The sequence below is a fragment of the Dama dama genome, chromosome 27 (assembly GCF_033118175.1).
Source record: "Dama dama isolate Ldn47 chromosome 27, ASM3311817v1, whole genome shotgun sequence".
Lineage (NCBI taxonomy): Eukaryota > Metazoa > Chordata > Mammalia > Artiodactyla > Cervidae > Dama > Dama dama.
This window is the reverse complement of record NC_083707.1, coordinates 43116581-43604167: the sequence shown is the minus strand read 5'-3', so window position 1 is coordinate 43604167 and position 487587 is coordinate 43116581. Positions and strand designations below refer to the sequence as shown.

General features: G+C 45.1%; 11 protein-coding genes and 2 non-coding genes across 27 annotated transcripts; 4 read left to right on the top strand and 9 right to left on the bottom strand.

Moving 5' to 3' along the window:
• Window positions 1-327: 327 nt before the first annotated feature.
• Window positions 328-9973, bottom strand: PSMG2 (proteasome assembly chaperone 2). The gene is made up of 7 exons (XM_061130760.1): window positions 9831-9973; window positions 7096-7267; window positions 5464-5522; window positions 4136-4254; window positions 3088-3261; window positions 1418-1538; window positions 328-626 (listed from the first exon to the last, which is right to left on the bottom strand). Exons 1-7 carry the CDS (start codon window positions 9885-9887, stop codon window positions 534-536), a joined length of 795 nt encoding a protein of 264 aa, XP_060986743.1. The 5' UTR covers window positions 9888-9973; the 3' UTR covers window positions 328-533.
• Window positions 2786-2892, bottom strand: LOC133047911 (U6 spliceosomal RNA). Its single transcript, XR_009690913.1, has one exon. It is a non-coding gene; the product is annotated as a U6 spliceosomal RNA (small nuclear RNA).
• Window positions 9974-10214: 241 nt separating the features above from the next.
• CEP76 (centrosomal protein 76) lies at window positions 10215-26006 on the top strand. Of its 2 annotated transcripts, none has more exons than XM_061130625.1 (12): window positions 10215-10357; window positions 10968-11123; window positions 12177-12258; window positions 12863-13087; window positions 14227-14412; window positions 15730-15827; window positions 16389-16517; window positions 17949-18137; window positions 20184-20350; window positions 21409-21742; window positions 23586-23803; window positions 24227-26006. In XM_061130625.1, exons 1-12 carry the CDS (start codon window positions 10295-10297, stop codon window positions 24363-24365), a joined length of 1986 nt encoding a protein of 661 aa, XP_060986608.1. In that variant the 5' UTR covers window positions 10215-10294; the 3' UTR covers window positions 24366-26006. The 2 variants fall into 2 exon arrangements, with proteins under 2 accessions (XP_060986608.1, XP_060986610.1); XM_061130627.1 differs by lacking the exon at window positions 10215-10357 and adding an exon at window positions 10452-10611.
• A 9429-nt stretch (window positions 26007-35435) lies between these two features.
• SPIRE1 (spire type actin nucleation factor 1) lies at window positions 35436-203997 on the top strand. Of its 2 annotated transcripts, XM_061131401.1 has the most exons (17): window positions 35436-35731; window positions 52317-52351; window positions 117517-117750; window positions 125811-125936; window positions 156857-156934; window positions 159017-159181; window positions 165001-165087; window positions 166171-166300; window positions 175483-175655; window positions 179749-179839; window positions 183790-183932; window positions 186562-186735; window positions 190185-190322; window positions 190835-190905; window positions 191419-191446; window positions 191543-191679; window positions 201003-203997. In XM_061131401.1, exons 1-17 carry the CDS (start codon window positions 35455-35457, stop codon window positions 201259-201261), a joined length of 2346 nt encoding a protein of 781 aa, XP_060987384.1. In that variant the 5' UTR covers window positions 35436-35454; the 3' UTR covers window positions 201262-203997. The 2 variants fall into 2 exon arrangements, with proteins under 2 accessions (XP_060987384.1, XP_060987385.1); XM_061131402.1 differs by lacking the exon at window positions 186562-186735 and having other exon boundaries at window positions 35442-35731.
• On the bottom strand, window positions 202853-250519 carry PRELID3A (PRELI domain containing 3A). 7 transcript variants are annotated; one of them, XM_061131406.1, is made up of 9 exons: window positions 250383-250519; window positions 216966-217134; window positions 216284-216373; window positions 215170-215240; window positions 214974-215091; window positions 214100-214176; window positions 204523-213772; window positions 203301-203426; window positions 202853-202996 (listed from the first exon to the last, which is right to left on the bottom strand). In XM_061131406.1, exons 2-7 carry the CDS (start codon window positions 217101-217103, stop codon window positions 213748-213750), a joined length of 519 nt encoding a protein of 172 aa, XP_060987389.1. In that variant the 5' UTR covers window positions 217104-217134; window positions 250383-250519; the 3' UTR covers window positions 202853-202996; window positions 203301-203426; window positions 204523-213747. The 7 variants fall into 7 exon arrangements, with proteins under 7 accessions (XP_060987389.1, XP_060987390.1, XP_060987392.1 ...); XM_061131407.1 differs by lacking the exon at window positions 250383-250519 and adding an exon at window positions 250262-250377; XM_061131409.1 differs by lacking the exons at window positions 214100-214176; window positions 250383-250519 and adding an exon at window positions 226527-226603 and having other exon boundaries at window positions 204523-209763; window positions 210002-210082.
• Window positions 222498-222711, bottom strand: LOC133047889 (small nucleolar RNA U3). The gene has a single exon (XR_009690892.1). It is a non-coding gene; the product is annotated as a small nucleolar RNA U3 (small nucleolar RNA).
• Window positions 250520-250757: 238 nt separating the features above from the next.
• On the top strand, window positions 250758-268892 carry AFG3L2 (AFG3 like matrix AAA peptidase subunit 2). Of its 3 annotated transcripts, none has more exons than XM_061131400.1 (17): window positions 250758-250889; window positions 254715-254814; window positions 255211-255288; window positions 255592-255695; window positions 255838-255990; window positions 258023-258097; window positions 259105-259229; window positions 260903-261176; window positions 262348-262485; window positions 262936-263089; window positions 263400-263507; window positions 263609-263734; window positions 264238-264348; window positions 264766-264881; window positions 265253-265453; window positions 266697-266891; window positions 268290-268892. In XM_061131400.1, exons 1-17 carry the CDS (start codon window positions 250773-250775, stop codon window positions 268527-268529), a joined length of 2415 nt encoding a protein of 804 aa, XP_060987383.1. In that variant the 5' UTR covers window positions 250758-250772; the 3' UTR covers window positions 268530-268892. The 3 variants fall into 3 exon arrangements, with proteins under 3 accessions (XP_060987383.1, XP_060987382.1, XP_060987381.1); XM_061131399.1 differs by having other exon boundaries at window positions 268275-268892; XM_061131398.1 differs by lacking the exon at window positions 250758-250889 and adding an exon at window positions 252537-252692.
• A 2068-nt stretch (window positions 268893-270960) lies between these two features.
• On the bottom strand, window positions 270961-279477 carry TUBB6 (tubulin beta 6 class V). The gene is made up of 4 exons (XM_061130668.1): window positions 279342-279477; window positions 279012-279120; window positions 277317-277427; window positions 270961-272271 (listed from the first exon to the last, which is right to left on the bottom strand). The coding sequence occupies exons 1-4, from the start codon at window positions 279396-279398 to the stop codon at window positions 271208-271210; spliced, it is 1341 nt and encodes a 446-aa protein (XP_060986651.1). The 5' UTR covers window positions 279399-279477; the 3' UTR covers window positions 270961-271207.
• A 9735-nt stretch (window positions 279478-289212) lies between these two features.
• On the bottom strand, window positions 289213-300328 carry CIDEA (cell death inducing DFFA like effector a). Its single transcript, XM_061130740.1, has 5 exons — window positions 300236-300328; window positions 294531-294675; window positions 293528-293674; window positions 290397-290578; window positions 289213-289670 (listed from the first exon to the last, which is right to left on the bottom strand). Exons 1-5 carry the CDS (start codon window positions 300271-300273, stop codon window positions 289523-289525), a joined length of 660 nt encoding a protein of 219 aa, XP_060986723.1. The 5' UTR covers window positions 300274-300328; the 3' UTR covers window positions 289213-289522.
• Window positions 300329-308252: 7924 nt separating this feature from the next.
• Window positions 308253-329914, bottom strand: IMPA2 (inositol monophosphatase 2). Of its 2 annotated transcripts, none has more exons than XM_061130791.1 (8): window positions 329709-329914; window positions 322817-322950; window positions 319700-319804; window positions 317785-317800; window positions 315862-315970; window positions 310548-310656; window positions 309930-310081; window positions 308253-308750 (listed from the first exon to the last, which is right to left on the bottom strand). In XM_061130791.1, the coding sequence occupies exons 1-8, from the start codon at window positions 329802-329804 to the stop codon at window positions 308635-308637; spliced, it is 837 nt and encodes a 278-aa protein (XP_060986774.1). In that variant the 5' UTR covers window positions 329805-329914; the 3' UTR covers window positions 308253-308634. The 2 variants fall into 2 exon arrangements, with proteins under 2 accessions (XP_060986774.1, XP_060986773.1); XM_061130790.1 differs by having other exon boundaries at window positions 317755-317800; window positions 329709-329912.
• Window positions 329915-343518: 13604 nt separating this feature from the next.
• On the top strand, window positions 343519-367833 carry MPPE1 (metallophosphoesterase 1). Of its 3 annotated transcripts, none has more exons than XM_061131104.1 (12): window positions 343519-343761; window positions 344098-344160; window positions 349544-349677; window positions 350442-350826; window positions 351252-351360; window positions 353345-353448; window positions 353995-354069; window positions 354727-354835; window positions 354948-355013; window positions 355100-355222; window positions 355712-355852; window positions 367087-367833. In XM_061131104.1, exons 4-12 carry the CDS (start codon window positions 350537-350539, stop codon window positions 367111-367113), a joined length of 1044 nt encoding a protein of 347 aa, XP_060987087.1. In that variant the 5' UTR covers window positions 343519-343761; window positions 344098-344160; window positions 349544-349677; window positions 350442-350536; the 3' UTR covers window positions 367114-367833. The 3 variants fall into 3 exon arrangements, with proteins under 3 accessions (XP_060987087.1, XP_060987086.1, XP_060987085.1); XM_061131102.1 differs by lacking the exon at window positions 367087-367833 and adding an exon at window positions 356760-357368 and having other exon boundaries at window positions 343521-343761; XM_061131103.1 differs by lacking the exons at window positions 349544-349677; window positions 367087-367833 and adding an exon at window positions 356760-357368 and having other exon boundaries at window positions 343520-343761.
• On the bottom strand, window positions 359237-406049 carry GNAL (G protein subunit alpha L). 2 transcript variants are annotated; one of them, XM_061131105.1, is made up of 12 exons: window positions 405849-406049; window positions 405558-405630; window positions 404835-404889; window positions 404437-404556; window positions 376787-376884; window positions 363739-363793; window positions 362893-362966; window positions 362426-362484; window positions 362061-362181; window positions 361073-361203; window positions 359882-359949; window positions 359237-359398 (listed from the first exon to the last, which is right to left on the bottom strand). In XM_061131105.1, exons 1-12 carry the CDS (start codon window positions 405988-405990, stop codon window positions 359252-359254), a joined length of 1143 nt encoding a protein of 380 aa, XP_060987088.1. In that variant the 5' UTR covers window positions 405991-406049; the 3' UTR covers window positions 359237-359251. The 2 variants fall into 2 exon arrangements, with proteins under 2 accessions (XP_060987088.1, XP_060987089.1); XM_061131106.1 differs by lacking the exons at window positions 376787-376884; window positions 404437-404556; window positions 404835-404889; window positions 405558-405630; window positions 405849-406049 and adding an exon at window positions 367825-367958.
• On the bottom strand, window positions 369635-371232 carry CHMP1B (charged multivesicular body protein 1B). Its single transcript, XM_061131108.1, has one exon. It carries the CDS (start codon window positions 371130-371132, stop codon window positions 370533-370535), a length of 600 nt encoding a protein of 199 aa, XP_060987091.1. The 5' UTR covers window positions 371133-371232; the 3' UTR covers window positions 369635-370532.
• Window positions 406050-487587: the final 81538 nt, after the last annotated feature.

The following is a 487587-nucleotide window of genomic DNA, read 5'->3' as shown; positions in this document are numbered from 1 at the left end:
CTTTTCTTTCATACTAAAATTCTTTTGAGATGGGGCAATTATTCTGGATGGAAGAAGAAGCCATGAGCCAAAGAACACGGAAACTTCTAGGAGCTGGAAAGGGGTCGGAAATGATTCTCTCCAAGACCCTCCAGAGGAAACACAGTACTGCCAGCACTGTTACTGGCCCAGGGAGACCTGAACTTCTGACGTCCACAATTTTAAGATAATAGACTTATTTTGTCTTAAGTTACCCAGTTTATGGTAATTTGTTACAGCAGACACAGGAAACTAATATAGAAGTCTGAGTAAAAAAAAAATACATAAAAGAACACATTTCAGACAAAATTACTTAGAAAACAATTTATTGCACAAAATTTACATTTGTTGTAGATGATGGAAAACATGGTAAAAACAACCTTGTGTTAATCCATTTTTCCTGGAGATTTTTCTGTGGAAAGTAAAGATTTCCTAATACATTCTTTTTATGTAGTTGTTTACCAGTTGTGCTGGTAGTGTGTGTCTTGGGAAGTAAGGTATAAAACTGAAACAGATCAGAAGAGCGCAGGGGGAAGACCACTGCCAAAGAGTAACCTCCAGGAACTCGGCATTTTCCAGGGCAGGGAAGATGCTGTGGGGTCCTCACACTGCAAGTGAAGAACAGAGTATCTGAGTCCTTCAGCTTTACTTCTCCCTCTCCCTTTAACACACACTACAAAACTCTCTCATTTGTTCCTTTTGGTTTTGACACTTCTAGCTTTTATTGTAAGGAAAAAACAAAGTCATAAATGTCTGTCTTTATATCAGCTGAAGATAATTCCCTCAAATTCCAAATCATAAAGATATGCCAGAATGGGTGTGAATGGAGTCCACAGAGCAAAATCAAGTTCAAAAGAAATAGGGGTTAGGAAAAAAAAAATCAGTGTTGCATGATTTGCATCAGTTTGTTCAGTGAAAAGGCATGAATTAAAAAGACCGTCACCTGCTATATAAAGCAGTCTTCGTTTACTTCTGTTATGCCTAAAGGCTAACTGATTTCCCTTGTGTAATGCTCTTATTTTGTGATAGAGAATGTATTTTAAAATTATAATGCATGTCCAATAGCTACAGTGTTGCTCCCTAGCTGTACGTTTTACTTAAAAAAGAAAAAAAAATCCTGAATTCTGAAGAGGACTTGTTTATCCTTATAAACAAGTTGCTATAGTTAATGCAACACTAAGAATGAATACAATGAAGTACTTAACATTTTCATTTTTAAAAAAAATCAGTCTTAATGGTTAGCTGCTTTCTTTTTAAAAGTTCAACCTAAATTTTATACAAAGATGTCTATATTTAATAAAAACTTTCACTTATGTGGTCTACTTACATAGTATGTAAAAATGCAAGTTTTTTTTTTACCTAACCAGAGCAATCACGCTTAAGCTTTAGTAAAACTTACATGTGGTTTGATTATCTGAAGCCATTCATTAAGATATTCAACCAGACCCAGAGCATCTGGGATATTGTCTCCCTCTGAAACGAACTTCAGCAGAATCGCAATTGGGATTTCTTTAGAACAGCTGCAACAAAGTGAAAAGAACAATCAGGTATTCTTCCTGCTTCCCGATGGCAGTTCCACTGCGCCCGTGTTCATACAGAGATGATCAGCCAGGTCATATGCGAGGAGATGCCACACCTTCTACATGTGGGGACAGAACTAGGAGCCATGTAACACTTTCCCTGGGCACATGCACCTTCCTGCCTCACAGCAAGATTTGTGAGAGAAAACCGAAAGAACGTCAGCTTTGTGAGAGATATCTTTAAACAGCATAAACTCTACAGCTGCAGTATCCTGCAGATGCAAGTATTTACTTCAACTATATTTTAAAGACAAAGGGAAGAAAGCAGACCAAAAAACTAGTCATGGTAGTTACTTCTGGGTGACAGAGCTGAGTATTTTAAATATTGTTTGGACAGTTCTACATTTTCCAAATGTTCCATGAGGAGTGTGTTTCTCTCAGCACTTTCTCTAGTGCCACTAACTTTGTGAATAAAGTCATAAAGCTGCCCAGGGACTGCTCTCTGGCCTCGTGGTTTCACCCTGCACTTGTGCACTCAGGGCTGGGAGGCTCAGGCAGCCTCTCTAGTGGCACTAGAGAAAGTGCTGAGAGAAACCTCTTCCGCGGTTGCCATCCCTCTGGTTCTCTGCCGCCTCCTCTCCAGCCGTGGCAGCTTCTGAACTCAGTTCAGCCCCCTGAACTGTGAGCAAACACATTCCTGTTGTTTCAGCTCCGCAGTCTATGACCTGACAGCAGTGTAGGCATAGGTGACGTGGCCTGAACAGAGCAAGAGAACAGTTCAAAGCTGGTGGTCTGCAGAGCAGGTGGGAGCGACTAGGTAGCCAGGGCTTCGGGGCTGTGGTGTGAGAGGAGGTGAAATAATATACTATGGGTGTAAGCCAGACAGAAAAGACGGGAGACACACTAGGCAAAAAGAAACGTTGGAGGAAATGATGGTTCTAATAAGAGATACACTTTCAGGTATAAGAAAGGAGTTATTACTTAATGAGTGCAGATCTATTTAGAATGATGGCAAAATCCTGAAGGTGGATGGTGCTGATGGGTACACAACACAGTCAATGTAGTGAATGCCACTTAACTGTACACTTAAAAATGGTTTATTTAATACTATGTATATCTTACCACCACCACCACCACACAAAGAACTGACTATAGAGGTTGCAGAGAATAAGTTTTAGGACCCCTAACATGCTACACACAATAAAGCATTAAATATGGCTTCTCAGGAACGAATTCTTTTTTTTTTTTTTAATATGGAACGCTTCACGAATTTGCATGTCATCCTTGCGCAGGGGCCATGCTAATCTTCTCTGTATCGTTCCAATTTTAGTATATGTGCTGCCGAAGCGAGCACAGGAACGAATTCTATAACCACATTTCAGTCTTTCCCTTGAAAGTAACTCAGCACCTATTTAATGAGGGCATTTTCAGAGTTTCAGCAAGTAATCCAAACACTCCCAGGTATCCTGCTTTCATTTTCAAATCATGAGCAAAGACACAGGCAGACACATTCACCCTTGGGGACAAAGACACAGGCAGACACACTCACCCTTCGTCATAGAGCATCTTTGTGATCCCTCCTCCAGGGACACGGACACAAAACTCAGAATCGTCTATTTCAGGAATGCATGGGGTTTTTTCCATTTCTTCCCAGTTGAGGCTCTGTATTTTATTCTGAACACTTTTTTGCATGGAAGGTGTAAGAAGGTACCTGAAGGGGGTACTGGAAAGAAACAGTCATATCATTAACTAAACACTCACAATATGAACATTAAGACAAATAAGAGTTCTTTCAGCAAAAATTATCTTGTTTTCCATATATTTTGTTGCACAAGGCAAAATACAAGTTCTGACAGTTTATGGAAGAGTAACGGAAAGTGATTGCTCTGACTTGCTACTCACATACTTAGGAGACTGTACTGGGGACAGGAAAACAACCGAAGGCAAGGCCAGCATGAAGACCCCATGGCCACGCCCCGATGAGGCCTCATACAAGGGCCTCAGAAATGTTGTCTATCGTGACAGTCTCAGAAATTAACTGGTTTTGAGAGGTTACTCTTCGCTGATATTTCTTCATCATGATTTTACAGGTGTGCAAATGACAATGCAATAAATAGTATGGATTTCTAACTCTTGAATACTTTATCTTCTATTAAGGATTCAATCTGACATGCCTGGAAATTGTACTTAAAGGCAGCTGGAGTTCTACAAATACAAATGGTTAAATACATGGAAATAAACAAGAAACACTAATCCAGTCTTCGAAAGACAGTCAACTGATAAACTTCAGGTACCCCTTCTCCTTTCCCTCCATCAGCTGAGCCCTGAGGTGCTGTGGGCTCATGACACACACAGCAGAGTGCAGCCCCAGAAGCACCCCACTGCTACCCTGACCCCAGTGCTGCAGCCCTGGGAACACCAAAGGCCCCCAACGCCACTCCCCCTATCTCCCTACAATCTTCACCTCCTTCTTTCTAAATTCCAGGGAGAAAAGGAAAGGATGGCATTAAAATTTTGTTTTAACCTTTTAGTAAAGAAATCATCCTAATAACTGTACACATCTTAACAAAAATACTTGTCCAGAGACACAGACCTACCTGCGCAGCTGGAGGTCATTACGGTGATACGAGTGGCTGCTAGAAAGAACCACCACTTTGGCGCAGCCGCTGCATTTCACCCAGGAAAGCAGTTTTTCACAGAATGACTTTGATTTATACTTTGTATACCATGGAAAGAGTACAATGAAAATACAAAGTTAGATCTCGGATTGTAACAAGAGTAGTCTACATAGTATTTCATCAGTCTTTGTGATGATACTATTAACAGTTTATGTATGCTAAACTTATATAGTTAGTTTGAGATCCACTTATTGTCCTTGCACTGAAGGTGAAAGATAAGGAACAATAACTATAAATTTCTGCCCCAAATCTGATGGGGGCAACAGTTAGGTAAGCCAGAAGGCGAAATGCCTGTCTGGGTCCCTCAGCACAGCTGGTGCTGTGAATCACAGGAGGAAGTCAGCTCTATGCTGAACACCAGCTAAAAAGGTCTGACAGCCGAGGCAATATTCGAACCTTGCCTGGATCCAGAACTGATGGGTGTGTGGGGAGCAGCTGGGGAAATCTGAGTATTCTCTAATGCTGATCTCCTAGGTGTGTGGTGTGCTGTAGTTGTGAAGGAGACTCTCCTTCCTGTAAGACATGTGCTACGTGATGCTGGCACCCGCCTGCTTTGGACTGTTTGGCAGAAGGAAACTGTGTGCACCTGCACACAGAGGATCAACCAGGTGTGGCAAGAGGTGACCAGGTGATTGACCTGGGATGTGGACCTTTCACTCTACTTTTAATGGATGAAACAAAATTTAAATAGCTTCAGGTGTCTAGTGGCTGCCAGGTCAGTGTGGACACATTCCTGCCAGACAGTGGTGAGGGCTATGAACTTGCTTGGAGACAGGAAGCTACTAGAGGATCTGACTGAGGTTTCCAGGACCTGGGGTGGAACAGCCTGTGGGGTGGGTGGTGCAGAAGCAGAATTAAGGGCATGAGAGAGGACAGGGGCTGGACCAGAGTGGTGACAGCGGAAGGGGAGAGAAGCTGGATTCAAGAGTGTATATTCAGATATATGTAATTTTTATGCAGATGCCACGGTTTGAAATGTAATGCAAATAGAATAAACCTGTAATATTCATATGCTTAAATTTTTTCACCCATGGTACCTGAATCAGGAATATATAGGACCCAAGCTATATGTCCCAATATATTCAGGAAATAATAGTGACAACTCTGAAATTTTATGAGTATTTCTCTATAAACTCAGACTGCTTAACTGTATAAAGAAAGAAAATGATTTTTGAATCTTAATAATGAGTCAGTATTTTCTCATTATACTGTACTTTAATAAACTAAGACAAAAGCAATATACTAACCTTAATAAAAATGGATCTTAACTGAAGAGCCACTAGTTTCTTTGAAGGCAATGCATACACTGCAAGTATAAGAGAATGAAATCACATGATAGTTAAAATTAAGGAGTCATACATGAGAAATTAATAACAAAACTGAACTAGGAAAAATTCTGTATCTAAATATTTAAAAAATATATTTATTTGGCTGCATCTGGTCTTAGTTGCAACACATAGGCCTAATTGCCCCACTGCATGTGGGATCTTAAGCTCCCCAAACAGGGATTGAAATCTGTGCTCCCTGAATTGGAAGGTGGATTTTTAACCACTGGACCACCAGGGAAGTCCCAAAAGATTTTTGCCAATTAAAACAAAGAACATATGCACTACATCATTTAGCTAAAACACTTTAAAAGTACCTCAGAATTCATCCATGGGCTTTATTCTATGGAATAGATTCATTGCTGAAATTTAACTGTAAGAAAATTATCAAAAACTATTTCTCTTCTTTGATTGTAAACCTAGAGGATTCCCCTGATAACAAATGACCCCATTTTCAAGACCAGGTTTGGTTTCTGATGCTGTTCCATCAGCAAGGGTGCTGACCACCAGGCATGTTTGGGACAAAGTGGGCTGGAGCTGGAAGCTCAGGAACCAGGGAAGTGGGCAGGCTGAGTTGGGTCCATGACACCTCACTTCTGCAGCACAGAGCAGCACTCCTGCCCTCCACCAGAGTTTCACGCACATCTTGTTTGTTGGTAAGATCCTGTTTCCCAGCGCCTTTCTCATGTGATGTAACATCACCTTTCACGTATTCTGGTCAAAAATATTTAGCTTCTAAATAATCAAGCTTTTAATCCTAAATCCAGTTTCAGAAAATACAGAGGCCAGAGGAACACCGTGGCTGGTCTGTACGCTGTGAGCCCTGCTGCTGCTGCTGCTAAGTCACTTCAGTCGTGTCTGACTCTGTGCGACCCCACAGACAGCAGCCCACCAGGCTCCCCCGTCCCTGGGATTCTCGAGGCAAGAACACTGGAGTGGGTTGCCATTTCCTTCTCCAATGCAGAAAAGTGAAAGTGAAGCCGCTCAGTCGTGTCCGACTCTCAGCGACCCCATGGACTGCAGCCTACCAGGCTCCTCTGTCTATGGGATTTTCCAGGCCAGAGTACTGGAGTGGGGTGCCATTGCCTTCTCCGGTGAGCCCTGACTAACCCCAACTGACAGCCCAGCAGGGAACTGTGGAGATGGGTGGTGTGGGAAGGGCCTAGGCCTCCTGCAGTCAAGTGACTCTCCTCTCTGAGCCGGGTCAGTGTGCATTATGGTGAATGCTACCACTGTGTAACAGATGACTTCAGCCTGCGTGGGACGCTGCACATTAAACACATAGGCCTGAAGCCAGTGTTAGCAATGCTTACATGTGCCAGGAGGACAGAAAGTAAAACTGAGGATAACAGGGGGAAACCCCGTGTTAAAAATCATTCTATCCAAGGGTACAAATACAGGCATATCTCTCAAGGGGGCTGTAATCCAGGGTGTGTGCAGGAGAGGAGGGCACCACTGTGGATTCTAAAGAGCCACTCCAGGTGCCAACAGACACCCAGGGAGAATCTGGCTGCGACTTGACACAACTCTGCCTCATGGAAGGATATAACACACCTTCAGCATTTATACTGAGCTCCGCTGAATTCTCTTCTGCAGTTGCATATGGATTGTTTCCAACCATTGGCACAAGACAGTCAGTATAGAAGTAACCAATCTTATGCATATTCAGTGTGGAAATAATCAGATCTATTGCAAGCTGGCCAACATTTCCAACAGATACTGCTGGCTGAAACAGTAAAAAAAAAAAAAAAAGTTCATTAAGTTATCCAAATCAACAGCACTTTAAGAAGTTTAGACAGAAGACAACAGTCACAGCACAGGTACTAGACACCAATGCTCAGGTGCATCACACCTGGGTTCTGAGCCTTTCATTAGCTCCACCTGGAGACTACTGACTGCATATTTACTGAATACCTGCTATGTGTCAACCCCTGTTCCGGGCACTGAGGATGCAAAATAAACAAATGGATCAGAGTTCCTGCCCTTGTGGAGTTTCCATCTAGTGAGGGGGTGGTTTGCTGTGCAAACAAAATAGATAGTAAAATACATAGTGGTAAGTACTATAGAAAACATTTAAGTCAGTAAGGGTGTGTGTGTGTTTGTGGGTGACTTCAAGTTCAAAAGGGTTGGTCAAGGAAACAGTCACTTCAGGTGACCAGTAACTACAGCCCTGAAAGAGGTAAGGGAGACAGTCACACCAAGACTTGGGAAATGATGAGGTCAGGCAGTGGGCAAGCAGGTGCAGAGGCTGTGAGGTGTGAACAACAAAGTTCCTGGGCCTTCTTTCCGTTTGCTTCATTTGTGCCTAAAGGTTGGAGGGAGCTTCTTTTCATGCTGCGCGCACACACACACACACACACACACACACACACACACACACACACACACTCACTCACTCGTTCTCTTTCTCTCTCTCTCTCTCACACACACACACACTCTCTCTCTCTCTCTCCAGGACTTCAAACAGCCAACTACCACATCTCTACCTACACCCCAAACACTCACCTGAACTCCACAGCCAAATGGCTATCTCCACACAGTTTTGTCAAAACCAGCAGGTACAAAACAAAGCATCTGCCCAATTTTTTTTTACTGTTACAGCAACAATTACTCACCCAGTTACCTAAATCAGGGACCTGCTTCCCTTCCCCTCAGCAGCCACAGCAGCAGAGGACTAATTTTCATTGATCCTGTCTCCAAAGTTTCTCCTCACTATACCTCCTCCTCTGCACTCTTTCAGCAATTGCTTGTTTTTGGCCTCAATGGGTCCCTCAGAGCAGCCTCCCACTTTGTGCCCTCACATACCAATCCCCTGGTTACCTCCTTTAATACCAACTTTCCCTTTTTTGAAGATTCTGCTACTTTGGTTAGACCCTCACTCTCAGGTATTGCTCTTTCTTCCTCACTACTGGATTCTTCCCATCAGCATATTCACACCCTCTAAAATCTTTCCTTCTAAAAAACTCCCTTTTCACATGCTGTCACTTCTCAGTGTCCCTCCAGAGCCCAAATTCCTTACAGTCCGTCCACTAAGACACAAGCAGGAACTTTATCTCTGAATTCAGGAACAAAAGCACAAACATACACATCTCCATGTCTTCTCCCATTTCTTCAATCCAATATGGCTTCCCTCTTCACCCTCAAGGGTACTGGCTAGTAACCTGTGGACATTATTTTCTATATGATGTTTTCTTTCTGCCACGTATCTCCTGCAAAAATACTTTCTCCCTTTTGTGATTAACGAATATTTTTCAGGGAGACACTTTTATATGAAGTCAAATTTTCTTCCTCAGTACACTATATCATTCACTGACACTTCTTTTTTGCTTTGAGCTGCACCACAAGTAGGACCTTAGTTCCTTGACAAGGGATCAAACCCATGCCCCTTGTAGTGGAAGCGCAGAGTACTAGTTACTGGACCAGGAGGGAAGTCCCCACTGACATTTCTTGCATTATGATAAAAATTGTCAATAAGTGACTTTTCTATTACCATTGTCCTTTTAAAAATTGACACATAGTTGACATAGATGTTAGTTTCAGGTGTACAACATTGTGATTCCACATCTGTACACACTGCAATATGATTACATCAATAGGTCTACTTAACATTCATCACCACTCAGTCATAAAATTATTTTTTCTTGTGATGAGAACTTTTTAAGATCTACCCTGTTAACAACTTTCAAACATACAACACAATGTTAACTACAGTCATTACGTTTCAAATTACATTTTAGGACTTATTTTTGACTAGCAGTTTGTACTTTTGACCCCTTTCACCTATTTCATCCAATCTGTTCTATATATATATATTTTTAAATTCCACATACAAAGCTTTTCTTAACAGGTCTTTGTATCCCTCCCCTTCCCAATAAATCCCAGGGTCTTTCTGTACCCTTTTCAACGTTCTAACTTTACTTACGTGTGTTCCCAACTAGACTGCGAACTCCTTGAGGACAAGAACCTGGTCTTACTGTTACACTCTGACACAGCACACCGCTCACTGAGAGAATGAATGAACCGCGATAGAACCGCGTGCTGTCGGCAAGTCTTTACCAGCCCGTCTGCAGTTTCCTGAGTAATGACAATCACTCCCAAGCTTAAGCACGGTACAGAGCTAGCTGAGAAACGATTTTCCAGGAAGAAAGGTACAGCGAGCGGCCCGCACGGCACCAGCGGAGCGCAAGGTCACGTCCCCGCACCTTCCGCTCTCAGCTACCAGGACCCGGCCCCGCAGACTCGCGAGCGTCCGGGGGCCGCTCTGACGCCCGCCCCCTGCCCCGACTCACCATTAGGAGGGTGCACCCCGCGAGGTCGGGGACCGAGTCCCCGGAGGGGACGAACATGATTTCGCCGGCGGCACGAAGAGCCAGCGGCCGGAAGTGCGGGTGGACGGCTCCTGGGGTCCTTCGAGGCCCGGGTCGCGGGGTCCTTAGGTGCCCGTCACACTGCCTGCCGGGGCGGCGCGCGGGAGGGGCTGCGGGCGGGGGTGGCGGCCGGGGCGGCGCGCGGGAACCGGCGGGCGGGCACGGCGCGGAGTCTGCGGGCGGGGCCGAGCCGGGGCGCCGGCCGAGGGGACTGACAGGCGGCGCGGGGGCAGCCCGGCCGCCGTTTGGAAACAGCAGTTGTAGCCGCCCGGTTTCCCCGCCGGCCTGACGCGGCGGCCCCGGGAGCGCGCGAGGCGAGCGGTGGCGGGCCCTGGCTCCGCCGCGGAGACGCTGCGGCCGCCGGCGCGCCCGAGGGGGAGCACAGCATGTCGCTACCGCCGGAGAAGGCGTCCGAGCTGAAGCAGCTCATCCACCAGCAGCTGAGCAAGGTGAGGCGGGCGGGCGGCCGGCGGGGGCTGGGCCGGCAGGCACCGCGGAGCCGCGGGGAGAGGGCTGTGGGGCCGGAAGCCGTCACTTCACGGGCGGCGGCATGGAGGGGCTGCTGGTCCTCGGGGTCAGCAGGGCCTCCAGCCGCCGCCCCGTGCCGAGTGTCACCGTCTCTGCCCCGCGGCGGTCCTGACCCCCACCGTCTCTGCCAGACTCGTAAAGGGTCACTCCATTAACCCTCGGCCACATCTTAAAGGTTGAGAGTTGACTTTTGGCCTTTGGTCGCTCCTCCACTGCTCTGCTCTACTCTCAAAAGATTGGTTTCAGTCGAGTGTTATTTGTGGGAAAGTGCTAGCAAATGTAATAGATAAGCTTAGAGCTTTTTTTTAGAGTTAAAAATATTTATCCTTAAAGTTTTTTTTTCCTTTAAAAAATCTTTATTCTCAGTGAATTTCGGTAACAATCTCACAGTTGAGAAACCTTCCTGAGTTTAATCTAACTACTCTCTCATTATTATTATTTTGGGGTCAATATTTTGGAAAGATGTTAGCTAGTTGGCTGTGTTTGACTGCCCTATAACGTTTTAAGTCCTAATGCGAGTTTTCTACCTAGATGGATGTCCATGGCAGGATAAGAGAAATCCTTGCTGAGACTATTCGGGAAGAATTGGCACCTGATCAACAACAACTATCAACCGAAGATTTGATCAAAGCCCTTAAACGCCGGGGAATCATTGATGATGTGATGAAAGAACTTAATTTTGTTTCTGTGAGTAATCTTTTAGAGGAAAACATTTGAGAGTCTAAGTACATTCTCATGTTTAACACCACTCTGAGGGTCCAATTTGGGGCCTCTCTTTAGTGAAACTACTTTTTGTGTGTGTGTGTGTGTGAAACTACTTTTTAAATAAGACCATTGTGTCTAGTAATATCCGTGGAGCAGGTAGGATTATGTATCAGTGAAACTGAAATTATGGACCTAATTATTCCCTCTACAGTGAGAGTTTTCTCTAAATCTCTAGGTCTGAAACTTTAAGTGTGTGTATTAGTCAAATTAGTTCACTCCAGCTGTATTTTTTCTAAATTAATACTCTGGAATCTTTCTACATGAAGCTTATTATTGAAATAAACATATTGTTTGGTGCTGTGTTCCCTAAGATGAACAGATTGTTAGTTTCTTTAAGGAATTAATTGTCTGCATAAGAACTTTCAAATCTTTTCACACAAATAGGTCAGTAGTGAGGTGATGTCTCTCAGTGCACAAATTAGTAAGTAGGTCTTTTGAAAGTGAGGCAATAATGAGAGACTGTGACCTCAATACCTGGGTAACATAATGTGGAAATTGGATGGACTTCGTAATACACCAGAGAATAAGTATTTTAGTCCAGCATCCTTTTTTGGTTTTTGAGGTTTATAAACTCATTTGTTATAAAAACTGACCTAGTAATAGCTTCTGCTGTGTGAATGTCACTGCCTTATTAAAATCAGTTCTGTTCCTGGTGGAACCACAAGCCAGATGTCATTTGAGGTTTGGAGAAAGTTTAACCTTCTGTAAAGTGTTAAAAATTTGTTTTAGCATTCTGTGGACATGGCTTGAAGATCATGAATTCCTTCATGTTAGACTTTAGGAGTGACCAATTAGTTGCATTACTGTTTCAGCAGACTTTTCATTATTCTAACTGTGGTAGGAGAGTAAAGGCATTTTGAGGGGGTTTTATCCTGTCTACTTTTGGTCCAGTTCTTAGTCCCATTATTGGCATTTTCTTACTTAACTGTAATTTTTGTTTTCTAATTTGTTTTGATTTTTTTTCTGCCATTCTAGGATAATGTTGATCAAGAACTCCCTTCCTCTCCAAAACAACCTGTTTGTTTTACTGACAGACAATCAACGTTATTAAAAAAAAGTATGTTTATTTCTTTTTAACATGAATTTAGTTGTGGATAGTATTGCATATAGATGTGCTTAGTGTTTTGTATTTGAGAGAAAGCGTTTCGATTATTTTTCCAGAATGAGGTACTTATATTTTTCTGATAAATCATTCAGAAAACTTAGATTCTATTTTGCATGAAATGTATCAAAGATTTAATGTATAGCTGAGTGGAAACAAAAACAGGACTATCTGTTTTTCATGTTTTATTAATATATTTTATAAATTGTATAGCCTTACTTTTTTAATGGCAATGTAATTATCTAATAAGTATACTTACTGAGTTGGTAATTGTCCAAGATGATTTGTTGTATAAGAAACTAAAGAAAAAAAGATATACTAAACCTTGGCTCCAACTCCTGTCTAGCTGGAAGAAAGTAGCCAAAATATAAATCAGAAAAAGATATCCTATTATGTATTTTTTCTTCCCTGGGTACAAATGAGCCTGGTATATGGTAGACTTGTTACTCTTCCTTTTTTTAGTCTTTGGTTTTATTTCTGTCAAGTTATTTCCTGTTGTCTTGATCACATTGCTTAAGTTGATTGGCAGTTTCCTCATATGTATTGCTACACTTTACAGCTAATATTGATCCAACACGGAGGTATCTTTACCTTCAGGTTTTGGGTGGAAAAGCTTTCTTGGAACATCTGCAAGAACCTGAGCCTTTACCCGGACAAGCTTGTTCAACCTTTACCTTATGTTTACATTTTCGAAACCAACGTTTTCGTTCTAAACCTGTTCCGTGTGCCTGTGAACCAGATTTTCATGACGGCTTTTTACTTGAAGTACACAGAGAAAATTTAGGTAAGGAGCAATGATAAACTGTCATTTAATTTTGTAAATCTTTGTTAAATCTTATCGCAGAACAACTTTAACAACTTTTGCTTAAGAGATTTATAATGGATGAATCTCCCCAGTCTTTTGTTTTATTTGTTTTTTCCCTTACTGCTTTTTTCCTATGTAAATTAGTACTACCTACCTTCTTGCTTTATTTTTGGCTAGTTTTCCCTGAAGGTTACTTTTGACTTTTAATGGGTGATTGTTTAGTAGTAAACATTTAAATACTTTTTAGGTGGAGAATGAGACGGGATCCTCTTCATTTCTGAAAGATGGTTTGATTTACGATGTTAGTAACTTTTACAAGTGAGAGTTTAGACGTGAATCTATAACTCATTTTTAAGACTTTAAAATTATGATACTCGATTACTATCATTATTTTACATTTTTCCTTCCTGTAAAGGTGTCATATCTTAGTTGTGGATGTCAAAATGTTTATATTTGTAAATTTAACAAAGTTGTAGCATTATACATTCAGAATTTTAGATTGCTGAAATAGCTAGTGCACTACTAAAATTTTATTATTTTTTACCTGGTGAAAAGTATTACCTTAATAAGGCAGTTACTGGCTTAAATTGGTAGCTCCAAGGTGCTGGATCTTTCACTTTTGTGTAGATCAAAAAAAATACAGTGTTTTTTTTCCTAGAGGTTTCAGTTCAGTTCAGTTCAGTCGCTCAGTCGTGTCTGAGTCTTTGTGACCCCATGAACTGCAGCACGCCAGGCTTCCCTGTCCATCACTAACTCCTGGAGCTTTAAGGATAAAGATATTTTGGGGAATAATGTTGACATATTTCAAGGATTTTTATAGTGGTAGCATATACTTAATTTATGTACTTTTGAAGAATAGACTTAACCTCTTAGAAAACACCAATATGCATTAAGCAACTAGATAACTTGTCACAGTTCCACCAGTCTTCTGAAAAGTTAGCAACAGAAATGGGACTATTCTTTTATTCCCACTCTGTAGTATACTTTCTGAGGCATTGCTGACTTATTCTGTTGGTTTTATATGTTTATTATTAGTATCCTTTTCAGTGAAAATATTCTTTTACGTTGGCGTAACTGGATATGTCATGTGGTGTAATGTTTTTGGTTTATGTTGCTAGGTGATGGAACTAGAATGGCTGACTCTACCACAATGTTATCAATAAGTGACCCAGTTCATATGGTGCTAATCAAGACAGACATATTTGCTGAGACCACTTTAGTTGCATCCTATTTTCTTGAGTGGCGATCAGTGTTGGGCTCAGAAAATGGAGTGACCAATCTTACTGTGGAACTTATGGGTGTAGGTATGACGATTAATATCACTGTTACCTTTTTATAGCCACAGTTTGTAAATATATTTTATGTTTTAAAAATGCCTTTGTAAACCAGGAGGGAAACATGTAGAAAGAATTTGTTGGAATTACAGTTGAACTCTAGTATCGGAGTCTGGGGAAGTGACTTGAGTAGTGTGAATATTGGACTTCTCTGTCACTCTCGCCTTGTTTTAAGGAAAAAAAAAATTTCTGGGAGATACATAAAGAAATCTCGAGGGCTTTTCCTCTCCAAATTTATTTGCTAAAAATAAAGTTAAGATTTCTTTACACAAACATGCAGGCATGCACCCATACATGATAGCTTGTACCCCAGCCCTGCCAGGGTAGGTTCTTACAGAATCTGGAGTAGATGTTCCTCTCACCTCTTCCAGGTGGACAGGGGCTCACACACTTGCCCAGTGCTGCTGTCGTCAGTGTCCCCTTGGAGATCGGACATGGTACCTGTATTGTCACCACTGTGTCCCTGGGTTCTTGCAGGTTCCCTGATATATAATACATATTTGCTAGTGGAATGAAAGGCAAAATAAAAGCTGCACTGTTGTAAGCACTACGTATAATGGAATTATTTTGGTATTAAAATTTGATTACAGAGTTAAGCTTGGCCAGTGGACAATAGAGCTTTTTAGTAAGTTAGATTTCGATAGGTTAGACCCAGAATACATTTTTCCTTAAGTAAATAGTAGGGAAAAAGCTTTATGTAGGAGATTTATTTTCAAAAGAGATACCCATTGTTTGTTTTTAAATGTAAGCCTAACACAATAACCATAGGAATGACCTGGAAATTTCTGATTTATCACAAAAATATTAAATAGTTATGGTGTGAAGTATATTTGTTTTCTAATTCTTTAAGTCCAGGCATGGATTAAAAATTGTACTCATATGTAATGTGAAAAATGGGAAGGGATAAATGGAAATTACTGTATGTGGCAAAATATATAAATATTTTCTGAGAATGAGGCATTAACAGTTGCTTTGACTTTGTTTTTAATGAAGATAAAAATCAAGACTCATAAATCCTTTAGGTCTGAAAAAGTCACTTAAAAGTGATCGAGAAGCTAGGAAAACAGGTAATCTCCTTATAACTAGGTAAAAGTCTTTGAACAAAATAAAAACCAATTTGAGCTGGGTTTTTAATATGAATATAAAAGGTGAGTTTGAATATTGTCTTATTCCATGTAAGTGATAAAGCACAAAATTCTTAAATTAGTTTGGTTAAGCTTTGATTGACTAAATATACCGAGTATTGAAACTTCTGAAGTTAAATTTAACATTTATTTACATTTACAGGCACAGAATCTAAAGTTTCTGTAGGAATTTTAAACATAAAACTTGAGATGTACCCACCGCTCAATCAAACATTATCTCAAGAAGTAGTGAATACACAGGTAAATAATCCTGAGTTTCTTTTCTTTGTGTGTTTTCATACTTGTAAATCCTAGGAAGTGTTCTCTTTTTAGAAAATTATCATTTATTAGTTGTAAGCAAGACAGTGATAGTATGACGTTATTTAGAAATTTTTGTCTGGATCAAAAAAGGTAGCTCTGACTGGTATGGGGTCTTCCCAGGTGTCTCACCGGTAAAGAACCTTCCTGTGATGCAGGATATACAGGGGGCTTGGATTCGATCCCTGTGCTGGGAAGATACCCTGGAGGAGGCAGTGGCAGCCCACTCTAGTATTCTTGCCTGGAGAATCCCATGGACAGAGGAGCCTAGCAGGCCAGAGACCATGGGGTCACAGAGAGTCAGACATGATTGGCATGGAGACTGGATTGTCCTGGGAAGTGTGAGAACAGGGAGGCCAGTTAGGGGCCCTTATGGATGACAGATGATGGTGTCCTGATTGAGTAGTGCTAAAGATGGAGGAGGTGCATAGACTTGTTCCATGTTTTGTGATCATTATTGAAGAGAATGAATATAAATTGATAAGTATATTTTTAAATTTCAAGCTTGCCTTGGAACGTCAGAAAACTGCAGAGAAAGAGCGGTTATTTCTTGTGTATGCTAAGCAGTGGTGGAGAGAATATTTGCAGATTCGACCCTCACACAATTCACGACTGGTGAAGATTTTTGCACAGGTTTGTAAATTGTATGAGAAGTTTCACAGCTGTATTTGAGATTTACTGGTTGTAAACATCAATTTCAATTAACTTTAATTTGTAAAATATATTTATTCCAGACAAGTGAAAATTTATTTGTAAAACAAAATGCTGATTTTGTAATAATCTGACAGTAGTAAGTAGGTGAGTGACATATCACAACCTTTGTTTTATTATGCTTTTTATTTTCAGTTACTGTTTTTCTAAACCATTTTTGAACATGTTTAATTTAAACTGGATGAAAACTCATTTTGTTTAATTTGGAGTGTGTCCTCCATTGATACTTTGTACTAGATAAGTAGTAGGACACTTTGCAGTTTACATGTAAATTCAGCTTTCAGGTGCAGAATTGGTAGTGTAGGCATGTATTTTTTTGTTAGGGTATTTTTTAAGACAAGGAGTATTACATGTGATGAGTCTATTCAACCAAGATCTCTAAGCTGCTAACCACTCATATTTAACTATAACATTTCAGTTATGTATCTCTGCCTCTATTTTTTCTGTATCCTAAGCCTGTTTTCTGTCTTTAGTAAACCAACATAAATAATCAGATCCAGATCTTTTTTTTTTAATAGCTTCTGAGGAACCATTCAGATATTTTTCTATGTATTCAGTCTTGTGTAGGTGCTATGAAAGCATATGAGTGTAGTGTTGTGAGTACTGTGTCTCAGATCCTGTACATTTGTGTAGCTTTTCCCTACATTCCCTATCTTTTAGGACAGGCTAAAGGTGGTTCACTTTCTAGATGAGAAGCTTGGGAGTGGACTGCATAGTTGGTTGGTGATGGGAATGTGGGAATGTCTTCTGACTTGCTGACAGCCTTGTCTGTATGTTGACTGACAGGCAGGAGGGGAGCAGTGACATCGGGACAAAGGCGAAGAGAAACCAGCCCAAGTATAACTGGCCCCCTCTTCTTTGTGTAGTCTGGAATGTGGTCGATCACTACCCCGTTGGAGCAGAGAGGACAGGGAGGGAGGGGGAAGTGGACCAGAGAAACGGCCCATGGAAGAGCTGAATAACACCCCATGCCTTCTTTATCGGCTCATCCCTTGACATCCACTTAGGTGTTTCCATGCCTTGGCGGTTGTGAGTGATGCTTAAGTGATGGGATGGGTGGGTAGCTGTGTCTTTGAGACACTGACTTCAGTTGGTTTGGACACATATCGACAGGTGGGGTTGCCAGGTCATATGATGATTTAAGTTCTTAATGTCATAGGCTTTGAAGAGAAGTTATGAGAATTAAGAGAAAAATTGTATATATAACACTCAGTAGCCTAGTGCTGGATGCAAGGTAAGCAAGTGCTCAAATGGTGTCCAGGATTATTTTCTCTCTGATGTGTTCTGAGACAAAGTGTTAAAATTGGAAATGATTAACTGTCACTACAGATAATGTTTTCCCTTCCCCTCCAGGATGAAAATGGGATTAACAGACCAGTCTGTTCTTACGTCAAACCACTTCGAGCTGGAAGGCTTTTGGACACTCCAAGGCAAGCAGCAAGATTTGTCAATGTCCTTGGTTATGAACGAGCCCCTGTTATCGGAGGAGGAGGTAAACAGGAGCAGTGGTGTACTCTGCTGGCCTTTCTCTGTAGAAACAAGGTATCCTACACACATACTAGAACTAAAAACCAGTACACTGTAGTTACTGTGAGTTGATGGTATATTTGTAAAAGAATTAACTTAGGAAAAAAGTATATATTGGGGTATTTTCTAATTTCCTGTGTCAAAATTGTTGATAGTATTATAAAAATTAGACTCTAGCATTCTAATTCTTTTGAAACAGAATGAAAAAAAATTTTCTTTATTATTGTTTTGAAATAATTTTTAGTCTGAAGTTGTATAAGCAGTACATATAGGTATTCACAAGGCAGAGCTTACAGAATGGGAAAAACCACTTAGATTAGAGATTGATTGTTGATTGGAAGGATTTTATCTTAAGACAGTTGAAAACAGTTAAACATTATTTATTGAAAAAATTATTTCATTTATTTCCAAGTTGTAATTCCCAAAAGTTGTATGTATAGATTTAAACTTAAAATAAAAACTTCAAATATAGTAGGAATATATTGTGTATATTTAAAATGATTTCCTAAATAATTCATTTGTAATACAAATAATCACCCCTTTTGATTCACTATTTTCTTTTCTTGAGTGTTTTAGGAGAAAGCACATCTTGAACTTTGAAAATTATTAAAAATATTTTTCTTACAAAACATTAGTTTTATAATAGTAGAGGTGAAATTTCACCCATAATTCTATTTTTCATCTATTTATATATTTTTATGTTTTTCTCCTGTGTATATATTTTTCCCATAACAGCAATTGATATAAATAGAATTGTGTGTCCTGCTTTATAAATTAGCTTTATACTATGAACGTTTTCCCATGTGTTGCTCAGATACTATGATCTCCAGTATCTCCAGACATACTATGAATGTCTGAATGAAATTTTTATTAGCTGATACATAAAATCTACCTAATGATTTTGCCATGATAGGAACTGTTTCTTTTGGGTAAGTTAGGATTGCTTCCAAATTTTTGATATCACTGTGAATGAATTTTTGCATTGAATATCTTTGGTTATATTGTTATTTTTTTCTTTTGAGATTTTTTCCTAATACAGAATCTCAGTGTACAGAAATGACTGACTGGGTCTAAAAGGTTGGGTATTAATGGTTTTCAAAAGTCAGTTTAACATTTATAAGATGCTGTTTGTTTTATTATTGTTAACTAAAAGACAGCAGTGTAGAGCTACCAGTGCAGAATTTGGGGGCCGAGAGCTCATCCCTCGTTCTAACTCTGAAATCAGTAGTTATTTTGCTTTTGTATGTTACCAGTAGTCCTACACTGAAGTACATATCTTCATATAATTGTGGCCTTACTGTGTAACATTTGAATAAGGTTTTTCACAGAAAATGGATATTTTCTATTATTTTTGTAGTTTTTGTAATTTTTTTAAATTGTGAAAGTAATATAACATTATCAAAGAGAGTTTACACAAGAAAAAGGGAAGCTCTATATAACCTGCCCTAATGACAGCCATTGTTGTTTTTTTATCCAGTCATTTTTTCTGTGTATTTCCTTAAAATGATCAAGTATAGATACTTTAAATCATTGTTTTAAGCTTGAGTGCCATTTATTGGCATTTCCTCCTCTATGACCAGTCATCTTGTGTGTTCTTGCCCTTTAGCTGTTTATCTTTAAATTCTTACTGCTTTGGGGGCACTTCCGTGATGGTTAAGGGGATGAGGGTTTGGCCTCATGTGCATTTAAGGCCAAAAACCAAAACATTAAACAGAAACAATATTGTAACAGACTTAGTAAAGACTTTAAGAACAGTCAACATAAAAAAAAAAAATCTTCAAAAAAATTCTTACTGCTTCTATGTTGTGTGAGTTCTTTGTAAACTATGGAGTCTTGAAGTGTATGTTAAGACTGTCAGTTTTGTAGGCACTGACTTTGTAAAACGGGTGCTTCTAAAATGCACATTGTTTTTTCCCCTCATTGTTTTAGCTTAACACTGGCCTAAATGATTAAAAGTAAAAATTTAGTTAACACTTTTTAATTGCAATTTTGTATTTAAATATTTAATGCGGAAACCATGTGAGGGAGTAAGTACTTCATGTTACTTCCTTTTGTTTGCAGGGAGACTGTGAAGACCACGCCAACCTGCTGTGCAGCCTCCTGCTCGGGTACGGGCTGGAAGCTTTCGTCTGTGTCGGGACCAAGGCCAAGGGCGTGCCCCATGCATGGGTCATGACGTGTGGCACTGATGGGACCGTGACTTTTTGGGAGAGTTTAACAGGACACAGGTTTGTCAGCCACATTTATAGGGATATTAGCACGAAGGTGTAAATGTTGTCAACTGTAGGTTCTGTTTTATTGATGGTATCAGAAGGCACATATTGATAATTTGGGGTATGTTAAAAAATTGCCTCAATTAAGATAGCTATGAACTAAGTTAAGAAAATTTGTATACCTAAAATATTCTTTACCAACATGATATTAATAAAAAATAAATTATGCTTACTTTTAATTTTGTATAATTGGCATATAGTTTTGGGCTTTTTTGGGGGGGTGGGGGGGTGGGCCATGCGGCATATGGGATCTTAGTACCCAGACCAGGGATTGAACCCACGCCCCCTGCAGTGGAAGCATGGAATCTTAACCACTGGACTGCCAAGGAAGTACAGGCATATGTGTTTTCTGATGATTGTTCCTAAGCCTAAAAATAAATTCAAGTTGTAAATCATTTCTTTTGAAAACTTGACATGGTTACCAACTCCTTGTTGGTAAATCCAGTTTACATTTTCTCGGTGTCATCAGATTTTGATAGACTGAAATGTTCCCTCCTTCCTGGAACATTCTCTTTTTTAGCTTCTCTCATAGCACTGTGTTTCAGCTTTCGTAGTTCCTCTCTGGCTGTTCTCTGTTTTCCTTCTTTTTTATTTTTTTGTTTTCCTTCTTTTTGCCTCAGATGTGGGAGTTCCTGAAGGCACAGCCCTGAACCCTCTTCTCATTTTCCTGGATTTTCTGTTTCCCTGGGTGATAATCATTTTAGTTAGTTGTGCCTAAAAATGTGTGGCTAAATTATTTTGTTACCTGGATAATGTTTGTGATCTTAATACTATGCATGGAATATATTCTTATGTTGAAGGACTAAAATTGGTTTCTGTATCATAAGATGTGCCATCCAGTCTATGTGATGTAATCAATTTGTGGAAATACAAGGAGAAACAAATATTAAACTCTAGTCTTGGGAAGTAGTTATGACCTTAAGTGTTAGAGTAATTTTTTTCCTCAGTAAGCTGCTGCTGTCGTCTTAATTTCTGAGTTCTTACTATATAAAACTATGATTAACCTTTTTTAGGTACCTCCACAAACCTATCAACCCTGATGAGCCTCCGGTTGCCGAACAGCCCAAACCATTGTACCCGTATCGAACAATTGGTTGTGTTTTCAATCATCAGACGTTCCTAGGAAACTGTCAGCCCTCTGACTCAGTGGAAAGCTGTGTGTTTGATCTGAATGATGAGTCCAAGTGGAAACCCATGAGCGAGGAAGCAGTTAAATCCGTGTGTGCTCCGGGGGCCACCACGTCCCTCCCTCCCTTCCCTCCGCTGTGTGCGTCCACGATCGACGCTTCTGTGACCAGCAATGAGATAGAAATGCAGCTCAGGCTGCTTGTGTCGGAACACAGGAAGGTAATTAACACTGAGATTTGGGCTTTCCTGTATTTTGCTCATGTTTATGTATTTAAAAGATATATATATATATTTTTTTTTTGGTGTGTAAAATAATTTCAATCACTATTCTAGCCCTAAATAAAACAAATTCAGTCCTTTCCTTTATGAAAGTTGTGGTTTTGAAAGTCATAGGAGTAAAACTCTGAGATTCAAAACGTTCTGAATTCACCGGTACTTACAGAAATTATTACATCCTTGTCCTTGTAGGAATGAAGAACGGTGGACTTGTTGAGACTTTTTTGAATACTACTCTTTGGATTTTCTCTTTGTACTTATTTAAATCATTCCCCATTGACAATATTGGGTTACATTTTTTCATTTTCATTTTTTTTCCAGGTTTGTTTAGTTGTTTTTATTTTTCTGTTACATTACACTAGGTAGGTGTAAGATTATAGCCTCATGGTGGCTTTGATTTACATTTCCTTAATTACTAACAAGATCAAGCTTCTTAGTAGCCATTTAGATTTCGTGAAGGGCCTTAAAAGAAACATAAAAAAGCACTGATCATAATGGAAAAGATTAGTGTATGTTAATAACTTACTTTCATCAGAACTCATTAAGAGAGTGAAAAAGCAGCCTTGGAGTGGTAAAAGTTACTTGCCACGCATATAATCAACCAAAGACTAGAGTCCAGAACTTGCACAGAAGGTTGATTTCTAATTCACCATTTGGGATTCCCTATTACTCCCCTCCTTGGGTGAGCCCTGATTCTCATGGTCCTTGAAACCATCAGAGACACTCTGAGTTATCAGCTGTGTTCTCTGGGCTCCCAGTTACTCTTCCCTTTAGCCTATAAAATCTTCTTACCTACTTGCCAACTTCTCAGGGTGTTCAGGAGTGTGTTTTGGGAAGTATTGAATGTGGCACTTGTAGTGTGTTTCCAGCAGTAGGTGGGCCAGGGCTCCATCTCCTACCTCCATCGCTTGTATTGCCTTTTACTTTCTTAGCTTCTGTTTGAAAATGAAACTGACATTTTAATACATTGTAAGAACTACATGTTTAGAAAAAAGAGAACAAGCTGAGCTGGATGCCATTGATGGTTGCTTGCTAAGTTAATGGTGTCTATAAGCCCGAAAGTAAGAGTCACAGGAAGAAGATAGGTGATCCCTTGGGATCACTTGAAACCAGTTATAACAGAATGTGAGATTAGATCTGTTATAATAATCAAAATATTTAGAATTTTTAGTTCGTAGCATTTAAAAAAATTGCATGTCTAGGTAGCAATGGTTCATTTGATGTCATAAGTGAAATTATAATTGCCTTCAGCATGTCTTAAGCTCCCAGAGGGCCTGTAGCTGCTGCTTTTTGGTGCCTTTTGCAGAATAAATGTTCAGTAAATGTTTGTGTTTAATTATGTGCACAATTTGTTGACATTTCTCCCCTACTACAGTTGAATTTATTGTGGGAGCAATCAGGTTAAGCAGATTCAATCTCGTGAAAGTCTTTAAAGTTAAATAAAATTTGACCTCAGAATTCATTGACATGTTGTCTTCCTCAGTAGGACAATTCCTTATCGTCTTTCCTTGTGGATATTAAAGGAGTACAGGATTTGCAGCCTTCACTAACATCATTGCATTAGCTGCCTTTTGTTATTTCTCTAAGAAGTAAAACCTGATAGATACCTGTTTTTCCTTTTAGAATTTTTACTTCTTTGTATCCTTATAGTAATTAATAGGAAGCTAAGAAAATTATGACAGATTTTAAAAATCATTTCTTGGCATACATTAAAATAATCAACATTATAATTGTAATTAGTTTTTTAAAATATTGTGTTTTGGTTTTTCCATTTCGATTGCTGTAGGACCTTGGCCTCACTACTGTCTGGGAAGACCAGCTTTCTTATCTCTTGTCACCAGCTCTGGCGTCTTATGAATTTGAGCGTACAACAAGCATATCTGCAGGCAATGAAGAGTTTCAGGATGCTATCAGAAGGGCTGTGCCTGATGGCCACACATTTAAAGGGTTCCCAATACACTTCGTGTATAGAAATGCGAGGCGCGCGTTTGCCACGTGTCTGCGGTAAGGTGGAATTTATGATGTCTTGGTGTTTTTGACATAATCTCAGTGAACACTTGGCGCTAATTTAGGAATGACTTCAGAGTCACACAGGGAGCTTCTGTAGTGACCTGTCTTCTTGCCTCAGACTGTGATTCATTAGGGCCAGAGTAGCTCTCGAGAGCTCCGGGTTGTTTCCCCAGTGATTCTGTCGAGGATCACTGATCTTGTCTAGTGTAATTTTAAAAACTTAATAGGCTACGAGGAAATAGTTTTTTTTTTTTTTTTTTGAGGAAATAGTTTATAATTTGAATAGTTTTACCACAATTGGAGAGTCCTTGATAACAGAGACAGGATTTTTAAAAATCATTTTTAATACCGACTTTCTTGGAAATAAAGTAAAACCTAAATTCATTTCTTAATTGAATCCATTTTCTCTTTTCTAAGGTCTCCTTTCTGTGAAGAAATCATCTGTTGCCGTGGAGACCAGGTGCGCCTGGCAGTTCGTGTCCGCGTGTTTACTTACCCTGAATCTGCTTGTGCTGTTTGGATCATGTTTGCTTGTAAATATCGCTCAGTACTATAGGACTAAGTTTCTATAAGACTATACCTGTGTTTTATTAGAATTTTACACATTGTATTGATAATAATACTAGGTGTTTCAAGGTTCATTACTTTAAAAATCACAATCTGGCTTTGATGTCATATTTAACTTTTGTATAAACCTCACTAATAATGTTTGAAAAGTATCATGATGTGTGTTTAAAAATTAAGGATGAAAAACTTGTATAAATCTGAGAGGATGTTAGTATAAATTAAGTGTTTATCTTATTTTAATAAATACTACTTTGCTTATAAGTAGTCAGTAGTTTAAACATGAAAATAAAATTTACTTAGTTTTCTTTGCATTAACAGGTAATCAGAAAGTTATTTGCCTAAGGATTTGAGCCATAGTGAAGTTAATACGATCATTATTTTTCATAGAGTAATGGGATTATTTTATATAAATTAGGAGAAATTAACTTCACAACATTTATTTATTACATAGGTGAAATACATTTTGATGAATTTACCACTTTTGTGGTTTACCCATAACCACAGGGATATTTGTGACTCTCTAGAGAGTTATGGGAAGACAAGGATGCAGGAGCAGAGAAAAAACTCGTACCAGAAAAGCATAAATATTAATAACAAACCACACATGAAAGTATGCAAACAATTTATAAATATTTGTTAGTTTGATTCATTGTAAAAGTGAATTGTGTACTTTATTATTTTTATTTTTGCTTATTTATTTTTGAATTGAGTATTTTGGAAAAAATTTGTCATACCCTTTTGTTGTATGTTGAAATTGTTTTCTGTAATTGATATTGGCAGTCTGTCGCTGATTTTCTGTGGTCAGAGCATTCTTTACTAGCCTCTCATGGAGTCTATCTTTTGAAATCAGTTTTTGTTTCTTTCTTTTCTCTTTATGACAAAAGCATCCATTTGTATGTGGCAAATGTAAATCAGAGAATCATTTTGTGAGGCCACTGAAAAATGAGCATCTGTGAGCGCCTCCATGCTGATGTTTGTTTTTAAGTTGAGAACAGTGCACTTTGAAGAGGTTATAGTGGTTTAAATTTTATGGGAAGCTGCCTGACAGGATTGCCTTGCTGTCCACCCGCCTCTCTGTACAGCTCTCATTCATTCCTGCACCCACCGGGCTTCTTACGAAAGTGACTATACCTAGCGGCTGTGCAAGTTACGCTTTTCATTGATAATTCAACATGGCAAATAAAATGATTTAATATTTTAGAAATTAAAATCTAAAGATATTCTAAAATTTACTTTTTAATTTTTACATATGTAATTATTTATGATATAACTTGTTTAAAAAGTCTGAATATATCTCTCTTGTATCAATTTTTATTGAAAATGACCAGAAATCAGAAGTTTCTTGAGACTGACATGACTTTAGAGAATCAGCAAGATAAGAATTAAGACTTTTTGGTCTGTTACCAGAGTTACTTGCAAAGCTGTCAACAGGGAAGATTGCTTGTAATTTTCAGCTTTTGGAACAAACTATTTGTGAGGCATGTCCTAGGAGGCAGATTGATACATGACATCACGGCTATGTTTTCTTTGAGGCTGAGCTTCCTGCATTAGTGTGTCAAGAGTAACACATGTACTTGTAATGCGCCTTTGGTGTAAATTCTAAAATAAATTTCCTTTTTATGCACTTTAATAGAGCCTGGCATGAATTAATATTTTCCTTTAAAGATGGTTTATTTCCAAATATTATTTCAGTCTTTTTGTCACTAGAATTCTGCTACTCTTCTTACTAATAATTTTTCTTTTTAAAAATTAAATTTACATTGTATATTTAGCTCTGTCATAAAAGTTGTTTTTCTATTAAAATTGTAAACTTTTTAAAATACAATGCTTCTAATGTGTTCATTTTGACAGTATGTGCACTAACATAGTTCTCTAAACATATGTAATATATAATAGGTATTTATATAATAGAATGTCAGAAATTAGAAACTTCATTACTCAAGCATAAACTTGTTGAGTAAAACTTATTAAATTCAGTTTCAACCAACTGAACACTCTAGGCGCCCTTAAGATTGTTTCTAACCACAACAAAAAAAGATTGTTTCTAACAATGAGGTGGAAATTTTTAGCTATGATCAAAAACATCTTTAACCTATTGGTTCTGGGAGGTACACACATTTGAAACCCATTTTTCTACTTCTTAACAAAGACAGGAGTTGAGTCAAAATGCAGGCTTTATATTTGAAAAATAGTGTTGCTCATAAAATAGTATCTATCCTGTGCTTGATATCTGACCATTGGAAGGCATTAGTTAATGAACATGAGTTGCTTAAACTAATTAATTTACACTTCTGGTTTATAAAAAAAATAGGTTAGACTACAGTTTGCAGTTTCGTAATTTTTTTCTTTACCTCAGATGACAACTTTGTACTTTCTACTTCAGGTAAGTATAGGAGTTAGATCTGTTTTTAACATGCACGTACCTTTTATACCAATGATAGTAGCATTGCTTTCCAGCTGCTGGTAGCTAAGAAATTATTTGAGACTAGCCAAAACCTATGTAAAATCTTAACAAAATAACCAAACACATAAACTAGAAAGCATCCAATTTTGAAGAACCTTATCCTATTGCTCATAGCACACTTGGTCTGAAGTGCAAGTTTGTTTATAATCACCAACTTGTATTCCTGCTGTACCAGGCTCTTCTGCTGTGCTGGTACCTGACATTTCGGGTATCACTACTTTGTTGTAAGTTTTGAAATTGGGAAGTGTGAGAATCTTCCAACTTTGTCCTTTAAGATTGTTTTGGCTGTTCTGGGTGCTTTGCAATTCCATACGAATTTTATAATCAGCTTGTCAATTTCTACAGAAAGGCAGGCAGGGTAGCAGGGTTGTCTCAGGTTTGTGCCTTGGTTTGTGGAGTGTTACTGCCTTAGTGAATGCTAAGCCTTAGGATCACAAGCATGAGTTATCTTCATATTTGTTTTAAATCTTTAATTTCCTTCAACAATGTTTTGTGGTTTTCCGAGTGTGAGTTTTATATTTCTTTTGTTACACTTATTCCTGTTATTCTTTTTGTTGCTATTGTAAATGGGTTTTGTTTTTGGACTGTTAATTGCAGGTATATAGAAATACAACTGATTTATGTGTATTGATGTATCCTGCAACCTTGCTGGACTCATTAATTCTAACAGTTTTTTTGTCTTTTGTTGGATTCCTTAGGATTCTCTTTATACACAATCATGTTGTCTGCAAGGAGAGAGAGTTTTTCTTCTTTTCCGATCTGGATATCTTTTAACTTATTTTTTCATTTATTTGCCTAATTGCCCTGGCTGCTACCCCCCAGCATAGTGTTGAATAGAAGTGGTGAAGGTGGACATCCTTGTTCATGATCTCAGGGAAAATCATCTATTCTTTACTATTAAGTATGATGTTAACTGTTTTTTTTCACTGATGCTCTTTATTAGGTTGAAGGATTTTCATTTTACTTCTGGTTTAAAAAAAATATTACCACAAACGTTTTTGTCAAATACTCTTTCTGTGTCTGTTGAGGTAATTGTGATTTTTGTTTCTTATTCTATTGATATGATGTATTACATAAATTGATTTTCTTTTTTTTTTATAAATTGATTTTCAAATGTTAAACCAACCTTGAAATTCTGGAACGAACTGTACTTTGTCAAGGTGTATAATTCTTTTTATGTGTTGCTGTGTTCATTTTGCTAATACTATTTTGTTGAGGATTTTTGTGTCTATATTCATAAGTGATACTCGTTTTAGTTTATTTTTCTGGTGTCTTTGGTTTAGTGAAAAGATGTTAAATTGGAATCTTCAGCTTTTAATAAACCTGATCATAAGAATTGGTTAAATAGCTTGTATATTACAAGTAGAGGTTGTTTTAAATATGGTAAATGAAATTAATTCAATAGTTCCTTCTTTGTAATTTTCCGTGGAAATACTAGGTTTTTTTTCAAAGAAATGTTCACAATTAATTGCAGTCTTTTTGAATGTGTCTGTACATGGTATATTTTTATTCTAAAATATGTATAGTAAGATTCTAGTCAGTTGGTACTCTACTTAGTCACCAACTAGTGATTGTTAGAAAATGCTAGTTTTTGTGCTGTGATCTGTACAGGTAAGACCTGATGGAGGTCTCATGTCTGACTTGATAACTTAACTGCAGTGGGCTGCTCTCTCTGGGCTGGGACTCATTTGCCTGTTTGTAAAATGGGATTATGGGAAGGGCCCTGCCTGGAGTTGTGGGTGATCCCTTGTCATGTTTTACAACACTTCTTTTATGTTATAAACTCTTCTTAGTTATTTTACACATTTTTAGGTGCTTTGAAAGAGTTTTCAGTTTTAATGTTGTATTTAAAATAATTAAGGCAAACTTAAGATGCTAAGTATATGCTATTAGGTGTTTAATTTTTTCATGTTCATTACCTGGCATGATGACATTTTTTACTGAGTGAAGAAAAATCAGTGTAGGTATAAATAGGTAGGTAGCTGAGAATTTCAAATATCCCTAGATGTGCTTGTAGGAATGTTTTATAAATAAATGTCTTCTATCTTATGTGTTAAATCAAAATAAAGGTTGTGAATAGTTGGCATAAAATATCTGGGTGCTGACTTCACTGCCCTGCTTTAGATGAGGAAAGTTGACCCAATATTTATAATCCTGTAACATAAGTAAAATTAAAATTTGCTTCTGCTAAAAAGAAGATAATCTAGTTAAAACTGAATTTTGAAAGTGTTACAGGTGAAGAATGATCATTACTTACCAAATCTTGCAACGGAATAATAATAATGTTAATACCATTAAAAGAATAGTTAGGAAGTTTGTTTAAAATATTGTAGAGCTTCAGGTTGAAATCTGGGAGTCATGTCTTTATGAATTTCAGTGTCAGTGATTTTTTTCTAAAGACTCTTTAAAAGGGTTTGATGACTAGTCAGAAAGTAGGAGCAAGGGTTGCACTTTCAGCTCCTGAGGCAAATGAGCATGCATAGCAAATAGCAGAAAGGAAGACATTGTGCTCCATGAATGACCCTTGAGAAAGGATTAAGTGGCCATAGGAATTCAGGTTCTCGGGACAGTGAGTGAATAGACATGAAAATACAGCTATACCTGTAACCTTGCACAAAAATCACCAAGGTAAGAATTTAAAAGATAACTAGAAGGTGGTTCATTCATTGCTCAATTTAATTAAAAGGCAAACCATATGTGTGCTGGTTACATGTTGACTTTGGAAAAGAAATGAGCCTTTCACAGGGTTAGAGAAAAATTCTAGACCTGAGGGCAGTTCCACCTTTTATCTGTGTACGTTAGGGGAAAAGACAAGGTTTTTGGAGTAAAAGGAAAGGGCCAGTTTTTTTTTTTTTTTTTTGTATAAAGATATTAACAGAGGTTTGAAAAAAACAGTTTAGATTCGTTTTATCAGTAAGGTATGACAAGTCTGAAAATGGATTATGTCTCTTTACCTTAAACAACCTGAAAGTCTGGTCTCTTAAAAGTTTTGTCGAGAATTCTATATTTTCAAGTAATTATTGTTAAACATCAACATCTTTATCAAATACAGATATTTTTGTGCTGTGTGTTATTTTCTATTTCCCATTGGGATTAAGTAAGCTACTGCTTATCTTAACTTTTGAAATCCAGTGAGAACTAGGTAACATGGCTAAAACAGAGGATCTGGAAAGCTTATGTTACAGGAAGTATATTTGGATTACTTTGGCAACTGGCAGTAATTTAAATCATATAACCCCTGCAGACTCAAATTTCCCTAAGAGTGAAATAGTGACTTGGCTAAAAATTTAGGTCTCTTGAGGTCTTTTCCAAATCAAATCTTAACTAATTGAAGCTAATAATTTCACTAACATTCAGGATAAGAATACCATCTTTCTTTCTTGGTTTAGAACTAATTGTTTCAGAGAAGAATCACATTAAGAAGTTGAAATATAACTATTGTTTGACCTTGGGTTTTCCACAGTCCCCCATGGACATACCAATATGCTACTATTTATATATTTCACCTCACTGCTGTACTTTTCCTCATTTTTTATAGGTGGGTGTGTAACTTCATCTCATCAAGGTGGGTTAGGTAAACTTATAATGTATGATACAGAAAATGTTGTGGGAAAACACTGGTTTAGGTTATAATTTAGTAAAAGGATAGTAATGGATTTTTTTTTTACATGTTTTGCAATAAGCATATTTCTTTACCATAAAAAAGAAAAGAGCTAATTCTTTACAAGTTTATAGAGTTGAGGAAACCAATTTTGTTTTCTTCTTACCTGGCTGATGTACTTCTAGTTCTGCATATAAGGTTTACATGACTAATTTTAAGGATTTCTGGTTAATATTCAGTCTGATAACCCAGTGACAAGAGATGAGTTTCAAATTGGATTTAGGATTGTTGATGGAATTCGCCTCCTTAGAGGAGTGATCATGTATGGCCTTTGATGGGGATGGAGTCATGTAGATAGTGGTGAAGATGAGTGCTCTGGGGGTAACTGCTCCGGTGAAACTAAAGTGCTGATGAATTCATCAGGGAGATGGGGCATCACATCATTTATTTAAAGTGTTTAAACTAAAATTTAATCGATCATATTGCTGCTGCTGCTTAGTTGCTCAGTTGTGTCCGACTCTCTGACCCCATGGACTGTAGCCCACCAGGCTCCTCTGTCCATGGGGATTCTCCTGGCCAGAATGCTAGTGTGGGTTGCCATTTCCTTCTCCAGGGGATCTTCCTGACCCAATTGATCCTATTGGTAGATAGTGAATTTTATAGCATCTGCTTTTTATTGTACTCTTAATTGGTGCAGGTGGGATGAAGTGTCAGGACTCTTTTCGTGCTCTGGGCTAACTAAGAGAGATGTTTTAGTGCAGCATAAAGAGCTGGGCTGGTCAGGAGGTCTGGATCCCAGTGCTGCATCTTTAGTCACCAACCCTGTGTTTTGTTGTGTTTATGATGTCATCTGTAAGATAAATAATATCTGACCTTCAAGTTGTATAAGTGAGGAAAGCACTTTGAAAGTATAAAAAAAAAATCAGTGTAAAGTTATAAGGTATTATAATTGTGGGCAGAGAAAATTTAGGTGATAACACTGAAAAAAATATGCTGTTCTATTTTTTTCCTTTTTGGTGCACTTTTCTAGGTGAATGTGCCTCTTAGGAGCAGTTGTCTGAGAGTGTCTGGGATAAGCGTGGGCTGCACAGACAGTGTGTCCCCTGAAAGGCCGTGCTCCCTGAAAGACTCGGAGCAGCTCAGCCAGCATGTCCAGAGTGTGAAACACGAAGTACATTTATTCTGCGAAAATGATAAGTAAATATAAGATGATAAAACATCTCAAAGATTCCATTGTTTAATAAATATAACAGCAAAATCAATAAAAACTAAAACTATATTCAGAGGAAATAACACAGGCCACCACTTTTCACAGGCCACAGCATCTGAAGATGGCATTCAAATGTTGATCTGAGTTGTGCAGACATATTAACTACATAGAGTGATTTTTTTTTTAAGGTGGTGAAGCCACAGAATAAGAAAATAAAATCAATGACAGAAATTGGAACAAAGTATACTGTACATAAAGATGTTTGAATTTGAGTTGAGAATGAGAAACTGGGAAGGTTCCAAGATACACCACAGTGTTTGTTGAACCTGCAGAGGTGGTGTCAGCCTCTGAGAGCCTCTGAGTTGTCAGTGGTCACTTTCTAAGAGTCCTGGGGGGGATGGACATTTACGGCTTATCCAAATTGCAAAGGGTTCTGAAAAATCATATAAAAATTAGTACAATTACATTCTGTATAAAAAAGCATCAAGTGTCCAGGATATACAATGAATGGATTTATAACAGAAGATAGCTAGGATTTTTAAGGATTTACCTTTTACTTTTTCTGCATACAGAAGGAACATCAAACATTTAACTAGTCATCTTGCCACAACTTAATTCCACATATGCTCACAAAGGCAAGAAATTTAAACACAATATATCAGTAGTAAATTTGTTTGGCAAAAATAAAAGTCCAATATTGTATATTCCTGTGATTTAGTGCCAAAATATTTTTCTTGCTAAAATCTATTCATATTTTTAAAAATTATCCCTGAGGAAGGGAAAACAATCCTTCTGTTGTGAATCTGTTTTAAAGACTACGTCTTTTAAAGTTAACATTGAAGATAAAATTTGGATTTCTTTTCCTCACTTCTGCTCCCTTCTTTCTGTCATTGTTCTCCTGAGATTTATTTACTACCCTATGCCAGGATTAGCAGGTGTCTGGCTCATGGGTTGCTCAGTTGATTAAATCATTTGATGGTTTTGTTTTGTTTTTTTTTTTTTTTTCAGTTCAGTTCAGTCGCTCAGTAGTGTCCGACTCTTTGTGATTCCATGGACTGCAGCACACCAGGCCTCCCTGTCCATCACCAACTCCCAGAGTTTACCCAGACTCATGCCCATTGAGTTGGTGATGCCATCCAACTGTCTCATCCTCTGTCATCCCCTTCTCCCACCTTCAATCCTCCCCAGCATCTGGGTCTCTTCAAATGAGTCAGTTGTTCGCATCAGGTGACCCAAGTATTGGAGTGTCAGCTTCAACATCAGTCCTTCCAATGAACATTCAGGTCTGATTTCCTCTAGGATGGGCTGGTTGGGTCTCCTTGCAGTCCAAGGGACTCTCAAGAGTCTTCTCCAACACCACAGTTCAAAAGCATCAATTTTTTGGCACTCAGCTTTCTTTATAGTCCAACTATCATATCCATATATGACTAATAGAAAAACCATAGCCTTGACTAGATGGACATTTGTTGGCCAAGTAACGTCTCTGCTTTTTAATATGCTGTCTAGGTTGGTTATAACTTTTCTTCCAAGGAGCAAGCGTCTTTTAATTTCATGGCTGCAGTCACCATCTGTAGTGATTTTGGAGCCTCCCAAAATAAAGTCTGCCACTGTTTCCCCATCTGTTTGCCATGAAGTCATAGGACTGGATGCCATGATCTTAGTCTTCTGAATGTTGAGCTTTAAGCCAACTTTTTCATTCTCCTCTTTCACTTTCATCAAGAGGTTCTTTAGTTCTTCACTTTCTGCCATAAGGGTGGTGTCATCTGCATATCTGAGGTTCTTGATATTTCTCCTGGCAGTCTTGATTCCAGCTTGTGCTTCTTCCAGACCAGCGTTTCTCATGATGTACTCTGCATATAAGTGAAATAAGCAGGGTGACAATATACAGCCTTGATGTACTCCTTTTCCTGTTTGGAACCAGTCTGTTGTTCCATGTCCAGTTCTAACTGTTGCTTCCTGACCTGCATATAGATTTCTCAAGAGGCAGGTCGGTGGTCTGGTATTTCCATCTCTTTCAGAATTTTCCACAGTTTGTTGTGGTTTTTTGAGGAAGGACAAAAATGTTTGTGACTTTCGGCTGCAGTTGTCCGAGTGCAACACTGCAGCAATACCCCAAAAGGCAAGAAGATGGTGCTATTGTCTACCAAAGTAGACCATTCCTCTGTTTCTCTGCATTGTTCAAAACTAGTACTTTAGGGGCCTCTCTAGAGGCCAGTTGTTAAGACTCCAGGCTTCCATGGCAGAGGGTAGGGGTTTCATCCCTGGTAGGGGAACTAAGATGCCACGAGGCAGAGTCAGACAAAAACAAAACAGTAATATTTTAAAGCCATCTGTATTTTCAAAATTCACACTGGGTCTAAACTTTTAAAACAGCAAAATTTAGCATTAGTTTCTGTTTTTAATTAAGAGGTTTTGTATATCTACATCTATCCTATCTATGTCATCATGTAAGGAATTACTTTGTCTTTTCAGGGATGTGGCACACATAGTGCATTTTTAAAAAATTGGATTATGAACCGGTAATTAAGTGACATTACTTTAAAGGTTTGTTTTGTATCTCTTGTAATGAAATTGTAATAGAGTGCCTAGGGAGAAGCTTTTCTTTCCTCTTTCAAAGTCATCTGTTCTTTTTGTCTTCTTCCTATTCCTGCTTTATGTTCTGTGGTGTCTTAGGCATTAAGAATCGACTTGTATTAATAATTTCTACTATAAGATGCAGTTGTTGATGGTTCAGTATCTAACACTGCACATAAAACTGCTTTAAAATGTTTATTGGTATTTATTGTTAGATACATCTCTTACTGATGGATGCTTTCAACTCTGTAAGGTTCTCATACAGGACTAGTCTGAGAGTGGAGTGTTACCAATTTAACTCATTTGCCAACGAGCGATTGTTTTATCCAAGAACTCTCTTTTATCGCACACTTAATGGTCCATCGCGGCCCAGAAGGACTTTTTCCTTTTCTTCTATGGCTAAATGTCCGTGTGATAGCGGTTCATTAGGTATGAACAGACTGGGTTAGCTGGGTTATGAGGCGTGTGGTCACTGGGAACATTATCTTGGTGGAGTTGTACAAACGTCACAAACGAATCCGAAGGACGTCTGCGATTGTTTGCTACAAGCTTGTACCCCAGGTCTTGATCCGTGCGCTTGGGAGAAGCCAGTGAGCAAAACCCATAAAGACCCTGTCCTCCTGGGGCTTCAGTCCCTCGTGAAGTTGGGAGCGGAGAAGGTTATCCGAGCGAACCGGCCCAGTGCGTTGATGGCGACAGTACCCAACCAAGCAAAGCAGGACGCGAGGGACGAGGCCAGGCGACTACGAAGTCTGTCCCGGCGCGGAGGCTGGTGTGGGTGTGATGCAGGTGCGGCTGCAGGCGAGGGGCGACTCCTGACTGCGGAGTCAACCTGGGGGCGAGGCTCGGAGGGCGCGGAGAACCCGGGACAGAGGCGGGGCGGAGCCAGGCAGGCCATGGAGGCGGGGTTCTGGGCGGGGCGCGCCCCCTGGGGCGGGGCTTGGAGGGCGGGGCGAAACCCAGGGTTGTGCGCCGTGGGGCGGGGCCGCGGACGCCATTGCGCCGCTACCGGCTGGCGGTGGTCTCGTCAGGCACGCGGCCCACTCCTAGTCCCTCGGCCCTCCCCCAGCGTAGTTCTGCAGCCGGGCCCTGGCCTGGTCTCCGCCCAGTCCCCGCGGCGACGCGCGGCACGAGGGGCGGGGTTCCGGGGATGAGGCGGCGGCGGCGCGCAGAGACGATGCTCCGCAGCTGAGGAGACGCGGCGCCCGGAGCGCGGCGCGATCCGCGGGATGGCTCAGCCGGTCGGCCCGGAGGGCGGCGAGGGGCCTCCGGACGCCGGGGCGGCCGCGGGCTCGCAGGACGCGCTGAGCCTGGAGGAGATCCTGCGGCTGTACAATCAGCCCATCAACGAGGAGCAGGCGTGGGCCGTGTGCTACCAGTGCTGCGGCTCCCTGCGCGCCGCGGACGCCGGCCGCCGCCAGCCCCGCCGCCGGGTGCGCTCGGCCGCACAGATCCGCCTGTGGAAGGACGGCGCCGTCACCTTGGCGCCCGCCACCGGCGACGCGGGTGAGCAGTCCCCCGCGACCCCCTTCGCCCGCAGGAGGCCCCACCGCGGGCCCTTTCCCCGCCGTCCGCGACCCTCAGTCCCCAGCTCTGGACCCCGGACCCTTCCGCTTCGCGGCCCCATTTCCCACGGTCCTCGGAGGACCCTCACCCGGGCGCCGGCCTCACCAGGACCCTCCCTTACACCAGCCTTCGGCCCTCCGCCCTGCTTACTTCTCAGTCCCTACTGGAGGACCTTAGCCGAGGCCCGGGGCCCTTCCCCCGCCGCGGCCCCCCATCTCCCACGGAGGACCCCCACCGCGCCCCGGGCCCTTCCCCCCAGTGCCCCCTCCCCCGCCCCGAGAGGCCGGGGACGCGGGCCAGGTCTGCGGCCGAGCGCCGCCGGAGTGGGTGGGAGCGTGGGCGAGGGTCTGGCGACGGCCCCAGGACGGAGGTGTGGGTCTTAGGGTCAGTTTGCGGGCTGTTGGGGCGACCAGCCCGCGGCCGGGGGGAGGAGCGGAGTCGGTCCCGGGACGCGCGCTAGTGCGGCTCGCGGCCGAACCCAGGTGGGATGCGCTCGGCGCTGCCCAGGTTCGCCCGCACCTGGTCCCCGGCTGCTGCGCCTTCGCCGGGAGCTGTCGGCGGATAATGCTTTTCAGAGATGGGCAGCGATATTCCCTCCGTTGGAAATGTAAAGAAATTTGAGCCCTGAGGAAAATTCTGCTATTTGGGGAGAAATGAAGAGACTGGTTAAAAACACAATATAATAAGATTTCCCTATACGTTAAAATTTGTTGTAATGAAAAACAGGCTTGTAAAGTAAAAAGTTGACGGGATGTCAGATAGAATGGGTTTTAACTTAGGTTATTATCTAATGTAAATTCTTTGGGATTATCACCTGCCCATCAGCATATGGCTGCAGTTTACCCAAATATCTGTCGATGTTAACGAGATTGGTAATAGGTTTCTTCTATCATTTTTGTCTAATTTAGTCTTCTGAGAGACTAATTTAGACTTCTGAAAGACTTTAACATTTAAAATGTTAAAAACATTTTAAAAATCTACTGTTTTAGAAAGTTGATGGAAGTGTCAGAATGCTTAAGGTGAAAGATCTACTTCAGAATAGGGTTGTAATGAAACTCTTTATTTAATTGATTAAAATAGAGAACAGTCAAAGGTGTGTTATCAATTCTGTCAATTCCAACAGAACATTTATTATTTATATTTGGTGTTGGGTAGACAGATTTTTAAAAGTTTATTTAAAGCCAGTCTTTTAATGATTGTTCTGAAATTATTTCAAACAAATTTTTGGTTTATTTGATGTGTCTATTGCTTTTAAACTTGGACAGTGTTAATGGGAAATAGTTGCAGTTATAATTTATTTACAGTGTGTTAATATGATATGAAAATATACTTTTATAAAATACAGCAAAACCATGCCTGGAGATCCAAGATTTCAAGGGGAAAAGTGTTTGTGTGCAACCTGCTTTTAGAAGTCTCATTAGTCGTGATGACTTCTAGAAAGAACAAACTTCTTTTTGTTTACATTATCCTTGAATTTTATCCCAGATTTCAAGTTGTGTTTGTGAACCTACCAGTAGTTTAGTTGTCAAAGATTGATAGATTCTGGTGGTAGGTTTTTTTTTTTTTTTTCCCCCCACCCCCCTGGTGGTAGGTTTTTAAAAAGTCATAACCTTATGTTGAAATGATCTACATTTTGCATCAATGGTGTGAATGATAACGTATTGATCTCTTGGAATACATTCTGGCTCTCTGGAGAGAATGGCGGAGCTGTTTCCCACAGCAGCAGTATTGGACTTGTAATCCATCCTCTTCCTCCTCTGTTGTGGAGAGAGCCCCATCAAAGTTGCTGAAATGGTCTTGAGCTTTTTGGGTCAATTGATTGAAAATCTGGGAAGTTCATACAAAAGTATTGTTTATATTAGATAATTTATTTCCTTCTAGTGTTAAGAGTAGTTGTGTGTTGGTGGAAGGCACCATACCTTCTGAAGGTTTACTCTTGATTCTTAAAAACACTGTACAACTTGGTACTCTGCACCCTTGTATAAATTCTATTTTTAAGGAGAAATGGTAATCATGAACTTCCATTCTAAGAAGCACTTTGTTTTTTGTTATAAGATGTTTAACATAATTGTTGACATTTGACAGCATTTGTATTTTCAGATGTTATCCATTGACTTACTTTCTAAATACAGATTGAGGAAGTTAAGTGCTGTGCTCAAATTCATATTGGTAACTCTTTGAATCAAATCCTGGTCTTTTAACCTCTAGCCTTTGTGGAAAGGAACAGATTTGGTTTGATTTGGAATCATGATTCCTTCCATTTCTGGATGAGTGACCTTGAATAAGTTCCTTAATTTTCCTGAGTTCAACCTTCTCATCTATAAAATGAGAATAGATCACTTTTCTCCCATGGGATGGAGGTTTAAGTGAGATGGTATTTGTAAAGTGCCTAAGGCAAGGCTTGATAGGTAGCAAGTACTCAGTAAAATTTAGTTCCCTCCCTCCCCTGATCTTGTGGTCCTTTCACAGCACCATGGTGCTTCTGTATTTTTTTACCCAGAATTGGGACACATGTTGAGTTTATGGATTCTCAGCCTGTGCACTGACATTTTTGACTGAATAGCTCTTTGTTGTGGGCACTCTCCTGTGCCTGTGTAGGGTGTTGAGCATCATCCCTGGTGTCTACCCACCATATGCTGGTCATCACCCGCCCCCTCCCCCAGTTGAAGTCTCCAGGCTTGGCCAGCTGTCCCTGATTGAGAACCCCTGGTCTCTCAGGTAACAGGTTGTATTTATGGGGAATCTTTCTGCTGGTCACTGTTGCCTCTGCCGTTGTTGAATAGTTGGTTCTTAGCACTATCAGCAGTGTCACTCCATTTAGTCCCATAGAAAGAAATAGCACTTCCCATTCCTTCTTGACTGGTGTTGGAATTGAATGTAGTAGCAGTAATTGACTTTAGTCCTTGTTTTCTTTTAATAGTATCGGCACATACAGAATATCCCCTTTTGGGTTGAATTAAAAAGTTAGAAATGCATTGTAAGAGAAATAGAAAAATGTAGGAGGCATGGAAATGAAACCAATATTAGAAGAAAACAAGAATGGATAATTTTATTTAGCATTCAGATGTAACGTTAAGTCATTTACTAACGTGTTCATGATAGTAGTGTGATATAGAGCTGGAGATTAAAGAAGAAGGAAAAATTAGTTCTTTAGAGAATATTTTAAGAGGCAGAAAATTATGTTATGAATCAGGATCTTAAAGTGGGTAGTATGTTTATGAAGTATTTATGTAATGACAGGAGGGTGATTTGTTGGTTAGAATCAAGAGGGTATGTGATTTATCTTAGGTAGCTTACTTAAAATTTTAATTTTCCCCAGTGTTTATGTGTTTGTACTTATAAAAAGACCTTGTTGCCTGGTAAAAGTTTATTATATACATGTTGATGAAGTTTTCATTCACATCATTAATTCAGAAGTTAGACACTCAACTCAGTCTCCTGATATACAATCTGCTATTTATCACCGGTGCACTTGACTGACCTTCAGACAAGTTTTAATATACCCATTCTTTAGAGAGTAGTCATTGATAGGATTTAGGTTGTATTCCCTGCTCTGCTAGAGTAGAATGTGTTTTTTCTGGGATCCACAGGAGTTATTAACAGTAGTTCTAGAGCTGAGAACCGCTGTGTATGGTCTTAGCAGCCCTGTGGACCTTAAATAGCCGTCTGATGAAAATATTTGTTTCAGATTTGTTTCAAAATTTTTGATGTACATTTAGCTTTAGATAAGTAAAGAACACTTTCAAAATTATGAGCACATCTTGGTTAAAATAATGGTAAGTTTGGTAATAGGTTTTCCCGGAAGGAACAGTGGACTGTGCATTTTATTAAAGATATCCCTTGATATCTTTAATATCCCTTGATAAAGAAGGGGCTTTGTTTGAAATTTAAGAAGAGATATGATCAGTGAGGCTTCTCAGCAGGGTTCATGCCATTTGGTGGGTATTGAAATAATATCCTTTTTGAATTTAAAGAGAGACAGTAGTGAAAACATGTTTAAAGACATTAATTTTTGTTCACTCTTGATATTTTTTCTTGACAGTATGCATCCTTATTGTTAAATGAAAGGAATACTTGAGATGTATGTGCCCAGGGTAGAGGTCAGGGGTGAATGACAGTGTTATGGGTTGGTGAAATACCTTGTCATTTATAGCAACAGATAAGAATTATTACATTTGAACAATATGTCCAGATTTGTGGGCTTAATTCAATTTTAAAAACGTGCATTGAGTCCTTTCTATGTGCACGCAGTGTTCAAGTTTCCATGGGTGATGTAAACATAAATAGGTTTAGTCATTATAGAGGAGAAAATAGAACATAAACAGAGTGACTAGTTTACCATGAAGCTAACACAGCTGAACTTGGAACCTGCTTCTCACACAGTCCACTTCCAGGCCTCTGGGAGGGGTTTTAACCATGTGTTAAGATAATTGTTTGCAAGATTAAGATATTTTAGCTATAATCAGTTAAGATTGCTGTCATCATTGGCTCCAGTTTACTTTCCAACAACCAAAATCCCATAGACAGAGGAGCCTGGCAAGCTACATTCCATGGAGTCATAAAGAGTTTATCATGACTGAGCGCGCGCACACACACACACACACACACACACACACAAACAACCTTCCACTTGGGTCTTGTGAGAGTGGCCACAGACACTTTTGGCTACATTCCATGGAGTCACAAAGAGTTTATCATGACTGAGCACACACACACACACGCACACACACACAAACAACCTTCCACTTGGGTCTTGTGAGAGTGGCCACAGACACTTTTGGCTACATTCCATGGAGTCACAAAGAGTTTATCATGACTGAGCGCGCGCACACACACACACACACACACACACACACACACACACACACACACACACACACACAAACAACCTTCCACTTGGGTCTTGTGAGAGTGGCCACAGACACTTTTGGAAGAGATTTTGGAATAATGAGAGCCCGCTGAGGCTCAGATTTCGGTAAAGAATCTGCCTGCAATGCAGGAGACCCGGGTTTGATCCTTAAGTCAGGAAAATCCCCTGGAAAAGAGAATGGCAACCCACTCCAGTATTCTTGCCTGGACAATTACATGGACAGAGGAGCCTGTCAGGCTACAGTCCATGGGGTCGCAGAGAGTTGGACACCACTGAGCGACTAACATTAAGGTCTTGAAATAATTGGTTTGTGGTTTTGTATCTGTATTTCTGCCTCATGCAGAGGGTGGGCAAGTATTAGTCATATATAGATACTGGTTTGTAAGTTGGAACTCTTTGGGGAAGCTATTTGCTTTACTAAGAGTTTTTGACTAAGTTTAGAAGGAAAAAAATCATCTGCCAAGGACTGTGGGTTGATAAGAGACGATGAGTTGCACTCTGACTGTCTTGTCTGTAAACTCGAAATCACTTTCTTGCTTGGTTTCTGCACAGTGGCAACAGTTCCCATCCCACCTTCACAGTAGTGTCACTGAGTTGTACGGTATTTCCCATTTGCTGTCTGTTGGCTAAGTAGAAAAAAGGAAACTTCCCTCTCCCAGATACAGTACTTGTTTAAAACTATGAGGAAGATATCCCTGTTGCCAAATTGCCAAATGTAATGTTTTTAAAGTAATTTTTAAAAAAGATAATTTTAGAAGAAAAGTTGCACAGATAGTGCAGAGGGTTCCTGTGTGCCTCTTACCCTGTTCCCTCCTTGTTAACATCTTATATTTCTGGCTATATTTGTCAATATAGCACATTACTGTTAAAACTTCAGACTTCATTTGGATTTCCCTAGTTTTCCACTGGAGAAGGCAGTGGCAACCCACTCCAGTACTCTTGCCTGGAAAATCCCATGGACAGAGGAGCCTGGTAGGCTGCAGTCCATGGGGTCGAGAAGAGTTGGACACGACTGAGTGACTTCCCTTTCACTTTTCACTTTCATGCATTGGGGAAGGAAATGGCAACCCACTCCAGTGTTCTTGCCTGGAGAATCCCAGGGACGGAGAAGCCTGGTGGACTGCCGTCTATGGGGTCGCACAGGGTCGGACGCGACTGAAGTGACTTAGCAGCAGCAGCAGTTTTGCACTAGTGTCGTTTTTCTGTTCCACAGTCTCGCCCAGGACAGCTGAGTGCATTTAGTCATTATGGCTCACTAGTCTCTTCTGCTCTGTGGCAGTTTCTCAGACTTTCCTTGTTTCTCATGACCTTCACAGTCTTGAGGAGGGTTGGCTGGGGGTTTTGCAGAATGTGCTTCCGTTTAGGTTTGCCTGATATTTTCTTGACTGGACTGACGTTTTGCATTTGCACGGAGAGTACTAGGAAGGGGCAGGGCTCCCCTTGTCACCTTGGACTTGGGCTTGTGGTGTCCAGACAACACCTCTAGCAATGTGAGCCTTGTTTGCCAGGCTTCTCCACTAAAATTTTTACTGTTTTTGCCTCTTCTATATTTTATCCTTTGAGCTGCATTCACTTGGGCCTCCATCTGGAGTGGTGAATATTTACTTAGTATTTTTTGAAATTCTTTTGTAAGGAAGATTTGACTCTTCTCCCTGTTTGCTTATTTATTCTATCATTTATTAAGTCTGGAATCTTGTATATTTCATACTTTGTTTCCTGTTACCAGGTTATTTCTTTTGTGGCTCAAATTGTTCCAAGCGTGGCCATTGGAGGCTCCTTCACATTGGCTCCTGTGTCCCTCTGTGCCCCTCCCTCTTGTGTCGAGCACTTACTTTCTGCACTACACAGTGTTTCAGGGCTTATCCTGTATATTTTCTGCCCCAGCCCTGGAATCAGATGTATCTCCAAGAAGCTCAGCAGTGGGTGTCCCTGTTGCTACTGAGGTGGTTTTATTTTTAATACAGAAGAAGAATGAAGTGGTAAAAGGTTTTATTACTTTTGTTGTTCAGATTTTGTTAGATTTGAAAAGTATCTCTGTCTGGTACCTCGCCTTTACTGGCTTGCACCACTGTCTGCCTGTATATTCATTCCTCTGTTCAGCAGTTGTTTATTAAATACCACAGAGCCAAGTTGAGTAGGACTGTTCAGAGAGCAGTCTGCCCAAACTGTTTATCATAAGCGAGTGATACCTAGGAGCTGAAGCCAGAGGAGCCTGTATTGGGGTACAGACTTGGATGGATTGGAGCTGATGGGAGGTCAGTGAAATGTGGCCTGGATTGATTGAGATACTTGGATGCTCAAGAACTGGTTTGGGATAAATCTTGGGGACATTGGCCTCCCTCTTGCAAGTCTTTCTTGCATCTCTGGGCTAGAGGTGTCCCCAAAGCAGCAGCAGAACCATGCAGAATGGTGACTGGTAGCACAACTACCAAATGTGAGGTAGTTCCCTGTTTTGTGAACATGTGTCTTCATTATAGCTCTGAAGTGCATCATGCAGATAAAATGTACTCATCATGATATCTTAAACCAAACAAAAGAGATGAAAACTTAAGTATAATTGGGCAAATGGTTTTTGGTGTTGTCTACGTACTTTATGCCATTACATGGGATCTTGATTACTTTAGAGACTAGAAAAATACTGATATATATAAATAGTAGTGCAAGTTTATTAGGAGAGGTAGGAGAAGGAAATGGCAACCCATTCCAGTGTTCTTGCCTGGAGAATCCCAGGGATGGGGAAGCCTGGTGGGCTGCCGTCTATGGGGTCACACAGAGTCAGACACGACTGAAGTGACTTACCAGCAGCAGTAATGTTTTCCCTACTTCTGACATCTATGTAGTTACTTTTTTTTTTTTTTTAATGTAGTTACTTTTGAGTGGCAGTATAATAAGGTCAGGACTAGACAAGATTTTTTTTTTTCTTGCATGGCTTTTGAGTGTATTCAACTTATCTGGTCCAGACTTTGCTATTCTCAGGGCAATATCTAACTGGGATTCTATTGATTTTAAATAGACGTACTGTTTTGCTGCTTGCACTATCCTCACCATACAAAGAAAATACATCAAGAAAATGTTATACCAGATTTTTATGCAATTTGAGCAGGTTTCATCTAGGTGCTCAAGAGTTCAAAAGGCGTTTTTGGTTTTAGTGATGATAGGCTGATAATCAGAATCTCTTAAAGACTCTGGTATGTCTTGTGTCTATTTGAAAATAATTAAATAATCGACAACTTCTCTTCTGTGTAAAAATCTAATTTGACATTTCTTCCTCAAAACTTTTCTTTTTTTTTTTTTTGGAAGTTCAGTATACATACAGAAAAGTGCACAAATCATTAATGACACAGTCTTGTAAATACTAACCTGATTAAGAACAAAAGAATGTTACAAGTAGCTGTCCACATATAATCAATGTCTTAGTTTATCACCATACCTTGGACATGCTTGCTTGTGAACTCTATTTGTGTGGAATCTTACATTTTGTGGTGTGTGTGTGTATGTGGCTGGCTGGCTGCTTTTGTTCAACATCTTGTTAGATAAATTATTTGTTGTTGCATGTTGCTTTTCATTGTTTTTGTTGCTATACAGTACTCAGTTATATGAAAATACCAAAGTTGATTTACCCGTTCTGTTACTGATGGATGTATGAATTGTTTGGAGTTTTTGGCTATTTCAAACAGCATTGCTATGAACTCTTCTGAATATCTGTATCTGCTTCTGTTAAGTGTGTATCTAGTAGACTTGCTGGGTTGTTGCATGTATCTCTTAAGTTTTAGTAGATGGGCCCAAGCAGTTTTACAAAGTGCTGGTTTCTGTTTACCTGTCTTACTAGCAGTGTATCTGTTGCTCTGCATCCACCCTAATACTTGGAAATGTGGTTAACCAATGAGAAGTTTAGCTATTTGGGTTGTACATATTTTTTTTTTTTATTTATTTTTTTGTACATATCTTTTAAATCTTCTAATGGTTTTAAGTTTCATATATCTGATGGCTAGTCAGGTTGAATGCTTTTTTTATGTTTGTCATAAGGATCTCTGTTGTGAAGTTCCTGTTCAGGTCTTTTGACTGTTTTTCTATTATTATTATTATTATTTTTAATATTTGGTCTCACCCACCTCTCTGAATGTGAAACTTAGTTCCCCAACCAGAAGTGGAACCTGTGCTCACTGCTCCTTTGGAAGGCAGAGTCTTAACCACTGGACTGCCAGGAAAGTCCCAGTTTTTTTTCATATATATATAAAAGTTAAGGTTGTAACTAACTTACTGGAATTAATCACATTCACAGTGTTTTACAACTATCACCACCATGTATTTCCAAAATTTTTCATCACCCAAACTGAAACTGTAATCATTAAACAATAATTGCCCATTCTTCCCTTTTTTAGCCTCTGGTAACTGCTAATCTACTTGTGTTACGTTTTTTGTCTCTTCTTATTTTCACATATTCTCATTTTTATGTACTCTGGATTCAAGCCATTTGCCAGCTATGTATATTGCAGATACCTTATCCAGCTCTGTGACTTTCCATTTCACCTTGTTAGTATTGTGTTTTGATGAATAGAAGTTTTTCACTGTTTCTGACATCACTCTCCCAGAAGTTTTGGTATATCATCACATTTTTATTAAGTTCAAGTATTTTTCTGATTTTCATTGTAATTTCTACTTTGATCCATGGATTATTCTGTTAATTTTTATCTTGAGACTGTATTTTTAGGTGCATAAAATTTAGAGTTGTGATAACTTGTTGGTCTATTGATCTGTTTGTGTGTTCATAGTTAACGTGTGTACAGTTTCATTGGCTTTCTTTGACTAAAATTTACTCAGTATGTTCCTTTTCCATAATTTCACTATCAGTTTTTAATGTTCTCACATTTAAGATACGTCTTTTACAAGGTGGTTATAGGTTGGATTAGATTTTTATCTAATGTAATCATATGTAATTTAGGTTGGATTGTGTATTTTATTTACATTTAATATAAATACTGATTTTTAAAATCAGTAATTTTCTTTATTTATTTGGCCTCACCATTCAGCCTGCGGGATTGTAGTTCTCTGAAGTAAAAGCAATCCATAGATTCAGTGCAATCTCTATCAAGCTACCAACAGTATTTTTCACAGAACTAGAACAAATAATTTCACAATTTGTATGGAAATACAAAAAACCTCGAATAGCCAAAGTAATCTTGAGAAAGAAGAATGGAACTGGAGGAATCAACCTGCCTGATTTCAGGCTATACTACAAAGCAGCAGTCATCAAGACAGTATGGTACTGGCACAAAGACAGAAACATAGATCAATGGAACAAAATAGAAAGCCCAGAGATAAATCCACACACCTATGGACACCTTATCTTTGACAAAGGAGGCTAGAATATACAATGGAGAAAAGATAATCTCTTTAACAAGTGGTGCTGGGAAAACTGGTCAACCACTTGTAAAAGAATGAAACTAGAACATTTTCCAACACCATACACAAAAATAAACTCAAAATGGATTAAAGATCTAAATGTAAGACCAGAAACTATAAAACTCCTAGAGGAAAACATAGGCAAAACACTCTCTGATGTAAATCATAGCAGGATCCTCTATGACCCATCTCCCAGAGTAATGGAAATAAAAACAAAAATAAACAAATGGGACCTAATTAAACTTAAAAGTTTTTGCACAACGAAGGAAACTATAAGCAAGGTGAAAAGACAGCCTTCAGAATGGTAGAAAATAATAGCAAATGAAGCAACTGACAAAGAATTACTCTCAAAAATATACAAGCAACTCCTGCAGCTCAGTTCCAGAAAAATAAGCAACCAAATAAAAAAATGGGCCAAAGAACTAAACAGACATTTCTTCAGAGAAGACATACAGATGGCTAACAAACACATGAAAAGCTGCTCAACATCACTCATTATCAGAGAAATGCAAACCAAAACCATGATGAGGTACCATCTCATGCTGGTCAGAATGGCTGCTATCAAAAAGTCTACAAACAATAAATGCTGGAGAGGGTGTGGAGAAAAAGGAACCCTCTTACACTGTTGGTGGGAATGCAAACTAGTACAGCCACTGTGGAGAACAGTGTGGAGATTTCTTAAAAAACTGGAAATAGAACTGCCATATGACCCAGAAATCCCACTTCTGGGCATACACACTGAGGAAACCAGAATTGAAAGAGACACGTGTACCCCAATGTTCATCATAGCACTGTTTATAATAGCCAGGACATGGAAGCAACCTAGATGCCCATCAGCAGACGAATGGATAAGAAAGCTGTGGTACATATACACAATGGAATATTCCTCAGCTATTAAAAAGAATTCATTTGAATCACTTCAAATGAGGTGGATGAAACTGGAGCCTATTATACAGAGTGAAGTAAGTCAGGAAGAAAAACACCAATACAGTATACTAATGCATATATATGGAATATGGAATATATACTAATACATGGAATATATATATGGAATTCCATATGTATATATGGAATATGGAATATATACTAATATATATATTAGAAAGATGGTACTGATGACCCTATATGCGAGACAACAACAGAGACACAGATGTAAAGAACAGACTTTTGGACTCTGTGGGAGAAAGCAAGGGTGGGATGATTTGAAAGAATAGCAATGAAACATGTATATTATCATATATGAAATAGATCGCCAGTCCCGGTTCGATGCATGAGACATGGTGCTCAGGGCTGGTGCACTGGGATGACCCTGAAGGATGGGATGGGGAGGGAGGGTCAGGATGGGGAACACATGTGTACCCATGGCTGATTCATGTCAATGTATGGCAAAAGCCACCACGATATTGTAAAGTAATTCGCCTCCAGTTAAATTAAAAAAATAAAGTGAGTGAAAGTCACTCAGTCGTGTCCGACTCTTTGTGACCCTATGGACTATAGTCCATGAACTTCTCCAGGCCAGAATACTGGAGTGGGTAGCCTTTCCCTTCTCCAGGGGATCTTCCCAACCCAGGAGTCAAACCCCAGGTCTCCCACATTGTGGGCAAATTCTCTACCAGCTGAGCCACAAGTGAAGCCCAAGAATACTGAAATGGGTAGCCTGTCCCTTTGCCAGCGGATCTTCCCAACCCTGAAATTGAACCTGGGACTCCTGCATTGCAGGTGGATTATTTACCAATTGAGCTATCAAGGAAACCCTATAGTTCTCTGACTAGGTATCAAACCCAGGCCCTTTAAAGTGGCATTAGTGTAAATATAATAAGGATTTGACTAGTGTCAAGTATATGGAAAGGCTGTATCCCTAATAATAATAAGATTTAGTAGTCCATATTTAGCTTCTGAAAACTGACTCAAAGATCTTTTTATACTACTTTTGCTAGAGCACTTTTTAAAGAAATTGAGTCAGTTTTTTCCCCTTGTATTTCTTATTTTCTCCGCTGGCTAATCTAACTGGAAGCCAAATTCCTATCTAGTATACTTGCTTAGTAGTTTATATTTCTGAGAGATATAGATATATATGGAAATATATGATGAGTAGTGGTAGAATGCCAGCGACAGTCCCCATAGGTTGTCTGGTCCTGGCTTTGCCATATCTTCCTGGATTTTAGTGAAATAGCATGTTAGAAGAATCCTCATTAATGTCTTTATGTATTCGTTTCACCAGTACTTGGGTGTCTTCTAAGTGTACTGGACTAAATGTTGAAAATACAGAGGGAAAGGAAGTGCACTCATACCTTCAAGAACGTCACAGGAGCATAAATTAACACTTACAGTCCAATGATTCCAAATAATAGAGACGTACAGAAAGCTGTGTGAGTCCAGGGAGAGAGGGACTGATTCTGCTGGTGTGACATCAGGCAGGTTCACAGGGGAGCTCTGTTGATTGGGTCTGGAAGGATGAGCAGTGGGATCACAGGAGAAGAGCATGCTCAGCAGAAGCAGCAGTCAGCACAAAGGCTTAGAAACGTGGAAGAACTGTCAGAGAGCAATAGTACACGAATTGTGGGATGGCATGTGTGTGACACCCACGTCCCCATACCAAAAGCAGGCACTGCAGAATCATTCATCACATTTTTGCTGCTAAATTTATAAGTATCTTCAGTTCTCAGCAGGGTGCTTCAGGCAGTCACTGCCAGTTGTTTGGAGTTGGCACACGAGACTGAACCTGTCTGTCCTCTCTGCAGTGGGCGTCCACTGTGCCTGGAGCGTCGGATGTGTGTGGGAGGGGTGGACGAGATCAGCTGGAAAGGTATCTGGGAGGGCTCAGGTGATGAAGGCCTTTTTGTGCCTCACGACTGAGTTTGTATTTATAGTCTGTATAGGTGGTGGATAGCCATAGAAGCATTTTAAGCAGGAAAATGATGTAAGCAGACTCTTCTGTTTGGGAAGATAAGCTTTGTAGAAGATGGATTGAACTGAGTAAGCTGAGGGCAGAGACACTATGGGGCATTTCATACTATCATTAGGTCTTAGTAGCCTCTAAGTTACCAAACCAGTTAGGAGTATTATGGCTGTTCAGACCAGAGGTAATGGAGGTCTGAATGAGGGAGTAGGAATAGGGAGAAAGAGTCTGAGGGTGATTTAAGAAATATAATGGCACGTGGCTGTTTAGTTGTTGACATTACAGTGGGAAGAAGGGAGGAGTCTTGGGAGGCTCTCAGGCTTACTGCCTGGGTGCTTACGGGGTGGGGAGGGTGGGATGCACAGGAAGGGGTGGGAAGATGATGACTTAACCCTTGCTGGAAACTAAGTTGGCCCAGAAAAAATATTTTTCTTATGGAGTCATGTTGATTCCTGTCAAGTTCCTTTGCTCTTCCGAAAGGTTGCAAATCATCTGTTTAATGTCACATGGTATCGTGGTAAGAACATAAAGAGTTGCCTGTAGAAGATGTGGTTTGATTCTTGGAAAGAGACTATCACTTAGTTCTAACCTCAGGCAATCCATATTACCCCTCTGACTCTCTTTCTCTGTAAAGGGGAAATAATATATGTCCAGCCCTTCTTACAGAATTGTTACGAGAATCAAATGAGGAAATTTATGTAAGTGTATTTTGTCAACACATATATTGCACATATATTTTAACTGAGTTCATTTCTTTCCTTTATAAAAAGATGAATGTTTCAAGATACTCTGATTCCAGATTGATAAAGAACTACTAAAACAGTCTTAAGTAAATATATATTTGGAGTCCATAAAGTGATTCCTGAGTTTGAAAAAAATCTGGTGTTGTTTTTCATATTGTCATTAGATCTTAGTTGCCTTAGGTCTTGCACTGGAGTTTTAGTATAGATTATAAGAGTCTGAAAAGAGTTTAGCAGAGTATCAGAGAAAGTTAATTAGTGTTTGACCACCATGTATACTAGCTTTAAATTGAAAAATCATATAATATTCTTAATTTAGCTTTTTTTCACTTTATCACTTTCAAACTTGATAGTCACTTATTCATACTTTAATTTAGCCTCTTTAAATCCTTGGGAGAGTATTGGGGAGCTTATTTACATTAATAGTAAAAAAAGAATGTAAATACAACTTTTTGCCCTGAACTGTTGGAACCAATTTCATTTGAGAACTGTAAGACAAGTCATAGTTTCGATGAAACAATTGGTTCATCCTGTTGTCTTATGGGTACAAAATTAAGTTTTATTGATGGGAAATGATGAAAATCTGTTTAAAAATTGTCTAATGATAGTTGCTCCCTAACTCTGACCTCCTTTCACAATTAAGAATCGTTTTGATTCTATTTGCATTTGAAGAACTTAGTATGTTACTCATAAAATACTCATAAAAGTGTATTAAAATTTAAATAGTGAGATGTTTGCCTAGATAGTTTTCATAGTGTAAATCGGATATACTCAGTCCCGATAGAGGATAGGTAATGCATTGGGGCAGATGATCTAGATGGCAGTTTAGGGTGCTGTATCTAAAGGAGGTGCCTCTTGCCTGGGAGGGTCTTGGCCGTGAGCAGAGGCCACCGTGGGGAGGAGACTCTTAGGAGAATGTGTTGATAGGAAGCATGAGAACATTTGGGATTAACGCTTGCCAGTTGACTTTGTTTTATGATTTGCTGTCAATTTTGATTCCCCTCCAAGTTCTCGTTGTTCTTGAAGAAAGTGGTATAGTGCTGTGAGGTCTCATGAAATTTAGACAGTTAATGTCTGGATTAATGTCATAAGGGGAATTTTTGTAACCCAGATCCACACTGTACATAAAAAGAACCACAACTCTGGTCATCTCATCCCAGCACAGGAGTGTCAGAAGTGTGGCTTCCACAGGGCCCTTCCCTTCTGTGCCAATGGAAACATCGTTGAGTGGTCCCGGGCTGCTGCCTGCAGTCCCCCTCAGAACTCTTCCGATGGCAGCATGCTGAACAGCCATTACCCTTCAGCTAGAATCTGCACAGAAGGGAAACCTCTGTGCTACGCAGACTTTGAGTGTTGCCAAATTACGTGAAGTAGACAAAGATAATTTTTGACTTTTGTTGAAAATATGCTGAAACTGAAGTAATTATTTTCAGTGGAAAATACTTGTCGTTTAATGATACTTGTTCTATGAGATAATATAAAATTTAGTTAATTAAGGTTGCTAAATAGAAAAAAATAACACTCTTGATAGTTAGCAAAGCGTATTATTAGACCTTTGATTTCAGAACAGATTGTTACATTTGGTTCCTCTGGTGCCACAGAATAGGTTGGGAGGTGATGGAGGGGGGACAGACATCGGAGTGTTAGCTCTGTGAAGCTGTCAGCTGGCCTTACTCACTGGTGAGCCCACAGAGCCAGCAGTATCGTTGTAGACTCTAAGGTATATAAATCAGACTGATGAACATTCCCTCTAGGGTAGGTGTGGGGGTCCTGGGCTGGAGAGGAGGAGGAGTGAGTGAGGAGGGGAGGGAAAGAGGTCGAGATAAATGTGTATTTGAACTTAGGATGATAAGATTTAAGATGTGTAGATTGGGAACATTAAGTTTTTTACTATCCAGTGTAAATGTATGCTATTTACTCTTTTTGTTAAAACATTTTCATAAATGGTTCTCCTTTAAAATAACTTTGTTTTAACCACCCAAGTTAACAGAAAAATGTAACTATACATGTTCTCTGGTATTTTGATGTCTCAGTGATGAGAAAAATTAATGCTTGTACGGCCAAATATTATTCAATCTGGTTATTCTTTGGTTGATCTTCTATTGGGAGAATTGCTAAATTAATTATAGTGTTGTGTCTATGTATTATAGAAAAACTACTGTCATATGTTAAATAAGAATTTAAAACATTTCTGCCTTAATTGAAATGATCACTGTACCTTTAAACTGGAAATATATTTAGGGAAGAGACCAAGAGTCTTTTCAAGACTTTTCTTACAAGTGTTTTAAATGGTAGCTTTTAAATGCCTTTAAAGAAAGCAAGAAGAAATATTTTTGTTTTGCTTTCTTTATATATGTGTAATATGTTTTATATTTTATTATAATTAAGTGTGTTCTTTGCATCTTTTTCTTGATGATTTTCTTATGAAACTTTTAAAAACTTAAATCTCTAAGCAGGAACTTCTAGAATATTTGGTCATACTAGAACCTTTTTGTGGCACAGATTTTCATAGACATAATGAAGCTGTAGTCAGAATAGCTCAGGTATTTTTTGGTCAGTGATTAAAAAAAACCCAAATCCTCTGAAAAGTAACTTTTTGTATTTTTATTACAGGTAAAGTGGAATATTCACATTGTACAGAAACTGAGGTAAGAGAAATGTTAAAATATTTCTTAGTAATAACCCAGCTTTACAGTTCTGTTCCTACTAACTTGAGCACTGAAATACCTCTCTGTGGGTTTTTGGTCTTCTGATAAGGATGTGTTGAGAACAGGTATATATTTATTGTATTTAGGAAGAGTAAAATGTAAAGAAAAATCAGTTAATCATGTCCATATATTTAAAATATCAAGGTATGTTATAAAGATAAACTGTATCATAGTTTAAAATTTTTCCTGTGTTGTTTGTGAAATGGAGTTAAGATTCAGAGCCCTTAACAAGAAATAGGTTGTTTTTGAAATAATCTGATCTAGTTTGTCATATAAATCATTTAAATATGTCGGACTCCTGTGGAATCGCTTTGAGGTGGGAAAAAATAGGGACTTAGGAAGTCATTCAGTAACATTACTGATGAATTAAATGCTTTGTCTTTGTATACAAGTATGTTTACTATTTTTTAAATAATTTAAAATTCAGTTTGTGAAATTTAGGGGATTTCCGTGTGGCTCCCTGTGTCCCTTGCAGAAGTTTCAGTGGTAAAGCTGAAGTATGAGGGCAGCATCAATGAATTATGTATATATGGAGGTTTTTTCTGTCTGGAGCTGTTGTGTCATTACATGTGGAGTTTTAGGCCTTTTGTTAATACCTAATTAAGAATTTAAGATGTTATTTTTCTAATTTTATAATGCATCTACAAGTTGACGTCAGTTTTATTAAATTTTGATTGTTATTTTAAGTAAGATGCAAGCTTCCCAAGGGATTATATTGTATAACAAGCAAAAATAATTTATTCTTTTTTGCATCAGAAGTTATTCAACTTGTTTTATATTTACTGACAGCTTTTTAAAAAAAATTATTTTATTTTATTTTTGGCTGTGCTAAGCCTTCACTGCTGTGTGCTAGGGCTTTCTCTAGATGTGGCAAGCAGGGGCTACTCTCTGCTTGTAGTCTCGGGCATTTCACTGTGGTGACTTGTATGGTTGTGGAGCACGGGCTTTTGGGCTCAGTAGCTGTGGTTCTTGGGCTTAGTTGCCCTGCAGCATGTGGAATCTTCCTGGACGAGGAATCTAACCTGTGTCCTCTGCATTGGCAGGCGGATTCTTAACCACTGGACCACCAGGGAAGCCTTATTGTGACAATTTTTGATGTATTTATTGTTCAATGTGATATAAAGGAGTGGGATATGATTTGAGTAAAAAAATAAAAGTTCTGCCTGTGGTTTCTGGTTTGCATCTTTCTAGCTATGTAATTTTGAGCAACTAATTCTTTTTCTCTCATAATTCTAGCTTTCTTATTTATTAAATGTTAAAGATAATTTCTACTAATTTCATGGGTTGTGAAATTTCAAAGAGATTATATGGATGAAAATGTTTTATAAACTCTGAAGACACTTTTATTGATATCAAATTGATAAAAATATAATCAGCATTGATCTGCATTTAGGTGATGAAATGTGAGGACTTTACATCCAAGGCATAGTCATAAGTCTCATTATGTTTTGTTGCCATAAAATTAACATGGTTGTAACATTTTGTTTAGCACTTGTTTGTGTAGGAATGTCACTCTGTCATCTCCTACGTGATAGCTCTATCCTTTGATGGATAACTTATCATCAAAAGACTTGAAATCTAAACAGAACTCTTTTTCAGAACTTTTTTTTTTTGGTCTAACTATTTGAAGAGGGAAAATAATGAGAAAATGAGAAGTTTGGTCTGATAGTTCACAAAGTGAGTTTGGAGTATCTTTTACAGTAACAGTGGTTTTTACCTCTAGGGAAGATATTGGGGTTGTGGATGGTGATTTATCTTTATTACTTAGATTTTTTTTGAGGTTTGGTAATTAAAGTAATAAAAAGGAGGGACACTAGGAGGAGTGGGAACTTAAAAAAAAACTTACTGGAGTGAAGGAGGAGATAGTTTAAGTAGGAAGTTTTGTTTTTTAGGTTGGGGGAAATTGTCCATTTGGTGCTGGTAATGGTAGTCTTCCCTGGTGGCTCAGATGGTAAAGAGTCTACCTGCAATGTGGGAGACCCGAGTTTGATCCCCTGGGTGGGGAAGATCCCCTGGAAAAAAGAATGGCAACCCACTCCAGTATTCTTGCCTGGAAAATCCCATGAACCGAGGAGCCTGGCGGACCCCAATCCATGGGGTTGCAAAGAGTTGGACACGACTGAGCAACTAACACACACAGTGATAGTAAGGGCTTCCCTTGTGCCTCAGTGGTAAAGATCCCCTGAAGGAGGAAATGGCAACCCTTTCCAGTATTCTTGCTGGGATAATCCCGTGGACAGAGGAGCCTGGTGGGTTGCAGTCCATGGCGGCAAAGAGTCAGACCTGACTGAGCATGCATGCGTGCATGCAGTGGTAGTAAGGGGGAAGAGAGAGTGAGAAAGAAGATGGGGGAGAGAGAAGGGGAAAGAGCCTCAGAGGGGGTGGGAAGAGAGGTGGAGAGGGAGGGATCCAAGGGAGAATGGGTGCCTGCCAGCACCAGAAGTGGTTGCAGCTAGAGGTGGCCGGGCTAGAGCGGTAGTTCTCCAAGGACAGTGTGAAGCCTCTGGGGGGTTCTGAAACCCTTTCGTGGTCAAACTGTCTTCTGTATTACTGAGACATTATTTGTCCTTTTACTCTTATTCTGTCACGAGTGTATGACGGTGCTTTCAGAGGCTTCATGGCTACATGATCCTGACTGTCCTATCAGAGTGGCTGCAGAGGAGCAGATGTAGCTGGATTTTATTAAGCATAGCCTTCAGGAGTTTTGCAAAAATATGAAACAGTACCACCCCTTTCACTATTTTACTGACTTTTTTTTTTTTGCCACCCTGAGTGGCATGTGGGATCTTAGTTCCCCTACTAGGGACCAAATCTGAGTCTCCTGCATTGAAAGCTCAGAGTCTTAACCACTGAACCACCTGGAAAGTCTATTTTTTTTTGAAAAATTTTGAGCATTTCTTTCTAAAAAAATGTTACATGTATTAACATTTAATAGCATTATTTTTCTTTAATTATTTTATTTAAAAAATTTTCTTAGAGTATAGTTTTACAATGTTGTGTTAATTTCTGCTCTATAACAATATTATTTTTGAACAATTTAAACAATTCAACAAAAAACTTTCAGTTTTAATCTCTGATACAGTAAATGTTTGATTATAGCTCATACACACAAAAGCTCCTTGGACTCCCTGGTAATTTTTGAAAGTAAAAGGGCCACAAAACTAACCAGTTAGAGTTGGGCTGGGTCTGGAGAGCAGAGGGACTTCTTCCTGAGAAATGGAGTTTAGGGTCGGGAGAGGTCAAACCAGAACCCTGAGCTGGGTTGGTGGAAAGCGAGGAAAGCCTTGGCATATGAATGAAGCCAAAATTTTTTACTTTAAAAGCAATTTAACTTTTTCTTACACTGTTGTTTTTCTATTTTTTTGAAGATAAAATTTATATACAGTAGAATTTAAACTTTTTAGTTAAAATTCTTCAAGTTTTGACAAATACCATCACCACAGTCAAGTCTCATCACCCACTAGGATCCCCCCATCCCCAACTCCCCACTAACCACTAATCTGTGTTCTGTCCCTTTGGTTTTGAGGAGGACCTGTAATGTACATAGTGTGTTACCTGCCTTGGCCTCCTCTCTGGGAGTGGTCATTTATAAACTGTCACATGACTGACCTATACTTGGGATTTGCTTGTCAAGGGAAGTGGTTCCAATCCACAGTTTAGGGAAACTTTCACTCCTGGTGTACAAGTTTTTCCTTCTGCTATTACTTAAATAGTCTTGTGGGTGATACTCTTACATTTGAATAAAAGGCTAGGCACTTAAAAATACTAAAACATAAAAGATTGAAATTTCCAAGTATCTTAATTGAGACTTTCCCCTTGTTTTTAGCTTTCTAAATTTCATTCCATTCTGTCTTCTATTAACTACAGTTAATTATGCAGCACTCAGAGGCCCTTTCCCTTTAGCAGGCAAAAAGGTTGAATGAGTAACCAGAACAACCCTGTTCTGTTCTCTTTGATGGATTTGCTGTATTTTATGTGGAATTGGTTAAAGCATTATATGAAGTTAGATAACTTTTGTCGATCCTTTAATCTTGATAGAGCTAGTTTGTAAAAATCATAGCATAGCAGAAAGTGTAAGCTTTACTGAGGGGAACTATGGAAAAGATTTATGCTCCTGTCTTAGAAATAAAGTTCATATTTATGAAGTTCAAATAAAGTACCATATATAAGTGCTTACTGTCTTTCATTCCCACATCTTTAAAAAACACTTTAGCTTTTCCTCTGTGCTGAGTACTGTTAGATACCTTAATTTAATCCTCACAACCAGTCTATGAAGTGGGTTCTACTACTAACGAAAGCTGAGGTGTGGCGAGGTTGAGGGGCTTGCCCAGGGCTGTAGAGCCAGTGTGTTGCACAACCACCTCTCTTAGCTCTTTCAGGTTTGTCTGAATCCAACCCTTGGTTGTCTGCATCTGCAGAATGCTGACAATTTTGTGCCCATGAAATTGTCCTTGTCCTTTATATGTTTCTCACCTGTGACTCTTTTGGTCCTGGCATTATGCAGTGAGGGAATACATTCCTGTTGTATGGAAACCAGGCAAAGAAGGAACAGACTCTGTCCATGAGCCCCCAGCCCCACTGTTAGGTGAACACAGTCTCTACTGGAGCAATTTGTGAATTAGTCTGATTCTGAATTACTCAGAATGACTCAAGAATTTTGCTGTGTATTTCAATCTCCTGGGAAATCGCACCTGGAATTAGTCTGCTTTGTGGGGAAACCCAGAGCTTTTGGAAATGAACCAAGAACACATCAGAGGTAGTATTTAGACTTACTCCATTCTTGTTATATACAGATTTTGACAGAAACTGGACTATGTGAAGATTTTTCATGTTCCCTGAGCAGCCTAAAATAAACTGCCAAAGGTAATATGTGGGTGCTGACTGCTTTAACAGAGTACAATACAAAATAAAAGAAAAAAACCCATTTTTGTTAAAAAAATTTTTTTTTTGCTTATGAGACTTGTGGGATCTTAATTCTCTGACCAGGGATTGAACCCAGGTCCTCAAGCAGTGCAAGCGCAGAGTCCTAACCACTGGACTGCCAGGGAATTTCCCCATTTTGTCTTTAGCTGAATTAGCCCTTGTACTTTGATTTTACTTCTGGCTCATGTAGACTCACAGTGATAATTTCTCACAGTGATAATTTGATGAGTAGTCCTTCTTTTAATTGACATTTGATAGCCCTGAATTAATTTCAAAAGTAACTGAAAAATTCGCATGAAGTATGTAATATTTTTACAGAAATTTGTGTAAACTGTAGCTGCATAGTGAGCCTGTTTTATATGGTTGTGAAATTAGTATTTGATACCAAACTAAGTAGATCTAAGAATATCTAGCAGAACTACAAAGGTATTACTATCAACCTACCCTTTCATTGGAAAGCTTTGTGTGATCTAAAACCTTGATTTAAGCGTTTATAAATAGGATTGTGTGGCAAGAAAGTTAAAATTATATGTGTTCTTCAAAAGGGTTGGGAGGGTAAATGTTATTTAACTGTTGGTGACAACAGCGTTTTCTCCTCAGTCAGCAAGCTGAAAGGAACAAAAAGTACACACATTCTGCTTCCTGTCTTTTTGGATTAAAGACCTCAAACATGCCTGATTTTATATGGCTATTTGATTGACATTAACTTACATAGCCTGGAAATTGGCTTGTGTGTCCTTAGGGTAAATTGTGTCTACCCATGAGTTGTTACTTCTGAGTGTCAGTACTAACAGAGGTTGGTAGTGAGATATTGATGATGTGATAAATAGTTAAATCTCCAGTTATTTTGTGTATCTTCAAATGCAGACTGGAGGCATTATGGCAGCTCCTCTGATTCTCTCCCCTGTCCCCTCTGTCCTTTCTCTCTCTGCTCTTCTCCGTCTGTCTCAGATAATATTTATTACCAAAATGGCCTTTCTGTGGTACCGTCATAGATGTCTTAAATACCGGCAACATTGTTTGACCATAGGACACAAAATTTGTAACAAGTAGTGTTCCTTTGTACAGTTTTTACTGTATTTGAAGACCAGTGACAGTTGTACTCTGTCTTGCAAAGGATTTCAGAATAACCAAATTATCTGAGATTAAACATTTTATTCCTGAAAGAACAGAAAATTTATCTTCCAAGTAATTTAAACAGTTCTAAGTACTTGGATAATAGAGTAGAAAGTTTTCATAATAATTTGCCAGATAATAATAATAATAATAATAATAAAGGGCCAGATCAATCTGCTTTAATGAATAGCTTGAATTTTAAATGTTTTTAAGATGAAACAATTTTTTTTTTTATTTTGATAGGATCAAAGTGGGAATGGGCTCAACTTTTATTTCCTTTTCAAAGTACCTTTATTCATTTGTAGAAATTGCTTGTTGTATTTTATATCACAGAAAGATACAGAGAAGAATGTAAAAATAACTTCATACTCTACTATCTAGTTATAATGACTGTTTAGAATATTCTTCTAGACATCTCTTCCTATATGTACATGGTAGAGGTGACTTACCATTGAGCATCCTTTATGTGCTGCTCTTAGGAGTATGTGCATCTTTGTGTAAATGACAGACTTGGCTTTAAGAAGTCAGCCAGGCTGATGGAAAGGGTTTAGACACGAAGTGGAACTTTCCAGGCAAAAGGACATCATAGTGAAGTGTCGGAGAGCAAGCTGTTTTTGAGACTGACAGAACAGCAGGATGCCAGCATGGTGTGTGTGAGGGGAAGGTGTAGGAATTGGATGGGGACAAGTGATGCCAGTTCTCTTTTTTAATGTTAGAGCAATGATTTTTTTTTTTTTTTAATTTGACTCTTCTGGCTCTTAGATGCCAAGTGTGGGATCTTCATTGCAACATGTGGAATCTTTATTTGCAGAATTTGGGCTCTTAGTTTCGGCATGTGGGATCTACTTCCCTGACCAGGGATCAAACCCTGGTCCTCTGCATTGGGAGCATGGAGTCTTAACCACTGGACCACCAGGGAAGTCTGGTGCCAGATCTTATATGCTGTATTAAAGATTGGATGTAGGTCCAGTTTCTCCTCAAGGGAAGAAACATTTCTTTCTGAAGTTTTCTTCTATTTCACAGGGTCATTATTATTTTGATGCATATCTTCATTTGCTGTTTACATGTAGATTGGCAGGGAAATGTGAATGCATATATTACATTTCATCAGTTAGTACATCATTTAATTGAACTATTTTTGTAATCATATCAGTAGATATGCACGAGTAGGTTTGGGAACAGACCCAACTGATGTGTGGTAAATGTTCAGCTCCCCTACCAGGTGACCTGAATGCACTGGTGACTCATGGTTAGTAGTTGTCATGGAGATGAGTCAGTCTGGTTGCTAGAGGACTGGGGACCATGAGATGGGTCAGTCAGCTAGATAAAGGCTGATTAAGAGAGCTTCTGCTGTTTTGAGTAGTGTCTTTTAACGTCTTCCTTCAATTTGGGAGAGGTTTTACTATATTTGGCAGATATTTAAAGATACTTAAAAGAAAAATTTGGTATCAGTAAATATAGGTATTAGTGTTGTGATAATTACCTAATATATTTTGATAATTAATGTTTGTTAATTTTTTGTTAGAAGTTTCAGTTCAGTTCAGTCACTCAGTCGTGTCCGACTCTTTGAGACCCCATGAATCGCAGCACGCCAGGCCTCCCTGTCTATCACCAACTCCCGGAGTTTACTCAAACTCATGTCCATCGAGTTGGTGATGCCATCCAGCCATCTCATCCTCTGTCGTCCCCTTCTCCTCCTGCCCCCAATCCCTCCCAGCATCAGGGTCTTTTCCAGTGAGTCAACTCTTCGCATGAGGTGGCCAAAGTACTGGAGTTTCAGCTTCAACATCTGTCCGTCCAATGAACACCCAGGACTGATCTCCTTTAGGATGGACTGGTTGGATCTCCTTGCAGTCCAAGGGACTCTCAACAGTCTTCTCCAACACCATAGTTCAAAAGCATCAATTTTTCGGCGCTCAGCTTTCTTCACAGTCCAACTCTCACCTCCATACATGATCACTGGAAAAACCATAGCCTTGACTAGACGGACCTTGGTTGGCAAAGTAATGTCTCTGCTTTTTAGTATGCTATCTAGGTTGGTCATAACTTTCCTTCCAAGGAGTATGTTTACTGAAATGTAATTCACAAACTTTACAAGTCAACAGACCATTTTAAAGTGTGTGACTCATTGGATTTTGGTATTTTCACAGAATTTTGCAGCCATCACCACAGTCACTTTTAGAACATTTTTGTCACCTATGAAGGAAATCGGGTACCATTAGCTATCATCCCCATCTTTCACCCTTTCAGCCCCCAACAATTCAGTTCAGTTGTGTTTGACTCTTTGTGACTCCATGGACCGCAGCACACCAGGCCTCCCTGTCCATCACCAACTCCCAGAGTTTACTCAAACTCATGTCCATTGAATCGGTGATGCCGTCCAACCATCTCACCCTCTGTCGTCCCCTTCTCCTCCCACCTTCAATCTTTCCCAGCATCAGGGTCTTTTCAGATGAGTCAGTTCTTTGCGTCAGATGGCCAAAGTACTGGAGTTTCAGCTTCAACATCTGTCCTTCCAATGAACACCCAGGACTGATCTCCTTTAGGATGGACTGGTTGGATCTCTTTGCAGTCCAAGGGACTCTCAAGAGTCTTCTCCAATGCCACAGTTCAAAAGCATCAATGCTTTGCCGCTCAGCTTTCTTTATAGTTCATCTCTCACATCTGTACAAGACTACTGGAAAAACCATAGCCTTGACTAGACAGACCTTTGTTGGCAAAGTAATGTCTCTGCTCTTTAATATGCTGTCTAGGTTGGTCATAACTTTTCTTTCAAGGAGTAAGCGTCTTTTAATTTCATGCCTGCAGTCACCATCTGCAGTGATTTTGGAGCCCCCAGAAATAAAGTCTCTCACTGTTTCCCCATCTATTTGCCATGAAGTGATGGGACCAGATGCCATGATCTTAGTTTCCTGAATGTTGAGCTTTAAGCCAACTTTTTCACTCTCCTCTTTCACTTTCATCAAGAGGCTCTTTAGTTCTCTGCCATAAGGGTGGTGTCATCTGCATATCTGAGGTTATTGATATTTCTCCTGGCAATCTTGATTCCAGCGTGTGCTTCATCCAACCCGACATTTCTCATGATGTACTCTGCATATAAGTTAAATAAGCAGGGTGACAGTATACAACCTTGACATACTCCTTTGCCAGTTTGGAAACAGTCTGTTGTTCATGTCCAGTTCTAACTTGCTTCCTGACCTGCATACAGATTTGTCAGGTGGTCTGGTATTCCCATCTCTTTATCAGTTTTCCACAGTTTGTGGTGATCCACCCAGTCAAAGGCTTTGGCATAGTCAATAAAGCAGAAATAGATGTTTTTCTGGAACTCTCTTGCTTTTTTGATAATCCAACGGCAATTTGATTTCTGGTTCCTCTGCCTTTTCTAAATCCAGCTTGAACATCTGAAAGTTCTCGGTTCATGTACTTTTTGAAGCCTTGCTTGGAGAATTTTGAGCATTACTTTGCTAGCATGTGAGATGAGTGCCGTTGTGCAGTAGTTTGAACATTCTTTGACATTGCCTTTCTTTGGGATTGGAATGAAAACTGACCTTTTCCAGTCCTGTTTCTGGCCACTGCTGAGTTTTCCAAATTTGCTGGCATATTGAGTGCAGCACTTGCACAGCATCATCTTTTACAACTTGAAATAGCTCATCTGGAATTCCATCACCTCCACTAGCTTTGTTTGTATTGATGCTTCCTAAGGCCCACGTGACTTCATATTCCAGGATGTCCAGCTCCAGGTGAGTGATCATACCGTCGTGATTATCTGGATTGTGAAGATCTTTTTTGTATAGCTCTTCTGTGTATTCTTGCCACCTCTTCTTAATATCTTCTGCCTCTGTTAGGTCCATACTGTTTCTGTCCTTTATTGTGCCCATCCTTGCGTGAAATGTTCCCCTTGGTAACTCTTAATTTTCTTGAAGAGATCTTTAGTCTTTCCCATTTGTTGCTTTCTTCTTTTTCTTTGGGTTGATCACTGAGGAAGGCTTTCTTATTTCTCCTTGCTCTTCTTTGGAACTCTGCATTCAAATGGGTATATATTTCCTTTTCTCCTTTGCTTTTTGCTTCTTCTTTTCACAGCTATTTGTAAGGCCTCCTCAGACAGCCATTTTGCTTTTTTGCATTTCTTTTTCTTGGGGATGGTCTTGATCCCTGTCTCTCCAATACAGTGTCACGAACCTCAGTCCATAGTTCAACAGGCAGTCTGTCTATTAGACCTAATCACTTGAATCTATTTCTCACTTCCACTGTATAATTGTAAGGGATATGATTTAGGTCATACTTGAATGGTCTAGTGGGTTTCCCTCCTTTCTTCAATTTAAGTCTGAATTTGGCAATTATTTTCTTTATCTGTAGATTTGCATATTCTGGACCTTCCATGCAAGTGAATCATATAATATGTGGTTTTTTGTTACTGATTGTGATTATCATTTCACATAATGTTTTCAGGCTTCATCCGTGTTGTGGCATATATCAGTACTTCATTCCTTTTTATTTCTGCACATTCAAATGAATGGATATACCTTATATTTTTTAAATTTAATCATTAGTTGATGGATGTTTGCATTATTTCCATTGTTTGAATAATGCTCCTACAAACATTTCTGTATAAGATTTTGTGTGGACATAAGTTTTCATTTCTCTTGGGTATATATGCAAGAGCAGAATTGTTGGGTCAACTGGTAACTCTGTTTTAACTTTTGAAAAACTGCCAAACCATTTACAAGAGTAGCTCCAGTATTTGACAGTCCTACCAGTAGTCCTTGCTTAACACCTGTTGTCATCTTACTTTTTTATTCTGGCCATCTTGGTGGGTATGAAATGGCATCACGTGGTATGAATTTGCATTTTCCTGATGACTGATCAAGTTGAGCATGTTTTCATGTGCTTATTAGATGTTTGTATATCTTTGTAGAAATGTCCATTTGGATCCTTTGTCCATTTTTAATTGGGTTATTTGTCTTTGTACTATTGAGTTGTAACAGTTCTTTATGTATCCTAGATATAAGTCCCTTGTCAGATACATGATTTGCAGATATTTTACCCCATTCTGTGGGTTTTCTTTAAATTTTTTGATGGTATCTTTTCAGACACAAAAGTTTTTAATTTTGATGAAGTCCTGTGCTGTGCTTCGGCACTCAGTCATGTTCTACTCTTTGCGACCCTATGGACTGTAGCTCTGCAGGCTCCTCTGTCCATGGGGATAGTCCAGGCAAGAATACTGGAGTGGGTTGCCGTGCCCTCCTCCAGGGGATCTTCCCAACCCAGGGATTAAACCCAGTCTACTGCATTACAGGCGGATCCTTTACCATCTGAGCCACCTTCTGTTTTTTCTTTCTTGTTTTGGTGGCATATCAAAACCCATTGTTAGGGACTTCTCTGGTGGTCCAGTGGTGAAGACTGTACTTTCACTTTTGGGGGTGTGGGTTGGATCCTTGGTTGGGAAACTAAGAGCATGCCACATGGTGCAGCCAAAAAATAAATAAAAATTAATTTTTGGATATGGTATGAAGTAAGGGTCCAACGTTGTTCTTTTGCATGTGGGTATCTATTTGTTCCAGCAGGGTATCTTTTTTTAAATAAAACTTTTTATTTTATATTGGAATATAGCCATTTAGCAGTGTTGTGATAGTTTCTGGTGGACAGTGAAGGGACTCAGGCACACATATAAACATATATCCATTCTCCTCCAAACTCCCCTCCCATCCAGGCTGCCACATGACATTGAGCAGAGTTCCCTGTGCTATACAGTAGGTCCTTGTTGGTTTTCCATTTTAAATATAGCAGTGTATACATGCCCATCCCAAACTCCTTAACTGTCCCTTGCCCACATCCTTCTCCCCCAGCCCCCACAAGTAAGTTCATTCTCTTAAGTTCCAGTGCTGTATCTTGAAGAGACTATTTTTCTTCATCCCTTGTCAAAAATCAGTTGATCTGATCCTATTATAAATGGAATTGTTTTCTTAATTACATTTTTGGATTGTTCACTGCAAGTATTTAGAAGTACAGTTGATTTTTATGTGATGGTCATGTATCCTGCAATCTTTCAGAACTCATTTATTAGTTTTATAGTATCTCAGTAGATCCCCTAAGAATTCCTATGTACAGGATCATGCCATCTATGAAAAGAGATAGCTTTACCTTCTTTATTTACAGTTTAGATGTCTTTGATTTCATTTTCTTGCTGTTTCTTTTTAAAAATTGTCTTTATGGAACTCACAGTCCAAGGGTAGAGTGAATCCCCAAACTCTTTGGATAATTTCCTCCAGGTCTGTTCTGTGAGAGAATATTTAGATATTTGAATACTGAATCAGGGACTTTGTAGATGATCTTTATATAATTTATATTTGAAGTAGAAATACATTTTTTTATGTGTTGGGACAAACTAGTTTGGTCTTATTCTGTTGCTTAGTCATGTCCAACTCTTATGGACTGCAGCATGCCAGGCTTCCCTGTCCTTCATTATCTCCCAGAGCTTGCTTAAACTCATGTCCATTGAGTCGATAATGCCATCCAACCATCTTGTCCTCTGTCATCCCCTTCTCCTCCTGCCTTCAGTTTTTCCTAGCATCAGGATCTTTTCTCATTAGTTAGGTCTAGTATAATTGAAATTTGAGCTGTTATTTTGTTTCCCCTTAGGATCATTTTCTATTTAGAGTATCAAATTTATTGCAAGAGTATTTTCTAGAATATAAGATTGGTGCCTGACTTTGTTTGTTGAACTCCCATGGTTTTATTCATAGAAGTTTTATATGACATAACTGCTTATTTTCTTGAGAAACAAAGTTCATGAGATAGTTTTATTGATGTGAAGATTGTGGCCTTCACATCTGTGGATAACTAATAAGCACCTTGCCTTGTGGTTTGGATTATTATCTGGGGGAAGCTTTCATGAGTAAATAGAAATGGATTTTAGGAAAATGAAGAGTTGTGTAAGGGAGGAGGAATTACGGGTAAACACGTCAGAACTTTCCTTAATTCAGCCATCGCTGGTTGAGCTCTTGCTGTGTATGGACTCTGTGCTGGGCATCAGGACACAGTGCTGTCCATGAGAAATCTTGTTGCAAGAGAATTACCTTTATAAAATGAGTAAAAAAAAATTGTTGCTTTATTAGGAATCTTAACAAAAGGCTGCACAGTAAAGACGTTAGGTAGCTGAATAGGAGAACAGAGCCTGAACTTGTTCAATCAACCACTGTCTTTCCTAGTTTTACTTTTTCCTTCACACAGGTTTTGAATTCAGACACTTGGTCAGTCCTGAGGCTCTCCTTTGCTCGGTACTTATGCAGCATAGCAGATAAGCACAGTGTAGCAGTGGAAGGTATTTTAAGAAGTGTCTCTGAAAGGATCTTACAGTGAATACAGTTTATAGGTTATAGCAGCATTTAATAAAATTATCAAAATTTCCTTTTTAAAATTCTTTAACTCCTCATCCCTGTAGGTACTCTGGAACCTTCCACTTAACATTTCTTTCAAATGAAACCACCCCACTGCACCCACGCCTTCTTCCCTGAAGGCACACTTGTCCTTCACCTTCTCTTTCCTCTGCATTTGTTCTTTTTTTTTTTAAATTAGTTGGAGGCTAATTACTTCACAACATTTCAGTGGGTTTTGTCATACATTGATATGAATCAGCCATAAATTTACACGTATTCCCCATCCCGATCCCCGCTCCCACCTCCCTCTCCACCCGATTCCTCTGGGTCTTCCCAGTGCACCAGGCCCGAGCACTTGTCTCATGCATCCCACCTGGGCTGGTGATCTGTTTCACCATAGATAGTATACATGCTGTTCTTTTGAAATATCCCACCCTCACATTCTCCCACAGAGTTCAAAAGTCTGCTCTGTATTTCTGTGTCTCTTTTTCTGTTTTGCATATAGGGTTATCGTTACCATCTTTCTAAATTCCATATATATGTGTTAGTATGCCGTAATGTTCTTTATCTTTCTGGCTTACTTCACTCTGTATAAGGGGCTCCAGCTTCATCCATCTCATCAGGACTGGTTCAAATGAATTCTTTTTAATGGCTGAGTAATATTCCATGGTGTATATGTACCACAGCTTCCTTATCCATTCATCTGCTGATGGGCATCTAGGTTGCTTCCATGTCCTGGCTATTATAAACAGTGCTGCGATGAACACTGGGGTGCACATGTCTCTTTCAGATCTGGTTTCCTCAGTGTGTATGCCCAGAAGTGGGATTGCTGGGTCATATGGCAGTTCTATTTCCAGTTTTTTAAGAAATCTCCACACTGTTTTCCATAGCGGCTGTACTAGTTTGCATTCCCACCAACAGTGTAAGAGGGTTCCCTTTTCTCCACACCCTCTCCAGCATTTGTTGCTTGTAGACTTTTGGATAGCAGCCATCCTGACTGGCGTGTAATGGTACCTCATGATGGTTTTGATTTGCATTTCTCTAATAATGAGTGATGTTGAGCATCTTTTCATGTGTTTGTTAGCCATCTGTATGTCTTCTTTGGAGAAATGTCTGTTTAGTTCTTTGGCCCATTTTTTGATTGGGTCATTTATTTTTCTGGAATTGAGCTGCAGGAGTTGCTTGTATATTTTTGAGATTAATCGTTTGTCTGTTTCTTCATTTGCTATTATTTTCTCCCAATCTGAGGGCTGTCTTTTCACCTTACTTATAGTTTCCTTTGTAGTGCAAAAGCTTTTAAGTTTCATTAGGTCCCATTTGTTTAGTTTTGCTTTTATTTCCAATATTCTGGGAGGTGGGTCATAGAGGATCTTGCTGTGATTTATGTCGGAGAGTGTTTTGCCTATGTTCTCCTCTAGGAGTTTTATAGTTTCTGGTCTTACATTTAGATCTTTAATCCATTTTGAGTTTATTTTTGTGTATGGTGTTAGAAAGTGTTCTAGTTTCATTCTTTTACAAGTGGTTGACCAGTTTTCCCAGCACCACTTGTTAAAGAGGTTGTCTTTTTTCCATTGTATATCCTTGCCTCCTTTGTCAAAGATAAGGTGTCCATAGGTTCGTGGATTTATCTCTGGGCTTTCTATTCTGTTCCATTGATCTGTATTTCTGTCTTTGTGCCAGGACCATACTGTCTTGATGACTGTGGCTTTGTAGTAGAGTCTGAAGTCAGGCAGGTTGATTCCTCCAGTTCCATTCTTCTTTCTCAAGATTACTTTGGCTATTCGAGGTTTTTTGTATTTCCATACAAATTGTGAAATTATTTGGTCTAGTTCTATGAAAAATACCGTTGGTAACTTGATAGGGATTGCATTGAATCTATAGATTGCTTTGGGTAGAATAGCCATTTTGACAATATTGATTCTTCCAATCCATGAACACGGTATGTTTCTCCATCTGTTTGTGTCCTCTTTGATTTCTTTCATCAGTGTTTTATAGTTTTCTATGTATAGGTCTTTTGTTTCTTTAGGTAGATATACTCCTAAGTATTTTATTCTTTTTGTTGCAATGGTGAATGGTATTGTTTCCTTAATTTCTCTTTCTGTATTCTCATTGTTAGTATATAGGAATGCAAGGGATTTCTGTGTGTTAATTTTATATCCTGCAACTTTACTATATTCATTGATTAGCTCTAGTAATTTTCTGGTAGAGTCTTTAGGGTTTTCTATGTAGAGGATCATGTCATCTGCAAACAGGGTTTCACTTCTTTTCCTATCTGGATTCCTTTTACTTCTTTCTCTGCTCTGATTGCTGTGGCCAAAACTTCCAACACTATGTTGAGTAGTAGTGGTGAGAGTGGGCACCCTTGTCTTGTTCCTGATTTCAGGGGAAATGCTTTCAATTTTTCACCATTGAGGGTGATGCTTGCTGTGGGTTTGTCATATATAGCTTTTATTATGTTGAGGTATGTTCCTTCTATTCCTGCTTTTTGGAGAGTTTTAATCATAAATGAGTGTTGAATTTTGTCAAAGGCTTTCTCTGCATCTATTGAGAGAATCATATGGTTTTTATCTTTCAATTTGTTAATGTGGTGTATTACATTGATTGATTTGCGGATATTGAAGAATCCTTGCATTCCTGGGATAAAGCCCACTTGGTCGTGGTGTATGATTTTTTTAATATGCTGTTGGATTCTGTTTGCTAGAATTTTGTTAACGATTTTTGCAACTATGTTCATCAGTGATATTGGCCTGTAGTTTTCTTTTTTTGTGGCATCTTTGTCGGGTTTTGGAATTAGGGTGATGGTGGCCTCATAGAATGAGTTTGGAAGCTTACCTTCATCTGCAGTTTTCTGGAAGAGTTTGAGTAAGATAGGTGTTAGCTCTTCTGTAAATTTTTGGTAGAATTCAGCTGTAAAGCCATCTGGTCCTGGGCTTTTGTTTGCTGGAAGATTTTTGATTAGAGTTTTGATTTCCTTGCTTGTGATGGGCCTGTTAAGATCTTCTATTTCTTCCTGGTTCAGTTTTGGAAAGTTATACCTTTCTAAGAATTTGTCCATTTCATCTAAGTTGTCCATTTTATTGGCATAGAGCTGCTGGTAGTAGTCTCTTATGATCCTTTGTATTTCAGTGTTATCTGTTGTGATCTCTCCATTTTCATTTCTAATTTTGTTAATTTGGTTCTTCTCTCTTTGCTTCTTAATGAGTCTTGCTAATGGTTTGTCAATTTTGTTTATTTTTTCAAAAAACCAGCTTTTAGCTTTGTTGATTTTTGCTATGGTCTCTTTAGTTTCTTTTGCGTTTTTTTCTGCCCTGATTTTTAAGATTTCTTTCCTTCTGCCTACCCTGGGGTTCTTCATTTCTTCCTTCTCTAATTGCTGTAGGTGTAGAGTTAGGTTATTTATTTGGCTTTTTTCTTGTTTCTTGATGTAAGCCTGTAATGCTATGAACCTTCCCCTTAGCACTGCTTTTACAGTGTCCCATAGGTTTTGGGTTGTTGTGTTTTAATTTTCATTCATTTCTATACATATTTTGATTTCTTTTTTGATTTCTTCTATGATTTGTTGGTTATTCAGAAGCGTGTTATTTAGCCTCCATATGTTTGAAGGTTTAACAATTTTTTTCCTGTAATTGAGATCTAATCTTACTGCACTGTGGTCAGAAAAGATGACTGGAATGATTTCAATTTTTTTGAATTTTCCAAGACCAGATTTATGGCCCAGGATGTGATCTATTCTGGAGAAGGTTCCGTGTGCACTTGAGAAAAAGGTGAAGTTGATTGTTTTGGGGTGAAATGTCCTATAGATATCAGTTAGGTCTAGCTGGTCCATTGTGTCATTTAAGCTTTGTGTTTCCTTGTTAATTTTCTGTTTAGTTGATCTATCCATAGTTGTGAGTGGGGTATTAAAGTCTCCCACTATTATTGTGTTACTATTAATTTCCTCTTTCATACTCGTTAGCGTTTGCCGTACATATTGCAGTGCTCCTATGTTGGGTGCATATATAATTGTTACATCTTCTTCTTCGATTGATCCTTTGATCATTATGTAGTGTCCTTCTTTGTCTCTTTTCACATCCTTTATTTGAAAGTCTATTTTATCTGATATGAGTATTGCAACTCCTGCTTTCTTTTGGTCCCCGTTTGCGTGAAATATTTTTTTCCAGCCCTTCACTTTTAGTCTGTATGTGTCTCTTGTTTTGAGGTGGGTCTCTTGTAGACAGCATATATAGGGTTCTTGTTTTTGTATCCATTCAGCCAATCTTTGTCTTTTGGTTGGGGCATTCAACCCATTTACATTTAAGGTAATTATTGATAGGTGTGGTCCCGTTGCCATTTACTTTGTTGTTTTGGGTTCACGTTTATACAACCTTTCTGCATTTCCTGTCTAGAGAAGATCCTTTAGCGTTTGTTGAAGAGCTGGTTTGGTGGTGCTGAATTCTCTCAGCTTTTGCTTATCTGTAAAGCTTTTGAATTCTCCTTCATATCTGAATGAGATCCTTGCTGGGTACAGTAATCTAGGTTGTAGGTTATTCTCTTTCATTACTTTCAGTATGTCCTGCCATTCCCTTCTGGCCTGGAGGGTTTCTATTGATAGATCAGCTGTTATCCTTATGGGAATCCCTTTGTGTGTTATTTGTTGTTTTTCCCTTGCTGCTTTTAGTATTTGTTCTTTGTGTTTGATCTTTGTTAATTTGATTAAAATGTGTCTTGGGGTGTTTTGCCTTGGGTTTATCCTGTTTGGGACTCTCTGGGTTTCTTGGACTTGGGTGGCTATTTCCTTCCCCATTTTAGGGAAGTTTTCAGCTATTATCTCCTCGAGTATTTTCTCATGGCCTTTCTTTTTGTCTTCTTCTTCTGGAACTCCTATGATTCGAATGTTGGGGCATTTAACAGTGTCCCAGAGGTCCCTGAGCTTGTCCTCATTTCTTTTGATCCTTTTTTCTTTTTTCCTCTCTGCTTCATTTATTTCCACCATTTTATCTTCTACCTCACTTATCCTATCTTCTGCCTCCGTTATTCTACTCTTGGTTCCCTCCAAAGTGTTTTTGATCTCATTCATTGCATTATTCATTTTTAATTGACTCTTTTTTATTTCTTCTAGGTCTTTATTAACCATTTCTTGCATCTTTTCAATCTTTGTTTCCAGGCTATTTATCTGTAACTCCATTTTGTTTTCAAGATTTTGGATCATTTTTATTATCATTATTCTAAATCCTTTTTCAGGTAGATTCGCTATCTCCTCCTCTTTTGTTTGACTTGGTGGGCATTTTTCATGTTCCTTTACCTGTTGGGTATTTCTTTGCCTTTTCATCTTGTTTAGATTGCTGTATCTGGAGTGGGCTTTCAGTATTCTGGAGGTGTGGTCCTTTTTATTGTGGAGGATTAACCCAGTGGGTGGGGTTAGATGATTGGCTTGTCAAGGTTTCTTGGTTAGGGAAGCTTGCGTCAGTGTTCTGGTGCATGGAACTTGATTTCTTCTCTTTGGAGAGCAATGGAGTGCCCAGTAATGAGTTTTGAGATGGGTCTATGTGTTAGGTGTGACCTTGGGCAACCTGTATGTTGACCTTCAGGGCTATGTTCCTGCGTTGCTGGAGAATTTGCGTGGTATGTCTTGCTCTAAAACTTATTGGCTCTTGGGTGGTGGTTGGTTTCAGTGTAGGTATGAAGGGTTTTGGACAGTCACTTATTACTTAAAGTTCCATGTAGTCAGGAGTTTTCTGGTGTTCTCAGGTTTTGGGCTTAAGTCTCCTGCCTCTGGATTTCAGTTTTATTCTTCCTGTAGTCTCAGGACTTCTCCAACTATATAGCCCTGATAAGAAAACTTCTAGGTTAATGGCTAAAAGATTCTCCCCCGTCAGGGACACCCAGAGAGGTTCACAGAGTTACATGAAGAAGAGGAGAGGGAGGAGGGAGATAGAGATGAGCAGGAGGAGAAAAAGGGGGACTCAAGAGGAGAGAGACAGATCTACGCAGCTGTCTGTTCCCAGAGTGTTCTCCGTAGCCCAGTCACCTACAAAGATTCACAGAATTGGATTGGGAAGAGAAGGGGAAAGGAGGAAATAGAGGTGTTCTGAGGTAGAAAACAGAGTCAAGATTGGGAGAGAATAATCTTTGGTTTAAAAATAGGGCTTCTCTTCTTTTTTTTTTTGGTAAGGTTATAGTGTATTGAAAATGAAAATTAAGGAGTAGTAGAGGAGTACTAGAGGACTTTAAAAGAAATAAGAGAAAAAGAAAAATAGAAAATAGAAGAGAAAAAAAGAAAAAAAAAGAAGAAAAAAGAAAAAGAAGAAAGAAAAAGAAAAAAAAAAAAGAAAAAAAAATTTTTTTTCCCCCTAATTAAAAAAATCGTAAAAATCTATGGAAATGAAAGTTAAGGAGTAATGGGGGAGTAATAGGGGATTTTAAAGGAAAATAAAAGAGAAAAAAAAAAAAGAGAAAAAAGTAAAATTATATCTAGGAGTTTCTCTGGAGCTGTTGCGGTCAGTGTCGGTTCGGCTCAGTTTGAGATAGCTCCTCGTTCCAGCTTACGCTTCTCGATATCTATAGGCCCCTTCCGGTGTAGCCGGTGTTTTCTAGAGGGATTGTAATCTGTTGCACCGGTCCCTTCTGAAGCAGTTCCCTTTGTTTATTTGGCTTCTGTTTGCCGGTCTCTTCAGAGCCTCATTTCCCCCCTGACACAGGCGGGCGGAGGTGGACTCTTATCCAGGTAGCTAGTTTGGTCGCTCTGCGGGGAGCGGCTGGCGCTGCAGGGAGGGCCTGGCGCTGTGGGGACGGGCTTGCGTCGCGGGGACGGGCTGGGGCTGCCGGGAGGGGCTTGCGCTGCCGGGAGGGGCTGACGCTGCTTTCTCCGTCTGCACTACTCAGGCTCCCGGCTGTTCTATATGGAGCGCGCCCCGCGCTGCGCGAGGTTCCAGCCCTCTGGTGTTCCACAAAAGTGCGGAACGAAAAGCTGCGCCTGCTCTCCGTGCCTTCCCCGTCAGAGCGGTCCAGGCAGCCAGGGGCTTGGTGGGCGCACTCTCCCCAGGTGTGGCTGCCCACTCCCTTCCGCGGACCCAGTCTCAGTTTCCGCTGGCGCCAGTCGGGTGCCTGCACCTTCTGCCCTCCGCGTCCCCAGCCCCAGTCCCCGCCCGCGCCGGTCGGGTGCCTGCGCCCTGTGTCTTGCCGCGACCTTCCCCTCCCCCCTGCCTCCTGCCTCCGGCGGGGCTGGGCCGGTCCGCAGCCTGCGAGCTCTTCCCTGGATTTTCTCGGTCTCATTGTTCTGTGAACGGCCGGCAGTGTGTTCGGGCCGGTTAATTTTCTCTCTCTCTTTTCGTCTCCCACAGTTCAAGTTGGCAACTCACAGAAGCTCCCTCCGATTGTCCTCAGGGCACTCAGGCCCAGACCCTACCCCAAGAATGCCGCCTAAGACTTCCCGGGACGGATCTCCGTGCTTAGCTCTTTTGTCTCACTTTTTATCTTTTATATTTTGTCCTACCTCCTTTCGAAGACAATGGGCTGCTTTTCTGGGCGCCTGATGACGTCAGCTAGCGATCAGAAGTTGTTTTGCGAAGTTTGCTCTGCGTTCAGTTATTCTTTTGATGAATTTGTAGGAGAGAAAGTTGTCTCCCCGTCCTACTCCTCCGCCATCTTGGCTCCTCCCTCTGCATTTGTTCTTTCATTTCAACTCCTATCTAGATTCTCTATCCCAAAGGAGTGTCCAAAATCAGAGTGCTGACATCTTGTTTCCTTTTCCCTTTCCTTTTCTTCTTCCTTCATGTTGGTCCTGGGTCTCTCTTTTTGTTGTCTCGATTCTGCTCCTCAAAAAAGTTAGAAACTGTGTTACCTAACAAGGCCTCCTGTGCCTACAGTGCAGAAAGCTAAACTCTTGATAGTGGGTGTTCACAGCAAAGGATTTATTTGCCGGCGCCAAGCAAGGAGAGCAGGCAGCTCATACCTTAGAGACCCACACTCCCTGATGGCTTTCAGGGTTTTTAAAGATGGTGTGAGGGGAGAGGGTTGAAGGCTGCAGAGCAGCTGGTGGACCTTCTTCTGATGGGTTGTTGTGAGGTAATGGGATGATGTTCCAACCAGTCTGGGTTTTGCATGCTGCAGTCAGCGTGTGGTTACCATCCTCCACCTGGGTGGGGGTCTTAGTTTCTACAGAACTTCTTACAGGTATGCATCAGGGTCTAACAACCTGTATTCCTTCAGGAGGAGCTCGGACAGTAAGGTGACTTGCTTATCCTAATCATGAACTACTAGAGCTTGGCTCTTTGGAATTTGGGGAAGGCCTGGGAGACTAAAGCCTTTTTTTTTTTCCCCCCTCTATAAATAAGAATTGGGACACAGGGGCTTTTGTCCCTGGGAAGGCCCCACAAGATTTTGGTTGGATTCAGTCCTATTTTTTCTTTGATGCTTCTCAATCCTGAGGGGAACAGGGGGCAGGACAAGAAGGGGAATAAAGTTTTGTAGAGAGAGAGAAGCAGGAGAACTCAGTTTTAGGGGGAATTGGCTTCAGCTGGACTGGCAAAAGGAGAACTCTCCTTAGATAGTGGGGAAGAGTGATGCTGTGTGTGTGTATATATATAGGTGGCTGGGGATAAGGTAATGCATCTTATTCCATTAGATTTTATAAATAAATCATTGGAATCATATTAACAAGGCCATGCCCACCAGCCTGTCCATTTTGCATTGGTGACATGGTGACTGTGTCTCACTTATTTTAGTGTGAGGTGACCTTCTACTCTTTACTCCTGTGGCTGCCCCCCCCACTTCACATCAAGCCCAGAGAGGTAAGATAGGAGAAAATGATGCTTTTAGGGGTGTGGCATAAAACTGGAGCCTGGGCACTGGCCCTAATTTAGTACATGCTTCAGACAGAAATAACTCCCTCTTTACTCTCGAGGCAATAGTACCTGTTTTCTTAAACTTATATGAATTTTGGTTTATTAAACTTGGAATTTCATTTTTCCTTCAGTGTGGCTAATTAGGTAGTTAATACCAACGTAATAAAAATGAGCAAGACAATTATTATTTGTATTATTTGATACTTATTAAGCTGTTTGCAGATATAGTCTATTACTATTATACAGCTTACACATGAACTAATTGAATAAATTAAAAAACGAATCAACAACCTGTAATTGTGAAACGGGCTCAGGATCTCATGGTATGGGCCAACAGGTGTGATCTTTAATTATAAGTGCAGGTATTGTTAGAAGTGTCCACTCTTGTTTTTGCAGAGGCCGTAGCTACCAGATCTGATTTTACCTTGGAAAGGGAGGTTGGCAGCATGCTTAGAGCAAAGGAGCTGGCAAAGAACTGAAGGAGACTGTGAAATCTCCTTAAAATTTTCATTTAAAGAGCTTGTTTTCTGTTTTAAGTTCCTTTGTTCTGGACAGGACATGGGCCCTTTCAAGAGTGGGAGATTGGGAAAATTCTGCAACCCATGACAAGCCTTAAAAGGTTTCTAAGGAGATTCCTGTGAGCAGGGGCAGTATTTAAATAGTCTGTTTCTGAACTCTGACTTTAAAGGGAGGAAATGAAAGGAGGAGGGTGGTTTTATTTAGCTCTTTTTAAATTTTAGGAAGCAGGCAAAAGCATTATTTTTCCTTAAACATAGAATCACTTAGTTTGGATTAAATTAGTGTGGTGGTATATGGTATAACATTAAAATATTTAAGTTTAGGACATTGAGAAAAGTGCATGAATCATTAGGTTATAGCTTCATTAATTTTTACAGATGGTGATGATATTGAATTATAATGTCACTTAAATATACTCTATTATTATATGTGTCTTTGAAAAATATTATCTTAAAATATTCAATTTCAAGTTACGATCAAAGTGATAATTTCAAAGCATTACAGGTTTTGTTTAGTTTTTATTTTTAAATTGCATGTTGCATTTCCTCCATTCTTTCACAGTCTCCTGCTTGTTAAAAGCTAGGGGAAGAATTTCTTTCAGGGAGGAAGGAATCATTTTGTTTGAAAATGGTTTAGAGCAGTGCTGTCCAATATAATGGGAGCCACAGGAAAAAGTAAAATGAAACAGGTGAAATCAATTGTCATAATATATTTTATTTAACCCAGTATTTCTTTTTTTTTTTTTTGTCTTGTTCTTTGTATTTATTGAGGGGTAGCTTTTGGTACAGAGTTTTCTTCAGTGAGAAGAACTCTAAGTTGTCTTAAGAATTAAGAAATGGGACAAAAGTAAAAATTGTCTAGGACTTCCTTCTCTTATGGACAAATGCCAGAACTGTTTTTCAGAAGTTCATTTTTATTTATTTATTTATTTATTTTTAAATTAATTTACAATATTGTGGTTGTTTTTGCCACGTTAACCCAGTATTTCTAAATTATCATATGTAATCAGTATGAGAATTATTGATGAACCATTTTGTATCTTATTTTCGTATCAAGTCTTTCAAATCTGGTGTGTATTTCACTCCTGGGCTTCTCACTTTGGGCAGCCACACTTCAAGTGCTCAGTGGCCACATTTGGTTAATGGAATAGGGAGAAGAAAGGAAATGTTTAGGGGGTTGAAGGGACCAGAAGTTTTAGTTCTGAATTATCTTTGAAATAATCGTGAGGCTTAGTGGGGAGGCCTTTAACAGAATGTTGAGGGACTTGGTTAAAGCCTGGTGAAGCAGGAAATGGCTAGTCTCGGAGACACTGACTGGTTCCAGGCAGGTGGGGGAGGGGATCACGGGCGTGAATAGCTGTGCTATTGGAGGAAGTGATTTCAGCGGCACCGAGTCAGAGTTGATGGCCAAGCCCTGGAAGAGGCTTTGGAGGGCTAAAGTCCTTTCACAACATACATTTCTTGAGCACCTGCTGTGTCTAGGCTATCTTCAGGATTTGGGATACACTGGTGAACAGAACAGACAAAAATCTCAGCCCACAAATACTTGCATTATACTTGGAGTAGATAGAGAATAGATATGATAAATAAGTAAAGGTTAGTATATGGAAGGTGATGTGCGTGTTCGAGAAAAGTCGTATGGAGAACTGTGATGGGGAGCATGGTGGTAGTAGTGATGGTGGTGGGTTTGTACTTTTTAACAAGGTGATTAGCATTGACCTCCCAAAGTGGTTACAAATAATCCAAGTCTTGATGGAGGTTAGGGAGCAAGTATCTGGAGAAGAACATTTCAGACTGATGGGATGGTACTGTTCTGATCCTAAGGGTGGGCGTGTACCTGCTGAAATCCCTAGATGGCCGGAGCCCAGTGTGGTGGGAGCAGAGAGCGATGGGGTACCAGATCACAAAGGCAGTGCCTCTCAAACTTTAATATGCATACATACCCCCAGCGGTCTAGTTAAAATTAGATTCTGATTTGGTTGATTTTGAGTGGAGCCAGAGATAAACTCTCAGGTGATGCTGCTGCCAATGGACCACACTTTGATTAGCAAGGATGTGAGACCTTAAAGGCCATTGTCAGACTATATGAGTATGAGTTTTTTGAGTTCACTGAAGGAATGTGGGGAGACAGAGAAAAGAAGGGGCTAAGGGCTGAGCACTGGGATACTCTAGCATTAAGAGAGTGGTGAGATGAGGAGACACCATTGGAGAATTGACCAGAAAAGTAGGAGAAGAACCATGAGAGGGTTGTGTCCAGGAAACTGAGTAAATGAAGTCTATCCAGGAAGAAGAGATCTACTGTATGAAATGTTTAACAGATAAATAAGATGAGAACTAAGAATTGATTATTGAGTTTGACAATGTGGTGGTTACAGACAAGTGGTTTTGGTGTAGTGGTGTGGGGGCAAAATCTGTACTAGAGTGAATTTAAAAGAAGAAAGAAATTGGAGACGGTAAACAAAGCTTATTGAGGCATTTTTCTGTAAACCGTAGGTTAGTTATCTACTATATGACAAATAACTCTGAAACTTACTGGCTTAAAACAGTAAAAATTTGCTCTGGCACCATTTCTGTGGGTCGAGAATTCAGGAATGGCTCTTGTGAGTGCTTCTGGCCCAGCTTCTCAGGAGGTTTTAGTTAGGATATTGGCCAGGGCTGCAGTCATCTGAGGGCTCGGCAGGGCTGGAGGCTCTCTTCCATGGCAGCTCCTGCCATGGCTGCTGATAGGCCCTTGGTTCCTCACTGTACCGGCTCCCCAGTTGGCAGCATGGCAGCTGGCTTCCTCCCAGACATGTGATCTGAGATCCAGAGGCTAGACCGTCTCTGATGAGCTGGTCGTAGAAGTAACAGGCCATCACCTGAGCTTTTTTCTGTAGATCCTGGGGACACTGGGAGGGACTGTGTAAGAGTACAGGAGCCCGGTATCGGGATCATTGGGCCGCCTTGGAGGCCGGCCGACCCTGGGCAGCAGGGGAGTTGGGATGAAAGCTGGAGAAAAAAGTGGGAGCCCAAATGGTTGCTAGCTTTGGTTTATTTTTGTATTAATAAAAGAAGTAACTGTATTTGTACCTTGATCCAGAAACGACTCAGCATAGAAGGGAAGACTGCTGGTGCAGAATAGAGGGGAGAATTGTCCTTGGGGGTGGGGGTCGAGCACAAATGAAGGCCCTGGGAATTGGAGTCACACAGGGCGAGGACGGTCCACGCAGAGTAAGGAAGACAGAGAGATGTGCATGGAAGGTGTTCAGGGCGGTCAGACGTGATGGTGGCATTTGTGGATGTGCTCTTCTCAGGACTGCAGCCCTCACAGTGTCCTTAGCAGCAGGGTCCTTGTTGGTGCTTGGGGGATGGGAGAGGAGGCAGGAAGATGGTGAGGCGGGGAGATGGTGAGGCGGGACAGCGGGGCAGTCTATGGGCTGAGGAAGTGTCAGTGGCTTCTGGGCTGCATTAACCAGCCATGTAAGATGCAGGATTGTAAACTTAAATGAATTTAAAGCAAGATCAGTTGGTGTAGTTTTCTGTTTTGCTCCAGGCACATTCACTTGTCAAAGGCAGGTGGTGAGTTGGTGAAGAGTGGGGTTTAAGCAGAGTATGGTGTAACCAAAGAAGGTGAGGGAGTGAAAAGAACACAGGATTGGTGATCATGGGTCCTGGTGGGGTCAAGAAATGATTAGAGTCAGATCCTAGAGGGAATAAACTGGAAAGCTGGAGGGATGCTCTTGAGATGGGGGTGATGGGTAGCTGCACTTTTGGGGAGAAGGGAAGTTGCCGTATTGCCATGGCGCTGGCTGGCTGAGGTTGGGTGGAGGAGACCTCAGTAGAGTAAAGGAGGGGCCAGGGTGTGAAGGGTTCCTTTGACACCACGGAGAGTGGATGGGGAGCAGGACAATGAGGCAGCAGGTCATGTCCTGGTGCTGAGAGGAGTGTGAATGTGGTCTGGGATGGGAGAAGCAGAGCTGGAGGGCTTCAAGGAGGAGGCACAGAGGAGGCAGGGAGAAAGTGAAGATGCACCTGGGAAGCAGGGAGCACGTCTTCCCAGTTCAGGCCAGTGATTGAGAATTGTTACAGAAAGGCCAGCCAGGGGCAACACTGCTCTCCAGGGAGATCAGACTCAGGTTGGAGCAAGCAGGGAAGGAGGAGGCTCAGGGAACCCCTACTGTGCATGACAGGAGGATTCCAAGAGCAGGGAGGAGTGGGAACTGACCTAGGGGGGGCCTGAGGAGCCCTGTGGGGTGCGAGGCGGCAAGATACGTCTGGGGTCTGTGGCTTCTGTCCCCGTTGCTGTCAATGGAGCACGGGCAGGGGGTCTTAGTGCTGGTGCTGTCATGGCAGGTGAGGTGCCAGGCAGTGGGTGCTGGAGAGGAGTCGTTGGGGCTCCCTGCGAAGCTTTCACCTGGAGACCCTGATCCTCCCTGGCTGTGGAGCCAGCAGCTGCTTAGGGAAAAGATGAGCAGCCCTTCTCTCCTGGGTAACGTCCAGGTCGGTGAAGTCAGACTTCATTACTTGAATTTGCTGTGTTGGTGAACAGGCTTTCAGAACAAAGCAGCACTGATTTCTGTGGTCTGAATACTGCCACTTGGCAAGTTTTAAGCTATCAGAAGTTTAACCAGCCAGCTCCAAAGTTCTGAGATTTTGCTCCCAGGCTCCTGACCAACACTAGGTGGGCTCTGCTGTACTCCGTGTGCTGTGGGGCTGACTCCTATCTTCTCTTTGAAGTCTTTTCGCCCCATTGGGAGCTCTGGAGTTAGGCAGGCCTGGGACTAGGGCTAATCCTCAAATCTACTTTTTAAAAAAAATTTTACTTACGTATTTTTGTCTGTGCTGGGTCTTTGTTGCTGCTCAGGCTTTTCTCTAGCTGTGGCAAGCAGGGGCTATTCTTTATTGCAGTGGGCGGCTTCTCTTGTTGGGGAGCGCTGACTCATGGCTTCAGTAGTTGCAGCCCATGGGCTCAGTAGTGTGACTTCCAGGCTCTAAAGCACAGGCTCAGTAGTTGTGGCCCATGGGCTCAGTTGCTCTGTGGCATGTGAGAGCTTCCTGGACCGGGGATCAGGCCCCTGTTTTCTTCGTTGGCGGGTGGATTCTTTACCACTGAGCCACCAGGGGAGCCCTCAACTTGGCTTCTTTATAACCCTTACCTTAGAGAGCCCCAGTTTGCTGTCTGTCAACCGAGGGTTTTACTGTTTGTCCCGGCTGGCCTGGGTGGCTGTAAGGATTAGAAATAAGATAGGGAAAAGTGCTTCCACAGCTCCTGGGATGGCAGATGCTACTGCTAGGGTTATTATCGTCCACACCTTAATGTAAAGCTTTTTTTGCAAAGAATTCACAAGCCCGAGTATATACCTGTATTTTCACATGCAGATGCAGGAGGAGAGACTGCAATTAATGTTTTGAAGGGCAGTTTATCACGCATAGAAAATGATGGATTTAATCCATTAATTTTACTGCTAAGAACTTTTCCAAAGAAAATAATTCAATGTGTGTAAAAATGTAGCAAGAAGATATTTCTTTAAAGCACTTAATTTTTTAAAAATTTTATATTAGAGCATAGTCAATTAACAGTGTTACATTAGTTTCAGGTGTACAGGCAAGTGATTCAGTTACAATGCAGCACTTTTTATAAGAGGAAAGTTAGCATCTGTTTAGATGCCTCACTGTAGTAAAACAGAGGACTCTACAGTATTAAAAATAAATGGATGGAATAGAATTGTTAATGTGAAAAGATGGTTTGTATGGTTTAAAACAGGTTATAAAATAGTACGTACTTAATGATCCAATTTTTATTAACAGATATGCACAGGACAAATATAATTAAACTGTTAACAGTGAGATATATATGATATATATATAAAGTTCTTTTGTTTTTACTTTATTTTTTAATGTTGAAAATATATTTTAAAAAATTGGGGATTATGCTTCCATTTATTGGGTCATGTTTTTCACTAAATTTTTTTTTTCCATTTGACTATAGTTGATTTTTTTCCTACTATAGTTGATTTTTATAGGGGTTTCCCTCATAGCTCAGTTGGTAAAGAATCTGCCTGCAGTGCAGGAGACCTGGGTTCGATTCCTGGGTGGGGAAGATCCTCTGGAGAAGGAAATGGCAACCCACTCCAGTATTCTTGCCTGGAGAATCCCATAGACAGAGGAGCCTGGCAGGCTACAGTCCATGGGATCGCAAGAGTTGTACACGACTTAGTGACTAAACCACCACTACATAGTTGATTTACAGTGTTGTCTGAATTTCTGGTGCAGAGCAAAGTGATTCAGTCATGCATACATACATGTTTTCTTTTTCATTATGAGTTATTAGGGAATCTTGGGAATATAGTTCCTTGTCCTATACAGTAGGACCTTGTTTATTTTATGTATAGAAGTTTGTATCTACTTAATCTCAAACTCCCAGTACTTTACCCCTCTCCCCCTTGGCAACCTACACAGTTCTGTTCTCTATGTCTGTGAGTCTGTTTCTGTTTAATAGTTAAATTCATTTGAATCATATTTTAGATTCCACGCATAAGCAATATCATATGGTATATGTCTTTCTCTGACTTCACTTACTATGATAATCTCTAGGTTCATCCTGTAATGTTCTTTTTGATTTCTTGTATATTCTGAGATTTACATTGGATGTGTTTTGCTTTTGTAATAAGAGATATCGTGGGTGTGTGTTGGGTGGGGAGGAGGTATGTGAGGTGAGCATACACCTTGTTTTCTTGTTAGTCCTTGTTTTCTTGTTAGTCCTTGTTTTCTTGTTAGTCCTTGTTTTCTTATTAGTCTGCAATGTTTGTCCAAACTCAGGCCCAGTTCTGAGACTCAGCCCGATGATGAGCAGGGGGTGCAGCGAGCCATGCTCAGTGCCTTAGAGTCTGACCACAGGTCAGTAACAGTTTAGCTGATTCCCATAAAGTTCAGCATCCTTAGGAATTTCGATGATTTTCACTAGTAGAGAAAATCAAAATAGGGTTGTGGAAAGCACCCGTCAAGGTGACTCAAAAGAAAAGCATGTGAGACATGAGGGAAAGTGAGCAGTTCCAGGCCTTTCTAAAAAGAGATGCTGTTTGCTTTAAAGTCTGTCCAGGAATATTGTTGAACTAGCAGAGTCCATGTTCAAGAAACAGGACCTTGTGATTGTCACAAGTTACTCAAGCAGTTAGAAAGCAGGAAATTTGATCTTATGTAAACCAGTGCATGAGTCACAGTTCAACAAGTACAGTGAGGAAGCCGTGAGATCCAGTGTGGTTCTTATATCAGATGACTTCTCAGATAATTAAAATATTTTCTGAAATTTGTTTACCTTGAGCTAACTAAAAAATAAGTTGCATGTCTTAACAAAGTTATATTTTATTCCTTTGTTCAGCAGATGTGAGAGGAAGTCATGTTTTTAATTATGTGTATAGTTCTAATAGAAGTGAACATTAGCGTTGTTAATTGTGAAAGTCAGGTAATTAAAGGGAGAAAATAATTGACTGGTTTTAGTGAAATAAGCAGCCCTGGAAACAGGCTAGACCAGGGGAGAAGTCCTGAGCGAGGGGGGCACAGAGACACCCCCTTCCCCTGCCCTCCATCGCTCCTCCCCTTTTTTCGCCTGCTCACCCTCCTCCCTTCCCTCCCTGTATTTCTCTTTCCTTTTCCTTCATTCTACAGGAAAGCTCCTACCCTGTTGGACACCATTCTTGGCATTGAGAGCATAATACTAGACAAGACAGATGAAACTTCTGCTCAAGTGGATTTACGTTCTGTTATCTGTAGATGATAATATGCAAATAAATGTATATAAAATAATATGTGGCATTAAGTGCTATGAAGAAAAATAAAGGAGGCCAAGGGGATAGAGCATATGTGGACAGGTGGAGTGGACAGAGAAAAGCCGGGTGTGTTTTGGAAGTGAAGTCTCTTATGGTGATAGTGAAGCAGAGATCGAATGAGGTGAGGGAGTAAGCCAGGCAGGAGAGAAAGTGAGTGTGAAGACCCTGCAGGGAAAGGTTCCAGGTGGTCACAGAACCTCAGGGAGGCCAGTGTGGCTTGGGGAGCTGGCGGTGAGGTCAGCCGCGTAGCCGCTTGCCTGATGCTGCCGGGCCCATCAGCCGCAGGACACGCTCACCCAGCGAGCTGTGTCTGTTACAGCAGCGAGTGCTGCTCTCACTGGTACAAACACAGATGCGCCTTTGCAGCAGAGATTTATTGCAGGCCTACTGCATATTCCCTCTTACCTAGGAATAATCCAGCTGACAGATAATATAATTATATTATTACATACAGGTCACTTATCTCGATAATTGGTAATGCATGAGATTTTTTATCGCATTTCTGAGTTTTTCTCTTATTGCTGATTTGCTGTTGTCATTTGTTTTGTCCTCTAGGATTGTTAGCAAACAAAATAATGTGACTTAAAAAACACATAAAATGTATCACCTTAACCCTTTTTAAGCTTACAGCTGAGTAGTGTTAACTGTGTTCACGTTGTTGTGCAGCAGGCCTCCAGAATCTTTTCATCCTGTAAGAGTGAAACTCGGAACCACCACCAAGAAGCCCCCTTCCCTCAGTCCCTGGCAGCCACATTCTACTTTGTGTCAGTATGAACTTTACTGTTTTAGGTACTTCATATAAGTGGGATCATAGAGTGTTTTTCTTTTTGTGGTTGGCTTATTTCATTTAGTATAATGTCTCAAGGTTCATTCGCGTTGTAGCATGTGTCAGAATTTTCTTCCTTGCTAAACTTGAATAATAATCCTCTGTATGTATAGACCACATTTTGTTCATTTGCTTATTGGTGGTCACTTGGGTTGATTCCCCACCTTGGCTGTTGTATCAATAAATACTACTGCTGTGGATGTGGATGTGCAACCATTGGAGAGTTTTGAGTAATCTGATCTGGTCTGTCTTTTGTTCATAAAAACAGATTGCACTCTGAAAAAAAAAAAAAAAAAACCCAGACTGCACTCCAGTTCTTCTCTTTCTCCAATAATAAATAAGCAGAGATCTTATGTTTATTTCTACAAATTGTCTGACACTCAGACATATGAGGAAATAAATGATGGAACTAAACACTGAGCTGCAAACCCTGGAGGCCATTAAGTGATTTGTGTTGTGTCAACTCGCACATGTATTGGGTCAGTGGTCCTTTACCATTTGGGCATCACAGACCTCATTGTGAAAATCTGAAAAACATGGAACTTTGCAGAGTTATAAAACAGAATGAAATTAAAACTATAATCTTTTTTTTTTTTAAACTGCCCTTTCCTTCTTAATTGGAGAAAGGAAGGGGTTTTTATCTCATCTCTGATGTTGCTGTCTGTATGAGCTAGGATGGTTTCAAATGCAAGAAACAAAAAGTAGGCCAGCTTTTTATGTCTTTATGTATGTGTATATGTGTGTGTGTGTTCATAGAAGCAGATTTACATGTACACATACATGTATTACCAAAGGGCCTGGAAGCAGCAGGGGCACCCTGGTAACTCTGAGCATTTCTGACCACCTAGATCTTGGTTTCCAGACAGCCTTCACCACTGAAAGTAGCCAAGGTTCCTTGGAGAAATGGCAGATCCCAGGGCTGGGGCAGGAAAAGTACAAAATGAGCCCAAAACATTTTGGGCTGAGAACTAATGGAGCACACAGACATTAGGCAGCGTGTCCACACAGTGAGATAGTAATTGCCGATAAAAAGGAACAAGTGCTGTGACACATGCTATGTGAAAAATATCCAGACCCAAAAGACCACACTTCATGTGATTTCAACCTGAACTGTCCAGAAAAAGAAATCTGTAGAAACAGGAACTAGATGAGTGGTTTCCCAGAGCTGGGACTTGGAAGGGGAGTGACTGCACATGGGCATGAGGTTTGTTTTTTGAATGATAACAAATTAAAATTTGAGAATTAGATTGTGGTGGTAGTTGCACAATTTTGTAAATATACTAAAAGTCACAAATTGTATACTTTAAATAAGTGAATTTTATGGTAAGTAAATGACACCTCATTCAGGCAGTTTAAAAAAAGTTATAGGACTTGTCAGAAGGACTCAGGAGTTAGCTTGAATTAGTTCCCACTGGAATCTGGTTATCTGAGTATCCCAATAAATCCTGAGAGTGAATTAAATCTGCTAGGGAATGAAATAAGTCTATGAGTGTGTTTGATATGTAAATAAGTACATGAGTAAACAAATGGGGGAAGGGAAAGTTCTTCTTTCCTCATTTTGCCAACTAATAAATGTAGAAGGAAGAATGGACAGGACATCATCATTTTCAGACATGGTGGTAGTAGCTGGCCGAGGCAAGAATCACCAGTGATCATTAAGGCTGTGAAAGTTTGATGAGGCCTATGATGTTGGCATAGTTACAGAGGATTTTCCCATAAATTATATATTGATTTCAAATGGAAAAATAGTACACTGGGGTAATTTGGCAGAGCTACCTTAAGTGTGACTGTATTTATTTTCTATTGCTGTCTAACAATGCCCAGGAAGATATTACCACAAATATAGCAACTTAAAATTACCTCATAGTTTCTCTGAGTCAGAGGCCTGGGTGTGGCTTTGCTGGGTCCTCTCTCTGCTTAGGGTCTGGTGCAACTGGAATCCAGGTGTCAGCCAGGGCTGGCCTTTCTGGAGGCTCGACAGTGGCAGGTCCACTTCCTGCTTGGGAGCTTGTTGGTTGCATTCTATTCCTTGTGGTTAAAGATTGACAGCTGCTCTATTTTGCTGGCCGTTGGTGGAGGATACCCTCTGCACATAGAGGCCGTCTCTGCTTGTTTGCCGGCAGCTTCCCCAGCATGGGCACTGGCTTCCTCACAGACAGCAAGGTGGAATATAATTGCTTATTGTAATCATGAACATCCTGCTGTCTTTGTTCTCTTGGTTAGAAGCAGGTCACAGGTCCTGTCCATGCTCAAGGGAGGGCATACAGGGTATGAGCACCAGAGGTTGGGGCCACCGGGGCCACCTCAAAGTCCATCAGCCACAGTATCAAAGTTCACATCACCAGTATTGAGACAGACCAGCACTTGTGCCTCCTTCCCATGGAAAGGGACACAGCACCACTCTTCAGGCCTCCTGCTGGGTGTGCAGAACCCAAAGAGATATGAGAGACTCTGGGCTGTGCTCCTCCCTGGTGTCACTGGCAGGCAAGACAGAGGAACTGCCTCAGGGTAAAGGAGATTGGCGAGATGACAGCAGACGGAATGTGTGACCCTAGGTTAGGAGAAATAGAGGCAAAGGACATATTTGGGGACAGCTGGTGAAATTTGAGTATAGACCGTGGGTTAGATTGTATCAGTGTTAAGTTTCCTGATTTTGATAATTGTACTGTGGTCCTCTAAGGCAGGTCCTTGTTTTTAGGAAATAAACGCTACAATATTTGGAGAAGACTGGGCAATGATGTATGTAATTTACTCTCACATGGTTTGTAAAGATTGTGTGTGTATTTGAGAGAGAGAACATAAAGCAAATGGGGCAAAATGTTAACTATTAAGAAATTTGGGTGAAGGGTATACAGGAAAGGTTAGGACTATTGTTGAGACTTTTCTGTAAGTTTAAATTTATATAGAAATGAAAAGTTCAGAAAAACTCAAACTGATTTATTTTTTTTTTATGCTTTTTTAATTTCAAATTTTATTGCCATTTTTTCTGTTGTTACTGAATAAACAAGTTATTCAAGCCTTATACATGCTAATTTTAATTCTTTAAAAATTCAAACTCATTTTTCATATTCTTTTCTTAAGTATGTAAATATATTCACAAGTACTACTTTTGATTCATTTTTTCAAGCCATCCAGGCAGCACTTTATTTTTTTTTAATTTTTTTATTTTTCATTTATTTTTGTTAGTTGGAGGCTAATTACTTTACAGTATTGTAGTGGTTTTTGCCATACATTGACATGAATCAGCCATGGATTTACATGTGTTCCCCATCCCGATCCCCCCTCCCGCCTTCCTCCCCATCCCATCCCTCTGGGTCTTCACAGTGCACCAGCCCTGAGCACTTGTCTCATGCATCCAACCTGGGCTGGTGATCTGTTTCACCCTTGATAATATACTTGTTTCAATGCTGTTCTCTCAGAACATCCCACCCTCGCCTTCTCCCCTCATACTGATTTAAATGGTAAGGGTGTTATTGGCTCAATAGCTGGAAGTCCAGAGGTGTGGGCTTTAGGGTTGGCTTGGTTTAGCGGCTCAGCCGTCTTAGGAAATAGCCAGGTTCCTTCTGTCCTTTCACTCTGTAGCCCACAGGGTCTGCCTTGTCCTGAAGCTGGTGCTCTTGAGGTTGTGGAAGTTGCCAGGAGCCGCTTGGACTGCCTGCTTTCTCATTGAGCCAATAAATACCCTTGTCATTTATATCAGTTCAGGTTTTTTGGAAATTTTCCTTTTGACATAATTTTAAACTTAAAAGTCTCAAGAAAAGTCTAGAGAATTTATGTATTTCCTTACCTGGAGTTACCCAACTGGGCAATTACTCCCAGCAAACCTTTGTCTCCAGCTGACCTGGATATTGTGTTCCTGAATCAGCCCTTGATAACAGATAGAGGATTCCAGTGTGTACCCTTCCAGGGGTGTGTGTGTGTGTGTAAAATGTGTTATACATGTAGGGAGTTACACATATTGCTTTGGAAATACCTTTTTCACTTGATTCATTTTAAATATTTTATGTATCAATAAATATCTGATAAATATAGCAGTTATGCAGCATTAACTTGTAAGGCTGTACGTTTATCCAGTTTTTTAGGGTGTACAATGGGATTCCAGTTTTTTTATATTGTAAGTTATTCTTTGGTAGATCACAACACACTGTGGAAAATTCTTAAAGAGATGGGAATACCAGACCACCTTATCTGCCTCCCGTGAAACCTGTAGACAGGTCAAGAAGCAACAGTTAGAACTAGACGTAGAACAATGTACTGGTTCCAAATTGGGAAAAGAGTAGGTCGAGGCTGTATATTGTCACCCTGCTTATTTAACTTGAATGCAGAGTATATCATGTGAAATGCCGGGCTGGATGAAGCACAGGCTGTAATCAAGATTGCAGGGAGATATATCAATAACCTCAGATATGCAGATGACACCACCCTTCTGGCAGAAAGTGAAGAGGAACTAAAGAACCTCTTGATGAAGGTGAAAGAGGAGGATGAAAAAGCTGGCTTAAAACCCAACATTCAAAAAACGAGGATCATGGCGTCAGTCCCATCATTTCATGGCAAATAGATGGTGAAACAATGGGAACAGTGACAGACTTTATTTTCTTAGGCTCCAAAATCACTGCAGATAGTGACAGCAGCCATGAAATTAAAAGATGCTTACTCCTTGGATGAAAAGCTCTGACCAACCTAGACAGTGTATTAAAAAGCAGAGACATTGCCTCAGTTCAGTCACTCAGTCATGTCCGACTCTTTATGACCTCATGGACTGCAGCACTCAGGGCTTCCCTGTCCATCACCAATTCCCAGAGCTTGCTCAAACTCATGTCCATTGAGTCAGTGATGCCATCCAATCATCTCATCCTCTGTCATCCCTTTCTCCTCCTGCCTTCAATTGTTCCTAGCATCAGGGTCTTTTCCAGTGAGTCAGTTCTTCGCATCAGGTGGCAAAAGTATTGAAACTTAAGCTTCAGCATCAGTCTTTTCAATGAATATTCAGGACTGATTTCCTTTAGGATGGACTGGTTGGATCTCTTCCCAGTGCAAGGGTCTCTCATGAGTCTCTCCCAACACCACAGTTCAGAAGCATCAATTCTTCAGCTCTCAGCTTTGTTTATGGTCCAACTCTCACATCCATACATGACTACTGGAAAAACCATAGCTTTGACTAGACGGACCATTACTTTGTCGGCAAAATAATGTCTCTGTTTCTGCTTTTTAATATGCTGTCTAGGCTGGTCATAGTTTTCTGTGATCCAGTGGATGTTTGCAATTTGATCTCTGGTTCCGCTGCCTTTTCTAAATCCAGCTTGAACATCTGAAAGTTCTCGGTTCATGTACTTTTTGAAGCCTCACTTGGAGAATTTTGAGCATTACTTTGCTAGCATGTGAGATGTGTGCCATTGTGCGGTAGTTTGAACATTCTTTGACATTGCCTTTCTTTGGGATTGGAATGAAAACTGACCTTTTCCAGTCCTGTTTCCGGCCACTGCTGAGTTTTCCAAATTTGCTGGCATATTGAGTGCAGCACTTGCACAGCATCATCTTTTACGACTTGAAATAGCTCATCTGGAATTCTGTCACCTCCACTAGCTATGTTCGTAGTGATGCTTCCTAAGGCCCATGTGACTTCACATCCAGGATGTCTGGCTCTAAGTGAGTGATCACACCATTGTGGTTATCTGGGTCATGAAGATCTTTTTTGTATAGTTCTTCTGTGTATTCTTGCCACCTCTTCTTAATATCTTCTGCTTCTGTTAGGTCCATACCGTTTCTGTCCTTTTTTGAGCCCGTCTTTGCATGAATGTTCCCTTGGATCTTGAAGAGATCTCTAGTGTTTCCCATTCTATTGTTCTCCTCTATTTCTTTGGATTGATCGCTGAGGAAGGCTTTCTTATCTCTCCTTGCTATTCTTTGGAACTCTACATTCAAGTGGGTGTATCTTTCCTTTTCTCCTTTGCCTTTAGATTCTCTTCTTTTCACAGCTATTTGTAAGGCCTCCTGAGACAGCCATTTTGCTTTTTGCATTTCTTTTTCTTGGGGATGGTCTTGATCCCTGCCTCCTGTACAGTGTCACAAACCTCTGTCCATAGTTCTTCAGGCACTCTATCAGATCTAATGCCTTGAATCTGTTTGTTACTTTCACTGTATAATCATAAGGAATATGATTTAGGTCATACCTGAATGGTCTAGTGGTTTTCCCTACTTTCTTCAATTTAAGTCTGAATTTGGCAATAAGGAGTTCATGATCTTTGTAGACTTTGCCTACATAGGTCAATATAGTCAAAGCTATGGTTTTTCCAGTAGTCATGTATGGATGTGAGAGCTGGACAATAAGAAAAGCTGAGTGCCAAGGAATTGATGCCTTTGAACCTGTGATGCTGGAGTAGACTCTTAAAAGAGTCCACTGGACATCAAGGAGGTCAAATCAGTCAGTCCTAAAGGATATCAGCCCTGAATATTCACTGGAAGGACTGATGCCCAAGCTCCAATACTTTGGCCATCTGATGGGAAGAGTCAACTCATTGGAAAAGACCATGATGCTGGGGAAGAGTGAGGGCAGGAGAAGGGAACGACAGAGGATGAAATGGTTGGATAGCGTCATCAACTCAATGAAGATGAATTTGAGCAGACTCTGGGAGATGGTGAAGGACAGGGAAGGCTGGTGTGCTGCAGTCCATGGAGTCGAACATGACTGAGTGAACAGTTTTCGGTAAACAGACTAAATCTTCTATGAATTTATCATAAGGAAATATTCAGAGAAGTGGATTGACTAGACCAAAGGGTATACACATTTTTTAAGAGGACATATTCCTAAATTGTTCACTGAAAAGATTGTGACAATTTATAATCTTACAAATGATAAGAGAGAATGTTCTTTTTCCTGAACAGTGATAATTTTGAGTATCAGCATTTAAGAATATTTTTCTAAATGACTAGGCATAAATTACATCTCATTAAAAAAATACACACTTCTCTTACTGTCAGTGTGATTGAACTTTTAATAACAACAAAAACCTTATTTTTGATTATTTAAATACTTAAGTGATTTGTTCCTTCATGTCTTTTACTTGTTTTTCTGTTGTGATATTCATCTTTGTGTTGGGTAAGAGCCCATTATTTGTTACATCTTATTTCTTTGTTCTATCAATTTCTTGGCATTTTTACGTTAATAGGGTATTTTTTGTCCTATAAAATTTTGAAAATGGATTATTTCTTTCTTCTTAAATAGGTGAGAACCCTTGTCCATAGCACTGGCAGATAAATTTTCATGTTTTTCTAGTACTTTAAAAAGCAAATTTTAGTCTTACATGAAAATTTGGGACTAGTTCATGTGAAGGATATTATTTTGTTTTCTAAGAAGTTAACTGATGATTCTTCTACTTTTCTTAAGTGACTTGAAATGGAAAGTTTTGTTATCTACTCTATTTATATTTACTAAGGTTAATTTATGGGCTTGTTTTTGTTTTTGCCCTGTTGATCTTAAGGTAGTAACCTTAATTTGGGCCATCTATTTACAGATGAATTATGGTAACTTAAAACTGTGTATTTTCCATCAAAATAGATTTTATTGGTAATATTATGTAATAATTGCATTTAAAAAGCTTATTCTGTTATTTAAACCTTCATTAAATTGGTAGTTATTTTTGCTGGTAAAGTTTCATTTTTTTTTTTTTTTTTAACCAAAAAAACATGTAGCTAGTGATTTATTAGAGATATGTTGGGACAGATACAGCCTGAAATCCTAGTAGTGATTAAGTACACTTCTGTGTGATCATTAAGATGTACTTTGAATTTCATGTGCTCCCCAAAGGAGATCTTAGGTAGAATTCAAAATACTGCTTTTAATAAAGAATCAGGAATTTAGGGAGTATTCTTAAAAGAATTATTGCTTCCAGCATAATTTGAAAGGAATTTTAGGTTGCAGTATCTTAGAATCACTGTAAAATTTTAGTTTGAAAGATAAACGTATATATTTAGGGACATAATTATACCAAAGACACAAGAAAATATGTTACGAGTAAATGGTATAGGTATTAGTTTGTTTTCTTATTTTATACCACATAAAAAGTATTTGAACGTTTAGTTAAAATGTCTTAATGTCTCAGATAACATACCCTCTAGCGTGGTGACTCAAGTTAGTGTCTTGTGCAGAATCCGAAGTATGTGGTGTCTCTGCCGCCTCTGCACATGCGCGCTGGCCCACGGCCCTGGCGCTCCTCCCACCGCCTCCTCACGGGGCTGTCCAGTCCAGGCTGGATCGGAGCGGAGGTGGGAGCCGAGCAGGCAGGGCCCACACGCCGAGCTATGCCGTCATGTGGTCGTCTGGGCCCTCTGAGTCCACTCTTCTCCCCTTCCTCCTGCCTGCATGTTTAGTTAGGCCCTCTAGACTGCAGAGCAAAGAAACTAAGCAGCTGTTTTAGGCAGGTGAGCAGATGTTTAAAAAAAAAAATAGTGGGGACCATACCTACTGAGCTTTTTTTGAATACTCTTGAGTGCAAGAGGAGCCAGCTGTGGAGGTTGTTAGTATTTAATTCTCAGCAGATTGTCACTGTGCAGCATTGTTTCCTGTTTTCCCCAAACATTCCTTTAAGCAGTTTAAGTATTTTTGGAGACCCTGAGATGAAACCATTGTTTGAGAAATGCTGAAAAGTGGCAGGTACAGCGATAATAGTACAGTTGCTCCTTAGGTTTTGGCATCAGTTTGGCAGAGGAAAGCCATTCTGAATCGTATCTGTTTGGGTGAGTCTTCAAGCCATCACAGGGATTCCTGTCCAACACCAGATGGACATCTGGAGTCCTTACATTCCACCCCTGATGTTCTGTGGGTGGTGCGGGATTTGCTGGGGTTTCTCACCTGCCGCCTTCTTTTTATTTATTTATTTATTTTTAATTTTTTATTTTATTTATTTTTATTAGTTGGAGGCTAATTACTTCACAACATTTCAGTGGGTTTTGTCATACATTGATATGAATCAGCCATAAATTTACACGTATTCCCCATCCCGATCCCCCCTCCCACCTCCCTCTCCACCCGATTCCTCTGGGTCTTCCCAGTGCACCAGGCCCGAGCACTTGTCTCATGCATCCCACCTGGGCTGGTGATCTGTTTCACCACAGATAGTATAGATGCTGTTCTTTTGAAACATCCCACCCTCACCTTCTCCCACAGAGTTCAGAAGTCTGTTCTGTATTTCTGTGTCTCTTTTTCTGTTTTGCATATAGGGTTATCGTTACCATCTTTCTAAATTCCATATATATGTGTTAGTATGCTGTAATGTTCTTCATCTTTCTGGCTTACTTCACTCTGTATAAGGGGCTCCAGTTTCATCCATCTCATCAGGACTGGTTCAAATGAATTCTTTTTAATGGCTGAGTAATATTCCATGGTGTATATGTACCACAGCTTCCTTATCCATTCATCTGCTGACGGGCATCTAGGTTGCTTCCATGTCCTGGCTATTATAAACAGTGCTGCGATGAACATTGGGGTGCACGTGTCTCTTTCAGGTCTGGTTTCCTCAGTGTGTATGCCCAGAAGTGGGATTGCTGGGTCATATGGCAGTTCTATTTCCAGTTTTTTAAGAAATCTCCACACTGTTTTCCATAGCGGCTGTACTAGTTTGCATTCCCACCAAGAGTGTAAGAGGGTTCCCTTTTCTCCACACCCTCTCCAGCATGTATTGCTTGTAGACTTTTGGATAGCAGCCATCCTGACTGGCGTGTAATGGTACCTCATGGTGGTTTTGATTTGCATTTCTCTAATAATGAGTGATGTTGAGCATCTTTTCATGTGTTTGTTAGCCATCTGTAGGTCTCCTTTGGAGAAATGTCTGTTTAGTTCTTTGGCCCATTTTTTGATTGGGTCATTTATTTTTCTGGAATTGAGCTTCAGGAGTTGCTTGTATATTTTTGAGATTAATTGTTTGTCTGTTTCTTCATTTGCTATTATTTTCTCCCAATCTGAGGGCTGTCTTTTCACCTTACTTATAGTTTCCTTTGTAGTGCAAAAGCTTTTAAGTTTCATTAGGTCCCATTTGTTTAGTTTTGCTTTTATTTCCAATATTCTGGGAGGTGGGTCATAGAGGATCTTGCTGTGATTTATGTCGGAGAGTGTTTTGCCTATGTTCTCCTCTAGGAGTTTTATAGTTTCTGGTCTTACATTTAGATCTTTAATCCATTTTGAGTTTATTTTTGTGTATGGTGTTAGAAAGTGTTCTAGTTTCATTCTTTTACAAGTGGTTGACCAGTTTTCCCAGCACCACTTGTTAAAGAGGTTGTCTTTTTTCCATTGTATATCCTTGCCTCCTTTGTCAAAGATAAGGTGTCCATAGGTTCGTGGATTTATCTCTGGGCTTTCTATTCTGTTCCATTGATCTGTATTTCTGTCTTTGTGCCAGGACCATACTGTCTTGATGACTGTGGCTTTGTAGTAGAGTCTGAAGTCAGGCAGGTTGATTCCTCCAGTTCCATTCTTCTTTCTCACGATTACTTTGGCTATTCGAGGTTTTTTGTATTTCCATACAAACTGTGAAATTCTTTGGTCTAGTTCTGTGAAAAATACCGTTGGTAGCTTGATAGGGATTGCATTGACTCTATAGATTGCTTTGGGTAGAATAGCCATTTTGACAATATTGATTCTTCCAATCCATGAACACGTTATGTTTCTCCATCTGTTTGTGTCCTCTTTGATTTCTTTCATCAGTGTTTTAACCTGCTGCCTTCTTTAATTCTCTTTCCTGCTGCTTCCAAAACAGGCCCAGGAGAGCAGGAGTAACCCAGTGGGTGGACTCTGTTCCTGCAGGGGACTGCAGAGAAGCTGGTTAATTGAGAGAAGAGAGTGTGTGTGTGTGTGTGTGTGTGTGTGACGGATTATACCAAAGTTGCAGAAATGAAGCTAGTTAATTGAGAGAAGAGTGTGTGTGTGTGTGAGAGAGAGAGAGAGACAGACAGACAGATTATACCAAAGTTGCAGAAATGAAGAGTAAGGGTTTTGAGATAAGAGATGATGAAAATGGGGTGCTTTGGTTATGTGACGGAGCCAGGAAAGACAGGAAGGCTTGGGTCATGAGCTGTTACTGGTGACAAGAAAGTAAGAAAGTGGTGAGGACTGGGGCAAGTTTCTCGTGGTCACTCCTTTCAGGTGGAGGAGGAAACGGATGCGTAGTAGCAGAGCATTGCTGCCCCTGTGCTGTTAGGTCTCACCTCCAGGTGGATCTTCAGGAACATGCAGTATACAGTCACAAAGTCAGTGACAGACGTCATGTCTCCCAGCCATGTGTTTTGTGAATTGACACATCATTTTAAGTATTAATATTAACCACATCAGAACAAAATTAGGTGTGATTTTTAATTAGGTTCAGTGCCACAGTTGTTACAATATTTGAATTTTATGTAAGTCATGGATTTCTCCTTCTAATATTTCAAGTGATTGACGTGAGTAATAAATTACAACTGCCTGTGTGATTTACGTTGTTAGGCTATTTCCTATTTCTCTTTGCACTTTGTAGGAAAAAAGGATTTCTTCCAAAGTTTGTGTATAACAAAGGTTTAAATAATCAAAGTTGGCCACATTTGACTGTTCCTACCTTATTTTAAAAAGAATTGGAAATTGTATGGTAAAGGAGAAAAATGAAGTGTCTGTGAAGTGAAAAGGCAAAACAAGTGTAGGAAATTAAAATTATTTCAAGCGTTAGTGATGAGTTAGGGTGAAAGCAAAGGAAAAGTATTATTTTGGTTTATTTAGCAGATGAAATAAGAGCAGACTAACCTTCTTTCCTGGCTTTTGTTTTGCCCCTCACTTCTGTATTCTTTCATTGAAAGATGGGTAGTACTGGCCTTCCTCTTCTCTGGCTGGTTGGCTTTACTAGAACAGTCCCTGTCCCATACATTCGGGCCCAGCTGCGTGTCTGCCCTTGACCTGCAGAGTACTGGGGACCGAAGGAGGCTCTGGTCCACTCCCTGGCAGGCCATTGTGCGGCTCCCCCAAAGGCTCCTTGTGAAGCAGGCTCACGCGTCGTGAGCGCCGTTAGTTTGTGTCATCTGCTCTCTCCTCCAGTCCCTCTCACCTCTGTTTTCTTGTGACACACTGGTCACGGTGATGTGGGATAAATGTGCCTTACTGGGTACATGTGGCACATTTTAAAAAATTGAGGTGCAGTTAATGTATACTATTATGTAAGTTTCAGGTATACGATGTAGTTATTCACAGCGTTTGAAGGTTATATTTCATTTATAGTTATTATAAATATTGGCTATATTCCCTGTGTGGTAATATATTTCTTTGTAGCTAGTTTATTTTGTGCATAGTAGTGTGTACCTCTTAATCTGGCACCCTTATGTTGCCCCTCCTTCCCTGTCCTCACTGGTAACCACTAGTTTGTTCTCTGTATCTGTGAGTCTGTTTCTTTCTTGTTATATTCTCTAGTTTGTCATGTTTTTTAGATTCCACATATGAATGATATTACACAGTACTTGCCTTTCTCTGACTTATTTCACCCAGCATAATGCCCTTCAGGTTCTTCCCTGTTGTTGCAAATGACAAAGCTTCATCTTTTTTATGACCGAGTAGTATTCTCTCTGTGTGTGTGTGTACACTGCATTTTCTTTACTCACTCATCTGTTGATGGACACTCAGGTTGCTTCCATATCTTGCCAACTGTAAATAGAGCTGCTGTGAACATTGGGGTGCTTGAATCTTTCCGAATTATAGTGCTTTTTTGGATACAAACCCAGGAGTGGAATTGGTTGTCATGTGGTAGTCCTGTTTTCAGTGTTTTGAAGAACCCTAAGGCACACACTACGAGCAGCTCCTGCATTGCTGGAAGCAGTGTGTGTGTCACACAGCTCTGACCTTCCGCACAGTCTTTGTCCTCAGTGCTTCCATAGCACTGTCATCTCTGCAGCATCCCTCACCCTGTCATGCTTCCAGTTTGCATGTCTGTCTTCTCCATTTGACTGTGAGCTCTTTCAGGGCAAGGACTGTACCTCATTTATCTTTGTGTCTGTATTTTGGTGCCTGGACAAGACAGGCGTTCAGTAAAGTTTAGTTGGATAATTGTTGTCAGAACAGAGACACAACTCTAGGTATCTGCCCTGTGTGAGAGCCTGTGACAGAAGATTTACCTGTGTAGTTTTCTTTAAATTATGCTTGACCCTATGGAAAGGCTTCTAATCTACTTTGGATTATTTATACTATGATAATAAGTGGGAAAGATTAGAAAATAAAGATAAAAAAATTATATGTAACTCCATTTCCCAACAGTAATGCTGTTAGCATTTTGTAATTTTATCTTTGTTCTCAAGGACATTTGTATGTTTTCCATCATATGTGAAGATACTGGTTTGCAACTTGATTTTTTTTTTTTTGGTCTAACTAGCTCAGTGAATAATAGATGATCATTAGATACTTGTTTAAAAAATACTTTCCGGGACTTCCCTGGTAGTCCAGGTCCAGTGGAATCCATGTTCCCAATGCAGGGGGGCCTGGGTTCCATTCCTGGTCAGGGAGCAAGATCCCACATGCTACAACTAAGAGTTCTCATGCCACAACTAAAGACCCTGCATGCTGCCACTAAGACTGGTGTAGCCAAATAAATAAAAAAAAGAATACTTTCCATGTTATCAAATATGTTTTAGCATTATACTTTATTGTTGCATATTATGGTATTCTGTTATATGGATATAATTTATTCAACTAATCTTGCATTAATAAATAAATTAATTATTAATAAAATTAGTAAATTAATATTAATAATAAAATTAATAATAATAAACTCACTGCTTACTTATTTATTAATTTAATCATGCTTGTCTCCCCAGCTTCACCTCTTTCCCCCCCCCTCCTATTCTTTACTTTAGTAATGTTGATTCACCTGAAGGCTTTGAAAGCTTCATCTTTCACTTCCAGATATTTGCATTGCTGTTTTTTCTGCTCATAATACACTTCCTTCTTTCCCTAGCTAATGCACATTTTCTAAGCCTAAGCTTATTATTCCTTCCTGAAAGTTTCCCTAGGCTGGATTAGTTGTCCCTTCAGTGTGCTTGATAGGTGGCATTTTGTATTTACTCTTAGAAGTGTTTAGTCTGCTATGTTTTAATTGCATGCTTTCTTAAGTATGTCTCCCACTGGACTGTGAACTCCTTTAGGAAAAGAACTATGTTTTATTTCTACTTGTATTACCTAGTCCTAAGTGTGGTGCGAGTGTGTTGGAGGATCTCATTAGGAAATACATTTTTGAATAAATGAATGAATGCACGAATGACCCCTCAGTTTCTAGTGCTTATCACTCAGCAGTGATCTTGGTCTTGTATTTTTATTTATCAGATAAGCATGATAATTGATAATACCTTTCATTTGTAAAGTGGTTTATAGTGTATAAAATATTTTCAGAGCTATTATAATTATTATTTTTTGATGTGTTGAACTTTATTTCTGATGCTTTGGGAAAGTAGTTCTTCCCTCTCTTGAAAATGGAGGCATTAATGGTGAGGAGGAGGAAGCAGCTGAGAGAACTTTTCTCAAGGTCAAGGGATTGAGCAGTCAGGTGCATGTGTGTGCACGTGTGCGCGCACTTCTGATTCTGCAACCCCATGGACAGACTTGCCAGGCTCCTCTGTCCATGGGTTTCCCAGGGAAGAATACTGGAGTGGGCTGCCATTTCCCTTCTCCACAAAGCTATTATTTTAGATTGTTAAAGTTATTGGTATTGCATTATCAAATGAACTGATCAGTTTTGTAAATAATATATTAGTCTTTATTAATAGTTAAGTAGTAATGTTAGTAATTCTTATATCTGTGCAGTTTTAACTTTTCTAAGTAGAGAATTTGCTTTCTAAGAAAATTTCAATTAATAGGTTATATCATTTATATTTTAAGCCTGTCTTAAGTAGTAATTAGATATTAACTAATGAAACTTTATTTTGGTTTTAATTGATTTAAAACTACAGCACGAAGCTGAAGGCTCTTATTTTTTGTACCTAATGGCTCATAATAATTGGGCTTTGCTCAGATAACAAGAAGAATAACCATAAAACAAATATTTGGATAGGGATCAGGGAACCTAACAGTAGCAGAAAATAAAGAGTGCTTGATTAGGCTTATGGAATAATAGAAATGAATTCTTCAAGGTTCTCTGTATTGTCATTAAATGCCAATTATCCTTTCTTTTCCTCGTTTTTTTTTTTTCATCTAAATAACTCCTTACAGTAGTGATTCCCAATGGGAAGCGGCATACCCTGAGGGTGAGGGCAGTTCTGAGAAGAGGGGTCCCCAGAGGAGACTGTTAACTGCTCTTCCTTCTGCCACTATGGGTGGTAACGTGGCCATCCATGCTGAGTGTGGACCAAGCTCAGGTGTATGCACACAGGCTGGGAGCAGGAAGACCAGCACGTCAGGAAGAGCCTCATGGTAGGGTAGAAGGGACACTGGGCATGGGTCTGCCTCTGGATGGTTGTGTGAATTTAGGCAAGTTGTCCAGCCTGTCTTCACCTTCACCTTCCTTTCTGTAAAAGAAAGGAATTGGATTAGATGATCTGTAAACTCAGTTTTGGAAATATCTGATATTTCTGATGTTCAAATATACAAGAAGAGTCTTGCTCTTGAGAGAAAGCATATGAATGGAAAATGAGATTGTTCCTTTCCTAAAACGTGATAATATTACATTTGTTTAACAGATGATTAGCGTTTCTATACATTTTTTAAGCCCTTCAAATGAATCTTCTGTAATTAAAAATTGCTGACAATTCTTTATTATCTCAGAAAAAGGAAAATCCTGGTGAATTTTTTCTCTGTGCTCAAGCACTTGAATCTAGGACAGTGATCTCATCTGGCCTCATTGTTTTAAATATCATCTCTGAGCTGACGACTTACAACTTGTTATCTGTAGTCTGTGTTGCTCCCTTGAAACTACCTGCCAGTTTACTGGTCCTCTGAGAAATCTAGTGGGCGTCTCAGACTTAATCTGTCTAAATCTGAATTCTGTTTTGCTTCCCCAAAAGTCTGCTGTTCCTGGAGTTTTCCGTATTTGATCAGAACAGAGCTCTGGCACCCTCCTTAGTCCCTGATACAGCTGGCACTGCCCACCTCTCTCTGGTACCCCTTCCCCCTGCCCTTATTCCGCTGTAGTCCAGAGCCAGAGCTCTCATTTTTAGTTGTAAGTTGTATCATTGTCACTCCTCTGCCCACAACCTTCAGTGGGTCCCATTTCCCCCAGCAGACAGGCAGGGCCCTCCAGCGGTCAGCACGGCCCCCCATGCCTGGTGCTCCTGACTCCTCATTCACACTCTCCCTTACTTGCTTTTCTTCACACATCCTGGCCACCTCGCTGCTCCCAGGACATTGCAGGCACACTTCCTCCTCAGGGCCTTTGCACTGGCTGTTTCCTCTGCCTTACACTCTCTCCACAGGCCACCCTCTCATCTCCTTCCAGCTGCCCCCTACAGCCCTCTACTGGAAGGTCTACACTGACAGTCCTGTTGAACCTGCTCCCCACCGCCGCCCCCTGCCCCCCACCATGCCCTGGCTGCACGAAGCCTTCCTCCAGAGTGCATGGCGCCTTCTAGAAACCCTGTATTTTATTAGACTTGTTTGTTGTCTGTCTTCTAGAGTATCAGCTTTGGAGGGCAGGGATTTTTGTTTGTGTCACTGCTGTATCACTGGCTTTGTGATATTTGGTAAATAACCTAATCTGTACAGTCTCTTTCCCATCTGTAAAAATAAAGATAATACAGGGTTGTGTGTTGTTTATAGACATCTTAGTATAAACCTCATACTCCCCAGTGAGTGTATAATGAGCCTGAAGAGATCATGGGTGTTGCTTTGCCCATTTCACAAACTGTATACGGTGGCCCTTGTAGAGAGAGGTCCTTGACTGAGAGAGGCTGTCACCGCCCCCCTGCCTCGCCAGTGTGACTGGGAAGCTGAGGGGCTCCTGGTGCTGGGAGGCTAGCCCCCCTCCCTCGCTCCCCCTCCCCCACTGCTGTGCCTACGGGGCCTACTGTGCTCAGGCTTCAAAGTGGACTTGGGCTCAGACAACTTTCGCACTTTATTTTCAATTTAAACATTTGATTATGGCCTAATACTGGAATCATTTATAGCATTTTTTTTCTATTGGAAAACTAATTTCTAGTTTTCAGACTGCATTGAAAGTGAACTTTGGAACATAGCTCATTTAGAAGCTAGGAGTTACATTTTAGAATGACCTTTCTGTGGTTATATAGGAAAAACATCAGTAAAAGAGGCAAGATTAAAATATCATCATATCCCAACCAGTCCTGAAAGTCATGCATCTAAGCTTTTAAAAATGCAATTTCTCTTCTTTATCAATCCAAATTTGCTTTATGAAGATAAGTTGAATGTAAACAGACAGTGGAAAGTACTTATTTTGATAACCGAATGTCATTGTTGCATTAAACCCCTCTGTGTAGCAAAGGTAATTTAATCCTTAAAAACACATGTTTCCTACTTGTGCATCTTGACACAAATGAGTGTGAGTGTTGAGGTGGTGGCTGTGGCTTGATTAGAACCAGAAGGAGCTGGAAATTGGTTCCTAGCAGTTGTCCTTGCCCTGACTCTTCTCAGATTGTCCCTTTTTGTTTGTTTTTTCAGTTTAGCACAGAACCTTTTTGCTTCTGTGAGCCATTCACAGAAGTTATGAGGTGTGAGCCACCAAGAATTCCTTTTACGTAAGAGCAACTTCAGTAGCCCCCGGGGCTGAGAGAGACATTTCATGTCTTGTGGAAATTTTTGTGCCTCTTTTGTCCTGTCCATGTTTGAAGAAAGGTTATAGGAGTATGCCTGCCTCCTCTACTGAAACCCCAGAGGGCCAGGCGGCCTTCCGACCTCCTCCTCAGTCCCCAAGCACTGTGATCTGTGGTCACGGGTGTTCTGCCTTTTGTGCTTGCCTGTCTGGCTTTAGCTCTGTTGCCTTTGACTTTGTGACTAGAGCTACATAGGTGGTTAAGCTCACTGGCTTTGAGGCCGACCTGGCTTTGAGTTCTGACTCTGGCTTACTGAATCTCAGTTTCTTCATCTTTTGAGTTGGGGGCCTGGTGGTAATATGCATATACTGCTGAAGGGTACTGTGATGAGAATTCAGTAAGAAGTGCATGCAGATGTGTAGGGCAGGCCCCTGCCTTGTAGGTAAGCTCCCAAGATATTAGCTGTACGATGGAAATCTGCCATAAGCTATGTTTCTGTTACTCCTTCAACAAGGCTGTGACCAGAGCAAGTGTGTCCCAACCACAATGAGTCCAGTGAAAGGGGTGGTTGTGCCATGGAACTTGTCAGTTAATTAGAAGCAAGCTTTTGACCTAATCTCAAGTGGGAAAAAAATGTAAATTGAAGTAGGGATATGGTTTTAAATTCAAAGTCTAATGAAGAATTTGAAATTAAAAAAAGATTTAGGCATATCTGTGGTTTTCCACAGTTTTGAATAAAAGTGCTTCCACAGACTGACAGAGTTGCCTGTCAGGACAATTAGTAGGTCAGCACTAGACAAATAAGAAAGGGAGTAGAGAGAACAAGGTCGGTGAAGTAGACTGGAGCAGGTCCATGGAGCTTAAAAAAAGCAAAGTGGGACAAGGAGAGTGATTGTTCTCTGGAAAGTGAAGGTAGTAGTTTTCCAGCACAGAAGCCATAACCTCCGGTGGCAGAGTCACAATTTAACAATTGGTTTTGAAAGAAAGTATTCGGTTTAGGAATAAAAGCCTCTTCTATTAAACATACGATAATTATATTCATATTAACTATTTTTGTAGCCTATTTTAGTAGTGTGTGAAAGTGTGCTATTAACTTAAGTAGTACATTTATTTACATTGTAGTAAGATTTACTGTAGTGAACATATTGAGTACATTGATATATTTACCTGGAAAAATCTTAATGCAAAAATTTTTTAATCTAATCTTTTTTCTCTATTAAAATTAGGCAATCTTAGAAACAACTAAATAGTCATCAGCTGATAAATGGATGGCTAAAATGAGGTCCCTTCACAAAGGGTAGTGTTGTTTGGCAATAAAAAGAAATGAAGTAGTGATACATGGATGGATCTTGCAGTGAGACATGCTGAGTAACAGAAAAATGAAGTTGCTCAGTCATGTCTGACTCTTTGCAACCCCATGAACTGTAGCCCACCAGGCTCCTCCATCCAGGGATTTTCCAGGCAAGAATACTGGAGTGGGTTGCCATTTCCTTCTCCAGGGGATCTTCGTAACCCAGGGATTGAACCTGGGTCTCCTGGATTGTGGGCAGACGCTTTACTGTCTAAGCCACCAGGGAAGTTGAGTAACAGACTTGTTGTATGACTCCATCTGTATGAATTGTTCAGAACAAGTACCTCAGTAGAGATAGAAAGTAGTCTGATAATTGTCTACCAGCAGGAAGAGGATGAGGTTGGGGAAAAATGATGAATGACTGCTATTGGGTGTGGGGTTTCTCTGGGGTGAAGAAAACATTCTAGAATTGATTGTGGTCATGACTGCATAACTCTTAGGATATGGAAAACCACTGAGTTGTGTATTTTTAGTGGGTGAATTGTATGTGATTATATCTTAAGAAAGCTGTTAATCTTAAAAAATTAAGCAATTTTAGAGAGTCCCTGACTTCGAAAAGCAAAGGCATTGAATAGATCATTCACTCTGAACTGGATCCTCCCTAATACCTAACCCAGGGGGCACCAACTGCAGTGCATGCTGGTCACTGAAGGAGTGGTTCCAGTGTGGAGCCCAGACCCACCCTGCAGGTTCTAATCCATTGGTCTGCAGGCCTGGGAAGGGCTAAGACACTCACTTTCCACAGGTACCTGAGGAGTCCGCTGTTCTGTGTGTTAGAAATTGAGAGCCACTCAAGGGGAGTTCTCTTAGAATATTTTCCTGTGTCCGTTGACCCAGTCTTTATTTTTATTCAGTTGCTTTGGCTGCCTCATCAGTACTAAAATATACATATTTATCAATTTATTTAGAGTGTGAAATTACATCAGAACCACTCTAGCATTGCCTTATTATAGACCAGGTAGCTGAAACCAGCTAAGTTGAGTTTTTTCTTGATAGTCTCAAAGCTGCTAAGTGGGAGAATTGGAATCCAGGTTTTGGTCTGCTTAAGGCCAACCCAGTACTCTTTTTTTTTTTTACTCAGTTGTGTTGGGTCTTCACTGCTGCATTGGAGGCTTCTCTAGTTGCAGCGAGTGGGGGCTACTTACTAGTTGTGATGTGTGGTCTCTCCATTGGGGTGACTTCTTTCGTGGAACACAGGCTCTAGAGCATGGGCTCAATAGTTGTGGCACACAGGCTTAGTTATCCCACAGTGTGTGGAATTTTCCTGGACCAGGGATCAAACCCATGTCCTCTGCATTGGCAGCCAGATTCTTCACCACTGAATGGTCAGGAAAGTCCCAATCCAGTACTCTTTTCATTTGTGTTTCAGAATCTTGTTTTGTATCTAATGATAATCCCTTAACCAGGCTGAGACCACCACAGGTTTAGGTTCTTTCTACCTGCTGTTTAGCAGCTCTTGCTCTTTATTGGCTCTGAGAGTTTGAACAGATTGCTTAACTTCTCTGTGCTTCAGTTTCTTAATCAGAAGGAAGCAGGGTAAGAATAATGCCTACTTGATAGAATTGCTGTGATGATTTAGTGATTCAGTACATGTGGAGTGCTTGGCAGAGTCACTGACATGGTTCTTTGCTAAGTAAATGTTAGCTATCATTTCTGATAATAGACTCAGACTCTTTCATGGTCTAAATTCAGGAATATCTTTAAAAGGACAGTTAAATGAAATATGCATTTTCCTCAACATATCTGTGTTATAATTTTTCTAATGGGCCTTAGTAGGTAATTGTCAAATGATTGTCAAATTTATTCAAAGGATGGAGCTACTGTGCCTGTTACAGAACACATGATAAACTGTCTTAAAAATTGGAAATAATTTTACTAGCAGAGAATGACTTTATTCTATCTATACAACATAAATTCACTTTAAGCATGCATGGTCATGAGAAGGCTGCGGAATAAGCATAATCTTGGATCTTGGGGGTGCTTCGTGCCAGCCTGTGGGATGGCATGGTAACCCAGGGTCTTGGGAACCATTGTTTTGTGGGCATAGGAGTGAGGGTAGACATGGGTCAAGCCAAATTATTTCTGGGAATAACCGCTTGCTCTGTAGGGCTTTGTTTTAAGACTATGATGGCAAAAAACTTGAGTTGTGAAAAATGATTTTTATGGTTTAATTTAAAATTTATAAAAGTTTTATAGGTTCTTACAAAAATGTTCATGTAATACAGAAAGAGACTGTTTGCCAAGCTCTCCTGGCCTTACTTACAGAGGTAACCTAACAGTTTGTCTATTCTTCAAGATAAATGTATAGTACCTGTATACACAGGCATATATTTATTCTGTACATATTTTTTGTGTATATCAGTTTTCTTATGCAACTGCCTTTTGAACCATGATACACTCTAGGAATCTTTTTACATGTTGGTACACATAGAGCTGCCCCGTTGTGTACCTCATTCGTGGCACACTAACAGTTTAAAAAGCTACAGATGCTAGGCACTGTTCTAAGCTCTTTGCATGTATTATTACCTCACTTAATCTTCACAAGAACCTTATGAAGTAGGTACAGCTACTATCCCCATTTTATACATGAGCTGACAGGCACAGAGATATATGAGGCAGTTTTTCCAATAACACATGAGTAATGCAGCCAGGATGTGAACCCAGGCAAGTAACTTCAGAGACTGCCTTTTTAACCAAAGCATGACATTTCCCCTGTGGATAGACATCACATTATTTTCTGTTTTTCATTGTAACTTATTTTTTTGTAAATGGTTTATTAAATTTTCTAAACTTACTCTTATTTTTATATGTATAGAAGGAATAACTAGCTTTTAGCAAAGGAGAGAATTATCTGATTGTTACTATTTCACTGTGACATGTCAGTTATTGCCGTCTGTGAAAGCCTTCTGTCTGGTGGGATCCTGTTTGGCCTTTTCTCTTCCTCTGAAAGCCTTCCTCAGTGATCAATCCAAAGAAATAGAGGACAACAATAGAATAGGAAAGACTAGAGATCTCTTCAAGAAAATTAGAGATACCAAGGGAACATTTCATGCAAAGATGGGCACAATAAAGGACAGAAACAGTATGGACTTAACAGAAGCAGAAGATGTTAAGAAGTGGCAAGAATACACAGAACTATACAAAAAGATCTTCATGATAACCACAATGGTGTGATCACTTACCTAGAGCCAGACATCCTGGAATGCGAAGTCAAGAGGGCCTTGGGAAGCATCACTCCGAACAAAGCTAGTGGAGGTGATGGAATTCCAGTTGAACTACTTCAAATCCTAAAAGATGACGCTGTGAAAGTGCTGCACTCAATATGTCAGCAAATTTGGAAAACTCAGCAGTGACCAGAAACAGGACTGGAAAAGGTCAGTTTTCATTCCAGTCGCAAAGAAAGGCAATGCCAAAGAATATTCAAAGTACCCCACAATTGCACTCATCTCACACACTAGCAAAGTAATGCTCAAAATTCTCCTGTTAGGCTTCAACAGTATGTGAACCATGAACTTCCAGATATTCAAGCTGGATTTAGAAAAGACAGAGGAACCAGAGATGAAATTGCCAACATCCATTGGATCATAGAAAAGCAAGAGAGTTCCAGAAAAACATCTACTTCTGTTTCATTGACTACACCAAAGCCTTTGACTTTGTTGTGGACCACAGCAAACTCTGGAAAATTCTTTAAAGACATGGGAATACCAGACCATCTTACCTGCCTCCTGAGAAATCTGTATGCAGGTCAAGAAGCAACAGTTAGAACTGGACATGGAACAACAGACTGGTTCCAAATTAGGAAAGCAGTACGTCAAGGCTGTATATTGTCACCCTGAATATTTAACTTCTATGCAGAGTACATCATGCACAATGCTGGGCTGGATGAAGCACAAGCTGGAATCAAGATTGCTGGGAGAAATATCAAGAACCTCAGATATGCAGATAACACCATCCTTCTGGCCGAAAGCAATGAAGAACTGAAGAGCCTCTTCATGAAGGTGAAAGAGGAGAGTGAAAAAGTTGGCTTAAAACTTAACATTCAAAAAACTAAGATCATGGCATCCAGTCCCATCACTTCATGGCAAAAAGTTGGGGAAACAATGGAAATAGTGAGACACTTTATTTTTTTGGGCTGCACAATCTCTGCAGGTGGTGACTGCAGCCATGAAATTAAAAGACGCTTGTTTCTTGGAAGAAAAGCTCCGGCCAACCTAGACAGCATATTAAAAAGCAGAGACATTACTTTGCCGACAAAGTAATGGTCCATCTAGTTAAAGCTATGGTTTTTCTAGTAGTCATGTGTGGATGTGAGAGTTGGACTGTAAAGAAAGCTGAGTGCCAAAGAATCTATGCTTTTGAACTGTGGTGTTGAAGAAGACCTTGAGAGTCCCTTGGACTGCAGGGAGATGCAGCCAGTCCATCCTAAAGGAAATCAGTCCTGAATATTCATTGGAAGGACTAATGCTGAAGCTGAAACTCTGATACTTTGGCTACCTGTAGTGAAGAATTGACTCATTGGGATAGACCCTGATGCTGGGAAGATTGAAGACAGGAGGAGAACAGGATGACAGAGGACGAGATGGTAGGATGGCATCACCGACTCGATGGACATGAGTTTGAGCCAGCTCCGGAAGTTGGTGATGGACAGGGAAGCCTGGTGTACTGCAGTCCATGGGGTCACAAAGAGTCGGACACAACTGAGCGACTGAACTGAGGTGGCTTTAAAATAAACTGATAACTGGCGTCATAGCCTGGAGATTTTGATTTGGTGGGTCTGATATGGAGCCTGGATACATATGTAAAAGTACTAAGTGAAAGTCACTCAGTTGTGTTTGACCCTTTGCGATTCCTTGCACTGTAGCCCACCAGGCTTCTCTCTCCATGGGATTCTCCTGAGAATACTGGAGTGGGTAGTTTTCCCTTCTCCACAGGGTCTTCCCGACCCAGGGATTGAACCCTGGTCTCCTGCATTATAGGCACATTCTTTACCATCTGATCCACCAGGGAAGCCCATATATGAAGAAAAACAAAAATTCCACCAGAAAATGTGATTTTCAGTTAGATTTGGAATAATGTATATTGCTGTTTTATGGGCTTTTTGCACATCTTGAGACAACCTGTGACTCTGGATACAGCCGTGTCTTTTCATTGTGCTCTCTAGGAGACAGTGTGGTTTAACATGCCTCGTGCCTTTACGTCAGCAGTGTCAGTTGGAAACATTCAGCGAAGAGGATGAAAGTATGAAATGAGGGGTTGGGTTGGTGATCTCAGGCTTCTTCCTGTTTTTAAAATCGTGATTCTCCTAGTTGACATTCATCATGGTTTATAGTATGTAAAACTGATTGGGATTCAGAGCTCCTAATTCAGATTTTTGTTTACTCTCTTGTTCCCACAGTATTGTTTTATTTGAGTTGAGTCATTTGTGGAGTAAGGAAATAAACTTACTGTCAAGGAGCAAACTTGTGGGAATGTGACTCTTTTAGTTGGCAGCAATTGTTAGTGAAACTTGTGATTGGAAAAGTAGTTCATCAAGTCCCTTGTCTGTATTCTGGAACTAAGCATTTAGAACCTTAGTCTCTCATAATGAATTTTGATTTGGTAGATACAGTTAAGCAAAAATATTAGTAGGGATGGAGTTTTCAGATTTTATCAAGTTAGCGTTAAAAAGTGTGACTTTTGCTTTTTTATTTTCACCTTTTAATCTTGGTTATTTACCTTTCAGTGCTTTGGTTTTCCTGTTTTCAAATGGAAATTATACTTTGTACAGTATGGAACCTTAATTAATGTTTACTCATCAAGTGCTTTAGGCAACTTTAGTGAAAGTTACTTTAGTTCAAAGTACTATAGGATAAGATTTTAAATAAAGAGTTTGAGAACTTTCAGGGGAAATGACTAGCATAGGATTGTTGACTTAAATGTCAGGATTATTTTGGTGACATGGGACATATTCCCCATTTTCAGGAATTCCTGGTCTTAGCTGTGGGTTGTTCTTGAGTTCTTGTCTGTCATCCTTGGCTTGGAAGCTCAGTAAAGAGTTGCTCACTGTAGTTTAACAGCCGTTTATGGAGTGCCTGCTATGTGCGTGGTGATTATACCCTGGTCTTCCTTTTGTCTCCGGATTATGTAGACTCACCAGAAGGCATTGTTTTCCTTTCTCTAGACTTGTACTGTCCAGGATGGCAGCCACTACCCTTCTGTCTCTCTCAAAGTTTAAATTAATTAAAATGAAATAAAGTTAAAATTTTATTTTCTCATTCCTACTAGCTACATTTCAAGTGTGGCTATGGTTACAGTATTGGGCAGCACAGATTCAGACCATGCTGTCACCCAGAAAGTCCTACCAGACAGTGCTGCAGTTTAGAATAACTGTGCTGCTTGTTTTTATCTATACCAGTTGACTCCTGTGGACTCTCTCATCATATCTGTACTCTTGAGTTACGATTTAGACAAACCATCCTATAATGCTTAGCCTTCCCCCATTTCTTATCTCAGTATTCCTTTTGCAGTATTTAAAATACTATTTTTAATATGGTGCTTAAGATTTTAGTTATGACACCACGTCATTCCATTAATACTGAGTTTTATTCTAGGTTTTTTTGACTGATACATTTCAACTATATTAACATTCTGAGACCCATGCTTTGAAATTATCCTGATTTCAGTTCATTGTGTGTGTCATTTTTTTCCTCTCAAGAAAGAAAAATTCCTGTCTTGGTCTTAGTGTTTTTCAGATTTGATCATCCTTGAGGTGTTTTTGTAGGTATGTTTTTTTTTTTTTTCCTCTCCCAAAAAGTCCTTTGTTAGCTGTGTTAGCATTAGTTGCTCAGTTGTGTCTGACTCTTTGTGTCTATACACCTCATAGACTGTGGTCCACCAGACTCCTCTGTCCGTGGAATTAATTCTCCAGTCAGGAATACTGGAGTGAGTAGCCATTCCCTTCTCCAGGAAATCTTCCTGACCGAGAAAAGTCCTTAGGGTCTGGGTTTTTTTTTTATAAATTAATTATTTTATATTTGGTTGCCCTGGATCTTTGTTGCTGAGCATGGGCTTCTCATTGCAGTGGCTTCTCTTGTTGCAGAGCACAGATTCAGTCGTTGTGGCCCACAGGCTTAGTTGCCTCATGGCATGTGGGATCTTCCCAGACCAGGGATCAAACCCATGTTCCCTGTATTGAAAGGCAGGTTCTTAACCATTGGACTACCAGGAAAACGTCCCAATATTGTTTTTGGAAGAGCATAGTTTTTTCTTTTTTTGGCCTCACTGTGTGGAGTGTGGGATCACAGTTCCCTGACCAGGGACCGAACCTGTGCCCCCTGCATTGGAAGTGTGAAGTGTTAACTGCAGGACCACCAGGGAAATCCAAAGACCAGAGTTTTTATTTTTTATGAAATCTAGCTTGTTAATTTTCTTCTTTTATGACAAATGCTGTCTCTTCTTCTTTTATGACGAATACATTTTTAAATTAGTTTGTCAGTTTTTCCAAAAGTCCTAGTAGAGTTTTGGTTGTGATTTCATTGGCTTTTTGGTCAACTTGAAAGAACTGACATTGTAACAATGTTTAGTCTTTCAGTTATGAATTTGGTGTATGTCTCTGCTTGCTTTGATTTTTAATTTCTTTCAGCAGTGTTTTATAGTTTTCAGTGTTGGGATCTCGCAAATTTTGGTAAGCTGTGCCTTCTAGGGAGTTTGTCTATTTATCTGAAGCTATAAATTTCTAAGTAGTGCATTAGTTACTTCCCACAAATTTGTTTATATGTTTTCATTATCATTAAATATTTTTTAATTGCCCTTGAGATTTCTTCTTTCACCCAAGAGTTTAGAAGTGTGCTATTTAATTTTTTAGTACTTAGTACTTTAGTATAAAATAACTTAGTACAAATTGCTTTGTTAGCTGATTTCTGGTTTCATTTAATTGCCAGAAAACATAATTTTTGATATTTCAGTCTTGAAATTTATTGAGACTTATTTTGTTTTTTTCAAACAGCATAGGCTTTGTCTTGGTGAACATTCCAGCTACACTTGAAAAGAATGATTTATTTTGTAGTTTGGGATGCAGTTAAGAAACTGTCACATGTAAAAGTTGGATAAACAGAGCAGGCAAAGATGGTAAGGTTGAAAATAATCAACTCTGGTCATAGGGCTCTGGGTTTGAAGAATAAGAGTACTGGTAGGATTTGTCAGACACAGGTGGGGAGTGACATGAGTAGAGAAAGGTAAGCAGAAGGAAAGTGAGCGAAGTGATCAGCTCATTGTGGGGTTGTGAACAGAAAAGTTCACTGGGCTCAGAATGTAAAAGGTTTAGAATGGCACCTAGAATTTATCACCTAGAAAATGCTTAGGAAGTAATATTGAATAGAAAGAGAACTCTCAGGCATGGATAAATGGACTCTTTTTTTGTTCTTTTTTTTTTTTTTGCTGCTTTATGAAAGGAAAAAAGCATATCTAAATTTCATGGAAAGATTTATTTTTTTGAGAAGTGAGTGACCTTAGGTCTGACACTTCAAACTAAGGTCACTGTTGGTAATTCTGATCCCTTATCTTTACATCATCTCCAGTGTTTTCCTTTCTATATTCTTTCCATCACCCTTTAAAATGCTTAAGACTTGAAGTCTTCAAAGGAAAAGTAATAATAATAATAAAAAAAACTGTACCTCTGCCCTGTCTTCCTCTCTAGCTGCTGCCATGTATTTCACTCCTCTTCCTAAACATTGCTGCGTGTGCTGGGTACACATGGCACTGTTTGTTCACGCAGTCTGACCCTTGCTGAAGTCACTGTGACCTCCTTCTGGAGGAGTCCAGTGGTGTGCCCTAGGTCTCTTCTCCCCTCTAATCCACATTCAGTGCCAGGACCATGACCTCCTTCTGAAAGTTTTTTCTCGCTCTGATTTTTGTGACTTTCTCCTTTCCTCCTTCCCTTCATACTGTTGCTCCTTTACAGTCTAGTCTCTTGATTTCTCATCCTCTGGCCAGTCGTTAAATGTTTACGTCTGCATTTCTTGTGTAGTTTTTCTCCTTAGACTGTCCCATACACTTTCATGGCAATGACTGATTTTATTTTCTCTATGGTTTTGCCTTTTCCAAAATATCATATAGTTAGAATTTAGCCTTTTCAGATTGTCTTCTTTCACTTAGCAATCTACTTTAAAGTGTCCTCTATGTCTTTGTAGTTTGGCAGCTCATTTCTCTTTATCTTTGAATAATAGTCTGTTGTACAGATTTAACATAGTTTATCCCATCACATGTTGAAAAACGTTTTGGTTGCCTCCAAGTTTTGACAGTTCTGAATAAAGTTACTTTAAACATTTGTGTAGGACTTCCTGGTGGCTCAACAGTAAAGAATCCACCTGCCAATGCAGGGGACATTGGAGATGCAGGTTCAATCCCTAGGTCAGGATGATCCCCTAAAGAAGGAAATGGAAGCCCACTGTAGTATTCTTGCCTGGGAAATCCCATGGACAGAGGAGCCTGGCAGGCTACACTTGATGGGATTGCAAAGAGTCAGACATGACTTAATGACTAAACAACAACAACAAACATTTGTGTACAGATTTTTGTGTGGATGCTGAGGCTGAAACTCCAGTACTTTGGCCACCTGATGTGAAGAACTGACTCATTAGAAAAGACCCTGATGCTGGGAGGGATTGGGAGCAGGAGGAGAAGGGGATGACAGAGGATGAGATGGTTGGATGGCATCACTGACTCAATGGGCATGAGTCTGAGTAAACTCCGGGAGTTGGTGATGGACAAGGAGGCCTGGCATGCTGTGATTCATGGGGTCGCAAAGAGTCGGACACGACTGAGCGACTGAACTGAACTGACTGAAGTTTTTAGCTTGAGTAAATATCAAGGAGTGGAGTTGCTTGATTGTATGGTGGGAGTATGTTCGACTGTGTGAGCAACTGCCAAAATGTCTTCTATGGTGGCTGAACCATTGGCATCTTTACCAACCATTGGTGAGAGTTCTGCTGCCCCACATTCTCATCAACATTTGATGATATCATTGTTTTGGATTTTAGCCATTCTAGTAGGTATATAGTGGGATCTTACTGTTTTAATTTGTAACTCCCTGATGACGTGTGATTTTTTTTACATTCTTTTATATATTCTTTTCCATTATGGTTTTTCACAGAATATTAAATATATTTCCCTGTGCTATATATAGGAGGACTTGTTGTTTATCCATTCTATATATAATAGTTGGCATCTACTAACCCCAAACTCCCAATCCGGTCTTCCCACTCTCTCCTTTGGCAACTACAAGTCTGTTCCCTATGTCTGTGAGTCTGTTTTGTAGATAGGTTCATTTGTGTTGTATTTCAGATTTCACACAGAAGTGATATCACACGGTATTTGTCTGACTTAACCTGATTTAATATAACAATCTCCAGGTTCATCCATGTTGCTGCAAATGGCATTATTTTGTTCTGTTTCATGGTTGAGTAGTATTGCATTGTATATCTGTACCGCATCTTCTTTATCCACTCATCTTTTGATGGACACTTAGGTTATTTCCATGTCTTGGCTGTTGTGAATAGTGTTGCATTGAAGATTGGGGTACATATGTCTTATGAATTACAGTTTTGTCCAGGTATATGCCCAGGAGTGGGGTTGCTGGTTCGCTTGACAACTCTATTTTTAGCTTTTTTAGGAATCTCCTGATTATTTTCATAGTGGCTGCATCAGCTTTCATTCCTACGAGCAGTGTAGGAGGATTCCTTTTTCTCCACACCCTCTTTAGCATTTGTTATTTGTAGACTTTTTAATGATGGCCATCTGAGAGGTGTGAAGTGGTGCCTCATAGTTTTGATTTGCTTTTCTCTAATAATTAGTGGTGTTGAGCATCTTTTCATGTGCCTGTTGGCTGTCTGTGTGTTTTCCCAGGAGAACTGTCTATGTAGGTTTTCTGACTATTTTCCTATTGGGCTGTAAGTTATTTTATTGTTGCATTGTATGAGCTGTTTGTGTATTTTGGATATTAAGCCCTTGTTGGTCACATCATTTGCAAATATTTTCTCCCAGTCTGTAGGCTGTCTTTTCATTCTGTTGATGATTTCCTTAGCTATACAAAATCTTGTAAGTTTGATTAGGTCCCACCTGTTAACTTTTGCTTTTATTTCTGTTGCCTTGGGAGAGTGACCTAAGAAAACAATGGTACAATTTATGATGACATATGATCTTGAGCATCATTTCACATTTTCGTTGCCATCTCTATATCTTCTTTGGTGAGGTGTCTATTCTGATCACTTGCCCATTTTGTAATTGGATAATTTTTTTTGTGGGGGGGTGTCAGATTGGATAGCTTGTGGGACTTGAGTTCCCTGACCAGGGACTGAACCTGACTTACGGCAGTGAAAGTGCAGAATCCTAATGACCAGACCACTAGGAAACTCCAGGAGTTATTTTCTGTTTGAGTTTTAAGATTCTTTGTATATTTTGGATACCATTCCATTATCACACATGTGTTTGGCAAATATTTTCTTCCAGCTGTGGCTTGTTGTTTCATTCTTTGAACAGTTCCTTTCATGCAGCAGAATTTGTTAATTATAATGAAGTCTAACAGCATACCAATTTTTTATTTCATGGATCACTCCTTGAAGAAAAGTCTGTTCTTTTAAATTGCCTTTACTCTTTTGTCAGTGCTCAATTGACTATCTTTGTGAGTCTGTTTTGAGCTCTGTATGCTGTTCGATGAATCTCATTGTCTATTCTTTTGCTAGTACCATCCTGTCTTGATAACTGTGGCATGATATATTTTAAAAATACTGAAAAGACCCTGATGCTGGGAAAGATTGAAGGAGGGAGGAGAAGGGGACAACAGAGGATGAGATGGTTGGATGGCATCACTGACTCAATGGACATGAGTTTGAGTAGGCTTTGGGAGTTGGTGATGGACAGGGAGGCCTGGTGTGCTGCAGTCCATGGGGTCGCAAAAAGTCAGACACGACTGAGCGACTGAACTAACTGACTGATACTTTAAAAATAAAAATATCATACTGACCCACTTCCCAAAACCCTTCAGTGGCCTGCTATTACTTGATGAAGATTCAGGCTTCCCTGGTAGCTCAGATGGTAGAGTCTGCCTGCGGTGCGGGTGATCCAGGTTCAATCCTTAGGTGGTGAAGATCCCCTGGAGAAGGAAACAGCAATCCACTCAAGTATTCTTGCCTGGGAAATCCCATGGACAGAGGAGCCTGGCAGGCTAGAGTCCAGGGGGTCGCAAAGAGTTGGACACGACTGAGCGACTTCACTTTCACTTTCCTTTCAGACCTGTCTGGGAGCCTTTGAGGCCTCATGTGATGTGTGAATATAGTCCCACCTCACAAGCCTCATCCTAACTGTCCTCTTGTCATTAGGAGTTTTTTTTTCTTCAGTCATTCATTCCATGTTCTTCCTTATCTCTAGGCCTTCATACTCACTGTTGCCTATCTTTGGAATTCTTCTCTAACCCCTTTCTTCTTGTGGTTAACTCTACTTAAAATTCATTTTCTTAATGAAGGCTTCCCTGATCTTCAGACTAGTTAGGGCTCCCTATTAAATTATGCTCTCATAACACCCTTCCCTTCTTTATTATAATGTGTAGCACAGTCATTTAGCTTACTAATTATCTGTTTTCCCTAGGACAAAACTTTGTGAAGGCCACAGGTCTCTTCTCCTCATCTATTTCTTCATTGGCACATACACTTGATTCTTAGTAAATATCTGTGGACTGAATTCATAAGTGAAAGGAAGGGTGCTTAGTATAGTGGACATTAGCTGGATTAACTAATAGAAAATTATTCCTTGGGGGGGTCAATTTTACTAGATATGAGAGTACCACAGTTAGTATTTAGATATTGCAGCAAGAAAGTGTAGTAAGTCTTTTATAGTATTTTTGTGAACAAGATGGAGAAGTGTCAGGTTGATATTTATACAGGTAGATTATAATCAATGTCAACATGCAAAAAATGTCTCTAATTTTCTGAAGGGCTTCTTAGTTGGAACTCTCCTACTTAATACTTAAATCACTTTCAGACATGACTTAGCGACTGAACAAACACCACAAGTTTTGAAAAATGACTTTCTAAAATTAGTATAAGTAAGTATTTATCTGTAGGCGAGTTAATGTGTCCAGGTACTGTTATGTTTCAGTTGTCTTTTGGGTGCTCATCTGTTATCACCAGCTACAGACTGTGTAGAACTAGGTAGATGCTTCTCTAGCACAAGGCTAGAAGTTCCTGGAGTCTGTGAAAGTGATGAGTCAGCTACTATATGTGTCAGTCTAATAATGCCCAGCCTTGTTATGTTGTGTTTCTGAGAGGTTGGATTACATATAGGACTGCTTCATGGCTCAGGTTTAAATCAGGAAAGGTAATAGATTTGGGACATTGAAACCAGGTGCATGTAGTTTATCCTGGAGCTGGGAGACCCTCCAAAATGTTTTAGGACATCCTTTCCAAGGTCCTGACTGCAACCAGAAAAAAAGCGCAAAGCCTGGTGGAATCTGAATTTTGAAGGCACATATTCCTCGAAGTGTGTTGTATTACTCTAGCCCATTTGCTGAAGGACCCAGAAAGCCGCTAGTTCTGAGCAGGACCCAGGACAGGAAGAGCTCTGCCACAAATGCAGCTGCCAGGCTGGCTTCCCTGCTGTATGGGCCGCCTGACCCTGCAGATGTAGTGGTGCTTGTGGTGTCAGTGGCAGAGAGGGCTACAGTCTGAGCCTTGGGCATCCCTGCGGGTGAGTCGCAATGCAGGCCTGTAGGGTTCTGGAGCAGAGCCCTGCAGCTCTTTGTGGAGAACTGCTTTCCTTTTGAGAAATAGCTCTTGGTCTGATGCTGGTCCACAGTCAAGACTGAACACTCAACGGTGGGCCACCAAGTTACCTGAGTCCTGAGCTGCCCATTGTAAACTGGGGGTTATTGACCCTTCTAGCCATGAGTTTGGGTGTGTAAAGAGGCATCCCATCATCCACTGGAAGCATTTTACATGTGCTTGGCCCAGGTTGGCCCTGGAGGCATCACGCAAGTGCATGCTGCTGAGCCACTCTGTCTTTTCCAACCTGTACCTGTTGCCCTGGGGGAGTTCTCCAATCAGTTGACAGAAGACTCCAGCCTGGTTTACAGATGGTTCCGCCTGATGCGCAGGCAGCACCTTAAGGTGGAAGTTGCAACACTGCCAGCCCCTGTCAGAAGGACATGGCTGTAAATAGATTTGTTTGTTTAAGCTTAAGTTAGCTGCTAGCAGTCACTGGGTTTTCAGTCTCAGATCCTTGATATGTCTATGAAATCCCTAATTAGATAAGTGCTGTCATAACAGTTCTGAATGGATATGTTCTTCTGTAACTCTGTCTAAAAATATGGTTTGAAAATGTGGAAAGTCAACCTGGTTGGTATTGCTGGTATTTTATATAAATGGAGAATATAGATTCTAGTGTTTAACATAAATCTAAGAAAACATGAAAAGGCTTTGTGTATGTGTTACATACTGGTTTGAAGAAATTACACAAATATTTCCATCTGAGATTTTTTTAAAAAGCACAGGTGAGACTTTTTTAATCTCCTCAAATTTAATGTGTCACATTTCTGAAATCGAATAGATTAGACCTAGCTTAAATATCATACAAAATATTCTATGCCTTACAGTTAGTTCTGTAAAGCTGTTCAGTTGTCTCTATTAACCATCTTCCTTAATGTTTCTAGGTTATAGAATCTTTGGGAATTATTATTTATAAGGCACTGGACTATGGCTTGAAGGAGAATGAAGAAAGGGAGTTAAGCCCCCCGCTGGAGCAGCTCATTGATCGCATGGCCAACACGGTAGAGGCTGATGGCAGCAATGATGAGGGCTATGAGGCTGCGGATGAGGGTCTGGAGGAGGATGACAACGAAAAGACGAAAGTCTCAGCCATCCGGTCCTATAGAGATGTCATGAAGGTAATGTGTACAGCAGTATCTCTTTCTTTCGAGAGTTGTTATTTCACTTTAAGAAATTGAATGGTGATTTAACATTTGATAATAGTTCCTAGACTTTTGGCTTTCAATGAAGTACATTGTTGTTATTTTCTTACTAAGTTGTGTTCAGCTCTTTGCAACCCCGTGGACTGCAGCATGCCAGGCGTCCTTGTCCTTCACCATCTCCCAGAGTTTGCTCAGTTTCGTGTCCATAATGAAATGCATAAGAGTGTTCTAATTTCATTCTTTTACATATAGCTGTCTAGTTTTCCTCCTACCACTTATTGAAGAGGCTGTTTTTTTCTCCATTGTGTATTCTTGCCTCCTTTGTCATAGATTAGTCGACCATAGGTGTGTGAGAGTTTGCCTCTGGGCTTTCTTTCCTGTTCCATTGATGTGTGTCTGTTTTTGTGCCAGTATCCTACTGTTTCGATTACTGTAGCTTTGTAGTACAGTCTGAAGTCAAGGAACCTAATTCTTCTAGATCTGTCTTTGTTGCTTTTCTTTTTTTCTCTCCACAAAAGTGCTGTGGCTATTTGGGGCCTTTTGTGTTTCCATACAGATTTTAAATTTTTTGTTCTAGTTCTGAAAAAGTGAAGTGAAAGTGTCTCAGTCGTGTCCAACTCTTTGCGACCCCATACAGCCCATGGAATTCTCCAGGCCAGAATACTAGAGTGGGTAGGTAGCCTTTCTCTTCTTCAGGGGATCTTCCCAACCCAGGGATCAAACCCAGGTCTCCCACATTGCAGGCGGATTCTTTACCAACTGAACTATCAGGAAAGTTCTGAAAAAGGCTATTGGTAATTTCATGGGGATTACATTGAATCTATAGATTAGAACGGTCTCTAATACCATACATAGAAACAAACTCAAACTGGATTAAAGACCTAAATGTAAGTCTGGGTACTATAAAACTTTTAAAGGAAAACATAGGCAGAACACTCTCTGCCTAAGATATGACATAAATCACAGTAATATCTTTTTTGCTCCACCTCCTAGAATAATGAAAAAACAAAAATTAACTGTGGGTATATTTGAGATAATTAGGAAAATTTGACCTTTTACTCTATAGTTGGTGATATTAGGAATTATTCATATTTTTAGATATTATAGTAGAATTGTGAGTATATTTAAAAAAATCATTTAATGAGTATATGCTGAAATATCTACATGTGAAATTCAGATATCTGAAATTTGTTATAAAATTGTCCTGGAGGGTGAGGCTTAAGTGGATGAGGATGTAGATAAAGCAAGATTGGCCATGAATTGATCATTGCTAAATTGGGTGATGGATGGTAATTCATTATACTGTTCACCTCATTTTGTGTATGTTCAAAATTTTTCCACACAGTAATACTACTATTAGAAATTTTTCAGAGAGGTCAGTTTTTTAAGCTCAGGTATAATGGACATATAACATTATATTAGTGTCAACTGTACAAGGTAATGATTCCTTGTTTGTATAAATTGCAAAATGATCACCACAATAAGTCAAGTTAACGTCCATCACTACACATGGTTACAGATTTTTTTCTTGGGATGAGAACTTTTAAGTTCTATCTTTCAGCAACTTTCAAATGTTTAGTACAGTATTGTTACCTTAGTTGCCATGCTATACATTACATTCCTAGGACTGACTGACTTTATAACTGCAAGTTTGTACCTTTTGACCATCTTCACCCATTCCACTCTGTACCCGCCCCCAAGCCCCAACCACTGGCATCACCAGTCTGTTCTCTGTACAAGGAGATTATTTTTAAAATGAAATGTTACATAGATAACAAGGAGATGTGTATCACAGCATTAATTATACTGTTTTGAAACTGGAAATAAATGACTTCCAGAAAAATGGTGTATCAGCTACATGGATTATCATATGGTCTTTAAAATTATAATCATGTAGGTTAAGTAGCAGTGTGGGAAATTTTTAATAAATGGAGAAAAGACCACCAAATCCTGCATGTACTGTCTGGAGTGTGTATAGAGGAGAGACTGTGTACGCAGACAGAGCAAACTTGTGGACACAAGTCTGTAGAATTTCCACTCCTCCACAAGCGTCACTTGTTTGGTAACTGTAGAGGTCATTTGGGGCATGCTGCCTATATGCTATGTTCTGTTTCAGCACTTGAAGAATATTGCTTTTAGTGTAAGAACATTACTTCCTTTAGTGTAACTCATTCTGCTGTTAGACTGCCTGGGTTCACTTCCAGTTCTGCTGGCTAGGTATGTGGCTTGGGTCAATTCTTAGTTATTGTAAATCTCTATTTCTTAATCTCTAAATTGGGTTGACATAAGAATTAGATGTGATGATGCATATAAACACAAAGAATAAGATAATTATCAGGTAATTCATTGAAACTGAAATAATTACTGGGGTTATTTTTCCTCTAAGGGATTATTTCTCCTATGTCTCAGTGGAAACTTCATGAAATTTCATTGGCTTTAAAAAAAGTTTTTTTTTGTACATTAAAAAATTGTGGTAAGATACACATAACAGTTTACCATTTAAAGTTGCACAATTTAGTGCCATTAAGTAATTCACAATACTATCCAGCTATCAGCGCTATCTCAGTCCAAAGCCTATTATTTATCCCAGATGGAAACCTGTCCCTTCTCCTTCAACCCATGGCAGCCACTGATCAGCTTTCTCTCTCTGTGGATTTATGTATTCTTGTATTTCATATAAATGGAATCAAATGGTATATGCTTTTGGTGTCTAGCTTCTTAGACTGAGTGTAATGTTTTTAAGGTTCATCCATGTTGTAGCATGTGTCAGTACCTTCTTCCTTTTTATGGCTTAATAAGATTCCATTTTATGAATATACCACTGTTTATCCACTCCTCAGCTAAGAATATTTGAATTGTTTTCACCTTTTTTTCGCTGCTGTGAATGGTGCTGGTATGAACATTTGTGTTTCAGTTTTTGTTTGAATACCTACTTTAAATTCTTTTGGAAATACACCTCAGGAACAGAATTGCTGGATCACATGGTAATTCTATCTCTAACTTTTTGAGAAACCATCAAGCTATTTTTCACAGTGGCTTCACCATTTTCATTTCTACTAGCAATACACAGGGGTTCCAATTTTTCCACATTCTTGCTAACACTTACTTTCCATTTTCTCTTTGCTTTTATAGCCATCCTAGTGAATGTGAGTGGTATCTAATTGTGGTTTTGATTTGCATTTTCTTTTTTTTTTTTTTAACATTTCATCTTTTTTTTTTTCATTTATTTTTATTAGTTGGAGGCTAATTACTTTACAATATTGTAGTGGTTTTTGCCATACATTGACATGAATTAGCCTGATTTGCATTTTCTCAGTGACTCATGATGGTGAGCATCTTTTTATTTGCTTTTTGGCCATTTGTCTACCTTCTTTGGAAGAATGTCTATTCAGGTCTGTTTTTAAATTAGGTTGTTTATCTTTTGTTGAGTTTAAGAGTTCTTTACGCATTCTGAATAGTAGATCCTTATTAGATACATGATTTGCAAATATTTCCTCTGATTCTGTGGATTGTCTTTTCATGCTCTTGATAGAATCCTTTGATGTACAGTTGTTGGTTTTTTTTTTTTAATTAGAGGATAATTGTTTTCACAAAGTAGTATTGGTTTCTGCTCTACAACAACGTGAATCAGCCATAAGTATACATATATCCAGGTTAGGCATTACTCTGCCGACAAAGGTCCATATAGTCAAGGCCATGGTCTTCCCAGTGGTCACATATGGTTGTGAGAGCTGGGCCATAAAGAAGACAGAACACCAAAGAATTGATGCCTTTGAGCTGTGATTCTGGAGAAGACTTTTGAAAGTCTCTTGGACAGCAGGGAGATCAACCCTGAATATTCACTGAAACTGAGGTTCCAGTATTTTGGTCCCTGATGTGAACAGACGACTCATTGGAAAAGTCCCTGATGCTGGGAAAGATCAAGGGCAGAAGGAGAAGAGAGGGTATTAGAGGATGAGATGGCTGGACAGCATCACTGATGCAGTGAACATGAACTCTGGCAAATTCTGGGAGATGGTGAGGGACAGGGAAGCCTGGCGTGCTGCAGTCCATGGGGTCTCAAAAAGTCAGACCTGACTGGGCAACCAACAACATACATATATCCCCTCCTTCTTGAACCTCCCCACCCCTTCCCACCCCTCTAGGTTGTCACAGAGCACTGAGTTGAGTCCCTGTGGTACAAAACAACTTCCCAATAGCTGTTTTACATAGGATAATATAAATGTTTCAGTGCTGTTCTCTAAATCCGTCCCACCCTCTCCTTCCCCCACTGTGTCTACAAGTCTGTTCTCTATGTCTGTGTCTCTATTCCTGCCCTGCAGATAGGTTCATCTGTACCGTTTTTCTAGATTCCACACACACACACATACATACATACATATATATATATATATATATGTCAATATACAATACTTGTTTTTATGACTTACTCCACTCTGCATACAGTCTCTAGGTTGATACACCTCAGTTAAACTGCCTCAAATCCATTCCTTTTTATGGCCGGATAATACTCCGTTGTATGTATGCACCACAACTTTTTATCCATTCATCTGCTGATGGACGTTTAGGTCGCTTCCATGTCCTGGCTATTGTATATAGAGCTGCAGGGAATGTTGGGTTACATGTGTCTTTTTGAATTTTGATTTTCTCATGGTATGTGTCAGTAGTGGGATTGCTGGATCATATGGTAGTTTTATTCCTAGTTTTTTAAGTAATCTCCACATTGTTCTCTCTAGTGGTTGTACCAGTGTACATTCCCACCAACAGTATAAGAGGGTTCCCTTTTTTCTCCAGCATTTATTGTTTGTAGGTTTTTTGGTGATGGCCTTTTTGACTAGTGTGCATTTTTAACTTTGAAGTTTAATTTATCCATTTACAGCCATTGGGGGTACTGCAGGTTTAGCTCCAGACCACTGCAACAAAGCAAAGGTTACAGTAAAGTGAGTTACATGAATATTTTGGTTTTCCATTGCATATAAAAGTTACATTTATACTATACTGTAGTCTATTTTAAAGTGTATAATGGCATTATATCTAAAAAACAATACATACTTTAAAATGTAAAACAAAAAACCAATTACAATAGTAACATCAAATATCACTGATCACATTACCACAACAAATAATAATAAAATAATAAAAAATATTATTATTACTAATAACAAAAATTAATAAAATTAATAAAATAATAATAAGAAGAAAAAGTTTGAAATATTGCAGTAATTATCAAAATGTGCCACAGAGATAAGAAGTGAACAAATGGTGCTGGAATAATAGCACTGATAAACTTGCCTATCTAGTGCTTTTGGTATCATGTCTTAAAAGCTGCTACCAAGTTCATGACCATGAAGGTTCACCCCTATGAAGGTTCACTTCACCTTCAAAGAGTTTTATAGTTTTGACTCTTAAATTTAGGTCTCTGATCCATTTTGAGTTAATATTTATGTATGGTGTGAGGTAGGGGTACAACCCCCCCCCCCCCCCCCGCCTATGTGGATATCTACTTTTCCCAGCATCATTTGTTGAAGAGACTATTCTTTCCCTCCTTGATGGTCTGGGCACTTTCATCAAAAATCAATCAACCATAGATATATGGGTTTATTTCTGGACTCTCAGTTCTGTGGCATCGATCTATATGTTTGTTGTTATGCAAATACCACTTTGTTTTGATTACTATAAGTTTGAGGTAAGTTTTAAAATTTGGAAGCTGGAGTCTCTAGCACTCTTCTTTTCAAGATTACGTCAGCTATTTGGGGCCCTTGCAATTCCACATGAATTTTAGGATCAGCTTTTCCATTTCTTCAAAAAGGCCTTTGGGATTTAGTTAGGAATTGCATTCAATCTGTAGATCATTTTCTGTAGTATTATTATCTTAACTCAGGAGAAGACTCTTGAGAGTTTCTTGGACTGCAAGGAGAGCAAACCAGTCAATCCTAAAGGAAATCAATCCTGAATATTTACTGGAAGGACTGATGCTGAAGCTGAAGCTCCAGTATTTTAGCCACCTGATGCAAAGAGCCGACTCATTGGAAAAGACCCTGATGCTTGAAAAGATTGAAGGCAGGAGGAGAAGGGGACAACAGAGGATGAGTTGGTTGGATGGCATCACCAACTCAATGGACATGAGTTTGAGTAAGCTCTGGGAAATGGTGAAGGACAGAGAAGCCTGGAGTGCTGCAGTCCATGGGATCGCAGAGAGTTCGATATGACTGAGTGACTGAACAACAACAACCATCTTAGCAATATTAAGCCTTCCAGCCCATGAATACAGGATGTCTGTCCATTCATCTGTCTTCTTTAGTTTCTGTCAGTGTGTAAGTTTCACACCTCCTTGGTTAAATTAAAAAAATTTTTTTTTACTATTTTAAAAATGAAAATAGAATGTTTTTGTGTTGATCATGTATCCCCCGACTTTGCTAAAATTTCTTCTTAGTGCTAATAATTTTTGTGGATTATTTACATATATGATTATATCATATACATTAAAAAGATTTTAGACTTTTACACCAGGTTTTCCAAGTTACAGGGCACAGCCTGTTAATGGGTTGTGAGATCAGTTGATTGTGTAAGTTTCATTTTGTAAAATGTTTGTGTATAAAACATATGCATGTGTTTGAATCCTTATGTTAAATGCATTTCTTACTATGAATTACAGTAAAAAATGTTATGCCATATTTCACAGTATGTAATTGGAGTATAAAATTGTGAGACGAGTGAAAGGTGGAAGTCCTAGCAGTTGCCTTTCATCACCTTGGAAATGATAATTTTATGTGAGAAGCTCTGTTCTGCATATAAAAATAATTGAGCAAAAAATACACTCTGTTCATTGGTTGCTCTGTGAATAGTTAAACTTGTGCAGTTTTGCTCTCATGCTCCCAGTGCATCAGTTCTTAACCTGTTTGTGAAGAAAGTTTGTTGCTGACACACTTGCTGAAACATTTCCCTGAGAATGTATTTTATTAAAGATAGTAATTATTAAATTGCATACAATACTTATTACAAATGAAAAATAACAGAAAGCCACATTATGAAGGATATTACAAGCTACAAAGATATCTTACTCTCCAAAAGATACAAGTTATTAAATATAATAAATGTATATTAATGTCAAGCATATGGTAAAGAATAAGGGAGAACTTACAACTTTTTAATGCAAATACGTTAAAATATAACTACTGTACACAGATGCAAAATTATTATAGAAAGATAAAATTATCCTAATGCATTATAGTCTTAACAGGACGTCTTTTCCAATCTAGTAAATTGTTTGATTTTTCTAAATTGTTGTGCATGGTATTAAATTGCGTCTTTGACCCACAAGTAGTTATGGGCTGTGTACTATTGATGACATTAGGACTGGAGGTATCACAGTTGCCCTCTGCCCTCTTTCCACCACTGCCCATCTAATGATGAGGCATCTTCCCAGTGGTTCACATGTCTTCTTGGCATTCTTGTTACCAAATTATATAACTCCGCGTGTTTTGGAATGAGCTTGGGCTTCAGAATCAAATAAGACTGTGTTGAATCCTCCTCCCTTACATTAACTTTATGACCATGGACAAGTCCCTAGCTTCCTCTGAAGCTTCAGTTTCTTTTGCTGTAAAGTGGTGCTAATTCAGGGCTACATGGAAGAGTAAATGATGTTATGCTATGTATATAATATGTCAAATGTAGGACATGGCTTGGTAAATAATAAATGGTAGCTATTAAAATACCTGAGTTATGATCAGTACTCTGTAAGTGGTTGTCCCTCTTCTACTCCCAGGCCACACTTTTACACACGTGCTGTCATTGTCAAGTAGAAGCTAATTCTGAAAGCTCACCTGTACCGGGGGGTGGTTAGTCATGAACCCCTCTTTCTGTATAATTGTGTGGACTTCCCTGGTGGTCTTGTTGTGCATTCAGCTTTGGGTCATGGGAATCATGGGGTTGCCTTGCCGTGTGATGTGAAAATGGGCACTACCAGGTTTGTCTGTATCTCAGGTACCTTAAAACCGCAGATAATAAGCAGGCACCATTGTTTTCCTCTTCTGTAGCTGTGTGCTGCTCATCTCCCGACTGAAGCAGAGGCACCAAATCATTACCAGGCAGTATGTCGTGCACTGTTTGCAGAGACGATGGAGCTGCATACGTTTCTGACCAAAATCAAGAGTGCGAAGGAGGTGAGTGCTGCTGCTCCCTATTTCGGGCATTGTGAAAGACAGACCTAATTTCCAACATTGCCCATCATGTTGTTTATAGTGTTTATCTCTATCCTTCTGATGAGTGCTGAAAATTATTCAGGAAAGAAGCAACTTAGGCAAAATGAAATCTGTTTCTTAAAATGTTACTGTGTGAATCCACCTGATAAAACAGATTTTCATAAAGCTTCCTTACAGATGGAAAATAAATATTGCTGAACTGGTTGAATCAGTTTCCCGTATGATTTTATTTATTTTTTTTTACCTCTTTCTGCCTCTCTTTTGTCTATTTTAAAGCGTGTTAGTGTGTCTTTCAGGAAGGGATACGGACTTGGAAAGGAATCTGCACTTCTGGTAATTTAACTTATACAGCAGATGTGAGTAGATATTTAATGCAGGAGATGTGAATTAATATTAAGATAATCCAGAGTCTCATGTTAGCTATTTTATTATTTATCATTGTCTATAAATTAAAAATACTATGTGTGGAGTCCAAAGAGAATCACTCTAGTTTATTTACAAGGTGAATTGCCATATTTTACATCCCACAGACACAGTTGTGAAGATTCTTGAGGTCTGGGTAAAGCACCTGGCACATAGTAAGAGCTTAGTATATGATCAGTGGTGGTTATCATTTCTTTTATGACTAAAGTATGGAGTTTATCTGAGACACTAGTTTAAAACTCACAATGACACACAGCTTGGGGAGGGACACATGTGAGATGTGTAAGGGAAGAAGGACAGTACTAACTTGTATTAAAGTGAGACTCCTTAGCTGTGCTAATAATGGAAGATTTGGGTATCTGAGCCAGATCACCCTTCATAAATCACCCTGAATGGATCTGTTTTGTTAATATATTCATGAATGAGAGCTCCAAGCATTTTTCTTTAGGTCTGACCAGGATTCTGCTTGTAATTTGCCTTTTTTTGATAAGCTAATGAAAAGTTTTGTCTGTATTTTTCTAGGAATTTATAGAATTGGACCCAAGGGGAAAGTCTTTAACAGGGTGGAAAGGGTGAACTGAATGTTGTTTGAAGAATAAATATAAACACGTCCCATGGGCTAGCTTTTCCTCCTGGAGAGGACCAGAGGACAGAGGGTCTAAGGACACACCCGGAAGATAGCCTCAATTAAGTTTTGGTGAATAATAGGTTTACTAGAAAGATCACTTTTGGTAATTATCTTCCCCAGCTTGTTGGAATTGATATGGTCTTCTTCAGAGATGCTTCTGTTATTTTCAGAGTGCAAGTAGAGTCCTGTGCAGTTACGGTCAAGTAAATGAGCTTGTAGAGTCCTCCCAACACAGATGTTGTTAGGAATCATTTCTGAATTAAAGAACAGTATTAATATTTTTTCTAGTCCAGTGAGCATAAACAATTGTGTTTCTTTTCTGCTCTTGATGAAAACTTTGTTTTGCCAAACAAATTCTCAGGGATTTTTTTAAGTGAAAGTCTATTTAAAGAGACATCTCACAAATGGAGTAAAAGAACACGAGTGTTTGGGACCATTAGTGGCTTTGATGCCCGCAGAGACTGGTCAGGCCCTGGTAAAGGTTGGGGACCTTGGGTCAGGGTTTTGGCTTTATGTCCCACTGTCACCTCCAGCAGCACCTGACGTCTGGGTCTTTATAGATACTGGTTCTGTCCAGTTTGATCATCTCCTGCTCTGGTTCCTTACTTTGCTGATCTCTTCTCAGCTTTTTCCATCCTTCTTTCTAGAAACTGTGTTTCGTGTTTATAAAGATCTCCTCTGAACCTCAGTCTCCTCTGAGGACTCCTGCTCCCCTAGGCAGTGCTTTCTGTGCCTCCTCTGTGCAAGGCTGCTCTGCCCTCATGGCTGCAGGTCTCCAGGCTGGGTGGGTGGGTGACGGTCTCGGTCTGCTGCTTCTTAGTCAGGACTCCTCACACTTGTACCAGGACCCCACACCATCCACTTCTGCTAGTCAAGCCCATTGACACTGTCATCTGCCATCATCTCGACTGATTTGTTTGATGAACAGCATCTCCGGCTGTGTATCCTTGACCCTTCTCTACCTCAGCACTCTGTGTACCTGAACATACCTTTGAAAGTGAAAGTCACTCGGGTCGTTTCCGACTTTTTGCGACCCCATGGACTATACAGTCTGTGGAATTCTCCAGGCCAGAATACTGGAGTGGGTAGCCTTTCCCTTTTCTAGGATATCTTCCCAACCCAGGGATCAAACCTAGGTCTCCTGCATTGCAGGCAGATTCTTTACCAGCTGAACCACAGGGGAAGCCCGAACATACCTTTGTCCTCATGATAATCTGCTATCATTCCATCTTGTAAATCACCCCTGATGTAGTTCTGTCCTTCAAACTCATCCCTCACTGCCAGCTGAACTGGTCTTGTCTCTTGACACCCATCCCCGACCCCTTTTCTTCCAGTTTATCAGCCCTTCCTGGATTCACTCCATGTCCTCTGTGGATGAGGGTCTGTTTATCAAGAGTTAGTCCACATGTGCAACCTGGAGTATTCCAGTAGGTGCCTCCTGGCCGCATCACTGTGAATTCTCTCCATGCAGTTCAGCTTCCGCTGTGTCTGGGAGTGATTTCTGCAGATCAGAGGGGTCTGACTCTAGGCCGAGGCCTCCATGTGGTCTTCTAGGCCTGAGCCAAGGCCTGCTTTCCCTGGCAGGCCGCCCTCCCTGCACAGGACTTGGGTGCTGCACTCTGGTTTTCTGGAGGGGACAGTGAGGACTCAGGTGCTCTGCCCATGGCCATTCATGTGCACCTGCCCTCATCGTCCAGCACCTCCACTCCAGGAGCCTCGGCTGAGGCACGCCTCCCCTCTTTCCTTCCCAGCAGCCCGGGCCATGACATGTTTGCAGTGAGGAAGCTCCCCACCTGCACTGCCTGTCATCTGACTGTGCTGGTCCCATCTTGGGAGGACATGGAGTAGGGGAGCAAAATACCCTTGTTGGCCTCTTGGCTGCGCAGATGCAGAGGGGAGTAAGGGCGAGTTGCTACTTTCAGTTTGGCCCTTCTGACCCCTGGACACCTGGCAGCTTGACACGGGCAATTTGCTTCCTGGTTAACGTGACTCCAATTGCCTGGAGGGTGAAATTAAACTCCATTGTGTTGCTGTGAGACCTTCATGACATTTCACCTACTCGTGTTTTGTTCTCCTTTTCAAGTCTCCCTTTGTTGCATTTTTATGCTATCCAGTCAGAATTACTTAGTTTCTGAATATGCTATGCTTGCTGTATGTTCTGGGACCCCAGTATAATACTTCATGCTTTCTGTCTGGAGTTCTCTCCCTGACTTGTCTTCTTGGTGATCTCCTGTTGACCCATCTAGACCCTGCTCATGTGTCATCTCCCTCCACGCTTCACTTCCTCTGTCCTGTACCCCCTGCCCTTCTCATGCTCCCTGGGAGTTCTTATGTCTTTGAGCTCTTTCTCCACAGTCGGACTGAACACTTCTTGAGACAAATGACTGTGCTTTAAGTCATCTTCCTGCTAATGACTCACTGTAGTGTGTGCACGCAGGAAACACCCTGGAAATGTTTGTTGAACTGAAATAATTTATGCATTGTGTTTTTTTAGAATATAAGAAATTTTCTGGTGGACGGCATTGTTGACTTTTGGAAACATTATGACCCAGATATTTCTAGTAAATATGAGAAGTTTTATGGCTGTCATTGAGGTCTTGGAATGCTTTCCATCCAATTTACACAGAAGAGCTTATTTAACAGGGAGTCTTGAGAAGGCAGGCTGTGAAACCTGTGGAAATCCTGACGTGAACATTCTGTACTGTTTCATTACAGGCTTGGCCTGTCAACTTTAGGAGTAAAGTTTTACAGGGTCCAAGTGGATTTCTCCTTCCTCTTTGATGTATGCAGTTTTCTTGAAATTAGAGAAACTTTTTATGCATATTAGTTCATGCTTGTATGTTAGTCATTTTAACCTTTAACCTAATCTCAGGAGTGCTAAGTCCACACTAATAAAATACTCTGTGCTAACTTGGTATTTTTCCTGAAGATCTCAAAATGTACAATTTAAGAATCAGACAGTCTTTCTTCTATATCTATGAGTTAGTGTATATCAACTAGAATTTTCAAAGTAATAACCTGATTCAACACGTTGATTACAGATTATCAGTGATGTTTCAAGCAACCATATATCTGTGTATATGTGCATGTGTGTATATAAAATTAGGGTAAAATATTAGTGTCAGAACATTTGAGCTCAGTGTTGATGTTCTTGATTTGATAGACCAAAAGTACTTTGTGTTAAACTTCTTATATGCTCAGTTGGCAGTTTTATTAAAATGTAAAACCTATAATCAATTTCCAAGTGTTGTAATTCTATTAGGAGGTCATTACATTTACTAGACCTGGCTGCTCTGCAGAGCACAAGGCCTTTAGTTCATCTATTTATTTAGGAGGCAAATTTATTTTCATTCTAATCCCTTTTCATAATGCAATGATTTCCTTCTTAAACAACGAATGAGACCCTTGAAGGTGGTTCTCCAAATGATAGGATTTGAATTGGCTGCTGTTACTCTGTCTCAGAGGCAATTTGATACCCTGGAAAATGAGCACATAGTCCAGGGTCTCCTAAGCAGTTGATACTCTGGAATGCAAGTGTAGATGGAGGGACTGTCCTTTTAGTGCCGTACACTCAGTGCAGCAGGTCATATGAAAGATGAGACAGCCGTGCCCTCGTGCCGGTGAACCCCCTACCCCACCACAGCCTGGTCCCTGGTCCCAACTGGCTGGTGTGGCTGGTGAGCAAGTGCAGTGGGGAGGGGAGAAGTGAACTTGGAAATTTCAAGTGTAAATTATTTTGGCTGAAAAAAGGAAATTATATTAATGGCAGTGTGCTTTAGTTCAGTGCTGTCTAAGTAGTTTTTGAGCATCTGTCCCTGATTTTGTTATTGTTAAATGAAATTATCAATTCCTCAGACTTTAAGCCCTGCTGCTTCCCCAGTTATTTACGCCCACAGCTGCAAAATGGACACTCTTGCTTGCTTCACTTAGTCTCCACGAACAGCCCTGTGATGCCCACTTTGCAGATCAATAAACTGAGGCTTAGCTTAGTGGTTCCCACAGAACAATGCTCTCAGCATTTCTGATGGCTGCGTTTTTATCCCACGTGCTCTCCAGCCTGGCACTGGCACCCTTGGCAGTTATTGCTGTCTCCCTGCAAGGACAGTCACCTGTACTGCACTATCCTGAAAGGTGACTATCTAGAGTCCTTGGAGGAGATTCCTCGTGTGCACTTGGATTCAGGCTCCTGAGCAGCAGGAGAAAAGGGCGTGTGAGTCAGAATAGAATTTGGTGTTGAGGAACAAGGAGGCTTATGAGGGAATGTGTGTGTGAGTGTGTGTGTCTGCCTCACACATGCACACAGATGGGAACAGGACGGGAGGAGGAGTGGTGTCAAGTTTAGGTGTGAAGTAATATGGAAATGAGAAAAGAGAGGAGTGGCATAGAAATGTCAGAGATGAGATAAAATTGTGTTCAGACTAGAAAGTCAGTTGACTGGTGTGGTGTGTTCCTAGCTGCTCTGACACTACTCTCTCCATGTAGAGTGTGTGGTGAGCCCCAGCCCCATTCCCCAGGAGGCACTTTGTTTCACAGAAGAGGTTTAGCTGTTGAAACTTGATGTGTCAGAGAAGTGTGCTGTTTAAAGATAATCTTTCTTTTGAAAAAATCTTTTTTCAAGCAAATAACTTTTTTATTTATCATATATCTAAAATATTTATGTCAATATTGACCTTTTTAATTAATTTTTAATTGGAGGATAATTACTTTATAACATTGCAGTGGTTTTTGCCATACATTGACATGAATCAGCCACAGTTGCACATGTGTCACCCCTCCCCGAACCTCCCTCCCCACCTCATCCCTCTGGGTTGTCCCAGAGCACTGGCTTTGAGTGCACGCTTCCTGCATTAAACTTGCACTGGTCATCTATTTTACATAAGGTAATATACACGTTTCAATGCTATTTCCTCAAATCATCCCACCCTCGCCTTCTTCACGTAGTCCAAAAGTCTGTTCTTTATGTCTGTGTCTCTTGCTGCCTTGCATATAGGTCCATATATATGCGTTAATATACTGGTGTTTCTTTGTCCGACTTACTTCATTCTGTATAATAAGTCCCAGTTTCATCTACCTCATTTCATCCATCTCATTCACTGACTCAAATGCATTCCTTTTTATAAATGAATAATATTCAATATCCCATTGTGTGTATGTACCACAACTTCCTTGTCCATTCATCTGCCGATGAACATCTAGGTTGCTTTCATGTCCTAGCGATTGTAAACAGTGCTGTGATGAACATTGGGGTACATGTGTCTCTTTCACTTCTGGTTTCCTTAGTGTGTCTGCCCAGCAGTGGGTTTGCTGGGTCGTATGGCAGTTCTGTTTAAGAGGTATAGGGAACCTCCACACTGTTCTCCATAGTGGCTGTACCAATTTGCATTTCCACCAACAGTGTAAGAGGGTTCCAGTTCCCTTTTCTCCACACCCTCTCCAGCATTTATTGTTTTGTAGACTTTCTGATGGCGGCCATTCTGACCGGTGTGAGGTGATACCTCATTGTGGTGTTTTTTTTTTTTTCCTTGACATTGTCAGATTTGCATTTTTTTTTCATTTATTTTTATTAGTTAAAGGCTAATTACTTTACAATATTGTAGTGGTTTTTGTCATACATTGACATGAATCAGCCATGGAGTTACAAGTATTCCCCATCCTGATCCCACCTCCCACCTCCCTCTCCACCCGATCCCTCTGGGTCTTCCCAGTGCACCAGGCCCGAGCACTTGTCTCATGCATCCAACCTGGGCTGGTGATCTGTTTCACCCTAGATAATATACATGTTTCGACGCTGTTCTCTCGAAACATCCCACCCTCGCCTTTTCCCACAGAGTCCAAAATTCTGTTCTGTACATCTGTGTCTCTTTTTCTGTTTTGCATATAGGGTTATCATTACCATCTTTTTAAATTCCATGTATATGCGTTAGTATACTGTATTGGTCTTTGTCTTTCTGGCTTACTTCACTCTGTATGATGGGCTCCAGTTTCATCCATCTCATTAGAACTGATTCAAGTGAATTCTTTTTAATGGCTGAGTAATATTCCATGGTGTATATGTACCACAGCTTCCTTATCCATTCATCTGCTGATGGGCATCTAGGTTGCTTCCATGTCCTGGCTATTATAAACAGTGCTGCGATGAACACTGGGGTGCACGTGTCTCTTTCAGATCTGGTTTCCTCAGTGTGTATGCCCAGAAGTGGGATTGCTGGGTAATATGGCAGTTCTATTTCCAGTTTTTAAGAAATCTCCACACTGTTTTCCATAGTGGCTGTACTAGTTTGCATTCCCACCAAGAGTGTAAGAGGGTTCCCTTTTCTCCACACCCTCTCCAGCATGTATTGCTTGTAGACTTTTGGATAGCAGCCATCCTGACTGGCGTGTAATGGTACCTCATTGTGGTTTTGATTTGCATTTCTCTGATAATGAGTGATGTTGAGCATCTTTTCATGTGTTTACTAGCCATCTGTAGGTCTCCTTTGGAGAAATGTCTGTTTAGTTCTTTGGCTCATCTTTTGGCTCGGTTGTTCGTTTTTCTGGTATCAAGCTGCATGAGCTGCTTATATATTTTGGAGGTTAATTCTATTTCAGTTCTTTCATTTGCTATTATTTTCTCCCATACTGAAGGCTGCCTTTTCACCTTGCTTATAGTTTCCTTCGTTGTGCAAAAGCTTTTAAGTTTCATTAAGTCCCATTTGTTTATTTTTGTTTTTATTTCCATTATTCCAGGAAGTGGATCATAGAGGATCTGGCTGTGATTTGTGTTAGGGAGTGTTCTGCCTATGTTTTCCTCTAAGAGTTTTATACTTTCTGGTTTTACATTTACATCTTTAATCCATTTTGAGTTTATTTTTGTGTATGGTCTTAGAAAGTACTGTAGTTTCATTCTTTTACACATAGTTAACCAGTTTTCCCAACACCACTTGTTAAAAGAGATTGTCTTTTGTACATTGTATATTTTTGCCTCCTTTGTCCCCCTTCTCCAGGGGATCTTCCCAACCCAGGGATTAAATCCAAGTGTCCGGCATTGCAGGCAAATTCTTTACCAGCTGAGCTGCTAAGGAAGCCCTTTGTTTCTTTAGGTAAATTTATTCTTAAGTATTTTATTCTTTTTGTTGCAGTGGTGAATGGGATTGTTTCCTTAATTTCTCTTTGTTTTTTCATTGTTAGTATGTAGGAATGCAAGGGATTTCTGTGTATTAATTTTATATCCTGCAACTTTACTATATTCACTGATTAACTCTAGTAGAAGAGTTAGCACCTATCCTACTCAAACTCTTCCAGAAAATTGCAGAGGAAGGCAAACTCCCAACTTATTCTATGAGGCCCTGATACCAGAACTAGACTAAGATGCCACAAAAAAAGATAGCTACAGGCCAATATCACTGATGAACATAGATGCAAAAATCCTCAACAAAATTCTAGCAAACAGAATCCAACAACATATTAAAAAGATCATACATCATGACCAAGTGGACTTTATTCCAGGGATGCAAGGAATCTTCAGTATTTGCAAATCAGTCAGTGTTATGCACCATATTAACAAATTGAAAGATAAAAACCATATGATTATCTCAGTAGATCCGGAGAAAGCCTTTGACAAAATTCAACACCCATTTATGATAAAAACTCTTCAGAAAGCAAGCATAGAAGGAACATACCGCAGCATAATAAAAGCTATATATGACACACCCACTACAAATAATATCCTCAATGGCAAAAAATTGAAAGCGTTTTCTCTAAAATCAGGAGCAAGACCCGTACTCACTACTCACGACTGCTGTTAGCAGTTTTGGAAGTCCTAGCTATAAGCCATCAGAGAAGAAAAAGAAGTAAAAGGAATCCAGATTGGAAAAGAAGTAAAACTCTCACTGTTTGCAGATGACATGATCCTCTACATAGAAAATCCTAAACATTAATCATTTTTAAAAGCCCCTTTATTTTTGGTGATTCATATTCTTTGACTTAGGGCTTCCCAGGTGGTGCTAGTGGGAAAGAACCCACCTGCCAATGCAGGAAACATAAGAGATAGGGTTCAATCCCTGGATTGGTAAGACCCCCTTGAGGAGAGCATGGCAACCCACTCCAATATTCTTCCCTGGAGAATCCCATGGACAGAGGAATCTGGTGGGCTATGGTCCATAGGGTCACAAAGAGTCATACATGACGGAAGCGACTTGGCATGCATGCATCCTTTCACTCATCATATGACTGCATAAGTCAAATAGACATTGCTAGATTTCTTTATTCTTCGTTTTATAAAGGGAAAAGGGGCCAATTAGACATGGTAAGATCCTTCTTGTCTTAAAATGCTCTGCATAAAGTACAATTCATGTGACTATTCATTCAACAAGATTTTCCTTATTTTTGTACAAGTTTTGTGTAGGTAAAATGTATACAGATACATGTTTTAAGTGCATCCCCACTAAAATTTGCTCTGAATTTAATGTACACTATTTTATATATGTTATGCTGTTTAATATTTTAAAGTTGAGATGAATTTTATAAGAAAGCTCAGTGTTGTCAACGTCGAGCTCTAAAGTCAGTACTGATTACTACTGTACTGATGTCAGTGGAGACTAAGAACTTGTGTATTTTAAAAATCTAGTGGTAAACCAATCCCTGGAAAGAAGAAATTCCTAAAACAATTATCAGTCACAACTGAATGAGGAGTAAAAATAACCAAGCATTCTGAAATATTATATGTTCATATTGTTGAAGTAAGAATGCTAAATAGAAGGCATGTGAAAGATTTTTGAAGTCTTAATTTCTGTTAGAAGATTATATACTCCAAATGATGAAAATTTTCTCTCCTTGAAGTGTCTTGTGCCATACATACAATCCACCCTGGAATGCAGGTAGAATACCCCCAAATATTTTGATCCCTGAGGGATGAGACATTTGATAAGAGTAGAGCCATCTTGGATTTCTTCAGAGGCAGGATCTCACGGTGTAGATTGTCATTTCTGATTATTGCATCAGAATGATCTTGAATCTCTTCTCAAGTGTGGCTGCACCTCTGGTGCTTCATTATTAAGTTTCTTACTGACATCTTAAACCCTTCTTACGAATGCTGTGTTCATTCACCCTCTCAGTTATGGTTCTTCTCTTGTATCCTCAGTCCTCAGCTGAAGGGTGTCTGAGGCCTCCTCAGATGCCCTCATAGGGTGAGTGTACTCCCTATTTCCTTGAAAGTCACATTGCTCTGTGTATTTCCTCTTTAGCAGCCATCACAGTCCAGAGCTGTCTTGCTGGTCTCTTCCTGCTCACTGATACCTGCCACTAGGACACATTCTCAGAGAGGACAGAGACCTTCTCTCTCCAGTTCACTTGCTGCATTCCTAGTGAATTAATAATAGAGCCTCTGTAAATATTTGATCAGTGGCGAATGACATGGAGAATCTGTGGTTTGGATGTTGGACCTCTAGTTTCTCACCAGGTCTCTAGAACCCTGGTGCCCTGACCCCTGACTTGTCTGCAGATACAGAGCTTCTTTAGTGTTTCCCTGTGCTTCCTTGGGCAGCAGTCTGACCTCTTGCACCTGAGCTGTGGCACAGCCTCCTCATGTGGTTTCCCTCTTCACATATGGAGCCTGTCCTCCAGTGCTCTGTGCCCATGTGAGGATGGTGCTGGCTTCTCATTGCGTGTAGATGGGACATTTAGACCCATGAGCACGGCATCAAGACCGTGCATAGTGAGGCCCCATCTGAGCTGTGCAGCTCTTCATTCCCCATGCTCACCATTGTGCAGGCTTTGCTGCCCTCCCTCCAGCCCCTGATGCTAAGGGCCTCTGCATCTGCTTGGACTGTCCTTTTCCTCTATCACTTAGAAAGTGCCTCCTTACTCTTATAACCTAGCTCAGATGCCCACTGTCCTGAAATGGTGTTACTGATGGAAGTTAATTTCTTTATTCTCTGTGTTCATTCATAGAGCACTCTGCTCTGGCTTCTGTCACTTATCACACTGTATTGGGATGACTGTTGACATATGTCTCCTCGCTAGACTGAACTTCTTAGGACAAGGACCATGTTTATATTGCCAACCCTGTCATAGATTTAGGGAGCAAGGATATATCTCCTATTGTCTTTTTAGGTGTGCTCCCCTTGCTGCTTCCTTGGCCTCAGGCAACATTAGGGTCCTTCAGTAATGAGATTTTTTTTTTCAACCTGGTTGATGGCGTGTTTTGTTCTGTAGTTCAGTTTTTCTAAGTGTTTAATGCATTGACTTTCAAGAAGAAACGGAGCAAAACAAAATTAGCCTTAAGTCTTTTATAGTCACTACCTGTATTTGAGCTGCTGTCCAGGGAACCTGAGGAGTATGGGCAAGATGGAGTGCTCCTGGATTTTTATTAATTTTTCAGAGATAGCCACTCTAAGGAAATTTATGTAGTTTGAAGGGAAAAAGACCCAAAGTCCTCAGCTGCAGCTCTGAGCTCAAACAATTTATGTCACTTTCACATGAGCACTTACAATCCCTGAGTGTCTCTTGCTCATTGCTCTGATGAGGATGTTATCCCTCATGAAGTCCTGAGAAGTAGGCGGTACTATGTTTTGCCTCCTGCTCACCTCACAGAGAGGAGTCTGAAACCCAGTTCAGCAGAATACCCTGTTAGCTGCCCATGGTGACAGAAGCGGGATTAGTACCCTTCTTATGTTGTAGGAATAGTGACAAATGCCAAAAGTGGATCTGGCGATAGGAGATGAGAAGGTATGGGAGGAGTCTGTAAGCCAGAGTGTTGGATGGACTTTGCAGACCTGTAAGGATGCAGCAACTATATTCAGCCATGCAGTTCCTGGTGACTGAGGAAGACCTAGGTCCCAAAGGAATTAGGATCAATGGGCAGAATTTCATAATTCATGTGCTACATCTCTTCTGTTTGGCAGTTGCAGTGAATGACAACCAATATTTCTTGCACACTCATCGTGCGTAAACAAGGCTCTGAGACTGCAGTGCACAGTAGCTCCGCAGTTCTCCCAGCAGCCGTGCATCCACTAGGGACACAGGCTGAACATGGTGCTCCAGTAGGAGTTGGGATCCAGGAACAGCTGCCCCGGCAGTGGGTGTGGGCTGTGGCCTGGGAATGGAGGCGCAGTGGGTCCCCTTTCCTGTGCTCAGAGCTCCAGAAGAAGGAGCATTACTCCAGGGCCTCAGTTTTCTAAGTGTTTGAGTGATTCTTGCTCACATGTGACTGTTTTACTCCTTATTAGTCAGATTCTTCTGATTGGATAAATCTTACCCTACGTATAATAAAACCCTGTAATGGGAGGATGATTTCTCAGTGTCCAGATTAGAGCCAGTCTGTTTTGAGATGCTAGTATTTGACCATATATTGAAATTGTGGGCTAAGAAGGTGAGTGGGAAATCAGCATTGTTCGTTATGAATTTTCAAAAGATTATTTGAGTAATTTTACACTGTATCATCAAAGCTATTGCTGTAATACATTATTGAGTGATTTACATGTATTAGTTCAGTTACTGCTATACAAGAATCATAATTTTATGATGAAATCCTTGAGCTTAGTTAATCTTAAATAAGATATTGCTAAAGTATTTTACTTAAAACAGAATATTACATATGCATATATAAAATATCTTTTCGTTGCTGAGGGGAAAAACACTTTTTATAAATGATCAGGCTGTTATGAAACTGTCTTTTGTCTGTTTTTTTAAGTTAAATAACCACATTTTATAAACTGTAATTGGTTGAAAAAAATCAAATATTCCCCCTCCCAGTATCTCACAGCCAATAATCACATCCACCTGTATCCTGGTGCCATCACCAGTCAGCACATTGACTCCTTGGACATCTGCTGTGATGCGGCTTCAGGCTGTCTTGCTTGAGCACACTCACAGAGATAAGCCACAAGACCTCTGTTTCATTCACATGTTGAAGTATATTTTAATTAACTTTCTTATATTCCTGGCCTGCCCTCTCATGTCTGCTCCCAATAACTCTAATAATAAAACTGCGATGACATTTAGTTCAGTTCACTTGCTCAGTTGTGTCCAACTCTTTGCGACCCCGTGGACTGCAGCACGCCAGGCCTGCCTGTCCATCACCAGCTCCCGGAGTTTACTCAAACTCATGTCCATTGAGTCAGTGATGCCATCCAACCATCTCATCCTCTGTTGTCCCCTTCTCCTCCCTCCTTCAATCTTTCCCAGCATCAGGGTCTTTTCAAATGAGTCAGTTCTTCACGTCAGGTGGCCAAAGTATTGGAGTTTAAGCTTCAGTGTCAGTCCTTCCAGTGAATATTCAGGACTATGACAACATTTAAGTTAACTGGAAATTTCTCGCTACAGCCAAAATAGATTTCTAGTTCTCCAAGTGGTGAACATATTTTTTGAAAGAAAGAATCTACCACCAGATGTCTGTCTGTAAGGTTGCCATTTGTTCGTTTTAATTAAATCATCGATCACTGTAACTTTTAGAGTCCTTGTCAAAGTCTCTCTCTTTTCTGTTTGTTATGTTGTTTTGTGAATGTGAGTATATCCCAGAACACTCACCTCAGCAGCAATGGTGAAATTACCCTCTCTTTGCCTTTAGGTTTCTTTGCCTTCATTACTGCCCTCCCTATTAAAATGTTTTGAGAAGAATCCTTTCTGTAAAAGATCATGTCAGAACTCTTCTACCTATCAGGTCCTGTAATTTCATGAACTTATTAACTTTATTATTTTTTTTTTTATTTTTTATTAGTTGGAGGCTAATTACTTCACAACATTTCAGTGGGTTTTGTCATACATTGATATGAATCAGCCATAAATTTACACGTATTCCCCATCCCGATCCCCCCTCCCACCTCCCTCTCCACCCGATTCCTCTGGGTCTTCCCAGTGCACCAGGCCCGAGCACTTCTCTCATGCATCCCACCTGGGCTGGTGATCTGTTTCACCATAGATAGTATACATGCTGTTCTTTTGAAACATCCCACCCTCACCTTCTCCCACAGAGTTCAGAAGTCTGTTCTGTATTTCTGTGTCTCTTTTTCTGTTTTGCATATAGGGTTATCATTACCATCTTTCTAAATTCCATATATATGTGTTAGTATGCTGTAATGTTCTTCATCTTTCTGGCTTACTTCACTCTGTATAATGGGCTCCAGTTTCATCCATCTCATTAGGACTGATTCAAATGAATTCTTTTTAATGGCTGAGTAATATTCCATGGTGTATATGTACCACACCTTCCTTATCCATTCATCTGCTGATGGGCATCTAGGTTGCTTCCATGTCCTGGCTATTATAAACAGTGCTGCGATGAACACTGGGGTGCACGTCTCTCTTTCAGGTCTGGTTTCCTCAGTGTGTATGCCCAGGAGTGGGATTGCTGGGTAATATGGCAGTTCTATTTCCAGTTTTTTAAGAAATCTCCACACTGTTTTCCATAGTGGCTGTACTAGTTTGCATTCCCACCAAGAGTGTAAGAGGGTTCCCTTTTCTCCACACCCTCTCCAGCATTTGTTGCTTGTAGACTTTTGGATAGCAGCCATCCTGACTGGCGTGTAATGGTACCTCATTGTGGTTTTGATTTGCATTTCTCTGATAAGGAGTGATGTTGAGCATCTTTTCATGTGTTTACTAGCCATCTGTAGGTCTCCTTTGGAGAAATGTCTGTTTAGTTCTTTGGCCCATTTTTTGATTGGGTCATTTATTTTTCTGGAATTGAGCTGCAGGAGTTGCTTGTATATTTTTGAGATTAATCCTTTGTCTGTTTCTTCATTTGCTATTATTTTCTCCCAATCTGAGGGCTATCTTTTCACCTTACTTATAGTTTCCTTTGTAGTGCAAAAGCTTTTAAGTTTCATTAGGTCCCATTTGTTTAGTTTTGCTTTTATTTCCAATATTCTGGGAGGTGGGTCATAGAGGATCTTGCTGTGATTTATGTCGGAGAGTGTTTTGCCTATGTTCTTCTCTAGGAGTTTTACAGTTTCTGTTCTTACATTTAGATCTTTAATCCATTTTGAGTTTATTTTTGTGTATGGTGTTAGAAAGTGTTCTAGTTTCATTCTTTTACAAGTGGTTGACCAGTTTTCCCAGCACCACTTGTTAAAGAGGTTGTCTTTTTTCCATTGTATATCCTTGCCTCCCTTGTCAAAGATAAGGTGTCCATAGGTTCGTGGATTTATCTCTGGGCTTTCTATTCTGTTCCATTGATCTATATTTCTGTCTTTGTGCCAGGACCATACTGTCTTGATGACTGTGGCTTTGTAGTAGAGTCTGAAGTCAGGCAGGTTGATTCCTCCAGTTCCATTCTTCTTTCTCAAGACTGCTTTGGCTATTTGAGGTTTTTTGTATTTCCATACAAATTGTGAAATTCTTTGGTCTAGTTCTGTGAAAAATACCGTTGGTAGCTTGATAGGGATTGCATTGAATCTATAGATTGCTTTGGGTAGAATAGCCATTTTGACAATATTGATTCTTCCAATCCATGAATACGGTATGTTTCTCCATCTGTTTGTGTCCTTTTTGATTTCTTTCATCAGTGTTTTATAGTTTTCTATGTATAGGTCTTTTGTTTCTTTAGGTAGATGTACTCCTAAGTATTTTATTCTTTTTGTTGCAATGGTGAATGGTATTGTTTCCTTAATTTCTCTTTCTGTTTTTTCATTGTTAGTGTATAGGAATGCAAGGGATTTCTGTGTGTTAATTTTATATCCTGCAACTTTACTATATTCATTGATTAGCTCTAGTAATTTTCTGGAAGAGTCTTTAGGGTTTTCTATGTAGAGGATCATGTCATCTGCAAACAGTGAGAGTTTCACTTCTTCTTTTCCTATCTGGATTCCTTTTACTTCTTTCTCTGCTCTGATTGCTGTGGCCAAAACTTCGAACACTATGTTGAATAGTAGTGGTGAGAGTGGGCACCCTTGTCTTGTTGCTGATTTCAGGGGAAATGCTTTCAATTTTTCACCATTGAGGGTGATGCTTGCTGTGGGTTTGTCGTATATAGCTTTTATTATGTTGAGGTATGTTCCTTCTATTGATGCTTTCTGGAGAGTTTTAATCATAAATGAGTGTTGAATTTTGTCAAAGGCTTTCTCTGCATCTATTGAGAGAATCATATGGTTTTTATCTTTCAATTTGTTAATGTGGTGTATTACATTGATTGATTTGCGGATATTAAAGAATCCTTGCATTCCTGGGATAAAGCCCACTTGGTCATGGTGTATGATTTTTTTAATATGTTGTTGGATTCTGTTTGCTAGAATTTTGTTACGGATTTTTGCATCTATGTTCATCAGTGATATTGGCCTGTAGTTTTCTTTTTTTGTGGCATCTTTGTCTGGTTTTGGAATTAGGGTGATGGTGGCCTCATAGAATGACTTTGGAAGCTTACCTTCATCTGCAATTTTCTGGAAGAGTTTGAGTAAGACAGGTGTTAGCTCTTCTCTAAATTTTTGGTAGAATTCAGCTGTGAAGCCATCTGATCCTGGGCTTTTGTTTGCTGGAAGATTTTTGATTAGAGTTTTGATTTCCTTGTTTGTGATGGGTCTGTTAAGATCTTCTCTTTCTTCCTGGTTCAGTTTTGAAAAGTTATACTTTTCTAAGAATTTGTCCATTTCATCCAAGTTGTCCATTTTATTGGCATAGAGCTGCTGGTAGTAGTCTCTTATGATCCTTTGTATTTCAGTGTTGTCTGTTGTGATCTCTCCATTTTCATTTCTAATTTTGTTAATTTGGTTCTTCTCTGTTTCTTAATGAGTCTTGCTAATGGTTTGTCAATTTTGTTTATTTTTTCAAAAAACCAGCTTTTAGCTTTGTTGATTTTTGCTATGGTCTCTTTAGTTTCTTTTGCATTTATTTCTGCCCCAATTTTTAAGATTTCTTTCCTTCTGCCTACCCTGGGGTTCTTCATTTCTTCCTTCTCTAATTGCTTTAGGTGTAGAGTTAGGTTATTTATGTGGCTTTTTTCTTATTTCTTGATGTAAGCCTGTAATGCTATGAACCTTCCCCTTAGCACTGCTTTTACAGTGTCCCATAGGTTTTGGGTTGTTGTGTTTTAATTTTCATTCATTTCTATACATATTTTGATTTCTATTTTGATTTCTTCTACGATTTGTTGGTTATTCAGAAGCGTGTTATTTAGCCTCCATATGTTTGAAGTTTTAACAATTTTTTTCCTGTAATTGAGATCTAATCTTACTGCACTGTGGTCAGAAAAGATGACTGGAATGATTTCAATTTTTTTGAATTTTCCAAGACCAGATTTATGGCCCAGGATGTGATCTATTCTGGAGAAGGTTCCGTGTGCACTTGAGAAAAAGGTGAAGTTGATTGTTTTGGGGTGAAATGTCCTATAGATATCAATTAGGTCTAGCTGGTCCATTGTGTCATTTAAGCTTTGTGTTTCCTTGTTAATTTTCTGTTTAGTTGATCTATCCATAGTTGTGAGTGGGGTATTAAAGTCTCCCAATATTATTGTATTTCTATTAATTTCCTCTTTCATACTCATTAGTGTTTGCCGTACATATTGTGGTGCTCCTATGTTGGGTGCATATATATTTATAATTGTTATATCTTCTTCTTCGATTGATCCTTTGATCATTATGTAGTGTCCTTCTTTGTCTCTTTTTACATCCTTTATTTGAAAGTCTATTTTATCTGATATGAGTATTGCAACTCCTGCTTTCTTTCGGTCTCTGTTTGCGTGAAATATTTTTTTCCAGCCCTTCACTTTTAGTCTGTATGTGTCTCTTGTTTTGAGGTGGGTCTCTTGTAGACAGCATATATAGGGTTCTTGTTTTTGTATCCATTCAGCCAATCTTTGTCTTTTGGTTGGGGCATTCAACCCATTTACATTTAAGGTAATTATTGATAGGTGTGGTCCCGTTGCCATTTACTTTGTTGTTTTGGGTTCACGTTTATACAACCTTTCTGCATTTCCTGTCTAGAGAAGATCCTTTAGCATTTGTTGAAGAGCTGGTTTGGTGGTGCTGAATTCTCTCAGCTTTTGCTTATCTGTAAAGCTTTTGAATTCTCCTTCATATCTGAATGAGATCCTTGCTGGATACAGTAATCTAGATTGTAGGTTATTCTCTTTCATTACTTTCAGTACATCCTGCCATTCCCTTCTGGCCTGGAGGGTTTCTATTGATAGATCAGCTGTTATCCTTATGGGAATCCCTTTGTGTGTTATTTGTTGTTTTTCCCTTGCAGCTTTTAATATTTGTTCTTTGTGTTTGATCTTTGTTAATTTGATTAAAATGTGTCTTGGGGTGTTTTGCCTTGGGTTTATCCTGTTTGGGACTCTCTGGGTTTCTTGGACTTGGGTGGCTATTTCCTTCCCCATTTTAGGGAAGTTTTCAGCTATTATCTCCTCAAGTATTTTCTCATGGCCTTTCTTTTTGTCTTCTTCTTCTGGGACTCCTATGATTCGAATATTGGGGCATTTAACAGTGTCCCAGAGGTCCCTGAGCTTGTCCTGATTTCTTTTGATCCTTTTTTCTTTTTTCCTCTCTACTTCATTTATTTCCACCATTTTATCTTCTACCTCACTTATCCTATCTTCTGCCTCCATCATTCTACTCTTGGTTCCCTCCAGAGTGTTTTTCATCTCATTCATTGCATTATTCATTTTTAATTGACTCTTTTTTATTTCTTCTAGGTCCTTATTAAACATTTCTTGCATCTTTTCAATCTTTGTCTCCAGGCTGTTTATCTGCAACTCCATTTTGTGTTCAAGATTTTGGATCATTTTTATTATCATTATTCTAAATCCTTTTTCAGGTAGATTCGCTATCTCCTCCTCTTTTGTTTGAGTTGGTGGGCATTTTTCATGTTCCTTTACCTGTTGGGTATTTCTTTGCCTTTTCATCTTGTTTAGATTGCTGTGTCTGAAGTGGGCTTTCTGTATTCTGGAGGTCTGTGGTTCCTTTTTATTGTGGAGGATTTACCCAGTGGGTGGGGTTAGGCGATTGGCTTGTCAAGGTTTCCTGGTTAAGGAAGCTTGCGTCAGTGTTCTGGTGCGTGGAACTTGATTTCTTCTCTTTGGAGAGCAATGGAGTGCCCAGTAATGAGTTTTGAGATGGGTCTATGTTTTAGGTGTGACCTTGGGCAGCCTGTATGTTGACGTTCAGGGCTATGTTCCTTTGTTGCTGGAGAATTTGCATGGTATGTCTTGCTCTAAAACTTATTGACTCTTGGGTGGTGGTTGGTTTCAGTGTAGGTATGGAGGCTTTTGGACGGTCACTTATTACATGAACTTATTAACTTTAACAAATAAACAAATTCACATACTTCCAGGAGTCCAGGAGTAGTTCAGTAAGCCTCACCCTCTGTCTCAGCCACTCATAGTCTCTCCTGCAAAGAGACCGTTAATTTCTTCTGTGTCCTTGCACAGACAATTTATGTATAACTAATAGAAAAATAGCAATGTTTTTTCTTTTTTATGCTATTCTGAACCTTCCTTTTTTCATTTAATATTGTATCTTATAGGTCATTTCATTTCAGTGTGTAGTGTTCACATTTAGTGTGTCTTCATGATGTTCTGTTGTGTGCTTAAGCTTTAATTATGTCATCTGTCATCTATTGACAACAGATAAGTTGCTTCCAGTCTTTTGCTTTTTACAAACAATGCCGCAATAGATAGTTTTTAACTTATTTTTCATGGGTGCCATTTTCGTGTGTGTCTTACATGTGTAAGAGAAATTCCAAAAAGTAGAAGAGCTGGGTCAGAGAAATTGTGCATTTATAATTTTCATAAAATATTAAATTATCCTCCATAGATGTTTACTAATTGATACTCTGAAAATGTGTAAGAGTGTTTATTTTTCTATGTCTTAACAATGTGTTTCCTAAGTGATAAGTAAAAATTTATCTTTCGTAGTTTTAGTTTTTGTTGTTCAGTTACTAAGTCTCTTTGTGACCCCGTGGACTGCAGCATGCCAGGCTTCCCTTTCCTTCACTGTTTCCCACAGTTTCAAATTTACGTCCATTGAGTCGGTGATGCTGTCCCACCATCTCATCCTCTGTTGTGCCCTTCTCTTCCTGCCCTCAATCTTTCCAAGCATCAGGGCCTTTTCCAGTGAGTCAGCTCTTCACATGAGGTAGCCAAAGGTATTGGGGCTTCAACTTCAGCCTCCATCCTTCCCATGAATACTCAGGATTGATTTCCTTTAGGATTGACTGGTTTGATCTTGCTGTCCAAGGGACTCTCAAGAGATTTAGTTTACATTTTACTTTTAGTTTACATTTTCCTTATTATGAATGATATTGGGTACCTTTTCACATGCTTAAGAGCTGTTTGTATTTTTAAATTACCTGTTCATATTCTTTGCCCATTTTTCTAATGGAGTATTGGTCTTTCTTATTGGATTGGATTTACATTTACTAAGAAAATAGCTTTTTGTGATGTAATTTGTAAATATTGTCTCTGATATTTCAGTGATTATTTTACATTGATCATCACTGATGTCTGTAGGTATGAATAGTTGATGAGTATAAAAACTGAAAAGATAGAGATGTTTATGCTGTGAGTCTAGCCATCTGTGGCAGAGACAGGTATTACACTCTCAACCAGTGTGTATGTGTGTGTGTCTCTGTCTCTGTCTACAGCAGTATTGGGAGAACTGAGGAACAGTATTCCTTTTCTAGAACTTAGAAATGAATTTCCTTTATTTTGAAGACTTCATCTATACTTTTTCTAATTTCTCTGGTGAACTGTAGAAATCCAGATTAAGCTTTGTTGGGTCAGTTGCTCAGTCATGTCCAACTCTATGTGACTCTATGGGCTATAGTCAGCCAGGCTCCTCTGTCCGTGGAATATTACAGGCAAGAATACTGGAATGGGTTGCCATTTCCTTCTCCAGGGATCTTCCTCAGGGATTAAATCTGCATCTTCTGCATTGGCAGATAGATTCCTTTACTGCTGTGCTATCAGAATATAAATTTATAGTTTAGAATCTTAACATTAAGTACATTAAGTACAATGCTCTGATTCTCATTTCTTTTCCCTCTTCCATCCCTCTGGGAGAAGGAGCATGTTACATCTTTAAGAAAGTGTCTAAAGATTGAAGAAAATATAAATCATATTCTTTAGTAATTAGCTCTTTAATATGTGTGAAAGACTTCCATTTATCACAAGAATTGCTGTAACTGGGGGCTTTTTATGCTGTAATTTCAAAAATATTAATTTGGGCTGATAAATATGATAAAGGCCTTTTTCCTGCTTTTCTGTGGCAAAAGTATCTGAATTAGGAAGGACATCATGGCTTTTACTCTGTGGAGCTGATATACATGGTCTCTTTATTATAGGCAGTATTTGTATTAGCAACATTATCACTTGAGATATGCATTTAATAATCTCTATGTAAGTAATTTCTTTAAAAGTATATTAGTATCTTTTAACTGAGTAAATTTTTTCCAAGGAATTCTTGAGACACTCATTTTTACACATGTAAAAGTTTCTAACTGAAAACACCCATTTCACAGAGAAATACCATTAAATAACAGTTCTAAATGGTTAACAATATGGAGGAAAAGGGTGATCACTAAAATGCTATTGTTAAAATATTATTTTAGTACATGAATTGTATTCATGTATATATTGTATTATAATAATCAATATTATAATTGTATGATAATATCAATATTACATTAATATAATTGTATAATAATAGTATATAATATAATTGTATTATTGTATATTTATTTTGTATAATTTGTATAATTTTATATTAATATAATTATATTATATTCATGTGTATACATGAATATATACATGAATTTTGTATAATTTATTTAATTGTATATTAATATAATTGTGTTATATTCATGTATATATACATGAATGTGTATATTATAAGGGTGGTTTAATCTAAAAAGAGGTAGTTATGTGTGAGCTGATGTTGAATCTATGCAAATAAATTAAAAACTACTCTGAGCATTTGATGTACTTGTGATTCACAGGGTAGATTTTATTTACTTTTTTTTTTCCCTTCATTTATTTTTATTAGTTGGAGGCTAATTACTTTACAATATTGTAGTGGTTTTTGTCATACATTGATATGAATCAGCCATGGACTTAGATGTGTTCCCCATCCTGAACCCCCCTCCCACCTCCCTCTCCACCCGATTCCTCTGGGTCTTCCCAGTGCACCAGGCCTGAGCACTTGTCTCATGCTTCCAGCCTGGGCTGGTGATCTGTTTCACCCTAGATAATATACATGTTTCGACGCTGTTCTCTCGAAACATCCCACCCTCGCCTTCTCCCACAGAGTCCAAAATTCTGTTCTGTACATCTGTGTCTCTTTTTTGTTTTGCATATAGGGTTATCGTTACCATGCTGGGAACTAAAAATGTTGGCAGAGAGCAGTTCTAATTGCAAGCTTGAGAATGGTTATGTCAGAAATGGGGAGAGTTAATTGCCATGTGGGTGCTCTCTGTTAGGACTTTCTCACCATATTCCAAGCACAGGTTGGCATCTGTTATTACATTTGTGCAAGCAAAAAAAAAAAAAAACAACAACTTATTCAGAACTTAGACTATAACTGACAGAAGCTTGTCTCTAAAACTATAAAAATCTGTAGTTTATTTTTTAATAACTCATTTGTTTTTGCTGCTAATGACAAAACCTGAGATTCTTCATTGCACATTTGTTCAGGTTTGTTCAATTATAGTATTTACAGATTCTCAGCTATTTTATATTGATTTATTGCTGAGTTAAGATTTTTACTTCACAAGAGGCTAAAGAGATCCTATTTGGTAAAGAAACAAAAATTTTTTTTTTGGAAAAAGACAAATGTTTTTGTGATAGACTGAAAGTGTTCACAATCAAATCTTCATAGATACTCATTGGCTTGTAGTAACTTATCTCTCCTTGCTATTCTCTGGAACTCATTTGGGTATATTTTTCCCTTTCTCCTTTGCCTTTCATATCACTTCTTTTCTCAGCTATTTTTAAGGCTTCTTCAGATAAACACCTTACCTTTTTGCATTTCTTTTTTTGGGGATGGTTTTGGTCACCACTGCCTGTATGATGTTACAAACCTCTGTCTATAGTTCTTCAGGCACTCTATCTACCAAATCTAGGCCCTTAAATCAATTCGTCCACTGTATAATTATAAGGGATTTGAATTTAGGGTCATACCTGAGTGACCTAGTGGTTTTCCCTACTTTCTTCAATATGAGTATGAATTTTTCAGTTCAAGCAAAGGATAAAGGGAAAGATATACCCAACTGAATGCAGGAGAATAACAAGGAGAAATAAGAAAGCCTTCTTATCTTTGCAAAGAGACAAAGGAAAACAACAGAATGGGAAAGACTAGAGATCTCTTTAGGAAAATTGGAGCTACCAACGGACCATTTCATGCAAAGATGGGTACAATAAAGGACATAAATGGCAAGGACTTAACAGAAGCAAAAAAGACTAAGAAGAAGTGGCAAGAATACACAGAAGAACTGTACAAAATAAGTGCTAATGTCTCAGATAACCACGATGGTGTTGTCACACACCTAGAACCAGACATGCTGGAATGTGAAGTCAAGTGGGCCTTAGAAAGCATTACTACAAACATTACCACACAGAAGCTAGTAAAGGTGATAGAATTCCAACTGAGCTATCTATCAAATCCTAAAAGATGATGCTGTTAAAGTGCTGCACTCTATATGCTGGCATATTTGGAAAACTCAGCAGTGGCCATAGGACTAGAAAAGGTCAGTTTTCATTCCAGTCCCAAAGAATGTTCAAACTACTGCACAGTTGCACTTATTTCACATGCTAGCAAGATTATGCTCAAAATCCTTCAAGCTAGGCTTCAGCAGTAGGTGAACTGAGAAATTCCAGATGTGCAAACTAGATTTTGAGAAGGCAGAGGAGCCAGAGATGAAATTGCCAACATCCATTGGGTCATAGAAAAAGCAAGGGAATTCCAAAAGAACATTTACTTCATTGACCATGCTAAAGTCTTTGACTGTGTGGATCACAACAAACTATCGAAAATTCTTTAAAGACATGGAAATACCAGACCACCTTACCCACTTCCTGAGAAACATGTATGCAGGACAATAAGCAATATTTAGAACTGGAACTGGACATGGAACAGCAGCAGACTGGTTCAAAAATGGGAAAGAAATGTGTCAAGGCTGTATATTGTCTCCCTGCTTATTTAACTTATATGCAGAATACATCATGTGAAATGCCAGGCTGGATGAAACACAAGCTGGAATTAAGATTGCCAGGAGAAATGTCACCAACATCAGATATACAGATGATACCACTTTAATGGCAGTAATTGAAGAGAAACTAAAGAACCTCTTGATGAAGGTCAAAGAAGAGAGTGAAAAAGCTGGGTTAAAATACAACTTAAAAAAAAAAATGAAGATCATGGCAAATATATGGGGAAAAATTGGAAACAGGGATAGACTTTATTTTTTTGGGCTCCAAAGTCACTGAGGATGGTGACTGCAACCACAAAATTAAAAGGTGCTTGCTCAAGGAAACCAGAACTGAAAGAGACACGTGTACCCCAGTGTTCATCACAGCACTGTTTATAATAGCCAAGACATGGAAGCAACCTAGATACCCATCAGCAGACGAATGGATAAGAAAACTATGGTACATATACACAATGGAATATTACTCAGCCATTAAAAAGAATGCATTTGAATCAGTTCTAATGAGATGGAACTGGAGCCCATTATACAGAGTGAAGTAACCCAGAAAGATAAACACCAATACAGTATACTAACACATATATATGGAATTTAGAAAGATGGTAACGATAACCCTATATGCAAAACAGAAAAAGAGACACAGATGTACAGAACAGACTTTTGGACTCTATGGGAGAAGGTGAGGGTGGGATGAGAGAATAGCATTGAAACATATATATTACCAAGTGTGAAACAGATCTCCAGTCCAGGTTGGATGCATGAGACAAGTGCTCAGGGCTGGTACACTGGGATGACCCAGAGGGATGGGATGGGGAGGGAGGTGGGAGGGGGATCCAGGATGGGGAACACATGTAACTCCATGGCTGATTCATGTCAATGTATGGCAAAAACCACTACAATATTGTAAAATAATTAGCCTCCAACTAATAAAAATAAATGAAAAAAAAAAAAAGTAAAAGATGCTTGCTCCTTGGAAGAAAAGCTGTGACAAAACTAGACAGCATATTAAAAAGCAGAGACATCATTTTGCCGACAAAGGTCCATAGAGTCAGCTATGGTTTTTCCAGTAGTCATGTGTGGATGTGAGGGTTGGACCATAAAGAAAGCTGAACACCGAAGAACTGATGCTTTCGAATTGTGGTGTTGGAGAAGACCCTTGAGAGTCTCTTGGACTGCAAGGAGATCAAACCAGTCAATCTTAAAGGAAATTGACCCTGAATATTCATTGGAAGGACTGATACTGAAGCTCCAATACTTTGGCCACCTGATGTGAAGAACTGACTCTCTGGAAAAGACCCTGATGCTGGAAAAGGTTGAAGGCAGGAGGAAAGGGGATGACAGAGGATAAGATGGTTGAATGGCATCACCAACTCAATGGACATGTGTTTGAGCAAACTCCAGGAGATAATGAAGGATAGGGAAGCTTGGAGTGCTGTAATCCATGGGGTCTCAAAGAGTCAGACATGACTGAGTGACTAAACAACCACAACAGTAGTAACTTAAGTCTACCAAATAACCACTAAATGACTTATATCTAATGTGCTTAATATGAGCCAATTCAAATGCTGCATTTCTTGGGTATTATTTTATGTAATATTAAAATAATTGAAAAGGTATTTATGAACACCTGCATTTTACAGTGAGAAGATCAAATTGAGGACTGGAGCAGTTATGATTGTCCAGAGTGACACAGCGAGGAAGTGTCTGTTCAGAAAAATGAAGTATGAAATTCTCAGGCCATTCATTTAAGTTATCATCACTATTACAGAGAGCAGATGGTGGTTCTTAGCATCAGGGAGCTGAGGGTTTTGTCACAGCACAGGTGAAGATAGCAATGTGTGGAGTCCTGACAGAGAGGCTGTCCTGGCTACACTCCTCAAGGACGTGTCAGAGCAGTAACGACTACGGTTGGATGGAAGGAGGGCCTGTGCTGTTTGTACTGTTCCACCAGACCACCCCTAAGACACAGAAGCATGAATTCATGTTTCTGGATTAAGGGGACATGTTAGATCATAAATCTTTCTGTTGAAAGTGACAAATTCACTCAGATTAGCTTGATGGGAGCGGGAGGAGTCTAAGGGCAGGGCTGGATCCAGTACCTCACACCCAGTAATCGGGATGGCGTCCTCTCTCTGGACGCCCCCAGCATAGGCTCTTCCTAAAAAGGCCAGCCAGTTGACAGTCTGCACACATCTCACTCTATCAACTCAGTAACTCCAGCAGGAAGTCTTTTCTGTGAACTGAGGTGAGAAAGTCTGGGAGGAAGACAGGGGTCAGGTACCTACTTGGGAGCCAGCCATTGCAGGGGGGGATGGCCTGGGCTTTCTGTCAGGGTGCTGTCCCCACCTGTGATGGCGATGAGGTTGTGGGCCTGGGCCTGAGCCCAGTCTTGTATCCCCGGGAAAAGGGACTGTTGTCGGGGCAGAACAGGACTTCTGAAACAACAGCAGTGCCCATTCAGCGTCTCCAGCACTTGATGTGAGTCAGAATATCTTTAAATAGTGACTTTTACCTTTCAAATTCATGTCAGTTTTGTTTCTGATATATGCACATTACAATATCTGTAAAATGTTCCGTCTGTGGACAGAATCCCTCGAGGAAGTTAGACTCTGAGTTGAAATTTGAATTCATAAGGTTTATTGGGGTTACTTGGGGAACAACTGCAAGGGGTAAGGGAAAAGTTAACTGTGATGCAGGACAGCAGGTCTTGGCTGATCCCACGGGGAGCTCGGGAGCTGGGGGTGGGGAGCCTGACCTATGTACTTCTGCAGGGACCAGTGACTGGAGGGGCTGCCCAGAGGGTTGGACTCCTTGAAGGGCAGCTCCCTTGGCTAAGCCCAGCTTCCAGGGGTGTTATATACTCTCTGTGCAGGTGGTCAGCCCCAGATGCTGAGAAGCTAAAAATAAATGGTTTAGTAATGTTTCATAGTAAGTATTCATTCAGTATTTTCATATAGAGTAAACCAGATTTCATACAATGCCTTTAAACCCAGTCCAAACACAGTCAGACAAATAGGCTTAGCAAGTATATTAGGGTTGAGTTACTGTGAGTTGAAGTGGTGCAGTACAGATTTGTGACTAACATGTGAGTATAGCTGAGCCTTGAGCAATGCAGGTTTGAGCTGTGAGGATCCGCTTATACACAGTCCTTACACGATGCATCCACGGATGCAGAACTGCAGATGCAGGGAGCCAACGAGGTACTTGAACACCTACAGATTTCAGAGTCCACCAGCAGTCCTGGAACCAAGGCCCAAGAGTACTGAGGGATGGTTGTGTATGTTCTGCCTATCAGTGTTTTCTTAAGATTACGAACATTGAATTGATGCAACTGAAAGGGTACAAACTTTCATTTTTAAGTTCTGGGCATGTAATATATAGCATGATGATTGCAGTTCATGATGCTATATTACATACTTGAAAACTGCTAAGAAAGTAAACGTTCTTACAACAGCAACAACAAAAGGTAATTGTATAAGGTGGCAGAAGTGGTCACTAACCTTATTGTGGTAGCCATTTCACAATATATACAGATTCCATCAGAAATAAATAAAGGGCATTTTATATATTGAAATTCCTCCATTAAATTAATAGATAGATATTGAGCTTCAAAAATGCCAATATTTGTATTAGCTTCTGAGAGTAGAATTCTGCCTCATGAAGTGTAGAGGGAAGGTACAAACAAATGTAAAATTATACAGTTGGTGACAGCTATAGAGGAGAGGTTTATGGTGCTGCAACTGGTATGATAGGAGACTTGGCTTAACCAGGAAGGAGGGGAGGGCTTCCCTGGAACACTAAAGATTCTTTTGAGCCTGCTTCTGGAGGAGGAGACAGTGAGGGAGACAAGGCTGGGGGCAGGGCAGCGGCCAGATGTCCAGGCAGAGTCAGATGGTGTTTGGATTAAGGGATTTGCAGTGGAAATAAAAACAGGACTTTAGTTAAGAAGGAAAAAAAAAAAAACAGAGAGGAAGTTAAATCTGTGTGATTAATGATGGATACAGTGTGGAGTTGATGGAGATGCAGATGTCAATACAGCTGAGATGTGAATTAATGTTGTGACTGAGGTTCAACCACAAGGCTGAAAAGGAAACCAGAACAAACTCCTAGTCTGTCCCTCTGTGGTCCACCGTCTATTTTATTTTTTTTTATAATTTTATTTATTTATTTATGACTATGCTGGGTCTCCATTGCTGCACAGGCTTTTCTCTGGTTGCAGTGAGTGGGGGCTACTCTCTAGTAGTAGTGTGAGGGCTTCTCATTGCTGTGGCTTTTCTTGTGGAGCACAGGCTCTAGGCACACAGGCTCAGTATTTGCAGCACATGGGCTCAGTGGTTGTGGCTCCCAGGCTCTAGAGCACAGGCTTAATAGTCACCATCTGTTATTGAAATTGGCTGAAATTCACACAGGAGTAGATTCTGTACTATCTGCTTCAGAATGTTTTTTCTGAAGGTGGTGGTGGTGGTGGTTCAGTTGCTCACTCATGTCCGGGTCTTTGTGACCCCATGGACTGCAGTACGCCAGGCTTCCCTGTTCTTCACCATCTCCTGGAGCTTGCTCAAACTCGTGCCCACTGAGCTGGTGATGCCATCCATCCATCTCATTCTCTGTCATCCCCTTCTCCTCCTGCCTTCAATCTTTCCCAGCATCAGGGTCTTTTCCAATGAGGTGGCTCTTCCCATCAGGTGGCCAAAGTATTGGAACCTCAGCTTCAGCATAAGTCCTCCCAATGAATATTCAGGGTTTATTTCCTTTAGGATTGGCTGGTTTGATCTCCTTGCAGTCCAAGGGACTCCTCAGAGTTGTCTCCAACAACAACAGTTTAAAACCATCAATTCTTTGGCGCTCAACCTTCTTTATGGTCCGACTCTCATATCCATATATGACTCCTGGAAAAACCATAGCTTTGATTATCCAGACCTTTGTCGGCAAAGTATGTCTCTGCTTTTTAATATGCTGTCTAGGTTGTCATAGCTTTTCTTCCAAGGAACAAGCGTCTTTTAATTTCATGGCTGCAGTCACCATCTGCAGTGATTTTGGAGCCCAAGAAAATAAAGTCTGTCACTGTTTCTATTGCTTCCCCATCTATTTGCCATGACTTGATGGGATCGGATACCAGGATCTTCGTTTTTTGAATATTGTGTTTTAAGCCAGCCTTTTCACTCTTCTCTTTCACTTTCATAAAGAGGCTCTTCAGTCCCTCTTTGCTTTCTGCCATAAGGGTGGTGTCACCTGCATATCTGAGGTTATTGATATATCGCCCTGCAATTTTGATTCCAGCTTGTGCTTCATCTGGCCCAGCAATTTCACATGATATACTCTGCATAGAAGTTAAATAAGCAGGGTGACAATATATAGCCTTGACCTACTTCTTTCCCAATTTGGAACCAGTCTATCGTTCCATGTCCGGTTCTAACTATTGCTTCTTGACCTGCCTATAGGTTTCTCATGAGGCAGGTAAGATGATCTGGTATTCCCATCTCTTTAAGAATTTTCCACAGTTTGTTGTGGTTCACAGAGTCAAAGGCTTTAGTGTAGTCAGTGCAACAGAAGTAGGTGTTTTTCTGGAATTCTCTTGCATTTTCTATGATCCAGTGGATGTTGGCAATTTGATCTCTGGTTCTTTTGCCTTTTCTAAATCCAGCTTGTACGCTTGGAATTTCTCAGTTCACATACTGTTGAAGCTTAGCTTGGAGGATTTTGAGCATTACTTTGCTAGTATGTGAAATGAGTGCAGTTGTGTGGTACTTTGAATATTCTTTGGCATTGTTTTTCTTTGGGATTGGAATGAAAACTGACCTTTTCCAGTCCTGTGGCCACCACTGAATTTTCCAAATTTGCTGGCATATTGAGTATAGCACTTGCACAGCATCATCTTTTAGGATTTGAAATAGTTCAGCTGAAATTCCATCACCACCACTAGCTTTGTCTGTAGTGATGCTTCCCAAGGCCCAGTTGACTTTGGATTCCAGGATGTCTGGCTCTAGGTGAGTGATCACATCATCGTGGTTATCTGGGTCATGAAGATCTTTTTTGTATAGTTCTGTGTATTCTTGCCACCTCTTCTTAATATCTTCTGCTTCTGTTAGGTCCATACTGTTTCTCTCTTTTATTTTGCCCATCTCTGCATGAGATGTTCCCTTGGTATCTTAATTTTCTTGAAGAGATCGCTAGTCTTCCCATTCTATTGTTCTCCTCTATTTCTTTGGATTGATCATTGAGGAAGGCTTTCTTATCTCTCCTTGCTATTCTTTGGAACTCTACATTCAAGTGGGTGTATCTTTCCTTTTCTCCTTTGCCTTTAGCTTCTCTTCTTTTCTCAGCTATTTGTAAGGCCTCCTCAGACAGCCATCTTGCCTTTTTGCATTTCTTTTTCTTAGGGATGGTTTTGATCACCGCCTCCTATACAGTGTTACAAACCTCCATCCATAGCTCTTCAGGCACTCTGTCTTCTGAAAATATCTAGAGTTTCCCTGGTGGCTCAGCTGGTAAAGAATCTGCCTGCAATGTGGGAGACCTGGGTTTGATCCTGGATTGGCAAGATCCCCTGGAGAAGGGAATGGCTACCCACTTCAGTATTTTGGCCTGGAGAATTCCATGGACTATCCATGGGGTTGTAAAGAATCAGACACGACTTTCACTTTCATTCAGAATTTTAATTTGAGAAGGTAGTTCAATGAAATTTAATGCATAAATGTTTTATTTGAATTTTAATTGGTAGAATCTAAAGAAGATTCAAGAAATGGAGAAGAGTGATGAATCGAACACAGACCTGGAAGAGCTGAAAAATGCTGACTGGGTAAGATGGCTGGGTATTCTCTCTATGCTGTTTAGTGTTGGAGAAATCATATCGTGTTATTAAAATGCTAGTTTATCTTAAGGACTACCGTATGAATTGATACTATACCAATTTGAAAACTGTCTGATTTTATTAGAAACCCCCCAGGGTCTCTGAGAATTTCAGTGTTTTACACTATTGACCTTTCTTAGGGTATGGGTACCTTAGTATCTTATGTGTAAGTCAGAGTTGAAGCTTTGTTTAAGGATTTAGTGAGGCTGTAGTGGGAGAAGGCAGTGGCACCCCACTCCAGTACTCTTGCCTGGAGGATCCCATGGACGTAGGAGCCTGGTAGGCTACAGTCCGTGGGGTCAAGAAGAGTCGGACACGACTGAGCGACTTCACTTTCACTTTTCACTTTCATGCACTGGAGAAGGAAATGGCAGCCCACTCCAGTATTCTTGCCTGGAGAATCCCAGGGACGGGAGCCTGGTGGGCTGCCGTCTATGGGGTCGCACAGAGTTGGACACGACTGACGTGACTTAGCAGCAGCAGCAGAGGCTATAGTGAGGCCTGTTCATTATCCAGTAAATAGTCAAACTGGATTGGGGCCTGGGAATGCAGATGGGTCGTGCAGCGTTTCTGTCCCCGTGAGAGAGAAGACAGATTTCCAGAACGGATGACTGTGTATTCCTGTGACCCTGCCGAATGTCTGCTGTTTCTTCAGCATGGTGTAGATCCTAGGCCTGCTGACCTCGAGGGTTGCTGCCTTCTTGTAGGACTCAGAGTCGGGACAGGACAGTGAATATATGAAGCTGGACTGAGCTGCGTTCAGCTGTTAGTGGGAAGGCTCATGGTAGGGTTCTGACTTTTCATGTTAAAGGTACTGGATAAATAGTGACACATGAAGTGAGGAAATCAGAAAACTCAGTTTAAGAGGTTATGAACAAGTTGCTTTTGCCCTTGATAGATTTTGTCATTTTCCAACAGCTTTATTAAGGTGTAGTGTACATAACAGTAAGCTGCATGTATTTTAAAAGTACAGTTTGATAAGTTTGACATACATTCATGTAGCTATTTGAGCCACTTGTTAATTTTTAACACTGTATAATATTTCAGTTAAATATATTAATTTTCTCTTTACTGAAGTTGAGACTATGACAGCTTACAGGCAGGATAACAAAAGGGTTAAAGTATAATAATAACATTTAATATGTTTTATTATAAATACTTCACATATATCTCATTTTCTTGAAGGGCAGTAAAGCAACTTGATGTTACTTATAGATAAGGAATTTGATATTAAATAATTTGTAAAAAGACAGTAACAAAACAAAAATTATCATTTTTGAGCATTTTCTCTGTGTAGAACACTGTACCTCAGCTCTCAACAAGTTATAAAGTATCACTTTTTTTATTGATGAGGAAGCCAGGGTTCAGAAATTGGAAACAAGTTGCTTGGATGTCCAGGGGCAGTTGGTGGTTGTCGCAGTTAGCTGTGGTTACAGTACCGCTGTGTAACTGAACGTGACACTGTACCTCGGCCTGAAGCAGCGGTGTTTACTCCTCTCATGCATCTGTAGACCAGAGTGGTAGCTCCACTCTGCTTCATCTCTCTCCCGGATAATCCTGCCAGAGGGCCTTGTGCCAGCCCATGCTAGGTGTTTCCAGGGAGTGACAGGAGCAGAGTGACATGCCCTTGTGCGTTTGCTGTTGAAGCATTTGGTTGTGTCGTGTCCACTAGTATTCCAGTGGCCAAGCCAGATGTAGAGCCAAACCCAGAGTCCAGTGTGAGAAGCTGGCGCCTTTGCAGTGCACAGAGCCACATGACGGATGGGACACGAGGGGCATTGAGGCTGGATGCAGGTGGCACAGGGGTGAGTTAGGGTTTTATCCAGGTGTCTCCACAGTTAGAGCTGGTGGATTCTCGACTGGCTTTCCACCTGCTTTTTGGTCCCTAAAATCTAATTTTTAAAATAGTTTTTGTTTGGTTTACTTGGTGTTTTGTAATCTAAGCTCTTAATTTCTTCTGTATGACTGTAACTATTTAGAGTAAATTAGTAAATTTACTCACGAATGTTTTTCCACACTTGGCTCCTTCAGGCTCGGTTCTGGGTGCAGGTGATGAGGGATTTGCGGAATGGAGTAAAGCTCAAGAAGGTCCAGGAGCGGCAGTACAACCCGCTGCCCATTGAATATCAGCTCACCCCATACGAGATGCTAATGGATGACATTCGATCCAGAAGATACACTTTGCGAAAAGTGATGGTAAGTAACAGGAAACTATTCATGGATTCAAATGGTTGGTTTTTGGTAATCTTGCTTATTAAAAATCTTTTCACTATTATGTTTTAAAAATTATTGCTTCTCATAAAATTAATGCATGGTCTTTATAGAAAAGTTGGTAAATATAATAAGCTCAAGAAGAAAAGTTACAAATGTGTAATTTCACAGTTGAGACAGAAAGTTTACTAACAGGCTGGTGCATAACCTTCAGTCTTTTCTGTCCACTTTATTTGGGCAAAATGGATTAATATTGAAAACTTTGTCCTGTGACCAGTTGTTTTCACGTAACATGTGAGTGTTTTCACATAACATGTGTTTTCCCCTGTCATTATTCAACATCATCATTTCTAAGTGACTACATCTTTCCCAGCTGCAGCTGCACCAGAGTTTATTAAGCTAATCAAGTCTCATTATAAGCAGGCTGTTTTGTGTAACCTTGCATATAAGTCTTTTTCAAAAGCTCCAGTGAAATCCTGAGTTAAGCTCTTAGACTCGGAACCCTGCTAGCTTTACCTCCGCATTATGTCCTGAATCTCACCACCTCCATTTCAGAGCCCATCATCACCTCTCATTTAGACTATTACTGTGGCCTCCAGGTGGTCTTCTCTTACTCTCGCCCCCAAAACAGCTTGAGTAAACCTGGTAAATTGAAAATGTGACCATGTCATCGCCCTGCGTAAAACCTTCCATTTCTTTCCATCACACTCACAATAAGCAGCCATTTTGATCTTGGCCTCAGAGTCTGGTGTGGGTTGTCTCTCAGCCCTCACCTTCTGCCACCTTCCTGGCTGGTCTCCTCTTTACTCCCCTGGTCTCTGCCACCACCTAAAAGGTCCCTCTTGTGACCTGCAGCTGAGCCCTTGCTGTTCTCTCTTGCTGGAGGCCTCTTACACGTCTGCGTAACTCACTTCACTTCACTTCTCAGGTCTCCGCTCAAACCACCCACTCATTGGAAGAGTCCTTACCTACGTGTGTCCATGGCTCGTGTTGCCATGTATTTTCAAATTTACTGTCTGTCTTACAAATACAGGGACATGGTGAAAACAATTTTTTTGCTCTTTTTGCTGAGCTTATTAGCTGAAATAGTTTTCTTGATTAGTTATTAAGGGTATTTTATTTGATATATATGTTCATGTTATCTGTGAAACGGGATCCATTTATTTCTTTGTTTCCAATCTGGATGCCTGATGGTCACCCTGGTTAGAACCTTCAGTTCTTTGTTGAATGGGTGTGGCAAAAGCATGCATCCATATTGCTGGATTCCTGATTTTAGGGGGAATGCATTCAATCTTTTCGCAAATGACTTTTATCATGCTGAGGAAGTTTCTTTCCAGTCCAAGTTTGTTGTGTGTTTTTATCATAAAAGTGTGTTGGATTCTGACAAATCCTTTTTCTGCATCAATAAAGAAAATCATGTGGGTTCTTTTGTTTCATTCTGTTAATGTGACATATTACATTGAGTGATTTTCCATGTGTTAAACCACCCTTGTGTTTATGGGATAAATCCCACTTGGTCATGATGTATAATCCTTTTAACATGCTGCTAGAGTACTTCCTGATACTTTCTTGAGGATTTTTGTGCCCATGTTCAGAAGGAATTTCATCTACTATTTTCTTGTGAGGTCTTTGTCTGCCTTCATATTGGGGTAAGACTGGCCTCACAGTAAAATGGGGAGTGATACCTCTTTTTCTAATTTTTGAAACAGTTTGTGAAGGGTTGGGACTAATTCTTTAAATATTTGAGTAGAATCCACAAGTGAAGTCTTCAGGTCCTGGGCTTATCATTATTGGGAGATTTTTGATTGTGGATTTAATCTCTCTCCCTGTTACAGGTCTGGTTAGGTTCATGTCCTTCCTTTCTTTCCTCCTCCCTCCTTCCTTCCCTTAGTTCCTTCTTAGTCTTGGTTGTTTGTATCTTTATACGAACTTGTCTGTCTCATCTAGATTGTTCTGTATATTTTGTACAATTATCACAGTATTCTCTTGTGGCTTCAAGTTACGGTCTACTGTCCTTTTCTTTAAGCCTAAGTGACTTCCTTTAGCATTTCTTGTAGGGCAGGGTTACTAGTGGTGAACTCTCTTAGTGCTTGTTTGCCTGAGAATGTCTTAATTTCTTCTTCATTTTGAAGTAGAGTTTTGTTGGGTACAGTATTCTTGGCTGAAATTGTTTTTGTTTATCTTTAAACATTATCCCACTGCCTTTGACCTCTGTTTTCTGATGAGAAATCACCTGTGAATCTTTTGAGGATTCCTTCTATGTGATAGTCATTTTTTGCTGTTTTCAATATTTTCGTCTGTCAACAATTTGACTATAATGTGTTCTGTGATGGCTCTCTTTGAGTCTTTTTTTTTTCTTTCTTTCTTTGAGTCTTTTGCTTGGAATTTATAGATGTCACTCAGATGGTAAAAGAATCTGCATGCAATGCAGAAGACAGGTTTGATCCCTGGGTCAGGAAGATCCCCTGGAGAAGGGAATAGCAACCCACTCCGATATTCTTGCCTGGCAAACGTTTCCATGGACAGCAGAGCCTGTGTGGGCTATGGTCCATGGGGTTGCACAGAATCAGACATGACTGAGCAGCTAACACTTTCACTTCATTTTTCTTGGATGAGTAGATTTGTATTATTATCAAATTTTGCAAGTTTTCAGCCATTAGTTCTTCACATTTTCTTTATCTTTTCTTGTCTTTTCAGTCCCTGTGGGACTCCTCTTATGTGAATGTTTGTACAGTTTGGAGGTTGTGAGTAGTAAGTAAGGAAAAACGTTACTGCTCTGTGGTACCCATTGTTTCTTTCCTTTTTCTGTCATTCTCGCTATGGCTAATTCCATGCAGTTCACTTGACTTAAGTTTATAGTGAGCCCCTCTGCAGGGAACTGGGCAGATGGCAGTTCTAATGGTGATCGGTTTTGTGTGGGGTAAATTTTCATGTTTAGTCTAACAGGCTCAGCTTCTAATTAATTCCTTATTATATATATTTGTACCTCCTAAGTGAGAGTGGAAATTCAGCTACTCGTATTTAATCAGTCAAAAACTAGATACATTTTTAAAAAATTTTACTGTTATCAATGTAATCCCACTTTCTAATTTTTTTAAAAACAAATATTGTTGTAAAGAGTAAACACACACACAAATAGAAAGGATTTTCATATACAGTCTGTATCTGAGGCAATATGTTAAGATGGTCTTAATTTAATCTTCAGGTTTTAAAATGCATAATACACCATAGTAATCCACCCTTTTCTGTATATTTGTGAAGCTGATGGTGGGAATTGAATGACTTAGCCATTTGGATCATGTTCAGAATATTATGTTATAGAAGTGCAAAACATTTCAATTGACTTCTTTCAAAGTGTTTTGGTAAAATAATTGTAACAAATAACTTCAAATAAGTCACCTTTAAAAATAACGATGTAGAAACTTAACATCTTTTATTTAGAAGTTGTATGTTTTTTTTAAGGCATTGTGACTCAAAAGTAAGATTAAGTTATGTAACTGTCTTATTTACTTACAGGTCTACAGTTTGTGTTCATTCTAGAAATTATCCTTACAGCTCAGATAACTTGTTTCAGAATGTGTTCTGTGTCTATATTAAAAAAGTAATCTCACTGACCCAGTAGTGGAGTGGAATTTGCACACTTTCCCTCCTGCCTGTATGGAATAGATTGACTCACGTTTGCACTGGCCTGCCATTTCTCTCATGAGCAGTGACACACGCTGGATAACTGGGATCCAGGATCCAGCTTCTGACTAGTGAAGACACTGACATTACTGTGCTTGTTTGGGGAATGGAACTTACAACCTTGGCCTTATTTCAAGCATTGTCTTCCTCAACCCTGTTGTGATGGAAAGGACATTAAAATAAAAGCAAGTGAAAAATAGCTGAAAAGACATGTATTATCCTATTCAGGAGTAGAATAGAAAGTTCTGATTAAGTTGTTCATACAAGGTTTAAAAAGAAAAATTGTGTAACCTGAGGTCCATGGGTAAAGAGTGCTATGGCGGGCCTTCAGCTCCACTGGTATAGGCCTCCTTACACTAGGGACTAGCAATCCCAAGTTGGCTCGGTTCAGGTGGCTTTCACTTCTGACTCTCACATGGGGCATCCAGTCCTCACTGGGGCTGGTGGGGTGGGCACAGGGAAGAGGGCCCTGGATGTCAGGAGGCTTGTCATACACCTGAGTGGCCACATTTGCAAGGGGGGTACTGGGTCTGGAGCAGCAGTTCAGGTTCTTTTTTTTTTTTTTTCATAGTCAACTTTATTTCTCACTCCATTTCAGTCATTCAGTTGTGTCCGACTCTTTGCAACCCCATGGACTGCAGCACGCCAGGCCTCCCTGACTGTCGCCAACTCCCAGAGTTTACTCAAATTCATGTCCATTGAGTTGGTGATGACATCCAACCAACCATCTCATCCTCTGTCTTCCCCTTCTCCACCTGCCTTCAATCTTTTCCAGCATTAGGGTATTTCTCAGCTGACACAAAAATAGTGACATTAACAGAAAATAATGCAAGAGTATACAGTGGCAATAAAAAATTAATCAACAGTTGACTAATGACCATGAGCAATTAAAATATATTTAAGATTGGGAGACACATAAGAAAATTGTTCATGCCCTGAAATCTTACGGTTCAGATAAGAAAATATTTCTAAAAAGTTTAACCAAATTTTATGATAATTCTAAAAATTTACATGACATTGCCAATAGCAAATTGTGAAGGTTAAAGAAACCTTCCTAACCTGTCCAAAAAAACAGTCAGCCATAGGTGATAGAGGAATAACCGAATTAACTTTTTTCCCTCCAATAAAATTGATGTATTATACAATTATTAGAATATGATAAGATAAAAGAGTGGGTCCCCAAAGTAGACGGGGAAGTACAGAGGCTTTCCAGGCAATTCATTAATCAAAGCAGCATGCTCATTTTCTGATCTTGAGAAGTGTTTCATCAGTTTTCAAGATGTATAATTCATTAACATTTGTTTTTCATCATTTATGAGAAGCATAAAGCATGTTGTGCTTTGTGAGAAGCACAACAGAAAATGCCTATCAGGTCTGTCTGTCTTTGTTTTCATGTGAGACTGGGAAATAAGTATGACTGACGGTCAGAACTGTGCCTCCTGGGGGGTCAGAGTGTGAGTTTACTAAGGTGTGATTTTGTGGGTTTCTGGAGTTTCCTTAAATTTCTTAAAAAATCTTTGTGACATGTTGCTTTAAAAAGAGAGTACGTTAAAGCAGGAGTCAGACAGACCAGGACTCTGCCAAACTCTGCTTCTTAACCAGTTCTGTTGATATAGCAGACATCCTCCTTGACCCGAACCTGAATTCTGTCTACAGAACATGAACTGTCCCCAGCCCTTCCCCTTAATTTGTATTCCTAAACTTTGTACAAGGATGAAAACAAGAGGTGAAAGACTTTCTAAATTATATAATAATTAAGCATAGTATTACTTATTCCATTCATAGTCATAATTTTAGAAAGTTTTTGTTGGAAGCATGTATCTTACATATAATTTCCCAGAATAGTAGAGCTGCAGTGTGCTTGGCATTTCTTCAGTCCTTCAGTTGTTTTTGCTCTGAATCACTCAGCCATTTGCTCTCCATTTTATTGATTTGAAATTTGTCCTCGGTGGAGCCAGATTCCACTGCAGTGGCTTTGAAGTGATGTGTGTGGATGTGTGTGCCCAGAAGCTTGTACAGACAATCCTGTCATCACATGAGGTATGTGGACGTGTGTACCCAGAAGCTTGTACAGGCTGTCCTGTCGTCACATGGATCTTCTGCTTTCTCTCTCTTTTCAGGTGAATGGTGATATTCCCCCTCGGTTAAAAAAAAGTGCCCATGAAATCATCCTGGACTTCATCCGATCAAGGCCTCCTTTAAATCCAGTACGTGGTCTGACACCTCCCCATGGCTGGCAAACGTGTGGCAACATGTTCCGCCCACAGCCCGTGGCCACAGAACACAGCTCCTGGAGGAGACTCTTTTCTCTCCGATTGTGAAGCCTGACTGTGAACACAGTGCCACGTAGCTTGCGTGTGCGCTGCCGCCCTGTACTTAAGGGTGCAGACACCTCACCTTGGTTACAGGAAATTCACATTGCTGCCTCCTCTTTCACAGTAGCCATGGTCCTCTGTTCGTGGGGTTCTTTCTGGAGACCATGGATTAGGGTGTTCTGATCAGATCTCATTGTTGGTTTGTGTTTCCTCTGCTCTACGCTTACCTCCCCTGGCTCCACAGCCAGCACTCACCAGGGCCTCTCAAACCCCTTGTACATTCAGTAACTTCAGTAACTAGAAAGAAAGGGTATTTCCTTGTTAGTTTGTATACATCTAAAACACAGTTAATCATTCCTCTATCTTTCTCTAATAAGGGAAAGAGGCCACGTAGGAAATGATTTTAGGAGGGCAGGTTGTGTAGAGCAGAGAGAGCATGGAATCAGAGCCCGGTTCTGCACACCCACGCACGGTGTGGTGAGCGCACGTTTTTTTAGCAAATTCATCTTTTTGAGCAAGTTCATCAGCCTCCCCGAGCCTTTATTTCCTCAGCTGCAGACTGAAGTGAATGATCTAAGAAGGTTGTTATGACTTAACTCAAAAACGTTACTTTCAAAAACAGTAATAGAGATGACATACTGCTTGCATTTCAGCAGCTTGCCTGTCATGGTAGCATTTAGGGAGCATGACAACAGGTCACTGCAGTTGCTTAGTTGTGTCCAACTCTTTGTGACCCGTGGACTGCAGCATGCCCTGACAATAGCTGGAGAACAGCTGACTCATTAGCGTGGCTTGAGTTCATGTGCTTGAACCACTGTGCCATCCAGTCATCTTCCTATGGCTCGAAAACTCTTTTATCAAGCAGTATGGCAGTCAGTAAAATACAGTGTCATGATACTGTGCTATATGAATGGACTTCAGTAAGAATTATTTAAGGATAACTACTCCAGCTCTAGCTATTACTTTTCTCCCAAGGCCTCAGCCAGAAAACTGAAACCTACTCCACCGCGGCCCCGGAGCCTCCACGAAAGGATCCTGGAAGAGATCAAGGCTGAGAGGAAGCTGCGGCCTGTGTCCCCCGAGGAGACCAGACGCAGCAGGCTCGGTGAGTCCCAGGCGGGAGAGTTGCCCGCCCTAGAAGCACACTCGCCTCACTCCTCTCCCTCCCTGTCTCTCCTTCTCCCCCCCACCCCCACACACCCTCACAAGTGATGTTCATTCTTGAAATACATGGAGTAGGAAGTTCCTCCCTGAAATGCCAAGTGTAAGGGCACCCCACCATGGTGTGGGCGGAGCTCTGTAGATCCCAGGGTATGGTTTTAGGACAGCCCTTCACCTCTCTGAGCTTCCATTCCTTGGTTGGCAGGAAGAGGATACAGATTCTTCCACATGTTCATGTGACTTCCATGTAAGAATGAATCAAATAGGATACTTTATAAACAGTAGAACACACATGGATAAGTTACATTTTAGAAACAGGAATAATAATAGATACATCAAGTTTCTATTGTCTTAATTATCGTTTAAAGTTATGTGTTATGTGATGAGGGACTCTACTGATAGCACTTATTACTAAACTTCCTTTATAGTTACTTTATGTTTTTTTATAAGCACACACTGATTTCCATTTAGAGCAAGATCATATTATGACACGTAAACAGCTCTCCTCCAGTTTGTAAAATGAAAGATGCCCAAGATATTCAGGGAGATAGTGTCTGGTAGCACCTGTCTGGGAACAGAGCTGGTGCCAAGACCCTGTCTCCTGGTTTCTCTTGCCATCTCTTCCCTCTCCCACGCCCATCTGAGCCTCAGGTTGCTACCACAGCTCCTTCTTCTTGAGCAGCCACACACTCGCCTTGGTGTGTTTCTGACTTCCTCAGCTCCTGCCCTGCGCACAGGCTTCTCTGAAAGTTCAGACCCACATGTGCAGCCAGCCGTCACTGGGCAGGATCTCCTCCCCCACTTGCAGGACAAGCCCCACCGCAGGTGACCTTACCTGCTTTCCCCCAAAATTGTCTGCCACTGCTCCCATCTCAAAGCCCAGGGCCAAGAGTGCAGTGTCCCCTGTGACTGGGTCCAGCAGCCAAGTGCTTGATCTGACTGCTTCTGATCTTCAGGGTCCTCCCCTCCTCTGAGCCAGGTCTCGCCTCCTCTGTCTGCTCAGTTGCACCAGCTCTGATGGCTCCCCTGCCTCCTGTGACTCTCGGTCACTGTGTCTGCTGCTGGGCCGTGGCCACAGGGCCCACTTCCGTCTTGCTGGCTGCTGTGTCCCCGTGTGCACTGTAGGTAACAGCAATGGAAAGTGCTTCCCGAGGTGCTAAAGCAATAGAATAGCTTCCCTAGCCAGAGCTGAAGAGTGAGGAGAGGCGAGGTACACGTATCCCTGTTGATTTTATGCCAGCAAGTGTTTCCCTTTAAAATGATTAAAACAAATCCATATGATCATGTATATAGTAATGAGCCAAAACTATACAGGATGTAAGTGGAAAGTTCTTATCCTGGGAGTCCTTGAATGAGCCTGAGGAAGGTCTGTGCATTCTTTCAGTGTAACACATTTGTACTTACTTCCCAGAGGGCATGTGTGGGGGTGGTCCATAGTTTTCCCCAGATTTCTAAAGGATGCACAGTCTAAAGGAGCAAGAACCACTATAGAAAAATAAGGAGATGGTATTATAGAATGTCAGCTTAAGACAAGATTTTAAAAGAATTACTGTGTCTTGAGATGGAATAATAGGGTAATAGGAAATATTTCAACAGAACTATAAGGTAAAACCCACATGTTGCCCTGAGAAAAGTAAATTTACAGGAGTAAATTCCAGTGGAAGCACTCGTAGGACAGAGAGGAGCAGGACATAAAGTGCCAAGTGATGGGATGGTCCTTCTCACACAAGTGCTCTGAACCCGGGGTGAGGGGTGCGGCCAGGGGCCAAGTGTGCGGGAGGCCAGTGGTCCTTGTGGTCAGCAAAGGGACACTGCATGTGATGTCACATGCCCTCATTGTATACATATTCTTCTGTTTCATTTAAACAAATTAGATGCTAGCTAACAGAAAACCTGCTTTAGAATAATTAAATGCCAATTTTGTGTTTAGTATGTCTTACTCTTTTGTTTTATCCTTATGAATTAGTGTGTCACAACAACGGGAATTGAGCTGTTGTTGAAAGTGATTGTTCTATGAGAGTCTTACTTTTAAAACTGATCTTGAACCTTAACTAGAAAATAAGAAATTGGGCTTTTCTCGTTCTGCTGATCTACATTGGTTCTTACTACACAATTTCACTTTGAGAAGTTTGGATAAAGTTGACAGGATTGTCTTGAAGAAAAGAAGTGAAAGTGTTAATCACTCAGTCGTGTGCAGCTTTTTGTGACCCCATGGACTTTAGCCCACCAGGCTCCTCTGTCCATGGGATTCTCCAGGCAGGAATACTGGAGTGAGTTGCCGTTTCCTTCTCCAGGGGATCTTCCTGACCCAGGGATCGAACCTGAGGCTCCTGCGTGGCAGGTAGATTCTTTACCATCTGAGCCCATCCTGAAGAAGTTTCCCTAAATACTTTTGTAACCTTTCCTCTCCTTGTAATTGCAAGTAGAAACCCACTATAGAAATTGGGCAAATGTTTAAAGAAGAAATGCTCCGCGTGATTTCAGCAGCAGCAGCGTGCGCTGTGACAGGGTTCGTGTGTCATGTGGCACACACAGGAACTACGTCCTCACACGGAATCGTGGCAGCAGGACTGTCTTCCCACGTGGGCGAACATGACCCACAGCGTAGTCTCTGAGGATGTGATGACTGACGTGTCCAAGTTGTCTTATATTCTTATGTGTCCCTGTTATTTTACAGGCTAGTTCTGTATTTTTTTCCTGTTAAGTCTGAAATTACTGTTCTTGTGCATCAGTCTTTGTTTACAACTGATAATTTTCCTTTTCCTAACACTTTTCTGACATCTCATACTATATTGAGATTTGAGGCTGTAAATGGTTCTTTTAACAACATCTGCCAAAAACATATGAAGAGACTTCATTCTGTTAAATATGGGTATTAGAACTCTACACTTCTACATCTGCCTCAGAAACGTGAGGACCTTCGGGTCTGCCGCCTTCTGACCACACAGGCACCTATCTTCCCTGATGGTGGTGGGTTGGGGTTGGATGGATAGAACTGGTAAGAGCTTGGGACTGCAGTGAAAATGGGTAATTCTCACTCTTACAAATACCCAAATTCTTTTATCAGCTTTATTGAGATATAATTTACCTACCATAAAATTCACCCGTTTGATATTTTTTAATGTATATAATAAAATTTTTAAAACGGATGACTTCCAACAGGAAATAAGTTTATTCTTAAGAAATTCCATTTGTTTAACTGTTACTAGGTGCACTGCTCGGAGCACCTTTTTATTTGGTATGGAAATCGTTTAATTTTTCTAACAATCCCTTGAAATAGGTACCATTATGCCCATTTTACACTTGAAGTAATGGAAGCACAGAGAGGTTAAGTAACTTGCCCAGAATCACACTGCATGTAAATGGTAGAGCTGAGGTTCAAACTCAGGCTCTTTGGCTCCTGAGGCTTTGCTTTAAGTGCCAGGTCTAATGGCCTACGGTGGAGAATTAGTGATGCTTTGTGATGCTGGTAGTGCCTGAATGAGATTTTTACAAGATGTTTGACCTGTATGCAGAGACCCAACTTCTCATCCTGAAATAAATTAAGAATACGTTTGTTCTTAAATTTTAAAGATTTTGTATATTCCCTAAAAGCATGTTTTAAAACATGGCTTGTTTTTTCTTTTGAACTCCTTTATATTTAAGTAAAAAGTCCTGTGCTGTGATTCTAAAGTGTTTTTATCTTTATCGTGCTTTCATTCTTGTTCTTTAAAAGCTGTTTTTTTCTTTTATTGTTACTCTGTTTCAAGTCTTAGTGATACAGTTAAAACTAAGATGCCATATTGCAGATAGTTTCTTGCTGCCTTCTGCCTTAAAGTGTGGAGTGTACCACCGCAGGTCTTGAACCCTCCTTCCTTTTTCGTCCTCCCTGTAAAGCCTAACATCTGAATTACTTTCCTTTTATTGTTTGTTTTCTTTTTTCAGCAATGCGGCCACTTAGCATGTCTTACAGTTTTGACTTGTCAGGTAAAGCACTTTCACACCTGACGTGGGTTTTGTGGTCTCTGTGAAATACATTTCATTCATCTGCTTGTTCAAACATGTCAGAAAAGAAAATTGAAAGGCTTCTTCTAAGCTGTGGTCAGTCATATAAAACAGCCTTTCTTTGAAAATGGTTTAAAAAAATAAAACTGTAATAAATCTCTTGCTTCCCAAGGAAGGGCCTGTGAAAGAACGTTGATGCTTGTGGTTGTGAAATGTGCTGCCCATTACACCCAGTCTCATAAGGCAGTGGAGAGTCTAAGAGAACTCCGCCTTCAGAGCCTAGAAACAAGAAAGAGTTTTGACACTTGTTACTCTTTGAAGCATTCATTCAAGCAGCTAAACTCGGAAGTGTCAGCTGCTTCTGAAGATGAGTGCTCCATAGTTGGGGGACAAGAGCCAGCTCTATACCCAGGGCTTCTGTGCATGGGGCTTTGTCGTGCTGGTGGTGTGCTGGTTAAGACACTTTGGTTGTAAAATACAATCATGTGTCCTGGGTTTGTAGTACAAGTTTAGAGCCCTTCTTTTAAATAGACAGGGATTAATGGTGAAACAAGTAACTATTCATGACAAAATTTGATCTGTAAAATCAGCCCCCTTTTTAAATTGAGTTTTTAAACTGTATATGAGCGAATTTTCAAAGCCAACTTAGTCCCAAATTAAAATGTTTTGCACATTAGAATTTTGGAGTTGGAAGCTGCTGCTTTCAATGTGAAATGAGGTCAGACATTGGCACTAGTATTTCCTTCCAAAATTTTTTTGTGTGTGCCATGAAATTGTTGGCATATCTTACACACAAATTCATATTTAAAGAACCTGAGAGTTCTAGTATCATGTTCTGTCTGAATATTTGCTGAACATCTTCCAACTGCAAAACTAGTTCCCATCTGCTTTTTAAATTTCTGTATATTTGTGGTTCTCTTAGGCATGACTAATATTTCCCTTTCAAGAAACTCAGATACATCAGTCTTCACTTACTACTTCTGACTGACCACTGAAGAGCTTTTTCTGTTTTCTTTATCCATTTGGCAATTTTTATTTTATCAACCATTTGCAAAGTAACTTTGTAAAAAAAAAAAATTGATCTGGAAAATAAACTCAGCAGTGTTTGAGAACCTATGTGTTACTGCTGATCTCCAAAAGTTGGCAGTCCATATTAAGATCTGTCTCTTCTAAATACCTACTAACGGTGGTCCTCCCCAGTGGACTCTGGGAGCAACCAGCTCCCAAAACACCCTGACTGTAGGCACAGGTGGCTGCCCTGGACCATCTGCATGCCCACACACGTGTAATTGTATGTAGGTGTGTTTGTGTCTTACCAGTTATATGATAGATTCCTGTGCTGGGAAGAAAATTCTTGGTGCTGAGCCTCCTTGATGTGAAGGAGCAACAGGAATTTTGATTTGCTATCCCTGCTTGCCATTTGATTTGCCGTCAGTGCTTATCATTTGCCATAATCTATTTTGTACCTTAATGTACTTTGTAGTTTCCACATGCTTCATTTTCTGTTTCTTGTGTTTTCATGTTTTCATTATGACCTTTTGACTAATCAATTAAAATGTTCCAAATTATAAATGGAAAAGATTGATCCATTCTTCTGACCTAAATACAAGAGCTGGAATGTGTTTCTTCTTTAAGTTGCGACATTAGCAAACTAAGGAGTAAATATTTAAATCTGTAGCATAGATAATGCATGCTAGAATAAGACAGAATTGATATATGTCCCGCTGCTTAGGTATGTTGTAGAAATACTAATCCTTAGTGGAAATCTTAATCCATCAACATTAAGGTAAGTATAATTTATTTTTCTGATGCAAATAAATATACTATCTGTATTTCAGTCATATTTCCTCCAACTAAATAAGGCAGCAGCTGGGTGTATCTAATAGACATAATTATTACACTATGTGAAATAGAAGTAATTACATATTTAATACTGTGGTTATGCGTTTTAAATTCTGAACCTAAGGCATGTGACTTCTAAAGCTATATCTAGCATCTTGAATAGTTTGCTTAAATGTCATCAGAAATTGTCTTAGGTAGAAGTACAAAGTCTTATCCAAAGGTTTGGTTTTCTCATCAGATACATTGAAGTAATAAGGATTTATTCATTTGAATGGAAAAGTATATGTAATCAAACTGCTTAAAAATATCTCTTAAAAGTATGTTTAGCTGGAACTTTTATAAATAAGCAGTGTTAGAGAAGATCACACGTACTTAGTCTTACATATGGAGATCACCCTGAAGCCTGACTGTGACATAATGTATTTTTCTATTAATTCCATTTATCTCAAAGCTTTGACCTTAGTGTGAGGTTTATTTCAGTAGTTTGAATCACCGAGCTTAAATACAGTTATGAACCTCAGCAAGATCTCCAGGCAGTGAGAGAGCTGTCAGGTAATTTCTCAGATCCCTGTGTTGAGACTGGAAGTAACTCATGGCAGCCACTGTCACATGTGTTCCCAGACCTTTAGGGTAGGCATCACCCTCACGACTTTACCAGACTTACGTGACACCAGGACTTTTCAGACTTTTAAAATCTACCCTGTGTGTGTGGTAGTCTCTCAGTCGTGTCTGACTGTGTGACCCCATGAACTGTAGCTTGCCAGGCTCCTCTGTCTATGGAATTCTCCAGGCAAGAATACCTGGGTTGCCATTCCCTTCTCCGGGGATCTTCCCAACCCAGGTGTCGAACTCCGATCTCCCATATTATAGTCAGATCCTTTACCATCTCAGCCACCAGGAAGCCCAAATCTACCATAAATGACTTTAAAATTTTTCTTAAGCAAAATCATCCATAAAATCATGTATCTTATGTAGTAATTACATTTTTTCTGAAACATTAGCTATATAACCATTAGAACTGTTGTGATGTCCCTCCTCGCTCCACTGGGGATTTTGCCCTGGGAGCCTGGACTGGGAGCCCCACGCCGGGGATGCTCACCTGCCTCCAGCAGAGTTGCAGCTGGGGCATGGAGAGCCGGGCCAGGAGAAGCATGTGCCTTCTGCCGAAGCACAGGCCCTGAAGGCCGTGTATGGAGAGTGCGTGCTGTGGAATACAAGTTTTCAGAATATACTTCAAGATCATTTTAAAACACTGTCTTTTTTTCCTTTGGTAGGAATTAAACAGTCAGCCCAGTCATTTTCTCCCTTCTCTCTAGAGAGCTTTCCAGTTACTCCTGTGAGTGTGGCAGCCTGTAGCTCTCCTATGAAAGGTCTATTGAAGGGTTTTAAGCTTTACAGTTTGTGTGAAAACCTGCTGCTTCTGCCTCTTTGTCCCCTTCAGCACATCCCTCCCCCAATTAAACATTTTTTCTAGCTGCTTAATACCTGGAGAGGTGATAACAAAGTTAACTTGTGTGTTGTCAGATTTTCTACTCAACACTTTATGTAAAATGATAAATGATTGACAGGTCTGTCTCTTTCCTTCCCTTCCTCATTCCTTTCCTCTGCTCACTCAGACCCTTCCTTCTAGTTCACAAGGACAGTTCTAGTTCTTGAGCTCTAAAATCAGGCAGAAATTGTGAATATTAAGTTAGATACACATCATTTATAATAAATAGTTTACGTAATTCTTTTAAATCATGTCAAGGAAGGCTGTACTAGAGTACACTTTCTGAATGTTACTTGGAAGCCCACGTCTTCCACTTGAAGCCTGTGAATATTATACAGTGGGGGAGCTACTGTAAACAGAACCTTACGTTCTATGTTAACTTCAGGTACAACGCTTCCTACCAGAAATGAGCAATAGTCATGTCTTTCCAGTGCTCAGTACACTCTTCACCTCTGACTCATCACGGGAGTTTCACAGACGGCTCCATGGCTATGGGCATACTGGAACTGCTTTTTCTCATTTTTAAATACTCTATTTTAGTAGTTAATTATTAAAAATGTTGGTTATTGAAACACTGAAGAAATTTATCTCCACTTGCACTGGAAGATTACAGGCCTTTGGAACTGGTGCTGCCAAGGCTCCTGTGTCAGCTCTGCTGCAGTGGCCGTGAGCAGCTGAGTCATGCTGAGCCTTAGTCTACTCGCTCACAAGTGGAGATAAAAGTCAGTGTTAATAATTGCTAACGTTGATTATGCACCGCCTTTATTACACACACTATTAAGTGTTTTATATGCAGTTGTTAACTTATGTAATCCTCACAGCGAGCCCACTTCTGCTGTTAGCCCTATTTAACAGATGAGGACTGAGTATGCTGTAATTGCTCAGGGTCAGACAAGTAGCAGCCGAGTTAGACTCTGAATCCGAACCATCCTCACCTTACTGTTCTGGGTGCTCTAAACTCTACACTCCCTACGCAGCAGCTTGTGTGCTGTGCTGCATACGCGACGTACGCACTGTGCTCTGTACCCTGTGCTCACACCCTCTGTCCTCCCACCTCCTGTGCTGTGTATAATCTGTCGACTGTACTCCCCACTCCGTGCTCTGTCCTGGACACGCTCTGTGCTCGGTGCTCCCACCCCGAGCTCTGCAGTCTCTGGTCCAGTCTGTCTTCTGCACTCGCGCTCTGTGCTGTGTGCTCCCTGCTCTGTCCTCTATAGTCTATAGTCTGTGCCCTGCACTTTGTGCTCTGTATCCTGCTCCCACACTTCTTTCACTGCCTTTCCGTCCAGATTTGATCTTGGGATAATCTATATCAGCTTTATCAGAAGGAATGTATCCCAGATTCTGTGTGTTCATGTTTATATGTGTATAGGTTATTGACTTTTTATTTTACTCAAACCACCCTCAGTCTTGTAGCCACATGCCGGAGGCTCGTGTACACTGTCACTTCCATCAGTCCATCAGTCACTCAGCAGAGGGAACTTGAGCCTCCCTGGGACTCTGGGAAGTAAAGTGACTGGAGTTGGTTTTCTGTAGGATTTCTCCCAGTTCTAAATTTTAATCTACACATACAGTGAATATATAGTTATTCATGGAAAGGTTTCCTTTATTTGAGTGTGACAGTTAATGTCAAATACACATGTGTTATATGCCCAGGTGTTACTGTGTGTGGCCTCTGTGCTGTCTACATGACATGGGAATGCCTTTCAGCTCAGTGCAGTTCTGAGTGCTGGCACTTGAAGACTGCGTTTGGTCCACTGACCACCTTTCTGTACTCAGGGAAAGGTCAGCTTTTGCCTTTTTTTCCCCAGAGGTGACAACCCCTGAATCTCCCAAGAATGTTGCAGAATCGTCCATGGTGAATGGAGGTGTGGCGTCACAGCCCAGAGAAGGTGGGTCAGGAGCCGCCCAGCAGGTTCCCGTGCCGCGGAAGAAGCTCCTCAAAGCCCCGACGCTGGCTGAGCTGGACAGCTCCGACTCGGAGGTGAGGCCCACACCCGTTCAAGGTCAGGAGGCCAGCCCTCCACGGGCCCTTGTGTCGCTCCAGCCGCTGCTTGCCCTCCTCCCAGTTTTCAGCCAGTTTTCAGTCACTCAGTCATGTCCAACTCTTTTGTGACCCCATGGACTGCAGCATACTAGACTTCCTTGTCCATCACAAACTCCCAGAGCCTTCTCAAACTCATGTCCATTGAGTCGGTGATGCCATCCAACCATCTCATCCTCTGTCTTCCCTTTCTCCTGCCTTCAGTCTTTCCCAGCATCAGGGTCTTTCCAATGAGTCAGTTCTTCACATCAGGTGGCCAAAGTATTAGAGCTTCAGCATCAGTTCTTCTAGTGAATATTCAGGACTGATTTCCTTTAGGATTGACTGATTTGATCTCCTTGCAGTCCAAAGACTCTCAAGAGTCATCTCCAACTCTTACATCCATACATGACTCCTGGAAAAACCATAGCTTTGATTATCTGGACCTTTGTCGGCAAAGTATGTCTCTGCTTTTTAATATGCTGTCTAGGTTGTCATAGCTTTTCTTCCAAGGAACAAGCGTCTTTTAATTTCATGGTTGCAGTCACCATCTGCAGTGATTTTGGAGCCCAAGAAAATAAAGCCTGTCACTGTTTCCATTGTTTCCCCATCTATTTGCCATAAAGTGATGGGACTGGATGGCATGATCTTAGTTTTTTGAATGTTGAGTTTCAAGCCAGCTTTTTTACTCTCCTCTTTCACTTTCCTCAAGAGGCTCTTTAGTTCCTCTTCAATTTCTGCCATTAAAGTGGTGTCATTTGCATATCTGAAGTTGTTGATATTTCTCCCCAAAATCTTGATTCCAGCTTGTGCTTCATCCAGCCTCTCATTTCACATGATGTACTCTGCATATAAGTTAAATAATCAGGGTGACAATATACAGCCTTGACGTACTCCTTGCCCAATTTTGAACCAGTCTGTTGTTTCATGTCCAGTTCTAACTGTTGCTTCTTGACCTGCATACAGGTTTCTCATGAGACAGGTAAGGTGGTCTGGTATTCTCATGTCTTTAAAGAATTTTCCACAGTTGTGATCCACACAGTCAAAGGGTTTAGCATAGTCAATGAAGCAGATGTTTTTTTGGAATTCTCTTGCTTTTTCTATGATTCAGTGGATGTTGGCAGTTTGATCTCTGGTTCCTCTGCCTTTTCTAAATCCACCTGGAAGTTCTCACTTCACATACTGTTGAAGCCTAGCTTGGAGGAGTCTGAGCATTACCTTGCTAGTATGGAAATTAGTGCAGTTGTGTGGTAGTTTGAATATTCTTTGGCATTGCCCTTCTTTGGAATTGGAATGAAAAGTGACCTGTGGCCACTACTGAGTTTTCCAAATTTGCTGGCATATTGAGTGCACACAGAAGGGTTTTGTTTTTGAACTAAGATTGTTATAAATTATAGAGACAGATCTGAAACCCAAATCTAAGCCCAGAATCTTCATATCTCATAAACTTTCTAGTTTTCCAACTAGCAGTATATGAGAATGCCTAAATGAAAATAATTTAACTGGAAAAGGGACTTAGAAATTGTGTTCAACATCATTACTTTGCAGTAAGAACACAGCCTAGTGGAGGCAGAGGCTTAGTTTACAAAGTCAAGACAACAGAAAAGTAACAGAATCCCTACCAAACTATGAATAGACCTCCCAGCACCAGGTCTTCTTTCTTTTCTCAAAATTCTTAATCTCAGTGGTTTTTTCGGTCTATCTTTAATAACCTCTACTAGCCAGACCCAGGTAATGTTGCCAGACCCAGGTAACATTGTAAAAGTCAAGATAAGCTTTGATTGGCACTATATCAAAGCTTTCAGTAGGGAAGCAAAGCTTAGGAGCTGTATCTGTGCCTTAACTGGGCATCTTGTCAAGAAAAGGGAGATTTTCCTTCCTGCCCAATGAGTTCGGTGCCGAGGCTTGTATCTGAGATGACTCTGGTGGCGTCAGGGATAGCCCCACCCTGGGAGCACAACTGTGGGACTTCTGACAGTGGTGAGTGTCAAAGACTAGTATGATGCTGCTGTGAATAATAGAGCACATGTATCTTTTTGAATTAGTGTTTTTGTTTTTTTCAGATACATACCCAGGAGTGGAATTGCTAGGCCATATGGTAGTTCTGCTTTTAGTTTTTTGAGAAACCTCCATACTGTTCTCCACAGTGGCTGCAGTGATTTACATTCCCACAAACAGTGTACAAGTGTTCCCACTTCTCCACATCCTCTCCAACATTTATTATTTGTGTTTTTTTATTTTGTTTTGTTTTTGGTGATAGCTGTTCTGACAGGTGTGAGGCGATAGCTCCTTGTGGTTTTGATTATAATTTCTCTGGTAGTTAGCAGTGCTGAGCATCTTTTCATGTACCATGTTGGCCATCTGCATTTCCTGTTTGGAAAAATGTCTGTTCAGTTCTTCTGCCCATTTTTTAATTGTTTTTTTCTTGATGTTAAGATGAACTGTTTAAGTCCTATTTGTTTATTTTTTGCTTTTATTTCCTATTTTAGAAGATGGATCCAATAAAATATTGCTACAATTTATGTCAATAAGTGTCCTGCTTACATTTTCCTCTGGGAGTTTTATGGTATCCGGTTTTACAGTTAGGTCTTTAATCAACTTTGAGTTTATTTTATTTTATTTTATTTTTTTAGTTTATTTTTTAATGGTAGGATTAGTTTTCAAGTAGTCTCAAAGTAGGTCAGCTCCCTAAGGTGGGCAAGGCAGAAGCAGGGGGCAATCCACGGCTTCTGGGAGAAAATCCCAAGAGGTGCTGAGCCACATCCCTCCCCACAGCAATCCCATGCCCACCCTACCTGCCCAGGGCGGACTCCTCACTGCTCTCAGGGGAAGCATTTCAGACCCTTGGGAAGGAGGGAGGCTGCGCAGCATGGACATGCCTCAGACTTCAGTAAAACTAGCTGTAACAGTGGTTCTGGGAAAGTTGGTTGAAGGATGTACAGATGGTTTCTGCTGTTTGAATCAGGAGCTCCCACCTCATAACTGCTGAGAAGTCCTCTTTTCCTCTGAGATATTCATAGCTTTACTTCCTTTTGACCTTCCAGAAGCAGGAGATAAGCGAGTTCTCACTGACTTTTCTGGGGACGTGTATGACATCCTGTGTATGACCTCTGGGTGAGGCTTGGCCGATGTCGCCTGGTTTGTTCTTGGCAGTGAGCACCAGGAGGAGGTGGCTTCTCAGACCGTCCTTGTGTGGACTCTCTGTACACGGCTTTCTTCTTCTCCTGTTCCTTGACTAGGTCCTTTGTAGTGGGGCTTGTTCGAAACTAATGCTTTCCACACTAAGTAGGTCAGAAAGGATTTTCACTATTTGTCTCACATAATCATAGATTAACATATTAACCTAACTTTCTTCTATATTTAAAAATATTTGGCAGTTTTCTCTATGTATTATGGAATTGAGTTGTCTTCCAGTTAATATGTATCTCCTGTCACATAGTAAGTAGTAAATTTTTCATGAATAAATATTGTACCTCACTTTGGCATAGTCTAAAACAAATTAAGACGGTCTCTTCTCACAAGTAATAGGAATTTAAATTTTATTTGACACAGTCCAGACATATTTCTCATGAAATATGTTTTCATTCATTAAACAAATATTTATGCATTACTTAGTAAGGGATGGACTTGGTAGTAGGTGACAACAATGAACAAAACACATCTACCTCTGTAGGGGTTATAAGTCTGTTAGTTTTTTAAATATGTTAAATACTTGACTGATGATGTTAATCACCATTTGTTGTGTGTCAGGTGATGTGTTAAGCATTTTAAATGTGTTCTCAGATTTGTCCTTGTAGTAACCCTATTGAAATTATGAAACTGAGATAAGAAACTTGCTCTATGTCACATCACTCTAATGAGGAACAAAGCTGGGGCACACACCCAGATATGTCTAATTTTAGATCCCTTCTAGTTTGTCTCCAACTTGCTTTGAACCTTGGACATTAAAATGTGGTGCCTCACGTTACCTCTTACGAGTGAGCACCCTTAATGAGCATGAGAGCAGTAGTGCCTAAGAAACCTGTCTCTCCCCTTTGGCCTGTGTCTTTTTCAGGAGGAGACCCTGCCCAGGTCTGCCAGTAGCAGCAGTGCATCTCCCTCCTTCCTGGAAGACCCCTTCCTAGAGACTGTGTCCACAAGGAAGAGTGAGTATTTGTGGTACAAGAACCAGTGTCAGATGCCTTAAAAAACATGTTTAACCTAGGAAAGGGAATCCCAAAGTGCCTTGTTGTCATTTGGGGTAACTAAAGAACCAATCCTGGAATTGCACTGGTCAGGAGTAGAAATAATCGTTTTTTTCCTAGAATAACATCATAAAATAGGGCTAAACTGGTAGTTGGGTCTCAGGTTCTCAACTTAACAACAAACCAGTCACCTTTGGGCTTACAGATAATAGCTGTAGGGAGTAGGTCAGCCTGTGTGTACTTTTTAGAATTACCTCATTATCTAAATTTAAGCCAGAAGCCCTGAATAATCACACTTGTTATCATTCCTGCTACACACACACAAATACACCCCCACACACCCTTCCCCCTTACCCACGTACAAGTATAGGTAATAAAAACACCTTTATAACTCTTTACAGAATCTAAAATGAAGTGATTTTGAAAAGTACTATTGGCCATCTTTTTGAAAGTTCTTACTTGGCTGTGTTGGGTCCTCACTGGGGTGTGTGGGGTCTCCGTGGGGTCTCTCCCTGAGGTGCCCAGGCTGTCTAGCTGTGGGCTGTGGGCTTAGTTGCTCCAACGCATGGGATCTTAACTTCCCAAACCAGGTATTGAACCTGTGTTCATGGCATTGCAAGGCAAATTCTTAACCAGTGGACCACCAGAGAAACCCCAGTGTTGGTAATCTTTTCATTTGTAAGATTAATATAAAGGATTAACAATTAAATATTAGAGGGGAGGATTCTGGGCAGATGGCAGAGTAGCAGGCACCATGCAGTTGTCTTTCCACCTAGACAATAACTGCAGTGGCAGAATCTGTCTGATATAATTATATTCGGAATGCTAGAATCTGTTGCATGCTTACAACTTCCAGGGGAAGATGGTGAATTGTGGTTAACTTCAGTAACCTTCAGTAAGATTTCAGCTCTTAGTGAGTGGCAGCCATTCATTCCCCTGTCCCCGTCCACATGACAGGCAGCTGTGTGCTGTTCCTGAAACAGCTTGCACACAGCTGGCGGGGCCAAGACGGACAAAATGACCTGGCCCTCCAGATCTTGGGGCTCTGTGTTCTGGTCACTGCTTCTGATTTCAGAGGTGCAGACAGACGTAGACGGCTGTTGCTGAGCTGTTGTCAGCTTCCCCCTCACCCCTTCATATCTCCAGGGGATAGGCGAGAATTGGAAAGTGACCATGAATGCCCAGGGAATGGCTCATCAGGGACCTGAGGAGATGTTAAGTTTACATCAGGCTGATCTTCAAAGATCAGCCTTCAACAGTAAGAGAAACAATGAATGGAGACAGTAACAAAACTCAGGAAACTCTGGGGAAGGGTAGAATCTAATTTCCAGAATTACCACATTGATAAATTCAAATGTCCAGAATTCAGCAAAAAATCACAAGGCACATAAAAAAACAGAAAAGTATGGCTCATTCAGAAGAAAAAATAAGTCAACAGAAACTGTCCCAGAGCAAAATGGAGGTTTATTTCTATAAGCATTTATGTTAAAAACAAGACTTGTGTTGAAAAACAAAATTTCAACAAGTAGTCGCACAATAAATGTTCTGGTTTTAAAAACAAGAATGATGTCAAATAAAAAAATATATATATAATTTGAAAATATCTTTTGTTTTCTGGGTTGTCTTTTCACTTTTTTTAACTTTTTATTTTGTATTGGGGTACAGCTGATTAACAGTGTTGTGACAGTTTCCAGTGAACAGTACAGGGGCTCAGTCATACATATGCATGTATCCATTCTCCCCCAAACTCCCCTCCCATCCAGGCTGCCACGTGACATTGAGGAGAGTTCCATAGCACTCTGAGGCTTTCAATTGGAACATTTAGTCCATTTCCATTTAAAGCAATGATTAATATTTGTGCACGCATGCTTAGTTGCTCAGTCGTATCTGACTCTGCAGTGCCACAGACTGTAGCCCACCGGGCTCCCCTGTCCATGGAATTCTCTAAGCAAGAATATTGGAGTGGGTTTCCATTCCCTTCTCCAGGGTATCTTCCCAACCCAGAGATAAAACCCAGGTCTCCTGCATTGCAGGCGGATTCTTTACAGGCTGAGCTACCAGGAAAGTCCATTATTGGTATTTATTGATATTAATAGGTATGTATGTACTACCATTTTGTTCATTGTTTTGCAGTTGTTTTTATTTCCTTTTATTCCAAGAAAAAAGGAATCTTTTTCCTTGATGACTATCTTTAGTGTTATGTGGAGTTCTTTCTCTTTTCTGTGTATTTGTTATATAGGCTTTTGGTTTGTGGTTACCATATAGGTTCATATATTGACAAGTGAATATTTTAAGTTGATGACCTCTTACATTTAAACACATTCTAACAGTACTACATTTTTGCCCTGCCAAACACATTTTGTTTTTAATAATCACATTTTACATTTTTATTTATTTTTTTAGCCCTTTAGACCAATTTATTTTATATCCATTTAATATATCGTCTGGGACTTCCCATGGTCCAGTGGGAAATGCCCCCAAATACAGGGGGCCCAGGTCTGATCCCTGGTCAAGGAACTAAATCCCACATGCCACAACTAAGACACAGCTCAGCCAAATAAATAAATAATAAATATTTAAAAATATACATATCATCCAACAAAGTACAATAAAGTTTACAACCAGCTGCATAACAATGTAACTGTAAACAATTTAATACCACTGAACTGTATGTTTTAAAATTGTATAATTGGTAAATTTTTACAGTGTTCAATTGGGTTAGATGGTAAATATTATGTGCAGTTTAAATAATTTATGCAATTATTTAAAATTTTGCTAAGAAAAAACATATTACAGTATCTTTAGTATATTGACTTCATTTTTTGTACATGTATATGTGGAGGTTTCAGTGGTTAAAATTCTTCAAATAGTATTTTGATTTACTTAAACAGATTACATCAAAAACAATAGGAGCTGACCTTGGTTATTATCTGTAATTGGTATTTGACCAGACCCATTAAATATTATAGAGACTCCATTAAATCACATGATGCATTTCTGTACCTTTTCTTGATTGAGGGAATTATATTCTGTTTTTTTAAGTGATTTATTGCTAGGACAGTCCAAGTAGATGGTCATCTCCTCCTCACTGTGCTGACTTTCACTTTTCCTCACCTTATTACTGCACAGAGGGTGGGAGGAAGGACGGACAGACAGACAGCAGAGTTCTTGATGTCCTCCTGTGTTTCCACAATGTGAATCAGAGCCTGAAACATTGCCCATTTAAACTCTGTCCCCAGATATTCCTAGAGAGGAGCAGTGGCATATATAGTATTAACATTGAAGCTGAAACTTATTTCTTTAATTTAAATAAAGCTTGATTTAAACTAAGGATAAAATGTCTTGATACACATCAAGAAGAAAAGAGTTTTCATATTTTCTTTTAAAAGGAAGGTATACATGACAATTTTGGTATGATTTGACACAAACAATACATAATTTTCACATACTTTTAAAATAAAGCCCAAGATCTATTCCTTGAATTCTTTGCCCTTGGAATTGTTTATTGAATACAAGTCTTTTGCCCAATTTAAAAAAAATTTGAATAAAGCCTAAGACTCTTAACTGCAAAATTCTGTGGAAAATAACAGGATGGCATTTGTATTATGAACCTGAGACTCCATTTCTGTTGCATTTTATGCATGAATTTGAATATTGAACACTTTTTCCTTTTCCTTGCTATTTCAGTAGCAAGTTTATCTTGCAAAGATTATTCTATAACAATCTTCCAGGGTCCCCTAGTGGCCTCCAGTCCTAATGTATCACTCAAACAAAATCAACACTTCATCTCTGAATGCAGTTGGTCACACATGGCAAAGGGTTTTCTGTTAGAAATTTGAAACTTAAGTTGCTTTTTTCTTTTTTCTTTTATAAGAGAATTGATTTCAGTTTGGTTCATCCTGTTTCTTCAGACCCTCCCAAGTTTTTGCCCATATCCTCCACACCTCAGCCTGAGCGACGGCAGCCACCCCAGAGACGACATTCCATTGAGAAGGAAACACCCACTAACGTGAGACAGTTCCTGCCGGCATCCAGGCAGAGCTCCCGGTCTCTCGTAAGTAGCCCACAGACTCTGCAGAGCAACTTGTAAGCAGTTAGAGACCTGGAATCATTAGTTTCCTTGAGAAGCTTCCAGAAGCTAGAATGAACTTTATAAATAACCTTATTTGTTGTTATTAGCTGAAGAAAACCAATCCTAAGAGTAACCAAGTGAAATCTGACATTCTTTGTTTATTTAAAGTACTTTTTTCCCCCTGGAACACTTATTTATGGTTCAAAGTATGGATATTTATTAAAGAAACATTTTTTTCCTTTCAAATGCCACTTAAACATTGTTGAAACTAAACAGAAAACTTAGTGAAGTCTGACTACAGTAGACTCTTATTGAGGCAGATGTCCAAAGGGAGAATTTTGATTCATAAAAATGCATTGTTCCATGTTTTCAAGCATGTTTTGTGATACTGGAGTCACGGCAGCTGTTTGGATGGGTTGACAGTTTGCGCTGTTTTCCAGAGACATCCAGGCTCACATCATGGCTATTCACTTCTCAGACAGGGGATGTAGCCCACGAGGTCCTTCCAGGAAGAGGCAGTGGATCTGCCAGAGAAAACCTGCGAAGGTTCTTTCTGTCCCACTTGACTTCCCAAATACCTGCAGGCAAAGTACAAGGATTCAGTCAATAATTCTACCAGCAGCCAACCTGTGTTTCTTCAGATTCTCATGAATAAAACACTAGACTCTGCTGAGTCCATACTTTAAGGCTGTAATGAATCACCAGTGGTTCAAGAAAGCAATGATAGAGGTCCCTCCCTCCAGTGGTGTGGTTTTTGTGAAGAAACCAAGTTTGAACTGCACTGATAGTGTTGAATTGATCAGTCATCTCTATTCCCAAATAATGTGATTAAAGAATTAATGATTTTGTGGCAACTCTTGTTAGGATTCCTCTAAGTCCTAAATAATCACCACACACTGAAATATGCTGAAATACAGCTTTATCAGTGCTTTACCACCTGAAAAACTGAACTCTCACTGGACACGTTCAAACTTTAAAATCCAAAGGCTTTTTTTAATACGTTATTTAACAAAATACACAGTTAACTGCTACAGCTGAAAAATACATGAGAGGGAGCGCCTTTGTGATTTTTTTCACAAGTCCAGTGATTAGAAGGTTCTTTTCTTTACACAGCTTTTCCTAGAAGTCAGTTTGTCATTCAGCTATGTGTGTGCGATCATATGATGTCACTGTTGAGGTTAAACTTAAAATTAGCAGTGTAAAGACACTGTCAGATTAACTACAAGGAGTATTTGGCTGGTGCATCTGTGCTAAATTGCTTCAGTCATTTCAGACTCTTAGCGACCCCCATGGACTGTAGCCCACCAGGCTCTTCTGTCCATGGATTCTCCAGGAAAGAATAGTGGAGTGGGTTGCCATGCCCTCCCCCAGAGGACCTTCCCCACCCAGGGATCGAACCCATATCTCTTATGTCTCTGGTGTTGGCAGGCGGGTTCTTTCCCACTAGCACCACCTGGGAAGCCCTGTTGGCTGGTGATAGAAACTTCACCAAGGAAGGCTGTGAGGTGTCTTCCTGGCACAGGGGAGCTCAGTGTGTATGGTCAGACTGTGAGCTGTTTTTGTGGAGGAGGAGAGCAAGGTACAACCAGCATGCCTTTGCGGAGAAGGGGCTTAGTGAGCAGGCAGGGGAGCCCTGCGGTCTGTGCGGACTGGTATTTGTTCACAGAACTCCACCCCTTCAGTGCCTCTAGGGCCCAGCTGAGATGCAAGAACCTCCAGATCAAAGTCCTGACTTTTCTTGCCAGTAGCTTATCATGGGAAATCCATAAAATCCCACTCCTTTAGTGGCAGTGGCATCTAGTTTTGTAAGTATTGTTTTTAAAAGTATGATTTAGCTATTTTTTTAAGAAAACACTGAATCATTTTGCATTTATAAGGTCTCAACTAAAGACAGCAGAAAAGTCTTTTGTTGTTACTGATTTTCATTTATTTTATTTTTTTGATTTTCATTTATATTGGACCTTCCTCCCTTTCCTCCTGGGGTTTCCCAGGTGGAGCTAGTGGTAAGGAACTCACCTACCAATAATGTAGACACAGGAGATGCCGATTCAATCCCTAGGTCAGGAAGATCCCCTGGAGGAGGGCATGGCAATCCACTCCAGTGTTCTTGCCTGGAGAATCCAATCCCATGGGCAGAGGAGACTGGTGGGCTACAGTCATGGGGTTGCAGAGTCGTACACAACTGAAGAGACTTAGCACCCTTTCCTCAGGACGTTGAAAGTGTACTTTTTTGCATCATTTGGTCAGATGATTGGGGGCAGCACCCTCCGAGTAGGGGAGGGGTGGCTGCTGGGTGTGTGTTTCTGCTGTTGCCTTGGGCCTGCATCCCACAGACCTATGTGGGAGATGGAGTTCACAGGACAGCTGAAGTGTTGCTGTGTGAACTCAAATTCTCCAGCCGTGACTTTCGTGGTTGATTTCCTTTTGACACATAATGGATGCAGATGATGGCCTGGAGACCCATGTGGAATCTCACATTAATGCCCTCCGTGGTGTTTTTATCTGTTTTTCTTTCATGCTCTATAATGGTTCTGTATCAGTCACTCATGTTCAGCAGTATTTTCTCCATTTCTTCTCCCCTGCCGTTCTCTTCCCCATACATATTGTTCAGGTTCCAAGGATGACCAGAGCATGGCCAGCGCCGCCTTTCCGACCACTTTTTTCTACCCTCCAAACAGCTTCTCTGCTCGGCTCTCACCCTTTGGAGGCAACCATGCTGGGGGTAGCTGGGGCTGTTTATTATCTGTGTGAGAGAGCTTTTACCAGCAGGTGGAGACACACACAGGTTGGCCTCCTTCTGCGGGCTCTGGGAATTACCTTCCTCTGTCTCTGGTCGTGATGCCTCAGCTGCCACACTGCACAAATTAACAGCTTAGATGGACATTTTGCTTCTGACCGTTGATTCCAATCTTTGGTAGATGCATAGATCACACCATGATCTCAAATGACAGGATGATAGTGAAAGGACAACAAACTCAGAATGCAGCAGCGTCAGGGAGCCTGTGGGCGGAGCTTCTGTGGGACCTGATGGAAAGGCATTCCCGTCAGCCTCCCCCAGAAGCAGTCATCCACACTCAGCTGCGCAGCCAGGGAGTCACGAGGATTCTTCCTCTTCTCCAGCTCCTGTACGGCTGTGTTATGGTGGTCAGGATGGTTGTTAAAAAATCCACGCTGCTTCTCTGTACAGAGAAATCAAGTTTTATCAATGTGATTATTTAAAATATTTTAAATACTCACTTTGTATTGTCTTTGAGATTTTCATACAGAATACACTTTTTAGACAAAGTATCATTTCCAGACCTCAGTGGCATAAAAAGCCTTGGGGACGGTCATCAGGCTTCCCCTGCCTGCAGTGCAACCGGTGTGGCAGCAGCCCACCTGGCTCCAGGATCCTTCCTGTTGACCAGACCGGTCCTTGACAAGCAAACAGCCGCTAGTTTCTTTGTTATTCTTTATTAACCATCTTGGTTCAGAAAAGAAACTGAATGAGGTACAACAGATTACTTTCTCTTCATTTGGCATGAAATTCAGGCTTCATCCTGTTTTTCGTTTTTGATCTGGCCATGTGAGCCGTGGTCAGATGCAGGAGTGGCATTTAGTACTGCCCCTCCTACTGCTGTTTCTGAAGATCTCTGACATTTTGTTTTTATTGTCAACCCTCCCCAGTCTGTCTACTAAGTCTACAGATGACTTTAGATAATTTACCTTGAATTTTAAAGATGAACTTGGAAAAAAGAGTTAATATTTGCTCTTTTTAAGTGTGCTTTCCTTTGGTTTATTAAGAACTCAAAAGGCTGTTTTGGATAATTGTCAAATCTCTCTTATTTATGAAGTTTTGGCTAACCAAAAACACTATAAAATGTGACTGTTTCTGTTTCTCCAGCTCAGTAACAGATGATATACTGTGCTCTCTAATTTCTGTGCTGGCTTAACTCTGATGCCTTTTGAATGGTAAATATAACCAGAATATTTAACAGAAACCCAGCCATTTTAGTGACATACGTACAGTGAGTTCTAAAGGCACAGCTGCCCTGTAGTATATTGTGATCTCTGAAAACTTAAGATGTAGCTTCCCATTTCTAAATGTGGGAGCTGCCCTGCAGCACAGACAGCCAGAGTCAGAGTCGTGCTGCTCTGGCCCCCAGCGTCCGTGCCAGGCCAGGGCCCAAGTTCCGTGCCTGCTGTAGTGTGGCCGGCCCCTCATGACATGGGGGACGGGGGCTCAGCTCGGGGTGGGGTGCGAACCCTGAGTGCCCTTCACATTTTGCAGCATGAGGATCTCAGCAAGATCTGAGGTAATTTGGCTTTGGGGATGTTGAATCAGTATTTTTTCATCAGTTGAAAAAAAATGAAAGCTAATCTATTAATTATTTTCTTTCATGTTGCATTAAAGTTTTGTTGTCCTTGGGAAAGCACCAGATTTAAAACATTAGCATTTGACCTGATGGAAGCTATTTACCAAAGGATAATCTGCTTGAAATTCTAAAAAAAGAACATGAACACCAAAAAAACCCCACCATTTCTTATTTTATCTAACAGAGCAGTCAGTGGCTTTGGGTATGGTTCAGAGCAGAAAGTCAAAAGTAGGCTCTGACTGAGCCCGTCTGTGACTCGAGGCTGAGGCGAGGGCAGTGCCTGCTATCAGGGTTGCAGCACATCTCACCGCCTGCGTCACATTGTAAGGTTGCCATCTTCTTAACACACGGCCACCAATCTCGGGGAAGAGTCTTCTGCTTGTTTGCTAGATTCATATATAGGTAGTCATGCTCGTCGCTGATGAATAAAGACGACTGTAAAGACTTCTTATGACATGTCAGAAGCTGAGAAAAGTTGCTGTTCAGTGTGTGCAGCCGGCGCATTAGTCTGAGCACAGTTGTGATGTCCAGCATTCAGAGGCTGTCCTGTCCCAGTGGACACACACACACACACTGTTCTCAGGGCCGAGCAAAGCACAGTAAATATTGGACATGCCAACTGAAGCTTGTTATCTTTGAAAGCTCTTCCTACTGAGAGAAAATTGTGTGATGGTGGGATTTTTTGAGTATTTATACATCCTAGAGCACATGATATAATCTAACAAGCTGTCCTCCCATCCTCCAGATACTAGTTCGTCTTAAAAATTCAACTGAAGGATCTTTCCTAAAACATTTTTAGTAAATTTAATCTTCCATAAGTTAGCTTGAACAGAGATAATTTTGTAATGACTATAAGAAGCAGTAATTCTGCAAACTTCCTTTTTTTTTTTTTTTTTCAGTAAATGCTAATGTTTGTCAAGTTTTCAGCCTAGATTTGTTTTTGTTTTTCTCTGATTAGAAGACAGAACTGAATGTTAAATCTCCATGAACTGCATCCATAGTCTTGTGCTTTCTTGTTTGGCTTGTCTGACTCCAGAATGCCTGTGCACAGCGTTGCTGTGTGTGGGTGTGAGTTCGTGTGTGCACACCGAGGGCACGGGTTTGTGAGGCCCACATGCTGTGGGCGCATAGGAGTTTCTGTCTTTCTGCTGGGTCCACAATCACTGCAGGGCCAACTGGGAGCAGGCGAGAGGCTCTTTATTCAGTGGGATCAGTTACATCAGCGTCATCCTCCACAGTCCCGTGTGGAAAAGTGACAAGGGCTCTGGAGCGCATGGGGCAGCCCAATGGGAATGTCTGCTGGCCTCCAGGTCCAGTTCACTCACACCGTTAGGAGTTTTCAGGCTATGCTGATGTAACTTACCACTAAATAACGTTTCTCAATGTCAGTAACTAACCATCTTCTTTGGGCCGTTCTGGGTACCACAAATCAGTGTTTAAAACTGTACCAGTATTGTAGATTTGCTGTTTACCTTTGAGCAAATAGTATACAACAGAAAGCTGTATGTACTGTCTTTGTGTATCAGGAGAAAATGGACATAAATTTGGTTTAGAACAGTAACATTTCCCCCAGATTTCAGGACACAGATACTCAGCTCCCCTTCAGGGACTGGAGATGCCTGAGATGCATCTGAACACACATGAGAAACTTCTGTTACTGGAGGTCTTGGTCGGCTAGTGCTACCTGGGACCCAGCAGTCTCCTGCTACCTTCTGGGTGTGATCAGAGATTGTGGTCCCCAGAGCGAGCCAGCTCTGCCCCAGGGTTTCCTGGGAGCCTCTTTCTTCTTTGGAGCTACTAACCAGGGCCCTGATATGGAGGGGACATGGCCTTGCAGGAGCGGGTGGGGCTTTTTGCTCACATGGATTCTGACTTTCAGGAGGAGTTCTGCTACCCGGTGGAGTGCCTGGCACTGACCGTGGAGGAGGTGATGCACATTCGTCAGGTCCTGGTCAAAGCAGAGCTGGAAAAGTACCAACAGTACAAAGATGTCTACACGGCTCTGAAAAAAGGAAAGGTAGAGCCCTTTCCAGTTGGCGGGTCACGTGGGCACTATCTGCTGCCAGGTGGCACGGGGCTTTGGGGGCTCCAGGGGCCAGAGGCTCACCCTCTGCCAGGCAGTCCCTGTTCCCTTTCTCACAGAAGCAAGTATTATTTCTCCCATAGAAATTGAAAACCATAAGGTTTAAAACCAGGTCTGCTCTTAGTTGTTAAACTTTTAAAGGATTATTGAGAAAATATATCTGAGAAACACAGGACACTTTTTTAGAATCTTCTTCAGATTGCTTCCATGATGGCAAGACCCTTAAGAGCTGTGGCCTTTTTCTGCCATTTAAAAGTAGAATTATAATCAAATACAGAGCCAGATTGTAACTGTCACAGAATCAAACTTAGTAAAAGAGTCTCTAAATGCTCTTCTCCCTTTGTGCCTACTAAGACTTTCCACATACAAATAGGTGTTTAGATGTACAAATTAGGAAATTAACTGTTGGCAATTCTTTTTTCTCCTTTAAAATTTCTGTTTTTTAGCTCTGCTTTTGTTGCCGAACCAGAAGGTTTTCCTTCTTCACCTGGTCTTATACCTGTCAGTTCTGTAAGAGGTAAGGCTTTTTGTAATTGATGGCAGTAGTCAAGGAAACACCTCCACTATTTCATCATTTTTCTAACAAGAACAATAGTAGAAATAATCCAGTGTGTTATCATGTGCCCTGCTTATGAGTTACAATAGCAGTTGCTTCAACAGTGGATGGTTATTTGATATTAAGCCTGGAAAATTTTTCTCTGCTATTTCTTTTATGTATTCAAGATAGTTCTAATAATAATATGCCATGTTAGAACAGAAAAAAATAGATGTGACTCTCAGGTGAACCCACAATAGACAAGAAAATCCCGGACATTAAGTTGATCCTTTCATAGGACATAGCATTAAGTTTTACAGATTGATGGTCTGTTTGGCGAGCCAGTTATATCAGTTTGTTTTTCATTCTGGTAGAAGAACTGGAGTTTGGGGGACCAGCTGTAGACAGGTAGAGGCATGTAGCCTTTGGCTTCTCTTAACTCTCCAGTCGTATCCATGGAATCACGCTAAGTAACCCTTCTGATTTTGTGTACAGGCCGGTGTGCTCACAGTGTTGCAAAAAGGTAAGCCGAGCTCAGTAAAGTCACAGCTTGTGCTGATTTCAGTGACTCTGCCTCTCCAGCAGTCCTGCTCATTCTCAGTTTTATTTGGGATCATAGATGCGGCTGCCCTCCAAGCCATACTCCACCCTTCCTATCTTTTCACTGGGACCGTCTGCCTTGCAGAGAGGGGAAAGCTGTATGAGGCCAGAAAAATCCTCCACTGGCCACCATCGGCCACTTCGGAGCATTGCCAGGTGAGCAGGAGGCCTGGGTCTCCAAAGTGTCCTTTGTGAAAGAAGAAAGCACTTTCAAGGACTGCGGTGACATGATGGGATATTGGCTTGAGGAAGGGCATGTGGGTGGGTTGGTTTTAATAGTTTTGACCTATACAAATCTCCAACAGTAGCATGTCAAGGATAATGGCTAGCTCCTTGAAAGACACAATCTCCTACTTTAATATTTTTTCTACTTTGGAAATAATTACTTTTATGTATCCTTTAAAAGTCATCTTTAAAACTATCCTTTTCTGTGGAGTTGAAAACTTGCACATAAGAGTCTAATCTTTCTTTCCTTTAGTTTTGAAAAAAATATTTTTAATCCTGTGTTTACAGTGGTCTGAAATAGCTGACTTACATTCCTAACATAAAGACAGAAATAAAGCTTTATGCCAAGAGCTGGCATTTTAAAAGGAAAACATGCCTGGGTATCAATCGCTTTGTGTTCAGGTTAGTGTTGGTCTTTAAGAAAGATAGGAGGAAGGCAGACCAGCTCAGGTCCCAAGCTGGCAGGGCCCAAGGGGCAGGCTTTTACACACCAGCAGCCCCTCCATCTGTGAGGGACACTAGCATTGGTGCCAAATGCTGGATGGTGGCCATTCAGCATGTCAAGGCCTGTGGACAATGAGATGAGGGAGTTGGAAGCTCCTCAGACCTGTGTCTGAGGCTTCTGCCCTGTGCTCAGCCCCTACCCTGGGCTCTTGAGTTTGGGCTGCTGTCCATGGGCTCAGGACAAGCGAACATGGCTGCTATTCCTTCCTGTACTTAATTCTACGTTCCTGTTTGGTTTAATTAAAATAGTGAGTAGATGATTCCTAGTTATTTCCAAAAACTATCCAAAACATTTATGGTGATGTTGGTCTAGTTAACTCCACCTCTCTGGAATCCAAATAGTCACCTGGCTAAAAGACAATTGCTGTAGTCAGAGGGGTATATTTGATAAATACATATGAAAATAAGAAAGCTAGTCCAAAGATAATTTTTCAGGTTGTGTCATAGGATTAAGATAAATTTACTTCAGTTTCCTGTAGTTTTCTGACTTGCCATCAACAGTTAAGTAATGTTCATTAACTGTGAAATGGGATCACTGAGAAAGAACTTGAAGTTTTCTCTCTATCATCAGTGGGGTGTTAGCAACATGAACTTCATTTCAGTTGTTAGCATTCATGATCTGTGTGCAGTAGATGAGTACTCTGAATATCCAATTTTACAAAAATTCTATAAGGGGTACAAAGATTCTTAATAAAACATGTTTCCTGGTTTTTTTAAAAAATATTTTGAACGTTGTCACCAGTTATAACTTCTTTGGACGAATCTGAGATGGGCCAGTCATCACCTATTCCATCATATTTGGGCAACAAATTTGCTTTTTCTACATGTATTTTCTTAGTATTTCAGTAGAATTTTTAAACAATAATGGATTTTTTTTTTCATTTTTTTTAATTAGTTGGAGGCTAATTACTTCACAACATTGCAGTGGGTTTTGTCATACATTGACATGAATCAGCCATGGAGTTACATGTATTCCCCATCCTGATCCCCCCTCCCACCTCCCTCTCCACCCAGTTCCTCTGGGACTTCCCAGTGCACCAGGCCCGAGCACTTGTCTCATGCATCCCACCTGGGCTGGTGATCTGTTTCACTATAGATAATATATATGCTGTTCTCTCAAAACATCCCACCCTCACCTTCTCCCACAGAGTCCAAAGGTCTGTTCTGTACATCTGTGTCTCTTTTTCTGTTTTGCATATAGGTTTATCATTACCATCTTTCTAAATTCCATATATATGTGTTAATATGCTGTAATGATCTTTATCTTGCTGGCTTACTTCACTCTGTATAATGGGCTCCAGTTTCATCCTGTATAATGGGCTCCAGTTTCATCCATCTCATTAGAACTGATTCAAATGAATTCTTTTTAATGGCTGAGTAATATTCCATGGTGTATATGTACCACAGCTTCCTTATCCATTCGTCTGCTGATGGGCATCTAGGTTGCTTCCATGTCCTGGCTATTATAAACAGTGCTGCAGTGAACATTGGGGTGCACATGTCTCTTTCAGATCTGGTTTCCTCAGTGTGTATTCCCAGAAGTGGGATTGCTGGGTCATATGGCAATTCTGTTTCCAGTTTTTTAAGAAATCTCCACACTGTTCTCCATAGCGGCTGTACTAGTTTGCATTCCCACCAAGAGTGTAAGAGGGTTCCCTTTTCTCCACACCCTCTCCAGCATTTATTGCTTGTAGACTTTTGGATAGCAGCCATCCTGACTGGCATGTAGTGGTACCTCATTGTGGTTTTGATTTCCATTTCTCTGATGATGAGTGATGTTGAGCATCTTTTCATGTGTTTGTTAGCCATCTATACGTCGTCTTTGGAGAAATGTCTGTTTAGTTCTTTGGCCCATTTTTTCATTGGGTCATTTATTTTTCTGGAATTGAGCTGCAGGAGTTGCTTGTATATTTTTGAGATTAATCCTTTGTCTGTTGCTTCATTTGCTATTATTTTCTCCCAATCTGAGGGCTGTCTTTTCACCTTACTTATAGTTTCCTTTGTAGTGCAAAAGCTTTTAAGTTTCATTAGGTCCCATTTGTTTAGTTTTGCTTTTATTTCCAATATTCTGGGAGGTGGGTCATAGAGGATCCTGCTGTGATTCAAGTCAGAGAGTGTTTTGCCTATGTTCTCCTCTAGGAGTTTTATAGTTTCTGGTCTTACATTTAGATCTTTAATCCATTTTGAGTTTATTTTGGTGTATGGTGTTAGAAAGTGTTCTAGTTTCATTCTTTTACAAGTGGTTGACCAGTTTTCCCAGCACCACTTGTTAAAGAGGTTGTCTTTTTTCCATTGTATATCCTTGCCTCCTTTGTCAAAGATAAGGTGTCCATAGGTTCGTGGATTTATCTCTGGGCTTTCTATTCTGTTCCATTGATCTATATTTCTGTCTTTGTGCCAGGACCATACTGTCTTGATGACTGTGGCTTTGTAGTAGAGTCTGAAGTCAGGCAGGTTGATTCCTCCAGTTCCACTCTTCTTTCTCAAGATTACTTTGGCTATTCGAGGTTTTTTGTATTTCCATACAAATTGTAAAATTCTTTGGTCTAGTTCTGTGAAAAATACCGTTGGTAGCTTGATAGGGATTGCATTGAATCTATAGATTGCTTTGGGTAGAATAGCCATTTTGACAATATTGATTCTTCCAATCCATGAATACGGTATGTTTCTCCATCTGTTTGTGTCCTCTTTGATTTCTTTCATCAGTGTTTTATAGTTTTCTATGTATAGGTCTTTTGTTTCTTTAGGTAGATGTACTCCTAAGTATTTTATTCTTTTTGTTGCAATGGTGAATGGTATTGTTTCCTTAATTTCTCTTTCTGTTTTTTCATTGTTAGTGTATAGGAATGCAAGGGATTTCTGTGTGTTAATTTTATATCCTGCAACTTTACTATATTCATTGATTAGCTCTAGTAATTTTCTGGAAGAGTCTTTAGGGTTTTCTATGTAGAGGATCATGTCATCTGCAAACAGTGAGAATTTCACTTCTTCTTTTCCTGTCTGGATTCCTTTTACTTCTTTTTCTGCTCTGATTGCTGTGGCCAAAACTTCGAACACTATGTTGAATAGTAGTGGTGAGAGTGGGCACCCTTGTCTTGTTGCTGATTTCAGGGGAAATGCTTTCAATTTTTCACCATTGAGGGTGATGCTTGCTGTGGGTTTGTCGTATATAGCATTTATTATGTTGAGGTATGTTCCTTCTATTCCTGCTTTCTCGAGAGTTTTAATCATAAATGAGTGTTGAATTTTGTCAAAGGCTTTCTCTGCATCTATTGAGAGAATCATATGGTTTTTATCTTTCAATTTGTTAATGTGGTGTATTACATTGATTGATTTGCGGATATTAAAGAATCCTTGCATTCCTGGGATAAAGCCCACTTGGTCATGGTGTATGATTTTTTTAATATGCTGTTGGATTCTGTTTGCTAGAATTTTGTTACGGATTTTTGCATCTATGTTCATCAGTGATATTGGCCTGTAGTTTTCTTTTTTTTGTGGCATCTTTGTCTGGTTTTGGAATTAGGGTGATGGTGGCCTCATAGAATGACTTTGGAAGTTTACCTTCTGCAATTTTCTGGAAGAGTTTGAGTAAGATAGGTGTTAGCTCTTCTGTAAATTTTTGGTAGAATTCAGCTGTGAAGCCATCAGGTCCTGGGCTTTTGTTTGCTGGAAGATTTCTGATTACAGTTTCGATTTCCTTGTTTGTGATGGGTCTTTTAAGATCTTCTATTTCTTCCTGGTTCAGTTTTGGAAAGTTATACTTTTCTAAGAATTTGTCCATTTCATCCAAGTTGTCCATTTTATTGGCATAGAGCTGCTGGTAGTAGTCTCTTATGATCCTTTGTATTTCAGTGTTGTCTGTTGTGATCTCTCCATTTTCATATCTAATTTTGTTAATTTGGTTCTTCTCTCTTTGTTTCTTAATGAGTCTTGCTAATGGTTTGTCAATTTTGTTTATTTTTTCAAAAAACCAGCTTTTAGCTTTGTTGATTTTTGCTATGGTCTCTTTAGTTTCTTTTGCATTTATTTCTGCCCCAATTTTTAAGATTTCTTTCCTTCTACTAACCCTGGGGCTCTTCATTTCTTCCTTCTCTAATTGCTTTAGGTGTAGAGTTAGGTTATTTATTTGACTTTCTTCTTGTTTCTTGCGGTAAACCTGTAATGCTATGAACCTTCCCCTTAACACTGCTTTTACAGTGTCCCATAGGTTTTGGGTTGTTGTGTTTTTATTTTCATTCATTTCTATACATATTTTGATTTCTATTTTGATTTCTTCTATGATTTGTTGGTTATTCAGAAGTGTGTTATTTAGCCTCCATATGTTTGAAGTTTTAACAATTTTTTTCCTGTAATTGAGATCTAATCTTACTGCACTGTGGTCAGAAAAGATGACTGGAATGATTTCAATTTTTTTGAATTTTCCAAGACCAGATTTATGGCCCAGGATGTGATCTATTCTGGAGAAGGTTCCGTGTGCACTTGAGAAAAAGGTGAAGTTGATTGTTTTGGGGTGAAATGTCCTATAGATATCAGTTAGGTCTAGCTGGTCCATTGTGTCATTTAAGCTTTGTGTTTCCTTGTTAATTTTCTGTTTAGTTGATCTATCCATAGTTGTGAGTGGGGTATTAAAGTCTCCCACTATTATTGTGTTACTATTAATTTCCTCTTTCATACTCGTTAGCGTTTGCCGTACATATTGTGGTGCTCCTATGTTGGGTGCATATATATTTATAATTGTTATATCCTCTTCTTGGATTGATCCTTTAATCATTATGTAGTGTCCTTCTTTGTCTCTTTTCACATCCTTTATTTGAAAGTCTATTTTATCTGATATGAGTATTGCAACTCCTGCTTTCTTTTGGTCTCTGTTTGCGTGAAATATTTTTTTCCAGCCCTTCACTTTTAGTCTGTATGTGTCTCTTGTTTTGAGGTGGGTCTCTTGTAGACAGCATATATAGGGTTCTTGTTTTTGTATCCATTCAGCCAATCTTTGTCTTTTGGTTGGGGCATTCAACCCATTTACATTTAAGGTAATTATTGATAGGTGTGGTCCCGTTGCCATTTACTTTGTTGTTTTGGGTTCACGTTTATACAACCTTTCTGCATTTCCTGTCTAGAGAAGATCCTTTAGCATTTGTTGAAGAGCTGGTTTGGTGGTGCTGAATTCTCTCAGCTTTTGCTTGTCTGTAAAGCTTTTGAATTCTCCTTCATAATCTGAATGAGATCCTTGCTGGGTACAGTAATCTAGGTTGTAGGTTATTCTCTTTCATTACTTTCAGTACATCCTGCCATTCCCTTCTGGCCTGGAGGGTTTCTATTGATAGATCAGCTGTTATCCTTATGGGAATCCCTTTGTGTGTTATTTGTTGTTTCTCCCTTGCTGCTTTTAGTATTTGTTCTTTGTGTTTGATCTTTGTTAATTTGATTAAAATGTGTCTTGGGGTGTTTTGCCTTGGGTTTATCCTGTTTGGGACTCTCTGGGTTTCTTGGACTTGGGTGGCTATTTCCTTTCCCATTTTAGGGAAGTTTTCAGCTATTATCTCCTCGAATATTTTCTCATGGCCTTTCTTTCTGTCTACTTCTTCTGGGACTCCTATGATTCGAATGTTGGGGCATTTCACATTGTCCCAGAGGTCCCTGAGGTTGTCCTCATTTCTTTTGATTCTTTTTTCCTCTCTGCTTCATTTATTTCCACCATTTTGTCTTCTACCTCACTTATCCTATCTTCTGTCTCCATTATTCTACTCTTGGTTCCCTCCAGAGTGTTTTTGATCTCATTTATTGCATTATTCATTTTTAATTGACTCTTTTTTATTTCTTCTAGGTCTTTATTAAACATTTCTTGTATCTTCTCAATCCTTGTCTCCAGGCTATTTATCTGTAACTCCATTTTGTTTTCAAGATTTTGGATCATTTTTATTATCATTATTCTAAATTCTTTCTCAGGTAGATTCCCTATCTCCTCCTCTTTTGTTTGACTTGGTGGGCATTTTTCATGTTCCTTTACCTGTTGGGTATTTCTCTGCCTTTTCATCTTGTTTAGATTGCTGTGTCTGGAGTGGGCTTTCTGTATTCTGGAGGTCTGTGGTTCCTTTTTATTGTGGAGGATTTACCCAGTGGGTGGCGTTGGACAATTGGCTTGTCAAGGTTTCCTGATTAGGGAAGCTTGGGTCGGTGTTCTGGTGCGTGGAACTTGATTTCTTCTCTCTGGAGTGCAATGGAGTGCCCAGTAATGAGTTTTGAGATGGGTCTATGTGTTAGGTGTGACCTTGGGCAGCCTGTATGTTGACATTCAGGGCTATGTTCCTTTGTTGTTGGAGAATTTGTGTGGTATGTCTTGCTCTAAAACTTATTGGCTCTTGGGTGGTGGTTGGTTTCAGTGTAGGTATGGAGGCTTTTGGAGGGTCTCTTATTACTTAAAGTTCCATGTAGTCAGGAGTTTTATGGTGTTCTTAGGTTTTGGGCTTAAGTCTCCTGCCTGTGGATTTCAGTTTTATTCTTCCAGTACTCTCAGGACTTCTCCAACTATACAGCACTGATAATAAAACTTCTAGGTTAATGGCTAAAAGATTCTCCCCTGTTACGGACACCCAGAGAGGTTCACAGAGTTACATGAAGAAGAGGAGAGGGAGGAGGGAGATAGAGATGAGCAGGAGGAGAAAAACGGGGACTCAAGAGGAGAGAGACAGATCTACGCAGTTGTCTGTTCCCAGAGTGTTCTCTGTAGCCCAGACACCCACAAAGATTCACAGAATTGGATTGGGAAGAGAAGGGGAAAGGAGGAAATAGAGGTGTTCTGAGGTAGAAAACGGAGAGTCAAGATTGGGAGAGAATAATCAACACACTCCTGAATAAAAATGGGAACTGAATATTGGATTCTTAAATATCCACAATTTATATCATATACTGAAAAACAAAGATTAAAAATCTAGAGCAGAGGTTAGACTCTTTAAAAATACTATATTAAAAACAAAAAACACACAAAAAAGTTTTTGAAATATATATGAAGGTCGGTTTAAAAATAGGGCTTTTTTTTTTTTTGTAAGGTTATAGTGTAATTAAAATGAAAATTAAGGAGTAGTAGAGGAGTAATAGAGGACTTTAAAAGGAAATAAGAGAAAAAGAAAAATAGAAAATAGAAGAGAAAAAGGAAAAAAAAAGAAAAAAGTTTTCCTAATTAAAAAAAATCATAAAAATCTATGAAAATGAAAGTTAAGGAGTAATGGGGGAGTAATAGGGAATTTTAAAAGAAAATAAAAGAGGAAAAATAAAAAAGAAAAAAACATTTTTTTTTTCTTACTTAAAAAAAGTAAAAATATATCTAGGAATTTCTCTGGAGCTGTTGCGGTCAGTGTGGGTTCGGTTCAGTTTCAGATAGCTCCTCCTTCCAGCTTACACTTCTTGATATCTACAGGCCCCTTCCAGTGTAGTCGGTGTTATCTACAGGGACTTTAATCTGTTGCACCGGTCCCTTCTGAAGCGGTTCCCTTTGTTTATTTGGCTTCTGTTTGCCGGTCTCTTCAGTGCCTAATTTCCACCCTGACACAGGCGGGCGGAGGTGGACTCTTATTCAGGTAGCTAGTTCCGTCGTGGTGGGGGGAGGGGCTGACGCTGCTTTCTCCGTCTGCGCTGCTCAGGCTCCCGGCTGTTCTATATGGAGCGCGCCCCGCGCTGCGCGAGGTTCCAGCCCTCGGGTGTTCCACAAAAGCGCGGAGCAAAAAGCTGCGCCTGCTCTCAGTGCCTTCCCCGTCAGAGCGGCTCAGGCAGCCAGGAGCTTGACGGGCGCACTCTCCCTGGGTGCAGTGCGCCATCTCCCCTCCGCGGTCCCAGTCTCAGTTTCAGCCCGCACCAGTCGAGTGAGTGCGCCTTCTCCCCTCCGCGGCCCCAGCCCCAGTCCCCGCCCGCGCTGGTTGGGTGCCTGCGCCCTGTGTCTCACCGTGACCCTCCCGGTGGATGTCGACCATCCAGAATCTCAGGAGGTCTTTGATTAGGAACTGGAGGCCTGTTTGCAGTGCAGTAGGGGATGGGGTCCTTGGGGCCGAGCCTGCCCCTTTCCCCTCCCCGCTGCCTCCAGCCTCTGTCGGGCTGGGCCGGTCAGTCGCCTGCAAGCTCTTCTCTAGACTTGCTCGGTCCGTTTGTTCTGCGAACGGCTGGCAGTGTGTTCGGGCCGGTTAATTTTCTCTCTCTTGCTGTCCCACAAAAGTTGGTAACTCACAAAGCTCCCTCCGATTGTCCTCAGGGCACTCAGGCCCGGTCCTTACCCTAAGCAATGCTGCCCGCTCCTCTCAGTTCTGCCCCCACTTGCTGGTGGCGGATGCGGGCGTCTGGGGTACTTTTCTGCTGGGAGTTGCTTTTAGGCAGGTAATCTGTGGGTTTTATTTGTTGTTCCCTGCCCCCAGTCAGGTTGCCCTCCTAGATTCAAACACTTCCCCCAGACCCGCCAGTGCGAGGGTTTCCTGGTGTTTGGAAATTTCCTCTATTCTCCCTTCCCTGGACGGATCTCCGTCCTTAGCTCTTTTGTCTCTCTTTTTATCTTTTATATTTTGTCCTACCTCCTTTCGAAGACAATGGGTTGCTTTTCTGGGCGCCTGATGACCTCAGCTAGCGATCAGAAGTTGTTCTGTGAAGTTTGCTCTGCGTTCAGTTATTCTTTTGATGAATTTGTATGAGAGAAAGTGGTCTCCCCGTCCTATTCCTCCACCATCTTGGCTCCTCTGCCAATAATGGATATTTTAAATGTTTTTTTCAAGATTGTCCTCAAAATCCAAGTCGGTGGACAAATCAGATGAAGAACTCCAATTTCCCAAAGAGCTGGTGGAGGACTGGAGTGCTATGGAGGTGTGTGTGGACTGCAAAAAGTTCATTTCTGAAATCATCAGCTCAAGCCGCCATAGTCTGGTGTTGGCCAACAAGAGAGCCCGATTGAAGAGGAAGACGCAGTCCTTCTACGTGTCCTCAGCAGGCCCGTCAGAGTACTGCCCCTCAGAGAGGACCATCAGTGAGGTCTGAGCCCTGTGCCTTCCTGTGCGGAGTCGGGTTCCTGTGAGGACACTGAGCGGGCTGTCACTGTCTCCTCACCGTGGTTAACTGGCTCGGGTTTGCATGAGAATCAGGGTTTTGCTGTGTTGCATTGTTCCACAGACTAAATGCTGTGTTCATGTCAATTGATAACACGTGACCAATTGCCAGTTGCTCATCTGCACTAAGAGGACAGTAGTTTGAAACGTTTGTGTGATTATAGATTTAGAGGCCAGAAACTTTTCCTCTTAGTTCTCTATTGTGCCTGAAATAATGTTCTGACTAAGGCAGAAAGGTTCTCGTGTGAGGAATCAGTCTAGCACAGGCCTAGAGGCCAGCACGGTCTAAGCAGTAAGTCATATTGGCATTTCCACTGACAGTGTTCCTACCTGATGCACACAGACCCTGCAAAGGTTTGCCTGTGCCTCAAACTGGTTTTAAGTTATTGTTGCTCTGAGACACTTGGGAGGGGCTCTCCACTGCCTCCCAGGACAAAGCATCTGAGCTGTAGGCCCAGGGTGGGTGCCTGTGTCCCTGGGCAGCAAGGCAGTGTCTCCTGAGCAACTGCTAGGCTGTCCTTATCTTGAATGTATTACAGTTACTAGTAGTTCTGTGTTGGAGGTCTAAGAAAGTTTTGTGGCATCATGGGACAAAGGCAGGGTAGAAGTTTGTCCAGAAGCTCAGTACTTTCACCAGAAGAAGGGCTGTGAGCACCACAGGGAGCGAGCTAGAGCACGCACCTTTCCAGCCACAATTTTCATAACTTTATAGTCTCACCATCATGACTAAATTAAGCCACAATTTGGTACATAAGGTCTCAAACTGAAATTTATTTTTATAAATGAATTTTAAAGGAAAACCATGGTCTAGTCTTTTAAAACTACTAGAAAATTAACCTGCTGATAAGCTTTTTGGATGCTTTTTGCACACGTTTTCCTTGTAAGCGACTTGAGTGGGTGGGGTGGGCTTTGATGAAGACAAGCTGGAGGCAGCACTATACACCTGTCATTTCTCAGCTGTGTGGTCCGTTCCATGGCACCTCTCTATTGTTCTGGTTGGCTTGGTGGTGACCAGCCAGTCACATTCACAAGCCTGGTTAATGCGCCAGGCCGCTTTCTGACGCTCTTTGGGACACATCTGCAGTGAGCGCTGGAGACAGCATTGCTCACCAAAAGGCATGGCAGTCATTTCACGCCCCCTCAACATTTCTATAGGGAATTAACAGTAATACCTCAGAACTGCTCTGGTAGTGGTTTTTCATGGTTGAAATTTATAAATTAGTAAATTGCTTAAAATTACTTACAAAATAAACTTTACCAACTGACTAAAGTAATTAATGCATGTTAACACTTTGTATTTGCATGTAAAAGTGGGCCACCAGAAAACCCTTATTATGGAAATATTTACACTGTTTTAAAGAGGCTCGGGTAAGAGCTTCAAATGTTACATTGAGTGAGTCTTGTTTGTACAGTTTTCCAAGGTACGGTTTCGCCTCTAGACCATCCCCAGATCAGGTACAACAAGGAAGACAGTGAGGGGCGGGTGTTTGTGTCTGTGGAAAAAACAGACCCAGGAGAGTGTGCTTTTTAAAATAATGACTAGTTTATAGGTGTTTATAAAACACAAAAAGCTAACCCCTCCCCCCAAATGAGAATCCCATTCACATGTCAAAATCTTGCCCACGTGGTCCTTGACTTCACTGCTCCAGGTTTGTGACACTGTTCAGCTATTGGGACATCGTGAGTGGCAGGTTTCCATGGGACAGTTTGCAGAAAGGGTAGAAAAGGGCACATGGCACAGCTGAGATTGTAGAAATCAAATCCGCATCCCTTTCTGATGCCAAACAAATCCCCGCACTCATTCCTCCCACATCCATGGTGTGTGTCTGCCACCTCAACCAAACTGGTAATTCCAGAGGGTCATCCACTGCTGGCCTGTGGGGCATGCTTTCACAGTCCTTGCCTTGCCCCTGCCCTCCCTCCCTCCTTCCTGGATCCCAGGCTGCTCTTTGTGCTGCTTTGGGCACTTACTTCCGGTCTGACGACAGCGTCGCTGGCTGGCCTTGGGTGGAATCTGATGTGTGTCTGTGCGCCGGCCCTCATTCTCGCCCTCTCCCTCCAGGCTGAGAACACTTTAACTTCTCACAGTTTAACTTTCTGTCAGTGTCAGGAAAGATAGCAAAGCTTGTAAATACTGTAATATATTTATTGGTATTTGGAGGGCATTCATTCAGTGGAAAATAAGAATTAACTCTCCCAACAGAAGTAAAAGTTAACTACATCAACTTAATAGTCTAGATTTCAAGTCTTAAGCCTTTCAAATTAAACCAGAAAGTTGTCATGTAGGAGTTTTTAAAATGATCTTACATTTGATGAGATCCCATGATCTCATAAACTCATATCGTGTGGTCAGCACCGTGAATTCATGCCATGAATTTTTTAAGACTCTTATTTTTCTAACGGTATTAATAAATGTCAGACTGGATTTTAGGTGTCACATAGGAAAGTTTTAAATTATGTTGCTATTTGCTAGAGCAAAACAGCAGACAATTTTGTACATGCAGAACTGTTGAAGGGCCATGGAGAAATGTGTACACGTTGACCTGGCTTCTTGCGTGTATAAAGTCCAGACACTGCTGGTATTCAGCGTAACATGATGCTACCAAACATTTTCCATTATTAAAGTCTTTTAAAATTTATTGAGAAGAAAATAAATGACTTTCCATCATACGTTCCGTGTGGAGTTCTTATTATAAAATGGTGTTATCTTTTGGTGACTAGCTGTTTGAAACCACCTAGGTTGGAAACACAAGATACATTTGTGTGACATCAGCAGTTGACGATCAGCTTGAGAAATACAACCTGCAAGGACCATACTGGAAAAATAAATGAAAATGAGCTGCCACTGTAACTCTGCTGTGTCACCAAGCAGCCTGCCTTTGTCACCTTGCAGGGTAGGAAACTAAAATCTACAGATAATTTGTCTCCACAGTTATACTATGTTGAGAAACATAAAGCTTTTTTTTTCCTAAATAGAATTCCTTATGGTATGTGTTCTTAAAATGTCCCATGAAACAAATTTCTTGTTGTAGCTCTTAAAGGCTTGATTTTAAACCCAGAATGAGTTTATGAAGGTCCTGTCTTTATGTTAACTAGAGAGCATCCTTGGCCCTTTACGTGTCTTAAACCTTAGGTGATACTGATCCATTACTTATTTGCCAGATGTATTTTAAGCTCTTCTTGCACTAGGTACCTGTGACAGGTGTGTGACAAGACCTCAGCTCGTAATCCATATGCTCACTGACTGAGTCCAGGGCACAGTCCTTGCCTTGTTAACAGCTCCTAGGTTCTGCAGACATCGGAACCAGGAAGGGAAGCTCTGGGCCTCCCTTATTCAACTGCGTCTTTCTTTCTCCTTTCCGGCCCCTGGTGAGGAGAAGCTGTAGAGTTGCAAATCATTAGTCTAGAACTCCATAAGAACTGTTGTGGGTAAGGGCTGGATTACAAACTGATGTGTCAGGGCCCACAGTTCTGCTCTCTGCAGTGTGTGCATACATACATACACACAGCTATCAGAATGTGCCTTTTCCCCTCATGCTGGCCTCATACATCTAGAAATGTCTCCTTTGGCTCATCCAAAAAAAAAAAAAAAATTGAAGAGCTAAGAAGCTACTTAATATAAAGCTTTGCTTACACTAGTTAAATGCTCAGGTGCAGTTACCTGGCAGATTGAATTCACAGTGCTGTCCCACCTTGTTCCACTAAACTGTGCATGGTGTGTATATTGATGTATTTTAGAATAGATGTCACTATGTGGAACATTCTCCAGCTGTTTTTGCTGTGGGGTTTTGATGCCAGTGGCACAACCTGCCTCTTACATGTGCACTATGAAGCAGAGGACGTGAAAGGGCTCCAGCACTGACAGGACACAGTACTTGTGAAGCAGGCTCCTGAAAGCTGGGGCATCAAGGTGGTCACTTGTGTCCCTGGGGCTTAGAAGCTGAGGGATCACCTGGATGTTCCACTCACCTGGGGGCCTGACGGTGGTTCCTGTTTTGGGATGCTCTCAGAGCAGCTCTGATGCATCTATAAGCTGAAGGAAGGAGGGAACTTCCTCCCCTATGGAGCAGTCAGCACAGAGGGGCAGCCTCACTGGAAGGCACCCTTCTGCATGTTCTTCTTGGCCTTGGTGTCCTGTCATTGCAGGAACTGTCAGTCAGTCCCTGACCTACCTCCCCTGTTCCTTCCCCTGTGGTGACACAGCAGAAAAGGTCACATCCAAACTTTGCTGGGAGCGCAGTGTTTGGGAGAGTGGGAATGCCAAAGAGAGGATTTCTGGAAAGCTTACCTGAGTATCAAATTCCTCAGTAAATTATAAAAGCTGTGGGAAATCACAGAGAAGGAAGGGGGAGCAGCACGATTCTGCAAAGGTGGACAGACCTCCTTAACAGTGTAGCTCCTGCAGAAGAGCCGAACGTGAAACAGAAAACAAAGTAGCTTCTAGTTTAAAGGGAAGAAATTTTGATCTTGGACACCCCAAAAGTAGAAGATGCCTGAGAAGATTTCAGCTGTCCACAAGAAAGGGAAGATGACTTGGGTCTTCCTACCACAAGGTCATCTCAGGAGTCAGACCCATAGATTGTGAACTTGAACTAAGCACCGTGAACTTAATGGCTAGACATCCCCACTTCTGTGTGGCTCCCTGCAGCAGCCTGAGGTATTCTTCACAGTGCATCTGGTGGTGGACACAGCTTCATGGTAGGAACTGGGGCTCACTCTGCTCCACAATGGTAGCTACTGGCAGAGAGAGCTCTGTAGGACCTAAGGGCTTCCACCTTGGTAATTGGGGGGAAAAAACAAGCATAAATTAGTGAAGTAGAGTCTGGTCTCAAATATGAAAACTGGCTCTGACTCAGTTGCTCCAGCTTGGCAGTGGAACAACCCTCAGTCCTCACACCTTGGGAAGACCGCAGCAGTGCTTCCTGACTTCAGCAGTGAGGGTGCTGGATGAGGTGGTCTCTGGGTCACTTTAATCAGGAGAAACATGATGTGGGGTCAGAGTACCCATGCTGCAGACACTGAGCAGAGTCACTGAGAGCCCAAGTCATGGAACAGAAAGTGGGAGGGATCTCTGCAGTTCACACTCGCCCTTTCACCGAAGCCAAGTGTCATTAAACAGTACTTCTCTGTATTGACAAACGTGATTATGGCAAAGAGAGGTTCAGTTTTACTATTTGCTGTAAAAAAATCTGAGTTCATCTCCCAAAATTTAAAAAGACAGATGCATTGACATATATTAATAACAAGCAAAAAACAAACAACCCCCTTTTCACCTGCTGTTTTGTGCAGGCACCATCCAATTACTGCGGTTCATCTCCCAACCTGCTGGATGCAAAGGCATGGTCTGTTTTGGTAGGTCTCGTCCTGCAGTGTGACACGTGCCCCGCTGCGTGACGTGTCCCACTGCAGATGTGAAGGGAATCGAGTGGCTGGGTAGGGTGGGGAGTGGGTACATGTAACAGACTGTTTAATTGCATTAAATGGAAACAAATGTACACACAAATCTTGCTGTTCAGCTTAATAAAAAACAAACGGTTACCACACCCACGGGGCGGGGTGGGGGAGTCTTAGTCTACACCTCCCATTCTGGTAAGGGATCCCAGCCCAGAAGCTTATTTCTTTGGCCCGCTCAGCCCTGATTAAAAACATCCAGGGCCAGGCATATGCTCTTTCCCTGTGAAACTCCATCAGTGAGCAGGTGCAGTAGTGGATTGGAGCCCTCCTGTCATTCATGCCACTGTTCACCTCCTGCTTCTGCCTCACATGGCTGCACAGAATGTGCCCCCTCCCCTGGCACAGCTGCTTCTGGTAGTTTCTGGACTCCCGTGTCTGCAGTACCTGCTGCTGCTCCTCTTTCCTCCACCGCATCTACTACACTGTTTCATGAAGACACAGATCTTTGTCAGATTTCTTCGCTGCTACGTCCCTAGATTTGGAAAACTATCTTGCATACAACAGGTGCTCAATAAATGTTTCTGGAGTGAATGGATGAATGAGCAGGTTCAATATGGAAATGAGAATAAGTCAACAATACAAAGATAGAACCATTAACATGTCTTCCAAACAACTGACATAGTGTGTAGTCAGTGCTCTTTACCACGTAAGTGCCACGGACAGCCATGTTCTTCCTTTAAGGCAGGAGTACAACCCAAAGTCAGAAGTCACTGCAGCCCAAAGGTAGCTGATTAGAATTGGGAGGTTTGAGGCAGCAGCTTCTGCAGCTGCTGGTTCCCTGGAGCCTGCAGAAACCCCTCTTATAAATGCCACTCACCAGATGGTCCTCTCCAGGCTCCTGTCCACTCCAGAGCCCTGGTGGAGCCACCATGCACAGCCCGGCCTCTGGACCAGCTTTTTCCATTAACACATCGGTAGTCAGATATCAGAGACCCTGGAGACCTATAATCGAACTGCTGTGTGAATGCAAATCATGTGTGCATCAGCACTGAGCTCATACTCAGGACCTTTTTACTAATGCCCCTTTCAAAGGATGGTAGTTAATGCTTACTAATCATAACATTTTGATTAAAATGTATGTGCCAACTGGGCTGAAATAAAACATCCCAAACGACTTCAAATTTGTCATATTAAAACAGTTTGGCCAAGAAAAGAAAATAAGGGAAGATATGAAGACAAGCTTTATATTAGATAATATGTTTTTAAATGTTTTGCTGGTTTTTAGTAGCCAATATTAGCTCCCAGTAGTTGAGCATATTGCTGATTTCACTCACCCGATGCACAGCAAAACCACCCTGCCGACTCCAGGCTGTGAAGGAAAGTGCAGCATTTACTGCAGGACACCAGCCCAGAGTTAGCACAGAGAACGGGCAGCTTGTGACCAAACACCCAAACTCCCTGACAGCTTTCAGGTAAGCATTTTTATTTTTTTATATATATTTTAAAATATTTATTTTATTTGACTGTGCCAGGTCTTAGTTGTAGGATGCAGGATCTTCAGTCGCAGCATGTGGGATCTAGCTTCCTGACCAGGGATCAAACCCAGGCCCCCTGCATTGGGAACATGGAGTCTTAGCCACTGGACCATCAGGGAAGCCCCCAGGGAAGCGTTTTTAAAGGCAAGGTAAGGGAGGTCAGGGGTGCCTGATCACTTGTGGACGTTTGCCCTGACTGGTGGGTGGTGCAGTACAGGGTGGTATTTCTAGACTCTACATCATCAACCATCTGGTTCCAACCACTCGAGGGGTCTGCCTGCTGATTGTCAGCATGCAGCTAACTTCTCCACTTCATGGGGGTTACTATTGGCAAATCATCTCAGGGTAGGGCTCAGAATATTACCTATAGCCCTTGAGGAGGAACTAAAGGTCCCTGACTTTAATGACTAAACTATCATTGCTTTGACTTGCTTGACTGCTGCACTTGCTTCTCCATTTTTGCACTTCTCTGATTAAATCTGCTCTGGAAATTGGGCAAGGGCTAAGAGGCTAATGTTTTTCTACCAACGAGAGGTGGGGAACACAGGATGGCGAGGTCTGTCACCAGGAAGACCCAACAAGATCCTGCTTGGTTTCAAGCACTTTTCCACACCAGGTACTGTGTGAAGCACTCTCAGCCACAATCCTGATACTCGGTTCTGAAGCAGGTGCTGTGCATGCACTTGTTGTCTATCCGAAAGATGGGAATGTAGCCAGGTGGGCATTTGCCCAAGGTCAAACCACTAGCCCAGCATCACATGTGAGGTCCAGCCCTGTGCTCATAGCCCTGCTTTCTCTCCACCTGCCTTCCCCACTGAGGGCTATGATTCTGAACCCAGTTCTCAAGTCACCACATACTCAGTGAGTACCAAGGGCTGTGCATGCAAAATAAACATCTCATCTCTGCTTCTGATCAGAAAAATATGTACATGAATAGTTTAGAAAAAATGGTCCAAAGTGATATAAACCTCTAGGAATTTATAGTAAGCTGCGACCTGGTATCAGTCAAGAACACCTTCCTGGAAACAGATTTCCAGGAGAGAGGGGACCCAACATCCCCCAAAGTGTGGTCTGATGACACCTGGATCAGAATTGTCTGGGCCAGTGCTTAGACCTTGGTTTTGATTCCTTCCAAAAGATAATGAGAGCAGGCATTGAGGAAACTGACCACAACATATTAAACACCACATACAACAAACCTACAGCTAACATCATTCTCAAGGGTAAAGAGCTAAGAGCATTCCCTCTAGGATCAGGAATAAGACAAAGATATCCACTGTTGTGACTTTCATTCAGCATGGTGTTGGAAGTGCTAACCATGGCAATCAGAGAAGAAAAATAAAAAAGAATCCAAATTGGAAAAGAAGTAAAACTTACTGTTGGCAGATGACATCACACTACACAAAGAAAATCCTAAAGATGCTACCAGAAAACTGCTAGAGCTTATCGATGACTTCGGTAAAGTTGCGGCATACAAAATTAATGTACAGAAATCTCTTGTATTCCTGTGCAATAACAGCAAAAGATCAGAAAGAGAAATTAAGGAAACAATCCCATCTACCATCTCATCAAGATACATAAAATAGGAATAAACATATCTGAAGAGACAACAAACCTGTACTCTGAAACTTATAAAATGCTAATAAAAGAAATCAGAGATGATACAAACAGATGGAAAGACATGTTCTTGATTGGAAGAATCAATGTTGTCAAAATTACTGTATTACCCAATGCAATCCATACCAAATTACCAATGGCAGACCTCCCTGGTGGTCCCGTGGTTAAGACTCCACTCTTCCAAAGCTGGGGTCACAAGGGATTAATCTATAAAATACACAAACAGCTCATGCAGCTCTGTATCAAACAGTACAACCCAATCAAAAAATGGACAGAAGATTTAAACAGACATTTCTCCAAAAAAAGGATACAGATGGCCAAAAAAACCCATAGGACACCAACATCACTTAACTATCAGAGGAATGCAAATCAAAACTATAATGAGGTATCAGGTATCATTTCACATAGGTCAAAATAGCCACAATTTTCTTCCAGAGTTTTCTTTCACATAGGGATTTATTTTAAGGAATTGGCTGCCCTAATTTTGAAGGCTGCCAAGTCCAAAATCTGCAGAGTGGGTTAATTAAGATTCATTCAACACCCTACTGGTTAGTTTAGGTATCTTGACTAAAATCCAGAGTTCTACAAAAGTTGATTCCGTTGTTTTGGTTTTGTTTTTTTGGCCAGCTTATTGTTTGTTTCAATAGGAGGATTGATTCTCAGAGCACCCACCTCTGCCATTTTCCATGATGTCACTATTTTTGAAAATTTTTAACCTTTAATTTTGAAATTAATGTAGACTTACTGGAAGCTTCATACCCTTCACCCACTTTTTCAGTAACGTCTCACATACTTGTAGCACAGCACCACAGCCAGGAATTTAACATGCGCAGTGCAGCACAGAGCGCTTTTAAAAGATCACTTCAACAAGGCTTGGCTGTATGAAATTTCACATCAGAGACAAAGAGACCCTAAAAGCTTTCAGAGAGAAAAAAAATAAAGCCATATACAGAGGCTCAGGAAGTGAAGTGGAAAACAATGAAGCAGTGCCTTCAAAATTCTGAGACCAAGTATTTTTATCTACATTTATATGTCCAACCAACCTTTGAGTGAAGAGTGGGAAGAGAAGGGACATTTTCAGATGTGCCAAGTCCTGGAAGCTACTGTGGCATGTCCTTCCCCATTTTATGGTCAAAGAGAGAGGAGGCAGAGAGGCCAGTGGACAGGGCTCCAGGAGGGGAGAAAGGCCAACAGCCATTTGGCTGCTAGTCAGAGTGAGATGGGCCTCCAGGAAGGACAACACCAGGGAAGTGAGAAAGGGGTGTGTAACCTATGGGGTTTGACCTGCAGCAGAGGACACTGTAAGGTGCTGCAGAGAGCAGGTGAAGAACATGGGGGCATTCAGCCAGGGACTTTGAAAAAATAAACAGATGAAAAGGAAAAGACATTACCTTCAAGGGGGAGAAAAGCTACATAAAGAAAATATAGAGACTCCCTTGGCGATCCAAAGCAGGGGCTCAGGTTCCATCTCTGGTCAGGGAACTAGATCCATATACCACAACTAAAGATCCCTCATGCTACAACTAAGACCAGACCCAGTCAAATAAATTTTTTTTTTTTTAAAGAAAATGTAATTAACATATAGCTTTTCACTTGGTAATAAATAGTAGTTATGTATGTTTTAATTATAGAAACAATGTGATTTTAACCATAAGTTACAACACAGCTATACTGGAGATGGGAAGATGTGAGAGAGAAAATAACCATCTATCATAGCAGGAAGTCAACAGATTTTGTCTAAAATTGTTGAATCAAGAAATAGCAGAGTATGCTCATTTATTTTAGGAATCTAACAGTAAATGCCAAAACTGCCAAGAGAGTCTACAGAAGGGTAGAAGCATGCTGTGTGGAAAGGGTTAGAGGGATTGTTTTTGTCATAAATCTTTTAACTATTTTACCTTTAAAGCTATGTGCATAAAAGTCTCAAAGATAAAAATGAATTTTAATTTTGGATTGGAAGTATTGATATCAAAGGAAAAGCAGTATCTAAAACAATGTGGTAGAATACAGTTCCACCCCTCCTTTATGGAGGAGAGCTTCTCTAGAATTATCATTTAAAACACACAAAAATTTTATTTTTGAAAATTGAGAAAATTAAAACTCCTAGTTGGAGGTACCTTGATGTCAGCAGAACAGCTGAGAGCTTGGAACTACCAGCCCAGGCTGCAGTCCAGATGGTGGTACCAGACAGTGTACACAGTCTCATCACAGCCAGAGGACAGAGCAAATGGCTCTCCAGGCCAATCCTAACTGTCCCTGTGTCCCCGTCAGGGTGGATGCCTGACTCTAGCATGTGCAGATCCGTGAAGGGGTAAGACAGGGACACACGTCAGCTATGTCTGAGGTAACAGCTGATGGCCAGATGTGTGAAGAGACAGGCAGTGAGCCTGTGGATCAAGGGCAAGGGAGGGGAATAGGGTATCCTCTGCAAAGAGAAAGCTCTTTAGCGAGACCCCAAGAATCGACAGGAGAACCGAGACTGAAAGGGGGAGACAGATGAGGCCCCATAGCCGTCTGAGCAAACCAGGCTCAGGCTCAGCAGAGTAGGCGCGTAGGCTCAACGTGCAGTTGAGCAGCCTGCCCTGCTCCCAGCAGGTCGGCCCCACGGGCAGTGCCACTGGTCAGGCCTGCGGTGCTGTAAGGTCACGGCCGACCAGCCTGATGGTGGCTGGTGACGATGGCTGTGACCCAGGAGCTCCCGCCTCTCCTAGTCCAGCCAGGACCATGCTCCGGACTCACTTCTTCCTTCGCTTCTCTTTCTTATTTTGGTGAGGCATCAGATTAAAGATTGAGGCAGCTGAGCTCTAGTTTGTGAGGCAAGAGAATGTGATAGGGTCCACAACAAAGCAACAGCATCAGACACACACCAAACACACATGCACACGTGCAAGTAGGATGCTCAGCAGTCAGGTAGGCTCTCTGCCTGTGATCAGCTTAGTGGTGCATTCAAGGAAGAAGGCCATGACCTTGGGTTCAAGGTGAAGGTTCTGGCAAACCTATGCATCAGTGCCTTAGGCAAAAAGCAGGAAACTCTTTAAAGGAGCCCAAGCCACAGGGCTCATGCCTGCTGACTGAAGCACCAAGTGTGCTTATGTGCTGCAGACAGACCAACTGAGGGTGGGAAGTGGGGCCAGAGCTCGAAAAGCTAAGAGTAGGAGGAGTTCCAGGGCAGGAGAGTAAGGATCCTCTCAGCAGAGGGAGCAGTGAACTCTGACCTTATGAAGCAGAGATGACTGCTGACCACACCAGCATCAAATCTGCCCTGACACCCCAGAGGCTCAGGAGAAGAAAACAAAGAGTATTTGAGAAGCTCAAAGAGATGCTGGGAAACGACTTCGAGCACTAAAAACAAAGGGCCAGTGATGGCACACGGCTGGCAGCAGCAGGAAGGGTGACCTACTGGTCACAGTGCTGACACCTGGGCCCAGGGCATCCGCACAAGATCATGGGCAGGCACTCCAGTCTTACTCCCAATAAAATCCCCTTCAGATCAGCCCTCCACACTGGACCTGCTGGTGAGACCCTCCTGCTAAGGATACAGCAGTCCCAGAACACATGACTGCGTGCTGAGAACCGCTTGCAGGAAAAGCCGAACTGCCCTCGGAGACGAGATGACAAACCTGAACACAAATCTCGCCACAAAACGAGCTGGTGCATCACGACGAGGATGAAACCAGTTCGGTCTTTCTCTACAGGGCGGGGCCCCGCACAGAGGTGCATCCCGCAGACCCCTCCCAGCACGCAGGCCGCACACGCCGCTGGGAGCCCAGTGGGCGCCACATCCTCCCGGTTCAGGAATCCTGTAGTTACCGCCGCTAAGCACAGGGGACGCTGCAGGCCTCGTTAGCTCAGTGCGCGTTCCGCATTTTCAATTATCCACTCAATAGCGGCCCAGCCCTAAAGCAACACAGAGAGAAGCCAGTGCGCTGTCAGAGGTCGTCCTGCTGTCTCACCGAAGGGCAGACAGTAAGCTACGCGGGTCAGGTGAACGCAAAGGAGACACCAGGCCCAGAAACAAGGCAGGCAGCACACCTAATTCGAGCCCCAGCCAGAGCTCCACGGAGCCCCACCCCATCCCTGCCGTCACCTCCTGAGGCCTCTCAAACCCCTCCATGAGCGGCCCCTAACCTCCACTCCTGAACCTCGGGTGTGGGGTAACCCACCTCTCCACCTCCATCTCCCCCACCATCAGCAGGTAGCTAGCTGCCCCGGGGCGCCCCTGACCTGGTCTGGGGTGCTGTGGGATGGTAACGACCGCTGAAGAAGCCGTGATTCTCAACAGGCCTCCAGCACAGCAGCCCCTAAACACAGGAAATGAGAGGCCTGCATTTAGCCTCACCAAGTCTCCCCTGACTTTTCTCATAAAGGGCTAAGGGACTCTGTCCTTGCTGAGAGTTGCCTTCCTCGTAGAATATTCTTCTCCACAAACACTCAGGCCTGCCCTAAGCCAGACCATGGACATACAAAGTGAGTTGTGTGTCTATCCTCTGGGCTCACACTGTGGATGTGATAAGTGCTGCTCTGGGTCGGAAGCGGGGGACACTATCCTGAGCTAAGCTACTCTCAACCTTCCTCAAGTCTGGATTTTTCTAGAAACACGGCAGACTGGTCCTGTATCGTGACTGGACTAATGCGCCTAAATGCAAGCATAAACAGCTCTCAGCCAAGCCCTGACCTGAGTGCACTAGGAAGGGAAGGCTGAGGTGCCGTGCCATTGGTCGCAGACAGAAACCAAGGGGGAAAGGAGAGCGGGGGATGGCAGAAAGGGGACTGTATGCCCTGGCAAAGAGTTGGGCCCTGGCACCCATCCTTCCCAGGGTCCCTCCACAAGGCTCACTCCCAAATCCTGCCAGAGGTACTCAAAATGCCAGTTAAATACAAAACTGCTAAAAATCCTGAGTGTCCTGCATGCCTACGCCCACACTTGTCCTGGATGTGTGGGGTCTGTCTTGTTAAGAGCCCAGGTAGCTCAGCTGCTGCTGGAAGTGGTGGCTTGCCTCGCTGGCCTGTTACCCGCAGGCCTGGGGCCCTCCCCATTGCATAGGCTCAGTAGGATGCCCACTCCTTTGGCCACCCCCCCAACAGTGAGAGGTGGTACCTTCTTTGCATTGGACGATATCGTGTTGGCCATTAAACTCTCCAGATAGCTGCCCAGGCTGACTCCCTTCACGGTGATGACAGCTTCCTGAGTGAGCACGGTCCTGCAGGAGAGCGCGCTGGAGATGAGAGGCTGAGCAGTCTGGAGGGGGAGCCACTACCCCGCCCCGCCCCGCCCAGGAGTTCAGTCCACTTACTTTCCTGGGTCCTCCGGGTGGGATGTGTACACCAGCCTCTCACTCACCGACACCAAATTTGTGAGTGTGATCTTAAAAAAAGGATACAATGGCTCTAGGTTCTACTTCTCTTGCATTTCCTCCCAAAATGCCCACAGTCTCACAACTCCACACCTGCACTTACTGGAGCCAGAGCAGAAGGAACGCCGAGGCCCACACATCCTGGCCGCTGTTCTGGTGATACCACCCTCTCTCCACACCCCACACAAACTTGAGCCTGGCTCATGAGCAGTCACCACTGTATATGCAATGTTTTTATGCAAGATGCTGTTTAATAAACCTTATTTTCTTTCCTTAATCCTCAACCACACTGTGAGGTCTGTTCTTTCTTTTTTAAATGAGGAGCATGAGACTCAAAGGCTGATCACTAACACTCACAGCCACACAGCAACTTGGTGATCACCTGTCCTCCCCAAAGCCATCCCTTTGACCCTCCTCCTCCCCTTCCTCCTGAGCCAGAACTAGCCCCCTCTACTGACAACTCGACTTTCCGCAAAGAGGAAGTGGAACTTTCTAAGTAGAGAGAGAACAATATATAAACCGTCAGGAAAGGCCAATGTGCAAACACCCGCCCAGCTCACTCTGCCTCTGTGGAAGGGCTGCCTGGCCTGAGGGAAGGAGCAGCTGACTAAGGTCCAAAGGGTCAACTGGGAGCTTGCATCTGCAGTGACTCCACCCACAGGGTAAGGGGATGGCATAACCATGCTCCAGCCCACCCAATTCCCCCAATATGCTCTCTAAATCTGCATCAGGCCAATATCAATGGTTCCTGATTGTGAGACAGGAGAGAGGAAGGCGGGAGGAAGTGGCTGTTTCAGTGGCTGCTAAGAGACACATGTGCTGCTGCGGGCAAGGCAGCAGCTGAGGGGGGGCCGGGGAGGTAGGAGTCTGTCCCCAGGTTACAAAGGCGTGTTCACATCATTATGTGTGTTCTTCAATATGTTTTTACACTGGAATAAAAAGACAAGATATTGCTAAAGCAAACTCAGCCTTTCTATTAAAAGATCACAGACCAAAGGTGGGCTGGAAACACAATTAAATGAAGACATTATGCACCATTGTGGCTACTGCTTACATTGGTGGAGCAGAGCTCCATTTTCTTTTCCACTGGATCCACGATAGAATGTTCTCTGATGTATGTCAAAGTCCTACTGGTCCCCAAAATCTGAAAAAGAAAGTGAAACCAGCATGGTGACGTTGTCATGCCCTCAAACACTGCATGTCACTTCAGATCAGCTACTAATTTCTTCAATCAGTCTGCAGCAGCACCTCCAGCTCCTCCAGCAGCTGTTGTCCAGCAGGTGGGACAGACAGACATATGAATTAGGGATGGAGGGACCGGCACTGAGATGGAGGAGAAAGTGGGGTAGGACCTGGGACACTGAAGTCAGGGTCTGGCTGGTAAGTCAGCTGAGGACCAACCTTGCCCCCTGCACCGCCTCCCCACCCCAACCATCGCTGTACAGAGCCAGCTCTGGGGCTCAGGCCACACCTGGCAGGGCAATGGAGCTGCAATGGGGCCTTCAGAGGTGGGAAGCGGGAGTTGTGGGGGTTTGGGTTTCCTGTGGGGGGTGTCACCGCCATAGGTGGGTCAGGGGACATGCTGAACTCTCAAGTGAACAATTAATTCACAGAGAACAAACTATATCTCAGGCTTCCCAGAAAGCCCAAATGGGAAGGCTGACACTCCCTACATATGGGTGCCAGCCAGGTGTAGACAGGCTGTGTTGGTGTAGCTGGGCTCCCAAGGCGCTCACCGCTCTCACGAGGCTGGGCAGCCCCCACTCGGTGCTAAGGAGGCGGTGGCTGTGAAGCCGGCCCCGGCCATCCACACTGCGCTCCAGCACGTCGACACCCACAACACAGGGGTTCATGGGATTCGGGTACTTCCTCATGGCCGCCTTGATGACTGTGTCCCACGGGTGGCTGGAAGAGACACAACCACCAGCACTGAGTGGCAGTGTGTTCAAAGTCAGGTCAACCTGATCCTTGAGCTTGTTCCAGATCCTGGATCCCTGATCCTCCCAGCGACCAGGAGGTAGGCAGGGATGGGTACAGAGCAGACTCAGGCTGGGCCGGCCCTGCTTAACTGAGGATTCCTCCTTCGCCAGTCCCCCATAGCCTAAGGAGGCAGGATACTTTGGTATGCGGCTTCTGGACAGCGACACTGTTCCCATCCCCTTCCTGTCACCACCACTGACCTCCACACCCACACACTAACTATGCTGCTCCACAGGCTGCAAGGCCAGGGCCCATTTCTGCCTCTGCCCACACAGCCGCAGTGACTGCAGGGGCCCTTTGCTGACCGCCCACCTGCCTCCACACTGCAGCCTCGTGCCACAAGCCAGGACAGCACACCTGCCTAGCTATGAGGTCCAGAGCAACTGCTTTGCTCCAACTTCTAAGCAGTATGTGACCTGAAATGGCTATATATTTTTTTCTGATTATTAAAGTGTCTATATTTTGAAAAATAATGAAAAAGATGAGGAAAACAAAAATCCACAATTCCACTACCTGGAGACAAATCTGTGCATGTGTCCCCATGCCGCCCCCAAGGCTTGTCCTGCAGACGCCACCCCTCCCTCTGGTCTTGAGCCCTGGAGAGGGGTGGACATCAGCATCCCTGTTGGTTTCCTGCCATCAGAGCCTGCACAGCTGCCCCTGCTCCCAGGGCTTCAGGCCCACTGAGGCCAAATGCCGTAGGGCCACAAAGGGCGCAGAGTCAGGTCCTCAGGTAGGACCTTCCCCAGGCCTTGCTGTCCTGACCGTTTCTCCAGGAGGCACCAGGCAAGCATTCAGCCCCAGAGGCAGGTGTCTCCGCAACACATCCTTCCCCAGATAACAGTCCAGACTCAAGACCTGGAGACATGCATCCATGTGCAAACATGCACACACTTAGAAATTAAACTGGGGTCATGCTCCATGCATGCACAAATCACCTGCTTTTTATATGGAACAGATGATGAGCACTTTCCTGCATCACGAGGCTATTTTCAGAAATATAGGACTGTAACTAGTGGCACAAAAAGTCACCCTATGGTATAGCCAGTCCCCTCTGGCAGATTATTTTGATTACATCCAACCTTTACTGTAAAATGAAGGCAGTAGTGAACATGTGTGCACACCAGGCTTTCAACATGTCTATCTGTCCTTAGGATAAATTTAGAGAGTGGAATTACTAAATTAAACATCAAAGATCATGAACATATTGAAGAATGTTCCATATTTGATGTCCTTTTTAAATATAACTTTATCATGGTCACTGACCATGAAATTTACTTTGTCAAATTCACTGACCATGAATTTACTTTATCCTCATAAAAGGCTCAGTTCAGTTCAGTCACTCAGTTGTGTTGACTCTTTGCGACCCCATGGACTGCAGCACGCCAGGCCTCCCTGTTCATCACCAACTCCCGGAGTTTACTCAAACTCGTGTCCATTGAGTTGGTGATGCCATCCAACCACCTCATCCTCTTTTGTCCCCTTCTCTTCTCACCTTCAATCTTTTCCAGCATCAGGGTCTTTTCAAATGAGTCAGCTCTTCCCATCACGTGGCCAAAGTATTGGAGTTTCAGCTTCAACATCAGTCCTTCCAATGAATATTCAGGACTGATCTCCTTTAGGATGGACTGGTTGGATCTCCTTGCAGTCCAAGGGACTCTCAAGAGTCTTCTCCAACACCATAGTTCAAAAGCATCAATTCTTTGGCGTGCAGCGTTCTTTATAGTCCAACTCTCACATCCATACACGACTACTGCGAAAACCATAACCTTGACTATGCCAAACCTTTGTTGGCAAAGTAACATCTCTGCTTTTTAATATGCTGTCTAGGGTGGTCATAACTTTTCTTCCAAGGAGAAAGCATCTTTTAATTTCATGGCTGCATCATCTGCAGTGATTTTGGAGCCCAAGGAAATAAAGTCTGCCACTGTTTCCACTGTTTCTCCATCTATTTGTCAGGAAGTGATGGGACCAGATGCCATGATCTTTGTTTTCTGAATGTTGAGCTTTAAGCCAACTTTTTCACTCTCCTCTTTCACTTTCATCAAGAGGCTGTTTAGTTCTTCACTTTCTGCCATAAGAGTGGTGTTATCTGCATGTCTGAGGTTATTGATATTTCTCCCGGCAATCTTGATTCCAGCTTGTGCTTCATATAGCACAGCATTTCTCATGATGTACTCTGCATAGAAGTTAAATAAGCAGGGTGACAATACACAGCTTTGACTGACTCCTTTTCCTATTTGGAACCAGCCTGTTGTTCCATGTCCAGTTCTAACTGTTGCTTCCTGACCTGCATACAGATTTCTCAAGAGGCAGGTCAGGTGGTTTGGTATTCCCATCTCTTTCAGAATTTTCCACAGTTTATTGTGATCCACACAGTCAAAGGCTTTGCCACAGTCAATAAAGCAGAAATAGATGTTTTTCTGGAACTCTCTTGCTTTTTCGATGATCCAGCGGATGTTGGCAATTTGATCTCTCGTTCCTCTGCTTTTTCTAAACCAGCTTGAACATCTGAAAGTTCACGGTTCACGTATTGTTAAAGCCTGGCTTGGAGAATTTTGAGCATTACTTTACTAGCATGTGAGATGAGTGCAATTGTGCAGTAGTTTGAGCATTCTTTGGCATAAAAGGCTCATCCCAGGTCAAAAAGTTAGCAAGAGGATGCAGATGAAGAGTCGGGCCTCCCAGCCCCTACTCCACAATCTTTCAGTCACACAATGGCCTCTGCACTGTCAGGTCCAGACACCCTGCTCTTTAACACAGAAATGTTTTTTCAAGTTGTGGAATTGTGTCATTGTGCTAAACACATTCACCAGATCCAACATAAGGGGATGAAGGAGCAGAGACAACTGGTCCTGATCACTCAGCAGAGTACAGGGAGACTTTCTCCTTAGGAAACCACCATCAGGGCCACAGTGCACCACACTTTGGGGAAGAAGGGAGCACCCACAGACTCATGAGAACAGAAGGGGGAGCTTTCACAGTGAGTGAAGCTGTATGTGCATTTTGTAAGTCAAGCTCCCAGAGAGTCCCATAAAAATCATTATGCAGAATAGGCTATGCCTCCTAAAATTACTTGAAACTATCAAAGTTGACAAATATTTGTAATCAAGCACATCTCACACAAAGTTTCTTTTATATAGAAACCCTGCATCTTTCTAACAGATGATTTCAACTAAGCACAATGTGTTTAAAATATTCATAAAAATAATTCCAGACATCAATAGAATGACACAGGAAAAGACTAAGCATAGTATTTTTTAATTACAAGGTTTAAGTACACAAGTTAGTATCACACACTTCTTGATTAAAGAAAATAGCTCAGGGACTTGCCTTATGGTCCAGTGGTTAAGAATCTGCCTGCCCAAATGCAGGGGACATAAGTTGGATCCCAGGTCCAGGGAGATCCCACATGCCACAGAGCAACTAAGCCCATGAGCAGCAACTACTGAGTCTGCGTACCTATAGACTGTGCTCCACAACCAGAGAAGCTACCACAATGAGAAGCCTGCACATCACAACAAAGGGCAGCCCCTGCTTACCACAACTAGAGAAAGCCTGAGCGCAGAAATGAAGACTCAGCACAGCCAAAAATAAATAAATTTAAAAAAAGAAAAGAAAATAGCCCAATACTCATTTGATTGGCTAAAGCTGAGGAGTCTAAAATGTCAAGTGTCGGGAGAAGGTGAGAGCAGGAAGCCAGGCCTACGGGTGAGTATATGAACTGGCCCCACCCCTGGGAGACTCTGGTTGATGAAATTCATTCTTGGGATAAAGGTCCCCAGCTGAGGCTCAGAGTGATACAGAGGCCTGGGAGCTGCCCCAGGGAGGCCTCTATGCCTGCATTTCAAGAATGCGTCAGCAGCAGCACTGAGGGCTGGGGGCAGACGGCTGGGCTAGCAGAGGGGACAATTCTGGGTGCCACACCAGGGTACTAGAAAGGAAGAACAAGGCAACTCTATGCTCAGATAGAGTGTAGGAAAGAGGAAGTGGGGTGAGGTCTGAGGTCTTGTCTACAGCAACCCATGGTAAGGGGCAGTGGGCTAAGCAATCATCAGTCATAAGACTCCCACAGCCCAGAAGAGGGTGCTGGTGCTCATTATTCCAGCCTCCAAACATCCATAATGACTCAAAAATAAAAAAAAAAAAGATGTAGGAAAAGTCCTTGGAGCCCAAGCAACCCTGGGTCAGCCCAGCGGTTCTTGAAGTGAGGACAACAAAGCTGGCTCCCAGGCCCCTCTGGGAGCCTGGCTGCTGCTGAGAGGGCCTGCCCTCCTAGCTGCAGGACACCAGCCGAGGTTGCAGGAGCCCCAGTGAGGCCACAACTGTTGGCCTCTCCCCAGGAGTGACAGCCAAGCCAGGCTGTGTGGCACTCACTGCTGAGTGGCGCATTCAGAAAGTCCACCAGCACCAAGGTCTGTCCCTGATAGTAAAAGCCCTCATTTCCCACACCAGGACCCCTGGCTCTGGGCAAGGGCACAAGAAGGACTGGGAGGCCTCACTGTGGTTGGAAGCGCGGGTGGCTGCAGGATGGGGAGGGGGGTTGCTGGGTAGAGAGGGGAGTCCAGTGGTCCAGTCCAGTGCTTCCCGGCTATCACTTCTCCTCTAAACCACTGAACACAAACTGTAGTCACTCAGACATGGGTGTTGGACAGGAGTCTGCTTAAAGATCAATGAAGTGATCCTGTTACTTAGAGGAAAATACCTGACAGCATTTGCTGCCAAAGATAGAGTTTGAGCTTCACAGAGACAACTGGAATTTTAGAAAGCCGGCATCACTACCCGATGCTTGCCCCACGTTGTACCTGGTAACCACACAGCCTAGTGACTACTGCAACATGTCACAATTCACAGGGAGGAGTCATTCAAAGTACCAGACAGACCAATTACTCTGGTCAGTCGTGGTGTCAGGTTTCCCGCTGCAATTAATCTGAGAAACTATGGTTTGTTTTGCTATAGTAGCAAAGAACAGCCATGACAATTTTTAAAGATTTCTGAAATACTTCTACCTTTCCCACGTAGGTTTTACTCACATACAGTGTGTGAGGCTGGGTTTTAATCATTTACTTGAGCCAAAACAACAGAGTGCAAGACTGAACACAGAAGCTGATGGAAGCATCAAGTCAGCATCTATGCTGCCTGACATTATCGAAATTAGCGAAAAGTAAACAGTGCCACTCTTACTACTTTGAAAAGTTTTGGAAGCTACAGGTTTTTTAAATTAAAAAATGTTATGTTAATGTCATGTGTTTATTATGGTTAATTTTTTTTTTTCTTTTTTTAACAAGACCACTCAGATGGTGTTCCCTCCCTCTTACTCTTCCAAAGGAAGAGAAGAACGATCATCAATGGCCAATAGCAGCTGCAAAAGCAACACCAAAGACCGGCTTCACGCTCAGGAGAGAACACTGCATCTCTTCCTCATGGTTTCGGGTGCTCTACACAATCAGAGAAACTTCTCTAGTAACTAACTATAGAAATGATCCCTGAAAGTATAGTCTTTATTATGGTTAATTTTAATAAATATTTTAAAACTTATCAGTCTTAATTTCTAATGTGGTAAATATTAGTAGATTTAACCCACACCAGTATTTTCTAAGAGTGTAAAGAGGTCCTGATGCTAAAGAGTTTGAGGACTTCTGGCCTAAGTAAGCCCTTGATTACATGAATCACAAATAGATACAGAAGTGGTCACCACAGCATGATTTTTAATAAGGGAGAAATTATGTCCCTTCAATAAGAGAAAGGATAAATGGTGTATGTATATACATATACACACAGATCTCAAACAGATACACACACACATCACAGGAGCACACTGTTGAGAAGAAAAGGAAACTGAAAAGCACTGTCCAAGATGGTGCCAGTCATTTCTATTTTAAAACAATGAACAACAGTACATTCTGTTTAAGGGTGAAAACAGAAACATCAAGTGGACCTTCAGGAGGCTGCCCAGTAGGTTCATAACTGAGACTGCAAGTGGGAGCGAGAAGGGAACACCACTGGGGTGGGGACAGCGGACACTGGGCACTGCAGCTCCTGCCTGCAGAGCCTCATTTCTCTTATTTAAAAAGGATGGGGGGCCTTTCCCTGCTCCCAGCCAGAGAGCAAGCCCGCTTTAGGGCAGCCTCTCCTCCAAACCCTACTTCCCTGAGATGACACTGCCTACTAGATGGCCATCATTAAAAGTCCTGGGGTCGGCTAGAACCCACGTAGCATACATCCTTGACTCTGTTAGAAATCTACTCATACTGCTTGTGCCAGTAAAGATTTTGTTATAGGTCCACCTGAAATCTCAGGTGTGAGGATGGGATTTATAAACCTGTAATTATAAGCCTGTTAATTTTTAAGTACCCCCTTCTGTATGTTTTTATTTCAGTCCTGTGTTTTCCACTACTATTTAAACTACTTTAAACCAAAGAGCTCTCCACTACTTCGGGTTTACACTGCCCTCAGCTCTGTCTGATCTCCATTCCTAGGGTTTCTTCAGTGCATGAATACTGGAGGAAAACTTGATAAAATCAAAATTTCTTGCACTTCAGCAAAGGAAACCATAAACGAAAAGACATACAGAACAGGAGAAAATTTTGCAAATGATGCAACTGGTTAATTTTCAAAATATACCAACAGCTCAATACAGAAAAGGGGGGAGGGGCAGAAGACCTAAGTAGACATTTTACCTCCAAAGAAGACATAGAGAGGGCAGCAACTATACTCCAAAAAAATTATTTTTAAAAAACTTTAAAAAGAAGACATACAAATAGCCAGTAAGCACATGAAACGATGTTCAACATTGCTAATTATTAGAGAAATGCAAATCAAAACAACAATAAGGTACCACTTCACACTGGTCAGAATGGCCATCATTAAAAGTCTACAAATAACAAATGCTGAAGAGGGTATGAAGAAAACAGAACCCTCCTACACTGTTGGTGGAAATGTAAAGTGATCAGCCACTATGGAGAACAGTATGAAGGTTTCTCAAAAGCTACCATATGATCCTGCAATCCCACTCCTGGGCATATATCTGGAGAAAACTATAATTCTAACAGATACATGCACCCCAATGTTCACAGCAGCCCTATTTTACAATAGCCAAGATATGGAAGTAACCTAAATGTCCATCTACAGAGAAACAGATGAAGAATATACATGATATAATACTATTTAGCCATAAAAAAGGATGAAGTACTGTCATTTGCAGCAACATGGATGAACCTAGGGGTTATTATATCAAGTGAAGTAAGTCAGGCCAAGACAAATACCATAGGATATTGTCTATATGTGTAATCTGGGGGAAAAAATGATACAAGCTTACTTACAAAAAGAAACACACTCACAGACATAGAAAACAAATTTATGATTACCAAGGGGGAGGATGGGATTAAATTAGAAGTCTGGGATTAAAATATACACACTAGTATATACAAAATAAATAACAAGGACCTGTGTAAGCATGGGGAACTATACTCAGTATCTTGTAATAACCTATAAAGGAAAAGAATTTAAAACAGAACACACACACACACACACACACACACACTCTCTCTGCAGTCCAGGGGTTAAGATTCTGCACTTTCATTTCAGGGAGCGCAGATTCAATCCCTGGTCAGAGAACTAAGATCCCTAATGTGGCCACAAAAAACAAAACCCCAAAACTAATACAGCATTGTAAATCAACTGTATTTCAACTTAAAAAATTATAAGTCTTTGTGCCTGATTATTTTTGGCCTTTCAAGAGTAAATTTTAATATTTCCAACCAAATATTCAACAAACATATAAAAAGAGAACAAGTGTAGAAAGAAAAAGAAAAGTATGTAATTCTCAAAGGAAAAAAATCAGGCATTTAAAGGGACTAAGCAAGGGGAAAGTCTACAGTAAGCTCAGCTAGAAAGCCAGGCTTCCAACTCTGTACCATCCTGCAGGTGCGGTGCCACCTACCACACAGCATCTCATGACCCACCCTGGCAGCCGTGTGGCCTCCTCTCAGCTGTCTTTCACATTTGTCAATTTTCATCAAGGCACTTGGCTTTTAAGTTCACAAATCAGTGACAGGAGAGACATGCCTTCCACAGCTGCTCGTGTATTGATGGGAATTCCTCTGGCGGACAGTCGCCCTCATTTCAAAAGGCACCTGGTCCCTATGATATTCCTCAGTCCCTCAATGAGTAACAACTATGTGCCAGGGACACAAAACCAATGAGGTGAGGACATAAGCAGGAATGCAGGCTCCCACAACAATGAAGCTAAATAAAAGCAGCCAGACACAAAAGACCATGTGGTATATGACTGCATTTATGAGAAACGTCCAGAAAAGGCAAATTCATAAAAACACAAGCAGATACTAATCTGCCTGAGAAGGAGACTGGAATGTGACTGCAGATGGGCATGAGGGGTCTTTGTAGGATGAGGAAATGCTCTGGACTACAGAGATGCTGTACAACTATGTAAATTTACTACAAGTCTCTGATTTATTTGTATGATTTGAACTGTATGATTTAAATGGGTGAATATTATCACGTAACTTTTCAGAGCTGACAAATCACTTCTGTTTATCAGCCAACATCTCCTGAACTTGTAGGGCAGTTCTGGCCTGAGTTGCACAGCTTGGGCATCCACCATTCCCAGGGACTTAACTTGTACCCCCTGCATCCAGATGGTGCTGGCATGCCCCATCCTTGGGAGAACTGAGAAAATCTCTGGAGTCAGTCTGGGAATGGAATCCAGTTGAGAAAGGCTACATGCTGTACAAAAATCAACACTAAAATTGAATCCCATCAAGTCTAAAGATTTCATTAAAATAATTTCATAGGTTTCAAACCCAACGATAAATTTTAATTAAATTTTACATGAAAAGGACAAAGTACTTTTTTAAATTACAAAATGGAAATGCTATTCTAAATGGGATTAGAAAATTTAAAAATCTGTTACTTTAAAAAAATATGAAAGAATGAGCTCAGAGTGTCACAGATGAAGGAGACAAGAGACGATACCGCCTAGGTTAGGAGAACACTTGTAAGCAGCTGGAGGCTTTCCATGCCCACCTGCGTTCGCCGCCACAGAACCCCACGTGCCCAGGCTAGCGCCCTCTGGACCCGGTGGTCAGCCGCAGAGCGGGTCCTGATCCCGCCCCGAGTGATGTCCCCGCGCGAGGTGAGACCAGGCCTGCGGAGCCGAGGATGCCGTCCCCTCACCCCGGGCCCTGGAGTGCATCACTGCCCGCCCCACGGCCCAAAGAGTAACAGAGCCCGCCCTTCTCGAGGCCGCAGGTCAGGCCCAGGCGGGTCTGGACCCACTGAGGCCTCAGCCCGCTCACCCGAACACATGCTCTGAGCTCCAGACCCTCATCGCACCGCAGAGCGCGGCCAGGGATGCTCCAGACCTGGGGATGCTCCGCTCCGTTCGGGGGCGGAGCGAGAGCACGCGGAGGGCGGGGCGCGGGACTCAGCGCTGAGCCCACACATCACGTGAGCGGCGGTCCCAGGGCTCAGCCGAGGGGCGCGGACCGCAGCCTTGCGCGCCACCTTCCGGAAGTGGGCAGGGTTCATTCCTATGGGTCAGATGGCCCAGATTCTGCGAAAGCCCCTTCCAGCCAGGCAGGTTCCACCACAGTGGGAAAGGATGCGTAACTGTGTCCTGCCAGCCCAACAAGCCTCTCCACCGAGTGGAGGAGGAAGGAAGCAGAAGGTGTAGAAAGGCCTTAAATCAGAACGTGAGACTCCTCGCAGCCCCTCCGCCTCAGGATTTGAAGACTCCAAGAAATCCAACCCTTTACGTAGCCACATTGCTGAGACCCTCTCGACCCGCTCTCTAGTATGAGGACTGACAGCACTACTTGTCAGAGCTCATCCTAAATTCACCCGGCCACTGGAGTGGCTCCTTGGATTCGCTACTTGTCTTCACCCAAAGGAGAGATACATTTCTCATTCCCGTAGGAGGTGGGGTTGCAACTGGAAGTCTGGTGCTCTCTGGAACTTAGGCTGACATTTCAAAAGGATGACTCCTTTGTCATCCAGATCCCTGAGAAGAAAACATTCCTAGGTTGTCCAACTAGCTAAAGGCCTATTTGGCCTTTAAAAATGTTTATATACATATCAAAAAGACAACCTATAAGGATTCTAGAGTAAATGCTCTAAGAAAAGGGTAAGGAGAGATTCCTTTTGCACTGGGAAAAAATGATTTTTTTTATTTTTAGATTTTTACTTACCCCCCACTACCAACAAATACAGTTCAAGTGCAAAGAAGCAAGATGCTAGTGTGAGAACAGGGTGACCCTATGCTGAATGTACTGGGCACAAGGGAGCACCCAGTGCAACACACACATGGAGTGGGTGCCCAGGGCCTACCTCTGTGACTAGTCAGTGAAGTTGGGAGAGCAGGGAAGCAGCCAGAAGACCTGGGCTAGGAGATCCCGGCCCACCATCTCCACACTCCACACACTCCACCTTCACCACCTGCAGCTGGATGGATGCTCAGGGCAATCTTCCCACGGCAGCGCTGTTCCCTGTTTCACTGGTGAGCAGACTCGGGTTCATGGAGGTGGAAAACCACATCCAATGATCACAAGCTGAGGACTGAGCTGAGATGACACCAGGTTTGCAGGAGTCCCCCATAGCCGTGCGCAGTGACTGGCTGCTGTGGCCAGGCCAGCTGTGAAACATGACCTGCACTAGGCTCTGAGCTCAGGGCTGTCATTTGGCTTTAAAAAGCATCATCTTAAAAAATAAATAAAATAAAAAATAAAAAGCATCATCTTTTAAAATCAGCATTTCCCACAAATACGTATTGAACATGAGGCTAAAGAAATCAGGCTGGATGGTGACAGAAGACATTGTAGTGAGAATCTGTGGGGAAACTGAGACCCTAACCATGAACATGACTTTTAGCAAACTCTGGGAGATAGAGAAAGGCAGGGAAGCCTGGCATGCTGCAAAGAGGGGTTGCAAAGAGTCAGACACAACTGAGCGACTAAACAACAAAAACCCAGGAAACATCTGGGCAGAGACACTACTTAGTGGTGGAGGTGGGACCTGAGGGCGTGAGTCCATAGAGGGTGACCTCCTGGCTCACTGTACCTGCACCTGCCTCGCTTTCAAAGCCACCTCACACACAGCTGTCAGGTCCTAGGACCTCAGTGGCTCCTTCACTACTTATACATACTCCCCTCCAAGACTTACCACAATGTGTTAAGACCACGGGAACTAGGTTATTACCATCATCCTTGGCAATTCCCGAGACAGAAACCCAGTAGGCGCATAATAAATCATTGACTGTTGAACAACAGATGAAAGTCACGGCCCTGCTTCAAGTCCTATACCACTACCTCCATTTTTGGTCAAACACCACCCTTTCTCTTGTCTCTTCCACCAAGTCTGGTCCAGGAGCAGCAGCAGCTGTATCACCTGGGAGCCTGTTAGGAATAGAGACCCCTGGCCCCACCACAGCCCCACCATGCAGCATCTTGGCAGTTTTACCCCACTGGAACAGGCTCCTGAAATCTCTCATCAGTCATCACTGTGCTTCCAGTGTGACAAGCGCTGCTCTGTCACTCTCCCCACGGGCCTCTGTGCTGCGAGAGAACTACTGGTCTCTCTCTCCCGGAACCCTGCTCCCTCTGCATCCTCTGTTCTGGTCCTTCCCATCTCCCCTGCACACACCTTTTGGCCCTCAGTTCTTCTCCCTTTGCACCTGCTCCCCAAGTGACTCACTGAGTATCCTGGTTTCCACTGACTTCTCGCCTGTCTCTCCATCTCACTCCTACCCATCTAGGTCCTACCTCAAACATATCATGGTCATACATCTACCACCCTAAGCAGATTCCTCGTCTAGGAGTCAATGGCCAGGACCCTGGCATCACCCAGGTGCACCAAGTTAGAGTACTCCCCGACCCTACATCCAGCCATCAGATTGTTTTAATCTATTCCACCTTCCACATCCTTTAAGAGCCAATTTGATTTAACAGTTGCAGCTGAAGGCATGCATTTGAAGAGGAACAAACCTGGGTTCCAGTCCTGGCTCCCCTTTTGCAAATTGCTAACCTCCTGAACATTAGTGTCACCATTCTTGACATGGGAGCACTACTACTACTGCTAAAAAAAAAAAAAAAGTCCTTTTGGCCTAGTGGGAATTAATGAGGACAGAGTACATGCCTGTGGTTAAAACTGCTGTGACCATCCCTGCTGACCTGGCTCAATCCTAGATGGCCCCTCAGAATGCTGTCCCATCAGCCTGCCACATCCCCTCCAAAGCTTTGTTTGGCCGTGCCCTAGGGTGCTCCCCGCCCCCTCACGCTCCTGTGGCTGCTCCTGATACCTCTCTCGTACTCTCAGCAGTGTTTTATAAGTACCACACCTGTTTGTGTTTCTGTCTCTCCCACCAGATCACCCTTATTAAGGAAGCAGGTATCTAGGCTTCACTCCTCTCTTAGCTTTTCAATTGGCATCTCTGGAGTGAGGCCTAGGAACAGACAGGGCTGATGAGTGGTCGAGGTGGTCACAGCGCTCTGGAGTTTGGAAAGGCATCCTGCACGCACCTGAGCTCTGGGGTGGGACCCAGGCCTGGCTCGTTTCTGTGTGCCCAGGATCGGTCCCTGTACTTGGCCAACAGTGAGCTCCAGATAACTGCTTGTTCAGTGAGTCAAGGATGACTCCGAGGGCATAATGAACCTGTGAGCGGCTTGGCCCAGGGGTGGGTGGGGCTCCATCTGTTGTCATCACACAGAGCCACCTGGTTGAGTTCCAGGAAACCTTGCTGTTTTCAGGAATCACCTGTGCAGTAAATCGGGAGACTTTTCAACCAGTGGTCCTAGTCTTTTTTGCTATTTTATTCACATTCTATATATTGAGATTCCATGATGAAATATTACTGCTACAAGAGGCTGCAGCTAAAAATAAATGTTTGAAAACTGCTGTGCCAGAACAGATTTTTAAACTAAAAAATTAGGGAGAAAAATCAATCTCCCAGCAGGTAAGGAGTCTTGAAGAACGTTTGAAGGTGTTCCTTTCCCACTGTGATGGATATTCTTCACTAGGCTCTGATGTTTAATTGATCCTCAGATACAGTGATCATGAAGATCTGATTTACAGGGACTCCTCACCTGCCATGCAGTCAGAATAGGAAGGCAGGAGGCCAGGGTTCCAGCTGCTGCCATCAGCATCTGGATCTTCCAAGATCCTATGCAGGAATATTATTGGGATCCAGGGACAAGTTCTCTAACCAGAGTCAGAACTATCCTGAACTCCAACGCAACCAAGATATTCTCATATTTTATTAAAACAGAGTATACCTCTGTGACTCTTTACTTTCTGTGATATATATTTCTATGTAATTAATTCCTCTTCCAAACCCTTACATACAGTTTCTGAACTAAGTCTCTCCCATAAATAACCTAAGTTCTGCTCTGTATTTCTGCTTCTGGGCACTTTTAATTCTATGATTTCCCATATGTTTTCTGGCATTGCAAAGATGACTCATGACCAAGGGGTCTGATGTCCAAAACAATCATCAGTTTTCTCTCAAGAAGACACAACTAGGAAAAATCTAGGGACTTTATGATTTCTATAAACTATTGTGGCTAACACTTTTAGAAAAATATTTGATCACTACAAAGTAACGTAGTAGAAAAGACGCTGATGCTGGGAAAGACTGAAAGCAGGAGGAGATGGTTGGATGGTATCATCAACTCAATGGATGTGAGTTTGAACAAATTCTGGGAGATAATGAAGGACAGGGAAGCCTGGCTTGCTGCAGTCAATGGGATCTCAAAGAGTCAGACACGACAGCAAATGAACAACAGCAAAGTAATGTGGTGATTAGGAATATTCTAAATGTTTTGCTATCGTCATTCATAAAACTTGCATTTTTAGAGATTGATGTAATTCATTCTTTTATTGGTTGTCAAATAGAGGATATTAATACTGTGTCTTTAGATTCCTTTACTTGGGGCATATTAGCAGAAACAGCAGCACAGGTTATGACCACTGACTGAAACTATTATATCAGTTTCATCTTATAAAAATAATTAACATTGTTACAAATTAACAACAGTAACATCATTTAGGAGGAAAAAATATCCAGACCAGCCTGTGAACAGTTTTTTGAAATGCATGAGGCACAGTTGTCAAGATTAATAGACCTCTCCTGCCACCTTGTGGGCACACTGTGCAACAAAGCTCTACGTAAGCAGTCTTAGGGTCCCTAGCCCCTCAAACACGTGTAACTTATTATTATTTTTTTTAATGTTTACTAAGCACTTTCTGCTGGGAAATTATTCTCTGAATATGTATTGGCATGTATGTGTGTGTGTATACACATATCAATAATGTTCACTGTAGCATCTAAAATACAAATAAATTGGGAGCAGTCTAACTGATCCTTGGTTAGAAACTGTTACACTGTTCCCACAGAGTATCAGGAAGCTGATTAAAGAACTGGGGTGGAACTATAGGTTTTTAACATAAAAAAAGCAAATGTTAATCAAAAAAGCAAAGTGTATAAACTACAATTTCATTCACATTAAAATATACTTTATATGCTTGTAAATATATGTAAGCCATATAGACACATACACAGCACACCAAAAAAAATCTCTAAGAAAATTACTTTTATAAGCAGTGAGAATGAGAGACTCACTTTCACTCCCTATTTTGTATCCTCAACTTTGCTGAATTTATTAGTTCTAGCAACCTTTAATGATTATGATTTTCTATTATAATCCTATCATATGTGTATAGAGATAGCTTTACTTCTTCCTTTCCCATACAGATGCCTAATATTTCTTTTTCTTGTCTACTTGATGTGACTAGAACTTCCAGTACAATGTTAAATTGTAGTGGTGAAAGTGGGCATTTTTGATCCTGTTCTTGATATTAGAGGAAACAATTTCAGTCTCTTACCACTGAGTAAGAAGTTAGCTGTGAGTTTTCCACAAGTGCCCTTTATTATGTTGAGAAAGTTACCTTCCCTAGTACTCCAAGTGCTTTCTCTCATGAAACAGTGTTGGATTTTTGTCAAGTGCCTTTGCTGTATCAATTGAGAATATCATGTAATTTTAAAACATCATTCTATTAACCTGATGTATTACATTGACTAATTTTCTTATGTTGAACTATCCTGACATTCTGAGATAAATCCCTCTTGGTCATGGTGTAGAATCCTTCAAATATGATGCTGACTTTGGTTTGCCAGTATTTTGTTGAGAATTTCTGCATGTATATTCGTGAAAGATATTGCATTATCTACAAATACAGTCACATTGGAAGTTGGGGCTTCAAATAAGAATGTTGGGGCAATCTACAGATTTAATTCAATTCCTGTTAAATTACTCATGACGTTCTTCACAGAACTAGAATAAATAATCCTAAAGTGTATATGGAACCATAAAAGACCCAGAATCGCTAAAGAAATCTTTAGGAAAAAAAAAAAAGAAATCTTTAGGAAAAAGAAGAAAGCAGGAGGCATAACCCTCCCATACTTCAGACAATACTACAAAACTAGAGTAATAAAAAAATGTGAGGATTTCCCTGATGGTCCAGTGGTTAAAAATCCATCTGCCAGTGCAGGGGAAATAGGTTCAATCCCTGGTCTGGTAAGATGCCACATGCTGTGTGGCAACCAACCCCACACACTCTAGAGCCTGTGCTCTGCAAGAAGAGAAGCCATTGCAACTAGAGAAAGCCCATGAACAGTAATGAAGACCCAGCATAGTCAAAAATAAATTAATTTTAAATTTTATTTTTTGAAGTATGGTATTGGAACAAAAACAGGCACAGGAATCAATGGAACAGAATAGAGAGCCCAGGAAAAAATCTCAGACACCTATGGTCAATCAAAAGGCAAGAATACAAAAAGGGGAAAAAGTCCCTTGAGCAAGTGGTATTGGGAAAGTTGGACAGCTGCAAGTAGATCAATGAAGTTAGAAAACACCCTCACACCACACACAAAAATAAACTCAGAATGGCCTAAAGACCTAAATATAAGACATGACACCATAAAAATCCTAGAAAAGAAGATCTCCAAAACATTCTCTGATATAAATTGTACCCAAGGTTTCTTAGGTTAGTCTTCCAAGGCAATAGAAATAAAAACAAAAATAAACAAATGGGACCTAATCAAACTTAAAAACTTTTGCTCAAAGAAAGCCATAAACAAAAGGAAAAGACAACCTTCAAAATGGGAGAAAATATTTGCAAATGATGCAACCAACAAGGGCTTACTTTCCAAAATATACAAACAGCTCATACAACTCAACAAGAAAAAAAGCAAATGACCATATCCAAAAATGAGCAGAAGACCTAGAGAGACATTTCTCCAAACAAGAAATACAGATGGCCAATAGGCACATGAAAAGATGCTCAACATCACTAATTATTAGAGAAATGTAAGTCAAAACTATAATAAGGTACCACCTCACACTGGTCAGAATGGCCAGTAAAAAGTCTACAAGTAAATTCTGGAGAGGGTATAGAGAAAAGGGAACCCTCGTACTCTGTTGATGTGAATGTAAGTTGGTGCAGTCACTATGGAAAACAGTATGGAAGTTTCTCAGAAAGCTAACAACAGAATTACCATACAATTCAGCAATCCCACTCTTGGGCATGTATCTGGTTGTTGTTGTTTAGTCACAAAGTCATGGCCGACTCTTTTGCAACCCCATGGAGTGGAGCCCGCCAGGCTCCTCTGTCCATGGGATTTCCCAGGCAAGAATACTGAAATGGGTTGCCATTTCCTTCTCCAGAGGATATTCTTGACCCAGGGATCAAATCTGTTTCTCCTGCATTGGCAGGCAGACTCTTTACCTCTGAGTCACCAGGGAAGCCTGGGCATATATCTGGACAAAACTGTAATTCAAAAAGATACACGAACCCCTGTGCTTATAGCAGCACTGTTCACAATAGCCAAGACATAGAAACAACATAAATGTCCATCAACAGATGAATGGATAAAGAAGATGTGGTACATATACACAATGGGATACTACTCAGCCATAAAAAGAATGAAATAATTCCATTTGCAGCAACCCAGATCCAACTAGAGATTATTATACAGAAAGAAAAGACAAATACTCAATAATATCACTTAGATGTAGAACCTAAAATATGACACAAGTGAACCCATCTATGAAACAGAAAAAGAATCACGGACATAGAGAACAGACTGGTGGTTGCCAAGGGGGAGGGGGTTGAGGAAGAAGAGGAATGGGAAGTTGGGATTAGCAGATGTAAGCTTTTATATATAGGATGAATAAACAAAGTCCTGCTATATAGCACACAGAACTATACTCAATCTGCTATATAGCACACAGAACTATATTCAATATCCTATGATAAACCATAATGGAAAAGAATATATACATATACATGCCTGAATCACTTTGCTGTATAGTAACTAAGACATTCTAAATAAAGTACAATAAAAAAAAAAATACTACTGAAAACTTGGTAATGGAAACTGAAGGTAATTCAAAGAAAGGGAAAGATATCTCATGCTCCTGGACTAGACTAGAGTAATAAATACTGGTAAAATGGCCATATTTCCCAAAGCAATTTACAGATTTAATGCAATGCCTATCAAATTACCCATGACATTCTTCACAGAACTAGAAAAAATAATCCTTAAATTTATGTGGAACCATAACAGATCCAGAATTGCTAAAGCAATCCAGAAGAAAAAGAACAAAGCAGGAGGCATAACCCTCCCAGACATGAGACAATACCACAAAGCTACAGAAATTGAATAGTGTGGTACTGGCAAAAACAGACCTATGGATTAATGGAGCAGAATAGAGAGCCTAGAAATAAACCCACATACCTATGGTCAATTAATTTTGGACAAAGGAGACCAGAATATCCAATGGGAAAAAGACAGTCTCTTCAGCAAGTGGTGCTGGGAAAGTTGGACAGTCACATGCAAGTCAATGAAGTTAGAACACACCACACACAAACTCAAAATGGCTTAAAGACTTAAATATAAGACATGACAACATAAAACTTCTGAAAGAGAACATAGGCAAAACATTCTCTGACATAAATTAGCTGATGTTTTCTTAGGTCTCCTAAGGCAATAGAAAAAAAAGAAAAAGTGAACAAATGAGATCTAATCAAATGTAAAAACTCTTGCACAGCAAAGGAAACCATAAACAAAATGAAAAAACAATCTATGGACTGGAAGAAAATATTTGCAAATGATGCAACTAGGTTTAATTTCTTAACAAGGAAGCCTTAACAAGGGTTTAATTTCCAAAACATACAAACAGCTCATACAATTCAATAACACAAAAACAAACAACCCAATCCAAAAAATGAGCAGAAGGAGGGTGTTTAGGGGAGAATGGATACATGTATATGAGTCCCTTTGCACTCCACCTAAAACTATAACAACATTGTTAATTGACTAACAAAATTGTTAACTGACTGTATATGCTCAGTTGCTTCAGCAACTCTTTGACCCTATGGACTGTAGCCCGCCAGGCTCCTCTACCCATGGGGTTTCCCAGGCAAGAATACTGGAGTGGGTTGCCCCCCCTCCTCCAAGTGATCTTCCCAACCCAGGGATTGACCCCACATCTCCTGCATAAAAGGCAGATTCTCTACCACCAAGCCACCAGGGAAGCCCCTAACTGACTATAGTTCAATACAAAAATAAAAAGTTGTTTTTAAAAATATGAGCAGAAGATGTAAATAGACATTTCTCCAAAGAAGACATAGTAGATGGCCAATAAGCACATGAAAAGATGCTCATTATCACTAATTATTATAAAAATGCAAATCAAAAGACCAATGATCAAATCACCTCACACTGGTCATAATGGTCATCAAAAAGTCTACAGGAATTTCCTGGCAGTCCAGTGGTTAAGAAAATCTACCTGCCAGTGCAGAGGACATGGGTTTGATCTCTGGTCTGGGAAGACTCCACATGCTGTGGGACAACTAAGTCATTGTGCCCCAGCTATGGAAGTCAGCACATGCCCTAGAGTCTATGCTCCACAAAAGAAGCCAAGGCAATAAGAAGCCCATGCACCAAGACTAGATTGTAGTCCCTGCTCAATGCAACTAAAGAAAGCCTGCATGCAGCAACCCAATGCAGCCAAAAACAAATAGTTTTTAAAGTCTACAAATAATAAATGCTAGAGAGGCTGTGGGGAAAAGCAAACTCTCTTATACTGTTGGTAGGAAAGTAAATTGGTCCAGCCACTATGCCAAGCAGTGTGGAGGTTTCTCAAAAAACTAAAAATAAACACAATAACAGTGGGGTACTTTAATACCCCACTTTCATCAGTGGACAGATCATTCAGACAGAAAATTAACAGCGAAACATGGGCCTCAAATGACACTTTAGACCAGATGAACTTCACTGATATTTAGAGAGCATTCCATCTAAAAGCAGCAGACTACACATTCTTCTCAAGTGCACACAGAACATTCTCTAGGATAGACCACATGCTGGGCCAACAGGCATGCCTTGGTAAATAAAAGAAAAGTGAAATCATATCAAGCATCTTTTCTGATCACAACACTATGATATTAGAAATAAACTAAACACTAAGATATCAGAAATAAGGAGAACAAGGAGGAGTAGGTGGACATGGAGTACATCTCTCTCCACGGATACATCAAGAATACACCATCAGACACAAAATTGCATGCAGAATGCCAGCTGAGAGCATAGAGGAGCACCTGATGAGTGGAAAAGAATATATAGAACCATGTAAAATTTGGTAGGACGAAGGAACTAGGGGAGAAAACAGGAGTGTTAGTAAGACTGGACTTGCCCTCGGCAGTGGGGGAACTGAAGTAGGGGTCCTATCCCCACATCAGGGCAATTGTCTGAGTCAGAGGAGAAACATTTAAGGCTGACAGTGAATCAGCTGATCTGTGGCAGCCTAAATGGAATGAGAATCAGACAGTCCTTGCCACAGCCATACATACCCCAGAGAGGGATGCAGGTCCCCTAGAGGGCACAGTGGCTGGGAGCTGGAGTTTGGGGATTGTGGGGCAATCCCAGGGTGAGGGCTGCTGTTGACTGTGGAGAGATGGACCAAGGGGATGTGAAGGAGGAGATTGTGGAGGGAGATGCCCGTGGAGGGAGGCCGGGCAGCCAGGGAAGCAAGGTGATACAGCCGAGTCACGCATAGTTGGTGGTGCCATCACCATAGGCTCTCTCTTCCCACATGCCAGAATCGGCAGCTGAACAATAGAAAGGCTGGCCCATCAAAGCCCTGAGGCACCGAAGTACAGAGCAGACTCCAGTCAGGGGGGCCCCTCTATGTGCCTGATGCCCTGAACAACAGAGAAGGATCCAAGGCAATGGAGTCATCTAAGTGTCTGAATGGGCGGAGCTACGGAGAAAGAATGGCCAAAGAGGCCTTCTGATCCCAAGTTACAAGAGGCTTGAAAAACAGACTCTTATAGGGCCATAACTCCTGTGGTGGAGGGAGTCCATGCCCCTGCACACTTGGCACTGCCAGGCTCCCTGAAAGCCAAGCAGCTGCGCCACCTTCATGCTCAACTCTCACTGGAGCAGAGCTGCCACAGGCAAAAAAAGTCTTGCATCTATGCGCACAGAGTCACTTTGGTAGTGTCCGACTCTTTGCCACCCTGCAGACCATGGCCTGCCAGGCTTCTCAGTCAGGGAGGGGGGCTCTCCAGGAAAGAATACTGAAACCGATTGGCCAATACTGGTTACCATACCCTTCTAGAGCACTATATTTCCTGCTGCCCTAACTGCAAACTCCCCTGAGTACCTGGTGCTGCCAGAACCCCTGAAACCCAAGCAGCTGCACCACCGCCACACCTGGCCCTCACAGGGGCAAACCCAAGTCCTCCAGGGCAGCCTCAGGAGCAAACCCCGGTGGACGACCCACATGCAGAGGTGAAAATAAAACTACAACTGAAACCCAGGGGCAGTGTGGCTAAGGAAGAAGACCCAAAACCCTCCCGCCAGCTGTACAAGCTGCAGATTAAATCCACAGGATCAACTAGGCAGACTCTGTGTCTATGGGATATATAAAAGGTCATTGAGAGCTCCCACAAAAGAAAATGCACTAGTTCTGATAGCTGTGGAAATTGGAGGCAAGAATACACAGGAGTAGGACCAGATTAGAATATGAGCTGTCCCCACAGCAAGTCCAGAGATCAGCACAGTGTTGGAGGGCATCCTGGGGTGGTGAGGTGGACTGTGACTCCCAGTAAGAGAAAGGACTCTGACAGCAGTGACTCAAGAAAAACATTTATTATTATGCTTTGACTTGCTCTGTAGATTCTTTTGGATTTTCCCCCCATCTGTTAAGTTGTCAGTTTTATTGGCACTATGAAATCTAATTAAGTTTTTGAGCTTGTTTTTTTTTTTCCTCACATTTTTTATTGTTGTTATAAACCTCTGCCTCTACATTGGGCTTTTGCGGTTCTGTGGAGCTTTCCTTTTTTTTCTTTTCTCTTTTCTTAATTTTAATTTTTTAAACCTATTATTTTGTCTATATTTATTCCTTTGTTTGCTTTTCCTGCTGTTCTTTTCCCCGTGCAGTTAATCTTTAATGTATATAAATCTTCTTTATCTCCCTCTATTTAACTTTGCATATCTATTCAGTCACACTTTTTATTGTTGCTATAAACCTCTGCCTCTACATTGGGCTTTTGCAGTTCTGTGGAGTTTTCCTTTTTTCTTTCTTCTTCCAGTTTTTTTTTTTTCTTTTCTCTTTTTTGTAATTTTGATTTTAATTTTTTTAAACCTATTATATTTTTTCTACATTTATTCCTTTGTTTGCCTTTCCTACTGTTCTTTCCCCCTTGCAGCTAATCTTTGATGTATATAAATCTTCTTTATCTACCTCTGTTTAACTTTGCATATCTCTTCTTTTTCTTTCTTTTCTTTCCTCTCAACGGATTTGTTGGTTTTGTTTTCATTGCTTTATTCCCCACATGGCACTTTGCTTTAGTTTTGTTTTCCAGTTTGGCTTTAGTTAGTTTGGTTCTTAACTGGTAAATATAATTTTTTATATTCTTTGTTCACCAGGTCAATCTACTGTACTTTCATGGGTGTGTATATATATATGTGTATATTCCATTATTTTCATTATTATTTGCCTGATTTTGTAACTGCCATTTGTCTGGGGTTCATCTTTGGTTTCTCGTTTTTGGATATTTGTTTTAATCTCACTTGATGCCATAACCACTTGTGGAATCTTCGTTCCTGACCAGAGATCAAGCCCTGAGCCTTTGGAGTGGGAGTACTGACTCCAAGACCCTAGACTACCAGAGAACTAACCCTAGGGAGTATCAAATAGAGAGAACTCACACAAGGGAAACCACTTGAATACAAGTCCTGGCATCACCCAACCACCAGTAGCACCCTGTGCAGGATGCCTCATCTAACAGCAAGTGAGTAAGTGAAGTCGCTCAGTCGTGTCTGACTCTTTGGGACCCCATGGACTGTAGCCTACCAGGCTCCTCCCTCCATGGGATTCTCCAGGCAAGAGTACTGGAGTGGGTTGCCACTTCCTTCAAACAAACCAAAAATACAAATCCAATCATCAGCAGACAGGATTACCACCTCACTCAGAGGAAAAATAAACAAACAAAAACTCAGCACAAATCTCACCCTATAAGAAGCTTACACAAACCACTGGACCAACCTCAGGAGGGCAGAAAGCAAAAGGAAGAATTCAACCCTGAAGCCTGAGAAAAGGAGACCTCAAATACAGTAAGTTAAAAAAAAATAATAATGATAAGGCAGAGAAATACTACACAAATGAAGGAACAAACTAGAAACACAGAAGTCCAAATAAATGAAGAGGAAATAGGCAAACTACCTAAAAAAGAATTCAGAATAATGATAGTAAAGATGATCAAAAACCTTGAAAACAAAATGGAGAAAATGCAAGAAGTCAATTAACAAAGACCTATAAAAATTAAAGAATAAACATACAGAGACAAGTAACACAATTACTGAAATTAAAAAATACTCTAGAATGAATCAATAGCAGAATATCTGAAGCAGAAGAACAAATCAGCGAGCTGGAAGATAAAATGGTGGAAATAGCTTCTGAAGAGCAGAACAAAGTAAAAAGAATGAAAAGAACTGAGGATAGTCTCAGAGACCTCTGGGACAATATCAAATGTACCAACATTCGAATTATAGGGGTCCCAGAAGAAGAAGAGAAAAAGCAAGGGTATGAGAAAAATTTTGAAGAGATTATAGTTGAAAATTTCCCCAACATGGAAAAGAAAATAATCAAGTCCAAGAGGAACAAAAAAGCCCATAGAGGGTAAATCCAAGGAGAAACATGCCAAGACACACACAACTAATCAAACTAACAAAGACTAATCACTAAGTTCAGTTCAGTTCAGTCACTCAGTCGTGTCCAACTCTTTACAACCCCAAGAACCACAGCACACCAGTCCTCCCTGTCCATCACCAACTGCCAAACTCTACCCAAACCCATGTCCATCAAATCGGTGATGCTATCCAACCATCTCATCCTCTGTTGTTCCCTTCTCTTCCTGCCCTCAATCACTAAGAAAGAATATTAAAAGCATCAAGGGAGAAGCAACAAGTAACATACAAGGGAAACCCCATATGTTTAACAGCTGATCTTTCAGCAGAAAACTCTGTAGGCCAGAAGGGAATGGCAGGATATATTTAAAGTACTGAAAGGGAAAAATCTACAACCAAGATTACTGTACCTGGCAAGGATCTAATGCAAAATTGATGGAGAAATAAAAAGCTTTTCAGACAAGCAAAAGTTAAGCGAATTCAGTACCACCAAACCAGCTTTACAACAAATGTTAAAGGGACTTATATAGTCAAGAAATACAAGAGAAGAAAAAAGATCTATAAAATCAACCCCAAACAATTAAGAAAATGGCAATAGGAACATATATATCAATAATTACTTTAAATGTAAATTGAGTAAATGCTCCAACCAAAAGACACAGACTGGCTGAATGGATACAAAAACAAGACCCACGTATATCCTATCTACAAGAAACCCACATCAGACCTAAAGACACATAGACTGAAAGTGAGATGATGGAAAAATATACTCCACACAAATGGGAAGCAAAATAAAACTGGAGTAGCAATCCTCATATCAGACAAAATAGACCTTAAAATAAAGAATATTACAAGAGATAAGGAGGGACACTACATATTGATCAAGGGATCAATCCAAGAGGAAGACATAACAATTGTAAATATCTACGCACATAACACAGGAGCACCTGAATACATAAGACAAACATTAACAGACATAAAAGGAGAAATTGACAAACACAATAATAGAAGGAGACTCTACACCCCACTCACACCAATGGACAGATCATCAAAACAAAATTAATAAGGAAACACAAGTCTTAAATGATACATTAGATGAGGTAGATCTCATTGATACCTTCAGGACATTCCATCCAAATGCAGAAGAATACACCTGCTTCTCAAGTGCACGTGGAACATTCTCCAGGATAGACCACATCTTGGGTCACAAATCAAACTTCAGTAAATTTAAGAAAATTGAAATCATATCAAGTATCTTCTCCAACCACAACACTATGCAACTAGATATCAATCACAAGGAAAAAACTGTAAGAAACACAAACACGTGGAGATTAAACAACACGTTTCTAAATAACCAACAGGTTACTGAAGAAATCAAAAGGGAAATAAAAAAATTTCTAGAAACAAATGACAATGAAAACATGACAACTCAAAACCTATGGGATGCAGCAAAAGCAGTTCTAAGAGGGAAGTTTATAGCAATACAATCCCACCTCAAGAAACAAGAAAAACATCAAATAGACAACCTAAATTTACACCTAAAACAACAGAAAAAAGAATAATAAAACCCCAAAATTAGAAGAAATCATAAAGATCCAAGCAGAAAAAAATGAAAAAGAAATGAAAGAAACTATAGTAAAGATTAATAAAACTAAAAGCTGGTTCTTTGAGAAGATAAACAAAATTGACAAACCTTTAGTCAGACTCATCAAGAAAAAAAGAAGAATCAAATCAACAAAATTAGAAATGAAAAAGGAGAGGTTACAACAGACAATGAAGAAATACAAAGGATTTTAAGAGGCTATTATTAACAACTATATGACAATAAAATGGATAACCTGGAAGAAATGGGTAGATTCTTAGAAAAGTTCAATCTTCCAATACAGAACCAGGGAGAAATAGAAATTATGAACAACCCAATTACAAGCACTGAAACTGAAGTTGTGATCAAAAATCTCCCAAAAAACAAAAGCCCAGAACCAAATGGCTTCACAGGAGAATTCTATCAAACATTTAGAGAAGAACTAATGCCTAACCTTCTAAAACTCTTTCAAAAAATTTCAGAGGAAGGAACTCTTCCAAACTCATTCTATGAGGCCATCATCACCCTGATACCAAAACCAGACAAAGACACCACAAAAAAAGAAAATCACAGGACAATATCACACTGATGAACATAGATGCAAAAATTCTCAACAAAATTTTAGCAAACAGAATTCAGCAACACATCAGAAAGCTCATACACCATGACCAAGTTGGGTTTATTCCAGGGATGCAAGGATTCTTCAGTATACGCAAATCAATCAATGTGATACACCATATTAACAAACTGAAAGATAAAAACCATATGATCATCTCAATAGATGCAGAAAAAGCCTTTAACAAAATTCAGCATCGATTTATGATTAAAACTCTTAAAAAATGGGCATAGAAAGAATCTACCTCAACATAGATAAAGCCCATATATGATAAGCCTACACCAAACATTATTCTCAATGGTGAAAAACTGAAAGCATCCCCTCTAAGATCAGGAACAAGACAAGGGTGTCCACTTCCACCACTATTATTCAACATAGTTTTGGAAGTCATAGCTACAGCAATCAGAGAAAAAAAAGAGGAAAAAGGAATCCAGATCAGAAAAGAAGAAGTAAAGCTCTCACTGTTCGCAGATGACATGATACTGTACATAGAAAACCCTAAAGATAGTATCAGAAAATTACTAGAGCTAATCAGTGAATTTAGCAAAGTTGCAGGATACAAAACCAATACACAGAAATCACTTGCATTTCTATATACTAACAATGAAAAATCAGAAAGAAAAATTAAGGAATCAATCCCATTCACCATTGCAACAAAAAGGATTAAATATTTAGGAATGACCTTACCTAAGGAGACAAAAGAAATGTACATAGAAAATTATAAGACACTAATGAAAGAAATCAAAGATGACATAAACAGATGGAGAGACATTCCATGTTCCTGGGTAGGAAGAATCAATATTGTGAAAATGACTATACTACCAAATGCAATCTAGAGAGTCAATGAGATCCTTATCAAATTACAGGTGGCATTTTTCACAGAACTAGAACAAAAAAATTCACAATTCATATGGAAACACAAAAGACTCTGAATAGCCAAAGCAGTCTTGAGAAAGAAGAATGGAGCTGCAGGAATCAACCTTCCTGACTTCAGATTATACTACAAAGCTACAGTCATCAAGACAGTATGGGAGTGGCATAAAAACAGAAATACACACCAATGGAACAAGATAGAAAGCCCAGAAATAAACCCATGCACCTATGGGTACCTTATTTTTTTTTTGACAAAGGAGGCAAGAATATATACAATGGGGCAAAGACAGCCTCTTCAATAAATGGTGCTGGGAAAACTGGGCAGCTACATGTAAAAGAATGAAATTAGAATACCTCCTAACACCATACACTAAGATAAACTCAAAATTGATTAAATACCTAAATGTAAGACCAGAAACTATAAAGCTCTTAGAGGAAAACATAGGCATGTTAGAGGAAAACTCGATGATATAAATCAAAGCAAGATCCTCTATGACCCACCTCCGAGAGTACTGGAAATAAAAACAAAAGTAAACAAGTGGAACCTGACTAAACTTAAAAGCTTTTATACAGCAAAGGAAACTATAAACAAGGTGAAAAGACAACCCTCAGAATGGGAGAAAATAATAGCAAATGAAAACAACGTGACAAAGGATTAATTTCTAAAATATACAAGCAGCTCATACAACTCAAAGCCAGAAAAACAAACAACCCAAACAAAAAGTGGGGAAAAGGCCTAAACAGACATTTCTCCAAAGAAGACATACAGACGGCTAACAAACACATGAAAAGATGCTCAACATTGCTCATTCTTTGAGAAATGCAAATCAAAACTACAATGAGATATCACCTCACACTGTTCATCATCAAAACGTCTACCAACAATAAATGCTGGAGAGGGTGTGGAGAAAAGGGAACACTCTTGCACTGTTGGTGGGAATGTAAATTGATGCAGCCACTATGGAAGACGGTATAGAGATTCCTTAAAAAACTAGGAATAAAACCACCATATGACCCAGCAATCCCACTCCTAGGCATATATCCTGAGAAAACCAAAATGGAAAAAGATACATGTATCCCATTGTTCACTGAAGCACTGTTTACAATAGCTAGAACATGGAAGCAATCTAGATGTCCATCGACAGATGAATGGATAAAGAAGTTGTGGTACATATACACAATGGAATATTACTCAGCCATAAAAAAGAACGTCAGTCAGTTCTGATGAGGTGAATGAATCTAGAACCTGTTATACAGAGTTAAGTGAGTCAGAAAGAGAAAGATAAATATCATATTCTAACACATATATACAGAATCTAGAAGAATGATACTGAAGAACTTACTTACAGGGCAGCAATGGAGAAACAGACATAGAGAATAGACTTATGGACATGGAGAGAGGGGAGAAGAGGGTACAATTATGCAGAGAGTAACATGGAAACTTACATTACCATACATAAAACAGATAGCCAACGGGAATTTTCTGTATGGCTCAGGAAACTCAAACAGGGACTCTGTATCAACCTGAAATGGTGGGATGGGGCAGGAGATGGGAGGGAGGTTCAAAGGGGAGGGGATATATGTGTCCTGATGACTGATTCATGTTGAGGTTTGACAGAAAACAAAATTCTGTAAAGCAATTATCCTTTAATAAAAAAATAAATTAATAAAAGAAAAATTCTACAAGCTAGGCTTCAACAGTACGTGAACCAAGAATTCCCAGATGTTCAAGCTGGATTTAGAAAAGGCAAAAGAACCAGAGATCAAATTGCCAACATCCGCTGGATCATCGAAAAAGCAAGAGGATTCCAGAAAAACATCTACTTCTGCTTTATTGACTATGCTAGAGCCTATGACTGTGTGGATCACAACAAACTGTGGGAAACTTTTAAAGAGATGGGAATACCAGACCACTTTACCTGCCTCATGAGAAACCTGTACACAGGTCAAGAAGCAACAGAGAGAACCAGACATGGAACAACGGACTGGTTCCAAACAGGAAAAGGGGTACGTCAATGCTGTATATTGTCACTCTGTTTATTTAACTTCTATGCAGAGTACATCATGCGAAATGCCATACTGGATGAAGCACAAGCTGGAATCAAGATTGTAGGGAGATATATCAATAACCTCAGATATGCAGATGACACCACCCTTATGGCAGAAAGTGAAGAAGAACTAAAGAGCCTTGTGATGAAGGGAAAGAGGAGTGTGACAAAGTTGGCTCAAAACTCAACATTCAAAAAACAAAGATCATGGCATCCAGTCCCATCACTTCATAGTAAACAGATGGGGAATCAATGGAAACAGTGGCAGACTTTTTTTTCTTGGGCTCCAAAATCACTGCAGATGGTGATTGCAGCCATGAAATTAAAAGACACTTGCTCCTTGGAAGAAAAGCTATGAAAAACATATACAGCATATTAAAAAGCAGAAACATTACTTAGTTGGCCAAGGTTAGTCTAGTCTCAAAGCTATGGTTTTCCCAGGAGTCATGTAGGGATGTGAGAGTTAGACCATAAAGAAGGCTGAATGCCAAAGAATTGATGCTTTTGAACTGTGGTGCTGGAGAAGACTCTTTAGAGTCCCTTGGACAACAAGATCATCAACCAGTCAATCCTAAAGGAAATCAACCCTGAATATTCACCAGAAGGACTGACTCTGAAGCTGAAGCTCTAATATTCTGGACACCTGATGCAAAGAGCCAACTCATTGGAAAAGACTGATGCTGGGAAAGATTTGAGGGTAGGAGGAGAAGGGGATGACAGAGGATGAGATGGTTGGATGGCATCACAGATTCAATGACATGAATTTGGGCAAACTCTAGGAGATAGTAAAGGACAGCGAAGCCTGACATGCTGCAGTCCATGGGGTCACAAAGAATCAGACACAACTGACTGAACAATACAGTCCAAAAGGCAATTTCAGAATACGGAAGTCAGGTTTTTCGGGCCCCCAGTCAAGAAACTGACTCCTTTCAGGTTTAGCTGGGTGATTTTGTCCTCCTAAAAACATGGAGAGAAGGGTCTCCCTCTGATCAATTACTGCCCAAGTGGAAGGGCCATTACTAAGTCCTTCTCAGCACCCCTGTGTGTGTGCATGCTAAATCACTTCAGTCATGTCCAACTCTATGTGACCCTATGGACTGTAGCCCACCATGCTCCTCTGTCCATGGGGATTCTTCAGGAAAGAATACTGGAGTTGGTTGCCATGCCCTCCTCCAAAGGATCTCCCCAGTCCAGAGATCAAACTTGAGTCTCTTATGTCTCCTGAATTGGCAGGTGGGTTCTTTACCACTAGTACCACCTGGGAAAACTCTTAGCACCTCTATGGCAGTAAAATTACATGGGATCAACAACTGCATTCATCTGTTCCAAATCAAGCCGGTTCCTCTTGAATCCACACAGGACTCTGGCTATGAAAAGGAAGACACCCCAAGTGGACCTGTGAGCCCACTGGAGGCCTGAGGTTCCCATTTAAAAATCAACAAGTAGGGACTTCCTTGGTGGCGCAGTTGATAATAATCCTCCTGTCAATGCATGAGACATAGTTTTGATCCCTGGTAAAGGAAGATTCCACAAGCTGTGGAGCAACTATGTCCGTGTGCTACAACTACTGAGCCCATGCTGTAGAGCCTGCAATCCACAACTACTGAAGTGCGCGTGCCTAGAGCCTGTGCTCCACAACAAGAGAAGCCACTGCAATAAGAAGCCCACACACTGCAACAAAGAGTAGGCCCCACTCACCACAACTTAAAAAAGAAAGGTCCAGGCAAAGCAACAAAGACCCAGAGAAGCCATAAATAAAAATATAAAGTTTTTTAAAAATTACAAATCAACAAGTTGAATACATATATTTAAAGGACAGACATTGTTGTCAGGTAAGTAAAATGAGTTGGTGAGTTGGACTCCTAGTTGTCATTTTTGCTATTATTCTCTTACTTTTTCCAAGTCAAGTTAAAGACTATTCACTGAAAGCTCACTGCTGCCACCCCGAAACCATTATTCACCCTAATATTTCTCTCCCTCCTATGGGTATCCACACAAGGGGGATGGAAGAGCAACTCCACAGTACAAATTTCCTTCACCATAGGAGAAAAAATGAAAATCTTACTAACTGTTGTATCTGCCACAACAACCCTCATGAGGCCCTGGGGTGACCCATCTTCCACTCAGCCTCAGCGAACATCTCTTTCTATATCCTTAACCAGTCCAACTAGTCTTGGGAACCACCCATAGAAGGGCTTCTCTCCATGGTCAACTGGACATGCTTTAACCTGTCCTCAGTCATCTCTGCATTAACTTGACTGGCAAAGTACCTAGCCTTTTCTGAAAACCCACAGGGATCGAACTTTCAAGACTTCAAGATCTGGTAGTTATCTTTAGGGATAGGACATGACCCATATGTCGAAGGTCTGTTCATAGATACAAATGCAAAAGAAGGACACCTAAAGTGACCTCAACAGAGATAGATGGGACCAGAATTCCACCCATTGTATACATCTGGGATCCTGGTAGTGCATGACCTACCCCCATTTTTGAAACTGGAAAGGGGGCACTCTACCTCCTTCATTCACAGAATGTAACATAACTGCCTTGCTTGAAGAGGAATCTCTTCCCCCAGATAAGACCCACTTACCTAAGGTGGGGGTCTGAGGCAAATCAAGGCCCCAGCTGCACCTACTCAGCAGACTCCACCCTCACCTGGCAGAGCCAGCTTCTTCAGGTAAACAGTACCCAGACATGGCTATGTGCTCCAAGACAGGTTAGTTTTACCCTAACCTCAGAAGTCCAAAAGGAAGGCTGCAGGGTCCCATTCACGTGAGTCCTCTCTGAGCAGCAGCTACCAATGCATACACAGATGATTATCATGGGATCCTGCACATTTGCCTTTTTAGCCCCTGGGGGGGACACCGGTATATAATGTCTCCATTCCCTGTCCCTGGCTCAAGTGTGCGGCTGGCCTCTCTTGGCAGGCAATGGAACTGTTGTTCGTCTGGTGGCCCCACAGGGAAATTTTGCCTACCACAAGGCAAGGCTTCATAAGTAGGCAATTACTCTATATACTCCAACCAGAAGCACAAGGAATGTACTCTCCAGACTCTCAACCTCCCTTCGGTTCAGTTCAGTCCCTCAGTCATGTCCGACTCTTTGTGACGCCATGGACTGCAGCACACCAGGCCTCCCTGTCCATCACCAGTTCCCGGAGTTTACTCAAACTCATGTCCATCGAGTGGGTGATGCCATCCAACCATCTCATTCTCTGTTGTCCCCTTCTCCTCCCGCCTGCAGTCTCTCCCAGTAATAGGGACTTTTCAAATGAGTCCGTTCTTCGCATCAGGTAGCCAAAGTATTGGGGTTTGAGCTTCAGCATCAGTCCTTCCAACGAATATTCAGGACTGATTTCCATTAGGATGGACTGGTTGGATCTCCCTTAATCCCTAGCCAATGTAGAAGACTGGCCTTGGGCTATCCCCTAGCAGAGCAGGGAGGGGTATTCGCAACAAACCATAAAACCACGATGCACCTACATCATCACCACTGGCCAGGTTTAAGAAGATATCCAAAAGATATATAAAGCAGGCTCAACAGCTACACAATTTTGGAAAGGGTAACCCCAGCGCGTACTTCATATGGACCACAGTCAGAGGGGTATTATTAATACATATCCCTGGTTTCTACCCCTACTTGGACCTCTGTTTCCAACAGTACTTCTGCTGAATTTTGGCCCCTGCCTTCTAAGCCTGCTTGTTAAGTTTGTTTTTTCCAGATTACAAGTTTCACCTGCAGGTGACCATATGCCAGGGATTTCAACCTGGCCCACATGAAGATGTAGACAACCAACATCACCTGGACTGGGCCACAGCCTCCTACTCCCTGCGCTCCATTTGTGTTCCGGAGACCCCTACCTCTGACAACAAGGTGGTCTGGACCCCACAGGTAGGGACAAGCCCCCACTCGGCTTGAAGCAGCTACAGAAGGTGGACCACCGACCCTTCGACCCTTAAAAGAGTCTAAGGGTCCAGACTCCTTGAGAGGCGCAATCAATGTTAGAGCAGGCAGAATGAGCAGAGAAGGGGGCGTGGGCCATGTGACAGGAGACCTTACATCCTGAGACCACGGGGTCCTTGAGGAGACAGACAAGGGCGGGAACCTCCGTGTCGGAAAGTAACCTTCTGCTAGTTAAGCCCTCGTTACAACAGAATCACCACCGCACCCGGGTAGCGCCCGTCCCGCGCCGGCCACCATGACAGACCCGAAAGACCAAATGACGAACAAAACTCGCTGCCTCTTGAGGAGGCGGCGACGGGAAGATCCAGAGGAGTCACCCGAGTCCCGCCCGTTAGTTACCCCTCTTCCCCGCCGTCCCGCCCACGTTACCGACTCGCGGGGAGAAACTTGGGACGGCCACACCCCCAACTCCCGCCCCGCAGCCTCTGAATCCTCCCCGTGAAGAAACGACCCAGCCTCCGGGGCCGCGGCCAGGCGGCGAGACTCAACCCTGAATTTAGCTCCCGCTTCCCCGCTCTTCGGCCGCTGAGGAAAGCCCGTGCTGCGTACACCTCAGTCGCGGTCACGCTTGCCTGCTCAAACCCAACCGGGAAAGAACGCGCCCGCGACCCGCTCCCCCCAGCAGGGCTCTCACGACTTGACCGGCCACAGTCTCTCACGCCTCTTCTCTCATTTCTTCCCCTCAGGCCCCATGGGCCTACCTCGCCCGGGTGCACAAGTTCCGCGCCGCTTCACCTGCCGTCGGCCGGGTTCCTGACGACACCGCCACTGACAGGGCCCCACAGAACAGACGCTCAATAAAGTATGTGACGAGGGACCTACCGAGAGAGGCGTCCGAAGGGCCAAAGATAGCCTCTGCCTGAGGGAAAGGTACACTGCGCGGGGCCTCAGCAGCGTCGGCTGGGCGCACCAACAGGTGCAGCGCCTCGGCGCGCGCCCGACTCGGTCCCGCCCCCTCCTGAGAGCGTGTCTCCTCAGCCCCGCCTCCGGTCCTGACTGGTGACGCTCCGGAGGCGGTGCCGTGGCCCGGGGACCGAGGGCGCGGCGCCGTGCGGCTGACGTCAGCGCGCTGGGGCGGGGCAAGGCGTGAGAAGACGCAGACGAGCGTGGGGTCGCGGGCGGGGGCGGTCCCGTGGCCTCCGCTCCGGGTCCTCTTGGCCGTCCGGTGCCGCCCCCGCGTCCGCTCCGGGCCTGAGCGGCGCGCCGGCGGCCATGGCGCACCGCTGCTTGCTGCTGTGGGGCCGGGGCGCCTGCCGACCCCGCAGGCTGCCCCCGATGCTCGTGCCTGGCGGCCGCGCGGGCTCCACCGAACGGCTCTACCTGCGGACGGTGAGTCCGGCACCCCCGGCCCGCTTCCGGCCCGGCACCCGGCGTCAAGGTCACAGGCCCTGCTCTCGGTGTGGGTCTTCGGGGGGCGTGAAGACAGGTCTCGGGGCGGCGGGGCTACCTTGCGCCCGGGAGGCCTGCGGACCGGAGAGCCCTGGGTGGGAGCCGACGGTGCGGGCTCGGGGGTGGGGCTGTCGCCGCCCGGCGGACACACACTAGTAGATGGGGTCGTTAACGGTGTCCCCCACCCCCACCCCCGAGGGGTGCTGCTCTGTCGCCATCAGGGCTGGGATCCCGGAGCCGAAGTTGGCCGTGCCCACGGCGGACCCTCTCGGTGCAGATTGAGCGCGCGCGAAGCCCCGGCGGTGGTGGGCGAGCCCGGGGGTCAGCCCAGGAGGTGTTCTCAGGTCTTCACGGAAAGGGCGTTCCTGATGTGTCCTTTTTGGAGCCGCCTTCCCTGCCCGGCTGTCGGTCTTCGTCTCTCCCGCTCGAAATGGCCCTGCATGAGGCCTTTTTTCCGGTTTCTGGCATTGCATCCGTTTCCTTGTCTTACTTGCTCTAATCTCTCCTTCTCTTGCCTCTTGTGAGTACTGGACTCAGACCTGTAACAGGCAGGTAGGGATCTGCCCTGTGAGTTTTCAGGGTTTTTGTCAGGAGTCTTCTCTAAAAGGCCTTGATTGGGAGTGAACCTCGAATACCGAGGTGTGAGGAAGTCTCCTGCTTGTGAAGGTGTGTGACACACATTCCCTGGTCCTGCCCTGAAGATCTGGGTGGGGACCCTGGAGCATTACCGTGGATTTTCCTCTAGGTTTGTGCATCCGTTAAGTCTGTTCTCATAATGAGGTTCTGGGGAAAAGATTTCTATGTGTGTTTTCAAGTATAATCCTCAAATGATTAAAACTGACGTTTCACAACTGAAAAATACATCATCAAACATAAAACCTAATTGTCTAAGTGACGTGCTCTATACTTAAGTTTTGCAAATTCATGTCTTTTATATGTGCTATTTGAATGGGCTTAAGATTAGAAAGAGAAAAAAAATTCATCTGTGGTTCTTTTGTGGAAAATAATCTTATCATTAAATGCAGTTAGAGGTTATTGCTAGAGGTATCGCAGCTCAACACAATTTGAAAAGACCCTAAAGGGGGCTTATTATTCGGCAAACTAATAATGTTTATTTATACTGTGTACCCAGCTCTCCACTTCATTGTCACACAAAGACTTGCTTAGTATGATCATAGCAATATTCTGAAAGCTGCTTACTCTTTTTTTTTTTTTGAAAGCTGCTTACTCTTAAGTGGCTTTCAGAATAATTGGAAGTAATTTAAATGTGGGTATTGCCACACAGTTTTAAAAGTGCTTTTCCATGTCTTATTACTTTTGATTCTCACAGTAGTATCCTGGGGCACTCATATTCTCCCATGGTAGATGTGTGACTTTGAGGCCTCCAGTATCTTGAGATGTATTGAAGATCATCATGTGAAAAATCAGATCTCTAGCTTTACCAAAATTGAAAGTTCTAACACCATTTGCCTGATGAACTCTGGGTCCTCAAGTCCCAGGCTAGGTGTCACTTCCTTGTGACATCCCTGGCTCCCTTACACGTGACCCCTTCCTTCTCTGTGCTGCCTCTCCACCTTTATACTGAAGGGTTTGTATTGTTGCATGTGTGGTACCTTTCTGTCTTTTCTGAGTTTCTTCCGGACAGTGCTGCTTCTGGTCCTCTGGTGGATTCCCCCTGCTTGGCAGTACCAGGCCTGGAGCAGAAGCTCAGTGACTTGTTGGCCTGTCCAGCGTGGATATCAGGTCATTTCAATGCACACCCTTAAAGGATTTGGCGTTGGGAAATATTTATTCACATACAACACACTCTTATCCATTATCAATGGTTATTTCTTAGGCTAAGTGTTCTCAGCCATCAGGGAGGGCCCAACACAACAGAAGCTCCAGGTTCTGTCAGACCTATTGTCACCCAAGAACTGTGTCAGGGTTTCTGTCCTACTTTGCAAGTAATTGTGTGTTGATTTGGCGTTAAATCAGCTCATTCTTTTTTAATTGACATTTTCTAATTCAGATATCATAAAGTCCACTGTTTTAAAGGGTACTGTTCTGTGGCTTCTTGTATATTCACAAGGCGGTGTAACCATCACCCACTATCTGTGGCCAGAACATTTAGAAGAATCCCTATGACTGTTAGTGGTCACTCCCTGTTTCTCCCCAACTATTCCTCCAGCCCAGGCAACTGCTGACCTACAGTCTCTATTATTGGCCTGTTTCAGATGTTTCATAAATATGGAATCATGTAGTATGTGATCTTTTGTGCCTTTTTTTTTTTTTTAACTTAGCATAATGTTTTCAAGATTTGATGGTACCATCTATCTACTTCATTCCTTTTTTATGGCTGAATAAAGTTTCGTTGTGTGCATATACCACATTTTCCCTGTTCATCATCATTTGATGGACATTGGGTTGTTTCCACTTTGGGGCTATGATGAAAAATGATATTATAAACATTCAAGATTTTGAGTGGACATATTTTCATTTCCTTGAGTAGGAGTGAATTTGCTGGATCCTGTGGTAACTTAACTCTTCATTTAACATTTTGGAGAATGCCAAACTTTTCCAAAGCGCTGCACCCATCCCCCAAGCAGCGCATGAGGGCTCCAATTTCTGCCGATCCTCACTGGCACTTGATATTGTCTCTCTCTCTTTTTTTAAATTATAGCCACATTATTGGATGTGAAGTGATTTTGTATGGTTTTGTGATATTTTATTTTTCTCATGAGACCATAAAGGAGGCAAATGAGAATGGGTCTAATGCAGATAAGTTTCACTTTAAACACTCTCTCCTGTATGTAAAAGCTTGTCTTCCAAAAAAATGGTGGTGAACTTTTCACTTTGCCAAAGGATAGGATCACTTGAACTTCTTTTTTTTTTTAACTTCTTAACTGTCAGATTCAGTTATATCCCCTTCATTGCCTCTACACCTAAACATTTAATAAGGAGCTTGTTCAATTTGTTTACATTATACTCTAATAAATCTAGGCAGGGCTTCCCTTGTGGCTCAGCTGGTAAAGAATCCTCATGCAATGCGGGAGACCTGGGTTCGATACCTGGGTTTGATCACTGGGTTGGGGAGATCCCCTGGAGAAGGGAAAGGCTACCCACTCCAATATTCTGACCTGGAGAATTCCATGGACAGCCTATGGAGTCGCAAAGAGTCAGACATGACTGAGCGACTTTCACTCCATCATACCTAGGCGGTATTTACAGTTTTTAGCAAATGTGTTACTTAAAGCAGAGATGTATCTATAAAGGGACTTAGGAGGATGACAGTGTATCAAATAGCTTCAGCAAATGCTGCAAATATAAGGACTGTCAGATGTTGGACCATGACTTCCTTGTCTTTGAACCCAGGTAAAGTTAGTATTGTGCTCACAAACAGTATCGTTCTGTAATGTCAGATAAATGACCTTGCAGTGTGATAGACCCTGCAGGTGGGGTGGCAGATGTTCATGGGAGTTTGCCTTTTGAATGCTACACATCAAGGAAACAATGCCAAAGCCAATGTGTTGGTAGGGAATTGTACTCAGGCTGCAGCTCTTAAATAGGTGCCTAGGTTGGAGGTGCTCTGATCTTCTGGGTGAAGTGTGTGTCTCCTAGTTCTCACTGGACTGGAGTAGCCCAAGGCCAGACAACCCTCGTGCTTCCTTCAAGGGGGGCTGTTCTGTGCTAGTCGGTAATCACCTGTTTGAAGGGTAAAATGAAGCTCGTTTTAGACTCACCTTGATGTGACCTTCATGCTTCTCTCTCTTTGTTGTGTTGCAGCTTTATCGATATGCCACGACTCAGGCGAAAACCAGCAGGAATTCCCTTCTGACAGATGTGATTGCTGCTTATCAGAGGCTGTGTTCTCGGCCTCCAAAAGGTAAGTGCTCACATATGACTGTGACGAAGGACACTGTTACACAGACTCACTCTTGGCCGTCCTCAGCAGGGCAGGTGCAGAGGTGTGGTTTCAGTTGATTCCTAACCACCCCCACCTCCTCCCTCTCATGTGATCAAAGCCTTGACATTGTGTTGCCTTCAAATGTGGCACCATTGTCAGTAATGACCTGGGCAGGCCAGCAAGACTTCTTCTCAGACTCCTCAGGGTTGTGACTGTACCATCTAGACTGTAATTTACTTCTGCACAAGCAGTGCTGTATTTGTAGCTTTTTCTTTTTCATGATGAATCAGCTGCTTTAAAAACAAAGAACGTACGTACACAAAACTTGATAAATTTTAGTTTGAAGATATTAAATTTTTTTTCCTTTTCTAACAGGATTTGAAAAATACTTTCCCAATGGAAAAAATGGAAAAAAAGCTAGTGAACCTAAAGAAGTTATGGGAGAAAAAAAAGGTACTATTTCAAAAGACTGTATTTGAACTTACTGTTTTCTCCTGGTTTATGATGTTGCTGATAGTTGTCACTGACCAAGGAACATCTTAGCTTAAGTCAGTTCTGAGCCCCCTGTGTGTGAAGTGCCTGGAGTGTCCCTGGGGGCTCCCCACTCTTTCTTAGTCTCAGGCTTCCTCACAGCACTGTGTTTAATAACTGATCAGCTGCCATAATGCATTTTGCAATGAGTTCATTAAATAACATTGACGGAGACATTGTTGTGAGATTCAGATGCTGCTATGGACACACTCTATCTGTTAACAGAACCCAAGCCAGCTGCTGCCTCGCGTCCTTCTGGAGGAGTTGGTGGTGGTGGAAAACGAGGTGGCAAGAAGGATGACTCTCACTGGTGGTCCAGGTTCCAGAAGGTTCGGTTTGTGGCTTTGGCCCCTGCCAGCCCCTGGAAAGGCTGAGTGGTACTCACGGCCCTGGGAGGGTTCACGCCCCCACACAGCAGAGACTGCATTGTCTCGTCTCACCCTTCATACAAACGTCTGCTTCCTCGCTCAGGGTGACATCCCATGGGATGACAAGGAATTCAGGATGTACTTTCTCTGGACCGCCCTGTTTTGGGGAGGATTCCTGTTTTACTTCCTGTTCAAGAGCTCCGGGAGAGAAATCACATGGAAGGACTTTGCCAACAACTATCTTTCCAAGGGAGTAGTAAGTATCGTGTGGGCCACAGGCTGCAGGGATCAAAGGGTGAGTTCAGGTTAGGCCAATAAAGTGATAAACAGCCAGCATGTTGCCAGACTTGTTCGTCATCAAGTCTTGTATTGGATATTTCTAATGCTGGAAAGTATAGCAGCCAAGGAACCTGTGAGTTTTGACCCAGCAGTTTCCAGACTGACCATGAACCCCCTGTATCGCTCGCCCTGGAGAGCCTAGTTCTGGAGCCACTGCTCCTGACGTGCTCTGGCGCCTCGTCTGTTCGGTCCTCTCCCTCCTGCCATCAGCTGCCTCGGTTCCCTCGCTGGCCAGCCCCTCTGGGCTCCAGCACAGCATCACTGCTGTGACCTTCTGTACTCCTGGAAGTGGGTGAGTAAGTGAATCAGGTTTTACTGCGAGAGCGGATGGACTCTGAATGAGGCCCCAGGCAGGAGCTCTGCCTCCGGGCTGGGTCTTTGCCAGTTAGACCCTGTTTTGGCTCATTTAAGATGCAGTGAGCTATAAGGCACATATTTTACATGTGACTTAGACTGAGTGGACTGCCAGTGACACTGTGACGTCTTGTCAGCTGTCATGTACATTCCGTGTCTGAGAGGTTAAAATATGGAAAATGTCCATCTCAGAAGTGAGGAAACAAAGTGATAGTAAGAGAAGCAGGATTCAGCCAATCTGAGCCTTGGGGAAATGAGTTAACCTCTCATTACTGATGATTTTTTAATCCATGAAATGAATAAAATAAGGATATTAATATTTAAAAAATATAAAGAACCTAAAATTAGTTTTAAAGATTGTCTAATAAGGTGAGGACAGACAGAATGGAAACAGTCTTTCAGATTTTGAAGCAGGTGTCTTGCTCATGAAAGTGAGGCTCTCAGGTGTGTAATTCCCGGGTGTCGTGGAGAGCCTGCACTCTGAGCAGTGACTTCTGTCCTCTGAGCGTGGGGATAGGCCCCAGGGAGGGTTCTCTGTCGTCAGGTCTCCTCCTGACCAGCTGGTTCTCTGCAGTCAGTCTGCTGTTGACCCAGCAGGTTTAAGGGGGACAGAGTCCTCTAGTCAGTGCTTTTCGGATAGTGTGCCCCTGTTCTGGCTCTTCCTGGGGTCTCCCAGGCTCCCTCACTTTGCATCCTGGGCTGATACCTTCCAGACTCCCTGCCAGAGTGGACTTGATGGCAGCAGGGAGCGGGCCCCCACTGAAGGCGCTCAGCTCCCAGCAGCCTGAGGCCTCGGGATGAGGTGAACAAGTGACCAAAGAGTCCACAGAGTTAGGAGGGTCCTGGGAAACAAGGTCAAACCATCTCAAACCTCAGAGGGGCAAATTTAGGAAGTTTTGTAATGGCAAGTGAGGACATAGAGCAGTGGGAGCGTTTTAGAGAACGTTTGGCGGGAGCATGAGTCAGAGAGCAGTGTGCAGCCTCCAGCAGAGCTGAGGGCATTCGCGCCCTGCAGCCCAGCCGGCTGTGTTCACCACAGGCACGCACCCCAGGGAGTCCGGGAGACAGGCCCAGGCATGATGCGTAGCAGCGTCCACAGTAGCATTGTTGGTGTTGGGGGAGTGTCGGGAACAGTCTGAAGGTCTTTGAACAGAACGCATAAATAACTTGGGGTGTGCTTATAAAATGGGGTCCGTGCAGAACTGACATGTCAGCAAGGAAGGGTGTTACAAATACAGCGATAGGAAAAAAAGTTGTAGAAAAACATATGCCAGATGAGATCATTTGTAAAGTTTAAAAACAGGCAGAAGTGAATGTCTGTTTAGGGTTATGTCTTTGTGGCCCAGGACCAGGCCGTGCTTTGGGGTGGCCAGCACCAGTGCACAGTGGCCCCCCCGGGGTATGGGGCATGACTGGGGGCTTCAGCTGGTTTGTGATGTTTTGTTTCTCAAGCTGGAGGGGAAAACACAGGGTGTCTTTACATTATTCATCATTTTTCTTTGTGTGTCTGAAATAACATGCATTTCAGATGAGCTTAAAAGAATGTCTCAAGTCTTTGTGTAAATTTATGTTTGAATATTTCTTTAAAATTCCAGGTAGACAGACTGGAAGTTGTCAACAAGCGATTTGTTCGAGTGACTTTTACACCAGGAAAAACTCCTGTTGATGGAGTAAGTGATGTTATTAAGTGATGTGAACTAGCTGTAATTAAGTTCTCATATTTAAAATTGAAAAGCCAGTGTTCCCTCACACTGGCTGCGTCAGAGCCAGGCAGCAGAGCAGCTGTGATCTGCACTAACAGTGACAGTGTGACCCTTGTGTCCATCACATGTGCAAGAATTGGGTCAGTGGTTTGGGTTTGGTGATCACATTGGCTGTACATTTAGGAACCAGTGAGTAAAACCTGGTTTTCAGTATTCCAGTATCTATGGTTTTTCAAGACTGAGAACAATTGGTTAAGAAGAAAAATCCGAACTGCTTATGTCTTGAGACAGCTTTTGTCAAATCAGTTTAAGAAATGTTCTGGAAAAAAAAGCGTTCTGATCATATGTCTCCCAACTGTTTTGCGATGTTAATTTCTATTTCTGTTCTTATTGTTTAAAAATATTTGTATTTCTTGTCCAACCAGTTTGAGCTCTGTTCCAGAGACACCAGGTTGAGTTGAGGGGATTATTGGTGAGGAACAGGTGAGGTTCCTGGTGATTCCCAGCCCTCCTGGGCCAGAGCCCCAGGCCCAGCCCCAGTCCTGGGCATCCTACGATCTTCTGGCTCACCCAGGGCCAGAGCCCATCCAGACACTGAGGAGTATCATTGCAGCTGCACCCTGGTGTGGGACCAGACAGCTGAGAAGTCCTGGGGAAAGGACGCTTGTTTATGAAAAGGGTTGTCTTTTCAAGTAGAGTTTTTGTGTTTCTGAGTTTATAGTATTAGGACCATAGAGGAGTGCTGGAACTGTAGAAATACTTATTGGCCAAGCGTTCTCACTGAGTAAAGCTTAATCACTCTGGTTGTTAAAGACTGGTTGTTAAACCAGTCTTGCGTTAATCTTAATCTCATTGTTGGGTTTTTTAGTTTGTAAATTTGCAGTATTTCTGGAAAATTCTTAGGACGTTAAACCCTTTGTTTCCTGTTCGTTTCCCTAACAAAATTAGGACATTTCGCTTTTCTGTCTTTACAGCAGTACGTCTGGTTCAATATTGGCAGTGTGGACACCTTTGAGCGGAACCTGGAGACTCTGCAGCAGGAACTGGGCATAGAAGGGGAGAACCGGGTCCCTGTGGTCTACATTGCTGAGAGCGACGGGTGAGCCTTGGGCAGTGGACTTGGGAGGCTGCTGGTGTGCCCCGGGCTCACGGTGTATTCTGTCACCAGGGGGCAGCACATTGCACTTTGTATTCTCTCAATCTGGCCTGAGTTCTTTGCAACCATTAGTAACCTACTAGTTTTTGCTAGACACTGGTTGGTTTTTTGCATGTTGATATTTATCTTGATTAAGCAGTGGTGTGGGGGTCCATGTCCAATACATTGACCTTGAGTAGGATTTTAGCATAAAAAGCCCTTTTGTGTTAAAGAGTGGCATGCCTACCTTTTAACTGTCCTTTATGTTTATATTTCACAGAATTTTCAGGATTTTTAAGTAATGCTTCTTCCTCTTTGGTCAGAGTTGCTTCTTCCCTTAGAGGTTATTTGTCTTTAGAAAGACCAGCTCTGGGCCTTGAGGAAGGGCTTGTTGATTTCAGGGGTTGCCTGTCTTTGGTTTTACTTGGAAATGTATGGCCTTTGAGTTCTGCCCACAGATGCCCAGGTGGATCTCAAGGCAGTGACCCATTTGCATTAAATGCAGAACACATACCTTGATTAAGAGTTTGGGAGTGAAAGTAGAAATAAAGCTTGATTTTCTTCTACATATAAAACAGCATGTTAACGGAGCTGATGGTCTTACTCAGCTCTGGGGACTCTTGAGTCATGGTTTGTGTAGCCCTACAATCTCCCTGCGGTATTTAGGTCCCACCAGCTGTCAAAGTTGTTTCACACTTGGGGGTAATGTGTCCCTCAGTCCCTGAGGTTATCATACAGTTACTTAACTTTACAAGCTGGTGCTAAAACATTACCTAGAGTCTTACTGCATGTTCTTTAAACCTTTATTGTCAGTGCATTGTTTTTTTTTTTCTCTAGAAGTAAACCAAAGGTAAATTGCTCATGGTTCTAGCTGCTTGCTGTAGCAGCCTTTACAGTTTTGTAATAGATGAAAAATTAAAAAGCTAATCCTTATTTTATTCTTGTTTCATTTTTTTACCTAAACTGTGTACCAGGTTTTGACCTAAATTTCGTAGGTTAAGTTAAACTAAATTGCTTTTTGTTACCCAGTATACGTCTGTGTCCACAGTTTCGTGGAAATTAACTTAAGACAAACAGAAGGCAGAGACTGTAAAATCATCTCTGAGCCACTCCCCAGAGTGGGTGAGGGTTGGTGGGCACCTTGCCCCCGGGCCTGTGTGAGCCTGCACATGCCACCCTACCACGCTGGGGAGATAGCGCTCCCCACCGCTGCCTTCACACAGATTAGATATTTAGAAGACATCCCTGCAGAAATAGTTGATCCATTCCAGTAAGAGAATTGGAATGTCTACCCAGGCTAATACCAGAATTGTTTTAAATTTATTAAGTCAACAAATTTCTTTGAAACTCATATGTAGTGACAGTAGGTCATGGGTCTAGCCTGTGTGTGTACTGGTTCTCGGGTGGGAGTGATGCAGCCCTGGAGAGTGTATGCGTTAGGAGCAGGTCTTCCTTTGGTCTTACTTTCTGAGCCTCTCCTTCAGTGACACTGATGCACACAGACTCCCTTGTGCCTCAGGTGAGGTGTTGGGGTACCTGGCTGCCCAGGTAGAGCGTGTGCATGTTCTGCCGAGGCAGGTCCCTGGCAGGGCGGTCTGAGCGGGCGCCCTCTGAGTTTCGCTGTCGTGTGTCTGCAGTTCCTTCCTCCTGAGCATGCTGCCCACCGTACTCATCATCGCCTTCCTGCTCTATACCATCCGGAGGGGCCCAGCCGGGATCGGCCGCACAGGCCGGGGCATGGGCGGACTCTTCAGTGTAGGAGAGACCACCGCCAAGGTCCTCAAGGATGAGATCGACGTGAAGTTTAAAGATGTGGCTGGCTGCGAGGAGGCCAAGCTGGAGATCATGGAATTTGTGAATTTCCTGAAAAATCCAAAGCAGTATCAAGACCTGGGAGCAAAAATCCCAAAGGTAAATGAACATTCAGAAGTCAGCTTATTAACCCTAAATCTTTTGAAGTGTTTCTTGATCTCTGAGGTTATAATTTTATGAAGTTTGATTACTTCCACAGTAGCTGCTCTTCTCTCCTTCCTCTATGGTAACCTGCTAGTCTTTAACTCCTGAGTCTTTTCAGTCAACTGTCCCTCGTGAATGTGTCTCCTTGCAGATAGTGTGTCTCTTCCCCCAGGGATGTGTGTCTCCTCCCCTCGTTGTGCTGCTTTCTCCCCGCAGTGTGACTGGATGCCCTGTCTTAGCACTGTAGTCCCGGGCAGGCTGCCTCTGCTCTGGCCCTGCCATCCCTCCCCCAGCAGCTTGAGTGGACTGTCTGCCTGGTCTGGCACTCACATTCCAGGTGAGGGGCTCCGTAGGGTGCAGACCTCCCTGCCCCTGCCCTCTTCCACCACCACCTACTGCTGGTCTCTGGCAGCCTTGCCCATCTCTGCTCCCAGGACCAGGCTCAGGCATTAAGTAATGAAGAGAAAATGTTTAATTAAGGTTTTAAAAAACTCGTTAATAAAGTTACATGAGGGAGTCTTTTCTAAAGGGAATCATCACTTCCTTGATTTTATGTCCTGCCTTCATGGATGAAAAGTTACATTTTACAGTTTTATAATTTGTACTTACTTAAGTATATGTTGACATCATACTTACGCATTTCCACGACTTAAGTGGTTATAGTGTTTGAGCAAACACATATTTTTCTTTTTAAGTTCTTCATTGATTATTAGATATTTACTTCATCTGTGAAATTTTAAAGGAAAGGAAATAAGCAAAATGTAAACTGGAAGTGTAATATTTGAAGTTAACCTCAGGTGGTTTTTTTAGTATTGCTAGATTCCCAGCTTAAATCACCGCATATAAAGATATACTGTTAGCTCTAAAAAGCAACACTAAAAATCTTAAAAAGTAAGGGAAGTATTTCACATTCTTGCCAGGTTTTTTAAAACAAAGTAGTTTCTAATAATCTTTTCCTTTCTCTTTTTATTAATAAAAGCATTTTATCTTTGTTTACATGTTTAAGAAATATTTAGGATATGTCACTAAAATTTATAGATAGATTATACCTTGAGATTATTTATGGATATGCAGTTTATTTTTCTGAAATTGTAGTTTAGTGTACTTTCCCTTTTTTTATCTGAAGGGTGCCATTCTCACTGGTCCTCCGGGCACTGGGAAGACACTGCTGGCTAAGGCCACAGCTGGAGAAGCCAATGTCCCTTTCATCACCGTTAGCGGGTCTGAGTTCTTGGAGATGTTTGTTGGTGTGGGCCCAGCTAGAGTAAGTCTCACCTCTCGCTATGTTAACTCAGCAGGTTGGAAGGTGGGCGTGGGACCCCTGCCACAGTGGGTCTGGGGTATCGCCCACCTTGGGGCGATGGCTGGGTGGGCTTTGCTGTGTGCCTGCATGGCTGGGTCTGTGAGTGACTGTTATAAAGTCTACAGCTCTACCCTGTTCCCTCTTAGTAGGACAGAGGTGTGTAGCATCAGTTTGTTGGTGTTCGTGCTTCTTACACAACAATTGACGAGATTTTTAGAAATACTTGCTTACCTTACATCGGTTTCACACCATTTGCGACATGACTTCTTTGCTGCTTGCACCTTTTAACATCTGTGCTGTACAGTGCTGTACACAGATGGACTTCCTGGGGGCAGGAAGATTGGTGTCTGTTTTTATTAGGATAATACTACTCACTCGTTAAGTGACCCCAGTGCTTGCATTTTCATCCAGGTCCGTGACTTATTCGCTCTTGCTCGGAAGAACGCCCCTTGCATCCTCTTCATCGATGAAATAGATGCGGTGGGAAGGAAGAGAGGCAGGGGCAACTTTGGCGGGCAGAGTGAGCAGGAGAACACGCTCAACCAGCTGCTTGTGGAGATGGATGGTGAGTGCTCTATGTCTGTCCTATGAGACCTGTGTCTGTCTGTGCTTTCCAGTTCTTCCGGTGTCTAAAATGAGAGTCCTGTGCTAGTAATTTGTCTTTAAGTAGTTGATCATTAAATCTTTAGGTGTTAGGTATGATGTTAAGGGCAAAATGAATAGTAGGAAAAATCATTTAAATTTGTGACTTAAAAAAACCACTAGATAATGGGAAAAAAGCAGTGATGTATCTGGTGCTCATACATTCTTGACTGAGACACGTTATCTTCCTCCTCACAGCATGTAACAGCAGTGATGCCTTTGTCTGTCTCCAGGATTCAACACAACCACCAATGTGGTCATCTTGGCGGGCACCAACCGACCAGATATCCTAGACCCAGCTCTGATGAGGCCCGGCCGCTTCGACAGGCAGATCTTCATTGGTGAGATGGCTTTCTTGCCCTGGGTTCAGGCCAGTTCTCACAAGGAGAGGTTGCAGCAGTTTCATTACGATTTTTTCCTTCCTTAAAAATAACTTCTCAAGGACCGCCAGACATTAAGGGAAGAGCTTCTATTTTCAAAGTTCACCTCCGACCTCTGAAGCTGGATAGTGCCCTGGAAAAGGAGAAGCTGGCGAGGAAGCTCGCGTCTTTGACCCCGGGGTTTTCAGGTGGGTGAGCTTGACCCTAGGTTCTGTCTAGAGGACGCGACCCTTCCTTTCTCCTTCCCTCTGTCCATCCTTGCAGACTCGACATGAAGCAGGAGGGACCACCTGCAGCCAGAGAAGAGTGTATTCATGGGCACAGGTGCCTCAGAGTTCCAGGGGCCTGGCTACTTAAAATTTTTTGTTGAGCACATATATTGTGTTGTGGCTTGTTTGTGTTGTCATATACTTTCTCTGAGAAGTTAATTTACAGAGAACTAAGCATTAATTGGTGGGCATTTTAAAGCACAGTCTCAGTTTGCTCTCATCATATGGTCTGTGGAGATAGATTACTGCCCAAGGGTGTCTGTCCACTGCTGGTCCTTGCAGTGTGCTTGAGGGGCCAGGGTTGTGCTGGGCAGGCCTGGGCACTGGAACCTGCTGGTGGTGGGGACCTGGTCTGGTCCGTCTTCAAAACTGGCCCGTGAGCTCAGGTGTATCTGGTGGAGAGCTGGTGTGTTCTTTTACAGGAGCCGATGTTGCCAACGTGTGCAACGAAGCTGCTTTGATTGCCGCGAGACACCTTTCAGATTCCATAAACCAGAAACACTTTGAACAAGCAATTGAACGAGTGATTGGCGGTAAGGCAGCTGGTGGACCGCACATCCAAGGGCTGACGGCGTGACTCTGAAGCCAGGGAGTATGTCCAGCCAGGCCTCGAGCTCACAGGCACCTTAGAGTGTCTGCACAGAGGCTTCCATGTCGGATGGGTCTGAGACAGGCTGCAGGCAGGGAGAGGTTTTCCCCTCAATCATAGCAGTCTAGTTGTTTTCTTTTAAAAAGCACTCATAGCCTTCCTGTTTTCCAAAAATTTCATCACGTGAGTCTAATGTGCTCTAGAGTGAGACATAGGTGATGGATAAACAGCTGTAAAACCAGTTAGACTGGGAAGGCCTGTGATGTGTGTTCTTTGTGAGGCCCTGAGTGGTGGTGTGTGAGCCTCTCTTGATGATGATGTCGCTAAAGCAGCAGGCTTTGTTTTCTGTTCTGTATGTCAGGCTTAGAGAAGAAAACCCAGGTCCTACAGCCCGAGGAGAAGAAGACAGTGGCATACCACGAGGCAGGCCACGCAGTTGCCGGTTGGTACCTGGAGCACGCGGACCCCCTCCTGAAGGTGAGTGGCTGGGAGTGACGTAGTGGGAATGTCTGCCAATGGCACTGGGGGGATGCATCACACATGGATGAGTTACAAAGTGTGGAAAGAAAAGTGTTTGGAAGCTGGAGGGATTCACTCCAGTGGGTCAGGTTGGCAGGGGAGCAGCCCTACTGTCAGGCCTGGGCATTCGCAGACGGGTTTTGTAAGAGACAGAAGCACTGTGTAGGAGTCACTTGGGGTGAGGTTATCCCGAGAGGAAATGTTCTGGACCAGCTGCCCGCCCAGCTGCCTGGGTGAGGCCATGGGGTTGCCCGGCCATGGTGCTCTGCTCACCAGTGAGTTTGTCGGCTCCAGCGGCCAGGTGCTCAGTGCTGCTGTTCCCTCGCCAGGTGTCCATCATCCCACGGGGCAAAGGGCTGGGCTATGCTCAGTACCTGCCCCGGGAGCAGTACCTCTACACCCGGGAGCAGCTCCTGGACCGCATGTGCATGACCCTGGGCGGCCGCGTGTCCGAGGAGATCTTCTTTGGCAGGATCACTACTGGTGCCCAGGACGACTTGCGCAAAGTGACCCAGAGTGCCTACGCCCAGGTGAGAGGATGGGTGGGCTGCCTCCTCCCCACCATGCAGGCTCCGAGGCAGCCCTGGCTCCACTGGCCTAGGCTGACCAGGCGAGAGTTCCTCCTTCAGAGAGGTTCAGTGTAAGGTGATCAAAACTTAGGAATAGAAACTTACATTTTGGTCACTCAGTATTTTGGATTTACTGAGAGTATGTGAAGCATGTCTGCAGAGTTTTAAGTCTAGTTTCAAACCTGCAGGACCCCACGTGGCCTCCCCTTAATCTGGGAGCAGTCACCCCGTGCACCCACCCCACCCGCACCCCATTTGCCTCCATTCCCAGAAACTGTCAGGGTGCTCTCAGAGCTCGATATCAGTGACTTTGGGAACTCCTCAACTGTGGTTTTTTTTTTTTTTTTTTTCATTTTCCTGTGTTCTAGCACCTCATCTAAGTTTTCCCAACTCTGACTTCTGTTGTTATTTCATATTTTCCTCACATTCCTGATTTTGGTTAGTCTTTTCTGAAGTTGGGTCACAGTTTTCATCTGTTTGTGGACGTCCCTGCATCCCACTTTCTTTATCTGCATGAAGTTTGTTTTCCTGATCTTTTAGGAAGAAGGATTAAGACAGTGTTTCTAGTTTCGTGGTTTTAGAGTATCTTTTTCTGTTGTTTTCATGAACTTTTTGAAAAATGTGCTTCCTGCTTTCTGAGCTGTTGCTGCTCCCCTCTCTTAGCTGCGCCTCCTCTTTTCTAGTCAGTTTGGATTTTACTTCTGGACGTTTGTTTTTAAGGTGGGGCTCTGTGTGGTTACTGTGGGGGTCTCTCTACAGCCCAGCCAGGCCCCAGGGACTCAGGGAGAGTGCAGGCACCCCCCTGGGTTCCTGGAGCAGCCCAGGTGACATAGGAGCAGCCTCTGGGTGCCCAAGGTCGTGGCTTCCATTTGTCACAGGCTCTGGCTCCTCCTGCCGCCCCTCGTGCAGAGTGATCTCACGCACGTGTCGTGACTGCTGGGGTCTGTCCCCACCTGTTTGCTGCCTGTCTTGGTTGTAGATATTGTCTGCTGGTTTCTGGTCTTGTCCCCACTGCCCCGTCTATCCAGAACACCTGCTCTACTTGGCCAACTCAAGGCTTCCATGTTATTTTGCTGGGTTGAAGAGTAGTTCTGCAGTAAAGTGTGTGCATTCAGCGTCCATGTTGCCCTGTTGACATTTTTTAAAACCCATGAGCCTGTGAGCAGAAATGGATGCCCACCACTGGCCATGCCTTCTTCTTTAGATTGTTCAGTTTGGCATGAACGAGAAGGTTGGGCAGATCTCCTTTGACCTCCCACGTCAGGGGGACATGGTGTTGGAGAAGCCTTACAGCGAGGCCACCGCCAGACTCATAGATGACGAAGTACGAATCCTTATCAACGATGCTTACAAGAGGACAGTGGCCCTCCTCACAGAGAAGAAAGCTGACGTGGAGAAGGTAGGTGCTGACTGTGGGAACACTCCTTTGCATGGTTTGCAGAGGCCGTTGAGGGTGATTGGTTGGCTGTTTTGCAGATGGCATCATTCCCCCTGTGCCCGCTGATCCCAGTTCCTCCCTCCGTCCTGATGCTCCATTGGTGGGGATGACAGGGAGCAGAGGCGGGCATGATCTTGGCCCCTGCCTCATGAGAACTTGAATGCGGGATTAATGAAGTCGTCTCATAGTACCAGACACGCAGCTGAATCTGCACTCACCTTGCCAGGTGCTTCCAGGTGCAGGCCTGGTGGTGTTCCCCATTGCTTTTCCCCTCTGGAGCAACGGGGATCTTAGTTGCCTAGTAGGGACTGAACCCGGGTCCTCAGCATTGAGAGTTGAAGAGTCTGTGTCTCATAGAGTTAGAGACAAACATGTGGATAAAACGACAGGACATCTGGGATTTTCTCCAAAATAATCCAGGGAGCAGATGGAACAAAAATGATCTTAAACAGTGGTTACATGGGGTTGCATGGGGTTAGTTATCCTTTTTTTCTATGTATTTTTGATACATATTTGAAATGATCCATAATAATAAAGTTTAAAAAAACTGTAAAAATAGAAGAAAATTGCTTTATTGTTTAGAATCTTTAAAAACAGCATTTAACATAAACTACACATGTGATGAGTTTCCAAGTTGGCAGTCACCTGAGGAACTGCGTCTACTAGGAGGTCCATTTACAGTTTAACTGGCTTCGTTTCTTGGTGACAGAGGCTCTCATGTGACCTGTTCCTGCCCGTGGACACCGTCGCTTACCTCCCCTCTTGTAGTTGGTGGACCTCCTTTTTCTGTGGCCATGTGTCCTGTCACATTTACAGTTCAGCCACACAGGGACCAGAACTTGGAGATGCATGTTTGTGTCTGTCTCTTTTTTGTCAGCCTCCCTTTAAAATCCACCATTTCTGTCCTTTGCTCGTCCCCACCGCCCACTTGTGTCACTTCTTCCTGCAGCCTCCCCAGAGCTTGTGCTCTGGGAGCCACGGGGAGCTCTTGCCTCCTTTGGAAGTGGGTGGGGCCCAGGGACACAGCTTCTGCTCTTCCTTGGGGTTGTCCCTCCTCGACATGTGTGCAGAGCTCCTTCCCCACCCTACATCCACAGCAGGGCACAGAGTCACACCACATTGCATGCTGCCCTACCCTTCCTGGAAAACACATGTCCTACCCTTCCTGGAAAACACATTTTTATACTTCTTATTAAAAGTTAATGAGGGTGTAGAGCTATTTTAATAAGATCTTCTTATTAAAAGTTAAAGTGAAGTTCTTGAAGCCCTGTTTTGAAAGGGGGTTGGTTGTAAATAAAAGGTTAGCTTGGAGCGATGGCGCTGGGTGGCTGTATTTAATCGCAGGTGTTCACGTTCCAGGTTGCTCTGCTGCTGTTAGAAAAAGAAGTGTTAGACAAGAACGACATGGTGGAACTTCTGGGCCCCAGGCCATTTGCGGAGAAGTCTACATATGAGGAGTTTGTGGAAGGTACCGGCAGCCTGGACGAGGACACCTCGCTCCCAGAGGGCCTGAAGGACTGGAACAGGGAACGCGAGGGCTCGGAGGAGCCCGCGGGCGAGAAGGTGACCAGCCAGGTCCAGGGTGCCGGCCCTGCGTAGCTCCTGGTGCTGCACCCTCAGAGCTGCCCCAAGGGCACGGCAAGAAGGGGTGCTTCGTCCTTGGCCTCGGAGGTCACAGGGGCGGGAGTGCGTCCCCAGCCTCCAGTCTCCTGTACCCTCACGTGGGGGTGTGCTCACCATTACCCGCCCTTCACTCCCACCTCCCTCAGAGTCTCCCTCTGTGATGGGCTGTGAAATTAAGAGCATTTCTACTTGATTTAATATTTTAAAGACGGAACCCAAGCTACATGCTGCTGTTCTGTGATGGAGTGGTTTTCTAGGAGAGCTGTGTAACATATTTAAAAATATGAATGTATTGTGTAAATACGGCTTCTTTATGTCACAAATAAAGTGTAAATGCTGCATTTTTCCTTCTGAACACACAAGGGTCACTGGTGCTGCTTGGGAGACATCCCTTCAGAAAACAACGAAAAGGAACTGAATGACATCCACGTTTAGTCTCAGACTGGCGGTTCTCTTCCACTCCCATGAGACTCTCAGTGACGCTGCGACCTGTCCACCCTGAAGGGTGAGCTCGGTGTGAGGCGTGCGATGGCATCAGGGCACGCACTCGCTGAGCCAGTCACGACCCAGCCTCAGTCCCCACTTGGGTCTCCAGTAGACGTGTGACCACCACAGCGGGCTGAACAGCGGAGAGAGCGTGGCCCCTGGGCTGGAGAGCCCTATGTCTTCATGAGGTCACTTTCGCTGTTAGAAGGGTTGACATGCTGCTGCGTCACCAGAGAAATCAGAGCTTTCAGGGTCACAAACCGAGGTCAGAACCAGGCAGAGCCCCAGGAGGACGTCAGTCTGCAGTGCCTCCTCTGGACTTGGAGACCCCCCCACATCTTTGTGTTTTTATTCTTCTTAGCACCTTCCTTTCGTGCTGTCCTGACTTGGTTGTATGTTCTTAATGCAGGGGAATGCATTGTGGGGCTGACTTGTCTGACCTCAGGCATCCCTGGAGGGCGCTGGACCAATGGGGTGGCCCAGGCGGCCCCCTTGTCCTGGGATGGTTCTCCAAGACTCTGGCTCACCAGGCCACCGCAGCACCAGCAGCATCCTGGGAGCCAGGGTCGCGGGTACCAACCACAGCCCCCATCCCTCAGGGATGATGAGGTGCTCCTTGAGCAGAGCCTGTGGACCGGGAGGGCCCTGTGGGTAGAGGGGCCAGTGGGCGCCGTCAAGGCTGAGCTCCCAGGCGGTGCCAAGTATGAACCTGACCTGGCTCCAGGCTGTGCGTGATGCCCCTCAGGAGGGACCACTTCTCCCTGGCATTGTACAAGGGTCCTGCATGGCACCAGTGAGCCCCAGTGTGGCCGCCACAGCCTCAGTGCGGTTCCCATCTATACCTGCCGATTATGAGCAAGTCAGGGCCTGGCCACCAGCACATGCTCAGGACACTGTCTCTTCTCCAAGCTCCATCGGGCCTTGCAATGCAGAGGGATGGGGAGAGATGTTCACTGTGGTCTCACGAAGTATTAATAGTTCAGGTTTCTGCAAAATGGGATCTTTTCTTCCCTCGGGTCAAGTCATGCTGTGTGTCTGTCTAAGGGAGTGCGTTGTGCAAGGCGTGGTGAACACAGAACTGCATGGGGACGCTGTGGACTGTGGCTCAGCAGTTCCTGGGGGCCCACAGCAGGTTGGGAGGCTGGGCAGGGGTCCAGCACTAGCCTCAAATGCTTCCACGCACCATGATACACCACTTGGGCTGAAGCAGTTGGATTGACACTGCTCACCAGGGGGAGGAGCCAGACTTTGGGAAGGGAGTCTGCTGCCTGGAGAGACTGGAGCCTCAGAGGGCAGAGGGCGCTTAGTGTGGGGTGGGAGGGATCCTTATTTGGTGCCCATTCCCCCTCCCTCTGGCCCTAGCCACCTCCCAACACCCCATGGGGCCTGCCTGCTGGCCTGCAACCCCCGGAGGAACCACAGCAACTCCGCCCAGCCCCCCACCCACCTCGAGCCCTGGCAGGAAGCCTGAGGGTCATTTTCTGTGGCTCCTCCAAATGCCAGTGGAGCTGTTAGGGGAGGCTGGGCGGACTAGCCCAGGGCCACACGCAGATGAAAGATCCTGTGGGGATGTAAGTGTTGGCTGGAGACCAGGACACAGGCTTTTATTTGGGGTGTATTGCTTCCCAAGGAGTCATCTGGCCACCAGTAAGTCTCAGGGCCGCCTGAGGGCCTCCGACTGAAAGGAAGCCCTGCCCTGAGTGGAATGGGCTGTTCCCCGGGAGGTGAGGGCCGTCAGGAAAGCAGAGTCCGAAAGACAGGGGAGCGCTTAGGTTTACCGTGTACAGGCTGTCTACATTGAGCGCTGCATGTCCATTAAGAGACGGCACCCTCGAAGCCCTGGGTGTGGTCACAGGACGAAAGCACATCGTTTCTAGCCCCTAATTCCCAGACATAGGTGAACACGTAAGAGACGGTGAGGTTTATTTATTTAGCCCTTTATTTATGGCCCATGAGTTCTTTTGTGTCCCTTCTGGTCTGATGTTTGGGCAGGGATACCAGTTCCCGCTCTTCTGACGCCCTCCATCCCAGATGACGGATAGGACAGTCCGCCTCCCCTGTGAGAAGCCTGTCCCCACACTCAGATGGGACTCCCCTGGGCAGCCAGGAGACACACCAGGCTTGGAGAAAAGACCTCTGAGCCTCTGCGTCCAAGGCAGGACACTCCCCTACTCATTGACCTCTTCCTCGTCATCCTCAAAAGCTTCCTCGCCCTCATCGGCCGTGGCGTCCTGGTACTGCTGGTACTCGGACACCAGGTCGTTCATGTTGCTCTCGGCCTCAGTGAACTCCATCTCGTCCATGCCCTCACCTGTGAACCAGTGCAGGAAGGCCTTGCGCCGGAACATGGCCGAGAACTGCTCCGAGATGCGCTTGAACAGCTCCTGGATGGCCGTGCTGTTGCCGATGAAGGTGGCCGACATCTTCAGGCCCCGGGGTGGGATGTCGCACACGGCCACCTTCACGTTGTTGGGGATCCACTCCACGAAGTAGCTGCTATTCTTGTTCTGGATGGCCAGCATCTGCTCGTCCACTTCCTTCATGGACATGGGGCCCCGGAACACGGCGGCCACAGTCAGGTAGCGGCCGTGGCGAGGGTCACAGGCCGCCATCATGTTCTTGGCATCGAACATCTGCTGGGTGAGCTCGGGGACGGTCAGGGCCCGGTACTGCTGGCTGCCACGGGCAGTGAGTGGGGCGAAGCCAGGCATGAAGAAGTGCAGGCGTGGGAAGGGCACCATGTTCACGGCCAGCTTGCGCAGGTCGGCGTTGAGCTGGCCCGGGAAGCGCAGGGAGGTGGTTACGCCACTCATGGTGGCCGACACCAAGTGGTTGAGGTCCCCGTAGGTGGGGGTGGTCAGTTTCAGGGTGCGGAAGCAGATGTCATACAGCGCTTCATTGTCAATGCAGTAGGTCTCGTCTGTGTTCTCCACCAACTGATGCACGGACAGGGTGGCGTTGTAGGGCTCCACCACCGTGTCCGACACCTTGGGTGAGGGCATCACGCTGAAGGTGTTCATGATGCGGTCAGGGTACTCCTCGCGGATCTTGCTGATGAGGAGGGTCCCCATCCCAGACCCGGTGCCACCGCCCAGGGAGTGGGTCAGCTGGAAGCCCTGCAGGCAGTCGCAGTGCTCACACTCCTTCCGCACCACATCCAGGACAGAGTCCACCAGCTCAGCGCCCTCCGTGTAGTGGCCCTTGGCCCAGTTGTTGCCGGCGCCAGTCTGTCCTGGGGTCAAGCAAGAGAGGGGACGTGATTCAGACAGGGCTACAGGGATTGCGTGAGGGGCCGTCAGTACGGTTAAGACAAGTCATGAAACGAATAGATAACAGAGTGAGATGTGGGCCCCAGGCCCCCAGCACTACTGGAGCACAGGAGGGTGGCCGGCCACTTCAGACAAGGGAAATCTGCCAATTTTAAGATGTACTCACGTTCTGACTTGGTAATTCCATTCTCACTCTTAAAAAGATAATTCTCCCGCAAAGTAAAAGACAAAGGGAACAAAAAGTATAAATTAAGAAACAAACTTCTTTCCCCTATCCTTTGGGCTCTCTTGACTTTTGAACTAGGTACAAATACTTCCTTTTCAAAACAGTAATATGTTCCCTCGTTAATGGGGCCCCTCATTCATCATCATCAGGAACTATATTTTTTCCATTAGTTCATTTATCCAAGTGTGAACATCAAATATTGCCAGATTGAGACAAGGTTTGGCATCCATATTATTCCTTATTCTTTGTTTTTACATATATATCAACAAACACTGAGAAATCTTGTTCACATAAACATGTAAACAGAATTAACTGTACTCTAGCAATTTTGTTCAATTATTTGATCTTCAGAGTTAAATGCCAAAAACTAAATACTGACCTACACCATCAGAAAGTATTTTTAACCACCTTTAAGCCCCAAAGTCAAGTTTCTGGAAAGCAGAATTGGAAACACCTGACTTGCATCAATAACTTTCCTTCTGCAGCAGGAAGATTCCAAAAGGCTTTGCACCAAGATTAACCTGATGTTCTTTCACTGAAAGGCTCTTCATGTGGTCTGGCATACTTCGAAAGGCTGGAAAATTTGAAATCTTAATTCCAACACAACGTTACCAGTATGATTTTTAATGAAGTGTTTCAAATATATTTTTGTCAACGCCTTAGGCTGCAGATTTAGCTCATTCAGATAATGAAAACTATTGGCGATATATGCCTAATTGGCAAGGCAGCCCTGTTACCAGGTGGATAATCCAGACTGCACCTGTGTGGGTGCTCAGTCGCTCAGTCACGTCCAACTCTCCGCAGCCCCATGGGCTGTAGCCCACCATGTTCCTCTGCCCATGGAATTTTCCAGGCAAGAATACTGAAGTGGGTTGCCATTTCCACCTCTAGGGAATCTTCCCGACCCAGGGATTGAACCCACGTCTCTTGCATCTCCTGCATTTGCAGGGGGATTCTTTACCACGTGCACCACCTGGGAAGCCCAGGTAACACTTACTTTCTGTCAGAAAAACATGCTTTAGTCTTCAACTCAAATCAATGTGTTAATATGCATTTTAAGGGACATTAGAGAAACCATTAAGAACTGAATTCTAGAGCACATTGTAAGGTACACTACAAAAAGCAATAAAAAAGTAAATGATAAAAAAAAAGTAAATGATGCACAGACCTATTTAATGACAAGTTAAAAAGATAAGGCACTGCTGTTTCCCGTTCATTGGTAAGAAGGCAGTGTGGAGTGCAGCTGAAATACCCAGCTGTAGAGGAAGCCAGGAAGGCTCTTTAAGGCAGTATATTTCTTTAGTATGTGGGTATTTCAAATTTGGTTTTGAAAAGAAGAATCATGTATTATAAAAAATGAAAAAATAGATCCATCAGCCTCTTTATCAAAGTTTCCCCACATATGGAACAAAAGAGACTGTGGTGGTCCCTTGGCCGAAGGATGAGGGGGCAGGGCGTTTGGCTACGTCAGGTGGGCTCAGAAATAAGAGGACCCGAGGGGCCGAGGCATTGCTGGCATTGCGCTGTGCGCACCTCTCCCCCTTACACCAAAGACATTACCCTGATTTCTGTCTACACCTGCTGGTGGCAACAATTCACCACCATCCCACCCCCACCCCCATGCACTGATGGGGGAAACAGAGCTGGGGGTGGTGACACAGCGGGACGGACCATGGAGACCCTCCTAGCACCATAGCAGAAGGCAGGCACTGGGCACTCAGGGGCGGGGCCCACTCAGGACACCCCTCGAACCTACAGTTACCCCTAGGGGCCGGCCTCACACCAGCAAGGAGTCTTAGCTCAAACGTCCTTGGATGTTCCACAGCATTTGTCAGTGCTAAGTTCAGTGGTGCAAAGTGCAATTCTGCAAAACAAGAACCACCAAAATGCTGTGATTCTTCAGTAAGTTTAAGAGGTACTGATTATTAGTGATTAAACATCTAAAAATCCATAAGGACAATGACAGCCTCTAGGAAGACTTGGGCAAAGGATGGGGGGTGGACGCAAGTGACAAACACGCAGCGTATTCCTCACTATACTTCCCCACTATAGTGGGCAGAGGCATACTAACCTACGGTGAGTCAACGCCTCCCATGAAGCTGACGGAGCTCAAGAGCTTGGAAACACAGTGAAGACGGGAGTCTGGGGCAAGGCCCCCCCGACAGTAGAGCCGCTGGGGGTGTTGGGGGGATGGGCCTCCACAGAGGGCAAGTCGGCAACATGGATCACAGTTGGTCCCATAGGCACAGAAGGTGCAGAATGATGCGTGGACGAGACTCACCAGATGACAGTTTGTAACAGTGAAGAGAAGAGGGAACCACCTAAATACTGTGAGCAGAGTGACATCACCAAGGCCAGTGAGCCCGGTCTGAGAGGGACAGACTCTGGACGGCGGCCCGGCCTCCTACAAGGTGTACAAGCCCCTGGGACGTGCCTCCCCCAGGAGGTGGCTGCATTCTTGCTCACAAACATTGCCTCTCCACAATGAAACCTGGCTGGGTGCCTTCTTGTATGAGGCTGGAGTACCGTCATGTCCTTCCTAGGCCCCCAAGACTCCGCCACCTCCCCCTGCAAGCCAGCACATGGCTGGGCCAGCTTCCCGCCTGGAGCTGGGTTAGAACTGATGCCCCTTCACAGCTGCCCCGAGGACAAGGACTGAAACCACGTGGAAACCAATGACCAGGGGACAGTGGGGACTCAAGGCGACACGTAGCCAAGGTCAGTGGAGCCCCTCGGCCTGGACCCTCTGCTGCCTCCAGGTCACACAGTCCCTTGGTCTCCTGGGTGTTAACAGTGATCAGATGTGAAGTTTTCTCTGCCTTTGACCAAGAGGAGGAAGCTGGAGGCTTCTGAAAATATTTTGCCACTGTCTCATAGCAACAGACGTTCCCAGTTAAATATTTGGGGGTCAGGAGTTGAACGTCTTCTGCAATCAGAGTTTGGGACATTAACCAGCGGCTCCAGATTGTAGAAGCAGCGCCGCAATGATCCCTGAGGCCTCAGAGCCCGCCCCTGGTTCACCTCCAGCTCACACAGGGTGTGGGTTAAGTCTCAGGGCTCCAGGCTCTTTGACTCCCTTCCAGCCCTGAATCTGGGAGAGAAAGTTACATGTACAGAGAAGCCTGAGGTCTGCCTTCCTTTGCTCTGTCCCACAAAACTCTCTCCACTAACAGGCGTGGCTGCCATGCAACCAGCAGTTTGTTAAGAAAAAGGTGTGCCTTTCTAAAGCATAAACTCAAATGCAGAGAAGTATCATTTTTAAAATTATAGTTACTTCAAGTCAGTGTTTTTTTTGAATCACTTCAAACTATATCTGAATACAGAATGACACTTTTTAAAAAAAATTCACCCACCCTGAAGGCAATGGGGTGAAACTATAGTTTTCACCTACTGTGAATCTGCAGGCAACTCAGACTCTTTTATTAAGTGGATAATGACTTAAAAACAATTGTTGAGCCAACAGCACACACAGTGGGTTCAGACATGCAGGGTCCTCTCAATTCTCCATGGCAAACATGTTATTTTCTTAGTTAAAAATAGTGTCAACTGTTAAAAATCACTCTTACAGCTGTTTTGTATTGGTACAGTCTTCATTCCCCTAATCTGGTAGAATATCTCTTTTAAGGCTGTGAGCACTGCTGTCTGATAACGACTTTCTGCAGTGACACTGGACAGGGCACAGCTAGACATATTCTAGCTCTGCCCTGTCCAGTGTGGGGGCCACCAACCACACTTGGCTACTGAGCACTGGAAATGTGTGGAGTACAACTGAGAAAGTAGACTGATTTTATTTAACTTTAATTAAATTTAAATAGCCACATGTAGCTAATGGTGACCATGTTGGTGGCAGAATCTAGAAGCACCTTTGCTTGAGAACAATGACCAAAAGTCTAGTTTAGGAAAAGATAAAGAATGTAAATGTCCCCACTTGTGGACTATAAAAGTATTGATAATTTAGATTTTTTTTGCCGTAATAAAAGGGGCACCAGAGCCTTTTGTCCTGGTCTATTTGAAATATCAAAGGTGACAAAAACCCTTGAACAAATTACTAGAAGCTTCATCTGTCCCACTGTTTGTGCAGGTTGCCATGGTGATGGGGAAGCAGATGATACCAAGAGGTCTTTTATTCATGAGCATGTACCTTGCTGAATCACCTTTATCACAGGTCACATGGCCTGAGTCCAATCCAAGGGAATCAATTTATGTACCAATAAGATCTCCCAAGACTCTGCCTTGACTCCCCAAAACCATGACTCGAAGGCGATGGAGGCTGGTCACATTAACAGTGCCACTTCATTTCACTTTACATAATTTTCTTTAGGAGTTTGCAGAGGAACAGGCGCTATCATCATGTTCTGGGTGAAGAAAGAGGAAAGGAAGATTTGCCCAAACCTGATAAAACAATTCATATGGTACCTGCTTCTGGAAAGAAAGGAGAACAGCCTATAGACAATGGAACAAGAAACACAGGTATAAACACACTGAAGAGCAACATAGGAACCACAGACAAATAATCATCGTCTTTTTATGCTAGTAATTTATGAGAAGGAAAAAGAAGTTAATGTCTAAAATGTTTCAAAATCAAGAATTATTACTAGTAAGCATTTCATTTAGAGAATCAAAGTTTACTTTCCTTCAAGAGGCTGCCTTGATGGGGTTGGCGACTGTTGACTTCCATTCTAAGTTTTTCTATGCCATGTGATGTTTTTAATCTTGCACACAAATCAGCTGGATGTTTAGAAAATAAAAGAGGAAGAAGAAAGCAGGAAAGACGGAACCTACCGAAGATGAAATTGTCAGGCCGGAAGAGCTGCCCAAAAGGCCCAGACCTCACGCTGTCCATGGTGCCCGGCTCCAAGTCCACCAGGGCGGCCCTGGGCACGTACTTCTGAGCTGAAAGAGAACAGAGCTCACCCATGAGAGTCAGTCTCTGGTTTCTGGGACAACACACTTGCCCAGAGCAAGTCCCACCAGCACAGCCGCCTGCGATGTACAAAGCAGGCTTTCTGAGGGTCACAGAGTCTCAGCCCTGGGGGAGGGGAGCCTCAGAAAACACAATCCACCCTGGACTTGTCCGGGTGAGGAAGCCAGCCCAGGCACAGGGCACAGGAAGTTCCCGGAAAAGGCAGGATGAGAAGTGAGGTCTCCGGACTTCCTGTCGCCTGAATTTCCCAGCCCTCCTTCGTGCACAGTTCAACTTTTTAGTTCCACAGAAATAACCCATACATGTGGCAGTGAGCAGCCATGCTGCCAGGACACTTTTGCACCTCTCTCCCTCACACACATGTGAAGCCACAAGCAGGCCTGTGCACCTGGATCAGGTGTGCCCACAGCTGTTTCCTGGGGGACCGTCTCATTTATGGACAAGTGAGCATGTGCTCATGCCAACTGGCAAGAGAGGCTCCTGTGAGGGTGGGGTCACAAGGACTGCACTGGGAACTGTCCTACAACTCCTGTTCTGCTACTCACACACTCAGGCTGAAGAGAGAATGTCAGCAGGCTGGTCTGAGGGTGACCAGCAAGTGCCATATATACTGGCCTTTTCTCAGTGCCATCCAGGAATCTCACTGCTTATGCCCTGCTCTTCCAGACCTTTTGTCATAGCTGCTTAATGAATAAAGCCCCGTGGTTTATGTGTCCTGCTCTTCCCAGCTCTCCTGTGGATGACCAGCAGTGACTCTAAGGACAGCATGATTATCTCTGAAGCTGGGGACACAGGTGCATGTATTGAGGGGCAGCACCTGTCACTTCCTGGGTGTTCTTTCAACATCTTCCTTTTGTGTTTGTTCTGTGAATGTTATGTATCACTTTTACAATAAACATTGTTACAAAAATAAAGCACAGGAGTAACCAGGATACCTATGAAGCTCCCCAGGACAGGGCTGGTACTAAACTAAACTCCGCCAGATAAAGACCCTGCCTGCATGGAGGTCCATCTTCCAGTGGGTGTAAAGTCTTTCTGGAGGTCTGCAAAGGGCTAGAACAATCTTTTGAGGTAGTGTTTTTCAAATTTTTAGCCAAAAACCTTCATTAGGAAATAAATTTTAAACCGGAAAAAAAAAAAAAGAGCCGGACATGCCCCACTAAGCTGATTTCACAGCACTAACAGGTCAGGTTCAAGAGCTCAGACCAGGAGAGGTCAAGAGCCTGTTTGAAATCAACCGACGGCGGATTTCCCGCCCCAGAGGGAGCGAGGGAGGAGCCGGGCGCCGGGCTACATCCGGGAGGATTTTTCCAGCGCGAACCACCCACGCGCCGGGGGGCCCGCGGGTGGGGGCAGGGGATGGCAGGGGTCCCACAGGGCGGTGCCGTGGTCCCAGAGAGGGATGGACGGGGTGATGGCGGGGTTCAAGGGGGATAGCGGGGTCCGGTGGGGGGGATGGCTGGGTCCGGGGGGGATGGCCGGGGTCCTGGGGGAGATGGCGGGGTCCGGGGGGGAAGGCGGGGTCTGGGGGGATGGCGGATCGCGCCACTCACACGAGGACTCGTTGTAGTAGACGTTGATTCTCTCCAGTTGGAGCGCAGAGTCACCCACGTAGCCTCCGGCCGGGTCGATGCCATGTTCGTCGCTGATCACTTCCCAAAACTAGCAAAGGGCGGGGAGGGGGACAGACGGTCAGCCCGGGTCCCCCAGGGCCGGCCCGGCGGGCGGGGCGCGGGGAGCGGCCGCCAGATTCCAGGCGCGCTTGAGCCGCTCCGGGGCCGCGGGGACGGGGAGCTGGGCAGGGTCCCCGTGACGACCCCTGGGCCGCCCGTGCCCCTCGCGGCCCCGGCCCGAGAGCTTGGCGTGGGGGGCCGCCCACCCACCTTGGTGCCGATCTGGTTCCCGCACTGGCCAGCCTGGATATGCACGATCTCCCTCATGGCCGCTCAGCGCTCGCTGCTCTGACGGCGCGGCGACTGCTGCAAGTGCGCTCGGGTCCCCCACCCGGCTCCAGCCGCCCCTCCCAGGCCCTCCCCCGGCCGCCCGGGCCAATGGCTGGGCCCGCCCCCTCCCAGGCCGCGCCCCCCTGCCCAGCCGTCCGGGCGCCCTGCCCACACCCGGCGTCCCCCCGGCACCCAGTCCGCTTGCTCTTCCCTAACTCCCGAGCCAGACCAGGTCCTCCACTCCCGCCCCCGTACCCCCTCGCCCCTCCGTCCCGCCTCCACTCCGGGCCCCATCCGTGGGTGCGCCTCTATCCGCTCGTCCCCGCCTCTGCTCGCCGTCCCCCCAGGCCTCCCCCCGCCCCGGGCACCCCGCCCCTGCGCGCCCTCGGGCCGTCCTCCCCGGGCCTCCTCCACCCTGCGCGGTCCCAGAGGGAGAACCGACCAGCGAACAGTGGAGGGACGCCCGCCCGGAGGCCGGGCTGGGACAGAGCGGGTTCCTGGGGCGCCCATCCGAGCGGGCGGGCGGGGAAGCGGACAATCTCCCCCCAGTGCCCCCCTGGTTCGCTACGCTGCCCGGAGGGAGAACGGAGACTCCCCGCGCTTCGGTCTCGTGGAGCCGACTAGGGAGGCGCGCCTGCCCGGAGCCGCCGGCGTCGGTCCCCGGACCGCAAGGTCCACGCGCGCCGCGGGTTCAAACCCAGCCGGTGGAAAGGCCGGGGGACTCGGGAGTGGATCTTTTCGGGGTGACTCTGACCCCTGCGCTCCGACTCAGCCGTGGGCACGAGTCCTTACGTCCCCGGCCTACTGCTTCTCGGTTTTGAAATACCGGCGCCCTTCAGTTCTGACAAGTCCGAACCGTTCGTGATGGAGTCAGGTTACAGTGAACACACGGCTAAACCTGAAAACGCACACACACACACACACACACACACACGCCCTGCACAGCCTAGCAGCCTCTCCCTCCCGAGTCTGGAAGGAAAGCTTCCCCCCTCCCCCACGGTTCCCTCACCTTCCCCGCCCCTGAGTCCCGGCCTTCCTTCGCCTGCAGAGGTGGGGGATGTGAACGCGGGTGTCCCGCCTGGGCACAGGCGCGAAGCTGGAGGACGGAGGAAGTGTCAGTCTTAGAGAGATCCGGTGACCCCTCTCTCCCCGGGGCCACGGAGCGTCGGGGATTCCCTGCGGAATGATCTCAGCCCTCCCTGGCCTAGGGGACTGTCCTGCTGTGCAAAGCGTGGCTCCCTCGCTGACAAGGCGGCAAGGCGCAGCGGGACCCATCCCCTTCCCAATGTTTGTCCACAGCCCCTTCAGCGGAGAGAGGCTTCACTCCTCTGCTGCTGGCATCAGGGTCCTGGGCCCCCACCCTCCCTGCTTAATGGTCCTCGCCCCCAGGGACTTTCACCCCAGCAGCCTGGACCCCTACTGCAGGCTTCTAGGGCATGCTCTCTGACTGACACCCAGGACCCTACAGGCCACTCCTGTGGGGAGCCCAGCTGCCCAGGCGGCTAACAGGTATCCTGAGCCACAAATGTCTCTGGTGTGCCAGGCAGGCATGAGTCAGGGTCACTTGTAGGGGTGAGTTAGGCTGTCTGGAGCAGCGGCCCCAGTCCAGATGGCCTTGTGTGGCGAAAAGGAATGACCACTTTTCTGTGAGTCAGGGTGACTTGGATCTCAACCCCGGCTCTGTTTCCAGTTAGCTGTGTTACCTCAGGTCCTCTGGCCGCATCTGTAAAGGAAAGCTTGTCCTGGGGGGTCTGAGCCCTGTGACATTCCGTCTTGAGTGTGCCCAGTTTCCCTGTGAACACTTCAGGTGAGAAGACTGGAGACTGGGGGCTCCATTCCCCCCTCCCCAAGGCCAAGTGGAAATGCCCTATGGCGAGGAAGTGGCCCTCCTGTCATTAGAACCAGCGGTTTCCTTTTAGGTACATGAAAACTTGGGGAAAGTCCTAACGTGCGTGGTAACATGCATGGTTCGAAAAAGGGTGACAACTGGAAAGTTTTTCTTCTGGAGTTTTTCAAACATTCCCAGTTTCAGACATCAGTTTCTTTAACCTCAGGATCCCTGCCCTGCCATCCTTGACCTCCAACCGGCCCCCGCAGTTCTCTGCCTCTCTGTAGGTCCCCGCGCATCTCTACACAGGGCACCGGGGGAAGCTTGGGTGTGGGGGGCATAGCCCCCCAGGCTCCTATCAGAGCCCAGGACGACCCAGCGCCCGCCGTTACTAGGCTTGTGTGTTGCGGTTGCTCAGTTTCATGACGGACTCTGGGGAAAGGCTCCCTTTATCAAAGCTGGTGCAGAGTCTGGTGCAGGCAGCAAGGGCCCGTCACGCCTAGAAGAATCTCTCCTCAGCTCTGGTCACTCAGTCCCTCCGAATCAAGCCCCTTCATGGTTTAAAGGAAAGTGTCCACGTCAGTAGCTTTAGCGCTTTGCCAAAATGACCACCTTGTCAAAGCTCGTCCTTTGGGTGGAATTTCAGTCCGAGGTTCTCACCGGAGCCAGAGAGTAGGTGTCAGCCTGGCTTTGAGGACACTGCTGTCATGTGGATTCAATGGGAGGAGGCTGATTTCCTGGAGTTTCTGATGGACACTCCCTGCTGACCCGCATGTCAGCCTGCCACCTGCACCACAAGGGGGGTCAGGCAGTGACCAGGGCTCAGTGTCGGAAGCTTGGGAACTGCACTTCTGGAATCTGTACGACAACCAGGCAAGGTGGGACTGAGAGGCTCCCACTGCAGTTGAGGCCGCTCCTAACGTGGATGGGCCAGAGCAAGGGCACACGCAGGCCACAGACCCAGCAGCTGCCAGTAAGGATACAGGAGCCATAGAGCCTGTTATTAAGAGCAAGCACCAAAAGAAAAAAAAAAAAGAAGAGCAAGCACCTTCCTGTCTGCAGTGCTGGCTTCACTGTGTCTGCATACCAGTGGCGGGCATGAAGGCTACCCCCCTACGGCTGTCCCCAGGCCACATTCCGTGTCACAGTCACCAGTGGGAGGAGGAAGGGCCCTGAAGCAGGTTCAGGAATTTGGGGCAGGGAGTGAGCCCTGAGGTCCCCATGTGCCAGCAGTCGTGTGATCCCCGAGAGCCCCGAGTGGGAGGGGTGATGGCCAGGGCCGGATCTGGACAGAGTTCTGGGTCCTTGCCTCCTGTCTGCTCGCCTTCCGCCTCACTTAGCCTCTCACCCTGTCCTCTCTCCTCCACAGTCACCATGTGGGGTGAGGACCCAGGGCCACTGTCCCAGTCCTGGGACAGGTCTCACTGCTCCCCGCCCGGGTCCAATGCACAGTAACAGGGCAGGTGGGGTCCATCCTTTCCATGTGCTGAGGAGTCCCTGGGGAAAGACCTTGAAGAGGCCAGGCTCAGGGCCAGGCTGCTGATGGCCACCTGTGACCTGATTTTCAGCTAAAAGCCCAGGTTTTGACAAGTTTTATGACATGGGACCATCATACCCTTATGTAACATGACGCTTGACAGAGAGAGAGTTCTTGGGGCAGATCCCTCCCAGCTCTCACATCCTATGACTGATCGACTCCCGTCATAGCTTACATCAGACAAAACCCAGTTCACCTAAAATGCAATCTGATTGTACGAGTCATCTGTTTTTAAGGAAGAAGTGAGCATGTATCCAGGAAGTGCACAATGAAGAAGAAATTTATGTGTAAAAGCTGAATCTAGTAAATCAAATTTGTAACAGATGTGATTGGATGATAACAGAATTGTTGCCATGTTCTGTAGCAAAGAGGAAAAGTGTCTCACCTGTAACTAACCCAATGGCTTTCCCCAGCCACACCTCTGCGTTTGTTATTTTTTGAGACATAACATGGTCCACTCTGACCTGACCATCTTCTCTGACCTCTGGCACAGTGTAACAGTCTTCAGTTCTTCTAGAAGGAAGGGCTCTGAAGGGGATGACAGGATCCTGGGATCTGGTTCCCAGTCACACCCCCTGACAAGCTGTGTGACCTCGAAGCCCGTCTCTCCCTCTGTGGCCCAAGGGGGTGGGGGACCTTCCGTCCAGGCCTCCAGAGCTCCCCTGTGCCCTGGCCCCTATCTCACACACACAGGGCAGGGTGTGTGGGGCTGGGGCAGAGGCAGCGGCCATCAGCCAGGAGTGGGGGCGGGGGACACAGGTACTGGGCGGGGTGGGGGCCCAGGGGCTGCCCAGGAAGACCAGCTCTGGAGGGCGAGGGCTGCGGGGGGGGAGGTGAGGAGACGTGCCTTCACTGGGGCTTTTAAACCGGCCGAGGCCCGGCAGCTTTCAGGCCTAGCTGTAGGCAGGTCATATTTTTAAAACTGTCTTGGTATCATTTTCCCACTAAAGACTAAGGGATGAGTTTTGCCACATGAGAAGTCTTGGAGACCTGTACTCAACAATATGGATGAACTAAACACTTAAACCTGGCCACAGTGGTGCATTTCAGGTGATATGGTTTTACCACCATTTTCAAACACAGGGAGTAATAGACAAGCTTCAGGAAAGCTGGAAAAGACTGAAAACTAACAAAAAACAACATTCAACCCCCAAACATCATTACTTGGTTAATAATATTTGGACACATTTCCTGCCCTCTCTCCTTAGCCCCAGTGTTTACCCCCTCAGAGGGAGGCCTTCACCAGCACTGGGGGCCAGAGGCCCTCCAGGTGGAGGTGGCCTGGGAGCCGCAGGATAGCATCAGAGTGGGGGGCTCTCTTGCCAGCTCTGCCCAGCACCCCCCCCACCTTTTCTTCTGTGTCCCCTGCACCAGGACGGTCCCTGGGGGCTTCACTTCGTTCTCTGTCCCATCCCCTCCTCTATGACTTTTTGGTGTTCTCTCCTTGGGGGCACAAAACTCGCCACTAAGAAAGGTCAGTACTGCGGGGAGTCTGTGGTCTGTTAGGTGGGCTTCATTTTGGCCCTCCCACATGGGGACACGGCTGTAACTGCAGCCTTGCAGGGCCGCTGGGCAGATGGTGGGGGTGTGGAAAGCCTTCTCCCAGCGTGGGGCACAGAGCAGGCACTTGACGGAGAGCTGGTACCTCTCTGTTCAGGGTTGTAGGAGACAGGCTTGCTTGCTTGGTTGGGACCGCTGGGCTCTAAAAAATTCAGGTTACATTTAAGCAAAATAGAAACTGATCTAAGTGATCACGTGATTTGGAAGGTAGTTGTGTGTGTTAAGATGGAGAAATGTTAATATACACACTTTTTTTTTTTTTTTAATATACACTCTTTTATTTAAAAACAGGAGAACTGCTGGATTGGTGAACTGGTGCCCCTTCCCTGTGCCCTGCCCTGAACACCTCTTCCATCTGACTGTCCTGAATTACATCCTTTTGTAATAAACCAGTGATCTACCCAGTAAAAGAGATACAAAATAAAATATTGACCTAGGTGACAGAACAAGCAGTTAGTTCCACCTTTTAGTTTGGGGAGGGAAAAAGAGGGCAGAGAAGGGCAGACACAGCACCATGCTGAAGGGATGGGAAGCACAGAGAAGATGATCCGTGTGTTTATTCGGAAACTGTCCCTAGGACCTGCCTGGCTCTCAGACCCACTCGCTGGCAGCAAAGCTGCTGAGGTCAGGTGCTGGGTTCTGCCTGCTCTGGTGGTAGGATACTATTTGAGTAATTAATGATGATTCATGGATTTACTCCCTCTTTTCTTTAACAGTCTTTACTGTGTTGTGAACACTATTAGGTGTATATGGAAGCCTGGCCTGCTGCAGTCCATGGGGTCGTAAAGAGTCAGACATGATTGAGCGACTGAACAACAATTAGGTGTATAATCCTATAATCCTCATGAGGTTTTAGGAACATCTGTGTAGACAAAAAATAACAATGACAATATTGCCATGAGTTGGGAGCAAATAGCAAGCACCATCATGCTTACTGTTAAACAACTTGGAGATATTTTCATGTTAATATTAAGGAAGCAATAATGGGAAAAAGCTGTCCATGAGCATGTGAGAGCATAGGCCTGTGGAGACACGGCCAACAGAGGATCAAATGGGACCTGTCTGCACAGGAAGAGCAGAGCCCCCAAGGACAGCATGGGCAGGGCCGGCTGCATGGCATAACCAGCCAGTCGTGGTAAGATGTGGGTGCCATCCGGGCTGGGCACCTCTGGCCTTGACTTCTGGCCTGGAGCACAGAGGAGTTGCTGATGCAAGCAGTCTTGGGGCAAAGGCCCTGGACCTCTGAACACTCAGAGGTCAACTAGTAGTTCCCAGTGCTTTGTGGGTAATGAATCCCATTTGAGCATTTGTACTCAAACCAGGGTACATTTTTTGGTGATAAATGTTATAAGCCAGAAACCACATCCACTGATTAGCTGTCCTTGCTTTGTGGTCTCATTGGTGGAAAAAGACTTAATTTTGTGTGTCCCTATTCTGCCCTGACCTTTGGGCCCAGTCATGAAACAGTTTCTCTGTTGTTTCGATGCTGTTGTGGGTCCCAGCCTGAGTCTGTTAGGCTTCTTGAGTCTGGCCAAGCCCCTCCCTGTGAAACCACCACTTGTTTCCTGCCATCCTCGGCCACCACCTCTCTGTGCTGTGTCTTTTGCTCGGGCCTTGGACCCCTGACAACAAACTCTGTCCACCTTGGGGACCCCCATCCTCCTGCCTATAAGAGACCCTCAGGCCACCTCCTCACCCCCACCCCTGAGCTTGCAGCCTGCCTGCTCCTCCCCTGAACATCTCTGGATCCTTTAGACCTGATTGTCTTCTCTTCCAGCCCCTCTTATCACCCACTGGGCTGCTGTGTGGTGAGAAGCTGTCAGGAAAGATATTTAAAGCTATGTTGCACTTTCACAGCTAAAAGCACAAATGAGATCGTTGGTTTTGTGCTGCTTAAGCCTGAGGATTAGATTAAGTTAATCTGAATTGTCCCCACTGCAGGTGGGCTGTTCTGATGGACCCTTGTTCTGGTCCCAGATTCCAGTTGGATGTGATTCACTCTCCTCCCCCTCCTCCAGCAGGAGTGTCAGAGCCAGCTCTCATCTGCCTCTCCTCCATGTCTCAGCAACCCAGAGTGCCACGTGCCCACAAAGCGCTCACCAAGCTGCCAAGCCTCACCTCCTGGGTTGGGTTGTAAACTCCTCAGGTTGGAGACTAAACGTCCTGCTTGTAGTCATACTCAGCACATGACTTAACTGAGCAGTAGTAAGTGAAGGAAGAAAATACACAGACACAGATTTCACAGCCTCAAGGGACTTTCCTTTTCTGAAAGAGGGGACCCAGAATATTACGATGGGAAATGAAGAAGAATTGAATAAGATCTCCCTAAGCAAAGAGGTTTCCACCACCGATTTTCTCCGAGTTAAATATAAATTCAGGAGGTGCTTTGAAAAGAGTCATAACCACGTCACAACTGATTCTGATGCACCAGATATTTGCTGGAATTCCTTTTCCACCACTCAGGCTGGTTTGCGGCTAAACCTGACTGCTCTCTGCAGGGGTGGTGGGCGCAGAGAGTATGTCCGGCCTGCCTTTCCTCCTCCGCTGCTCAGGGGTGGGCAGCTTTCTCTGCTGACTGGCTTGCCAGGAGGGCACCTGAGAGAAGGTGTGTACCAATGCAAAGCCATGTGAATTCTTATTACTTCTTCCCCAACAGGAAAACCCTTCTATTTGGAAAGCCAGACACAGTCCAGCCGGCTCCCCCCTCCCCCCTCAGCTGTCCCAGCTGTCCTCAGGAATGCAGTGGCAGCCGCGCCCACAGGCCCGCTGGCCCCAGATTCAGAAAGCATCCCTCCCCACCCACCTCAGCAGCTCACCCCACGCTGTGTCCCTTCCCTGCTAAATGTGTGTGTGCCCCCCACCCCACCCCCAGACACCTGCTCCCTGGGCCACTTTTCCACTCCAGCGAGAGACAGAGGTCTGTGTCCATTGTCCCAGTCTGGGAGGGGCTGACAAGTTCACCCATCAACCTGTCCAGGCAGGTGCGTCCACACTTGCACAGGTGAGGAAGTCAAGTAACCGGTCCTGAGCCACACGTTTGACTCCAGCTTCTTTTATTTTTTAAGTTCATTTGACTGGGATTAGAATACTGAACGGGAAGCCTACCCTTTCCTAGTTCCCAGGTGTGTTGCCTCAGGTACAACCGCTGCCGGTCGAACGTCTTCCCCTGGCTTCACTGACTGGTAACCGCTGCCTGGACCCTGGCTTCCTGACCCTGGTTGTGGGCCAGCACCCCGCAGCTCTGCTGACATGACCCGTTTCAGGTGCAGTGGGGTTGATTGGAAAGTGATGACCAGGAGAACCATCCGGTGAGATGCTCCTTCCCCGGAGGGCTAGGGGGTCGCAAGGCTTTCCTATAGGGTGAACACCCCACCCCCATCCCCACTGCCCACTTCTGATGCAGCGGCCCCAGGCCGCCCTCCCCACCCTCTCATCTGGCTTCCGCTCAACAGAACAGCCGGCGAAGTGGTACCTCGAGGCCCCTGACTATTTTTATGCGGCCATCTGCATCCTGGACCAGGCCTGGCGGGCAGCAGCAGCCCGAGGAATCCCACGGCAGGTGGTGACAGCCGGACAGCTGGGACCCGGCCCTGCCCGCGACTGTCCTGAGGATGCTGCAAGTGTGTCGTGAGGACCGCTCAGGACGACGTGGTGTCCGGCCCCCTCCACCTCTGCAGCCCTGAGGCCGGTCTGGGCGCTGGGGTGGGGTGGGCTGCGGGGAGAGCACGCCCCCACCCCCACCCCCACCCCCACACTGCGTGTGCGGGTCAGACGCTCTGGCCAGCCGCCAGTTCCCTAGAACAGCCCGGGAGCCCTGGATGTGGAGAGGAAAGGGCGCTGAGTCAGGCGGCGGCTGAGTCAAGGCACCGGGCGCTGAGTGAAAATTCCTTTTTTGGAAGTGAGGCCGTCCCTTTCCTGGAGGCCGAATCCCCGGGAAGTGACGCCGTCTCACCCGCGGAGGCAACAGCGGCCCCTGGCGGAGGTGCTGGGAGCCGGGCGCCGTCTAGCCCCGGGAGCCCTGGGGACGCCCCTTCCGTCTGCCGGGACCGTGGGGAAGGGCTTCCAGCCGCGCTCCTTGTAAGGGAAGCGCGCAGCGAGCCCGCGGGCGGGGTGGCGTCTCCCCTATCAGCGAGAAGAACGGGACCCTGAAATGCCTGCGTTTTTTTTTTTTTTTTTTTCTGAGTTTGAAAAAAAGAGGTTGTGCTTCCAGGAATACGGCGGCAATTGCTTTACCTCTGCTCCTCCCCACAGCGACCCCCCCCTACTCCAATCCCGCCCCACCCCGGCCTGAGGTCCCGGCTGCCGGCCCGGCTGCTCCGCGTGTGAAGTGGAGAAAGGGTGGGAATAAGGTCCGGTGGGCCGGGAGCAGGGGACGGAGGGGCTCCGGGATGCGATGGGAGGATGGGGGTGGGGCACGAGCGCGGGCCCAGGGGTCTGACTGCGAGCGGGTTTGAGCTGCTGGGACGAGCCGTGGGTCTCCCACTGTCCTGAGCCTTCAGACCGGAGGGGCCCAGGCCTCCGCGCCAGCGGTTCTCAGGAGGAAAAGCGCAGAATGAAGGCACCTGGCACGTGCGGGTCCCTTTGTCCAGCAGCCCCCAACCCCCACCCCATTTCTCCCGGGAGCCGCACTACCCCCTCCCAAACCACGTGATGGGGCCTGGGGCCCCGCCTGACTCGGCCACGCCCACCCTGATTAGGACCGATTTCCAGCAGATTCGTGTTCAGGAAAGACTGGCAGAGCAGCCTATTCTCCGCCGAAGACTGAGGCTCGCAGACTTTCCGGTCTCTGGGCTCATTAGGAGCCGGGTTAAACCCCCAGTAATGTCTGACCCTCCTGTTCCGGCGGCACCGGCTCCTGATAGAGACTTAAGAGCGATTGCCTTTGTTAGAGGAGAGTTTCTGGTTGATTCAGCGTCTGTGAAACTTCCTGAGATGAAGGAGACAGGAGGAAGTACGTGTATCATAGCAGCTTTCCTGGTGGGTTTATTGTGGAGCGGAAGGCACTGTGCAGCCCCTGGATCCTGCCGTCCTAGCCCCCACCGCAGGGAGCACCACCCCAGGGACCCCCGCCCAGTCCCTGATAGTAGCTCAGACCCCTTTTCTTTCCTGAGCAAGTGATACGTGGTGGGAACACAGCATTTTCCAAATTCATCCCCGAGAGGGACCGGCTGGGTCAAGGCTGGCTGGGTGTGCCCCCTATCCACTCTTGATCGCTCTCTGAGGGCGTGAACCACGCACCGCCTGCTCCTCGGTTTCAGCCAGCACTTGGAGCATGTAGGTGCCCATGTGGACAAGACACTGGCCAGTCACCTGGGCAGCGTGAGACAGGAACCGCAGCAGGGCCCTGCAAGAGAGGCAGTCAGTGGTAACAGAACCATGTGTGCGAGTCCTCATCGAGGTTTGGGGGCTGCTCTGCACAGCCAGGAGCATCCCTGATACTCAGCAGTAAAGAATCTGCCTGCAATGCAGGAGCCACAGGAGACTTGGGTTCAGTCTCTGGGTCAGGAAGATCCCCTGGAGAAGGAACAGGCTACCAAATCCAGCATTCTTGGGCTTCCCTGGTGGCTCAGGCGGTAAAGAATCTGCCTGCAATGCGTGAGAACTGGGTTTGATCCCTGGATTGGGAAGATCTTCTGAAGAAGGGCATGGTAACCCACTCCAGTATTCTTGCTTGGAGAATCCCATGGACAGAGGAACCTGATGGGCTACAGCCCATGGGGTCACAAAGATTCAGACATGACTGAAACGACTTAGCACACACAGCACAACCAGGTCAGAATTTCCTTGGGTCTGGATTTAGCCCTCATTGCTGAGAAATAAGGTTTTAAATGCATGACCCTGGTTTTTAAAAGGAATTTGGTTCTTCTATTTCTTATATAGGGTTTTTGTTCCATTTTGGACTTAACGGTCTTTGGAGAAAACTATGTACTTTGGCTCAAGTCTCAGTTTTCTGAATAAGTCTGTGGTGTGACAAGTTTTTACGACAACACGAGTGCAAGTCAGGCCAGGGCTAGAGGGGCTGAGGAAGGGCAGTAGCTGTGTCCAGACCCTGCTTTCCTGGGTGCGTTACCTGAGCATGGCCTTGAACCCTGTGCAGTGGATGTCGTAGGACACGGAATACATCTCGTACATGGTGGCCTTCACATTTAGGCAGCCAATGATATCCTTGGGGCTCAGCTTGTACAAGTCGAAGGTGATTTTCGCGATACCCCGTCTCTGAGGCGGCCGGTGGGCTGGGGTGTGGCTGCCACCCTAAGTGGGGGGAGGGCAGAAGCTGCAGTGCATCCCAGCTGCCACCTGCAGGGCCTGCAGTGCTGAGTTTACCTGTCTGCTTAAAATCCGAGCATGAATAAGCGGCTAACTATTTGAGGAATGTTTTCAGCCAATCAGGGTGCTTATGTGGCCACGGGGGTCCAAGCCCATAAGAACTGACCTCCTCCAGCAGCTCTCTTCAGGGACTGGGGGTGAGTGTGGTGTGGCCTTAGGGTCCAGGGCTCAGTGGACAGTTGTGCCAGTGATCTGTGGTGGACACGTGCTCACCCTGGTCTCCCAAGGCCACTACGGCCGCCTGGTAATGTGGACGGGCCCATGACAGCGTCACAGTCCACTTAACCAGCGGGCATACTATTCCACCATATGAAAGGTGGCCAAAGAAAATGCCAGAATCGTATGGCCAACCAGGGCTGGTGTGAGGGCCGTCCCCTGATTTCTAGTTCCTGCCCTGGAAGAAGGTTGGCCTCTTGGGGACACTTAGCAGACTCACTCTCAGTCCGCTTGAGACCCTTGGAGTTGGGAGAGGTCAGAGACCTCTGAAATCCCAGGTTTATAAACAGCATTTTCATATGGTCTTCCTGCAGAATCTTTGAGAAAAAACAGGAGAGAACAAAGCTGTCCCAGGGCCATGTCCCGGGCACACCTCTGGTGGGTTTGCTGCACACACGGTCCTGCAGTGTACAGGATTCAAATAGAGGAATGACTTTCATAAACCTTGGGAACTGGGAGTAGCTGGGGCTCTGAGTGTTAAATTCACTGACAAAAGTCTAGTAAATTTGAAGTTAAATTGTAATCTCCCCTAAAAGTACCTAAACCCTTCTTGCTGGTGCCTCTCTTCTCTCCCCACCCCCAACTTGGACACATGATGGTCCCAGCCCAGGTACTAACACAGATGAGGTCCTGCTGCCTTGGAGGAGGTGCATATATTGTTTTGGAAACGTTATTAAAAATTGACTCAAGGCAGGGTGTTCCGATCACAGCTCCTCTCTGAAGCATGAAAATTTTGATCTCACTCTGCCAGCATCCTCGGTCTTGAGTCAGAATCGAGATGCCTCCCCTAACTCAGAATCTAACTGTGGCGGCAGTGGGGTGAGGATGGGTGGGTGGGTGGCAAGAAGAGTTTCCTTTTCCCCCTCCCACCCTATCCCCCACAAGATGCCTCAGGCGTATTGACAGGCACCAAAGCTGCTTTGGACTGAGAAGGGAGACCCCTGGTGGCTACTTCTTGGAAGTTCTGTCGAAGTCAAATCGAAGTGGCCTCGCTGAGAAACTCCTAGAAACTCCTACAAGTGGGGCAGGACCTCCAACCTCTGAAGGAAGGTGGTCCCGACACGTAGAATCCTGTGTAAGACTCATGTCAACCAGACTGTTACCAGACGAAGAAACATCCTGCCCCCAGGAACCGTCACTTTGGTGCCACTCTTGTCCACTGCCTCCTGTCACCACCCTGACTCGCAGCTCAGTGCCCACTGCTGTGCCCACCACATGGGGGCTTCAACCTGTCATGTGGCAACCGACTCCCCCGCTGAGTAGAAGAGCATCTCACAGAACAAACAGAAAAGACCCTTCCCCTCTGAATTAGTGTCCTGGGGCTCCTAGGACCAATGGCCACAAGCTGAGTGAGCATATAGACTGATGCTCTGACAATTCTGGGGGTGTGGGGTGCTGAATGAACTATGGGCTGTCCTGCTGGGGCTTCCTGTCCTGGCTCCAGAGCTGCCTGTGTCCTTCAGTCCCTGGCCCATCCTCTTGTCACTGCTCCCTGCTTCCGCCCTCGCTGGCCCTCCTATGTCCCTCTTACAAGGACCTGTGATGACGACCCAACCAGCTAATCCAGGGTCATCACCCCTGTGAAGATCCTTGAGGCAATCACACCCACGAACTCCCCTTTGCCATGTAAAGTGACACGTTCCTAGGTTTTGGGGATGAGGATGTGGGTCATGGGGGCTGGAGGGAGGGACCAACTGGGTCATGAGCATCAGTGGATAATCTCTGTCCCTGGTCTCTGTAAACTACACTCAGCTTGGGTGGTCTCAGATTCAGCAGACTCTAAAGACTCAGGGGGAAGCTTGAGGCCAGATGCTTGGGAGAGAGAGGTGGGCAGCCATCTGCCCAGCCTTCAGCAGCGCTGGGGTCACTGGCTGCCCAGAGGGGAGATACCAACTTCGGCACCTCCTTCTGCCTCTGGATTCTGGTTCCCATGGAATGTTGGCCTCTGAAGATTTCCCCTTGTTGAAGGACAATTGTGTTAGTTGCTCAGTCATGTCTGGCTCTTTGTGACCCCATAGACTGTAGCCCACCAGGCTCCTCTGTCCATGGGATACTCCAGGCAAGAACACTGGAGTGGGTTGCCATTCCCTTTTCCAGGGGATCTTCCTGACTCACAGATCAAAAACAGGTCTCCCACATTGCAGACAGGTTCTTCACCATCTGAGCCACCAGGGAAGGTCAGTTAGGCATACAAAAAGATGTTTGAATATTATGCTTTACATGCTTTCATGTTTTATGGTAGGAATGTTTTTCAAGATTTATAATCTATAGTTTTCTCAGAAATAAAATCCTTTATGCCACTTCTTTGCTTGTCTAACTCACTGGGTTTACACCCTCACATACCACCCTAATTTCACCGGCTGTGTCATCTCACTGCCTCCAAGGTCCAGGTCAGATCCACACGCCCTGACAGGGTCTGCAGCTCCTCACTGGCCGAAGCCTGACCCTCAGAATTACTGGCTCTAAACCACACAGCCCAGGTTTGCAAAGATGCCAAGTTTCCTAGAAATACTTAGAAGCATCCCTGGAGGGTAGCAGATCCAGTTACCGGGTGAACACAGAGGAAGTATTCAGAAAGTGAGCCAGTCGACTCCAAGTGGGGACCACACTTACCCAGGTGAGCAGCCTGCCCAGCTGCCGCCCAGATGACGCACTTACCGGTGTCCATTTCTGCCCCTGCTCCAGGACCATGAGGTGTGTGTTGTCCCCCAGGGTTTGGAAGAACTCCTCTGTGTCCACCACAGTGCCATCCTCCTCCAGCACCAAGGTGACCAGTTGGCTGGTGACCACCAGCGCATCCAGGGTCTAGGTCAGACGGAACACACCAGTGTCACCAGGTGAAGTGACTCTGTTTGGACCCATCAGTGGCATCCATTAAGTCATGGTCCCCGAAGTGTTGGCTGACTTTGAGGATCTAAATGGTAAAGATGTACCTTGGCTGATGTCTATAACTCAGACTTTGCTTGGAAGAGAGAAGTTGAAAAGTTGAACGGATCTAACTTCTTTAGAGGTTTCAACATCATGAGGTAAGGAATTACAGTGAACAATATTCAGTTTCTAAAATGTCTTGCTCATTTGGACAAATAAAAAGAATGACCCTGTGTCCATGATGCTTAGAGAGCCGTGTCTCTGTCGCTTCAGAGACAGCGTGTTGGATGCTCAGGTCCTGTCTCTGGTGAAAGTCTACAGTTCTTCCTTATTTGGTGATTGAGGACACTGTTTTAGATTAAGAACAATTGGTCCCCAGCCTTTATAACCAAAACCAGATTTCTAAAGTTGTGCCTCCTATATTCTCCCTTGTCAAGAAACTAAAGCCACATTATCAAATGATGGTTGTTTCCTTCTTATTTTTTTAAAATTTATTTTTATTTTCTTTTTATTTTTGATCATACCACAGGGCTTGTGGGATCTTAGTTTCCTGACCAGGGATCAAACCCTGGCCCACAGCAGTGAAGGTTCAGAGTCCTACCCACTGGACCACCAAGGAATTCCCAATTAATGGCTATTTTGAGGGCTCTCGTCTCTGTACCTAAGTCCTGTATGGGACAGGGACACAGCAATGTTCCCTTTAACCCCAGAAGGCTCCCCCAAGCTCCCTGTCTTGCACTGATTTGTCCCCGAGACCCTGTGAGTTGGGGGCCCTCGTGGCTGATGGGGGTACCTTGCTGAGGAGCTCCTGCAGGCTACTGGCCATCACCCCTCGGCGGCTGCTCCGGTCATGGTTGGAGACACGGAAGGGGCGAGCGGGATGCATGAGGGGTGTGAACAGCACCTTCTTGGTCTGCGACCCCATGAACGTCAGGGGCCTGGAAAGGAACGGTCAAATGAAAGTGAACTGAGGTTACTTTATTTATTTATTTATTTTTTTGAGGTTACTTTAAAGAAGAGTCTTTAAAGAGAGGTTTAAAGTATGTGGAAATAAGACAAGGTTAATATTTGCACCTAAAGAAAGGAAGTCAATGGTCGGGGATGATTAAAAATTGTGTACCTGATACCCAAGAAACAAACGAATATGTAAAATTAACAAACACAGTATCATTACACCTGTTTTACCGGAACATTCAAAGCCCTCAAGGTAACTGAGAAGGAGAGGTGAAGGCACCAAACTCAAAGGAGAAATAAGAATAATATTCTGCAAATGTTGGCTTTAGAGTTGAAAAGCCTAAGTAAATGATTTCTTCAGGCCATGGAGCAGCTGAACAGACTTAAAGAATCAGGCACACACACAAACAGTTATAGATTCGTACAGTAAGACTAAGGAAGAAAAGGCTACCCACCCAGTATTCCTGCCTGAAAAATTCCATGGACAGGGAAGCCTGGCATGCTACAGTCCATGGAGTCACTGATGGGACATGACTGAGCAATGAACACATTCACTTTCATACACACGTCTGCATATGTCAGTCATTTATCTATCTATCTATATATATTTTAATCTATCTATATTTTATATCTCCAACTAGACTGGACTTTCCTTACAGACAAAGGTGACAACCTGGACTTGTGACTGGCATCTAAGGTGCAGGCAGGGGGTAGTCTTGTGGGGCTGAGCCCACATCCTGTGGGATCAGACACTGTCTCTGAGTAGATGGGGTCGAGACTGAGCTGAATCCCCGGGCACCCAACCGGCGTCTTAGAAACGCCTGGTGCTGTGTGGGAAGCCCCTCCCCCACCCTGGTACGCCAGAACCTGTGCCACAGCCTCTTTACCTAGACTGCCAGCAAGGATTTGGTCTGAAGCTTATTTGGCCAGCGTCAGGCTTGTGCCTTGTGACTGAAGGCATCTAAGCACCTGCCATGGCCAGCAGCATGCTGGCTTTTAAAATATATCAACTAATTTCATTACAACTTTACAAGGAAAGTATTACCCCATTTCTCAGGTAAGAAAGTCAAGGCTCAGAATGATTTCTCAAGGTCACCCAGTTAATAAAGAATCTTTCTGAACTTCATCTTAAGCAATAAACATCAGCTGGAGCTGGTGAGGGAGAGCTGCCCGCCAGGAGGACAGCCCTGGCTCCTCTGCAGGGTCACCACCCGGCCTGTGTCCAGCATAACAGCTGCAAGGGGACTGGTCACTGGTCCCTATGCAGCTCTCCTCCAGACCAAGGCCAGCCCAGTGAGGGAGTCCAGGCCTGGCCGACCCAGTGGAGGGCCTGGCACATGGCCTCTGGATCTCTGCCCCCATTCCAGGGATTACACAGGCTCCTCAGTTACACACCACAACAACCAGGGGCCCACGTCTGCCAGGGTGACGCTGCAGGGAAGTTGCTTAGTGCCCTCCCTCCTGGAGAACCCGGCAGACAGGGCAATGAGGATAACCCACATGATGCTTTACACCTGGAACCCAGCTCTGTTCTCAGCCTGATCCAAAACGAGCTCGCTGTAAGGAGCAAAGAAAGGAACAGGTTCACTGCCTGATCAGGACACAAGCTCACATCACAGCCGAGTGTGGGGGGTGGTGCTCAGGGCAGAGGGAAGGGTTGCCAGGGTCGGGGTGGCGGGAATGCCCTTCCCACCCTCCCTTCCCCCTGGTGAAACCCTCCTCTAGTGCAGAAGAGCCTGGGGCCTGCCAGCAAGATCCTCCCTCCCCCCAGAGCCATTCCTTTGTTCCTGAGAAATGAAAGACTCAGGCTCAACCAGAGAAATAGGAGGACAAAGTTCACGTCTCAGAACCCGGCCCAGGGCCCCGGGGGATCAGTGCACACTGTGGGCCCTACAGCCCTGACCCAGTTAGTCAGGGCCCGAATCTCCTCATCTCTGCAGATGCTTGCACCTCTGTGAGCACCAATGATCCGCTGATCTCCTTCCGCCATCACAAAGCCTTCATTGTCTTTTAACTTCTGACCAGATAAGCACTGGCCTCCCTCCTCACTGCTCTGAGATCACCACTTGTGATAAAGGAGGATCAGTTATTGCTGTCCTTAGACCTTACATTTCCCAACCAAGAACTGGGTCAGTGTTGAGAAAAGGCTTAGTTACACCCAACCGGCTCACCCAACACCAGGTGCTTACTCTGCCCCAGCTAAGTGGACGGCAGGCTCAACTAGCCACATGAACAAAGCAACACATTAATCCAACTCAGTCTGGTCCTCTTAGTGGGATCATTTGCGTCACTGGCCATCAAACAGCCCTGCCCCTCCCCCGCCCCCAACCTCCTACAACCTCCTACAGGGACGTTGTCCCAGAAGCACTGAGAAGTCTTAGAATCCAGCTTCTGGTGACACGTCATGTTGGCCACCCTCTAATCCCCAGGAAGGTGCAGGTGATCACAGGAAACAGGAAGGGGAAAGGCTCAGGACATGGGAAAACAAGGAAACAGATTCTTCAAGGAAATAATATTGTTTCAGGGAAATCAAGATAAGAGAAGTCAGACTTCATGGGAGGTTCTTGGAAACTGTGGAGGGGCACAGGTCCCAGAAATGAGGGGACAGGGATGTCTACCTTTTCCTGGAGGGACTGAGGAGACCTTAACACACACAGGTGGGAAATAAAGCAACAGGCATTGACTGACCATGGGTGTGAACTCCACTGCAGTGGAGCAAAGCTGGGCCTCCAGGTCATAAGATGGCATCTTTCTAGGCTGCACTCTGAACTGGTGTTTATTCTAGAAGTGCTGGGGGCGGGGGGGGGGGGGCAACAGGGGGCCCAGGAACAGGTTGTCGTGTGGACAAGGGGAGGGTCCACGGGAAGTGATAAAGCTCAGACAGATCCTATGCCCACAGTCAGGCGATAGGACAGTGCTGGAAGGGAAGTGCGACCCCAGCTGTAGGATGGCAGAGAAGGGACAGACCTTGGAAAGCATCCATCAGGCCTGGCAGGGCCTCCAAGAACTGCAGGGACAGAGGTGAGGGACAGTGTTTGGGGGTGGGGGTGTCTCACTGCGGCAGGAAGCAGAGCAGTGTTGGCCCCAAAGAGGCTCCCTGCCCTCCAGCGATGCCTGGCCAGTGACAAGCAACACATGGGACATGGGGCCCCACCAGGAGCTCCCTGATAGGACTGTGGCCACTCCTACTTTTGCCTTGAGCCCTGACCCCCCACCCCCCACTCTGGGAAAAAATGCTTGGCTAGAAAGCACATCCAGCACATGGCTGTGAAGTCTCTGTACACTTTGAATGTTATTAACACAAGAGTTTAGACCACAAAGGAGTAAGCATCAGTAACCACAGAAAAGTCAATCCCTCCCTTGCGTCACCTACAAGACTGGTCAAATTTGTCCCAAAAGGCAGCTATACAAAACCTAGAGATCAAAAAAAAAAAAAAAAAAACAAAAAACCTAGAGATCTTTGTTCAAGGAAAGAGGACCAAACAGCTACTCTGCACAAAGTGTGACGGAGATGAGCTCTGTAACTATCTCAGTGTGCGTGTTATCGCCGCCAGGACACAAAGTCAGAGCAGGCTGTGTCTGCAACAACACACAAACTGTGGGGATGGACATCCTGGGCATCTGGAGCCGAGCCAGCAGATCTTGGGCTGCTTCCACTACAACCAAGGCCTCCTGATCACAGACAATGAACAAACTAACGACTGGGTTAAGATCATTGCTTACCCACATCTGATGTTAAAAAAAAAGACAAAACAAAACATTAGGTTCCTGCTTTGGCAACATGCAGGTACTTACTAACAAAAGACAGAGTTAGGAAAACTCTACCAGGACCACTGAGAGGCGACAGAAGTCCAGCAGTCACCTTGCCTGCCAGGGGGTCTCATGCAGCCTGGATATAGCTTTAAGGAAGGCAGAGGATGAAAGTTTTCCTTTCAGCAAGTGTTACAGGTGGGCAGAAGCAGGTGGGGTCCCATGAATCAAAGCAGCTCAGCGTGGAAGCAGGACCTGGAGACAGTGTGTTCCCAGGATGGTCCTCCACCCAGAGCCCCGCACTCAGGGCTGGCTAAGCAGATCAGTCCTTCCCCATGAGATCATCTGCGCAGTAACTGTGCAGAAGCAAGACTTCAGAAGCAAGTCCTTCCTCCTCACACAGACATTTTGGGTTTGGGATCTTGCTGTTGGGTCAGGTGTAAGGGCAGGGGCAGCCTTAATCTTGCAGGTCTTGCCTTGTCCTCCAGTTCCAGGCCACACCAGCCAGGAACTTGTGCTCCTGTTGTCCTTACAACTTGGCCCACCAGCTCAGTGCCCAGAGGACCTCAGGTCCTTGGGAGAAATGTTTGGAGGATGCACTCCAAACTGTCAGCGTTTGTTACCCCAGGAGTGGGATTGGGGGCGGGGGAGGCTTGTGAGTAGAGTTGGAGGAAGAGGAATAAACCAGGAAAACCCCAGGCCCTTCCTTTAGGCCTAAACCACAGGAGAGAAGAGGCATGAAAAAGTCTGTTTCTCACCTTCCTGGGGTCCCAATTTTAAAGAGACAGCCCCAGCCAGACAACTCCCCTTCTATCTGGCAGCTCTCTAACCCTGGGAATGGCAGGAAGCCCCCTTTAAGGACCCAGGTTCAGAAGCTCACAGTTCACACTACCTCCTCACCCACCCAACCCCTCCACCCCAGTCACCTGGGAAAACCTGCATTTATATGTACACCTATGACTGATTCATGTTGATATTTGACACAAAACAGCAAAATTCTGTAAAGCAATTATCCTTCAATTTAAAAATAAAGTAAAAATAAATAAATAAATAAGGCACCCAAGGGCTTCTCCGCTCCTTTTGACTATCTACAAAGAAGCATGACCCTCCCTTAAATCTACAGTCACTGCCACCAAGATCGTCAGGATTTTACAGAGGAGGAGTGGGTTGCGTTTTTGGACGTTAAGACGAACCCAACAAGGAAAAGTGATGCGGGACCTCGGTCACCGTTGGTGTGAAGCGGGCGAGGAGGCCCCGGGGTCGCAGGCCCCTCTACCACTGCCCCGCATCCCCAGCCCCGGCCGCAGCGTCACAGCGTCCCCCCAAACTCCGCGGTACAAACCCGGGAGCTCAGCCAGCGCCATGAGGTAGCGCCGGAGCCCGCGCGGCCCTGAGGGGTGAGCTGGCCACTCCGAGGCCGCCCAGCGTCCCACCGGCGCCCCTCGTCTCGCCCTGGCTCCCGTCACGGTCGGGGACCAGGAGCAGCCTGGCCCCGCGCGCGCCGGGGGTCTCCTGGGTCCCGCTTCGTCTGCTCCAGCGGCGGCAAGAGATGCGGCTCAGGCACTCACCACGGTCACCTGTTCCCGGAGCCCGCGCACCTGGCGCTGGGGGCGGCCGGAGACCTGGGAGGGGACGAGCGCGGGCTGCGGGCGCAGGGCCGCGCAGAGGGACGCGGGACGCAGGGGGACACGGGGCGTAGGGGGCCCAGGGGGGCGGGGAGACGAGGGGCCCCGAGGCGGCGGGGGTGCCAGTGGAATGCGAGGCGACGGGGGCGCAGGCCAGCGCGGCACTCGCCTGAGCAGGGCTCCGGCGCAGTCCCGGGCCGTCTCCATCGCTCAGTCTGGTCAGCCCCGCCGGGCCGCTTCCCGGCGCTCCGGCCTCTTAAAGCGCCACCGCTCGCCCCGCCCAGGTCCACGCCTCTCGGGCTGCGGAGCTTCGCACCGGACAGCCGTTCGGCCGCCAACCCCGGAGCCCAGCCGTTCCCCGGGCCTTCGAGGGTCGCTGGTCGGCCTGTCGGATGGGTCAGTGGGGACATCGCCTCGCCGGCAGAGCAGCCTCTACAGTGGAGGGGAGGGTGCGGCCCAGAATGCGGGACACGGGAAGTGGGAAGGGATGCGCAGGTACCCCGCTGCCGGAAGGGGTCAGTCCTCAGAGGGGCCGGGCTGTCCGCTGTTTCGACTCTTTATTGCGAAGCCGACTCTCTAGAGCGGGTTAGGGGGTGGGGCTCTGACCCTGACCCTTCGGAAGGAGAAACCGGGCCAACACTGTCCAGCGCCGCCTGCGCTCGGGGTGACTGGCCCCCGTCGGCGCGCTGCCCGCCGGGCCGCGTGGAGCCGGCTCCCAGAGCGCTGTCGCCTGACCTCTGCCTCGGTCCCCGGACTCACGTGACCTGCACAGCTGGCCCTGCTGCCCGAGTTCCCCCACCTCCTCCTCCCCCATCTCAGAGACAAACACACGTCCTGCCCCGAGGCTCATGATGTCACCGAGAGGCGTGTGGGGCTAAAAGCAATCTCCTGCCAGAGTCCTGGCCTCTCGGGGTCCTGCGGGGATCCAGCCTGGGTGGACGACGTGGGGTTCGGGCCCTGAGCCCCAGCTGGACCCCGCCCTCTGCCAATTGCCTGAATGTTGTATACCCCCCACAACTCATGTACTGACCTTCTAATGGCCAGTGTGCTGGCTTTAGAAGGTGGGCCTGGGTGGGGAGTGGGTGCTTGGGTTATGGGGCCAGTTACCCCATGGATGAGGTTACTGTCCTTGTAAAAGAGCTTCCTCACCCCTTCTGCCTCCTGAGGACACAGGGAAGGAAGGGACGGTCTGCCGTGAACCAGGAGGCGGTGTCACCAGAACCGGCCCTGCTGGTCCAGATCTGGGGCTTCCAGCCTCCAGAACCTTGGGCAGTAAAACTCTATTGTTCATAATAAACCGTCAGTGTCCAGAACTCTGTCAGAGCAGCCCCACCAGACTGGACATGCAGCTTGACAATGAGACAGTGGGTACAGTCAGTTCAATTCAACTCACCTCTAAAAGAATGCTCTATTGCAAAAAATTTCAAATATAAAGACTTATAGAAAGAACATGCCATGAGCATCTTTATACCCAGTGCCTGGATTCAGCCACCCTTTAATATTTTGACATAATCGCTTGTTTTTTATCTACATTTTTATTTGAACCCCAAATGCTTCAACTCGCATCTCTGAAGAAACCAGAACTTTGTTACACGTAACAGTGACGTTTCCTCTCCTAAAGAAATAAAAATGACTCCCAACTGCACCTGATGTTCAGTCTACAATCGAGCTCCCCAGACCCTAGGATCACTGTCGCCTTGTGCATATACACGGCCTCCATGCCTGAGGTCCAGGTGGGTCAGGCCCAGACTGGAGTAGCGAGGGTCAGGTTCAGAAGAGCCTTGTACACAGAACCAACCAGGCAGCAGGTACAGCTCATTGACTCACTCCTGGGGCCTCGAGGGTGAAGGCTTGTTAGTGAGTGAATGAGTGAACAAGATGCTATGGCAGCAGCAACACGTGAAAGCTGATTTCAAAGGGGGCAAAGGTGTAAATTCTACCTTAAAGTGCCCTGGAAGGGACTTTGGAGCTGGGGCCAGGTGAGGGTGGGGGGCCATGTGTGGTAGGGGCTGTTCTGTGCTGTTTCAGGAAGGGCAGAGGCACACCAGGATGCGGGGGGTGTGGGGGGATCTGGAGGAGCCAGGGTTGGGGAGAATCTGCACAGTAGTGCCATGGATGGGGCCTCACCCCACTCACACCTACAGTCCAGTGGCAGCCAAGGAAAGCAGGGCTGGGAGCCGGGCAGGCTTCTCTGTGTAGTGGGAATTCTGCACACAGAAGAACCACAGCCAGGAGGGGTGAAGCTGGCCCCAGGTGCCAGCCCTGCCACTGGCTGCGGTGAGGCCCTGGACTGGCCATCCTGTCTGCCCGGGGCCTGGCTGGGAGACAGCAGGTCAGGCTGTATGTAAGGCCACAGGGGCAGGAGCTCGTGTAACAGCCCTCAGTCGAGACAACTGTCTCCCCAACTGGACTAGGAGCAGAAGTCCTCCTCTGCCCGACTGGACTTCACAACCTCATGGAGTCTATGTAGCCAGCATGAAGACCCTGGGGTTGACTTACAACTCATGCCCATGATGCTCACTGAGATCTTGGAGCAGTGGTTCTCAGCCTTTGGGGGTTCAAGACCCTTAAATATCGTATCAATGCAAACTGCAGCATCTCCTCAGAAACCCCTATACCCAGGCCCTCTGAGGGGTCCACGGGCCGAGAAGCCTAGGGGACCAGGATTCATCTGCCCCCTACCCCCGGGCCTGCCCCCACCCCCACTCCCGACCCAGACCAGCCTGACTCTCCTCTCCCTGTGGTTGTGTCATTCCTGGGCGTGGATGTTTCCTTTTCTTCCAAATGTAGGAACAAAGGTGATGTGCTGCTCTGCTGACTTCTCTGCAGAGAAAAGGCCCAGAGAAGGCTGTGTTTTGGGGCTAATTCCTGGTCTTTCCCAAGTGGGCGGAAGGGCAGAGTGGAGCTGGGCCAGCACTGCCACAACACGTGTACACAAACTGGTGCCAGACGCTTCCCACAAAGGTCTCAGCGAAACTTTAACTCTGTAAAACACGAACACCTTATTGTTGTGAGGTGTTTACATTAAAATCTTACAGAAAAGGTTAGGTCTTCCCAGACCACTGACACCAGTTCTGCCCGCCTCCTCACTTGACCTGAGTCCTGCCATGGGATTATTTCTACGTGGTTAAATACACGCACAACATGAGTATCACTGCATGTGGTCTGTTTACACAGATGGTACTGTATTACACATTATTATATGCAGTGTGTGCTTCACACCTCAGTCATGTCTAATGCACACTGATCAACTTCAGACTCTTAACGCTGCATAACATGTATCACAGCACGAAGATAACACACTGTATTCAACATTTCCCCTTGACGAATATTGAGCACTTTCCCTTTGTTCATGTGTATAAACAGCACTGAACTAAGCATATGTCTTTCCAAGGTCGGGCAGCCTAAGCCTGCCTGCAGCATGGGCCAGACAGAAAGGACTAGTGTGAAAGGACTGTTTTGACTGTTCAGGAGGATTTATTGATACATTAGAGCAGTCAATGGACTCCGTGTTTGCAGCTCTCATTTTGCGAATTCCTAAGCACTCACTGGGCTTCCCAGGTGGCTCTAGTGGTAAAGAACCCCCCTGTCGATGCAGGAGACATAAGAGAGTCAGATTGGATTCCTGGGTCAGGACGAGCCCCTGGAGGAGGGCCTGGCAACCCACTCCAGTGTTCTTGTCTGGAGAATCCCATGGACAGAGGAGCCTGGTGGGCTACAGTCCATAGCGTTGCAAAGAAATTGAACATGACTGAAGCAACTTAGCATGCATGCATGCAAGCACTCATTAAACGATGTGTCTTGATTTCGTGGTCAAGAATTCAGAAAGAGGGCGGCTTTCGTAAAAAATGAAATTGTGTTAATGGGTCAGAACCTGCTCTGTGTCGTTATGGGGGCACCCAGGATGCCACCTTCCTCTTTATCACTGAAGCCAGCCTGCAAGAGTGGGATCTCCACATGAGCAGATGATATTAAACCTCCTGATGAAGATAAAGATAAAGGAACACAGCTGTCCGTAGACTGCATTCAGCAGACATACTACATGCAGTTTTTATTTTGCTTTTAAAGAAATTGTATCCAAATTATTATTAGCGTCCTGAGCCCCTCCACCTTTTTCTTATAAAATTTGCAACTTTGAAACTCATTTAGCCTATGAGTGCATACGTGCTCAGTCACTTCTGTCTTGTCCAACTCTTTGCAACCCCATGGATTGTAGTTGGACAGGCCTCTCTGTCCATGGGATTTCCTAGGCAAGAATACTGGAGTGGATTCCTTCCCCAGGGCATCTTCCTGACCCAGGAATCGAACCTGCGTCTCCTGCATTGGCAGGCAGATTATTTACCAGTAGCGCCACCTGGGAAGCTCATTTGGCATATAGATCCCATGAACTGGTCAATAAATATTGCCAAAAAGACAAACAAAAAGCTTATCACTTCTGCATAAATTTAAAACTCAGTCATCCAATCACCTCTATTACGTGATGGGGGAGGACAGACCTAAATCAGATCTGTCAAGTGTTCTTAGGTGTGGCTGGTAATGCCTTAGGTGGAGTCTTAGAAGGAGCGAGGAATCATTCACAATAGCAGATCGTGCTTTGCACCTGTGACACACACACACACTCACACTCATACTCACACATGGGCCCCCATCAGCATCTCCATGGTGGGTCACACAAAACCTGTCGTAAGTTGCTCTAAAACTATTAGCAACATTTGCCTCACTAGGGACATGAGAGACGAGAGGCAGAAAGGAAATTTAATTTTTATTTCTTAGCTTTTTGGCACATTGTGAATTTTGTACCTTTTAACTTAAGCCACATGTATGAATTACTAATTCAAATATTAACTGGTCAGTTATTTAAAAAAACTAGTTCAGAATGCTCTTCAGTTGCTTCTGTGTAAATATACAGACTTAATTATGGAGGATTCTTAAAAGAAGAGAAACACCAACAGAGGGGCCAATTCAACTCCACTAACATGGCTAAAATATCAACAACAGAAAGCCAAAAAATCGATAGAAAATAACAGAGGTTGACAAGAATGTGAAGAAATCAGAAGCCTCATACACGGCTGGGGGATGTAAAATGGTGCAACTGCTATGGAAACAGACTGGCAAGTTCCTCACAAAGTTAGACAAAGAGTTACCATGTGCTCCAGCAATCCCATTCCCAGATATACACTCCACAAAAAAAAAGTCGAAAACATATATTCACACAGAAATCTGTACATGATTATTTTTGCAGTGTTACCCCAAATCACAAAAAGTGGAAATGTAATCAAAATATCCATCAGCTGAAGAATGGATAAACAGAATGTGCTATATCCATACAATGGACCCGTTCGCAGCTATAGAATAAAGGACACCTGTTGCAAGATGAACCAACCTTGAACACATTGTTCTAAGTGAAGGAAGCCAGAAATGTCCAGAACTGTCAATGCCGTAGAGAAAAAAATAGATCTGTGGTTGCCAGGGCTGGGAAAAGAGGGGTGGGGAGTGATGGCTGATGGTTCAGGGGTTTCTTTTTGGGGTCACAAATGTTCTGAATTAGACAGTAGTGATGGTAACACAGCCTGGTGAATACCTGAAATTCCCTTGTGGCTTAGCTGGTAAAGAATCTGCCTGCAATGTGGGAGACCTGAGTTCGATCCCTGGGTTGGGAAGATCCCCTAGTGAAGGGAAAGGCTACCCGCTTCAGTATTCTGGCCTGGAGAATTCCATGGACTGTATAAGTCCATGGGATTGCAAAGAGTCGGACACGACTGAGTGACTTTCACTGAACTGTAAATTTTAAAACTGAGACTTTTATGGTATGTGAATTACACCCGAACTAAAAAAAAGAAACAAAACTTTATAACTAACATGATACTAATAGTGAAACACTGGAATAGTCAACACTCAAAAACTGAACACACCAGAGCTGTGGAATTTATTGTATGCAAACTATGCCTCAATACAAAATGATGTAAAGATATAAAATACATAAATAATGCTGCAAAAAGAGAGAACAGTAAGACCAGTAGGCATCATATTTTAAAAGTAATTTTTAAATATTTTAATTGTGGTAAAACACATAACACAGAATTTACCATCTAAACCATTTTAAGTGTACCGTTCAGTACTGTTAAGGATATTTACTGTTATCTATATATTTAAATACTGTATATTTACTTATATACTGTTAAGTGCGTCTATGCTCATGCAATAGATCTGCATGTTTCATCTTGCACAATGGAATCTCCATACACTTTATTTTTAATAAAAAAATTCTATTGAAATAGAGTTGACCCATACCCTTCAACGGAGAAGGCAATGGCAACCCACTCCAGTACTCTTGCCTGGAATATCCCATGGACGGAGAAGCCTGGTAGGCTACAGTCCATGGGGTCGCGTAGAGTCGGACAAGACTGAGCGACTTCACTTTCACTTTTCACTTTCATGCATTGGAGAAGGAAATGGCAACCCACTCCAGTGTTCTTGCGTGGAGAATCCCAGGGATGGGGGAGCCTGGTGGGCTGCCGTCTATGGGGTCGCACAGAGTCCAACAAGACTGAAGCGACTTAGCAGCAGCAGCAGCCGCACACCCTTCAAACAATAACCCCTCATCCCTCTCTGAGGCCCCAGGGCCTACTTCTGTCTCCACGAACTTGACTGCTCTGTCAAGTTCGGTGTTGGTCCTTTTGTGTCCGCTGGCTTCACTGAGCAGAATGCTCATCCACCTGGTGGCAGATGGCAGGATCCCCTTCCTTTTTAGGCTGAATACCATCCCGACCATGTGGATGGACCACATTCCATCCATCCATTGGTTGTCAATGGACACTGGGGTGGCTCCCCTCTCTTGGCGACTGTGAACAGTGCCACTGGGGACATAGGTGGACAGATGTGGCAACATCATTTTTAAAAATATAAAGCCAGGTGGCCAAGGCCTTTTCCTTTCTTTTCTGCAATGACCTCTCTGCCAACTAGAAGTCTGTTGCAGCCAGAGCAGAAACAGGGCACCCACGCCAGCATCAAGCTGTGGCAGTGAGCCAGGTGAGCAGAAACTTAGGCTTTTCTCCAAGTTAAGAGACGGCAAAGGCCCAGGGACGAGACCCTGGGTGGTCAGGAGTGGGGTCCAAACCTCTTGCCCCACACATCTACCCTGGCCCTACCTGGCTCTGCATGTGGTCTCTACCCCAGGGATGGGGAGGGGGACCAGCCCCCCAGTTGCAACGGCAGTAAATGGCCCCTCCTCCAGCTGCTGAGGCCCCTACGCCCCCACACAGCCTGTGGCTATCAAAGTTGGGTCTTTGTGGACAGGGGTGGGAGACTCGTTAGCCCCAAAGGAGACCCCAGTCCGCACGTGTCTGGGCCCTTGACTATTGCATCATTTAGGGGTTCACCTGGCACCCCAATTCAGATAAGGAAACGCCTTCCTAAAGATAACAAACTTATCAATCCGCAACCCAAGGCAGGGTGGAGATGAGCCCTCTGGGGATTGACTTGGGAGGGGATTTCCCGGGAAACCCCCTGGGGTCCATCCTCCAGGGGTCAGAGTGGGTACCTGCCCTGTGAGTGGAGGGCGGCGGATGGTGAGGGGGAGTCAGCGTGCAGGGTTGTGAGGCTCCGCGGTGTCCACAGAGGCTCTCTGGGCGCGGTTTGGTGACAAGGCCTGTGTCATTATACGGGCTGAGCCCTGGAGTTCAGGCGCCAGAGGCGGCAGCTGCCAGGCGGTTCTAAACACTCTGTAAGTATTGTTGACAATAGGATAGCAAATTAGGATACGACGGAGAAAGTTAAGCATGACTGGAACTTCCTCTGTCCTAAGACTGACTTTCTCAATTCTTAAACCTCAGTGAATGTTTAAGTTCAGCCAGAGAATGTCCTCATTAGAATTATTCTTATATAGATTTCCTCTTTCTAAAGAGAAAATAATAAGGCCAAGAAAAATACTTTTCTTCATTAAACTGATCACAAAAACAATGGGATTTTAGAGGTTTGATTTTGGTTAGGTTTTCTTCAGTCTGACCCATGCCTCAGATTTTAAATACAGATGTGATAATGACTGAAGTTGTCATCACCAGTGGCAGGCAGACAACAAACCATGTGTGAACTCTGGGCTGTAACGTGCCAACAACTTCCCTAAAGGGGCTGTGGATTTTGGGGTCATTAGGGGAAACAGGAGACACACTTGTGGAGGGAAACATAAGCAGAGTGGCATCACTTGGTTTATTGTATTCTGAAGTGTAATGGGGGGCCAGGGAGGGGTGCTGAGAACAATCCTGCTTTATCAGCAGTTCTAAAGCCTTATCACCTGAGATTTGCATTCTGGAAACAAAATCATGATTGCAGTTATCAGTACATATGTCCTGTGAGATCTGGGTTCCGGCCCTGGTGGATGGCTGGACTAACCTGATGTGAGGTCACAGAGAGAAGACACCAGACAGCAAAGGCGCCCAGACACGGGCTCAGCCGGACAGCCAGGCTCGGCCTGACAGCTCCTCTGGGGATCAGGAATCCCTGTTGTTCAGGGTCCCGCCAGCTCCAGGCTCCCGGTAGGCCCCATCCAGGGTGGCCCTGTGTCTGCTCCCCTCACCGCTCATCATCCCGCCCGTAGTTAATTGTCTGCAGGGCCTGGGCAATGAGCACCGCCATCTCCCGCGTGCCTGCAGCAACCACCCTGCATGACATGAGGTCCAGTGGCCCGCCTGTGGACAGAGGGACAGGGCATCGGGTGAGGGGTGAGCCCCAGCCCGGCTCTGCCTGACCCGGCCCATCCAGCCTGTAGGCCCAGTGTGTCCTGAGGCTGTGCTAGGTAATACCAGCTTCAGGCGCAGTGCTTGAGGCTCAAGACAGGAGGCAGTTCTCAACCTCTGTGTGCTTGGGGCACTGGGGACCCCGCAGGCCTGGGAGGCCCCTGAAGTGGATGCTCTAGGCACCGGATATCTGGGGAAGGATGAAGGACCTCAGCCTCCTGGAGGTGTGAACAGGCCTAATGGACTCGTTGGAGACCTTGGTGCACACATGTAAGTGTGTGCTTACAACCTGGAGCCCCTGGTGCATGTGGGTATTTGCAAGTGCATGTGTTCATATGGTCACATCCAGGAGACCTTGGTACACATGCATATTTGTGTGTGCGTGTGCTTGTGGTCATGTCTGGGAGACCTTGGTGCACATGCATGTTTGTGTGTTTGTGTGTGCTCACATGGTCATATCTGGGAGACCTTGGTGCACACGTTATGTTTGTGTGTATGCATGCTTATGTACTCACATCCAGGACAGACATGTCTTCAGCTGAGATGGGCCTGCCTGTCCTTGATGCCCAAAGCCAAGATGTCTTCACATCATGCCCCACCCCCCTGCAGTTCCACCAGGCCCCAAGGAGAAGGAGCAACAGGGAAGGGCCAGCACAGGCCCCAGAGGTTATTCGGGAGCCTGGCATGTCCACAACAGGCTCTGGAGCAAAGGTGGGGGAGAATGGGCTCCACAAGAAACCTGATGTAAGAAGTGGCTGCATGGGCGTCCCTGGAGTGGGATTTGCCCCTGTGGGGCCAATCACTAGGGTGGTGACCTCAAGGCAGAAGGATAGGTCACCTCTTGGCTCACCAACTAAAACCTCATCATTAGATTGGGGGGCACATGGCCAGCTCTGCGGTCTTGGTGGATGTGAGAGCTTAGAAAACACTGCCCGCCCTCCCCCCACCCCACCCCTGAGTCCTGACCCTGGGTCCATTTTCACACCAGGAAGAGGGAGAAGCCCTCTGGCCTGGCCCACTGTCCTCCCAACCCATCTGTCAGGAGAGGAGGGAGGATGTCCGTCTGAGCTTGTGGGTCTGTCTGGGGGACACACCCCTGGGGACGGAGAGCAGCGTGACGGCCAAGCTCACCTGACGTGTCCATCACAACACCCCCGGCTTCCCTGATGATGACGGTGGCTGCGGCCAGGTCCCAGCAGTGCAGGCCAAACTGGTAGTAGGCGTCGGCGGTGCCTGCAGCCAGATGGCAGAGCGCCAGGGTGGAGCTGCCGATGACACGAACCCTGCCAGACAGGAAGGGGGTGAGCACACTGAATGGCCCTGCTCCCGCGGTGCCCCTGGAAGGTCCCCTGACTCAGGAGCTGAACAGGAGCCCAGGGCTTCTTCCCACAAGCTCTACTCTGAGCTCTGGGCCCAGAGCCGTGCTGCCCAACAGAAGCACCTGTGCTGACGGACCAGCCCTCAGTTGCAGAGCCTGAAGTGTGGCTGGTGCTGCAACGGAAGAACTCAGCCTTCACTCTGCGGACCCTCGATGACCTTGGATTTAGACCACGTGGAGCAGCTGCTGTCACAGGGCAGACCCAGGGGAGACTGAGGGGGCAGGGCATCGCTGACGTCACAGGGGGCGCTGAGCTCGGGGCCCTGCCCCCACCCGGGGCTGTGGACCGGCTGGCATGTGTGTCCCCTACTCCTGCCCAGGGGGTAGCTGGCTGCTGTGCCTGCCTGGGGGTCCCGGGAGGGGAAGTGTACCCGTGGGCCCCTGCGTGGAGCAGCCTCTCCATGTTGCTCAGGAACAGCTTGAGGGTCGCGGGGTCCCGTCTGGGTCCAATTTCTGTCAGAACCAGGGCCTTGGACAGGTCTGCGTGGAAAGAATACCCGCCCCCCCATTAGCAATGTCATAGCGCAGTTCCCACCACACAGTCAGGGTTCTCCCCAAAGTGAATGTCGCACCCGCCTCCTACTCCTGCTCACACTCCATGTCCTCCCTGCATGGTTGATGCTGCAGAGGTTTCTGACCTGGAAAAGGGAGGTCAGGCTGACAAGTCACACCCTGACTCTTACCTCCCAGGCCCCAGAAAGGCCTGGATGCCAGGGGAGTGACCTCCCAGTCCTCTCGTTCTAGGGACGCATAGCACGGAGGAACTTGGAAGGGTCTGGTGGTGGTTGCAAAACCAGCATCGCTCACTCACAAAACAAAGTGACTCCAAACAAAGAGGAAAAAAAAAATGCCTCATCAAATATATCTGCTTTAAAAGCGTTTCTCCTGCTGCTGTGATGACAAAGATGGAAACATCACCCCCAAAGAGGAGGTGACATCTAAACAACGTCTTTGGAAAGGGGTCCCCGAGAGTAATCCCCCATACACCCCCAGATGAGGGAATGCTGCTGGGTGGCCGCCAGATGCAGGCAACTGGCTGACTGCCTGTGGGGCTGTAGCACCGTCCCTACTTGGCCACAGACCCCCTCACACCGATTTCATGTCCTGTGCCCTCAGGCCTTGGGCCTCGCCCGCCTGTGTGTTCGGTTGAGAAAATGAAGCCCCTCCATGAAGTGGAGGAAAAACTTGCCCACAGGTACCCTCACTCCTGCAGTCACCTCCTACCAGGGACAGACCACCTGGAGGAGACACTGATACTATTGTTGTCATTCAGTTGCTCAGTCATGTCGGACTCTTTGCAACCCCATGGACTATAGCCTACCAGGCTCCCCTGTCCTCCACTGTCTCCTGGAATTTGCTGGAATTCTTTTTGCCTTTTCATACTGTTCATGGGGTTCTCGTGGCAAGAATACTGGAGTGATGTGCCATTCCGTCCTCCAGTGGACCATGGTTTGTCAGAACTCTCCACTATGACCCATCCGTCTTGGGTGGCTCTGCTGGGCATGGTTCATAGCTTTATCGAGTGATGCAAGCCCCTTTGTCATGACAAGGCTGTAATCCATGAAGGGGCCATGACTTCTAACCATTTGAAAACCTTTTTCCGGCTGAGGATCAGAGCGAGGGTGTCTTGAGAGAGGTTTCACAGCCTAGAGGCGAGGGAGGCAAGTCCTCTGCCCTGAAACGCGGCCTCACTACTCCGAGCCTTCACCTCTGGGCAGCGAGCACAGGCCTGGCGGTTCCCCGTGGCACCGCGGACCATCACGCGTCACACGCGTGCTCGTGCCTCCAGATCCTTACAGGCCGTGAGTCCCTCACGTGAAAAGTAATATTAGCAGTACTACCTCACTGAAAAGCCCAGAACTAGACAGAAAGCAAGCTGGGCGCTGAGAGGAGGGGCACTTGGACTGAGCCCAGGACCACAGAACTGCTCAGGTTACAGCAGCTAATTTCACGTCATGTGACCGTCATCTCAATACTTTATGTTCTAAAGAAACAAGTAACTGGGGGAAAAAAACGCTGTTGAGAATCCTGGAAAGACCGCCGTGGACACCCACGTGACTTCTTCCAAATATCCTCTGACAGAAACAGCAGCTTGGAGAGTAAACACAAGAAAACAGACGAAACCATCCACAAAACCTGGCCACACCCGGCACTTCCCCACCCCGACACCAGGGGGCAGCAGACGCCCGTGGGCGACACGGCCTCGCGGCCAGGAGTCGGGGCGGGGGAGGAGAGAGGGTGGCGGGTCTCCTGGACCGAGAGCAGTGAGCGAAGTGAAAGTCGCTCAGTCGTGTCTGACTCTTTGCGATCCCATGGCTCCAGGCCAGAATACTGGAGTGGGTAGCCTTTCCCTTCTCCAGGGGATCTTCCCGACCCAGGGATCGAATCCAGGTCTCCCGCATGGCGGGCGGATTCTTTACCAGCTGAGCCATAAGGGAAGCCCAAGAATACTGGAGTGGGTAGCTTGTCCCTTCTCCAGAGGATCTTCCCGACCCAGGAATCGAACCGGGAATCGGGCAGGACCCCGAGCAGGAGACCCTCAAAATCTGCAATAGACTGAGGGGCCAGGGGAGCCCCTGACAGGGGGCGAGGTCTGAAGAGCGGGCGTCGACAGCCCCACAACCTCTTGTAACTGACGTTCCAGGGCTTCTCCGGGCAGGACCCACGGAGCAGACACTCATGGGAGTGAACCCCACGCTCACTGGGCTGGAATCAGGGGCGCAGGACGGAGGAGCTGACGGCCGCCGTGCGGGAGGGGCAGAGCCAAGCGTCCAAGGAGGAGCCAACTCTGCAGACACTTCACAAACACACCAAGAGAGGGAGCCCCAGAGCCACGAAATGACAGAAAGTGCCTTCCCCCGCCTACCCCATCCCCTCAACTTCCAGAGCTCAGGACTACAAATTTTTCAAGTAGCAAGAATGTAGAAGAATGATATTTGAATCTCCTACGCCATTATCACAAGAAGAAAGAGAACAGGAAGCAGAATAACATCTCTCCAGTTGACTAAAGATTTCCTGAACGACCTGCCAACAAAATAGAAGCAGCTATAAGTGAAAAATGGAGAATGTACAGGAGAGCATCACTCATAAGTACAGGGGAGGGGTCCCAGGAGAAATCAGGTAAGAAAACTTTCAGAAAAGAAAGTCAGACTAAATGAATAAGATAAACACACATGATGGGGCTTCCCTGGTAGCTCAGCTGGTTAAGAATCTGCCTGCCAGGCAGGAGACCGGGGTTCGATTCCTGGCTGGGCAAGATCCCCTGGATAAGGGGATGGCTACCAGTCCAGTATTCTTGCCTGGAGAATTCCATGGACAATTCCATGGAGAATTCCATAGGGTTGCAAAGAGTCAGAGTTGACTTTCAGTTACTAAACACAAACAAACACAATATATCATGCTTTACAAGAAATGTACTGTGAAAAGGAGAAAATTTTCAAAAATTAAAAAATTTAGAAAATGTTAAAAGGTTTAAGAGAAAGTGACATATTGGAATGGACATGTACACACTGATAAATTGAAAATGGATAACCAACGAAGACCTACTGTATAGCACAGGGAACTCTGCTCAATGTAATGTGGCAGCCTGGATGGGAATGGAGTTTGGAGGAGAAAGGATACATGTATATGTATGGCTGAGTCCCTTCACTGTTCACCTGAAATTATCACAACCTTGTTGATCGGCTACGCTCCACCATAAAATAAAAAGTTTAAGAAAAAACAATGCTGAGATAAAAAGAGCGACAGAAAGATGTGTACTGAAATGTTGGCTAAGGGGCTTCCCTGGTGGTTCAATGATAAAGATTCCACCTGCCAATACAGGAGACACAGGTTTGATCTCTGGTCCATGAAGATCCCACGTGCCACGGAGCAACTATGCCCATGCTCCACAACTATTGAGCCTGTGCTCTAGAGCCCAGGAGCCACAACTACTGAGCCCACACACCCTAGAGCCTGAGTTCTGCAACAAGAGAAACCACCACAGTGCCCACACACCGCAAGGAAGAAGAGCCCCTGCTTGCTGCAACTAGAGAAAGCCCGTAGAGCAACGAAGACCCAGCACAGCCAAAGACAGATAAATACTTTAGAAAATGTTGGCTACAAAGTGCCTGCAGAAACGTATACCAGCCTCAGCAACAGGTCACAGCTGGCTGATTCTGTGCAAAGACCCAAGTTCCTCCTTTGATTACGACTCTCGTTCAGGGCACCAGCCCCAGGGCCGTTTTCGAGTGCTAGGATGCAGGATGTAATGTAACCCTCACAGCTGTTGTCAGCACCTCCCTGATTGTATGAACACCGAGGTTCCAGGAGCACAGGTGACCAGTCACACACGTAAGCTATCACAGTTGGGACAAAGCCAGGTGTGTAGATATCCAAGGGCTGTGCAGCTGAGAGGAACATCCTGTCACCTCCGGTGCAAACCAAGTCACCCGGCACACAGAGGACAAGCAGGGCGGAAGCAGTCACCGTGGACTATATGAGTCAGAGTCTTAAAACAATCGCGGGAGAGCTCTGGAACAGAGCATGGAAAGACTTGGGCTTCCGTCTTGCAGAGGGGGTGGATGGTGGGTGTGAGCCATGGGAGGAGGGCTGGATACGGGAGGGTCTAGGAGGGGCGTGAGCGTGGGCACCGAGCCGCCTGTCACAGCACATGAATGTGGAACAAAGGTCACCCACGAGTTTAACAACACGCTCCCTCACCCCAGCGTTACACAACCGACTGCCTGGCCGCTTCTGGCAGGCGAGGCTGTAATTAACGCTGCTGTCTACGCGGCCAAGCCAAACTGTCCTGGGGCGGGAGCCGGGGGCCGGGCAGTAGAGGCAGTGGCTGGTCCATGGTCCTACCCCACCCACCCCGCCCAGCCCCTGTAATGTTCCTCCCATCCCCACCCACACTCTGGGCACTCATGACCTCCACACCGCCTGCCCGCCCTTGGTCCTGCTTGGCCTGTTCTCCACATGGTGGTCATCTCCCCTGCAGGCCTGCTGCTCATGGTCATGGTCATGGGGCTACCATCCCCTCTCCCCCAGCATGGGGATCCACATGGTCTGCTCTCACTGGAGCTCAGCCTGGTGGACCTGGCCTGGGCTGGAGGCCCATCTCCCCACTGCTGTGGGGAGCTGCGGGCAGGGACACCCCTGACCCCTCTCACTGCCTCTCAGGCCAGCTTGCCACACAGACTGTGAGCCTAGCAGCAGGCCCTCTGTAAAGGCCACCGTGTCCTCTGTCCTGCTCCAGGAATGACAAGGGCTGGCAGCACCTGCACAGTGTATGACACAGCTCACGATAAGGCTACCCCGGCCAGCCGTGTTCTCACAGGAACCAAAGTCAACTGCATCTGGGAGCCACAGTCCCCACTCAGGTGATGTCACCTGGCCACCGAGAGGTGCTGAATGCCAGAGCACGCCTCTGACTCTGCCCTCGCCCTGGCCGGCTCACTGGGACCACTCGGGAACAGGTGGCTGGGTTCCTTCCCTCGTTTGGGATGAAAGGTGAGTGAAGAACAGACCTGGCCTATCAAAGGCTCCCCACAGCCAGGGAAACACAGAGACACACGCTGGCTCGACGTCCAGTCCCCCAAGGATGCGCTGTCCCCAGTGACACTAGACCTCGGCAAGGGACCCCCGTGGCTGCCCGGAGGAGCAGTGACTCTTGACAGGTCCCTTTCCCATGAGAGGACCCACCTGTCTCCCCGGAGACGCGCAGTTGCTGACCGTTGCAGAAGGCACCCTGGCCCCTCCGGCCCGTGTACAGCCGCTCCTCCGTGCAGTGGTAAATCACCCCAAACTCCAGCTGTGGACAGGCAGGCGGGATGGAAAACAAAGAACATGACAAAGTGACCAAAGGCCACGAAGCTCCAGCTGTGATGCTAACGCAAGGGGTGTGGGTGAAAATTAGCTTTCAAAAGGGAGCTCAACAAATCAGAGTCCGTAGTCAAACCTAGACCTGAATGTGAAAGCAACTGTTCTTTTCTTAAATCACTACATTTAAAGATATATTTAAAGGAATAAGACTATATTTTAAACTGATATCGTAATTGAGCATTTCATTTTGATATTTCATTTCAGCATTACTGAAAGTAACTGGAAAGACTTCATTCTTCAAAAAGATCTCTTTTGTTTTTTTCTTGGGAGGTGAAAAAAGGCTCTCACAACTCCAATCAAACCCCACAAGAAACTCAAAATTGCTGACATGTGAAGAACTCAGGATGTCTCTGGAGAGCTGTGATCATGACAGAACCCAGAGTGGGGGGGAGGGGAAGCACAGGAAGAAATGTGGATCCCCGGAGGGGCTGGCCACCCACCACACACACGTCGGGGCACACAGCCTCAGTCCCCAACAAGCTGGTATACAGAGGAGGTGAGCCTCCTTACATTTCTTCCCCCACCCCCGGCCGCCTCTCTGTTCTGGGTTAAGAACAGCACATGTGCCTGCCCTGAGGTACGGAGGGCAGCCAACAGAGAGAGAGAAAACAGGAGAGACGCTGGCAGATGCCCAAGAGGAATCTGGGCTGGCAGGAAAAGAACCCACTCCTGGAGGACCCCCAGTCAGTGTCCACCCAGAGCTGACAGCACGTGAACTCCCCCTCCCCCTTTCCCATGACCCTGGCTTTATAGGGCTTCCCAAGTTCAAGTCAGTCCTGGAACCGGGCTGGCCTCCCTGCACCCATCAGAGGCCGAGGTCTGGCTGGTCAGCGACCCTGCGGCCAGAATGAACCTTCTGCCTCTCTGTGCTTACCGCTCCACGCGCACATCTCAGTGACCACGTTTAACACAGAAATAATGTTAGTGACTGAGTCCCTAACCAGGATCAACATTAAGACTCTCACTTATTGTCACCTCAAAATCTAAGTTCTTTTTCATGGGCAGGACTCCCTTCCTGCCCGCCATCTGTGCTCACGCTGAGAGTGAGGACAGGACATGAGACTCTAATGAGGGCTCCTTCTACACAGCTCGAGCCCTTGACCTAGACAAGGGTAACTGTGGTGACTGCGCAGAAGGAAAGGCCCTTCCTGCCTGTAATCTCTGCAGTTGACTAATGAAGCTAAAGCCTACATCCCTGCCTTCTCCGCAGGTCCCACAATGTGGCCCAGTTCCAGGGTCTGTGGGAACGGAGCGACAGCCACGCTCTCACCCAACAGCGAGAGGAGGATGAAGGACTAACAGAATATTGGGACTAGAGATGTCCTCCCAAAATAGGAGCTTCTTTATTGTGTGACTCGATCACACGCCCCAGGGGTCAGATGGAGACTAACTGGGAACACATGCCCAGAATGTTCCCTACACCCGGCCCTGCTGCAAGCCCTGGGGGTTGGGGCCGGTGGAGCCCTGAACCCTCACAGCCTAAACCTTCACACCCCAAACCCTCACACCCCAACCCCTTATGCTCCAAACCCTCACACCCCAATGCCTCATGCCCCAAACTGGTTTGCACCTGTTTCCCTTCTTGGATTTGAAATCAATACCAGTCACAATGAAGGCTTAGTACAAGGACAGGAAAACAGGTTAGAATCAAGAAGTGAGATAAATAAACAGCAGCCAAGTGGCCAGGCAGCCAGGGCCCCACCCACCACGTACTTCCTGGTTCACAGCAAAGCCAATGCTCACCGCCACAGTCGGGAACCTGCAGAGGAGACAGATGGTTGATGCTGTGACATCATGGACTCATGCAAAGTCAGCAGCCTCTGTGCAGCTGGAGGCAAAGATGACCTTTCTACAGCACGGCTGCGTTTGTTTTGTCAGAAGCTACTTCCCACAGTGGCACCGAGTGCTTCCAAGACCAGCAAGCCTAGCTGACCCGTGGGACAGCGACCTTGACAGACAGCTGCATTGACAGTTGTTAGGACGGACAGTGACCACAGAGGACCCGGTTGAGAGGTTTTAATAATCAGCTTTCTGGTTCTCAGTGGCCGGTGAGATGGAGGGTCCAGGTCTGAGACAACCAGGCCCTCCTGACACAAATCCTGTGTGAGGCTCACCCAGGACAGCAGGTGTGGTCGTGGCATGGAAGGCAGGCAGTGACCTCGCAGCCTGCCTGTGGGTTTATGTCTCCAGAACCATCTCTCCTTTATGTGAAGACTGTTAGAGCTGAACAGGCAGGAACAAGGAAAGGCTGGTTCTAACCCAGAAGTCTTGGGACCAACCATTCCCAGGTTGTGAGGTGCCGTCCCGATGGGGCCACTCATGACACCCCATGGCCCAGCAGGGGTCCCCACCCTCAGAAGGCCCTTCCCCACTTTCTCTACCCCTGACGCTGCAGGATACGAACAGGATAGGTCCTGTCAGAGCTGCAGGGTGAGAGTCACCATGGCCCTGTGACCCTGGACAGTGTCTGGAGACTAAGGGTCAGCCGCAAAGCTTATTTCCCAAATGACGCTCTAGTTCAGGTTCTCTCTCTGGTCCTGGGGTAGACACATGGCCTTTGTCCACCTCGGGGCTTGGCCCCTTGTGTCCCCAACACCCACACACGGGCTCCACTCGGTGACCCACAACCTGGTCCATGTGCCCCCGGTCCCACATGACTCCCCGGGGTGTCATACGCTAATTAGATTTAGAGTCTGCTGGCACTGTTGGGGTCACCAGACCACTCTGTTCCACTGCCTCCAATAGGGCCAGCCATGACCAAATTCTCAAGGTGACTCTCATGCAGGAAAGGGTGACGATTCACATGATGGGCAGAATCACTTTTCACACTTACATGTAAACACTCCAAGTGAGGGCTCCACACCCCAGCCCACTCACCTCCTTACTGTAAGGAAGGAACTGGGTGTCTGGGGTCATCTATAGGAGGCCCTCCCTAAGCATCCAGCTGGGGGGATGCAGGTCACAGGACACTCCCACCCTCCACTGCAGGGGTGGGGGGACCTGGGCCCTCCCTGAGTGGCTGGCTGGGGTGATGCAGGTCATGGGAGCCCCCACTACAGGATGGGGACCCGGGACAGGGCAGGAGCTCTGGGGGCTGCACGCGTGTCCTCATGGGAGAGCCACCCTCTGTGGAAACCACGGCACCCTTGGTGTCCTTAGGGCCCTGATGCCAGGGCACAACCCTCATGCCTGCCCCTGGTCAGTACTTCTGGAGCCAGGCTGCACCATCATTGGCCCAGCTCACTTCGCTCCCCACGAGGGCCTCTGACCCCCCGAAAACCTGTTGTTTGGGGCCAATATTTGCCATCAGATCAAGCTGGCAGCTGGCGGGTTTCTCACCCCCAAGGCCACTGTCCACACTGCACATTCCTGAGGCTGCTGGACCAGACACCTTGTGTTATTTACAACCTGTCCGTCTCTCCAGGGGACTCCTTAAGGGTCCTTCTTAATTCAACCCAACGTTTAAATGTGACAAACACAATAGTTTTTAAGCAAGTGAAGATTTCCTACATGCTTTGAACGAATCTCACAAATGGGAAACCTTAAAAGTATCAAGACTTGATCACCTTGTGAGTGAGACCAAAGCCTGCAAGAGGTCTGCTGACCGGCTGCTGCCTCAAAAAATGCCGCTTTGGAAAAGACGGGTGTGCCCGCTCACCTGTGCACAAAGTTGCAGGTACCGTCAATGGGGTCCACGATCCAGGTGGGGCTGGGGGTGAGCACGCACTTGGCCCCGGCAGCTGCAGCCTCCTCTGCAATGAACCTGCAGTGGACAGAGCTCAGCCTGAGAAAACCTGTCAGGTACCCAAGACACAGCATTTCAAAGCCTAGCTGTGAGACCAGCAGGCTTCTCTGGGTCAAACAGGGGCAGGATCTAGTGAGCTCTAGTTCTAACCAGGGATTGAACCCGAGGGCCCCTTGCACTGGGAGCTTGGAGTCTTAGCCCCTGGACCACCAGGGAAGTCCCTCATAGGCCTGTGGGAGGTACAGAAGGAAATAGCCCAGGGACAACGTTCACAGCTCGAGACAAATCAGACCAACCCATTTCACTTTATTAGTTTTCTCTGAGTCATTAAAAACCCTCCTTGTGATTTTTGACAGCCCGGTGCACCCAGGCCTTCTCTTTGGCCAGTTTGTTGACTCTGTGACAAGGTCACCTTCAGTCCACCAGGGAGCCAGCTCATGGTCCTCAGCCTCAACTGTCAGGCCACAGCCCAGCTCCGCTGCCTGATGACACAGCGTGAAACCAGGGAGCCCATATCAGGTTGTTTCTTATTTTATCAAAGTCAAAACAGCTGCAATCTATCTTTAATACTGTTTTGTGAAAGACTAAAAATGAGGAAGAGTAAATAGTCTGAAAGAAGTCCTTCTTAAGAAAGGGTGACAATCTTACACCAACTTGTTTAAGGGACATATTTAAATACTTAGATATGCAGGAAAATGACAACATACTATTTTATCTTACAATACATATGCAACTTTTTTCTCATCACAGATTTCTCAATTTGTCTCTGATCTAAAATACATTTAAATGCCCCCAAATTCTGGTGCTATTGCTAAGTGCTAAGTCACTTCAGTCATGTCCAACTCTTTGCGATCTTTGAACTGTAACCCACCAGGCTTCTCTGTCCCTAGGGGATTCTCCAGGCAAGAATTTTGGAGTGGGTTACCATGCCCTCCTCTAGGGAATAGTCCTGACCCAGGGATGGAACCCACATCTCTTACCTCTCCTGCACTGGCAGGCGAGTTCTTTACCACTAGTGCCAATTCTGGTACTTTCTCTTAAATCTTAGTCATTGGGAAAAGATCAAGTCTGGCTTTGAGCTGCTGAAAGATGATCTCAGATATCTGGATTTTCTAGGCAACAGAGCAGAGAGCAGTGTCCTAGAGCTGGCCCAGAGCTGAGAAGGGGGCAGGCAGAGCCAGCTGACCCGATCAGCCAGCCCCCACCCCTTGCAGCTTGCAGCTTGGGGACCCTTGGCTTTTGTTGGGGGGTCAGGGGGCACCTGCATCCCTCAGGGCTTTGTCAGGGGGGCTGGAGAAGCTCCAGGGAGCTTGGCGCTCACCGTGGGTGGGGGCCACTGCTCTGGGTGGACCAGATGGTCTTCTGAAGAGGTTCCCCCATGTGACACGTTGACTTCTGCCCTGATATTCGGCAAGGAGTATGGAAATTCACACTGTGCAAATGGATACCAGGCCCCATGTTAACACAACAGTGGATCCAAATCACCAGGAGCTGGCACGTGATTCCAGGATTCGGCCTGTCAGAGCAGTCTGACCGCAAAGTGCCAGAAGCCCTGGTACCATCTCTATGCAGAGCCCTGGTGCCATTACCACACAGAGCCCTGCAATGGCCAGAGCCTCTACCTGGACCCCTGGAGGCCCAGCCCTGACGCCTCACTGCTGTTGGAGCCTCTGGATGACACATGGACAGAAGGAGCCCCTGGCCAGAACTTGTGGTGGTTCCTGAGCTGCACTCTCTCAGAATCCAACCCCTGGAACATGGTGGGGCTGGGGCGCCGAACTGCCGGCACTCCACCTACATCTGCAGTGTTAATACTGAGTGACTGACTCCACATCTGTGTGGACCTGCACGGCTCAAACCCATACCGCTTACGGGTCAACTGTGATTCCTTGGAGGTTGCCAGTTAATTTAGATTTTTATAAAGTAAGAAATCAAACATTTCAGAGCCTGTAACTATTATAACAGATGTCAAGGTCCTGACTTTACACCAAACAAAGAAACAGGAAGAGACGCTGAAACACAAGGGTTGCCAACAGGAATATGCATGTACACACCTACATACACATATCACACAAACACAAACACACTCACACAACACACACACACACCATACAACACACACACATACACATACCACACAAACACACACATACCACACACACATACACACATACACATGTACACATACCACACACACACACACATACCAAACACACACACAACACATACATACACACTCACCCAACATACACATACCATACAACATACACACATACACATACCACATATACATACACACACCACACAAACATACATACCACACACACCATACACACATACACATGTACAGATATCACACACACATACACACCATACAAACATATACCACACAAACATACATACACACACCATACACACACCACACATGTACACACACACACCACACACATACTTGCACACATACACACATACATACACACACAACACAAACACATGCACACACAGTACACACCACGCACACACACGACCCCCAGGTGACACAGGTTAAAAGGAAGCAGCAGTGAGAAGGCTCGAGTGTGGACTGGCCTGTCCCCCAACCTTGGTCACTCGCCAGGCAGCTGAGGAGGGAGCCCCTCACCGGTCCAAGATGGACAGCGGCCAGGCCGACATGTCATCTACACCCAGGAACCCAGTGACTGGGCTCTGGGGTGAGCGATTCCCTAAGGAAGGAGAGGACCCTCCTGCTCAGGAAGCCCCCTCCCTCTCCGAGGTCCAAGCGTCCCCCAGGGCCCCAGGTTCCCCCAGAACTAGACGCACAGCACTGGATGAATGCCGGTCTTTCTCAAGGAAAAGATGAACAGTTGCTTCAGATTCTCCCTGCGGTGACTCATAAGGTCGGGGACACCTGTCCTGGAGAGCAGGTAGCCCTGGAGGACAGCCTTCCCTGGCCTGGGCTGGGGCTGCGTCTAGGCAAGTCTGTGCAGCCTGTGGGGACCTCGGGGGTGGGGTGGAGGAGCAGGGTGCACCTACCTGTGGGAGGGAAATCTGGTCTGCAGCTCCTGCAGGATCAAGGCCTCCACCACGTGGTCCGTCTCTGTCACCAGGTCCGCGGCCGACGTCTTGGTTGAGACACGTTTTTCCTCAGAAAGGGCTTTTCTGATGATCTGCAATGAAAGTTGGGATGTGGGTGACACTGGCCGCCCCCTCCTCCTTCAGGGTTGGGCCCCTCCCCCACTGCCAGTGGACAGACAAGACAGATAGGCAGACGGGCAGTGCCAGGCTCTCTGTGGGTTCCTGGGAGCCTTCACTGCTGCCCCCTCTTCTCACAAGAAAGCACCTCATGGCTCCCATCACCCCTGATGGTGGCTCACAGTGGCCTTGAGGACTGGCCTGGAGCAGAGACAACCAGACCTGAGAAGCCGGCCCTCCTTCCAGGAACAGAGCCCAGCCCAAGGTTGGTAGGCACCGAGCCACCTGGAGGCCCTGCCTTGGCCTCCTGTGAAGGCAGGTGTGGCCCTGGGCCCAAGGTTGGCCCAGAGGACATGAGGGGCATCGATGTGTGACCTCTGAGTCACGTCCTCAAAGGGCCACTGTTCGCTCAGTGCTTCCTCCTGCCCATCACACTCCCCCCTTGCCATGATATGGGTGTGCTGGGGGTCTGCTTCTGTCTCCTGGGTCAGAGCAATGGAGATGGGGCCCTGGGAGGCTTCAGGAAGCAGAGCCTGCCCCCAGACTCTAATTGGATGGGGGTGAGGAAGGACCCCCACCTCTGATCCCCTCTGCAGGAGCCAGGCCATCCTCCCACGTCTGCGTCCTCAACTTCCCTGCCCCTTCTGCTTCACTGAGCCATCACTCACCCTCCAGCCCTCTCCCATGGGGGTCCTGTAGTCATCTGGGCATTTTTTTTTTCTTTTTCCTGTGGGGGTGGGTGGAGTCGGGCCCCGGGCCACAGATCATGCAAAGGACTGTGAGTCGAGGAAGATGCCAAGCCTGTCCTTCTGTAAGGACTTCTTTTCCATTTCTACTAGCATTTACTATTGCCATCCTGTGATTGTTTCATTGCAGGCCCCTGTCCTTCAGCATGGGGCAGGCCACGCCACACCTGCGTCCTCCACCACCCGTGGTGCCGCTCTGGCCAGCCCTCTTCACCAGCTGCTGCTCCCCTGGGCCCTGGACGCGTCCTCTCATCCAGTTACATTCCGAGATATTCAGACCTCATTTCTGAATCACTGCCCCCGAACTACGCTGCCCTTCAGACAAGCTGGCCGCCACTAGCCCCAGGTGTCCTTTTTCTCTCTCCTCTGAAGGTCGATCCACCCAAGGGGCTGAGGCCTCACAAAACTTAACAACTTATGGCAAAACCTGAAAATCTACTGCACACACGATATACAAACCTTAATACTAGGTTAACAAAGTTCAATTTCAGACATTTTCTACACTGAAAGGAGAGGTGGGGACAGTGTCTTAGAATGTAAATCCTTATCAGGCTCAATCAGTCTTGCCCTTTAGCCACAATCCCACCCTTGGGGGATAATCTGTGGTATTCCAGGTGAGTTACCCACCAAAACCCTTGACCACATCTGTTTTCTTCCTGTCTAAAGGATTTTAAACATTCTCATTCTGCCAGTAATAAGTTAGTGTGTGCTGTTTTTTAATTGATGTTTTTCAGCTACTCACTAACTAAGCCTGCACTTCACAGACCTCCTGGCCTGGGTCTTTCCCTCCAAATAACATTCTGTTAATGTTTAATAGATAAAATATGGGTCTTAAGTCACTGAAGCCTGAGTTTCAAACCCCATCAGCTCCAGCGTCTGGGGCTATCATTCAGACACATGTCCAGACGTCTCTTTCTTGTCTGTGCACTATCTTGGTTCTGTGCTACTGTCTCCAAGTCGACCACACGGTTATCATCCATCCCCAAGGAGCAACTCATGTGAGTTCCAGAACTGTAGAGTATACTCGGAGAAGCCTGAGCAAGTGGGGTGTGAACAAGCAGCATCTTTCCTCTGCAGGTGTGGGCCAGGCAGTACTGTCACATTTCAGGTTCCAGACTTACGAGTGTGATGAGATGGTTAATCTTATGTGTCAGCTGGAGACCCAGATACTGTGTCAAATGTTATTCTGGGTGTCTCTATAAGGTGTTTTTGGATGAGATGAGCATATAAATCAGTAAAACAGCTTGCCCTTTGGAACGTGGGTGGGCCTCATCCAGTTAGTTGAAGGCCTGAACAGACAGAAAACACAAACCCTTCTCTGTGTGAGAGAGCTCTCTACAGACTCCCCTGGGCCCTTGGCCCACATGTGCTAATGGGGATGCTGCTGCTGCTGCCAGTGACTATCTCACAAGTTCTGTTTTGGCTGAGTCTTCAAATGTTGGCCAAAGTGTTACAATTGTCAATGCAGGTCACCCCCCACCCTGTGGAAGCTAGGGGTGCCAGTGCAGGTGAGACCAGCTGAGGCCAGGACTGATTGCAGAAACACTGAGCTCACCAGCCACCCCCTCCATCTGCAGGCAGGACAGATGGGGATCTCCCAGAGGAAATGCCAGGGCTTGACCTGCAATCCACTTAAGGAGAGCTCGGGGCGGACAAGCCTGCTCAGTTCCGGGGCAGGACCCGGCCTAAGACACCAGCCCAGGCTGACAGCTCCCAAACTCTACCCTCAGCCTCTCCCGTGAACTCCCCACCACAGGGCTCCACGCAAGAAGAGATCCACTGGCAATTCAAGTTCAACAGCTCATAGCTCGGAACACAATATCTGACCTCCACCTCCAAACCTGCTCCCCACCTCCCCACAGTTCTGGCAAATCCATGGACCAGTTTTTCAGGCCTGAACCTTGCAGGCGCCACTGGCTCTTCTCACATCCGCCTCCAATCTGGCAGCAAACCTGCCTACAAAATCCAACTGCTTTACTGCCCTCTTCACCTTCTGCAGTCAGATCCACCCTCACCCCTCACTGGGACAATTCTCACAACTTCCATCGGAAGCTTCTGCCCGCAACCCTTTTGGTGTTGCAAGCCCCCCACGCAGCATCAGTCAGGTGAACTGAACTCCCCTTCATCTTATAGGACTCCACACAGAACTCCAAACTGAACCTCAGTCACACTCAGAGTAAAGGTTAAAGTCCTCTCCAGAGTTACTCAAATATTTGTTGAGTGAATGAATATATTTCTAATCAGTTTAGCAGCATTATTTTAAAAACAGATGATCTCCAGGAAGTCAGTAAACACATAAAAAGGCACTTAAATTCTTCAGTCATATAGCACACACAATTAAAACTACCATAAAAATACCACCTCAAACCTGTCACAGAGGCTAAAATGGAAAGACAACACCAAGTGTTGTCAGAGAACCCCCAACTGCTGCTGGGGAAGCGGGAACCCATGTGGCTGCCTTGGAAAAGCACCTGGTGGAATTTCCTACCCCATGACAAAGCAATTTCACTCTTAGTGTTAATCCAGCTCCAGCATAAATGCATATGGACGTAAGCAAAAGACACATGCAAGAGGGCTGGATGAGCAACGTCATTCCTAATAATTCCAAACTGGACATTGTACAAAGTCTCAAGAGTTCAGTGAATGAACTGTCACATCCTCACTCACACAACAACGTACTACGTACAGCAGAGCCTCTCAACCAAGAACACCAGCTGGGGATTTGGTGAAGGTGCTTGTTCCTGGCCCCTCTTAGGACCGAGCAGGTAGGAACCTGGGGGTGGACTCAGCTGGCCACAAAGTCCCTCCTGGTGCTTCTCATGCACTTGAAGGTGTGAGGACCACGTCTCCCCAGGAGCGAGACCCATGAGTAGCTATACTGAGGAGACCATCAAAAATTCTGTTGAAAGATGGAAGTAGGTAGGTACACAGAAAACTAAGCAAAAGAAAAAAAAAACACTTTTTTTTAACTTTAAGGGAAACCACAAGTTGAGTAAGAAAGCAAAGAGTGTGTAATACTATAACACAACCGTGCTGCTCGGCTTGACCTTGCAATACGTGTGGTCACAGCACGTCAGCCCAGGCACCAATGGGACTGACAGGGAATGCAGCTACACAGCACAACAGCGTCTAATGTGGATGATGCAGAAAAGAGCTACTATTTAGAAGATGGGTGTAACTATCAGAAAACTGAAGACAGCAAGCTCTGGGGAAAAGGATGAGGATGACACAGAACAAGACACTGCTGGCTCCATGACAGTCCCCTTAGGGGTATCTCACTTATCAAATGTCCCCATGTGAATAATTGATAAAAAATACAGTCACAAACCAGACAAGTGGGGCTGCTGGGTGAGAGCCCCCGCTGTGCCCCTAAGCTCCAGGCAGCTTGAGGTGGACAGGGGGCACCCCACCTCAGAGTACACCAGGAAAAGTTTTCCCTGTCTGACAGCTAGAATGTTAAAGGAAACGGACAGGATTCTCAAATTTGAGGGCAAGCCTAAACATTTATAGGAACCCACCAGTAACAAGCCTGAAGCCTAAATAAACTTTTCAAAGCTATTAGTAATCAATTTCAATGAGCCACCCTACAGAAAAGCTTGAATTAATCTTTCTAGTCTCTGCATAGAATGTACTACTAACTCATCGTCATTTGAAGATATACAGTATGAAGCCACAACTTGAAAAAATACTACAGAAGGTTTTGTGAAGTGGTTAAAAACTTATTTGTATGTATCCTGTTATATTTGGGAGCATCTTAAAATGTATACTGTTGTGACCTTTTTTATTCTAAATAAACAATTTTTATGTCTAATTTTGAATTTTGTATATTTTTTCTTATAGAGGGCCCCTAAATTATTTAAATTTCAGCCTCAACAAAACCTGGATCTATGCTGCAGGACAACTTAAAAAACATAGTTTTCTTAGACACTTTTGCTCACACATCACATAAAAGATGATAAATACCCATTTCGATGAATATCCCTCTCTGTACTTGTGGTGGTGATGGGGGGGCGGCTGACATCACACTGTGCCCCAAAGCCCAGCAGCCAGGGCAAGGGCTCCTGCAGCTGTGGGGCGGTTGGACTGGCCAGGATGCCCCCCCCCCACCCCGCCCCGAGGCACCCCAGGACTGGGTGGTGGAGAAGCAAGGACGCAGGGGTCCAGGCTGCCCTGACCTGAACCCATGACTGAGAGACGGAGGGCCACAGTCTCCTGGGAGCCAGTCCTCCCTCTGGCTCAGGAACTGAGCATACAGAGCTTCGTGGGGGCAGCAGGATGGGAGGGGCAGGCACAGGGGCTAGGAGGCCCTGGAACCTGCAGCAAACACACCTCCGGCTGAGGAGGATTCAGGGTGAGCGCTCAGCACCCTCTGTCCTCCCCACCCTGGTCTTACTGGCTACAGGCAAAGCTTTCTCCACTCAGCGCCTTGTGATGTTACTGCCAGAGCATCACTAAGGCACTCTGTCCCTCTTCACACAGGATAGGATGACCCTGGGTGGCTTCTGTCCAGTCCCAGCCTCAGACCAGATCACTGGCTCCTCCCCACCCCTGCTCTGGCCAGGCAGGCAGGGAGCAACAGCATAAAGCCCAGAAGGGAGGCTGCAGTCCTGGGCCTCCTGACTAGACCCCTAAGGGCAGAATCCTTACTGCACCCTCACCCTACTGTCAAAAAATACTTTTTCTGTTGTTCTTGGCAAGTTGCAAAAGCAGAAGAGATCTCTTAGATAAGTTAAACTTCCCAAGACCCTTAGAAAGGGGCCTGCTGTGTTGCAAGTTCTGTGTAAGCACTTGCAAATTTGTTTTAAAAAAAAAAAGGGGGGGTTTCAAAAACCCTTCTGTTTCCTCGAGGATCTAAATTTGAAAAACCACAGAAACCCTGTAACAACCCAGCAGGGTTTACACAGTGGTGTCTGAATTTTAGACTGGCTTCTTCTCCAAGGCTGAAGGAAGAAAGTTGTACGGTGGAACCTAAAAGTTACCATTATACTCTGAGGACGCGCCACCGGAGAGGAAGTAAGGGTTGGGGAGGGGCGGGGCAGTGGCCCCGCACGCCGCCGGGGACCCGCTCTCCAGGAAGGTCATTGGCCCTGCAACCCCGAACTTCCTCAGGGTAGCAGGCGGGGTTGGGGTCCTCCTTCTCTCCAAGGATCAAGGCTCACAGCGCCCTTTGGAGTCGTGAGTCCTTCAAACTGCAGAGGAAGAGCCCCCAACACAGAAGGCGTCCACTAGTGTTGAAGTTAACTGTCAGGGGGCCGAGGCACGGTGTCAGGGCATGGTGACTGTGCGCTGGGGACACACTTCTACTGCAAAACTGGCGACAGCCTGACTTTAGAAAAGGAACTGCCACAGAGACAGGGCTCCTCCTCCGTCCACCTTCTGTTCCGATCGCCGGAACGCAGCCGTGCGCCTTGACGCGCCAGGGGGGACCTAGCCGTCCCTGCGCCCCGCCTCCCCAAGCGCCCCTAACTTGGCGCCGCACGTGGCTTGAGGACCCCAGGCGTGGGGCATCGAGGAAGGGAAGAGCGGGACATACACGCGAGCGCGAAGAGAGCGCTGCCCTCCGCAGGTTTCTTCGACTCCGCAGGTCTAGTTCATCCTTCCGGTGCGGGCAGCAGTTCCTCCATTCGCGCAGCGGAACCCTCTCGACTCCGGACGCGCGAGGACAGACCGTCCGCCTGATCTCCACGCGCCGGGTTCGAACTCAGGGCAACCGCACCGCGTCCCGCCCCCTGGGTCAAATCCGAGGCAGTCCGCGTGCCCTGACCCCCCTCCCCCAGCCAGGCCGCCATGCGCCCCCAGCCCGAGGGACTCCGGGCGCCAGTCCTGGCGCGGGAGCGGCAGGTGCACAGGTGTGCCAGAGGCGCAGCGGACCCCTCGGCTGTTCGCGCCCCGCGCCTTCCTGCCCGCAGGGTCTCCGTCCGCCACGCCCTACACCCGATGTGCCCCAAGTCCCCGTGCGCCCGCCGTGCGCCTTTGGCGGCTCTCACCTGTCCCGCCCGCAAAGCCAGCTGCACCGCCGCCTCGAAGCACTCCTCCCACGGGCCCCCGGCCGGCGCCTCCCCGTCTTCGCCGCTCGCCTTCATCGCGGCCTCCGGGCCTGCCGGTGCCCCCGGCCCCGACGCCAAGCTCTACGATCGCCCAGCGCCTCTGGCCGCTCCGCGCCTGGGCCGCGCCCGCCCGCGGGTGCGGACCTGCAGGGGGCGGGGAGCGGGCGGGGGCCGAGCTGGACCCGCGCCTGGCTGGGGAGCAGCGCCCAGAGCCCCGCCCCGCCCCGAGACGAGCCGGGCGCCGCCCCTTCACAGTCCCGCCCCGCCCAGACTCCGGCCCCGCCCTCCTCCCCGAGCGCCACCCCACCCTGTTTCATCTCCTCTGAATCCCAGTAGTGGGCCCAGGGTGACCTCTGGCCATTCTCTCAACCTTGGGTGTGCCTGGTCGTCATCTGGACCACCCTCCTCCACACTGACCTGTGGACAGTGTATCCCAGAGACACTGGGACCATCCTAGGGAAGCGTTTGTTTAATATAAAAGCCGTGCAATGACAGGGCGGGCTGTCAGGTGGGCGTGGGGGGGTGGTGGTGAAGTGTGGTCTGGGAATGCCTCACAGGAGAGGTGGGGTAGACGACCGGAGTGGGGAGGTGTAGAGGAGGCACCCACAGATGCAAAAGGGGAGAGTGTTGTTTCCAGGCAGAGGACATATTCCCAGGGCGATGCCGAAAGGTAGCAGCAGCAGACCCACACACAGGGTTCTGAGCATCTCTATTTCAGCGCTGTCGACTTGGCAGCGCTGCCCCCAGGGGACATTTGGCAACATCTCGGGACATTCCAGGCTGTTGCAACTGCAAGCACCTAGTGGATGGACGCCAGGGAAGCCGCCAAATACCCACCTATGTACTGGACACCGTAGCAAGGGATTGTTCAGCCCAAAAGAATAATAACCCTGGGGTTGAGAAATCATGTCCTACTTTAACTTTCTTCCCAGGAGTTTGGCTCCAGGTTAAAATTCCATGTGTGATGTTTCAGACCTGGCCACAGGCAACTACAAAGCTTTACCTGGCAAGTCTCATGAGGGTGGGGTCCACCTTCCTCGCGCTGGACTTGGGACCCTGCCAGCACGCTGCCATTTTCTGGAGGGAGTTCAGCCCAAGACTCAGAAGCCTCCCCCTCCACTCCCCCATCCCAGCCATGCTCTGGGGCACGTCTGCACGTCCGGCCCAGGCACCTCCCATCCCCGGGGGCGGGGCCTCACCTGAGGCCTCTCCCAGGGTCTCTGCCAAGACCACCTTGTCCGGGGGGCCTTGAAAGTGTCTCCTCCCCTCTGACTGAGGTTCGGTACTTTTCCACTCCAAGCCTTCCCAGGCCCCCAGGTCCCAGCAGCTCACCTACTGGCTGCAGACCTAGTCACGTTGTGCAATTATTTGCTTTTCTTTGTCTTTGAATCTAGTAGGTACTTGATTTTAGAACTGAATGAACAAAAGCATTTGTCAGTCTTGAGCTGACAGACCAAAGAGAGATAATCCACAGTAAATGACAGAATAGGGCCTCAAGGAATTTTGTGGACAGCTTTTTGTGGCAAAGGAGAACGAACCTGGAATTGAAGTTAGCACCTCTGTTTTGATCTCAGAGAGTCACTGCAAGTGTGAAGCCTCGGCTGAGGAGTAGGCGTTAGGACCCCTGATATTAGAGCCACATTGGCTAGCATCTGGGGTTCCCTGGTAGCTCTGCTGGTAAAGAATCTGCCTGCAATACAGGAGACCCTTGTCCAATTCCTGGGTTGGGAAGATCCCCTGGAGGAAGTCATGGCAACCCACTCCAGTATTCTTGCCTGGAGAATCCCCATGGACAGAGAAGCCTGGTGGGCTACAGTCCATGGGGTCCCAAAGAGTCAGATACGACTGAACGACTAAGCACAGCACAGCACAGGTTAGTGTCTAGCTGTGCTCTGGCAGTCCTCCTAGGGTATCTTGTTCAGTTTTTAGTGTGCTCCAAAAGTTATTTACTTAAACATGTGATTAAGGGCATTTCGGAATGGGCTTTCTCGCACATATTCAAACCAGGAGGAAGATAGTTGGTTTAGTTTGCAGAGGACTCTGGGCCCTTGCATGTTGACTTCTCAAACTGAGCTGCAGAGCCTCCACTGCCCACCTGGGAATGTTCATTGCTGCCCTAATGGTCAAGGGACACAGCCACTTGGTCCTTGAGACAGGCTTATTGACACTTCATCACAAGGAAGCAGGGGTGATCATCTACCTGACAGTGATGCCACTGAATGCCATGGTCACCGAGGACCACTTCTCAGCATCAGGGAGCCCTGCACTGTCCTCAAGGCCTGACATGCCCGCATCAGTCCTGTGACTTGACCCACGAGCCTGCTTCCTGGGATCATCACTCCCAGCAGAACATCAGTCAGGGTCAGTCAGGACAATAGAAACCACCCTGAGTGTTTCAACAGAGAGAACTGAATATAAGAAATTGAACAAGCAGATAAAAAGGCAAAAATAGAAAACTGAGGCCACAGAGATAGTAAGTGCAGGCAGCAGCTGCCACCCTCAGGGCTGGGATTGCCAGAACCTGTCAGCCGGGAGGGGTGCCAGGATTCATGGCCAAGAAGGGCCTGGAGGCAAGGCTGCTACTGTGGGTGCTACTGCCTCTGCCAGGCGCAGGCAGGCTGGTTCAGGGTGTAGTGCTGTCAAAACCAGCAGGCGAGTGAGCCCAGTTCCTCTGGGCCTCCTGTGGGTGGAGCCTAACGGAGCCAGCTGGCAAAGGGGCCTGCAGAGCCTTAGCCCCACATGAAGCTGCAGAGCGGAGAAGGTGGCTTTGATGGTAGCTCAGTGTCCAGCACAGCCTCCCTATCCACCTTTCCCAAGGATGCCCACACTCACCATCGGGGTCCCCTACTCCCTGGGAAGCCTTTCCCCATGGCTCAGGTGGAACTGGTGGTACCCCCTCCCTCACGCTGCTCTGAATCTGCTAAGGGAACCAGGAAAGTCCCTGAAGACTTCTCTTTATGTTGACATGTCTGTTCCCTCAATTAAAGTTCCTAAGCCCTTGAGGAAAAGAATGACTTGTCATTATTGAATCTCCAAAGCCAGCACTGTAGTTGGCACATAGTAGGTGCTTGAAGACCATTTGTTGAATGAATGTCTCTTAAGTGTTTGCCCAATTATAGCACTAATATTCTCATTCTGAGAGGCATTATAAAACATCCGTATACAAATTGAAAGTCTTCAAAGGAAGGTAATGGATATTGGACTTAAACTAAAAGTAAAAAGACTTCCCCAGTCTATAGAAATCCAGCATAACTTCCATTTAGCCATCCAGTGCAGTGGGCAGCTCTTCAGGAAGCTTGATTCTCTGGGCATCTAAAAGTCTCCCTCTCTGCATGAGATGATTAACACACGGAAAATGCTGGTGGTCTGAGAGAAGGAGGTGTTTCTGTATAGGGTAAGTCTTTTTTTCACATTCCTTTGGGAAAGATGATAGAAACAGCCCAACCCTACTAAATTTCCAGGAAAGGCAGGACCTTCTCTCTTGTCTGCTCCCTACAGAAGGACTCAGTGATGTCTTTGGGCTCAAGACTGTCTCAGCTACAGCTGTGGAGGCTAAAATATGCTGACTTAGTAATAATTTGAAAGGCATGCTTGTCAAGGGGTACAGATCCTTTAAGGATAATGGGGCTGCTACTTCTGCCCATTTGGGCCAGGAGGCCAGGCAGTGGACTGGACTGCACAGGAAGCAGGTGTGGGTGATGGGCAGCGGGTGGTAAAGCTGCGTCGGGGTGAGCGCAGGTCTCCAGCAGGAAGCGGGTGTGAGCGAGTTAGGGCTGGCCATGCAGCGCGATCTCGGGCTGAAATTCCCAGCCAGGAACCAGTCTGCCCACAGAGACGCCCACCCCACACAACAGAAACATGGCCACGCCCAGAAGACGTCCACTCAGCTAAGTGTATTTCATGCAAAACACTGTCCTTAGCTAAGGTAATGTCCTTTCTGCATTTGAGTGATAAAATATTGTTTCTGTAGTAAAATGATTCGGGGGGAGATGGTAGGTTTTATTCTGTTTTTCCCTCTTACTTGGCCACATGAATGAACAAACTGACAAATCTATGTAGGTCACAAAAAAAAAAAATTTTTTTTTTTGAAGCAGTTGTTGATGTGTGGGATTGAGAAGTCTGGAAATCATGGAAAAGGGCTCGTCCCCAGGGCCCTGTCATGTGTGTTTCCTTAACCAGGATGGGAGGGATCTGAGGGACCAGGGAGGGCGCGCTGCATCAGTGCTGAGAGGAGAAAAACAAGTTGCTGAGAATCCCTAGAACTCAATTAGCTTTTCCAAGAACTGAACAGGGAATGCTCTCACTCTCAGAATGCCTTTTCAGCAGGAAAGAAAACACCCATTGGAAAACACGACTATTACATAAATGTTCCAGAAATTGTCTTAATCAGAAAAAATCAATCATGTGATCATTAGGAAGTGGGAGCCCACGCCTTTTCTGGGGCGTGAGTGGTTCCATCTCCTCTGCTTGTCTCAACTGTGGTCAGAGGCCTGTCCACTGCATGTGTGGTAGGGAGGGAGTGTTATGCTCAGAAAAGAAAAGAAGCTGGTGTTTTGTATCAGTGCTTAATGAACTAAAATCATAAAATTCAGGATCTCAATATCCTAACCAGGAATTGAACTGGACCAGAGCTCTAACCCCTAGGTGACTAGGCTTTTTGGGGAGTGGCATGTGGCATGCAGGATTTTAGTCTGCAGCCAGGGATTAAACCCGTGCCCATGCCTCCTGCAGTGGAAGCATGGAGTCCTAATCCCTGGACCTCTTGGGAAGTCCTCTTCGACCTTTATGTTCACTTTGTGAGTCTTGTTAATCTATCCAATGGCCTGATAATGTCAGCAAGTGCAATGACTGTTCTGTAATTAACCCTCAACTTGTGCATAAATTAGACAGAGGAAGTTCTCCCAAACAACAGTGTTTCTAAACTTGACTAAGTTACTGTAGATAGTTCAGGCTGTAATGATAAATGTAGCACCTTATTCTTTCAAACACTTCCACGGGGCATGTTTATAAACGTCAGGGCAGAAAACCCCTGCACATGTCCCTGTTCTTTTCCACCTGATGAATCAGACTTCAAAACCCAGCAAGTCAGGTGCCCTGATGCCATTAAACAAACTAACAGCAGTTGAAGCAGCAGAAAACAGCATGTGACTTGACAACTGGCTACCACAACTGTACAAACATAACTGAAACTAGTCCCATATGGTATGCACTGGACTCCTTTCTTCATCCCAGAGTTAAGCCCCAGAGTTAATCCCAGAGTTAAGCCCCCAGCCCAGGGATGGGGGTCCCAGACCCCAGGTCCTGGACTCGAGCCAATATCTACTCAAACTTGGGTAATTCTCCTCTACAACTTTTCAGTATTTTCAAACGTCTTGTGGTTAACGTATTACTTTTACATTTTAAAATATCTTTAGAAAGTGAAGTTTTAGGGACGAGCTGACAGTAAAAGCAGCTGCAGAGAGTTAGCCACATCAGTGGATGGGAGGAGACAGAGGCTGCAGGTGCCAACAGCTTAGCTGTTCACTGGAAATTAGTCACAGTCATGAGCTTCCAAACTTTCTCTGAAAACTTGTGAGGACAGATGTTTAAGAAGTGGATTAACAAAGCTCTACTCTCCGGCTCAGATTTGGGGATGATTCCAAAGAATACATGTCATGTTCCCTGCCTCTTGTGTGGAGACGTCAATCTTTCCATTCTGCTGTGTGCTTGCTCGTAGACAATGCACAGCCCAGAGCTCAGGATGCAATAGCCAGTGAAGCAGCAGGAACACTGACTGGTCCTAGTAACCCCCAGTTAGTGTCACCTGCCCTGAGGTTTCCTTCTGAACTGATTTATCTGTTACGGGAAACCTCTCTTCACTATGAGCCCTGCACCAATTATCCTGCCAGGAAAAAATATTTTCAGATGTCCTAACTCCTAGTACTTTGTTGTCCTTTTGGGTTTAATTTAAAGCTCTATTCTGGAAGAATTCTTAACTTTTTCAGAGTCCCAAATGATGTGAATGGAACAGATTATTGGTGTGGTCAGTACATGTTTTTAACAGTTTAACATGAGAAATAAGTGTAAAAGCCTCCAGGTTTTGTCTTCTCTACTTGGTGTCCCCTGGGGTCCTGCTGACCAATTTCTTTCCTAACCCAGCCTCTTACCTGGTTAGGGTCCATTGTCTCCACCATCCCAAAAGGAGAGAACCTATTTTGACACTAACGGAACCTAGGGTGACGTCCCATCTTGGCAGAGGGCAGCGTGCGCCATCTGCTGGAGATGCTGAGTCTTTCCTTTTGGTCGTGAAGTAATGAACTCCCAACTAGTGAGTTCATGACCTGATCGCCTTACTGCTTCTAACGGACTATTACTTGTCTTGCACCCCACTGTCTTTTAGAATATGTTTCAGAGAGAAGCAAAGAATAGTTGAGCCTAGTGAAAGTGAAAGTTAGTCACACAGTCATGTCCAACTCTTTGCAATTCTATGGACTGCAGCCTACACCACTCCTCTGTCCATGGAATTCTCCAGGTAAGAGTATGGAGTGGGTTGCCATTTCCTTCTCTAGGGGATCTTTCCAACCTGGGGATCAAACCCAGGTCTCCTGCACTGCAGGCAGATTCTTTACCAACTGTGCACTAGTGGCAATCTCTTGTTGAGCCTAGAGATACAAATAATTTAAACCCCATATATGCAGAGTTATCTCAACCATTATCTTTGATTACCCTAAAGGATGTTTCAGGAAGGGCTAAGATGGTAAGTGTAGCTGGAAAATAGCTGATTTTAGGGTGATCGTAATGTGGTGTGTGTGTGTGGTGTGTGAGGTGTGTGTGGTGTGTGTGTGTGGTGTGTATGTTTGTACAATGTGTGTGGTATGTGTGGTGTGTGCAGTGCATGTGGTGTGTGAGGTGTGTGTGTGTGGTGTGTGTGTGTGGTGTGTATGTTTGTACAATGTGTGTGGTATGTGTGGTGTGTGCAGTGCATGCAGTGTGTGAGATGTGTGTGTGTGGTGTGTGCAGTGTGTGTGCGTGTGTGGTGTGTATGTATCTACAATGTGTGTGGTATGTATGGTGTGTGCAGTGCATGCAGTGTGTGAGATGTGTGTGTGTGGTGTGTGCAGTGTGTATGTGGTGTGTATGTACGTACAATGTGTGTGTGGTATGTGTGGTGTGTGCAGTGTGTGCGGTGTGTGAGATGTGTGTGTGTGGTGTGTGCAGTGCATGCGGTGTGTGAGATGTGTGTGTGAGGGGGGTGTGTGTGTGTGTGTGGTGTGTATATATGTACAATGTGTGTGGTATGTGTGGTGTGTGCAGTGCGTGCAGTGTGTGAGATGTGTGTGTGTGGTGTGTGCAGTGTGTGTGGTGTGTATGTATGTACAATGTGTGTGTGGTATGTGTGGTGTGTGCAGTGTGTGTGGTGTGTGAGATGTGTGTGTGTGTGCAGTGTGTGTGGTGTGTATGTATGTACAATGTATGTGTGGTGTGTGTGGTGTGTGCAGTGCATGCGGTGTGTGAGATGTGTGTGTGTGGTGTGTGCAGTGTGTGTGTGGTGTGTATGTATGTACAATGTGTGTGTGGTATGTGTGGTGTGTGCAGTGCGTGTGTGTGAGAGATGTGTGTGTGTGTGGTGTGTGTGTGTATGTGCGGTGTGTATGTATGTACAATGTGTGTGTGGTATGTGTGGTGTGTGCAGTGTGTGCGGTGTGAGAGATGTGTGTGTGTGGTGTGTGCAGTGTGTGTGGTGTGTATGTATGTACAATGTGTGTGGTATGTGTGGTGTGTGCAGTGCGTGTGGTGTGTGAGATGTGTGTGTGCGGTGTGTATGTACGTACAATGTGTGTGTGGTATGTGTGGTGTGTGCAGTGTGTGCGGTGTGAGAGATGTGTGTGTGTGGTGTGTGCAGTGTGTGTGGTGTGTATGTATGTACAATGTGTGTGGTATGTGTGGTGTGTGCAGTGTGTGCAGTGTGTGAGATGTGTGTGTGTGGTGTGTGCAGTGTGTGTGTGTGTGGTGTGTATGTATGTACAATGTGTGTGTGGTATGTGTGGTATGTGCAGTGCGTGCGGTGTGTGAGACGTGTGTGTGTGTGGTGTGTGCAGTGTGTGTGTGGTGTGTATGTATGTACAATGTGTGTGGTATGTGTGGTGTGTGCAGTGCATGTGGTATGTGAGATGTGTGTGTGTGGTGTGTATGGTATGTGCATGGTGTATGTGTGGTGTGTGTGGTTTGTGTATGGTGTGTGTGTGTGTTCCCACCAGAATGATGTCCCTCCCTTCCTCTCTTTTTTTCAGCTCTCTTTCATTTCTTTCCGTTCTTCCTTGCTTTAATGGGTCCACTGTTTTCTCTCCCCATCCCCCTCCTCCCACCCCTCCTCCTCCCTGTCTGTTTCTCAGTCTTTCCCTCTCCTTTCTAATTAACAAAAAACATTTCTGGAGAATCTGCTGTGCACCCAGAAGAAAGGCGTGAGCGAGAGAGCTATGTGAGTGTCCTTCTGTTGACAAACATCCCACATTCACAGGCGGCACAGGTGGCAGAGGGTGGTGATGTGCTCTGAAGAAGGACACCTGCCAAGGGACTCAGGCTTCTTGTGGTTCCGATGCTGGGCTGGGAACACCTGTCACTGCCCAGTCTGGCGGGGCCTCTGCTCCCTAGAGAGATAGCATAGGTGCGGGCTGGGACCTGTATTTATCAATTGTTCCCCTCACCACTGTCCAGTCTGCAGAGATGCTGAGCTCCTGATCTGCCTGCTGTCACCTAGATCCCTGCCCCCACCCTGCCCTGGGAGCACCCCTGAGTGGCGGTGTGGACACTGCCTTCACTGCTCAGCCTTCCCTGCTCCCCATCCCAGGCCTTGGCCATAGACCCAGTTAGCTCCCTGTTCCTCACAGAGGGATTCAGCCAGGGCATGACCCTCTGTGGATGTTGGGTCCACTGCTGTTTCTGCTTGTTCCCAAGTGGTTGCCCTTCTCAGCCCATCTAGCTGCTCTGGCTGAGAGAATTCGAACCCTTGCTCTTCTCCGGATGTCATGGCAGTGTTTCCACAATGATGACACCGGCAATTTCTACCTACAGAGATTAAAAAAAATTGTCTAATATGACCTGGAAATGCAGTGAACCAAGCCTAGAAGCTCTGGGTCTGCTTCTGGATTGTTTGTGTCTGTTTATAAAAGTATAGTCTACCAAATTGCTATAAATTATAGAAAGGTTAAGAGAGAAGAGAAAAAGTTTCCCTGGATCTCTAAAGAAAACATTAAAGAACCAATCACACTCATTTTTCATCAGGGCCTAATAGAATTACAATGAAAGTGAAAGTGGTAGTTGCTCAGTCGTGTCCGACTCTTTGAGACCCCATGGACTGTAGCCCATCAGGCTCCTCTGTCCATGGAATTCTCCAGACAAGAATAATGGAGTGCGTTACCATTCCCTTCTCCAGGGGATCTTCCCAACCCAGGGATGGAACCTGGGTCTCCTGCATTGCAGGCAGATTCTTTTATCAACTGAGCCACCAGGGAAACCCTCAATATCCCATAGTTATAATCTGCTTCATCCCCTCTTATACAAGCAAGAGTGTTAGAATAACACTATCAATAACATTGCTACCAATATGCTATATTGAAAGCAGGAATTTGTTTCTGCATTTTTGCTTTCCATTCTTCCTCTATCAATAAAGAGCTGTATACATCTATTTTGTCAGGGTGTATACCATTACATACCACTCTCTCTTTTAACCTGAAAATGGTCTTAATTCAAATGACACTGTGACTTTGATGTTCACCTCCTATTTTTATAGGGCTTCCCTGGTGGCCCAGAGGTTAAAGCGTCTGCCCGCAGTGAGGGAGACCCAGGTTTGATTCCTGGGTTGGGAAGATCCCCTGGAGAAGGAAATGGCAACCCACTCCAGTATTCTTGCCTGGAGAATCCCATGGAGGGAGGAGCCTGGTAGGCTACAGTCCATGGGGTTGCAAAGAGTCAGATACCCGAGCTACTTCACTTTCACTTTCTTATTTTTATAGCAATATCTCTCCCTTGTCATTTTGATGGTCTGAAGCTTGTTTTTTTGGAAGAAATTATGGAAACTAAATTCTCTGAATTCCTGCATGTTGATAACAGTTGTCTATGATCTTTATATTTGAAATTCACTTTTGCTGCATGTAAAGTCCTAGGCTCATATTTTCTTTCCTCACAAAATCTTAAGTACGTGTACATATTCTCTGCTGGCATAAAGCTCACAGAGTCTGAAAGTGTTAGTCCCTCAGTTGTGTCTTTCCCACCTAGGGATTGAACCCGGGTCTCCTGCATTGCAGGCAGATTTTTTTACCAAATGAGCCACCAGGGAAGCCCATTAAATTAAATCCTATTCCTTCATAAGTCACTTACTGTTTTTGCCTCTATGCCCAAAGATACTTCCTTTTCATTTTTATTTAAAACTCAGTAGTTTTACTAGAATACGTCTGGTGGTATGCACTCTGAATTGATATTCTCTGGTATGCAGTGTTTCCGAACTTCCTTATATTTCAAGTATGTAGATTTCATATTTCAGGAACATTTGTTTACTTGAATTGCAGGTTTTAGAACTGTTATCTCATGTCACTTTTATCTTCTGGGACTCCTGTTATCTGCTGGATGCTTTTGGCTGTCCCCAGTATTCATTTTTCTCTCTCAAACTCATTTGCCTCTCTTCATTTTTTAAAAAAATTAAAATGATTTTCTTCTTTTCAGTTTCCATTTCTCCTCAGGTGTTGTTGGTTATGTTTAGTTCCTCTCATTTCTTTAGACTTTATTTCTTTTATTTCTATTTCTTCCTAATGTTGATTCACATTGTCTCTCACTCTCTAAATGTCTTTAGTTTGTTCTGAAATAGTAGGTGACAGCTTTGGTCTGTTTTTTGGGCATGCCTCTGTGGTATGCTTTCATCGTCTGCAAGAATGTTATTCTACTTCTTGTTCTTTTTTTTTTTTTCTGATAACTTTGCTGACTTTTGACCTCACTTCTTTCCTGATGCTCATTCCTGAACTGACGTCAGCTGTCGCAATGCCTTCTATCACTGTCATCGGCGGGCTAATGTATGAGGGCTTGCCTTCTGCGAATCCCTCGTGCCCATTGTGATCAGCATGTCTTCCTTACTGTCTGTCTCTCCTCCATGTCCTGCAAGTGCTCTTTCCCCCAGGGGCTCCCCCTCCATGTGGGGTCTTGTCCTGGAAGAAGCATTGCTCCAGCCCCTCAGGCCTAGAGGAGGAAAAACCCTTCCTGTGTCAGCTGCTGTCCTCTCCGCACTTTCTGGGGAAATTGATGCTGTCTGGTTCCTTGTCTTCAGGTCCATCAGGTTCCTCACTGCTCCTGTTTCTACTTGCACACACACTGATGTCTCCTAGGCTGCAGCGCTCTGTGGTTCATCCTCACTCCCTTTCCATCTAGGGGTTCAATGGGGACAGCTTGTCAGATTGTTTTTCCATGAGCACTGTCTGTGGGTTTTGAATCTGCTACCCACTCATTTAATTCATAAAACCTTATTTAACTTATATGCAGAGTACATCATGAGAAACACTGGGCTGGAAGAAGCACAAGCTGGAATCAAGATTGCCGGGAGAAATATCAATAACCTCAGATATGCAGATGACATCACCTTTATGGCAGAACGTGAAGAGGAACTAAAAAGCCTCTTGATGAAAGTGAAAGAGGAGACTGAAAAAGTTGGCTTAAAGCTCAACATTCAGAAAGCTAAGATCATGGCATCCAGTTCCATCACTTCATGGCAAATAGATGGGCAAACGGTGGAAACAGTGAGACACTTTATTTTGGGGGGCTCCAAAATCACTACAGATGGTGACTCCAGCCATGAAATTAAAAGACACTTGCTGCTTAGAAGAAGAGTTATGACCAACCTAGATAGCATATTAAAAAGCAGAGACATTACTCTGCCAACAAAGGTCCGTCTAGTCAAGGCTATGGTTTTTCCCGTGGTCATGTATGGATGTGAGAGTTGGACTGTGAAGAAAGCTGAGCGCCGAAAAATTGATGCTTTTGAACTGTGGTGTTGGAGAAGACTCTTGAGAGTCCCTTAGACTGCAAGGAGATCCAACTGTCCATCCTAAAGGAGATCAGTTCTGGGTGTTCGTTGGAAGGGCTGATGCTGAAGCTGAAACTCCAATACTTTGGCCACCTCATGCGAAGAGTTGACTCATTGGAAAAGACCCTGATGCTGGGAGGGATTGGGGGCAGGAGGAGAAGGGGACGGCAGAGGATGTGATGGCTGGATGGCATCACCGACTCGATGGAGGTGAGTTTGGGTAAACTCTGGGAGTTGGTGATGGACAGGGAGGCCTGGCGTGCTGCGATTCATGGGGTTGCAAAGAGTCGGACACGACTGAGCGACTGAACTGAACTGAACTGAATGGATAAATGAGTTGACATGGTTAGATAGCATCACTGACTCAATGGACATGAATTTGAGCAAACACTGGGAGATAGTGAAAGAAAGAGGAGCCTGGTGTGCTGCAGTCCATGGGATTGCAAAGAGTTGGATACAACTTAGCTACTGAACAATAACAACAATCACCTGACATCCATTCCAAATCCAAATTTCCCAATCTTTTATTACTTTTTTTTTTTGCTATACAGTGCAGGTGGAATGTGGGATCTTAAGTCCCTGATCAGGGATCAAACCTGTGCCTCCTGAAGTGGAAGCATGGAGTCCTAACCACTGGGCCTCCAGGGAAGTCCCCAAATCTCAAAAAAAATTTTTTTTAAAGCTAGTTTGTCCCACTCATGACCCAACCCAGGCCATGATCTGCTTTGGCTGCCTTGTTTCCTGTCTGATTTGCAAAGATAGATCCTCCTCCCTTCTGCTGTGATGCTACTTGTTTGTGGAATAAAGACAGTGGGCCATCTGCTCTCTACACTTACCACACCCTGGGTTCACTGATCACTTTCTGCTGTGTCACATAACAGGTTTGTTTGGTCTCTGTATTTCCTTAGGCTTGTAGTTCTAGCCTTGGCCAGATTTCATATTTTTCCTTTTCTTTCTCAGTGAGAACACTTTGGGGTGACTGATGTCTACCTCTTAACTGCATCATGAAGAGTCCAGTTGTGTTGGTGTTCTGGAGATGTTAACATTGTTCATCTGGGCATATTTGGAAATACTACAACATTTTAATTAATAATACCACTTACTGCTTACATACCTCAGGCATCTTTCTAACTGCTTTCTCTGTGATTTCTCATATTACATCTCAGTACATTCACTGTGTTCAGACTTGAAAATCGGCCCAGACTTGGTTGTTTGGAAGATTCTGAATCACTGCTCTGAGCTTCTGTTTGCTTGACATAGTGATGCTTGCTCTTAATTTACAGTGTCATTTTGGGGATTATTTGAAGTCATGATGTGAGAGCATTTTGACAAAGGAGAACATGCCAGCTTTACTGTTATAAAAAATTTAAGAAAGAAAACCCCGGATAAACAGTGACTGTGATGTCTGTCTCACTTGTTCCGCATCTGTTTCTTGAAAGCGCTGAGCCACGCAGACCAGGCAGAAAGCTGCCGGGTGCCAGAGCCGTGGGCAATCCCGGGAGCTGCGGAGGTTTTGCAGCCAGTCCAGTGCCGCGCAGGTCCTCTCGCGCGCGCCGCCCCATGTCCCATACTCCCCGTCTCTGAGCTCCCCGCCCCTACGCCCGTACGCTCCGCCCCCGCTCCTCTACACCCCGCCCCTGCGCCCCGCCCTCCTGCTTCCCAGCGGCGCTTGGGCCCCGCCCCGCGCGCCAGCAACCGGCCGCCTGCAGCCTGGGGTGCGGATCCGAGCGAGCGTGGCGCCGCGGGCAGGTCTCGGCACGCGGCCCTTGGAGGCCGCTTGAAGGAGGCGCACCGAGCGCGCGGTGGAGCCCGCGATCCGAGGTCGGCGCGGGGCTGGCCCTCCGGGACCCCGGGTCTACCCGCCGGCCCGCGGAGCAGGTTGCGCGCAGCGCTTTTGTGCTTCCGTTCCCTGCTGTTCCGGCTCTGCGAGCCGCGGCCCCCACGCAGGTTAGTCAGTGCATGAAATACTCTGCTCCGGGTCACGGACGGTAGCTACTACTCTTTGAGTGTTGGGCCACACAGAACGATGTTGTATATGCGCTTTTTATGCAAATACTTACACTGTAACTTAAGGAACTGTTCTTGACCAAAAATCACGTAATGTGGGTCATCAGCTGCTGGATTATCAGCGCATTTTACTTCCCGCCTGGCTCAGGCTCCTCGGTGTCCGGTCCGAGGAGGTGGCAGTCACTGTGCCCTCCAGAAAGTGATGCATTTTTCGCTTTAGTAATAGTTGACGAAAGATTATTCAGCCATAAAACACACGTTTGTGTTTTATTTCAGGTAAAGGCGCTCTGATTTGGGGAAGCACAAGTCAACCTTTAAACGAGTCTCATTCTTTAAAAGGTGAGAAAATGGAAAAAAAAAAAAAAAAAGAAGTGAGAAAATGACTCAGTGATATTCCCCTAAATCCAATTTCTGGAGACTTTTCCTTTTTTTAAATATAAAAGTAGTGAATTTAAATCAGGAAGAAAGCCTTTGTTATAGGATATTGTTAACTTATAGGGTCCTCTGTGTGCATGTGTTTGTCTTCTTTTTAAAAAAATTGTGGCAAAATCTCCATCAGTTCAGTTCAGTTGCTCAGTTGTGTCCGACTCTTTGCGACCCCATGGACTGCAACATGCCAGGCCTCCCTGTCCATTGCCAACTCCCGGAGCTTTCTCAAACTCATGAATTGAGTCAGTGATGTCATCTAACCTGCCATCTCATCCTCTGTGGTCCCCTTCTCCTGCCTTCAATCTTTCCCAGCATCAGGGTCTTTTCAAGTGAGTCGGTTCTTTGCATCAGGAAGTACTGGAGTTTCAGTGTCAACATCAGTCCTTCCAATAAATATTCAGGGCTGATGTCCTTTAGGATGGACTGGTTGGATCTCCTTGCAGTCCACGGGACTCTCAAGAGTCTTCTCCAACACCACAGTTCAAAGGCATCAATTCTTTGGCGCTCAGCTTTCTTTATAGTCCAACTCTCACATCTATATATGACTACTGGAAAAACCATAGCTTTGACTAGATGGACCTTTTGGCAGAGTAATGTCTCTGCTTTTTAATATACTGTCTAGGTAACTTTTCTTCTAAGGAGCAAAAGTCTTTTAATTTCACGGCTGGAGTCACCATCTGTAGTGATTTTGGGGCCCCCAAAAATAAAGTGTCTCACTGTTTCCACCATTTGCCCATCTATTTGCCATGAAGTGATGGGACCAGATGCCATGATCTTAGCTTTCTGAATGTTGAGTTTTAAGCCAACTTTTCCACTCTCCTCTTTCACTTTCATGAAGAGCCTCTTTAGTTCTTCGCTTTCTGCCATAAGGGTGGTATCATCTGCATATCTGAGGTTATTGATATTTCTCTTGGCAATCTTTTTTTTTTTTTCTCTTGGCAATCTTGATTCCAGCTTGTGCTTCATCCAGTCCAGCATTTCTCACGGTGTACTCTGCATATAAATAAGAGTGACAATATATAGCCTTGAAATACTCACTTCTCGATTTGGAACCAGTCCATTGTTCCATGTCCAGTTCTAACTGTTGCTTCTTGGCCTGCGTACAGATTTCTCAGGAGGCAGGTCAGGTGGTCTGGTATCTCCTAAGTTTTAACCATTTTTAAGTGTTCAGTTCAGTGGCTTTCAGTACGTTCACACTGTTCTGCAACCATCACCTCCATCCGTTTCCAGAGCTTTTTCCTCTTCCCAGATAGAAACTCCACATCCACTAGGTAATAACTGTCCGTCTTCCCCATCCCATGCCCTGGCATCCACTGTCCCACTTCTGTATCTATGGGACTGACTGCTGTAGGGCCCTCATGTACCTGGCCCTCATGTAGCATTTGTTGTTTGTGACTGGCTTATTTCTCTCAGCATATTATCCTCAGGGCTCATCCATGTTATGGTCTGGGTCAGAATTTCTTTCCATTTTTAAGGGCTGAATGATCCTCCATTAATACACAGTACAAATTGAACATGGAGACAGAAAACAGAAACATTTTATTAATTTTTCCTTTTGAGCCCAAACCTGCTAACGCAAAGGAAACCTAATATAGACAGAATTGTTCATCATTTATCACGAGAAGGCAACACACAGAATATAGTCTTTATCCTAACCTCCCTCTTCCTCATTTTACAGACTGGTGATACAGATGGATAAGCGCGTCTTTTCCACATGTTTGCTGAATAGACAGGAAGGGTCAGTGGCATCTGGGCCCAGGCAGCTCTGAGGAGGGACCAGACATCCCTACCACCCAGCTTAGTCTGGAAAAGGACACATTTTCTCTGCATTTGCCTCTGAGCGCCTGGACGTGAAGGGGACAGTAGTACTTGGTGGTTAAGGCAGTGGCTGTGTTACAGAAGGGGGACCCCTCCCAGGCCTGAGGGTGGGCTCTTGTGTAACACTCAGAAGTGAATTGTCTGAGGAGACAATAAGAGTCAGGCTCACACCCTGAGGTTGTGATAAAAGCTGATGAAGCAGATACTGATGAAGCCGAAGGCTTTACTGGGAAGGGTCACCCGGTGGGAGGACAGTGGAGTCAGGGAACCCAGGAGACCTGCTCCGCCATTTGCTCCCAGTCTCAGGGTTTATGGTGATGGATTAGTTTTCTGGGTTGTCACTGGATAGTCATCTTGTTTGGCCCGTGTTAGGTCCAATTCCTGATGCTGAGGGCATCTCAGATAAGGCTCATCCCAGCTCGAGGGCTTCTGGGAGGTTGGTGGGATGTATTATGGGTTGGCATCTTCTCCCTCCTTTTGGCCCCTCCCAAATTCTTTCTTATCCTTATTGGGACCTCCTGTTGTGAGATAATTCATACAGGCGGTCACTGTCCTGCCTGGCCAGGCAGGCGGCTTCAGTTATTGGTTCCTAAACCTCTGTGGGGATCTTAGGTCATTGGTTTTGTTACGGTTGAGATAAAACATGAGGTTTACTTTCAGTGAGTCAAGGATCTGGGGCTTCAGGTGTGAAACGTGAGAAGCACTACGCAGTGAATGGTGGAGAAGTGGGGTCAGCCCTGCGGCCACGGCTCCTAGGCCCTCCGGTCACTGGCCTTCTTTCCCTGGACCCGCTGGTTCCTCTTACCAAGCTGGAGGGACTCCCTCAGGGTGTGAGCCTGAACTCTTTATCTCATTCTGATAAGCCTGCCTCATGGGAATGAGATGAAATTCATAGTTGATGGCAAGATGAGGAAAATCTCAAAATAAAATTTTTCTCTGCTCATTTGGGCCTCCTCCCCTCTTTGGTGCATGCTCTGCACCTGCACTGACCAGCCCTCCTGAGAGAGGGGCTTCCTTCTTCTTCCTGTAGGGGGCCTGGTGACCCACCACCCACCAGTTGTATGTACAGGTCTGCATTGTGTAAACTGTCAATGAAACATTTGATGCATGACCCCTTGCTCAGAAGCAAAAGGCTGACTCCCAGGCTGGCTCGAATAAAATTCTCCCATTTCTTTCTTGGATGAACTGTTGGTTAATTTTCCCATCAACAATAGAAATACTTTTTTTTTTTAAAAGCACTTTTGTGAACAGTCTGTCAGTGTCCGAAACAGCAGTGGGGGGTGGGTGCTGTGACCCTGTGAGACCCAGGGGGTCAGGGACTCACTGAGGACCCCAAGCGGAGCTGCAGTCAGTTCTCACAGGTCAGTGCAGCTCTCTCTGTGGTGGAGGGTGAAGCAGGAAGAGGAGCCAGGGCCGCTCGGTCTTGCTCTTTCTAGCACTGCTGGCCGCAGGGCAGTGACTGGTCATCCATGGCCGCAGTTTTCCTTCCAGCTGGGCAGGGAGGTGGTGAGGCTGACTGTAGGCTCCGTGAGAGCAGGGAGCTGTCAGGAGCAGCTGTGGTGGGAGTGACGTCTGGGCCCCTAGTGTGGGTCTTGGAGTCGAGCCCAGCCCTGTTCCCCCACCCCATCAGCCCTGGAAACACTGCCTTCACTTCAGAAGGTGAAGAGGGTGAGCTGTGGCCATGACGTTGAAGATAGTGAGGGGAACTCGACTTTGACGGTAGGTACAGTGGGTTTTGGAAAGAGGAAGAGCCGTTTCCGAGATTTGAGGAAAAGGAATTCTGTTGGAAGGATTCAGTGTCAGAAGTTGTTTCACTCTTACGGGGAGTTTTGTGTATTTTTCAGTGATCACACTGTACCAGGTTCATGTGGCCTTAGGGTGTTCTTGAGAAGACATGTCTCAGTACCAGCAGGCTGGCCTGCTGGCCTCTCCTTCCTTCCTTTCTCCCTCCTTCCCTCTAGGTCCTGGCTGAAGGGCTCTTTATGGAGGAAAGAACACAGGAGCCTGGGGAAGGGCAGGGCTCTGGGCCCTTATCTAAGCTGACAGCTGTGGGTGGTACCCAGTGGCAAACCCTGTGTCCTCCTGCTCCTGTCCCCCCTACTCCTGTGTCCCCCCCTCCTGTGTCCCACCCCACTCTTGTGTCGTGGACAAGCTGCTCAGGTGAGCAGCTGGGGTGTCTCCCCTATGTACTCCGAGGTCTCCGTCCCTACCACGCCTGCTGGGAGCAGGGTTCCATGACGGAGCAGTGGGCGTGGAGGAGCCACTCAACTTGTCTTTCAGGCTTCCTCGCTGGGAAGCCGGGAAGCACAGCGCAGAGGCCGCAGGGATGGGCTCCCTCCCTCCCAGTCCCTCCCAGTGGGACATCAGGTCCTCGAAAGTTTCAGCTGCTGCTGGGCCTTAGCTTTCAGGATTGTAGGATAGTCTAGGCCTTTTGAGAGAAGATGGGCAGTGAGAGCAGATGCCTTTCATTTATTTTTTCTTTGCCCTGTTTTTTTTTTTTTTCTGACCCCCCCCCCGCCCTGTTTTTTAAAAAAATTAATTTATTTTTTAATTGAGGGATAATTGCTTTACAGAATTTTGTTGTTTTCTGTCAAACCTCAGCATGAATCAGCCATAGGTATACATATATCCCCTCCCTTTTGAACCTTCCTCCCCTCTCCCTCCCCATCCCACGCCTCTAGGTTGATACAGAGCCCCTGTTTGAGTTTCCTGAGATGTACAGCAAATTCCTGTTGGTTGCCCTGTTTGTTTTTAGGTGAGGTTGTGCAGTTTTCCGGAGAAGGCAATGGCAACCCACTCCAGTATTCTTGCCTGGAAAATCCCATGGACGGAGGAGCCTAGTAGGCTACAGTCCATGGGGTCGCTAAGAGTTGGACACGACTGAGTGACTTCACTTTCACTTTTCACTTTCATGCGTTGGAGAAGGAAATGGCAACCCACTCCAGTATTCTTGCCTAGAGAATCCCAGGGACAGAGGAGCCTAGTGGGCTGCTGTTTATGGGGTCGCACAGAGTCGGACATGACTGAAGCGACTTAGCAGCATTGCAGTTTTCTGTGTCTAGGTGGTTGTGTGTTATGAGCACTGCTGTGGAGCAAGCTGGGCTTTTACTGGTGCAAGAGGACTGTTCTGCAAGCTGGACTTAGTGGAGATTGTTTTAGGCCCTAAAACAATGTGTCCTGGTCCCCTTGGTGTCAACCATATGCAGGTTCCTAGATCATCCTGGAAAATCGCCTCCCCAGAAAGGGTTTTCTGCATTTATTGGCTCAGTTAGGACCCGTGGTCAATGTCTCCACAGCCCAGCCCCCCTGCCCCCCCCAGGCTTCTGGGGCGTCTCCCATGTCTGAGCTCTCTGTGGCCCCCAGGTCACCACGTACAGAGTCCTCATCTTGACCGTCAGTGTAGGACCCTTTCTTCCATGGAGGACTGGCTCTCAGAGCCCCCCTCAATCCCCGCTTGTGTTGGCCTTCACTTCAGATGTGTCAGAAGTGGATGCAAAGCTTATCTACAATGAAGGCGAATCTGAATGTTTGAAAGGCTCCTGAAGAGAAACCACTGCACATAAATGTTTCATGAAGGAGGGTCGTCCAGAGCATAAGGCTGATTTGCAGGTGAAAAATCATGTTTGTGGATACATGTGTAATCCTCATGCAGAATTCATGGCTGTGGCTCTGTCCAACCCCGACTCTGAGCCAGCAAGGGGGCACCTCGCCTGTGAACATCCACTTCTTTTGTGGAAAACCTGTGTAGAGAAGTGGTGAATTCACACCAAAGGCAACACACTATAGGGGACTAAATACAGTCTGTTGATTTTTGTGGAGGTGGGTGGTGGGGAACCCTGGAATTGGCACTTACTTGTTAATTGTTGACTTTTCCTGTTTTTTTCTCTGACTTTAACAAACACCCTTCCATTAAATGACTTCTGAAGGTGAAAGTGTTAGTTGTGCAGTCCTGTCTGACTCTCTGACCTTGTGGACTGTAGCCCGCCAGGGTCCTCTGTCCATGGGATTCTCTAGGCAAGAATACTAGAGTGGGTTGCGATTCCCTTCTCCAGGGGATCTTCCCAACCCAGGGAAGGAACCCAGGTCTCTTGCATTGTAGGTGGAGTCTTTACTGTCTGAGCCACCAGGGAAACCAAATGACATTAAAATAGTGATAAAACTGTCATCTTGTTGGGAGAACCATTCTAGTAGCTTCTCTGGCCCTTGCAGATGTAGAGACCTCGTACGGAGCCATGACAGCTTGTCCTTGTGAAAGTATAGGACAGAGGGTCTGGGGTGGGTGACAGGCTGTGGAAGTCACTGGTTCTTAGTGGCGGTGCCTGACGGTGGCTCCTCAAGGGAGACACATAACCTGGTCCTTCCCTTCCTTGCAGATACACAGTGGAGAGACGCGGACACCACCGCACCCGGCCAGAAGCCTGGCTCCCTCGTGGAAAGTCTCTGGCTGCCAGCACCCCTAGGCAGGGATATGGCCTCAAGCCGACTAGGGGCCAGGGGGCAGTGCCTCCATTTGCTGAAGATGAGGGGCTTCTTGCTGCTGAAGCTCTTGGCCGCTGTCTTGGCTGTGCTTCTCTTCTGTGAATTTCTGATCTACTACCTCGTCATCTTCCGGTGCAGCTGGCCCGAGCTGAAAACCCCTGAAGGTGCCGGTGCCCTTGGGGCCCCCAAGGCCCCTGAGCCTGTGCTCAGGGCCATGTTCTTGGCTGACACCCACCTGCTCGGGGCCGTGAGAGGCCACTGGCTGGACAAATTACGGAGGTAACTTGGGCCGAATTCAGAGTTTTCTGCAGGTCTCTAGGCCTCTTCTCACAGGTAGGATCTCACAGTCCCCCATCTATTTCTGTCTCCACCACCTCAAGTGCTTGTGGGCACTGGGTTGCTTCCACCCTTTGACCTTTGTGGGTGACGCCATCAGAGGGTTGATGGGGGCACCTCCTGCCCTGGTGGCCCTGTTTCCGACCCCTTCTTGTCATCCTGACTGCACTTGCGCCTCCTGGAACAGGCCTTACTCCTGGGGTGGGTGGAGCATCCTGGGGCGCCGGGATATCCCCAGGCGGGGGTGGGGGAGGTCGGACAGATGAAGGCAGGGCTACTGTATTTCCTCTCAAAGCTTTAAACCCTGGGAGGTGTGAGGTAGACAAGAGCTGGAGCATACCCACCCCTCCTTTCCTCTCGGCCTCCAGGGAGTGGCAGATGGAGCGAGCCTTCCAGACAGCACTGTGGCTACTGCAGCCGGAAGTTGTCTTCATCCTGGGGGATGTCTTCGATGAGGGGAAGTGGAGCTCGCCCGAGGTGGGCATTCGACCCCGCATCTGGGGCTGCACTGAGGTCCAGGGAGCCCAGGGTGTGCGGAGTGCTGGCGCTGGGTGCGGGGGCTGCAGTGTCGCAGTCATAGGCTCTGTGTCCCCGCCCGTCCTGGGTCCTGTTCGTCTGTGTAGGAGACGTCTATGAAGGTTGGCAGATGCTTCCCATGACCCTCTCGGAATGGAAGGTCCGCAGGAGGGAAGCGTCTGGGTCGTCCCCAGAGTTCAGGATGCCCGCTGAAGTGTGGTTTGACTTAACACTTAAGAGACTGTGCTGCCTATGAGGTCATAGCCTTTTTCTGAGGGAGGTGGGGGCATTGCTGGTGGGAGGTCCCTCTGCCCTCAGGTAAGACCAGGTGCTGTGCACTTTCCAGGAACCAGAGGGCAAGGCTTTTCTCACCTTTGCTGGCAGAACGCTTGGCATACTGCATTCTTGGGATTAATGGGGGGAAGAGAAGCACCATTCTTGCTGCTTAGTTAAAAATGATCAGTTACTGATGGTTTGAAAAGTGAAAGTGAAAGTCGCTCAGTTGTGTCCGATTCTTTGAGACCCCATGGACTATACAGTCCATGAAATTTTCCAGGCCAGAATACTGGAGTGTGTAGCCTTTCCCTTCTCCAGGGGATCTTTCCAACCCACGGATTGAACCCAGGTCTCCGACATTGCAGGCACATTCTTTACCAGCTGAGCAACAAGGGAAGCCCCAGAACACTGGAGTGGGTAGCCTATCCCTTCTCCAGTGGATCTTCCCAACCCAGGAATCAAACCGGGGTCTCCTTCATTGCAGGTGGATTCTTTACCAACTGGCTATCAGGGAAGCCTGATGGTTTTGGAAGATATTTTTTTTTAAATTTCAATTAATTTTAAAAAATATCTTCCAGATGGTTTTGGAAGATATTTTAAAAAATTAACTGAAATTTACTGGGACACTTCAAATGCTATACAAAGAAAGTCCTGGTTCAGATCTGATGGGAACCCCTGTTCATGGGGTTGCAATGTTGGTTGTTGTTCTTCCGTCACTAAGTTCGTGTCCGATTTTCTGTGACCGATGGACTGCAGCACATCAGGCTTCCTTGTCCTTCACCATCTCCTGGAGTTTGAAGAAACTCATGTCCATTGAGTTGGTGATGCCATCTAACCATCTCATCCTATGTTGCCCCCTTCTCCTTCTGCCCCGAGTCATTGGTTTCATCTAGTCCAGAACTAATTGTGAAACCATGGAAACACTGTGTGTAAAAAGCAACTGGTTGTAGAGTGAGCTTGGTTATAAATGCTGCTTTAGAAAATTAAGGGGGACATGTTTTATTTTTCTAATTTTATGTTATTCTAACTTTCAGTATTATTCGTTAAAGTCTTTGTAAAGTACTGAAGGAATCTGTCCAGTTTATTTCTCTAGGTTGGGCCAAATTTAAGACTTTAGGACAAAGTTGACTATTGCTCAGCTAGGTATTATCCAGCCTAGAGTGTTTGTCCAGTTTGTTTTTAGGCTTAATAAAAATAAGGACTGAAACATCATCTCAGACTTTAACAGTAAAGTCAGAAAAGCCTGGAGAGACCTTTTGGCTTCCCTCTTTCCTACAGTCTTGTTGGTCCCCAACCCCCGACCCAGCTGCCGAGCGTAACCCTGAGGGAGGCACTGACCCTCATTCCTGGGGGGCTCACCCTGAGCTTGATGTTTCTGTAGCCATTTTTAGGACATGTCCCGATCTGAGGGGATCCTCAGCCTGGGGTCTGTGCATGGCTGTCAGGCGACATTGAGGTAGCGGGTGTGTGAAGAGGATGGTTTAGGGAGATAAACTGTTTCATTTAACCTTGGCACCAGGTTAAATGGTTAGGTTCGTCTTGGGAAAAGAATGGTAGAAATTCTGCACATTGGCTTTATGGACGCCTGATCCCGGCAGGAAGTGACCTTCCCACCCTCACAACCTGGCAGGGTGGTCCCCCGGGCTGAACTGTGCACTTTTCCCTGCAGGCCTGGGCGGACGATGTGGGGCGCTTCTGGAAGGTGTTCCGACACCCGCCCCATGTGCAGCTGTGGGCTGTGGCTGGCAACCACGACATCGGCTTCCACTACCAGTGAGTGGTCAGCGGAGGTGCCTTCCCCCTGCCCAGCTCAGGGGGGCTTTGCCTGTGGGGTCAGGTGCTGGGGGCTCCTGCACATCACTCACCAGTCCCACCACCGAGCTGTATGTGCCCCAGAGTGGTTCTCGCTTGAACTTAATGTTTTGTGACCCATTTTCTTTGGGAATCAGAAAACAAGATGATTTAGGCCTTAATAGCTGATGTTTACATGGCGCCGGCCTGTTGGGAGCACAGCGCTTCCGTACAATCAGTCTCTTTCTTTACCTGTTATTTTTATTGCTTTACCCACTCTACCAGTGTGAGAGCTGGAGCTCTGGGGATAAAGTCAATCACCCTGGGCCCCAGATTCTGAACTCCAGGCCCCTAGCCGGGACAGTGGTGGCAGCACCCTGCTTACCCAGGGTGAGTGGGAGCTCAGAACCAACGTGCTGGTTGGGCCTTCAGGTCCTGGATGTTATTTTTCCTGTGTTCTTGTTAATTCTGAGGATGTTTTAAGAATGACTTGTCCTGAAAAATATTTCTTTTCACAATTGAATGTAGGATGGACACATACAGAATAAAACGATTTGAGAAAGTTTTCAGCCCTGAAAGGCTATTTTCTTGGAAAGGGATTAAGTGAGTATTATCTGTGAATTCTTAACAAAGACCCCTAGAATGTGACTTAAGAAAGTCTGGTCGTCTTCCAGATCATGGGGTTAATCGACTCCTGACCTCCGAATTCTTTAAACGTCAGGCACCTCTTTGTGGCCAGTGGACATGTGTGCAGGACACGATGGCACATTTAACGGGTCTGTGACGATGTCCCTGAGGGAGGAGGCGCCAGGGCACCTCAGCTGACCTGCTGTCATCTGGGTTTGGGCTCCTTGGCCCAGTTAGCTTTGCTGGTCCCCCTCCCCACCTGGCCCCCCCACCACAACCCCGCCTGGTCTTAGGCTCTGCTCTGATGTCTTATTCCGCATGACCCCCACAGGGAGCCAGGGCTGTGGTGGCCGTCATTTCCCCACCTTACATTCCAGGCCCAGGGACACAAGGTCAGGTGCTGAGTGTAGTGGTCACCTGGGGCCTCTTACTAGTTCAGGGTGGAAAAGCCTTTCCCGTCTTGGATTCGACTCCCAGAAATGCTGTCTTGTCCTCTTAGCATCGTCTGCAGCTGCAGGCACAGTGCAACAGGACTGGGATGTCTTCTCTGTGGGGTGCAGCTTCCGGGTCCCAGAGCACAGGTGCCTGCAGACAGCACCAGTGCCCGTGGCTTGACCTCCTGCCTCTCTGCAGTTTCGTGATGGTCAACAGCGTTGCGCTGGAGGGGGACGGCTGTGACATCTGTTCCAGGGCAGAGGCTGAGCTCCTGGAAATCTCTCACTGGCTGAACTGCTCCCGGGAGGTAGGACACCCCCCAACCCCTGCCCCACTCTGGGGGCACAGCCATCCCTGCTTCCCCCTCCCTCCCACCGTCCAGTGTCCAGTGAGTGAAGAGCCTGGCCTCTGACCTGCAGGAGCATCGCCCCCGCGGGTGCGGAGACAGACAGTGGCTGCCAGCCTCAGCCCCCATCCTGCTACAGGTGAGGGGTCCCCACCTGGCGGCCTACAAGTGTGTGGGGGAAGCGCTGGGTCTCACGGTCCCCTGACCCCTCTCTGGTCTGGACAGCACTTCCCGCTTTACCGGAGAAACGATGCCAACTGCTCCGGGGAGGACGCAGCGCCCCCCGACGAGAAGTACACCCTCTTCAGGGAGCGCTATGACGTGCTGTCCCAGGAGGTCTCACGGAAGGTGAGCGGGGACATAGGGATGCAGGGATGTAGGGTGGGGCAGGTGGTGCCTACACAGGCATTTCATCCTCTTCCCCCATGGGAAACCCACTCCTGTTCCTAAGATCTGGGTGATGATAGTCTCAGCTCTTGTTTATTCTGTTTCCCACCAACATGTATCTAGGACAGTGAATGAGACTGAAGAGTAAAGTCTTTGAGACTTAATTAGAATGTCCTTCCTAAATATATTACACACTAATATTTATATACTGTATGGTGTATGTAATATATAAAACAAAATATACATTTGTGAAATGGGTTTATTAAAATATAAAAAAGAAAATTTAATTAAAACCATGCAATCTGGGATGGAAAAATAGATTCTCCCTGAGAGCCTGGGCTTACTTTTGATGGCACCTGAACAGACTTAAGGACTTGAGGGCAGAGGGAGCTGGGGGTGTGTGTGTCCCCAGGCCCCAGCGACCTCTCACTGCCTCCACTGTCACCACAGCTGCTGTGGTGGCTGCAGCCGCGCCTGGTCCTCAGCGGCCACACGCACAGCGCCTGCGAGGTCCAGCACGGGGCAGGCATCCTGGAGGTCAGCGTGCCGTCCTTCAGTTGGAGGAACAGAAACAACCCCAGTTTCATCATGGTACGTGAATGTTTATTTTTGTCTCAAAGCTTCCACAGTATTTAAATCAGCACAGTGATCACCTACTGAATTGCAGCATGAATTGCCGCAATCTGTGAAAACCTACAGAAGCTGTAACCACACCCCTCCTAGCACACCCAGCAGCGTGAACCCCTCTCTGGGGACAGTTGTTTCTGGTGGGGTGGTGAGGGGACCATCTCACAGTGTCTCGTCCGGCAAGGACAGCAGTGCCCTGGGAGCTCTGCCTTCTGTTTTCTAAGGAGACAGGGTCATCCTGTTTTATTTTCCACACACGCCTATTTGTGCTGACAGACAGATGCTGTGGGTCTTGTACGTTTGTCAGGGACATTAGTGACGACCTACAGCTTCAGCTCCTTTCTTTGAGCCCTGAGTCCATGTCCAGGTAATAGTGCTTTCACATCAGGAGTTTTTACTTAATAACAAGATGGGGAAAATCTGCTTTCAAATTGAAAGTAAAAGAACGTTCCCCACCATCATTTCACACAGCAAAATTGTCTACCAAAAAAAAAGGCCCATTGAAATGCTCCACGCACATGCATTTCTAGGTGATAGGTTGCTTACTTCAGCATCAAGTGGCATGAAAAACAGCTGTGTCATCTTTGTTCCTGGATGACCACTGATCTAAGTTTCCAGGCCTCTCTGAATCCTCTCCTGCATGGCCTCTGGGTTTAGAGGACCTCCCCACCCCATATTAAGTGCTAGATTCAGTGGGGGATCAGCTCCCAGGCCATGTGCACTCAGCCCCCGGGACCCAGCATGTGGGATGGCGGCAGTGTGGCCTGCAGTGTCCTTGGTCTCAGGTTCGTTGGGCCCAGCGGCTCACTCCCTTGCTTGTGTCTGCGTGTTGGTGCCATCCGGGCAGCTGATGGTCTTGCTTGCTCCCCAGGGCAGCATCACGCCCATGGACTACGCCCTGGCCAAGTGCTACCTGCCGCGTGAGGACATGGTTCTGACCACGTACTGTGTGGCAGCCGGGAGCCTCATGCTCATCACGTTAATCCCCACTGGGCTTGTGTCTGCACCTTTTCATTTTGGTCAGAGGGTGCTCAGAAAATTTAAGACCATGTGAGTAGCAGCAGACTTTTGCTGTTAGCAGTATTAAGTCCTAAAGCCAAAGAAAAGAAACTTTGGGCGGTGCTCATGGAAGATGAGACTACAGTGGGCTGTGGACACCACTCCTGGGTTCCAGATCACTTGTGTCAGGCCCTGCAGGATCAGTGCTGTTCCCAAGCTGCAGAAATGGGACCTGTCTCTACACTGGGTCTGTCTGCTTGTTTAACAAATGTGTGTGTGATCAGAGACTCTGTACAGTGTGCAGAAGCTGCGTGTGATCACTGGCATGCACTGGACAGCCTCCCTTACCCAGGACTCTTTCCCAGGATGGAGGGTCAGCTGTACACACATGTGGGGTCTGCGTCTGCCCTCCTGTGAATGTTCTCAAGTTTCTGTTTTATAAAGTTGTGTGCTTAAAATACATATGCTACAAGCAAGAATATATTGTTCTCACAGACTTCTTTATTTCTGTGCTAAATTAATGGCATCAGATTTTTAGGTAAGTGTAATTTCCTCTCCAAGTGGTTAAATCTGATTGACTGCCTGTCAGTGATCAAAAAAAAACTCGAAAAAATGGACCAGGAAGAAGCTTTTGGTATTTAAAAATAAATATGCCATGGTAGGTTTAAGCCTCATAAAATCTGTTTGTGTGTGTGTGTGTTTGAGAGAATCTAGCTCTTCAATCAGACTTCTCTAAATAGGAAGTTGAGTTACAGGGGAATTGTTGAATTATAACTCATAAAAATACAGTTTCATTCTTTTGGGTATATATTGGGACTGTAGCTCTTCAGATTCTCTTCATGTTGTACTGTGAAAATGCAATGGAAAACTGAAGATTGTTTCCCCTTTATAAGTCTCAGTTCATCTGAGAGTTTAATGGAACAATCAAGGATGGGAGGAGCCCAAATTCAGTGATAATGATTCAAAATATGTGATGGTGCACTGTCTGTAAAGCTGTCATCCTTTATTTCATGGAAAACTAGTGTGTAAATGTGGATGAGTTTACAAAAGATTGTAAGATGCTGCTTTAGAGAGTAAACTTTAAAACATTAAAGACCATAAAGACGAAATGGAAGTTAATGTCGGCATCCATGTTGTTGAGATATGACCTCAGACAGTTTAACAGGTTATCCTTGACCTGAGAGCACCAGCCTTGGGGCGGTGGGCAGACGAGGCTGGCTTTTGAGGTCTTGTGCTGGGTGGAGCTCACAAGGCTGCATTTGCAGATCTTTCAGGGTTGAGGAACAGCTGTATTTGTGTTTCAAATAAAGGTTTTGTCGTGTTTCTTCTTCAAAAGGCAAATCAGAGTCTGTCCTTTGACTCCCCACAGGCCAGACACAGCCTGAAACCCTTGTCTTTTCCTTGCTATTTATTTATGATGGGACCTGTGCTCAAGGAAGTAGTTCAGAAACTTTGACTAGGGGAACCGGTGGCCTTGAAAAAGTCTTTAAATAGCCAGATAATGGAGAAACATGTTTTCTGGATAGAAAAATGTCCCTGGTTCCCTGAAAGAGGCTTGTGGGCATGGCATTCTGTAAGAGGTGGAGGATTACTGTGTGTCACTTACAAATATTTATATAAATGTATATACACATATCTATTATTGATCAATGAGTATTATAAAGAGTACCAGCCTGATAAACCCCTAAGCTCTACATACACCATTTGTTCTCTTCCTCAAAGCAAGTGCAGTGATGAGGATGACTGTTCAGCACAACAGAAACGCGTTTCTTTACAGGGACAGCCACAGTCAAGGCACAAAGATCTATAGGGATTTTCCTTGAGTAGTTAGTTATCAAAATAATATTACATCTTGTGGTCTGTACAGTGTAATAAACCAGCAATAAAACAGCAACAGGAAGAACCTATTATAGGAGGCGCTGCCACAGCAGTGGAGTCTGGGGGACCACAATGGATGGGATTCATGTGAACTGGAGGAACGTGGCCCCAGTGAGTGGGGGCTTTCTGCCGACACGTGGAAGATCAAAGGGCTCCAGCAACAAGGCTGAAGCTGGCCTTCCCTGGAGATGGAACTGAACCCCGCTGCGGCTCAGGGTCTCCCCTGAGTCGGGGGCCCGTTGGATCAGGAAGCAGGCCTGAGCTAGTGTTGTCTCCCCATCTTCCAACTTCTCCACGAGTCAGGGGGCCCCCACCCCTACACAGACCAGGGTTGGGGGAGGAATGGGGACAGAGGTGGCTGGGGGCCCCGTGGTCAGGAGAGCCCCGCAGACAGCCCCAGGGCGGATGAACAGGACTCCTTGAGTTGTGCCTGGCGGGCCTGGGATGGGGGGGCGGGGCGGGGGCGGGGCAGCGGGGGGCGGGGTCTCACAGGAGCTCGTACTGCTTGAGGTGCATCCGCTGGATGATGTCCCTGCAGTCGTTGAAGACGCGGCGGATGTTCTCCGTGTCCACGGCGCACGTGAAGTGAGGGTAGCAGTAGTGCTTGCCGTCGCCGGTGGCCGTGCTGATACGCTGTGGGGACACGGCCGTCAGCTCCGGGGTGGGGGGACGGGGGTGCTGGGATAGTGGGTGTCTGTGCCAGGGTTGAGCTCCCCAGAACCCACTTTCTATGCAAATTTGAAATCAGCTCAGAATACAAAGTTTCTTTTCAAAATGAGGACATTTAAACCTGAGTGGGTCTGTTTCTATATGACCCCTGAGCCGAGGGGGAATAAACTCACCCCCCCCTCTCCCCCCCGACTCCGTCCCTTTGGGAAAAGGCGACATGCGGATGGGTGGCTGTCTCGGGGCCGCCCCGGGGCCTGCACCCTGACTGGTGCTGCTGACAAGCCGTGTGACCTGAGGTCTTAAGTCCACGTCTCGGAGGCTCAACGCGCTCATCACTCCGCGGAGAGGAAAGGGGGAGAGGAAAGGAGCCGTGGGAGGCTGAGCGCAGAGCCATGCAGGCCGTGCAGGCCGAGGTAGCGGGAAGGCAGACGGTGGGGAAGCGCTCACCAGGAACAGGTCCCGGATGAAGAATTTCGCTCTCGTGACTTTGGGGTCTTCTCCCGCATCCGGCGTCGCTGGAGGAGATGGAAGGAGCTTTGATTTAAGAGCCGTGAAACGGATACAGCTTAACGGAGGACATGAGAGGCGGAGGGCCTTCGGCCATGCAGCCGAAATCTTCCTTCCCCCTCCCAGGTCATTTTGATTTTAGCAGTGTTTGGCGTCTGCCGCTGGGAGACGACGTCCACTCACATCAGATGAAGTGTCTCACTGACCGGGGAGCCCCGCCCCCCGACCGCCTGCACCCCCAGGTCATCCTGCGGCCTCATCCTGAGACCTTACCAGGAAACGTGCTGACCAGACAGGGTGAGGGTGGCAGGAGGCTGGTTTCCCAGAGAGGTCAGAGCAGGCCCGGCCTGTGAGGTGGACGGCGACCCCACCACACGGCGGGCAGCGTGGGGCCGGGGTGCTGCCTGTGGGCAGCTGCTCCCCAGCCTAGGGAGCCCCCGCCAGGCTGGCTGAAGTTGGTGCAGAGACCAAGACGGGTTTCTTCCCTTCTAACTGAAGTCTCTGGGAAAACCCCCTCATTCTGCTTTATCCCGTTTGGGACTAAACCATGATGAGTGGGGTTATTGTGCTCTAAGCAAACCCCTCCTTGCAGACCCTGGGGGCGGGATGAGGGGTGGCCCAGGAAACTCAAAACCCAGAAACAGTTCCTGAAAAGGGGCACAAATCCTCCAAGGTTTGCCAGATGGAACCTTCTAGGCTGCAGCACTGACTGACTCCTGGGACAGTTGGTTGCCTGATGAAGTCACCATGCTGTGGCCGGAGTCATCGCTGGGGACAGAGGCCTGGCTAGGGCAGCTCAGACAGTGGCTCCCTCTCAGTCTGTGCGGGTCAGCGGGCAGGCCTATGCGGACCGACCCACATAAGCCCTGGAGGCAGAGTCTCTGTCAACCCTCACCCACACCAAGCTGCCCTCCCTCCACCTACCCAAGTGTGGACCAAGTCAGACTGAAATTTTCACACATGGGACCCTACGGACACTTGAATGCTCTAGTAACTTAGAGTGGGCAGGGGTCAAGAAGACGGATCTAAATTAACTGAATTTCCCAGATTCATCAGAATTGGGAATTACAGTCACAGTGCAATGAGCAATTCTTTCCCATAATACCGAGATAACTTGTTTCAGAATCTTACCGTCTTCAGGAACAGTATAATTTGCGTACTCTGGGAAATAGTCTTCAATTTTTGATTTCCCCGCCAGCACTTTTTCTGCCAGCATATCCTGTTTGTTCAGGAACAAGATAATGGAAATGGTGCGCAACCACCTGGAAGGAGAAGCAAGCACACAGATGCAGGTCCTTGGCAGGAGCAGGGTGAGGCGACCTGCCACCCTCTGGACGAGGTGAGGGGCTTGGATTTCTCGACAGCCCAGCACCTCGGCCCCTATTCCATCTGCATGCAGGACACTCCCATAAGGATAAACTCTCCACTAGGATAACTCTGCTCCACCAGGTTCTACTGGCACCAAAACTAAGCTTCATGTAGGGAGTAAGTGCACTCGGATTTGTGTGGTGTAATTTACTAGTTAAAGTGAAAGTGAAGTCGCTCAGTCATGTCCCACTCTTTGCAACCCCATGGACTGTAGCCTACCACGCTCCTCCGTCCATGGGATTTTCCAGGCAAGAGTACTGGAGTGGGTTGCCATTTCCTTCTCCAGAGGATCTTCCCAACCCAGGGAAGGGTTAGAAAAGCAGGGGAAGTTAAAGCTCCATCAACAGAACAGAGAGGTGGGCATCCGGGGCTATCTGTTGAGGAGCTGGCATGTGGGGGGTCTGAGTGGGGACCCATCACTTGGCTGACAAGCCGAGGGAGGGGCTCAGGGGTCATCTGGTCATCAGTGGATGCTTTGAATGGGTGCTTTCTGAATGTTAAAATCCAAACAAGGCCAATTTTGAACCATATATATGACTTGGAGATTTCCAATGCAGAGATCTGGATTTTCCTGACAGTCCTATCAGTTCCACCCCCATCGAAAGTCTCCACATTAGATGGGCTGGAAGGGACGCTGCTTATAGTTTGCGAAGATTTATCAAGAGGAAAGGCTCCCTTGGAAAACAAAGATGGCCATGCTGAGCAGCATTAGTTCTAAACATAGAGCGAGGTAGAGTTCACCACCTCTCACCTGTTGTTCCAGATGCTCTCGAAAAGGTCCAGCGACTCCCGCAGGCGGTTGGTGTTGTTGTCTTCCCGGATGACCATGTTGTAGCTGCTGCAAGCGGCCACATAGATGATAGCAGTGACGTCTGGGTGGGGAAGAGGGGCACCTGGGTGACTCACAGCAGTGATGCTCCATGTCTCCAGGGAGAGCTCCCTCAGTGACAGCACTGGTGACCCCGGCCCCCAAAGCAGCAGGGACAGTGTGACCCAGGATGCCGGACTCCCATGTCTAGGGGACCCTTGGTCAAGGCGCTTGATGATGAGCTAGTGGGAAGCAGCGGGAGTGGAGGTGGGTTCATTGCCATTTTCTTGAGAGAGCGGAGAACTCACCGTTGAAGCATTGGATCCATTTTCTTCTCTCATCCCTCTGGCCTCCGACATCAAACATGCTGGGGAAGAATGGGGTTGGGGGGTTAACCAGGGGTGGTGGATGCTCCTCCTTTGCTGCTCCCCGACCTGGTCCAAGGCTCTCCTTGCCTAGTGACGTTGTGGACTGGCCCCAAGGGGCCTCCCTGGTCTGGCCCTGGTGGGTGTTGACACCCAGTGTTTCTCTCCTCCCGGCCCTTGCCCTGTGGTCGGTCAGTAGCTCTCGGCTCTTGTCCTCCCGGGGCAGCCCCCTGCCTGCATCCTCCTCTTCTGCACCTGCCCAGGCTGGCTCACCCTCTCAGCATGTGGAGCTCAGGTACCTTTCTCCTCGCACTGACCACCTGCACTCCAGGGTGTGCATGGGCTGTGGCAGTGCTGCCCACCCAGGATGACCCACCACCCAGGCCCAGGGGTTCTGCCCACGCACTTACTGGAAGTTGACTTTGTCCACTTGGAATCTGGTCTCGAAAATCCCTGAGGTCAGAACTCTGCACCTGAGGAGGTCCTGGGGGCAGAGAGAGGGGAGCAAACCCAGTGACCCTGTCCTTAGGAGTGATCCTGGGGCAGAGAAGGGAGCAGACCCAGAGACCCTGTCCTTAGGAGGTGGCCCCGGGGCAGCCACAGGCCATGAAGTTCTCTCCATCAGAAAAGGAAATTAAACACTTGACAGACATTCTCGGTCTCACTCCCCAGAGAAAGTCAGTTACGTATTGGTCTCGTTTACAGTCTTGATGGCTTAGCTTTCTTTCCTTTAGGAATTTCTTCTAATCTCTTCTGCGCGTCTTCTACTGACACGTGTCCCTGACAGCCGCCTGGGGTCTGGGGAGCGGGGCCTGTCCTGCCGGCTCTTGCTCCGGGTCAGGTTCCCATGGGTGCTGGCTGGTTTCAGACTCTGTCTTCTCCTGTATTTCTAGTCACTAACATAAAAGATGCTGTATTCCCAAGGGGATAAGAAGGCCGTATGGTTTCACTATCTGACACCTCTGCAGGCCAGTCAGGTGTCGGTGTTTCTTTGCTGGTGACCAAATCCATTAGGATGTCAATCAGTCACCGCAGAATCCAGAATTGGGGGGACAGTGGCCCCTCTGAACTGATGAGGAGTCTGAAGACAGACTCCAGGGGCTCAAGGCCCAGGTAACAGCTCCTGGGTCAGCCTCACAGAGGGATGGATGCTGGGGTGGGTGAGGAGCCCAGACCTCTGGGTGGTGGGAGGCAGGGAGCAGAGACCCTCCAGTCTTCCCAGGTTTGGGCTGTGGTTGTGGCCCAACCCCACCTACCTGGTCTGTGGGTGTGTAGTCCACCAGGCTGACACTGTCGATTCTCTCCAGGAAGCTGGAAAAAAAGCAAGACATGCTGGGAATGCCTCTGGGCTGGGAGGCAGGTACCCATGTTTGAGAGGCCCCCTTGAGCCCAGGGGAACTGGGAAGCCATGGACCAGCAGGTTCACGCTTCATTCCTCAACACACGTCTCCCCAGCAGGTCATATCCTCATGGTGCTGAGGGGGTGCCAGACCCTTCCCTCCCTCCTTTCTTCCCTTGTGCAAGACTGGGGTCCTTGCAAGGTTAAGCTGGTGGATGGCCGCTGTGCAGACACATAAAAGGCCAGACTGGTCCAGTAAGACTGGGGTTCAGTGGGAGTCGGGTGTGCACAGGCTAAGCCTGAGTGGGGGGATAGTCTGCTCCCCATGGTCCGATGCATCACCGGTGGAGGGCTGGAGGGAGGGCAGGACACGGCATGTGTGGGTCCTCCCACCCCCCACCCCCATTCACATCCACCTTCATGCCCACCCAGCTTTCTCTTCCTACATAGCGCTTACTACCACCTGACAGGTTCTACACATATTTGTCTATTATCTGTCTCTCCCTCTGAATTCAGGACCCACCATTCTGTCCCGTTGGATGGGTTTCCCTAGCACCTGGCTCGGCCCCTGCGTGTCTCTGGGATGAGGCAAGCAGGTGCTGCTAGGCCTGGGAGGACACGGGGGGACCTAGGGGATACAGGGGGGCCCCGGAAGACATGGAGCTGGTAACCAGTGAGCACGGGACCATGTTCTGGGTGGGAGGAGCAGAGCGTGTGAGGACCAGGAGGGGACTGGCCTGACATTCCTGCTGAATGGCTCAAGTCCACTGCTCTGATGTGGAGTAAAGCCACGGAGGCTTCCCCTCAGCCTGTGTGCTCAGGAGCTTCTGTGCAGTGATGGGTGGGCACCTTCCCATGGCCACAGCAGCCTCCCCGGCCAGCACTGCAGGCCCTGGAGCTGCTTCCTGGAGGAGGGGCTCAGGAGAGGACACCTGATAGCTCAGCCTGGTGTGAAAACCACAGTGGGGTTCGGCCCAGTCCTTGCTGGCCTTGTATCTGGTGTACCAGAGGGCCCTCAAAATCCACCCTGACCACCTCATGGGGAAGGAACAGGGCAAGAGCCTTGTGTCTGTGATGGAGGGGGAGATGTGTCTGCACAGTGGTGGTGGGGCTCCAGGCCCTGGGGGCTCTGGCAGGGGCAGGGGATGAGCCGCCTCCCTCCCAGTGCGGGGCTGTGATAACTTGAGGCGGTCCTCCTCTTAGCAGGGAAATCTAACATGAACATGTGACAGATGCTGATCCTCTCTGAAAGGGCTGGAAGGAACTGAAAATCAGACCAGGCAGGAAGTCCTTCAGCTCCAGTCAGAGTTTAGGGGGCACCCACTTTCACACTGGATACAGACAGACAGGAGGAGGTGAGTGAGTCTATTAGATGGCAGTGACTGGTACAAGTAGAAACAATGAAATGTGGTCAACAAAAAAGACATCAAGCGTTCCTGAAAGATCAGAGACCACCATCCCAAGGTGGATGCTGTAGGAGTACCCTCCTGACACAGACATAGGAAAGTTGTCCCTCACGCCCCTACTCCTGAGCCCAGGCATGGGTGTTAGGGTTCTTCCATGCATGCGTGCCAAGATGCTTCAGTCGTGTCTGACTCTTTGCAGCCCTACGGACCATAGCCCGCCAGGCTCCTCTGTCTGTGGGATTCTTCAGGCAAGAATACTGGAGTGGGTTGCTATGCCCTTCTCCAGAAGATCTTCCGAATCCAGGGATTGAACCTGTGACTCATGTCTCCTGCATTGGCCAGCGGGCTCTTTACCACTTCCACCTGGGATCTGACAGGCATCAGTGAACATTTCCCAGGCATCTTCTGAACTGTCACTGATGCAGGATGGTCCTCTGAGTTCACAATTGTGCCACAGAAGCTGCAAATCCCCCCAGCTGGCTGAGAGCCTAAGGAGTAAAAACTATAGCAGTCAGTTTCTGCAGGTTTTCCACCTTAATCTTTGGTTCAACTGGTGTATTACCCACATGGCATAGAAGGACTTCTTAAAATTGGGGCTCCTAAAATAATATATAGAACAGGAATTTTAAAAGAACTTCCCAAATTATGCAGTTTTGTGTGACTAAAACTTTTTATGGTTTTTTAAAAAGATTTATTTTTGGCTGCACTGGGTCTTCATTGCTGCGTGCTGGCATTCTCTAGTTGGGGAGAGCAGGGGCTCCTTCTAGGTACATGGCATCAGTAGTTTTGGCTCATGGGCTCAGTAGTTACAGCACTTAGTTGCTCCTCAGTATGTGTACCAGGGACTGAACCTATTTCCCCTGCACTGGCAAGCAGATTTTTAACCACTGGACCACCAGGGAAGCCCATGACTAAATTTTAAAGGGTTGACTCCCTAAACACACCACTGCCTGTGATGTGGAAAAATTCACAAGATCTAAGAGTCCCACTTGTAGACCCTTCACTCCCACTAAGACACAGAGCTGCAAGACAAAAACAAGTTACTATTGTCGAGTCACTCCCACCACAGTCACTTTAAGAAAAGCAGTTAAAGAGCAATTTACTGTGCTTTAACTGCTTCCTACTACAGCTGAGGATAGTTCTGTTTGCAGAGTGTTTTTACTCTGGACACTGGGATCCCCTTCTGCTGGATCCTGGCACAAGACAGCCATTCACTGCTCTTTTCTCCTCTGTTGGCCGCCCCACCCCAGTATCTCAGAACCGCAGAGTTCTTCTGCTGGGGGGTGTGGGGGGATTGTAAAAACATGAAACTATTCTGTTAAGTGCCTTTGAACAACTGGTACCAAAGACATTTAAATAAAATGTACTTAAAATGATTTGTTTTGTGAAGAACGTAGCAGGTCAGAACTCGGACAAATTGAGTAAAGCCTTTTCTCGGTGTGTTATCAAAATTCACTTCAAGATGCCTATTTACTTGATGGAAAAACACTGGAGGAAAGTGTTAACCAGAAGTGACAGCAGCCTGCAGCAGGGCTGAGACCGAGGCTACATAAGTGGTGCTTGACCAGAGCTGGGGCTTGGGAGCTGCAGCCAAGTCACAGTTGGGGTGGACGAGTGACCCTTGTGCCCCCACCCACGTTGTCCCTGCCCCTCACCTGCAGGGCACAGCTGCTGACTCACATCCTGCTCTTCAGGGAGTGAAGTTCACATTGAATCTACCTCCACACCCTCTGCGATCCACCCCACTTCTTCCCTGTTCCCAGTGGTGTCAAACCTTCCACCCCAGTCAAATCCACACGGAGATTTTCGGCTTTTCAGACCTTTATGTAATCCCCACTTCTTTTTTTTCCCCTTGGCAGCCTCAGATTGAACCCAATCTCTTCTAAGAAGCCAATTCCAGAGAACAGAATTGACAGCCCAGAAACAAACCCACAACATAGAGACAACTAATTTATGACAAAGGAGCAAAGAACGTACACTGGAGAAAGGATGGTCTCTTTAAGAACTGATGTTGGGGAAACTGGACGGCTCCACGGAAAATAATCAAACCAGACTGCTACCTCACACCCTACATAAAAATCAAACTCAAAACAGATTAAAAACTTGAATATAAGACCTGAAACCACAGAATTCCCAGAAGAAAGCATAGGCCATGTTCTCCAGCACTGGTCTCAGTAATTTTTCTTTCTGGATGTCTCCTCAGGCAGGGGGAAGAAAAGCAAAAATAAACAAAAGCGACTACATCAATCTAAGAAGATTTTGCACAGCGAAGGAAACCACTAGCAAAACAAAAAGACGGCCTACCAGATGGGAGGAGGTATTTGTAAATCATGTGTCTGATAGGGGTTAATAATCACAATATATAAAGAACTCATAGAACTCAGTAGCTAAAAACAATCCAATTAGAAAATGACACTGTCACTGGGGGGCTCTGGGTGGGGTCAGGAGCAAAAGAACTCAGGGGAGGTCTGAGTTCAAATGGACCCTCAGCCAGGAGCCCACCGAGCTGGGCACCATCCAACGCCCAGGGATGGTAACCCAGATGTACCTGTCCTGCTCCAGACAGAACCTAAGCATCTGGCTGTAGGAAAACGAACCTGGTAAACCAGGCAGGCTGGTTTCATTCCAACCAGCTGATTAAAAGACGACACAGAGGCCTGTTCATCAGTGTGTTTGATGTCCACGGGCTTGAAGCTTGTTACCAGCAGCACCTGAGGTCCTGAGCTCTGGATTCTGGCTGTGGAAACGCCTCCAAGAGGGTGTTGTAGCTGCTGCAGCTGTCTTGCTCACGCTCAACAGGTTGAGGTGGTCTGGCTGACCCCTAGACTATGTTCAGTGAATGGGGTGCTTGGACTGGCGCTTACTTTAGGGGGTGCTTTTCCAAGTCAAATATGGCAGGGTGGGCATGTGACACCCCCACCTGAAGGGCACACCAGCACTAAGGCTCCTTTAGAGAGAAGCAGCTTTAGTAAGAAGGGTCTCCAACAGCACACTTCTCATCTGAACTGAAATAAACTGAACAGCTCATAAAGTGAACTTAAAAGTTTATTCTAAACCCATCTGGAAACTGTGCATTTGAAGGCAGAAAAATACAAAGGCGAAATAAGAGGAGAAACTGTACTAGTGGTTACATGGAAGAGGAACCATTTCCTTGATTATGTTTGAGCTGGGCTTAGCCTAGGGCAGTTTCGATAAGGAGGAATCTTGTTGCCTTGAAGAAACTATTACAGTAAAGAAGTTAACGACCTGGGCTTCTAGAAATGGGCATGCCAACAGAAATTCAGGTGCTAAAACTGAGTCCAGAAAAATACTATGCTTTCTGAACCAAATCAACCTCCGAATCATTTTTCCTTAAATAGTTTTGTAAACAGCATGTACACTCATGTGCAATAACATGCAGTTTAAAATGATTTATTTGACAAACTTCTGTGGTTCATATTCCAGCATTTCATCAACTGCAAAAGTGAGGAAATAATTCGTGGGCCTGATATGCTTTTGAAAATACGTATGTTTTATAAAAATGTACATTCATGTAGTTTGAAATGAACATATTTTAAGAAAGGCCAAGCATATATAAGCACTGTTTAATCTCACAAAATATATTAATTTTGTTGGGAATATCTGCACTATAAAAGGGTCCTAAACATACCAAAGGATCAACACCAAGCTATTTTTAAGCTGTAATAATTTTTTCAATCTGAGGAGGGTTAGGACTCATTATGTGCTCACATACAGCTGCTTCTGTGCAACATGCAGATGGGAGGAGACACCTAAAAGGACAGGTTCTAGACAGAGGATGTGGGGAGACGACTGGCAGGTGTTGCTCATATAAGACTCTGGAACAACAGCCAGTCAGACGTAATGACACTTAAATATGAGGGTCAGTTCTCATCTGCACACACCTCTGCATTTTTCCCCCTGCTTAAACACACACATTCATACAGGAGGATATGTTACAGTGGTGAACACTTGGTTCTCAACCATCCGAAGGGCTTGGAAGAGTCCTCTGAATTATCTCCTGAAATACTGGAATTGTCTCATGGAGAAATCTTCCAGTGAAGGGAAGGGGGAATTAAAAATATCCTTAAGTATTTAACTTAGATTAATATGCTTGCTGAGGCAAAAGCAAGTCACTGCTCTCTTTCTTCAAGGATCAGAGAAAGTGGTGGCTACAGGCTCTACATTTTCACTTTTACTTTGCACACCACCGTTCCAGAAAGACGGAAGGCAGCACAGCTGGGCTCTGGACTGAGAGGGTCAAGTCTGCACCTGTCCTTCCCACACTTCCAGACGCTGCATGAGAATGTCATGGATTTGAAAGGCTAAACCAAATATCCCAGCTTGTATCAGTACTCCCAAGATTTTAAAGAGTTGTCGCTTTAAGACAAGATAATAAATGCGAGTAACTAGAACCTAAAATTTTATTTCTAGTTTTGATTAAAATCTAAACAAAACTCGCTCTCACACACAGTCCGAGGGCTTCTCAAACCCATCAACAGTTCTTTGGCAACATTAGAGAAATGTGACTGTCACGCTAACTGGTATACTTTAAAATAAATCTAATCACAGTCTAATGAAATAGGAAAATAACCAAAAATGTGTGAGAGAAATTAACTTGGAAATACCCATCACACATTAAGCCTTGTAAATCTTAAAACCATAAACAAATGATTTTCTCTTATGTTATGTGGAAGTTAGGTAGCATTTTCTTCCAGTTATAGAAAGGCAACTACCACAAGAAATTTATAGGCCATAAAAAGTAAAAGAGTATTACACGAGAAGGTACTAAAGTAATTTCAGTGTAAGTTATGAGAACAGATTAATAGTCAGCTGTAGACTGCATTTGACGGCAACAAACAAAGGATACACAGAATGGCGCTGCCCATGAAATAAGTCGCCGAATGAAGAGTAGATAGCCCGGCAATCGACCTAAGTAATCACCACTCCTCAACTCCAGATATTATCAACTACACAAAAGTAAAAAGAAAACTGTCAACTTTGATAATTCGGGCAGAAAACTGAATACACGGGAACTAGAGTTTTGACCAAATTTTTGAGAAAGATTCATATAAGTCAAATTAACTAGATACACTTGATCACAAGCCATACAGAACTTTCAAATCCAGTTAAGAGTTAAGAGAAGGCCTGGGAATTCTTCGTGTGTCTGGAGAGCACTGTAAACCCGAAGGGAGAAGCATCTTGAGTAAGAGCAGTTCAGCATTCTGGCCGGTTCCGAGGTTCTAGTGTAGAGTATCCGTCTTCGGAAGGTCGCTTGCCGCCGGCTCGCCTCTGAGCGGTCCCGCGGTCACACCTGGTCCCGCAGGCGGGCCAACCTCTGGGACAGTTCGTCCTGCTCGGCCGAGGCCACGCTCGTGCCCACGGAGCCGGTCTGGCCCTGCGGCAGCTCCATGTTGAGGTCGAGGCCGGCCTCGTCTGCCATTTCCTGCAGCAGCATGTCCACCTGGCCTTGGGGAGTGGTCAGCGTCGTCGTGCTGCTCATCGTATCCTCCATCTGCTGCGTCTGAACGTCCAGCGTCTCGAACTGGTGCTCGAACTTGTCCATCAGGGCGGAGATCTTCTCGAGATTCATGGTCTTCAATGTCGCGTCCATCGACTTAACCACTCCGGCCATCGACTTGGTCACCTTGCCCATCGTCACGGCCGTCTGGACCCTGGCGGCCACTGCGTCCACCCGCGCGCTCATCCTCAAGAAATTCACCGCCTGGTTCTTCTGGCGAATCGCGTTCTCGGCGTGAATCCTCGCAACTTCCATATTGCCCTTCTGAATGGCCTTTTTAATCTTGGCCTTTTCGGCCTTTTCCTCCTTGTCGCATTTTTTGGCACTCCTGCCCAGTTCCTTGGCCGCGAACTTTAAGTTGAACAGGTGTTTCTCCATGTTGGACATGTTCGGACGGCTTCCGAGGGTCGGCGGCCACGGTCGAGGAGGAGGCCGGAGGAAGCAGAAAAACAGAGACCGTTCCCCGCCACCGCTCCTTTGTTTTGGTCTCACTTCCTGTTTCTGCCGCCCTGGGCGCAGGCGGTGACGTCATCCCTCGGCGCCAGGGCGGTGCCCGTGGCTTAGCGGGTGGGGCCGTGAGACGCACGGCGCGGCTCAAGGGACGCAAGGCGCCAGGGGCGGGGCCCGTGGGACGCACGGCGAAGGGGGCGGGGCTTCCGGACATGGCCCACTGAGACCATAAGTCCTGCGGGCCGGATCCTCCAACGAGGACTGCGGCCTCGCCGACTAGGGCACTCGCCGTCTGTACCTAGTTCTCGCCAGTTGTTAAAGCACTGAAGCATTAGTAAATTCAAAGAAGTGCGTGTATGCACACTTTCTTACGCACGGACAAGCTGGAGGCTGGAGGTGTCCAGTTAAAGACTGAAAACCAGGGTGCTTTCCCGAGGTCAGCAGACTTTCTCCACCTGCTCCTGCAACTTCCACCTTCTCAGGGGAAAGTGGACCGTTAATAATTAAAAGTACAAAACACGGAAAGTGGTGTCACTGACCTGCACCTCATTCTTTGGGGACAATCTGGCTGCAGCCTGAGACATCCTTTTACTGCATGCAGTGGATGAAAATACCTTCCAGTCCACGGACCACCTCATCTATCCCGTGGCTGAAGGTCAGCTAGTAGGTGAATTGCTAATAACGACCATCCAGAAATCTTTCTGAGGTTTAGTAATAAAAGACCCACCTTTTGCTGACAGGATTCTATTTGATATTTTATAAATATTCAAGGAACTTCACTCACATTTAACTTTGACAGGCAAAACTCATTTTACATGATGCAGGCAGATGATGGTGAAGTGCTGAGACCCACACCCACTGGCACATATCAAAACTGTCACCATGTATCATACCCTTCAGAAGTGTAGGCTTGGAGGTGGCTGCAGCTGGTGCTGCGGTTTTTTTCTTTTAGGAAGAGTCCTTTGGTACAGCAAGGACAGCATAAAAAGGCCCAACCTGCCCTAAGGAGCTCAGCTGAAGATGGATTCTGAGAGTAACTGAGATAGTTTTAATCCAGAGGCTCACCACCCCTTTGGGCCCCCTGTGATAGTTGGCCATGGTGGTGTTGGCACGTGCATTTTCCTAAAACACAGCTCTGGCTATATCACTCTTGCTCCAACACCTGGGCAGAAAGGCATGTGTAGACACGGTCCCCACCCTCTTCTTTCTCTCCACACATAGGCAAGTCAGACTGAGCTTGAAGGATGAATGCCACTGTGTCACTTGTCAGTGTGGATGGGAAGGGGTGGTCACTTGTCAGTGTGGATGAGGAGGGGTGGTCACTTCTCAGTTTGGATGAGTCCTCTCTGCGGACACTGTCCCTGCGGTGTGGGCTTCCACCCCGTACATCTCCTCCTGCTGAGATCCTGCCCCCGCCTCACACTGCTCCTCCAGAACCTTCTCCAGGAGCCCCTCCGTGCTGCACTCCACTCCGCACAGCATACACAGCAGACCTCCTGGCACAGGTCTGGGGACCTATAATATTTTGAACCACGTGGAGGTAGAGAACAGCCTTGTTCCTTTCCCCGATGTGGATCCCAGAACATGCTCTGCACACAGCACACACTGAGCCCCAGTGACGCTGTGCCTGGTTGAATTTGACTGAGAGGGGCTAGGATGTTAACCCTCGTCAACAGCTTAGCTAAGATTTTCTCTCCCTAAAGTAGCACTCTTTCTTCACATGAGACGTTTCTAGAAGGTGGCTCAGATGGTAAGGAATCTGCCTGTAATATGGGAGACCAGGGTTTGATTCCTGGGTGGGGAAGATCCCCTGGAGAAGGAAATGGCAACCCACTCCAGTATTCTTGCCTGGAGAATCCCATGGACAGAGGAGCTTGACAGTACAGTCCACGGGGTTGCAGAGAGTCAGACATGACTGAGCAACTAACACTAACACAGCTGTGAATCACTTCACCTTTCCCACTATTCTTTTCTTTGGGGGGCATCTTTCTTCCAGAGTATTCTAAAACCAATTATGTACATGGACATGTCTGAAAGGTATGTAAACACAACAGTGCAAAGCATGAGACCCTATGTACACTGCAGAGTTTCAAGTTAGATTAAGCGAAGTCTGACTTTATAAACTTATTCTGAAATCCAATTTTCTTTGATTTCCTTTCTCCCAAAATAGCTGTTTCCATGGCTACCTAATCACTTATTATTAGCACTTAGAGGAAGTGCATTTTCAGGGATAATGCAGTAGAGATTGTTTTTAATTTTCACAGTGGGCACCGGGGACCTCTTATGAAACAGAATCTCTGCTAATTTGCTCAGCTTGCTTGATACTCCAAAGACACTCATTTTTACTGAGAGGCCAACCCTTAAAGCTCATAATATGCTTATTCCCAGGCTGCTCCAGCCGGGTCCTCTGTCAGATGGTGCAGTGCCCACCCATTTTGAATCACTCTCAATTTCCCCTCCCCAGCTGCCAGCAACCACTAATCTGCTTTCTGTGTCTATAAGTTTGCCTGTTTTTGCCATTTCATACAAATGGAGTCATAGGGCATGTAGCCCTTGTGCCAGGGTTCTTTCACTGAGCCTCATGTCTTCAAGTTCACTCATGCTATAACATGCGTCAGAGCTTCATTCAATTTTATGGCCAAATAAGATCCCTGTGTGTGGCTGGACCAGTCCGTTTATCCCTTCATCCTTTCATGCACATGTGGGTTGTCTATGCTTTTGGCTACTGTGGATGCTGCTGCTGTGAACATTTGTGCACAGTTTTTGTGTGGACGTATGTTTTTAAATCTCCTGGGTGTACCTGGGAGAGAAACCGCTGGGTTCCTCCATGTTTTAAGTTTCTGAGGAACTGTGGTGAGACCATTCTTGGATTCTTCACTGGAAGCTCAGGTCCCCAGGAAGCATCTCCTCCCTTAAAATATTCCCATGGTTTCTGCCATGGAAGAAATGACTTAAAATGAATCTCTTCTTAGTTAGCATCTGGGTTCAAAATACAAGACTGCTGAACAGATAACATAGTGACTTGGAGTCATGCCAAGATGTCAGAAGATCTTTTCTCGAGAATTCAGAAGAGAAGGGAAAAGAAGATGCATCAGAACCCTGGACTCTGCCAGGGTGAAGCTCAGCTCCCCACCAACCCCATGCTGGGCCCTGGGCTCCTGATTTCAAACAGCCCTGACTTCACGCAAAGACACCCTCCCAGGAATTGAACCTCCAAGGAGGAACAAGACACATTCTCCAAGCAGCTGGAAACCTGGGGGTTGGGCAGGCAGGCTTGAGTATCCCGGTCCCAGGACATTCCCAGCTGGACGCTGGAATGTCCTTTATTCCATAAACCACGGTGATGGGAGGTAGAAGCAGCTACTTTCCTTCAACATGTCATTTGGCAACATAAACACACTGGGTACCACGCGTGCGTCTAACAAGTGTTATGAAATGTTACTTGTTCTTGAAACCCCTTGGCCCCAGCTGCAAAATCCGAGTGCAGAGGGAAAACAAGATTGTGATTAAGAGACAACGGTTGCTGATCCCACTTGAGTCCCATGCATATTAAAATGGATTAAGGAAACCAAGCTGGGGATGTTGGGATTAACCCAGATAGTGATGTTCGGGGGGTGGTGGGGGGCAGAGTCCAGAGCAGGAGTCGCGGTGTTGATGTCTGACAAGCCTGCAGTCTTCACCTTGGGTCTCAGTCTCGCTCTCCCTAATTTGAAAGGAGAGAACTGAAGGAAATAGCAGATCGTGGCTGGGGTCCTCCCAGGTGGGAGTGCTGATCTCAGGCCCCTCAGGGGACCCCCTGAACCTCTGTCCCACATGGAGACATGGTAGCAGGAGCTCAGCAAGGGCCCCCAGGTGCCAGGCATGCTCTGGGGTGTTTGGGTCTCTGCTTAGTCAGTCTTACAACAACTGCACAAGAACACAGTCCGTGACTTTATTCCCATGAAGCACCCTGCCCAACAGAACATCTGGATCCTGACTGCCTGCCAGCAAAGCTCAGGCTGCTTCTTTTTGTCATATGTGCCTTGCATATTCTATTTTAAAGTAAATCATTAATTCTATCACTATGGTGATGGGCTCTTTTCATAAGAAAGAGAAATTCCTAAAGGGATACTGAAGGGCGCTGAAGGCCCAGGAGACTTCGCTCAAGACATGCTGGAAATGGCAATCAGACATACCCCCACGAACCTCAGATGCAAACTTATATAGGTTTTTTTTTTTTTTAACTTATATAGGTTTTAATGTTATTTTGAGCTGTGCTGGGAATTCCAGCTGCTGGCATTTTCTTAATATGACATTCCCATCTCTACAACATTGTGATTTAACATATAATTCCACTGTGGTTTTTAAGTGATGGTGACATGGCCTTAGAAAAGAGTATGAGAGGGTCTCAGAGGGGAGATGAGGGCCCCTCTGGGAGGGGTGGCCCCCAGGACCCTCTCAGGTTGTGTTCAGCTCCACCAGAACTGTCCCCCACACCACACCCACACCTACATCTAAACCCCCCAGCTCTCTGGACTTCGCAATCCAGCTGTGGAATAAGTGAGCACAGGAAAGCAGTCACAAATGTGAACCAGAGCCTGTGGTCTATTTACAAGGTGATATGGATTCAAGGCAAGTCTTGAAGGAACTGTTAAGCATGGCAGGAAAAGAGAAGTTTTAAGTACTGCTCTAGTTAATTAGCAAAGAGTCAGAGGCGACTGAGCATGCACAACTAGTTAACTATAGATCCTTATCAGTAAATAGACTTTCGCGTACATAAGGGAAGATCATTAATGCTGTTGGTGGTCATTCAGGGCGCCTGGGGCAGGTGTGTGGGCACCTCTGGCTAACCTGGACCTGCTGGACAGCCCCAGAGGCTCCCTGAATTGGGGCAGCTTGCCACCTGCCAGTGGCTGAGGGGGTGTGGCTGGCTCCCTGGCACAAGGGGGATGAAGTGAAGTAAGGTCCCATCAGCACCATCTGTCTCTCTGTCTTGGCCTCGAGGACTGCCTGCCTCCTGGGAGGATCCCCTCTCTTCCCACTCCTCCATCCTCTGCAGACTGAACATCATTGCTTAGCACCTCTTCTCTGTCTATACTTGCTCATCTTGTCCAGGCTCTACAGTCATCAGTGGGCGGGCACTGTCCACACCTGGGTTGCTTCTTCTAGGTCTAACACCAGCTCCTACATCCAGCCGCTTGCTCCATCTCTGTCTCTGCTCTGGTATCTCAGCCTGGCTTCTCCAAACTGGAGCCGGATGGCATCCTGTCCTCCACTAGCGACATCTCCCAGGTCTCCGCCTGAATAATAGCATCATGATGCACCTGTGGTCATCCTGACCCCCTCTTTTCTCCACCTCTCTCATCTGATCTGCTGCCTGGCTCTGTCCCCATGGACCAAGGCTCACCTCTAAGCCCACCACCTGCCCTGAAGCCCCCACGGATCTCTGTTGCCTCCCTTCCACCCCCTGAGCAGCAGCCAGAATGACCTGATAGTCTGGGTCATCACATATCCAGGTGATGCCACTTGCTGCACGGGGTGGGAAAGTTGGACTCCGAGGGGCAGTGCAGTGGGGGCGCCCACCCCGGGCCGGGCCTCGCGGGCAGACTCACTATTGGGCGCAGTCGATGAGCTGATACTCGTTGGACCGCTCGAAGCATGCCTTCACGCCTTCATCATCCCAGAGCTTCTTCACATGATCGAAGAATTCCTGAAATTTGAAAAAGTTATGGGTAAGAAAACATGTGCTACCCATCTTCCAAAAGTTAAAAGGAAAAAGAAAATGCCAAAACCATCTGCAGGGTAGGTTGGCTTCGCACAGGGTGGAAGGCCTCATTCCTCAATCTACGTCAAACACTCTCAGTCTCAGAGAGTTCCCAAAGTGGAAGTGACAAGTCCAAAATTAATGACATTCATCAACTATCCATACCACTAAGAGTCTACAGTTCTTAAGACTCAGTGACTTGACTAGCAGAATGGCCACTTCAGCCATGAAAAAACATGCTTGTTATAATGGCAAGGTTTGTTTCAGCTGCTTCCCTGGTGGCTCAAATGGTAAAGAATCTGCCTGTAATGCAGGAGCTCTGGATTTGATCCCTGGGTTGGGAGGTTCCCCTAGAGAAGGAAATGGCAACCCACTCCAGTATTCTTGCCTGGAGAATTTCATGGGCAGAGGAGCCTGGCGAGCTACAGTCTATGGGGTTGCAAAGAGTCAGACACGACTGAGTGACCAACACTTTCACTTTTAATTTTCTAGGTGAGAATGAAGCCACGATCATGAACAGAGATGACTGACCAGGTGAGTTATGTTCTGCCCAGAAGCATTAGGTACATGAGAAAGAAACTTTTAAAATTACAATCTTTGGGGATAGTGATTTATTGTCTTCTGGTCTTTTAAGAAACTCTGAGGTAAGCATGAACTGGGAATTTTCATTCAAGCCCATCCATTATGGCACCAGCAGCCTCTGAAGCGGGAAGCTGGCCGCCTGGGTAAAGGTGACTTTGTGAACCTGTATTTTCAAAATTACCCATTTTAAATGAGCAGCGCTATGGCAGCAAATGACTATACATTAGAAGCTAAATATAAAGAACTTATGTAAATTTTCAAGAAACTCTTTGTTAGAATATTTATATCCCTTCCCATGCCAGGAAGCACTGACTTCCACCTTCGATCTGCAGGGGAGGGTCTGGGGCAAACCCTCCAGGAAGCAGCCGAGGCCACGCTCCCTAAGAATCAGCACAGGTTCTTTGCAGGAAAAAAAAAAAAAAAAAAAAAAACAACTGAGTTGGCACATTTTTCAGAGATTCACAGTTCCATACAAGGGTGGATCCCAGTTCTGAGGGGCCTGACACTTTTACAAGTTTTAGGCCCACTTTGAAAAGGGAAACACAGAATTACAGGTACAAATTAGGTCCAGAACCCAGGAAGGGAAGTGGGGGCCCTGTGTGCAAGCATCACCAGATTCCAGTATGTCTCATTCTGACTCTTAATATCAGGAACAATGTTTAAGCTTATGCCATGAGTCTCTGTGTCTATCATGTATGCCTGCCTGTTGGCATCAACAAGTCCATACTGTCCACAGGGGACAGGAGTGGATAGCGTCCATGCAAAGGAGAGGAGCTGGACCCTCGGCTTTTATCCTGCCCCTTGAACTGATGCTTCCTTGTGGAACCTTCCAGGGATGCTCCCATCTCTCCAGAGAAGGGGTCTGTCTGTGGGCTTCCTTAAAAGCTTTTTTGTAAGAGCCAAACAAGGACAAACACACACACACACACACACACACACACACACACACATTTAAAGAGAAATGCTCTCTTGTGCTATCATCTGCCAGTCCTGGCAGGCAGTGATGCCACTATCTTGGTGATGCTGGAATTTGAGTGCCCCCTTTCCCCCACTGCAACCTCTGGTGCAGTGGTCCTGGAACAAAGTCCCTTCCTGTCTTTAACAAGGATCAGCATTAAAAACAGGATTAATTAAAAAAACAAAGTATGGCAGAAGGGAACTAGGAGCAGGAAAGCGAGTGATGTGAAGCACACTGAAGTAGGTGCCCAGATATTAGGCAAGGTCTACACACAAGCTCGGACCTGTGCCCAGACAGGGTTTCTGAGCTTCTGTGCCATCAGCTTAGTGATGTAAGTGAAGTTTTTCTTTAATAGTCTGAGCAGAAGCCTTGGAGACAGAGTCATAGAGGGGTGCTCGGCCCAAGGAACAAAATGCACGGTTCTTGGGGTGATGCTGACAATAGCAGAGAGGTAGGAACCTGGTTGCTGTGATCTTACAGCAGACGCCGTGGATGACGCCAAGAAGACAGGGGCAACTTCAATCTGCTTCATCTTCCTCCTTGGGGAATAAGACCTTAGGCAAGACCAAGGCCAGGTGCCCAGGAGTCTCCACATTTACTCTTTAAGGAGTTCTCAGAACTTAGTGGAAAATTCCAGGGTGGCTGTGGCTGTGACTTATTTACCTTTTCATCAGGGAAAACATCACACAGAAGCAGAAAGACTGCCTCTGAGCACTCACTACCCATGGGCCGATTCCACACTCATTGTGTGGCCACTCTCTTTATCTGTATCTCAGGCCTTCTCTCCCACCTTTATTATTTTATAGCAGCTCTCTTACACCATTGTTTTATTTCAACATTATTTCTAAAAGATAAAGGTTTAGAAATCATAGCCACAATGTGCGTGCATGCTAAGTTGATTCAGTTGTGTCAGCCTGTGTCCCACCAGGCTCCTCTGTCCACGGGATTCTCCAGGCAAGAATACTGGAGTGGGTTGTCATGCCCTCCTTCAGGGGTATAGCCACAATACCAAAAGTGCAAATAAAAATATACAAACCAGTAAAGAAACAATTTTGTGACATCAAGAACCACTGCAGCTTCTTGAGCTGCAAGCAAACATTTGTCCAGAGCCTGGCTAGAATCCTGCTACATTTGCTAAGACAACTGGGAAGTAAATATGAGGAATAACTTTAGTATGCCTCCCTTAGCAACTAAAATGAACAATACTAAATAAAAATAATTTCAGTGTTGTGTGTGTGTATCTAAAAAGAAAGGGTGATTCACAGTGAAGTGTCACTTGTTTTTGACATCTGGGAGTTGAGAGAAACTGAGAGCATAAAGAGAAAATTACTAAGTCATACTTCCTATTTTTTCTGTATTACAGAATATGAGAATCACCTTGTGATCTTCACATATTTAGCAACTGAAATACATGGAGATTTACGTTACTCTTATTCAAAGAAGTCTGAGTTGTGTTATAGAAAATAAAAATGATAATGATACCAAATTAAACCTAAAGTAAGGCTTTAAATTGTTACAGCATCATCTTGATGTTGAAATCAAAATTTAAACTAAAAATATTAAATATCCAACTTTTCCATTTCCTAGCACAACACTTGCCTTCTGGTTCTGTTGTTTACACCTCTCTGTAGATATAACGTATACTCAAAGCTAGCTTGGAATTCTCAGGTGAATAACTTTTTTTTTGCTTTTAAATTCTTCATTACTGCTTTAAAATAGAAATAGATGTATGCCAACAAGAAATGAAAAAAAAATCCTTGCATGATTTTTCTCCTAATATAATACAATAAAACAACTTTTTGGTTACACTAACTCTTAAAATACATTTTTCATTTTGGAAATAAAAATCAAGTCAAAAATACTTCTTGTCTGGTGAGCTGAATGTGGTCCAGGGGTCTGGAGGGCACCCAGGTCTCAAGTGGGGCTGCTCCCACACTCTGTGCCCTGTCCTGAGGCTGGTAGAAACCTTCAACGGGTGGAGTGAAAAATGTTATTCCTATGATGACTTATGGAAAAGATCCCTCTTTAATTTTAGTGTCAGGAATAGTTTTTTGCATTTCTCGGGCAATTGCTCTTTCAATTTTATTATTAATTTTTAATCCTCTGGGATCCTGTGACTCTTCTTCACTTACATTACTCAGTTGATGGCACAGAAGCTCAAAAACCCTGTCTGGGCACGGGTCCGAGCTTGTGTGTAGACCTTGCCTTATGCTCTGGGCACCTACTTCAATCTGCTTCACATCACTTGCTTTCCTGCTCCTAGTTCCCTTCTGCCATACTTCGTTTTTTAAATTAATTTGTGTTATAACCTTGTGAGTGGCACCAAATCCTTTATGGAACTCATTGAAGCAAAAGTGAAAGTGAAAGTTGCTCAGTTGTGTCCGACTCTTTGTGACTCTTTGTGAATTCTCCAGCCCGGAATACTGGAGTGGGTAGCCTTTCCTTTCTCCAGGGGATCCTCCCAACCCAGGGGTCGAACCCAGGTCTCCTGCATTACAGGCAGATTTTTTACCAGCTGAGCCACAAGGGAAGCCCATGTTGAAGCAAAATAAATGATTAAAGGAACCGTCCCTGGTAACGGAGTGGACAGTGATCATCACACCATCAAGTGGGCCTTGGAAACAGGCAGTTTGTTTCAGGTGAGTAGCCATTTAAATGGAATTTTCTGAAGCTCAAGTTTGAGTCTGATTCATCTAAAATGCACCTACTCAGTTTTACCCCTCAGAAAGCAGGGTGATCTAATAGGCTCCTGTCATTTCTCTTTTCAGATACCTGGTGGATGTCAAGTTGAAAGTACGTGTGGGATCCGTCATGCCTGGTTATTTATAATTTCTGTCCATCCTCAGATCTAAATGAATACAGGATACCTCAAATTCTATTTAGAAACAGTGTTCAGCTAAAGCGGACTTCCCTGATGGTTCAGTGGTTAAGAATCTGCCTTCCAATGCAGGGGATGCAGGTTCAAGCCCTTGTCGGGGAGTTAAATCTCACACACTGCGGGGCAACTAAGCCCATGTTCTACAACTACAGAAAGCCCACGTGTTGCAATGAAGACCCAGAAAAAAAACAAAGTATTAACAGTAATTGGGGGTCCCCAAGCTTGTGTGTCTCCCAGCATGAAACACGGCCTCCGTGGGCATAAAACCACAGCAAGGAACCAAACGTAAGGTGGGGTCACCTGGCCCTTCCTGGGGCCTCGTGTGTCCCAGGCAAGGTTCTCAGGGTCTCCTGGCCGAGGGCTCATTTTGAGTCTCAAGTGTCCCGCCGTGCAGGTGATGCAGCTCCTGTTCTACAGATGACAAAATGGGAAGGATCACGGATCCTTTGCACTTCTCCGAGCCCCATGACGAGGAGGTGTCTGCCTGCATCTGGAAGCAGCTCAGCGGGCTGGGCCAGCTTCCTGTTTCCCCATATGTTGCAGCTCCTCATGGCTGGAGACCACTGAGAGCAAACCCACGTTTACAATAAATACCACACTCGCCTTCCCCTGACCCCCTACCTTGGACAGCCTGCTTTATTCTTAGAATAATTTCTAGCAGCCTTTGGAGGTTTACTTTATATGCCCTAAAATTCACCCATGTAGTTATCCAGTCACACACCCACCAACACAGCCAAATCTCAGAGCCTCTCTACCACCTCCACGCCATCTCCCCCATCCCTGCCCCAGTCTCAGACAACTGACAATCTACTTCAGTCTCTATCAGTTCAGTTCAGTTCAGTCACTCAGTCGTGTCCGACTCTTTGCAACCCCATGAATCGCAGCACGCCAGGCCTCCCTGTCCATCACCAACTCCCGGAGTTTATTCAAACTCATGTCCATCGAGTTGGTGATGCCATCCAGCCATCTCATCCTCTGTCGTCCCCTTCTCCTCCTGCCCCCAATCCCTCCCATCATCAGGGTCTTTTCCAATGAGTCAACTCTTTGCATGAGGTGGCCAAAGTATTGGAGTTTCAGCTTCAGCATCAGTCCTTCCAATAAACATCCAGGACTGATCTCCTTTAGGATGGACTGGTTGGATCTCCTTGCAGTCTAAGGGACTCTCAAGAGTCTTCTCCAACACCACAGTTCAAAAGCATCAATTCTTTGGCGCTCAGCTTTCTTCACAGTCCAACTCTCACATCCATACATGACCACTGGAAAAACCATAGCCTTGACTAGACGGACCTTTGTTGGCAAAGTGATGTCTCTACTTTTTAATATGCTTTCTAGGTTCGTCATTACTTTCCTTCCAATGAGTAAGCGTCTTTTAATTTCATGGCTGCAATCACCATCTGCAGTGATTTTGGAGCCCAAAAAATAAAGTCTGCCACTGTTTGCACTGTTTCCCCATCTATTTCCCATGAAGTGATGGGACCAGATGCCATGATCTTAGATTTCTGAATGTTGAGCTTTAAGCCAATTTTTTCACTCTCCTCTTTCACTTTCATCAAGAGGCTTCTTAGTTCCTCTTCACTTTCTGCCATAAGGGTGGTGTCATCTGCATATCTGAGGTTGCTGATATTTCTCCCGGCAATCTTGATTCCAGCTTGTGCTTCTTCCAGCCCAGCGTTTCTCATGATGTACTCTGCATATAAGTTAAACAAACAGGGTGACAATATACAGCCTTGATGTACTCCTTTTCCTATTTGGAACCAGTCTGTTGTTCCGTGTCCAGTTCTAACTGTTGCTTCCTGACCTGCATATAGGTTTCTCAAGAGGCAGGTCAGGTGGTCTGGTATTTCCATCTCTTTCAGAATTTTCCACAGTTTATTGTGATCCACGCAGTCAAAGGCTTTGGCATAGTCAATAAAGCAGAAATAGATGTCTCTATAGTTTTGCCTTTTCTAGAAACTTCATGTGAGTGAAATCACATAGTCTTTTGGGTCTTCGCTTAGCCTGAGTTTTCTGGGATTCACCTGCTTTGTTATTAGTAGCTAAAAAAAAAAAAAACTGCTCAGTTTTATTACATTGTATGAATAAGATCACATTTTGTTTATTTACTCACCAGTGGATGGACACTGGGTTATTTCTGGGTTTTGACAGTTACGAGTAACACTGCAGGAATATCTGAGTACCAGGCTTTGTATGGACTTCTATTATCATCTCTTCTGGGTTAATACCCTGGAGTGGAATTGCTGGGGTACATGGCAGGTGCATGATTAATGTTAAAAAAACTGCTAAATTGTTTTCCAAAGTGGCCCTTCCATTTACACTGTCAAGAGCAATGTTTTAGGGGTTTGAGTTCCTCCAAATCTCAAGTTCCCTAAAACCTTGGTTTTTGTCAGTTTAAAATTTTAATTATTCTAATGGGTGCATGCTGGCATCTGGCTGTGGCTTTAGTTTGCATCTCCCTAATGGCCAATGATGGTGGACATCTTTTCACGTGATGGTTGGCCACTTGCATGTCTTATTTTTGAAGTATCTATTCAAATATTTTTCCCATTAAAAACTGAGTTGTATGTCTTCTTATTACTGTTTTATTTTCTTTATGAGAGTAAAACATTCTTGGTCTTCTGAGTTCCCACATACATCTGAGAATGGGCCTGTCAGTTTCTAGAGAAAAGCTGCTGGTATCTTGGCTGGAATTGCACTGTGTTTCCAGGCTACTTTGGGGAGAATGCCATCTTAATAGTAATGAACTTTCTATCCATGGACATGGTATATATGTTTATTTATGTCTTATTTTCTCTCAATAATGTTTCCAAATTTTCAGTGTAGCACATTTTCCACATTGTTTGTTAGATTTTTTGCCTAAGTAAATTTTTGGTGTTATTTTGAAGGTGTATTCTTTTAAAAAATCATTTTTGGAATTTTTAATGGTTAGTACTAAGAAATAGTTAATTTCTATATTTGATCCTGTATCCTACAACCTTGTTAATTTCATATATGACTTCCAGAGGCTTTCACTTCCTTCCTGTGTAGCTGAGCACAGAATTACCCATGTAGCTTTAGCCTCTTTTTCCCTGAAGCATGACTCACAAAGTCTGGGGCAGAATCAGAACTCCCTGTGGTTCCAAAGTGCAGAGTGACTGAGCCAAAGGGGCCTTTGCTAACCACAGTGGCCAGGCTGCACTTGGTTTAAAGGTTTTTTTTTTTTTTTTTTTTTTTAAAGATACAGTAAGGGACTTCCCTGGTGGTCCAGTGGTTAAGAATCCTCCTTCCAAAGCAGGGGACATGGGTTCAACCCTTGGTTCGCGAACTCAGCTCTAACATACTGCAGAGCAACTAAGCCTGCAAACCACAACTAAGACCTGATGCAGGCAAACCGAAAAAATGTCCAGTAAGATTGTCTAAGGACTCTCTACCTTTTGTTTCAAAATTACAGTCTCACAAAACTGATAAGTATAAAGTTTTAGTAATAAGATCCATGACCCACAGTACAGTTAAGTAAATCTACCCCATTGTGATGGGAACATATAATTTTCCTTAAAGTATTCTTTCCCATAAAATTAATTTCTTAGCTTTTGATTTTTCTCGTTCACAATACTCCCACTCTTATATCTGAGATTCTCTCTCTAAAATCCTAATTCTTGTGCACTTGAAGCATGCCAAAGAGACTCATGGGAGAAACTTATTTGTGTGGGAACAGAGATAAAATAATTATGTATTTTCGTTAGGGGTAAGACACTCAAAGAATCACGACTTTGGTCTTTACTTCCAGACAGGCTTTGTCAAGTTGTCTCCCCAAAGTTCTCCGTGGTGTCAACTTGATTATACAACACCTGGAGGTATTATTCTTGGTCTCTTAGTCACTCTGAGTCCTGTCTGCTTTACGTGCTGAGAGGCAAAGAGGAAGAAGAAGGCCCACTTTTGGGGAAGAGATCAAAGTAAATGTCTGTAAAAGGGTGTTTGCTGCGTTCCCACAGAATTAGATACATTATGTATTTGGGGAAACTTTAGTGTAGGACATAATAGAGGAGCCTAACAAGGAATCCTGAGACAACATTTGATCATGGATTCGAGTATCTGAGGGCCTGAGTTCCAGTCTGGTGGGGTGGGAGGGCTCCTTCATTCTGGCCACTGTGCCCTGTTGCCTGGGGACAGGGCAGTCCTTCTGGGCAGCGGCTACAACACTCGGCCGACAGGTGGAGGAGGTGGGTGAGGATGTGCCAGTGAGGGGTGGGGCAGGAGGGGGCGGTGAGAGAGTGGTGGCAAGATAAAACCAGAAGGTGGGGGTGGCACAAGGAGGACAGACTTGGCGAGAGGTTGAGGACTGGCCTGTGAAGTGCTGCCGGGGGAATGCTCGGGAGTCCTTGGCTCTGGGCACCAGGACAGGACCTGAACTCAAGGGTGCAGATCTGCCAGCATTGTGACTAGGCCGCCAGGTGCCAAAAGGCCCTGACAGGAGCACACGGCGGGGAACAGGAGGCTGTGCAGGCTTGAGGACACCCGCTGGTACAAGGCATCACCAGCTGCTGGGGAGGGGGCACGGGTTCTGAACATGGGGCGGGGGGTGTCCGGGTCACCGGCATGAGGCTGGCTATGGTGGCAAGAATGGGCCCTGGGGACAGAAGCCCTGAGGGCACTGCTGTTGGGCTGAGCTGCGCCCCAGCTCCCAGACCCTGCAAGGCCCCAGACTCCTGACTTACAGGAGGGGAGAGGTAGGGCTGGCTGAACAGAACTACAGTCACTTTCTAGAAACAAGGGCTGAACCTTCTTAGGAGAACATGTGCAGCCCCCTGAAAAGGTGCCTGGGAGCCAAGCCCCCAAGTCTCCACACACTGGCAAGGGTCCCCAGGGTCGTGGATATCAATACAGTTTATAATGCATGTATACAAAGGACCATAGCAGACGAAGATGAACAATGAGTGCATGCTCAGTCACTCAGTCGTGTCCAACTCTTCATGACACCATGGGCTGCAGCCCGCCAGGCTCTTCTGTCCTGCAGGCTGCTGGGGGTGGGGAGGAGGATGGGGAGCAGGCTGGGGGCGTGGGCCCAGGATCCCCAGTTGTTAAGAGGGCTCTTTGTAATTAACTAGGTGACATGTGTACCATGCACCCACAACAGGCTGAGGGTGTCCTCAGTAGGACCATGCAGGCTCCGTGAGAGAAAACAACAGCTACGAGGAAACATGACACCTTTGGTGCATTTCTGGAGGGATTAGGGGACTCCTGTTTCCACAAAATAACAGATCTCAAAGGCGCTGCTGATCTCTGCAATTTTGCAGCAGCTGAGAATCTGGGATCTGACACAAAAGGGAAAGAAAACTGTCCAGAGAACCACAGACCTTGACATTCTGCACTCGTGAATTTGCGAGAAATCATCTTTAAGATTTCTTCCATCTTTAAGATTTCTTCTGAGTTTTGTATTTTCCCTCTTTCTATTTTTTTTTTAAAGTATTTATTTATTCACGTATTTGGTTGCATTGGGTCTTAGTTGCGGCACACGGGCTTAGTCGCCTCACGGCATGTGGAATCTTCCTGCACCAGGGATTGAACCCATGTCCTTGCATTGCCAAGCAGATTCTTAACCCCTGGGCCACAGGGAAATCCCCCCTCTTTCTATTTTTAATGGAGCCATTTTATTGACCTTTAATGCACATACCATACAATTGACCTATTTAAAGTGTACAAATCTGGTTTTTAGTTTATTCGTGGAGTTGTGCACCCATCACCATGATCACCTTTAGAACACATCCATCACTGGTAAAGAATCCGTCTGCCAATGCAGAAGACTTAAGAGACATGGGTTTGATCCCTGGGTTGGGAAGATCCCCTGGAGAAATAAATGGCAACCCACTCCAGTATTCTTGCCTGGAGAATTCCATGGAGAGAAGAGCCTGGCAGGCTACAGTCCATGGGGTTGCAAAGAGTCGGACACAACTGAGCACACACACACATCACCTCAAAGAAACCCTGTACCCAGGAGCAGTGACTCACTCCTCATTCTCACCTCCCTCTGCCCCTGAACCCACCTTCTGTCTCCACCAACCTGCCTGTTCTGGACATTCCACACAAATGGACTTCATACACTATGTGGCCTTTTGTTAGGCTTGTTTCATTTAACAAGTTTTCAAGGCTGTAACATGGGTCAGTGCTTCATTCTGCTTTTGACCAGATAAGATCCCACCATGTGGAGAGACCACATGTGTTCATCCACTCATCCTTTGATGGACATTGGGTTGCTGCACTGTTTGGCTGTTGTGAACAGTGCTGTTATCAATGTTCCTGTACAAGTATTTGTGGAAATGTGTGTTTTTAACTCCCCTGGGTGTATACCTAGGCGAAGGCCTCCTTTCCCAAGAGAAATGTGTAGAACCATTTTACAAGAGTTATTGAGTTGGAACTTTTGATTCATCATGCTTAATTAATCTCAGTACTTAGTAGCTTTATTAAACATTTATTCATTGGAAGCATTGATGCTGAAGCTCCAATACTTTGGCCACCTGATGTGAAAAGCTGACTCGCTGGAGAAGACCCTGATGCTGGGAAAGACTGAAGGCAGGAGGAGAAGAGGGTGGCAGAGGATGAGATGGTTGGATGGCATCACCAACTCAAAGAACATGAATGTGAGCAAACTCCAGGAGATAGTGAAGGACAAGAAAGCCTGACATGCTGCAATCCATAGGGTCACAGAGAGCTGGACATGCCTTAGCAACTGAGAGACAACAACAACCTTAATGGAGTTGAGCAGTGAGGCCTGTGTGACAAGGTTTTCACTCTCATCCAGCTCTTGAACGTGATTCTGATTTAAACTTGAACACAGATGGTGGTTGTTCAGTCACTTAGTCATGTTCGACTCCTTGCGACCCCACAGACTGCAGCTTCCCTGTCCTTCCCTGTTCTTCACCATCTCCTGGAGTTTGTTCAAACTCATGTCCATTGAATCAGTGATACCATCCAAACATGTTGTCCTCTGTTGTCCCCTTCTCCTCCTGCCCTCAATCTTTTTCAGCATCAGGGTCTTTTCCAATGAGCCGGCTCTTCGCATCAGGTGGACAAAGTATGGGGGCTTCAGCTTCAGCATCAGTCCTTCCAATCAATATTTAGGACTGATTTCCTTTAGGATTGACTGGTTTGATCTCTTTGCAGTCCAAGGGGTTCTCAAGAGTCTTCTCCAATACTACAGTTCAAAAGCATCAATTCTCCAGCACTCAGCTTTCTTTATGGTCCGACTCTCACATCTGTACACGACTACCGGAAAAACCATAGCTTTGACTCCATGGAACTTTGTTGGCAAAATGATGTCTCTGATTTTTAACATGCTGTCTAGGTTTGTCATAGCTTTTCTTCCAAAGAGCAAGCATCTTTTAACTTTGTGGCTGCAGTCACTGTCTGCAGTGATTTGGGACCCAAGAAAATAAAACCTGTCACTGTTTCCATTGTTTCCCTGTTTTTTTCCTCTTTTATTGGCCACACCTTGCAGCATATGGGATTTTAGTTCCCCCACCAGGGATCGTACCTGCATCCCCTGCAGTGGAAGCATGGAGTCTTACCCACTGAACCACCAGGGAAGTCCCATAAACATTTTAAATTTTGATTAAGTCCAATGTGTTTATTTTTTCTTTTGTTGCTTGAGTTTCTGGTGTCACATTCAAGAAATCACTGTCAAATCCAAAGTCATGAAGACGTATGCCTATATTTTCTTCTGAGCATTTGACAGTTTTAACTCTTAGATTTAGGCTATTGGTCCATTTTGCGTTAACTTCTGTGTGTGATGTGAGGTTATGCATATTGTAGGGTTAGTTCAACCTAGGTTATTTCTCAAATTCACATGAATTTTTGTTGGAAAATGACATATTTCAATACTATACCAAGTCCTTACTAAGTTACATTAAAAATTTTTGTCCTGCTCTCTCTCCCATGGAGAAGGAAATGGCAACCCACTCCAGTATTCTTGTGTGGAAAATCCCATGGATGGAGGCGCTTGGCAGGCTACAGTCCATGGGATCGCAGAGTCAAACATGACTGAACGACTTTCACATTCATTCTCCCACAAATGAACTCTCAAGAATCTTGCATGGACTGTTCACTGTGATAATGGTCTGTCAAAGATACTGTAAAACAAGGATGACCTTCTCCCTCAAAATTTGTCATCATAGCCAAAGTATTTCCTGAGGGCCAACAATCAACCAAGCATTCACCAAATATTTACTGAGTTCCATTTCTGTGCCAGGTTCTGTGTTGGGGGCTGGGAGACTGCGGTGAGTGTGGAGGTGGCCCTGTGGAGTGTGAAGCTTCAAGGAGCTTGAAACTATGTGGATTATATCCCCAGGACCCAGCAAAGAGCTGAGGAAAGCGACCACCAGAATGAGTCACGACTCCTGGTCCCAAGAAGCTAACACAAAATGACTCATACACCGAATAACTAGGTGACAATGAAGGGAGTAAGTACTGGGTATAATACAGCGGCCGAAGCTAGAGCCACAGGGAAGTGAAAGCTGCGGGAGTTCAGGAAAGGGAGAGATTATCCATTTCAGAGCAGACTGGAGAGGTCTCCAAAGGAGGTGGAATTAAACTCAAAGAACTTGTAGGACCTGAGCGATGAAGGTGGTAACAGTTAGGAGCCTAGAACAGGGTGGCTTCACTGACTGGGTGGGAGACACAAAACCAGGGAGCCACCAAGACTTGGTGACACTTGCAAGCTAACCTGGCTACTCTCTAACGATGACGTCTTATCTAAGTGGGTCATATGCTCTATACATGCGTCCATGTATCTCCATCACCCCCCACAAGAAAATCTAGTTGCTGATTTCCTGGCATGGGGGAGGAGGATACTACATGAGGGAGGGGATAGTACATGGGGGAGGGGTATTACATGGGGGAGGGAATACTACTTGGGGGAGGGGATACAATACGGGGGTAGCATCTTATTTAGATTGTGTGGTGTTGGTTATAGGCTTCTGATTTCTTTTTTTTTTTTTTTTTTTGAAAGCTGTTAAAATGTTTTACCAAGAAAAACACCCAGGAGAGAAATCAGCTCATTTGTTTCAAACAAACAAGCGTGATCTCTTGATAATCAGCCTTCTGCTGGGAAGGCACTTCGGGTCCCTCATGGCTCCTCTGGGACCCCCTACCGCCTGGGTGTCTACGGCTCTGCTATGGCTACAGAAAAACACCTTGCTGGCCCCGTTCGGGTGGCTGGCAATGAAGCCACCACAGACAGGATGCGAAAATAGCTGTGGCCAGCAGACCTCTCAGAGCCTCACTCTCCTGGAAACCCTTGTTAGGGTCCCAGGAATGGCTACTGCGTCCAGCCAGCCTCTGACCCTGAGCTGCCCTTCCTAGCACTAAAGGGACACAGCACCCTTCCCCTAAGGGCACCTTGCTCTGTGCATCCTGAGTGGTCCATCCCTTCCTTTGACGAAGCACTGAAACAGTTTTGATAGAAAAACCAACAGGCTGCAAACCACAGAGTTGGACATGATAATAAATGCCCAGGGGTCTCACAGATCAAAGCCAAAGAGGCTCACCCACCCTCACATGCCCCTGACCCCAAGTGGAGTTGAGGATTCACCCTCACAGGCACCCCCTGCCCCACGCAGAGTGAGGATTCACCCAGAGACAGGAATCCTGAAGAATCTGCACCAGGACGTAGAGAATCCAACTGGTAAACATCCCCCTCTAGGGACTCAGTAATGTCACAGCGGGAATCAGAGTCATGACAACTGTCCTGGAGGCCTCTCCTGTCCCAGGCAGGGGGGTGAGGGCCCAGGGTGAGCCCCCCCACCCCCGATCTCACACTACACTCAGTGATTCTAGTCATGCCATTAGAAACCATTCCCCACTTTAATTTTTTGACCTTGAATACATGTGGCATCTCACTATATTTTAGAAAAGAACACCTTTCCTGGGCCCTTCTCCATCTCTAGCAAACTGAAACCTTGAATTTGTTTTCCTAGAATTTTCTTCTCATGTTCACATCAGTGACCTGAGTCCTTCTATCTTTCTTACTTATTTTCTATTCAAGTTGAAGGTGAAAAATAAAAGTGTTAGTCACTCAGTTGTGTCTTGACTCTTTGCAACCCCACAGATTGTAACCCGCCAGGCTCCTGTGTCCATGGGATTTCCCAAGAAAGAATACTGGAATGTGTAGCCATTCCCTGCATCAGGGGATCTTCCTGACTCAGGAATCAAACCTGGGTCTCCCGCACTGCAGGCAGATTCTTTACCACTGAGCCACCAGGGAAGCCCTGATATGCAATCCACTTGTGTCCCCATAGGTCTGGCAGGGGTGGGAAGAGAAGGACAGGCCAAGGAGGCTCAGGCGACCCTGCCTAGGGCTGGACCACCCACTCGAGGGGGCACAGGTGTCCTAATGGAAGAAGTGTCAAGCCCTCATTATGACCAATCCTTCATATTTATCACACATTTTGTCTTCAAGCAAAAATGCTGTTGCTGACTTTGAATGAATCAAGATCTATCCTGAACTGTAAATATAAAAATACCTACAGGGAAGTGTAGTTATCACTGTGATGGTGAAGTATAGCTACATTTATGCCCAGCAGCCCCCATACCCTGAGATTAGGAGGCACTGCAAGTCCACTGCCACAGCTGGGCCCACCCAGGGCTGAGAACCACACAGGAACCCATCTCTACCTGAGGGCACAGTGGAAACCTCCGGGAGCTTTTCAAACACACAGATTCCTCGGACCTTCCCCTGAGAGTTCCTACTCAAAGTCTCTGAGAGCAGGCAGAGGGATCTTGCTTTAAAAGCTCCCTAGATGATCCTGAGGTGCCGATCTGGGAATAATGCCTAGACCTCGGGACTGCCAAGTTCTCAGGCTGCTTCAGAGCTCAAAGGCTTGATTATGGGGTCGGCTCAGGGTTTGCTCAGAGTTTTTTAGTGGGGCAGCAGGAGATAAAAAGGGAAGTATGTGGAAGACAGTGGGACCAAGGCCCCCAAGCACCCTCTCTGTCTTTCCTGTTGAAGAGCTGGCCCTGCGCATGAGCCCACTGAGCTTGCCAAGTACACAACAAGAACGTCACCACATAAAAACTGACTGAGGCAGGTCATCGCCAACACAGGAAACCACCCATTCAGGTTGAGCATTTGTTAGTTAATGAGGCTGCCCAATGACACCGAGGTCTTCTATATATATAAGCACATTCATACTTGGGCTTTCCTGGTGGTTCAGATGATGGCAAAGAATCTGTCTGCAATGCAGGAGACCCAATTCAATCCCTGGGTTGGGAGGATCCCCTGGAGAAGGGAATATCTACCCACTTCAGTATTCTTGCCTGGAGAATTCCATGGAGAGACGAGCCTGGTGGGCTACAGTCTATGGGGTTGCAAAGAGTTGGACATGACTGAAGCGGCTTAGCATGCACACAGAGACAATTTTAGACTAGGATTTGGTGAAATCCTAGGATCTCTTGACCTGCAGCTTTTCATGCGTGCTGGTCTCATCTTTCTACTTTTTAGACCATGAGCCCGAGAACAGGGATTATTTAAAAAATCTCAGCTCCACTCCCTGAACCCTTAACCCGATGCCCTGAGCACAGCTGGGGCTCCATGAACACAGCCTGAATTGTTTCATTAGCTTGGGATACCAAAAGGTGAGCTGAACTAACGAATTATAAAATGATACTCATAAAATACAAAAGATTTAAATGGAGATGTGTGAGGACTGTCAGTATCATACAATCCTGAGTCATGTGTAAAAGTACCATTACTTCTCATTCAGATGGGACCCCAATCGGATTCATTTCCATTGGCGGTTCTAGGGCTCAAGGGGTGGAGACATCAACTGAGTTTCCCTTCCTTCTCCTATATTCTCCCTCCTGCACTTCAGTTATTGGGGGTCTCTGAGTTGTGTATCCCCTGCTCTGTTTCAGGACCCTGGATTCTGAGCCGACCAGGCACGTGAGGCAGCTGGGACTGGCCTCCTCCTCCTGGTTTCCGGGGCGGATGCTCCTGACACCCCATCCCGCTCTCCCCATGTACAGAGCAGCATGGGAGGGTCACAGCCCCCTCTTCCCTCTCCTTTTCAGAACAGGGAACAGTCATTTTCTTTCACTTTAATCATTTTCTCCCTTGAGAAACGAATTCAAACGTCTTTCACTTGCCAGCAGAGTGGGCGGGAGGTGGGTGGAAATCTTTCAAGATTCAATAACAGCTCAACACGGGGCTCAGCCGGAGGAGCAGGCGCTGTAACCCCTTCAGGGCCGACACTGCCTGATATTTTGCTGGAGGGGGACTCACTCCGGGTCTCTGGTCAGAACCACCCCTTATGGCCTTACATATGATGACGTGGATCTAATTCAAGAGAGACATGTGGCAAGAAAACCAAGATGAAACAGAAACAATGCAATTGACTCCTTTTACCTAAGATGATGAATTGTATGCTCGAGAGAGAGAAAAAGAAAACCCTTAGAAAGTCTGGGTGAGGAACTCCTTGGGACCAAGGTGCTCCATGAGTCCTCACTGGCTGGTGCTGGGCTGGGGCGGAAGCACCTGGGCACCCAAGCTGGCACCTCTAAGCACAGCCCAGCACCCTGTTTCCTTGGATTGTCAGAGTGCTAACATGTACCGCTGCCACCTATTCTACCCATTGGGTGGCTCCAGGCACACAGATTCGCCCTGGAGCAGCCCAGCCCTCTACCTGCCCCAGGATGCCTCCTCCCCGCCCCCACCACCCCCAGCACCTGGGCGGAGCTTCCCAGGGATGAAGCCAGGGGAGCCTGTAGAAGCCAGGTCTACCTACCTAAGCTCTCCTCTCAGACGGTAAAGAATCTGCCTGCAATGCAGGAGACCCGGGTTCAATCCCTGGGTTGGGAAGATGCCCTGGAGAAGAGAATGGCACCCCACTCCAGTATTCTTGCCTGGAGAATCCATAGACAGAGAAGCCTGGTGGCTACAGTTGATGGGATCACAAAGAGTCAGACACGACTGAGCTACTGAGCACGCACTCTCCTTCTAGACCTGATCTCCAAATCCCACTGGGGCAAAAAGAATGATCTGGAAGCCGTTGGTGAACTGAAGCTGGGAAAAGAAAGGTGCTCCTTTCAAACGGCTGATAAGGGACAATAACTAAGCACGGGACAGATAGAAAGTATGAATCACAGCAATTCCAGACTCTGGAGAGACTAACGAAGCTCCAGTATCTGGAACTTTCTCTCTGCAAACACCATGTGCTCATTGTCTTCTGGGCCCCAGTTTTAAATAGTAGCGACTGAGTAATGCTTCTTGCTCATCCCCCGTTTCCACACTCGAATTCTCCGCACACTGTGAGTCACTCACTTTCTCCCACGTCTCTGACTCCCTCCTGGACAGACACCCAGCCCCGCTCACTCTCACAAACCAACTGAACAGCACAGTGAGTTCCTTTAAGGCTCAGGAACTGGGAACTGGCTTTTTTCCCCAGTGAGCTGAAAAGGAATCCCCCCCAACCATGTATCCTATTCAGATTCATAACACAGCCTTTTCTAAACACACACAGACCAGAGCCAGTTTTGTGGCTCACAAGTACAATGCTAATTTGTATGTTTTCAGTGAATTACTCAATGCCCTAAAAAAGCGCACGCGTAAGTGACAATGAAAAGAACAAAGCCCCACAATCTGCCTCTGCTCAAGCGATCCAGACGGTGTGGCTCTTCCTTGGCAGTGGTGTCCAGAAGGACATGAGGACACACAACAGTGCAGGGCATGTGGCGGCTTCCATCACAACAGGTGCGGAAAGGCAGGTCTCACAGGTAAACCAGACTTGGCCGCTGGTAATCCACCTACAGACATGGACAAGGGCCACATGGCTGACTGTCCCTGAGACAGGCGACGGTGGACAACACGGGAGACAGGGATGCTGGGAGATGGTCAGGGCCATGCCAAGTGGTGAACATGTCCCCCACCGCCCAACTTGCAGACAGAGAAGTGTGGCTGAGGAAGCTCTATAAGAGAAGCTCTGGTCAGCACTGGGAGGGTGGACGGGGGGGTGCCTACTCATCAAGAAGGATGCACACTGCCAGGCCCAGGCCAGGCCCCCTCCTCACGGGCTGTCCCTCCCTACCAGCCTGGGCTCTGACGGCCTTGTGGACATCAGGGTTGCAGCGTGGGCTCGTGGAGGCCCAATGAACAGCCAGTGGCCTGCACCTGTCATAGTACCACATGCAGGCTGGTGGAGAAGAAACCTCTGTTTCCTCTGCCCCAGCCTCAACTGTCTGCTGCAGCAGCCATGGTGATGCGGTCCTGGGGCACCTGGCATGTGGCTTCCTCAGCTTGAGATGTCTGGACGTGTGCAGTGCACAACAGATTTTGAAGACTAAGAAAAAAGATGATAAAATATCTCAGAAATAGCTTCTGGAGATTGCACGTTGCAGGAATATGTGGGGTATATCATGTTAAGTAAAATATCTTGTTAAACTTCACTTGTTTCTTTTCATTTCGTAAAAACGTGGCTACTTGGGGGTAAAATTACACACGTGGTTTGCATCTGTGGCTCTCATTACACCTTCACTTCCTGTGTGTGGTCAGCGTGGCGTGGAGGACGTGCTGACTGAGAAAAGCCTGGCCGTGGTCTCACGTGGTGACGCAGCCACTCTGAAATCAGCAGAGTGTTTCGGCTTTGCAGGCACATAACAAACATTTGATTAAAAAATGCTTCTCTTCTGCACAGCTAATCGGGAGTACAGAGAACAGCAAACGTGGAGCCCAGCCTTCGGCATATATTGACTCACTCAACCAGATCTGCAGAGTTCCGGGAGGAGGGAGCACTGTTATGCTCACTCTAGAGATGGACACACTGAGGCACAGGGAGCATGGCTGCCGGGAAGGGGTGGGCGGCCTCCGGCTCAGGAACGTTGAAAGTTTAAAATACTTTCAAAATCACCTGGCTTATTATATTCGTAATAAAAAAGGAATGGGACAGCATCAGCCTCTGGAATTAGAGTCCCATTAAGCACAAGAGTTGACTGCCAGGATGTGACATGGAGCTCCTGGAAGGACAGTTGTTCCAGCACGCAGGGATTTATCTCCCACCGTGTCTCCTGCACACTCGGAGCCTGTCTTCACGAGGAAGCACCTCAACCACATTGTGCCAGCGAATCTCACAGCATCGTCCTCTATCACAAGAAGTGCAAGTCCCAGTAAAATCCTCAAGGTTCAGGATTTTCTTTATCAGGCATTTTGCTCACACGACCCCTTTGAGATCATCTCATAAACTTCCCTTTGAGAGGGAGCAGGGCACAAAGAATACAGGCTAATAAATTAGAAAATTTATTATTTTCTAAGTATAAACATGTTTGCTCCTTGGAAGAAAAGCTATGACCAACCTAGACAGTATATTAAAAAGCACAGACATTACTTTGCCAACAAAGGTCCGTCCAGTCAAAGCTATGGTTTTCCCAGTAGTCATGTATAGATGTGGAAGTTAAGACTATAAAGAAAGCTGAGCACCGAAGAATTGATGTTTCTGAACTGTGGTGTTGGAGAAGACTCTGAGAGTCCCTTGGACTGCAAGATCAAACCAGTCAATCCCAAAGGAAATCAGTCCTGAATATTCATTGGAAGGACTAATGCTGAAGTGGAAACTCCAATACTTTGGCCACCTGATACAAAGAACTGACTCACTGGAAAAGACCCCGATGCTGGGAAAGACTGAAGGCAGGAGGAGAAGGGGATAACAGAGGATGAGATGATTGGATGGCATCACCAACTCGATGGACATGAGTTTGAGCAAGCTCTGGGAGGTGGTCATGGACACCTAGGATGCCAGGGAAGCCTGGTGTGCTGCAGTCCATGGGGTCACAAAGAGTTGGACATGACTGAGCGACTGAACTGAACTGAAATTAGGAAACTCCAATTTCTCCTTACTGTGGACCGCAGGTGGCCAGAACTGGGGGGTGACACAGGTTATCACTGGTCCTCACAGGGTCCTCTTTTGCTTTGCTTTGTTATGTGTTTGTCTATAACACAGTGAAAACATTGCACCCCTTCCGTCCCCCACATCGGAACATTCCACATGTCTCTCCCACTTCCTCTCTGTTGCCCCGAACACTTTGATGCTCATTCTCTTCTCTTTTACAGAAATTATCACAAATATATTGGGTTGGTCAAAAAGTTAGTTTGGGTTTTTCCATAACATTTTATGAAAACCTAAACCAACTTTTTGGCCAACCCAGTATGTGTGCTGAAACAGCACAGTCCTTACTTCTGCTTATTTCTGAACATCATAGAACGGTATTGTTCTTTACATAAACTTCCATCATTTCAGTTGGTTCAGCATCAACACATGGAAACCCACCCATGTCGAGCTGCGCATGGAGTCCACTGATGCTGCACCCGTCTTTCACGGGTCCCCACAGGGTCTGAGTCCATGTCCCACAGATGGGCATTTGGGCTGTTCCAGCCTTCGGTTCTAACAACTGGGCCACTATGTTTCCTGTTACACATTCCTAACGATGACACTAATTTTATTAATTAAAACAAACAATCTTGAAATCCATTGTAATATCTGCCCCTCTGGCAATAGCCAGAAATCTCCTAGGTGTTCCTCAAAAATGGCAGCATGAAGAAAAAAGATCTGGTACTTTGATGAGTCTACTGTGTGCAGCTCAGAATCTCCTTCCCGTTATTATCAAATACATCTTTTCAGTCCTTGGTGGTATACAAGGACAAGGTTTATCTTCAAAGAACTCAGTAATTTGTTCATTATGTAAAATGATGTTTTTTTTAAGAATTATGCAATTAGCCAAGAACATGTCTACAACTGCTCTTTTCTTTTTTTTGAAGCAATATGATGTTTAATTTCCTACAGAATGCTGTATTTCTTCCACTCTGGATGTACTACAGTTTTAATAATAGATTCTTGGGGGTGAGGGGGTGTATGGGAGGAGAATGCTGTCACATTAAATGTGCGTATCTATTATAAGACACATGGCAGTTTCAGAAATTCCACACTTTAAAGGTGCAGAGTGATAAGGCTCCCTCAGCCCTGGGCTGGTCTCCCTGGCTTGGGTGGCACAAAGGACCCTTCAGGACTGCTCAGAGCTGCACTCAACACTTAGGCATTTCTGAGTCCAGTTTCTTATGCACAGGTCAAGAGATGCTTTATCTGCAGTGGACGTGGATGTGATGTTGAAAAGATGCCTTAAGAGGAAATGTTGATAATGAGAAAGAAAACATATTTTCCCTACATGTAAATCTTAATTTGAAGCAACCATAAAAAGCCCTGAGAAGTTTTAGTCATTCACTGGTTGATATTTAAAATGGAACTTGTAGGGGACTTTCCTGGTGGTCCAGTTGTCTGGGACTCTGAGCTCCAAATGCAGGGGGCCTGCGTTTGATCCCTGGTCAGGGAACTAGATCCCATATGCCACGACTAAGACCAGGAGCAGCCAAATAAATAAATAAAAATATTAAAAAAATAAAATGGGTCTTGTAGAATATTAATCCTGTGGTCCCGGGCTCTGAGTTGATTAAAAGGAAAGACACTTAGGAGTAACACCTGTCATCGGTTGCTTAGGCCTGGGGGTGACCCACGTCTTCTGGGCCAGCAGGGGGGTGGGCAAAAATATGTACGTCAAATTGAATTTCCAGCACATTTTTATTGTAACTAAAGTTCCTTTCTGGTTCTTGCATTGGTACTTGGTCAACAGTAATAACCATAATGATTCATGGCTCTTCCGGTCTTTAAATTCCCAAGCTTTCTCACTGGATATGACTCATTCTCAAGTAATGCCATGAGGCTGATACTACTGTCCCCATTTTACAGATGGGAAAATTCAAAGGCAAGTCGGCTAAGCGGCTGTGTCCGGCCAAGAACTGGCTCAAGTCCATTAGATCTTGGATTCATTTTGTTGCATCCCAATTCACCGGGGCTGGCTGGAATAATCCTAAAAACTGTTTGGGGAGAGGCCCTATCCTTTCTGCTTATAGTTGCACTATTTTATTTTCAAGGGCCAAAGAGGTTCCCACTGGCACTGAAGTTTTTTTGCAGACCTTAAAATATTTAAAGTCCTAGAGTTAGCACATCTTAAATTTGACAAAAAAAAACATACCCTCTCTAAACTATCAGGGACATAATAAAAACTTTTTATACATTTTCTCTGAAAGATGGCCTTGTATAATGGGATTCAAACACATCTCAATAGCCCATAGGGATAAATGCCTGGTGAGAAGCACACGGACGCGACAACACAAAAATGCCTCTACTTAAGGGATTGGATTCAACTCCCAACAGAGTAATGCCAGATATCAGAGTATGAAAAGAAGCTACAAAAATTTAAAATAGAAACTTACCACAGAGGTATTTTTATACTACATCCAAGGAATGTAACACAGGCCATCTGAGACCCTGGGGAAGAGTATAAACCAAAAACCGGGAAGAGGCCCTAACGGGGTGATGTCCATGTTCTAATGGCCTATTTAGTTCAACAACAACAACAACAGGCTACTAGAGGTGTCTTTGACCAGCTCAGGAAGCCACATAACACTTCTTCAAGGGAGTGGAAAAATAGTCCCTCGTTGATATTTTTCATCCTGATTAATTAATTGACTGTGCAGGTAAATGTCTGCAATTATGATGCAATGGGACGAACGAAACTGCAAGAGTGTCCCATGAAAGTGGCCAACTTGCAGCAAGAATTTGGTGGATAAATTGTTCTTTAGGGCAGGTCTGCATCCTGGTCACTGGGATATTCCTGTTTCCAGGCCACCCTACCCTTCACCTAAGATGCCTCTGGGAAATTTTACTTGAATGTGTGAATGACCCAGTAATTCCCAAAGTTTCATTTTCAACCACTTGCATTTTTGCTCCTAAGAGAAAGGAGTGGCCACCAGAGCTGACTGTCTCTGGCATGCTGGAGGCTGACCCCAGTGACTCCAGAGACCACCCTGCTCTTCTGGGAAACTTTCTCTTGCCAGGCTGTTCCAAGGGTCTGTATCTGGCCTGATTACACCTCTCTGCCCACAGTTGGAACCAGGCTGACCTGGCGATGGGGTTGGACAGGCGATTCCTGAGCCCAGGAAGGCCACATGGCAGGCTTTGGAGTCAAATCACTGGGCTCCAGTCCTGACCACCTGTCAACTCTGACCCTGGAGCAGTCAACCGCCTCCTCTGAGCTCCCATCCCCGACAAGGGCTGGGAGCTAACACAGATGTTGTGACCACTGGATTCAGGATGTGGCCTGAGGGCTTCGGGAGCTGAGGCCTTGTTTTCACTGGTATCAAGTCAGCGGACTGACACCACCAAAACAAGATGAAAACCGAGGAAGAGAAGATTTTTTCTGATAGGCTGTTAGGTATTTTAACATCCCACTTTTGTTTTTCTTTACATTTTTACTATAAATTTATCCCAGATCGAAATATTTTCTGCAGAATATAGTATTTTTGACTCTCAGATGGTAAAGCAACTGCCTGCAAATGCAGACAACTCAGGTTCGATCCCTGGGTATGGAAGATCCTCTGGAGGAGGACTTGTGATGAACATCCACTTAGGAGACAGGTGATGACGACAGAGCCCTGACTGACCTGACTGCTCTCAGATTGCTCACTAAGTCTCACTTATCTACCAGCCCTTAGAAATGCTAGCAAAATACACCTTTAAGGGAGCTAATATAATACCCACATTTTGGGAAGAAAACACCAAACAAACCAATTAATACTCCACTTTAATTCATCACTGATTGTCTATGGGCTTCCCAGGTGGCACTAGTGATAAAGAACCTGTCTGCCAATGTAGGAGTCAGAAGAGACACAGGTTTGATCCCTGGGTCAGGAAGATCCCCTAAAGGAGGGCATGGCAACCCATTCCAGTATTCTTGCCTGGAGAATCCCATGGACAGAGGAGCCTGGCGGACTACAGTCCATGGGGTTGCAGAGTCAGACACGACTGAGCAACTTAGCACACTGATTGTCTGGTATTGTGCTAAGAGTTTTGGTGGAGCAATCGCAGTATTATTCCACTTTGTAAGTGATCAAATAGTGCATGTTCTGTCATGCCCACCACCTGGCATGTGTGTCTTCTACCACTTCCTGAGCAGACTGGCTGGGTGCACAGACAGGGCATCAACCAGTGAAGGGTTTGAGGCCATGTGGACGTGTGCTCATGAGCAAAGCACTGTGAACAGGAAGTGGCCAGCAAGCTGTCCACTCCAGACTGCCCGGTGTCTCCATCTGGACTGTTCCAGGTGCCTCCGAGATGGTCCCCCCACTTCACCTCTCCCTCCCCAAAACCTGTTCCACCCACAGCTAGAGCGACAGTGATGCAACACTCAGGTCTCCCCTCTCAGAGGTTCCAATCCCTCCCAGGTGGGGACAGACCAGGCCTGAGAGGCTCCCGCCCTCGCCCTGACCTCCCCAGGCACCCTCTGCTGGGCAGGCCACTAGCCAGCCTCACTCCTCTTCCTGTTACAATGTTAGGGCCGTTCATGGGGTCACAAAGAGTTGGCCAGACTGAACAACAAGGGTTCAACCGAGATTCACTCAGGAGTCTAAGGTGAAGCATAAACCCAGGCGTGACATTCTTAGAGGAAATTCTCAGGACCCTCTGAGATACTCTAGACTTTTCATTATAAAGAGCAACCTGATGCAGAATCTCAAATTCTTAATAATGAACAAGAAACTCCTACTTTCTTCTAATTTTTCCTTCTTAAATAACTCTGAAATTAATTTTTAATGATAGGAAATATTTGGTTCAGAAATTATTCTAGATCTGTAGGGACACAAACTTAAGACCCTAAAGGAATTGGACTGTGACACAGAAAGATTTTCTCAAGGATTTAATCTGAAAGTACTAGATTTAGTAAATTCGTGTTATGTTTACTATTAAAATACTTGATTTAGCTCTACTATTATAGTTTTTATTATTTTTTATTTAGTTTATATTTTATTTTATTTTTTTTTTACTATTATAGTTTTTCAAATGGACATGTTCTTTAAACAAAAGTTAACTGTCCTCAAATGAACCAAGTGTTATTAGTATATGTCAGACATTTGCCTTAACATCACCCTTATGAGGCTCATCAAAACATAAATTCAAGAACTATTCAATCTAATAGTATAAGTGATGAATATTTCAGAGCACTGTAGAATAAACTATAGAATAAACATTACTGAAAGTTGTGTGCACATTAAAATAAAGCAGAATTTTCAGGAAGAAAGTTAATATTAGACACTGATTTCCTTTCTTATGCAAGTGCTGGCTCAATTGTAAACATAATCTTATTTGATACAGAGACCCAGTATGACAACAGAATGTAGGCTTAAAAACTACCAAAAAAAAAGTTTTGCTTCTGAAAAAGCATTACAATTCCATCTGCATCAGCTGGTTCCCAATGCTCTTTTATTTTAATGACAGTTAATTATGACCATCATTTCACAATGGCTTCAACATACCTATATGAAAATATGTCTTCAGTGCAAATGGTTTCTTGAGTTTTATGTTTTTTTTTTATTATTAAAAATTGTTCTATAGCTCAAAAACACATTTGCAAATTAGGTGCTTTGGGTTCCTTAGTAACCCACGCGGGTGTTACTGTTTTTGGATTTCAGATGGAATCTGGCACGGCCTTGTCACGTGCGTGTTCGTCATAAGCAGAAGAAAATATGACAGATCAATCCATCTTGATGTTAATTTCTCATCATATGCTGAGAATAACTTCTCCCTTCATCAGAACCACACAGAAGGTGTTTCATGATTACTTTTAGACGAGCATGCAGGACAAAATTTAGAACTCAAATGCGTATCTATAAATAAGTAAATCTGAAGGGGATTGAGAACACCTGATTTCAGCTAGGAGCCTGCAGTTCTGGGGGACTTTTCCAGTATGTAAGCCATTGTAGCGTGCTAGGAGGACCCAGGGCTCCAGTAGGCTGAAGCCCAGCTTTGTTCCCCATCGTTTCCTTGACTCCTCCCCTCCACGACATCCAGTTAAACACACAGTTAAGTAAACAACAGTGTGCCTGCCATGTCAGACGCCACAGTCACTTTTTCTAGGTGGTTTGCCATCGCTGCCTTTGCCTTCTTAGAAATTCTAGGGGTTTCACTGGCTATGTTGGAATGCTTATCAGAAACAAATGTCATGTGAGAGGATGCAGTAAAAAGCTTTAAAAAGTAATTCTTATCCACCATCTGGACACAGACCCTATGGGGCAATTGTGTTCTACTGAAGGGGGTGGGGACGGGGACGCACACGGGCCCATCTGTCTTACACAGAGCCTCCCGTGTCAGCTTCCCTCAGAAAAGAGAGTGCCGAAAATGAAAACCATCTCAAGGACACCATGCCAGGCAGCGGGAACTTTGAAATACTTTTTTTTTTTTGGCGGGGGGTACACACACATACACACACGAGCACACGCACACACACTCTTCTGGCAGAACTAAAAAAAAAATGATTTTCTGAGAAACTGAAGAAATATTTTCTCCTTTGAAACATGCTACATCAAATGACCAAATAACAGTATTTTAAAGAAATGTATGTCCACCAAACAAGAGAAAACTCATATATTCACATCACCCTCTTGCATAAGCAACAGTGCTATCCAAGTGATTTAAAAAAGCAACCCGAAATTCTGCGGACATGAAGGGAATTAAATTTTCCCAGGAGACAGGTGACATTCAGAAGTGATCCAGGTGTGACCTATAGCTGGCCTGCGCCCCTCACGTGAACTGAAGAAACCCCATCTTAAGAGTAAACTGGGTTCTGTTCTCTTACTCCCAAGGATATGATCACATACCATAAAGCACTACTTCCTGCTCATGCAATTTCTACCCTTCTGGTATCTGGGAAACGGCGTTAATTGTTGATTTAGAAATACGCAGGGGAAAAGCACCACCAGCATTTCTTAGAGGTATGCTGTCTTCCTGATCATCACCTGCACCAACACGCTCATTAAAACATTTCTTACAATCTTATTGTCTTTACTATTTTTAACAGGTGTTAATATTTTGGTATAGAGGGAAGCACTTTTCCCTGGCAGAGTGCTAGAATTTTGAAGAAAGTCAGTAAAGAAATAATATTAACACTGGTTCTCAGTAAGCCACCTGGTTAACAACTGTTCCATCCTGCACCATTTAAAATACTTTGGTAAGGATTTACTTACCTGGGAATATTCAAAGTCAGTGATGGGGGCAATGCTCTTGATATAGTCTGATCGAAACTGGTTTTCTGGGTTGGCCAGTGGAACGGGGGGAATTATGGTGCTCATCGCCGACACAATTGTCTACAGCGCAATGAAGGAAAAGAATGTACAGATAAATAAACCACTTAGGCGCCACGTGTGATAATCTAGTATGTGATTTCTGTCTACACTGTTTGAGGGAGCAGAGGACACAACGTTTTCACTGAACAAATAATTAAGAAATTTCTGGGACTTCCCTGGTGGTCCAGGATTTGAGGCACCAATGCGCCCAAATCAGGAGGCATGGGTTCAGTTCCTGGTAGGGGAAGTAAGGTCCCTCATGCTGCACAGCTTGGCCAAAAACAAAACAAAATCCTTACCACAATAGCATCCTTAACGTTTTTCCGGATGTCCAGAATTTTCTGTTTCTTCTCTCTGTATGAAAAGAGAATGGTTATTAATTAACTTTCTGCACAGCTGGTTGAATGCTGAATGAGACTTTAGATTCTCAGATACAGTGGGGCTGACATAGTACCACTAGATGTCAACATTAGCCCCAGGACAACAGTGAAAAGTTTTTTTTTTTAAATCTGGGCAAGAAAAATACCTAGCTTTTTCAGGTTTGGACTCTTAATAAATTTGAAGGGACACACGACAGACTCTAGCTCTAGACAACCACACAGGTTAAACATAACAAGGTAAAATGGTCATGACTACTGCTACAAAAAATACCAGGCTACACTTGCAAACATATCTTATTTGAATCTATCCATATGTTGAATTGAAATAGATGCAGACACAGGGAGAAGTATATATATTGACACATTAAGTGCGATCAGAGCAATAGTAATAACACAGATCAATACTTCTAGTATCTAATAAATCATACTTTGTTAAGTAAATATTTTGATGTAGGCATCACCAGAGGAAGGATTTGCTTAAATACGCCAAATTGAACAACTCGCGTCTATATTTTCTGTCCTTAAAGGCTGACTCAAAGATCAAATTAACTGTTTAGAGAGAACATTTTTGGGGAGGCCGGGAGAGAAAGGATAAAGTTTGCATGCGGTTGGGAAGCAAACCCGGAATGGTTCATTCCTTACTCTGGATTAAATCCGTTGACGTGCAGGATCCTCATTTGTTTGACGATAGTGCTTTTCCCAGACTCACCAGCCCCTGAAAATACACAGAGAGAACGCTGTGACCGGGGGCTGAAGACCGTGGCCATCTCTCCCGCCACCAGAGACGCACCAGCGTCCTGCCCGCGCGCGGGCGTCTTCAGGCGCGCGCTCGCGGTCGGCGGGGGCGCTGGCCCCGCAGCCCGGCCCTCTCCGAGCCGCGCGGGCCGTGCGCTCCGCTCTGGCCGGGCGCCGCCGCGCATCCCCCGGCCTTACCCAGCAGCAGCAGGCGGTGAGTCGCTTTGTAAGCCAGCCGCTCCTTTTGCAACTGCTTCTCGATCTTCTTGTTGGCCTCGCGCCGCTCCTTTTCGTCGACGCCCTGGTCTTCTGACGTCTTGCTGTTGCCCAAACACCCCATGCCTGCCCGCTGGCGTGGACCTCAGGCACGGTTAGGAATTTGCACAAAAGGCGGCAGACAGCTGTAGGTGTGTGTAGACCCTGCGGCGGCCTTTCTTCCTCGCTGTTGAAAGAGACGTTCCGGTCTCTCGGTGTTTTCGACCAGAGCAGGCGTTTCTTCTCCCTCCCCGTGCCCACCGCGAGCTCCCAACTCAGAGAACGCAAAGAAGACGCGCGGAGCCAAGTGCTTTTTAAAGACAATTGTTTAGAATGATCTGCTGGATAAACAGCAGTAAGCGGAGACAAGGCGGAGAGCGCCGGTCCTCCGGAGCCGGCCGGGTGGCGCTGGCCCTCCCCGCGCCCCGCGCGCCCCTCTACGCGCGCCCGGCTGCTCGCGCCCGATGAGCTGCCGGGGAGCGCCTAGGGGGACCGGAGCATGGACGCTCTGCCGGGTCCCCGGGCCCCGCCGGTGGCGGCCGAGCAAGGCGCGGTGGGACGGAGCGCGCCGGGTCCCCACCCGTGACTGTGGTCACCTGTCGGCCACCCGTGCCCCATCCCATGTCCGAGCCCCTGAAGCCTCCTCGCGGCGGGGAAAGGGAGCGGACTCAGGGCGGCGGGGCAGGGGGTCCTGGGATCTGGAGGGGTGGCGGCCGCCCTCGAAGGGAACGGCGGAGGCTCACCCGCGTGCAGTCCGAACGCGGCGCGCGCGGCTCCCTCGCAGCCCGAGCGGCTCTGGGTCTGGGCGTGCGCTCCCGCGATCCCGCACCGCCTCCGGCTCGCGGCGGGCGAGGCCTCGTGCTGGATCATGCATATTCTATCAAGGGGAGGGTCCGTGCCGGGCTCAGGCACCCCGCCTCCCCTCGTTCCCGTTCTAGACGGTTCCAGCGCTCCCACGCCGCCTCCCGCCCCCGGCTCTCCTCCGCGCGCTCTGAGCAGCTTGGCTACTTTTCTGGAAGACGCCGTGGCCCGGAGCCTGGCTCCGCCGCCCGAACCAGTGAGGGCGGCTGCCCGTTCCCACCTGTTGCGCGGGTGCCAGCCAGACACTGCCCCGCTGCTGCGGCGGTGCTCGGCGTCCTCGCTGCTGGACGCCGGGGGTCACCCCCTGTTCGTCTCCAGGCTCGGTACCCTGGCACCGCGCGCCGATTCCTCTCAGGGCTCTTCTCGGCTCTGCCGTCCGGTCCCCTCCAGCCCTGACGTTCCCTCGCGGTCCGCACGCCTGGCCTCCTGCGCCCAGCGCTCCGCGAGCCTCACCCTGCTTCCCGCTGTTTCTTCCCTTCTCTACAGCGCGTTCCCCAGCGGACGAACACAATCAACTCCGTCCAGTTTGACGTTTTGACACCGACGCCCCCTCCCACCCCAGGCTATACATCAGCCCCACTGTGTCTTGCTGCCCACAGGCTCCGAGTTAAAACCTAGGACTGACTCCCCCCGCCCCGCGCGGTTCGCCCCACCTCGGTTCACACTTCAGCTCCTGCAGTCAGGCTTTGACCCACCCTTCCCTGAAATACTCTCTCGGAGCCATCAGCGGACCCCGGGGGCCGGACTTCTCCGAGGAACTGTGGTCTTGACCTTCACTGACTCCCCTGGAGACTCCTTCGGCTTCCCCTCCCCCCACCGTGTCCTTGAATTTCCCTCCCCTTCCACCCGGAGCAGGCGCCTCAGCCTCAGCCCCAGCCCTGTACACAGCGCCCCAAGCACACCTCCACATCGGGGCCTCCCAGGATCTTCGGTTCTACCGACCGAGATCTGAGCTCATTCCCTTGCCCACCCACACCGCCAGCTGCTCCTCTCTCTGTCTCTGTGAATAAGGTCCCTGATTTCCTGAGCCAGGACATGGTTTGATCCCCTCTTCCTTCTTGCAAACCCAGTCACTGTGTTCCTTTGGGTCCCTTTCCTAAACATCGCTCCTGTTCTTTCCACGGCATCTGCCATAGCCACGGTCACTGTCCAGCCTGGATGTCAGCAGTGGCCTTGCTCACTTATTCCTGCCCCCCGCACCGTTGCCACAGTCACAATGGAGATCTGAGCACATCGCTGTCCCCACCACCCCCACGTCTTCAGCCATGGTCCATCAAGACTGTTTCCGGGTGAACTGTGCAGCTTGAGCACTCATGTACACGCTTCCGGGAGCTGCCCCAGTCCTCCTTCGGCCCCTGTGCGTTAACACCGCAAGGACATGGTGTGGGCACCTGTGTGCTGCTTTTTCTGGGAGACTTGTGTAATGGTTCGTTTACTGCTCTTTCAGAAGTCCACTGGACTTGGGCTCAGTGAGGGCCGAGGTGGAGCCCGCCCTTCGCACCTGCTTCGCTGTGCCCAGTTCAGTGCCTGGCCGAGGAGGGAGAGGCCCCATGAGGCTTCATTGGATGGATGTATGAATGAATTCCCGAAGGCCAAAGATAAGTCCCTCCAAGTGTAGGTTCTCATGAAAGGAATTTCACCATCAGATTTTAAATTCATAAGATACTTGTCCAGTTTAGCACCATATCCAAATAGGAATATTCTTTCAAGACAAAAGCAGTGAAGCTTTCTTTCTGTCAGGGCAGAAGCAAAGACACAGGATGAGCTGGGTAGGAGTTTCAGCATGTGAAAGGACACTATTCAGCAGTGTTCTGAGGCCTCCCTCTTTGTGTTAACACAAATATTTACCCAGGGCAGCGTCCACACATCCTGGAAGGTGGTGGATGGGGCAGTGCGAGCTGAGAACAGATGCACAAATACAGCAGATTGTGGTGGGATGTTTTAAAAGATATGTCTATTTTTTCTAATGCCAAGGTGTCTATAATACTGTCAGCTGGAAGAGAAGGGGACAAAACAAATCCCATGGAAGCTTGCTGTGCTTAGTCGCTCAATTGTGTTTGATTCTTTGTGACCCCCTGGACTGCAACCCGCCAGCTCCTCTGTCCATTGGGATTCTCCAGGCAAGAATACTAGAGTGGGTTGCCATACCCTCCTCCAGGGGATCTTGCTAACCCAGGGATTGAACCCAGATCTCCTGCTTTGCAGGTAAATTCTTTACCATCTAAGCCATCAGGGAAACTGATAAAGGGGAGAAATAAGAACCTGTAACCCTAAAAAATATAGCAAAAGTTTTCACTTGTTCAAATTTAGTAATTAGAATTAAAATAACTCATTTCTATGACTTGTCCAGTGATTGCTGGCACTGAGCTAAATCCTTTCCATGGAGTGATTTATTTAGTATTTGCAATAACCCTGAAAGGAACTATTGTGACTGTTGCTTCATAGAATGCTAGAGGGTGAATAAGAGGTGTGTATGGGATCTAAACCTTTGCAGCCTGGCTGCAGCATCTGCACTGTCCATCCACAGAACACTGTTGTTGTTGTTGTGTAGTTGCTCAGTCGTCTCCCGACTCTTTTGCAACCCCATGGACTATATAGCTCACCAGTCTCCTCCGTCCATGGAATTCTCCTGGCAAGGACATTGGAGTGGGTTGCCATTTCCTTCTCCAGGGGATCGTCCCAACCCAGGGATGGAACCCACATCTCCTGCATTGGCAGGCGTGTTCTCTACCACTGAGCCACTTGGGAACCAGTCCAAAACATAAAAGCAACTTGTTTACATGGCAGTGCAACATTTCTGATGAGAAATGCCGAGGTGATATTTGCACAGTCTATTATCAGGTAGGAGGTCAAGACACTTAAAAACAAAAACCAGTCATGTGGCCTTTTCCTAGTCTGGTCTAGGTGACCAGTCCTCCTTTGAGTTTTGAACCCTGGGCTCAGAATCCGGAATCCCAGCTGGCTCACCTGGAACACAGCAGCGGCTGTTGGGGAGCAGCTGGGAGCGGGTGATGCCCGCATCTGTTGCCAGGCAACGGCAGCACAGCAGCATCACCACCTTCACTGCAGCGCACGCCCACCTGCGGATGTGAAGGGCCGCTGAGGGGGCAGCCAGGTGGGGGGATGCTGGGGTGAGGGGAGGCGCCGGGAACAAGGAGGGTTGGGAAGACATGGAGTTTAGGGTGAAAGGGCAAATGTGAAACAAAGTGGTTTTTCCTGCTCTTGTTGATGTTAAGAGACAAGGAGTCTTGTGAAAGTGAAAGTGACTCAGTCATGTCACAACTCTTTGTGATCTCATGGACTGTAGCCTTCCAGACTCCTCTGTTCATGGAATTCCCCAGGCAAGAATACTGGAGTGGGTAGCTGTTCCCTTCTGCAGGGGATCTTCCCAACCCAGGGATCAAACCCAGGTCTCCTGCATTGCAGGAGGATTCTTTGCCAGCTGAGCTACCAGGGAAGCCCCCCAGTGCATTTGAAAGTTGAATTATTTGAATTTCTTTTGTACTTAATTTGTGAATTTTGAATAACGATTTTGAAATTTGTTTTTTGTTTCAGCCCCTCCCCTTGCCATTGAAGCTGGCAGATGTCCAAAAGTTGACAACTATTTTCTGGTTAGCTGGACCTAAGTCTCTGCTAGCAATGGGAACAAAATTCATTTTCTGTTATATAAGGAGGCCTTCCACAGAAATTTAATTAACAGCAAGATGAAAAAAATTCAAAGGAACTGTCTCACATCACCTCAGGTCTGGATTCAAGAGATGCTGAGCTCATTTGAAAAGTGACCAGAATGCTGTGGAGCACAAGATCGTGGATATATTGAATTAAATTTAAAAAATCAATGTTTTAAAAAGTTAATGACTGGTCTCAAATTTTATGGGACTTCCCTGCTGGCTCAGTGGTAAAGAATCTGCCTGCAATGTGGGAGACCACGGTTCAGTCCCTGGGTTGGCAAGATCCCCTGCAGGAGGTATTCTCCAGTATTCTTGCCTGGAGAACCCCATGGGCAGAGGAGCCTGGTAGGTTGCAGTCCTTAGGGTCATACAGAGTTGGACATGGCTGGAGTGACTAAGCAGCAGCAGAAGCAGGCCCTGGTGGGGCAGGGAATGTACAGAGAGCAAGAGAACGGCTATCTTAAGTGGCCTGATCATACACCCCTGTAGATGAGAGACTGCGGCACCATATAGGTGTTTTAAAGGATTTCTCAGAATAAAGTGTTAGAACTACCATCTTTGGAGAAAACACATGGTGATGTCTGATAACTGGTGCAGTCTCCTCCTTTATGTACTAACTACAGGTGTGGCTCAGATGGTAGACAGTCTGTCTGCAATGTGGGAGACCTGGGTTCGATCCCTCGGTTGGGAAGATCCCCTGGAGAAGGAAGTGGCAACCCACTCCAGTATTCTTGCCTAGGAAAATCCCATGGATGGAGGAGCCTGGCAGGCTATAGTCCATGGGGTTGCAAAGAGTCAAACACGACTGAGCGACTTCACTTTCTTTCTTTCTAGCATTTTTTTTTTTTTCTAGCATTTTATACTGTAGAGGTTACTAAAGGTTAAAACCACACTCTAAGATGTTTGGAGCAGGAGTATTGAAAGATTTAAAAGAGGAGGAACAAAGCAGAGAGGCCAGCAGTCCTGACTCAGTGCAGTGATATGGACCCAGGAAACCAAAAGCTGTGACTGTTTTGCAAACAGACTTGGTGGGGTCAGCATGGGGGTGGCTGAATGGTCCCAGGCAGACATGGCTCTTGTGCTGCCTCGTGCCTTTTAGAACTTTGCAGCTGTTTTCTTTCTTTTCTTAGGGTCTCGGTGGAAATGGTCCATGTGGATTATCTTCATTCTCAGCAGCAAAGCTTTCTCCATGACCTAATCACATCACACTTTAAACATCTTTTTTTTTTTTTTCACATTGTTAAATAGAAAAGTAGGGAAACATTTTCACCTTTCCCTTTCTGTACACAGCACTCTGCAATCAAATATTGTAGAATTTATGGAAATAATTTCTCTCCCACAGCAAAGCACACTGCTGAACCATCAGGGATACCCCATGAATGTACATAAGACCACTGAATTGTATACTGAGAAATGTTAAGATGGTGTATTATATGTTTAACTACAAAAACAAGAAAAAAAATTTCACACTCAGGATCTTCATCATGACAGTGGTGGTTTCCACTGTTTGTTTTGAGGCGGTTAATATTGTAATAGTTATGACCAACCTAGACAGCATATTAAAAAGAAGAGACATTACTTTGTCAACAAATGTCCATCTAGTCAAGGCTATGGTTTTTCCAGTAGTCATGTATGGATGTGAGAGTTGGACTATAAAGAAAGCTGAGTGCCGAAGAATTGATGCTTTTAAACTGTGGTGTTGGAGAAGACTCTTGAGAGTCCCTTGGACTGCAAGGAGATCCAACCAGTCCATCCTAAAGGAGATCAGTCCTGGGTGTTCATTGGAAGGCCTGATGTTGAAGCTGAAACTCCAATACTTTGGCCACCTGATGCGAAGAGCTGACTCATTGGAAAAGACCCTAATGCTGGGAAAGATTGAGGGCAGGAGGAGAAGGGGATGACAGAGGATGAGATGGTTGGATGGCATCACCGACTCAATGGACATGGGTTTGGGTAGACTCCGGGAGCTGGTGATGGACAGGGAGGCCTAGTGTGCTTCCGTTCATGGGGTTGCAAAGAGTCGGACAGGACTGAGCGACTGAACTGAACTGAACTGGATGTTGTAATCAACACGGGTGCCAGTTCCTTGCTTACAAACATCTCCTGAAGTTATAGTTTCTGACCAGCAGGTGGCGGCGCAGAGCCCAGAGTCAGAAGGAGGCTCCAGACACACCACTCATTCACCATAAAGCCGGTTTCCAATCCTACTCAGGCGACCTTGAGGTTACAAGAATGAATTCCTTGTCCCCGATCTCAGGCAGTTTAGTGGGCCAGTAGAGAGGGGCAGACTTGCAGTCAAGTCTTCAGGGTTCTGTGGAGATCACAGTGGGACACTGAGGGATGTGTGTGGTCAGTTATGAATGTGAAGGAAAACGTCACTTGATCCCCTAGAGAATGTGTGCTAACCTCTGTAAGTCACCCTCCGTTTTCTTAGAAAAGACACTGAAAGGTGCTCTGTTTCCAGAAGCTCATCTGATAAGGTCATCTCAACAGTCTCAAGATTATCCACACTTTGCAGAGAAGGCTGTGGTCTGAAGGTCCCACAGGGGCCTGACCAGCCCTGTCTGATCCCAAAGCCTGAGCCCTTTTCAGAAGGAACTCTGTCAAGTGGGGAAAAAATTTGCACCGTTCTCTCTTCCGGAAGGAAAAATCAAACAAGCGCATCTCCTTGTGAACACTGGCAGGTTAATCTGCATATAATGACTGATGAATTCATTAACTCTTCGCTCAGTTGCCTTAGTAACTGGTTTCTTTTAGAATTTGGCTTAGTTACAGAGTCTAAAGCAACAATTTTCCTTGTAATAGAATGTCAACCTGTGTATGAAGTTCAACAGAACTTGAACCTGCTCTATGACAGGTGGGAACTATGGGCCTTTCCCAGGAAAGTTGGATGGGCTCTTCCTGAAGCTTGCAGACTATGAACCAGGGAGAAAGAGTCTAGTGTGTGTCGTTGTCATTTATTTTGTCATTAGGTAGGAACCATTTGATGAATTTAAACGACAGGTCAATTCAAGACCGATGTTCGAGAGGTAGACTCTGAGCGCGGACAGATCCCAAGCCCATAGATACATGATTGACAGAACAGAGGTATGCGTGGAGGTGGTTACTGAGAAACAGGATTTTCAGAGAGACAGAGAAATAAAAAATATGGAGTGGGGAAAGGTGAGGCAAACCTGTGGGATGGACTGGAATTGTAGCAATTGGAATGAGCTCAAGGTGTCAGAGTATGTGTGTCCGTGATTATCTGCATGTATATGTGTGTCTGTTGTATGACTGTATACATGTATAGCACACATATGCATCTATTCTCTTGTTCTGTCTGCTGAAAACAGCCAGGTGTTAGACACACTAGTAGCTGTGAGTGCATCTAGTGCCCAATCTTGGCCTTCAGCATCCCCCACCACCCAGAGGAGCCAGAACTCCTCAGAGAAATGGCAGATTCTGGGGTGGGGGCAGTGGAGTCACAAGATAAACCTGGAATATGGTTACAACAGAAAGTGAAAAAAGTGAAAGTCCTTCAGTTGTGTCTGACTCTTTAGGACCCCAAGAACTATACAGTTCATGGAATTCTCCAGGCCAGAATACTGGAGTGGGTAGCCTTTCCCTTCTCCAGGGCATCTTCCCAATCCAGGGATTGAACTCAGAACTCTTGCTTTGCAGGCAGATTCTTTACCAACTGAACCACTAGAGAACCCCAGAAAATAGGAATATGCTTTCACATGGTGGGGCATGTCCCTGAGAATGCAGAGCCATACTGAAGGCACTCCCGTTTGGCTAAATCTGGGATGATTTCAGCACCAAAAGAGTTAAGGTCAGTAGTGAATTCTAAGCCATAGAAAAATATAGGAATACCACATGTCCATGCCAGTAAGAGACAGAGCCAAAGCAAAAACATCACCCAGCTGTGGATGTGACTGGTGATGGAAGTAAAGTCCAATACTATAAAGAGCAATATTGCATAGGAACCTGGAATGTTAGGTTCATGAATCAAGGCAAATTGGAAGTGGTCAAACAGGAGATGACAACAGTGAACATCAACAATTTAGGAATCAGCAAACTAAAATGAATTGGAACGGGTTAATTTAACTCAGATGACCATTACATCTACTACTGTGGGCAAGAATCCCTTAGAAGAAATGGAGTAGCCATTATAGTCAACAAAAGAGTCCGAAATGCCACACTTGGATGTAATCTCAAAAATGACGGAATGATCTCTCTTTATTTTCAAGGCAAACAATTCAATATCACAGTAATCTAAGTCTATGCCCTGACCAGTAATGCTGAAGAAGCTGAAGTTGAATGGTTCTATGAAGACCTACAAGACCTTCTAGAACTGACACCCCAAAAAGATGTCCTTTTCATTATAGGGGACTGGAATGTAAAAGTAGGAAGTCAAGAAACACCTGGAGTAGCAGGCAAATTTGGCCTTGGAGTACGGAATGAAGCAGGGCAAAGGCTAACAGAGTTTTGCCAAGAGAACACACTGGTCATTGCAAACACCCTCTTCCAACAACACAAGAGAAGACTCTACACATGGACATCACCAGATACTGAAATCAGATTGATTATATTCTTTGCAGCCAAAGATGGAGAAGCTCTATACAGTTAGCAAAAACAAGACTGGAAGCTGACTGTTGCTCAGATCATGAACTCCTTACTTCCAAAGTCAGACTTAAATTGATAAAAGTAGGGAAAACCACTAGACCATTCAGGTATGACCTAAATCAAACCCCTTACAATTGTACAGTGGAAGTGAGAAATAGATTCAAGGGATTAGATTTGATAGAGTGCCTGAAGAACTATGGATGGAGGTTCGTGACATTGTACAGGAGGCAGGGATCAAGACCATTCCCAAGAAAAATGCAAAAAGGCAAAATTGTTGTTTGAGGAGGCCTTACAATAGCTGTGAAAAGGAAGAGAAGTGAAAAGCAAAGGAGAAAAGGAAAGATATACCCATTTGAATGCAGAGTTCCAAAGAATAGCAAGGAGAGATAAGAAAGACTTCCTCAGTGATCAGTGCAAGGAAATAGAGGAAAACAATAGAATCGGAAATACTAAAGATCTCTTCAAGAAAATTAGAGATACCAAGGGAACATTCATGCAAAGATGGGCACAATAAGGGACAGAAATGGTATGGACTTAATAGAAGCAGGAGATATTAAGAAGAGGTAGCAAGAATACACAGAAGAACTGTACAAAAAAGATCTTCATGACCCAGATTATCATGATGATATGATCATGCACCTGGAATCAGACATCCTGGAATGTGAAGTCAACTAGACCTTGGGAAACATCACTATGAACAAGGCTAGTGGAGGTGATGGAATTCCAGTTGAGATATTTCAAATCCTAAAAGATGATGCTGTGAAAGTTCTGCACTCAATATGCCAGCAAATTTGGAAAACTCAGCATTGGCCACAGGACTGGAAAAGGCCAGTTTTTATTCCAATCCCAAAGAAAGGCAATACCAAAGAATGCTCAAACTACAGCACAATTGCACTCATCTCACACACTGGCAAAGTAATGCTCAAAATTCTCCAAGCCAGGCTTCAACAGTATATGAACCGTGAACTTCCAGATGTTCAAGCTGGATTTAGAAAAGGCAGAGGAACCAGAGATCAAATTGTTAACATCTGTTGGATCATTGAAAAAGCAAGAGAGTTCCAGAAAAAGATCTATCTCTGCTTTATTGACTATACCAAAGCCTTTGTGTGGATCACAACAAACTGTGGAAAATTCTTCAAGAGATGGGAATACCAGACCACCTGACCTGCCTATTGAGAAATCTGTATGCAGGTCAGGAAGTAACAGTTAGAACTGAGCATGGAACAACAGACTGGTTCCAAATAGGGAAAGGAGTACATCAGGCTGTATATTGTCACCCTGCTTATTTAACTTATATGCAGAGTACATCATGAGAAATGCTGGACTGGATGAAGCCCAAGCTGGAATCAAGATTGCCGGGAGAAATATCAGCAACCTCAGATATGCAGATGACACCATCCTTATGGCAGAAAGTGAAGAAGAACTAAAGAGCCCCTTGATGAAAGTGAAAGAGGAGAGTGAAAAAGTTGGCTTAAAACTCAACATTCAGAAAACTAAGATCATGGCATCTGGTCCCATCCCTTCATGACTAAAGATGGGAAACAGTGGAAACAGTAACAGACTTTCTTTTTGGGGGCTCCCAAGTCACTGCAGATGGTGACTGCAGCCATAAAATTAAAAGACACTTGCTTTTTGGAAGAAAAGTTATGACCAACCTAGAGAGCATATTAAAAAGCAGAGACATTGCTTTTCCAACAAAGGTCCGTCTAGTCAAGGCTATGGTTTTTCCAGTAGTCATGTGTGGATGTGAGAGTTGGACTATAAAGAAAGCTGAGTGCTGAAGAATTGATGCTTTTGAACTGTGGTGTTGGGAGAAAACTCTTGAGAGCCCCTTGGACTGCAAGGAGATCCAACCAGTCCACCCTAAAGGAAATCAGTCCTGAATATTCATTGGAAGGCCTGATGCTGAAGCTGAAACTCCCAATACTTTGGCCACCTGATGCGAAGAGCTGACTCATTGGAAAAGACCCTGATGCTGGAAAAGATTGAAGGCAGGAGGAGAAGGGGATCACAGAGGATAAGATGGTTGGATGGCATCGCCAACTTGATGGACATGAGCTTGAGTAAACTCCAGGAGATGGTGGTGGACAGGGAAGCTGCAGTCCATGGGGTTGCAAAGAGTTGGACCCGACTGAGCGACTGAACTGAACTGATGCCAATAAGAAAGAGATAAAGAGGGGAGAAGTGAGAACCCCCTCTGTTCTTGGTTCCTTTTCTTCCTCCCTGTTGGCGTGTTGGGTTTCATTTGTGTCCAGTTTATCATCTGTCTCCCCAGGTGCTTATGCAGTGCCCACCCCATGCCGGGTGCTGCCTCAAGGAGACAGGACTCACACTGTTGGGCTATGGGTTCCCCTCAGTTCAGTTGCCCAATGGTGTCCAACCCTGCCCTTAGGGGTGATTATTTATCCACAGGTTGGCCAGAAGTCATGCTTATTAGAAGCATGGCAGAGACCGGGCCAGTTTTACATGGAGAACTGATGACAGGCCAACCTGGAGGTGGGATGCCCTGCCTCGGACAGAGAGGACAGGAGCAGTCGTGCAGAAAGGACAGGTGCATGACCTGTCCGGGGATGTACAGTCTCGCATGGGCACGCAGAGCAGATATTCCCAGAAGAGAGAAAAGGGACCACACCTAGGAGTGGCCGCTGGAGAATCCACCAACCCTGGGGGATGGATGCTGCTGTGTGGAGGTGTGCGCGGGTGTATGCAGGTAAGAGCCCGGTCAATGGGGTTCCCGCCTCCGGGCCCAGCTCTGCCACTGGTCGGCCATCCGTCGCCTTCATCTTTCTCCCACCATCACCATTCACACCTGGGAGCGCAGATCCAGCCAGTTTCCCTGCTACCGGCGGGCAGGCAGTGAGGATCACGGTTTGGGAGAGGCCGCCCCGTGTCCATCAGGTTTCCTGCGCGGCGGCGCCACCTGGCGGACGCCTCAGCAACGACCTGAGGCAAAACTTGGCATTGTTCTCTGCTGAACAGAGAGCCCCGCAGGTTAGGACCGCAGGCGCAGAGTTACCTGCGGTTAAGAACGATAGGCTCCAGAAGCTGGAATATTGAAGAGGCTACTACTTAAATTGTTGTGTTGCTACTACTACAACACAACAGAAAGACAACCCAGTTAAAGAAGGAACAAACTATTTGAACAGACATCTCTAAGGAAGACATATGAATGGCCAGTCTGCACATGAAAAGATGTGCAACGTTAGTGACTCTCTTAGGATGTAATCTGATGGTGGATTTCAGCTAAACTTATGTCTAAATAGAAGGTAAAAAAGTATTCTAAGGGAATTACATATAAAATGAGGGGACTCTGCTGACAGAGAGGATCAGGAAAATCTTGGAAGAGTTGACACTGGAGACGACCTTTGAAACTGAGGGTGAACAGGACACTCAGTGGTGTTGGGGAGAGGATTCCAGGGTGGAGGGTGGGGGAAGCCAAGGGGCCTGCGAGCAGGTGGCACAGACTGTGTGGTGTGGCAGGTCCACCCACAGGCAGAGGGGAGTGGGGCTTGAGAAATCAAGAGGGAGATGAAGGGTATAAACCCTGAGTTATGAAACAAAGTCCCAGGATGCAGTGCACAGCACGTGACTACAGTTAGTAACACTGTGCTGTGTACTTGAAAGCCGCTAAGAAAGTAGATCTTAAAAGTCCTCTTTGCACACAACTTTTTAGGTAACTGTGTGGTGATGGGTGTTAACTAGACTTATTGTGATCACTTCACAATATAGACAAATGTCGAATCATTTTGTTGCACACCTGCAACAAATGCAACGTTTTCTGTCAACTGTATCTCAATTAAAGAAATACTAAAACAAAGTAACCTCCTAAGAAAAAAGAAAAGTTTGCTACTTGACCCTGTCCTCTTTAGCCTCACAGCAGAAATAGAAGAAAATACAAGGAAGTCAGTGTCTTTTATCAAAGACAACCGGGATGAATTTTCTCAAAGTTCGAGAGGCTGGAAGGTCCAAGAGAGAGGTGCTGGCAGGGCTGGTTCCTCTAGAGGCCTCTCTCCTTGGCTTGCAGACACCCACCGGCTCCTCCCTGTGTCTTCACATGGTCATCCCCGTTGTCATGTCTGTGTCCAGATTTCTTCTTTAGAGTAGGATATATAAGGATATCCATCAGGCTGGATCAGAGTCCACCCTAATGACCTCATTTTACTTTTCATTATTATTTTTGGCTATGCTGGGTCTTCTTTGCTTTACGGGGGCTTTCTCTAGTTGCCATAGGCAGGGGCTACTCTTTGTTGTGGTGCGTGGGCTTTGCATTGTGGCGGCTTCTTTTTGAGCTGAGAGCAGGATCTAGGTGCATCGGATTCATAGCTGCATCCCTTGGGCTCAGTTGTTGTGGCACACGGGCCTGGTGGCCCCAAGGCTTGTGAAATCTTCCCGGACCAGGGATGGAACCCATGTCCCCTGCAGTGGCAGGTGGATTCTCATCAACTGCGCCCCCAGGGAAGAACTTATTTTAATTAGCGCTTTCAAGGCTCTGTCTCTGAGCACAGATGTTGGGGGCAGACTGAAAGGCCATTTTATATAAGGGACTTGGGCATCCTCAGGTTTTGGTGTCTGGCAGGGCCCTGGAACCAATCCCCTGTGGATTCCTGATGGCAGTGACCATGGTGTGACTCAGGTTGTGACCACAGTCTTTGGGTGGTGTTTTCGCTTGCAGGATATGGAGGTCACCGTAGAAACCCGTCCTCTGTTTTCCTAAGTGAACACTCAGCTGCACTTGATGGAATCGGGTACTCTTTGCTCCCAGGCTGACACACAGAAATTCAGGTCACAGATAAATGGGCAGGGGCACCGCCCTGGGGCACAGTGGCATGGCTGACGCCTGTCTCCCTGGATGCTCTCGGCTCCACACCGGATCACGCCCTACACCGAGGCCACGGCCGAGTGGGACCAGTGACCTTGGCCTTTAATAATGAGCCCATCCAAGCTCATTATTGTGCCCAAGCCCAAAGGGGAGCTGTTTCTTCTGAGAAAACACCACTCGCCAGAGGGGAAGTGGGTCTGAGTATTGAATACACATCCTCCATTAGTGCATCAGAGCAGCTGCGTCTCCATTGCCTCTCAGGCCAGGTGGCACCAATCAATGGCTGGCTGGAGTGCAGGATGTGCTTACATTAAGAAATGACTCTAAAGTACCAGTTACTTCAGAGCTTCTGAGAGAGGGGATTACATCACCATCCTTCCTGGTCCGGGAGGGAAGGACAGACAGAAAATAGCCACCTCCCCACCTCGGGGCTTTGCTGATTCTTCCCAGCACATGGAATTTCCTCGTATGTGAAAATCTCTAACAACCAAATGAGAGAGACTGCTCTCATCCCCTGGGGGGACACCACAGAGGTTGCTGGGGCTTTGGGACTGGACCATGGGGGCAGCGGCGAGTTCTGATGGTGGAAAACATGCTGGCATTTTGCTCTGCATCTGCCCTAAGTACAACCTTAATACACCATTCTCTGACAAGCCCCTCAAAGTGGAAAAAAAAAAAGAACCCCTATTCAACGACTGTACTTTGATGTTTCGGTGACCTCCACAGCGCCCCCCTCTCCCAGGCCACACTCCATCCTGCACATGCAGTGCCCATGGACTGGGGTGATGGTGCTGGTGTTCTGGTCTCCGCACAACGCCATGGGGACACCTCTCTGCTGACCTCTGGGCAGGTGAGTGGCCCAAAACACAGCCCGACGTCCTTCTGAACACAGGCCACCCCACATCAAATGGTGGATTAATTCCACTCATGCCCTCCAGGGCTGTGCTTCCTTCTGACTGGGGGTGTGGGTTCAGGGTCCATCCACCCTGGCCCTGGAGGCCCACAGTCCCCCTGCTTGTTCTTTCTGCACTGTCCCTCGGCCACACCTGCTGCCTGAGTCTTGCTTCACCGATGGAAATGTGGAGCTCTGCATCTGAGGTTATGGGTGATGGCTTATACAACAGACTGATGCAGGGCTGTGACTGCAGCCCCTCCAGGCTGTGAGGACACGCTGTGAGCGTGTGACTCTGGAAAAGCAAGGCACAGCCAGAGCATCTGGAATTTCTCCTGATGACAAAGCCCACAGGGCTCCAGTAGGCCGGGGCGGGGCAAGGCAGCACACTGAAGAGGAGGTGTCCTGGGCATCCACCCAGCTCACGTCCACTGCACGACTCAAGAACCAACTGCTATCTTGGTCAGTGTGTGTGTGTGTGTGTGCGCGCGCTAAGCCGCTTCAGTCCTGTCTGACTCTTTGTGACCCCGTGGACTGTAGCCCACCAGGCTCCTCTGTCCATGGGATTCTTCAGGCAAGAACACTGGAGTGGGTTGCCATGCCCTCCTCCAGGGGATCTTCCTGACCCAGGGATGGAACCTGTGCTCTTATGTCTCCTGCATTGGTAGGTGGGTTCTTTACCACTAATGCCACCTGGGAAGCCGGGTCACTGTATCGTTACAATTAAGAAGGTATTTACCAAAAAAAAAAAAAGCGATCAACCCCCACCCCCCACCCCCAGTGGAGAACATTGTTTTTCTGTGATTTCACCAAGTACTCCCTCCTAGAGGAACTAGACACGGATGGGGGTCAAGCCAGAGTTCTGGTTTATCCCAACAGCTAAGTACAAGGCGATGACAGCAAATGTCCCACAGAGATGGCCTCCTTCTGGAAAGATGTATTGCTGGTGGAGAAAGACCACACACACAGGAAAATAGCAGGAGATAATTGAAGGAGGCAGAAAACACGAATTCTACTCATAGTTGTCCGTTTTTAATTTGAATGGTATCTGGAAAACGGATAACATCAAATGAATACTTTTCCAATCAGAGTGTACTGAACAGAGATTTACATCAACAGGAGAGGTGGAAGAAGAATCAGTGGCACCTACTATGTTGTGGGACATCGACTATAGTGAGAGGCAGGGAGACCTGGTGTGCTACAGTCCATGTGGTCACAAAGAATCAGATACGACTAAGTAACTGAACAACAATAACTATGTCATGACTGTGAGTTCAGCAGCTGAAAGATACACTTGAAGGGTGGGGACCCAGCTTCGATTGCTGGGTGTTCAGACAGACGACGTATTCTGAGCCGACACCCAGTCTTGTCAACTGTGTTTTTGTTGGCGGTGGCTCAGCCGAATCAGGCATGGAGACTGTGTTTTATTAATATCTGTGTGCTCAGTTGCTCAGCCATGTCTGACTCTGAGACCCCATGGACTGTAGCCCCCCCAGGTCTGTCCATAGGATTCTCCAGGCAAGAACACTGGAGTGAGTTGCCATACCCTTCCTCCAGGGGATCTTCCTGACCCAGAGATTGAACCTGCATCTCTTCTGACTTCTGCATTGGCAGGTGGGTTCTTAACTACTAGCGCCACCTGGGAAGCCCTTTATAAATGTGAGCCAATGGTTAACAATAAGGAGGTTTCAGGTGAAAATGGGTCTTTCCCCCTTATTCTGAAAATTCAAGATTGGCAACGCTGGACCTGCATTTAAATTTTTTCTCCATATGGAGCATCTTTCGCTTCACATATCCTTTTAAATGTTTCTGTCTGGCTGTAAAATCACATTAAAACATTAAGCTGCCAAAACTCTGGACCTTATTTGGTTTTCTCTTATTTCTTGAGACCACAATTCTCTCCTTTTAGAGTTCATTTGGTGCATGAAAAGAAATTGGCTGGAGTAATTTCTAAGTGATTTCTTTCCAGAAAAATATGTGGGTGGGGATATCTTTTGACCAATTGTGCATCTGAAAATCTATTTTCCCCTCACACAGACACAGGTACACACACACACACAGACATATGCATATGCCCACAGTGGTTTAATGAGGTGCAAGAGTCTAGGATCACCGTTCAGTATTTTGAGACCTCTGGCAACATTGCTCTGTCATGTGGGGAAGTCAGCAGTGTACATGACAACTCTGCTTCCGATGCCTCCTCTTCCCTTTTCAGGTAATCTGATCCCTTACTTCTGTATTTTTTGCTCTTTGATTCTCCAAAAACGTTTCTCTTTATATTCGAATTCAGATATTTCACTGGAGACAGCAGGTAGGTTTGTGCCATTTTACTTGTTCATTCTTGCAATGGTGAGCCCTTCCAAACCGAAGTTTTAGATGTCCTTAAAGAAAAGCCTCCTTTCATTTGTAAGCAGGATCTTCCTCCATCGTAGGCTGGGTTCTCTTTTTGTGCGCCGCTGGGCAGAGAACAACAATTATTCTTCTTTAGAGCTCACAAAATTGGGGTCAGAAGCCCACGTCTTACTTTTTTTTCCTCCCTAAACTTTAAAAGGCACAAGTATTAATAGCACCAGGGACCCAGGCTTTGAGTCACAGAGCACGTCCCGGGGTTGTTCGCCGTAAAGGCTGTTCCGCTCGCTACAGCTCCAGCTGGAAGCGCCGGCGGGCCGCGCGTTCTGCACTTTTGCGCCGGCGGCGTCGCTTCCTCTTCCCTGTGCTCAGGGGCCACAGCGGACGAATCTGAAGGAGGAGCGGAATTCTGACGGCACCAGGGTTGAAGCCGACTCAGTGAGGCAGAGGGGCCGTATTCCGGGCTGTGAAATTATTTCTCAGAAGCGGACAAGCCACACAGCCCTCCCGCCCCCCAACCCCGACGACCCCGCGGTAGAGGCCTCCGGCACCTGCTTTCCTAGGTGCGCTTGGAACAGTTGCCGAAGCAGAGGAGGTGAGATGCTTCAGGCCCCGCGCTGGGGCACGCAGTGGGGATGAAACGAGTGGGCGCGAGATCCCCGGGCCGGCTCCTCCGTCCGTAACACGTGAGCCACCGGCCAGAGGACGAGGTGTGGAAAAGAGCAGAGTCACCGGGCAGCTCGTTCGCGGCCCACTCAGGTGGACGCTACCCGGTCAGAGCTGCTCGGGACTCGAGACCGAATCCACCAGGCCCGCGTGCGCCCCTCGCCGCGTGTGCGCCGCCCAGCGCCCGGTTTCCCGCGCCTCCCGTACGCCCCTTGCGCCCTGCTCCGCGCCCAGTTCTACGTGCCCTCCGTGCCCCCCGTGCGCCCCGAGCCCAGCGCCCCGCACCCACCGAGCAGCAGCAGCCGGTGAGTCCGCCGCAGGTCGCGCCTCTGCTCGCGGAGCCGGCGGTCGATGCTCCTGCTGATCCGCCTGGCCTCGCGCTCCTCCGCGCGCTGCTGGTCGGTGCGGCGCCGCCTGTCCTGCGCCGGAGTCCGGACCGGGGCCAGGTCCAAGTCCGGCATCGGGTCCAGGTCGGACCGCGCGCCCTCCACGGGCGGCTCCGGGTCCCCGAAGAGCAGCGGCCGGAGGCTGTGGCACAGCCCCATCTGGGCGCGGGGCGCGGGCCTCGGGGCTCAGGCCCGGGCCCCTGCCGAGGGGCGGGAGGGGACTGCGCGCGGACCCGGCGCGGCGCTGCGGCCGGCAGGCTGGGGCGCACAGGTGAGTCGGGGCCCCGGCCCCTCACCGCCCCCCAGGGCCATTCCGCTTTTCCCGCTGGTTCAGGGACTGGCTAGCTCTTTGGCCGGAGATCACCTGACAAAGAGGACCTCTGGTCTGACCGGCTGCCGCGAGCCCGGCCCCGGTTACCGTAAGTACTGCCACCTGCACTTACCCCGTTATGGTATTTACTGCTGCCGGCCCGGCGCTCCTACCGTAAATACCACCGCCTGCGAGTCCCCCACCCCACCACGCCCGTTATCTTAAGTACTGCCGCCTAGCCAGGCCCCCTTACCGTAAATACTGCTGCCCGAGCCCGGCGCGCAGCTACAAACAGTGCCACCTTGGCCTTGGTGGTGACGCCATTGGCCAGAGCTACCATTGCCTTCCTTAGAACTTCTCCGTGGGTTTGATCTTGGGCAGTGAGCAGTAGGAACGCAAAGCCGGCTAAAGGGGTGGGATGCCAGCGTTGAGAGCTTGAGTTCCCCGTGTAGGGTAAGGGAGTTAGAGAAGGTGAGGTTCGGAAATAGAACGAGACCGGCACTTTACAGGAACAGATCACCTTTAATGAAAAGGGGCAGCAGTCAGATTAGTGAGCTGCTGCACTAACCCAAGAAAAGAGTAAGTATATATAGGCGTATATGTGGAAATCTACTGTCTTAAGGGGGCCTGTTCTCCAAGGTTGTGCGGATTAGTTATCTCTTAAAAGGCTGGGGCAAGGAATTCTGGAGATCGGCCAGAGGCTGGGACCGGCTGGGAGCTGGGCATAATCAACCTTAATGTCCTTTCTTTTTCTTCCGGTGAGAGTGTTCCTTGTTTTGCATAGAATGGTGGGGAGGACCTGGAGGGGAGTTTTAACTCCAGGCTATTTTAAGCCGTGTAACTTTCCTTCACCCTGGGTGTTACACCTGCCACAGTCCTTCACCTTCCTGCTGGTCATATGCACTTGTGCACACACCTCCACACACTCTCGATCCCCACCTCAAACTATTACACCTTCCATCTCGACATTATTTTCAACAAGTTCTACACTTAGTAAAGAACTGAAAGCAGGTACCTAATTGTCAACAACAACAATTGTGATGTACTGTTTATATTTGCTAAAAGAATATGGAATTGTACACTGCATCCGATTTTTTAATCTGCAAAGTAGCGCAGAGAGGAGCTAGGCACTTCCAGACCCAGCGCCTTCTCTCCATGCCTCAGATGCACGAAAGATCCCCATTTTGTCCTAATTTCTCACATAACGTCCATTATCTTATAGGGCTTCCGCAACATGTGAAAATTTTGACATAGCTTTTAAGAACCCTGATATAACCCATATTCCTTAATTTTGATCAAAGTGGCATGGGATGTTATAATTGATTGGTAAATGTATCTAATAGGAATCCCTGTTAAGGAGCCAGTTGGGCTGTTTAATGCCACAAGGGCCTGGGCACTTAAATTGTATTCCTCTGGGCTGCAAACTGAGGGTATCTAATAATGACAAAACCCGCACAATTACATAGTTTGTGTGTCAAGAATGATAACTGGATCTGGTAAGAAGTAAGTGAAAGTGAAAAGTGAAAGTAAAAGTTGCTCAGTCATGTCTGACTCTTTGCGACCCCATAGACTATACCATCCATGGAATTCTCCAGGCCAGAATACTGGAGTATTCTCCAGTATTCCCTTCTTCAGAGAATCTTCCCAACCCAGGGATTGAACCCAGGTCTCCTGCATTGCAGGCAGATTCTTTACCAGCTGAGCCACAAGGTAAGAAGTAAGGTGTTTGCTAAATCAGATTGATCAGGGTCTGAAATGGTTGCCTAGTTATAATGGGAGACCTTTAGACTAGAAGGTTGAAACTGGCAGCAACCGGCAGCTACTGTTTTGAGAAAGTCTGGTGGTGTCCTTGAGTCTGACACAATTCAGAAAATTCAGGTTTCTCAGTGATCCAGAAACGTGTCTGGAACCACATCTACAGTGGCCACTCAGCTTCATTTTCCTGAACCAGAGCTACTCCATTTCAATTTTAAACACATTCTTGTCTTCAGTGGTTCAGGCAGATGGACAATGCATGTTTGACAGGTCATAAGACAGGCTGTTCTAGTGAGCATAAAATTCATGTTAAATTATGCATAAGCCACAATGACTTACCCACACCTCAACACCAATTATTAGAAAAATAGGATTATGTGATATATGCATAGAATAAATTAGAATAAAATGTTTAATATTTGTATATAACTACTAGTAAAGTTTAAGGTTTTTTAAGTGATTTAAAATCATTGGGTTATATATATGGACAATTTCTAATGTCAAAGATTGATTATGAATCTGAAAATAGAAACCTTGAGGGGAGTCCAAGTAAATGTAACATTACAGCAGGTTGATATAATATGTAATCTTGTGTAATCTTCACTGCTGCAGACAGGATTTTTCCATTCTTAATTTGTCTTCCTGTGAACTTCCTTTCTAAGAACAGACGGTTAGGATGTAATGAAAGGGTGTGTCTAATGTCTTTGTGTGGGTGTATGTTTAATTGATGAATGTGGCACTTTATTGATGCCAGTTTTGCACATTTTAACACCATTCCGTTGGAAACTTCAGTAAAATTGTAGAAAAGAGGTAGGACCAATTTGAGCTCCTCTCCCCCAGGTTGGGGCTCTGTTTGATTAGTCTGATATGTAGTCTGAGAGGATTCATTAAATAATGCAGTGAGGAAATTTTATAAAAACATAGCCATTCAAAGTGAAAGTGGAGGCCTAGCTTCCTATAATGCAGGACTTGCCAGCCTCTGCACTATCGACCTTTGAGGCTGGATAATTTTTTGTCTTGGGGCGTGTCCTGTGCATTGTGCGATGTTACAAACATGCTCAAAGATTTCAAATAAGATGTAAGCATGATAAATGAACTGATGGAGAATCTCAGCAAAGAAATTGAAACTGTTGAAGGGAAGCAAATGGAAATACTAAAACCGAAAAGTGCAATAGCATAAAAAATTCATTGGATGTACTTAAGAGCAGGTTGAACATGAAAGAACAATTTGAAGACTTAGAAAGCAGATGTATAGAAATGATTTCATCTACAGGGTGGGGTGGGAGGAAGCAACTGAGGAGAAATGAGCAAATTCCCAGAAGCCTGTTGTTGAATATTATCTCATCTAAAATAAGTGTAATTACAATTTGTATGGAAATACAAAAAACCTCAAATAGCCAAAGCAGTCTTGAGAAAGAAGAATGGAACTGGAGGAATCAACCTGCCTGACTTCAGTCTCTACTACAAAGCCACAGTCATCAAGACTGTATGGTACTGGCACAAAGACAGAAATATAGATCAATGGAACAGAATAGAAAGCCCAGAGATAAATCCATGTACCTACAGACACCTTATCTTCGACAAAGGAGGCAAGAATATACAATGGAAAAAAGACAACCTCTTTAACAAGTGGTGCTGGGAAAACTGGTCAACCACTTGTAAAAAAATGAAACTAGAACACTTTCTAACACCATACACAAAAATAAACTCAAAATGGATTAAAGATCTAAATGTAAGACCAGAAGCTATAAAACTCCTAGAGGAGAACATAGGCAAAACACTCTCCGACATAAATCACAGCAGGATCCTCTATGACCCACCTCCCAGAATATTGGAAATAAAAGCAAAACTAAACAAATGGGACCTAATGAAACTTAAAAGCTTTTGCACAACAAAGGAAACTATAAGCAAGGTGAAAAGACAGCCTTCAGAATGGGAGAAAATAAGAGCAAATGAAGAAACAAAGGATTAATCTCAAAAATATACAAGCAACTCTTGAAGCTCAATTCCAGAAAAATAAATGACCCAATCAAAAAATGGGCCAAAGAACTAAACAGACATTTCTCCAAAGAAGACATACAGATGGCTAACAAACACGTGAAAAGATGCTCAACATCACTCATTATCAGAGAAATCAAAACCTCAATGAGGTACCATTACACGCCAGTCAGGATGGCTGCTATCCAAAAGTCTACAAGCAATAAATGCTGGAGAGGGTGTGGAGAAAAGGGAACCCTCTTACACGGTTGGTGGGAATGCAAACTAGTACAGCCACTATGGAGAACAGTGTGGAGATTCCTTAAAAAACTGGACATAGAACTGCCATATGACCCAGCAATCCCTCTCCTGGGCATACACACCAAGGAAACCAGATCTGAAAGAGACACGTGTACCCCAATGTTCATCGCAGCACTGTTTATAATAGCCAGGACATGGAAGCAACCTAGATGCCCATCAGCAGATGAATGGATAAGGAAGCTATGGTACATAAACGCTATGGAATATTACTCAGCCAATAAAAAGAATTCATTTGAATCAGTTCTAATGAGATGGATGAAACTGGAGCCCATTATACAGAGTGAAGTAAGCCAGAAAGATAAAGACCATTACAGTATACTAACACGTATATATGGAATTTAAAAAGATGGTAATGATAACCCTATATGCAAAACAGAAAAAGAGACACAGATGTACAGAACAGACTTTTGGACTCTGTGGGAGAAGGTGAGGGTGGGATGTTCTGAGAGAACAGCATCGAAACCTGTATACTATCTATGGTGAAACAGATCACCAGCCCAGGTTGGATGCATGAGACAAGTGCTCAGGGCTGGTGCACTGGGAAGACCCAGAGGGATGGGATGGAGAGGGAGGTGGGAGGGGGGATCGGGATGGGGAACACATGTAAATCCATGGCTGACTCATGTCAATGTATGGCAAAAACCACTACAATATTGTAAAGTAATTAGCCTCCAACTAATAGAAGTAAATGGAAAAAAAATAAAATAAGTGTAATTAGAGTCCTAGAAAAAAAAAATGGGAAAAAACAGGGCAGAAACAATATTTGAAGAAATAGTGGCCTCAAATTTCTGAAATTTGATCAAAGATATTCACTAATAAATCCAAGAAACCCAGTGAGTCACATGCAGGATGAAGACACAGAAAAATGCACATGGGCACACACGATCAAACTGCTGAACCCTCAAAATAGAGAGTCATAAAAAGTAGCCAAAGAAAAGAGACCTTATGTATAGAAAATAACACATGGAAACACATGTATAGAAAATATTGGCTTTTCATCAGAGAAAATGGAGGCTAAAAGGCAGCAAAACAGCACAGTGGAAGTGCTGGAATGTAGAAAAAACCCACCAACTTATAATTTGATATCTTGAAAAGTCACATTGTATTTGACTCTGTGATCCCATCCATGGACTGCAGCATGTCAGACTCCTCTCTCCTTCACTGTCTTCCAAAGTTTGCTCAAATTCACATCTGTTGAGTTGGTGATGCTGTCTAACCATCTCATCCTCTGCTGCCCCCTTCTCCTCCTGCCCTCAATCTTTCCCAGGATTCAGGTCTTTTCCAGCGAGTCTGCTCTTCGCATCAGGTGGCCAAAATATTGGAGCCTGAGCATCAATCCTTCCAGTGAATATTCAGGGTTGATTTCAGATTTGATCTCCTTGCAGTGTATTGTGAGTTTATAATATATGCAGATGAAATATATATGAAATATGTGAAGCTGTGCAAAGGATAGGATTGGGTGAAGGAACCACCCTCCAGAGTTCCAGTGTGTAAAGCAGCGTAGTAGTGATGCAGATACATTGTGATAAGTCACCAACAGCATCTTCTTCAGTGACAGAAACATGGAGTGAATGCTTGGAATATGGGTGTTGTTCTGAAGAACTGAGTTTAATCTCACTTAATTCTAATTAGCTTAAAATTTAAATGTAATAGCCACAGGTGGCTAGTGACTACCATTTGTACAATGCAGCCCTAGAGAAAGCACTGAAAAATAATAAACAGTGGGATACCTAAAACGCTAGTAGGGAAATAAGACTGAAATCGCAAAAAAACACAAAAAACAAAAAACAAAAAAAGCCCCAAACCCAAAACTTCAAGTAAGCTCAAAGAAAGAAGAGAAACAAACAGTGAATCAAATGGAAAACAAATAGCAAAATGGCTGCCTTAAATCCAAGCCATTTTATAATTAAATGTAAATGGCCTAGACTGACCTTTTTGCTGTTTGTAAGAAAACTTTAAATACAGATGCAAATAGGTTGATAATAAAAAAAAGGAAAAATGTGTGTGATGGCATATCAATTTCCTGTAGCTGTAGTAACAAGTGACCAGGAAGCTTAGAGGAGCAGATATTCATTCTCTCCCAGTTCTGGGGGTGTTGGTGGGGCCACAGCTCCTGCCTGAAGCTCTAGGGAGAAACTCTTCCAGCTTCCGGTGCTCCTGGTGTTTGCTCATCATCACAACCGTCTCTGCCTCTGTCTTCACCGGTCTGTTCCCTATGTCGCTGTGTGTCCTTTTCTGTCTCTTTGTATACAAAGTCTCACTGTATTTGGGTTCCACTCTAATCCAATATGATATCATGTGTGGGTTAAATAATGTTTCCCAAAACACTATTTTCTTAGCTCTTATTAAAATTAAAAAAAAATCTTATTCCTATGTTTCCATTCCTGCTGCTTGATCGTTCAATTCAGGCCAGATCTATGAGCTCCCCATTAGAGTTGTAACACCCCAGCTTTCTCCCTGCACCCCAAACCTGACCCCTTAGTTTACTTCTTAAAACTGTATTTGTACTAGAGTACAATTGACTTAAAATGTTGTGTTAGCTTCTGTGCTTAGTCACTCAGTTGTGTCTGACCAGTTGCGACTCCATGAACTGTAGCCCTCCAGGCTCCTCTGTCCATGGGGATTCTCCAGGCAAGAGTATTCGAGTGGGTTGCCATGCCCTTCTCCTGGGGATCTTCCCAACCCAGGAATTGAACCCAGGTCTCCTGCATTGCAGGTGGATTCTTTCCCAGTGACTCTGTTATACATGTGCATTTTCCTGTTTTTTTCCATTATAGTTTATTGTGCTAGTGCTAAGCCACTCCAGTTGTGTTCGACTCTTTGTAACCCTATGGACCATAGCCTGCCAGGCTCCTCTGTCCATGGGATTCTCCAGGCAAGAATACTGGAGTGGGTTGCCATTTCCTTCTCCAGGGCATCTTCCCAACCGAGTGACTGAACCTGCATTGCTGGCATCTCCTGCACTGGCATGTGGGTTCTTTACCTCTAGTGCCACCTGGGCAGCCCTATAGTTTATTATAAGATATTGAATATAGCTCCCTGTGCAATACCACAGGTCCTTGGCGTTTATCTGTTTTATCTATAGTAGGGTATATCTGCTAATCCCAAACTTCTAATTTATCCCTCCCCTCCACCCTCACATTTATTTTTGAAAGTTGAGATATAATTGACATACAACATTTTACTAGTTTCAGGTGTACAATGCAGTGATTCAAAATTCTTACTTATTGTGAAATGACCACCACAATAAGTCCAGTTAGCATCCATCACCACATACAGTTATTAATACAAATGAGACTTTAAGATCTATTCTCTCAATAGCTTCAAATATACAGTATTGTTCACTATAGTCACCGTGCTGTACCTTACATCCCCAGGACTTATTTCATAACTGGAAATTTTTACCTTTTGACTCTTTTCACCCAGTTTCCCCACCCCTGAACTCTCTGCCTCTGGTAATCACCAATCTGTTCTGTATCTATGAACTTGGGTTATTTGTTTTATAGATTCCACATATAAGTGATAACATACAGTATTTGTCTTTCTCTGACTTATTTCACTTGGCATAACGTCTTTAAGGTCCATCCATTTTGTCACAAATGACAAGATCACAGTCTTTTTTATGGCTGTGGTGTATATATGTATCTCATCGTCTTTATCCATGCATCCATCAGGGGGCACTTAGGTTGCTTCTGGGCCTTGGTGGTTGTAAATAGTGCTGCAGTGAACATGGGGGTACATGTATCTTTTCACATTCATTTTTCATGTCCTCTCAAAAATCCCTCAGAGTTTTATTGAAATTCAGTTCAGATCAGTATTTATGTTTCTATGACTAGGTAAATCCTTTTTACGATTGAGCTTCTTACCATATTATAATCACTTTTCCATTCCTCTGGGTGAACAATCTTCTTTGTTCTGGTTTTCTGCACTCTTATCACTAACTGAGCAATATGTTCTATACCCCTGCCCCATCTGAAAAATCGCCTCTGAACACAGACACGTTAGCATCCTCACCCCCATTGTCTGCTTCCCTCTTGATGGGCTGCTCCCTCAGCCTGTTACAGGGTGCAGCTGTCCTTTTGATAGAAAGTTTCTCATCCCAGTATTATTTTCACCTCTTTTTAGTCCTCCCCCCCATTTTATTACATAAGATTTGAAAAAAAGCAAAATTCAATTATGACATAACATTTCACCATTTAGACATACATGCTTTTTCTTAATCATTTTATTTTCTTTAGGAAATATTGCAAGAAGCAGTATTAAGATTGAAATGAATTAGTTTAAAAAAAAATAAGACTATTTTTAAAGAGCACTTTTGGGTTCACAGCAAAACTGAGCAGAAAGCCCGGAGATTTCCCATCACTCCTGTTCCCACACATGCCTGGCCTCCTGTATTATCAACACCCCTAGCAGAGTGATGTGTGTTTTACAGTCAGTGAACATGGACCCACCATATCACCAAAGGTCATGGTTTATGTCATGATTCACTTTTGGTGGTGGATGTGCTGTGGGTTTGGACAGACATACAATGACATTTACCCATTATTAATTATGCATAATAGTTTCATTGCCCTAAAAAAAACCCCATCTTTCTTTCCCCCAAGTCCCTGACAGCCACTGATGGTTTTACAGATGCCATTTTTTTTTTGCCTTTTCTAGAATGTCATGTAGTTGGACTCACACAATTATGTAGCCTTTTCAGATTGGCTTCTTTCACTTAGTCATATGCATTTAAGATTCCTCCATATCTTTTCATGACTTGATAACTCATGTCTTTTTAGCTCTGAATAATATTCTCTTGTCTGGATGTACCATAGTCTACCCATGTACCTACTGAAGGACACTTTAGCTTCCAAGTTTTCAGCAAAGCAGCTGTAAACATCCATGTACAGGTTTTTGGGTGGATGTTGAGTTTTCAACTCCTTTGGGTAAATGCCAGGGAGCAGGGTTGCTGGAGAGTATGGTATCACCTTTGTTATGTGTGGAATTCCCTGTTTTCTGGTTGCTACCAGTTTTTCTTTCTTGACTTACTCCCTCTATTTTGTAGAAAAGAAGCTCGTACATTGGAAGTGAATTTTCTGAGAACTTGCACATCTGAAAATGCCTCTCCACCATGCTTAATAGCCACCTTGGTTGGAAATAGAATTCCATGTGAGAAATATTTTTCTCTTAGAATTAAGAGAATTTCTTCTCTTTTATTTATTTGGCTGTGCCACATGTTATATGGGATCTAGTTCCCATAGAGATTGGGAGCTGCATTGGGAGCTCACAGTCTTAACAACCACTGGACCACCAGGGATGTCTCGACTCCATCCTTTTGCCTTCTCAGCACTAATGTAGCAAAGTCCTTTCTCCACATCCTCACCTGTACCTGCTGTTTGCCTTTTGGATTATAGCTGTCCCAGTGGGTGTGCCATGGACTCTCACTGTGGTTTTAATTTCCATTTTTCTGGTGATTAGTGATGTTGAATCATTGATTTTTAAAGTTGGCTCTCAAACTCTTTACTTCCTGTTGCTATTTCCCCTTGGTTATTGTTTGGATGTCTGCATCTATAACCAGCTAAAAATACAAAATCATCCTGCCCTTGCTCATTGGGGACTAGCTTTCCTTGCCTCTCTGAGGATATTAATGAGAATGTTGTGACATTTGCCTTTTCTTGAATCTTTATATGTTTGTTTTAGCGTCTTCCACTCTATTTTTCCTTCAAATTTTCCAGCCATCCTTTGAACTTCAGAGCATGTTGAAAGCCCAGTGCCTGTGGGCATTACAGGTCCACAGGGTCTTCCCTGCAGGGTGATGTGGCCAGTGTATTCCAACAGCTGAGTGTCTGTGGTCTGATTCTCCAAAGTTTCCTGCACACTTCTGCCCAGAGGGTCTAAGCTGGAGTGGGGGCCCTTGCATTCTAACAGCTTAGTGGCGGGGGCTCATCATTCAGTGCGTAAACTTTCAGCAAATCCCCCTATTTTCTGAATTGCAGTCCCTCCTTCAGTGTCCAGCCCAGGCCAGATATCCTGATTTACCTTGCCAAAGAACAAGGCTCAGGGCCCTGGCTGGTCCAGGCGAGGGGCAGTTGTTTGGGGTGTTGAGTGGTGGAGAGGATGGAGGGGTCTCACTGCTTCATGAAAGATCTGTGGCCCTGTAATTAGCCTCATTTCTGGATCTATTGTGTCTGTTACATTCTTGCATTGTTGGGAGTCAGGTGCTCTGGGACACCTCCCCTCCACCTCGCCCTGCTCTCTGCTGCTCCAGCCTTCTTGGGCCTCCATCTGCCTTTCTGGCTTCCAGAATTTTGTTTTCCTCTCCTACATACTTTTTAGGTTTCTTCCAATCTAGTGGGATCTGTTAAATCCTCTTGATCAGTTTTGAAATAGACACCAACATGAAGAACCAGCAGCATACTCTGTCCCTGTTGGATCACAGAAGTCACATATGCTAACATGATTTCAAAGAGGCCCTACTGTGTTCCACTTTGGCTTAGATGGTAAAGAATCTGCCTGCAGTGCAGGAGACCTGGGTTTGATTCCTAGGCAAGGAGATACCCTGGAGAAGTGGCTACCCACTCTGGTATTCTCGCCTGGAGAATTCCATGGACAGAGGAGCCTGGTGGGCTACAGTCCCTGGGGTCACAAAGAGTCAGACACGACTGAATGACTAACACTTAAAAAAAAAAGGACATTTTCATCTGACAGTGTCTACCAAACCAGGCCTGCTCCTTTGTCACCAAGGCTTATGAAATGGAGAAGCCAGTCCAGGTGAGCTTTTGTCTTGACACCAAAGTGATGGCTGGAGGCTAGTTTGGTTCATCCAGAAATGGTACAGTGGCCTGCACATAAGTCAAGAGAACAGAAACCTCATCTTCTTTCGGCCATGTGTGCAAGCCCATGTTCACCTACCGCTGTGTCTCCTGTTTCCTCTCCGGGGGCATCTCTGTTCCTAGCTCCCTGCGTCTGCCCAGGGTCACTCCCTCCCACCATCTCAAGCATTTGCCTTCCTGCAGTTACCGCCTCTCTTTCTCTTGAGACATTCTGAGCAGGAACTCAGGCCTCAGCCCTTCCGTCTTCCAGCTCCTTGCTTCTGGCCCCTGCACCTGCTGGCCACCGGCTTGGCCCTGGTTCAGGTCAGCAAGGCCTCTGTGTTGCACACCTTCTGGGCATGTCTATATCCCCATCGGACCCAGCAACACTCAACACAGTTCTGAGAATGTGCCTTGCTTTTTGTGACCACACTCTTCCCCATTTCCTTTCTTTTCTTGTGGCCTCTCCTTGGCCTCCTTTGGGTCCCCGCACCTTTGGCCTTGTCTCCTTTGTCAGTGGTGCTGAGTCTCCAGGTGCAGCCCTTTCCAGGTTGTGGTTAAGAAATCCAGCCACCAGTTTAAATCCTGCCTGCATGTGGATGACCCCAAGTTCCAGGTGCCTGTATTTCATGAGCTGCTTGGCATCTCCCCTTGGAAGTCTGACGGTCATCCCACTTCAACCTGTGCAAATGGAGTGCCTGCTTCTCCCCCCAAACTCATTCCTTGTTCTTTCTTCCTCGGCTCAGGAGAGGAGACTGGGCCTCATCCCCTCATGACAGACACGTGGAGCCTCCTCTGTCCCCCATCCTGTCATGCTCCCATCCATCTGTCCATCAGGGATCAAATCCTGTTGAGTCCTCCACTGTGTCCCTCCGTGTATACCACCCCCACCCTGGTTCACATCATTACTGTCTTTCACTTGTATTTTCTTCCTTTTGCAGGAGGCTGGCCCTTCTTCCCCATGGGCTGCAGGAATCTTGTAACGACGTAAATCCACCGACGTCACTGCTCCTCACAAGCCTGCAGTGGTGCCCTCTGCATCTGGGGTCACCCTGCCCTCCGGCGTCCCGCCCCGGCTGTGCTCCTGCCCCAGCTGGTCTCTGCTCCCCTCTCTGATGTTCACTGTCCACAGCAGGCACTGGGCCACCCTCACTGGCTGTGCTTCTGTGCCTTAAACTCCAAGGGCTTACCAAGGTCACTCCTGCCTCAGGGCCCTTGCACCTGCTCATTTCTTGCCTGGAGAGCTTCCCCAGGTGGCCAGCAGCTCCATGGCTGAGTGGCTGGCATTTGGGACCAGGCGCTGGACCTGGGCTCCAGGGCGGGGTGGAAGCTAGTTTTTCTAGGTCACCGTATCCCCGTGTCCATCAGGGTGAGTGATTTAATCATCACTTCCAAAAGGGAGGGCAGACGGTGCCGAGAAGCATTCAGAAAGACAGCGGGGTCCCCTGGCCCCCACGCCACCTCACCTCCCCTCTCTGAGCTGGGGCTGCATGGCCGGCCGTCCGTGAGAGGAGGCTCTGACCACAGCAGTGTGGCCGTATCACGGGTGTTCACAGTAACATAGCAAACCCGGGGGTGAGGCTGGGAGGGAAGGGGCTGGAGCTGGCTTCCCACGCCTCCTTCCAGTCCCTGGTCAATGACATCGGGTAGGGGGTTGAGACTGGCTGTCATGGGAGTGTTTACGTCATGGAAACTAGCGACTGCGAGTCATCAGGACTTTTTTTCCCCCCATGGAGATCCTGGTTTACAGTGCACGCTTGGGAATTCATTCAGTCTGGGGGAAACAGGGTCTCTCAGTGGAGGCTGGCTGGGTTATAGGAAGATGCGTGCTATTCTCTGCAGGCTTGAGGTTGGGCTAGCCGTTCCTCTTTCTCTCTCTTTTTTTTTTTTGGTGTTGGGGCACAAGGGATCTTAGTTTCCTGACAGGGATTGAACCACTGGACTGCCAGGGAAGTCCCTATCTTTCATGCTGGGAATCATCTTGTGTGGGGTCCCCAGAAGCAGACCCCGAGAGATTTGGATACAAGGGGCTTGTTAAGGAAGTTCTTCCAGGAGAAGCTGTTGAGAAAATGGGGGCCATGCCTGGTGGGCTTTCCAGGGATGTCTGCGCCTTGTCTGACCCCGGGAGCCCGGGTGTGGGTCACAGGGACCTCCAGCTCTCAACACAGCCCAGAGGTCATCTCTGAAGGATGCCGCAGAAGAGGAAGCTGGGGATGGACTTTGGTCCCGAGAAGCTGGGCAGAGGGGCACCAGGGTGGCTCCGGAGGGGAGACCCCTCTATCCTTACTCCTTGGTCCTTGGCCCACTATCCTCATCGGTCTGTGCAAGGCGCCCCCGCCCCCCTCCCTGTCCTTCCCCACCTTGTCCTCACCCCACCCCCTGTGAGCGTGCACTGGCCCCCAGGCTCAGGGGCCGGATGGAGGTGCACACCCATCACAGCACGCTGCAGAAGGCACCTGGAGGATCACATGTACAGGTATTACCTGTGTGTGTGTGGAGGGGGCAGGGATTCAGGCAGGCTGGGTTTCCTGTGGGGACCCACCCAGGCCAGGGGGTGGCGAGGAGGAGCAGGGTGGCTCCACCCTAGGACTCAGGAGGCAACAGCACCCTGCAGGAGCCTGCGTTGCCGTGGGGGCTGTGGGTACTAAGGGCAGGTGACAGGCCAGCAGGTCCCATAAGCAGTGCACCTGCCACGCTGGGAAGCGTGGCTGTGGTGGGGGGGTGGTCTGTGGGGGTGGGGGTCTCCAGGGAAACCAGGCGCTGGCTCATCAGCTGCCGGAGCGGCTGCACCCTGCGCTGTAAGGGTGCCTCTGTCCTGGGCACCATAACAGTGCCCAGGAATCAGCTCGGGCTTAGGGCAGGTGGTTGGCTTGCAGGGGGTGGGGCATGAAGGGGCAGGGAGGGGGGTGAGTCCCCGGGCCACACACACGTTCCCCTCACTCCCAGCAGAGGTGCTCACAAGTGCCTGGTGACAAAGGAGACTCAAGAGTGAGACAGGGCTCCGGGGTGAGGGGAGGTCAAGTCTGTTAGGAGATGGAGTTGGTCATGTGAGCAACAAGCACCTGCTCTGGGGAGGCCCTGCCCACCCCCTCATCTGACGGGGGTCTTGGGTCCCTACTTCCAGGCCCTGTTCTCCCTGGCCTTCCCCAGGTGTCGCCAACATGCCCACTCCCCCCAACCCCTGCCATGCCTAACTGGGTCTGGGAGGAGCCTTGACCTTCAATGACCAACGTTAGAGTCAAGATGTATAAGAGAGTCTCCAGTCTCAGCTTTCAGACGCAGGGGCAGCCAGGGCCCAGGGGCTACAGGAAGCCTGTCTGCGGAGAGAGAAGAACATGATAGAGGTCAGGGGCCTTTTGGGGCCCAGCTGTGACCCTGGCTCTGGCTTATGAGAGGTAGACCCATGAGCAGTGCAGCCACGGGTTTGCTCCTCCCATTTTCTGTCTTTTGGAACTTCCTCCTGGCCGTCCCTTCTGTGTGCGTCCCCCCAAGGACTGGGACATCCTGGAGGGGCCACATCTCTCATCACATCTGTATCCGTCTTATGGAGCATGAGGGCTCAAACAGAGTTTTAAAACAGGGCGCTCGACAGAACTCGCAGCCCTAGGGATGAGAACGTCCCTGGTGTCTTTAACACATGATGGTGTTGACCACACTGAGGGGGGGGAGTCTGATCGCGATTAGACACTGGTCGGCAGGCAGGTGAGGAACCAGAGAACAAACTGGGCAGAATTTTCTAGCAGTTTGGTTGTGAGGGGAGGGGAGTGTAGCTGATGTCCAGCTGCTGCTGGTGGAGGGCGAAGACACGGAGGTGGGCAGGGCTCCTGGACCCCGTGGGCCCAGCTGGGAGAGAGTGGGTGTCCTGGGTGGAAGTTGGGTGTGTTATTGCCCCCATCCTGACTGTGCAGAATGTGAAGTGATTGGTCCCTGGACATGGAGTCAGGATGTCACAGCTGGTGGTGTTTGAGACAGAAGGGCTGGCAGGTCCCAGACTAGACCCCAGACCAGCCTTGCCAGGGGTCCCCCAGCCAGAACAGTGCTCTGTAGCTTTGTCCTTTTGAATAAGTAGTTTTGTGTGACACTGAGCTTTTGGCAAAGTAGTTAAGTGTGTCCTCAAAATCCTGAGTCTCTGATGGAGGCTGTTGCCCAGTGCTGGGCAGCCTGGAGAAACTCCTGGAAAGAGGGCCAATTCTGGGCTGGAGCCCAGAGGAGCCCAGGAGGCAAAGCCAAGATGCTGGAGGAGCTGAGGGTCTGGCCAGTATGGGGAAGGGCTGGGAGGGAAGGCAGTTCTGAGTCAGTGGCAGTTACTGGGAAGCTGTTGATGGGAGGGGGGTGGGTAAGGAGGGGGATTTGGAACCCAGGCAGTTGGAGGGAGCTGGTTCTAGCAGCTCAAGTAGGCAGGTGCTGCTGGCATCCTCTCCTCTGGGTGGGACAGAGGGGACGTCAGGCCAAGGGCAACTGATGTCTCGTCCTCCTTTGGGCTTTGGAATTTCCCAGCGCTGAGTTTAGTCTCAGCCAAGTCCTGAGACATGGAGAGCTGGAGGGGGCAGGCGTGGGTGGAAGTATGTTCTGGGGGCGGGGTGGGGAGCTCAAGAGGGCAGGGAGGGGAAAGCCTGGGAGGAGGGGTTCCCTGCCCTGAGGGCACCCTTGAGCCTATCTCTTGGGAGCACTTTCTTCAGGAGGTGCTGGGCATGGCGGCAGCAGCTGTCCAAAATATGAACTTGACATGGATGTTCGCCCCTGTCCCCCGCCTCGTGCCCGGCTGGATGGAGGGCAGAGGAGGGGAGGGTCCACAGGCACAGACGGCCCCTGGCTTCCTGCACTTCTCAGCCGGGCTGTGCCTCCTGCCTGTAACCGAATCTGCACAAAGCAGCTAGAATGTAACAATGGGAGCAGGCTGGCATCCCCACCGGCAGCTCCTCAGCCTTTCTGCAGCCCTGTCCCCTGTCCTCCTCCTGCATCCCCAGGGTCCCCAGCCCAGCCTCAGACCCCACAGATCCTCCAGCCTGGCCTGCCCACCCTTCATCTTGAAGGTTTTCCTGTCTGCTGGTGCTTCCCCGGGGAGCTCCGTCCCTCGAGTGCTGTAGTTCACCTGCAGTTCTCATTCCCAAGAAGTTCTCAGGGCTTCCCCCAGGGGAGAGACTTCTTGGCGGGCACTTGGTGCGGGGCTCTGGTCTCTTTGCTGCATCCACTCTGTGCTGGGTCCAGAGGAAGCACCGCTTGTCCTGAGCATCTGCTTAGATGTTTTGGAAACTTCATTTAAGAAATGGACAGGGTCTCAGTCTGACTTGCAAAGGTGCAGGCGTTTCTTATGCTCTGGCTGGGAGTTGGGGCTGGGCATCCCTCCTACGCAACAAGCCAGCTCTGTCTGGGCTGTGTTCCCTGTGGTTCCTTACCCCTGCTGGATGCCCCTGTCTTCCCTGGACAAGCCTCTTATTCCAAACCTGCCCTCATTTCTCTTCTGAATTATTTTCAGGATTCATTTTGAGACTGTTAACTTTTGTCACTTGATCGTACATCTCTCATTGGCAGTTATTTTTGTGAGTTTCCACAGACCTGTTTTTCCCCAATTACTTTAAGTTAGAATAAGATAAAGGCTGTGCAGTTTGTACTTTTCATGGTGCCTTGCAAGCACATGAAAGAACACTTCCACAAACCCTTAACTTGAACTGGTTTATGAAAAACAAGAAAAGAAAATGAAAATACATGATTCCTACTAGAATGTTTGAGCACATGATTGAGGGCAGAGATGTTTTAAACTGTTTTGATTATTTTTTACCTTTGGAGCCTGGCATGCTAACATTAGTTGAAAGAATTACTCTTTGAAAACATTGTGGGGAAAATAACCTTATTCCATGAAACTTTTATATTTTCTGATAATGAGAAAAAAGCCTACATGGAGCTAATGCTCCTGACTTGCCCGCATCAGTAGTGTTACATGATTTTGGACATTACTGTAATTTGTCAGTTGATTTCTATCAGATTAAATTCAACCAAATCACCTGCTAATAGTAGATTCAACATTTCATCAAAGAAGTAAAAAAGGGGTATCTGGATTATGGAAATTTGTTTTATGGTCAGATATTTCTGGGACACGATTCTGGGCAGAGTAGCACATAGTTAATGCAGTCGGGGTGGCGTGGGCAATGGGATCTGGGAGGGGTTGCCGGGGCTGAGAGCAGGGGTTGGGGGGGGCAGCGGGACCTGGGAGGAGGCACCAGGTTGAGAGTCGGGGGTGTGTCCAGGCTCTCTGTGATTGACTAGCTGCGTGACTTGGATCAGGAACTTGTCTGGAGCTTTTCTCATAAACACTAGGTTCCTCTAGTTTTAACACTGGGGGAGTTATTTTCAGATCATGTCAGCTGCCTCTGAAGATCACCCTGGAGGAGCAGAGAAAGAAAGAGCTGGACTGGGGTCCAGGAGCCTTGAGACCTTGGGGTGACAGGAAGCGGAACCAGGACCTCAAGTTTAATAACTTCAGGGACTGGGAGGTGCCTTGTGCACAGATCAGAGGGGATGGGTGGCCTGGGCTAGCCTCAAGATTGAGTTTCTGAGCCTTCCAGACCAGAGGTGAGACCTTGAGGTGCAACCAAAGTAAAGATCTGGGTCCCAAGATTTTGGGGTGATATGACCCACATCTAGAGTGGCAGATTGCACAAACGGCCTACAAAGGAAGGGCCGCAGGAAGCCTGAGGAGGACGGTGTTTCGGATCCCATCCCTCATCCTGTGACAGGCTGCCCCTGCCTTCACCACACCCTGGGGGGTGCTGTGGTGCCTGCCCTCCCAGGACACTGGGACACACACGGCATCTCTGGACCACATGTTCTGTAGAATAAGGGATTGGAACATGCACTCCTCCACCTGGCTTCCAGCTCTCCCGAGCGGTGATGAAATCTGATGTCCCTGAAACAACAGGCGGCAGGTGCATTTGGACTGGTCTTCCCTCTCTGAGGCATGGACGTGGTAGCTCTGCATGGTGCAGATGGTCACGATTGTGGCAAGCCCCAGACAGCTGGATGATGCCCGCTGTGCAGGGGGCTCCTCCACCCAGGCTGCCTTTACCAGCACCTCTGGAGAAGCTGCTGGTGGCTTCTGCAGGCAACCGGCAGGTGTGATGCCCAAGAACCACTCCCTACACCCCCGCTTGGCTCATGAGGCCCCTTTGGATTCCCGATCAAGACCGTCCCTTGTGTGATGTCTGTCTTTTCCACTGAGTGGGTGGCCCCCCCTGTCCTGCTCAGTCCCTTCCTCCTCTGCCCTCCTGAAGCACCCTCACCTCAGGCTCCTCTCCGCCTTGCTGGCACAGCCATGCTGATCGTGAGCGTGTTAACCCACCCACCTTACCAATCCAATGCCCCATGTCTAGCAGCAGTTCTGTTAATAATAATGGTTGATGCTGTGTGTAGTAACTATCGCAAAGTATTTTCAAGATGCTGTGATCACATCATTACTCATTTTCCCTTTACAAAACATCTAACCATACACTAAAAACCCTGGATAATCATGTACCGCTTCATAGGTATCCGCTTGTGGTTAACACTAGCTTTAAAAGTCAAGGCTCTTGGTTGCAAGTGACAGAAACCCTGCTCAAACTTGTTAAAGCAAAAAAAAAAAAAAAAAAAGGATTGTGTCCCAGAAATATCTGACCATAAAACAAATTTCCGTAATCCATAATCCAGATACCCCTTTTTTACTTCTTTGATGAAATGTTGAAGGGTTTTTTTTTTTTTTTTGGACCAGATAATTCAGGAGCATTGGGGAGTGATGGTTGGCCAGTTGGACTATATCCAAGGGCTCCAGTGTCGTCAAAACACTCATATCTTGCAGCCTCACCTTCTCTCTGTTTAGGCTTCATTTCAAGTATGTTCTCCCTAGCTGATACCTCCTCCTTCCAGCTAGTTTCCTATGCTCAAAGGAGCTGTTTCTTTTCTTGGGTCCATTACGTAGCTTCCAACTGATCCCCTCAGGGCCTGAATTTGTCCTCTTAGCTCCCAGGTGTTTGCTGATCCCAAAGTGGATGCATTTTCTTAGAAGTGTCTAAGAACAGGTTTGGGGTGAGGTGGGAAAGCCCCAGTTCTCAGGCAGGGCCCCTGCCTCATCCTGAGACCTCCATCCTTACCCCTTGGTACCCAGGGCCTAGTCATCTCACCTCGCTTTCCCGGTTGGTGAAACGGGGTGACCCACTCAGTTTACTCCTCCTCCTTAGAGGATTTCATGGGGATCAGATGAGGTTACACATGGGCCATAAGATACAGACACCCATCAGTAAAGGCCTGAAGTGAAGTGAAGTGAAAGTCACTTAGTCGTGTCTGACTCTTTGCGACCTCATGGACTACACAGTCTGTGGAATTCTCCAAGCCAGAATACTGGAGTGGGTAGGCCTTTCCCTTCTCCAGGAGATCTTCCTGACCCAGGAATCAAACAGGGGTCTCCTGCATTGCAGGTGAATTCTGTACCAACTGAACTATCAGAGAAATCCCACTTTTAAATTATTTAACACTAGTAAAGGCCTAGTGTTAAATAATTCAATATATACACGACATGCTTGCAAATATTTGCTTGAGTGAAGGGACCATATTTTAAATACTTTATCTACTTTATAAAGCTTATGTTTATGTTCAGTCAAGATATCACCACCTTTTTTTTCCTCTAAGTTTTACCCAGCTTAGTATTTTACTCACTGTTTTTGTTTTTCATAGCCCAGTGTCTCTTTGCAACCCTTTGAACTGCAGCACACCAGGCTTCCCTGTCTTTCACTATCTCCCAGAGTTTGTTCAAGTTCTTGGCCATCGAGTCAGTGATGCCATCCCACCATCTCATCCTCTGTGGTCCCCTTCTCCTCCTGCCTTCAATCCTTCCCAGCATCAGGGTATTTTCCAATGAGTCTGCTCTTCGGATCAGGTGGCCAAAGTACTGGAGCTTCAGCTTCAGCATCAGTCCTTCCAATGAATATTCAGGATTGATTTTCTTTAAGAATAAGTTATCAAATCACCATAGAAGTTCAAGGCCCAGAGTGGCCCAGATGGGAAAAGGAGTGCCCAGTGAGAATGGGGGAGCCCCGCGAGGGCTCACAGGGGATCTGGGGTTGTAAAGACACACCTGGCTGCAGGCCCCCAGCAAGATCTGAAATGTGACAGCCCCCACCCCAAGGTTACTTGTCATGGCCTCTGCCCCTCTCCCCAGATGCTGGGCCATCATTGAGGCATTTCTAAAGAGAGATATATTTTGGTAACCAAAGGAAATTCCTCCATTTAAAAAACTGTATAAAAAGTCATTTTCTAGAAGCAAAGGAGCCCTGAGTTTGACAGTTGACCTCAACAAGGATCTCTACCTGGCCTGACATGGGGTGGGGCAGGGGCGATGCAATTTAGGAGTCGTCTGTGACCCCAAGGGCCTTCCCAGGACACCAACACCCACTGGGAGGAAGGTTAGTCCTTGGAGTGACCTGAAAAAGCCAGTGTTAAAGGTCGTGGGTTTTATCCTCCCTGTTATAATGATCTAAAAGGAACTGTGTGATCGTGAAGCTTCCGTGTTTTGAAGCTGAGATTGAGAGATGATTTGGGGATTTTGCCCACCTTGCTCCCTGTCTGAAAACAAAGGGGGAGGTTCTTACCTTTCTAAGGAAAACATTCATTAAAGCATTAGCCTGAATGACAATCAATCTGCCCAGTAGCCAATTTCAGGAGAACCCTTCAACGTTCCTGCAGAGTCCAAAGAGACGAGATGCTGTTGTGTTTTGCCTGAATCTGTGTGAGGGGGCCTTGGACCATGTCCAGAAGCCTGAACCACGCCAGCCCCTTTGTGGGATGCGTGTGTGTGTGTAAACATCGACGAAACCCCAGGAAACACATGGTCCTTTTGGGTCCCGTCCAGTCAGCTGGGATGCCACACTGTGTGGACCACCTGTCTTCTGCAGCAAAGCCGTGGAGTGGGAGCTGGAAGGGTTAATTGCTGCCAGTTAGAGTGCCTCAGTTAACTAGTACTTGCTGAGTGATGGTTTGACTGCTGACGCTCAAGGGTCCTCCTTCAGACACGGACCCCATGGGAGAGATTTGCTTTTGAACAAAAAGCCAAACCCTGTATTTCTTAGTTGAATCAGAAGTAAAACTAAAACACTGAAGCATAGAGTGTAAAACACAAAGCCTTATCTGTAATGTCTGACCACAGGTGCTGTCTGTGGTCAGGGGACAGAGTGGGGTTTGCTGGTGCAGCGTCCAGTGAGGATCTGGGGGTCCCTGGCTGTGAATCGAGGAGCCAGGGAGGCTGGCGGGACACTGGGTTGGATGCTGCCCCCTGCCCCTCAAGTGCCCAGGGCATGAGAGGGGACATGGAGCCAAGGCCAGGTCCCAGGTGGACATCCAGGCCTCAGGCAGAAAAGGGCAGAAATGGGGCTACAATCATGTTCCCCGGGAACAGTTTGTAAAGTCTGCATTGCTCACCAACGCTTTTGTGTGAGTTGGTTCTCCTGGGGAAACTTGGAGGAAATGTAAAATTTCATAGCCCGTGTGGTGGGGGTCCAAGGGGCCTGGGGGTGACCCTGGAGATGGGGCGGCAGGGACAGAGGGCAGAGGCCCCATCAAGAAGGATGTGCCTGGACTCTGCAGAGAGGTGGGCAGGGGTTTCAGGGGCCCAGGAGGCTCTGAAGACTTGAGAAGACACCTTGATTAAGGCCTCTCTCAGCCGCCCTTGACCTTGACTTGGGAAATGCTGGACTACAGGGGACTTGGGGGAGGGGGTCTCAGCATACTCACTACTGATGTCCTGGTGACACCAGCGAGTTCAGGCTCCCCCCACCTTCCCTGTCCACAGTGAAGGCCAGCCTGCCTCCTGCCCTCCTCCCCCAGGCTCCTGGGCTGCGTTCTGGGTCTGCAGACAGATGGGCAGGGCCAGGCCCGTCCACCCCACAGTGAGTAGAACAAGGGGTGTAAGCTGCCCAACTGGATGTGCAGACTCAGCCAGAGGGCTGTGTATCAGCTTTGTGGGCTTCCAGTCCTGAGGTCCACCTGGGTCCTGCCCTTCCTGCAATGGGCCAGTGGTTCCACCCTATCCCCCTGACAGCAGTAGGAGTGACCTTTGACTGTGCTCCCTAACCCTGCACGCCCAGGCGAGAGTTTCACTGGAAACCCACTGCCTCCCCCCTCCCCCTGCAGACCCAAACTGACGAGTGTGGGACCTTTCAGTGGGAGAACATGACCCCTCCCAGCCAGAGGCACACGCCTCTTGTCACACGTGTGTGTGTGTCTGGGTTGCCAGCTTTGTGCTCGTGCTCAGGGATGCCTGCTCCTGGCCTGAAAGGCAGGTTCCCCTGCTCCGAGGGGTCCTGACTCTGAGCTCAAAGCAGACTCTTCTGGCCCACCTGCTCCTTTGGCCTCTGTCTGTTCGAGGACAGCCTGTGTCGCTCACCCGTCCACCCCCACATCACACCCCAGGAAGGGGTGGTGTCCGGCCACTCCATCCTGAAGAGTGGCCCAGACATTTCCCCCCCCAACCCTGCAATCGCATACCACCATGCGGGCCCCCATGTGTTCGGTCAGCCCTCCCAGCCAGTGTCTTGTTTCTCTGACTAGATTGTAAGTTCTTGAGCACGATGTGGACTCCAGGCTCCAGGAAGTGCTGGATGCTTGTTCACACATGTTGTGTGTGGTTGGCGAGTGCTGGGCCGATGGCTTGCTGGGTGGAGAGGAAGGAGCATCAGGTTGCTGGTGGCAGGGAGCACAGGGGCATGGGGAGCATGGGGGGTGGAGCAGGGAGCACGGGATGGGGGTGGGGAGCACAGGAGGGTGGCGGGGAGCACTGGGGGGGTTGGTACGGAAGCATGATTTGGATTTTAGTTCTGCTGCTGCCGCTGGCTAGCTGTGCGCCCTTGGGAGTGTTTTCATGTGTCTCCTAAGGAGTCAATCTCTCTGTCTGCCGCTGTCTGCCTCAGATCTCACCCCCTTGATTCTGGGATTAGAAGAGGGGCTTCGTTAAGCTCCCCTCAACCCCCCAGCTCTGGGTCGGGACCCAGTCCTTGGAGGCCAGCTCCGTGCTGCCCCCATTGGCTTTCCAGGTGGATGTAAAATGGATGCTGTCACCAAGTCAACCTCGTACTGTTAGAAGGATCGTTCTTTCCATCAGGGAGAGAAGGTCCAAGGCTAAGAGACCGAGAGAATTCCTCCCGGCCTGAGTCGAGGGGTGGCAGGCGTTGGGGGGTTGGGGGGCCGGGGGGGTTGGTGGGGGGAACTCCAAACGTGGCGGGTTGTTCACGGTGAGGACTGACCTCAGAGAGACATGGTGATGTGGGTGAGAAGGGCGATAGGCGGGTACAGTTTTATTCCGCAGTGACAAGTCCAACACAAACTTCACTGAGAAAGAGAAAAAGCTGCCTCCTGAACTTCCTGCTGGGGTCCCCAAAGTGCAAGTCCTGTGCCTCAGAAGGGCTGGGGTGGGGCTCTCTGGGTGGACAGCGAGCTGCCTGCAAATAAGAAGGAAGATTCAGGCCAATTGCGCATGAGGTTTCCTGCCGCCCCCGCATCCCCTGCGTCCCTCACCTGTCTCCCACCACCACTTCCTCTGGCTTCTCCATTGGTTCCTCTTCCCTGTATTCCTTGACTGATCCTTCTATCCGGTGTGAGGGGTACCCCGTGCCCACGGAGGCCCCAATGCACCAGGCTTTGTTTTCTTTTTTTCTGCCGAGTCCTTGCAGTCTGTCTGAGTGTGTCTGTCTCTGCCTGGCTTTCTCTGCATCTCCCCCATCAGCCTCGCAGGCCCTGAATTTCCAGCTTGTGTGCCGAGGACCTGGACCCCTGTCCTGAATTCTTGGTCCTCTTGGCAGAAACGTGCTGGCCCCTCCTCCAGTGTCTGGCACGAGGGGACGGTCTCTGTCAGCCTCACACTGCTGCAGTCAGCCCCTCACCTGACCACGGTGGCCGGCTGGACATACCAGGACCTGGGCTGACCCATCCCGCTCGCCTGGCTGGCATGTCGCCTTCTTCCTCTCCTTTCTCAGAGGCTCCTCCGGTGACATCTTGGGTCCAAGCTGTACTGGACAGTGATACTGCCCTTTCTCCCAAGGGAAAGGCCTCACAAACTCTGCCCTGCTGGTGTGGGAGGCTGGCATAAACTTTGCCTCTGAGTGTTCACTTGTTTTAAGTGAAAAAGAAGTGACTGATGACTTCAGAAACGATCCATTGAAAAAGAAATGAAAGAAGATCACCTGATTTCAGAGAAACTTGCTGCCCACCAGCCAGTGGAATCTGGAGATGATAGTGTTGTGGCCAGAGGAGGGGTCGTGTTCGTGTGGGTGGGTCGGGTGATAAACCAGAATGTTTGTGGAGAACTGCTCTTTGCATAAGATTTGCTGACTAAGCGAGTTTGGCTCATTCACCTTTCAGTCGCTTTCTCTAACCAAACAGTTGAAATAACTGTTTACCCAATGTGGACTGTGGGATCCTCGGCAGGAAGGTGGGGCCAGGAGTTGCCCAGCCCTGCTTGGGGCCGAGCTTGTCCTCTCCCGACTGGGCCCTACTCCCAGTTTTCTGACTCTTGGGTCTGTCTTTGAGCCTGGGGATCTCTGCCCAATCTGGCCCCCTTTCACTTGTTTTCATTCTCTCCCAAATGTCTGGAAGTAACCCTGGCTTTAGTTGGTGGTTCTCTGGAAATTGAAGCCCGAGGTAGAGGGAAGAGACAGTGGGATACATAGGAATAAGGGGTGTCCATGGCTGGGAACTTGCTGCTCCAAGCTGCTGATTTCTCAATCCACGAGACATGCCAGCCAGGCCCCACCCCCAGGCTGTGTGGGCACTGGTGAGATCGGTGGTGACCTCTCCAGGGCCAGGGACCACTGCCTTGCTGTGTCTGCACCAGGTTGGCTGGGTCACGGGGGATCATGTCTCTTAATGTTCCACCCGGGGTCCTTTGGAGAGGGAAGCGGACACGATAATGATGCTGAACAACCGGGGAGAACTGGGGCAGGCGGCCACCTCCCTGGAGCCTGCGGAGAGCCAGCTCGAGGATTCAGACCTTGGGAGAGAATCCAACACAGCTCTGCCCACACGATGGTCTGGGCTGAGGGTTTGTTCACTCTCCCAGAAGATAGTTGTCGAGTCCTCAGGCAACCATGTGGGGCCAGGCAGCCCGGGTCTCTGCTCTCCTGGAAGCACATATTATAGGAGAGCAGACACCCACGTAGCAGGTAATTCAGGAGTGACCCAATGCCAGCCACGGGGCTACAGAGAACCTGGTGGACAGTGGCACCAAGAAGATGTTTCCAGGAGGTTACACTGAACATGAGACTAAAATATGAACAGAATTGGTCCGGCTGGGCTGCCTGGAGAGGGGGCGTGAGGGCAAGCAGTCTGGGCAAGGCAGGCCTTGGGTGATAAGAAATGCAGCCCATGTGTCCAGGGCACGGGGTCCAAAGCCGGGGGTATGGGGTGGAGGCTGGGGTCAGGTGGCTGGGGTCGTGTGTTCAGTGATTCCAGCATTTGGAGTAGGGTCCCTGCCACCAGCTGCTGCGAGTAGCAGCTCTGACAGGGCGGGTGGGTTCGCAGGGGAGCATTCAGGATGCTCTCTGGCGCAGAGGAACGTGTGTGGTGGGGTCACAGGTGCTTTGGTTTGGATGGTCGAGGTGGAGACGGTGGGTGGGTGGGAACATACTTGGGAGGTGGGACTGGCAGAGCTCAGCAGCCCCCTGGAGACCAGTGCAGGGATAGGGGTGAGCTCCTGCTGAGGGCATGGATGACTTCTCCACAGAGGGACCCTTCTGTAGGGGGGGTGCTGTCTGTGTCCTGGGAAGACACAGGCGCTGTGACGTCGTTGGCTTGGGATCCACGGAGACTGGGGTGACACAATGGGCAGTAGGTGGGTGACTTGCAGGGCAGAGATTTGGACCTGAGGTAGAAACTGCTTGAGGTGTTGGGTAAGGGCAAGACTCGAAAAGAAGAGGGGGCAGGAAGGAACCTTGGTCCTGATTTTGCAGGAGGGACTCGAAGGAAACTAAGGACAGGAGGCCAGAGCATCAGAAGGTGAACAAAGGGAAGATCTCCTGGGGAGTCCGAGGGGAGGGGAGTGGAGGTCCGAGAAGGAACAAAATGGTTCCCTGAGCCCAGGCTTCTGAGAGGCCAAAGGGGGCAAGACAGGCCAGGAGCAGGTACATCCACGAGCAAGAGTTGGAGGACAGAGAAGGGGGAGCAGGGGACAGGAGGGGCTGAGGGAACACAGACGTGAGCCTGGGTGCATCTGGCTGAGAGGAGGAGACCGGGGAACAACCCCCTGCCCCCCGCTGCCCAGGGAGGCTGTCCCAGTAGACAGGGTGGAAGCCAGCGTTTGGAGCTATCTGGTAAGTTCTGTGATCTTGAGACTCACAAGGAGCCCAACCAGTTCCCAAATATTCATGGTGACTTCCCACTCCCACTTGGACGTTGACCTGATCAACCGGCGGCTGGGAGTAGGGGGAGTTTACTTTCTCGGGTCTGTCTCCAAAAGAAATAAAAGCAAAAATAAACTGATGAGACCTAATTAAAATGAAAAGCTTCTGCACAGCAAAGGAAACCATCAACAAGACACAAAGATGACCTAGGGACCAGGAGGAAATATTTGCAAATGATGTGACCCACTGAATTCTAGGAGGATGTAGACTGTCCTCTGTTGGCCTCATGCAGAAGCCCCTGGCCAACACCTGCCCCCACCCCCCACTCTGCCCCGTGGTGCCCCCAGGGAAAAAGGAGTGGGTGAATCTAGGAACTTAAGCCTCTTAGCCCTAGGAAGGTGCAGGTGTGAAGTTCCCCTGAGGAGTCAGGTGGAGGTAAGTGCTCAGTATTGTCACTGGGGGCTCCTGGTCCAGGGTAGCACCACGTATGGCTCAGGGGCTTGGCGAGGCTATTCTCTGGGGACTGGGGCTCACACAGAGGGGAGGGGGCAGCTGTCTGTGGGGGGCCTGCCCTGTAGGACATCTGCTTGGCTTCTGGCTCCTTCTCAGGTTGGGTTCTTCCTTGTGAAAAACAGGGTAGCTTAACTCCTACAGCTCAATTCCAGAAAAATAAATGACCCAATCAAAAAATGGGCCAAAGAACTAAACAGACATTTCTCCAAAGAAGGCATACAGATGGCTAACAAACACATGAAAAGATGCTCAACATCACTCACTATCAGAGAAATGCAAATCAAAACCACAGTGAGGTACCATTACACGCCAGTCAGGATGGCTGCTATCCAGAAGTCTACAAGCAATAAATGCTGGAGAGGGTGTGGAGAAAAGGGAACCCTCTTACACTGTTGGTGGGAATGCAAACTAGTACAGCCTCTATGGAGAACAGTGTGGAGATTTCTTAAAAAACTGGAAATAGAACTGCCATATGACCCAGCAATCCCACTCCTGGGCATACACACCGAGGAAACCAGTTCTGAAAGAGACACGTGCACCCCAGTGTTCATCGCAGCACTGTTTATAATAGCCAGGACATGGAAGCAACCTAGATGCCCATCAGCAGATGGATAAGGAAGCTGTGGTACATATACACCATGGAATATTACTCAGCCAATAAAAAGAATTCATTTGAATCAGTTCTAATGAGATGGATGAAACTGGAGCCCATTATACAGAGTGAAGTAAGCCAGAAAGATAAAGACCATTACAGTATACTAACACATATATATGGAATTTAGAAAGATGGTAACGATAACCCTATATGCAAAACAGAAAAAGAGACACAGATGTACAGAACAGACTTTTGGACTCTGTGGGAGAAAGCGAGGGTGGGATGTTTCGAGAGAACAGCATCGAAACATGTATATTATCTAGGGTGAAACAGATCACCAGCCCAGGTGGGACGCATGAGACAAGTGATCGGGCCTGGTGCACTGGGAAGACCCGGAGGGATCGGGTGGAGAGGGAGGTGGGAGGGGGGATCCGGATGGGGAATACATGTAAATCCATGGCTGATTCATGTCAATGTATGACAGGAACCACTACAATATTGTAAAGTGATTAACCTCCAACTAATAAAAACAGAAAAAAAAAAAAAAGAAAGAAAAACAGGGCAGCTTGACTAGAAGATTTCTAAGAACCCTTCCAGCTATGTGTTTGTTGTAGCTTGAGCCCTGGGGTGGTGGGCAAGGGGGACAGTGGGGGCAGCGGGTGACTCACCTGGCCCGTGAGAGGCATGGGGGTGGGTCTGCTGGGAGACACGCGCACACACCTGGGCCCCCCTCGCTTCCCAGAGCTGGGCAGGAGGTGTGGGAGCCTCTCCTGTACGTGACTGGTTCCTGCGGGTCATGGCTGCCCCGTCCAGTCCCCGAGGAAGCCTGTCCCCGGTGCCCCTTCCATCTGCGTTCCCTCGCTTGTTTCACAGCCGAATTTCTTGAAAGCAGTGTCTACATTCACTGTCCCCCACCCCACCCATCAGTCCACCCCCATGGCTCCATGGTCCCACCCACCTCCTTGGGAGCCCAGGGTAGTGGACTTGGCAGTTCTGGTCCTCCTGGCCCAATGGGCCAGTTTTCACGCGCTCCCTGACTGGGTTCCTCTCCAAGCTCCTGGGTTCTTGCTCTGGCCAGCGCTGGTTCCCCCAGCCTTGACCTTGGGTCCTGCCGCTTGTCTGTCCTTGGGCTCTGTCTGTCCCATACCCATCTCTGTGTTGCTGCTGCACGTCCCGCCTTGGAAGGGGTTGGAGGACAGAGGGCAGAGCTGGGGATGTGTCTTGGGAGGGGGGTCATCTGAAAAGCCCACAATGGATGGGGTTTGGCTCTGCTTCTCTTTGGGAGTTGTGGAAGGGGTGGGTGCAGCGGGGGCAGGGCGCAGACACAGAGCACTGTCAGCTCCTGGGGCAGGGCTCCTGTGGGGAGAATCTGAGAGCCTTGCTGGGGAGTTGCTCTAGAGGCAGAGGAAGTGGGGGTGGAGACTGAGCCTTGATGCCTTGAGACCCCAGCACCCCTTCAAGCCCAGAGGCCCTCCTGGAGGAGGGCAGGGGATGGGAAGAAAATGAAGAATCTTACTACCCCCAGGGATATGGTTACATAAATTGTCAAGTGAGACTGTCCAAGGGGTTTCTGGCAGGTAAAGAACCTGTGTTTTCTTTGCACACTTGTGCATAAAGGGAGAAATTAACAAATTTTGCAAGAAATTTGAAGGGAGTTAAAAATGCTTTAAAGTAAACCTCTATAATGATGGTAAGCGAAGTCTGTGGGTCAGCACAAAAAACTCCACAAGGAGTAATGTTGAGTGAAGAATACAGCCTGTGTGTTTGATGTTGACCACGGGAGACTGTAGGCACTTCAGTGAATTCTGGAGTGGAAGTCCAGCGGGGAGGAGGGCACTTCTGGGGCAGCCATGTGCATGGATTAAAAAAGGGTTCACTGTGTTTAGAATTAATAAAATGACATTACTAACACAGTCATTTTAATAATCACGATATGCTTTAGAATAAGTAATGAATAAGAATCATATTTTCATTTTTTTCCCCAGTTGGGTAGTTCTGCCCTACACCTTTTTTTCCTCTCCTGGAATTAGTGTTTCTGTTCAAAAGTCACCCAAAATATGATTTTCCATAGCCATTTTTTTTTTTATTAGTTGGAGGCTAATTACTTTACAACATTTCAGTGGGTTTTGTCATACATTGATATGAATCAGCCATAGATTTACACGTATCCCCCATCCCGATCCCCCCTCCCACCTCCCTCTCCACCCGATTCCTCTGGGTCTTCCCAGTGCACCAAGCCCGAGCACTTGTCTCATGCGTCCCACCTGGGCTGGTGATCTGTTTCACCATAGATAGTATACATGCTGTTCTTTTGAAATATCCCACCCTCACATTCTCCCACAGAGTTCAAAAGTCTGTTCTGTACATCTGTGTCTCTTTTTCTGTTTTGCATATAGGGTTATCATTACCATCTTTCTAAATTCCATTTATATGTGTTAGTATGCTGTAATGTTCTTTATCTTTCTGGCTTACTTCACTCTGTATGATGGGCTCCAGTTTCATCCATCTCATTAGAACTGATTCAAATGAATTCTTTTTAATGGCTGAGTAATATTCCATGGTGTATATGTACCACAGCTTCCTTATCCATTCATCTGCTGATGGGCATCTAGGTTGCTTCCATGTCCTGGCTATTATAAACAGTGCTGCAATGAACATTGGGGTGCACGTGTCTCTTTCAGATCTGGTTTCCTCAGTGTGTATGCCCAGAAGTGGGATTGCTGGGTCATATGGCAGTTCTATTTCCAGTTTTTTAAGAAATCTCCACACTGTTTTCCATAGCGGCTGTACTAGTTTGCATTCCCACCAACAGTGTAAGAGGGTTCCCTTTTCTCCACACCCTCTCCAGCATTTATTGCTTGTAGACTTTTGGAGAGCAGCCATCCTGACTGGCGTGTAATGGTACCTCACTGTGGTTTTGATTTGCATTTCTCTGATAATGAGTGATGTTGAGCATCTTTTCATGTGTTTGTTAGCCATCTGTATGCCTTCTTTGGAGAAATGTCTGTTTAGTTCTTTGGCCCATTTTTTGATTGGGTCATTTATTTTTCTGGAATTGAGCTTCAAGAGTTGCTTGTATATTTTTGAGATTAATCCTTTGTCTGTTTCTTCATTTGCTATTATTTTTCTCCCAATCTGAGGGCTGTCTTTTCACCTTACATACAGTTTCCTTTGTAGTGCAAAAGCTTTTAAGTTTCATTAGGTCCCATTTGTTTAGTTTTGCTTCTATTTCCAATATTCTGGGAGGTGGGTCATAGAGGATCTTGCTGTGATTTATGTCAGAGAGTGCTTTGCCTATGTTCTCCTCTAGGAGTTTTATAGTTTCTGGTCTTACATTTAGATCTTTAATCCATTTTGAGTTTATTTTTGTGTATGGTGTTAGAAAGTGTTCTAGTTTCATTCTTTTACAAGTGGTTGACCAGTTTTCCCAGCACCACTTGTTAAAGAGGTTGTCTTTTTTCCATTGTATATCCTTGCCTCCTTTGTCAAAGATAAGGTGTCCATAGGTTCGTGGATTTATCTCTGGGCTTTCTATTCTGTTCCATTGATCTATATTTCTGTCTTTGTGCCAGTACCATACTGTCTTGATGACTGTGGCTTTGTAGTAGAGTCTGAAGTCAGGCAGGTTGATTCCTCCAGTTCCATTCTTCTTTCTCAAGATTACTTTCATAGCCATTGTTTTAAAAATGTCTTAAGAAACATAAAACTGATGGGTCACTTCCCTTTGCTCTGAAAAGATGTACGCATTTGGAGTGTCAAGTGGGCATCAGGATAGAACGTGTAGCGGGTCTCATTTACATGGAATAGCTGGTGGTGTCAGCCCCCAGCACCTTGAACTCTGCTGTGCCTTCTTTGCCTCGCTGTGTCTCAGTAGACTTGCTTCTGTAAAGCTTTTATTATGAACTGTATTAGTGATCTCTTATTTCGTGAAAACCACACTGACCCCCCCTGGGGGGCTTTAAACAGCAATGGGCGTCTGGGCCTCACTCTGAGCCTGGGGGCGGCTCTGTCTGATGTTCTTGAGCCTGCAGTCAAGACCTCGGCCAGCAGTCGTGTTTGCAGCTGAATGGTTTCCAGCCCTCCTGTCTGCTGGCATCTGAGGTTCAAAGGCTACTGGGTGTTTGCACACCTCTATCCATGCCTGCCCAGCTACCAAAGCAGTCCTTGCAATTCTCTCCAAGTCTCGGTGGGTCTCCGCCTCAGCAGGTTGATTCTTGAGGACACAAACCATGCCCCACCCTCTGCAGGACAGGCCTTCTCCACCCTAGGCTGCAACCAGGACTGTGGGAGGCAGCGCCTTAAAGCCCTGAGTCGCCCGAGACTGACAGCCCAGGGCTGAGCAGTTCTGTGAGGCCAGCACAGAGCATGCTGAGCTGAGCTCTCAGCATCATGTTTTCGAGACAGGTCCCTGGTGTGACCTTTGCCCAGAGGCAGTTTCTCAGTCCCAGCTTCCATTTCATCCGGAGAGTGGGATTTTCAGACCCTACTCTTCCTGGCTCCATGTAACACTGTTCTTCCTTTAGCTGTTGAGTCTATGGTTGCATTTTATTGTGATCAGAAAGGAAAAAAAACAAAACAAAACAGCGTCCCTTCAAAATTCATCTAGGTGACTCAGTCTGCGAGTGAGTCCTGTGGGTGGTGGTGTCGAGAGATCACCTGCCACCAGGTGACCTCTGGTCTTCAGGAATGTCGTTCTCCTTTTTGTCCAGGGCCCCTGTCCCCGGCCCTTCTCAGATGTCACCAGGCTTTGCCAACAGTTCTTTCAAAGCCCTCTAGGCTCTTAGGAGCCCCTTTGAAGTCCTTGCAGCTCCTTCCATGTCTTGGGTTTCTGTGTAGTAACCTCCCCTTCACATGCCCACATCATGAGCTCTTGTTCTCTCTGCCTGGCAGGTTACCCACCATTGAGGTGCCCCTTTGCTCTCTCACTTGTTTTCTGTGGCTAAGAGCTAGAGATGGCTGAGTCAGGGGGCCTGCCTGGGGTCAGCTGGCGCTGCAGTCATATGAAGGCTTTTCTGTGTCCGGTGGGTCTGGTGGGAGATGCCCCACTCTCATGGGCTGGTAAGTTGCTGCCAGCTGTTGGCAGGGAGGCCCGGGCTCCTGGCCACGTGGACCCTCCATGAGGCTGCCTGCAATACAACAGCTGGCCCTTCTTGGGCCGGCTGAGAACTCACTTTCTGGGACCTGGACTCGTCTGGTCTGCAGCGACAGAGTGCCCTGCATTCCGTGGGTGGAGTGGGCCAGGCGACACAAGCGCCAGAAAGCAAGCCCGTCAAGGCTGCTGGGGAGGCTGCAGCCACGGGGAAACTGGAGTCAGAAGAACATGATCACACACGCGTGGATCCACACATATCCACCCCAAACAGAAGAGAGCATGTGCATGCACACCGCATGTAGAGAAAAAGAATAATTCAATGAAATACGAGTGATCTCTGCTAAGCACGAGAAACAGAACACGACCAGTAACTTCACCATGGGGGCTCTGTGCCCCTTTTCCTGCCTTTCCTGAAATGTGAGGGACTGAGTTTTGTGGTCATGTCACTTTGGCCATCTTTATAGTTTCTTTGAGGGGTGATACTCAAAATATTTAACAACCAGTATAATGCGGGCGCCGACCTCAGGGGTGAGGCTGTGGACACCCAGCATGGCCACGTGTAGGTCCTGGCCATGGTCATACTGGGGGCTTGTGTCTGTCAACAAGATGTGTTTCAGCTTTGGATGTTTTTATTTCGCCTTTCCTGTTTGCTGTTTTATTTCTGAGCTTCCTCCCGGCGTCAGCAGGGGGGTGTGGTTCACCTGCACAGAAACCGCGGGGTGGACAGCCCTCGGTCACGAGACAATATGTGACTTTACGGGCACTTTCCCCTTCTGTGTTCTTTTCACTTTCCCCCTGCTGTTAGAACAATGCTGGTATGGACCTCTCTCTAGTGCGTGTCTCCTGGGATAACTGTGCAGGGACCGCCCCGGTACCCGCCTTGCAGAGAATTCCCTGGATCTCAGAACGCACCGAGCGCTCAGCTGTGGCAAGTGATACTTAGCTGTTTTTCAAAGTGGACACAGGGATTTATACTGTCACCACTGCTTAAGAAGGTTTTCTTAACTTTTGTTTCTGGTTTTTGGGGTTTTGGGGTCATCTGTCTGTATTTTGGGGGCTGGTCGTTCTTGTTTCTTTTTTTTTGGTGTCAGTTGGTCCTTTGCTTTGCTTTCCTATAGCGTCGCTCCTCTCTCCCTGCCCCCACCCCCAGGCCATACTCAGGTGGCTACCTCAGACAACTGACGTTCAAATTCGATGACTCAGTGATGTTGCCCATGACCCGAGAGCCTGGTCTGTCTGTCCCGTCCACCTTCTGCGCAGTGTCTACTGCACTCCACGTGGCGGCCTCAGGGTGCCAAGTGGCTGCCAGTGCTCTCACGCACCCGCTCTGCACCTGCACAAGCAGCAGAATGTGGTTCCCAAGGCCGTGTCAGAGGGCGAGCTCTTGGAGGCCTGTCTGATCAAGGATGTGTTTCCTGAATTCGATGCTTCTGGTGCATCGTGGGTGTCCGGGGCTGGGGGCATGTGTTGTAGGGATGGGAATGGCTTTCTTGGGCAATGCTTCTTCTGAAGACACGGCCAGGGTCAACCTCAGTGAACTGGGTGGATGTCACTTTTCTGCAGGGCTGTTGGGACTTTCCACCTCCCTGTTCTGTAAAAAGTCGAAAGAGGGTCATTGCAGAATCCATGCCTGGAAGGAGCCGCAAGCCCCCGAGGCAGACAGGCTCGCTCTCCCTGAACAGCAGGCAACAGCCTAGAACTTGCGGCAGGAGCCCCTCCTGCCCTGGTCCCCTCTGCGAACTGGCAGCTCTGGTCCCCTGGGAGCCTGATGGGTGGTGCTGACCCTGTGTGTGGCTGATGGTGGGGCAAGGTGGGGCACTTGGCCCAGCTCTCTGCCCTGGTCAGTGTCTTCAGCAGAATGTTCTCCTGCTCTATCTGGTAGCTTCCAGTTTTCAGCTCTCTATTCTCTGCAAGGATCCACTTCCTCTCTGACTGTGGGCATCAGAAGTCCCACATCTTTTCACCAGATCCATGGCTTGCCTCAGGGTCCCAGGGCTGTCGCCTTGGCCAGGGAGGACTTGCGAGTCCTGAGTTCCCAGACTTGCCAGGGATCTCAAACCCAGCACAAAGGAGGGTCCTTTCAGACAGAGAAAAGAACCTCTGTGAGCATGTGGGAGAGTCTGTCTTTTTGGGTTTTGTTACCCCTGAGGCTCAATAGTGATTGTACTGAAAATCATAGAGGATGGATTGGAACAGGGAGCAATCTTCCCAAGGGAACACCTGTATTTGACCAGGTGACCTGATGTGATGAAGGAAATATCAGTAAATTACAGGGGATCACCCACCTGGATGAATTATACAGTCGGGCAGTCCATTTTTTTTTTTTTTTTGCTCATTTACTCTGGTTTTATTGAAGTGTAATTTTATAAAATAAACTGTACTTGCTTTAAGTATATAATTTGTTGAGTTTTAACATATGTATTTACCCATACAAAAAAATGAGCATATTCATCACTCAGTGTTTCTTGATGGCTCTTTGTAATCCATTCTCAGGTAGTCACTGATCTGTTTTTGGTCACCATAGCTGTTGTTGAGTCGCTAAATTGTGTCTGATTCTTGGAGACCCCATGGACTGCAGCACACCAGGCTTCCCTGTCTTTCACTGTCTCCCAGAGTTTGCTCAAACTCATGTCCATTAAGTTGGTGATGCCATCCAACCATCTCATCCTCTGTCATCCCCCTTCTCCTACCTCAATCTTTCCCAGCATCAGGGTCTTTTCCAATGAGTTGGTTCTTCTCATCAGTAGGCCAAAGTATTGGATCCTTAGCTTCACCATTGTCCAGTTTTACATAAATGGATGTCAATAGTTTGTTCCTTTTTTATTGCTGAGTAGTATTCCATCTTATGGGTATACCATGATTTACTGATCCACCTGGTATTGGACATTGGTTATCTTCCAGATTTTGGCAACTAAAGATAAAGCTTCCATAAACACTCATGTCCCAGTCTTTGTTTGAACATATGATTTCATTTCTTGGTTAAATATTTACAGTAGAGTAGCTGGGTCATAGGGAAGTTGTATGTTCAACTACTGGGACTTCCCAGGTGGTGATGGGAAGAACCTGCCTGCTAATGCAAGACACAAAAGAGACTTGGGTTCGATCCCTGTGTTGGAGAGATTCCCATGGCAACCCACTGCAGTATTTTGCCTGGAGAATCCTGTGGACAGAGGAGACTGGCGGGCTACAGTCCATAACTTCTGGCAAAGTTGGATGTGACTCAGGTGGCTTAGCACACACACACACACACAGACATGCATATTCAGCTTTTAAAGAAACCGTCAAACTGTTTTCCAGATTGGTTTTACCTTTTTACATTTCCACCAGCAGTGTAAGCAAGTTCCAGCTGCCCCCCACATTCCTGACAACGTATAGTCTTTTAGTTTTGTCTGTTTTCTTGGTGTGTATGGATGTCTTATTTAGTTTATATTTCCTTGAACACTGATAATGTTCAGTCTTTTCATTTGTTGTTCATGCTATCCATGCTGTGTGGAAATCTCTTAAAATATTTTGCTGATTAGGGTTTACGGTATACATCCCTTAGTGGTCCACCTTTACATAGCATGAAAAGTTTGTTTTTCATATGGGTGACGGAATGCTTGTGTTCCCCCAAAAGTCAGGTACTGGAGCTCTAACCCCCAGTGTGATGGGAGCTGACCAGGGTCAGATGAGGTTATACCTCAGGGAGCCTGTGTGTGCTCGCTCTCTCCACCTGCGCACCCCAAGTAGGGACATTCCAGGATGCAGCGAGAGGGCGGCCTTCACGCTGGAAAGACAGCCCTCACCAGAAGCCCGCCCCGCCCAGGGCCCTGATCTCTGACTTCCAGACTCTAGAACTGTGAGCACGTGACTTTCTGCTGTTTGAGCACTCAGTCTGTAGTACTTTGTTATGGCAGGGAAATCGACTTAAGACAATAACCTTACAATTGAACACATTCGTTTTTCCATGTCCTAGTCTTTGTGCTGTTGTATACATTTTCCTTCTAGATAGGTTATAAACTGTGCAGTGCACTATTATTAATTTTTGCTATAAGCTTTCAGTTGTTTCTTATAGAAATTTTTAAGCATCAGTGACACTGTCATATTTGCCCACATGTTTACAGTTTAGTGTGGTCTGCATTCTCTCTGTAAATTCGGATTTCCATCTGGTATCATTTCCCTTCTGCCTGGGGGGGCTTTCCTACTTTTTCCTATAATGTTGTTCTGGTGATGATGAATCATTTCAGCTTTTGTGTGTTTGAAAAAAAATGATCTTAATTTTGCCTTTGCTTTTGAAAGAGGTTCTCTTTGAAGTAGAGTTCTAGGTTGATAATTTTTGTCCTTCCAGTGCTTTGAGGATGTTGCTCTACTGCATTCTGGCTTACATAGTTTCTGCCAAGGGGTCTCCTGTCATCTAAATCTTTACAGCAGACCTTGTTGTGTTGTATTTTGCTTTATTGTGTTTTTCACAAATGAAAGTTTTATGGTAATTTTGCCTCTAGCAAGTGCTTCTTAAAGAGCATTTGTTCACTTCATGTCTCTGTGGCACATTTTGGTAATTCTCACAGTACTTTGGACCTTGTAATTTTTATTATATTTGTTATTATATTAATTACATTTGTTATTATATTTGTCATGGTGATCTGTGATCAGTGCTCTTTGATGTTACTATTGCAAAAAGAATGTACCTTGCCACAAGAGCTCAGATGATTAGCAATTTTTTTTTTAAGCAATAAAGTGTCTTTTTAAAAAGTTAACAACTTAGAGGTCTTTCCAATTCAAATGGTGCCATGCTGTAGGGTGTATGGGAATTTAGTCCTCCGACAGGGAAGCCGTATCATGAGAATGCATGTATGACAGGCAAAATATCTGAACAGGTCTACATGCCTGGAAATATATTCTCCCTTCATTAGGGTTGACAGTTTGGAGAGAGCTGTAAAACTGGAATTTGTGCACACCCTGTCCTCAGAATTTTTGCACTGCTGTGTTGTCCTCTAAAATTGTTGTTGTTATTGTTTAGAAGTTGAGAAAATTCTTATTCTTGATCACTCCATTGAGAACATTTCTACATTTTTCTTTTTTTGGGTAAGTTTCTGAAATTTTATGGCTCTGTGCTTTTTGCATGGACTTTATTGTTTGATTTGCTGCACACTTTCATTCTCACTGGAATTACAGTTGGTCACAGAGTATAATGCTTTTATGCATTGTTGGGTCTGGTATGCATTTTTTTCCCCCCACAACTAGTTGATTTTATCTTAACTATCCTCTCTGGTATACCCTGTAGGTATAAGATTTGGTTTCTATGAGGCTGACTTTCTTTTCAGCCCGCCCTGATAATGCAGGAGATGTTTCTAGGTCTCTGGGTCTCAGTCTGTACAGTGTAAGTCCTAGTCTAGTGTCCACTAATAGTTTCTGGTTTCTGATGGTTTCTCATTCAGTTTGTGGTAATAAGCAAATATTATCAACCTTACTTCTCTCTCAGCTTTTTTGAATGAGTGGGAGATGTTTCAGATGGTTTTCCCTGCCTGCGATGAAAGGGGTATTTTTACCTTCACGACTGTCTTCTGCATCTTGTCCTGGTCCCTGGTCTGGCACTGACAGGGGTCCTTTGCCCCTTCCTCTCTTGTGTTCTTGTGTGCCTGTAGTTGGTTGTTCCATACACCTGTGGCTGTGTTATGATTGTGGTTGCTTGTTTGACTGCTAGTACTTTGCTGAGGATTTTTGCATTTATGTTCATGAGGGCTATTCGTCTGAGATTTTCCTTCCTTATAAAGTAATATCTCCCTTTGGTTGATATTAGTATTATGGTAATGCTGGCCTCATAGAGTACTGGAGTGGGTAGCCATTTTCTTCAAGGGATCTTCTTGACACAGGGATCGAATCTGGGTCTCCTGTGTTGCAGGCAGGTTCTTTACTGTCTGAACCATCAGAGAAGCCCCACAGAGTGAGTTGTTTGCATGCATGCTCAGTCGGTTCAGCTCTTTGTGACCCTATGGACTATATAGCCCACTAGGCTCCTCTGTCCATGGAGTTCTCCAGGCAAGAATACTGGAGTGGGTAGTCATTCCCTCCTCTAAGGAATCTTCCTGACCCAGGGATGGAACCTGGGTCTCCTCCATTACAGGTGGATTCTTTACTGTCTGAGTCACCAGGGAAGCCCTATAAAATGAGTTAGAAAGTATTTATTCGCTCTGCATCCATTTTGGGGAAAAGATTGTAAAGAACTGGTGTAATTCCTTAAGTGTTTGGTAGAACTCAACAGTGGGCTTGGCGCTTTCTGTTTTGGATGGTTATTAATTATTGATTCAATTTCCTTAATTGATATAGGGCTATTCAATTAATCTGTTTTTTCTTCCTTCTGTGACTTTTGCTAGATTGTGTCTTTTAAGGAATTGGTCCGTTTCATCTAGATTATCAGATTTATGGGCACAGAGTTGTCATTATAATCCTTTATTATTATTTTTTAATTGGAGTATAGTTGATTTACAGTGTTGTGTTAGTTTCAACTGCACAGCAAAGTGATTTTCACATACACACACACACACACACATTCTTTTTCAGATTTTTCCCTTATAGGTTATTACAAAATATTGAGTATAGTTCCCTATGCTATAGAGTAGGTTCCTGTTGGTGATCTGTTTTATATCTGTATTATCTTTTTAATGTCCATGAAATCAGCAGTGATGCCATCGGTTTCATTTCTGATATTGTAAATTTGTATTTTCTCTCTTTTTAGTTTAATTGGCTAGCAGTTCTTCAGTTTTACTGATTTTTTTTTTCAAGGAGCCCAGCTTTTTGTTTCATACATTTTTCCCTGTTGATTTATTATTTCCAATTTCACTGATTTCTGCTTTACTTTCAGTGATTTCTTTCTGCTTACCTGGATTTTATCTGCTATTATTTTTCTAGTTTCCTAAGGTGGATGCTTAGATTATTGATTTTAGATTTTTTTCTTAATATATGCATTCAGCGCTATAGAACTCCCTCCAAGCACTGCTTTTGCTACATCAACAAATTTTGATAAACTTTATTTTCATTTAGTTCTAAGTATTTAAAAATTTCTCTTGAGATTTCTTGAGCTCATGTTATTTAGACGTATGTTGTTTTATCCCCAAGTGTTTGGGAGTCTTCCAGCTTTCTGTCAATTATTGATTTGAGTTTCATCCCATTGTTTTATGTGTGTTTTATATCCCGTAATGTGATCTGTCTTAGAGAATGTTCCGTGTGCGCTTGAGAAGCATGTGTGTTCTCCTGCCTTTTGGTGAGGTCGCCTCTAGATGTGCACCAGACGCAGTTAACTGATGGTGCTGTCCTGTTCAACTGTGTCCCTAGTGATATTCTTCCTGCTGGGCTGTGTGTTGTCAGAGGGGTGTTGAACAATAGTGGATTCACTTTTCTTTCCTTACAGTTCTATTGGTTTTCGCGACTTGTATTTTCATGCTCTGTGTTAGGCACATGCTCTTCAGGGATTTTTATGTCATCCTGGAGAACTGACCCCTTTCATCATTATGTGATGCACCTCTGTATCTCCAGTAATTCCCGCCTTCTCAAGTTGGCTTTGTCTGAAGTTAATCCAGCGGCTCTAGTTTTCTTTCAGTTAGTGGTTAGCCTGCCGTCTCTCTCTCGTTGGTTTTAATCTATCTTGTGCTGAAAGTGGGTTTTTGGTAGATAACACATAATCAGATCTTGGTTTTTAAAATCTGATGATTTTTTGTCTAATGGTCCTCCCAGGTGGCACAGTGGTAGAAAGCCAGCCTGCAGTGCAGGAGACACAGGATTCTTGGGCTCAATTCCTGGGTCGGGAAGATCCCCTGGAATAGGAAATGGCAACCCACTCCAGTATTCTTGCCTGGGAAATTCCACCGACAGAGGAGCCTGGTAGGCTACAGTCCATGGGGTCGCAGAGTCAGACATAACTCAGCACACACGCACAGTATCTTTGTCTAGACCATCGCTTTAAAGTGATTAATAAAGTACCTGGGTTAATATCCACCATATTTGTTGTCCTTGTTCTTTGTTTCCTGCTTGTTTGTTTTGGTCTTCCTTTCTTTGACTCCCTTGTATGGTTTTAATTTAAAATTTTATAGAATTCTTGACTTTATTTTCTTTCCTCTCTTTAGCATACCAGGTATCCTTTTTTTTTTTTTGTACTTTTAAAATTTATTGCCCTAGATTTTGCAATATACATTTACAACTAATCCAAGACCTCTTTCAAAAAACACCGAGGATGGTAATTTCTCAAAAAATGATGCCTCTATTTCAATTGTTTTTAAAATGCCAGTAGGTAAATTCACTGAAAAGTTACTATATGTTAGACGTTGGGCCAAACCACTTACATGTATTATTCCATTTAAAACCCATCAAAACCATACAGAGAAGAGCTGCTATTATGCTGGTTTCACATATAAGAAAAAAGATGTTCAGAGAGGGCAAGCATTGCACTCAGTCATTCAGTTAGCAAGTCTAAAAGCCTTGATTTGAACCAGGCAACTTAGCTCCAGAGTGCAATACCCATGGGAAACAGAATGCCAGTGCTATAAAGTGCTGATGTTAAAAATTCAAGTGAGGTAGAAAACTTTGAATCTCCTGTTCTTCTCATCTTTATCAAGGAAATGTCATTCTGTTCCAGAGGTCAGAATACTCTATGTTTACACAATGGCTCTCGCATCAATCTTTTAGTAATAGGGACCAAGTTTCCAGTATTGATAACAGCGGACTGTGTATTTGGGACAATGCCACCAATGAAGAAAATTAAAAATACCATATCATATATCTTTTTGAAGGAATCAGTGTAAGAGAGTAAAACTTGGGCTCAAATTCACACGATCAGTCAAAGAGTCAAGACCACCTGAACCATCAAATTCCAGAGCTCTTGCTCCAGCCGCTTTACCAGGCAGTGATTGAGGTCTTGAGAAAGTGTCAACCTCCTGGTGTGAAGAACAAAGATAAGAAGTTTACCTCCCTTACCCATCAAACAAAAGCCCTGAAACATAGCTCGTCACATGGCATTGGCTGTTGAAGCATCTCTGTCTGCACGTTAGCTGGTGAGTCACAGATGATCATAAAAGGGTGAGGAAAAGACTCTGTCCAGAATCACAAAGGGAGCCTCCACTCTTGAGCCTTTTTCGAAGGGGTTGCCTGATGGTGCGGGGTATACAGCCGTGTTGAGAAGCTGAAGCAACATTTTGACTTGACCTGCAAAGACATCTCCTTCTAAATTTGGCCTGGGCTGTGGCTCTTTCCAGAGCATGGAAAACTCCATCCGGCAAGCGAAACTGTCCCAGGACTGTGATGATGAAGACACACCTTCATCGTCTGCTCAGTGGCTCCTGGGCCACGGCGGCTCCTGTCCCGGCAGAGCGCTGGTCTGTGCAGACACACTTTCTTCCAGAAATGAAGATTTTCTCTTTTCTGTCCTGAAGGCTAAAGTTCAGTGTGTTCAAACCTTCTGCTGCATCTGTGAGAACACGGCAGCTGTCAGACCGCCGCGGGAAGGTTGTCATCCCAAAACACCCTGCCTCTGGGAAGATAACTCAGTAGGTCCTTTAGTCTAGTTTTCTTTGTTGAACCACGTGACCAACATGGAGAAAATGAGATCCCTCTGCTGGGATCCTAAGCCTTCTGTGTGTTTCTCAGCCTGGCAACAGGAGAGGGAACAGCATTCCCCATGACATCATTCAACAAACCCGGCTCAAACAATCCATGTGCATGTAGGGTAAGGGATGCGGCAGGGTCATCATACTGTTGTGTGGTTGAGTCGCTTAGTCATGTCCTACTATTTGTGACCATGGACTGTACTCCACCAGGCCCCTCTGTCCATGGGATTCTCCAGGCAAGAATACTGGAGTAGGTAGCCATTACCTCCTCCAGGGGATCTTCCTGACACAGGGATTGAACCTGGGTCTCCTACACTGCAGGCAGATTCTTTATGACTGAGCCACAGGGAAGCCCGGGGTCATCATATGAAGATGCTATGACTTGACCACTCCCCCATCTGTTTTAGATGCTGTCTTTCCTTTCTGAGTGACTCAACCATCCCATGTTTTGGCTAAACGTCTCGAGTTTTTTTCTGGTGGATGACTAGGCTCTGCGAGTTCATGAGTACAGTCTTATTGGGGAAGAACACTCCTCTTTAGACCTGGGTGGCGGGTGGCCTGAGAGCAGGTGGGCGGCAGCACACCTGTTGGTCACCTACTGGACATCACCCACTGGCTGCCTGTTGGCCTTTTGGGCTCCAGAGCCTCCCTGGGCTGCTGCTCTGTGATTCTATATTTTTCAGTGGTTTGGGGAAAGAAAAGGAGACCTTCTACCTTCCTTAAAGATGTGGTTCGTGGATGCAGTAAAGATTTTCTGGTTAAAAGGCTGAGAAGTCAGGAAGTAAATGAAAAAAAAAAAAAAAAGGCTGAGAAGCCAGGAAGAAACAGAGTACCACGAGGGGTAGTTAGAGGACACCCAGGAAAGAACCTCGAAAAATGCAAATACAAACCACTTGCTTTATCATCAAGCAAGTGCATGTGAACTTCCTTGAGCAGAGAGCAAGAGAGAATGGACAAAAAGAACAGGAATACAGGGCTTCAGTGATAAAAGGCATTTGCTTGGCTTGAGTCTCAGCAGCAGGTGTGAACAGATAAGATTAACATAGTGTGTTTGCACCAGGCTTGTAACTCACTCCCGCCCCTTCTTCCTGCATCACTGTCTCTCAGGTTTCTTTGTCAGCCTCAACCCTCCACCACAAGCTCCCAGACTCCATTTCTTCCTCCTGAAATGTCCTTTCCCACATTCTTTGTGTTATTTGGTTCCTTCTCAACTTCCTGACAGCAGATAAGAAATGTCTCTTGGGCAGACAGAATTTTTATGGCCACAGTCCAGGGGAGGGCGGGCGCCCGGCTGGGATGTCCACTGCTGCTGGATGGTTAGCCTGGCAATTTGCAGTCCACACACCAAGCGCCTATCTGTGCTATTCATTTAGCTCGTCCTGCACTTCCAGCTGCAAGTGTCCTTCCCATGGCTCAGATAACTCACCGTCCCTTTGCTGGTCCTTGGGGCTGGCGGGCGGCCAGGTTCCCTCGGGACTGGAGAGATGGACCCTGAACTTCAGGGTGCTGAAGAAGGGGCTCCCAGAGTCTGGCCTTGGTCCATCCTGCCCTATAGAGGTCCTTGGTCAGCAGGATTTTCAGTTGGAAAAATAATAACAGCCCTTTGTTTAAAAATCTTTGAGGAATATACTTGAGAAGTTTGAGAGAAATGAAGATTTAGAAACATCCAGTCGATTGAACTTCTGGCATGAACATAGTTTCTGGCTCTGCCCTGAAAGAGTTGTTTCATCTGCATAAATGGGGCCCATTTTCATGCACTGGAAGCTTTTGCTGTTCAGTGATTTTCCTGAGATTAACCAGGCAATTACAAATAAGCATGGTAATCCTAGTAAAATTTATTTATTTAATACTGGTGGGTTTAAAAAAAAATCTGTTCATCCAATGTTGTGTACCTCCTGGGCTCTAGGCACCCACATTTTGGGGGTGCAGGACATACTGATGGACGGACCTCATGGGGTCCTCACCCATTACCCCCTGGACATGAGGAAACATGTCTGAGTCCAAATTCACCCAGGCAGCTGAGACAGGCAGGTGGAAAGACCTGCTGAGTTATAAAGTCCCTGGTTTGAGATATCCTTCCTGATGCCTCTGCCTCACAGCACACCTCCCCCACCCCCTGGCTCAGGGTGGTCAGGACCCCGTTTTTGTTAAGCTGCCCACATTTCAGATGCTGCAGGGCTCACACCCAGCTGGTGCCTGTGGTCCCACAGATGGTCCTCCCTGAGGATGTGCCCATCGGTGCCTCTTCCTCGGGCCTCCGTGCTCTCCTGTTCTTCATCCTGCCTTCTGCATGGGGGTCAAAGTATGGGGGTCTGTTAAAGGTCAAAGCAAAATGGGAGTGTGACACAAAGTAGAAAACCTAAATCTACACACATGTGAACAAAAACCCCATGTTCATTCTGTAGCAGCAGAGGGTGCTGTGGGCTAAGAAAGGGAGGTTTTGGTGTAGCCGCACCTTTTCAGCCTTCCCAGGGCTCCCTAAATGCATCCTCAGACCTGGGAGCCTGTCCCCCACGTGCTCTGTCCTCTGTGGCTATGAGTGAGGGGCCAGGTGGACCCCAGAGCATCTGGCCTTGGTCCAGAGCAAGGCCCCTGAGAATCAGCGGGAGGTGGAAAGAGTGAGAGATCAAATCTGTGTTTCCGGCTGGCGGACGGCCTTCCCTATGCTGGTCTGGGACTCGGGCTCCTTCCTGAGAGGTCCATCCACCCTGCTGTCCCCCACATCAGCCTATGGGTTGGGGGTGGAGCTGCGGGAGGGCGAGCATCGTGGGCCAACCCCCCTCCCCCCACTCCATCTTTCTCCTGCCCACCACACTTTCCCCAAAGATGCCCTGCAGTTACTCTTTTTCCACACTTCATAGCAAAACGGGCTCTTTTCTGTTCCATCTGTCAAGGTGAAGGAAGAAGGCGTTATTACCGGGACGGTCTCTGCAGAGTTGGCTGGTCCCAGTCACAGTACATGCCCGTGGTCGTCCATGAGTGTGGGCATCTGAAAGCTGCCCACTCCTCATCACATGCCAGATGGCCCTTGGGGTGGTCTCATGGTGAGACCCGCTGAGACCCTCGGCGTCTCCAGGTGGCGGATCCTGTGGATGTGAGGCAGCAGCGCTTCAGAGGTGAAGTCGCCAACGTGAGTAGCACAGACCGCACAGGAGCCTCAGTTCAGCACAGGAGGGAGGTGCGCGTGACACGGGCTCCTGGAGGTTCACAGACGCTTCACGATGGGAATAACAGCAGGAACAGGGTATGTCGCTGGACTTTATCTCCTGAGGACACTTGAAGATAACTGCTATGTCAGGGACAAGAGGGGCCAAGCCCTGTCTGAGTCAAAGATCAAGAGGTCACATGTTTCCCATCCTTGGGGCAAGGGAAACACTGCACACGCGCAGAAAGGCTCCTTGGGGTCAAAGGGGAGGGGGCGGCATCCCGGAATAAGTGATGCCAAGTTCCCTGATCCCCCCGTAGGCCTATGAGCGGAAATCCATCTTGAGATAAGTTGGGCACCCTTCCCGGGTGGCTCAGTGGTAAAATCTCTGCCTGCCAATGCAGGAGACGCAGTCCCTGGGTCAGGAAGATCCCCTGGAGGAGGGCATGGCCACGCACTCCAGTGTTCTTGCCCTGAGAATCCCACATACAGAGGAGCCTGGCACCGGGGGTTACAGTCCATGGGGTCTCAAAGAGTTGGACGTGACTGAGCATGCACACACGCAAAGAAAGGCCTGGAAGAACTGCCCTATATAAATGACTTAACCACCTCTTCACTGGGCTTCTCCTCACTGGAGGGAACACCTACACCCTTTCTCTCTGGGTATGCATCTCTGCTTTTCTTCTGTCTTTTTCTTTTGACTCTTTAAAAAAAATTTTTTTTTTACAGTGTTGATTGGTTTCTGCTATACAACAATGCAAATCAGCCCTAATTATACATATATCCCTTCCTCCTAGAGCCTCCCTGTCCTCCTTCAAGCGCTGTTTCTCTGTTGTACTCTCCTACTTATGCGTTGTGTCTCCAATAATAAATTTTGTACCTTTTTTTTTTTTTTACAGTTTTTCCTCCTTGAAGCAGTCTTTCAAATGGGGGTGGCAAGAGCCAGGGGAACCTTGTTTCTAGCCTCCAGCCCCTGTTGGACTATCAGCCAGGATTTCTGGTTTTCATCCAGGCCACCCAAGTCCAGGAAGCCCAGGTGATGCAGTGGTAAAGAATCCACCTGCCAACGCAGGAGATGCAAGAGATGTGGATTTGATCCCTGGGTCAGGAAGATCCCCTGGAGGAGAAAATGGCAACCCACTCCAGTATTCTTGCCTGGAAAATCCCATGGACAGAAGAGCCTGGTGAGCTACAGTCCAGGAAGTCGCAAAGAGTCAGCCCCGACTGAGCACCGTCCAACCAATTCTTAGTTCCTGGGCAGAGAGCTAAAAGACCTCACTTCAAGCCTCTGCTCGCTTCTGGCTCTCGATATCAGTTCAGTTCAATCACTCAGCCGTGTCCGACTCTCTGCGACCTCATGGACCACAGCATGCCAGGCCTTCCTGTCCATCACCAACTCCTAGAGTTTACCCAAACTCATGTCCATCAAGTCGGTGATGCCATCCAACCATCTCATCCTCTGTCGTCGCCTTCTCCGCCTGCCCTCAATCTTTCCCAGCATCAGGGTCTTTTCCAATGAGTCAGCTCTTTGCATCAAAGTGGCCAAAGTATTGGAGTTTCGGCTTCAACATCAGTCCTTCCAATGAATACCCAGGACTGATCTCCTTTAGGATGGACTGGTTGGATCTCCTTGCAGTCCAAGGGACTCTCAATAGTCTTCTCCAACACCACAGTTCTTCTGCGCTCAGCTTTCTTTATAGTCCAACTCTCACATCCATACATGACTACTGGAAAAACCATAATCTTGACTAGACAGTCTTTTGTTAGCAAAGTAATGCCTCTGCTTTTTAATATGCTGTCTAGTTTGGTCATAACTTCCCTTCCAAGGAGTATGTGTCTTTTAATTTCATGACTGCAGTCATCATCCGCAGTGATTTTGGAGCCCTGAAAAATAAAGTCAGCCACTGTTTCCACTGTTTCCCCATCTATTTCCCATGAAGTGATGGGACCAGATGCCATGATCTTAGCTTTCTGAATGCTGAGCTTTAAGCCAACTTTTTCACTCTCCTCTTTCACTTTCATTAAGAGGCTCTTTAGTTCTTCTTCACTTTCTGCCATAAGGGTGGTGTCATCTGCATATCTGAGGTTGCTGATATTTCTCCCGGCAATCTTGATTCCAGCTTGTGCTTCCTCCAGCCCAGTGTTTCTCATGATGTATTCTACATAGAAGTTAAATAAGTAAGGTGATAATATACAGCCTTGATGTACTCCTTTTCCTATTTGGAACCAGTCTGTTGTTCCATGTCCAGTTCTAAGTTGCGTCCTGACCTGCATACAGATTTCTCAAGAGGCAGGTCAGGTGGTCTGGTATTCCCACCTCTTTCAGAATTTTCCACAGTTTATTGTGATCCACACAGTCAAAGGATTTGGCATAGTCAATAAAGCAGAAATAGATGTTTTTCTGGAACTCTCTTGCTTTTTCGATGATCCAGCGGATGTTGGCAATTTGATCTTTGGTTCCTCTGCCTTTTCTAAATCCAGCTTGAACATCTGGAAGTTCACGGTTCACCTATTGCTGAAGCCTGGCTTGGAGAATTTTGAGCATTACTTTACTAGTGTGTTAGATCAGTGCAATTGTGCGGTAGTTTGAGCATTCTTTGGTATTGCCTTTCTTTGGGATTGGAATGAAAACTGACCTTTTCCAGTCCTGTGGAAATTTGTTGGCATATTGAGTGCAGAACTTTCACAGCATCATCTTTTAGGATTTGAAATAGCTCAACTGGAATTCCATCACCTCCACTAGCTTTGTTCGTAGTGATGCTTCCTCAGGCCCACTTGGCTTCACATTCCAGGATGTCTGGCTCTAGGTGAGTGATCATATCTTCGTGATTATCTGGGTCATGAAGATCTTTTTTGTACAGTTCTTCCGTGTATTCTTGCCACCTCTTCTTAATATCTTCTGTTTCTGTTAGGTCCATACCATTTCTGTCCTTTATTGTGCCCATCTTTGCATGAAATGTTATCTCTTGGTATCTCTAATATTATCTAATGTTATCTCTTGGTAACTCTAATGATATCCCTTGGTATCTCTAATTTTCATGAAGAGATCTCTAGTCTTTCCCATTCTATTGTTTTCCTCTATTTCTTTGCACTGATCACTGAGAAAGGCTTTTTTTTTTTTTTTTACTCTCTCCTTGCTATTCTTTGGAACTCTGCATTCAAATGGGTATATCTTTCCTCCTCTCCTTTACTTTTTGCTTCTCTTCCTTTCACGATGTTTGTAAGGCCTCCTCAGACAGCCATTTTGCTTTTTTGCATTTCTTTTTCTTGGGGATGGTCTTGATTCCTGTCTCCTGTATAAAGTCACGAACCCCGTCTATAGTTCATGAGGCACTCTATCAGATCTAGTCCCTTAAATCTATTTGTCACTCCCACTGTATAATCATAAGGGATTTGATTTAGGTCATACCTGAATGACCTAGTGGTTTCCCCCACTTTTCTTCAATTTAAGTCTGAATTTGGCAATAAGGAGCTCACAATCTGAGCCACAGTAGCAGTTCTTATAATCCTGTGTTTACAGGATACTCCATTTGTTGAAAATTTCATTATATTGCAAAGATGTCTAGGTTCAAGATGCTACCAGGGAAAAGAGCCACTTTTAAGGAGTTGTTTGTTTTAACTAAATCCTCTGAAATCGATTCCATTTTAGGTAACGTATTTTATCTGAAAACTCTCCTCTCAGACTTGTAATTAGGGTTGGTCTGAACAGACAGATGGTCTGAACAGACGTCAATGGCCATACCACCCTGAACGTGCCTGATCCTGTCTGAACAGACAAATAATAAAACAGCCTAATTATACCCATTTGGAAGATTGGAAACAGAATTTATTTATTAGCTTTGGCTAGTTAGCATGGAAACACAGATTCTATTTGCATATAAAGGAACACTAATTGCTAAAATTGGAGTTGAAAATTGCATTTCCCTATATTTAACAAGCTGAATTGCTCCTTCGCGTCAACGAAAATGGATGTTTCTCCCAAGCTGAGCTTTTCTGAGAGCAGTCCTTGGCGCAAGCATAGTTGTGTCTGCAGAAGATTTCTCGGGGGGTTTTAATACCAAAGTTTGTGTCTGAGGTCAAGTTAGTGTGAAACAATGGGAAGTCCAGTTGAAAACTGTATTAGGTTCCTGTGGCTGCTGTCATAAACAACCATAAATGAGATGGCTTTAAAAATATCTTTAACAGTCTTGGAGGCCAGAAGTCCAAAATCAACATTCCTGGGCAGAAATTAAGGGGTCAGCCGGGCCATGCCTTCTTTGGGGGCTCTGGGGAGAGTCGTCCCGCCCCGGGCGGCTGCTGGCACTTCTCAGCTTGTGGACGCATGCCTCCCAGCCCTCCTCCCTCCTCACAGGGCCTTCTATTCTTTCTGCATCAACCCTTCCTTTGCTGCCCATGAGGACACTGTGATTGCCTTAGTCAAGAATGACGGTCAAGACAATCTCCCCTCTCAAGACTCTTAAGTCACATCCACAAGATCCTCTTCACCGTTTGAGGTTCTAGGCCTCAGGGCATGTTCACCCTTCTACCAAAGTCCGCTGACTGGTACAGTTCAGCTAACGCCAGGGAGACTCCATACCCAGGTGGAGCCCAAAGCTCTAGGAGCTCAAAAGCCTTGATGCAGGAATCACTGTGGGATTCCAGCAGGGCAGAACAGAACCCCAGGGCACCTGATGCCTGGAAGGTGTTTCCCCGCATCAGGAGTGAGCACATCCTTGGGAAGGAGGTTCTGACTCACTGTTCAGAAACCCAGAGATTCAAACCCTGGGTGGAATTCCCCAGGTGGTTTGTGTTGAATTAGGGATCCATTTTTTTGGCTAGGGTTGCTTGTCACTGTCAGACCCCGAAGGTTCAGGGTTCAGTTCTACCAGGTGGTCCCCACTTCAGACACCAGCCAATCCCCAATCCACGTGCTTCTGACTGACTGGCTGTAGTTAAGTGGGTCCCATGACCCCTCCTTGGGCTTGATTAATTTCCTACAGAGGCACATAGAGCTCAAACAGTTTACTTTCCAGATTACCAGTTCCTAAATTTTATTTTTTAATTGAAGAATGGAAAGTAGTGCACGCTCAGTTGGTCTGACTCCTTACAACCCTATGGACTGTAGCCCGCCAGGATCCTCTGTCCATGGGATTTTCTCATCAAGAATACTAGAGTGGGTAGCTGTTTCCTTCCCCAGGGGATCTTCCCAACCCAGGGATCAAACCTGTGTCTCCTGCATTGCAGACAGAGGTTTTACCGCTGAGCCACTGGGGAAGCCAGTATAGTTATGTATATATTATATGTTTCAGGTGTACAATATAGTGATTCACACTATTTAAAGGTTATACTCCATGTATAGTTATTATTGGGCTTCCCTGGTAGCTCAGCTCAGGTTATAAAGAATATGTGCAATGCAGGAGACCCTGGTTCGATTCCTGGGTTGGGAAGATCCACTGGAGAAGGGATAGGCTACTCACTCCAGATTTTTGGGCTTCCCTGGTGGCTCAGGTGGTAAAAAATCTTTCTGCCATGTGGGAGACCTGGGGTTCAATCCCTGGGCTGGGAAGATCCCCTGGAGGAGGGCATGGCAACACACTCCAGTATTCTTGCCTGGAGAATCCCCGTGGACAGAGGGGCCTTGTGGGCTACACTCCATGGGGTCACACAGAGTTGGCCACGACTGAGTGACTAAGCACATAGTTATTTTAAAGTATTGGCTAAGCTCCTCATGTTGTACAGTATATCCTTGTATCTTATTTTATACATACTTGTTTGTACTTCTTAATCCCCTACCCCTATATGCCACCTCCCCATCCCTCCTGGCCTCCCTAGAATGAAATTTTGCCATTTCCAGCAACATAATACTTGGAGATTATTATCGAAGTGAAATAAATCAGACAGAGAAAGGCAAACACTATATGATATCACTTATATGTGGAATCTAAAAAGTACAACACACTAGTGAATATAACAAAAAAGATTACCAGTTTATTTTAAAGGATAAAACTCAGGAACAGCCAGAAGAGAAGGCCAAGACAAGGCATGTGCAGGGAATGGAGGTTCCATGCCCTCCACGTGGTCACCAACCTGGAAGCTCTCCAGTCCAGTCTTTTGGGGTCTGTGCAGACGTCACTGCTTAGGCACCACTGATGGAATCATTGGCCACTGGTGACTGGCTATCCCTCAGGAGGTCAGGGGACTGGAACTGAAAGTTCCGACCCTCTAATCACTCCCCTGGTCTCCCTGGTAACCAGCTTTTATCCTTGGGGGACTTTCCAAAAACCACTGTTACTTTAAACTCTAGTGTAATGGAATAGGGCTTGTGATGAATAAGAAAAAGACACCTTGTGTCTCTTATCAGGTAGGAAATTCCAGGAGTTTTAGGAGCTCCGTGCCAACAACCCCAACCTGGGAGGAAGACCAAGTGTATATATATATATATATATATATATATATTTTTTTTTTTTCCCAAGTGTATATTTAATCACAGTATCACAGGTGAATGACATCTCATACCTCACAGAGCGGTTGTGAGGGTGAAATGAGATGATGAATGTCAGACACACAGCCTGGGGCTGGGACAATGCAAGTTCTCTGCATGCTTAGCTCTTTTTAGGATGGAGGTTCTTTCCTTTGGGGGGTCTTCAGTCCTCCCAGCGAAATGGATTTGAGGCCCCACCCATTCTTAGCCCCTCTGTGGGGCAATGTGAAACCCCCCCCCCCCCCAAGCTGTAAATAAGTCACTTTTTTGTTGTTGTTGATGCAGTCTTTTTAGATATTTAAATATTCATGTGTTTGGCAGATGCATTAGGGCTGGAGTGGTAAACCTGGAACATATGGACGGTTATTTCAGACATTAAAGGGAGACAGATGGTCTTCTGGGCATCGGAGATTGACCAAGTTCGCATTAGGAAGTCAGGCTGTTACATGTCCTTAGGTTTCGCTCTCCTATCTGGACGCTGCTGCACTGGGTGCCCTGTATCAATGAACAAAGCAGAAAGTGACCTACATGATCAGCTTTAAAGGGAGCTGGGAGTGCAGAGGGTATACACCTTTTAACAACTAATTTTTCTTTTAATGGTAAGTAGCATTATTATCATACTTATTGGTTAGCAGTTACAGTTTTTACTTTCTTAAGGAACATTAAAATTATACAAGCAATTTCATTTTGTGGGGAAGACCCTTTGGAATATAGTGTTAAAAACAAGACATCAGGCCCCAAATGGAGCTGCTCATGGCCGGCTAATGAGCTGCCCTGGTGGCACAGATGGTAAAGAATCTGCCTGCAATACGGGAGACCCACGTTCAATCCTGGGTCTGGAAGATCCCTTGGAGGAGGGCATGGCAACCCACTCCAGCATCCTTGCCTGGAGAATTCCACAGACAGAGGAGCCTGGCAGATCGCCAGGAGTTGGACACGACTGAGCGACTAACACGACAACAACATGCTAAGCCCCACGTCCAAACCGTGACCTAATTATGGGTGCAGTTTTCCCAGGAACGAACCCTCACCAGTCACCTGCCTCATAGTCCCCACCATCCCCTGAGGGAACTCACAACCCACTCTCCTGTCCAGGATAACTTCTGCCTCTGGCTCCCTTCTGCCTGGAAAAGTCTTTCATTTCATACAGCTGGCTCCTCTGACCTCCCTTCTATCAGCTGGCCTGGATGCTGCCTTGTTTGAATTGATTTTTGCTTAAATAAACTCTTAAAACTTTTAATACGACTCAGTTTATCTTTTAACAAAAGAGAAAAGGAAAAAAAAAAAAAAAAAAACTTCTCATCGTCTTTCCACTCCAACATGCTGCATGCTCAGTCGTGTCTGACTCTTTTGCAAACCCACGTAGCCCCCCAGGCTCCTCTGTCCATGGGATTCTCCAGGTAAGAATAGTGGAGTGGGTTGCTACTTCCTACTCCAGGGGATCTTCTTGACCTAAGGATGGAAATGGCTTCACTTATGTCTCCTGCATTGGCAGGCAGATTCTTTACCACTGTGCCATCTAACGCCAACATACCATTGAAAATATTTGCCTGGGAAATTCCCTGGAAGTTCAGTGGTTAGGACTCTGCAGTCTCACTGTTTGATCCCTGGTCAGGAAGCTAAGATCCCACGAACCACACAGTACAGCCAAAAAATGAAAAGAACATATTTGGCTTCACTTTCTTCCACAAAAGTTTCTTCTACACATAAGGCTTTTCTGTTCTTTGTTGTGGTGACATCATATGCATTATTTAGTTTCTAATTTTCTTCTTCTTTTTTTAACCCATCATTAGCATGTACTAAACATTTGAAACCCACTTTAATGCTAATGAATAATAATCCTAATAGCTAACATTTTTGAATGCATATCATGTGTCAGGCATTAATATTGGAGTGGGTTGCCATTTCCTTCTCCAAAGGATCTTCCTGACACAGGGATTGAACCTGGGTCCCCTGCTTTGCAGGCAGATTCTTTACCATGTAAGCCATCAGGGAAGCCCTATTTAACCAATGACTTGAATTAATAATCTATTCTTCACAACAATCTTAGTGGACACTCTTACTAGTTCCATGTTGCAGAAAAGAAAGCAGGGCCCGGAGACATGTCAGGAAAATTTTCAAAATCATAGACAGCAGAGAGTGGCCCAGATTGGGCTGCAGACAGTCTGGATGCAGGCTCTGATTCATAACAGCTCTTCAGGTCACTCTCCATCTAATCATTGGTGAGTTGGTAGGTGACAATTATTTGAAGCAGGTGTACAGGCAGTTTTCACAGGTCTAATCATGCTATATTCATGTTTCCATATCCATCACCAGGTACCAAAGCTTAATACATTTCTTTTGAATGAGAGAATGGATTTCTGGTTTGGATACCAGGCACTGACCTGGTAAATTCCATGGTGGTGGAGTGTGTCTGTTGGCAGTCAGCTGGGCTGCTGTGTGGACTGTGGATGGGGGGAGACACGACCAGGGGACCGGCCATGGTAGCATCATGGCCACAGTCAGGGCTAAGGATCTGTTGAGTGGACATTTCTGAATGACCCCAAGGTCGGAATACTAGGGAACTGAGACTCAGGGAGCCATCTGGGTTGCTGTCTGTGCTCAGACTCTCCTTTCACATCTGAGCTAGGTTCACCCCTTCAGAGACTTTCAGTGAAATGCAGGCTAGAGTGGTCACAAGTCTCTTCTGTGTGAAGACCTGGGACTCTCAGCCTCCATGGTAATGCACATCACAACCATCGTTCACAGACTGACTTTAGATAACAACCATTTCTAATCGCATTTCTATGCGGGTAATGTGATTGAAGTCTTAAATCACCCATGGAAAATGAAGTTTTGGAGTATTCTTGTTTGTATTAAGTTAGAAATGTCTCTACTTGAGGCAGGAAAGAAAATCCAGAAGGATTGTCAGCAGCAGAAACAACACAGGCTTCTGGTCAAGCAGCTGGTTCAGCCTGAGATTTGTAGCAAATACAAGGTTGCCTGTTGGAAAAGCAAGCTTATTTTCTCCTTTGTCAGAGGTGATATTTGGAGAAATTCCTAATAGAGCAAGTAGTAAAAATAATGACAGAGACTTGGACATATGTCTGAAATTGGGAGAGGTAGGCTGTGAATTAGGGATGTTGATACAGTGAAATGCACAATTTAGTGCTAAACTTGAACTTGGTCACAGAACGTGTGTGATGAGGGTCACCCTGTCCAGCCCACACCTTTCATAGACAGCTACACTTCTTCCTGAAGTTTTCAATAAGGCAAACTTAGTTTTGGAAAGGAGCCTCTAGGAAATGCCATTTTTTTCTTGAATCCTTTCATTTATTTCAACTTCTTAGTTTAAAAATTCATTAACACTATCACTAAAGTACACAGGGCATTTTGATAAAGAAACAAATTGTTTTTCATAGGGACATTTAAATATAATTTTTTTTTTTGCCTTCCTCAGAATGCTAAAATGTGAACATTCCATAGGTGTTCCAGCTTTAGACATGAATAAATATATGCTTTGAATTGGTCTCTTTGTACCCGGTCCTGCATTGAGAACAAATTGCCAAGTTAACAGTCTAGCAAGCAGAAAATACTAACCCTCTGTTGATTTTTGGATAAGTTAAAAGGAGTTTTAAAAACTTAGTGTTTGAGCCCAGGAAGCAAATTCCTAGAAACATTTATAAGTGTGGGTTTAATTTGTGACTCCTGGTGGATGCCAGAGGGTAGGGGCGGCGTGCTAAGGCGATGGCAGCTGGTTCTTCATGGCCCTGGATGGGCCAGGGGTAATGGGTCTGCTTAAATTGTTTAGCTGGGACCCCCAAAGTCTCTCATCCTCTTCTCATACAGATACTTGTTGAAAACACTCATTAGGAGGTAAAATATTTTAGACCATCAAAATCAGTCTTCTGGGGAGTCTGGGTGGCAGTATGAGGCACTTTTTTTTTTTTTCTTTAGGTTATTTTTTCTTTATTTTAAATTGAATGATAATTACAATATTGTGAGATACACATTTCTATATAATTTGACACAATTTGGGCCACTGTTGCATTGAAGTGAGGGCTGAAAAGTCAAGTCACTCGTCAGACCAAGAGCGTTCCTGTCCTAAAGGGTTGTCTCAACCACCCTTGAGGATACGGGTGAGACAGAACAGCATTCCTGTGGGTCTCCAGATGTTAGTCTTTCAGTCACACAGTCCTGTCTGACTCTTTGTGACTCTATGTACTGTAGCCCGCCAGGCTCCTCTGTCCACAGAATTCTCCAGGCAAGAATACTGGAGTGGGTAGCCATTTACTCCTCCAGGGATGGAACCTGGGTCTCCCGCAGTGCAGGCCTATTCCTTACTGTCTGAGTCACGAGGGAAGCCCCCCAAAACGTGAGGACGCAATGAGCATTCAGAAAGTGCCACCAGAGGGTGCTCACCAGCCAGACTACTCTCCAGCCTCTGCCTGTCTGCACAGCAGACCCTGAAACAGTTGAGCCTCAAGAGAAAAGGCTTCTCTTCATTCTTTCCCCCCAGCCGGCCCTCTCAGATAGTGACATCAACAGTCAACAGCAGCCGAGTCCTGTTTTCTTTGATGCTTTGCATTAGCGTTTGTGATCTTCACAGTATGAACTCAGAAATATTAGTTAAGAAAATAAAAACAAATTGCACTACAATATTCTTTAGGTTTTTGGATTTTCATCATGTTTGCATTTTATAAAACCTATTTTGAATCAGTGTTATTTAATGGGATGTCCACTCAGTAGTATATGACCTTGGGAAAAGGGAATGAGATTATGTTTTCTCATCTGTAAAGTGGGCTCATGTGCCCGTTTCAAAAGGGTTCTGTGATGATTAAGTCAGGATGTCTGTGAAGGAACTTGGTTCAAAAGAGTAGCTAAAGAGTTTACTAAATCAGAATTAAAGGCTTTAATATTTTAATGCTTTTCTCTATCTTTCAGCATTCCATATTATGTATGTCTTGAGTAAATCATTTATATAAAAATTTATAGATGAAAAGAAATTTCTCTTTCTGGAAAGTCAAAATTTTCTGCTCATCAATAACCAAGAAGTTCTTATCCAACATTCCATCTCATTGGAATTAAACGTCAGACAGAAAGCAGAATGTATTTTCCAACATAGGGTGTTTATAGCTCTGATTTTAGGGCCAATAATGATTGAAAAGTGTTTTTAATATCCAATGCCATAAACTCGGCATTCCTGTCCAGTGGGTCGGCTTCACCAGTTCAAGAAAAACACTGTTAATCATGATAATTTTAACATGAAATACATTCTCTTATTAACAAGAAAACAAAAAGCTTTGCAAATCTTATGTTACCCTTTGTTCCCATGAAAGTTATAATTTTGGTAGGAAATCAAGGCTTTGCTTTCAGCACAGAAGGACACTGCCAGGCTTGAAAACTCGCTTCAAAACTTGGACCAGCCAAGCTCCCTGTGAGCTGAAAGTGCCTCTCTGCTGGGCAGGCGTGGATGATTAATTAGGGGATTTAAATCGTACTCTGGAGAAAAAACTTAAGTCACCAGATTTCAGAGTGCCCTTCATCCAGAGTTAGAATACATCCAGGCACTCCTTTTAACACCAAAAATGGGGAGATGTGTCACGCACAGGGAGGGGGTGGAACAGCCCCCAAGGAACCTCCTCCAGGCTTCCGAGTCCCTTCCTGTCAAGGAGGGGGTCAGGTCGAGCCCACGTCAGGACCACCGGGCAGCTTGAGGCCCCTGAGATGCTTTTCCTGGAGCAGCGCCTCCTCCAAACTTCTTCTTTAAAGTGACTGGCTCCCCAGTCCCCACCCAGTACACGCCCAGTGCCCAGGGATGAACCTGACCCTGACAACACCGTCAGTGTCTGTCAGATGAGATGAAAGAGGATACGTTTCCTTCTGACTTTCTCCTGCAGGAAGGACATCTGGACCTGCGTGCATGTGGGAAGCCCACATCTGCAGCATCAGAGCAGAGAGGGAGGCAGAGCTTAGGGCAGCTCGGGGTGGGGGCTGATCAAGTAGGAGCCGACCAGGCCTGATACCAGCCTCTCAACCAGGGCCCGGCAGACTCTTCTGTCCAGGGCCAGAGCGTGAGAACCTTCAGTTCGGCAGCCACGTGGGTCCTGAACCCACCCCACCAGGTCCTGTAGGTGAAAGCCACCTTGGACAGTAAGTAAGACAAGAAGAAAGCTTGTGTTCCCAATAGAACTATTGGTAAAAATAGGGGGTGGGACTTCCCTGGTGGTGCAGTGGTTAAGAATCCCCTTGCCAATGCAGGAGACACAGGTTCCATTCCTGGTCTGGGAAGATCCCACATGCCTTGGAGCAACAAAGCCCTCGAGCTGCAACTACTGAAGCCCACGTGCCTAGAGACCATGCTCTACAACAAGAGAAGCTACCACCATGAAAAACCTCTGCACTGCAACTAGAGAGAGTATCCCCCCTCCCACAACTAGAGAAAGACTGTGTGCCACAATGAAGACCCAGTGCAGTCATAAATACATAAATATAGGTTGTGGACATAGTGGGCTTAAGCACCCCAGAGGTGGCCCCAGGGAAACCTGGTGAAGCTGCTGCCTGACAATGAGATAGGGAGGAAGACAGGACAGGCGTTTCCTTTCCACTCTGAACCCTCCCTCAGTTGGAGCTGCCTCTCAGGGCCTCTGAAATCTCTGCAGACACCTCCCAGGGTGTGCGAGCAAAACCTGCATCTGGGACAAACTGGGAACTTCCTGGTCCCCTGGTCAAGCTTGTTTGTAGACTTTTGTCTTGTCCACTGTGGGGGCCTGTGGGCCACTTGTCTTCACACAACGGGCCTTTGCCCCACAGAATATCTGCAGAGAGACACCGGGCTTTTTCCTCTCTCCTTAACGGCACTACAAAATATGCTCTGTGGAAAATTCTCCAACTAACACTTCATCAAGTGGCCCCCCAGGCCATGTTTCCTCCCAGCTGGCGTCCAGCTTGGAAGATAATCAGAGATACTGCGCCAGGATTCCTGGGCTCAGAGATGGGCTGGGGGTCCTCCTATGCAACCCCCAGCCAGCCAGGGACGGCCTGGAGTGTCTGTGGTCTGGGGACCAAGGTGACCCTGTTAGGCACCAGGGATTCTATTTGGTCATTCGTTGATTAAGACGATGAGTCCAATAATGTAAAGAAACCCGGTTTTGCTCCTTGAGTGGCCTCCAGATCAGGTGATGGGGTCCTGAGCACAGAAAGCTCCAGGAGGAAACCTGAGGACAGGCAGCGGACAGAGGGACTGACCAGACAGCCGGAACCTGGGAATCCACTGAATGTTTCCACGTGTGTCATTAAATAGTCCTCCCAGATGGACGGAGGTCTGCACTGAGGAGCTGTCAGGGCTGCTGAAAGTCCTGGGCCGTCACTGCTATGGGCACAAGTCTTCTTCCAAGAAGCAAAATCTGCCTTGTGGATGTTATTTCCATCATCTTCAGTCTTCCTTTGAATTCTAAATTATGTGGCCCAGAAAAATAGCAAAAGCTCTCTTTTGTAAATTATTTCAATATCATTGTTTCTCTTTTTTTGGAGGAATGTTTATTTCCCACAAATTCTAATTTTTATGAGCAACCCATAATATACCCATTTCTTTTATATGAAAATAATAAACACATTTCTTTCCACCCCTCTTTCCCCCACACTTCAGCCAAATTTTGATTTCTTTTGTCCTTTGGTCCCATTTCCTTAGTCCATTTCCAATGAAATCGAGGAGGAGGCAGAAGTCTGTGGCCTCACATCTAGTCTTTCCCTGGTGCCCGTCTCCAGCCACCCCTCCCTGGGGCAAATATGGCCAACGACCACCATGCACAACACAGAATGAGCTGTCCTTTCTGGGTGACCCCTCATTCCCACTGTCCTCCGCATCCTGTGGTTGGTCTGCCTTTCTCTGGTCCCAGGGGTGGAGTCATCCCTGCTCTGACATCACGTCTGCTTGATGCTTTAGTCCAGGACATCCTGGAGGACTGAAGCAGCTTTCCTTACCCTAAGGTCTCCAGAGGCGGTGCTCTTGGGAGGAAGGGGAGCCCTGAGAGGAGGAGTCACCCTGTCTAGTTGCCTAGTTTGCATGCAGATGCTTCTCTGCTTTGCGCTGACGGAGTCCACAGCCCCTGAGGACTGACCTCCTCTGATGCTCCCTCCGAGGCACTGCCCCATCCACCTGCCTCCCTTTTCGCTGTGAGCGCATTTGGGGGAGGGGCTATGGCCCAATCTGGAAGTTGTTCAGACCCAGTGAGTAATCCTGATGGTCACCCCAACAGGAGAAGCCAGGCCTATTTGCACTGATCTCTCAGTTTATTTATTTGATGAGAAGGTGGAGGCAGAAGCTGTGGTTTTACCGTTCAGTTCAGTTTAGTTCAGTCACTCAGTTGTGTCTGACTCTTTGTGACCCCATGCACTGCAGCATGCCAGGCCTCCCTGTCCATCACCAACTCCTAGAGCTTACCCAAACTCATGTCCATTGAGTTGGTGATGCCATCCAACCATCTCATCCTCTGTCGTCCCTTCTCCTCCTGCCTTCAATCTTTCCCAGCATAAGGGTATTTTCCAATGAGTCAGCTCTTCGCATCAGGTGGCCAAAGTATTGGAGTTTCAGCTTCAACATCAGTCCTTCCAACGAACACTCAGCACTGATCTCCTTTAGGATGGACAGGCTGAATCTCCTTGTAGTCCTAGGGACTCTCAAGAGTCTTCTCTAACACCACAGTTCAAAAGCATCAGTTCTTTGGCACTCAGTTTTCTTTATAGTCCAACTCTCACATCCACACATGACTACTGGAAAAACCATAGCCTTGACTAGACAGATGTTTGTTGGCAAAGTGATGTCTCTGCTTTTTAATATGCTGTCTAGGTTGGTCATAACTTCTCTTCTAAGCAGTAAGTGTCTTTTAATTTCATGGCGGCAGTCACCATCTGCAGCAATTTTGAAGCCCTGAAAAATAAAGTCAGCCACTGTTTCCCCACCTATTTGCCATGAAGTGATGGGACCGGATGCCATGATCTTAGTATTCTGAATGTTGAGCTTTAAGTTTTTCATTCTCCTCTTTCAGTTTCATCAAGAGGCTGTTTAATTCCTCTTTGCTTTCTGCCATAAGGGTGGTATCATCTGCATATCTGAGGTTATTGATATTTCTCCCAGAAATCTTGGTTTTACTGTACCCTCTGTGTTGTGGTTTTCCCAGGTTACCTGTAAAACTCCAACATTTGCATGAACAAACCCTAAACCAGATGTAGGCATTTCCAAACGTGCTGAAAGAAACACTATGAGCAGATCTAAAGTTACTCAACTGACATGACGTTAGGGAAAGAAAGGCCTTGGCAGCCTTGTCTCAGAGCAGGCATGGATCACCTGAAGCCCACTGAGTGAATCCATGGGTGTGACGTAGGTTGCAGGGACACCCGTCCCCGCCCACCCCATAACCAGGGCCCATGTGGCTTGAGAAATCACTGTAGATCACCCCAAACATCCCTGGGGATCCTTTCAGTCATCCTCTGAAAGATCCATCTCCTGAGACACTTTTCTTGATGTCATGTTTCTGTAGGGATTCTTTTGGTCCCTGGGAAACAATTGCCCTGGAGGCTCAGCTTGGCCAAGTGATAGCCAGCACATTTATAGTAAATTAATTTGCCGTCTTAAGGTGAGCTCTTTCCAGTCTCCTTCACCTCCTCAGTGGAGCTGGAGGATTTATCATTCTCATGTTAAGAAAGGGCTATTTTTCCAAGCCACTTTATTTTCCAACTTATAAAGACACACAAAGTTAGGTGTCTAATGGTTTATGATGTCTATCTTCTTTATGAATTGCACCTTTTATCATTAAAAATATTCATCTTTGTTTCACTTAAAAATAAATAAATTTAATAAAAAAAGATTTCAGCTTGAAAAAATTAAAGAAAAAAAACCTGAATAAAGTGACATTTTTTGGCAGACAAGGCTCCACTGAGATGTAAATTCAGTGTTAGGACTAACGGAGGGTTCAGGATGTAAATTAGGTGATCAAAGCAGGTAGAAAGTGCCTGGCAGATATGGGGAAGAGGATGAAAAAAAATGAAGATGTATTTGGGAAGGCGGAGGCAATAGGCACACCCATTTATACACAGTGGTGTGTCCATGAGATGGGTCAGAGGAGCAAAGCACATAGAGCAGCATTGTGGACAGGCTTGGAACCACTCTTGGAGGACAGGGACAACTAATCCACACCCCAGAGTCCACGGCAGGAGTTCAGGGAGTGTGTGCTCACCCCGTCACAGCAGTGGGCAACAGGCTTTCCCTAGAAGTAGAAGATCAGATGTGTCAGGGTCCCTGTGGTTTTACTCATCTTTTATTGTTATAACATGGCTTCTCATGTACTGTAAAAGGTACACATAGGCATAAACGCACAGACACAAACAATAAGCATCATAGAATGAGACTGTGCATTTGCACTCAGTTGCTCAGTCGTGTCTGATTCTTTGCGACCCAATGGATTTTAGCCCACCAGGCTCTTCCGTCCATGGGATTCTCCAGGCAAGAATACTGGAGTGGGTTGCCATTTCCTTCTCCAGGAGATCTTCCCGACTCAGGGATCAAACCGGGTCTCCTGCATTGCAGGAAGATTCTTTACCCACTGAGCCACCTGGAAAGTCCTAATAAACATCATAATACAAGCTGTTTTATTGCAGCTTGAAAGATCCTTTTAGTTCTCCTTGAAAAGAACCAATGCATTAGAAAAAGGAGCCATCTTGAGATATCAAGGGAAGTAGAGTCTAGAGAGGGCAGGAGGAAGCTTAATTTATTCTCTTTTTTAGAAGTGAAGATTGCAGGCAATTTGTGTCCAAATTGTAGACTGTGTCCACAAGTCTGTTATCTATGTCTGTGTCTCCATTGCTGCTCTGCAAATAGGTTCATCATTCCCTTCTATTTAGATTCCATATATATGCATTAATATATGATATTTGTCTTTCTCTTTCTGACATATCACTGCATAATAGGCTCTAGGTTCATCCACCTCATTTGTGTTTGTTTTTATAGCTGAGTAATATTCCATTGTGTATACCTATCACAGCTTCTTTATCTGTTCATCTGTTGAAGGACATCTAAGTGAAATCAAAGGCAATGTGAGACATACTTGGACTTAGTTGTTTCTGAAGCCTGTTCTTCCCTCTGTGGAGTGAAGTCAGTCACACTGCTCTCTGGAGCGTAATGAGGGTTGGGGAATGCTCCGCCCTTGACAATGTGTTAGGAGAGAGGGCTTCCAAGCCAGCCCTGGTAAGGTGATGTGATGTCCTGGTTTTTACAATCTTGGTCTCCTTCTTGGTAAGGAAGACCAACAAAGATAAGCTGCTTGTCACAGATTTGCCACGTGTGCGTTTGGATTGGACTCCCTCGCCTCGATGGGGATGGGCTGCAATGACCTCAGGCTCTCAGTCTTTTGTGGCCCCAGGTCCACTCCTGTCCACTCCTCTGCGGTTTCAATGGGATATGAAGGCCCAGAGAAACTGCTGAGAGCCTTGATTCTGCAGCCTGAGCCAGGCAGGCCTCTCTGATAGGAGTGGAGATGGGAGGTCAGAAGACAGGGTTTCATTAAAAATGT

What these genes read in the sequence shown, in the direction of transcription:
- CIDEA (XM_061130740.1), bottom strand. Translation starts at nt 300,273, where the DNA reads ATGGAGACGGCCCGGGACTGCGCCGGAGCCCTGCTCAG. An exon ending in TGCAGGAGCTCCTCAGCAAG is followed by an intron (nt 293,675 to 294,530) that starts GTACCCCCATCA and finishes CGTCTGACCTAG; the next exon opens with ACCCTGGATGCGCTGGTGGT. An exon ending in AGGGGCAGAAATGGACACCG is followed by an intron (nt 290,579 to 293,527) that starts GTAAGTGCGTCA and finishes CCCCCCACTTAG; the next exon opens with GGTGGCAGCCACACCCCAGC.
- SPIRE1 (XM_061131401.1), top strand. Translation starts at nt 35,455, where the DNA reads ATGGCTCAGCCGGTCGGCCCGGAGGGCGGCGAGGGGCCTCCGGACGCC. An exon ending in GCCCGCCACCGGCGACGCGG is followed by an intron (nt 35,732 to 52,316) that starts GTGAGCAGTCCC and finishes TTTTTATTACAG; the next exon opens with GTAAAGTGGAATATTCACAT. An exon ending in GCTCACAGTGTTGCAAAAAG is followed by an intron (nt 191,447 to 191,542) that starts GTAAGCCGAGCT and finishes TTGGGATCATAG; the next exon opens with ATGCGGCTGCCCTCCAAGCC.
- CHMP1B (XM_061131108.1), bottom strand. Translation starts at nt 371,132, where the DNA reads ATGTCCAACATGGAGAAACACCTGTTCAACTTAAAGTTCGCGGCCAAG.
- CEP76 (XM_061130625.1), top strand. Translation starts at nt 10,295, where the DNA reads ATGTCGCTACCGCCGGAGAAGGCGTCCGAGCTGAAGCAGCTCATCCAC. An exon ending in ATCAACGTTATTAAAAAAAA is followed by an intron (nt 12,259 to 12,862) that starts GTATGTTTATTT and finishes TACACTTTACAG; the next exon opens with CTAATATTGATCCAACACGG. An exon ending in TTGTGTCGGAACACAGGAAG is followed by an intron (nt 21,743 to 23,585) that starts GTAATTAACACT and finishes CGATTGCTGTAG; the next exon opens with GACCTTGGCCTCACTACTGT.
- PSMG2 (XM_061130760.1), bottom strand. Translation starts at nt 9,887, where the DNA reads ATGTTCGTCCCCTCCGGGGACTCGGTCCCCGACCTCGCGGGGTGCACC. An exon ending in TAAGATCCATTTTTATTAAG is followed by an intron (nt 4,255 to 5,463) that starts GTTAGTATATTG and finishes TGGTATACAAAG; the next exon opens with TATAAATCAAAGTCATTCTG. An exon ending in AAGATGCTCTATGACGAAGG is followed by an intron (nt 1,539 to 3,087) that starts GTGAGTGTGTCT and finishes ACTTTGTTGCAG; the next exon opens with CTGTTCTAAAGAAATCCCAA.
- IMPA2 (XM_061130790.1), bottom strand. Translation starts at nt 329,804, where the DNA reads ATGAAGGCGAGCGGCGAAGACGGGGAGGCGCCGGCCGGGGGCCCGTGG. An exon ending in TGGCTTTGCGGGCGGGACAG is followed by an intron (nt 322,951 to 329,708) that starts GTGAGAGCCGCC and finishes CTTTCATTGCAG; the next exon opens with ATCATCAGAAAAGCCCTTTC. An exon ending in GCTTTGCTGTGAACCAGGAA is followed by an intron (nt 315,971 to 317,754) that starts GTACGTGGTGGG and finishes GCCTGTCCACAG; the next exon opens with CTGGAGTTTGGGGTGATTTA.
- MPPE1 (XM_061131103.1), top strand. Translation starts at nt 350,537, where the DNA reads ATGGCCTCAAGCCGACTAGGGGCCAGGGGGCAGTGCCTCCATTTGCTG. An exon ending in GACATCGGCTTCCACTACCA is followed by an intron (nt 353,449 to 353,994) that starts GTGAGTGGTCAG and finishes AATTGAATGTAG; the next exon opens with GATGGACACATACAGAATAA. An exon ending in CAGCCCCCATCCTGCTACAG is followed by an intron (nt 355,014 to 355,099) that starts GTGAGGGGTCCC and finishes TGGTCTGGACAG; the next exon opens with CACTTCCCGCTTTACCGGAG.
- PRELID3A (XM_061131403.1), bottom strand. Translation starts at nt 226,558, where the DNA reads ATGAGGGTCTGGAGCTCAGAGCATGTGTTCGG. An exon ending in AGCTCAGAGCATGTGTTCGG is followed by an intron (nt 217,135 to 226,526) that starts GTGAGCGGGCTG and finishes TGTCTCTTCCAG; the next exon opens with CCACCCGTGGGACACAGTCA. An exon ending in TGGAGCTCTGCTCCACCAAT is followed by an intron (nt 215,241 to 216,283) that starts GTAAGCAGTAGC and finishes CCTTTTTTTAAG; the next exon opens with ATCACACTCACAAATTTGGT.
- GNAL (XM_061131105.1), bottom strand. Translation starts at nt 405,990, where the DNA reads ATGGGGTGTTTGGGCAACAGCAAGACGTCAGAAGACCAGGGCGTCGAC. An exon ending in CTCATCGACTGCGCCCAATA is followed by an intron (nt 363,794 to 376,786) that starts GTGAGTCTGCCC and finishes CTTTTTTTCCAG; the next exon opens with CTTCCTGGAGAGAATCGACA. An exon ending in GAGAGCATCTGGAACAACAG is followed by an intron (nt 361,204 to 362,060) that starts GTGAGAGGTGGT and finishes TTCTCCTTCCAG; the next exon opens with GTGGTTGCGCACCATTTCCA.
- TUBB6 (XM_061130668.1), bottom strand. Translation starts at nt 279,398, where the DNA reads ATGAGGGAGATCGTGCATATCCAGGCTGGCCAGTGCGGGAACCAGATC. An exon ending in GGAACCAGATCGGCACCAAG is followed by an intron (nt 279,121 to 279,341) that starts GTGGGTGGGCGG and finishes GCCCTTTGCTAG; the next exon opens with TTTTGGGAAGTGATCAGCGA. An exon ending in CTACTACAACGAGTCCTCGT is followed by an intron (nt 277,428 to 279,011) that starts GTGAGTGGCGCG and finishes GTTCTCTTTCAG; the next exon opens with CTCAGAAGTACGTGCCCAGG.
- AFG3L2 (XM_061131398.1), top strand. Translation starts at nt 252,552, where the DNA reads ATGTGTGGTACCTTTCTGTCTTTTCTGAGTTTCTTCCGGACAGTGCTG. An exon ending in GGTGGTCCAGGTTCCAGAAG is followed by an intron (nt 255,696 to 255,837) that starts GTTCGGTTTGTG and finishes TTCCTCGCTCAG; the next exon opens with GGTGACATCCCATGGGATGA. An exon ending in TGGGAGCAAAAATCCCAAAG is followed by an intron (nt 261,177 to 262,347) that starts GTAAATGAACAT and finishes TTTTATCTGAAG; the next exon opens with GGTGCCATTCTCACTGGTCC.